This window comes from Ranitomeya imitator, chromosome 4 (assembly GCF_032444005.1).
Source record: "Ranitomeya imitator isolate aRanImi1 chromosome 4, aRanImi1.pri, whole genome shotgun sequence".
NCBI lineage: Eukaryota > Metazoa > Chordata > Amphibia > Anura > Dendrobatidae > Ranitomeya > Ranitomeya imitator.
Window position 1 is genome coordinate 557,845,967 of NC_091285.1, and position 576,716 is coordinate 558,422,682.

At 43.7% G+C, this 576,716-nt stretch overlaps 1 protein-coding gene across 6 annotated transcripts; it reads left to right on the plus strand.

Annotated features, from left to right (window-relative positions):
* The first annotated feature begins 193,798 nt into the window (after positions 1-193,798).
* MCTP2 (multiple C2 and transmembrane domain containing 2) lies at positions 193,799-437,503 on the plus strand. 6 transcript variants are annotated; one of them, XM_069766271.1, is made up of 23 exons: positions 193,799-193,859; positions 274,249-274,788; positions 290,240-290,314; positions 298,242-298,347; positions 330,436-330,578; positions 330,652-330,728; positions 341,173-341,284; positions 342,570-342,608; positions 346,596-346,760; positions 348,641-348,771; positions 351,162-351,348; positions 351,472-351,565; positions 357,972-358,074; positions 358,334-358,436; positions 360,794-360,895; positions 360,979-361,053; positions 363,091-363,210; positions 401,938-402,057; positions 402,561-402,602; positions 427,579-427,688; positions 430,503-430,612; positions 433,635-433,732; positions 435,406-437,503. In XM_069766271.1, exons 2-23 carry the CDS (start codon positions 274,297-274,299, stop codon positions 435,472-435,474), a joined length of 2,673 nt encoding a protein of 890 aa, XP_069622372.1. In that variant the 5' UTR covers positions 193,799-193,859; positions 274,249-274,296; the 3' UTR covers positions 435,475-437,503. The 6 variants fall into 6 exon arrangements, with proteins under 6 accessions (XP_069622372.1, XP_069622376.1, XP_069622371.1 ...); XM_069766275.1 differs by having other exon boundaries at positions 342,573-342,608; XM_069766270.1 differs by having other exon boundaries at positions 193,801-193,916.
* The last annotated feature ends 139,213 nt before the right edge of the window (positions 437,504-576,716 follow it).

Consider the following 576,716-nt stretch of genomic DNA (forward strand, 5'->3'; position numbering starts at 1 on the left):
CTAGTAAAAAATCTTCAAGGTCATCATGCCTAAAGGAAAATCCATTAACTAGAGGCAAGAATTTTTCCATGCCTCTATTAACCCTCTTGAGAACTTTATCCATAAATCTGAGTTCAGGTGAATTCCATAAAAGCCTGGGAACGATCTCGGAGAAAACGAAACCCGGATAAGGGAAAGATTGTCTAAGGTTAACAATATCAGAACGCATAATGGCTAGTAAGTCCAGGGTTTTTCATTTCCCGAGATCGTTCCCGCCTGCATGAAACACAACCAAATCTGGGAATGGAAACAGATTAAAACATTTTTTAAATTCTAAAACCAAATTGAACCATCTCAGACCGCAACCTCCATGCCAGAAGATCTGCACCTTAGAAACATCGAAAGACAAATTTTCGGAGTAGCATCTTTGACACGCTCTCTTCTGGGCCCAATAAATGAAAGAATGTCCGATGACTAGGGTTGAGCGAAACGGGTCGAACATTTTCAAAAGTCGCCGACTTTTGGCTAAGTCGGGGTTTCATGAAACCCGATCCGACCCCTGTGCGGGGTCGGCCATGCGGTACGCGACTTTCGCGCCAAAGTCGCGTTTCAATGACGCGAAAAGCGCCATTTCTCAGCCAATGAAGGTAAACGCAGAGTGTGGGCAGCGTGATGACATAGGTCCTGGTCCCCACCATCTTAGAGAAGGGCATTGCAGTGATTGGCTTGCTGTCTGCAACGTCACAGGGGCTATAAAGAGGCGTTCCCGCCGACCGCCATCTTACTGCTGCTGATCTGAGCTTAGGGAGAGGTTGCTGCCGCTTTGTCAGAAGCAGGGATAGCGTTAGGCAGGGTCCATTAACCACAAAACCGCTTGTGCTGCAGCGATTTGCACTGTCCAACACCACCCTCGGTGTGCAGGGACAGTGGAAGTTTTTTTTTTTTTTTTTTCCCCTCAGCGCTGTAGCTCATTGGGCTGCCCTAGAAGGCTCCCTGATAGCTGCATTGCTGTGTGTACGCCGCTGTGCAAACCAACTGCTTTTTTCAAAGCACAAATCCTCTTGTTCCTTCCTTTCTGCACAGCTATCTTTTTTGTTTGTCCACACTTTTTATTTCATTTGTGCATCAGTCCACTCCTTATTGCTGCCTGCCATACCTGGCTGAGATTACTGCAGGCAGGGAGATAGTAGCTGCCTGCCATACCTGGCTGAGATTACTGCAGGCAGGGAGATAGTAATTGTAGGACATTCCCTGTTTTTTTTTTTTTTTTTTTTTTGGTGGGAGATTAAGATTGGCAATTTGGCATTTCTGCTAGAGTGCCATCCCTGTGTGTGCCATCTCTCTCACATAGTGGGCCATAGAAAGCCTTTTCATTTTTCTGTATTTTTTTTTGTGGGGTGTATAAATTCTCCCTGATAAAAATACAGTGGGAGATTAATATTGGCCTTTGGGCTTGTGTGCCAGTCCTGAGTGTGCCATCTCTCTCACAAATAGTGGGCCATAGAAAGCCTATTTTATTTTTTTTTGGGTTTTATAAATTCTCCCTGAAAAAAAGGGAGATTAATATTGGCCTCTGGGCTTCTGTGCCAGTCCTGAGCGTGCCATCTGTGCCAGTCCTGAGCGTCCCATCTCTCTCACAAATAGTGGGCCATAGAAAGCCTATTTAATTTTTTTTTTGGTTATATAAATTTTCCCTGAAAAAAGGGAGATTAATATTGGCCTCTGGGCTTGTGTGCCAGTTGTGAGCGTGCCATCTGTGCCAGTCCTGAGCGTGCCATCTCTCTCACAAATAGTGGGCCATAGAAAGCCTATTTAATTTTTTTTTTGGTTTTATAAATTTTCCCTGAAAAAAGGGAGATTAATATTGGCCTCTGGGCTTGTGTGCCAGTTGTGAGCGTGCCATCTGTGCCAGTCCTGAGCGTGCCATCTCTCTCACAAATAGTGGGCCATAGAAAGCCTATTTAATTTTTTTTTTGGTTTTATAAATTTTCCCTGAAAAAAGGGAGATTAATATTGGCCTCTGGGCTTGTGTGCCAGTTGTGAGCGTGCCATCTGTGCCAGTCCTGAGCGTGCCATCTCTCTCACAAATAGTGGGCCATAGAAAGCCTATTTAAATATTTTTTTGGTTTTATAAATTCTCCCAGAAAAAAAGGGAGATTAATATTGGCCTCTGGGCTTCTGTGCCAGTCCTGAGCGTGCCATCTGTGCCAGTCCTGAGCGTCCCATCTCTCTCACAAATAGTGGGCCATAGAAAGCCTATTTTTTTTTTGGGGGGGGTTTTAGAAATTCTCCCTGGAAAAAAAAAGGGAGATTAATATTGCCCTTTGGGCTTGTGTGCCAGTACTAAGCGTTCCATCTCTCTCTCTCTCTCTTAGTCAGTGGGCCATAGAACGCCTATTTTTGGTTTTATTTGTTTTCTAAATTCTCCCTGAAAAAATCATTTTATTTTATTTGGTTTCTAAATTCTTCCTGATAAAATCATATTTTTTTTATTATTTTTTTTTCTAAAGTCTCCCTGAAAAAAAAAAAAAAAAAAAAAAAACAGTGGGAGATTAATATTGGCCTTTCTGCTTGTGTGCCAGTCTTGACTCCTGGGTGTGCCATCTCTCTCTCTCTCTCTCTCTCTCTCTCTCTCTCCAATTGTGGTCCATAGAAAGCCTATATTTTTTTTCCTTGATTTGGGTTCCAAAATCTACCAGAGAAAATAACTCCATCAATCATTGGTAGAAAAATATTGGCCTCTGGGCTTGTGTGCCACTCCTGATTCCTGTGTGCGTCATCTCTCAGTCAGTGGGCCATAGAACGCCTATTTTTGGTTTTATTTGTTTTCTAAATTCTCCCTGAAAAAATCATTTTATTTTATTTGGTTTCTAAATTCTTCCTGATAAAATCATATTTTTTTTATTATTTTTTTTTCTAAAGTCTCCCTGAAAAAAAAAAAAAAAAAAAAAACAGTGGGGGATTAATATTGGCCTTTCTGCTTGTGTGCCAGTCTTGACTCCTGGGTGTGCCATCTCTCTCTCTCTCTCTCTCTCTCTCTCCAATTGTGGTCCATAGAAAGCCTATATTTTTTTTCCTTGATTTGGGTTCCAAAATCTACCAGAGAAAATAACTCCATCAATCATTGGTAGAAAAATATTGGCCTCTGGGCTTGTGTGCCACTCCTGATTCCTGTGTGCGTCATCTCTCAGTCAGTGGGCCATAGAACGCCTATTTTTGGTTTTATTTGTTTTCTAAATTCTCCCTGAAAAAATCATTTTATTTTATTTGGTTTCTAAATTCTTCCTGATAAAATCATATTTTTTTTATTATTTTTTTTTCTAAAGTCTCCCTGAAAAAAAAAAAAAAAAAAAAAAAACAGTGGGAGATTAATATTGGCCTTTCTGCTTGTGTGCCAGTCTTGACTCCTGGGTGTGCCATCTCTCTCTCTCTCTCTCTCTCTCTCTCTCCAATTGTGGTCCATAGAAAGCCTATATTTTTTTTCCTTGATTTGGGTTCCAAAATCTACCAGAGAAAATAACTCCATCAATCATTGGTAGAAAAATATTGGCCTCTGGGCTTGTGTGCCACTCCTGATTCCTGTGTGCGTCATCTCTCAGTCAGTGGGCCATAGAACGCCTATTTTTGGTTTTATTTGTTTTCTAAATTCTCCCTGAAAAAATAATTTTATTTTATTTGGTTTCTAAATTCTTCCTGATAAAATCATATTTTTTTTATTTTTTTTTTTCTAAAGTCTCCCTGAAAAAAAAAAAAAAAAAAAAAAAACAGTGGGAGATTAATATTGGCCTTTCTGCTTGTGTGCCAGTCTTGACTCCTGGGTGTGCCATCTCTCTCTCTCTCTCTCTCTCTCTCTCTCCAATTGTGGTCCATAGAAAGCCTATATTTTTTTTCCTTGATTTGGGTTCCAAAATCTACCAGAGAAAATAACTCCATCAATCATTGGTAGAAAAATATTGGCCTCTGGGCTTGTGTGCCACTCCTGATTCCTGTGTGCGTCATCTCTCACTCAGTGGCCCATAGAAAGCATATAGTTTGTTACATTTGTTTTCTAAATTCTCCCTGCAAAAATCAATTTTTTTTTTTGGGGGGGGTTTCTAAAGTGTTCCTGAAAAAAATAAAAATAAAAAACAAATAATAGTGTGACATTAATATTAACATTTGTGCTTCAGTGACAGTCCTGCGTGTGGGGCATCTCTCTAATTTGCAGCCACCAAAAAAAGAGTGTGTAACATTGTGCCTGATTTTCGCGGTGGTCTCACCAACCTGTAAAGGGGTAGCTAAATCATACTGAAGTTATAGCTCACCGTGTAAGTTGTGTGACTGCAACAAATAACGTTAGTTTGGTTACGTTTTTAAAACAATGAGGAAGTCTAGTGGAAGAGGTCGTGGCCGGGGGCGTTCATTGTCAGCTGGTAATGAGGGTAGTGGTAGTGGTGGAGCATCAGGTGGTCGTGGGGAAAAAAATATTGCACCTAAGTCTGGAGCTGTGGACCCAGGTTCGTCGTCCGGCTACACAAGGCCTCGAACGCTCCCTTTTCTGGGATTAGGAAAACCGCTTTTAAAGCCGGAGCAGCAAGAGCAAGTTTTGGCTTATCTTGCTGACTCAGCCTCTAGCTCTTTTGCCTCCTCTCGTGAAACTGGTAAAAGTAAAAGCAGCGCGTCGTTAGTGGATGTTCACGGTCAGGGACAAGTCACTTCCTTGTCCTCTTCAGCAAAAACAACAACAGAGAAGAATGCAGCAGGCGACACAACGGGTTACTCCATGGAGCTCTTTACACATACCGTCCCTGGCTTAGAAAGTGAAGCAGTTAACAGTCCATGCCCATTACAAATTGAATCTGACATGGAGTGCACTGACGCACAGCCACAGCCAGACTACTATGCTGGTCCTTTGACTCAGACCACAACATTGCCCTCGCAGGGTGCTGATCAAGAATCAGACCCTGATGAGACTATGTTGCCCCATCACGAACGCTATACCACCGAACGACACGGTGACACAGACGAAGTTGCGCAGGAGGTACAAGAAGAGTTATTAGATGACCCAGTTCTTGACCCCGATTGGCAGCCATTGGGGGAACAGGGTGCAGGCGGCAGCAGTTCTGAAGCAGAGGAGGAGGAGGGGCCGCAGCAGGCATCAACATCGCCACAGGTTCCATCTGCCGGGCCCGTATCTTGCCCAAAACGCGTGGCAAAGCCAAAACCTGGTGGAGGACAGCGTGGCCATCCGGTTAAAGCTCAGTCTGCAATGCCTGAAAAGGTATCCGATGCTAGAAAGAGTGCAGTCTGGCATTTTTTTAAACAACATCCAATTGATCAGCGCAAAGTCATCTGTCAAAAATGTTCTACTTCCTTAAGCAGAGGTCAGAATCTGAAAAGTCTCAATACTAGTTGCATGCATAGACATTTAACCACCATGCATTTGAAAGCTTGGACTAACTACCAAACGTCCCTTAAGGTTGTTGCACCCTCGGCCAATGAAGCTAGTCATCAACGCAACATCCCTTCCGGCAGTGTAGGACCACCATTTAGCGCACCACCTGCTGTATCTGTGCAGGTATCTTTGCCAGGCCAAAGCAGTCAGGGTCAGGGAATCACCAGTTTCGTAGTAGGAAACACTGCATCTAGGGCACCGGCGGCAACAATACCATCTCCCACCGTCTCTCAGTCTGCCATGTCCACCGGCACCCCCGCTAGTTCCACGATCTCCATCTCTCCAGTCCAGCTCACCCTACATGAGACTATGGTTAGAAAAAGGAAGTACTTAGCCTCGCATCCGCGTACACAGGGTTTGAACGCCCACATAGCTAGACTAATCTCGTTAGAGATGATGCCCTACCGGTTAGTTGAAAGCGAAGCTTTCAAAGACCTGATGGACTACGCTGTACCACGCTACGAGCTACCCAGTCGACACTTTTTTTCCAGAAAAGCCATCCCAGCCCTCCACCAGCATGTTAAAGAGCGCATCGTCCATGCACTCAGGCAATCTGTGAGCACAAAGGTGCACCTGACAACAGATGCATGGACCAGTAGGCATGGCCAGGGACGTTACGTGTCCATCACGGCACACTGGGTAAATGTGGTGGATTCAGGGTCCACAGGGGACAGCAAGTTTGGGACAGTTCTGCCTAGCCCACGGTCTAGTAAACAGTTGTCTGTAGCCGTTCGCACCCCCTCCTCCTCCTCCTCCTCCTCGTCCTCCTGCAGAAGCAAGAGCTCGTCCACAGACCGCAGTCGCACAAACACTCCATCCGCACCTGCCACTGTTGCACACCAGGTCTCCCATTATGGGGCAGCTACTGGCATACGTCAGCAGGCTGTATTGGCTATGAAGTGTTTGGGCGACAATAGACACACCGCGGAAGTTCTGTCCGAGTTCTTGCAGCAAGAAACGCAGTCGTGGCTGGGCACTGTAGATCTTGAGGCAGGCAAGGTAGTGAGTGATAACGGAAGGAATTTCATGGCTGCCATCTCCCTTTCCCAACTGAAACACATTCCTTGCCTGGCTCACACCTTAAACCTGGTGGTGCAGTGCTTCCTGAAAAGTTATCCGGGGTTATCCGACCTGCTCCTCAAAGTGCGTGGACTTTGCGCACATATCCGCCGTTCGCCTGTACACTCCAGCCGTATGCAGACCTATCAGCGTTCTTTGAACCTTCCCCAGCATCGCCTAATCATAGACGTTGCAACAAGGTGGAACTCAACACTGCACATGCTTCAGAGACTGTGCGAACAGAGGCGGGCTGTTATGTTTTTGTGGGAGGATACACATACACGGGCAGGCAGTAGGATGGCAGACATGGAGTTGTCAGGTGTGCAGTGGTCGAAGATTCAAGACATGTGTCAAGTCCTTCAGTGTTTTGAGGAATGCACACGGCTGGTTAGTGCAGACAACGCCATAATAAGCATGAGCATCCCCCTAATGCGTCTGCTGATGCAAAGTTTGACGCACATAAAGGATCAGGCGTCTGCACCAGAGGAAGAGGAAAGCCTTGATGACAGTCAGCGATTGTCTGGTCAGGGCAGTGTACATGACGAGGTACCGGGCGAAGAGGAGGTGGAGGATGAGGAGGATGATGGGGATGAGTATATTTTTAATGAGGAAGCTTTCCCGGGGGCACGGGAAATTGGTGGCGTGGCAAGGCCGGGTTCTGGTTTTTTGAGGGACACAAGTGACGTAGATTTGCCTGCAACTGCCCCTCAACCAAGCACAACCGCAGATTTGACAATGGGAACTTTGGCCCACATGGCGGATTATGCCTTGCGTATCCTCAAAAGGGACACACGCATTACAAAAATGATGAACGATGACGATTACTGGTTGGCCTGCCTCCTTGATCCTCGCTATAAAGGCAAATTGCAAAATATTATGCCACATGAGAACTTGGAACTAATATTAGCAACAAAACAATCAACTCTTGTTGACCGTTTGCTTCTGGCATTCCCTGCACACAGCGCCCGTGATCGTTCTCACACGAGCTCCAGGGGCCAGCAGACCAGAGGTGTTAGAGGGGCAGAAATCAGAAGTGGCGTTGGCCAGAGGGGTTTTCTGACCAGGTTGTGGAGTGATTTTTCTATGACCGCAGACAGGACAGGTACTGCAGCATCAATTCAAAGTGACAGGAGACAACATTTGTCCAGTATGGTTACAAACTATTTTTCATCCCTTATCGACGTTCTCCCTCAACCGTCATTCCCATTTGATTACTGGGCATCCAAATTAGACACCTGGCCAGAATTGGCAGAATATGCATTGCAGGAGCTTGCTTGCCCGGCAGCTAGTGTCCTATCAGAAAGAGTATTCAGTGCTGCAGGTTCAATACTAACAGAAAAAAGGACTCGTCTGGCTACCCAAAATGTAGATGATCTAACCTTCATTAAAATGATCCACAACTGGATTTCAAAATCTTTTGCCCCACCCTGCCCGGCTGACACCTAGCTTTCCTATGAAAAGGTCTTGCCTGTGGACTATTCTGAATGACTTTTCCAATCTCGTAATTTTCTTCACCTGATTGTCCAGCATACGACATGTTTCCACCTCACGAAATGGCCAAACTCCCCACACGGGGTCGTGCTATCGCCACTTTGCGCTTGGACCCTTGAGAGTGCTGTTTGTCTGAAGAGGTGGGTGTGGCCGCTTTTGGTCGACGGCACTGCCACTGGGTCCCTCATAGTACAATAAAGTGTCTCTGGCGGTGGTGGTGCGCACCCAACGTCAGACTCACCGTTGTAATATGAGGGGCCCTGTGCCTGTACCGCCGGCCACAAGCCAGTTCCCCCCCCCCCAGCTCAAACAGTGCTCTACCACTAGCAAAATTATCTCTCACAGCTTCACCAATGTGTAGTCTAGGCGCTGACATCCTTCAATGCCTGGCACTGACAATACCATTGTTTTGACATTTTTGTTATGTTAGGCCTTCGAAGCCTGTCTGCGGTCACTCCTTCCACTAGACTTCCACTGACCAGACCACTGCTGCCCGTGTACCCCTGGAACCAATTTAAAATTGCCTACAGCCATGTGTTAATATTTTAGGCCTTCGATGCCTGTCTGTGGTCACTCCTTCCACTAGGCCTCCACTGACCACACCACTGCTGCCCGTGTCCCCCTGGAACCAATTTAAAATTGCCTACAGCCAGCCCAATTTTTTTATTTTAGGCCTTCGATGCCTGTCTGCGGTCCATTCTTTCAACTACTACTACACTGACCAGGGCACTGCTGCCCAATTACCCCTGGAACCAATTTAAAATTGCCTACAGCCATGTGTTAATATTTTAGGCCTTCGATGCCTGTCTGTGGTCACTCCTTCCACTAGGCCTCCACTGACCACACCACTGCTGCCCGTGTACCCCTGGAACCAATTTAAAATTGCCTACAGCCATGTGTGATTATTTTAGGCCTTCGATGCCTGTCTGCGGTCACTCCTTCCACTAGGCCTCCACTGACCACACCACTGCTGCCCGTGTCCCCCTGGAACCAATTTAAAATTGCCTACAGCCAGCCCAATTTTTTTATTTTAGGCCTTCGATGCCTGTCTGCGGTCCATTCTTTCAACTACTACTACACTGACCAGGGCACTGCTGCCCAAGTACCCCTGGAACCAATTTAAAATTGCCTACAGCCATGTGTTAATATTTTAGGCCTTCGATGCCTGTCTGTGGTCACTCCTTCCACTAGGCCTCCACTGACCACACCACTGCTGCCCGTGTACCCCTGGAACCAATTTAAAATTGCCTACAGCCATGTGTGATTATTTTAGGCCTTCGATGCCTGTCTGCGGTCACTCCTTCCACTAGGCCTCCACTGACCACACCACTGCTGCCCGTGTACCCCTGGAACCAATTTAAAATTGCCTACAACCAGCCCAATTTTTTTATTTTAGGCCTTCGATGCCTGTCTGCGGTCCATTCTTTCAACTACTACTACACTGACCAGGGCACTGCTGCCCAAGTACCCCTGGAACCAATTTAAAATTGCCTACAGCCATGTGTTAATATTTTAGGCCTTCGATGCCTGTCTGTGGTCACTCCTTCCACTAGGCCTCCACTGACCACACCACTGCTGCCCGTGTACCCCTGGAACCAATTTAAAATTGCCTACAGCCATGTGTGATTATTTTAGGCCTTCGATGCCTGTCTGCGGTCACTCCTTCCACTAGGCCTCCACTGACCACACCACTGCTGCCCGTGTACCCCTGGAACCAATTTAAAATTGCCTACAGCCAGCCCAATTTTTTTATTTTAGGCCTTCGATGCCTGTCTGCGGTCCATTCTTTCAACTACTACTACACTGACCAGGGCACTGCTGCCCAAGTACCCCTGGAACCAATTTAAAATTGCCTACAGCCATGTGTTAATATTTTAGGCCTTCGATGCCTGTCTGTGGTCACTCCTTCCACTAGGCCTCCACTGACCACACCACTGCTGCCCGTGTACCCCTGGAACCAATTTAAAATTGCCTACAGCCATGTGTGATTATTTTAGGCCTTCGATGCCTGTCTGCGGTCACTCCTTCCACTAGGCCTCCACTGACCACACCACTGCTGCCCGTGTAACCCTGGAACCAATTTAAAATTGCCTACAGCCATGTGTTATTATTTTAGGCCTTCGATGCCTGTCTGCGGTCACTCCTTCCACTAGGCCTCCACTGACCACACCACTGCTGCCCGTGTACCCCTGGAACCAATTTAAAATTGCCTACAGCCAGCCCAATTTTTTTATTTTAGGCCTTCGATGCCTGTCTGCGGTCCATTCTTTCAACTACTACTACACTGACCAGGGCACTGCTGCCCAAGTACCCCTGGAACCAATTTAAAATTGCCTACAGCCATGTGTTAATATTTTAGGCCTTCGATGCCTGTCTGTGGTCACTCCTTCCACTAGGCCTCCACTGACCACACCACTGCTGCCCGTGTACCCCTGGAACCAATTTAAAATTGCCTACAGCCAGCCCAATTTTTTTATTTTAGGCCTTCGATGCCTGTCTGCGGTCCATTCTTTCAACTACTACTACACTGACCAGGGCACTGCTGCCCAAGTACCCCTGGAACCAATTTAAAATTGCCTACAGCCATGTGTTAATATTTTAGGCCTTCGATGCCTGTCTGTGGTCACTCCTTCCACTAGGCCTCCACTGACCACACCACTGCTGCCCGTGTACCCCTGGAACCAATTTAAAATTGCCTACAGCCATGTGTGATTATTTTAGGCCTTCGATGCCTGTCTGCGGTCACTCCTTCCACTAGGCCTCCACTGACCACACCACTGCTGCCCGTGTACCCCTGGAACCAATTTAAAATTGCCTACAGCCAGCCCAATTTTTTTATTTTAGGCCTTCGATGCCTGTCTGCGGTCCATTCTTTCAACTACTACTACACTGACCAGGGCACTGCTGCCCAAGTACCCCTGGAACCAATTTAAAATTGCCTACAGCCATGTGTTAATATTTTAGGCCTTCGATGCCTGTCTGTGGTCACTCCTTCCACTAGGCCTCCACTGACCACACCACTGCTGCCCGTGTACCCCTGGAACCAATTTAAAATTGCCTACAGCCATGTGTGATTATTTTAGGCCTTCGATGCCTGTCTGCGGTCACTCCTTCCACTAGGCCTCCACTGACCACACCACTGCTGCCCGTGTAACCCTGGAACCAATTTAAAATTGCCTACAGCCATGTGTTATTATTTTAGGCCTTCGATGCCTGTCTGCGGTCACTCCTTCCACTAGGCCTCCACTGACCACACCACTGCTGCCCGTGTACCCCTGGAACCAATTTAAAATTGCCTACAGCCAGCCCAATTTTTTTATTTTAGGCCTTCGATGCCTGTCTGCGGTCCATTCTTTCAACTACTACTACACTGACCAGGGCACTGCTGCCCAAGTACCCCTGGAACCAATTTAAAATTGCCTACAGCCATGTGTTAATATTTTAGGCCTTCGATGCCTGTCTGTGGTCACTCCTTCCACTAGGCCTCCACTGACCACACCACTGCTGCCCGTGTACCCCTGGAACCAATTTAAAATTGCCTACAGCCATGTGTGATTATTTTAGGCCTTCGATGCCTGTCTGCGGTCACTCCTTCCACTAGGCCTCCACTGACCACACCACTGCTGCCCGTGTACCCCTGGAACCAATTTAAAATTGCCTACAGCCAGCCCAATTTTTTTATTTTAGGCCTTCGATGCCTGTCTGCGGTCCATTCTTTCAACTACTACTACACTGACCAGGGCACTGCTGCCCAAGTACCCCTGGAACCAATTTAAAATTGCCTACAGCCATGTGTTAATATTTTAGGCCTTCGATGCCTGTCTGTGGTCACTCCTTCCACTAGGCCTCCACTGACCACACCACTGCTGCCCGTGTACCCCTGGAACCAATTTAAAATTGCCTACAGCCATGTGTGATTATTTTAGGCCTTCGATGCCTGTCTGCGGTCACTCCTTCCACTAGGCCTCCACTGACCACACCACTGCTGCCCGTGTAACCCTGGAACCAATTTAAAATTGCCTACAGCCATGTGTTATTATTTTAGGCCTTCGATGCCTGTCTGCGGTCACTCCTTCCACTAGGCCTCCACTGACCACACCACTGCTGCCCGTGTACCCCTGGAACCAATTTAAAATTGCCTACAGCCAGCCCAATTTTTTTATTTTAGGCCTTCGATGCCTGTCTGCGGTCCATTCTTTCAACTACTACTACACTGACCAGGGCACTGCTGCCCAAGTACCCCTGGAACCAATTTAAAATTGCCTACAGCCATGTGTTAATATTTTAGGCCTTCGATGCCTGTCTGTGGTCACTCCTTCCACTAGGCCTCCACTGACCACACCACTGCTGCCCGTGTACCCCTGGAACCAATTTAAAATTGCCTACAGCCATGTGTGATTATTTTAGGCCTTCGATGCCTGTCTGCGGTCACTCCTTCCACTAGGCCTCCACTGACCTGTCTACTGCGGCCCGTGTACCCCTTGAACCAACCTAATAAAATATTTAAAAAATTAATTTGATTATAAAAAATAAGATCGTGTTGAGATCTCAAATGCAGACATTTTAACAATCAAAACAAACACACAACAAATATCTGGAACTGTACTACAAAGGTCCAACAGCTACAATTTCTTTCTCCTGCAAGAAGTTAACTGAAAGTTTTTTGGAGTTGTTAACACAGATATGGCATCCACCGAGTGTTGTCCTGTCGCGTCTCCTTTAAATTATTTCCAATAAGATGTTAAACTATTAATTTAATAAAATCAATAATTAAAAAAATAATTGAGTAAGTCAAAAGCACATTGCAAATAAACATTAATTACAAATCAAGAAGCATGGCGCGTCCGAGGGTGAGTAGATACCGAATAAGAATATAATCACCCTCGGGCGCGCAATGCTTATTTACAACAGCCTTCCTTCCTAAGAATCAGCCCTTCCGTGGTGTAGAGAGAGGTTGTTGTTACACTCCAAGGTGTTCCCCAGGTTGCCTTTCCTGAGCTTCGATCTTCCGGCTCTCGTTTAGTAGCTGTTGGAAACTACGCTGCATTAGGCCTACTAATTGTGTATGGGTGAAACAGTGGCGCATCTGCGGTCCCTCCTTCCACTAGGCCTCCACTGACCTGTCTACTGCGGCCCGTGTACCCCTTGAACCAACCTAATAAAATATTTAAAAAATTAATTTGATTATAAAAAATAAGATCGTGTTGAGATCTCAAATGCAGACATTTTAACAATCAAAACAAACACACAACAAATATCTGGAACTGTACTACAAAGGTCCAACAGCTACAATTTCTTTCTCCTGCAAGAAGTTAACTGAAAGTTTTTTGGAGTTGTTAACACAGATATGGCATCCACCGAGTGTTGTCCTGTCGCGTCTCCTTTAAATTATTTCCAATAAGATGTTAAACTATTAATTTAATAAAATCAATAATTAAAAAAATAATTGAGTAAGTCAAAAGCACATTGCAAATAAACATTAATTACAAATCAAGAAGCATGGCGCGTCCGAGGGTGAGTAGATACCGAATAAGAATATAATCACCCTCGGACGCGCAATGCTTATTTACAACAGCCTTCCTTCCTAAGAATCAGCCCTTCCGTGGTGTAGAGAGAGGTTGTTGTTACACTCCAAGGTGTTCCCCAGGTTGCCTTTCCTGAGCTTCGATCTTCATGCTCTCGTTTAGTAGGTGTCGGAAAGTAGGCTGCATTAGGCCTAAAAAATGGGGAATGGGGTGGAGAGAGATGGTGTGTTACACTCCAAGGTGTTCTCCAGGTTTCCTCGCCATTGCTTCGATCTTCCGACTCTCGTTTAGTAGTTGTAGAAAACTACACTGCATTAGGCCTACAAAATGGGTATCGGGTGGAGAGAGATGGTGTGTTACACTCCAAGGTGTTCCCCAGGTTTCCTTGCCATTGCTTCGGTCTTCCGACTCTCGTTTAGTAGTTGTAGAAAAGTACACAGCATTAGGCCTACAAAATGGGTATGGGGTGGAGAGAGATGGTGTGTTACACTCCAAGGTGTTCCCCAGGTTGCCTTTCCTGAGCTTCTATCTTCAGGCTCTCATTAAATTGTGGTTAAATGGAACAACTGCATTTGGCGTACTAGTTGGTTTGGGGCCTACTATCGGTGTCTGCCACTCCTTGCTGTTCTCCTGGTTTCCTGTCCTGAAATTCCATTTTCAGCCTCTCGTTAAGTAGTTGTTAATGTTAGACTGCATTTGGCCTACTAGTTGGGTTGGGGCCTACTATCGGTGTCTGCCACTCCTTGCTGTTCTCCTCCACTGAACAAAGCTGTGCCGCCTGTTTACTACGGTTGCCAATTTTGAACTGCATTTCGACTACTTACTGATTTGGCCCTACTCTCTGTGTCAGCCTCTCATTCCAGTTGTCCTCCACTGCAATGCCCCCTGGTTATTCCTGTGTTACCAATTTTGAACTGCATTTAGCCCACTTTCTTCTTTGGGCCTATATCTGTGTTTCCACTTCATCGTGCCCATTGCCCAGCCAGTGATAGATGAGTCTGCTGGTACATTGACCCATAACGCAACATTCCCCGTGCACGCTACACAACAACATTGTGACCCTGCTGAAAGTCAGGTTGCTCTTCCCGCATACCATACCACCTTACACGGGGACAAAGAGGAAGGTGCAGATGAAAGTGCAGGTTCCTTCATCAGGTGGGGGGAGGAATACTAGTTGGCGACGTCACTGGCACAGGGCCTCTCATAGTACGCAAAAGTGTTGCTGCCGGTGGGAGGCGCCCCCGCCGTGCAAACACACCGCTGTACTTTGAGGGGCCCTGTGCCAGTGCCAATGCCAACGAGTGGGCCCCCCCTGCTTGCTCAGGATCACAGCACTTGCAAAGTTGAAATACTTACCTCTCCCTGCTCCACTGCCGTGACGTGGTCCAGATTTACTGGGCCCACTAATTACTTGAACCAGCCCTACCCCCCACAACTTTAGCCAAATGACCCCCAATTTCAAATGCCTTCCAATTATTTTAAGGTAAATTACGCTTGACAAGCTTCATTAAGAAGAATGGATGGTTTTGACATTAAAATGGGCACTCTAGGTGTTTTCCTGGCCCCCACTCACTGCCGACTATGCTGCCCCATTGACTTGCATTGGGTTTCGTGTTTCGGTCGATCCCGACTTTACGTCATAATCGGCCGATTTCACTCGACCCGACTTTGGACATAGTCGGGTTTCGCAAAACCCGGCTCGACTCTAAAAAGGTCAAGGTCGCTCAACTCTACCGATGACCCAAATTATGAAGGGACCTGAAATTGAAATACAGATTAGTCATCATATAAATCATGCCGAATATAAAGTTTAAACCTCCCTGACTCCCATCGACCAATTTGCCTGATCTGGGAGTTACAAAGGCCGGCCCTAGCCGCATCCGTCGCAGCTCCAATCCTGAAGGAATGAGATGTTATTCTAAGATGTTGCTTCCCTAACACTCTCAAACACTTCTTCAAAATAAAATTAAATTGAAAAACTGTAGCTGGAGAACCGTCCTTATGCAAAAATTAAGGGCCCTCCTTTTTAGGTCTAACAAGCAGCCACTTTTTAATGTTGAATACTGGGCAAATCGCAGGGTCAGCAAAAGAAACAATTTTCAAGCTTGATCCCCTGGCCAACTGATCTGTTTTAGACCTTCTAATGACTAAAATAATAAAATTGTCACTGACTTAAATCTGAAAGCATCAATCCTGAGGGTTGAGATTTTTTACTGGATACCACCTCTCCTATGCGGAGGGCCCCAAAGAATGACAAACAAAATGCCGCCTAAAATAAAGAAACATCGTCCGAATCAGAACAAACTCGGCTTAGGGCCAAACAAAGTTCTTTTAGCAGCTGGAGAGAAATCGGGTGTCTGCTGTCAGGCTGAATGCTACCTTTCTTGTAGCCTTTCAGAAGTTGCTTAATCGGAAAAATTGAAGCTAAGGACGATTCGCCGCCAAGTCTAAGGAAAAATGAGACACCTGCTAAGTGTTTAGTTACGGTGGAACAAGAAAAGCCCTGCATAATTAAAGACTGCGAATTTTAAACCGGAAATGGGGCTGGCAACGTTAGGATTAAAAAGATGTAAATTACAAAATTCAGTCCACGATTTCCATGCAGCCGAATAACTGGCCCATGATCGAACAGATAACGAATTTTTAATAAGCTGAGGGATCAAATTGGAATCACTTCCCAAATAGACTGGGGGCAGGGTGTCGCTTCTGGATCCGCATCTGGCACCTGCAAACGAAAGAGCGACCAATGATCTTCTCGTAGTGCATCGGCCGCCGAGCTCCATTTGCTTTTGACAGAATATGCTTTCATCCAAATATTGGATTTAAGACAAACCAGTACCAATTGTCTTAATATGCAGGAAACCCATTTGTTTTTTGACGATGATGTGTTAATGGAAAAAATAACACCCGGGTCCATAGATAGAATACTTATTCTCGAATTTTGCATACCGTACCCCCACAGGGAAATGGCAACAAAAATGGAAAAAATTTCCAGAACCATTGTGTTGCTGGTAATACCGTAGACAACTCAAGCCTCAGGCCAACGCTGCGAGATCCAATGTGTCGAAAAAAGAATGCAACAACTGGAAGAACTATGTACTGAGAAAACAAATGGAAAAGAATCTGAAGATACAAAAGGGGATTGCAGACAAACTTTGCCGTTAAAGTTAGCAAGAAAAAAGAGCCAAATTTTGGCATCTTCTCTTACTTCCGAACCGATTCTAATGTGTGAATTAGGGGATGAAAAACCTTGTGTAGCGTCATAAAGGCACCGAGAGAATACCCGGCCAATTGGTATAATCCTCAAGGCAAAATTCAATAAACCTAATAAGGACTGTAAATCCTTTAGGGTGATTTTTTGCTTAGAAAGAAAATTATTCAATGCAGAATGCAATTTGGTAATTTTGTCTTCAGGCAGTCTACATTCCATTTTAGAGGAATCCAAAGTTATCCCCAAAAATTCAATAACTGTTGAAGGGGGAACTGTTTTTTCGTCAGCGATTGGGACACCAAAGTGTCTACACATGCCAATAAAATTATTTATCATATGCAGACACTTAGAAGAGGAAGGAGGACCTATGAAAAGAAAGTCATCAAGGTAGTGAAGTATACCAACCTCTGAAGATTGAAACTCCAAAACCCACTGCAAAAAGGAAGAAAAGCTCTCAAAATAAAAACAGGAAAGAGAAAACCCCATAGGAAGGCATTTGTCAAAGAAAAATTCATTCTCAAAATGAAAACCCAAAAAAGAAAAACCATCAGGGTGAACCGGAAGGAGTCTGAAAGCAGACTTAATGTCAGATTTCGACATCAAAGCTCCACTTCCGAACTGCCTTAATAAATCGATCGCCACATCAAATGATGAATATGTAACGGAACAAGCCGTTTTATCTACTTCATCATTTAATGAAGCACCAGGAGGGTACGACAGGTGATGAATGAGGCGGAATGAGCCAGCCTCCTTTTTAGGGACTACCCCAATGGAGAAATTCTGAAATTCTGAAAAGGTGGTGAAGAAAAAGGGCCAGCCACTCTGCCTCGTAACAATTCGCCTGAAATTTTTTCTCTAACTACCTCAGGATGTATGAAAACTGAGTGTAAATTTTTGACAATTTTACAGCCAGACCCCTGAAATTGAGGAATGAAAAAGCCATTACAAAAACCATTGAAAAGCAAATTACTGTTCACTTGATCTGGATAACGGTTTAGCCAAGAAGCCATTCTTTCCACTATCACCGGGGTCTGAGCCTTTTGGATTATCATCCTTAGATGAAGACTGGGCTTGCTTTTTAAAGCATTTGGAAACGGGTGTGAGAATCCACAAAAGGAACACTCAGGGCGGAACCTGCAACTACTACCCCATTTACACACGGATTTGTTAAATGTGAAGCAAAAGCCTTTCTTCGATTGAGATGTGGACGGTGATCTATTGGAAAATTGTCTCTGAGGAAGCATTAAATTAAGCCATAGTCCCACATCTTTGCTACCCCAAATCACCTCAGGATGTACCGCAAATTTTTGGTGGAAAGCTTCATCAAAATTCAACCAAGCAAATCCGCCAAAATTTCGGTATGCTTCCAGGATAATGTCAACATGCTGGAATAGTTTGCTACATAAATGAGGTGATTTCTCGCTGAGAACAGCTGCATAAATAGAGAAAGCCTGGATTCAATTATTGAATGATCTAATCAAACCACGTTTATCGTCTGGTTCAATATTATCATCTTTTTTATCCAATTTACCCAGCTGTTCTCTACGAGGGAGGAGAGAGAATAAATCAACATACTGGTTGCTCCATATAAGCTCTTTTGTGGCAGAACTCAAGTGGAAGCCAAGGGGGGAGAGCTCACACACAAGGGCTTCTTTAAAAGTGTTTCTAGGAGGAATAGGAACTAAAGGCGAATTGCTAGCTAAGTCTATAGTAGGGTGCACGGCTGAAGCAGCTTTAAATGCATCACCCAAAGCCTTAGTAATGACATTCTTTAGCATGTGTTTAAGATCCGTATTATGTAAAGGTACCGACACAGGAAATCTCTCACCCCTTCCATGATGTCTGTCGTCTGGAGGTCCATCAGGCGTGCAGCCTGCGCTCAAGCCTTCCGTGTTAGGCGAGCGCATCCCTGCACAAATAGGAGGCCTGTCTTCGGGGTCCTTGCTGTGTCTGGGTCGTAGACTTGGCGGCGCTTCCTGATGTGCACTCACTGTGGACGCCGGAGCCGCCTGGATCTTCAAATTTGGCGCCGCAGCCGCGGCGCTTTTACGGCCGCACTGCACGCCTGCCTTGGCGGAGACTCCCGATGATGCCGCCGTCACGTCTTCTTGCTGATGTGTGAAGTCTCGCGCCGGGCTGCGAGACTTCCTGGATGATGGCGGGCGGGACTTCCTGCTTGTCTCCGTCTGCCGGCTGGAATATGAAGACACCGAGGAAGGAGAATAAGCAGTCCTTGGCTTCCGTCTGCGACCTCTGCTGTGGGGACTCGGTGGGGATACCAGAGGAGGAGTCGGCTGGAGCTGTGGTAAGCATGAGTTAGCAGGAGGAGGGAAGGCTTTCGGAGCTGCCGTTATAGGTTTTACAGCAAGGCAGCTCCTCAGCCATTCCGCTCCACCCTCTTCCCCAGCCCTTGACAGGATCTCCTGAAGTAAACCTTCCATGGAGCAGAGATCTTCTTTTCTTCAACAATCACCTCAGAATGCCTAAAATCTGCCATAACAGGCTTTAAACACTCCGGTAACTGCCCAGCAACGCACTGTCCACCAATGAGCAGCCGTTAAAAGGGCGCAAAAACCTGCTGGATAAAACCAGTACTTCTAAAAATAACTCAAACTTGCCCAGCACTTAGCCTCAAATTAACCCTTTAATAGAACTGTGGCCTTGACCTATTCATTGCCTGTGTGGCCATGTGACACCCCCCCCCCCCCCCCTTATTCCCTATTTCTTACGGGGGGGACTGCCATTTTCACATCTTCTATACTTACACATAGACGGCACCACTGGGACCAAGATGGCAGCACTGAGACCAAGACAGCGGCCCCGGGATGGCAGCAACAAACAGTCTAGAAGCAACAGAAAAAAACATAAGTACAGAGTACAGAATGCAGTGAGAGACAGAAAGACCTTTTCAAAGCTTCTATACTTATATCTAGAGTCTTCTGCCTTAATCCAATGTCCTGTGCCTGAATCCAGAGTCTTATGCCCTCTTCCAATGTACTGAGCCCACATCCAGGGTCTTCTGCCTTCTTACACTCTCCTGTGGCCACATCAAAAGTCTTGAAAGTAATGGACTTCCTGTATCCAGGCCCCATTTTATACAGCTGGCAATTTTCAGGTGGTTACATAATTTCCAAAGCAAAATTAGTCAGAAGTACGCATGTGTATCGAACACAAGCTACGCATATCCTTGCGTAACCATGCGTTCCCATAGACATTAATGCATTTTTTGGATGAAATCATCCACAATCATACGCATGCTGACGATTTTGCTATATTTGCCGCTACAAAAAAATGCAACATGTTGTGTTCACCGAAACCCGCCGAACACCTTCAAACGACGCATGTGTACGCATAAGCAAGCGAACACATGCAAAACCATGTCACTGCGTATACAATGTTAAAGATATCTATGTGTGATGCATGTGGATCGATGCGGATCTGCGCTGCGCACACAGACGCTAATGTGAACCCGGCCTAAGACCATATTTTACATTATGTCTTAAAATCATAGAATGTTAAGAGCTGGAATGGACCTCCAGGGTCAGCGTGTCCAATCCACTGCTCAATGCAGGATTCACTAAATAATCTCAGACAGATGTCGGTCCAGCCTCTTTTTGAAAACTTCCATTGAAGGAGAACTCACCAACTCTCATAGCAAACTGTTCCAATCATTGATCACCCTCACAGTCAAAAAGTTTTTAATTTCTAATGTGTATCTTCTCTCTATCAATTTCATTCCATTGCTCCTCATGTTTCCATGTGCAAACAAGAATAAGGATGATCCCTTTACAATATGACATTTCTTCAGATATTGGTAGACAGCTATTAAGTCTCCTATTAGCCTTATTTTTTGCATGCTAAACATTCACACATCCTTTAATCATTCCTCGTAAGACAAACATTACAGTCCACTCACCATCCTGGTAGCTCTTCTCTGAGCTTGCTCCAGTTTTGCAATGTCTTTTTTAAAATGTGGTGCCCAGAACTGGACACAGTATTCCAGATGATGTATGACCAAGGAGGAGTAGAGGGGGAAAATTACTTGACATGATCTCGACTCTGCTTCTCTTAATACATCCTACAACTGTGGTTGCCTTTTTGCGGCTGCGTCACACTGTTGACGTATGTGCAGTCTGTGATCTATTAATACAGCTATAGCCAAGTCTTTTTCACACATGCTGTTACTTAGTTCTATTCCTCCAATTCTCCTCCCAGATGTAATTTTAGCTTTTCTTGCCCAGATGTAGAATCTTGCATTTCTCCCTGTTAAATACCCTTCTATTAGTGGTTGCCCATTGTTAAAGCTGATCTAGATCCTTCTGAATCCTTTCTGTTTTCTCTAGTGTTAGCTATCCCTCCCAGCCTTGCATCATCTGCAAATGTTATTAGTTTACCTTCAGTTCCCTTGTCTAGATCATTTATAAAAATGTTGAATAACAGTGGGGCCAGGACAGAGCCTTGTGGTACTCCACTTGTAACACTTTTCCAGTTGGATGTGCAAACATTTACCACTCTTTGAGTATGATCACTGAGCCAGCTTTGAATCCACCTAACCGCTGCCTTGCCAATTTCATACTTGGTCATTTTTTCAATAAGGATAGTATGAGATACCTAATCAAATGCTTTGCTGAAGTCGAGATATACTTTATCTACCACATTTCCCTGATAACCCAGTCAGTGATTTCATCATAGAAGGAAATTAAATTAGTCTGGCATTACATGACTTGTTTGCTACAAACCCATGCTGGCTCTTGTAAATTATTGTATTCTTATGCAAGTACTTACAGTACAGACCAAATGTTTGGAGACACTTTCTCATTTAAAGATTTTTCGGTATTTTCATGAATATGAAAATTGTAAATTCACAATAAAGGCATCAAAACTATGAATTAACACATGAGGAATTATATACTTAACGAAAAACTGAAAATATGTCTTACATTCTAGGTTCTTCAAAGTAGCCACCTTTTGCTTTGATGACTGCTTTGCACACTCTTGGCATTCTCTTGATGAGCTTCAAGAGGTAGTCTCCGGAAATGGTTTTCACTTCACAGGTGTCAGGTTTAATAAGTGTGCCTTATAAATGGGGTTGGGACCATCAGTTGTGTTGAACAGAAGTCTGGTGTATACACAGCTGATAGTCCTACTGAATACACTGTTAGAATTTGTATTATGGCAAGAAAAAAGCAGCTAAGTAGAGAAAAACGAGTGGCCATCATTACTTTAAGAAATGAAGGTCAGTTAGTGTGAAAAATTGGGAAAACTTTGAAAGTATCCCCAAGTGCAGTGGCAAAAACCATCAAGTGCTACAAAGAAAGTGGTTCACATGAGGACCGCCCGAGGAAAGGAAGACCAAGAGTCACCTCTGCTTCTGAGAATAAGTTTATCCGAGTTACCAGCCTCGGAAATCTCAGGTTAACAGCAGCTCAGATTAGAGACCAGATCAATGTCACAAAGCGTTCTAGCAGCAGACACATCTCTTAAACAACTGTTAAGAGGAGACTTTTTGCAGCAGGCCTTCATGGTAAAATAGCTGCTAGGAAACCACTGCTAAGGACAGGCAACAAGCAGAAAAGATTTGTTTGGGCTAAAGAACACAAGGAATGGACATTAGACCAGTGGAAATCTGTGTTTTGGTCTGATGAGTCCAAATTTGCGATCTTTGGTTCCAACCACCGTGTCTTTGTGCGACGCAGAAAAGGTGAATGGATGGACTCTACATGCCTGGTTCCCACCGTGAAGCATGGAGGAGGAGGTGTGATGGTGTGAGGGTGCTTTGCTGGTGACACGGTTGGAGATTTATTCAAAATTGAAGGCATACTGAACCGGCATGGCTACCACAGCATCTTGCAACGGCATGCTATTCCATCCGGTTTGCATTTAGTTGGACCATCATTTATTTTTCAACAGGACAATGACCCCAAACACACCTCCAGGCTGTGTAATGGCTTTTTGACCAAGAAGGAGAGTGATGGGGTGCTACGCCAGATGACCTGGCCTCCACAGTCACCAGACCTGAACCCAATCGAGATGGTTTGGGGTGAGCTGGACTGCAGAGTGAAGGCAAAAGGGCCAACAAGTGCTAAGCATCTCTGGGAACTCCTTCAAGATTGTTGAAAGACCATTTATGGTGACTACCACTTGAAGCTCATCAATAGAATGCCAAGAGTGTGCAAAGTAGTCATCAAAGCAAAAGGTGGCTACTTTGAAGAACCTAGAATATAAGACATATTTTCAGTTGTTTCACACTTTTTTGTTAAGTATATAACTCCACGTGTGTTAATTCATAGTTTTGATGCCTTCAGTGCGAATGTACAATTTTCATAGTCATGAAAATACAGAAACATCTTTAAATGAAGTGTGTCCAAACTTTTGGTCTGTACTGTACATACATGCTGTTTAATAATTTGTTCAGAGAACTATCCTGTATAGAAGTATGGCCCACTTTCTTGTAATTTCCTGGCTCCGTCTTCTTTCATTTTTTTGAAGATAGGGACAATATTTGCATTTCTCCAGTCTTCTGGGAGTTCTCCTGAATTTTTCAAAGATTCTGGCTAGTGGACTGGTTTCTCCAGTCCTTTTAGATATTTTTCACGGAAAACACTCTTACCTATGATAGTCTATTGGGGTAGTTCACATGTCTAGTGTTTTCATCCAACCGAGTGGTCTGTAAAAAAGCACACTTGACTTATATTGATCTGGTATCGGATTACATTTTCAAATGCAATCTATGGATCTGTAAAAAAAAAAATCAGACAGCACTCGGTTGCCTTATTTGGCCTGTCTCTTTTTAGATTTACTAAGGAAAGGTGGAGAAATTTACATCACTTTTTTGTCCATCTAAGAAAAATTGATGATCTCTGACCAAACTCTGATGGTAAAAATGGATACTGACCAAACTCTGATGAGGCTCTGGTTAAAAACATTGATAAAACTCAGACCAATAATCGTGTATGAAAAAAATCACTGTTGTGTGAATCCTTTTGCGTGTGACCATGTGGCATAAGGTTTCGTGATACAAGAAGTCAGGCACAGTGTCACGTTTTGATTACGAAGCATGTTCCACTTTTTTGGCATGAATTTTTGCTTTAATGCGGAATTCTGTTCTAGTCCTTTAGCACTTGATGGGCAGCCGGAGAACCTCCTCTTTTCAGATTGTCTACATTTATGCACTTAGTTAGCAGAACTTTTACTTTTTTCTTTTCCAGCCGATCTGTTCAAGAGAAGAGAAAAATGAAGACTAGAGACTCATCCTGTAATAGCTGTCTGCTATACCTCCTTGCAGACAGGACACCTGATATCTGTAATATATGTGCAAACCCTGATATAGAAATTCTTATAGGAGAAGCACAGGGCTTTGTTTCACGATTTTAATTAGGAACTGTGCAAATTTTCTCTTAACATGCTTAACATATCACTCTCCGCAAGGAGAAACGATACTTCTTGGATCCTAAATAAGAACTGATATTTTGAGGAAACCAGAAACAAAATATCAGTAAAAAGAGGAAAAGAAAGAAAATCTCAAATAAATATCAAACACATTTTAAACACCATAGAAGTCCAGTGTCTTCTTCAACTTCTTAAGTTCAAAATGTGTCTGAGGGTGTAATTGTACCTGAACCAGATATTTCTGAGGTTTATTTTCTTTCATAAAGATAAGGCTTAATGTCTAATTAAGTTTGTCAAAGATATTATGGAGAATGAAAAGCTCATCCTCTAATGGGGACTAAGTAGCCCTGATAAAAAAAATGCAGATATTTTTAAAAGGTCATACCAAGTGTGATTACTGTGAAGTTACCGTAAGGTTTTGGAACTCCTAGAGTGAACCTGCAGAGCCGCAACAACGAACCTCCCAAGGGTGAGCTAGCCAGGTAGACCAGCACCAATACAGGGAGCATTAGGGGCAGACCCAAGGGAGACTATTGCCGCAGAAGCTGGCACCTGAGGACAGGAAATAGGAGGTTCAAAAGAGTGAGGGAGAGCGAAGGTCTGACCAAGCGAGAAAACACTTTGGATAGACTAGTGTGGACTGGAAAGAAACGAGACAAGAAGATAACTGAAAATGACGCTGACACAGGGATCGCTGGGTGAGACAGAGGCGGAGTGTGGACAGGACATGGAGGAGACACAGGACCAACCGGACTAGAACGGAGAAACAAGGAAGACTTGAAAATGACAGAGACACTAGGCGAACTGAACTGAGCAGAGACACAGGACGGACCGCGAAGAGACAAGAGAGGACCTGGGTCATTAGTAGCACAAATGACAATCAGGCAAGGAGGCAGAGGAAGGGTTACCTTAAATACATGGGACACAGAAGGACTTCCGGGTCAGGGTCCTCCAGGGTCAAAGAGAGGAGAAGCGGCGCGCCTGTATATCAAAAGAAGAAGTGCTCGTGCTCAGAGGGAGATGGAGAGCGAGGCGCGCACACGCAGCCGGTGGAATCCCAGAAGCTGCGGTGAGTCATGAAGAGGAGAAGGAAGAATGTCCGCCTGCAGGAGGAGCGCGCCGAAGCAGGGAAGTATGGCGGCGAGTGGGAGCGAGGGGCAGAGCGGCAGGCAGGGCAGCAGGAGCGGCGGTGCAGAGCGGCGCCGTGACACAAAGTTGCTACTTCTGTTTCTAATGCATCTGTTACAACTGTTCCTGTAGCAAAAGCACTGTTTCTGTCTCAGTGATTTAGTTAGAGCCTTCTTAGATTGGGAATCCTGAGACTAAATATTTTAACAAATTATGCACTCTAAAGCTGGCTGGTGACTTTCTCTGTGATTTCCCGCTAGAGACCTTAAGACTTTCTTTTAAGAACCTCCTGTCTTTTTAAGCTGGTAACGTTTTGTGGACTAAAAGCGTGATCCAGTGATACTGTCTTTAAATATCATTTTTGTTCACATTTTTGACTCATGCAATCTCTTTGGAGCAGAGTTGAAAACAGCTTTGAAAAATCTTTATTAGAATAAGGGAAATTCCATTCCTAAAGTCTCTAATAAGCAAATAGCTTGCTCTTTTCAAAGTCAGGAAGGAAAAGAATTTTGTTGATCTAATTATTCACAAAGTCTTTGCCAGCAATGTAACAACCTGCTGCATGTGGCCCACATTCTCCCCACAATGACATTCTGATTATCACCCAGCCATCAATGACTACTCTATATTCAGTAACTCAAATAAACTAAGGGTTTAGCTATATTCATCGTATGGTCATTTTGACTCTTTTTCTGGAGTGCTAAATAATGGAGCAGAGCACCCTCTTTGTCTACAATAACAGGAATTCCACAAATACAACCCACACTTATTAGATTATGACATATATAGTACTTTTAAACCCTTCCCGACCTGTGACACAGCGTATGCGTCATGAAAGTCGGTGCCAATCCGACCTGTGACGCATATGCTGTGTCACAGAATGATCGCGTCCCTGCAGATCGGGGGAAAGGGTTAACTCCCATTTCACCCGATCTGCAGGGACAGGGGGAGTGGTACTTTAGCCCAGGGGGGGTGGCTTCACCCCCTTGTGGCTACGATCACTCTGATTGGCTGTTAAAAGTGAAACTGCCAATCAGAGCGATTTGTAATATTTCACCTAAAAAACTGGTGAAATATTACAATCCAGCCATGGCCGATGCTGCAATATCATCGGCCATGGCTGGAAACACTAATGTGCCCCCACCCCACCCCACCGATCGCCCCCCCCAGCCCCCCGATCTGTGGTCCGCTCCCCTCCGTCCTGTGCTCCGCTCCCCCGTCCTCCTGTCCGCTCCCCCCGTGCTCCAATCACACCCCCGTGCTCCAATCAAACCCCCCCCCCGCACAGCGATCCCCCCGTGCTCCGATCCACCCCCCTGCACAGCGATCCCCCACCCCGTGCTCAAATCCACCCCTGTTATGTTTGCTAATGACAGGTGTTATGAAGGCAATCCAGAAACACAGTGTGCTTAGCGATCAGAGCGCACACAGTGATCTGACAAATACCCAAAAATACAAGAACGAGCTCTGAGACGTGGAAACTCTGTAGACTGCACACCTGATCCTATCCTAAACACAACTAAAAGCGGCTGTGGATTGCGCCTAACAACTACCTAGGCAACTCGGCACAGCCTAAGAAACTAGCTAGCCTGAAGATAGAAAAATAGGCTTGACTTGCCCCAGAGAAATTCCCCAAAGGAAAAGGCAGCCCCCCACATATAATGACTGTGAGTAAGATGAAAAGACAAAACGAAGGGATGAAATAGATTCAGCAAAGTGGGGCCCGATATTCTAGGACAGAGCGAGGACAGTAAAGCGAACTTTGCAGTCTACAAAAAACCCTAAAGCAAAACCACGCAAAGGGGGCAAAAAAAACCCACCGTGCCGAACTAACGGCACGGCGGTACACCCTTTGCGTCTCAGAGCTTCCAGCAAAACAAAAGACAAGCTGGACAGAAAAAAAAGCAACAAAAAAGCAAAAAGCACTTAGCTATACAGAGCAGCAGGTCACAGGAACAATCAGGAGAAGCTCAGATCCAACACAAACATTGACAAGGAGCAAGGATAGCAGCATCAGGCGGAGTTAAGTAATGAAGCAGTTAACGAGCTCACCAGAACACCTGAGGAAGGAAGCTCAGAAGCTGCAGTACCACTTGTGACCACAGGAGTGAATTCAGCCACAGAATTCACAACAGTACCCCCCCCTTGAGGAGGGGTCACCGAACCCTCACCAGAGCCCCCAGGCCGACCAGGATGAGCCGCATGAAAGGCACGAACAAGATCGGAAGCATGAACATCAGAGGCAAAAACCCAGGAATTATCTTCCTGAGCATAACCCTTCCATTTAACCAGATACTGGAGTTTCCGTCTAGAAACACGAGAATCCAAAATCTTCTCCACAATATACTCCAATTCCCCCTCCACCAAAACCGGGGCAGGAGGCTCAACAGATGGAACCATAGGTGCCACGTATCTCCGCAACAACGACCTATGGAATACATTATGTATGGAAAAGGAGTCTGGGAGGGTCAAACGAAAAGACACAGGATTGAGAACCTCAGAAATCCTATACGGACCAATAAAACGAGGTTTAAATTTAGGAGAGGAAACCTTCATAGGAATATGACGAGAAGATAACCAAACCAGATCCCCAACACGAAGTCGGGGACCCACACGGCGTCTGCGATTAGCGAAAAGTTGAGCTTTCTCCTGGGACAAGATCAAATTGTCCACTACCTGAGTCCAGATCTGCTGCAACCTATCCACCACAGAATCCACACCAGGACAGTCCGAAGACTCAACCTGTCCTGAAGAGAAACGAGGATGGAACCCAGAATTGCAAAAAAATGGAGAAACCAAGGTAGCCGAGCTGGCCCGATTATTAAGGGCGAACTCAGCCAACGGCAAAAAGGACACCCAATCATCCTGGTCTGCAGAAACAAAACATCTCAGATATGTTTCCAAGGTCTGATTGGTTCGTTCGGTCTGGCCATTAGTCTGAGGATGGAAAGCCGAGGAAAAAGATAGGTCAATGCCCATCCTACCACAAAAGGCTCGCCAAAACCTTGAAACAAACTGGGAACCTCTGTCAGAAACAATATTCTCAGGAATTCCATGCAACCGAACCACATGCTGAAAGAACAAAGGTACCAAATCAGAGGAGGAAGGCAATTTAGCCAAGGGCACCAGATGGACCATTTTAGAAAAGCGATCACAGACCACCCAAATGACTGACATCTTTTGAGAAACGGGAAGGTCAGAAATGAAATCCATCGAAATATGTGTCCAAGGCCTCTTTGGAACCGGCAAGGGCAAAAGCAACCCACTGGCACGAGAACAGCAGGGCTTAGCCCTAGCACAAATCCCACAGGACTGCACAAAAGTACGTACATCCCGTGACAGAGATGGCCACCAGAAGGATCTAGCCACTAACTCTCTGGTACCAAAGATTCCAGGATGACCAGCCAACACCGAACAATGAAGTTCAGAGATAAGTTTATTAGTCCACCTATCAGGGACGAACAGTTTCTCTGCTGGACAACGATCAGGTTTATTCGCCTGAAATTCTTGCAGCACCCGCCGCAAATCAGGGGAGATGGCAGACACAATGACTCCTTCCTTGAGGATACCCGCTGGCTCAGATAAACCCAGAGAGTCGGGCACAAAACTCCTAGACAGAGCATCCGCCTTCACATTTTTAGAGCCCGGAAGGTACGAAATCACAAAGTCGAAGCGGGCAAAAAATAACGACCAACGGGCCTGTCTAGGATTCAAGCGCTTGGCAGACTCGAGATAAGTCAAGTTCTTATGATCAGTCAATACCACCACGAGATGCTTAGCTCCTTCAAGCCAATGACGCCACTCCTCGAATGCCCACTTCATGGCCAGCAACTCTCGATTGCCCACATCATAATTACGCTCAGCGGGCGAAAACTTCCTGGAAAAGAAAGCACATGGTTTCATCACTGAGCAATCAGAACCTCTCTGTGACAAAACCGCCCCTGCTCCAATCTCAGAAGCATCAACCTCGACCTGGAACGGAAGAGAAACATCTGGCTGACACAACACAGGGGCAGAACAAAAACGACGCTTCAACTCCTGAAAAGCTTCCACAGCAGCAGAAGACCAATTAACCAAATCAGCACCCTTCTTGGTCAAATCGGTCAATGGTTTGGCAATGCTAGAAAAATTACAGATGAAGCGACGATAAAAATTAGCAAAGCCCAGGAACTTTTGCAGACTTTTCAGAGATGTCGGCTGAATCCAATCCTGGATAGCTTGGACCTTAACTGGATCCACCTCGATAGTAGAAGGGGTAAAGATGAACCCCAAAAATGAAACTTTCTGCACACCGAAGAGACACTTTGATCCCTTCACAAACAAAGAGTTAGCACGCAGGACCTGAAAAACCATTCTGACCTGCTTCACATGAGACTCCCAATCATCTGAGAAGATCAAAATGTCATCCAAGTAAACAATCAGGAATTTATCCAGATACTCACGGAAGATGTCATGCATAAAAGACTGAAACACAGATGGAGCATTGGCAAGTCCGAACGGCATCACTAGATACTCAAAATGACCCTCGGGCATATTGAATGCAGTTTTCCATTCATCTCCTTGCCTGATTCTCACCAGATTATACGCACCACGAAGATCTATCTTAGTGAACCAACTAGCCCCCTTAATCCGAGCAAACAAGTCAGATAACAATGGCAAGGGATACTGAAATTTAACAGTGATCTTATTAAGAAGGCGGTAATCAATACACGGTCTCAGCGAACCATCCTTCTTGGCTACAAAAAAGAACCCTGCTCCCAGTGGTGATGACGATGGGCGAATATGTCCCTTCTCCAGGGATTCCTTCACATAACTGCGCATAGCGGCGTGTTCGGGTACGGATAAATTAAATAATCGACCTTTAGGGAATTTACTACCAGGAATCAAATTGATAGCACAATCACAATCCCTATGCGGAGGTAGAGCATCGGACTTGGGCTCTTCAAATACATCCTGATAATCAGACAAGAACTCTGGGACCTCAGAAGGGGTGGATGACGAAATCGACAAAAATGGAACATCACCATGTACCCCCTGACAACCCCAGCTGGATACCGACATGGAATTCCAATCCAATACTGGATTATGGGTTTGTAGCCATGGCAACCCCAACACGACCACATCATGCAGATTATGCAACACCAGAAAGCGAATAACTTCCTGATGTGCAGGAGCCATGCACATGGTCAGCTGGGCCCAGTATTGAGGTTTATTCTTGGCCAAAGGTGTAGCATCAATTCCTCTCAATGGAATAGGACACCGCAAAGGCTCCAAGAAAAACCCACAACATTTAGCATAATCCAAATCCATCAGATTCAGGGCAGCGCCCGAATCCACAAACGCCATGACAGAAAACGACGACAAAGAGCATATCAAGGTAATGGACAGAAGGAATTTGGACTGTACAGTACCAATGACGGCAGACCTAGCGGACCGCTTAGTGCGCTTAGGACAATCAGAAATAGCATGAGTGGAATCACCACAGTAGAAACACAGACCATTCAGACGTCTGTATTCCTGCCGTTCAACTCTAGTCATAGTCCTATCGCACTGCATAGGCTCAGGTTTAACCTCAGGCAGTACCGCCAAACGGTGCACAGATTTACGCTCGCGCAAGCGTCGACCGATCTGAATGGCCAAAGACAAAGACTCATTCAAACCAGCAGGCATAGGAAATCCCACCATGACATCCTTAAGAGCCTCAGAGAGACCCTTTCTGAACAAAGCTGCCAGCGCAGATTCATTCCACTGAGTGAGTACTGACCATTTCCTAAATTTCTGACAATATACTTCTATATCATCCTGACCCTGGCACAAAGCCAGCAAATTTTTCTCAGCCTGATCCACTGAATTAGGCTCATCGTACAGCAATCCGAGCGCCAGGAAAAACGCATCAACACTACTCAATGCAGGGTCTCCTGGTGCAAGAGAAAATGCCCAGTCTTGAGGATCGCCGCGCAAAAAAGAAATAATAATCAAAACCTGTTGAATAGGATTACCAGAAGAATGAGGTTTCAAAGCCAGAAATAGCTTACAATTATTTTTGAAACTTAGAAACTTAGTTCTATCTCCAAAAAACAAATCAGGAATAGGAATTCTTGGTTCTAACATAGATTTCTGATCAATAGTATCTTGAATTTTTTGTACATTTATAACGAGATTATCCATTGAAGAGCACAGACCCTGAATATCCATGTCCACACCTGTGTCCAGAATCACCCAAATGTCTAGGGGAAAAAAAAAAAGTGAACACAGAGCAGAAAAAAAAAAAAATGATGTCAGAACTTTTTCTTTCCCTCTATTGAGAATCATTAGTTAGGCTCCTTGTACTGTTATGTTTGCTAATGACAGGTGTTATGAAGGCAATCCAGAAACACAGTGTGCTTAGCGATCAGAGCGCACACAGTGATCTGACAAATACCCAAAAATACAAGAACGAGCTCTGAGACGTGGAAACTCTGTAGACTGCACACCTGATCCTATCCTAAACACAACTAAAAGCGGCTGTGGATTGCGCCTAACAACTACCTAGGCAACTCGGCACAGCGTAAGAAACTAGCTAGCCTGAAGATAGAAAAATAGGCCTGACTTGCCCCAGAGAAATTCCCCAAAGGAAAAGGCAGCCCCCCACATATAATGACTGTGAGTAAGATGAAAAGACAAAATGAAGGGATGAAATAGATTCAGCAAAGTGGGGCCCGATATTCTAGGACAGAGCGAGGACAGTAAAGCGAACTTTGCAGTCTACAAAAAACCCTAAAGCAAAACCACGCAAAGGGGGCAAAAAAAACCCACCGTGCCGAACTAACGGCACGGCGGTACACCCTTTGCGTCTCAGAGCTTCCAGCAAAACAAAAGACAAGCTGGACAGAAAAAAAAGCAACAAAAAAGCAAAAAGCACTTAGCTATACAGAGCAGCAGGTCACAGGAACAATCAGGAGAAGCTCAGATCCAACACTGAAACATTGACAAGGAGCAAGGATAGCAGCATCAGGCGGAGTTAAGTAATGAAGCAGTTAACGAGCTCACCAGAACACCTGAGGGAGGAAGCTCAGAAGCTGCAGTACCACTTGTGACCACAGGAGTGAATTCAGCCACAGAATTCACAACACACCCCCCCGTGTTCCGATCCACACCCCCCGTGCTCCGATCCACCCCCCCCCTGTGCTCCGACGTCCCCCCCCCCCCCGTGCCTTGATCTCCCCCCCCTTATACTTACCTGGCCTCCCGGGATCCGTCCGTCTTCTTTCCTGGGCGCCGCCATCTTCCAAAATGGCGGACGCATGTGCAGTGCGCCTGCCGAATCTGCCGGCCAGCAGATTCGTTCCAGAGTGAGTTTTGATCATAGTAACATAGTAACATAGTTAGTAAGGCCGAAAAAAGACATTTGTCCATCCAGTTCAGCCTATATTCCATCATAATAAATACCCAGATCTACGTCCTTCTACAGAACCTAATAATTGTATGATACAATATTGTTCTGCTCCAGGAAGACATCCAGGCCTCTCTTGAACCCCTCGACTGAGTTCGCCATCACCACCTCCTCAGGCAAGCAATTCCAGATTCTCACTGCCCTAACAGTAAAGAATCCTCTTCTATGTTGGTGGAAAAACCTTCTCTCCTCCAGACGCAAAGAATGCCCCCTTGTGCCCGTCACCTTCCTTGGTATAAACAGATCCTCAGCGAGATATTTGTATTGTCCCCTTATATACTTATACATGGTTATTAGATCGCCCCTCAGTCGTCTTTTTTCTAGACTAAATAATCCTAATTTCGCTAATCTATCTGGGTATTGTAGTTCTCCCATATAACCTATCTCAGTGATCAAAATAAAAAAAAATAGTAAATGCCCCCCCCCCTTTGTCACCCCCATAGGTAGGGACAATAATAATAAAAAATATATATATATTTTTTTTCCACTAAGGTTGGGGTAAGAACTAGGGTTAGGGTTATGGGTAGGGTTAGGGGTAGGGTTAGGGTTAGGGTTAGGGTTAGGGGTAGGGGTAGGGGTAGGGTTTCGGTATGTGCACACGTATTCTGTTCCTCTGCGGATTTTTCCGTTGCGGATTTGATAAATCCGCAGTGCTAAACCGCTGTGGATTTATCGTGGATTTACCGCTGTTTTTCTGCGCATTTCACTGCGGTTTTACAACTGCGATTTTCTATTGGAGCAGTTGTAAAACCGCAGTGGAATCTGCAGAAAGAAGAGACATGCTGCGGAATGTAAACCGCTGCGTTTCCGTGCAGTTTTTCCGCAGCATGTGTACAGCGATTTTTGTTTCCCATAGGTTTACATTGAACTGTAAACTCATGGGAAACTGCTGCGGATCCGCAGCGTTTTCCGCAGCGTGTGCACATACCTTTAGAATTAGGCTATGTGCACACGGTGCGGATTTGGCTGCGGATCCGCAGCGGATTGGCCGCTGAGGATTCGCAGCAGTGTTCCATCAGGTTTACAGTTCCATGTAAACCTATGGAAAACTAAATCCGCTGTGCCCATGGTGCGGAAAATACCGCGCGGAAACGCTGCGTTGTATTTTCCGCAGCATGTCAATTCTTTGTGCGGATTCCGCAGCATTTTACACCTGTTCCTCAATAGGAATCCGCAGGTGAAATCCGCACAAAAAACACTGGAAATCCACGGTAAATCCGCAGGTAAAACACAGTGCCCTTTACCCGCGGATTTTTCAAAAATGATGCTGAAAAATCTCACACGAATCCGCAACGTGGGCACATAGCCTTAGGGTTAGGGTTGGAATTAGGGTTGTGGTTAGGGTTAGGGGTGTGTTGGGGTTAGGGTTGTGGTTAGGGGTGTGTTGGGGTTAGGGTTGTGATTAGGGTTATGGCTACAGTTGGGATTAGGGTTAGGGGTGTGTTGGGATTAGTGTTGGAGGTAGAATTGAGGGGTTTCCACTGTTTAGGCACATCAGGGGTCTCCAAACGCAACATGGCGCCACCATTGATTCCAGCCAATCTTGTATTCATAAAGTCAAATGGTGCTCCCTCACTTCCGAGCCCTGACGTGCGCCCAAACAGTGGTTTACCCCCACATATGGGGTACCAGCATACTCAGGACAAACTGCGCAACAATTACTGGGGTCCAATTTCTCCTGTTACCCTTGTGAAAATAAAAAATTGCTTGCTAAAACATCATTTTTGAGGAAAGAAAAATTATTTTTTATTTTCACGGCTCTGCGTTGTAAACGTCTGTGAAGCACTTGGGGGTTCAAAGTGCTCACCACATATCTAGATAAGTTCCTTGGGGGGTCTAGTTTCTAAAATGGGGTCACTTGTGGGGGGTTTCTACTGTTTAGGCACACCAGGGGCTCTGCAAATGCAACGTGACGTCCGCAGACCATTCCATCAAAGTCTGCATTTCAAAAGTCACTACTTCCCTTCTGAGCCCCGACGTGTGCCCAAACAGTGGTTTACCCCCACACATGGGGTATCAGCGTACTCAGGAGAAACTGGACAACAACTTTTGGTGTCCAATTTCTCCTGTAACCCTTAAGAAAATAAAAAATTCTGGGCTAAAAAATTATTTTTGAGGAAAGAAAACGTATTTATTATTTTCACGGCTCTGTGTTATAAACTTCTGTAAAGCACTTGGGGGTTGAAAGTGCTTACCACATATCTAGATAAGTTCCTTTGGGGGTCTAGTTTCCAAAATGGGGTCACTTGTGGGGGGTTTCTACTGTTTAGGCACACAAGGGGCTCTGCAAACGCAACGTGACGTCCGCAGACCATTCCATCAAAGTCGGCATTTCAAAAGTCACTACTTCCCTTCTGAGCCCCGACGTGTGCCCAAACAGTGGTTTACCCCCACCCATGGGGTATCAGCGTACTCAGGAGAAACTGGACAACAACTTTTGGGGTCCAATTTCTCCTGTAACCCTTAAGAAAATAAAAAATTCTGGGCTAAAAAATTATTTTTGAGGAAAGAAAACGTATTTATTATTTTCACGGCTCTGTGTTATGAACTTCTGTGAAGCACTTGGGGGTTCAAAGTGCTCACCTCACATCTAGATAAGTTCCTTTCGGGGTTTAGTTTCCAAAATGGGGTCACTTGTGGGGGGTTGCTACTGTTAAGCCACATCAGGGGCTCTGCAAACGCAACGTGACGCCCGCAGAGCATTCCATCAAAGTCTGCATTTCAAAACGTCACTACTTCACTTCCGAGCCCCAGCATGTGCCTAAACAGTGGTTTACCCCCACATATGGGGTATCAGCGTACTCAGGAGAAACTGGACAACAAAGTTTGGGGTCAAATTTCTCCTGTAACCCTTGGGAAAATAAAAAATAGCGGGCTAAAAAATCATTTTTGAGAAAATAATTTTTTTTTTTAATTTTCATGGCTCTGCGTTATAAACTTCTGTGAAGCACTTGAGGGTTCAAAGTGCTCACCACACATCTAGATTAGTTCCTTTGGGGGTCTAGTTTCCAAAATGGGGTCATTTGTGGGGGATCTCCAATGTTTAGGCACACATGGGCTCTCCAAACGCGACATGGTGTCCGCTAATGATTGGAGCTAATTTTCCATTTAAAAAGCCAAATGGCGTGCCTTCCCTTCTGAGCCCTGCCGTGCGCCCAAACAGTGGTTTACCCCCACATATGGGGTATCTGCGTACTCAGGACAAACTGGAAAACAACATTTGTGGTCCAATTTCTCCTATTACCCTTCGCAAAATAGGAAATTCCAGGCTAAAAATCATTTTTGAGAAAAGAAAAATTATTTTTTATTTTCATGGCTCTGCATTATAAACTTCTGTGAAGCACCTGGGGGTTTAAAGTGCTCAGTATGCATCTAGATAAGTTCCTTGGGGGGTCTAGTTTCCAAAATGCGGTCACTTGTGGGGGAGCTCCAATGCATAGGCACACAGGGGCTCTCCAAACGCGACATGGTGTCCGCTAACAATTGGAGCTAATTTTCCATTCAAAAAGTCAAAAGGCACGCCTTCCCTTCCGAGCCCTGCCGTGTGCCCAAACAGTGGTTTACCCCCACATATGAGGTATCGGCGTACTCGGGAGAAATTGTTCAACAAATTTTAGGATCCATTTTATCCTATTGCCCATGTGAAAATGAAAAAATTGAGGCGAAAATAAATTTTTTGTGAAAAAAAAGTACTTTTTCATTTTTACGGATCAATTTGTGAAGCACCTGGGGGTTAAAAAGTGCTCACTAGGCATCTAGATAAGTTCCTTGGGGGGTCCAGTTTCCAAAATGGGGTCACTTGTGGGGGAGCTTCAATGTTTAGGCACACAGGGTCTCTCCAAACGCGACATGGTGTCCGCTAACGATGGAGATAATTTTTCATTCAAAAAGTCAAATGGCGCTCCTTCCCTTCCGAGCCTTACCATGTGCCCAAACAGTGGTTTACCTCCACATGTGAGGTATCGGTGTACTCAGGAGAAATTTCCCAACAAATTTTAGGATCCATTTTATCCTGTTGTCCATGTGAAAATGAAAAAATTGAGGCTAAAAGAATTTTTTTGTGAAAAAAAAGTACTTTTTCATTTTTACGGATCAATTTGTGAAGCACCTGGGGGTTTAAAGGGCTCACTATGCATGTAGATAAGTTCCTTGGGGCGTCTTGTTTCCAAAATGGGGTCACTTGTGGGGGAGCTCCAATTTTTAGGCACACGGGGACTTTCCAAACGTGACATGGTGTCCGCTAAAGAGTGCAGCCAATTTTTCATTCAAAAAGTCAAATGGCGCTCCTTCCCTTGCCCTTCCAAGCCCTGCCGTGCGCCCAAACAGTGGTTTACCCCTACATATGAGGTATCGGCGTACTCAGGACAAATTGGACAACAACGTTCATGGTTCAGTTTCTCCTTTTACCATTGGGAAAATAAAAAAATTGTTGCTGAAAAATCATTTTTGTGACTAAAAAGTTAAATGTTCATTTTTTCCTTCCATGTTGCTTCTGCTGCTGTGAAGCACCTGAAGGGTTAATAAACTTCTTGCATGTGGTTTTGAGTACCTTGAGGGGTGCAGTTTTTAGAATAGTGTCACTTTTGGGTATTTTCAGCCATATAGACCCCTCAAACTGACTTCAAATGTGAGGTGGTCCCTAAAAAAAATGGTTTTGTAAATTTCGTTGTAAAAATGAGAAATCGCTGGTCAAATTTTAACCCTTATAACTTCCTAGCAAAAAAAAATTTTGTTTCCAAAATTGTGCTGATGTAAAGTATACATGTGGGAAATGTTATTTATTAACTATTTTGTGTCACATAACTCTCTGGTTTAACAGAATAAAAATTCAAAATGTGAAAATTGCGAAATTTTCAAAATTTTCGCCAAATTTCCGTTTTTTTATCACAAATAAACACAGAATTTATTGACCTAAATTTACCACTAACATGAAGCCCAATATGTCACGAAAAAACAATCTCAGAACCGCTAGGATCCATTGAAGCGTTCCCGAGTTATTACCTCATAAAGGGACACTGGTCAGAATTGCAAAAAACGGCAAGGTCTTTAAGGTCAAAATAGGCTGGGTCATGAAGGGGTTAATATATACCTGTGATCAGAATACCCTTGAAATTTGGCATTTGGACCAAAAAAATTATGATCTAGACAAACAGGTGATGCTTTTGTAATCTCTATCAAAAAGAGAATAACTTACTACTGATGTTAGGCTAAATCACCTTCCAGTGGGTGCTGGACTGACAGACATTGAGCTTCTGTCACCAAATTTCACCTTAAACACCTGGGTTCTCTGATCTCTTTCAAAAAAGGTTTCCCAGCTGAGTCTGCTTATCTACCACAGGTCAGATTTGTAAAGGTTCCACTCCACATGCCTCATGTTCTACATTTTGTTGCAGAACTTTTCCAAAATCATGCCCCGTTTCAGTGAATCGGCATTCAAAGAGCATCTATTCCATGCAATTTGCTGTCCCTTAACCAGGCAAGTGGCATCTGATCATAGACCTGTAGAATCTGAACATAATTTTGAAGAAGTTATACTTTAAGATAGGCTCTATCAGGTCTGTAGTAATTAGTCTTCAACAGGAAGACTTCAAGGGGAAAATAGATCTTGTGGAAGTAATTAGTGATGAGCGAATGTGCTCACCGCTACTCGTTACTCGCCTGAGTATCATTGTACTCGGTGTACTCGGCAAGCACCGAGCACTGAGCATTTCCGGGATATTCGGTGGGAGCTCGGGTCTCCACACTGCATTTTTGGCAGTCGTTAGAGCAGGGATTGTCTGCCATGCACTGTAATGCCGCAGCAATCTTGTAGTATTACAGAGATTGGCTGGCCGCACAGTGTCATCAGGTCTATAAGAGACCTGACTCCGCCCTGCTTGGCGCATTCAGCTCCGGACTCAGCTAGTGTAGGGAGAGCTGCTGCTAAGATAGGGTCAGATTTGTGCTTTTATTAGTTAGTGTGGGTCTACTATTCTTCAATCCACAAATCCAGCTAAACCAACAGTCCTTTTAAGGCCGGTTTCACGCGTCAGTGGCTCCGGTATGTGTTATGACAGTTTCCTCACGTACCAGAGACACTGACTCACGTAGACACATTAAAATACCGTATATACTCGAGTATAAGCCGAACCGAGTATAAGCCGACCCCCCTAATTTTGCCACAAAAAACTGGGAAAATGTATTGACTCGAGTATAAGCCTAGGGTGGAAATGCAGCATTTACCGGTGAATTTCAAAAATAAAATAGATCATTATTTCCCCATAGCTGTGCCATATAGTGCTCTGCACCGTTCATTATTTCCCCATAGCTGTGCTATATAGTGCTCTGCACCGTTCATATTGCCCCATATCTGTGCCCCATATAGTGCTCTGCGCTGTTCATTATTGCCCCATAGCTGTGCCATATAGTGCTCTGCACCGTTCATATTGCCCCATATCTGTGCCATATAGTGCTCTGCACCGTTCATATTGCCCCATATCTGTGCCCCATATAGTGCTCTGCACCGTTCATATTGCCCCATATCTGTGCCCCATATAGTGCTCTGCACCGTTCATATTGCCCCATATCTGTGCCATATAGTGCTCTGCACCGTTCATATTTCCCCATATCTGTGCCCCATATAGTGCTCTGCACCGTTCGTATTGCCCCATATCTGTGCCCCATATATGCTCTGCAACGTTCATTTTTGTCCCATAGCTGTGCCCCATACAGTGCTCTGCACCCCATACAGTGCTCTGCACCATTCATATTTCCCCATAGATGCTCCACATAATTCTGTGCCGCTGCTGCTGCAATAAAAAAAAAAAAGCCATACTCACCTCTCTTGCTTGCAGCTCCCAGCGTCCGGTCCCGGCGTCTCTCCGCTCTGACTGATCAGGCAGAGGGCGCCGCGCACACTATATGCATCATCACGCCCTCTGACCTGCACAGTCAGAGCGCAGATAGACGCCGGGAAGATGGAGCGGCGCCCGGCGGCTGGAACGGGGACAGGTGAATATGACATACTTACCTAGTCCCAGCGATCCTGGCGCTCCCCGCCTGTCCCACGGTCTTCTGTGCTGCAGCCTCTTCCTCTATCAGCGGTCACCGGCACCGCTGATTAGAGAAATGAATAGGCGGCTCCACCCCTATGGGAGGTGGAGCCGCCTATTCATTTCTCTAATGAGCGGTCCCACGTGACCGCTGAAGAGGGGAAGAAGCTGCAGCACAGAAGACCGTGGGACGGCAGGGGGAGCGCCAGGATCGCTGGGACTAGGTAAGTATGCCTCAGCGCCCTCTCCCCCTCACCCGCCGACCCCACCGCTACCGTGACTCAAGTATAAGCCAAGAGGGGCATTTTCAGCCCAAAAATTTGGGCTGAAAATCTCGGCTTATACTTGAGTATATACGGTAAATGTTTCTCTGCACATGTCTGCATGTTTTCACGGACCGTGTGTCCGTTTGCAAAACACGGAGACATGTCAGTGTTCGTGGGAGCGCATGGATGCTACCGTGTGCCATCCGTGTGCTGTCCGTGTGCGTTTTTCCTGTCATATTGTAAAAATTGTTGTAATACACGGACACATATAAAGCAAACGGACAGCACACGTACAGCACACGGACAGCACACGGACCCTAAAAATGTACTCACGGACATCACACGGATCCCACACGGATGGCCTACGTGAGCACATTGACACACGGACACGGATAACTCCGGTACCATTTTCTCCGGTACCGGAATTATCTGGACGTGTGAGACTGGCCTAAGGGATAATTACAAAGTATATAGATTGCAGCGCTAGGTAGGCAGGGCAGTCTATAGGTGCATATCCACATCAGTGCAAGGCCTATAGGCACTGAATGTGAGTATATTGATCTCACTGCATACCGTACATCAAAACAGTCCATTACTGTCTGGTGCTGCCTATTATATATATATACCTAGCTGCAGGTATCTGTGGCTAGGAATAATTTTTTTTTTGCACCTGAATCCTGATAATTTTATTACAAAGCAATAAATATAGCTTGGAGGGGTCCCCAAATATTAAAACATAACCTTTAATCAATTATTAAAATGACAAATATCACAAACAAACCAAATAAAGTGCTCGTGGAAACCAGTGCTCATTAAAAAATGGTTTGGTCTCACCACTGTTGACGGACAAAAGATCCCGGCCTCCTTCCGGAAGTATCTCGCCGAGAAATGGATCCACACACACAAAGAAAAAGGGGACTATATATGGGGAGAGAGACATAAGCGGTATGTAATGATATCCTAGACTCCCTGTCGTGCCCCAGTATTGCTCCTGTCTTAACAAGGACAGGCCCCAAGTGGACCCTGTAACAATAGCAAGATTCCCTTATAAAAATTTTACTATAGATAAGCCCCGCCCCGGCGTCTGACATCATAGGGAGTGGCGAGGTTAGCTTCCAATCAGGAAACATTATAAATAAGCCCGCCCCCAGCAACTGACATCATGGAGAGTGGCGACGTTAGCTGCCAATCAGGAAACATCTAATATATAATTGCCTAGAATACTACTTCCTGCAATTTGTGCCAACTTCCGTGGCTTTGTCCGGAGCTAATGTCCGGAGCTAATGTCCGGAGCTAATGTCCGGAGCTAATGTCCGGAGATTAATTGCCTAGAATACTACTTCCTGCAATTTGTGCCAACTTCCGTGGCTTTGTCCGGAGCTAATGTCCGAGCTAATGTCCGGAGCTAATGTCCGGAGCTAATTGACGTCAATAGTGTCAAGTGTCTAATTGGTTGCCGCCTGCTGCGAGCGACCAATCAGAAATGTGCCGTACTGTGACACACTCCGCCCGCCATTTTGGTGTGATTTTTGAATTTTTACCTCACAGCAAGTTTCTACTGCGTGGAGGCGGGCCCAGTGACGTTGCTCTTCAAGCTCCTGCCGAATTTCGTCAAAAAAATGATAATACCATTTACCAAAACTATATATATTTAGTTGTGAAGTGGTTCAGTGACATTTTCACACCAATTTTGAACTTTTGTTTGGTGTTTTCTCCATATACTGCCTATTATTTTTGTTCTTTCTTACTATTATTTATTAATTGTATTATTCTTACATTTGAATAAATAAAGTATATATGGATTCTAGACTCCCGATTCTTTAGAATCGGGCTGCCATCTAGTTATAGATAAGCCCTATGATAAGAACTATGATTGGCCCCCAGCGTCTGACATCTGACATCACTCCCCATGATGTCAGAACCGGGGGCGGGCTTTTCTATAATGTTTCCTGATTGGCAGCTAACATCGCCACTCCCTATGATGTCAGACGCCGGGGCCGGGGCTTATCTATAGTGAAATCTTTATAAGGGAATCTTGCTATTTTTATATGGGACTCATCTTGGCAGTGACATGGGCAGTCACTTTCTCTTACCTGGCACTTTGCCACTGCAGGGCCTTTTTTGACTTATGGGCAGGATTAGTTTTTCATACTTCCCAAATCTTTATATTAACTCCCCTGATGAATCCCCACTATTGGGGAAGAAACGTGTAGGGAGTATTTAGCCCTATCTCATTGGAGGTATCTCTATAGGGTCCACTTGGGGCCTGTCCTTGTTAAGACAGGAGCAATACTGGGGCACGACAGGGAGTCTAGGATATAATTACATACCGCTTATGTCTCTCTCCCCATATATAGTCCCCTTTTTCTTTGTGTATGTGGATCCATTTCTCGGCGAGGTACTTCTGGAAGGAGGCCGGGATCTTTTGTCCGTCAACAATGGTGAGACCAAACCATTTTTTAATGAGCACTGGTTTGCACGAGCACTTTATTTGGTTTGTTTGTGATATTTGTCATTTTAATAATTGATTAAAGGTTATGTTTTATTATTTGGGGACCCCTTCAAGCTATATTTGTTAGTTAACCCCTGAGGGTACTTCAATGGTGGTGAGAACCTCACACCATAGCTGATATCATATTACAAAGCAATCCAGAGCCCCCTTTTTTTCTACATTTATTTGCTTGTTCACACTGCAGACTACAGCCAGATCATTTTAATACAACAGTGTGAAAATCCAGCAATTTAAAACTGCTTTGTCCGTCCCATGCATCGCATCTGGGTGCGCAGAAAATTCTGACTTTTTTTGTGGTACTGTAGTATTTTTTGGAGTGTCTTAAAACATTTTTGGACACCTTTTAGCTTGACAAAAAATATTTAGCTACAGTTCATATATTTATTACTGTGTTTTGTACGCCACACGCATTGCATGTCATTGCGCTAAATATTTTACAATTTTAGTAGTCCAACAATTTTTTTTGTGTCATTGCCTACTTATTGACACAATTTTGGTGGGCCATAAACAATCCAGGCCACATATTTAACAGTGTTCTATCTCCATCAGATGCCAGATCTATCTGTGGTCTACAAATTGTGGTATTTCCGGCCTATATTCCACTGTTTTTGCTGTCAGGTACCCTAGGTCTATACAGTATTTTGGGGTAAAAAATGTTTTAAAACCCCAGGCCACATAGTGAACAGTCTGGTATCTCCATCAGATGCCTGGTCTATCTGTGCTCTACAAATAGTTGCTTTTCAGGCCTACATTCCACTTGTTTTGCTGTCTGTTACCCTAGGTCTATACAGTATTTTGGGGTGAAAAAAAATTAAAAACTCCAGGTCACATTTTGAACAGTCTGTTATCTCCGTCAGACACCTGGTGTAAGGACTTGGACTGTATATCTGTTTCTAGTTGCTGTTTGCCCTCAGTTCAGTTACTTTTGCCCTTACCTAAGATGGAGTCATTGGCCTCATGGGGGCCATCTTGTTTCCTGTCAGATTTCCCTTGTTCCTGTCTGTGGTGTATTTAAGGGAGCTCTGAATATATACTCATTGCTTGAGTATCTTGTTCCTGACTTGTGATCAAGCTGGAAGAACTGCTATCTTGCTGGTTTCTTCGTTACTTTGGGATACCCCATCTGTCTCCAGTTCTACATCTCTTCATTGCAAAGACTTGCTTCCCTGGATCTGCTCTGCACTCGTCTCTGCCGCTGGACTGCTCCCTACTAGGAGGCCTGGTCTGGTCTCCAGGTCTCTGGATCTGACATACTTGGACTTCCACGGTCTGTACACGTGCTTACTGCCTATCCAGCTCTGTCTGCTACTAACCTGCTGTGTCATAGTTGTTTACCTGCATATCATTATAAATATTCTTGAACTCTTAACCTATTGTCTCTCGGCCTCTTTTCTGACCCATGATACTGATCTCCACTGCACTTAGCACTAAGTTTATTACAGAATACTCAAGCCCCAAAAAATGGAGATCTCTGGGTCAGATTCTATGGAGGTGCGAATGAAAAAACTTTGCTCATTTGTCTCTGGACTTCATGGGGAGCTGCAGGCTATAAAAACTAAACTTGGGACATTAGAATCGCAAACTAATCACAATGCGAATGTGGCCGATACGTCTATTCAGGCCTTAGCGTCTCAACTTTCAAATGTGGAGACTACAGCTGCAAACATGGTATCTGCTCCAATCCCGGCTCCTGGTCCAGCTTTTCCTAAACTCCCACCATTCAGGTTTGGTGGTGAAAGAGAAATTTCGGGGGTTTTTGAATCAATGTCAGCTGTATTTCTCTGCACGTGCAGCCCAGTTTGCAACTGATCGGGATAAAGTGTTGACCATAATTATGTTGCGAACAAACAAAGCATTAGCCTGGGCTAATCCACTGATTGAGACTAATGATGTGTGCTTGAATTCCCTGAAAGACTTTACTGCAGCAATGTGTCAAATGTTTGATGACCCTAATCGGAGTATCACAGCTGAAACCGCACTACTGACACTACATCAGGGGAAGCGTCCTGTTGTGGAATACGCAATGAAGTTTCGGAAATGGGTGCTGGATACAACATGGTGCGATTCAGCGAAATATGCAGTATTGAGAAGAGGTTTATCTGCTTCCATCAAAGATGAACTAGCTCGAGGTGAATCACCTACTAACTTGGCTGACTTTATACATCATTGCATTCGGATTGATATTCGTCTTTCCGAACGTCGCCAAGAAAAATGGGCCGATGCTAACCGTAATAACTTTATGCCTTTTCCATCCACCAAGGAGACGCTGAGTAAGACTTTATCTCAGACAGAGCTGGAACCTATGCAGATTGATGCAGTCGGAGGAAACCCATCGATGCACGTAAAGAATATCGCTTTAAAGAGAATTTATGTTTTTACTGCGGTAAATCGGGTCATTATATTTCAGAGTGCCCCGGGAAAAATCGCAAGTCTGCAGCTGCGGTAACTGGACTTGATTTTTCGGATTTATCTTCAGTGTGTTCTCTTCCGCACAGACAGGAAATATCTGCTGTAAACTTTGATTTTCCTGATGACTCATCAGTAACATCATCACCTGTGGACATAGCTTTACTTTCCGTAAGTTCTACCACAGCGAGGAGGGATTCGCTCTGTTGCGTTTCCATCAAAATTCGGGTGTGTTCCTGCTGGATCACCTGCTCCGCCATGATAGATTCTGGAGCTTGCAGCAATCTTATGGACATCTCTTTTGCTGAAAAACATGGCATTTGCTCACGAAAAAGAGACTCTCCGGTGTTTATGGAAACCGTGGACGGGTCTCCACTAATTTCTGGGCCTGTGAAACTTGAAACAGTCCCATTAAAGATCCGTATGGGCGCGGATCATTCTGAAAATATGTCCTTTTTGTTGATTTCTTCTCCCAATTTTCCTATTATTTTAGGTTTGCCCTGGTTGCGGCTGCGAAATCCTACTATCAATTGGACAACAAAAGAATTACAGTTTCCAAATGAATCAGCATTGTCTGGAGAGCTGGCTCCAGTGAAGACAGCAGTCACGGTCGACTCGACATTGCCGGTAGAGTATCGGGATTTTAGTGATGTGTGTGACAAAAAAAATGCGGATAAATTACCGCCACAACGGCCTTATGACTGTCCCGTAGAATTATTGCATGGTGCCGCGATTCCTTTCGGGAGTATTTATCCATTGTCTGGGCCAGAATTAAAAGCTCTCAAGGAATACATAGATGAAAACCTAGCTAAGGGGTTTATACGACCATCTTCCTCCCCAGCAGGTGCTCCAATCTTCTTTGTCAAAAAGAAAGATGGCTTACTCCGACCATGCATTGATTACCGGGAGCTCAACAAAATCACAATCAAACTCTTATTCACTTCCACTAATTCCCGAATTACTTGAGAGAGTGCGACATGCCAAAATCTTCACAAAATTGGATCTTCGTGGAGCGTACAATCTAGTACGGATTCGTCCTGGCGATGAGTGGAAAACAGCTTTTCGGTCACGTTATGGGCATTTCGGGTATCTCGTTATGTCTTTCGGCCTTCGTAACGCACCGGCTACATTCCAGCATTTGGCGAATTATGTTTTCAGGGATATTCTCGATATTTTTGTTGTGATTCATTTGGATGACATTTTGATTTTTTCCAGCAATATGGAGGACCACCAGCAGCACGTGAAAATGGTTTTGGATCGTCTACGGCAGAATCACTTATACATCAAACTGGAGAAATGTGAGTTTCACAAAACAGAAATTCAATTCTTGGGATATGTTATTTCTCCCCAGGGTCTCAGTATGGACGCAAGCAAGACCTAAGCCATTCAGGAGTGGCCAACTCCTAAGTCGGTGAAGGAAGTACAGCGATTCATCGGATTCGCCAATTTTTACTGACGCTTTATTAAAAAATTTTCAGCGATTGTTGCGCCCATAACTCAGTTAACCCAGAAGAAGACGCCATTTGTCTGGTCTCCTCAAGCTCAAACAGCATTTTCTACGTTGAAATCTAGATTTACGACAGCTCCCATTCTTGTCCACCCTGATCCAGACAAGGCCTTCATAGTGGAAGTGGATGCCTCGGACTGTGCTGTAGGGGCCATACTTTCGCAAAGAACAGGTGAGAAAGATCTCTTGCATCCGTGTGCCTTTCTCTCGCAAAAATTGTCACCCGCAGAAAGGAATTATGACGTTGGCAATAAGGAACTGTTAGCCATCATAACCGCTTTTAAGGAATGGAGACATCTGTTACAAGGAGCATCCCAACAGATTGTTATACTCACGGATCATCGGAATCTTGAATTCATGAGGTCGGCAAGATGTCTGAAACCTAGACAGGCTCGGTGGAATCTTTTTCTTAATCAATTTGATTTTGTCATTTCCTATAGGCCGGGCTCGCGTAATAAGAAGGCTGATGCACTATCCAGGATTCATTCAGATGAAGCAATTTCAGCTTCATCTTCAAGGACCATTCTATCTGAGAAAAACTGTAAGCATCTTGCATAATCAGGATCTTCTAACTGAGATTAAGGAAGCTTATGCTGCAGATTCGCTTTTGAGTCAGCCACCCACTCAGGTAAATCTGACTTTCAAGAATGGACTTTGGTTTCAAGAACAGCGTTTGTATATCCCAGAAACAGTAAAACTGAGTATGTTGAAATTAATGCATGACTCTAAGGTTGCCGGTCATAGGGGAGTTCAGAACACTCAGGAATTTCTGTCTCGTTTTTTCTGGTGGCCGACTTTTCGGAAAGATGTTCTTCGGTATGTCTCATCATGTGAGGTATGTGCCAAGTCAAAAGTTCCTCGTTCTTCACCTACTGGACTGTTGCAACCTCTGCCTGTTCCATCCCGTCCCTGGGGCTCTATTTCAATGGATTTTATTGTGGAGTTGCCTTTGTCACAGGGAAAAACCACGATTCTTGTAGTAGTTGACCGGTTGACTAAAGCTGCTCATTTTATTCCCTGTGCTGGTGTCCCAACAGCTAAGCAAACAGCAGATCTTGTTGTGCAAAATGTTTTTCATTTACACGGAGCTCCAGATGAAGTAATATCTGATCGTGGGGTGCAATTCACCTCACGGTTCTGGCAAAGCTTCTGTGCTGCTCTGGACATCAAAGTAAAATTATCATCTGCTTTTCATCCACAGTCTAACGGCCAAACAGAGTGAACCTACCAAACTTTGGAGCAGTATCTGCGTTGCTACGTGTGTCATCTTCAAGACGATTGGGTGAGTCTACTGCCATTGGCCGAGTTCACGTATAACAACTCCCAGAATGCTTCAACCAAATTATCTCCGTTCTTTGCTAACAAGGGATATCATCCCAGTATTCTCCCTCGACTCCCCATAGATATGTCTGTGCCTGCGGTTGCTGACCGCATTGCATCTTTACAGCAAAATTTGGACGTTCTAAAGAATACCTTAGTTTCAGCACAGGAAAGATTTAAAAAGGCAGCAGACAGATTCCGTAAGCCAGCACCAACATACAAGGTAGGAGACATGGTCTGGCTCTCAACAAAAAACTTGAAACTCAGAATTCCGACTTCCAAGTTGGGGCAAAAATATGTTGGCCCATATAAGATCAGTGGTATTGTGAGTCCTGTAGCCTGTCGACTCAAGTTGCCTAACTCTCTAAGAATTCATCCTGTCTTCCATGCTTCCCTGCTTAAACCAGCAGTGCCTAATTCTTTTCCCGGAGGCACCTCTTCTCCTCCTGATCCAGTCCTCATTGACGGGCAAGAGGAATTCGTCGTGGAGAAAATCTTGGATTCATAGGAGACGTCTTCAGTATCTGGTGAAATGGCAGGGATACTCGGCTGAAGGAAATTCCTGGGAACCTCTGGAGAACATCCATGCTCCCCATCTGATCAGAATGTTTCACAGCAGATACCCCAATAAGCCAGACTTGAGATCGTCCAGAGGACGTTTTTTAAGAAGGGAGTAATGTAAGGACTTGGACTGTATATCTGTTTCTAGTTGCTGTTTGCCCTCAGTTCAGTTACTTTTGCCCTTACCTAGGATGGAGTCATTGGCCTCATGGGGGCCATCTTGTTTCCTGTCAGATTTTCCTTGTTCCTGTCTGTGGTGTATTTAAGGGAACTCTGAATATATACTCATTGCTTGAGTATCTTGTTCCTGACTTGTGATCAAGCTGGAAGAACTGCTATCTTGCTGGTTTCTTCGTTACTTTGGGATACCCCATCTGTCTCCAGTTCTACATCTCTTCATTGCAAAGACTTGCTTCCCTGGATCTGCTCTGCACTCGTCTCTGCCGCTGGACTGCTCCCTGCTAGGAGGCCTGGTCTGGTCTCCAGGTCTCTGGATCTGACATACTTGGACTTCCACGTTCTGTACAAGTGCTTACTGCCTATCCAGCTCTGTCTGCTACTAACCTGCTGTGTCATAGTAGTTTACCTGCATATCATTATAAATATTCTTGAACTCTTAACCTATTGTCTCTCGGCCTCTTTTCTGACCCATGATACTGATCTCCACTGCACTTAGCACTAAGTTTATTACACTTGGTCTATCTGTGCTCTACAAATTGTGGCATTAGAGGCTTGCATTCACCTTTTCTTTAAATGGGCAAGGTGCGTGGTAAGGGACGGTTAAGTGGACGTGATGGTGATGGTGCATGCAGAGGTCAAAGGCCGTGGGCAAGCTGAAAGTGGGCCACAACAAACATCCACATCTTATTGCTTGACTTTCATGTCCCAATTACTAGGGGACCACAGCAGGTTGAAAAGGTTGTTGGTTGGATAGCAGATAATACTTCCAGTTACTACCACCTTCAGTACCCTGTCTTCCACACGGTCAAGTCTGTGCAGCTGTGAGTCTGGACCGCATATTCCTCACCCTGATCATCCTTCCTCCCACCATGCTGAGTGACCCGAGACAACTGATCCAACACTTGGACACTCCAAAGAGCTGTTCACTTTTCCATTTATCGATTCAGGCCTCTCGCCCAATCCACAGATGAGATTACATGTAGCGATGCCCAAATATTTGAGCAGCCACGGTCACACGAAGGCGATGGTGGGAACGTGTCACAAGAGGTGGACAGTGATAAGACACAATTGCCAGAAACTCAGGAGGAAGAGGACCAGGGTGCGGAAGTGGTAGAAGAGGTGGATGATATAGTAAAATTGCCCAACCAGGCAGGAGGACATGCAGAGCGAGGACAGCAGCACACAGGGGGAGGGAGGCATAGCACCCCAACAGGTAGGAAGAAGCAGTGTGGTGGCTGTAGACAGAAGACGGGCAACCGTTCCCCGCAACACCAACATGACGGAAGTTGCCAGTCCAACTGTAAGGTCTTCCCGAGTCTGGTTGTTTTTTAAAGACTTGGCCAATAACACCAAACAGGCCATTTGCAGCACCTGCCATGCCCGCATCAGCAGGGGTAGCAAAACTACCAGCCTGACCACCACAAGCATGATCAAGCACATGGCAGCAAAGCACGCGACTTTGTGGGCTGAACTACAGGCACCAGGAACAGCTTCTGCGGGTAACAACAATGCTTCTTCCACTGTTGTGCGTGAAAGCCAATCCCCTGTCCACGGTGCATGCAAAGATGCCTCTTGCCCTCCACCTGTCGTTACCCACACTCAACTAGCACCATAACCAAGCACGTCCACATCCTTGTCCCAGCGCAGCTTTCAGTTGTCCATACCACAGTCATTGGAACGCAAGCGGAAGTATGCATCCAACACGCCCCAAGCCACAGTACTAAATTCACACATTTCTCATCTGCTTGTGCTTGAAATGTTGCCTTTTAGGCTTGTGGAGATAGAAGCTTTACACAATCTGATGGCGGCAGCCATCCCAAGGTATCCCGGTATGCCATCCCGGCATTACACAACTACGTGTCCCACAACATTACCCGTACCCTCAAAAATGCTGTTACTGGGAAAGTCCACCTAACCACAGACACGTGGAAAAGTGCTTGTGGGCAGTGATGGTTCATCTCGCTGACAGCACACTGGGTTAACATAGTGGAAGCTGGGACCCAGTTGGACCTTGGGATGGTGCACGTCCTCCCAACCCTGAGGATTGAGGGCCCTACGTCAGTCTGGGTTGCCCCCACAGTCTACAGCTCCTGCACCTCCTCCTTTTCAGCCTCCATCTCCGAAAGTAGCACATCAGTCACAAGCTGGAAGCACTGCAGCACTGCCTCAGCCAAGCGCCAACAGGCTATGGTGAACCTAATAAGCTTAGGTCACAAACCACACAATGTTAAAGCGTTGTGGACAGCTCTGAAAGAGCAGTCAGATTTTTGGATGACACCGCTGAACCTACAGCCAGACATGGTCATGTTTGACAATGACCAGAATCTGGGGGCAGCTCTGAGACAAGGTGGGCTTACACACATTCCTTGCCTGGCCCATGTGCTTAACCTTGTCGTTCAACGTTTTCTCAAAAGCTACCCAGAGCTGCCGCATCTGCTAGTGAAAGTATGCCGCCTGCCTGCCCATTTTAGAAAGTCAACTACAGCTTCAGCCGCCCTTGCCGCACTTCAGCAGCGTTTTCAGCTTCTGGCTCACCGACTGGTAGCTGTTGCAGACTGGAACTCTACACTGCAATTGTTGGAAAGGTTTTGTGAGCAGAAGACTACCAACATCAGCAAGGCCATTGTTATTCAGTTCAGACTCCACACATAAGACCTCAGGAGTGGACATGGATGGCAGACATATGTACCATCCTCAAAAACTTTGATGACTACACGAAGATGGTGAGCGGCGATGACGCCATAATTAGAATTACCATCCCGACTCTCTGCGTTCTGAAAACCTCTCTGCTCACAATTAAAGAGGATGCATTGCAGGCAGAGCATGAGGACATGGGGCAAGAAACCATACAGGGTGATTACACTCAGCCCAGCCTCATGTAGTCCAAACATGGATTGGTAGAAAATGAGGAAGAGAATGAGGAACAGGAGCAAGTTTCATGTGCTATAGACGGCACTACAAGCACAGCTGTCATACCGTCTGTTCAGCGTGGATGGCCTGAGGACAGGGAGGAGGATGAGGAGGAGGAGGACAGCATGGTCAGTCATCCTGTTGATGAGGACACGGAAGTCTTGCTTGTTAGCAGTTTGGCATGCATGGCTGACTTTATGTTGTGCTGCGTTTCCCATGACCCTCACATTATTAAAATTTTCGGTGACACTCATTACTGGGTGGTGACACTTCTATACCCACGCTACAAGGAGAACTTTCAATCTCTTGTTCCAGAGGTAGAAAGGTGTACTAAAATGTTGCAGTACCACAGGGCCCTTGTAGCAGAAGTAATAAAAAAATTCCCATCTGAGAATGCAGGCGGCAGACATCAGAGTTTGTTGTACAACCAAGGAGTCCAAGCGAGAGAGACAGAAGTACAATCCAGCACAGGCAGGACCAACTGAATAATGGGAAGTGGGTTTTCCTGTGGCCTGGGTTGAAAGGCATACTGGGGTGCATATGACTTGGTAGCATGGCAGACCTTGCAGTCAGTACATAAGAAAACAGTATGGGATTACAAAATGACTAATGTGAAGTGTATTTTCCTGTGGCCATCCAGTACCTGGGTTCAAAGGATTCTTGGGGTGCATATGACTTGATAGCAGGGCAGGCCTTGCATTCAATGCAACATTTTTTCAGGAAGCCCTCCTGGACCTCTCGTGAAAGGGGTATTGGGGTGCATCGTAATTCTTGGCAGCCAAGCCACTCACTGCATAGGCAATAGCAGCATAGGAGACCCACTGTTTAATAATGGCCCTTTAAGAATATTAATGTCACTTGATGCCCCTCTAAAAATCGGCTTTGTGACATAAAGAGTCCCTCCTTCACAAATGAAAGATGTTTATCCTTATGTGTCACACACCACATGGCCAGCTATGGTTGTTAAATGTTACAATGGCATTTCACAGTGAATGCATTTGTATTGGTTGAAAACAATGTTAAATTTGAAAAACGCATCAAAACCGCTGCGTGTGAACTTAGCCCAAGTGGTGGAGGAACATTTTGGTATGGGGTTAATTATTTTGCCTTATATATATACTGGGTACAGGGTACTGAATGATAATGTATCTAATATAAACTTAACCTTCCAAATGTCCTTGTCTGCAATAGAGTTCCTGGATTTGAGGCTTATCCGTCAAGGAGACACTATCTACACGGATCTTTTCCAAAAAAGCACGGCAGCCAACGGATTACTGGACTATAAAAGTTTCCATCCCCATCACTTGAAAATAAACTTACCATTAGGACAATTTTATAGAATCCGATGAAACTGCACGAGACAAAGGGATTTCTGCTCCCAGGCGAAGTCGCTCTCTACACGCCTACGGGCAAGAGGATATCCAAGATCCATTGTCAGCAATGCCCTACAACGAACTAAAGCAACGCCAAGATCACGTCTATTGCAACCGAATAAAAAACAACCAGACAACAGCATTAGATTTATTACAACGTTCCATAATCATTGGAACACGGTTTCAGAACTATTTAGACGTCATTGGGACATTCTTAAGACCGACTCGAAAGTGGCGGATCTTTTACCCGAGCATCCTCTAGTTACAGCTAGACGGGTGCCTAACCTACGGGACTCTCTTTCCAGGAGCCATTTCGTAAGGCCTACCGCAAGTTTAGGTAGGGGAAGCATTCTTAGAGGAATGTACCCATGCGGGGACTGTAATGTTTGCCCTTTTGTAAGTAGGGGCTCCTGCTTCACAAATCCAGGAGATGCCTCAGAGCACAATCTCAGGGACTATATGAACTGCAAGTCAACTAACTTGGTTTATATTATTGTGTGCTCTTGTCCCAAAATATATGTGGGGCAGACCTCACAAGAGTTACGCAAAAGAATCCAACAACATATGTCTAATATTAACTGTGCCAGGAAGGACTTGTCTAAAGGCAAACAGATCTCTTCAGTAGCCATGCATTTTTTACAGGTTCACTCCAGCAATGTTCGCGACTTACGGGTATCGGGTCTGCAAAAAATTCCAAATAACCTTCGCAAATCAGAACGACAGGGAGAACTCCTTAGATTAGAGGCACACTGGATATACCAGTTGGGGTCAGTATCACCAGGAGGCCTCAATGAGGACCTCCTATATACAGGTTTCCTATTACCGTAGAGCCTAAAATTCAAAATTAGATCAAAAATAGTATTCAAACTTGGGGGCTAACTGTAACATAATTGAGAGAGTATGGTGGAATATTGCTAGGTCTATTGTACAGACCAGGAAATGTAAGATTGCGAGGCCCTAATATGTATCTAGGACCTCATGACTATTCCATCATCACAATCAATTGCGGCACATTACGGTAAATTATGCCTGGCGATAGGAGAGGCTATTTATTTATTTTACTGAGTGCAGCATTGACCCTTCTTAGTAGTCTGTGTTTGGGATTTTTACTGGGCTATACAACTACATCAGTATTGGTTGCTATTTCCCAACACTGGAGAGATCAGGCTTGGGGGGCACCATAGTAGTCCCTGCAGGGATCAGTCAAACTTTATAACTACGGGGCGCAGACAGTTCTGGTATGGAGGATGTGCCATTGGGAGATATCGGACAAACCAATGGAACACTAGTTCACATGGGGCAGTAGGTGTGCGGTTTTTCATAGAGATTCACATAGATCTGTTTAGATTGCAAAATCACAGTGTGGATTTAGTCGTAACCTCTCTTGTATAGTGGGGGTGGATGGATCGGTATGGCGCATATATTGGTGGTGTTTTTGCGGAAGTAGGCGTCTTTTTATGTAACTGGCAGCATTCGATCGGTATCTATGACGCTGGGCCAGTGTAGTACAGCGCAAGCGCGGTAACCTAGCAGCGCGATCTCACAACGCAGGCGTGGAGCGTCTATGTGTGCAGGAAAGGCTAGGTATCTAGGACGCTATCTTATGTAGAATAGAGCATGCGCAGTTGCTAAGGGGCGGGCGCCTCTCTCACAGAAGCAGAGACAAATCTACTGCGCAGGCGCACTCGATCACTTACATCCAGTAGCGAGGTTCCAGGCTGAAGGGCGGGCACCATAACCTATAACAATGGTGCTTGCTGGAAAAGCACAAGACCGGAAGATGCCTGCAATAGTTAGGGAACCATCTGAGCCCAGCAGTGACAGGACCGTGACTGTAATTAACTTAACATACCTGACCCTGACTGACAGTTCCACAGGCCAATGGTAGCCGGACATAGGTGCCGGTTATCACTGGTTGGTGATACAAATGCACTTGTATACTATTTATAGCAGACGTGACTATCAGTTTACACTTCCCCTGACGAAGCTACAGGAGTAGCGATACGCGTAGGGAGACAGCGGGCTACATCCTCTCCAGTGAGTATGACAAGATTATGGCATTAGACTTTTGGGCAATGCAGCACAGGTGATGACACTTTGTGGTTATACTTTAACTCACTCATTGTGCTCTATGTGACACTATTTCCATTCCATTCTTGCTCACTAGTGTTATCATGCACAATGTATACCGCACAGTGGGCTGAGTAGCTTTAGTAGCTTCAATAGTGACTCATGATATATAAGCATTTCATATTTTGGGTCTCATTTAGCCTATATTATATATTATATACAACTCACTGGATGACCGTTTAAGGGTGATTGTACCTTGAGTAGCCCGCATTTGTATTCATATCCGAATATTTTATGGATATTGAATAGGTGTATGTCTGTATGCATTTTATGCTTTTTAAATGTTTTTATGTTCATCAGCACTTTCACTTGGTCTCAATAAAGCTTTGTTATATTGGTATTATGGCTATGTGTGCACCTTTACTGCGTTTCTTTTCTTTCCTTCTTGTTTGCATGTCATTACTAGCGCAGTGGTAGCACCTGGCAGATATTTCTCATTATATAAGTGGTGCCCGCTCGATTTTCAACTTTTCTTTTAGCCTTATATATATAACTCATTACCCTGGAAAGGATGTACCTTAACATATTTCCCAGCAAAATCCATTTTGGTTTTGTTTTTGTATGTTTTTGATGCACCTGTACAAATGGCGTGAAACTCTAACAAAATTTCTTACAGCTGTGACCTAGGAGTCAGAAAGGCTTCCATGGGTGATCCCCATGATGTTCCTGTGTCATTTGAGCAACGTTTCCATCATTTTCAGATGTTTTTACTCCTTAACCCCTTCCTGACCCATGACGCCACGTAGACGTCATGAAAGTCGGTGCCAATCCGACCCATGACGCCTATGTGGCGTCATGGAAAGATTGCGTCCCTGCAGATCCGGTGAAAGGGTTAACTCCCATTTCACCCGATCTGCAGGGACAGGGGGAGTGGTAGTTTAGCCCAGGGGGGGTGGCTTCACCCCCTCGTGGCTACGATCGCTCTGATTGGCTGTTGAAAGTGAAACTGCCAATCAGAGCGATTTGTAATATTTCACCTATTATAACGGGTGAAATATTACAATCCAGCCATGGCCGATGCTGCAATATCATCGGCCATGGCTGGAAATACTAATGTGCCCCCACCCCACCGATCGCCCCCCCAGCCCCCCGATCTGGCCGGTACACTGCTCCGGCTCCCCTCCATCCAGTGCTCCGCTCCCCCCCGTGCTCTTGTCCGCTCCCCCCGTGCTCCAATCACCCCCCCTGCATTCCGATCCACCCCCCCCGTGCTCCGTTCCATCCCCCCGTGCTCCGTTCCATGCCCCCCGTGCTCCATTCCACGCCTGCCGCGCTCCGATTCCCCCCCCCGTGCTCCGATCCCCCCCCTGTGGTCCCCCCCCACCCCATCATACTTACCGATCCTGCCGGGGTCCCGTCCGTCTTCTCCCTGGGCGCCGCCATCTTCCAAAATGGCGGGCGCATGCGCAGTGCGCCCGCCGAATCTGCCGGCTGGCAGATTCGTTCCAAAGTGCATTTTGATCACTGAGATAGATTATATCTCAGTGATCAAAATAAAAAAATAATAAATGACCCCCCCCTTTTGTCACCCCCATAGGTAGGGACAATAAAAAAATAAAGACATTTTTTTTTTCCACTAATGTTAGAATAGGGGTAGGGTTAGGGTTAGGGGTAGGGCTGGGGTTAGGGCTAGGGGTAGGGTTAGGGGTAGGGTTAGGGCTAGGGTTAGGGTTTCGGTATGTGCACACGTATTCTGGTCCTCTGCGGATTTTTCCGCTGCGGATTTGATAAATCCGCAGTGCTAAACCGCTGCGGATTTATGGCGGATTTACCGCGTTTTTTTCTGCGCATTTCACTGCGGTTTTACAATTGCGATTTTCTATTTGAGCAGTTGTAAAACCGCTGCGGAATCCGCACAAAGAAGTGACATGCTGCAGAATGTAAACAGCTGCGTTTCCGTGCAGTTTTTCCGCAGCATGTGTACAGCGATTTTTGTTTCCCATAGGTCTACATTGAACTGTAAACTCATGGGAAACTGCTGCGGATCTGCAGCGTTTTCCGCAGTGTGCACATACCTTTAGAATTAGGCTATGTGCACACGGTGTGGATTTGGCTGCGGATTGGCCGCTGCGGATTCGCAGCAGTATTCCATCAGGTTTACAGTACCATGTAAACATATGAAAAACCAAATCCGCTGTGCCCATGGTGCAGAAAATACCGCGCGGAAACGCTGCGTTGTATTTTCCGCAGCATGTCAATTCTTTGTGCGGATTCCGCGGCGTTTTACACCTGTTCCTCAATAGGAATCCGCAGGTGAAATCCGCACAAAAAATACTGGAAATCCGCGGATAATCCGCAGGTAAAACGCAGTGCCTTTTACCCGCGGATTTTTCCAAAAATGGTGCGGAAATATCTCACACGAATCCGCAACGTGGGCACATAGCCTTAGGGTTAGGGTTGGAATTAGGGTTGTGGTTAGGGTTAGGAGTGTGATTAGGGTTATGGCTACAGTTGGGATTAGGGTTAGGGGTGTGTTGGGGTTAGTGTTGGAGGTAGAATTGAGGGGTTACCACTGTTTAGGCACATCAGGGGTCTCCAAACGCAACATGGCGCCACCATTGATTCCAGCCAATCTCGTATTCAAAAAGTCAAATGGTGCTCCCTCACTTCCGAGCCCTGACGTGTGCCCAAACAGTGGTTTACCCCCACATATGGGGTATCAGTGTACTCAGGATAAACTGCGCAACAATTACTGGGGTCCAATTTCTCCTGTTACCCTTGTGAATCTAAAAAAATGCTTGCTAAAACATCATTTTTGAGGAAAGAAAAATGATTTTTTATTTTCACGGCTCTGCGTTGTAAACGTCTGTGAAGCACTTGGGGGTTCAAAGTGCTCACCACATATCTATATAAGTTCCTTGGGGGGTCTAGTTTCTAAAATTTGGTCACTTGTGGGGGGTTTCTACTGTTTAGGCACACCAGGGGCTCTGCAAACGCAATGTGACGCCCGCAGACCATTCCATCAAAGTCTGCATTTCAAAAGTCACTACTTCCCTTCTGAGCCCCGACGTGTGCCCAAACAGTGGTTTACCCCCACACATGGGGTATCAGCGTACTCAGGAGAAACTGGACAACAACTATTGGGGTCCAATTTCTCCTGTTACCCTTGGGAAAATAAAAAATTCTGGGCTAAATAATTATTTTTGAGGAAAGAAAACGTATTTATTATTTTCACGGCTCTGCATTATAAACTTCTATGAAGCACTTGGGGGTTCAAAGTGCTCACCACACATCTAGATAAGTTCCTTTCGGGGTCTAGTTTCCAAAATGGGTCACTTGTGGGGGGTTTCTACTGTTTAGGCACATCAGGGGATCTGCAAACGCAACGTGACGCCCGCAGAGCATTCCATCAAAGTCTGCATTTCAAAACGTCACTACTTCACTTCCGAGCCCCAACGTGTGCCCAAACAGTGGTTTACCCCCACATATGGGGTATCACCGTACTCCGGAGAAACTGGACAACAAATATTGGGGTCAAATTTCTCCTGTTACCCTTGGGAAAATTAAAAAATTCTGGGCTAAATAATTATTTTTGAGGAAAGAAAACTTATTTATTATTTTCACGGCTCTGCATTATAAACTTCTATGAAGCACTTGGGGGTTCAAAGTGCTCACCACACATCTAGATAAGTTCCTTTCGGGGTCTAGTTTCCAAAATGGGGTCACTTGTGGGGGAGCTCCAATTTTTAGGCACACGGGTGCTCTCCAAACGTGACATGGTGTCCGCTAAAGAGTGGAGCCAATTTTTGATTCAAAAAGTCAAATGGCGCTCCTTCCCTTCCAAGCCCTGCCGTGCGCCCAAACAGTGGTTTACCCCCACATATCAGGTATCAGCGTACTCAGGACAAATTGGACAACAACTTTCGTGGTTCAGTTTCTCCTTTTACCATTGGGAAAATAAAAAAAATTGTTGCTAAAAGATAATTTTTGTAACTAAAAAGTTAAATGTTCATTTTTTCCTTCTATGTTGCTTCTGCTGCTGTGAAGCACCTGAAGGGTTAATAAACTTCTTGAATGTGGTTTTGAGTACCTTGAGGGGTGCAGTTTTTAGAATGGTGTCACTTTTGGGTATTTTCAGCCACATAGACCCCTCAAACTGACTTCAAATGTGAGTTGGTCCCTAAAAAAAATGGTTTTGTAAATTTCGTTGTAAAAATGACAAATCACTGGTCATATTTTAACCCTTATAACTTCCTAACAAAAAAAAATTTTGTTTCCAAAATTGTGCTGATGTAAAGTAAACCTGTGGGAAATGTTATTTATTAACTATTTTGTGTCGCATATCTCTCTGGTTTAACAGAATAAAAATTCAAAATGTGAAAATTGCGAAATTTTCAAAATTTTCGCCAAATTTCCGTTTTTATCACAAATAAGCGCAGAATTTATTGACCTAAATTTACCACTAACATGAAGCCCAATATGTCACGAAAAAACAATCTCAGAACCGCTAGGATCCGTTGAAGCGTTCCTGAGTTATTACCTCATAATGGGACACTGGTCAGAATTGCAAAAAACGGCAAGGTCTTTAAGGTCAAAATAGGCTGGGTCATGAAAGGGTTAAAAGGACCCCCATGGGGGATCGCTGTAAAAATACTCGGGTTTCCCATAGACTTACATTGGGTTTGTTACTCGGGTTGAATACCCGAGTATTCCAATTTGCTCGACCCGAGCAACGAGCACTCGAGCATTTTAGTGCTCGCCCATCACTAGTCTTCAGACAACCACCCAAGGTGGTGCAACTCCATTTAAAAAGGTTCGGATGCTATTTGCACAACAAATGGCATTGTGGATTATGAAAAAATAATATAGCGATAGAGAATAAATAACTGTTAGAGAAAAGTTGAATTTGATTTGGATTGCCCCCAAGGGCTGTGGGGTACTCGGTACCGGGTCCTGTGGTTCACAGGGGGATGTCATGGTGGCTGACCCGGTCCATGGCCCTGGGATGTCCATGTAAAAGGGAAAGGGGAATGTTCGTGACGCCACCTGTTGTATTCGGTCAGGGTGTCCGACGCTGCTTTAAGGGGTCCGCTGGGGTGATGTTATGGCAGCTAGATGGTATACCATCCCACAGGTGAAGTATATCCCCAGGGCTTCCCGGTGTATAGATGGTGGTATGGTGAATGGCGCAGAAAATAACGAGGACACAAGGTTGCAGTCTCTTTACCTTTACTGAAGACTTCAGCATCCACAGTCCAGGGCACCAGATCACAGGGCAAGCAGAGTCCGGCCTTTTTGGAGGCAAGTCCAGAGTCCCCTTGTCAAGGTGGAAATCAATAGCCTTCCCTTGCGCTGTAGTGGTGTAGTCCCTTACTGCCTATGGCTTCACATAAGGGTCTCACAGATGTGATGTCTCTCTCTCTGTCCCCCGTAGTTGGATAGGTCAAAACCCGTATGACTGGTGGCTTGAGGCTGTTTATAGGGACTCTAGCACACCCTGGCCTCTGAGGGGTGCCACCGTGCCTCCAGAGTGTAGGTACAGACAGGTAACCTGCAATTAGCTGTCCTGCCGGTCTCTGGAGTAAAGCATAAAGGTCCTTTCTCCCTCGGTGTTCCGGCTACTGGGATTCTGCGCCTCAGAAGGAGGCAGCCTATTCCGGGCTGGTCCCCTTCTGGCATACTCTTCTTTGCTTTGCTTTCCTTGCACGCTTGCTGCAATATAATTCTACCTTCAATGTCTCTTTCTGGGAGCTGCAGCTCTGAGGGCATGCACAGCTCCTTTAACCTTCTATCCTCTGTTGTGAATTCTGTGGCTGAGTTCACTTCTGTGGTCACAAGTGGTATTGCAGTCTCTGGGCTTCCTCCCTCAGGTGTTTTGGTGAGCTCGTTGGCTGCCTTGCTATTTAGCTCCACCTGAGTCTGTCTTCCTTGCTCCTTGTCAATGTTCCAGTGTTGGATCTGAGCTACTGCATCTTTCCTTGGGCCTGCTGCTCTGCTAGATAAGTGCTTCTAGTTTGTTTTCTGTTTTTTCTGTCCAGCTTGCTATTAACTTTTGCTGGAAGCTCTGAGAAGCAAAGGGGTGCACCGCCGTGCTGTTAGTTCGGCACGGTGGGTCTTTTTGCCCCTTTGCGTGGTTTTCGTTTTAGGGTTTTTTTGTAGACTGCATAGTTCTCTTTGCTATCCTCGCTCTGTCTAGAATATCGGGCCTTACTTTGCTGAATCTATTTCATTCCTACGTTTGTCTTTTCATCTTGCTAACAGTCATTATATGTGGGGGGCTGCCTATTCCTTTGGGGTATTTCTCTGAGGTAAGTCAGGCTTGTATTTCTATCTTCAGGCTAGTCAGCTCCTCAGGCAGTGCCGAGTTGCATAGGTAGTTGATAGGCGCAATCCACTGCTGCTTATAGTTGTGTGAGGATAGATCAGGTACTGCAGTCTACAGAGATTCCACGTCTCAGAGCTCGTCCTATTGTTTTTGGTTATTGCCAGATCTCTGTATGTGCGCTGATTACTGCACGCTGTGTTGCCTGATTGCCAGCCATAACAGTACAAGGAGCCCTTCAATGATTTCCAATAGAGGGAAAAAAGAAATCCTGACATCATTTTTTTTTCTTAGCTCTGTCTTCAGTCTTTTTTTTCCCCTAGACATTAGAGTGCTTCAGGACACAGCTGTGGACATGGATATTCAGGCTCTGTGCTCCTCAATGGATAATCTCGTTGTAAATGTACAAAAGATTCAAGATACTATTGATCAGAAATCGATGCTAGAACCAAGAATTCCGATTCCTGATTTGTTTTTTGGTGACAGAACTAAGTTCCTGAGCTTCAGAAATAATTGTAAGCTATTTTTGGCCTTGAAACCTCATTCTTCTGGTAATCCTATTCAACAGGTTTTGATTATTATTTCTTTTTTGCGCGGCGACCCACAGGACTGGGCGTTTTCTCTTGCACCAGGAGATTCTGCATTGAGTAATGTTGATGCATTTTTCCAGGCGCTGGGATTGCTTTACGATGAGCCTAATTCAGTGGATCAAGCTGAGAAAAATCTGCTGGCTTTATGCCAGGGTCAGGATGATGTAGAAGTATATTGTCAGAAATTTAGGAAATGGTCAGTACTCACTCTGTGGAATGAATCTGCACTAGCGGCTTTGTTCAGAAAGGGTCTCTCTGAAGCTCTTAAGGATGTAATGGTGGGATTTCCTATGCCTGCTGGTTTGAATGAGTCTATGTCCTTGGCCATTCAGATCGGTCGTCGCTTGCGCGAGCGTAAATCTGTGCACCATCTGGTGGTATTGTCTGAGAGTAAGCCTGAGCCTATGCAGTGCGACAGGACTATGACTAAAGTAGAACGGCACGAACACAGACGTCTGAACAGACTGTGTTTCTATTGTGGTGATTCTACTCATGCTATTTCTAATTGTCCTAAACGCACTAGGCGGTTCGATAGCTCTGCCGTTATTGGTACTGTACAGTCCAAATTCCTTTTGTCCATTACCTTAATGTGCTCTTTGTCATCATATTCTGTCATGGCGTTTGTGGATTCAGGCGCTGCCCTGAATCTGATGGATTTGGATTATGCTAAACGTTGTGGATTTTTCTTGGAGCCTTTGCGGTGTCCTATTCCGTTGAGAGGAATTGATGCTACACCTTTGGCCAAGAATAAGCCTCAGTACTGGGCCCAGCTGACCATGTGCATGGCTCCTGCACATCAGGAAGTTATTCGCTTTTTGGTACTGCATAATTTGCATGATGTGGTCGTGTTGGGGTTGCCATGGCTACAAACCCATAATCCAGTATTGGATTGGAACTCTATGTCGGTAACCAGCTGGGGTTGTCAGGGAGTACATGGTGATGTTCCATTTTTGTCTATTTCGTCATCCATTCCTTCTGACATCCCAGAGTTCTTGTCGGACTTTCAGGATGTATTTGAAGAGTCCAAGTCTGATGCCCTACCTCCGCATAGGAATTGTGATTGTGCTATCGATTTGATTCCTGGTAGTAAATTCCCTAAGGGTCGTTTATTTAATTTGTCCGTACCTGAACACACCGCTATGCGCAGTTATGTGAAGGAGTCCCTGGAGAAGGGACATATTCGCCCATCGTCGTCACCATTGGGAGCAGGGTTCTTTTTTGTAGCCAAGAAGGATGGTTCGCTAAGACCGTGTATTGATTACCGCCTTCTTAATAAGATCACTGTTAAGTTTCAGTATCCCTTGCCATTGATTTCTGACTTGTTTGCTCGGATTAAGGGGGCTAGTTGGTTTACTAAGATTGATCTTCGTGGTGCGTATAATCTGGTGAGAATCAGGCAGGGAGATGAATGGAAAACGGCATTTAATACGCCCGAGGGTCATTTTGAGTATCTGGTGATGCCGTTCGGACTTGCCAATGCTCCATCTGTTTTTCAGTCTTTTATGCATGACATTTTCCGTGAGTATCTGGATAAATTCTTGATTGTTTACTTGGATGACATTTTGATCTTCTCAGATGATTGGGAGTCTCATGTGAAGCAAGTCAGAATGGTTTTCCAGGTACTGCGTGCTAATTCCTTGTTCGTGAAGGGATCAAAGTGTCTCTTCGGTGTGCAGAAAGTTTCATTTTTGGGGTTCATCTTTTCCCCTTCTACTATCGAGATGGATCCGGTTAAGGTTCAGGCCATCCAGGATTGGACTCAGCCGACATCTCTAAAAAGTCTGCAGAAATTCCTGGGCTTTGCTAATTTTTATCGTCGCTTCATCTGTAATTTTTCTAGCATTGCCAGACCATTGACCGATTTGACCAAGAAGGGTGCTGATTTGGTTAATTGGTCTTCTGCTGCCGTGGAAGCTTTTCAGGAGTTGAAGCGTCGTTTTTGCTGTGCCCCTGTGTTGTGTCAACCTGATGTTTCTCTTCCGTTCCAGGTCGAGGTTGATGCTTCTGAGATTGGTGCAGGGGCGGTTTTGTCACAGAGAGGTTCTGGTTGCTCAGTGTTCAAACCATGTGCTTTCTTTTCCAGGAAATTTTCTGCTGCTGAGCGTAATTATGATGTGGGCAACCGAGAGTTGCTGGCCATGAAGTGGGCATTCGAGGAGTGGCGTCATTGGCTTGAGGGTGCTAAGCATCGCGTGGTGGTTTTGACTGATCATAAGAACCTTACTTATCTTGAGTCTGCCAAGCGCTTGAATCCTAGACAGGCCCGTTGGTCGTTATTTTTTGCTCGTTTTGATTTTGTGATTTCATACCTTCCGGGCTCTAAAAATGTGAAGGCGGATGCTCTGTCTAGGAGTTTTGTGCCCGACTCTCCGGGGTTATCTGAGCCGGCGAGTATCCTCAAGGAAGGAGTCATTGTGTCTGCCATCTCCCCTGATTTGCGGAGAGTGTTGCAGAAATTTCAGGCTAATAAACCTGATCGTTGTCCGGCCGAGAAACTGTTCGTCCCTGATAGGTGGACTAGTAAAGTTATCTCTGAACTTCATTGTTCGGTGCTGGCCGGTCATCCAGGAATCTTTGGTACCAGGGAGTTGGTTGCTAGATCCTTCTGGTGGCCATCTCTGTCACGGGATGTGCGTGCTTTTGTGCAGTCCTGTGGAATTTGTGCTAGGGCTAAGCCCTGCTGTTCACGTGCCAGTGGGTTGCTTTTGCCCTTGCCGGTCCCGAAGAGGCCTTGGACACATATTTCGATGGATTTCATTTCTGACCTTCCCGTTTCTCAAAAAATGTCGGTCATTTGGGTGGTCTGTGATCGCTTTTCTAAAATGGTCCATCTGGTGCCCTTGGTTAAATTGCCTTCCTCCTCTGATTTGGTGCCTTTGTTCTTCCAGCATGTGGTTCGTTTACATGGCATTCCTGAGAATATTGTTTCTGACAGAGGTTCCCAGTTTGTCTCGAGGTTCTGGCGAGCCTTTTGTGGTAGGATGGGCATTGACCTATCTTTTTCCTCGGCCTTCCATCCTCAGACTAATGGCCAGACCGAACGAACCAATCAGACCTTGGAAACATATCTGAGATGTTTTGTTTCCGCTGACCAGGATGATTGGGTGTCATTTTTGCCGTTGGCTGAGTTCGCCCTTAATAATCGGGCCAGCTCGGCTACCTTGGTCTCTCCATTTTTCTGCAATTCTGGGTTCCATCCTCGTTTCTCTTCAGGACAGGTTGAGTCTTCGGACTGTCCTGGTGTGGATTATGTGGTGGACAGGTTGCAGCAGATCTGGACTCAGGTAGTGGACAATTTGACCTTGTCCCAGGAGAAGGCTCAGCTTTTCGCTAATCGCAGACGCCGTGTGGGACCCCGACTTCGTGTTGGGGATCTGGTTTGGTTATCTTCTCGTCATATACCTATGAAGGTTTCCTCTCCTAAATTTAAACCTCGTTTTATTGGTCCGTATAGGATTTCTGAGATTCTCAATCCGGTGTCTTTTCGTCTGACCCTCCCAGACTCCTTTTCCATACATAATGTATTCCATAGGTCGTTGTTGAGGAGATACGTGGCACCTATGGTTCCATCTGTGGAGCCTCCTGCCCCTGTTTTGGTGGAGGGGGAATTGGAGTATATTGTGGAGAAGATTTTGGATTCTCGTGTCTCTAGACGGAAACTCCAGTATCTGGTCAAATGGAAGGGTTATGCTCAGGAAGATAATTCCTGGGTTTTTGCCTCTGATGTCCATGCCCCAGATCTTGTTCGTGCCTTTCATGTGGCTCATCCTGGTCGGCCTCGGGGTTCTGGTGAGGGTTCGGTGACCCCTCCTCAAGGGGGGGGTACTGTTGTGAATTCTGTGGCTGAGTTCACTTCTGTGGTCACAAGTGGTATTGCAGTCTCTGGGCTTCCTCCCTCAGGTGTTTTGGTGAGCTCGTTGGCTGCCTTGCTATTTAGCTCCACCTGAGTCTGTCTTCCTTGCTCCTTGTCAATGTTCCAGTGTTGGATCTGAGCTACTGCATCTTTCCTTGGGCCTGCTGCTCTGCTAGATAAGTGCTTCTAGTTTGTTTTCTGTTTTTTCTGTCCAGCTTGCTATTAACTTTTGCTGGAAGCTCTGAGAAGCAAAGGGGTGCACCGCCGTGCTGTTAGTTCGGCACGGTGGGTCTTTTTGCCCCTTTGCGTGGTTTTCGTTTTAGGGTTTTTTTGTAGACTGCATAGTTCTCTTTGCTATCCTCGCTCTGTCTAGAATATCGGGCCTTACTTTGCTGAATCTATTTCATTCCTACGTTTGTCTTTTCATCTTGCTAACAGTCATTATATGTGGGGGGCTGCCTATTCCTTTGGGGTATTTCTCTGAGGTAAGTCAGGCTTGTATTTCTATCTTCAGGCTAGTCAGCTCCTCAGGCAGTGCCGAGTTGCATATGTAGTTGATAGGCGCAATCCACTGCTGCTTATAGTTGTGTGAGGATAGATCAGGTACTGCAGTCTACAGAGATTCCACGTCTCAGAGCTCGTCCTATTGTTTTTGGTTATTGCCAGATCTCTGTATGTGCGCTGATTACTGCACGCTGTGTTGCCTGATTGCCAGCCATAACAATCCTCCTCAGACTCTGGTCTGGAACTCCCTCCAGAACTCCTGACTGGAGCTCTGTCAGGAACTGACTCCTGTCTGGAACCGACTCCCCCTTTCTCTACAGACTACCAGTTATATATATATGGGGAGTGACCTAATAAATAGTTGCAGAAGCTCCCCCTGGTGGCCTGGAGTGTGAAATGTGTTGCATGTTTGTGATACCTGGATGCAGTTATCCTTCTTTGCCTCCAAATGTAGCATCACTCTCCCTGAGAGGAAAGCAATACCACTGCAATGACCAGGACCCTGGGGCGCCGCACGCCCCCCCATTAAATCTAGTACTCCCGGACTGGGAAATGAAGAACAACAGTTACAGGTTAGCAAACAGACATACAAATTTTGAAATGCTATAAAGCAAATTAATACTATATCTAAGGCATCCCTTTATGGAAGGTGAGAACACTTGAACGTTGCATTGAACATATTTACATTGTGGATCCACTTCTAGAAACAATCTAATAAAACAGTACATCAACTAACTATGCAATGCGATGACCCTTACGGATATAGTATCTCTTAAGTACTAAGGGAAATATTCTATCTTTTTTTTTTTCAAGTGCAAAGTTTCCATCCAACCCCCGCGGGTTACTTTATTCTCTTTATTTTATCAAAAGTGCATCAGGATATCAGTACTCTCTCTCGGCTATATTGAAACACCATGCTAACTAAATTAAAATTTCGGCTTCCATTACGATTTACTATATTAACTCTATAACCCCTTCATGACCTTGGGATTTTTTGTTTTTCCATGTTCGTTTTTCGCTCCCCTCCTTCCCAGAGCCATAACTTTTTTATTTTTCCGTCAATTTGGCCATGTGAGGGCTTATTTTTTGCGGGACAAGTTGTACTTTTGAATGACATCATTGGTTTTAGCATGTCGTGTACTAGAAAACGGGAAGAAAATTCCAAGTACGGTGAAATTGCAAAAAAAGTGCAGTCCCACACTTGTTTTTTGTTTGGCTTTTTTGCTAAGTTCACTAAATGCTAAAACTGACCTGCCGTTATGATTCTCCAGGTCATTACGAGTTCATAGACACCTAACATCACTAGGTTATTTTTTATCTAAGTGGTGAAAAAAAATTCCAAACTTTGCTAAAAAAAAAAAAAAAATTGCACCATTTTCTGATACTCGTAGCGTCTCAATTTTTCGTGATCTGGGGTCGGTCGAGTGCTTATTTTTTTCGTGCCGAGATGACGTTTTTAATGATAGAATTTCGGTGCAGATACGTTCTTTTGATCGCCTGTTATTGCAATGTCGCGGTGACCAAAAAAACGTAATTCTGGCATTTCGAATTTATTTCCTGCTACGCTGTTTAGCGATCAGGTTAATGCTTTTTTTAAATTGATAGATCGGGTGATTCTGAGCGCGGCGATACCAAATATTTGTAGATTTGATATTTTTTTTATGGATTTATTTTGATTGGGGCGAAAGGGGGGTGATTTAAACTTTTATATTTTTTTTATTTTTTTAACATTTTTTTCAACTTTTTTTTTTCACTTTTGCCATGCTTCAATAGCCTCCATGGGAGGCTAGAAGCAGGCACAACTCGATCACCTCTGCTACATAGCAGCGATCTGCTGATCGCTGCTATGTAGCAGAAAAGCAGGTGTGCTGTGAGCGCCGACCACAGGGTGGCGCTCACAGCCACCGGCGATCAGTAACCATAGAGGCCTCAAGGACCTCTATGGTTACAATGGAGATGCATCGCCTACCCCCGATCATGTGACGGGGTCGGCGATGATGTCATTTCCGGCCGCCCGGCCGGATGCGGTAGTTAAATGTCGCTGTCTGCGTTTGACAGCGGCATTTAACTAGTTAAAAGGCGCGGGCAGATCGCGATTCTGCCTGCGCCTATTACGGGCACATGTCAGCTGTTCAAAACAGCTTACATGTCCCGGCTTTGATGCGGGCTCACCGCGGAGCCCTGCATCAAAGCAGGGGATCTGACCTCGGACGTACTATCCCATCCGAGGTCAGATAGGGGTTAATATACTCTGTCAAAGTGCAACAATTAAACATTCCCTTTAAGGGTTTAAATATTAAAGTCTCCTTTACTGAGGTAGTGCAAAGTATCAATCACATCAACATTCAAGTCAATCAAAACTTTAGAACAGCAGCAACGAGCGAGGGACCTGTCATTAACCCTCAACGTTGGGTTGGGCGGGCTACAAGGCGTGTATCCAGACCCGGAATCCTACCGCGCCAAACGGGTTTTTCTTCAGGTCTCTGTAAAACAAAACACATTTTAGCAACATTAGAAACAGTCTCTTAGAAGCAGTCTCTTTTAAAGCTTCTTTTGGTAAAACCAGTAGAAACCACCTCTAAAGGGACACTGTCACCTGAATTTGGAGGGAACAATCTTCAGCCATGGAGGCGGGGTTTTGGGGTTTTTGATTCACCCTTTCCTTACCCGCTGGCTGCATGCTGGCTGCAGTAATGGATTGACGTTCATTCTCTGTCCTCCGTAGTACATGCCTGCACAAGGCAATCTTGCCTTGCGCAGGTGTGTACTATGGAGGACAGAGAATGAACTTCAGTTTAATATTGCAGCCAGCATGCAGCCAGCGGGTAAAGAAAGGGTGAATCAAAAACCCCAAAACCCCGCCTCCATGGCTGAAGATTGTTCCCTCCAAATCCAGGTGACAGAAGGTGCAAACTATTTACAAGACAGTTTGTGAATAGGGTTGCTCGATCCGATCATGTAAAATCAGAATTATACCAATTTTAACTATGATCGGAATTCCGAATCCCGATTCTGATGTTTGAATATGATCGGAAAGTGCGTAATTTATTTTTTTTTTTTGCACAATGCTTGTGATTGACACAAGAACCACCCAATGAAGAGCCTGTGTAGTGTGGGCACATCCAGTTCGGGAGGGGGGAAGAGTGTGGGCGGTGCGAAGGCAGAGAGTGAGCGTGTCTGTGTGCGCGGGCGGGGTCTGTGCGGGCCTGTCGGGGGTCTGTGCGGGCCTCTCGGGGGTCGGTGCAGGCCTGCCGGGGGTCTGAGCGGGCCTCTCGGGGGTCTGTGTGGCTCTGCCGGGGGTCTGTGTGGGCCTCTCAGGGGTCTGTGCAGGCCTGCCGAGGTTCTGTGTGGGCCTGCCGGGGGTCTGTGTGGGCCTGCTGGAGGTCTGTGCGAACCTCTTGGGGGTCTGTGCGGGCCTGCCGGTGGTCTGTGCGAGCCTCCTGGGGGTCTGTGCGGGCTGCCGAGTGTCTGTGCAGGCCTTCCGGGGTCTGTGCGGGCTGTCGGGGGTCTGTGCGGACCTGTTGGGGGTCTGTGTGGGCCTGCCGAGGTCTGTGCGGGCCTACTGGGGGTCTGTACGGGCCTGTCGGGGGTCTGTGCATGCCCCTCGGGGGTCTGTGCGGGCCTCTCGGGGGTCTTTGTGTGTGTGTGCATGCATCGTCCGACTACAAGTCCCATCAGACGATGCATGCTACAATGACAGTGATTGACACATTAGCCAATGATGGGACAGTAGTAGTCCCATCATCCTGCTAATGTGTTGAATGCAAAAAAAAAACACAAATATACATACTACATACAACATAAATACATACATACATACTACATACATACAACATACTACATACATACTATATACATACAACATACTATATACTACATACATACTACATACATATATACAACATACTACATATATAATACATACATACAACATACATACAACATACATACAACAGACTACATACATACAACATACATACTACATACATACATACAACATACCACATGCATACATACTACATACTACATGCATACAACATACATACAACATACTACATACATACTACATACATACTACTTACTACATACATACTTACTACATACATACAACATACTATATACTACATACATACTACATACATACATGCATACGACATACTACATACATACTACATTCATACAACATACATAAAACATACCAAATACATACAACATACATACTATATACATACTACATACATACATACTACATACATACAACATACCACACACATACATACTACATACAACACACTACATGCATACAACATACTACATACATACTACGTACTACATACATACTACATACATATAACATACTATATACTACATACATACTACATACATACATGCATACGACATACTACATACATACTACATACATACTACATACATAAAACATACAATATACATACAACATACATACTATATACATACAACATACATACTACATACATACGATATACCACATACATACATACTACATACATACTACATACATACATACAACATACTACATACATACTACATACATACTACATACATACAACATACTACATGCATACTACATACTACATACATACAACATACAACATACATACATACAACATACTACATACATAAAACATACTACATACATACATACTGCATACATACAACATACATACTACATACACACTAAAAAAATACTACATCCAATACATTCATACATTACATAATACATACATATAACATACCATACATGTATACATAGAGTACATACTCACCATCACTTGTCACTTTGATCCCCGAAGCCAGTGTCACCTGTAAAAAATATTAAAATAACAAACAAACAATATACTCCCTGATCCGCAGAAATCCACGAGTGTCCCACAACTATCTCCTTTGGAGAGCAGCAGCATCAGCTGATGCGACTGCTCTCTATCGGCTCCAGGAATACAATGACGGGAGGAAGGTATCCTTCCACACAGTATTCCTCCGCCATTGTAAAAAATAGTCCCTAGTCTCACTTTTGGCACTGCTGTGTGAGAAAGTTCCCACGCAGCAAATGCCATAAAGTGAGACCAGTGAACTACAGTAACCTCTCAGTGATGCACTGCAGGAGCCATTGTCTCCTGTCAGTGTGTCACGGAGGTCCTATAGAGCAATGACATCACCCAATGTCACTGTTCTATAGGGGAGATCGTCGTGGGACACTTGTTATTAATTGGACTGCGTCGGACAGGCAGTATACAGTTTATTATTTTACGTTTTTTGCAGGCGCTGAAGTATGGTGAAATTAAGAATAAAAAAATACTTTTTTCTGGCTGTGTATTTATTTTGTTTTTAACTCTTTCACTACTCTAGGATTAATAATGGATAGTCGCATCTGTTTCCGGCACCAAAAACTGCACCAAAACTGCACCAAAATGGCACCAAAAACTGCACCTAAACTGCACCAAAAACACATCAAAACGGCATTAAAAACTGCATCAAAACTGCATCATAACTGCACCAAAAACTGCATCAAAACTGCACCAAAAACTGCACCAAAACTGCATCAAAAACTGCATCAAAACAGTACAAAAAAACTGCACCAAAAACTGCATCAAAACCTGCATAAAAAACTGCATCATAAGGGTATGTGCACATGTATTCTGGAGGACTGCGGATTTTTCCGCAGTGGATTTGGGAAAACCGCAGTTAAAAGGCACTGCAGTTTTTCTGTGGATTTACTGTGGAACCGCTGCGGATTTATAGCGTTTTTTTGTGGATTCCACTGCGGTTTTACACCTGCGGTTTTCTATTATGGAGCAGGTGTAAAACCGCTGCGGATTCCGCACAAAGAATTGACATGCTGTGGAATGTAAACTGTTGCGTTTCCGTGCGTTTTTTTTCAACAGCATGTGCACTGCAGATTGCGTTTCCCATAGGATTACATTGTACTGTAAACACATGGGAAACCGCTGCGGACCCGCAGCTGTGGAAATGCTGCGGATCCGCAGCAAAATCCGCAGCATGTGCACCAAAAACTGCATCATAACTGCACCAAAAAGTGCATCAAAACTGCATAAAAATCTGCACCAAAAACTGCATCAAAACCGCACCAAAAACTGCATCATACCTGCACCAAAACTGCATCAAAACTGCATCAAAACTGCACCAAAAACTGCACCAAAACAGTACCAAAAGCTGAACTGCACCAAAAAGTGCATCAAAACAGCACCAAAACTGCATCAAAAACTGCATAGAAAACGGCACCAAACATGCACCAAAAACTGCATCATAACTGCATCATAACTGCACCAAAAAGTGCATCAAAACTGCATTAAAAAAAACCGCACCAAAAACTGCACAAAAACCGCACCAAAGCAGCATCATAGCTGCACCAAAAAGTGCATCAAAACTGCACCAAAACTGCATCAAAAACCGATTAAAAAATAGAAAACTGCATCAAAAACAGCATCAAAAACCACTCCAAAAACTGCACCAAAAACTGCAACAAAACTGCATCATAACTGCACGAAAAAGTGCATCAAAACTGCACCAAAACTGCATCAAAAACCGCTCCAAAACTGCTCCAAAAACTGCATCAAAACTGCTTCAAAATTTCTTCAAAAACTGCACCATAATAACTGCACCAAAAACTGCATCAAAAATCGCACAAAAAAAACTGCGTCAAAACTGCACCAAAAACAGCATCAAAACTGCACCTGCATTTTCTGCCAAGAGCTGCGGATTTAGTGCAGAAAAATCCGCAGGCAAATCTGCAACGTGTGCACATACCCTCATAATGGCAGGTCAGTTTTAGGCTGTGTGCACACATTGCAGATTTGGGTGCAGAATTTTCTGCACAAAATCTGCATCTCCTTGCAGAAAACGCAGCAGCGTTTTTGCATGGTTTTAAGGGTATGTGCACACATTGCGGATTTGCTGCGGATCCACAGTGTTTTTTGTGGTGCAGAAATGCTGCAGATCCACAAATGATTTACAGTACAATGTAAATCAATGAGAAAAAAAACGCTGAGCAGACGGTGTGGAAAGATTGGTGCGGAAACGCTGCGGATTAAAAAAAGTAGCATGTCACTTCTTTTTTGCGGATCTGCAGCGTTTTTGTACCCATTCCATTATAGAAATCCACAGGTGTAAAAAACGCTGAAAATCCACAAAAAATCCGCAGCAAAACCGCACAAATACACTGCGGATCCGCACAAAAAATGCGACAAATCCGCAGCTGCGTTTTCTGCCAAGAGATGCAGAATCTGCACCAGAAATTCCTAAGGCTAATCCGCAATGTGTGCACATAGCCTGATTCAGTTTTTGATGCGTTTTTATGTGGTTTTTGGTGCGGTTTTTGGTGCAGTTTTGGTGCAGTTTTTGGTGTAGTTGTGATGCAGTTTTGGTGCAGTTATGATGCAGGTTTTGATGCAGTTTTTGGTGCCTTTTTGATGCACTTTTGATGCAGTTTTGGTGCAGTTTTTGATGCATTTTTGGTGCAGTTTTGATGCAGTTTTTTGTGCATTTTTGGTGCAGTTTTGATGCAGTTTTTTGTGCAGTTTTGATGCAGTTTTGGTGCAGTTTTGATGCAGTTTTTGGTGCGGTTCTTGCGCGGTTTTGATGCAGTTTTTGGAAATAAATAAATAAATGGAAAATGTGCATGATTTGAATGGAAACATGCATTAAAAAACGGATTCAGAGGCCGCATTCATCATTTCACATCTCAGTTTCATACGTTTTTTGCCAGATCAGTTGCTGTCCGGTTTTTTGCCGGACATAAAAACCGTTCCTCTGTATGTGTTTTCCGTCCGGCGGAAACAGCTTTTTTGATGGATCCAGCAAAAAACGGATGAAACATGTGGCCATCAGGCGCAATCCGGCGCTAATACAACTGTATAAGAAAAACGGATCCAGCAGAAAAAAACTTTTTTTCAAAACTCACCGGATTGTGCCTGATGGCAAAAACCTGATGTGTGAAATTAGCCAGATAGATATATGGATAGAAACAGGGTCGGACTGGGGCACCGGGACAATCCTCTGGTGGGCCCCGCCCCCAGCTCCTGCTTCCTTCATTTGTGCCTGCCCTGCATGCTCATAGCGTGCGCCCAGGAGTGCGCACTTTATTGTACAGTCGGCACAGCTAGCACAGGTGATGGGAAGTGCAGACGCAGCTCCTTCACATCACCTGCTGCCGCTGTCATTACTCTGCCAGGAGAGCTGTGTGCTGCTGACCCTCACTTCAGCCAGCAGTCAGAGGAACAGCTGACTGTGAGGCTGAGAGGAGACACGCACACAGCTGCTGACCCGCAGTCACCTGTCTCCTGTGCTCTGTCCTCTGCTCCTCTTCCACAAAGCCCTGGACAGCAGTGTAAACGCTGATTGGCTGCAATTCAGCCAATCAGCGTTAGTTTTCTTTGTGTGAGCTCACAGCACAGCTCAGGCAAGGAGCTGTGCTGTGATTGGTCAGCAGTCCTACCCAAGCAGCAGTGGAGCAGAGGGAGTCTGATGGCTGCAGTCAGTGTGACTGTAAGTAAATAACTATATGATGCCGGCACCTGAGTAGATCTCCGGCCACAGAGGCAGTTAGGGGAGGGGGCCCCATGCATCCAAAATGTGACATAGGGGAGGGAGCCCACAGTGATATTCTAATTTTCATGTGGGCCCCCTCCTCCATTGTGTCAACCACCTCTATTTTACTGTGGCTCCCCTTTCCCTCTCTGACTAGGCCCATAGGAATTCAGAGGTGATATAGTGGGGGAGGGGCCCACAGAATATTGGGTGACACAGTGGGGGAGTGGGCCCACAGGAAAATAGAGGTGACACAGTGAGGGAGGGGGCCCACAGGAAAATAGAGGTGACACAGTGGGGGAGGGGGCCCACAGGAAAATAGAGGTGACACAGTGGGGGAGGGGGCCCACAGGAAAATAGAGGTGACACAGTGGGGGAGGGGGCCCACAGGAAAATAGAGGTGACACAGTGAGGGAGGGGGCCCACAGGAAAATAGAGGTGACACAGTGGGGGAGGGGGCCCACAGGAAAATAGAGGTGACACAGTGGGGGAGGGGGCCCACAGGAAAATAGAGGTGACACAGTGGGGGAGGGGGCCCACAGGATATTGGGTGACACAGTGGGGGAGGGGGCCCACAGGAAAATAGAGGTGACACAGTGGGGGAGGGGGCCCACAGGAAAATAGAGGTGACACAATGGGGGAGGGGGCCCACAGGAAAATAGAGCTGACACAGTGGGGGAGGGGGCCCACAGGAAAATAGAGGTGACACAGTGGGGGAGGGGGCCCACAGGATATTGGGTGACACAGTGGGGGAGGGGGCCCACAGGAAAATAGGTGACACAATGGGGGAGGGGGCCCACAGGAAAATAGAGGTGACACAGTGGGGGAGGGGGCCCACAGGAAAATAGAGGTGACACAATGGGGGAGGGGGCCCACAGGAAAATAGAGGTGACACAGTGGGGGAGGGGGCCCACAGGATATTGGGTGACACAGTGGGGGAGGGGGCCCACAGGATATTGGGTGACACAGTGGGGGAGGGGGCCCACAGGAAAATAGAGGTGACACAGTGAGGGAGGGGGCCCACAGGAAAATAGAGGTGACACAGTGGGGGAGGGGGCCCACAGGAAAATAGAGGTGACACAGTGGTGGAGGGGGCCCACAGGAAAATAGAGGTGACACAATGGGGGAGGGGGCCCACAGGAAAATAGAGGTGACACAGTGGGGGAGGGGGCCCACAGGATATTGGGTGACACAGTGGGGGAGGGGGCCCACAGGAAAATAGAGGTGACACAGTGGGGGAGGGGGCCCACAGGAAAATAGAGGTGACACAGTGGTGGAGGGGGCCCACAGGAAAATAGAGGTGACACAATGGGGGAGGGGGCCCACAGGAAAATAGAGGTGACACAGTGGGGGAGGGGGCCCACAGGATATTGGGTGACACAGTGGGGGAGGGGGCCCACAGGAAAATAGAGGTGACACAATGGGGGAGGGGGCCCACAGGAAAATAGAGCTGACACAGTGGGGGAGGGGGCCCACAGGAAAATAGAGGTGACACAATGGGGGAGGGGGCCCACAGGAAAATAGAGGTGACACAGTGGGGGAGGGGGCCCACAGGATATTGGGTGACACAGTGGGGGAGGGGGCCCACAGGATATTGGGTGACACAGTGGGGGAGGGGCCCACAGGATATTGGGTGACAGTGGTGAAGGGGGTCCTCAGGTAATTAACACCTTTACGACATCAGCCTTACATGTATGGCGCCTGTTAAATGCCACTGTCAATCTCTGACAGCAACATATAACACATGCCAACATGCGTGCGCATCATTCTCTCACCCATTGGCGCCCATGATGTGATCGTGGGTCGCCGATGGGTTGTAATGACAGCCAGGGGTCTTCTTCCTGTAGCCGGGCTTTAAAGGAGACTGTGATTTCTGCTATATGCAATGATGCTGTGGCAGCACTGTATATAATAGCACATGCGATCGGAGGATCGCATCCTCATGTCCTCTAAGGGGGCTATCTGTACCAGTGGAAGGTAAAAACAAAATTTAAAAGATTCCTAAAAGTTCAAATCACCCCTTTTTATTCAATTGAAAATAAATATATTTAAAAAACAACACATATTTGGCATTGCTGGGTTCAGAAAAGTCCCATCTATCAAAATATAAAAACAATTAACTCGATCAGTAAACACCGTAAACAGAAACAACTCAAGAATTCCAAATGTCCTTTTTTCCGGTCGCCACAATTCCACAAAAAAAGCTATAACAAATGATGAAAAAAATCACATCTGTCCCAAAATCATACTAATAAAAACAATGTCTCGCCCCCAACAGAAAGCTTCCCTGTGTGTAATAAAGTACGCAGCAGTCGCCGTCTTCTGCCGCTGTATCATTGCTTCTGTCTTCTTCATTGCAGTGGAATATGGCCACCGGTAAGTATTTTACTACACACAGTGGACCTACATTACTGCTCTCCTGCATGGTGTAGTATATAGAGATGTATGTATATATGTATGTATGTACAGTGGGGCAAAAAAGTATTTAGTCAGTCAGCAATAGTGCAAGTTCCACCACTTAAAAAGATGAGACGTCTGTAATTTACATCATAGGTAGACCTCAACTATGGGAGACAAACTGAGAAAAAAAAATCCAGAAAATCACATTGTCTGTTTTTTTAACATTTTATTTGCATATTATGGTGGAAAATAAGTATTTGGTCAGAAACAAAATTTCATCTCAATACTTTGTAATATATCCTTTGTTGGCAATGACAGAGGTCAAACGTTTTCTGTAAGTCTTCACAAGGTTGCCACACACTGTTGTTGGTATGTTGGCCCATTCCTCCATGCAGATCTCCTCTAGAGCAGTGATGTTTTTGGCTTTTCGCTTGGCAACACGGACTTTCAACTCCCTCCAAAGGTTTTCTATAGGGTTGAGATCTGGAGACTGGCTAGGCCACTCCAGGACCTTGAAATGCTTCTTACGAAGCCACTCCTTCGTTGCCCTGGCGGTGTACTTTGGATCATTGTCATGTTGAAAGACCCAGCCACATTTCATCTTCAATGCCCTTGCTGATGGAAGAGGTTTGCACTCAAAATCTCACGATACATGGCCCCATTCATTCTTTCATGTACCCGGATCAGTCGTCCTGGCCCCTTTGCAGAGAAACAGCCCCAAAGCATGATGTTTCCACCACCATGCTTTACAGTAGGTATGGTGTTTGATGGATGCAACTCCGTATTCTTTTTCCTCCAAACACGACAAGTTGTGTTTCTACCAAACAGTTTCAGTTTGGTTTCATCAGACCATAGGACATTCTCCCAAAACTCCTCTGGATCATCCAAATGCTCTCTAGCAAACTTCAGACGGGCCCGGACATGCACTGGCTTAAGCAGTGGGACACGTCTGGCACTGCAGGATCTGAGTCCATGGTGGTGAAGTGTGTTACTTATGGTAGGCCTTGTTACATTGGTCCCAGCTCTCTGCAGTTCATTCACTAGGTCCCCCCGCGTGGTTCTGGGATTTTTGCTCACCGTTCTTGTGATCATTCTGACCCCACAGGGTGGGATTTTGCGTGGAGCCCCAGATCGAGGGAGATTATCAGTGGTCTTGTATGTCTTCCATTTTCTAATTATTGCTCCCACTGTTGATTTCTTCACTCCATGCTGGTTGGCTATTGCAGATTCAGTCTTCCCAGCCTGGTGCAGGGCTACAATTTTGTTTCTGGTGTCCTTTGACAGCTCTTTGGTCTTCACCATAGTGGAGTTTGGAGTCAGACTGTTTGAGGGTGTGCACAGGTGTCTTTTTATACTGATAACACGTTTAAACAGGTGCCATTACTACAGGTAATGAGTGGAGGAAAGAGGAGACTCTTAAAGAAGAAGTTACAGGTCTGTGAGAGCCAGAAATCTTGATTGTTTGTTTCTGACCAAATACTTATTTTCCACCACAATATGCAAATAAAATGTTAAAAAAACAGACAATGTGATTTTCTGGATTTTTTTTTCTCAGTTTGTCTCCCATAGTTGAGGTCTACCTATGATGTAAATTACAGACGCCTCTCATCTTTTTAAGTGGTGGAACTTGCACTATTGCTGACTGACTAAATACTTTTTTGCCCCACTGTATATAAAGGATTTGTCAGTTCTCCTGTGTGGTGTAGTATATAGAGGATCTGTCAGCTCTCCTGTGTGGTGTAGTATATAGAGGATCTGTCAGCTCTCCTGTGTGGTGTAGTATATAGAGGATCTGTCAGCTCTCCCGTGTGGTGCAGTATATAGAGGATCTGTCAGCTCTCCCGTGTGGTGCAGTATATAGAGGATCTGTCAGCTCTCCCGTGTGGTGTAGTATATAGAGGATCTGTCAGCTCTACCGTGTGGTGCAGTATATAGAGGATCTGTCAGCTCTCCTGTGTGGTGCAGTATATAGAGGATCTGTCAGCTCTCCCGTGTGGTGTAGTATATAGAGGATCTGTCAGCTCTCCTGTGTGGTGTAGTATATTGAGGATCTATCAGCTCTCCTGTGTGGTGTAGTATATAGAGGATCTGTCAGCTCTCCTGTGTGGTGTAGTATATAGAGGATGTGTCCTGTGGTGTAGTATATAGAGGATGTGTCCCGTGTGGTGTAGTATATAGAGGATCTGTCAGCTCTCCCGTGTGGTGTAATATATAGAGGATCTGTCAGCTCTCCTGTGTGGTGTAGTATATAGAGGATCTGTCAGCTCTCCTGTGTGGTGTAGTATATAGAGGATGTGTCCTGTGGTGTAGTATATAGAGGATGTGTCCTGTGTGGTGTAGTATATAGAGGATCTGTCAGCTCTCCCGTGTGGTGTAATATATAGAAGATCTGTCAGCTCTCCCGTGTGGTGCAGTATATAGAGGATCTGTCAGCTCTCCCGTGTGGTGTAGTATATAGAGGATCTGTCAGCTCTACCGTGTGGTGCAGTATATAGAGGATCTGTCAGCTCTCCCGTGTGGTGCAGTATATAGAGGATCTGTCAGCTCTCCCGTGTGGTGTAGTATATAGAGGATCTGTCAGCTCTCCTGTGTGGTGTAGTATATTGAGGATCTATCAGCTCTCCTGTGTGGTGTAGTATATAGAGGATCTGTCAGCTCTCCTGTGTGGTGTAGTATATAGAGGATGTGTCCTGTGGTGTAGTATATAGAGGATGTGTCCCGTGTGGTGTAGTATATAGAGGATCTGTCAGCTCTCCCGTGTGGTGTAATATATAGAGGATCTGTCAGCTCTCCTGTGTGGTGTAGTATATAGAGGATCTGTCAGCTCTCCTGTGTGGTGTAGTATATTGAGGATCTATCAGCTCTCCTGTGTGGTGTAGTATATAGAGGATCTGTCAGCTCTCCCGTGTGGTGTAATATATAGAGCATCTGTCAGCTCTCCTGTGTGGTATTTTTAAACTGCATGGTGGGCCCCAAGAATGATTTTTCTCTGGTGGGCCAAAGGTACTCCAGTCCGACGCTGGATAGAAACATCTATGTATCTCTAGATAAATCTATAGATAGATGTATCCATAGATAGGCTGATTTTGATTAATGAACATAAAGAAAAAAACGGGAAAAAAATGGCGTGGGCTCCCGCGCAATTTTCTGCGCCAGAGGGGGAAAGCTGACGGCCGGAGGCCAATATTTGTAGCCTGGGAAGGGGGTAATACCCATGGCCCCTCCCAGGCTATGAATATCAGCCTGCAGCTGTCTGCGTAGCCTTTACTGGCTATTAAAATAGGGGGACCCCCCAAAAAAATGACGTGGGGTCCCCTATATTTTATAGTCAGAAAGGCTACGCAGACAACTGCGGGCTGATATTCATAGCCTAGAGAGGGGCCATGGATATTGGCCCCCCGGGCTACAAATACCAGTCCGCAGCCACCCCAGAAATGGCGCATCTGTAAGATGCGCCAATTCCGGCCACTAGCCCCTCTCTTTCCACTCCCGAGTAGCAGTGGGATATGGGGTAATAAAGGGTTAATGTCACCTTGCTATTGTAAGGTGACATTAAGTCGGGTTAATAATGGAGAGACGTCAATAAAACGCCTTTCCATTATTAATCCTAGAGTAGTGAAAGAGTTAAAAACAAAATAAAGACACAGCCAGAAAAAAGTATTTTAATATTCTTAATTTCACCATACTTACCATACTTCAGCGCCTGAAAAAATGTAAAATGATAAACCGTATACTCCCTGTCCACCGTAGTCCAATTAATAATGAGTGTCCCACGACGATCTCCCCTATAGAACAGTGACATCGGGTGATGTCACTGCTCTATAGGACCTCCAGTGACACACTGACAGGAGACAATGGCTCCTGCAGTGCATCACTGAGAGGTTACTGTAGTTCACTGGTCTCACTTTATGGCATTTGCTGCATGGGAACTTTCTCACACAGGAATGCCAAAAGTGAGTGTGCTGCTCAGTTTATTATGATAGACTTTCAGCCATACATGGACCTTTATGTAGTGCTAATAAGCCTGGTTCTATCATTTGTTATACTTTGCTGCCATCTACTGGCCGTTTGCTATATCACTGTAATATTTGTTATGGAATTTTCCCACAACACCTGGTACCAGGTACTGTAAATAAACCTGTTGAATGTATCACTGCATCATCCTTCCGGATCACCACGCGCGGCTGATAGAGACTGGTGGCACAGTTAGTGAGTAACACTACCTGCCATTGTTTATATAGCGATTTGTGATCACATCCCTCAGACACATCTCATCCACGTATATCGGTGGCAGAATAGTAACAAGAGACCTAAGTCTACAGTGTCTGTGTGCATATGCATTGTCTGCTAGCAAGTCTTAACCGTCCGCCATCTTATCTAAAACATGTCCACAAAGGGCACCATGGACCCATCTACAAGTGAAGCACATCAGGTTCCCGACACCATAGATGCTGCAGGAGCAGAGTCCACACTTACTGCAGAGCAGGACGTACGACCCAAACGTGTAACCAAGCTGACACAAAAGGCCAGAGAGAACTTTGAGACTACTAGAGACGAGTTCCATGATAACCTAGAACATTTATGGGGCAGAGTTGATCACTATTTAGCAGCTCTTCCACGCTATCACAGTGACGCTGCAGGTTTAACCGCCACATTGAAGAGTTTATCTGCCGCCTATGATCGCTACCAGAGACTGTCTGCAAAGTACATCACATTCCTGAGTAACTGTGACATAGAAGATGCCCCAGCAGAAGTAACTGAAAGGGAAACTCTTCTCCAAGAAAAGACCTCATTAGTGCGAGATGCCCAGGATAAAGCAGAACTCCGCATTGCTCACCTCCAAGAGGTTAGGTCACATCGCACAACATCGACCAAAATCACAGCTCAGTCTTCCAGATCATCTCACTCCAGGAAGTCAACATTGTCCGACAAGCTACTGGAGATCCGTGCAGCTGCAGAGGAAGCTAGAGTAAAAAGCTCCTTTGCTAAAAGGGAGGCTGAAGTGGAAGTGGAAGCTCAAAGAAACAAAGTGGAAGCTCAAAGAAATGAGATGGAAGCTCAAAGGAAATTAAAAATACTCCAAGCAGAAAGGGAAGAAGCAACAGCCCTTGCTAAACTGAAGGTCCTTGAACAAGCACTGGGACAAGATGATAATCCGGACTGTCTTATTCCAGAAGAAATGGAAGACGCAGCTGATCGAACTTCAGACTACGTGTTAAGACATGCAACATCTGCACCAGCACCACCTCCAGTTTCTAACACGGATGCGCCCGCAAGTCAAGAAATGTCGCCACCTACTGCGGACAAGGTAACTTCCAGCACTGACTCACAATTTAGGCCACAGCCAGCAGAACCTATAGAGACTAAACCACAGTTTAACCCTTATGCCGCATCATTTCGTCCTGATTTGTCGCAGTCATATAAGCCAGAGAACTTACATTCCCTATGGATACCACAAGTTCATCCTGCAACAATGACCGGGAGATCGGATATGTCTGACTTCGCCAGATACATGATTCGCCGGGAGTTAATAAACATTAGTCTCTCAAAGTTTGATGATCGTGCTGAGAATTATAGAGCCTGGAAATCCACCTTTCAAGCAGTGATCCAAGACCTTAATCTCACCGGCAAGGAACAACTGGATTTGCTTGTTAACTGGTTAGGCCCTGAATCAGCAGAGTGCATAAAGACAATAAGGGCAGTTCATGTGGACTATTCAGATGCAGGTCTTATTGCAGCCTGGGAGAGACTGGATCAAACCTATGGCAGCTCAGAAGCTATAGAATGTGCCTTATTTAAAAGACTGCAAACCTTCCCAAAGATAACTAACAAGGACAATAGAAAACTTCAAGATCTGAGCGACCTGCTAAAGGAAATAGAATTGGCAAAATTAGACCCACGTCTCTCAGGACTGAGCTACCTAGATACTGCTCATGGCGTTAATCCAATAGTGTCCAAGTTGCCACACGGCATGCAGGATAAATGGGCAGACCACGGCTCACGGTATAAAAGGCAGTATAATGTGTCCTTTCCCCCCTTTTCATATTTTTCCAGGTTCATCAGTGACCAAGCTCGGAAGAAGAATGATCCCAGCTTCGACTTCACTGAGCCTACTCCACCAGCATCATCATCATCTACAAGGTATGATAACATTGCCAAACGTAGAGATTCAAGGAACACAGTATCTGTGAGAAAGACTGACGTTCCACTTACTACACCTGCCTTCACTAAGACAAATAATGTTGCTCCTAAAGTCATGGACAGTAACCGTATGTGCCCTATCCACAAAAGGCCTCACCCACTTAAAGAATGCCGTGGATTCAGAGCAAGGACTTTGCAGGAGCGTAAAGATACCCTCAAGGAGCTTGGGATATGTTATAAGTGTTGCACCTCCTCAGACCATCTCGCTAAGGAGTGTAAGGCCGCCATTAAGTGCACTGAATGCAGCAGTGATAAACACGTCACAGCCATGCATCCCACGCCAGCTCCATACAACTCACAACCTTCTGCAGCATCTAACCCTGCTCAAAAGCATGGCGGGGAGCCACAGGTCCCTGACCCAACTGCAACCGCTGTTTCCTCCTCATGTACTGAGGTATGTGGAGAAGGGACTGATCCTAAATGCTGTGCCAAGGTATGTCTGATTGAGGTCTATCCAGAAGGACAACCCGACAAGGCCTCCAAAATGTATGCCATAATAGATGAGCAAAGTAACCGATCTCTAGCAAGGCCCAAATTCTTTGAGATCTTCAACATAAAGGGACAAATGACTCCATACACCCTCAACACCTGCTCTGGTCGTATTGAGACTTCTGGCAGGAGAGCCTCTGGGTACATAGTCTCTTCAATCAAGGGAAACGTGCATATACCTTTGCCAACCCTAATTGAATGTGACCAGATACCTGATAACAGGGAGGAGATTCCCACTCCGGAAGCCGCACTTTATCATCGCCACTTGAGGCACCTGACTAATGAAATTCCTCCTCTGGACATGAATGCTGATATTCTAATCCTACTCGGAAGGGACATTCTGAAGGTCCACAAGGTACGCCAACAATGCAACGGCCCAGATGATGCTCCATACGCCCAAAGACTCGACCTAGGCTGGGTAATCGTGGGCGATGTATGTCTGGATAGGAGTCACAAGGCATCCGAAGTCAACGCCTGTAAAACGTATGTGCTCCAAAATGGTCGCGCAACTCACTTTAAGCCATGCCTTCATCACTACGAAGTGAAAGAGAGGTTCTCTGATTCCATCCAGGAGCCTGACATCATTCCCACTCCCTACGGTGATGACTTAGGGAGAACAGTGTTTCACACAACAAAAGATGACAACAAAGTTGCCTTATCCATAGAAGACAAGGAGTTTCTTAAAATCATGGACAGTGGATTCTTCAAAAATGAATCTGACCGCTGGGTTGCTCCCTTACCCTTCAAGGCTTCAAGGACCAGGCTTCCTAACAACAGAGAACAGGCCTTATCTAGATTCATCTCACTGCAGAGAACATTAAGGAACAAGCCTGAAATGAAGGAACATTTCATAGCTTTTACGGACAAGATATTTCGCAATGATCACGCAGAGCTAGCTCCACCATTGCAAGCTGATGAAGAATGCTGGCATCTACCTTCCTTTGGAGTGTATCATCCAAGAAAGCCGAAACAAATCAGGGTGGTGTTCGATTCAAGCGCCAAACATGATGGCGTATCTCTGAATGACGTTCTCCTCACTGGTCCGAACCTGACTAATAACCTGGTGGGAGTGCTCATGAGATTCAGAAAGGAACCGGTCGCCATTACCGCCGACATCGAACAAATGTTCCATTGTTTCATCGTGCAACAAGATCACAGAAATTATCTCCGTTTTCTATGGCACCGAGACAACGACACCAACAAGGAACTGATCGAATACCGCATGAAGGTGCACGTTTTCGGAAACAGTCCTTCTCCTGCAGTCGCCACCTACGGCCTACGTAGGACCGCCTCCGATGGTGCAGCAGAGTTCGGGAAGGATGCTCAACAGTTCGTTGAAAAGGACGTCTACGTGGACGACTGTCTTAAATCCCTTCCTACAGTGGAGGAAGCCATAGATCTGCTCCAACGGACACAAGGTATGCTTTCTAAAGCTCATTTAAGATTGCATAAAATTGCCTCCAATAGTGCTGTTGTCATGAAGGCCTTTCACTCTAATGATCATGCCGCAGAATTTAGAGACTTGAACCTAGACTCAGACAATCCACCAGTACAGAGAAGTCTAGGCCTGAGGTGGAGCTTACTAAATGACTCCTTCAGCTTTCAGGTTAGTGGTGCAGAAAAACCATTTACTAAGCGTGGGGTTCTGTCAGTGGTGAACAGTCTATATGATCCACTTGGGTTTGTCGCACCCCTGACTATACAAGGCAAGCTCCTGCTGAGACAACTCTCAGAGTACATTAAGGACTGGGATATACCACTCCCTGCAGACAAACAACTAAAGTGGAAGTCATGGAGAGAATCTCTTTGCGCCTTGGATAAGATCCACATACCACGTTGTTACACTCCAGCATCCCTAACTACAAGTCAAAGGAAGGAGATTCATGTATTCGCTGATGCCTCCACTGAAGCTATTGCCGCTGTCGCTTACTTGAAGGTTGTAGACTCTAATAATGAAGCCCATGTTGGATTTCTGTTTGGAAAGGCTAAACTGGCTCCTAAACCCGAGCACACCATACCCAGACTCGAGCTCTGTGGGGCTGTACTAGCCATAGAGATTGCAGACTTCATACAGAGCGAACTAGCTATTCACGTGGATGACATAAGATTCTACACAGACAGTAAGGTAGTTCTGGGCTACATATACAACCAGACGAAACGCTTCTACGTCTATGTCAGTAACCGAGTGGAAAGGATCAGGAAATCCTCCAAACCCCAGCAATGGCAGCACGTCCCATCCCATCTTAACCCTGCGGACCTTGCTACTAGACCATTGTCTATTGGTGCCTTCGCAAGCTCTTCTTGGTTGACCGGACCGGAGTTCCTTAACGAACAGTGCAAAGAGACTGCCATTGAAGACAGCTTCAGCCTTGAGGATCCAGATGTCGACCCAGAGATCCGTCCTGATGTCAGCACCTTCATCACCAAATTCAAGGAGAAGGTTGGCTTGGACTGTCAGCGTTTTAATCGCTTCTCAAGATGGACGAGGCTGGTTCGTGCCATTGCAAGGTTAGTACACATTGTACAATGCTATCGCAATAAGGACAGTAACACTGATTGTCACAGTTGGCATATCTGCCATAAGCCTCTCTCTGCAGAAAACATTCCTCTGAGTGAACTCATTGTGATACGCAATGTGCAGCAGATTGTTTTTCACAAGGAACTGGAATCTATGCTGATGGACTCAAATCTTTCAAGACTCACTCAGGAGACCTTGACCACTTTCTTAGCAGAAGTCTCTGCTATAGTAAACTCAAGACCTCTTGTACCCATATCTACGGATCCAGAATCTCCTACAATTCTCACTCCGGCAACTCTCCTCACCCAGAAACTTGGAACTGTTCCTAACCCGCCTGAAGACTCTGTGTCCGGTAACAAATATCAGAGACAGTGGAAATATGTGCAACATCTGGCTAATTGTTTCTGGAATAGATGGAAGAAGGAGTACCTGACACTTCTCCAAAAACGAAGAAAATGGCAACACGTAAAGCCAAATTTACAAGTAGGAGATATTATCCTCATGAAAGACCAGAAGGAGGAAAGAAGCACATGGCCTATGGGACTTATCTCTAAAACCTTTCCAAGTGACGATGGCAAGGTACGCAAGGTAGAAGTGACAGTTACTAAGCAAGGTGACCCCAAAACTTTCATTAGGCCTATATCAGAGATTATTTTACTCATACCGGTTGAGGATTGATTATCCATCCAATCAGTAGGAACTCTTTCAAGGAACTTCAACCTTTGGATTACAAATGGGTTGGAGACAGTTTGGCCTAGCGCGGCTTCTCCAATCCGAAGATGGGTTATCCTTTGGATTACTTCAAGAAATCGTTCTAGACTTGTTATTCAATATGTTATTGTTGCATTGCATGCGTTGTTTTTATCTTACAGGTTGAGGTATCCCTCCATGCACTTCTGGTGAACACTCCCAATTCGAGACTTATGGTATAGTGAAATCCAAGGATTTCAGACGGGGAGTGTGCTGCTCAGTTTATTATGATAGACTTTCAGCCATACATGGACCTTTATGTAGTGCTAATAAGCCTGGTTCTATCATTTGTTATACTTTGCTGCCATCTACTGGCCGTTTGCTATATCACTGTAATATTTGTTATGGAATTTTCCCACAACACCTTTCTGTCTTTAGCTCCTCCTATCTTTTTCCTTCTCTTCCTGTTTTTGTACTCCGTGCCATCTTGGATCCCACATGTGCTGCAGAGCTGGAGAAAGGATTCTCTTGTTACCTCTAACCTGAAGCTTCTATTATCTCTATCTGGTGATTCTGTAACAGCTGTAACCTACAGTCCTCACTCTCACCAAGGTACTGTAAATAAACCTGTTGAATGTATCACTGCATCATCCTTCCGGATCACCACGCGCGGCTGATAGAGACTGGTGGCACAGTTAGTGAGTAACGCTACCTGCCATTGTTTATATAGCGATTTGTGATCACATCCCTCAGACACATCTCATCCACGTATATCGGTGGCAGAATAGTGAGACTAGGGACTATTTTTTACAGTGGCGGAGGAATATAGTGCGGAAGGATACCTTCCTCCCGTCATTGTATTCCTGGGGCCCCTAGAGAGCGGTCACATCAGCTGATGCTGCTGCTCTCCACCGGAGATTGTCGTGGGACACTCGTGGATTTCTGTGAATCAGGGAGGATATTGTTTGTTTGTTGATTTAATATTTTTTACAGGTGACACTGGCTTCCGGGATCAAAGTGACAAGTAATGATGAGTATGTACTCTATGTCAGGGGTGTCAAACTGCATTCCTCGAGGGCCTCAAACCATGCGTGTTTTCAAGATTTCCTTAGCATTGCACAAGATGTTGGAATCATTCTCTGCAGGTGATTAAATTATCACCTGTGCAATGCAAGGAAATCCTGAAAACATGACCTGTTTGCAGCCCTTGAGGAATGCAGTTTGACACCCCTGCTCTATGTTATATGTAATGTATGTCTGTATGTATGTATTGTATGTAATGTATGAATGTATTGTATGTAGTATAAACAGTACAGACCAAAAGTTTGGACACACCTTATTTAAAGATTTTTCTGTATTTTCATGACTATGAAAATTGTACATTCACACTGAAGGCATCAAAACTATGAATTAACATAGTTATATAATCATGTGGGATTATATACTTATAAAAAAAGTGTGAAACAACTGAAATAATGTCTTATATTCTAGGTTCTTCAAACTAGCAACCTTTTGCTTTGATGACTGCTTTGCACACTCTTGGCATTCTCTTGATGAGCTTCAAGGGTTAGTCACCGGGAATGGTCTTCCAACAATCTTGAAGGAGTTCCCAGAGATGCTTAGCACTTGTTGGCCCTTTTGCCTTCACTCTGCGGTCCAGCTCACCCCAAACCATCTCAATTGGGTTCAGGTCTGGCGTAGCACCCCATCACTCTCCTTCTTGGTCAAATAGCCCTTACACAGCCTAGAGGTGTGTTTCAGGTCATTGTCCTGTTGAAAAATAAATGATGGTCCAACTAAACGCAAACTGGATGGAATAGAATGCCGCTGCAAGATGCTGTGGTAGCCATCCTGGTTCACTATGTCTTCAATTTTGAATAAATCCCCATCAGTGTCACCAGCAAAGCACCCCCACACCTCTTCCTCCATGCTTCACAATGGGAACTAGGCTTGTAGAGTCCATGCGTTCACCTTTTCTGCGCTGCACAAAGACACGGTGGTTGGAACCAAAGATCTCAAATTTGGACTCATCAGACCAAAGCACAGATTTCCACTGGTCTAATGTCCATTCCTTGTGTTATTTAGCCCAAACAAGTCTCTTCTGCTTGTTGCCTGTCCTTAGCAGTGGTTTCCTAGCAGCTATTTTACCATGAAGGCCTGCTGCACAAAGTCTCCTCTTAACAATTGTTGTAGAGATGTGTCTGCTGCTAGAACTCTGTGTGGCATTGACCTGGTCTCTATTCTGAGCTGCTGTTAACCTGTAATTTCTGAGGCTGGTGACTCGGATAAACTTATCCTCAGAAGCAGAAGTGACTCTTGGTCTTCCTTTCCTGGGACGGTCCTCATGTGAGCCAGTTTCTTTGTAGCGCTTGATGGTTTTTGCCACTACACTTGGGGACACTTTCAAAGTTTTCCCAATTTTTCGGACTGACTGACCTTCATTTCTTAAAGTAATGATGGCCACTCATTTTTCTTTACTTAGCTGCTTTTTTATTGCCATAATATAAATTCTAACAGTCTATTCAGTAGGACTGTCAGCTGTGTATCCACCAGACTTCTGCACAATGCAACTCATGGTCCCAACCCCATTTATAACGCAATAAATCCCAATTATTAAACCTGACAGGGCACAGCTGTGAAGTGAAAATCATTCCCGGTGACTACCTCTTTAAGCTCATCAAGAGAATGCCAAGAGTGTGCAAAGCAGTCATCAAAGCAAATGGTGGCTACTTTGAAGAAGCTAGAATATAAGACATCATTTCAGTTGTTTCACACTTTTTTGTTAAGTATATAATCCCACATGTGTTAATTTATAGTTTTGATGCCTTCAGTATGAATGTACAATTTTCATAGTCATGAAAATACAGAAAAATCTTTAAATGAGAAGGTGTGTCCAAACTTTTGGTCTGTACTGTATGTTGTAGGTATGTTGTAGGTATGTTGTAGGTATGTTGTAGGTATGTTGTAGGTAGTGCATAGTATGTATGTTTGTGTATTATTATTTTTTTACATTCAACACATTAGCCTGATGATGGGACTACTACTGTCCCATCATTGGCTAATGTGTCAATCACAGTCATTGTAGCAGGCATAGCCCAATGGGACTTGTAGTCCCATCGGATGATGCCTGCACACACACGCACAAAGACCCCCAAGAGGCCCGCACAGACCCCTGGCAGGCCCGCACAGACCCCGAGAGGCCCGCACAGACCCCCGGCAGGCCTGCACAGACCCCCGGCAGGCCTGCACAGACCCCCGGCAGACCCCCACAGACCCCGGCAGGCCCGCACAGACCCTCGGCAGGCCCGCACAGACACCTTACAAGCCGCACAGACCCCCACGGTCCCACACAGACCCCGCCTGCACACACAGACATGCAGTCTCCGCCCACATACCGCCCACACTCTTCCCCCCTCCCGAACTGGATGTGCCCGCACACACAGACAGGCACAGTCTCTGATTTTTTATCCCCATTGACTTCAAATGAGGATCGGAAATCAGAATTCACGATCGCCGATTTTCAAGTGTGATCGGACCGATCCGATTTTTAGGGTGATCGATCAACCCTATTAGTGAATCATTCACTGTCCATGATTCCAATGTTCTTTAAATGGAAGGTAACTGTGCAAAACACAGGATCCCTTTAACATGGGACCCCTTTAAGGAACAACCCTGGCCGGGTTCAATAAACTTTAGTAGCAAAAAGGTAACAATGAACTATTTACAGTCAGTGTTCAAGCTCTTCTGTGGTTTACTGGGGTAGCACGGGTAATAGCAGTACCTTAGGGTATGGGCGGCTACCAGGTGCTACGTATGGGGCTCCTTCACTTCTGATGGGGGTCTGAGTGCACACTGATCTCTGTTCCACAACAGCTTGAGTACAGGTGATGGTTGGTCCTGTGGCTACTGCAGTCTCTGTAGTGGTAATAGTACACACCATAGATTTTGAAGTAGTGCAGGCAGGGGTGACAGTAGGAGTGGTGGTAGTTGCAGCTGCTTTAGCACAAGGAGGCGCTGTTACTGCATGAGGAGGCACGGCTGGTGTCCTAGGGCTAGACAGTTTTGAGATGGGGTCTCTGTATTTATGCACATTGAGGGAAAACCACCCTTTGGCGCCAAAGTGCCTGGTGTGTTATGATGCGGTGGTCTAGGAGTAACATGGAACGAGCTCTGAAGGAAGTGGTAGCTGTACTGACCGCAGTCCCTAAGCTCAACACAACACTAGAAGTAGCCGTGGAATGCTCCTAACTCTCCCTAGGCATCTCGTCACAGCCTAAGAGCTAACTACCCCTAAAGACAGAAGCAGGAAAACTATCTTGCCTCAGAGAAAATCCCCAAAGGATAGATTAGCCATCCAAAAATAATGACTGTGAGTGGAGAGGGAAAAGACATACACAGAATGAAACCAGGATGAGCACAGGAGGCCAGTCTAGCTAAATAGATAGGACAGGATGGAATACTGTGCGGTCAGAATAAAACACTACAAAAATCCACGCAGAGTTTACAAAAAATCTCCACACCTGACTAAAGGTGTGGAGGGTAAATCTGCTTCCCAGAGCTTCCAGCAAGACAGAATTAATTCATACTGATAACGCTGGACAAACATAGAAAGCACTGAACGGATAAGTCCACAATCTGTGAACAGAAAAGCGCAAGCAAAAACTTAGCTTTGCAGAACTGGTCAGGATAACAGGGAAATCCAAAGAGATGTGAATCCAACCAGGAACCATTTACAAGTGGCACTGGCTGAAGAAAGAACCAGACTTAAATAGCCAAGCAGAAGAGACGATAAGTGGAGGCAGCTGATGACAGCTAACTCCAAGGAGCAGCCATACCACTTGAAACCACAAGAGGGAGCCCAAGAGCAGAACTCACAAAAGTGCCACTTACAACCACCGGAGGGAGCCTAAGAGCGGAGTTGACAACAGTACCCCCCCTTGAGGAGGGGTCACCGAACCCTCACCAGAGACCCCAGGACGATCAGGACGAGCCAAATGAAAAGCACGAACCAAATCGGTGGTTAGCAAAACGTTGAGCCCTTTCCTGAGACAACGTCAAATTGTCCACCACATGAGTCCAAATCTGCTGCAGCTTGTCCACCACAGAATCAACACCAGGACAATCAGAAGGCTCAACCTGCCCAGAAGAAAAACGAGGATGAAAACCAAAATTACAAAAGAAAGGTGAAAACAAAGTAGCCGAACTAGACCGATTATTAATGGCAAACTCGGCCAACGGCAAGAAAGACACCCAATCATCCTGATCAGCAGACACAAAGCATCTCAAATAGGTCTCCAAGGTCTGATTAGTTCGCTCAGTTTGGCCATTACTCTGAGGATGAAACGCCGAAGAAAAAGAAAAATCAATGCCCATCATAGCACAAAAGGCCCGCCAAAATCTAGAGACAAGCTGAGAACCTCTGTCAGACACAATATTCTCCGGAATGCCATGCAAACGAACCACATGCTGAAACAATAATGGAACCAGATCCGAGGAGGAAGGCAACTTAGGCAAAGGTACCAGATGGACCATTTTAGAGAACCGGTCACAAACAACCCAGATAACAGACATCTTCTGGGAAACAGGAAGATCCGAAATAAAATCCATGGAAATATGCGTCCAGGGCCTCTCAGGGACCGGCAAAGGCAAAAGCAACCCACTAGCGCGGGAACAGCAAGGCTTGGCCCGGGCGCAAGTCCCACAGGACTGCACAAAAGCACGCACATCGCGCGACAAGGAAGGCCACCAAAAGGACCTAGCAACCAAGTCTCTGGTACCAAAAATCCCAGGATGACCAGCCAACACTGAACAATGAACCTCAGAAATTACCTTACTTGTCCATCTATCAGGAACAAACAGCTTCCCCACTGGACAGCGGTCAGGCCTATCAGCCTGAAATTCCTGAAGCACCCGCCGCAAATCAGGGGAGATAGCAGAAAGAATCACCCCCTCCTTAAGAATGCCAACCGGCTCAAGGACTCCAGGAGAATCAGGCGAAAAACTCCTAGAGAGGGCATCAGCCTTAACATTCTTAGATCCTGCAAGAAACGAGACCACAAAATCAAAACAGGAGAAAAACAGGGACCATCGAGCCTGTCTAGGATTCAGCCGCTTGGCCGACTCGAGGTAAATCAGATTCTTATGATCGGTCAGGACCACAACGCGGTGTTTAGCTCCCTCAAGCCAATGTCGCCACTCCTCAAACGCCCACTTCATAGCCAACAACTCCCGATTGCCGACATCATAATTGCGTTCCGCAGGCGACAACTTTCTGGGAAAAAAAGCACACGTTTCATCAAAGAACCATCAGACTCCCTCTGAGACAAAACGGCCCCTGCCCCAATCTCAGAAGCGTCGACCTCAACCTGAAAAGGAAGAGAAACATCCGGCTCACGCAACACAGGGGCAGAAGTAAATCAGCGTTTAAGCTCCTGAAAGGCCTCAACAGCCTCAGAGGACCAATTCGTCACATCAGCGCCTTTCTTCGTCAAATCAGTAAGGGGCTTAACCACACTGGGAAAAGTTGGCAATGAAACGACGATAGAAATTAGCAAAGCCCAAAAATTTTTGAAGGCCCTTCACAGATGTGGGTTGGATCCAGTCATGAATAGCTTGGACCTTAACAGGATCCATTTCTATAGACGAGGGAGAAAAAATAAAACCCAAAAAAGAGACCTTCTGAACTCCGAATAGGCACTTAGACCCCTTCACAAACAAAGAATTATCACGAAGGATCTGGAACACCATCTTGACCTGCTTCACATGAGACTCCCAATCATCGGAAAAAATCAAAATATCATCCAAATATACGACCATGAATTTATCAAGATAATTGCGGAAAATATCATGCATGAAAGACTGGAACACAGATGGAGCATTAGAGAGCCCAAATGGCATCACAAGGTATTCAAAATGGCCTTCGGGCGTATTAAATGCAATTTTCCATTCGTCACCCTGTTTAATACGAACAAGATTATATGCCCCTCGGAGGTCAATCTTAGTAAACCAACTAGCCCCCTTAATCTGAGCAAACAAATCAGTAAGCAAAGGCAAGGGGTACTGGAATTTGACCGTGATCTTATTAAGACGACGATAATCAGTACAGGGTCTCAAGGAGCCATCCTTCTTAGCAACAAAAAAGAAACCCGCTCCCAGTGGTGACGAAGAGGGCCGAATATGCCCCTTCTCCAAAGACTCCTTAACATAACTCCGCATGGAGGCATGCTCTGGCACAGACAGATTGAAAAGTCGGCCCTTAGGGAAATTGCAACCAGGAATCAAGTTAATAGCACAATCACAGTCCCTGTGCGGAGGAAGGGAACTGGACTTGGGCTCATCAAATACATCCTGGAAATCCGACAAAAACTCAGGGACCTCAGAAGAGGGGGAAGAGGAAATTGACATCACAGGAACGTCACTATGTACCCCTTGACAACCCCAACTAGTCACCGACATAGTTTTCCAATCCAGCACCGGATTATGTTCCTGTAATCATGGAAAACCCAGTACAACAACATCATGCAGGTTATGCAACACCAGAAAACGGCAATCTTCATGATGTGCTGGAGCCATGTACATAGTCATCTGTGTCCAGTACTGAGGTTTATCCTTGGCCAAGGGTGTAGCATCAATACCCCTCAAAGGAATAGGGCTCTGCAAAGGCTGCAAGGAAAAACCACAGCGCCTGGCGAATTCTAAGTCCATTAAGTTCAGGGCAGCGCGTGAATCCACAAATGCCATGACAGAAAAGGACGACAATGAGCAAATCAGGGTCACAGATAAGAGAAATTTAGGCTGTATAGTACTAATGGTAACAGACCTAGCGACTCTCCTAGTACGCTTAGGGCAATCAGAAATAACATGAGCAGGATCACCACAGTAAAAACACAGCCTATTCTGATGTCTGAATTCCTGCCGTTCTGTTCTAGTCAAAATCCTATCACATTGCATAGGTTCTGGACTCTGCTCAGAGGATACTGCCATATGGTGCACAGCTTTGCGCTCGCGCAGACGCCGATCAATCTGAATGGCCAGAGACATAGATTCGCCCAAACCGGCAGGCGTAGGAAAGCCCACCATAACATCTTTAAGGGCTTCAGAAAGACCTTTTCTGAAAATAGCAGCCAGAGCCTCTTCATTCCATTTAGTGAGCACAGACCATTTTCTAAATTTCTGGCAGTATAACTCTGTCGCTTCCTGACCTTGACACAAGGCCAACAGGGTTTTTTTTGCATAATCCACAGAATTAGGTTTGTCATACAATAATCCGAGCGCTTGAAAAAATGCATCAACATTCAATAATGCCGGATCCCCTGTTTCAAGAGAAAAAGCCCAGTCTTGAGGGTCACCACGCAGCAAGGATATGATGATTTTTACTTGCTGAATGGGATCACCAGAAGAACGGGGTTTCAAAGCAAAAAACAATCTGCAGTTATTTTTAAAGTTCAAAAACTTGGATCTGTCTCCAAAAAACAAATCAGGAGTAGGAATTTTAGGCTCCAAAGCCGGAGTCTGGACAACATAGTCCTGGATACTCTGTACTCTTGCAGCAAGTTGATCAACACGAGAAAACAAACCCTGAACATTCATGCCAAAGCATATATCCTGAACCACCCAGATATCAAGAGGAAAAAAAAAAGACAAACCAAAGCACAGAAAAAAAAATATTTCAGAACTTTCTTTTCCTTCTTTTGAGATGCATTTAATTCATTTTGGGCCACTTGTACTGTTATGATGCGGTGGTCTAGGAGCAACATGGAACGAGCTCTGAAGGAAGTGGTAACTGTACTGACCGCAGTCCCTAAGCTCAAGACAACACTAGAAGTAGCCGTGGAATGCTCCTAACTCTCCCTAGGCATCTCGTCACAGCCTAAGAGCTAACTACCCCTAAAGACAGAAGCAGGAAAACTATCTTGCCTCAGAGAAAATCCCCAAAGGATAGATTAGCCCCCCACAAATAATGACTGTGAGTGGAGAGGGAAAAGACATACACAGAATGAAACCAGGATGAGCACAGGAGGCCAGTCTAGCTAAATAGATAGGACAGGATGGAATACTGTGCAGTCAGTATAAAACACTACAAAAATCCACGCAGAGTTTACAAAAAATCTCCACACCTGACTAAAGGTGTGGAGGGTAAATCTCCTTCCCAGAGCTTCCAGCAAGACAGAATTAATTCATACTGATAACGCTGGACAAACATAGAAAGCACTGAACGGATAAGTCCACAATCTGTGAACAGAAAAGCGCAAGCAAAAACTTAGCTTTGCAGAACTGGTCAGGATAACAGGGAAATCCAAAGAGATGTGAATCCAACCAGGAACCATTTACAAGTGGCACTGGCTGAAGAAAGAGCCAGACTTAAATAGCCGAGCAGAAGAGACGATAAGTGGAGGCAGCTGATGACAGCTAACTCCAAGGAGCAGCCTGTTGTGAATTCTGTGGCTGAATTCACTCCTGTGGTCACAAGTGGTACTGCAGCTTCTGAGCTTCCTCCCTCAGGTGTTCTGGTGAGCTCGTTAACTGCTTCATTACTTAACTCCGCCTGATGCTGCTATCCTTGCTCCTTGTCAATGTTTCAGTGTTGGATCTGAGCTTCTCCTGATTGTTCCTGTGACCTGCTGCTCTGTATAGCTAAGTGCTTTTTGCTTTTTTGTTGCTTTTTTTCTGTCCAGCTTGTCTTTTGCTTTGCTGGAAGCTCTGAGACGCAAAGGGTGTACCGCCGTGCCGTTAGTTCGGCACGGTGGGGTTTTTTTGCCCCCTTTGCGTGGTTTTGCTTTAGGGTTTTTTGTAGACTGCAAAGTTCGCTTTACTGTCCTCGCTCTGTCCTAGAATATCGGGCCCCACTTTGCTGAATCTATTTCATCCCTACGTTTTGTCTTTTCATCTTACTCACAGTCATTATATGTGTGGGGGCTGCCTTTTCCTTTGGGGAATTTCTCTGGGGCAAGTCAGGCCTATTTTTCTATCTTCAGGCTAGCTAGTTTCTTAGGCTGTGCCGAGTTGCCTAGGTAGTTGTTAGGCGCAATCCACAGCCGCTTTTAGTTGTGTTTAGGATAGGATCAGGTGTGCAGTCTACAGAGTTTCCACGTCTCAGAGCTCGTTCTTGTATTTTTGGGTATTTGTCAGATCACTGTGTGTGCTCTGATCGCTAAGCACACTGTGTTTCCGGATTGCCTTCATAACACCTGTCATTAGCAAACATAACAGTACAAGGAGCCCAACTAATGATTCTCAATAGAGGGAAAGAAAAAGTTCTGACATAATTTTTTTTTTTTTCTGCTCTGTGTTCACTTTTTTTTTTTCCCCTAGACATTTGGGTGATTCTGGACACAGGTGTGGACATGGATATTCAGGGTCTGTGCTCTTCAATGGATAATCTCGTTATAAATGTACAAAAAATTCAAGATACTATTGATCAGAAATCTATGTTAGAACCAAGAATTCCTATTCCTGATTTGTTTTTTGGAGATAGAACTAAGTTTCTAAGTTTCAAAAATAATTGTAAGCTATTTCTGGCCTTGAAACCTCATTCTTCTGGTAATCCTATTCAACAGGTTTTGATTATTATTTCTTTTTTGCGCGGCGACCCTCAAGACTGGGCATTTTCTCTTGCGCCAGGAGACCCTGCATTGAGTAGTGTCGATGCGTTTTTCCTGGCGCTCGGATTGCTGTACGATGAGCCTAATTCAGTGGATCAGGCTGAGAAAAATTTGCTGGCTTTGTGCCAGGGTCAGGATGATATAGAAGTATATTGTCAGAAATTTAGGAAATGGTCAGTACTCACTCAGTGGAATGAATCTGCGCTGGCAGCTTTGTTCAGAAAGTGTCTCTCTGAGGCTCTTAAGGATGTCATGGTGGGATTTCTTATGCCTGCTGGTTTGAATGAGTCTTTGTCTTTGGCCATTCAGATCGGTCGACGCTTGCGCGAGCGTAAATCTGTGCACCATTTGGCGGTACTGCCTGAGGTTAAACCTGAGCCTATGCAGTGCGATAGGACTATGACTAGAGTTGAACGGCAGGAATACAGACGTCTGAATGGTCTGTGTTTCTACTGTGGTGATTCCACTCATGCTATTTCTGATTGTCCTAAGCGCACTAAGCGGTCCGCTAGCTCTGCCGTCATTGGTACTGTACAGTCCAAATTCCTTCTGTCCATTACCTTGATATGCTCTTTGTCGTCGTTTTCTGTCATGGCGTTTGTGGATTCGGGCGCTGCCCTGAATCTGATGGATTTGGATTATGCTAAACGTTGTGGGTTTTTCTTGGAGCCTTTGCGGTGTCCTATTCCATTGAGAGGAATTGATGCTACACCTTTGGCCAAGAATAAACCTCAATACTGGGCCCAGCTGACCATGTGCATGGCTCCTGCACATCAGGAAGTTATTCGCTTTCTGGTGTTGCATAATCTGCATGATGTGGTCGTGTTGGGGTTGCCATGGCTACAAACCCATAATCCAGTATTGGATTGGAATTCCATGTCGGTATCCAGCTGGGGTTGTCAGGGGGTACATGGTGATGTTCCATTTTTGTCGATTTCGTCATCCACCCCTTCTGAGGTCCCAGAGTTCTTGTCTGATTATCAGGATGTATTTGAAGAGCCCAAGTCCGATGCTCTACCTCCGCATAGGGATTGTGATTGTGCTATCAATTTGATTCCTGGTAGTAAATTCCCTAAAGGTCGATTATTTCATTTATCCGTGCCCGAACACGCCGCTATGCGCAGTTATGTGAAGGAATCCCTGGAGAAGGGACATATTCGCCCATCGTCATCACCACTGGGAGCAGGGTTCTTCTTTGTAGCCAAGAAGGATGGTTCGCTGAGACCGTGTATTGATTACCGCCTTCTTAATAAGATCACTGTTAAATTTCAGTATCCCTTGCCATTGTTATCTGACTTGTTTGCTCGGATTAAGGGGGCTAGTTGGTTCACTAAGATAGATCTTCGTGGTGCGTATAATCTGGTGAGAATCAGGCAAGGAGATGAATGGAAAACTGCATTCAATACGCCCGAGGGTCATTTTGAGTATCTAGTGATGCCGTTCGGACTTGCCAATGCTCCATCTGTGTTTCAGTCTTTTATGCATGACATCTTCCGTGAGTATCTGGATAAATTCCTGATTGTTTACTTGGATGACATTTTGATCTTCTCAGATGATTGGGAGTCTCATGTGAAGCAGGTCAGAATGGTTTTTCAGGTCCTGCGTGCTAACTCTTTGTTTGTGAAGGGATCAAAGTGTCTCTTCGGTGTGCAGAAAGTTTCATTTTTGGGGTTCATCTTTACCCCTTCTACTATCGAGATGGATGCAGTTAAGGTCCAAGCCATCCAGGATTGGATTCAGCCGACATCTCTGAAAAGTCTGCAAAAGTTCCTGGGCTTTGCTAATTTTTATCGTCGCTTCATCTGTAATTTTTCTAGCATTGCCAAACCATTGACCGATTTGACCAAGAAGGGTGCTGATTTGGTTAATTGGTCTTCTGCTGCTGTGGAAGCTTTTCAGGAGTTGAAGCGTTGTTTTTGTTCTGCCCCTGTGTTGTGTCAGCCAGATGTTTCTCTTCCGTTCCAGGTCGAGGTTGATGCTTCTGAGATTGGAGCAGGGGCGGTTTTGTCACAGAGAGGTTCTGATTGCTCAGTGATGAAACCATGTGCTTTCTTTTCCAGGAAGTTTTCGCCCGCTGAGCGTAATTATGATGTGGGCAATCGAGAGTTGCTGGCCATGAAGTGGGCATTCGAGGAGTGGCGTCATTGGCTTGAAGGAGCTAAGCATCGCGTGGTGGTATTGACTGATCATAAGAACTTGACTTATCTCGAGTCTGCCAAGCGCTTGAATCCTAGACAGGCCCGTTGGTCGTTATTTTTTGCCCGCTTCGACTTTGTGATTTCGTACCTTCCGGGCTCTAAAAATGTGAAGGCGGATGCTCTGTCTAGGAGTTTTGTGCCCGACTCTCCGGCTTTATCTGAGCCAGCGGGTATCCTCAAGGAAGGAGTCATTGTGTCTGCCATCTCCCCTGATTTGCGGCGGGTGCTGCAAAAATTTCAGGCGAATAAACCTGATCGTTGTCCAGCAGAGAAACTGTTCGTCCCTGATAGGTGGACTAATAAACTTATCTCTGAACTTCATTGTTCGGTGTTGGCTGGTCATCCTGGAATCTTTGGTACCAGAGAGTTAGTGGCTAGATCCTTCTGGTGGCCATCTCTGTCACGGGATGTACGTACTTTTGTGCAGTCCTGTGGGATTTGTGCTAGGGCTAAGCCCTGCTGTTCTCGTGCCAGTGGGTTGCTTTTGCCCTTGCCGGTCCCAAAGAGGCCTTGGACACATATTTCGATGGATTTCATTTCTGACCTTCCCGTTTCTCAAAAGATGTCAGTCATTTGGGTGGTCTGTGATCGCTTTTCTAAAATGGTCCATCTGGTGCCCTTGGCTAAATTGCCTTCCTCCTCTGATTTGGTACCTTTGTTCTTTCAGCATGTGGTTCGGTTGCATGGCATTCCTGAGAATATTGTTTCTGACAGAGGTTCCCAGTTTGTTTCAAGGTTCTGGCGAGCCTTTTGTGGTAGGATGGGCATTGACCTATCCTTTTCCTCGGCTTTCCATCCTCAGACTAATGGCCAGACCGAACGAACCAATCAGACCTTGGAAACATATCTGAGATGTTTTGTTTCTGCAGACCAGGATGATTGGGTGTCCTTTTTGCCGTTGGCTGAGTTCGCCCTTAATAATCGGGCCAGCTCGGCTACCTTGGTTTCTCCATTTTTTTGCAATTCTGGGTTCCATCCTCGTTTCTCTTCAGGACAGGTTGAGTCTTCGGACTGTCCTGGTGTGGATTCTGTGGTGGATAGGTTGCAGCAGATCTGGACTCAGGTAGTGGACAATTTGATCTTGTCCCAGGAGAAAGCTCAACTTTTCGCTAATCGCAGACGCCGTGTGGGTCCCCGACTTCGTGTTGGGGATCTGGTTTGGTTATCTTCTCGTCATATTCCTATGAAGGTTTCCTCTCCTAAATTTAAACCTCGTTTTATTGGTCCGTATAGGATTTCTGAGGTTCTCAATCCTGTGTCTTTTCGTTTGACCCTCCCAGACTCCTTTTCCATACATAATGTATTCCATAGGTCGTTGTTGCGGAGATACGTGGCACCTATGGTTCCATCTGTTGAGCCTCCTGCCCCGGTTTTGGTGGAGGGGGAATTGGAGTATATTGTGGAGAAGATTTTGGATTCTCGTGTTTCTAGACGGAAACTCCAGTATCTGGTTAAATGGAAGGGTTATGCTCAGGAAGATAATTCCTGGGTTTTTGCCTCTGATGTTCATGCTTCCGATCTTGTTCGTGCCTTTCATGCGGCTCATCCTGGTCGGCCTGGGGGCTCTGGTGAGGGTTCGGTGACCCCTCCTCAAGGGGGGGGTACTGTTGTGAATTCTGTGGCTGAATTCACTCCTGTGGTCACAAGTGGTACTGCAGCTTCTGAGCTTCCTCCCTCAGGTGTTCTGGTGAGCTCGTTAACTGCTTCATTACTTAACTCCGCCTGATGCTGCTATCCTTGCTCCTTGTCAATGTTTCAGTGTTGGATCTGAGCTTCTCCTGATTGTTCCTGTGACCTGCTGCTCTGTATAGCTAAGTGCTTTTTGCTTTTTTGTTGCTTTTTTTCTGTCCAACTTGTCTTTTGTTTTGCTGGAAGCTCTGAGACGCAAAGGGTGTACCGCCGTGCCGTTAGTTCGGCACGGTGGGTTTTTTTTGCCCCCTTTGCGTGGTTTTGCTTTAGGGTTTTTTGTAGACTGCAAAGTTCGCTTTACTGTCCTCGCTCTGTCCTAGAATATCGGGCCCCACTTTGCTGAATCTATTTCATCCCTACGTTTTGTCTTTTCATCTTACTCACAGTCATTATATGTGGGGGGCTGCCTTTTCCTTTGGGGAATTTCTCTGGGGCAAGTCAGGCCTATTTTTCTATCTTCAGGCTAGCTAGTTTCTTAGGCTGTGCCGAGTTGCCTAGGTAGTTGTTAGGCGCAATCCACAGCCGCTTTTAGTTGTGTTTAGGATAGGATCAGGTGTGCAGTCTACAGAGTTTCCACGTCTCAGAGCTCGTTCTTGTATTTTTGGGTATTTGTCAGATCACTGTGTGTGCTCTGATCGCTAAGCACACTGTGTTTCCGGATTGCCTTCATAACACCTGTCATTAGCAAACATAACAGCAGCCATACCACTTGAAACCACAAGAGGGAGCCCAAGAGCAGAACTCACAAAAGTGGCACTTACAACCACCGGAGGGAGCCCAAGAGCGGAATTCACAACACTGGTGTAGGTGACACGATCCCCTGGATACAGATCAAAGTCCGGGTGTCCTTCCCAGAGGTGGGACTCCACATCCCTCCTGTTTACAAAGACTTCTGCATACAGTCCTTGCTCATTTATGAAGCCCCAGCCTCCTTTCAGTTTAAAGGCTACCACTATGCCCTGCTTAAGTGGGGCCTGGTTGACATGACAGTCCTTGCGGGCTTGGGCCTTGGCCTGCAGATCCTTTTTATCAAAGGCTCTGCGCTGGGCCTGGTGTGCCTCCTCCTTTTCCTCCCATCTGTGGGCGAGCTGCCGCTGGTACTCGTTGCAGCTTAGGACCTCCAGGGTTTCTCCCTCATGTTTAGCAGTCCCGGGGAACCCCATAAGGTTTGACCCAGGGTCCACCCAGCGGTAGATGGTCTTTTACGCGTACATCTCTCCAGGTAGGCTGGCGGGTGGAATTGGGGCCTTTAAGAACTGCTCCATCCCCATGGCCTGGTCCCACCCCCCCAGGATCTGAAGTCAGGTGGACCCATAACAGTGTGGTGCAGCTACAGGGCCCACTGGGAGGTCTTCTGCTATCGGGGCAGGGTTATCGTTCCTACCTTCCACAGCATCTCTGGTGCCGGGTTCCTCCTTCGATGTTAGGGGCTGCTGGATGGGACACGGCTCCTGCACATCCTCCATGGGTGCTGGCTTCCGAGTGATCCAAGCGTTTAGCTGCATCTGCAGGAGCTGGTCGATGAGCTCTTCCACTCCGGCCTGCAGGAATTCAGGGCCAACTGGTGATGTCTGGCCGTGGTGTCTTTCCAGGTGGCTGGGGGAGTCCTCTGCTTCCACCCCACACTCTGGTTCCGGGCTGCTGGCCATGGCGTCCTCCACATGGCTCTCTCTGTCCAGGCCTCTTTCCCGCTCTCTCCTCCGGGGGCGGTTCCTTCTTCTTGGTCTTGTCCCGCTATTTAGGATGAGAAGGCGGATCTCTGTTGCTGACGGACACGTCCTCAGGGTACAGAGATATTTGGACTGGGCGGCCATTATTTTTCGCACTTCTCAGTTAGTTTCCGCCCACGATTGCATGCCCTTCTTCAGCACTCCTCATGGTGCTGTAATGGCAGCAGTTTTGGCAGCAATTTTGGCGGTCTTTTGCGATGCAGTCTTTCAATAAATCACAGTTCAGGCACAATTCTGGCACAGTCTCTAGGCACACATGACCCGATTTACAGGGTTTAGTAGATCCTGTTCGTGATGCCAAAGTTGGATCGCCCCCCCAAGGGCTGTGGGGTACTCGGTACCGGGTCCAGTGGTTCACAGGGGGATGTTATGGTGGCTGACCCGTTCCATGGCCCTGGGACATCCGTGTAAAAGCGAAAGGTCTTTTTAAGGGGAATGTTCGTGACGCAACCTGTGGTATTCAGTCAGGGTGACCGACGCTGCTTTAAGGGGTCCGCTGGGGTGATGTTATGGCAGCTAGATGGTATACCTTCCCACAGGTGAAGTATATCCCCAGGGCTTCCCGGTGTATAGATGGTGGTATGGTGAATGGCGCAGAGAATAATGAGATCACAAGGTTGCAGTCTCTTTACCTTTACTGAATACTTCAGCATCCACAGTCAAGGGTACCAGATCATGGAGCAGGCAGAGTCCGGCCGGTTTGGAGGCAAGTCCAGAGTCCCCTTGTCAAGGTGGAAATCAATAGCCTTCCCTTGCGCTGTAGTGGTGTAGTCCCTTACTGCCTATGGTTTCACATAAGGATCTGACAGATGTGGTGTCTCTCTCTCTGTCCCCCGTAGTCGGATAGGACAAAACCCGTATGACTGGTGGCTTGAGGCTGTTTATAGGGATTCTAGCATGCCCCGGCCTCTGAGGTGTGCCACCGTGCCTCCTGGGTGTAGGTGCGGATGGATAACCTGCAATTAGCTTTCCTGCTGGTCTCTAGATTAAAGCATAAAGGTCCTTACTCCCTCAGTGTTCCGGCTACCGGGATTCTGCGCCTCAGAAGGAGGTAGCCTATTCTGGGCTGGTTCCCTTCTGGTATCCTCTCCTTTGCTTTGCTTTCTAGTTTCCTTGCACACTCGCTGCAATACAGTTCTGCCTTCAATGTCTCTTTCTGGAAGCTGCAGCTCTGAGGGCATGCACAGCTCCTTTAACCTTCTATCCTCCTCAGACTCTGGTCTGGAACTCCCTCCAGAACTCCTGACTCGAGCTCTGTCAGGAACTGACTCCTGTCTGAAACCGACTCCCCTTTTCCCTACAGACCACCAGTGTTATATATATATATATATATATATGTATATATATATATATAGAGTGACCTAATAAATAGGAGCAGAAGCTCCCTCTGGTGGCCTGGAGTATGAAATGTGTTGCATGTTTGTGATACCTGATGCAGTTATTCTTCTTTGCCTCTAAACGTAGCATCACTCTCCCCGAGAGGAAAGCAATACCACTGCGACGACCAGGACCCTGGGGCGGAGCAGATGGACTAATGTCTTTGTTCAGCCTGTAACATTCACATCTTATAGAAAATGTCTTCATTGACTGGAGTCATTCTCATCCTTTTAATTTCCATCTCAGTTCAAATGTAATGATGACTTGTCATATCCACAGCTCATCTTAGTATACTTCATAAAATATCTATCTATTTATTTTGCCATTGCCCCTTACTGTATTCCCTGCACAAGATATCTCCCTCAAATTGTCTCTTTTAAGGTTCATTGTCTCCACACTGTCCTCTACTATAGGCATCAACGCTGTCTGCCTTTCTGAACTAAAACTGCCACACCCTCCCCTCTTAGATACTATAACCAGTACACTACTGCTTTCCTTTCAAACTATTACTGCCACACTGTTCTCGTTAACACGTATAACCATCAGTGTCCTGCCTTTTGAACTAGAGTATAACTACCATTTTGAGATATACCCATGAAACCATCCTCCCTGATGAACAACAGTCATCCACCACGTTGTTTCCTCCAGAATGTGCTTTGGAAAGTGAAAGAAGAGAAAGCCAGATGCAATTCTTTTCATTCTATTCTTTATTTCACAGAATGTGTTTTCAATGGAAACTACTCATAACCAAATATCCTCTAATAGCCTATCGTTGTTCAGTCAGACTGCATCTTACGGCCCTATGGTTGAAGAGACAGCCCTGGCACAAACGGTGTTCTTCAGTAAAGTTGTCGACACAACAAGTCCCATTCCATCAGCCATCACAGTGGTGTTGATGCGCTAGAATGGGCTAACTTTAACCGTGAGTACTTGAGATCTGCATTTTGCCAGAATCTTCAGAACAAACAACAAGGAACTTTATATATCCTTGACATTAATATGGATGTCCTTATCTATTTGGAAAGAACGAAATCTTTCAGAAAAGGAAAAGTTTTATTTCTACAATATTTTGGATTTAGGTTAGTTCTAAAAGCACATTTGTCAGGGTGGATCAAGTCCCTTATTTCTTCAGCATATAAGTCCTTGAACCTTACTTCACCAATTTAGTTAGAGGCACATTTCACTAGATCCACAGCTGCTTCATGGGGGAAGCTTGCAAACGTTTTGATTGATCAGATCTGCCTCAAGCCTCAGCCCTATTATCTACTACCTTTGCTAATCAATACAGGTTGGATGTCTCCTCTGGTGGCTCAGCTGTTGGCGCTATTCTATTAGTTTGCTCCATATACACTTCTCTTCCTTTTCTCTAAGATGTATGGTTGGGCAGGCAAGTATTAATTAATTGTTTTATTGGAATTGATTGTTTTTCTTCTGCCTAATTAGGGACATTTAGCTGTAACTAGTGTTGCTATCAGATTTTAATGAAAATACAATTTCATGTAAGCAGAATTTTATTCAAATTAAAGAATATTGTAGAAGTACATGTGTATGTTTTAGCTTCAGTTCATACTCATACAGTGCTATTTGCCAAGCAATATTGGTTATACATGGTTTTGTGAGTCTGAAAAAGATGAATACTGCCAAGATGGAGGTCATAGAGTGTCCACAATGTTTTCATCGACTTCATTAAAGTGAATAGTTCCCATTGAGATACAATTTTTCCAACACAGTATGATAACCCTACAATAACCCCAAGCAAGGACTTCCTCACAATTACCCCACCCACAATATGAGACAGTGACCTCAATCCCACAATGCCCAAGCAATTCCTCCATATAGATTATGAGGCCTTTAGTGACCCTGAACATAGTTTAGTGTCACCACTGTGACCCTCTCACAGTATGAAGACCCCCACAGTATTATAATTCCACACATTAGGATGACCTCGACAGCTCCCCATGCAGTATGATGATCCCACAGTATAATTGTCCCTACAGCCCACGACACAGTATGATGTCCCCAAAGCCCTCCACACACTGTGATGGTCCCACAATCCCCCATACATTATGCCACCACCCCACATCATATTCCTGGGAGTCCGACCAGTCTGATGCCATGGCTTCTTCATGTTGTTGCCCACGTCGTCTCCAGAACAATCTCCGGTTATCATTGTGCCAAAGACAAAAGTGTAGCTCACAGCTGAAGAGGATAAGACTCCATTCCTGTCCTCATTGCTCTAATCCAGCCTCCGCTCTCCACCTTCCACATGGGCTATGCCATGAGGAGGCCTTCACGAGGAAAGGTCATACTGGTCTACTCTTTCGGAATATGATGTGGGGTGAAAATTTTATGGTAGCCAGTCCCCTCAATTTTTTCATCTCAAGATTACATTGATTTGGCCATGCAACTAGTGGCATTTTCTCCAACTTATCACAAGAATAGTTTTTCAACATGAAAAGGTCAAGCCGCATGTTGATCTTGCCACTGTGAGCAGCCTGTATGGCCTAAATGTGCTACCATGGCCGGCAGAGCCTCCCAACTTGTCTCTTATCAAGCACATCTGTGACATCATTGGTCGACAAATGCAAAGGGAGTTGGCAGCAGTAGATCTTGATGATTTATGTGCCCGAGTGCATTCAGTGTGGCAGATGCATTCCTTAGGCAACCGCTAATAACCACACTGATAGCATGCCAAGGTGAGCAAGTGTATGCATTTCTGGGTGGGGTGCTAATACTCAATACTGGATAAATTAAGATGCTTTGAAAATATGTTTCAGTTTAAGTTTTCAGCATTTGCTAATCAGTAAGATGTTTATCCATCATGTTACTTCCATAATTCTGACTTTTCATTCTTATTTTTTCATTTATTCTTTAGTTTAACTGTAAAGATAACAATTTCTTAAACTTTATTGGATTGCTGCATCATGTGCTTAGCAATAGGTGCTCTGCTAGGATGTATGTAGAAATCCCATGCAGTCTACTCTGGGAGTAAAGGATTGAACGAATTTGCACTTTTGGCCACTTCAGATTACGAGAGATTACTACAGATTAGAAAAGGCTCTAGCTGTCCATGTTGTATTTTGGTACATAAATAAATACTACTATGGCCATTACATACATAGCCAAATGCTGTTTGACAATTATTTAGAACTCCTAATTACCTTTACAATGATACGACAATGATAGGAAACAGTGTGTAGATTTACTGGAGATAACTTCCAAGATGATGACAATGGAGATTCTTCCCATTACACACGAGATGAACATACAATATATGCAGTGATACCAGTTTGTCATATACTGGGACATATAAAATAAGGGTAATGTACCAGCTTCTTTGCAAAACGAAGAGGGCGACTAGAATAAATGCCATGCCACTCACAGTTACAGACTCATTCTCTTTTATGCAGAGTATTAAAGTCCTCAAGGTGGACTGGAAAAACCTGTAATCTTAAATACACTAAACAGATCATGAGCATTTACTTAAAGGGAGTGTATAATCAGAATCTGACGTTATCTAAACCACGTTTAAAGCATTTTTGACAGATAATTGCAGATATTTCTATTTTCCATGTCTCTATCTATGTACACACATAAGTACACAAAATATGAAATATTATAGGGTTTTACTCTGCATTTTTGAAAGTGCCCTGTAATAATTCTCCCGCTTTTATGTACAGCAGAGGAGAGGATGTTTTTTACATGGGGACACAATACAAATCAACTGTATGTTATCAGATGTTTGTACAGAATGGAAGAAAAAAGAATATTATTTTTTTCAATGCCTAATAGCATAGCAGGGTTTTCTATCCCTTACTAATTAAAGAATGGTTGGCTAAAAGGATAGACATACTATACATGCCATCACAGATTTCCTGCCACAGCTTTCTCTTTAAGTGCGTGCTCACACCATCGTATACATCGGACGAGTGTTTTCCAATTTTTTTACTGGAGAGCACTTATACCAATATTAATCAATGAGGCAATGCTAATGGCCGATTTTTTTCACTGACAGAATCTGTCAGTGAAAACAATTGCAGCATGATACGATTTCACTCTGAATTTGGATTCTACTCACCCATTCAAGTCTATGTGTGTGTGGAAAATATTAGGCTGACCTCCGAGTGCTGTCCGATTTACGCAGACACAGACAATGGAGTAGAAGGAGAAATTATGTTCTTTGTTTTCTCCACACCAATGATACAATACTCTCATCCAAGAGAACAGTATTATTACACTGTGATCAAACTGTTCAGAGTGTCTTTAACGTTATCAACCCGATTCTTTTGGATGAGAGAACATACGGTTGTGTGACCTTGGCCTAATTGTCAGACACAGATGCCTTAATAGGTGACTATCCAAAAGTGCCCTCATAGGTGACTATTCATAGTTGCACCTATATGTGATTAGCAGCCATTACCAGTCAGTAAATTTTCTTACACTGGGTAGGGCAATTCGCTCTAAAATCTCTTGATAAGTCTCTGATTTCATGATTCCAATGAAATGGTCAAGGCCTCCAGTGCCACATGCAGAAAAGCAACCCCACAGCATTATGGATCCTCCACCATACTTAATTGTTGAATCCATCAGAAAAAAGGAAAAAAGCTAATGCCTTAAAAGTTTAACACTTTATTGAAGTCAAATTAAAATAAATCTTTGATAGGAATGACAAAATATAGTAAAACCGTAGAGACAACATGTGCAAATAAAGTGTGCCACCCCGATATGGAAAGATGCCGAGGTTTACCAGAATACCGCGCGCCGTAAGGCTGAGTAGATTACACAAGAAGGAAAACACACAGCAAGTCAGCAGGATCTAGGAGCAACATGGCAGATGTGACAACCTACATGGTGAGCTGCAGCATGTGCTACATGTTCACAGATCGACCAGAAGAAGAATCCAATTTCACCTGTCAGAAGTGTAGACTAGTGGCCCTTTTAGAAGAAAAGGTGCGGGGTCTGGAAGAAAGAATAGCAACTTTGAAACTCATCAAAGAGAATGAAGACTTTCTAGACAGAACAGAAGCATCTCTACTGGTCACAGAAGGTGCAAAAAGTGTCAGAGAACCTCCAAAAGCAGATGAGTGGAAGCATGTGACCAAAAGAAGCAAGAAGACCATGGAGAAATCACCAACCACACAACTGAAGAACCGATATCAAATCTTTGTAGAGGATGAAGATGGCACACCCAAGAATGAAGCAATACCAGCAAGCAAAAAAGAAAAGGGCACACAGCAACAAGTGACAGCAAAAAGTACAGCCAAGAAGCAACGAAGAGTGGTGGTGGTGGGAGACTCACTACTGAGAGGCACAGAAGCAGCCATCTGCAGACCGGACATAACTGCAAGAGAAGTATGCTGCCTTCCAGGTGCGATGATCAAGGATGTGACCGATAGGATACCAAAGCTCTTCAGCTCCAAGGACGTCCACCCATTTCTTCTGATACATGTTGGCACCAATGACACGGCAAGGAAGGACCTACCGACAATCTGCAAGGACTTTGAAGAGTTGGGGAAGAAAGTAAAGGAACTGGATGCACAGGTAGTTTTTTCTTCTATCCTTCCAGTAGACGGGCATGGCACCAGGAGATGGAACAGGATCCTTGATGCAAACAACTGGCTAAGACGATGGTGCAGACAACAAGGATTCGGATTCCTGGACCACGGTGTGAATTACTTGTACGATGGACTCCTCGCCAGAGACGGACTACACCTCAACAAACCTGGGAAACACACATTCGCCAGAAGACTCGCTACACTCATCAGGAGGGCGTTAAACTAGAAGAAGAGGGGACGGGAAGAAAAACATTAGACTTGAACAAAGACGACCCAGGAAAACATACTCAGAAGGGAGGTAAGAACATTTCTAAAACAATCCACAGTGAGGAGATTGGAACAAAACAAAATCCTCTGAACTGCATGCTCGCAAACGCCAGAAGCCTGACAAACAAGATGGAAGAACTAGAAGCAGAAATATCTACAGGTAACTTTGACATAGTGGGAATAACCGAGACATGGTTAGATGAAAGCTATGACTGGGCAGTTAACTTACAGGGTTACAGTCTGTTTAGAAAGGATCGTAAAAATCGGAGAGGAGGAGGGGTTTGTCTCTATGTAAAGTCTTGTCTAAAGTCCACTTTAAGGGAGGATATTAGCGAAGGGAATGAGGATGTCGAGTCCATATGGGTTGAAATTCATGGAGGGAAAAATGGTAACAAAATTCTCATTGGGGTCTGTTACAAACCCCCAAATATAACAGAAACCATGGAAAGTCTACTTCTAAAGCAGATAGATGAAGCTGCAACCCATAATGAGGTCCTGGTTATGGGGGACTTTAACTACCCGGATATTAACTGGGAAACAGAAACCTGTGAAACCCATAAAGGCAACAGGTTTCTGCTAATAACCAAGACAAATTATCTTTCACAATTGGTGCAGAATCCAACCAGAGGAGCAGCACTTTTAGACCTAATACTATCTAATAGACCTGACAGAATAACAAATCTGCAGGTGGTTGGGCATTTAGGAAATAGCGACCACAATATTGTGCAGTTTCACCTGTCTTTCACTAGGGGGACTTGTCAGGGAGTCACAAAAACATTGAACTTTAGGAAGGCAAAGTTTGAACAGCTTAGAGATGCCCTTAATCTGGTAGACTGGGACAATATCCTCAGAAATGAGAATACAGATAATAAATGGGAAATGTTTAAGAACATCCTAAATAGGCAGTGTAAGCGGTTTATACCTTGTGGGAATAAAAGGACTAGAAATAGGAAAAACCCAATGTGGCTAAACAAAGAAGTAAGACAGGCAATTAACAGTAAAAAGAAAGCATTTGCACTACTAAAGCAGGATGGCACCATTGAAGCTCTAAAAAACTATAGGGAGAAAAATACTTTATCTAAAAAACTAATTAAAGCTGCCAAAAAGGAAACAGAGAAGCACATTGCTAAGGAGAGTAAAACTAATCCCAAACTGTTCTTCAACTATATCAATAGTAAAAGAATAAAAACTGAAAATGTAGGCCCCTTAAAAAATAGTGAGGAAAGAATGGTTGTAGATGACGAGGAAAAAGCTAACATATTAAACACCTTCTTCTCCACGGTATTCACAGTGGAAAATGAAATGCTAGGTGAAATCCCAAGAAACAATGAAAACCCTATATTAAGGGTCACCAATCTAACCCAAGAAGAGGTGCGAAACCGGCTAAATAAGATTAAAATAGATAAATCTCCGGGTCCGGATGGCATACACCCACGAGTACTAAGAGAACTAAGTAATGTAATAGATAAACCATTATTTCTTATTTTTAGTGACTCTATAGCGACAGGGTCTGTTCCGCAGGACTGGCGCATAGCAAATGTGGTGCCAATATTCAAAAAGGGCTCTAAAAGTGAACCTGGAAATTATAGGCCAGTAAGTCTAACCTCTATTGTTGGTAAAATATTTGAAGGGTTTCTGAGGGATGTTATTCTGGATTATCTCAATGAGAATAACTGTTTAACTCCATATCAGCATGGGTTTATGAGAAATCGCTCCTGTCAAACCAATCTAATCAGTTTTTATGAAGAGGTAAGCTATAGGCTGGACCACGGTGAGTCATTGGACGTGGTATATCTCGATTTTTCCAAAGCGTTTGATACCGTGCCGCACAAGAGGTTGGTACACAAAATGAGAATGCTTGGTCTGGGGGAAAATGTGTGTAAATGGGTTAGTAACTGGCTTAGTGATAGAAAGCAGAGGGTGGTTATAAATGGTATAGTCTCTAACTGGGTCGCTGTGACCAGTGGGGTACCGCAGGGGTCAGTATTGGGACCTGTTCTCTTCAACATATTCATTAATGATCTGGTAGAAGGTTTACACAGTAAAATATCGATATTTGCAGATGATACAAAACTATGTAAAGCAGTTAATACAAGAGAAGATAGTATTCTGCTACAGATGGATCTGGATAAGTTGGAAACTTGGGCTGAAAGGTGGCAGATGAGGTTTAACAATGATAAATGTAAGGTTATACACATGGGAAGAGGGAATCAATATCACCATTACACACTGAACGGGAAACCACTGGGTAAATCTGACAGGGAGAAGGACTTGGGGATCCTAGTTAATGATAAACTTACCTGGAGCAGCCAGTGCCAGGCAGCAGCTGCCAAGGCAAACAGGATCATGGGGTGCATTAAAAGAGGTCTGGATACACATGATGAGAGCATTATACTGCCTCTGTACAAATCCCTAGTTAGACCGCACATGGAGTACTGTGTCCAGTTTTGGGCACCGGTGCTCAGGAAGGATATAATGGAACTAGAGAGAGTACAAAGGAGGGCAACAAAATTAATAAAGGGGATGGGAGAACTACAATACCCAGATAGATTAGCGAAATTAGGATTATTTAGTCTAGAAAAAAGACGACTGAGGGGCGATCTAATAACCATGTATAAGTATATAAGGGGACAATACAAATATCTCGCTGAGGATCTGTTTATACCAAGGAAGGTGACGGGCACAAGGGGGCATTCTTTGCGTCTGGAGGAGAGAAGGTTTTTCCACCAACATAGAAGAGGATTCTTTACTGTTAGGGCAGTGAGAATCTGGAATTGCTTGCCTGAGGAGGTGGTGATGGCGAACTCAGTCGAGGGGTTCAAGAGAGGCCTGGATGTCTTCCTGGAGCAGAACAATATTGTATCATACAATTATTAGGTTCTGTAGAAGGACGTAGATCTGGGTATTTATTATAATGGAATATAGGCTGAACTGGATGGACAAATGTCTTTTTTCGGCCTTACTATGTTACTATGTTACTATGTTACTATGTAGATGTAGTTACAAAAGATGAGTAGAATAATATGAAATGATAATATGAATATACAGTTAGGGCCAGAAATATTTGGACAGTGACACAATTTTCGCGAGTTGGGCTCTGCATGCCTCCACATTGGATTTGAAATGAAACCTCTACAACAGAATTCAAGTGCAGATTGTAACGTTTAATTTGAAGGGTTGAACAAAAATATCTGATAGAAAATGTAGGAATTGTACACATTTCTTTACAAACACTCCACATTTTAGGAGGTCAAAAGTAATTGGACAAATAAACATAACCCAAACAAAATATTTTTATTTTCAATATTTTGTTGCAAATCCTTTGGAGGCAATCACTGCCTTAAGTCTGGAACCCATGGACATCACCAAACGCTGGGTTTCCTCCATCTTAATGCTTTGCCAGGCCTTTACAGCCGCAGCCTTCAGGTCTTGCTTGTTTGTGGGTCTTTCCGTCTTAAGTCTGGATTTGAGCAAGTGAAATGCATGCTCAATTGGGTTTAGATCTGGAGATTGACTTGGCCATTGCAGAATGTTCCACTTTTTGGCACTCATGAACTCCTGGGTAGCTTTGGATGTATGCTTGGGGTCATTGTCCATCTGTACTATGAAGCGCCGTCCAATCAACTTTGCAGCATTTGGCTGAATCTGGGCTGAAAGTATATCCCGGTACCCTTCAGAATTCATCCGGCTACTCTTGTCTGCTCTTATGTCATCAATAAACACAAGTGACCCAGTGCCATTGAAAGCCATGCATGCCCATGCCATCACATTGCCTCCACCATGTTTTACAGAGGATGTGGTGTGCCTTGGATCATGTGCCGTTCCCTTTCTTCTCCAAACTTTTTTCTTCCCATCATTCTGGTACAGGTTGATCTTTGTCTCATCTGTCCATAGAATACTTTTCCAGAACTGAGCTGGCTTCTTGAGGTGTTTTTCTGCAAATTTAACTCTGGCCTGTCTATTTTTGGTATTGATGAATGGTTTGCATCTAGATGTGAACCCTTTGTATTTACTGTCATGGAGTCTTCTCTTTACTGTTGACTTAGAGACAGATACACCTACTTCACTGAGAGTGTTCTGGACTTCAGTTGATGTTGTGAACGGGTTCTTCTTCACCAAATTAAGTATGCGGCGATCATCCACCACTGTTGTCATCCGTGGACGCCCAGGCCTTTTTGAGTTCCCAAGCTCACCAGTCAATTCCTTTTTACTCAGAATGTACCCAACTGTTGATTTTGCTACTCCAAGCATGTCTGCTATCTCTGATGGATTTTTTCTTTTTTTTGAGCCTCAGGATGTTCTGCTTCACCTCAATTGAGAGTTCCTTTGACCGCATGTTGTCTGCTCACAGCAACAGCTTCCAAATGCAAAACCACACACCTGGAATCCACCCCTGACCTTTTAACTACTTCATTGATTACAGGTTAACGAGGGAGACGCCTTCAGAGTTAATTGCAGCCCTTAGAGTCCATTGTCCAATTACTTTTGGTCCCTTGAAAAAGAGGACGCTATGCATTACAGAGCTATGATTCCTAAACCCTTTCTCCGATTTGGATGTGGAAACTATCATATTGCAGCTGGGAGTGTGCACTTTCAGCCCATATTATATATATATAATTGTATTTCTGAACATGTTTTTGTAAACAGCTAAAATAACAAAACTTGTGTCACTGTCCAAATATTTCTGGCCCTAACTGTATATGAGGTAAATGCTTATATCAAAATAGGGTGAAAAACCTCTTTTGTGGTCATAGTGACCTGTAAAGTGCATGGAACCTCCAAATAATTTATCTAATAATTGATAAACAGTATATACAATAGGAGCAACAAATATGGCATCATAAAGGTAAGTAAAGTGCATGTGCCAAAGATGAAAAAGTGGAAAAGCCAATTAAAGGCTAATATTGGAAGGAAGGAAGGAAGGAATACCATATGTAACTAAAGGTAACCAAGATAATAGTATGACATTAGTAGCATAGGCATATTACCTGTAAGGTTTGGACCAGGAACCCCGATGCGCGTTTCGCGTACAGCTTTTTCAAGGGGTGCTGATGTATGTGTTAAGGTCTGGGAGCTTATATATCATGTGCGCCCGGCATTGGTGGCAGCGACTGTGTGCGGCGCTTCCGCCGGAAAAGTCCGCCTGATGTCACCAGGTCTTGGCATCATGTGACTCTGATGCTCCTTCCCGCCTGACGCGTCAGTGCAGGGAGGCCAAACCAGACACATGAAAACGCGTCGCCCCGGCAACGCTCGTGCAGGACATCCGGATGGAGCGCACACTGCTGGAAAGCAAGGACAGGTAATGTATAAAGAAAGATTGCAGAATGGTGTGGGTTATGTGAAAATGTGCAAAGAAAGTGGAATATGGATAGGAGTGAGAAAAGAAAAATGATATGGGGATGAGAGTGCAAAGAGATGAGGTAGATTCTACATAAGGATGTAGCTGTGTAAATAGACAATTTCATGACTATTATGATTAAAAGTGAAAAAGATGATGAGAAACTCATGATGTTGGACCATTATTTGATTATAGGTGATAAGTTCGCAAATAGCAATCATGTTGTGTAAAGATGTATAAGGGGTTTTGTATTATTAAAATTGAGGTGTGTGAGGAAAATATGAATGAAAGTGAAAAAAAGGAATGTTGTGGGGAAGTAATTGCAAAGGGGTGGGAATATATGATAACAAGTGAATATATGAATAAGCAGTTTCATCAATATAATTATTATAATTAAGAAGAGGAGAATAACAAGAAAGTACTGTATATGAGTTAGACCATTATATGATTATGAATAATAAATTTACATGTGACAATCATGATATTATATAAAAATATATATTGAAGAGTACAAACATATAAAAGATTTATATTGAAAAGTACATGTATATAGCTATATGGGGAAAATAATAAAAAGGTGAAACTCGGGTACGTGCACATATGAAGAAATCCTCTGAGAGTCCTTGTAAAAAGGCCAGCGGGTGGTTCGATGCTAGTTCACACAGAAGATGCCAAGAACATCCATGACAGGCAGTAATGATAAAAAGTTTCAATATAGGGAAAAATATATAAATATAAGGCATCTATTAATAAAAGAAAAAAAAAAGAAAGGGTTAAAACATGATAAAAAAGTTAAAATAAATGTATACAAAACTAGAGAAATGGAGCAAAACTGAGTATTTCGTTAAGACCAACTGGTTGAACTGATCCTACCCTGTGAATCCATTGGGCTTCTAGTTGGGCAAGGGACTTTCTCCAATTCCCTCCTCTTATGTCGATGTCTGTGCCTATAGCTTTTAAGAGGGTGGCATCATAATTGTGAATCGACTTAAAGTGTCTAGGCACAGATTTAAGGAGTGTTGGGTCTTCTATTTTACGTGCATTGACAATGTCACGATAATGTTCTCTGATTCTGGTTTTGAGAGGTCTAGATGTGAGGCCTATACTGTATAAACTTTAGGACATGGGCAGAAGGCATAATAGATCACAGCTATGGTATTGCATGTGATGTGCTGAGTGATGGAGAAGGTTGTTCTTCCATCTCAGGAATCAAAAGTAGTGGCACGTAGCATGTTGGGGCAGGCGATGCAAACACCACATGGAAAGAAGCCCCATTTAGGCCCTCTAGAGGAAAAAGCTTTATCCAATGTTGGGCTGGGGTAATAGCTCCGGATAAGGTGATCTTTGAGGTTGGGGGATTTTCTGTAAGTAATGGAAGGATGATCAGGCAGGTATTTGGAAACGGTGAGATCTATTTTCAAAAGGGGCCAAAATTTTTCCAATGCATTTCTCATGCTATACCAATTACTGGTGTATATGGTAATGAATTGCATTTTGGGGTCAAGAAAAGATTTCCTACAAGGTTTTAGTAGTTCCCCTCGATTAGCTTTTTCAGCTCTATTTAACCATTTCTTGAGGCTCCTGTTTGAATATCCCCTTTCCTGAAATCTGGAGGATAAAATATTAGCTTTTTCAGTAAAATTTCTGTCGTTGGAGCAAATTCTCTTGGCCCTAAGAAATTGGCCTATAGGTATACTGGTAATGAGTGATTGAAGGTGAGAGGATGAAGCATGCAGAAATGAGTTAACAGCAGTGTCTTTGCGATACACATTAGTCTCCAAAGAGCCACCTGGGGTACCCAATATCTGGATGTCAAGGAAATGGATGGAGGTTTGGCTATATTTGCAGGATAGTCTGATGTTGTATTTATTATTATTTAGTATTTCAACAAAATCAAGAAGGTCCTGCTCCGGACCCTGCCACACCATGAGGATGTCATCTATGTAGCGGGCCCAGAAAAGGACTCTCTCAATATGGGCTATTGGTTTGGAAAATAAAATATTCCTTTCCCACATCCCCATAAATAGATTCGCATAAGACGATGTCTGGTTTGGCCTCCCGACACTGACGTGTCAGGCAGGGAGGAGCATCAGAGTCACATGACGCCGAGATCTGGTGACGTCAGGCGGACTTTTCCGGCGGAATCTCCGCACACAGCCACTGCCACCAATGCTGGGCGCACATGATATATAAGCTCCCAGACCTTAACACATATGCAGCGCCCCAGGGTCCTGGTCATTGCAGTAATGTCATTCTTCCACCAGGGGGGGTGATCTTACGTCTGAAGGCAATAAAAGTGATCACTTTACCAGGTATCACAAACCACACACCACTCTTCACACTCCAGTCCACCAGGGGGAGCTATGCTCCTATTTAGTAGGGCACTCTTCACAATTAGGTAAAACTGGTGGTCTGGATAGGAAGTTAGTCAGAAGCGAGCTGGGCTCCACCCAGTGAGCTGCTATCTGAGCTCCACTCAGTTAGTGGGTCCCTGACAGGGGTGGGATCCTGTCAGAGGCCTAGGCAGAAGGACACGGAGCTGCGCCTGCCTACCAATGCGGCAGCATCCAAAGTAATAGACATTGAAGGGAATTGTGTTGCAGAGAGTGAGAAACGAAGTCATAGCAAAAGGAGAGGAAACCAGAAGGAGTTATGCCCTGTAAAAGGCTGCCTCCTTCTGAGGCGCAGAAGCCGGTAGCCAGAACACCGAGGGAGTCATCGTCTCCAAGCCTGGCTCCAGAGACCGGCAGGACAGCTAATTCCATATTAGTTGCCCAACCTTATACCCAGGAGGCATGGTGGCAACTGTGGGGGTTGGGGCGTGCTAGAGTCCCTGTAAAAAGCCTCAGACCATCAGTCATACGGGTTTGTCCTATCCTTGCCATCAGGGGGACAGAGAGAGAAAGACATAACATCCACAACAGTTGTAAGGACCTTACCGAGACGCACAGCAGGGAGGTACTAAAACACCTAGGTGCTAGAGGAAGGTGTTGTGAATTCTGCTCTTGGGCTCCCTCCGGTGGTTATAAGTGGTAGCGCTGCTGCCTTTGGATCGCAGCATTCATCAGGTGTGTCCACTTATTGCAATTCTGACTGGGCTATTTAGTCTTGCTTGACCCTTTAGTCAGTGCCAGTTGTCATTGTTCCTGGAGGATTCACATCCCCGCCTGGTCTCTCCTGCTTTGCTGTTCATTTCAACAAAGATAAGTTCTGGCTTTGATTTTTGCAGTCCACATGCTGTGGGCCTTATTGTTCAGTTCTTTTCCATGTTTTGTCTTGTCCAGCTTGGTCTGTATAAGGATTTGTTTAGCCAAGCTGGTATCTCTGGAGATGCAGATATACCCTCCATGCCTTTAGTTAGTTATGGAGATTTTGTATTTTCTGTGGTGGATATTTTCTAGTGTTTTAATACTGACCGCTTAGCACTCTGTCCTATCCTTTCTATTTAGCTAGAGTGGCCTCCTTTGCTAAATCCTGATTTCAGTCTGCATATGTTATTTCCCTCTCCTCTCACAGTCAATATTTGTGGGGGGCTGTCTATTCTTTGGGGATTTTCTATGAGGCAAGATAGTTTTCCCTTTTCTATATCTAGGGTTATTTAGTCCTCCGGCTGTGTTGAGATGTCTAGGAAGTGTTAGGTACATTCCACGGCTACTTCTAGTTGCGGTGTTAAGTTCAGGGTCTGCGGTCAGTACAGGTACCACCTTCTCCAGGGTACGTCTCATGCTGCTCCTAGGCCACCAGTTCATAACAGTACAACTGGCCAACAATGAGTTAATCGCATCTCAGAAGAAGGGAAGGAAAGTGCTGAGCCATTTTTTTTCCTGTAGTCTGTTGTGTTTTTTTTTCCCTCTTTACCTCTGGGTGGCTCAGGAGTTTGGCGCTGGCATGGATGTTCAGGGATTGGCTTCTCGTGTGGATCAACTTGCTGCTAGAGTACAGGGTATTTCTGATTATATCGTTCAGACTCCGGTTTTAGAGCCTAGAATTCCAACTCCTGATTTGTTTTATGGGGACAGGTCCAAATTTTTGAGCTTTAAAAATAACTGTAAACTGTTTTTTGCTCTGAAACCCCGTTCCTCTGGTGATTCCATCCAGCAGGTTAAGATAGTCATCTCTCTGCTGCGTGGTGATCCTCAGGATTGGGCATTTTCCCTGGAATCTGGGAATCCGGCTTTGCTTAAAGGGACTCTGTCACCTGGATTTGGAGGGAACAATCTTCAGCCATGGAGGCGGGGTTTTGGGGTTTTTGATTCACCCTTTCCTTACCCGCTGGCTGCATGCTGGCTGCAATATTGGATTGAAGGTCATTCTCTGTCCTCCATAGTACACGCCTGCGCATGGAAAGATTGCCTTGTGCAGGCGTGTACTACGGAGGATTTGTTCCATCATTACATCTTGATTAAAGTTCGGCCTGGATATGGACCCTTATATGTCACCAAATCCAGATCTACCACATTCCCCCCCTTGTCTTTATGTCCTCAGGTTGACATTTTTACTAGATTAGTAACAGAAGAGTTTGGGACGATTTATAATAATGGGAACAGAGACAACTTAACCCCCTTACAGTGTAGGGCATTGGAAAATCTAAAACAATTGGATGACGTAGTCATCAAATCGGCAGACAAGGGGGGGAATGTGGTTATCTGGCCAGTGGAGAGATATGAGAAGGAGGCCTTCAGACAGCTGAGAGACAAACAGACATATACTCAATTAACAAGGAACCCTTTAGTCCCTTTTCAAGAGGAACTTACTTGTATTTTGGAGATAGCACATGAGAGAGGTATCATCTCCAAAAAAGTCCTAAATGGTCTTTTGGTCAAGTGCCCTGTTGTGCCCACGTTCTATCTCTTGCCCAAGGTCCATAAAGATCCTGTTAATCCTCCAGGGCGTCCGATTGTCTCTGGCATTGGAGGGCTGTGTGATCCTATTTGTAAATTTATTGAACATTTTCTGCACCCTCAGGTGGAAACGCTGCCCTCCTATGTCAGGGACACTACGGACGTCCTGAGACGTCTTGATGGCCTGTCCCTCGATCCAGACACATTTCTTGTAGTAGCGGACGTTGAGTCCCTATATACGAGTATTAATCATGAGGATGGACTGCGAGCATCGCAGTTTTTCTTGGAGGCGAGCAATCTGGATGCTGATGTGAGGGAGTTGGTGTTGGATTTGTTGCGGTTCATTCTCACCCATAATTTTTTTACATTCAAGGATCGGTTCTTTTTACAGAAACGTGGGACCGCTATGGGAGCGGAGTGTGCGCCCTCCTACGCAAACCTCTTTCTCGGATTTTGGGAGAGGGGTTTGCTGTTGGATGGTGCACAGGCCGCTCCCCAAGTCCTTGGATGGTTTCGTTTTATTGATGATATTTTGTTTTTGTGGCAGGGTTCTGCCATTGACTTAGAAGCATTTATGGTGGGTCTGAACCGCAATGAATCCAACATCAAGCTCACCTACGTCTATGATCGAAAGATAGTTTCCTTTCTTGACGTCGAATTAAGGGTACAGGATGACGGATCGATACACACTGATATGTATCGTAAAAAAACTTCTGTCAATGCTCTACTACACGCATCCTCTGCACATCAGTATTCCACGATTGCCGCTATCCCAACAGGACAGTTTCTGCGGGCTCGCAGAATCTGTACTTCTGATGAGTTATTCGAGGGACAGGCCAGGGACCTGGGGCAGAGATTTAGAGATCGTGGGTATAGCAACAGGAGCATTAAGAAAGGCTATGTGAGAGCCAAAAACACTAGGAGAATTGATCTCCTGAGTACACTAGGGGGTGATATTAGTAGGAATAAAAGAAAGGATACACAAGTAAGGTTTATATCTACGTACAACCAACAATGGGACCTGATGAGAACTATCCTTAAAAAACACTGGTCGGTCTTGTTAACCGATCCAGTATTAAAAGAACAACTTCCCTCAACACCCCTTATGACAGCACGTAGAGGGAGAAGCTTTAGAGATGTCTTGGTGTCAAGCCACTATGTCGCCAAACCCACCACACTATTTGGTGGTGGGGGTATTAGAAAAGGTTTCTTCCCCTGTGGAAAGTGTCTAGCTTGCAAAAATCACATTAGATCCACGTCCTTCACATCATCGAGTGGCCTCAAGACTTTTGACATAAGAGTTAACATCACATGTACATCTACACATGTCATATATTATGCCATGTGTAGTTGTAATCTGATATATATCGGGCTCACGTCACGTGAGTTACGGGTCAGAACCCGTGAACACGTGCGTGACATTGAGGCCGCTCGTGATGTGGACGACGTGGAGTCTTTAAAGACAATTCCCAGACACTTTAAACTCAAACACAAGTGTAATTCTAAAGAGTTGAGAGTCTGGGGAATTGACTGTGTACACATGGGGATTAGAGGGGGGGATGCTTTGAAGGTGCTGATGCAAAAGGAGTGCCGCTGGATAGTTAATCTCGATACTATGGTCCCTCATGGACTTAATGAGCAACTTAGTATTGCATCTTTCTTGTAGTAGCTTGTGTCATCTCTGGACGTAGGATCGCTGCTGTTTTTTATTTATTTTAATATATTTGTCTCTTCTTTTTCTTCCTTTTTTTGTTATCTTTTTATTTTATTTTGTATTCTTTAGTGCTATAATGTTTTTTAGGATTTGTTCCATCATTACATCTCGATTAAAGTTCGGCCTGGATATGGACCCTTATATGTCACCAATTGGAAAAAGACTTCTGGATCTGGGATGCCTTTTATATATGTACCTTGCACATCGTCACTTTAACTTCATTGTTCTTTATATTTATGCACTATTATAGTAACAATGTTTATATTTTCATCTGTGTGTTTACACTTTCTAGATGATTTTCATCATTATAATGTATCTATATTACAGGGCTGCTAGGGGTATATATTGTCACTTTATTAACAATGGGGTAGTAATTGTATTATAATTGTTTGTCCTTGTGGCATCCTTGTGATTGTATTGTGGTTGTCTGTGTTACGTTGCAATTTTCGGGCGCTATATGTTTACGGGCCACCCTCACCTTGCATAAGGAAGCTCCATCTGTGCGCGCAGAGGAATCTGGCGGAGTGCCAGTGCGCATGTCTGTGACGCGGACATTAACTGCGGCATCGTCCGGGCGCCTTTTTGTGACGTGTGCGGGTCAATGACGTCACCGGTTTTCCCGGTGGCCCGCACCGCCATATTGTCGCTGGTGATGATACGCTCTGCAGCGTCCGGATTTGTCATAGACATGCGCCACTTTATTGGCATAGCCGCGCACTATAAAAAGCAGGTTAAGGGAGACACATGTACTACTGCGGGCCCCCCGACGAAGCTGTGGGCGAAACGCGCGTAGGGGTGCGTGTTGTGAACTATGGAAAAGGAAAAGGGTAAGATGGGGATATGGGTTTAGTTTACTCCGTGTTTACCGTGGATGTGTTGAACTATAGGATATTTTCCTTTCACTGGATTTAATGTTCACACTCCATATAGCTGTGAGGGGATAGATTGAGCACTGAGCATTCTATTTTTGTCCTGTGGCAGCGTTCTTCTCATGTTAATAGGTCTTATGACCCCCCATTATATCAATCCCCCCCTCCCTGCCTTCCTATATCCATGGTGCAACACTGTTTTTATTGCACCCATTCTCTATACTCAAATATTTTTGTCTCTTTTTTGTATATATATCTGGACATTGTGTTTCTTGTATATTTTAGTGTTGCTTACGTTGCACCAATAAACATACTATTTTATATAAATATATTCTTCTGAGTCTATATACTTCATGTCATTTGGTAAGTTAGGTGCATAATCCGGTATTAAATTGGAAATCTATGTCTGTGATTAGTTGGGGTTGTCAGGGGGTTCATGGTGACGTTCCTTTGATGTCAATTGCCTCCTCCCCTTCTTCTGAAATTCCTGAGTTTTTGTCTGATTTTCAGAATGTATTTGATGAGCCCAAGTCCAGTTCCCTTCCACCGCACAGGGACTGTGATTGTGCGATTGACTTGATTCCAGGCTGTAAGTTCCCTAAGGGCCGACTTTTCAACCTGTCTGTGCCAGAACATGCCGCCATGCGGAGCTATGTTAAGGAGTCTTTGGAGAAGGGGCATATTCGGCCATCTTCTTCACCATTGGGAGCAGGTTTTTTTTTGTTGCCAAGAAGGATGGCTCCTTGAGACCCTGTATTGATTATCGCCTCTTGAATAAGATCACGGTCAAATTCCAATACCCTTTGCCTTTGCTTTCTGATTTGTTTGCTAGGATTAAGGGGGCTAGTTGGTTTACTAAGATTGACCTTGGAGGGGCATATAATCTTATTCGTATTAAGCAGGGTGACGAATGGAAAACTGCGTTTAATACGCCAAAAGGCCATTTTGAATACCTTGTGATGCCATTCGGGCTCTCTAATGCTCCATCTGTGTTTCAGTCCTTCATGCATGATATCTTTCGGAATTATCTTGATAAATTCATGATTGTATGTTTGGATGATATTTTGATTTTTTCAGACGATTGGGAGTCTCATGTGCAACAAGTCAGGATGGTATTTCAGATCCTTTGTGATAATGCTTTGTTTGTGAAGGGGTCTAAGTGCCTCTTTGGAGAACAGAAGGTTTCTTTTTTGGGCTTCATTTTTTCTCCCTCATCTATAGAAATGGATCCAGTTAAGGTCCAGGCCATTCATGATTGGATCCAGCCCACATCCGTGAAAAGCCTTCAGAAATTTTTGGGCTTTGCTAATTTTTATCGCCGTTTCATTGCCAACTTCTCCAGTGTGGTTAAACCCCTGACTGATTTGACCAAGAAAGGCGCTGATGTGACTAATTGGTCCTCTGCGGCTGTTTCTGCCTTTCAGGAGCTTAAACGCCGATTTACTTCTGCCCCTGTGTTGCGTCAGCCGGATGTTTCTCTTCCATTTCAGGTTGAGGTTGACGCTTCTGAGATAGGGGCAGGGGCCGTTTTGTCTCAGAGGAATTCTGATGGTTCCGTGATGAAACCGTGTGCCTTCTTTTCTCGAAAGTTTTCACCTGCGGAACGCAATTATGATGTCGGCAATCATGAGTTGTTGGCTATGAAGTGGGCATTTGAGGAGTGGCGACATTGGCTTGAGGGGGCCAAGCACCGTATTGTGGTCTTGACCGATCATAAGAATCTGATTTATCTCGAGTCTGCCAAACGGCTGAATCCTAGACAGGCCCGATGGTCCCTGTTTTTCTCCCGTTTTGATTTTGTGGTCTCGTATCTTCCGGGTTCTAAGAATGTTAAGGCGGATGCCCTCTCTAGGAGCTTTTTGCCTGATTCTCCTGGGGTCCTTGAGCCGGTCGGCATTCTGAAGGAAGGGGTGATTCTTTCTGCCATCTCCCCTGATTTACGACGGGTTCTTCAGGAATTTCAGGCTGATAAACCTGACCGCTGTCCAGTGGGGAAACTGTTTGTTCCTGACCGATGGACTAGTAAAGTGATTTCTGAGGTTCATTGTTCTGTGTTGGCTGACCATCCTGGGATTTTCGGTACCAGAGATTTGGTTGGTAGGTCCTTTTGGTGGCCTTCTTTGTCACGGGATGTGCGCTCCTTTGTGCAGTCCTGTTGGACTTGTGCGTGGGCCAAGCCCTGCTGTTCCCGCGCTAGTGGGTTGCTTTTGCCTTTGCCTGTCCCTGAGAGGCCTTGGATGCATATTTCTATGGATTTTATTTCAGATCTTCCGGTTTCCCAGAGGATGTCGGTTATCTGGGTGGTTTGCGACCGGTTTTCTAAGATGGTTCATTTGGTACCTTTGCCTAAATTGCCTTCCTCTTCTGATTTGGTTCCGTTGTTCTTTCAGCATGTGGTTCGTTTGCATGGCATTCCGGAGAATATTGTGTCCGATAGAGGTTCCCAGTTTGTTTCTAGGTTTTGGCGGGCCCTTTGTGCTAGGCTGGGCATCGATTTGTCATTTTCATCCGCATTTCATCCTCAGACAAATGGCCAACCGAGCGAACTAATCAGACTTTGGAAACTTATTTGAGATGCTTTGTGTCTGCTGATCAGGATGATTGGGTGGCTTTCTTGCCATTGGCCGAGTTTGCCCTTAATAATTGGGCTAGTTCTGCTACCTTGGTTTCACCCTTCTTTTGTAATTCTGGTTTTCATCCTCGTTTTTCTTCAGGGCAGGTTGAGCCTTCTGATTGTCCTGGGGTGGACTCTGTGGTTGACAGGTTGCAGCAAATTTGGGCTCATGTTGTGGACAATTTGGTGTTGTCTCAGGAGGAGGCTCAGCGTTTTGTTAACCGTCGCCGGTGTGTTGGTTCCCGGCTTCGGGTTGGGGATTTGGTCTGGTTGTCTTCCCGTCATGTTCCTATGAAGGTTTCTTCCCCTAAGTTTAAGCCTCGGTTTATTGGTCCTTATAGGATTTCTGAGATTATCAATCCAGTATCTTTTCGTTTGGCCCTTCCAGCCTCTTTCTCCATCCATAATGTTTTTCATAGATCTTTGTTGCGGAAATATGTGGTGCCCGTTGTTCCCTCTGCTGATCCTCCTGCCCCGGTGTTGATTGATGGGGAGTTGGAGTATGTGGTTGAGAAGATTTTGGATTCTCGTTTTTCGAGGCGGAAGCTTCAGTATCTTGTCAAATGGAAGGGTTATGGTCAGGAGGATAATTCTTGGGTTATTGCCTCCGATGTTCATGCTGACGATTTGGTTCGTGCCTTTCATTTGGCTCGTCCTGATCGGCCTAAGGGCTCTGGTGAGGGTTCGGTGACGCCTCCTCAAGGGGGGGTACTGTTGTGAATTCTGCTCTTGGGCTCCCTCCGGTGGTTATAAGTGGTAGCGCTGCTGTCTTTGGATCGCAGCATTCATCAGGTGTGTCCACTTATTGCAATTCTGACTGGGCTATTTAGTCTTGCTTGACCCATTAGTCAGTGCCAGTTGTCCATTGTTCCTGGAGGATTCACATCCCTGCCTGGTCTCTCCTGCTTTGCTGTTCATTTCAACAAAGATAAGTTCTGGCTTTGATTTTTGCAGTCCACATGCTGTGGGCCTTATTGTTCAGTTCTTTTCCATGTTTTGTCTTGTCCAGCTTGGTCTGTATAAGGATTTGTTTAGCCAAGCTGGTATCTCTGGGGATGCAGATATACCCTCCATGCCTTTAGTTAGTTATGGAGATTTTGTATTTTCTGTGGTGGATGTTTTCTAGTGTTTTAATACTGACTGCTTAGCACTCTGTCCTATCCTTTCTATTTAGCTAGAGTGGCCTCCTTTGCTATATCCTGATTTCAGTCTGCGTATGTTATTTCCCTCTCCTCTCACAGTCAATATTTGTGGGGGGCTGTCTATTCTTTGGGGATTTTCTATGAGGCAAGATAGTTTTCCCTTTTCTATATCTAGGGTTATTTAGTCCTCCGGCTGTGTCGAGATGTCTAGGAAGTGTTAGGTACATTCCACGGCTACTTCTAGTTGCAGTGTTAAGTTCAGGGTCTGCGGTCAGTACAAGTACCACCTTCTCCAGGGTACGTCTCATGCTGCTCCTAGGCCACCAGTTCATAACAGGAAGGCTACTGATTTCCACCTGGATAAGGGGACTCTGGATTTGCCTTCAGACCGGCCGAACTCTGCCTACCCTGTGATCTGGTGCTCTGGTATGTGGACGCTGAAGCCTTCAGTAAAGGTAAAGAGACTGCAACCTTGTGTCCTCGTTCTTCACTGCACCTTTCACCATCCACCATCCACACACTGGGAAGCCCTGGGGACATACTTCACCTGTGGGAAGGTATACCATCTAGCTGCCATAACATCACCCTAGCGAACCTCTAAGCAGCGTCGGTCACCCTGACTGAATACCACAGGTGGCGTCACGAACATTATCCCTTTAAAGACCTTTCTCCATTTTCAACGGACGTCCCTAGGGCTACGGACCGGGTCAGCCACAGTGACATCCCCTTTGAGAACCGAAGGGCCCGGCTCTGCGTATCCCACTGCCCTACTGAGGGCGATCCACCTACATAAGTACACCTCAAAAAAGCTGTACGCGAAAAGCGCGTCGGGGTTCCTGGTCCACACCTTACAGGTAATATGCCTATGCTACTAATGTCATATTATCTTGGTTACCTTTAGTTACATATGGTATTCCTTCCTTCCAATATTAGTCTTTAATTGGCTTTTCCACTTTTTCATCTTTGGCACATGCACTTTACTTACCTTTATGATGCAATATTTGTTGCTCCTATTGTATATACTGTTTATCAATTATTAGATAAATTATTTGGAGGTTCCATGCACTTTACAGGTCACTATGACCACAAAAGAGGTTTTTCACCCTTTTTTGATATAAGCATTTACCTCATATATATTCATATTATCATTTCATATTATTCTACTCATCTTTTGTAGCTACATCTATTCTGGTAAACCTTGGCATCTTTCCATATCGATGTGGCCCACTTTATTTGCACATGTTGTCTCTACGGTTTTTCTATATTTTGTCATTTCTATCAAAGATTTATTTTAATTTGACTTCAATAAAGTGTTAAACTTTTAAGGCAGTACCTTTTTTCCTTTTTTCGGATGGATTTATCTTTTGAAAGCTGCCTAACCTAGGCTTGTGTTATATTTTGATAACATACGTAATTGTTGGTAAGGTGTTCTTTTCATTGCGCCATCTGTAAACAAACTGTTGCTTTACATTGCCAAAAAGCTCTATTTTTTGTTTCATGTGTCCACAGAACATTTTCCCAGGAGGATTGAGGTTTGTGAAAGTACTCTTTGGCAAAGATCAGTTGTTCCTTTTTATGTCATTTCTTCAGCAATGGTTTCTTCTTTGGCTTTTGCCCATAAAGCATGGTTAAATGTGTAATATATGTTGCTTGTTGAAACATTGACCCCAGGCTGTTCCAGGGTGGCTTTCCAGTCTTTAGATGTTTGATGTGGTGTTTTTTTTTACACTATTTGCACCATCCTTCAAAGGCATCGCTTGGCAATTCTTCTCTTTCCTCCCCGTCCACAGAGGTTCTTGATGGTTCCATGCTTGGCAAACTTCTTAATAACATTGCATACAGTTGAAACTGGGATACAAAGGTCTTTGTAGATGGCCTTATACCCTTTGGAATTCTTGTGTTAGCAGTTCTGATGTCTTCAGACAGCTCCTTTGTCTTCACCATTGTGACAAAGGAACCGGGCCTACCATGTGATAGATAGATTAGCGAAATTAGGATTATTTAGTCTAGAAAAAAGACGACTGAGGGGCGATCTAATAACCATGTACAAGTATATAAGGGGACAATACAAATATCTCGCTGAGGATCTGTTTATACCAAGGAAGGTGACGGGCACAAGGGGGCATTCTTTGCGTCTGGAGGAGAGAAGGTTTTTCCACCAACATAGAAGAGGATTCTTTACTGTTAGGGCAGTGAGAATCTGGAATTGCTTGCCTGAGGAGGTGGTGATGGCGAACTCAGTCGAGGGGTTCAAGAGAGGCCTGGATGTCTTCCTGGAGCAGAACAATATTGTATCATACAATTATTAGGTTCTGTAGAAGGACGTAGATCTGGATATTTATTATGATGGAATATAGGCTGAACTGGATGGACAAATGTCTTTTTTCGGCCTTACTAACTATGTTACTATGTTACTATGTGGCTTATTAAAACACTGAAGTCATCATTCATTGGCTAATTCATGTCACATGGGCACCGACAATTAATAAACAGATGATTCTCATTTGTGATTTACCACAGGCGAGTCAAAAGGTGTTTCCATACTAATTTAATGTAAAGGGTGCCAATACCAGTGTCACAGTAAGCTTTAGTTTTTTCTATTTTTCCCTGACACTGTTTTTTGCTTTAAATTATTGTTGATCATTTGCTCTTTTGTATTTAACATGAGTGCTCTATACAAACAAAACTGTTTCACTTGATTCATTTTTTCAGGAGATATTCCACATTATGTACTTAAACTTCATGGGTGCCAATAACGATGCTCAGGACTGTAAGTCACAACCCCCATAATTTTCAGTTGCAGCCCTTTTATAACTGCCAGCCACAATTCTCTACTGTAACCTCCAGCCACAGCCTCAACACTATAACTAACACAAATCTCCCCTTTATTGCCAACCACTTCCACTCAAGAATTGACTACACAGCACCTGAATATTTGCCTGGCAATTTTCCACACAAAACAAAAGTTTAAATCTCTCCCCTTTGCTTATTTGTCAAATAACAAAAAGCTAAAAAATAAACAAAATAATTGGCATTGCTGTGTTTGTAGAGATAAGCTAATTACATAATCTGTTATATGACATGGACGGTGACCAAAGCGCTCTTTGCCAGTTGTCTACCCAGTAAGAGAGATTACAAATCTAATAGAATGTCACATAGAAATGGTACCAATAACAACTACAGTTCACCCACACACAGAAAAAAAACAGACCTCAATCAGCTTCCATTATAAAATGTTATGTCCTAAAATTTGCATTATCCAGTTGAAGACTGGACCACTTACCTGAATTCCTGACTAGGCATATTTTCGGTTTCTTTTTCGTACATGCCACTTACAGAGCTGTAAAATGTTTTCTCGTTTTGATATTGATGCAATTGTTGCCTTTTTTTCGTGATAAATAGGACTTAATTTTTATGCCACTGTTATATTCTGTTTTTCTTGCTGATATCAGTGGTAAGATAAGGTAAATAGCTTTTCCATTATTTTATTACTACGAATGACCACTAAAACACATTTAAAAATGAGCTCCCCTTTCTCTATCAATTAAAATATTTATTTTATATTACAAAAAAGTATTTTCTTTTTGTGGGTGGAACTAGTAACTGCAATTTGGATTGACAGTAGTGATGAGCGAGTGTACTCCTGGCTCGGCTTTTCCGAGCACGCTCGGGTGGACTCCGAGTATTTATGACTGCTCGGAGATTAAGTTTTCATCATCTCAGCAGCATGATTTACAGCTATTAGTCAGCTTGATTACATGAGGGGATTACATAGCAAGCAGGAAACCCCCACTCTGCCTGGCTAGTAGCTGTAAATCATTCAGCTGAGGCGATGAAAATTAAACCTCTGAACACTAACAAATACTCGGAGGTCACTCGAGCAACAAGTACACTCGCTCATCACTAACTGACAGTGGTATTTATATTTATTTTATGCATTTTTTCTGTTACTATTATATATTTACACAATTTTTAATTTATTTTACACATTGTATCATCTATAAGGTTATAGAAGATGTTTTGGGGTGAATTTCAATATTTAAATATTTTTACTTTATTCTTATTCCATTATAACTGGGGCTAGCACAATAGCTACAGCTACATGGGAAATGCAGCATTCTGGCTACATTACAGAGTAGTCTGGGACGCAGCAGCTCCAGCTCCCTACATGCAGCGATCGCATGATTGCTGTATTTAGTAGAAAATGCGCCATCGGAGCTTCCGATGACTGTACACAGAGCACTTGTTTAGGGCTGTGTATTCAGCAATAGTAAAAACCATTCTGTTAGTTGCTGCCCACAGTTAGAGTTTGTTTAGATCTTCTTGAATCCTCTCTCTTGCTTCTCTAGTATTAGCTATCCCTCCTAGCTTTGTGTCATCAGAAAATTTAATTAGTTTACCCTCAATTCCTTCTTCTAAATCTAAATAAAGATGTTGAAAAATACAGAACCCAGGACAGAGGACTCATTTGAGACATTCTTCCAACTGGATGTGTAGCCATTTATTACCACTTTTTGGGTCCGATCACTAAGCCAGTTATGAATCCACCTAACAGTTGCCTTGTCCATTCCATACTTAGCCATTTTTTCAATAAGGATGGTATGAGATACTTTGTCAAATTCTTTGCTGAAGTCAAGGTATTCTATATCTACTGCGCTTCTCTGATACACCCAGTGATTCTGTCATAGAAGGAAATTAAGTTAGTCTGACATGATTTATTAGTTACAAACCCATGCTAGCTCTAGCTAATCACTTCAATATTTGCTATTCTCCAGTCTTCAGGGACTTCTCCTGTTCTCCAAAAATTTCAAACAATATGTAAAGTGGTTCAACATGTCACTGCAGAGTAGGAGCAGGACAGCCGGACATTTAACCCCTTTATCCCCAAGCCTGTTTGCACCTTCATTACCAGGCCAAATTTTACAATTCTGTCAAGTGTCACTTTATGAGGTAATAACTCTGGAAAGCTTCAATGGATCCCACAAATTCTGAGATCATTTTTTCGTGACATATTGTACTCCATGATAGTAGTAAAATTTCTTCAATAGGACTTGCGTTTATTTGTGAAACAAACAGAAATTTGGCAAAAATATTAATTTTAATTTGTATGCCCTTAAATCAGAAAGGAATGTCACACAAAATAGTTAATCAATAACATTTTCCACATGTCTACTTTATATCACTACAATGTTTGAAACATAAGTTTTTTGTCAGGAAGTTATAAGGGTTAAAATTGACCTGCGATTTCCCATTTTTTTTAACAAAATGCAGAAACCCTTTTTTTTAAGGGACCACATTACATTTGCAGTGACTTTGATTGGTCTATGTGACAGAAAATACCCAAAATTGACATCACTCTAAAAATGTACCCCTCAAAGTGCTCAAAACCACATTCAAGAAGTTGATTAACCCTTCAGGTGCTTTAGAGGAATTTTTAGATTGAGGAAGGAAAAAATGAACATTTAATTTTTATTTCACAAAAACTTAATTTTAGACCCACATTTTTTTATTTTCACAATGGTAACAAGAAAAATTGGACCCCAAAATGTGTTATACAATTTCTCCTGAGCATACTGACACCTTATATGTGGGGGAAATCCACTGTTTTGGGGCATGGAAGGGCACAGAAGAGAAGCACAGAAGAGAAGGAGGGCCATTTGACTTTTTTAATGCAAAATTTGCTGGAATAAGTAGCAGATGCCATGTCGAGTTTGGAAAACCTATTATGTGCATAAAAAGTGGAAACCCCCCACCAATGACACCAGTTTGGAAACTTGTCCCCTTAGGGAACTTATCTAGATGTGTGGTGAGCACTTTAAACCCCCAGGTGCTTCACAGAAGTTTTTAACATTGAGCTGTAAAAATTTAAAAAATACGATAGTCACATTCTTCCCACAAAAATGTTTTTTAAGCCCCAAATTTTGCATTTTCGTGCAATTTGTTGTGCAATTTCTCCTGAGTACGCTAATACTCCATATGTGGGGGGAAGCTACTCTTTGGGTGCATGGCACGGCTCAGGAAGGAGTAATGTTTTGGAACACATTGGTAGAATTGTGTGTGAGTGTCTTGTCCTGTTTGAAGAGCCTCTGATGTGCCTAAACAGTGGAAACCCCACACAAGTGATCCCATTTTAGAAACTAGACCCCTCAAGGAATGTATTTAGATGTGTGGTGAGTACCTTGAACAGAATTTTACAAAGATGAGCTGTGAAAATGGAAAAAAAAACATTCTCACAAAACTGTTTTTAACCCCAATTTTTGGACCACAAAACTTTGCTGAGCAATTTCTCCTGAGTTCAACGATACCCCATATGCTGTCAAAAACTACTTTTGAGGCACAGTGCTAAACTGAGAAGGGAACGAGTTCCATATGTTAGTTCAGATTTTGCTGAAATGGTTTGAGGGTGCACTGTCACATTGGCAGTCCCCTGACTTGTTAGAACAGCAGAAACCCCCTTATATGACATCGTTTTACAATCTACACCCCACAATGATTTAATCTACGGGTGCAGTGATCATATTGACACCACCTGTGCCTCACAGATTTTTATACTATTGGGCAGTGAAGAAAGAATAATTACATTTATACCACTAAAATTTTGTTTTAGCCCTAAGTTTTTAATTTTTCTAAGAGCTAATAGGAAAACATAGACCTTAGTTTGTTGTAAAACGTTTTCCTGAATGCACCAATACCCTACATTAATCGGGAAATATTTTTCAGGCAAAGTGCAAAGTTTAGAAGGGAAATAGGACCATATTATAGTGTACATTTTACTGTAATTGTTTGCAGGTGCCATGACCCACTGGTAGAGACCCTGAGGTGCCAGAACAGCAGAGTTCCTCATAATTGTCCCCATTTTACAAAATATACCTCTTGGTGAATTAGTCTACAGTTGCAGTGGTCTTATTGACACCTCAATAGGGTTGAGCGAAACGGATCAGTCAATTTCATAAATCGCCGACTTTCGGCAAAGTAGGGTTTCATGAAACCCGAGCCAATCCCAGTGTGGGATCGGCCATGCGGTCAGTGATCTTTGCGCCAAAGTTGCGTTTCATATGACGCGTTCAGCGCCATTTCTCAGCCAATGAAGGTGGACGCAGAGTGTGGGCAGTGTGATGACATAGGTCTCAGTCCCCACCATCTTCGAGAAGGGCATTACAGTGATTGGCTTGCTTTCAGCGGCGTCACAGGGGCTATAAAGGGGCATGCATGCCGACCGCCATCTTACTTCTGCCAATCTGAGCATAGGGAGAGGTTGCTGCAGCTTCGTCAGAGGCAGGGATATTGTTAGGGAGGGAATATAAACCCCCAAACCGCTTGTGCTGTAGCGATTTCCACTGTCCAACACCACCTTTTCTTTGCAGGGACAGTGGAGGCTAGATTTCTGCGCATCAGCTCTGTAGCTTATAAGGCTCCCTGATAGCTGCATTGCTGTTTGCACGCCGCTGTGCAAACCAACTGCTTTTTTCAAAGCAAAAATCCTGTTGCTTCTTTCTGCACAGTTCTCTTGTTTCTTTGTTTGTCCACACTTTTGTGTGCAGCAGTCCTTTTTACTGCTGGCTGCCATACTTGTCCTGAGATCATTGTAGGGAGATTATATATATATATATATATATATATATATATATATATATATATATATATATATATATATATATATATATATATATATATATAACAATCTGCTGGCCACTGTCTGCCACTGAAGCTGTGTAGTGTAATACAGTGGGCCTGATTTTCCCAGCAGTCTCCCACACCTATAAAAGGAAATTTCTATTGCCACTAAGTGCATCTGCGTGAGTCCTGTTTGTGGCATATCTGTCAGCCACTTTCAGACACAGAAACTGTGTAGTGTAATACAGTGGGCCTGATTTTCCCAGCAGTCTCACACACCTATAAAGTAAAATTTCTATTGCCACTAAGTGCATCTGTGTCAGTCCTGTTTGTGGCAGATCTGTCAGCCACTTTCTGCCACTCAAACTGTGTAGTGTAATACAGTGGGCCTGATTTTCCCAGCAGTCTCCCACACCTATAAAGGGAAATTTCTATTGCCACTAAGTGCATCTGCGTCAGTCCTGTTTTTGGCATATCTGTCAGCCACTTTCTGACACAGAAACTGTGTAGTGTAATACAGTGGGCCTGATTTTCCCAGCTGTCTCCCACACCTATAAAGGGAAATTTAAATTCACAACAAGTTAACGTACACCTTCTAACTGGTTTTACAGTACCATATAACGTTTGTTAGTTTGGTTACATTTTTCCTAGAATGAGGAAGTCTGGTTGAAGAGGTCGTGGCTGTGGGCGGTCATTGCCAACTGGTAATGATGGTAGTGGTGGTGGAGCATCAGGTGGTCGTGGGAAAAGCAATATAGCACCTAAGTCTCGAGTTGTTGAGCCAGCGTCATCGTCTGGCTACACAAGGCCTCGAACGCTCCCTTTTCTGGGAGAAGGAAAACCGCTTTTAAAGCCGAAGCAGCAGGAACAAGTTTTGGCTTTCCTTGCTGACTCTGCCTCTAGCTCTTTTGCCTCCTCTTCGGAAAGTGCAAAATTTAAAAGCAGCGTGTTGCCAGTGGATGCTCCCGGTCAGGAACAAGTCACTTCCTTGTGTCCTTCACCCAGAACAACAGAGAAGGATGCGTCAGGCGACACAACGGGTTACTCCATGGAGCTCTTTACACATACTGTGCCTGGGTTAGAAAGGGAAATTGTTAACAGGCCATGCCCATTACAAGATGAATCGGACATGGAGTGCACAGATGCACAGCCACAGCTAGAATATTATGCTGTTCCATTGACTCAGATCACAACATTGCCCTCGCAGTGTACTGATCCAGAATCTGACCCTGATGAGACTATGGTGCCCCGTCCCAAACGCTATAGCACTGGCTTACACGGTGACACAGAGGAAGGTGCACAAGACATAGAAGAGGAGGTGATAGATGACCCATTTGTTGATCCCGATTGGCAGCCATTGGGGGAACAGGGTGCCGCCGGCAGTAGCTCTGAAGCGGAGGAGGAGGAGTCGCAGCAGGCATCAACATCGCAACAACTTTCATCTGGCAGGCCCGTATCTGGCCAAAAACGTATGTCAAAACCAAAAACAGTTGTAGGACAGTGTGGCCATCCGGTTAAAGTAGCTCATGTGCAATGCCTGAAAAGGTATTCGATAGTAGGAAGAGTGCAGTCTGGCAATTTTTTAACCAAGATCCGAATGATCAGTGCAAAGTCATCTGTAAGAAATGCTCAAGGACCTTTAGCAGAGGTCAGAATGTCAAAAATTTAAATTCAACTTGCATGCGTAGACATTTAACCACCATGCGCTTGCAAGCCTGGACTAACTACCAAACGTCCCGTAACGTTGTTGCACCCGCTCACAATGAAGCTAGTCAGCAACGCTACATTCCTTCCCCACTGTAAGCCCACCGATTACGACACCATCCGCAGCAAATGTGGAGGTATCGTCGCAAGGCCAAAGCAGTCAGGGAATCACCAGGTTCTTGGTAGGAAACACTGTATGTAGGCCAACAGCAAGAATAACATCACCAACCCACTCTGTCTGCCATGTCCACCACCACCCCCGCTAGTTCCACCATATGCAGCTCTACAGTCCAGCTCACCTTACAAGAGACTCTCGTTAGGAAAAGGAAGTACTCATCCTCTCATCCGCGTACAGAGGGTTTGAACGCCCACATTGCTAGACTAATCTCATTAGAGATGATGCCCTACCGGTTGGTTGAAAGCGAAGCTTTCAAAGCCCTGATGGACTACGCAGTACCATGCTACGACCTACCCAGTCGACACTTCTTTGCAAGAAAAGCCATCCCAGCCCTCCACCAGCATGTAAAAGACCGCATTGTCCATGCACTCCAGCAATCTGTCAGTAGAAAGGTGCACCTCACAACAGATGCATGGACCAGTAGGCATGGCCAGGGACGTTACGTGTCCATCACAGCACACTGGGTTAATGTGGTGGATGCAGGGTCCACAGGGGACAGCCATATTGGGACAGTTCTGCCTAGCCCACAGTCTAGGAAACAGTTGGCTGTAGGCATTCGCCACCCCTCCTCCTCGTCCTCCAGCAGAAGCAAGAGCTTGTCCACAGACCGCAGTCACATGACCACTCCATCCGCAGCTGCCAGTGTTGCACACGAGGTGTCCCGCGTTAGCAGGCTGTGTTGGAAATGAAGTGTTTGGGCGACAACAGACACACTGCGGAAGTTCTGTCCTGAGTTCTTGCAGCAAGAAACTCAGTCATGGCTGGGCAATGTACATCTTGAGGCAGGCAAGGTAGTCAGTGATAACGGAAGGAATTTTATGGCTGCCATAGCCCTTTCAGAGCTGAAACACATTCCATGCCTGGCTCACACCTTGAACCTGGTGGTGCAGTGCTTCCTGAAAAGTTATCCGGGGTTACCCGCCCTGCTCCTGAAGGTGCGAAGACTTTGCTCGCACATCCGCCGTTCGCCCGTACACTCCAGCCATATGCAGAACCATCAGCGATCTTTGAAGCTTCCCCAGCACCGCCTAATAATCGATGTTGCAACAAGGTGGAACTCCACACTGCACATGCTTCAGAGGCTGTGCGAACAGAGGCGTGCTGTTATGTATTTGTGGGAGGATACACATACACGGGCAGGCAGTTGGATGGCAGACATGGAGTTGTCAGGTGTGCAGTGGTCGAAGCTACCAGACCTGTGTCAAATCCTTCAGTGTTTTGAGGAATGCACACGCCTGGTTAGTGCAGACGTCGCCATTAGGGTTGAGCGACCTTCACTTTTATAGGATCGGGTCGGGTTTCACGAAACCCGACTTTTGGAAAAGTCGGGTCGAGTGAAATCGGCCGATCCTATAAAAAAGTCGAGGTCGGGGTCGGCCAAAACTCGAAACCCAATGCAGTGCATTGGGTTTCCATGGTTCCCAGGGTCTGAAGGAGCGGAAACTCTCCTTCAGGCCCTGGGATCCATATTTAAGTGTAAAATATAGAATTAAAATAAAAAATATTGCAATACTTACCCTCTGACGCGCCCTGGTACTAACCGGCAGCCTTCCTCCTTCGAATCCGCGCTTCTAGGACCTTGCCGTGACGTCGCGGTGACGTCGCGGCTTGTGATTGGCCGCGCGGCCGCCCATGTGACCGCTCGCGCGGCCAATCACAAGCCGCGACGTCACCCGCGATGTCACCGAAGGTCCTGGAAGGGCTGATTCTTAGGAAGGAAGGCTGTCGGAAGGAAGCAGGGCGCTTCCGAGGGTGAGTATATTCCTATTAGGTATATACTCACCCTCGGAAGCGCCCTGCTTCCTTCCGACAGCCTTCCTTCCTAAGAATCAGCCCTTCCAGGACCTTCGGTGACGTCGCGGCTTGTGATTGGCCGCGCGAGCGGTCACATGGGCGGCCGCGCGGCCAATTACAAGCCGCGACGTCACCGCGACGTCACGGCAAGGTCCTAGAAGCGCGGATTCGAAGGAGGAAGGCTGCCGGTTAGTACCAGGGCGCGTCAGAGGGTAAGTATTGCAATATTTTTTATTTTAATTCTATATTTTACACTTTAATCTGAATTCCGATACCAATTCCCGATATCTTAAACATATCGGGAATCGGGATCGGAATTCCGATTCCAGATTCAAAAGATCGCCGACTTCATGGCCGACCCCCCACTGGGGTCGGGTCGGGTTTCATGAAACCCGACCTTGCCAAAAGTCGGTGACTTTTGAACAATTTCGACCCGTTTCGCTCAACCCTAGTCGCCATCATAAGCATGAGCATCCCCTAATGCGTCTGCTGATGCAAAGTTTGACGCACATAAAGGAACAGGCGTCTGCAGCCGAGGACGAGGGAAGCCTTGATGACAGTCAGCCATTGTCTGCTCAAGGAAGTCTCCTGGACGAGGTGGCGGACGAAGAGAAGGAGGACGAGGAGGATGATGGGGTTAAATATTTTTTTTGGAGGAAGCTTCTCAGGGGGCAATAGAAACTGGAGGCGTTGCAAGGTCAGGTACAGGGTTTTTGAGGGAGACAAGTGATGTTGATTTGCCAGAAAGTGCTCCTCAACCCAGCACAAGCAGTGAATTGACACCTGGAACATTGGCCCATATGGCGGATTATGCCTTGCGTATCCTAAAAAGGGACCCCCGCATTATCAAAATGATGACCGATGACGATTACTGGTTGGCCTGCCTCCTGGATCCACGCTATAAAGGGAAATTGCAAAATATGCCACATGAGAACCTTGAGCAAATATTGGCAACCAAACAAGCAACTTTTGTAGACCGTTTGATTCAGGCATTCCCAGCACATAGCGGCGGTGATGGTTCTCACACGAGCTGCAGGGACAACATGGCAGAGGTGTTAGAGGTGCACAAATCAGAAGTGGCGTTGGACACGGGTTTTATGACCAGGTTGTGGAGTGATTTCGCAATGACCGCAGACAGGACAGGTACTGCAGCATCAATTCAAAGTGACAGGAAACAACAGTTGTCCAGTATGCACTGAAAGAGAACACCTCATATACAAATCAAAACACCCAAGATAGAGAAGGGAAATAGAATCCTCCACATACACATATCTACCAATAGAGAAACAATCGGAGGTGAGGTTTTCCAATATAAACGTCATTTATTCGTTAAAATAACAATACAAAAATCATTAGATATAACAATCCACATGAAAAAGAGTACATGTCAGACGGAAAAAACCATCTGTGTGTAGATGTCGGCAGAGAAAGAGACATAACGGGAACAGGACACCATGGCAAAAATAGACCCAATAAATCACACAGGATACTACATATATATATCAAAGCTCTATTCCTAGTGCCCAGGCGATCAATTATAATAAGTACCAATGGATGGCACCAAAAGCGCCTATCAACCCAAGGTACTGCCGTTAGTATTGCACTAAACCCATAAGCCAGTATAACCATAAAAATACATTCTGTGGCCTTAGAGCAGCAAATAGTGTATATTACCTGCGGTCATATTAGCCCAAGTGTCCGACCCGCACTTAATCACCTCGACGCGCGTTTCACCACACCTGTGGCTTCGTCAGGAGGTAAGTAGGCCATGTCCATGATCCCTTTTTATGGTGGCATGTTAATGATGGGATTATCCGCAGCCATGCGTGGCGCGCCCCCACCATGTTGCGGAGAGCGGCGCTCCCGATGCGCGTCACCACGCCACGTGACCCGGTCGGGTGACCGGATTCGTGACCATGGAGACGCGTACACCAGAGCCGAGCGCCACCCACCACCGCACGAGGCAGCGCATGCGCGGTGCGCGCACTGGCCAGGAATAGGGGAAGATAGTGCGTATCTGGAACTACCCCGGAGATGGAGAATTAAAAACATATTATAATCTGGACTCATGTGAGAAAGAGGACCTTAGGCAGCTAGTATGCAACCATGTCCCAAACAGTAAACAGATACCCCATATAGAAAATAAATAAATATATGCAAAATATGAGTCCCACTTATAGCCCATAGAAAGTGTAACCCCCATGTATATAAAAACATATCACAAATGTGCATAAACATTATTCAGTGGGGAATGTGAGCAGATAAAAATACCTGCACACACTATGGGGAATAGAACACAGACCACTATGAACGACCCAACCTTAATATCTATAAATATCAAAAACATATCATAAATGCTGATCTTGACAATATCTTGATGGTATGTTGCATCCAAACGGGTTGTCGTGTAGTGGGCCATGGTATGCATTGTTGGTGGATCTGCCAGACCCACTGCCTGGATTGTAGGGGTCCTGCTGTGAATTCTGTGGTCAAGCTCCCTCCTGTGGTCATGAGTGGTACTTCGGCTGGTTCTGTCTATGAGCTTCCTCTGGTGGATGTGAGTGGGGCTGCGGCTTCTGAGTTTCCTTCCTCAGGTGACGAGGTTAAGTCGTTAGGTGCTGCTCTATTTAACTCCACCTAGTTCTTTGTTCCTGGCCTCCAGTCAATGTTCCAGTATTGGTCTTGCTTTCTCCTGGATCGTTCTTGTGGCCTGTCTGCCCTGCATAAGCTAAGTTTTGCTTGTGTTACTTTTGTTTGCTATATTTTCTGTCCAGCTTGCTATATTGGTTTTTCTTGCTTGCTGGAAGCTCTGAGACGCAGAGGGAGCACCTCCGTACCGTTAGTCGGTGCGGAGGGTCTTTTTGCCCCTCTGCGTGGTTGTTTGTAGGTTTTTGTGCTGACCGCAAAGCTATCTTTCCTATCCTCTGTCTATTCAGTAAGTCGGGCCTCACTTTGCTAAAATCTATTTCATCTCTGTGTTTTTATTTTCATCTTAACTCACAGTCATTATATGTGGTGGGCTGCCTTTTCCTTTGGGGAATTTCTCTGAGGCAAGGTAGGCTTATTTTTCTATCTTCAGGGCTAGCTAGTTTCTCAGGCTGTGCCGAGTTGCATAGGGAGCGTTAGGCGCAATCCACATCTACCTCTAGTGTGGTATGATAGGATTAGGGATTGCGGTCAGCAGAGTTCCCACGTCTCAGAGCTCGTCCTATGTTAGTAACTATCAGGTCACTTTGTGTGCTCTTAACCACTAGGTCAATTGTGGTTCTGAATCACCTGTTCATAACAGTACTGGAGGCCCAAAGTACTAATGCTTCTATAGAGGGAAAAGAGAAGTTCTGAGACCTTTTTTTTTCTCTGTACTGTTTGTCTTTCTTTTCCCCTAGACATTTGGGTGGTTCAGGACACAGGTGTAGTGATGGACATTAAAGATCTGTCTTCTTGTGTGGATCATCTCACTGCAAGAGTACAAAATATTCAAGACTTTGTGGTTCAGAACTCTATGTTAGAGCCAAGAATTCCTATTCCTGATTTGTTTTCTGGAGATAGAGCTAAGTTTCTGAGTTTTAAGAATAATTGTAAACTGTTTCTGGCTTTGAAACCCCGCTCCTCTGGTGACCCAGTTCAACAAGTTAAGATCATTATTTCTTTATTACGTGGCGACCCTCAAGACTGGGCATTTTCCCTTGCGCCAGGAGATCCTGCATTATGTAATATTGATGCGTTTTTTCTGGCGCTCGGATTGCTGTATGATGAACCTAATTCAGTGGATCAGGCTGAGAAAAATTTGCTGGCTCTGTCTCAGGGTCAGGATGAGGTAGAGATATATTGTCAGAAGTTTAGGAAGTGGTCTGTGCTCACTCAATGGAATGAATGTGCGCTGGCAGCAATTTTCAGAAAAGGTCTCTCTGAAGCCCTTAAGGATGTCATGTTGGGATTTCCTATGCCTGCTGGTCTGAATGAGTCTATGTCTTTGGCCATTCAGATCGGTCGACGCTTGCGTGAGCGTAAAACTGTGCACCATTTGGCGGTATTATCTGAGCATGGACCTGAGCCTATGCAGTGCGATAGGACTTTGACCAGAGCTGAACGGCAAGAACACAGACGTCAGAATGGGCTGTGTTTTTACTGTGGTGATTCCACTCATGCTATCTCCGATTGTCCTAAGCGCACTAAGCGGTTCGCTAGGTCTGCCACCATTGGTACGATACAGTCAAAATTTCTTTTGTCCGTTACTTTGATCTGCTCTTTGTCATCCTATTCTGTCATGGCATTTGTGGATTCAGGCGCTGCCCTGAATTTGATGGACTTGGAGTATGCTAGGCGCTGTGGGTTTTTCTTGGAGCCCTTGCAGTATCCTATTCCATTGAGAGGAATTGATGCTACGCCTTTGGCCAAGAATAAGCCTCAGTACTGGACCCAGCTGACCATGTGCATGGCTCCTGCGCATCAGGAGGATATTCGCTTTTTGGTGTTGCATAATCTGCATGATGTGGTCGTGTTGGGGTTGCCATGGCTACAAGTCCATAACCCAGTATTGGATTGGAAATCAATGTCTGTGTCCAGCTGGGGTTGTCAGGGGGTACATGGTGATGTTCCTTTTCTGTCTATTTCATCATCCACCCCTTCTGAGGTCCCAGAGTTCTTGTCGGATTACCGGGATGTATTTGATGAGCCCAAGTCCAGTGCCCTACCTCCGCATAGGGATTGTGATTGTGCTATCGATTTGATTCCTGGTAGTAAGTTTCCAAAAAGGTCGACTGTTTAATTTGTCTGTGCCTGAGCACGCCGCTATGCGGAGTTACGTAAAGGAATCCTTGGAGAAAGGTCATATTCGCCCGTCGTCGTCGCCATTGGGAGCAGGGTTCTTTTTTGTGGCCAAGTAGGATGGTTCGCTGAGACCTTGTATTGATTACCGCCTTCTAAATAAAATCACGGTCAAATTTCAGTACCCCTTGCTGCTGCTGTCTGATTTGTTTGCTCGGATTAAGGGGGCTAGTTGGTTCACCAAGATAGATCTTCGTGGTGCGTATAATCTTGTGCGTATTAAACAGGGCGATGAATGGAAAACAGCATTTAATACGCCCGAGGGCCATTTTGAGTACCTGGTTATGCCATTCGGGCTTTCTAATGCTCCATCAGTGTTTCAGTCCTTTACGCATGACATCTTCCGAGAGTACCTGGATAAATTCCTGATTGTATACTTGGATGATATTTTGGTCTTCTCGGATGATTGGGAGTCTCACGTGAAGCAGGTCAGAATGGTGTTCCAGGTTCTGCGTGCGAATTCTTTGTTTGTGAAGGGGTCAAAGTGTCTCTTTGGTGTTCAGAAGGTTTCATTTTTGGGGTTCATTTTTTCCCCTTCTACTATCGAGATGGACCCTGTTAAAGTTCAGGCCATTTATGATTGGACTCAGCCGACATCTCTGAAGAGTCTGCAAAAGTTCCTGGGCTTTGCTAATTTTTATCGTCGCTTCATCAATAATTTTTCTAGTATTGCTAAACCGTTGACCGATTTGACCAAGAAGGGTGCTGATGTGGTCAATTGGTCTTCTGCTGCTGTGGAAGCTTTTCAAGAGTTGAAGCGTCGTTTTTCTTCTGCCCCTGTGTTGTGCCAACCAGATGTTTCGCTCCCGTTCCAGGTCGAGGTTGATGCTTCTGAGATTGGAGCAGGGGCTGTTTTGTCGCAAAGAAGTTCTGATGGCTCGGTGATGAAACCATGCGCCTTCTTTTCCAGGAAGTTTTCGCCTGCTGAGCGTAATTATGATGTTGGCAATCGAGAGTTGCTGGCCATGAAGTGGGCATTCGAGGAGTGGCGTCATTGGCGTGAAGGAGCTAAGCATCGCGTGGTGGTCTTGACTGATCACAAGAACTTGACTTATCTCGAGTCTGCCAAACGGTTGAATCCTAGACAGGCTCGTTGGTCGCTGTTTTTCTCCCTTTTTGACTTTGTGGTTTCGTACCTTCCAGGCTCTAAAAATGTGAAGGCGGATGCCCTGTCTAGGAGTTTTTTGGCCGACTCTCTGGGTTTGTCTGAGCCGGCGGGTATTCTCAAAGAGGGGGTAATTTTGTCTGCCATCTCCCCTGATTTGCGGCGGGTGCTGCAAAAATTTCAGGCTAATAGACCTGACCGTTGCCCAGCGGAGAAACTGCTTGTCCCTGATAAATGGACGAGTAGAGTTATCTCTGAGGTTCATTGTTCGGTGTTGGCTGGTCATCCTGGAATCTTTGGTACCAGAGATTTGGTGGCTAGATCCTTTTGGTGGCCGTCTCTGTCGCGGGATGTGCGTTCGTTTGTGCAGTCCTGTGAGATTTGTGCCCTGCTGTTCTCGTGCCAGTGGGTTGCTTTTGCCCTTGCCAGTCCCGACGAGGCCCTGGACACATATCTCTATGGATTTTATTTCGGATCTCCCCGTCTCTCAAAAAATGTCGGTCATTTGGGTTGTTTGTGATCGCTTCTCTAAGATGGTCCATTTGGTACCCTTGTCTAAATTGCCTTCCTCCTCTGATTTGATGCCATTGTTCTTCCAACATGTGGTTCGTTTACATGGCATTCCGGAGAACATCGTTTCTGACAGAGGTTCCCAGTTTGTTTCGAGGTTTTGGCGAGCCTTTTGTGCTAGGATGGGCATTGATTTGTCTTTTTCCTCGGCTTTCCATCCTCAGACAAATGGCCAGACTGAACGAACCAATCAGACCTTGGAAACATATCTGAGATGTTTTGTTTCTGCCGATCAGGATGATTGGGTGTCCTTTTTGCCTTTGGCTGAGTTCGCCCTTAATAATCGGGCCAGCTCGGCTACTTTGGTTTCGCCGTTTTTCTGCAATTCTGGTTTCCATCCTCGTTTCTCTTCAGGACAGGTGGAGTCTTCTGACTGTCCTGGTGTGGATACTGTGGTGTATAGGTTGCAGCAGATTTGGACTCATGTGGTGGACAATTTGACATTGTCTCAGGAGAAGGCTCAACGTTTCGCTAACCGCAGGCGCTGTGTGGGTCCCCGACTTCGTTTTGGGGATTTGGTTTGGTTGTCATCTCGTTATATTCCTATGAAAGTTTCCTCTCCTAAGTTTAAGCCTCGTTTCATTGGTCCATATAGGATTTCTGAGGTTCTTAATCCTGTGTCTTTTCGTTTGACCCTTCCAGCTTCTTTTTCCATCCATAACGTATTCCATAGGTCATTGTTGCGGAGATACGTGGCACCTGTGGTTCCATCCATTGATCCTCCTGCCCCGGTTTTGGTTGAGGGGGAGTTGGAGTATATAGTGGAGAAGATTTTGGATTCTCGTATTTCGAGACGGAAACTCCAGTACCTGGTTAAGTGGAAGGGTTATGGTCAGGAAGATAATTCCTGGGTCTTTGCCTCTGATGTTCATGCTGCCGATCTGGTTTGTGCCTTTCATTTGGCTCATCCTGGTCGGCCTGGGGGCTCTGGTGAGGGTTCGGTGACCCCTCCTCAAAGGGGGGTACTGTTGTGAATTCTGTGGTCAAGCTCCCTCCTGTGGTCATGAGTGGTACTTCGGCTGGTTCTGTCTATGAACTTCCTCTGGTGGATGTGAGTGGGGCTGCGGCTTCTGAGTTTCCTTCCTCAGGTGACGAGGTTAAGTCGTTAGGTGCTGCTCTATTTAACTCCACCTAGTTCTTTGTTCCTGGCCTCCAGTCAATGTTCCAGTATTGGTCTTGCTCTCTCCTGGATTGTTCTTGTGGCCTGTCTGCCCTGCATAAGCTAAGTTTTGCTTGTGTTACTTTTGTTTGCTATATTTTCTGTCCAGCTTGCTATATTGGTTTTTCTTGCTTGCTGGAAGCTCTGAGACGCAGAGGGAGCACCTCCGTACCGTTAGTCGGTGCGGAGGGTCTTTTTGCCCCTCTGTGTGGTTGTTTGTAGGTTTTTGTGCTGACCGCAAAGCTATCTTTCCTATCCTCTGTCTATTCAGTAAGTCGGGCCTCACTTTGCTAAAATCTATTTCATCTCTGTGTTTGTATTTTCATCTTAACTCACAGTCATTATATGTGGGGGGCTGCCTTTTCCTTTGGGGAATTTCTCTGAGGCAAGGTAGGCTTATTTTTCTATCTTCAGGGCTAGCTAGTTTCTCAGGCTGTGCCGAGTTGCATAGGGAGCGTTAGGCGCAATCCACGGCTACCTCTAGTGTGGTATGATAGGATTAGGGATTGCGGTCAGCAGAGTTCCCACGTCTCAGAGCTCGTCCTATGTTAGTAACTATCAGGTCACTTTGTGTGCTCTTAACCACTAGGTCCATTGTGGTTCTGAATCACCTGTTCATAACAGGGTCCGTAAAATAGTCCAGAGCACCATCCTCCACTTCTCCCAATTGTTCCGCCATATATTGCACATAATGCATACAACAACGATGTGAACCAGAACTAAATAACTAGAATAAGAAGAACAGGTTAAAACCAGAACACTAACCAGAGAACACTAAAACAGAGAACAAAAAAAAAATAAAATAAAATCCGCGCCTACTCATCATAGAAAGGACTTGAAGCTTAATGCCTCATTCAGGCCTTTGGGGGCAACCGTATCTAGGCAGACCATCCACTTCGTTTCTCTTTTAAGAAACTCCTTTCTATAGTCCCCCCCACAAATTCCCAGCTGAACCCTATCAATGCCTTTAACCCTGAGTGTTTTAGGGTTGCTGTTGTGGTGGATACGGAAATGTTTGGGTATGGTCTTTAAGATTGAGAGGTCATGGGCCATTGCTGCGTTTTTTATATCCCTAGCATGTTCCAGGATCCTGAGCCTCAATTGCCTCGTTGTCATCCTGACATATATAAGTTTACACGGACAGTATGCGTAATGAATCACCATATCCGTGGTACAAGAGATATGGTGTGTAATTTTATAAGCCCTGGTCATACCACTATTGTCAAATGTGAATGCCCTGTCCATGTACTGACATGCCGAGCAGTCACAACACTGAAAAGACCCCCAAACCGGACCTGCCCGTGTGGAGAAATAGGACTTCTGTGGTGCCACATAGTGGCTGCGGGTCAGCAAATCCTTCAAATTCTTGGAGCGTCTCCAAGTCACCGAAGGGTTTGCAGGTAGGTATCTGCTCAGATCCTCATCTGCTGTCAAGATGGACCAGTGCCTCCGCAAAATAGCCATGACATCAGTCCATCTCGAATTGAAGGTTGTGATCAACCTAATAGGTTCATCCTGTAGATGTGACACCTTCCTTTTGGTTAATAATTGACCTCGCTGTGTACCAGCAGCTCTCCTATACCCCTTACGTATATCCTTGTGGTTATAGCCCCGTTGCTGTAGTTGCCTAGTGAGGACTCCTGCCTGATTCTGAAACTTGCTCTCAGAGCAAATACGTCTCATGCTGAAGAACTGACCCACCAGTATCACCCTAGTCGTCTGGGGATGATGTGCAGAGGAGGCATGAAAGAGGGAATTTACCGCCGTACTCTTCCGATACACATCGGTAGTAAGATAGCCATTACTGTCCGTTTGTATAAGGACATCAAGAAATTCTACCTCTTTTCAGCTGTATTTGTACGTGAGTTTGATATTATACGGGTTATCATTTAAGCTAGTCTCTAAGCCCTGCAATATAAACAATATATCATCGATATATCTGGACCATGAGATCACGGCAGAGAAGTCCCCCATTTCATAGACCACCTCCTTCTCTCACAGCCCTAGGAACAAATTAGCGTATGAGGGCGCACAAGTCGCCCCCATCGCTGTTCCCTGGAGCTGTAGGAAGAATTGGTCTTTAAATGTGAAGAAGTTATGAGTCAAAATGAATTTCAAAAGGTCAAAAATAAAATGAATCAAAGAGTCGTCCAAATTTGTAATCTCTAGGAAGGACTTTGATGCCGTAATCACATGGTCGTGAAATATCGATGTATAAAGTGACTCCACGTCACACACCACTAAGAACATATCTTGTTCCAATTGAATATTATTAAGACGCGTAAAATTATCTGTGGTGTCTTTAATAAATGGAGGCAGGGTCTCTACACAGCGTTGGAGGTAGAAGTCTACAAAGCGGCAAATGGCCTCATTCATGCCTCCAATTCCCGAGACTATAGGGCGACCCGGTGGGCAGGCCTTGTCCTTGTGTATTTTAGGCAGGAGGTAGAATGTTGGAGTGGTCGGCGCATGTGTGACCAACCCCTCCAACATTCTACCCGTGATAGTACCCTCCTGGTGTGCTAGCTGTAGAATCTCATCAAGCTCTCTCTTGTATGAGACAAGCGGGTTACTGTCAAGTCTCTTGTAACACTGCCTATTGTGGAGTTGTCTAAAGGCCTCGCGTTCGTACATTATGCAAGGCCAGATCACAACATTTCCCCCCTTATCTGCAGGCTTAATAACCACCTGTTTAAGATTGCGTAATTCTTGGATGGCCCTATTCTCCTGAGAAGTAAGGTTGTAAGATGATCTATCTTCCGGGATCCATTTAAGGTCCCTTTTGACCACTTTAAGAAAAATGTCCACATTAGAACAAATACCTTGAGGGGGGAAATGTTGTGATCGAGGATGCAGATGCGTGGGAAATTTCGTGTCCTCAGATGTAGTCTGTTTGGCAAGCAGTGCCTCCAAATCCACCAAAACCTGTTGTTCTATATCAATAGGGGAAACATTTTTAGATTGGTTAGTGAAGAATTTTTTAAAAGCCAGTTTCCTGGCAAATAGCTCCAAATCCTTCACCATAGTAAAATAGTCAAACCTAGCCGATGGTGCAAAGGTTAAACCTTTCTCCAACACCCGAATTTGTGTGGGAGATAGTGACACATCAGATAAATTAATCACCTGCATATTTACCGCCCTCTCCTGTTCTGCCTCTTGTTGAAGGTGCGTGTGCGCATTGGAGGGAGTGGGCTTACGGGTGTATAGGGAACAGATTCCACCCTGTTGGCCTCTCCAACCCCACCCCTTCTTCCTAAAAAATGCTCTCCACATTGTTCTTCCGATAGAGATGATGTAATTGATGAGGAGCGTGATATCGGTTTTTGATGTATCTTTTTATACTGCCACCTATAGACACGATTGGACGAGTAGTCCTGTAAGTCCTGTTGGAATTTCCAGACTTTAGTGGCTTTTATCTCCTTTTCCCATTTAATGAGGTCTCCCTCCAAATCCTTATCAATCTTAGCACACTCCTCAACTGTCAGTGTGGCTTGTATTTTATTCTTTAAGGTGTCTATCTCACTTTCCACACTTTCTAGTGTCTTACGGTCGGAACCAATTACTAGTTCCAACAATGTGCGTGAACATTTAGTTAACGTTTCCTCCCATTTAGCAGAGAAGGAGGGGTCACTGGCATCCAATGTTGGATAAATTTGGATCCTTAAACCTCTTGGGACAATGTCCTTTTGGAGGTAGTTTTCCAAAGCAACCTTATTCCACCACAATTTCGTATGTTTTTTGAGCAAGTCCTTAATGTTAAGCTTCAAGTCCTTAATATCACAATTCTCAGTATCTGCGTCCACCTTATTACCAAATAATGATCCTAATTGTGGGATCCAATTTTTATCTCGTTTCCTAAAATCCATGTACTCTGTATTAGAGGCATCTGAAACACAGATCAAAAAATAGAAGTATACACTGAAAGAGAACACCTCATATACAAATCAAAACACCCAAGATAGAGAAGGGAAATAGAATCCTCCACATATACGCATATCTACCAATACAGAAACAATCGGAGGTGAGGTTTTCCAATATAAACGTCATTTATTCGTTAAAATAACAATACAAAAATCATTAGATATAAAAATCCACTTGAAAAAGAGTATATGTCAGATGGAAAAAACCATCTGTGTGTAGATGTCGGCAGAGAAAGAGACATAACGGGAACAGGACACCATGGCAAAAATAGACCCAATAAATCACACAGGATACTACATATATATCAAAGCTCTATTCCTAGTGCCCAGGCGATCAATTATAATAAGTACCAATGGATGGCACCAAAAGCGCCTATCAACCCAAGGTACTGCCGTTAGTATTGCACTAAACCCATAAGCCAGTATAACCATAAAAATACATTCTGTGGCCTTAGAGCAGCAAATAGTGTATATTACCTGCGGTCATATTAGCCCAAGTGGGTGTATATTACCTGCGGTCATATTAGCCCAAGTGGGCTAATATGACCGCAGGTAATATACACTATTTTCTGCTCTAAGGCCACAGAATCTATTTTTATGGTTATACTGGCTTATGGGTTTAGTGCAATACTAACGACAGTACTTTGGGTTGATAGGCGCTTTTGGTGCCATCCATTGGTACTTATTATAATTGATCGCCTGGGCACTAGGAATAGAGCTTTGATATATACAGTGGGGCAAAAAAGTATTTAGTCAGTCAGCAATAGTGCAAGTTCCACCACTTAAAAAGATGAGAGGCGTCTATAATTTACATCATAGGTAGACCTCAACTATGGGAGACAAACTGAGAAAAAAAAAATCCAGAAAATCACATTGTCTGTTTTTTTAACAATTTATTTGCATATTATGGTGGAAAATAAGTATTTGGTCAGAAACAAACAATCAAGATTTCTGGCTCTCACAGACCTGTAACTTTTTCTTTAAGAGTCTCCTCTTTCCTCCACTCATTACCTGTAGTAATGGCACCTGTTTAAACTTGTTATCAGTATAAAAAGACACCTGTGCACACCCTCAAACAGTCTGACTCCAAACTCCACTATGGTGAAGACCAAAGAGCTGTCAGAGGACACCAGAAACAAAATTGTAGCCCTGCACCAGGCTGGGAAGACTGAATCTGCAATAGCCAACCAGCTTGGAGTGAAGAAATCAACAGTGGGAGCAATAATTAGAAAATGGAAGACATACAAGACCACTGATAATCTTCCTCGATCTGGGGCTCCACGCAAAATCCCACCCCATGGGGTCAGAATGATCACAAGAACGGTGAGCAAAAATCCCAGAACCACGCGGGGGGACCCAGTGAATGAACTGCAGAGAGCTGGGACCAATGTAACAAGGCCTACCATAAGTAACACACTACGCCACCATGGATTCAGATCCTGCAGTGCCAGACGTATCCCACTGCTTAAGCCAGTACATGTCTGGGCCCGTCTGAAGTTTGCTAGAGAGCATTTGGATGATCCAGAGGAGTTTTGGGAGAATGTCCTATGGTCTGATGAAACCAAACTGGAACTGTTTGGTAGAAACACAACTTGTCGTGTTTGGAGGAAAAAGAATACTGAGTTGCATCCATCAAACACCATACCTACTGTAAAGCATGGTGGTGGAAACATCATGCTTTGGGGCTGTTTCTCTGCAAAGGGGCCAGGACGACTGATCCGGGTACATGAAAGAATGAATGGGGCCATGTATCGTGAGATTTTGAGTGCAAACCTCCTTCCATCAGCAAGGGCATTGAAGATGAAACGTGGCTGGGTCTTTCAACATGACAATGATCCAAAGCACACCGCCAGGGCAACGAAGGAGTGGCTTCGTAAGAAGCATTTCAAGGTCCTGAAGTGGCCTAGCCAGTCTCCAGATCTCAACCCTATAGAAAACCTTTGGAGGGAGTTGAAAGTCCGTGTTGCCAAGCGAAAAGCCAAAAACATCACTGCTCTAGAGGAGATCTGCATGGAGGAATGGGCCAACATACCAACAACAGTGTGTGGCAACCTTGTGAAGACTTACAGAAAACGTTTGACCTCTGTCATTGCCAACAAAGGATATATTACAAAGTATTGAGATGAAATTTTGTTTCTGACCAAATACTTATTTTCCACCATAATATGCAAATAAATTGTTAAAAAAACAGACAATGTGATTTTCTGGATTTTTTTTTCTCAGTTTGTCTCCCATAGTTGAGGTCTACCTATGATGTAAATTACAGACGCCTCTCATCTTTTTAATTGGTGGAACTTGCACTTTGCTGACTGACTAAATACTTTTTTGCCCCACTGTATATGTAGTATTCTGTGTGATTTATTGGGTCTATTTTTGCCATGGTGTCCTGTTCCCGTTATGTCTCTTTCTCTGCCGACATCTACACACAGATGGTTTTTTCCGTCTGACATGTACTCTTTTTCATGTGGATTGTTATATCTAATGATTTTTGTATTTTTATTTTAACGAATAAATGACGTTTATATTGGAAATCCTCACCTCCGATTGTTTCTCTATTGGTAGATTTGTCCAGTATGGTTACTAACTATTTTTCCTCCCTTATCGATGTTCTCCCTCACACATCATTCCCATTTGATTACTGGGCATCCAAAATAGACAACTGGCCTGAATTGGCAGAATATGCATTGCAGGAGTTTGCTTGCCCAGCAGCTAGTGTGCTATCAGAAAGAGTATTCAGTGCTGCTGGTTCAATAATGACCAAAAAAAGGAGTCGTCTGGCTACCCAAAATGTTGATGATCTAACCTTCATTAAAATGAACCACTCATGGATTTCTAATTATTTTGCCCCACCTTTCCCGGCTGACACCTAGCTTTCCTGTAAATAGGTCTTGCTTTTGGACTGGTCTTACTGACTGTTACAATTTCTCCATTTGCGGCTGCTGTATGTCCAGCCTACGCCATTTTTACACCTCCCTAAATGGGCTGACTCCCCCCACGGGGCCGTGGTCACCACTTGGCGCAAGCACCCGTGCGAGTGCCGTTTGGCTGAAGAGGTGGGTGTGCCCACTTTTGGGCGACGGCACTGGCACAGGGTCTCTCATAGTACAATGAAGTGTCTCTGGCAGTGGTGGTGCGCACCCAACGTCAGACACACCGTCGTAACATGAGGGGCCCTGGGCCAGTACCGCCGGCCACGAGAGAGTGTTCCCCCCCCAGCTCAAACAGTGCTCTACCACTTGCAAAATTATCTCTCACTGCTCCACCACTGTTTAGTCTATGCGGTTAAATCCTTCAATGGCACTGCCAAGACCAATTTGTTGACATGTATGATGCTAGTAAAAATATTCAGGGGCCCTGTCCTACATTTACACCAGTTAATACTTTGCGCCAACTACCACTGTCTGCAAGTCAGCAGAGGAGCCCACCCCTGTACCTAGGTATGCCACCTGTTTATTTGTGAAATTTTTTTTTGCCAGACATTAACCTCACTTTATTATTTTGGCCTACTAACTGTCAGACACTCCTTCCAATTGTCCTCCGCTGACCACACCAATGCTGCCTGTGTACCCCTGTAACCTATTTAAACTGCATCAAGCCAACTTTTTTATTTTAGGCCTAGTAAGTCTGTCTGCGGTCCCTCCTGGCTCCTTCCAATTGTCCTCCGCTGACTACACCAATGCTGCCTGTGTACCCCTGGAACCTATTTAAACCTGCATCGAGCCAAATTTTTAATTTTAGGCCTAGTAAATCTGTCTGCGGTCCCTCCTTCCAATTGTCCTCCGTTGACCACACCAATGCTGCCTGTGTACCCCTGTAACCTATTTAAACCTGCATCGAGCCAACTTTTTTATTTTAGGCCTAGTAAGTCTGTCTGCGGTCCCTCCTTCCAATTGTCCTCCACTGACCACACCAATGCTGCCTGCGTACCACTGTAACCTATTTAAAGCTGCATAGAGCCTACTTTTTTATTTTAGGCCTAGTAAGTCTGTCTGCGGTCCCTCCTTCCAATTGTCCTCCACTGACCACACCAATGCTGCCTGTGTACCCCTGTAACCTATTTAAACCTGCATAGAGCCTACGTTTTTATTTTAGGCCTAGTAAGTCTGTCTGCGGTCCCTCCTTCCAATTGTCCTCCGCTGACTACACCAATGCTGCCTGTGTACCCCTGTAACCTATTTAAAGCTGCATAGAGCCTACTTTTTTATTTTAGGCCTAGTAAGTCTGTCTGCGGTCCCTCCTTCCAATTATCCTCCGCTGACCACACCAATGCTGCCCGTGTACCCCTGTAACCTTTTTTAAACTGCATTGAGCCAACTTTTTTGTTTAAGGCCTACTACCTGTGTCTGTCTGCGCCACTCAATACAGCTGTCCTCCTCTTAAAAAAGCTGAGCTTCAATTGTCAGGTTTTCAGCCTATCGGAATTTGAAAACTGCGTTGGGGCTACTAGTGTGTTTCGGGCCTACTAACGGTGTCTGGCGCTCCTTGGTGTTCTCCTGGTTTTTTTGCCTTAGCTTCAATCTTCAGGCTTTCGTCCTATATTTTTAATATTAAACTGCATTTGGCCTACTGGTTTGGTTGGGGCCTACTAACGGTGTCTGCCGCTCCTAGGTGTTCTCCTGGTTTACTTTCCTGAGCTTCTATCTTCAAGCTTTCGTCCTATATTTTTAATATTAAACTGCATTTGGCCTACTAGTTTGGTTGGGGCCTACTAACGGTGTCTGCTGCTCCTAGGTGTTCTCCTGGTTTACTTTCCTGAGCTTCTATCTTCAAGCTTTCGTTCTATATTTTTAATATTACACTGCATTTGGCCTACTAGTTTGGTTGGGGCCTACTAACGGTGTCTACCGTTCCTAGGTGTTCTCCTGGTTTACTTTCCTGAGCTTCAATCTTCAGGCTTTCGGCCCATATTTTAAAATGAAACTGCATTTGAGCTACCAGTTTGGTTGGGGCCTACTAACGTTGTCTGCCACTCCTTGGTGTTCTCCTGGTTTGTTTTCCTGAGCTTCGATCTTCAGGCTTTCGGCCTATATTTACAAATTGTTAACTGCATTTGGCCTACTAGTTTGGTTGGGCCTACTAACTGTGTCTGCCGCTCCTTGCTGTTCTCCTCCACTAAACAAAGCAGTGCCGCCTGTTTACTACTGTTACCAATTTTGAACTGCATTTAGCCTACTTGCTGATTTGGGCCTACTCACTGTGTCAGCCTCTCATTACAGTTGTCCTCCATTGAACAAAGCAATGCCACCTGGTTAGTCCTGCTACCAATTTTGAACTGCATTTAGCCCACTTTATTATTTGGGCCTATATCTGTGTTTCCTCCTCATCCTGCCCATTGCCCAGCCAGTGCTAGATGAGTCTGCTGGTACATTGACCCAGGCCACTACATTCCCCTTGCACGCTACACAGACAGAATCTGACCCTGCTGAAAGTCAGGTTCCCCTTCCCGCATACTATACCACCTTACACAGGGACAAAGAGGAAGGTGCAGATGAAAGTGCAGGTTCCTTCATCAGGTGGGGGGGGGGGCATACTCGTTGGCGACGTCACTGGCACAGGGCCCCTCATAGTACGCAAAAGTGTCGCTGCCGGTGGGAGGCCGTGCAAACACACCGCCGTACCTTGAGGGGCCCTGTGCCAGTGCCAATGCGAACAAGTGGGCCCCCCATGCTTGCTCAGGATCACAGCACTTGCAAAGTTGAAATACTTACCTCTCCCTGCTCCACTGCCGTGACGTAGTCCACGTTTCCTGGGCCCACTAAAAACTTGAACCAGCCCTACCCCCCACAACTTTAGCCAAATGACCCCAAATTTACAATGCCTAACTATTATTATAAGGTAAATTAAGATTGACAAGCTTCAGTAACAAGAATGGATGTTTTTGCCATTAAAATGGGCACTGTAGGTGTTTTCCTGGCCTCCACTCACTGCCGACTATGCTTCCCCATTGACTTGCATAGGGTTTCATGTTTCGGTCGATCCCCGACTTTTCGCGATAATCGGACGATTTCACTCGACTCGACTTTTGAGAAAGTCGGGTTTCGCGAAACCCGACTCGATCCTAAAAAAGTTAAAGTCGCTCAACCCTACACCTCAAGTGTGTCACAGAATTTTATACCTTTGGGCTGTAAAGAAAAAATAATTACATTTTTACCACAAAAAAATTGTTTTAGCCGCTGATTTTACATTTGCACAAGGAGACATGGGTAAAAATGGAACCATAATATTTGTTCCACTATTTCTGCTGAATGTAGAAATACACCATATGTGGCTGTACAGTACTGCTTAGCAATACAGAGAGACACAGGAGGGACAAAGCGCTTTTTGCCTCCTGGGGCGCAGATTTTCCTAGAATAGTTTGCGGACGTGATATACAGAGCCCCTAAATGCTAGAAGAGCAGAATTCCCCCTCAAGTAACCCCATTTTGGAAATTATACCCCTTTGGGAATTTATCTACAGGTGTAGTGACCACTTTTAACTCCATGGGTGTTTTCTACAAACAAGCAAAGTGGATGTTACTGAGTAAAACTGCAAACTGCCATTGTAGTGACCAGTACATTGCAGTGACAAGTACGTTGTGGTGCCCAGCTCATGCTTCTGAAGACAATTAGGAGGTCTGTGATAGCCACAGAAATACCAAACATGTGGATGCTAAGGCTAAGTTCACACTTGGCATTTCTGCGGCGTTTTGACATTTTTTATGCTAATTTTCAGCTACTTTTTACAGTACCAGCAAAACCTATGAGATTTCAGAAATCTCATACACACACATTGTTTTTTTTTTGTCATCAGTATTTTGTGCTTTTCATGTTTTTTTGGACATAGAGTATGTCATTCAGCATTTTTTCAGCTTTTCTCACCCATTAACTTGAATGGGTGGTGAAAAAAATGCTGAAAACACGCACCAAAAACACAAGTATCATGTTTTGCTGCATTTTTTGTGCCAAAACCTGATTCTATGGAATAGGACTTTTTTTTCAACACTAAACTTTATCAGCATGCCCAATAAAAACTTAAAATGCCAAAACCGCAGCAAAAACACATCAAAAACTCTGCGAAAAAAAACAATGAAAACATGATTTTTTTCTGCAGCTCCTTTCCTACTAAGAGATTAGGTATGGCTGTAGAAAAAAAATGCTAAAAAAAAGCCTAATGTGAACTTAATCTAAATATGGTTTAGGCCCACTGTGAGGCTCAGAAGGGAGGGGGGCATTTGGATTTGGGAGCGCAGATTTCTCTGCATTTCTTTTGGAGTGTGAGGAGCCATAGCACTTTTCCAGAGCCTTTGTGCTACCAGTAACATGGAAGCCCCCTATATTTCCATTGACAGGTGACGGACCTGAGTGGGCACTTGCTATTTTTGCGGATTGAGTTGAAGCTTTTATTGGGAACATTATACATAACATTTGGGATCACATTTATCCCGCGCTATACGCTGTGCACTTACTTTGGGGTTTCCATCTAAATCGCCAAGTGACGTGATTCTGATGAAACCCCGAGGATCCATTCTCTACAATGAGGCAGCAGAATTACTCTGGACTCCGTCTGGCTTCTATTCAGTGTCATCCTTCTTTTCAGAAGTGCACAAAACCAGCGGACCGTGCTTTTATGCCCACCTAAAAACACTTTCACAGCCAGATCACAGGTAAGACTGCGTCCATAGTGCCTCCATCTGCCTCGTTATAGGGAATATGATGAGGCTCTCTGTCTCCAAACTCTAAACCCACCGCCTCCAAAGTCTATAATAAAAGTTGCTTGTTTCTTGGGCTTCCTCACCTAATCACACCACTGCACGTCTCTTCTCTTCCTGTGGCATTGGCAACTATAGATTCAACTCTATTGGTGGAAAGCAGAAAACCGACGATTTACGGATTATTAACAAGACTTAATAGCTGTCTGCAAATATCTGAAGGGATATCACAACATAGAGGGATCATCATTATTCTCATTTGCACATGGAAACAAGAGAAGCAATGGAATGGAATGAAACTGAAAGGGAGAAGATACAGATTAAGTATTAGAAAATACATTTTGACAGTTTGGGTGATCAATGAGTGGAACAGGCTGCCACGAGAGGTGGTGAGTAGTATTGAGCGATACCTTCCGATATTTGAAAGTATCGGTATCGGATGGTATCGGCCGATACCGGCAAAATATCGGATCTCGCCGATACCGATACCCGATACCAATGCAAGTCAATGGGACACAAATATCGGAAGGTATCCTGGATGGTTCCCAGGGTCTGAAGGAGAGGAAACTCTCCTTCAGGCCCTGGGATCCATATTAATGTAAAAAATAAAGAATAAAAATAAAAAATATGGCTATACTCGCCCCTCCGACAAACCCTGGCTGTCACCGCTGCAAGCGTCCGCCTCCATTCCTGAGAATGCAGAGAGTTAAGGACCTTCGATGACGTCGCGTTGTCAAGTGACCGCTCACGTGACCGCGACGTCATCGAAGGTCCTTCACTCACTAGATTCTCAGGAATGGAGGCGGACGCTTGCAACGGTGACAGCCAGGGTCATTCGGAGGGGTGAGTATAGCCATATTTTTTATTTTTATTCTTTATTTTTTATATTAATATGGATCCCAGGGCCTGAAGGAGAGTTTCCTCTCCTCCAGACCCTGGGAACCACACGCACCGCACACGTCTATTCCGATTTCCGATATCACAAAAATATCGGAACTCGGTATCGGAATTCCGATACAGCAAGTATCGGCCGGTACCCGATACTTGCAGTATCAGAATGCTCAACACTAGTGGTGAGTTCTTCTTCAATGGAAGTCTTCAAACAGAGGCTGGACAGACATCTGTCTGAGATGGTTTAGTGAATCTTGCATTGAGAAGGTGTTGGACATAATGACCCTTGAAGTCCCTTCCAACTCTAACATTCTATGATTCTCCAAACTGGTTGTCAGTTTAACAGCTGGTTCAGAGAACCAGCTAGATCTCAATGCAGCGCCCCAGGGTCCTGCTCATTGCAGTAATATAATTCTCCTCTAGGGGGGAGTGATGTTACATTTGGGGGCAATAAATAAAATCTCTTTACCAGGTAACACCAACACACAACACATTTCACACTCCAGTCCACCAGGGAGAGCTATGCTCCTATTTATTAGGGCTCTCTTCACAATTAGGTAAAACTGGTGGCCTGGATAGGAAGTTAGTCAGATGCTGGCTGGGGTTCTCCCAGTTAGCTGCTGCCTGAGCTCAGCTCAGGGAGTTGGTCCCTGACAGGGGTGGGATCCTGTCAGATGCCTAGACAGAAGGACACGGAGCTGTGCCTGCCCCACGGGCGGCAGTTCCTAAGAAAGGACACAAACAGAGAACTGTATTGTAGAGAGTGAGAAGTCATAGCAAAAGGAGTGGAAACCAGAAGGAGTTCTGCCCTGCACAGGCTGCCTCCTTCTGAGGCGCAGGATCCAGTAGCCAAACACCTAGGGAGCAACAGTCCTTTATGCCTTGCTCCAGAGACCGGCAGGACAGCTAATTGCAAGTTACTGATCCGCCCTATACCCAGGAGGCACGGTGGCACCCATCAGAGGCCGGGGCATGCTAGAGTCCCTGTAAAAAGCCTCAGGCCACCAGTCATATGGGTTGTCCTATCCATCTGGGGGACAGAAAGAGACATAACATCTAGAACATCTACAACAGTTGTGAGGACCTTATGAGAGGCTCAGCAATAAGGTACTACAACACCCAGGCGGTAGAGGAAGGCTACTGATTTCCACCTGGATAAGGGGATTCTGGATTTGCCTCCAAACCGGCCGGACTCTGCCTGCCCTGTGATCTGTGCTCTGGACTGTGGATGCTGAAGCCTTCTGTCATGATCTGTTCCAGGGTTTATTAGTGTCTGCCCTTTTTTGGACGGATCATATCAAAGGCTAACTTTGCTCTGCCTCATTCTGGGTTCGGGTTTGCTATTTAGCTCCCATGAATCTTGCTGGCAGTGTCAGTTAAAGTTCTGTCTTCGGCTTGTGAACCTGACTCTGGAAACCCTTGGTTTGTCCTGCTGTGAACCCTGACTTGTCTTGTGTCTGTTATCCCCCTCTGTCTGCCCTTTCCCTGCGTTTGTCTGTTCTGATTGATTCTCTGATTCTGATCTCCTGGCTTGGCTATTAACTCTGTCTTGATTTGTCCCTATTGTACCGTATTTTGCTCGCCCTGGTTTACTGATCTCTTGCTACGTCCTGACTATCCTTTCTGTTTTAATCCTTTTTGTACTGACGTGTTATCTTGTGCCCTGACTCAGCTTTTTCTGACTACTCTCTTGCCACTAGGTGGCATCTGTTCAGCTGCTCAGTGTGTGCAGTCTCGCGTCCCTATTAAACTCCCCCTGTTGAAGGTTGCGCTGTATTGCACTGCAGCTTCATGACACCTTCAGTAAAAAGGTAAAGAGACTGCAACCTTGTGTCCTCGTTCTTCACTGCGCCTCACACAATCCACCATTCACCATCTACACAATGGGAAGCCCTGGGGACACACTTCAACTGTGGGAAGGTATACCATCTAGCTGTCATAATATCACCCCTGCGGACCCCTAAGCAGCGTCGGTCACCCTGACCGAATACCACAGGTGGCGTCACGAACATATCCCTTTAAAGACCCTTCCCTTTTACACGGACGTTCCAGGGCCACGGACCGGGTCAGCCACCTTGACATCCCCCCAGAGGCGTAGCTAGAGCTTTTGCCGCCCGGGGCTGTTCCCGAGCTTGGCGCCCCCCCCCCCCCCCCAGCAGGATTAAGACCTCAGATGGAGAAGTTAAATTGATTCGCTGGTGAATGTTACCATCACATGATCGGGACTGCAAAAAAAAAACAAGTTCTGCTTACCTGACCGCGCTCCTGCTCTCTCCACGCAGCTGAAACGTGCACTCGCCGGCGACTGACAATGATGTCAGACGCCGGCGACATGCACACTAGGACTGACGTCAGCTGCCAGCCTCAGATTGGCTGGCGGCTGTTAACTATTGACGTGCGGGCGCGGGCCCGCACGTCAATAGCGTTAAACAGCTGCAGTGCCGGCCGCGGCCCGGTGACCCACCCCCAGGGCCGGCTCCAGGTTTTTGAGGGCCCCGGGCAAAAGAGTCTCAGTGGGTCCCCCCTTTAACACATACCACGATTCATGATGCCCAGATACGGCAGAGAAATCTAGGTATAGTACAATGCCAGATTTCACTTCTAACATGAGTGACAGCTATTGCAAATTCTACAGTGTATATATGCAGGATAGGAGATGTACTGTGCAGTGTATATATACAGGGCAGTGATGGTACTGTGCAGTGTATATATACAGGACAGGAGGAGAGGTACTGTGCAGTGTATATATACAGGGGAGTGATGGTACTGTGCAGTGTATATATACAGGGGAGTGATGGTACTGTGCAGTGTATATATACAGGGGAGTGATGGTACTGTGCAGTGTATATATACAGGACAGGAGGAGTGGTACTGTGCAGTGTATATATACAGGATAGGAGGAGAGGTACTGTGCAGTGTATATATACAGGACAGGAGGAGTGGTACTGTGCAGTGTATATATACAGGATAGGAGGAGAGGTACTGTGCAGTGTATATATACAGGGGAGTGATGGTACTGTGCAGTGTATATATACAGGGCAGTGGTGCTGTGCAGTGTATATATACAGGGGAGAGGTACTGTGCAGTGTATATATACAGGGCAGTGGTACTGTGCAGTGTATATATACAGGAGTGGTACTGTGCAGTGTATACAGGGCAGTGATCCTGTGCAGTGTATATATACAGGGCAGTGGTACTGTGCAGTGTATATATACAGGGCATAGCAAAATGGCTTTTGAACATTAGGAAAATATTTAAGAGACGCTTTGCACAGAATTTGATATAATCAAATAGTGTGAGCCCATCAACCAATCGTCAAGGTGGTCTCATAAAACTGATGGGTCCCTGATCTCCCTGTCCAAATGTGAACACTTACCGAAGGCCAATGTCTGTATGCCTGGGTGAATGTGGACACCTCTGTTCAGCAAAGCCTACATATGGGTTGACCGGGACCAAGTGTGATGAGATGCAATTAAAAACCACATGGTGATGGGAGGAGTGCGCAGTCAGTCAGCTAACATAGAAATGACAGAAAAAAGACTCACACATCCAAACTAGTGTGAATAGGTGCATACCAGGAGCAGCTACCTCCATACATAAATATACAAAAAAGGTTGCACTCTATCGTGCAAAAGCATGTCTAATATGAAATATATGAAATATGAATAGCAAAATGGCTTTTGAACATTAGGAAATATATATTTCATATTAGACATGCTTTATGTTAGCTGACTGACTGACTGCGCACTCCTCCCATCACCATGTGGTTTTTAATTGCATCTCATCACACTTGGTCCCGGTCAACCCATATGTAGGCTTTGCTGAACAGAGGTGTCCACATTCACCCAGGCATACAGACATTGGTAAGTGTTCACATTTGGACAGGGAGATCAGGGACCCATCAGTTTTATGAGACCACCTTGACGATTGGTTGATGGGCTCACACTATTTGATTATATCAAATTCTGTGCAAAGCGTCTCTTAAATATTTTCCTAATGTTCAAAAGCCATTTTGCAATTCATATTTCATATATTTCATATTAGACATGCTTTTGCACGATAGAGTGCATCCTTTTTTGTATATTTATGTATGGAGGTAGCTGCTCCTGGTATGCACCTATTCACACTAGTTTGGATGTGCGAGTCTTTTTTCTGTCATTCATATATATACAGGGCAGTGGTACTGTGCAGTGTATATATGCAGGGGAGTGGTACTGTGCAGTGTATATATACACAGGAGGAGCGGTACTGTGCAGTGTATATATACAGGGGAGTGGTACTGTGCAGTGTATATATACAGGGCAGTGGTACTGTGCGGTGTATATATACAGGGCAGTGGTCCTGTGCAGTGTATATATACAGGGCAGTGGTACTGTGCGGTGTATATATACAGGGGAGTGGTACTGTGCAGTGTATATATACAGGGCAGTGGTACTGTGCGGTGTATATATACAGGGCAGTGGTCCTGTGCAGTGTATATATACAGGGCAGTGGTACGGTGCAGTGTATATATACAGGGCAGTGGTACTGTGCAGTGTATATATACAGGGCAGTGGTACTGTGCGGTGTATATATACAGGGCAGTGGTCCTGTGCAGTGTATATATACAGGGCAGTGGTACTGTGCAGTGTATATATACAGGGGAGTGATGGTACTGTGCAGTGTATATATTTCAGCAGCCGCCCAGGCCCCCAGCACCTGTCCTGTATATATATTATATATACTGTCATGCAGGCTGTACAGATACAGTATATACATGTACAGGACAGGTGCTGGGGGCCTGGGCAGCTGCTGAAGTTTATAATATACAGTATATCAGCTGTGGCCGCCCCAGGTCACCCAGACTGTCAGAATACCTCAGGGCGGCAAGGAGCTCCTCCGGAATCTGCATCTGTCCTGATAAGTTCAGCAGCCAGTGAGGGGTGGGCGGGAGAGCAGAGCAGGAGAACTCTCCGCCCACAAACAATGTCACGCTGGCTGCATTCTTAACCCCGATGTGCCTGCACTGCCTGGCCCTGCACTCACTGAAAAGATGCTTGTGCCAGTACCACTCCTCCTGTCCTCCTAGATGCCCGCCCCCGCATTGTGCCGCCCGCCCCCCCCCCCTAGCCCTTGGGGGCGATCCATTAATCTTGATTTCCATTCCCTGAGAGACACTTCTGATCATCACCTTAGTCAAGATTCTCGTCTTGTCTCAAAGCAGAGGTGGCCCTGACTGAGCCTCTTGTCCATACCAAGTGTAAACCTAGCACCCAAATTAGCATATTTGATTCTACAGACTAGAAGCAGATTAGAACACTAAATATGCAATTTTTCTTGGGGTTATATCCCCCACAAGGCTTTGTGCTTAGGTTATACTGTCAGTTTGGGCTGACAGACTGGCTTTAAGAAATGTAGAAGAAGAGGCTTCCCAACAAGCTGAAAGGTGTAGCTGAAGAGGAAATGCAAATAATATGCTGCAAGCTATATTACAGGAATATAGAACTGCAATAGATGTTAGGCGAGTTGCAAACTTGCATACATTCTAAGAATCCTGTTTCATTTTAAGGTTTGCTTCTGTGAAATCGGTTTAACAGGATCCTTGCATCACCACTGCTTTGGAAATTCTCTGTGTCTCAGTTTGTAGCTTCCTTTGCGCCTCCATTGTCCCCTTTTACTATATTCAACAGTGATTTACTTTCTACAGGGAGAGATAAGTGGCTTGTCAGCAATAAGGATGATCGAGCACTGAAATGCTCGGGTGCTTGTTTCTCAAAATGAGCTATTCCTAACACTCACATTTTCCTTCCAATAACGAATAAAATGGGAGTCAATGAGAAAACCAAAGATTTTTCAGGCAGACCCTACAAAGTGGTCTGGGAGGCAGTGGAAATGTTCAAATGGATGGGAAAAGTGCTGCATGGAAGGAGAACAGCATGAGGAAGACTCCTGGAAGTGTCACACTTTTACTCCACTTTAAGGAGTGACAATTAAAGGGAATCTGTCACCTCAATTTGGCCCTATAAACTGCGGCCACCGCCATTAGGGGCTTATCTACAGCTTTTTGTAATGCTGTAGATAAGCCCCTGATGTAATCTGAAAGTTAAGAAATACAAGTTAGATTATACTCGCCTCTCTGACCTTTCCCGGCGCCTGTGCACTGCAGTAGTTTCTTCTGCCCTCAACAGGGCAGATAAAGTACGCCTACGACAAGAAGCAAACAAGAGGACGACATTGCATGAAGATGGGAGGCGCTGGACCCGGACCTGCGACGCCCATCGAATCGGAACGCACCGCACCGGACTGCCCCTGGGTGAGTGTAATCTAAGGGTACCGTCACACTATAACATTTCGATCGCTACGACGGTACGATTCGTGACGTTCCAGCGATATCGTTACGATATCGCTGTGTCTGACACGCAGCAGCGATCAGGGATCCTGCTGAGAATCGTACGTCGTAGCAGATCGTTTAGAACTTTCTTTCATCGCTGGATCTCCCGCTGTCATCGCTAGATCGGTGTGTGTGACACCGATCTAGCGATCTAGCGATGCGATCCAGCGATGCGTTCGCTTGTAACCAGGGTAAACATCGGGTAACTAAGCGCAGGACCGCGCTTAGTTACCCGATGTTTACCCTGGTTACAAGCGTTAAACTAAAAAAAAACAAACAGCACATACTTACATTCTGGTGTCCGTCAGGTCCCTTGCCGTCTGCTTCCCGCACTGTGACTGCCGGCCGTAAAGTGAAAGCAGAGCACAGCGGCTGTGCTTTCACTTTCACTTTACGGCCGGCAGTCACTGAGTGCGGGAAGCAGACTGCAAGGGACCCGACGGACACCAGAATGTAAGTATGTGCTGTTTGTTTTTTTTTAGTTTAACGCTTGTAACCAGGGTAAACATCGGGTTACTAAGCGCGGTCCTGCGCTTAGTTACCCGATGTTTACCCTGGTTACCCAGGGACCTCGGCATCGTTGGTCGCTGGAGAGCTGTCTGTGTGACAGCTCCCAGCGACCACACTACAATTTACCTACGATCACGGCCAGGTCATATCGCTGGTCGTGATCGTAGGTAAATCGTATAGTGTGACGGTACCCTAACTTGTTTTTCTTATCTTTCAGGTTGCATAGATGGTTTATCTACAGCATTACAGAATGGTGTAGATAAGCCCCTGATGGCAGTGGCAGCAGTTTATAGGGCCAAAATGAGGTGACAGATTCCCTTTAAACATTCCAATCTGACAAGAAATTGCATTTAACAGGAAAAGTAAATTAAATATTGTTTTCTGTATAATGACTGGTATAAAAGGCAAAATTTAAAAAGGAATTTAAAAAATTCAAAGTACCGTAATATAATTTAAGTAAACCAAAATTGATTTTTGTTTTTAAAAAACAGCAAATTTCAGTTTCATTTAGGAAGGAAGCAAGAACTGCCAAAAATAAGGGACTCAGATATGCCCTGTATTAGACCTAAAGGAGGGCCTCATACAGTAGCGTAGTTGCTGGGGGGGCAGAGGGGGCCATCGCCGCGGGCCCTGTCACATGAAGGGGCCCACCGGGAGCCAGGGCCACTTCTGTGACGAGGCAGCACACAGCATAGGAGCAGAGCAGTATAATGTCTGCTCCTATCTACTCTGCGCCTGTCTGACCTGATCATGAAGCTTTTCCCCGGCTGCAGTTTTCTTCACTCTGTGCACGCTGGGATTGGCTCAGGCACGCTGGGTCCTAGTGCCCACAACTTGCATTTCACCTAGACACTTCCTGGTCCTGCCTGCAAACTTTACCAGTAGGGCTACTTTCACACTAGCATCGTACGACGCACGTCGCAATGCGTCGTTTTGCAGAAAAAACGCAGCACATTTTACCTGTGGATTTTGCAAAAACGGTGCAGTAAAATCCGCACATGAATCCGCAATGTGTGCACATAGCCTCATACTCTTACATTGAGCGCTTGTGACATAGCTTCTAACTTCTGACCAGTCAGAAGCTGTGCTCACAAGTTTGAGCCGTGGAACTGCAGCAGTGCCACAAAATAGTGAATATACGCCGGAGGATGAGTAAATGACCATGGCGGGGACTTGCGCTTAAAGCACCACTCCAGCGGTGGAAAAAAAAAAACCCTGCTAGAGAGGTGCTTTAATAATTTAATAATAAGCAATTTATTACTATAAAGTTGATAAAGGCTTGGAATAAATGTCTGCAGTCACTTTATGTTACTGCAAACTGCCAAATCATGACCGGGAGCTGCGGGCCCATCATACTGTGTATAAGGGAGCTGCGGGCCCATCATACTGTGTATAAGGGAGCTGCCGACCCATCATACTGTGTATAAGGGAGCTGCGGGCCCATCATACTGTGTATAAGGGAGCTGCGGGCCATGATACTGTGTATAAGGGAGTTGCGGGCCCATCATACTGTGTATAAGGGAGCTGCGGGCCCATCATACTGTGTATAAGGGTGTTGCGGGCCCATAATACTGTGTATAAGGGAGCTGCGGACCCATCATACTGTGTATAGGGGAGCTGGGGGTCCATCATACTGTGTATGAGGGAGCTGCGGACCCATCATACTGTGTGTAAGGGAGCTGCGGGCCCATCATACTGTGTATAAGGGAGCTGCGGGCCCATCATACTGAGTATAAGGGAGCTGCGGACCCATCATACTGTGTATAAGGGAGCTGTGGGCCCATCATACTCTGTATAAGGGAGCTGCGGGCCCATCATACTCTGTATACGGGAGATGTGGCCCCATCATACATATGTATAAGGGAACTGTGAGGGACATCATACTGTTTGACAGAAGCTGCAGGCCCATCATACTGTTTATAAGGGAGCTGTGGACCCACCATACTGTGTAAAGGGAACTGTCTAGGCATTTTGTGCATACGGCAGCTGTTGGCCCATTACACTGTATATACGGGAGCTCTGGGGGGGCATTATACTTTCTATAGTGGAGCTCTGTCAGCATTATACTGCGTAAAGGGAGCAGTGAGAACATCATACGGTGTATCGGGGAGTTATAGAGTCATCATACTGTGTATAGGAGAGCTGTGGGGGCCTTATACTGTGTATAGGGAAGCTTTGAGCTCACCATACTGTGACAGCTCACAGCGACCACACATCATAATGTCTGTGTCACAGCTCTCCAGCGATCACACAGCGACGCTGCAGCGATCGGCATCGTTGTCTTGATCGCTGCAGTGCCCCTAAATGTGACGGTACCTTTAGTCAACCTAATGTGTCCCAGCCCTTTGTTTTGGAAGTTGATGCATCAGAGGTGGAGGTTGGGGCTGCATTGTCTCAGGGTCCATCTTCTGGCATCCATAAGCCTTGTTTTCTAAAAAATTTTCTTCGACTGAGAGAAATTATGATGTGGGTAATAGGGAGCTTTTGGCAATTAAATTGGCATTTGAAGAATGGCGACATTGGTTGGAAGGGGCTGTCCATCCTATTACTGTTATCACAGACCATAAGAACTATCTTCAATTGGCTAATGTAAGATTTCTCTCACTAAGTGTATTGGGGGACACTCGCTTGGCACGGGATTGACATAGTCAGGCACGATTTTTGAACACAAAACAGTCCATACGGTTTATTAAAGGTCATAAACCGGGTTATGCACAGTTCATATTATACATTCCATAGAACACAACAGGCACCAACTGGTGATATTAACTTGCAGCTTTGTACACTTCATATACGGCTTTGTTTCACGGACACTAAACATGCTGGGCCTCTCACTTCGCCCAGTACCATGGGTGTCCGTACGCCGTACACTTCACCAATGTCCATTGAGCACAACAGGCACCAACATATGACATTACAGGTTTGCAGCAACTAAACACGCTGGTCCTCCCCTGACCGGTTGCCGTGGGTTACCACACAGTTCATTTCACAAGTACCAGCAGTCTGTACAAGTACCTGACGGGAGCTCCTGCTCCACCTGCTGACTCCTTGTCAGTCCTCTGGGAAAGCTGCCTCACGGAAATCACCAACTTGCCTTTGCAGCATATCTTAGTCAGTCCAGACCCACCGAAGGACGGTTGCTTCTCCACATGAACCGCACATGTGACCTGTCCAGGTGCTATTCAGGACCTCGTCCAACACCCCAGGCCACCAGTAAGTCCAAAGCCCACCATGCGCTCTTCAGAACTCCTACTCCCAGGAAATTCAACAAACCCGGCTCACCAGGTCCAAAGCCCCACCATGTGCTATTCAGGACCTCGTCCAACACAGGTGGTTCAGTGTGCTATTCAGGGATCCGGTCCTACTCCCAAGACCTCCCAACACACAGGCTCTCCAGGACCTTCCACTGGAACCACACAGGTCACTCACAGCGACCATACCCAGGAAAACCCATGTGACCCACACCCTGGTCACATTATATACCCTTAACCACTCCCCTGGATGGGAGTGTGGATGTGTGGCTAGTTTGTCCCACCCATCTCACACAACTAGCCTAGTAAGTCTCCCTTACAGCTACACCACACATATACACACTTGAGGGACTACAGGTCCCAGAACAACAACATTGCATCAGACTTACTACGCAGACTCCCTCTGCGACACATATCGGCCATTCACAACACAGCCAGTCACTGTTTCACCACGATTATCGCAATAGATATGCCTCCATGCACATCCCAAAGAGCACTCACAGCGCCCCCTAGCTGTCACAGGGGTCACTGCATCACACTAAACAACTCAACCCTATGCAAGCTAGATGGTCCCTGTTTTTAACTATGTTCAATATTGGGGTCACTTTCCATCCAGGGGACAAAAATGTCAAAGCTGATGTTTGTCCCGGAGCTTCCCTGGTGTTGGTGACCCTGAGGACCCTGTCACGATTTTGCAGAAGGGGGTAGTTATTTCAGCATTGTACTATGAGCTGGAGGGTGAGGTGTTGGAAGTTTAGGGGGACGCCCCGGCCTTCTGCCCTCCTGGAAGGTTATTTGTGCCACCAAATCTGCGGTGCAAAGTAATTGGGGAACATCACAACTCTGAGCTTGCTGGTCGTCCAGGTGGTAAGGCAACCGCGTACCTCCTTTCTCATCATTTTTGGTGGCCGAGGTTGCATCGGGATGTAGTTGAACAAGTAACTGCTTGTAGTATCTGCGCACATTCTAAAGTATGGCATATCCATCTGTCTGGTACCTGTAACATCCCTTGCTGTATCTTTCATTTCTGCCACCCAGGGGGCTTCGTACCCAGAAGGCTGCATACCCTGGTCTGAATCCTTGTTTCTGTACCTTATCCAGTACCTGACCCTGTCTGAACTAAGTCCTATACCTGTGTCCGTTTGTATCCCTGTCTGTAGCCTTTCCTATCCTGCTGTGTGTTTCCTTGTGTTCACTCCTTCTACCTTTTGCTCCTTAACCTGTGGTTCTACTCTTTGCTCCACAACCTGTGGTTCTGTTCCGCAACCTATGGTTCTGTTCTTTGCTCCGCAACCTGCGATTCTGCCCTGCTGCACACCTTGGGGTTCTGCTCTGCTGCGCACTTTGCGGTTCTGCTCTGCTCACTGCAACCTGCGGTTCCGCTCTGCTCACTGCATTCTGCAGCTCTGCTCTTCTTCCGTTTTGCCTCCTGCGGCTCTGCCCTGCTCTCCGCATCATGTGGCTTTGCTCTGCTCCTGCTCCGGTCCCGTGTGTCCTTGACCTTCTAGTCCGAACTGGTTCCTTACAGCTCCTGTCCCTCCAGTCTGAACTGGTTCCTAACAGTTCCTGTCCCTCCAGTCTGAACTGGTTCCTATTTGTTCCCTACTCGTACCTGCCTGTATTACTGCCCTACCCGTTAGATCCCGATTCCTTCAGTGTGTTCCATGCCCGTCTGCCTGCCAAGAGTGTCAGCCGTGCCTGCCCACCTGCCAGAGTGCCAGCCGTGCCCGACTGCTTGCCAGAGTGCCAGTCTTGCCTGCCAGAGTGCCAGCCGTGCCTGCCTGCCAGAGTGCCAGCAATGCCTGCAAGAGTACCAGAAGTGCCTGCCTGCCTGAGTGCTAGCCATGCCCACCTGCCTGCCAGAGTGCCAGCCGTGCTCGCCTGCCTGCCAGAGTGCTAGCCGTGCTCGCGAGAGTACCAGTTGTGCCTGTCCGTACGTGCTCGCACCTGTCACTAGTGTTTCGTCCCTCAGTGGGATCAGCTTCCACGGCCAGACACCGCCCTGGAGTGGTACCTGGTAGCTACCTGCCACACAGCCTGACCTCACCATCAGAGGCTCCAGTGAACACCAAGGTAGATGCTTAGTCATACCCCTTCCAGGGTAGTCTGGTTTGTGGCACAGTGGGGCCACAATCCCCTCGCTCACGCCACCCAGTCAGGGTGCGAGCGTAACAGTCCTCTACTTCCACTACCTATTCCTAGTAGACCATGGACACACTTGTCCATGGATTTTATTAATGATATACCGGTATTTGCAAGCAAGATTGTGATTGTAGACAGGATCAGTAAAATGGTTCATTTTGTCACATTACCGACACTTCCGAATGCCAAGACTCTGGCTCAGGTGTTTATAAATGAGATTGTGAAGCTTCACGGGTTCCCTCCAATGTGGTTTCAGATCGGGGGACCCAGTTTGTTTCCAAGTTCTGGAGGGCGTTCAGTTCTCGACTGGGAATACAGCTGGCTTTTTCCATTGCCTTCCATCCCCAGTCGAATGGACAGTCCGAGCACGTTAACATGGACAGTCCGAGCACGTTGGAGACCTACCTCAGGTGTTTTGTCTCTGAAAACCAGGAGGATTGGGCATCCTATTTACCGCTGGCACAATTTATTACCAATAATCACCGTCAAGAATTTACTGACAGGTCACCGTTCCTTGGTGCATACAGTTACTGTCCACAGTTTGGTGCCTTTAGCGGGGGAGGGGCTTCGGAAGTTCCAGAAGAGAAACGTTTTCTTTGTAGTCCCCCTCAATGTGGTGGGGGGTTCTGAGTAATTTGAAGATTATGGAGGACAGATACAAATGTATGGCTGACAGAAAACACTTGCCAGGTCTGGATCTGAATGCGCATTACTGACTTTGTGTGGTTAGCAAAACAAATATAGTGGAATACAACACAGTCCCCCACATAGTAACCATCAGAGTATAGATGTATATGATATAATGGGACTAAATAAGGACCATACAGGACACAACTGCATTATATATGAAAACCAGAAGAGAAACAACAGTCAGAAAGTCCAATATACAAAATATAAACTTTATTAAGTAAAAACATGTAAAGATGGAAAAAGGTATAAGACAACAGCATGATCACCGTGCACATCCACAGCACGAAAAATGGGACGAGGGACAGCCGCCCTATGTCACAATCCCCATATAGTATATAAATGACCCCGCATAGTATGTATAACGATACAGAGGATAGGCATATACATGTCAGACAGTTCCTGCATATGTAATCAGATGCACTAAGTCACACTAAGTTAAATCATGAGAACCGCTAAATGAACATATACATACCGTATAGAATAGTAGTATGGGATGGGAGGACAAACCACCCCTGTCCCCCCCGACGCGCGTTTCGGCAGATGCCTTTATCAAGGGGTATGTGGATGAACTACTGGATCCCTTTATATATACTCACTAGTATGTGTGGCCAAAGGAATAATGTGCACCTGCGTCATATAATCCAAAGTGCCTAGTTCGCATGATCAGAATCACCTGGGAACGCAGGGGCCCCATGTGACCCAGGTGAACCGACACCGCGATACATAGCTCCAGAAAGACGCTGAATAGTTTCCGACCTAAAGACGCACATACTGACATGCGCATTGTATAACAGCGCCGCTATAATAGAAGAGGCATATTAGAAAATAGACGCCCATACGGACATGCGCTGTGTGTATCAGCGCCGCCATATGAGGGGAGGCATGTTAGAATATACCGCGCAATCATCTTGCCGGAGGTAGACATGCGCATGACGCCCAACACCGGGAAACAAATATACATATAGCGGCCAGTGCCAAAGATACCCAGCGGCCATACTATTGAAGACCATAATATAAAACAGTACGTGGCCATTATGAAAAGGCCAACATGCGCATGAAACCCGCAACAAGAATGATCACAGCCAACATAAAAAGGTAAAGTATATAGCAAATAACTCACCATACGGCCATAATATATGGGACACATAAACACATATCAGCACAGTCTATATAACTAAATGGGCCTAATACAGAAATAGTACAAAGTGTAGTATCAAAACCGCAACGTATACCACTTAGTGAGGATGGAAAAGCGGTGAGATATATATCAATTACTCCTCCTTCCTATCAACCAAGATATATAAGCCCATAGATAAAATTCAAAGGTGCATATGCATAACAGCCAACATATAATATATATATATATAAACAATAATGTGAAAATAACACAAAAAAATAAAAAGGGAACAGACACAAATACCATAAAATCATGAGGGTAACATATCATCGAGCATACGGACAGGGGCATATACCGTACACACCAGCCCTGTAATTAAATAGTCCATACAGTTTAACAACAAGCAGTCACAAGTATTATAAATAGTCCAAAATATATGGAAATAGAACTAAACTGCTTCAGACCAAGTGGCCCAATGTTGATGGAGATGTTTTTCGTAGGGATATTCACGGTGTCCATAGCAGTCCATGTACGTAGAAACTCAAGACAGTAGATGACAATCCTCATATGTGCCACAACCAGTACTAAAAGAAAAAATGAAAACATTAAAACCACATAAAAAAAAAACAACATGCGGAGATCCACACGGAAGATCAAAGGACCAAGCAACCGGCGGACTACAAAAATGGTGCAAACGAGACGCTCTCATTTAAGCCATCGGGCTGAACAGTCTGGAGACGCCAAATCCACTGCGTCTCCAGCATTGCAAGTCTTTTAGATAGTTGACCACCCCTGATATCAATTTTCAATGAGTCAATACCTCTCACCCTAAGTAAGGATGCATTGCATCCATGGAATTCCTTAAAATGCCTCGGCAGAGTTTTGAGTATGGATCCGTCCGTGTGGCCAGCAGCCGCCTGTATACCCAATACATGCTCCCTGATTCTGACCTTCAGAAAACGTGTGGTCAGGCCTACATAAATAAGGCCACAGGGGCATGTAGCATAATAAATTACGTAACGTGTTGTACACGTAATATGTTGACGAATGGAATACGTTTTTGTACCCTTAGAGTTGGAAAAAGAATTACTACTTTCCACATTTGGGCAGGCGACACAGTGGCCACACGGACGGCATCCAACTCTTGGTGTAAATCGGTCCAGAAAAGTCGGGGGACTCTGGTGTACGTAGTGACTACGAACCAGATGATCCCGAAGATTTCTGGCACGTCTGAAGGTCATAGAAGGATGGGCTGGAAGGAATTTTCTCATTATTGGGTCGACCATCAATATAGGCCATGCTTTCTCAAGGGCAGTACGTATTTGAGCAGATTCAGAGCTAAAAGTGGTGATAAATCTAGACACATTCCCACTAGATGCGGTCGAACCGTCAGGGGCCCCATATAACAAATTACCATGTGAAGTGTGTTTGGCCCTTATATATGCTTTTTTAATAGATCTACCACTATAACCCCTCTCCTTAAACCGTATCCGTAATTCCTCAGCTCTATTTTCGAAGTCTGTGTTGGTGGAGCAAATACGTTTAAGTCGAAGAAATTGCCCTACTGGAATAGACTTAATCATGTGCCTAGGGTGTCCTGACGTAGCATGTAAAAGGGTATTAGACGACGTCTTTTTTCGGAAAATATCCGTATTAAGAATACCCTCATGGTCACTCCTCACTGTCACATCCAAGAAATCAATTGACCTAGTATCAAAAACAAACGTCAAATGGATGTTTCGGTCGTTGCTGTTCAGGGTGGACATAAACTGCCCAAGGTCGACGGATGTGCCCTGCCAGATGAAGAAGATGTCATCAATATACCGTGTCCATAAAACACTTGCCAGGTCTGGATCTGAATGCGCATTACTGACTTTGTGTGGTTGTCTACCAGGAATATCAGGTTGAAGGTTCCTTCCTGGAAGTTGGGACCTATATTTATTGGTCTCTATAAAATAACTGCTGCCATTAATCTAGTAGTGTTTCAGCTTGGGCTACCTCAGGTTCTTAAGATACACAATGTCTTCCATAGGTCTTTGCTCAAGAAGTATGTGGAACCTCTTGAGCCCTCACCCCTACCACCGCCCCAATAATGGTTGATGGAAATCTCAAGTTTCAGTTTTCGAGGATTGTAGATTCTCACCTCCAATGTCATTCCCTACAATGCTTAGTGCACTGGAAGTGTTACGGTCCAGAGGAAAGGAGGTGGGTCTCGGCATCAGAGGTGAATGCCCCCAGGCTGATTCATTTGTCTCACACCTCTTATACCGAGAAACCTGATCTTGAGTCAAGGGTATGTCAGAAGCTGCAGACAGTCACACTGCATCTAGCTGCAGAAGGTCTCTGCGTTTGACTTTGCAGACACCTTCTTAATCCTTCTGACTCTTTGACCCAGCGGCAACCTTTCTTCGTCTCTAATTGACACACCTGGCCCCTTGTGTTTGTAGACTCCCAGCCTGCTGCTAGGAGTTGCCGGTGATATTTCCATTTCCCCCTGTTGAGGCATGGCGCTATAGCAGTCGGCTATCTTACTTTTTGGTGCTGTTATAGGACATCTGTGTTACATCTCTGAGTCTACTCAAAGTTCACCTTTGTGGTGAAATATGTGTATATATATCTATATGTGTGTAGCGACATATGTCTAGGGTTATATGTGTGACTTGTGATAATGTAACATCTGTCATGAAGGCAAGTCACTCCTAGGTGTTAATAGGTACTTCCTTGGGACTAGTAGAAATTGTGTCTCCATATCTCACCAGGAGGTCTAGCTAGGGCAAAGAAGAAAGGAACACTTGACACCGCCTAGTGCTTGGAGGGGAGATGTAAACTGCGGCCTGGGGTTAGCTATTCCTGAGAACCATCTCACAAGTGTCTCCAGAGGAAAATAATATATATTCATTAGCAGAGCGGCCGTGCCCAATCAAACAGACCGCAATTATGATATTAACCTGGGGAACCGGTATAGAAACCTGACCTCATACCAAAGTTATAAATTGAGGCTGCAGACAGAGAATTGTGTTCACATGGTGGGGGCAGCCTGAGAAGCTGGTGTGATCCAATCTACATTCGTCCTACCCTCAATGAGCAGAAAGCAACTACCAGTTAGATAATTTCTGTAAGTTTTCTCCTGTTTATTTTGATACTGTTTTGCATAAGTTGTATGGCTTTTTATTATCATATTTTTATACCTTTTTCTTATTGTAAGCACTGACCCTTTTGTTATTAAAGTATAAAACTTTAACAAGTTGAACCTTGAATGTTCTAAAAGAATCCAAAGCCTAATGTGTGTGAGCCTTATGAGTGATAGACATATTTTTAATTAGCATTGTTAGTTTTGGGACTCATCGCCCGTGTATTCGGTGAGTGGTGGCAGCGTGTATGAGCGGGTGTGTGGCCTGGGTCGGTGTGTGATTTATGCTCCCATTACAGCATAGGACAGATGTTGAATGCTGGACTGAGAGTGAGGAGATAGATTAACCCTTGCAGGCACAACCCCAAGTCACGTGTGAGAGCAGGCACGTGACGAATAAGTGACACCACGGAGAAGGGATCTGTGACACCCTTGTTTGTTTATCCCAGCTCTCTTTAGCAGTAGTGGGGATTGACTAGTGCACCTCGTCCTTCCCTAAGCAGGGCTTATTGCAAGGGTCAGGCAGGGATTAGGTTCCTGCTTGGCAATAGGTGCAGAACCTATATAGGGACGTTTAGGGCAGACAGGGTGACTTTAGATCTGCCTAGGGGTCTCCACTCACCCCATCCCTAGTATTGGACTCCCTTCCCCTCATCCCTTTGTGTTGCAATTAGTCTACACTGTGTGTGACACCGTCGCCGCGCTAAAGTTTGTTCATCACTAAACAGCATGTCCTCCTGTCCCTCTTGGATCATGCAAGATGAGAGTTCACAATTAAGAAATTATGTTGTAAGGAACTCCTCAGAGCGTCCTAGAGTGGGATCACTAGTCTCCTGGGACTCATCATGGTGGGAGTAGGGAGGATAAGGGTGAGGATCAAGGTATCCAGACTTTAGGCTCGTGAGACAGGACCGTGTGGAAGACTGGGTAGTGCTGCCAAGCCTGCTGGAAGCATTATCAGCTATCCAACTGACCACCTGTTTGCACTACTTTGGCTTCAGAAGTAGTGTACCGTGTCTCCCTGCCAAGCGAGATAGTAATCTATTTGTCATGGATAGGTGTGTTTCATGTGTGCCAGAAACATGCGAAGTTACACCTGCCCCACGTCCTTGGCATCTGCGAGTACCATCATCAGCATTTCCACTTCCTCATCCCTTAACGCACATCTTACACATTTTGGAATCGCTAGGTCTATTGAAACCAAGTTTATTTTTAATAAATGAAAAAAAATGGTCACCTACAGCAATCAAATCAGTTTTTGTAAGTTACTCCACCATAATGTAACAGAGAGAAAGCAAAAGTGTATGAGTGACAATCAAATTCAGACCAGAAAAATGTTTTAATGCTTTTTGTCAGTTTTAGAGATCACAAAAATATACTCCACACACAGTGTATGGTTGAGAAATGTAGCCCAGGAAAATGTTTCAGCGATTTTTGGGTATGCTATATAACACAAATAGGACCTCAAAGCACGTAATACTTGAGGAATCAAAATTCAATTTTTTCAGCCCTCACAAAAAAATGCAGCCATATATTTGCCAACGGACTGTACAGGCCTAATCACCATCTATATACTGGATTATGTCTCTCTCCCTGGTCCTGCAACTCCCTCCCTCCCTTGGCTAAATGCAGATTGTATGTGATACAAACATTTAGCCCTTAGAAAAGCTGTTAGTATGATGGCTCAGCTTCAGCACCAGAATCAACACTACAGGCCTTTCTCCCTCCAATTTGAAGTGCCACAATGCTGTATAATGGCATCAGTGTGCTGAACCGGGCGGTGCCTGTCCTTTTATAACCACTGATGATGTCAGAAGGCCAGCCAATCACAGTAATTCCACAACAAAGATGGCTATGGTATTAGTGACTCACAGGCAATCCCCACATACTTATTGGCTGCATAACAGGCGCCAAAGATACGGGGCGGGGATTCCAGTTTTACATCAAGAACCACTCATTACTCGCCGAGTAACGAGCACATCTGAGCACCGTGATACTTGAGTGTATTTTTAAACTACAAAAAATGCTGTGAAAACATCAATGAAAAGGTCACACAAAAAAGTTAAAACACTAAGTACATCCAGCCTTAAATGGGTTGTCTTTCTAAAGTCAACCTCTTCTAGAATGTGGCAGGGTTAATCCTGTAATACAGTGTCTACATGTATGGTAATTAAACTAAAGGAAACTCTTTAAGATTATGCCTGGCCCACTGAAGATTATAGGCAAAGAGCAATATACACTGAACCTAGTCACAAGCGCATGACTAAAGAATGGCTGACTTCAGTCTGCAACCAACCAAAAAAAAACCCTTCCCCTATTTGCCATTTCCCTTTAACTTCTCACCTTACCCTAACCCATAATAAAAGACCAACACTGTGGATAAATTGGCCACAGCAGGCTTTATTAAATAACAAAAAAGAACCTACAGAAATGTCCCAAAGGTCAAAAAAGGAGGACATACCCCTAAGCCAAAGTCATAAAAACCAACATACAATTGGGATGGATGAATAAATAATATAGAAAAAACATATTTTAAAAGATGCTCACAGCGTAGCTGTGTACAAAATCCATGCCAGATAGGGGTTTACAATAATCCATACAAAATTGTATTAGAAAATTATAAACAAACTTGAGCAACAAGAGTGAGCAAATAAGGACAGCTAAAAAAATCAGTGTAAAACATAGTAACATAGTTATTAAGGTTGAAGGAAGACTTTAAGTCCATCTAGTTAACCCATAGCCTAATATAACATGCCCTAACATGTTGATCCAGAGGATGGTGAAAATACACTGTGGGGAGAAAACACAAGTCCAAAAAGCAACGCCTGCAAACTACAATACTGGATAGATAATACAAATAATGGTCACCATATTATAATGCTAACGCCTAATAAAAGAGAGGAATGGGTGGGCATAATGGCCTGCTATTATAATGAAAAATGCTCTATGTATCTATAATTGTAAAATCCGTAAGCATAAGAGCCCAGGATAGACTGTAATATGTTATAAGCCAAAAAGGCTATGTGCTACTACCTTGGGACATGATGACCACGGGATGCAGGCATGCAGACAGGACAGGAAGGGCCTCAAATAATTTTCTAATAAAATGTATCATCCATCCCAATTGTATGTTTATTTATTAAATAACTTTAACATATTAAGTAAAACATAAGGAAGAAGGGTCAATGGGAAGCTCAACTAATAAACTTAGTACCATCAGCTGCTCCTCTCTGCATTGCGCAGTTTCAGGGACGCTCCTGCTGAATGGCAAACCCTCATAAGATTGTCCCCACGAGACCTTGGCTCAGTGGAGACCCCAAATATTTTCTAACCACTTATAGACCTGAGATTGACCTCCATGGGATATTAATTTTGATTTATTTTGATCATTTTTATGTTTTATTGTTTTCAACGCATTCCACTATCTAATGAGTAAAGATTTGCAACTGAAATATTTCATTAAGTGATATCTAGGATGTGGTAATTTAGTATTCCATAAGGCAAAGGGTGGGCATGTCACAGAGGTTAACACGTGAGGAGAGAATAGAAATTGTGTTGAGGTCTGGTGAACGCAGTACCCGGGTCCTTGCAGCAGATTTCAATACAAGACACCCTACGCAAGATAACTGTCATCATTCCCATGTTATTTAGGTGTATCCATGTCAAGGGCTGTAAACAAAGAGAAACTTGTAAATAACTCATGAAAGAATAAAGTTACAATAAAACTAAGCACACCATTGTTTTTCTTGTGAAATTCTCAATAAGTGTGATGTGTCACATGACCCTCTTCCCATTGGAAAAAATAAAGTTGGATCCAAAATGGTCAACTTCAAAATGGCCACCATGGTCACCACCTGTTAGGTGTCGAGTTTCCGCCGCTGCACAGGGGGAATCTCGAACCATCTCCACTGCGGTCTCATATTCTCCTCCAGCCACAGTGGAGCCTGCTTAGCAGAGACATCGGTCCCAGCGTCTGGCTCAAGCTGATACTGTGCGGCTGTTTACTGTTGTCTTTCCAGGCTCAGCCATTGTAACCAGTACTGATCAGTGGCGAGCAGGCGTCCCTGGGACTAAGTCCTGCTTTTCTTCTTCTGAGCATGCCCAAGGGACGACCTCTCATTGGAGGTCGGGGGTCACATGCTGAGGTCCTGTAGCAGCTACTATTGGACCACTAGGAAGGTCCCGGAGAGCTTCCGCTATAAAAGGTTCTCATGGCCGCATGGCCATGCACTAGTGTAAACTTATTATCGTGCATGTGTATGTATGCCTGTCGATGCATGAAAGCTCCGAATCATTCCCATCCCTAGTGTTGTTGACTGTTCGCGAATGGTGGAAGCTACCTAGCGCCTGACAGTGCTATCCTGCACAGCTAGCACATGATACAGCGTCTGATAGCAGTGACCGCCAGTGCGGCGCCGTGTGCTAATAGAGCACTTTCCTGGCCCAAGTCTGGGTGGTTAGTGGCGTCCGCCAGAGCGGCACTGCACGCACTCTTGTGCAGTAACTTTTTAGTTATATTAATCTCTAACACCCTGGTAGCAGTGTTGAGCGCAAGAGGTCTAGAGGAACTCTTTCCCTGAGTCTTGGGACAGAGTTCTGTGACTCTTTGCTTGCGCTATTTGTGTGGTACCGCGGCCCTGTGATGCAACAGGGTTCGCTTCCTTCATACCGGGTGAAGCTAACCCGTGTGTGTATCCACATTATACCACCATATAGTCCGTCATTACTCAGCAGCAGGTTCCATCTCTGCACGGTGGACGCCGGGCTGCGAACGCACCTTATATTATTATTATTTATTATTATTATTTATTATTATAGCGCATTTATTCCATGGCGCTTTACATGTGAGGAGGAGTATACATAATAAAACAAGTACAATAATCTTGAACAATACAAGTCACAACTGGTACAGGAGGAGAGAGGACCCTGCCCGCGAGGGCTCACAATCTACAAGGGATGGGTGAGGATACAGTAGGTGAGGGTAGAGCTGGCCGTGCAGCGGTTTGGTAAATCGGTGGTTACTGCAGGTTGTAGGCTTGTCGGAAGAGGTGGGTCTTCAGGTTCTTACCATCCTTATAATTGTTACATTCCGCTACCCATAACACCTCCCATCTTGAAAAGTTTTACCCCTCCCATATACTAGTGTGCCACAAACAGGAAGTTGATATCACCAACCATTCCCATTTGATTTATGTATCCATATACCCATATACATGGCCTACCCTGTATAAAAGACTTTATGGATAAAATCAGACTATTTTTCATACACTCGTCATTAACCAGCCTATTTACCCAGCAATACATGATAATTGCTTAATGTGCCATTCAGATATTGAAAAGTTGGGTAACTCCTGTTAGAGCTGAAGGTTCTTTTCCGACAATTAGTTTTTGGAGATTTTTTGCTGCTGCGTATTTTCACAGAGTCAAAAATGCAGCGTCTGGCAGTTCCAGTAAGGTGGATGGGATTTCTAGAGATCTCATCTCGTGCTTTTTTTTTCACTCAGCGCAAAGTGACCAGCTGTTCGTGTTTCAAGTCTGCAACATGTCAATTTCTTCTGCAGGTACGTTGAGTTTTATGATGAGATTTTTCCCATAGATTTGCATTAGATGCAGAAAACCTGCAAGTAAAAAATGTACATGCATTTTTAGTACATTTCCGAATCGGAAACATGACATAGCATCGAAAGCTAAAAAAACACCGTGTCAAAGTGCATGTAAAAAAAACGCACTCAAAAGTGAAAAAATGCAAGTAACCTAATTTACTAAATAGGTTCAGAAATTCTGCAGCATCAAAAACTCATGAAAAACCCATCGTACTTACACTGAGGTTTTTTTTTGGAAATAGCAGCGTTTTGGACACAGCGTCTCCACTGCAGATAACTGACATTCTGCGGCTCATAAACTCGCACCGCGGGTGATTTTATGCAACTTTAAATAGAAACACAGTGGGCACGGGATATCTGTAAATCCCATCCACTGTGCTTTTAATGTACAATGCAGCATTTTGGAAGCAGCGCAGGTGAGCTGTGTCCAAAACGCTGTTCTTCCTGATCATACCCTAAGGGTTCAAACCCATCAGCGTTAATAAAATCGGTCCGATGTTGTTCTGGAAAAGTCGGACGAGTGCCATGCGACTGCAATGCGATTTTTGTTTTTTACTTAGCATCCGTATGACATCCATATGTAATGCGATTTTGACATCAGCTTTTACATACAGTAATTCTCTGTCAATTTAAGATAGTTTTCTAACAAAATATTCTTAGATAGATAGAAATATGTGAGTGAGACATATAATCATTTCTTTGCGTGTGTAGCTTACTGAACATATACTTAAGTCATAAATAAATAAAGAAAAAAATGGCATGGCTGATTAGCTGAGGGAAAGTCGACAGCTGGGGGCAGATGTTTTTAGCCTGGGAAGAGGGCAATAAACATAGAGCTTCCCAGGCTATTAATATCAGCTCACAGCTGTATACTTAGCCTTTACTAACCTCCCAAAAAATTACATATAGTCTCCCTATAATTACTAACCAGCAAAGGCTAGGCGGACAGCCATGGGCTGAAATTAATAAGCTAGGAAGGGACCAGGGATATTGGCCCCTTCCCAGACTAAAAACATTAGCTCTCAGCTGCCATAGAAATGATGCATCCATAAGATACGCCAGTTCTGGCGCTTAGCCTCCGCTCTTTCCAATTGCCCTGGTGCGGTGGCAAGTGGGGTAATAGTATTGGGGTTGATGTCTGCTTTGTATTGGCAGCTGACATCAAGCCCAAGGGTTAGTTAGGGGGAAGGTTCTCATGCCCTAGTGGTGAGGTCAGTGAGCTGAACTCCGCTCACCTTATTCAAGTCTCCGTGAGACACTGATGCTGCGCTATCATACGCAGCTTAGTGTCTCTGCTGGATGGCAGGCTGAATGCTCGCATCATGACAACGTTCATGCCATCTAGATGTAGCAGAGCTAGACTCGTCAAGGGACAAATGGATTATCTTCCTGTCAGGCAGGTGTGTATAAGTTTGCCTTTTCATTTTTAAAATGAAATGGGTAAATGCTTTCCCATTACTAACCCCTGGGCTTGATGTCAGCTGCCAATCCAAAGCTGAAGTCAGCCCCAGTGCTATAAAAAAATGACTTGGGGTCCCCCATAATTAATAACCAGCAAAGGCTATGCGGATAGCTGTGGGCTGAAATTAATAGCCTAGGAAAGTGTCATGGGTATTGCCTCCCCTCCCCCGGCTAAAAACATCAGCATTCAGTCACCCCAGAAAAGGCACATCTGTAAGGTGCGCCAATTCGGCCATTAGCCTCGCTCTTCCCACTTGCCCATGCCCTTTTTTTCTGCAAAACAATCTTTAATTAATTAAATACATGTCCAGAAATTTAAACACCCCAGGATCTCACACTTAGATAATACTATAACTCTTAAATACACTATAACACCATAACCCCTATTGTGTATTAATCAATGAGGTAGAGAGTATATTAAAAAATATCAATATTTTATTATATAAACAAGATTCATTTACATAGGAGTAGAGCACCACACACCAAGCAGGTTAAAGGGGAAGTGAAGCCAGGTATGTTACAAGTAACAATTTACACCATCAGAATTTAATAAAGCATTATTATATAAACTTAAATAACTAGACCACCATGAGGGGTTTCATATATATTCATACCATGTTTTTTATGCAAAGTTGCTGTATATGGTGAAACACCAAAAGATGTCAGACCCCTTAAGAGGGAAATAGATGTAAAATAACCAAAGGCGCTTACGGTAAATACATACAGCTAAATTATCCTGGATGCTAATTAAAGCTGGTAGAGAATCAAATATAATCTTGCAAGTGCAGTATAATATAACCCCACTATGGGGTGAGTTCCAGGTGCTGTGCAGAAATATAGAGCCTAAGTTATGCAGTCTATATCAGAATATAGCTTTCTTAAAGTAAGCTATATTCTGATATAGACTGCATAACTTAGGCTCTTTATTTATTTATAATACAGTGGGGTTATATTATACTGCACTTGCAAGATTATATTTGATTCTCTACCAGCTTTAATTAGCATCCAGGATAATTTAGCTGTATGTATTTAAGCGCCTTTGGTTATTTTATATCTATTTCCCTCTTAAGGGGTCTGACATCTTTTGGTGTTTCACCATATACAGCAACTTTGCATAAAAAAACATGGTATGAATATATGAAACCCCTCATGGTGGTCTAGTTATTTAAGTTTATATAATAATGCTTTATTAAATTCTGATGGTGTAAATTGTTACTTGTAGTTGTTACAAGTTGTAACATACCTGGCTTCACTTCCCCTTTAACCTGCTTGGTGTGTGGTACTCTACTCCTATGTAAATGAATCTTTTTTATATAATAAAATATTGATATTTTTGAAAATACTCTCTACCTCATTGATTAATACACAATAGGGGTTATGGTGTTATAATGTCCAGAAATTTGCACATATTGTACTAATTGTATTTGTCACTGACATCTATATATCTACCTACTTGATTTGTATTTACTGTATGTAATCCACCTCTTCTATCCTGTCGGCTCCAGCAGTGATTTTACAGAATCCGGCAGATGAATTACCGGCTTTTCTTCTATCTTTCTGTGCAATATAAATACATATTTTATGTGTGCGTTACTGATGTGTGTGTGTATATACATCTATAATATAACGCTGGGAGCGTCACTCTGTCCGAAGCCTTTATAGACTGCGCAAGCGCCGGCGCAGTCTGGACCCCACAGAGTGACGCTCCCAGGAGATCGCGGTATGCGTAAACACTGAACGCACACCGCGATCTCCACCGGAGAGGCAGGGACGCGCCAGGAGGGTAAGTATATTCACCTGTCCCCCGTTCCAGCGCTGCGTGCTGCTCCGTCTCCCTGGTCCTCTGCCTGTGACTTTCACAGTTCAGAGGGCGCGATGACGCGCTTAATGCGCGCCGCCCTCTGACTGAATAGTCACAGCCAGAGGAGCGGGAACACAGAGCGGATGCAGCGCTGGATCAGGGCCAGGTGACTATAGCAAGTGTCGGGGGCCTGAGCGAGCGGCGACTCTGGCACCTGACCCCTACAGCGCGCCGGTGTCCCCGCCTGCTCAGGCACCCCAGCACTCGGCGCCCAGCGACGATAGGTGAGTATGGTATTTTTTTTTTAATATATATCGCAGCAGCATAAGGGGCATATAATACCATGGAGCATCTTATGGGGGCCATCAACCATAATGGAGCAGTGTACGGGGGCATATAATACCATGGAGCATCTTATGGGGGCCATCAACCATAATGGAGCAGTGTACGGGGGCATATAATACCATGGAACATCTTATGGGGGCCATCAACCATAATGGAGCAGTGTACGGGGGCATATAATACCATGGAGCATCTTATGGGGCCATCAACCATAATGGAGCAGTGTACGGGGGCATATAATACCATGGAGCATCTTATGGGGGCCATCAACCATAATGGAGCAGTGTACGGGGGCATATAATACCATGGAGCATCTTATGGGGGCCATCAACCATAATGGAGCAGTGTACGGGGGCATATAATACCATGGAACATCTTATGGGGGCCATCAACCATAATGGAGCAGTGTACGGGGGCATATAATACCATGGAGCATCTTATGGGGCCATCAACCATAATGGAGCAGTGTACGGGGGCATATAATACCATGGAGCATCTTATGGGGCCATCAACCATAATGGAGCAGTGTACGGGGGCATATAATACCATGGAGCATCTTATGGGGCCATCAACCATAATGGAGCAGTGTACGGGGGCATATAATACCATGGAGCATCTTATGGGGCCATCAACCATAATGGAGCAGTGTACAGGGGCATATAATACCATGGAGCATCTTATGGGGCCATCAACCATAATGGAGCAGTGTACGGGGGGCATATAATACCATGGAGCATCTTATGGGGGCCATCAACCATAATGGAGCAGTGTACGGGGGCATATAATACCATGGAGCATCTTATGGGGCCATCAACCATAATGGAGCAGTGTACGGGGGCATATAATACCATGGAGCATCTTATGGGGCCATCAACCATAACGGAGCAGTGTACGGGGGCATATAATACCATGGAGCATCTTATGGGGCCATCAACCATAATGGAGCAGTGTACGGGGGCATATAATACCATGGAGCATCTTATGGGGCCATCAACCATAATGGAGCAGTGTACGGGGGCATATAATACCATGGAGCATCTTATGGGGCCATCAACCACAATGGAGCAGTGTACGGGGGCATATAATACCATGGAGCATCTTATGGGGCCATCAACCATAATGGAGCAGTGTACGGGGGCATATAATACCATGGAGCATCTTATGGGGCCATCAACCATAATGGAGCAGTGTACGGGGGCATATAATACCATGGAGCATCTTATGGGGCCATCAACCATAATGGAGCAGTGTACGGGGGCATATAATATCATGGAGCATCTTATGGGGCCATCAACCATAATGGAGCAGTGTACGGGGGCATATAATACCATGGAGCATCTTATGGGGCCATCAACCATAATGGAGCAGTGTACGGGGGCATATAATACCATGGAGCATCTTATGGGGCCATCAACCATAATGGAGCAGTGTACGGGGGCATATAATACTATGGAGCATCTTATGGGGCCATCAACCATAATGGAGCAGTGTACGGGGGCATATAATACCATGGAGCATCTTATGGGGCCATCAAAAATAATGGAGCAGTGTTCGGGGGCATATAATATCATGGAGCATCTTATGGGACCATCAACCATAATGGAGCAGTGTACGGGGCATATAATACCATGGAGCATGTTATGGGGGCCATAAACCTTTATGGAGCAGTGTACGGCGCATATACTATGGAGCATGTTATGTGGGCCATAAACCTTTATGGAGCAGTGTACGGCGCATATACTATGGAGCATCTTATGGGGGTCATAAACCTTTATGGAGCAGTGTACGGCGCGTATACTATGGAGCATCTTATGGGGGCCATCAACCATAATGGAGCAGTGTATGGGGGCATATAATACCATGGAGCATCTTATGGGGCCATCAACCATAATGGAGCAGTGTACGGGGGCATATAATACCATGGAGCATCTTATGGGGCCATCAACCATAATGGAGCAGTGTACGGGGGCATATAATACCATGGAGCATCTTATGGGGCCATCAATCATAATGGAGCAGTGTACGGGGGCATATAATACCATGGAGCATCTTATGGGGCCATCAACCATAATGGAGCAGTGTACGGGGGCATATAATACCATGGAGCATCTTATGGGGCCATCAACCATAATGGAGCAGTGTACGGGGGCATATAATACCATGGAGCATCTTATGGGGCCATCAACCATAATGGAGCAGTGTACGGGGGCATATAATACCATGGAGCATCTTATGGGGCCATCAACCATAATGGAGCAGTGTACGGGGGCATATAATACTATGGAGCATCTTATGGGGCCATCAACCATAATGGAGCAGTGTACGGGGGCATATAATACCATGAAGCATCTTATGGGGCCATCAAAAATAATGGAGCAGTGTTCGGGGGCATATAATATCATGGAGCATCTTATGGGACCATCAACCATAATGGAGCAGTGTACGGGGCATATAATACCATGGAGCATGTTATGGGGGCCATAAACCTTTATGGAGCAGTGTACGGCGCATATACTATGGAGCATGTTATGTGGGCCATAAACCTTTATGGAGCAGTGTACGGCGCATATACTATGGAGCATCTTATGGGGGTCATAAACCTTTATGGAGCAGTGTACAGCGCATATACTATGGAGCATCTTATGGGGGCCATCAACCATAATGGAGCAGTGTATGGGGGCATATAATACCATGGAGCATCTTATGGGGCCATCAACCATAATGGAGCAGTGTACGGGGGCATATAATACCATGGAGCATCTTATGGGGCCATCAACCATAATGGAGCAGTGTACGGGGGCATATAATACCATGGAGCATCTTATGGGGCCATCAACCATAATGGAGCAGTGTACGGGGGCATATAATACCATGGAGCATCTTATGGGGCCATCAACCATAATGGAGCAGTGTACGGGGGCATATAATACCATGGAGCATCTTATGGGGCCATCAACCAAAATGGAGCAGTGTACGGGGGCATATAATACCATGGAGCATCTTATGGGGCCATCAACCATAATGGAGCAGTGTACGGGGGCATATAATACCATGGAGCATCTTATGGGGCCATCAACCATAATGGAGCAGTGTGCGGGGGCATATAATACCATGGAGCATCTTATGGGGCCATCAACCATAATGGAGCAGTGTACGGGGGCATATAATACCATGGAGTATCTTATGGGGTCATCAACCATAATGGAGCAGTGTTCGGGGGCATATAATATCATGGAGCATCTTATGGGGCCATCAACCATAATTGAGCAGTGTACGGGGCATATAATACCATGGAGCATGTTATGGGGGCCATAAACCTTTATGGAGCAGTGTACGGGGCATATACTATGGAGCATCTTATGGGGGCCATAAACCTTTATGGAGCAGTGTACGGCGCATAATCTATGGAGCATCTTATGGCGGCCATAAACCTTTATGGAGCAGTGTACGGGGCATATACTATGGAGCATCTTATGGGGGCCATAAACCCTTATGGAGCAGTGTACGGGGCATATAATATGGAGCATCTTATGGGGGCCATAAACCTTTATGGAGCAGTGTACGGGGCATATACTACGGAGCATCTTATGGGGGCCATAAACCTTTATGGAGCAGCGTATGGGGCATATGGATGGGAGCAGCAAATTACAGAACGGGGGCGCAAGATGGAAGCAGCACATGACAGAACGGTGGCGCAGGATGGGAGCAGCACATGACAGAACGGGGGAGCAGGATGGGAGCAGCACATGACAGAACGGGGGTGCAGGATGGGAGCAGCACATGACAGAATAGGGCAGCACATGACAGAACGGGGGTGCAGGATGGCAGCAGCACATGACAGAACGGGGGCGCAGGATGGGAGCAGCACATAACAGGATGGGGGCACAGGATGGGTGCAGCACATGTCAGAATGGAGGCGCAGGATGGGTGCAGCACATGTCAGAATGGAGGCGCAGGATGGGAGCAGCACATGTCAGAATGGGGGTGCAGGATGGAGCAGCTCATGACAGGATGGGGATGCAGGATGGAGCAGCACATGACAGGATGGGGACGCAGGATGGAGCAGCACATGACAGGATGGGGACGCAGGATGGAGCAGCACATGACAGGATGGAGACCATATACCAATATAAATGCTCGCCACCCGGGCGTAGAACGGGTTCAATAGCTAGTGTATATATATATATATATATATATATATATATACATATATATATATATATATATATATATATATATATATATATATATATATATATATATATATACACTGCTCAAAAAATAAAGTGCAAATGGAATAGAAAACATGGAAATTATTGGCAATTATCAAAACACACTCAATAAAGGAGTGGTTCTGCAGGTGGGGACCACAGACCACATCTCAGTACTAATGCTTTCTGGCTGATGTTTTGGTCACTTTTGAATGTTGGTTGTGCTTTCACACTTGTGGTACCATGAGACGGACTCTACAACTCACACAAGTGGCTCAGGTAGTGCAGCTCAACCAGGATGGCACATCAATGCGAGCTGTGGCAAGAAGGTTTGCTGTGTTTGTCAGCATAGTGGCCAGAGATGCTACCAGGAGACAGGCCAGTACACCAGGAGACGTGGAGGGGCCGTAGGAGGGCAACAACCCAGCAGCAGGACGGCTACCTCAGCCTTTGTGCAAGGAGGAACAGGATGAGCACTGCCAGAGCCCTTCAAAATGACCTCCAGTAGGCCACAAATGTGCATATGTCTGCACAACTGTTAGAAACCGACTCCATGAGGATGGTCTGAGTGCCCGGCGTCCACAGATGGGAGTTGTGCTCACAGCCCAACACCGTGCAGTACGCTTGGCATTTGCCACAGAACACCCGGATTGGCAAATTCACCGTCGCCCTGTGCTCATCACAGATGAAAGCAGGTTCACATTGAGCACATGTGACAGAGTCTTTTGACGCCATGGAGAGCGATCTGCTGCCTGCAACATCCTTCAGCATGACCGGTTTGGCAGTGGGTCAGTAATGGTGTTGGGTGGCATTTCTTTGGAGGGCCGCACAGCCCTCCATGTACTCTCCACAGGTAGCCTGACTGCCTTTAGGTACCGAGATGAGATCCACAGACCCCTTGTTAGACCATATGCTGGTGCGGTTGTCCCTGGGTTCCTCCTAATGCAGGACAATGCCAGACCTCATGTGGCTGGAGTGTGTCAGCAGTTCCTGCAAGATGAAGGCATTAAAGCTATGAACTGGTCCACCCATTCCCCAGACCTGAATCCGATTGAACACATCTGGGACATCATGTCTCGCACCATCCACCAACGTCACTTTGCACCACAGACTGTCCAGGAGTTGGCAGATGCTTTAGTCCAGGTCTGGGAGGAGATCCCTCAGGAGACCATCCGCCGCCTCATCAGGAGCATGCCCAGGTGTTGTAGGGAGGTCATACAGGTACATGGAGGCCACACACACTACTGAGCATTATCTCCTTGTCTTGAGGCATTTCCACTGAAGCTGGATCAGCCTGTAACTTCATTTTCCACTTTGATTTTGAGCATCATTCCAACTCCAGACCAGAGGTCTGGGATATTAGTTGTGATTTACGTTGATCATTTTTAGGTTTTATTGTTCTCAACACATTCCACTATATAATGAGTAAAGATTTGCAACTGGAATATTTCATTAAGTGTTATCTAGGATGTGGGATTTTAGTGTTCCCTTTATTTTTTTGAGCAGTGTATGTATTCTATCTATTCTATTCTAACCTGTCAGTGTGATTTTACTGTACACCACACACGAATTACCGGCTTTTCAAAGGACACTGGTGCGTAAAAAACGGACAGCACTCGCATGGTGCGAGTGCTGTGCGATTTTTTTTCTTGCACCCATTGACTTGCATTGGCGAGTCTCGTCCGAGATACACAGCAAATCGCAGCATGCTGTGATTTTTTTCTCAGTCCAATTTCAGCTGAGAAAAAAAAAATCACAGATGAGATGTAACCCATTGAATAACATTGGTCAGAGTGCAATCCGATTTTTTATTGCACTTAGTCCGATTGCACTTGTCCGTTTTTCCCGGAAATGAGTATGAGCTCTCAGTGCCAGAATTGATGCTTCTTATGGATGCACCATCTCTTGAGAGCTGTATGCCTAGCTTTTGCTGGTTATTACTTATAGGGGGACCCTACATCATTTTTTTGTGAGTCCCCTATTTTTTTATCCAGTAAAGGCTTTGGATATAGTTGTGAGCTGATATTAATAGCCTGGGAAGCTCCATGTCAATTACCCTCTTCCCAGCCTATAAACATCGGCCCCCAGCCGTCTGCTTTCCCTCTGCTGGTTATTAAAACATTGAGGGACCCCACACTTTACTGTAGTTCTGTGCACGGCTTTGCTCCCAGCATATTTAAGGCAGCATATTTAAGGCCTCTTTCACATTTACGTCTTTTTGAAGACGTCACAATGCTGGTTCTGTGCAAAAAACGCACCCTGCAAAGTTGCCCGCAGGATGCGTTTTTTGCACATAGACTTGTATTACCGACGCATCGCGACATATGGACACACGTTCCATACGTCGTGCACTGGATGCGTCGGTAATTGGCGGACCGTCGTCACAAAAAAAGTTCAATGTAACTTTTTTGGGGCGACGCGTCCGCCATTTTCAACCACGCATGCGCGGTCGAAACTCCGCCCCTTACCCCCCCGGAACTCATAATGGGCAGCGCATGCGTCTGAAAACTGCATCCGCTGCCCACGTTGTGCACTATCTACACAACGTCCGTCGGGCCGACGGAAATGTGAAAGAGGCCTTACTCTTTGCAGCTTATTTTAATCGCAACAATCTTTGAACGCCATGAAGTGGCTAAAAGAAGCGACAGGACCGTTCTTTCGGTGGCTTCTGCTTGAAAGCCGCCACTATTTCATAGATAAAATAAATTGAAAAAAAAAAACCCACTGGCAGCAAAAACGGCACAAAAACTACAGAAAAGTTGACAAAGATGTTGCTTCAGGGGGAAAAAAAAATCCCAAAACACTAGCATGTGATTTTGCAGTCTTTGTTTGAGCAGACACTTCAAAGACTGGACAAGCTTCTTCCTTTTACCCAGCGGGCGTAAACACCAAACATACCAACAGCAAAGTGGTTTTATGATAGAAATTATTAATACCAGAGTTTCAAGTGTTTCTTAAACTATTTTTTTCAGGTGTTTCTGAAGCTGACTGCTCTTAAAAACTCTTCAGACAGCCCCTTGTGCACAAACCCTGGGAGTCGTGGCCAAGTTGAGAGTCACAAAAAAATCTAAGAAACCGCAGACAGGACATGACAGAAATGAAGACCCTGAGGGCGCCAAGAAGTAGACAGCTGGCGCCATACTGACGCATATATTACGTGCCACTCATACAATATCTAACAAGCGGGACCGGAGCTGCCCGTCCACTACACCGGCAGGGCGGACAGTACGCCACAGCAGCAGGGTATGCCCGTCCACTACACCGGCAGGGCGGACAGTACGCCAAAGCAGCAGGGTATGCCCGTCCACTACACCGGCAGGGCGGACAGTACGCCACAGCAGCAGGGTATGCCCGTCCACTACACTGGCAGAGCGGACAGGACGCCACAGCAGCAGGGTATGCCCGTCCACTACACCGGCAGAGCGGACAGGACGCCACAGCAGCAGGGTATGCCCGTCCACTACACCGGCAGGGTGGACAGTACGCCACAGCAGCAGGGTATGCCCATCCACTACACCGGCAGAGCGGACAGGACGCCACAGCAGCAGGGTATGCCCGTCCACTACACCGGCAGAGCGGACAGGACGCCACAGCAGCAGGGTATGCCCGTCCACTACACCGGCAGGGCAGACAGTACGCCAAAGCAGCAGGGTATGCCCGTCCACTACACCGGCAGAGCGGACAGGACGCCACAGCAGCAGGGTATGCCCGTCCACTACACCGGCAGGGCGGACAGGACGCCACAGCAGCAGGGTATGCCCGTCCACTACACCGGCAGAGCGGACAGGACGCCACAGCAGCAGGGTATGCCCGTCCACTACACCGGCAGAGCGGACAGGACGCCACAGCAGCAGGGTATGCCCGTCCACTACACCGGCAGGGCGGACAGTACGCCAAAGCAGCAGGGTATGCCCGTCCACTACACCGGCAGAGCGGATAGGACGCCACAGCAGCAGGGTATGCCCGTCCACTACACCGGCAGAGCGGACAGGACGCCACAGCAGCAGGGTATGCCCGTCCACTACACCGGCAGGGCGGACAGGACGCCACAGCAGCAGGGTATGCCCGTCCACTACACCGGCAGAGCGGACAGGACGCCACAGCAGCAGGGTATGCCCGTCCACTACACCGGCAGAGCGGACAGGACGCCACAGCAGCAGGGTATGCCCGTCCACTACACCGGCAGAGCGGACAGTACGCCACAGCAGCAGGGTATGCCCGTCCACTACACCGGCAGGGCGGACAGGACGCCACAGCAGCAGGGTATGCCCGTCCACTACACCGGCAGAGCGGACAGGACGCCACAGCAGCAGGGTATGCCCGTCCAGTTCACCGGCAGAGCGGACAGGACGCCACAGCAGCAGGGTATGCCCGTCCACTACACCGGCAGGGCGGACAGGACGCCACAGCAGCAGGGTATGCCCGTCCACTACACCGGCAGAGCGGACAGGACGCCACAGCAGCAGGGTATGCCCGTCCAGTTCACCGGCAGAGCGGACAGGACGCCACAGCAGCAGGGTATGCCCGTCCACTACACCGGCAGGGCGGACAGGACGCCACAGCAGCAGGGTATGCCCGTCCACTACACCGGCAGAGCGGACAGGACGCCACAGCAGCAGGGTATGCCCGTCCACTACACCGGCAGAGCGGACAGGACGCCACAGCAGCAGGGTATGCCCGTCCAGTTCACCGGCAGGGTGGACCTTACACCGGCTAATTGTTTAATTAACGTTCTTAGGATCTGCATTCTGCAACATGTAACAGAAAGACACCTGGGCACCGAGCCCGGGGCCGCGCTCCTCCCCGCCCGGCGCTCACAGGTTACCGCCTCCCCATGAGGGGTTGGTTATGGCTGAGGAGGAAGTCAGGGCTGAAGTAGGAGGTGGAGAGCCCCGTATACCAGCACACGGTTAGTAATCATTGCAGGAGCGGGGACCCGGGAGATGAGCGCCGGCCACTGCTACAGGTGAGGGCGGCATGTGCTGAGGACATGATGGGGGACAGGACCAGAGCACACAGCACTGAGGGGAGAGAGGTGATGGCGCCTGACACTGGGCTGTACATGGGGCTGCTGGCAGGGAACTTTCTGTGTAGTGTGTATAATGTGTGCTGGGTTAGAGGGGCTCTCATCTCCTGTGAATATAGTGTATATACTGTGTATATATATATATATATATATATATATATATATATATATATATATATACACACACACAGATTTTGTTGCTTGTAAATACTTTTTTGTGTTTGTACATCTTTTATTGTGTAGATGTGTGCACTGGCAGGAACAATATATGGGCCCTAATAATGCAAGGTTGCGCCTTCTTTTGAGGTAACAGTTGGGCACCAATGCTATGTCCGCCTCTGGCATTCATGTTGGGGGTCTTCTGATCCCACCTGTCATCTGACTTGTCTTGTATCATCCGTGTAATGGCTGTATGGACAGCCTTGTGACAGATGTTCATGGCCTCCTTCAGTCTCTATGTAGCTGTGGCACAAGTGTAACTACACAGGCAGTGAGGGCATGCTGAGAGTTGTAGTGTACAAACAGCAAGTTGTTGACCACAGCATGTTGTATGATTCTTACAGAAAGCCATGTCTCCTGTGTACAGACCCCGGCTGTCATCATGTTGGGTCACTGAGGATTTCAGTTATCCCTCCTTAAAATTACCAGGAGACTTTTCCGCCAGTTTTTGAACATTCTGACCTTGTATAGCGGCATCAGGTGGAAATCCTCCCCTGATATGTTACTTTGGTACCAGATTATTTACATTGTTATTGGTCACATTGGATAAAAGTTTATTATAAAAATCTCACATGACATGTTTGCTCCCCATAATTACCTGACAACATGCAGGCTTGGCTTCCATCTATGTTTTTATGTCCATGTCTGTATGTGACGCATGCAGAAGACTTGCTGCCTGGAAGGCCGGCTCGAGCTGAAGCACTCCATTGGTTTGTGTGCGGAGTACCTTTTGTATTTGTCACTAGGGATGTGGCAATATTAATCTCCTCCTGGAAAACCTATATGGATAACATGATAAATATATGTTCCCAGTCAGCTACAGCTGTCAGCGTTACTACCTCCTGTCATACCTGTGAAGTTCATCATGGCTCGTAAAGGGCATATCTATCTGCTGGTAATGAGTTTATACTCTGGAATGGATGGCTCCTATCCAGACTTTATATGTACTAGAAGTTAGCAAATCGATGCACACCCTCTGAATTTTGCTTTCTGGTGGTCCCAACATTGCAGACCTTAGGGAAACGAGCAAGGCCACACATATACTTGTGTGCCTCTGCGTGGCAATGATCTGGATACCATAAGACTTGGCATAAAGCATTCCTTATTTCTTTATGATAAGTCTTCATTTTGTGGAGAACTTGACTTTGTTGATGTGAATGGACTCAGAAGACTTCGAGTTTTCAGTGCACCTGAGTGATTCAAGTTGGCATTTGTAGTTGGGTGTTCAACAAAAATCAGAATGGATTTTGTCATTTTAATGCATTAATGGATTACCGTATACACTCGAGTATAAGTCGACCCCCTTAATTTTGCAACAAAAAACTGGGATAACTTATTGACTCGAGTATAAGCCTAGGGTGGAAAATGCAGCAGCTACCGGTAAATGCCAAAAATAAAATAGATACCAATAAGAGTAAAATTAATTGAGACATCAGTAGGTTAAGTGTTTTTGAATATCCATATTGAATCAGGAGCCCCATATAATGCTCCATACAGTTCTTTATGGCCCCATAGATGCCCCATATAATGCTCCATGCGGTTCATTATTGCCCCATAGATGCTCCATATAAAGCTGTGCCACATATAATGCTGCAATAAAAAAAAAAATGACATACTCACCTCTCGTCGCTGCCTGCTGCTTCTCTGCGTCCCGTCTCTCCGCACTGACTGTTCAGGCAGAGGGCGGCGCGCACACTAATACGTCATCGCGCCCTCTGACCTGAACAGTCAGAGCAAGAGGACGCAGAAGAAAGAGCGGCACCCGGCGGGTGGAACGCGGACAGGTAAATATGAAATACTCACCAGACAGATGGTCTGCGGGTACGGCAGCTCCTTCCTCTGTCAGCTGTCACTGGTACTGCTCATTACAGGAATGAATATGCGGCTCCACCCCTATGGGAGTGGAGTCCATATTCATGACATTAATGAGCGGTACCACGTGACCGCTGAACAGAAGAAGAGCTGCGGCACCCGAAGACCATGGGACAGGCAGGGACAGCGGCAGGAGCAGTTAAGTATGCGACAGTCCTCTCTCCCCCTCACCCGTCGACCATGACTCGAGTATAAGCCGAGAGGGGCACTTTCAGCCCCAAAATTTGGGCTGAAAATCTCCGCTTATACTAGAGTATATACGGTATTCCCAAAATGTAAGGTTATGCCCCAAGTCTATGTTCTTTTGGTGCGTTTTTGACACTGTTTCGTGGCGTCTTACAGTTCTAGCAAAGTGGATGGAATTTATTGAAACCTCATGCCCACTGTGCTTCTTTTTAACTGTGTGTAAACTGACTTGCTGTGCGTTTTTTTTAAATCCAGGGCATATCAATTTCTCTTGCGGGTACATTGAGTTCTCTGTGTGCAATTTCCCCATAGACTTGTTAGGTGCTGAAATTTCACAGGTTAAAACCGCACATGTGTTTCCTTGGCAGAATCGCATAAAAAAAAATCAGCATGTAATCCACACCTAAATATATCAATAAAGTTTTATCAAAGCAAAAAAACAGCAAGCATTCCAAACAAAGCAGCTTTACAGCATGACACGAGACAAAAATCACAACTATTAAAAAAACAAAATGAAAAAAAATAAAATAACGCAAGTAACTGGTTCAGAAGTTCTGCAACATCATGAGCTCATCGTGGGAATGGAGCCTAACCACATGGGGGATAACTTGCTGATTGCTGGGAGGTTTGCTTTCTCTCTCATTACCATACACTACGGAGTTGGAGTGGAGCTCAATCCTGCACACCTCCTAATCACAGGGGTTCCCAGTGGTCGGACCCTCAACGATCAGAAAGTAATCTTCTACTCCACGGATAAATGATAACTTAGCAGTTCGGGAATAGCCCTTTAATACGTGAAAAGCTCTTTAGTAGGAACACTGGTCTGATCGAGCTTCTCCTCTAGTGCTCTGCTAGAACAGTTGAGAATAAAGCTTGACACAAAATCGCGTTTTGATTCCTCATGGTAGTGTTTGTACAGGCAATGAGGACTACGAACAAAGTCTTTGTGTATGAAGTGGTGATCCAAAATGAATGGAAGATGATTTGGGTTCTTCAGGGTATGTTCACACGTTCAGGATTTCCATCCTTTTTTTTTCAGGACAGTTTTTTTAAAAACTGCAGCTCTTGGCAGAAAACGCAGGTCCTTTTTTTGAGGCGTTTTTTGAGGCGTTTTTTGAGGCGTTTTTTGATCCTTTTTTTATGCAGTTTTCTATGCAGAGACTGTGTGTTTCCTGGGAAGCTTTTTAGGGCTAAAATGGCTGAAAATACCCTACCCCTACCCCTACCCCTAACCCTACCCCTAACCCTACCCCTAACCCTACCCCTAACCCTACCCCTAACCCTATCCCTAACCCTACCCCTAACCCTAACCCTACCCCTAACCCTAACCCTATTCTAACCTTAGTGAAAAAAAAAAAAAAAAATTCTTAATTTTTTTATTGTCCCTACCAATGGGGGTGTCATTTACTATTTTTTTTATTTTGATCACTGAGATAGGTTGTATCTCAGTGATCGAAATGCACTTTGGAGCGAATCGGCCGGCCGGCAGATTCGGCGGGCGCACTGCGCATGCGCCCGCCATTTTGCAAGATGGCGGCGCCCAGGGAGAAGACGGCCGGACGGACACCGGGACGCCGGGTAAGTATAAGGGGGGGAGATTAGGGCACGGGGGGGGGGGCATCGGAGCACTGGGGGGGGGCATCGGAGCACGGGGCGGTGGGATTGGAGCACGGGGGGGCGGGATCGGAGCACGGGGGGGCAGCCACACTCCGCCCACGCACTTCCGCCCGCTCCCCCGCACTTCCTGCTGCAGCGGTTCTGCACATCAAATCGCAGTAAAACCCGCAGATATATTTTTGATCTGCGGGTTTTACTGCGATTTTGACCTCACAATGGAGGTCTATGGGTGCAGAACAGCTGCGGTTCAGGAAAAAGAATTGACATGCTCCTTCTTTTTTCCCGCAGCTATTCAGCGCGGCTTTTTACACGAAATTCCGGATCATGTGCACAGCAGTGACTGTTTTTCATAGGGTTACATTGTTATGTACCCTGCATGGAAAACAGCTGTGGAACCGCAGCGGCAATACCGCTGCGGTTCCGCAGTAAAAAACGCACTGTGTGAACATGGCCTAAGATTGTTTTAGGGTCTTTATAATTGTTTTCTAAGCCAGCCTGCTCTGTCATGGTTGATGCTTAGTTTATGAAATGAACCATCCATGATCAGCTGATTGAAGTGGCTGCGGTGCTTTGATCTGTTTGATTACCTGCCCAGCGCCGTACGTTTTGTAGTGGCAGGGCCTGGCACTGTAGCTTAGCCCATTTGGACTGAGCTGTAGACGGCTACTGTACCACACGCAATGCATCACAAATTGTGCCGTGCCTCTAGCTCAGCTTTCAAGACCTGAGTATTCAATCTGCATGACATGTCTGGGGGGGGGGGGAGAGTTTTGACTAGCCAAAATGTAAAAACAAGTTTTTCTGAAATGCACCTGTATTGTACGACCTGTTGCCAGACTGTCCTCCCTTCCCCTACCATTTGGATGTTGCTGTGGGGGGTAAATACCGATTCCTCCAGGCCACAAGCGCTGAGTATACGGTAGTTTGTGGTGTTGCTTCATAAGTCGTTTGAGGCAGAACAGGAGATGAGAGTTTCTAAATATGTCAGGCATGTATTCTAAAATAGTGTCAATTTCACCTTGAAGATCTTGTTCAGATGAGGGTATTTTTTGGTCTGTGTGCAAAAAAGGGATAGATGGTACGGTAACCTATGAAAGAAATTATGCATGTTCATGTGTCCGTCATCCACGTGAAAGGGGAAAAGAACTCGGCATGCAGAAGTTTTTATTTTTATGTTGGGACTACCGTAGTGCACATTGGGTGCTTAAAATAAAATGGAGGGATGGAGGCGGAGGTGTCTCTGGACCCTTTTTTTTTTTTTTTTTTGCGAGCTATCTTGTATTACTGAACCCACAGCTCGTACATACGGTTAGGGCTATTTCTATGCTATGAGCAACTGCACCTCACACATGTGGGCATTCTGATGTCGATTGCCACTAGAAAGAGGTGGCTGTACATGTCCAGGAAGAGAAAAAAATGCTACCCAAGTGTACTGGCAACCGTGGGACCCCTTTATAAAGGGAGAAAAACTTTTCATAGACCATCTTCTTAAGCTATGGATATTATGTATAAAAATTACTTTTTTTTTTTTTTAAAAGGGTGTTCAGAATTAGAAAAAAAAACATTAATTGAAAATTGTCGCCTCCCCTGCCCACAGGTTGTGTGTGATATTGCAGCCCTTCCACATTGACTTCAGTGGAGCTGAGCTGGAACTGTCAACACAATCTGTGAATTAAGACCTCTGTACTCGTCCAACATGGATGCCAGTTCTCAGGGCATCTCGGGGTCATGAACATTTTGCGCTCACTTGGTCATTCAATGTATTTCTTCCAGAGGAAGCAGCGTTTACTGCAGCTATTTGTGCCCATGGATAAGTGCTGCATCAGTGTGAGCATTATGGAAGACCTCTGATAAGGACAGCTGTGACTAGCACAAGATCTAAACAATCTGACTCTGTGCATGGCGATCACAGCAGTAATCTTTTCATCTGTAAGGCTATGTGCACACGATGCGGATCTGCAGCCGATTTTTCCCCGCAGAAATGCTGCAGATCCGCCCTGTGATGTACAGTACAATGTTATTAAGTGGGATAAAAAAAAAAGCTGTGCGGAATTGCTGCGGATTTCAAAGAAGTGCATGTCACTTCTTTTGTGCGGATCTGCAGCGTTTCTGCACCCCTCCATGATAAAAATCCGCAGTGGCAAAAACCACAGAAAATCCGTACAAAATCAGCATCAGTTCCGCATAAAAACCGCACAAAATCTGCATAAAAACAGCGGCTGCGGATTCTGCCAGGAGATGCGGATTTTGTGCAGAAAATTCTGCACCTCTTTTCCTACGTGTGCACATAGCCTCAGTGTATTGTGCATCCACCATTGCTACGTGAACTGGAGAGGATTCCCCACGTCCTCCCGGCAGATGATGAATATTTAAAGCTCTGTATACAGAGGGCTTTCCCTGCTCTGAGTGATAGAAGAATTTTCTGAATGGTTCTTGGATGTCTGCGTCACTCTGTTCTATAGATAGCCGCCATCCCACCTGCGCAGTCTCCTCTATAGCAAGACTGAGGCCGCAGCTTGTACTGTGCTCGGCCCAGGATTTGTCACAGCTGGCTCTGCAGATCTCTTACCAAGTGCTACTTTCCATCACTATCTTCCTCTTGGCCTTGTGTGCGAAGAATTAAGTAAATATAGCTATGTAACTGATGACTTGGTCCCCCTATAAATATTTAATTGTAGCTTCATTTTGTAAGCTTGTTTGAGATACTTTTTGTAAACCCATGCCTCCAGTATATGTGTGTCGTCTATTTGCTCTCTGTACAGCAAGAAAACAACTACATGGGTATGTACAGCACTTGTATCAGGGGAAAATGCTGTATTTAGCTCATTTCTATGATTTTTTTAAATTTTTTTAATAGCAAGCTGAATCGGTAACAATATTTTAGTCCTACAGTGTCGCACAGAAATGAGCATGCTTGCTCTGCTGCCAGTTTGCGGCTGATAGTCACCATGCAGCTTTTTCCTATTTTTTTACTTTTTTTGTGCAGTTACTTGCCTGGGCAGCACTCGCCCCAAGGGTTAGTGCCCACGATCAGAAAGAGCAGCGTTTTGGATGTAGCTCACCTGCGCTGTGTCCAAAATGCTGCGTTCTATATTAGAAGCACAGTGGATGGGATTAATAAAAATCCCATGCCCACCGTGCTTCTATTTAATACTGTGTAAACTCACCCACGGCGCGGCTTTACGAGATGCAGCGTGTTAATTATCTGCAGCGGAGATGCTAGCCATTCATTAGCTGCCATAAATTCGCCTGATTCATTAAATACATACGGATTAAACTGCTTGATTTGAACGCTGTATCCAAAACGCTGCTAATTCCTGATTGTAGGGACATAGCCTAAGGTTTCCTTTACCTTTAAACCAAGACCCACATTCCAGATGCATATTTTTTGGGGGCCAAGCCAGGATGTAGATGGGGGGTGTTAAAGAAAAAAAATTATATAGCATCCCATTTTCTGCACTATAAATATCTCCTGGACAACAATTGATAAATTTTGGCAACTGTGGGGAAAAAAATGCGTCTCAATTTTCACCTGTGGTTCAAAATAGTTGCTATACCCCTTAACAAATATTTAGAATTGAGTCCTCAGTAGTAATTAGGACTCTCAATTCTAAATATTTTTCTATCCACTGGCTAACGCGGTACCAAGATGTATATCTTTTCTGTATACCCCTTGATGAATTCATTGAGGTGTATAGATTCCAAAATGGGGTCACTTGTGGAGGACATTATTCTGTTTGGCACCTCCAAAAACTATTCAAATACAACATGGCATCCTCCTTTTATTCCAGCCCAAAACTCAATTGTTGCTTCCTCCCTTCCAATCCGTGCTGTGTGCCAAAACTGATGTATTTAATCAGATATGGGGTACTGCTTCATTTCAGAGGAATTGTGTAATAGTGATTTTTCATTTATTCTTTCTACCCCTTGTTAAAATGTATGTATACGGTAATATTTTGGTAGTTATTTTTTCGATATCCATTTTTTTTAAAATTCTACTATTCATTAATTCCTGTGAAGCATATGAAGGGTTAAGAAATTTGTTGCTGACCTAAAGTACACATATGACAAATGTTGGTCATACAGAATAAAATGGTTCATAAATATCTGCTTGAAGAGCATAAAAATTAAAGGTTAGAAAAGTTAACGTTCAAATTTCACCAAATTCAATATTATTGACCTTAATTTACTGGTAAGGTAACGTACAGTGTGTGAAGAAACACAATCTCCAAATTGCTAGGATTTATAGTAGTATTCCAGAGTTGTTGCCACATCGTAACATGTCAGAATTGACAGATTGGACCTTGGCCATTAAAGACAAAAGTGGATCTATCCTAAGGGGTGAAACGCTTATTTTCAGTAGGGAAGTGAAAGTGGTTAGCTGTGCAAATAGTTCTGATCTAATCAAGATTTATGATGTGCAAATTAGTGAAAACTTGCAATTTTTCCCCAGCAGAGGGATGGCATAAATATTGGAGAAACAAAGTTGCATTATTTATTTATTTATTTTTTTTTTTTTACATATTATAGATTAAAACATTTTTACTAATATTTCTTTAGTCCCTTCTAGGGGATTTGAACCTGTGATCTTTTGATTGCTTAGGCTTCTTTCACACTAGCGTCGGAATCTCCCCGTCGCAGTGCGTCGGTGAGAGATTCCGACGCTAGCGTTTAGCGCATTGCACAATGGAGGCAGCGGATGCATTTCTCCGGCGCATCTGCTGCCCCATTGTAAGGTGCGGGGAGGTGGGGGCGGAGTTCCGGCCGCGCATGCGCGGTCGGAAAAAGCGGTCCGTCAGGAGCAAAAAACGTTACATGTAGCGTTTTTTGCTCCCGACGGTCCGCAGAAGCATGACGCATCCGTCGCACGACGGATGCGACGTGTGGCAATCCGTCGTCAATACAAGTCTATGGGGAAAAAACGCATCCTGCAAGCACTTTTGCAGGATGCGTTTTTTCTGCAAAACGACGCATTGTGACGGATTGCAGAAATCGCTAGTGTGAAAGTAGCCTTAGAACACGATATTGCGGTTCTTCTATAGAGCTCATCCTGAAGAGGAGCTTCCTTGAATGCAGTAGATGACGTAAAAAATCCTTCATCCGCAACATGTGTGTGAATATATTAAAACAAAAATGAGAAAAAAAAAACATATGGAGGTTTATAGAGGGATTGGAGAACTATGGGTTTCCTTTCTTCCCTATAACACCCTCCCCCCACATATGTTTCTATTTTACCATTAAGGTTCAGGGAATAGACAGGGTGCATCGTGGCATTAGAGGGGGTGATCGTAAACGCATTTTGGCGCAGTTGGAGTGCCGATGGATCGTAACCCTAGGCACGATGTCTCCGCCCGGGCTCAATGAACAATTGTCCTTTGCCCCTTTTCTTTAACTTTTTTGTCCCTCTTTTTGCTGCATTTCCTTCATGGCTATAGTATTTGGATTGTTCGTTTATATACTTTTTATTTTTTATATGTGCCTGTCGTGGTTCTTGTCACTTGGGTGATATCTTGTTCCCACATCACCATTGTTCTCCCTCCTATTTGGGCTATGTATTTTAATCATTATTTTTCTTCTTTTTTTGTTCTTTTAAATTTGCTTAGTGACAAGAGGGTCTATACATCTTCATGTGTTTCTTGTTATATACTTCCCTGGCAATCATGGATGGATACAGATTGATCTTTTTACCTTGAAATAACATGATGTGTGGAGCTTATGAGAGTACGTGTGCGGATTCATATAACCTGGAACGGAACATTAGAAGGCAATCCGTGTTCTACGATCGTCTTCTTTTTGTATTACATTGTCTTTTTCTTTTTGTTCTGGCTGCTCTCCTTTAAATGCTCCCCTTGTTCTTTCCCCCCCCTCCCCCTCTTTCCGCTGTGTTTTAATGTTGTGATGTTGTATATGGTCTATACCGCAGGATTTATACTTACCACAATGTCCCTGGTTACTGCCCACACTTCGTCCAGGACCTAAGATGGCCGCCGCGCTGTGCGCCTGCGCAGTGCGTCCCCAGTCGTGTCCGCGTCACCGAAGGCATCCTTAGGACCCGGCGCGGGTCTTTGACATCACAGGAAATGTTTTCCTTGACCCGCGCCGTGGCCCGGATGGCCTTATGTGGCGTCTGACGCTGTGGGGGGCACTGCGCATGCGCCGCGCGCGGCGCCTTGGACTAATTGGGGCATTATTTTTTGTAGCGCATATATACCGGATATTGATGGGTGCAATATACGGCCCCCCTTGGAAGCCAACTACGCGAAACACGCGTCGGGGCTTTATATTCAGCCTGCCGAGGTCTCTCCTTCCCACATGGGTAAGCAATTGCTGTGTTTGGGTTAATGAGCGAGGGTATTTGAGTTACATTGGGAACGGCCATTGCCGGCATGGGCTCCCTATACAACTAAATGTGGATAGAGAGTTGCCTATTCTATAAACTTAAACTTACTCTTAGCACCAACATACATGGAGGAACCTTTTCTGGCTGTTTTTTGGTTTTTATTTTTGTGTTCTTTCCCCTATCTTCTCGTCATGTTCTTTGTACTTTGGCTTTTAGCCGATATTTATTGTGAATGAGCTTTGTATAATAAACATTTGTTTTTGATATTGCAAATTAATGATTTGGGCTCTATTTCTACATTTATACCCATGAGAGTACACTCCTGGTTCTCTGTAGGTTCAATTCTATTTTACCATGTTGGTTTTAACATATTAACCCATACGTTGTGGATGCTGAATTTTTTTTTTTTTCCGTTTTCAGCTTTTGGATAATGATTGCAGTAGGTCTGGAGTCTCCATGCACCACACCGGGATCAAGGCACATTTGGTGAACTGATATAGTTTTCCCTACCCCCCCCGCCCCCTTCCCTTTTTGCTTAGCTTAACCCCTTCACCCCAAAGCCTGTTTTCACCTAAGTGACAGGGCCAATTTTTACAATTCTGACCACTGTCACTTTATGAGGTCATAACTCTGAAACGCTTCAACGGATCCTGGTGATTCTGACACTGTTTTCTCGTGACATATTGTACTTCATGATAGTGGTAAAACTTCTTCGATATGTCTTGCATTTATTTGTGAAAAAAACAAAAATTTGTCGGAAATTATGAAAATTTAGCAATTTTCAAACTCTTAGTTTTTATGCCCTTAAATTAGAGAGTTATATCACATAATATAGTTAATAAACAACATTTCCCACATGTCTGCTTTACATCAGCACAATTTTGGAAACATAACTTTTTTTTGTTAGGACGTTATAAGGGTTAAAAGTTGACCAGCGATTTCTCATTTTTGCAACAAAATTTGCAAAACCATTTTTTTACGGACCACCTCACACTTGAAGTGACTTTGAGGGGTCTATATGACAGAAAATGCCCCAAAATGACACCATTCTAAAAACTGCACCCCTCAAGGTACTCAAAACCACATTCAAAAAGTTTATTAACCCTTCAGGTGCTTCACAGGAATTTTTTGAATGTTTAAAAAAATTGAACATTTAACTTTTTTTTCACAAAATTTTTACTTCAGGTCCAATTTGTTTCATTTTACCAAGGGTAACAGGAGAAATTGGACCACAAAATTCGTTGTACAATTTGTCCTGAGTACGCCGATACCCCATATGTGGGGGTAAACCACTGTTTGGGCACATGGCAGAGCTCGGAAGGGAAGGAGCGCCATTTGACTTTTCAATGCAAGATTTGCTGGAATTGAGATCGGAGCCCATGTCACGATTGGAGAGCCCCTGATGTGCCTAAACAGTGGAAACCCCCACAAGTGACACCATTTTGGAAAGTAGACCCCCTAAGGAACTAATCTAGATGTGTGGTGAGCACTTTGAACCTCCAAGTGCTTCACAGAAGTTTATAATGTAGAGCCGTAAAAAAATTTTTTTTATTAATTTTCACAAAAAATGATCTTTTTGCCCCAAATGTTTTATTTTCCCAAGGGTAAAAGGATAAATTGGACCCCAAAAGTTGTTGTGCAATTTGTCCTGAGTACGTCGATACTTCATATATGGGGATAAACCACTGTTTGAGCGCATGGCAGAGCTCGGAAGGGAAGGAGTGCCATTTGACTTTTCAATGCAAAATTGGCTGGAATTGAGATCGGACGCCATGTCGCATTTGGAGAGCCCCTGACGTGCCTTAACAGTGGAAACCCCCCACAAGTGACCCCATTTTGGAAAGAAGACCCCCTAAGGAACTTATCTAGATGTGTGGTGAGCACTTTTAACCCCCAATTGTTTCACTAAAGTTTAGAATGTAGCATTGTGAAAATTAAAAAATCATTATTTCTTTCCACAAAATGATGTTTTAGCCCGCAATTTTTTTTCCCAAGGGTAACAGGAGAAATTGGACCCCAAAAGTTGTTGTCCAACTTGTCCTGAGAACGCTGATACCCCATATGTTGGGGGGAACCACTGTTTGGGTGCACGGCAGAGCTCGAAAGGGAAGGAGCGCCATTTGAAATGCAGACTTAGATGGATTGGTCTGCAGGCGTCATGTTGCATTTGCAGAGCCCCTGATGTACCTAAACAGTAGAAACCCCCCACAAGTGACCCCATATTGGAAACTAGACCCCCAAAGGAACTTATCTAGATGTGTTGTGAGAGCTTTGAACCAACAAGTGTTTCACTACAGTTTATAATGCAGAGCCGTGAAAATAAAAAATATTTTTTTTTCCACGAAAATGATATTTTATCCCCTATGTTTTTATTTTCCCAAGGGTAACAGGACAAATTGGACCCCAAAAGTTGTTGTCCAACTTGTCCTGAGAACGCTGATACCCCATATGTTGGGGGGAACCACTGTTTGGGCACACAGGAGAACTCGGAAGGGAAGGAGCCCTGTTTTACTTTTTCAAAGCAGAATTGGCTGGAATTGAGATCGGACGCCATGTCGCGTTTGGAGAGCCCCTGATGTGCCTAAACAGTGGAACCCCCCAATTATAACTGAAACCCCAACCCTAACCCTAGCCCTAACCCTAACCCTAACCCTAGCCCTAACCCTAGCCCTAGCCCTAACCCTAGCCCTAACCCTAGCCCTAACCCTAGCCCTAACCCTAGCACTAATGGGAAAATGGAAATAAATACATTTTTTTACATTTTATTATTTTTCCCTAACTAAGGGGGTGATGAAGGGGGGTTTGATTTACTTTTATAGCGTTTTTTTGGCGGATTTTTATGATTGGCAGCTGTCACACACTAAAAGACGCTTTTTATTGCAAAAAATAGTTTTTGCATCACCACATTTTGAGAGCTATAATTTATCCATATTTTGGCCCACAGAGTCATATGAGGTCTTGCTTTTTGCGGGACGAGTTGACGTTTTTATTAGTAACATTTTCGGGCAGATGACATTTTTTGATCGCTTTTTATTCTGATTTTTGGGAGGCGGAATGAACAAAAACCAGCAATTCCTGAATTTCTTTTGGGGGGGCGTTTATACCGTTCCACGTGTGGTAAAATGGATAAAGCAGTTTTATTCTTCGGGTCAGTACGATTACAGCGATACCTCATTTATGTAATTTTTTTTATGTTTTGGCGCTTTTACACAATAAAAACTATTTTATATAAAAAAATAATTGTTTTTGCATCGCATTATTCTGAGAGCTATAACTTTTTTATTTTTCTGCTGATGATGCTGTATGGCGGCTTTTTTTTTGCGGGACAAGATGACGTTTTCAGCGGTACTATGGTTATTTATATCCGTCGTTTTGATCGCGTGTTATTCCACTTTTTGTTCGCCTGTATGATAATAAAGCGTTGTTTTTTGCCTTGTGTTTTTTTTGCGGTGTTCACTGAAGGGGTTAACTAGTGGGACAGTTTTATAGAGCGGGTCGTTACGGACGCGGCGATACCAAATATGTGTACATTTATTGTTTTTTTTTTTTTTTTTTTACATAAATAAATGGATTTATTGGGAAATGTTTTTTTTTTTTTTTTTTGGGGATTTTTTTTTATTTTTTTTTTTAACTTTCTAACATTGTCCCAGGGTGGGACATCTCTGTATTAGATCAGATCATTGATCTGACACTGTGCATAGCACACTCTCAGATCAACGATCTGACATGCAGTTTAGCTGGCTTTCCAGCGCCTGCTCTCAGCAGGCGCCGGCTAGCCAGGTCACTTCATGACCCGGAAGGAGTCCGGCGGCCATCTTGGATCCGGGGACTCCTTCCGGGACACCGGAGCAACGCCATCTCATGGCGTTGCTCCGGTGGGAGAGCGCAGGGAGCCCCCGTCCCTGCGCGATCCCCCTCTATGCCGCTGTCACTACTGACAGCGGCATCAGAGGGGTTAAATGCCCGCGATCGGCGATAGCGCCGATCGTGGGCATTGCTGCGGGGTGTCAGCTGTCGTATACAGCTGACCCCCGCACCCGATCACCGCGGCGCTCAGCGCGAGACCGCGGTGATCGGTGCGCCGTACTAGTACTGCTGCTGGCACTAATGCAGTGCCGGCAGCGCAGTACTAGTACGGCGCATGTCGCGAAGGGGTTAACTGAATAAGGAAGATAAGTGATGGGGCCTTCAAAAGGACCCTAGCTGCCAAGGCAACACACAGATCTTCCCATGATCGCATCGCAGAAAGCTGATGGTGGACGGTTACCGCATTTGCTGGCACTGGCCTTTAAATTACGGTCATCGGTGGAAACTCTGGTGGCTCGGGCAGATGTCGGCTATGTAACACATCCGCGCGTCTTCCTGGTATGAAGCGGCCACTGCTTCACATAGTTTCCTGCATTCCTAAATTCACCTCTGATGAAAATATATGGCATAGGTCAATTAATGAGTCAAAGGGAACCTGTCATCTATAGAAATGCTGTATACCTGCAGATGTAGTGGTTATTTGCTTGTAAATGACTGCCTTATTGGAGCTGCGGCTACATGGAGAAAATGACATTGTTTTCTTCCTTCAGCTGATTGTTTCCTTTCATTGGGGCAGAGCAGAGATCTGTAAGTTACCGCTCACTATACAGTGAGCAACTGTTATCATTTTCACATACACTGCCCACATGCTGCACTGAGGGCCATCTATTGATATGCAGGGGAGTGATGACAGTGCACTCGGTGTATGAGCAGTGACTGTAACCTCTCTACACTGTCCCATCACTGTACCTGTAGCTGCACTTCTAGGAAGTCTGACATGAGATTACCACCATAAGTCTGTATTCACATGCTTCATTTTTGCTGTTTTATGCACATTAAAAGCTGTTTTTTACAGTACCAGCAAAAGCTATACACACTTTAGTTTTACAAGTCAATCAGTAAAAAAAAGTATGAAAACTGTAGCATGTCAATTCTTTCAGTCTTTTTTTTTTTTTTTTCACCTATAGAAATCAATGAGTAGGTGCAAAAACGTTGTTATCCGTTTTTTCAGCTTTTTTTGGTGGAAAAAAAAGCAAGTTCAGCAGGATGAGACCCATTTATTTATTTTCCCCATTGAGTCTACATTAGATGATTGAGTTCAGCAGAGAAGTCAGGGCCCAGTAGGAGTCCTGTCAATGGTAAAGCTGTGTATTCACATCACGTGGCGTTTGCAAAGCCGTAATGAGCCATCTGGTTCAGGAGTGGCCTACACGGGCCGGCCGTTCTTAAATAAGTTTGTCTGGTTGTACGCTGTAAAGCCGCCGTGATTGTGTACATAGTATTGAATCAGAGAAAGGGATAAGAGACGATTAGCAGCACAAATGTTCCCTGCTTGGGTGCTTTATCTCTCCTAGATTCTCATCCTATAAGCCATGTGGATTTTAAATAAACGGTGATTGTTGGCTAAAGGCTTACCGGTAAATTCTTTTTTTCTTCCCCCTTTGCTATTGTAGTTCATCCATTTTGTTGTGCATACAATAAAGCCTGTAATCTTGCATGGAACATGGAATATTTCCTTGTGTGTCAGTTTTTCCACTGCTTACGTAGGGTTATACTTTAAACACCAAAGTACGGTATTTAGTTAGGCAGAACAACCATTGCTTCTGATACCAACCTGCGAATAGGACTTCCAATATATGTAGTAGGTCAACAGGACAAGTGCCTTTTTTTTAAATTTTGTACAGAGATTTTTTTTTTCTTATTTTGTTTTCCATAGTTGTCAGCCACACCCCAGTAATATTTAGATCACACTTACAATTATTTTATGTATTTTGTTTAATGCTAGTTATGTTCTGTTCCGTATTACGGAGGAATCGGTGAACAGCACGTGGTGACTGCACAGTATGGTCCAGACCTGTAGTCTTCCAGCTGTTGATCCCACATGTTCATCTTTATCTGGCCTTGAGTTCCTGGCTGTCCGAGGTGTGTTCTTTGTTCCCTCCCCCTATTTTTTTTTTTTTTCTTAGGGAATATTCGACAGTGGAAATGCCCACCAGCAGCACAGCCCATCCAAGTAGACTATCCTCTACTGTGGTCCTATTCATGCTGCCCCTTCATATATTTTGGAATTATCAGAAAAAGCTCAGAGCCACAGGTGCTACAGGATGCCATGAACCACCCAAAAGTGCTGTAATGTCAAATCTACACAAAACAATCCTTGGGAATCATCAGAGATGTCGAGCCTTGACTTGCTACTGCAGTCTTCCTCTGCCCTTTCCTTTGTAAACCTATATGCAAACGGAGTTATCTTTGAGTGAATCCCCTGTAAAGTCCTCGTAAACCATTGGCAAACTCTTCCTGTTCATTTCTATGGGTAATCCACGTTGATGTTAATGTGAGATGCATTTTGAGAATTGTGTTTTTAGGCTATTTTTTTCTATACAATATATAGTGGGAAAAAGAAAAAAGCTTACAATTTTTTTTTTTTACCCAATTTTCAGTACATTTTACACTAAAATGAATGGGGTCATTCCAAAACGACTACACAACAATAGTAGAAGGGATTATAATTCTGCTATCTGCCGCTTAAGAAAATATCCAATGGAGATGATACTGAACAAAAAGCAGTTTTATTCATCTACAAGTTTCAGAATTGAACAAACTCCTTCATCATAAAAAAAAAAAAATGAAATCACCATCTTTTTTTTTTTTTTTCTTGATGGAGTTTGTTCAACCCTGAAACGCATAATTAATAAAACTGGTCTTTGTTCAGCACCATCATCTCCATTGAATATGTTTTGGACCAGCCGCGCAGCAGGGTTATCCGTGTATCCCTTTCTACTATTGCTTTACTGCTGGTTTATTCCAGCATATGGAACAGCAGCTGGTACCTATACCTGCCTAGGGAGCAATACCATGCTATCTACAACGTTTATTGCTCAGGTGATGCCCTATTGTGTGCTTTTTGTCAATTCTTAGCTGTTAACTACTAGTCTTTAAAAATAAAAAAAAGCCCTCACATGGTTTTGTTGGCTCAAAAATAAGAAAAATATCTGTTAGAAGAAGGGTAAAAAACTAAAGTGTGGAAAATAAAATGGACAAATGCCTGCTATCACTTAACCCAGTGGTCAGCAGAGTTGGACGATATGGAAGGGAAGATGCAAGACTCTTCCTGGAGCATCATCACTGCAGGCTAATACGCAGGAAATGCTCAATTGATGGCTGTATTTTTTAAAAAAAAAATTTTTTCTACATTTTCATCCTGGGACAGTTAGAATTTGTACTAGCGCTTTCACACTTCGTTCAGGTACTTGTTTAGTGGCTTTGTCAGGGCTTACGTCTGGCGGTGCCATAGACTATAAGGGTTTCCATGGTTAGGAAACGCTGCGTAGAGCCACAGCATCAAACATTCAGCGTCCAGATGTTACAGCATAGTGGGCACCAACGCAGCAACTGAACGGGTGCCTGAACAGCGTAAAAGCGCTTTGTGTTGAGGCCTGAAGAGCTCGTTGTGGCTGATGCCATATTGATGATCATTGGGTACATTGTGACTAACGTACTGTGACTGCTGCAAAAAAAGGTTACAAATTGTATTTATAGAAGCAGTTTGCAAGTCGCAAACAAATTTTGCCACACAGAATTTCATTGTAGTGTGTGTGTGTGTGTGTGTGTGTGTGTGTGCAGCTAACTAGCATGTGACTTTTTCCCCCCAGCATTAAAATAGTCAAGCAATTGTAAGTTACACACTTTTTATTTGGTCGAGAATGGCTGACTCTCGGCACGTCACCAAGCAGCCCTTAATATAGAGAAAGTATAATAATTAAATGGCCACAACAATTGGGCAGGATCTTACAGGAGAGGAAGACTCGTACAATAAATATGCCAGGCACGGTCTACAGCTAATGGATCTCAATGGACCAAATTGCTGTATATTGGGGTCTCTTGTGCCCACCCTTGTGGTGCTTTGTACTGTTGGGGAGACCATATATTGCCTTTGGAAACCATACATTGGGTTGCATTTTTCATGACTGATGCAGACTCATGTAGTAGCATGTTGTATGAACCCCTCAATGGGGAGGGTGCAGCTGTGCTGGGGGAGAAAATGGCTAGAAGGTTGGAGGATTGTTTAAACTAGGAATTGGGGGGGAGGGTATTCATTTTATAGGAGGGGAAGATAGTGCAGACAGAGACCTGGGCACAAATAAAGGTACTGTCACACTAGACGATATCGCTAGCGATCCGTGACGTTGCAGCGTCCTCGCTAGCGATATTGTCCAGTGTGACAGGCAGCAGCGATCAGGCCCCTGCTGGGATATCGCTGGTCGGGGAAGAAAGGCCAGAACTTTATTTCGTCGCTGGACTCCCCGTAGACATCGCTGAATCGGCGTGTGTGACACCGATTCAGCGATGTCTTTGCTGGTAACCAGGGTAAACATCAGGTAACTAAGCGCAGGGCCGCGCTTAGTAACCCGATGTTTACCCTGGTTACCATCCTAAAAGTAAAAAAACAAACACTACATACTTACCTACAGCCGTCTGTCCTCCAGCGCTGTGCTCTGCTCTCCTCCTGCTCTGGCTGTGAGCGTCGGTCAGCCGGAAAGCAGAGCGGTGACGTCACCGCTCTGCTTTCTGGCTGCCCGGCGCTCACAGCCAGACCAGAGAAGCAGAGCGCCGAGGACAGACAGCGGTAGGCAAGTATGTAGCGTTTGTTTTTTTACTTTTTAGGATGGTAACCAGGGTAAACATCGGGTTACTAAGCGCGGCCCTGCCCTTAGTTACCCGATGTTTACCATGGTTACCGGGGACCTCGGGATCGTTGGTCGCTGGAGAGCTGTCTGTGTGACAGCTCTCCAGCGACCAAACAGCGACGCTGCAGCGATCCGGATCGTTGTCGGTATCGCTGCAGCGTCGCTATGTGTGACGGTACCTTAAGGAAGTTGGGGGTGGCGGTGGCATGGGGGGTGGGGTCAGAACAGTTAACAATTTAAGAAATAGAAGTACAGAGAGGAACATAAAGTGCATGTATACTAATGCCAGAAGCCTCGCCAACAAAATGGACGAATTAGAACTAATGTTGTTGGAGCATAATTATGACATGGTGGGGATATCTGAAACGTGGCTGGATGAGAGCCATGACTGGGCTGTTAACTTGCAGGGCTATAGCCTGTTCAGAAATGACCGTACAGTTAAGCGAGGGGGAGGGGTGTGTCTATATGTAAAATCGTCCTTAAAACCCATCCTGCGCGATAATATAGGTGAATTTAATGAAAATGTAGAATCCCTGTGGGTGGAGATAAGGGGAGGGGGAAAAAATAATAAATTACTGATAGGGGTTTGTTATAAATCTCCAAAAATAATGGAAGCAATGGAGAATATCCTCGTAAAGCAAATAGATGAAGCTGCGACTCAAGGAGAAGTCATTATTATGGGGGACTTCAACTACCCTGAAATAGATTGGGGAACAGAAACCTGCAGTTCCAGCAAAGGTAATCGGTTTTTGACAACTATGAGAGACAATTACCTTTCACAACTGGTTCAGGACCCAACAAGAAGGGGGGCACTTCTAGACCTAATATTAACCAACAGGCCAGACCGCATATCAAATATAAGGGTTGGGGGTCACTTGGGAAATAGCGATCACAAAATAATAAGTTTTCATGTATCCTTTAAAAAGATGTGTAATAGAGGGGTTACAAGGACACTAAACTTCAGGAGGGCAAATTTCAAACGGATGAGAGAGGATCTTGGTGCAATTAACTGGGACGATATCCTGAGACACAAAAATACACAAAGAAAATGGGAGACGTTTATTAGCATCCTGGATAGGACCTGTGCACAGTATATACCGTATGGGAATAAACATACTAGAAATAGGAGGAAACCAATATGGCTAAATAGAGCTGTAAGGGGCGCAATAAGTGACAAAAAGAAAGCATTTAGAGAATTAAAGGAAGTAGGTAGTGAGGAGGCATTAAATACAGAAAATTAAATAAATTCTGTAATAAGCAAATCAAGGCAGCAAAGATTGAGACAGAGAGACTCATTGCCAGAGAGAGTAAAAATAATCCCAAAATATTCTTTAACTACATAAATAGTAAGAAACTAAAAAATGATAGTGTTGGCCCCCTTAAAAATAGTCTGGGTGAGATGGTGGATGAGGATGAGGAAAAAGCCAATATGCTAAATGACTTTTTTACATCAGTATTTACACAAGAAAATCCCATGGTAGACAAAATGTCTAGTGATAAAAATTCCCAATTAAATGTCACCTGCTTAACCCAGCAGGAAGTGCGGCGGCGTCTAAAAATCACTAAAATTGACAAATCTCCGGGCCCGGATGGGATACACCCTCGAGTACTGCAGGAATTAAGTACAGTCATTGATAGACCATTATTTTTAATCTTTAAAGACTCCATAATAACAGGGTCTGTGCCTCAGGACTGGCGTATAGCAAATGTGGTGCCAATATTCAAAAAGGGAACAAAAACTGAACTCGGAAATTATAGGCCAGTAAGCTTAACCTCTACTGTGGGTAAAATCCTGGAGGGCATTCTAAGGGACGCTATACTGGAGTATCTGAAGAGGAATAACCTCATGACCCAGTATCAGCACGGGTTTACTAGGGACCGTTCATGTCAGACTAATTTGATCAGTTTCTATGAAGAGGTAAGTTCCGGATTGGACCAAGGGAACCCAGTGGATGTAGTGTTTATGGACTTTTCAAAAGCTTTTGATACGGTGCCACACAAAAGGTTGATACATAAAATGAGAATAATGGGGATAGGGGAAAATATGTGCAAGTGGGTTGAGAGCTGGCTCAGGGATAGGAAACAAAGGGTGGGTTATTAATGGAGCACACTCGGACTGGGTAGCGGTTAGCAGTGGGGTACCACAGGGGTCAGTATTGGGCCCTCTTCTTTTTAACATATTTATTAATGACCTTGTAGGGGGCATTCAGAGTAGAATTTCAATATTTGCAGATGACACTAAACTCTGCAGGGTAATCAATACAGAGGAGGACAATTTTATATTACAGGACGATTTATGTAAACTAGAAGCTTGGGCTGATAAATGGCAAATGAGCTTTAATGGGGATAAATGTAAGGTCATGCACTTGGGTCGAAGTAATAAGATGTATAATTATGTGCTTAATTCTAAAACTCTGGGCAAAACCGTCAATGAAAAAGACCTGGGTGTATGGGTGGATGACAAACTCATATTTAGGGGCCAGTGTCAGGCAGCTGCTACAAAGGCAAATAAAATAATGGGATGCATTAAAAGAGGCATAGATGTTCATGAGGAGAACATAATTTTACCTCTATACAAGTCACTAGTTCGACCACACTTAGAATACTGTGCACAGTTCTGGTCTCCGGTGTATAAGAAAGACATAGCTGAACTGGAGCGGGTGCAGAGAAGAGCGACCAAGGTTATTAGAGGACTGGGGGGTCTGCAATACCAAGATAGGTTATTACACTTGGGGCTATTTAGTTTGGAAAAACGAAGACTAAGGGGTGATCTTATTTTAATGTATAAATATATGAGGGGGCAGTACAAAGACCTTTCTGATGATCTTTTTAATCATAGACCTGAAACAGGGACAAGGGGGCATCCTCTGCGTTTGGAGGAAAAAAGGTTTAAGCATAATAACAGACGCGGATTCTTTACTGTAAGAGCAGTGAGACTATGGAACTCTCTGCCGTATGATGTTGTAATGAGTGATTCATTACTTAAATTTAAGAGGGGACTGGATACCTTTCTGGAAAAGTATAATGTTACAGGGTATATATACTAGATTCCTTGATAGGGCGCTGATCCAGGGAACTAGTCTGATTGCCGTATGTGGAGTCGGGAAGGAATTTTTTTCCCCCAATGTGGAGCTTACTCTTTGCCACATGGGTTTTTTTTTGCCTTCCTCTGGATCAACATGTTAGGGCATGTTAGGTTAGGCTATGGGTTGAACTAGATGGACATATAGTCTTCCTTCAACCTTAATAACTATGTAACTCTGTAACTATGTGACACTGTACTTCTTATTGAGATACTTTTGTAACTTGCCTTTTAAAAATTCTCAGCAATAAATAAATCTTAAATTTGACTATTCCAGCTGGTCATGCAAGTACATACAGTTATAAATGTGAGATTAACAGGGAAAATGACTAAGCAGCAGTCGCTATATAAACAAACAAAACCCTTTTAACCTTTTTACTTCAGACTAAGCTGTGAAATCCTGGAATTCCTTCTTTCTGCAAAAGCTAATGTGGTCCCAAATAGCGGGATATATAGTTTCTGGGAAACCATTCAGAGCTGTTGATTGTTTCAGCAGTCTCCTCCTTATCCTTCCAGACAACATGTCTCTAACAATAACGTTCTCCTCATAGGTGTTGATTCCAGGCATTTGTCTAGTGTGTAGTGCACGTATGTATTAATGACTGCTTAATATATCCAGTGCCACAGAATTCTGCCGTTTATATTTGTGGATTTTCTGTTGGTGAAAGACTAAAGTACTTTCTCAAGCTTTCTAGTAAAATGTATGCTGGAAGCGTGCCACAAATTCTGAGGCCTCCTCTAGACGTCGGTGGCCTTTCTCTTAAGCAAGAATCAGTCTGATTTTCATTAGTATTTTCAGTTTTTATCATCTGTTTCAACAGTGATTTCTCTCATATGAAAAATAAAGTGATTGCAAGACTTGAGTCTACAAAAAAGCTGTGAATAGCTCCATACATTACAAAGGATACATGCTTTATCCGTGAATTAAACACTGATGGACCACTTACATGAAAAACTGACATCTGAATGAGGTCTTGGTATGATTTCTAGCTTGAGTATGTTTTTTTTTTCTGGTTAGACGGCATCCACTCCAAGACTGCTGACTTCTGAATCATGACTGCGCACGCTTTTATGATTCCCTGGTAATGCCAATGTGAGCGAATGGTCACTGACAACACATCATTTATTCTTAATTATGCCAAATGTATTGTTCAGTAGGTCAAGGGACATGAGCCGTTGTTCATATGAGCCTGTACATTGGCTCTTGCTGCATATTAATCTTTTGAATGCCTGCTGATTAGGTATTGTATCGGCTCCCTGCGGTTTACTAGTCTACAGACTTTATAGGACAATATACGTAGGTTAATTGAACAATCGATGTTTGTTGAATGCCTGTTGATTACATATTGTATCAGCCCCTGCAGGACAAATATGCAGGTTAATTGATCAAGGTGTTCCCCAATCTTGCAGGATAATGTCCTGAATGACAGCTGTGGGTATAGAGGGGACCTCTCTCCCTCTCCAGTGAAACTCTCCGATACCGCAGGCAAGGAACTATGTCACCAGCTGCTGAAATACATATCTGCTCCACTGCCCATCACTAAACCCATGAAGATGTTTGTCCCAACCTGGGTTGTCCAGTCATATCTCCTGACTATACCTCACTGTAGTTGGTCAGCTTCCTAAGCTTGCCGCTATCTCCTCTCTGTGGGTGCGCTCCAAAAGCGGGGTGCTACTGGTTGGGGTACTTGTCCCTGGATGCCCCTAATTTCCGGTGAGCCAGTGGAGGGGCAAGACTGTCATTTGCACCATCTTGTATATTTGCTGGGACTGTACTATAGGTTGTTGACTGTTGGTGATCCAATAAAGTATTACCCCAGTGTGTTACCCTGACCCTTTGTTGGGTGAGTAATATTCTGCCCATGAGGAAGGAGTACAGGTGTTCAATGGGATCAGCCTCGGCCCATGCGGTATTTCTAAAGACAAACCAGCAGACGAGAGCACCCACTGACCTTTGTGTCTGTGCAGTCGCACAATCCACATGTATGCTATTTTAATACAGGAGGGACATCCGGCTTCTATCAATGGAATAGAATTGAGAGACGCGGAACTTGTTTAGACGTTACAGGACAGCATAGATACAAATTGCATCTTGCCACTCTCACACCAGCAATACCAAAGAACTATACCCGTGTATTCACCATGCTGAACTGACCATGCATGTATAAGTGGGAGTCTGAGCAGAATGGCTGCATGAAATCTAATGTTTATTTGGTCCCCTTGACAGTACCACGAGGGTGCCCACCCTTCAGGGACCAGTGCCTGCAAACCCGGATATATGGGGAAAGTCAGACATAAAGATGGACACTGCACAGGCACCTGTGCTTCTGAGCCTATTTGTCATTATGGAAGTAAGTGAGCAGCAGGAGAACCCTGCACAGCAGCACGGAGGTACTGTTCAGTAGCCCCATACTGCCTGCTGAATAAGCCGTGACGATATGGATAATGTCCAGGCGAGTGGTCGGTCCAGCCACAGGAGCTCCTCCAGAGTAAACGAGTCAGCAGCATCGGCTGCGATATGCCCCCCCCCCCTTTGTAATCCGGTACCTACTTACTGCAACACTGATCTTCGGGGATGCAGTATTTCCCATGTTTTTCGTGTCCTGCCAGGGAAAAATGTACAGGGAAGTCGAGACACAAAGAATGTGCCCTCTGCAGATGCCCTCTGCCAGACTCCACAAAAGATTGTCAGACCTGTGTCCTGCAGACGGTAGCCGAAGAGACGCTTAACTTTGCCGCAAGAGCTGATGTGAAGGAGTTCATGAAGTCCCTATCCCAGGTAGAGGTTTCCAAGGGGAAGGAATATAAAGCAAGCTTTCCAGATTCAGACTCCTCTATTGACTATATGAGGACTCATCCGGCTCATCTCCCTCATCTTCCTCCTCTTTGGAAGAGGACTCCGACCACTTCTGCTTCACTTTAGACCACATGGACAAATTTGGGAAAGCGGTCAGGGGCACTATGGGGATGGTAGAGTCCAGGCTGGAATGTTCTGTGCAGGACGTCATGTTTGGGGAACTAGATCAGAGGAAGCGTAGGTCTTTCCTCTTAATTTAAAAAATTCAAAGTCTGGTAAACTGAAAAAAGCGGCTCCCTGCGTTTAAGCAAAGGTACCCCTTCGGGGATCCCGTAGTAAATACTTGGGATTAGACCTGAAACTTGTTGCGGCGATGACTCGCCACACTCATCAGGAGGGCGTTAAACTAGAAGAAGAGGGGACGGGAAGAAAAACATTAGACTTGAACAAAGAAGATCCAGGAAAACATACTCAGAAGGGAGGTAAGAACATTTCTAAAACAATCCACAGTGAGGAGATTGGAACAAAACAAAATCCTCTAAACTGCATGCTCGCAAACGCCAGAAGCCTGACAAACAAGATGGAAGAACTAGAAGCAGAAATATCTACAGGTAACTTTGACATAGTGGGAATAACCGAGACATGGTTAGATGAAAGCTATGACTGGGCAGTTAACTTACAGGGTTACAGTCTGTTTAGAAAGGATCGTAAAAATCGGAGAGGAGGAGGGGTTTGTCTCTATGTAAAGTCTTGTCTAAAGTCCACTTTAAGGGAGGATATTAGCGAAGGAAATGAGGATGTCGAGTCCATATGGGTCGAAATTCATGGAGGGAAAAATGGTAACAAAATTCTCATTGGGGTCTGTTACAAACCCCCAAATATAACAGAAACCATGGAAAGTCTACTTCTAAAGCCGATAGATGAAGCTGCAACCCATAATGAGGTCCTGGTTATGGGGGACTTTAACTACCCGGATATTAACTGGGAAACAGAAACCTGTGAAACCCATAAAGGCAACAGGTTTCTGCTAATAACCAAGAAAAATTATCTTTCACAATTGGTGCAGAATCCAACCAGAGGAGCAGCACTTTTAGACCTAATACTATCTAATAGACCTGACAGAATAACAAATCTGCAGGTGGTCGGGCATCTAGGAAATAGCGACCACAATATTGTACAGTTTCACCTGTCTTTCACTAGGGGGACTTGTCAGGGAGTCACAAAAACACTGAACTTTAGGAAGGCAAAGTTTGACCAGCTTAGAGATGCCCTTAATCTGGTAGACTGGGACAATATCCTCAGAAATAAGAATACAGATAATAAATGGGAAATGTTTAAGAACATCCTAAATAGGCAGTGTAAGCGGTTTATACCTTGTGGGAATAAAAGGACTAGAAATAGGAAAAACCCAATGTGGCTAAACAAAGAAGTAAGACAGGCAATTAACAGTAAAAAGAAAGCATTTGCACTACTAAAGCAGGATGGCACCATTGAAGCTCTAAAAAACTATAGGGAGAAAAATACTTTATCTAAAAAACTAATTAAAGCTGCCAAAAAGGAAACAGAGAAGCACATTGCTAAGGAGAGTAAAACTAATCCCAAACTGTTCTTCAACTATATCAATAGTAAAAGAATAAAAACTGAAAATGTAGGCCCCTTAAAAAATAGTGAGGAAAGAATGGTTGTAGATGACGAGGAAAAAGCTAACATATTAAACACCTTCTTCTCCACGGTATTCACGGTGGAAAATGAAATGCTAGGTGAAATCCCAAGAAACAATGAAAACCCTATATTAAGGGTCACCAATCTAACCCAAGAAGAGGTGCGAAACCGGCTAAATAAGATTAAAATAGATAAATCTCCGGGTCCGGATGGCATACACCCACGAGTACTAAGAGAACTAAGTAATGTAATAGATAAACCATTATTTCTTAATTTTAGGGACTCTATAGCGACAGGGTCTGTTCCGCAGGACTGGTGCCAATATTCAAAAAGGGCTCTAAAAGTGAACCTGGAAATTATAGGCCAGTAAGTCTAACCTCTATTGTTGGTAAAATATTTGAAGGGTTTCTGAGGGATGTTATTCTGGATTATCTCAATGAGAATAACTGTTTAACTCCATATCAGCATGGGTTTATGAGAAATCGCTCCTGTCAAACCAGTCTAATCAGTTTTTATGAAGAGGTAAGCTATAGGCTGGACCACGGTGAGTCATTGGATGTGGTATATCTCGATTTTTCCAAAGCGTTTGATACCGTGCCGCACAAGAGGTTGGTACACAAAATGAGAATGCTTGGTCTGGGGGAAAATAGTAACATAGTAACATAGTAACATAGTTAGTAAGGCCGAAAAAAGACATTTGTCCATCCAGTTCAGCCTATATTCCATCATAATAAATACCCAGATCTACGTCCTTCTACAGAACCTAATAATTGTATGATACAATATTGTTCTGCTCCAGGAAGACATCCAGGCCTCTCTTGAACCCCTCGACTGAGTTTGCCATCACCACCTCCTCAGGCAAGCAATTCCAGATTCTCACTGCCCTAACAGTAAAGAATCCTCTTCTATGTTGGTGGAAAAACCTTCTCTTCTCCAGACGCAAAGAATGCCCCCTTGTGCCCGTCACCTTCCTTGGTATAAACAGATCCTCAGCGAGATATTTGTATTGTCCCCTTATATACTTATACATGGTTATTAGATCGCCCCTCAGTCGTCTTTTTTCTAGACTAAATAATCCTAATTTCGCTAATCTATCTGGGTATTGTAGTTCTCCCATCCCCTTTATTAATTTTGTTGCCCTCCTTTGTACTCTCTCTAGTTCCATTATATCCTTCCTGAGCACCGGTGCCCAAAACTGGACACAGTACTCCATGTGCGGTCTAACTAGGGATTTGTACAGAGGCAGTATAATGCTCTCATCATGTGTATCCAGACCTCTTTTAATGCACCCCATGATCCTGTTTGCCTTGGCAGCTGCTGCCTGGCACTGGCTGCTCCAGGTAAGTTTATCATTAACTAGGATCCCCAAGTCCTTCTCCCTGTCAGATTTACCCAGTGGTTTCCCGTTCAGTGTGTAATGGTGATATTGATTCCCTCTTCCCATGTGTATAACCTTACATTTATCATTGTTAAACCTCATCTGCCACCTTTCAGCCCAAGTTTCCAACTTATCCAGATCCATCTGTAGCAGAATACTATCTTCTCTTGTATTAACTGCTTTACATAGTTTTGTATCATCTGCAAATATCGATATTTTACTGTGTAAACCTTCTACCAGATCATTAATGAATATGTTGAAGAGAACAGGTCCCAATACTGACCCCTGCGGTACCCCACTGGTCACAGCGACCCAGTTAGAGACTATACCATTTATAACCACCCTCTGCTTTCTATCACTAAGCCAGTTACTAACCCATTTACACACATTTTCCCCCAGACCAAGCATTCTCATTTTGTGTACCAACCTCTTGTGCGGCACGGTATCAAACGCTTTGGAAAAATCGAGATATACCACGTCCAATGACTCACCGTGGTCCAGCCTATAGCTTACCTCTTCATAAAAACTGATTAGATTGGTTTGACAGGAGCGATTTCTCATAAACCCATGCTGATATGGAGTTAAACAGCTATTCTCATTGAGATAATCCAGAATAACATCCCTCAGAAACCCTTCAAATATTTTACCAACAATAGAGGTTAGACTTACTGGCCTATAATTTCCAGGTTCACTTTTAGAGCCCTTTTTGAATATTGGCACCACATTTGCTATGCGCCAGTCCTGCGGAACAGACCCTGTCGCTATAGAGTCACTAAAAATAAGAAATAATGGTTTATCTATTACATTACTTAGTTCTCTTAGTACTCGTGGGTGTATGCCATCCGGACCCGGAGATTTATCTATTTTAATCTTATTTAGCCGGTTTCGCACCTCTTCTTGGGTTAGATTGGTGACCCTTAGTATAGGGTTTTCATTGTTTCTTGGGATTTCACCTAGCATTTCATTTTCCACCGTGAATACCGTGGAGAAGAAGGTGTTTAATATGTTAGCTTTTTCCTCGTCATCTACAACCATTCTTTCCTCACTATTTTTTAAGGGGCCTACATTTTCAGTTTTTATTCTTTTACTATTGATATAGTTGAAGAACAGTTTGGGATTAGTTTTACTCTCCTTAGCAATGTGCTTCTCTGTTTCCTTTTTGGCAGCTTTAATTAGTTTTTTAGATAAAGTATTTTTCTCCCTATAGTTTTTTAGAGCTTCAATGGTGCCATCCTGCTTTAGTAGTGCAAATGCTTTCTTTTTACTGTTAATTGCCTGTCTTACTTCTTTGTTTAGCCACATTGGGTTTTTCCTATTTCTAGTCCTTTTATTCCCACAAGGTATAAACCGCTTACACTGCCTATTTATGATGTTCTTAAACATTTCCCATTTATTATCTGTATTCTCATTTCTGAGGATATTGTCCCAGTCTACCAGATTAAGGGCATCTCTAAGCTGTTCAAACTTTGCCTTCCTAAAGTTCAATGTTTTTGTGACTCCCTGACAAGTCCCCCTAGTGAAAGACAGGTGAAACTGCACAATATTGTGGTCGCTATTTCCTAAATGCCCAACCACCTGCAGATTTGTTATTCTGTCAGGTCTATTAGATAGTATTAGGTCTAAAAGTGCTGCTCCTCTGGTTGGATTCTGCACCAATTGTGAAAGATAATTTTTCTTGGTTATTAGCAGAAACCTGTTGCCTTTATGGGTTTCACAGGTTTCTGTTTCCCAGTTAATATCCGGGTAGTTAAAGTCCCCCATAACCAGGACCTCATTATGGGTTGCAGCTTCATCTATCTGCTTTAGAAGTGTGTAAATGGGTTAGTAACTGGCTTAGTGATAGAAAGCAGAGGGTGGTTATAAATGGTATAGTCTCTAACTGGGTCGCTGTGACCAGTGGGGTACTGCAGGGGTCAGTATTGGGACCTGTTCTCTTCAACATATTCATTAATGATCTGGTAGAAGGTTTACACAGTAAAATATCGATATTTGCAGATGATACAAAACTATGTAAAGCAGTTAATACAAGAGAAGATAGTATTCTGCTACAGATGGATCTGGATAAGTTGGAAACTTGGGCTGAAAGGTGGCAGATGAGGTTTAACAATGATAAATGTAAGGTTATACACATGGGAAGAAGGAATCAATATCACCATTACACACTGAATGGGAAACCACTGGGTAAATCTGACAGGGAGAAGGACTTGGGGATCCTAGTTAATGATAAACTTACCTGGAGCAGCCAGTGCCAGGCAGCAGCTGCCAAGGCAAACAGGATCATGGGGTGCATTAAAAGAGGTCTGGATACACATGATGAGAGCATTATACTGCCTCTGTACAAATCCCTAGTTAGACCGCACATGGAGTACTGTGTCCAGTTTTGGGCACCGGTGCTCAGGAAGGATATAATGGAACTAGAGAGAGTACAAAGGAGGGCAACAAAATTAATAAAGGGAATGGGAGAACTACAATACCCAGATAGATTAGCGAAATTAGGATTATTTAGTCTAGAAAAAAGACGACTGAGGGGCGATCTAATAACCATGTATAAGTATATAAGGGGACAATACAAATATATCGCTGAGGATCTGATTATACCAAGGAAGGTGACGGGCACAAGGGGGCATTCTTTGCGTCTGGAGGAGAGAAGGTTTTTCCACCAACATAGAAGAGGATTCTTTACTGTTAGGGCAGTGAGAATCTGGAATTGCTTGCCTGAGGAGGTGGTGATGGCGAACTCAGTCGAGGGGTTCAAGAGAGGCCTGGATGTCCTCCTGGAGCAGAACAATATTGTATCATACAATTAGGTTCTGTAGAAGGACGTAGATCTGGGGATTTATTATGATGGAATATAGGCTGAACTGGATGGACAAATGTCTTTTTTCGGCCTTACTAACTATGTTACTATGTTACTATGATGGCCAAGGCATCAAAAAAGTCCTCATTGCCCTTTGGGGACCCTGAAGGACCTTCTAGATAGGAAGGCTGGCATGGGAGAAGTCGGCAGGATCCCTGAAGCCAGCAGTGGCATCTACTTGTACGGCCAGGTCATGGTGGACGCAGTTAGATATTTCCAGTTTAGAGCTCTCCCTTTTGGTCTTGCGGTTTCCTCTCATGTTTTTACAAAGGTAGTTGCCGAAGTCATGGTCCACCTGCGTGAACCCAACGTCCTGATTGCTCCCTACCTGGACGACTTTCTTATTGTAGGCTGGTCGGCAGATCATTGTTTAGCTCAAAAAGAAATGACACTGTCCACTCTGGAGCGCTTGGAGTGGCTACTGAACATTAAAAAGTCTCGGCTACAACCCTTTAAGGTGCAGCAGTTTCTGGGACTCCTTCTGAACTCAGGGAGGCAGGAGTGTTGTCTACCCCATGACAAGTTGATTCACCTTCGACACAAAGTTTTGAGAGCATCAAACAATCCACCATGTCCCTTAGGTGGGCCATGTCCCTGTTGTTCTCTAACCTCTTGCATCCCGGTGGTCCGGTGGGCGCAGTTTCATACCAGAGCCTTATAGGATGTGTTAGTTAAAGGGCCACTGTCACCCCCCTCCAGCCGTTATAAACTAAAAGAGCCCAGGAATCCCAGCCCCGCACTGTGCATAATGCATAACACAGTGCGGGGCGGGGATTCAGTAACAGGGTGGCCGCACTGCCCGCACAGGCGCAGAACGGAACCCGGCACCAGCGCTAGGACGGATAATGCTCTGTGCGCCTGCGCAAGGCAGAAGAGCAGAGCGCTGGCGCCGGAATTCACACAATAACAGCGCTGAGGGGGCGGCGAAAATCTACACGAGATGACTGTCGGCAGTTGGGCGCTTCTAAGAGGAGGCTTCAGGCCCGCCTCCATGGACAAGGACAGGTATTTCAGCAGAATTATAAATACATTTATTGTGGGAATAACAGAAACAAAAACTAAAAGAGCCACCTTGTTAGAATGCAGCATTACTGCTGCACAAGGTGGCTCTTTTAGTTTATAACGGCTGGAGGGGGGTGACAGTGGCCCTTTAATGATAGGGCCCTTGGGGGATACCTGCAGGGACTGCTGACCTTGTCCCTGGCTTCTATACGTTCCCATAGGCGGTGGTTAGACCAGGGGGGGGTTCACTGGGAAAATCGCATAACCTGGGTGGCCCTACTGGTTGAGGGCCACATAGGAGGTCGTAGTCCAGGGCAGGATCAACAGTTAAGAGAGTTAATCTAACCTGAAGGAGCTAACTGCAGTAGAACTGGCAGTTAAAAGGCTCCTTATGTACCAGCAGGGTCATCACGTAAGGATCCTCTCCGACAATCATGTGGCGGTGGCCTACATTAACCACCAGGGTGGAACGCGATCCAGACCCCTAATGGAAGTGACAGAGCGGCTGTTTTAAATAGTAGAGGAGAATTTTCTATCTTTGACAGCAGTGCGCATAAAAAGAAAGGACATTAGGGCAGATTTTATGAGCCACAACCTACTAAGCCAGGGAGAATGGACGCTGAAAAGTGCCATCTTCGATCAGATTGTGCAGATGTGGGGTCGGCTGGATGTAGACCTCTTTCCCACCAGGGAGAACAGAAAAGCACGGTGGCTTAGTGGTTAGCACCGCAGCCTTGCAGTGCTGGAGTCCTGGGTTCAAATCCCACCAAGGACAACATCTGCAAAGAGTTTGTATGTTTTCTCCGTGTTAGCATGGGTTTCCTCCGGGCACTTCGATTTCCTCCCACATTCCAAAGACATACTGATAGGGACTTTAGATTGAGACCCATTGGGAACAGCAATGATTATGTCTGTAAAGCACTGCGGAATATGTTAGTGCTATATAAAAATAAAGATTTTATATAAAAGTGAAACGGTTCTGTTCTCTTGACCCCCAGAGAGAGAGAGTGAGAGTTCTCTGGTAGTGGATGCCTTCTTTATAAAGTGGGACTTCAACCTGAGTTGTGCTTCCCCCTCCCCCCTTGGCCCTTTTGCCTCTAGTAGTGAGGAAGATCGGGGAAGACAGGGCAAGGATTATAGTAATTGCCCCCTTTTAGCCCAGGAGGGCGTGGTTCTCATGACTAAGGACCATGTTGGTCTCCGACCCATGGGTGCTACCGGAACATCCGGATATTCTCTCCCAAGGTCCAGTCTACCATCCACAAGTGGGGGGTTTCGCCTAATGGCATGGAATTTGCTGAAGGATAAAGGATTCTCCCTCAATTTAATAGCCACTCTCGTAAAAATAGTAGGAAGATAATTACGACCAGGATCTATGCCAGGACCTGGAGGAAATTTCTAGCTACCTCAGAATTTAGAGCCAGGGAGGGGGTGCCAATAGGTCAAATTCTGGAGTTCCTTCAAAAGTGTCTGGAGATGGGTCCAAAAGTACTTTTTAGGTGCAGGTGTCAGTCCTGGTGACCTTATTTAGCTGTGACATCGCGATTAATTACTGCGTGGCCAGATTTATTAAAGCCACGAGCAGATCTAGGCCCATCCATAAAGTAAAGATTATGCCATGGGACTTGAACTTGGTTCTCACAGCCATGACTGAGCCCCTGATTGAGTCTATTATCTCAGCCTCTGTGAAAGTGCTCTCCCTCTAGATATCCTTCTTGGTCGCATTAACATCAGCACGGAGGATGAGTGATAACCAGGCTCTTTTTAGACTCCATCCATAATCAAAATTCCTGGATGACAGGGTGGTGCTTAGGCCAGATCCAGCTTACTTGCCCAATGTCGCCTTCAGATTCCACAGTTCACATTTCTTGCTTCTTTCCTTCCCAATCCTACTAACCAGAACGAAGAGAAGCTCCATACTTTAGACGTTAGGTACTCTAGCAGGCATCTCCTATCTGTCCTTGGAAGAAGGACAATGCCTTGTTTTGTATTCTTCCAAGGCACCAGGAAGGGTCTTAAGGTACCGTCCCACTAGACGATATCGCTAGCGATCCGTGACGTTGCAGCGTCCTGGCTAGCGATATCGTCCAGTGACACGCAGCAGCGATCAGGCCCCTGCTGTGATGTCGCTGGTCGGGGAAGAAAGGCCAGAACTTTATTTCGTCGCTGGCTCTCCCGCTGACATCGCTGAATCAGTGTGTGTGACACCGATTCAGCGATGTCTTCGCTGGTAACCAGGGTAAACATCGGGTTACTAAGCGCAGGGACGCGCTTAGTAACCCGATGTTTACCCTGGTTACCATCGTTAAAGTAAAAAAACAACCACTACATACTTACCTACCGCTGTCTGTCCTCCGGCGCTGTGCTTCTCTGCTCTGGCTGTGAGCGCCAGGCAGCCGGAAAGCAGAGCGGTGACGTCACCGCTCTGCTTTCCGGCCGCTGTGCTCACAGCCAGAGCAGAGAAGCAGAGCGCCGAGGACAGACAGCGGTAGGTAAGTATGTAGTGGTTGTTTTTTTACTTTAACGATGGTAACCAGGGTAAACATCGGGTTACTAAGCGCGGCCCTGCGCTTAGTTACCCGATGTTTACCCTGGTTACCGGCATCGTTGGTCGCTGGAGAGCTGTCTGTGTGACAGCTCTCCAGCGACCAAACAGCGACGCTGCAGCGATCCGGATCGTTGTCGGTATCGCTGCAGCATCGCTTAGTGTGACGGTATCTTTAGTGTCAGAGTACTTTAGCTAGGTGGATTAGGAAGGAAATTTCTTTAGCATATACATCGAGTGGCAGACCGGCATTGGAGGGGCTAAGGGCGCACTCCACTCGAGCCATGGCAATCTCATGGGCAGAGAGATCAGAGGTCTCCATCGACCATATATGTAAGGCAGCTACATGGTCTTTTCCTTCCACCTTTTATAATCCTTATAGGTTGGATATGGATGCTTCCTCAGATCTCACCTTCTGTGTAAAGGTGCTGCAGGCTGTTGTCCCTCCCTAAGGCAGTTATTACCTCTCTATAATTCTCTTGTGGAGCGGTCATGGGGGACCGAAATAAAGTCTTAGTTACTTACCGGTAATGGTATTTTTCGAAGCCCATGACAGCACCCTTAGATTCCCTGGGTGTGCACTTGTTCCTCTTATAAGTTTACACGTGTGTGAAATTGTTCGGTGTTAGAGTATTGTAGATATTATTGCCATTAACCATGTTGGTCCTCTCTGGCTTTGTAATCCAACTGATGCATGGGAGAGGTGCCGCCCGTTTGTATTTGTAGGCTTCCTGTCCCTGAAGGACGGATCGCCTCTCTCGTGGTGCTGTCATGGGCTCCAAAAATACCATTACTGATAAGTAACTAAGACTCTCACTGAATCATGTTTCCAAACCACTGATGTGCATATTGTAACTTGCTAACTATGTTTGCTGCACTTCATGCTTCTATTTTCCAGATATCTAAATAAAGTTGCTAGGTGCACAGCAGGAAGGTCACATGTACAATTACAATTTATTAACTATCAGTTTTTAATAAAATATACACGGGAAGAATATTATTGGATTTCCCTTTAACCCCATCCATGACCTTGTACGTATACATATCTCTAGTTTGGTAAGAACTTGCCAATCTTGGACATATGGATACTTTATGGTGATTTAGCGTTCACAAGAACTGAGCGCGATCGCTGTCGGGTGTTCATCGATGCTGACTGTCCGCACCGCTACCGGCTGTTTAATTGCAAAATGCTGCAATTGATATCAAGTGCAGCATTTAGCAGTTAGAGGGAGGGAATGCCCTCTGTCGTCCCACGGGGGTGCTGATCCGGGCAGAGCATTCTGGGGGCCTGATCATTGTAATGACGACATCCGGGTCACCAGGCTCTCGCAAGTTATTTAGATCATGCCCAGTGTATGATCGCTCTAACTTGTCAGGTCAGCACTGACAGTTACAAAGCATAGCAATGGTCCTGCATTGTTACACTTTATATCTGCGATCAAAGTGCTGCAAGTGAAAGTCCCATAGTTGGACAAAGGAAAAAAAAAAATCTATCGATATCTATATCTATCCCATAAATATTTTTATTAAAAAAAATAAACAAAGTACATATGATATCGGTCCAAATCGACCCGCCCTATACAAATGGCACACCAGATAACACCTTCAGTAAACACCATAAAAAAGTAAATGAGACAAGCATTGCTTTATCATGCTACTGAACAAAAAATGGAATACAACACAATAAAAAATACGAATGTAAGCAAATCGTACCGCTGATAACGTCATCTTGTCTCTCCAAAAAATCTGTTGCCTCGTTATCTCCTGGTTTTGATCTTGGCAGGTTTAACTACTCTCCAATGTCTATAGCCCTCGACCTCCTGTCACGTGGTTCAGGTCCTGTTTGCTACCTGGTGAATTCCCCTTCGCTTTGCTCTTAGCTCCCTTCCTGCGGTGCGCAGTTCTCCCCGCAGCAGTTATACCTGGGAGTCGTGACAGAAAGAACCCCTGATGGAAGATTCCCTATGAGGCAGATGGAGAACTGTGCCGTTTGGCCTGTGATCCGTCGGTGTCCATCCTTTCAGGCGTGTATAACAGCGCAGTCTGCCACAATATTGTTCACTGAAAAGGAATCTACTGAAAAGAGGCCAGACTGATTCCAGAGTGACTCTTCTGCCTTTTTATAGTGAATGGATCCCTTGGGGGTTTTCGTCTGAATTATGTCACTCGGAGATTAAGATGGAAACCCCAAAGTAGGCATAGAGGGCAGGATAGACGTGATCCAAAATGTAATGTCAAATGTTTCTATCAAAACCTTCAAATCAATCCCCCCAAAAAGCCCCCCCTCCCTCCTCCCTCAGGACCATCATTTGTCAAGGGAAGTATAGGGGCTTCCTTGTTACTAGTAGTACACAGGCTCTCCAAAAGCGCTATGGCTCCTCACTCCACAAACGAAATCCGGTGAGTTTTGTGCTTCCAAATGCCCTCTCCTTTGTGAGTCCTACAGTGTGCCTAACCGATACTTAGCGTCCACATGTTTGACATTTCTGTAGCGATAAGAGGTATACTTTGTAAAATGGGCTTACTTATGGGAGGTTTTGATGTTCTGGCACATCAGGGACTCTACCAGTGGGTCATGGCACCCTCAAACCATAACCATAGCTGCACTTTAAAATGGCCCTCCTTCCCTGTTGAGCTTTTCACTATGCCTCAAAAGGTAGGGTATTGGCGCTCTCAGGAGACATTTTTACAACAAACTGAAGTCCATTTGATCTTATTAGCCCTTAAAAAAAAATTAAATTTGGGACTAAAACTACATTTTAGTGGTGTCATAGAAAATATTAAAAGTCCTCTGTCCCTCCCTCCTTTTCTTTTCTGTTGTAAACAATTTGTCATGAGAAGCTGTGAGCTAGCAATCACACCTGTCTTTATGCAAAATGGCAGTGACACAGCCATGTGAAGCAGATTTGATTTAAAAAGCAAGGATTTCCCTCTATGTCCAGGTAACTTCAGAAGAAAATCTATTAGGCTATGTTCACACGTTCCTGATTTACCTCCTTTTTTTTTCAGGACTAAAAACCGCAGCTCTTGGCAGAAAACGCAGGTCCTTTTTTTGGTGCGTTTTTTTGATGCGTTTTTTTGATGCGTTTTTTGATGCAGTTTTCTATGCAGAGTCTGTGTGTTTTCTAGGAAGTTTTTTAGGGTTAAAATGGCTGAAAATACCCTAACCCTACCCCTACCCCTACCCCTAACCCTACCCCTAACCCTACCCCTAACCCTATTCTAACCTTAGTGGAAAAAAAAAATTCTTAATTTTTTTTATTGTCCCTACCTATGGGGGTGACAAAGGGGGGGGGGGGGTCATTTACTATTTTTTTATTTTGATCACTGAGATAGGTTATATCTCAGTGATCAAAATGCACTTTGGAACGAATCTGCCGGCCGGCAGATTCGGCGGGCGCACTGCGCATGCGCCCGCCATTTTGCAAGATGGCGGCGCCCAGGGAGAAGACTGCCGGACGGACACCGGGAGGCCGGGTAAGTATAAGGGGTAAGTATAAGGGGGAAGATGAGGGCACGGGGGGGCGTCGGAGCACGGGGGGGTGGCATCGGAGCATGGGGGGGTGGGATTGGGGCACGGGGGGGCAGCCACACTGCAGCGGTTCTGCACCACAAACCGCAGAAAACCCGCAGATATTTTTTTCATCTGCGGGTTTTACTGCGGGTTTGACCTCACAATGGAGGTCTATGGGTGCAGAACCGCTGCAGTTCCGCAAAAAGAAGTGACCTGGTACTTCTTTTTTACCGCGGCTATTCAGCGTGGCTTTTTTCGCGATTTTCCGCAATATGTAATGTACCCTGCATGGAAAACAGCAGCGGGAAAATCGCGGCGATTCCGCATTAAAAAAAGGATGGTGTGAACATGGCCTTATGCCCCACAGAGAGACAGGAAAAGGTAAATGGGATCCAAATGGATCAAAAGATGATTTCACTCCATTTACAATGAGACAGGAGACTGAACGTCTCCGAGAAAAAATATGGAATATGAATTTCTAGCCATCTGATATTAATGAGACATATATTGTCAGCATCGGGATAACAATGCAATCATACACACATTTTCTCACAATCATTACCCCCATCAAAAGGCCCCAAATCCATAGGGGCCTTATAACCACCAGCAGATAAGCCATGTTTGGTCTCTAAGCGATAGAAAAGATGACATTGGTCTCAAACTTCTGCGGTCATCTTATGAGGAGTTATTACACAAATTGGGATTTCCTAAAATTATGAAGGGCTGAGTCCAGCCCCCAACCGCGACCTTGTGAGGACATCATAGAGGGGTGTGTGGGTGGGACTCAGCGTCTGATAAAAGATCGATCCCAATTATCATCATTGTTCGTACAAGAGAGTTACATTTTCATGCATGTAAGGACCCCGTCCAAATTGAAGCTCTCTCCTTCGGCTAAACTGAATCATCTCTGCGATCAGTATAGTAAGTTCTTCTGTTAATCACTTTTATTTTATGTAACCGTTTTGCTGTATTTTTGTCCCCTTTGTAAAATCTTTTGTACATTTTTCATAAACACTGCCTCCTTTTGGATTAAATATAAAACTTAATAGTTCTGTTCTGCTTGTTCTGTAACTTACGCCTCGAAGCCGGCATAGCTACCTAACTGTCCATTTGACTGAAACGAGTGGTGGTGGCAGCGAATAGTCTGGGGTTGTCAGAGGTTGCCATGATCGTACCAGAGTGTGTAGACATATTCCATGTGTTGGAATCCGGAGGGAGGTGTATATGCTGTAACTTTCTGACAGCCGGGCTAGTGGTGCGAACAGGTTGCGGCTTTCTCTGTTGATCATCGGCCTATCTTGTAATTGTCTGGACGATGGGAGGCAGCAGAGAGCGGTTTGCTCCAAAGATCACAGCGAGTGGTACTCGTGACCTTCCCGGTCTGAGACATAATGAATTTATGCGGTATTATTGAAGATAAATGTAATTGTACTCACTTCTGAATAATCTATGTACTTGTTGTCAATAGATTTTGTTTCTTTATATTTAACTAGATGGTGGCCTGATTCTAACGCATTGGGTATTCTAGAATATGCATGTCCACGTAGTATGTTGCCCGTCCACGTAGTATACAGCACAGACACGTATGTAATAGGTTAAAAATAAAAAAAAAAACATATACTCACCTTCCGAAGAGCCCGTTGTAGTTCCAGCGCTTGTGTGCGGTGTCCGGTCCCAGGATTGGTATGAGCGCAGGACCTGTCATGGAAGGTCCTTCTCCCATAGCATCTTTGGAAGCGGAACCTGCCGCTTACAGTGCCGAGGAGAGGACGCGACGGCGGAGGTTGAGAATAAGGGTTTTTTTTTTAATTATTATTTTTAACATTAAATCGTTTTACTATTGATGCTGCATACGCAATATCAATAGTAAAAAGTTGGTCACACAGGGTTAATAGCTGCGTAACCGGAGTGCGTTACACCGCGCTCCGGTAACGCTAGCATTAACCCTGTGTGAGGGCTGACTGGAGGGGAGTATGGAGCAGGCACTGACTGACTGCGGGGAGGAAAACGCGGCCATATTGCCGCCGGACTGCGGCCGTCGCTGACTGGTCGTGGCAGTGGTTGTGGGCGTTTTGCCACGACCAATCAGCGACTTGGATTCCATGACACAGATGCCGCAACCAATGAATATCTGTGACAGAAAGACAGACAGAAAGACAGAATCAACCCTTGGCCAAAAAACACGATCTACTATATACGGTAATTGTCTACTAGGTGGCAGCGGTTTGAGAATTCATACGACGGTCACCTGTACGTCAGTTGGCACACAGGGATAAAAACCTGTTGGAACCGCCCCCAGCGTCAGTTGGAAATGTGTAGTGTGACTGAGAGTTGCAGGCGGCCATCTTTAGGAACTGCAAGAATCTGGAGTGTGTAAGGTTGTGCTGGAGAGGGATGTGGTGACATTCCCTCGTGTCAGCACCCATCTGTGTAAAGTTCAGCGGCAGATTGAGGCTGAACTGAACCGGTATCTGAACCTGTCCAGATGCAAGGGATTTCCTGCTGTAAAAGCTGTTAAAAAACAGAAAGGACTCGGGACCTGTGAAGTGAAAGGTGCCGCATCAAGCACAAGTCTTCTCGGTATTGCTCACCAGCTGGAAGAGCTCTGCATCCATCTGCATGTCCTGAATGTGCCGTTTGGAGCAGACCCAGCGGTAAGAAACGCTAAAAGCCCACTGCGACGCCGCAGTATGTAAATGTGCATGCAACATTATATATTTGGTGCCAAGAGACACAGAGCCGCAACTAAGCCTCTAGTTAGTTAGGTATATTGGTTCTATGGACCACATTTTCCTACCAGAATCAACCCTAGATTTGTCACATTTTCATGCTGTTCAGTAACTTAAGATGGTGTGTATGTATGTAAAATATATAAGCTATTTAACCCGTTCTACGCCCGGGTGGCGAGCATTTATATTGGTATATGGTCTCCATCATGTGCTGCTGCCATCCTGCGCCCGTTCTGTCATGTGCTGCTGCCATCCTGCGCCCGTTCTGTCATGCGCTGCTGCCATCCTGCGCCCGTTCTGTCATGCGCTGCTGCCATCCTGCGCCCGTTCTGTCATGCGCTGCTACCATCCTGCGCCCGTTCTGTCATGCGCTGCTGCCATCCTGCGCCCGTTCTGTCATGTGCTGCTCCCATCCTGCGCCCGTTCTGTCATGTGCTGCTCCCATCCTGCGCCCCCGTTCTGTCATGCGCTGCTGCCATCCTGCGCCCGTCCTGTCATGTGCTGCTCCCATCCTGCTGCCATCCTGCGCCCGTTATGTCATGCGCTGCTGCCATCCTGCGCCCGTTCTGTCATGTGCTGCTCCCATCCTGCGCCCGTTCTGTCATGTGCTGCTCCCATCCTGCGCCCGTTCTGTCATGCGCTGCTGCCATCCTGCGCCCGTTCTGTCATGTGCTGCTGCCATCCTGCGCCCGTTCTGTCATGCGCTGCTGCCAACCTGCGCCCGTTCTGTCATGTGCTGCTCCCATCCTGCTGCCATCCTGCGCCCATTCTGTCATGTGCTGCTGCCATCCTGTGCCCGTTCTGTCATGCGCTGCTGCCATCCTGCGCCCGTTTTGTCATGTGCTGCTGCCATCCTGCGCCCGTTCTGTCATGCGCTGCTGCCATCCTGCGCCCGTTTTGTCATGTGCTGCTGCCATCCTGCGCCCGTTCTGTCATGTGCTGCTCCCATCCTGCGCCCCCGTTCTGTCATGCGCAGCTGCCATCCTGCGCCCGTTCTGTCATGTGCTGCTCCCATCCTGCGCCCGTTATGTCATGCGCTGCTGCCATCCTGCGCCCGTTCTGTCATGTGCTGCTGCCATCCTGCGCCACTATTGTATTATATGCCCCCGTATGCTGCTGCCATATATAAAAAAAAAAATACCATACTCGCCTATCATCCGGCTCCACTGCAGGTGTGTCTTCAATAAAATGGCGCCGGAAAGCGCGGACTGCGCAGGCGCCGATTCCGGCAGCAGGAATCGGCGCCTGCGCAGTACGCGCTTTCCGGCGCTATTTTATTGAAGACACTGCCGGAAAGCGCGTACTGCGCAGGCGCCGATTCCGGCACCAGGAGGAGAAAGAGAATGGCGGCGGAAATGCCGTAAGTAACAAATGGCTGTGGCATGAAGTGCCACAGCCTCATGGCACAGCAATTTGTTACTTACGCCAGTTCCGGCGCCATTGTCTTGCTTCTCCTGGTGCCGGAATCGGCGCCTGCGCAGTACGCGCTTTCCGGCGCCATTTTATTGAAGACACTGCAGTGTGTCTTCAATAAAATGGCGCCGGAAAGCGCGTACTGCGCAGGCGCCGATTCCGGCACCAGGAGGAGAAAGACAATGGCGCCGGAACTGGCGTAAGTAAAAACTTTCTGTGCGGGGCGCACATACGGCGCCCCCGTGCTCCCGACCCCCTGCTCTCGGCGGCATCTCCCCGTACTCCCGACCCCCTGGTCTCGGCGGCATCTACCCGTACTCCCGACCCCCTGCTCTCGGCGGCATCTATAATGTAACGCTGGGAGCGTCGCGCCTGCGCAGTCTATTAAGGCTTCGGACAGAGTGACGCTCCCAGCGTTATATATTATATATATATATATATATATATACACACAGTGGGGCAAAAAAGTATTTAGTCAGTCAGCAATAGTGCAAGTTCCACCACTTAAAAAGATGAGAGGCGTCTGTAATTTACATCATAGGTAGACCTCAACTATGGGAGACAAACTGAGAAAAAAAAATCCAGAAAATCACATTGTCTGTTTTTTAACATTTTATTTGCATATTATGGTGGAAAATAAGTATTTGGTCAGAAACAAAATTTCATCTCAATACTTTGTAATATATCCTTTGTTGGCAATGACAGAGGTCAAACGTTTTCTGTAAGTCTTCACAAGGTTGCCACACACTGTTGTTGGTATGTTGGCCCATTCCTCCATGCAGATCTCCTCTAGAGCAGTGATGTTTTTGGCTTTTCGCTTGGCAACACGGACTTTCAACTCCCTCCAAAGGTTTTCTATAGGGTTGAGATCTGGAGACTGGCTAGGCCACTCCAGGACCTTGAAATGCTTCTTACGAAGCCACTCCTTCGTTGCCCTGGCGGTGTGCTTTGGATCATTGTCATGTTGAAAGACCCAGCCATGTTTCATCTTCAATGCCCTTGCTGATGGAAGGAGGTTTGCACTCAAAATCTCACGATACATGGCCCCATTCATTCTTTCATGTACCCGGATCAGTCGTCCTGGCCCCTTTGCAGAGAAACAGCCCCAAAGCATGATGTTTCCACCACCATGCTTTACAGTAGGTATGATGTTTGATGGATGCAACTCAGTATTCTTTTTCCTCCAAACACGACAAGTTGTGTTTCTACCAAACAGTTCCAGTTTGGTTTCATCAGACCATAGGACATTCTCCCAAAACTCCTCTGGATCATCCAAATGCTCTCTAGCAAACTTCAGACGGGCCCGGACATGTACTGGCTTAAGCAGTGGGACACGTCTTGCACTGCAGGATCTGAGTCCATGATGGCGTAGTGTGTTACTTATGGTAGGCCTTGTTACATTGGTCCCAGCTCTCTGCAGTTCATTCACTAGGTCCCCCCGCGTGGTTCTGGGATTTTTGCTCACCGTTCTTGTGATCATTCTGACCCCACGGGGTGGGATTTTGCGTGGAGTCCCAGATCGAGGGAGATTATCAGTGGTGTTGTATGTCTTCCATTTTCTAATTATTGCTCCCACTGTTGATTTCTTCACTCCAAGCTGGTTGGCTATTGCAGATTCAGTCTTCCCAGCCTGGTGCAGGGCTACAATTTTGTTTCTGGTGTCCTTTGACAGCTCTTTGGTCTTCACCATAGTGGAGTTTGGAGTCAGACTGTTTGAGGGTGTGCACAGGTGTCTTTTTATCCTGATAACAAGTTTAAACAGGTGCCATTACTACAGGTAATGAGTGGAGGAAAGAGGAGACTCTTAAAGAAGAAGTTACAGGTCTGTGAGAGCCAGAAATCTTGATTGTTTGTTTCTGACCAAATACTTATTTTCCACCATAATATGCTAAAAAAATGCTAAAAAAACAGACAATGTGATTTTCTGGATTTTTTTTTCTCAGTTTGTCTCCCATAGTTGAGGTCTACCTATGATGTAAATTACAGACGCCTCTCATCTTTTTAAGTGGTGGAACTTGCACTATTGCTGACTGACTAAATACTTTTTTGCCCCACTGTATATATATATATATATATATATTCATTCAAAACAATAAAGGGAACACTAAAATACCACATCCTAGATATCACTGAATGAAATATTCCAGTTGTAAATCTTTATTCATTATATAGTGGAATGTATTGAGAACAATGAAACCTAGAAATTATCAACGTAAATCACAACTAATATCCTACGAAGGTCTGGAGTTGGAATAATGCTCAAAATCAAAGTGGAAAGTGAAGTTACAGGCTGAACCAACTAAAGTGAAAATGCCTCAAGACAAGGAAATGATGCTCAGTAGTGTGTATGGCCTCAATGCTTTCGTTTTGCAGGAACTGCTGACACACTCCTGCAGAGGCGTAGCTAGAGCTTTTGTCGCCCGGGGCTGTTCCCGAGTTTGGCGCCTCCCCCGGCTCAATACACACAAAGGTTACCAAAAATGGTTTTCCTGTTTTGTAGAACTTAAACTGGGCCTAATGGTGTCACCCCCACATGCCAAACCTGTGACTTAATACCACCACACCATGACCAGACCACATAGTGACCGAATAATACTACATACAAGGGACAAATACCACAACACCATTTCCAGACCACATATTACCACCACATAGTGACTGAATACTACAATACTGATCAGTAATAAAAAAAAAAACCACAATACTATCACCATAAGTGCCAGTATTCACAGGAGATCTGTACTTAGTATGCAGTGTCTGTGTAGAGGTAATACAGAGATCACTGGTGACATTATACACAGGACCTCTATATAGTATACAGTGTATAGTGTCAGTGTATAGGTAACACTGACTCACCAGTGACGTCTCTAGGTGAAGTCCTTCATCTTTCATCCAGCACAAACCGCCATCATTCCTTCCAGCCAGGACTCGTCTCTGCAGGAAATAACACAGTTATCTCGAGCTCCGCTTGCAGAACACATTACTTAATTTTTCACAACTTCTACATTACACCACATGAAGACAAAAAGGCGATATAGTGTCACTCTGCACAATAACAGTACCGCCCCCCCATTTAAAACAGTATACTCAAAAAATAAAATAAATACATCACTGCAGTAATAATATCCCTTAATTAGCCCCTATGGTAACACTATTCCCCACCCTGGCCCCGTTTATCTCATTCCTGGCTCCAGCCATATGTTCTCGTATCCTGCACTCATGAATATCCATTCTACCCCATATGATCTCCCCATCCTGCCCCACCAGCCTCCATCGTATCCGTCCTGCCCCATGATCCAATCCTGCCCCATTTCTCCAATCATGCCCCAAGTCCTGCCCCCAGTGTGTCCAGCAATCTGCCCCAGTGTGTCCAGCATATTACCCCCATGTTGTCCAGCAATCTGCCCCAGTGTGTCCAGCATATTACCCCCAGTGTGTCCAGCAATCTGCCCCAGTGTCCAGCATTGCCCCAGTGTGTCCAGCATTGCCCCAGTGTGTCCAGCATATTACCCCCAGTGTCCAGCATATTACCCCCAGTGTGTCCAGCATATTACCCCCAGTGTGTCCAGCATATTACCCCCAGTGTGTCCAGCATATTACCCCCAGTGTGTCCAGCATATTACCCCCAGTGTGTCCAGCAATCTGCCCCAGTGTGTCCAGCAATCTGCCCCATGGTCTCCAGCATTGCCCCATTGTGTCCAGCATTCTGCCCCATGGTCTTCAGTATTGCCCCAGTGTGTCCAGCAATCTGCCCCATGGTCTCCAGTATTGCCCCGGTGTGTCCAGCATTCTGCCCCATGGTCTCCAGTATTGCCCCAGTGTGTCCAGCATTCTGCCCCATGGTCTCCAGTATTGCCCCAGTGTGTCCAGCAATCTGCCCCATGGTCTCCAGTATTGCCCCGGTGTGTCCAGCAATCTGCCCAATCGTCTCCAGTATTGCCCCGGTGTGTCCAGCAATCTGCCCCATGGTCTCCAGTATTGCCCCAGTGTGTCCAGCAATCTGCCCCATGGTCTCCAGTATTGCCCCGGTGTGTCCAGCAATCTGCCCAATGGTCTCCATCATTGCCCCCAGAGTCAGACATAAAGAAAAAAAAAAAAAAGTAAAATCCTCACCTCTCCCATTCCTAGCGCAGGTCCGGTGCAGTCAGCGTCTCTCCGGCTCTGCGACGCTCAGGACAGAGAGGCAGAGCGGCGCGCACAGTAGTGACGTCATCGCGCCCTCTGCTCTGAGACGTCGCAGAGTCAGAGGACGCTGTAGCTGCCGGCGCCGCAGGAACCAGGAGAGGTGAGTATAGAGCGGGGGGCGGGGGCCCAGGGGCGGGGGGAGCCTGGTCGTGGCGGCGGACGGCGCCGCCCGAAGATTTAAGGGGGCGTCTTTTTTTTTTTTTTTTTTTTTTTCTCCTGCAGCGCCGGCCGCCCCCCGCATTGTGCCGCCCGGGGCGGACCGCCCCCCCCGCACCCCTCTTCCTACGCCACTGCACTCCTGCCACATGAGGTCTGGCATTGTCCTGCATTAGGAGGAACCCAGGGCCAACTGCATCAGTATATGGTCTCACAAGGGGTCTGAGGATTTCATCTCGATACCTAATGAGTCAGGCTACCTCTGCACATGGAGGGCTGTGCGGCCCTCCAAAGAAATGCCACACCACACCATTGCTGACCAACTGCCCAACCAGTCATGCTGAAGGATGTTGCAGGCAGCAGATCGCTCTCCACAGCGTCTCCAGAATCTGTCACGTCTGTCACATGTGCTCAGTGTGAACCTGCTTACATCTGTGAAGAGCACAGGGCGCCAGTGGTGAATTTGCCAATCCTGGTGTTCTGTGGCAAATACTAAGCGTCCTGCATGGTGTTGGGCTGTGAGCACAACTTCCTCTGTGGATGTTGGCCACTCAGACCATCCTCATGGAGTCGGTTTCTAACCGTTTGTGGAGACACATGCACATTTGTGGTCTGCTGGAGGTCATTTTGCAGGGCTGTGGCAGTGCTCCTCCTGTTCTTCCTTGCACAAAGGCTGAGGTAGCGGTCCCGCTGCTCGTTTGTTGCCCTCCTACAGCCCTCTCCACGTCTCCTGGTTTTCTGACCTGTCCCCTAGTAACTCCTCCAGCCTCTGGATGCTGCGCTGACAGACACAGCAAACCTTCTTGCCACAGCTCGCATTGATGTGCCATCCTGGATGAGCTGCACTACCTGAGCCACTTGTGTGGGTTGTATAGTCCGTCTCATGCTACCACGAGTGTGAAAGCTCAACCAACATTCAAAAGTGACCAAAACATCAGCCAGAAAGCATTGCCACTAAGATGGTCAGGGGTCCCCACCTGCAGAACCACTCCTTTTGTGTGTCTTGATAATTATTACCAATTTCCATCTGTTGTCAATTCCATTTGCACAACAACATGTGAAATTGATTTTCAAACAGTGTTGCTTCCTAAGTGGACAGGTTGATTTCACAGAAGTTTGATTTACTTGTAGTTATATTCTGTTGTTTAAGTGTTCCCTTTATTTTTTGAGTAGTGAGGTTGCTGACAGTGGGCTGTGTGGAAATTAGTTATTTTCTAGTCTGTGACTCTGCTGTATCTTGAACAACACCCTCTGTACATGATCTATTTGTGCACTAGTTGAGGAACTCTATGCAGGGCGGTTAAATCTTTCTGTATTTCATGCTTGTTGTCTATGTAAAGTATCTTTGGGCAGACTGAAAACTGTTTGCAACTATACATTTTATTATACTAATGGCAGAGAGCCTATAAAACCGTTCCACAAAGACTAAACCCTGTCTGGTAATTCATTCATTATTCTTCATGATATAGTGCCATCATATTCTATAGCACTTTAAAGACCTCATCACTGACCCCATCGTGGCTCACAATCTGAATTCTCCATGACTGTGGGAGTAAACTGGAGTACCTGGTGGAAACCCACCTAACCCACATTTGGGTATTTTCTATCATATAGGCCCCCTAAAGTAACTTTTTAAATTTGAGCTGGTCCCTAAAAAAAAAAAAAAAAAAGTGTAAATTTTGTTGTACAAATGAGAAATCGTTGGTCGACTTTTAACTCTTAACTTCCAAACAATTTTTTTTTTAAATTGTGCTGCTGTAAATTAGAAATGTGGGAAATGTTATTTATTAACTATTGTGTGTGATATGACTCTGATTTGAGGGTAGAAGTTAAGTTTACCAATTTTAAGCCAAATTTCCGATTTATTTTCACAAATTGACAAATGTTACCACTGTCATGAAGTACAATAAGTCATGGAAAACCAGTCTCTCGTAATAAGTGGGGTCTGTTGAAGTGTTCCAGAGTTATAACCACATAAAGCGACACTGGTCAGAAGAATTAAAAAATTTGGCTCGGTCATTAAGGTCAAAACTGGCTCGGTCACTTAGGTGTTAAACAATACATGTAAATAACATGAGGTACTTAATTAACGCTATTTTGATTAAAAAAAAAAACATGAGTCATCCCACCAACGTCAAGCTGCACCCTCTGGACGGTCCGAATGTGTCCCTCGTGTTAAAACCTTAACATTTCAAATCACATCATGTCAAATCGCATCAATGTGAATAAAAGCCGAGCAGGACCAGGCCAGACTGAGACACCCATCCATGGGACGCTATAGAGAGATTACTTAATTTTCTTGCTAATTTATAATATTTGAGACTGCAGTATGATGTGCTGTCAGTGGCCTACAGCTGTATAACGTTGGTCACTGATTATGTAACCTGATCACTGTACTTTTTGGCTTGGGTGCATTAGATTGTAGTGACTGATTCGATCACTTGTGCTGGTACAGGGCTCATAAAGCGGCCGGTGGGTGATTCAGTTTGCTCATGAGTCAGCGGCTGGATGCATCAACAATAGGATTAGGAACTTGTTTTATTCCCTTGTAAACTCTCTTTTGTATTCTGTAATTTAGCAATGTTAGAACGTCACTGGAAGTGGAAGTCCCAGTGCACAATGTGAGGGGCCGCAGTCTGATGTTACACATTGTGGGGACTCCACCTGTCACTGCCTTTATCTGCACCGCAGCTGTCAGAGGTTTAACTCTGCTAAGACGCATTGGAAATGATTAGTGTCCAAGGATAAATGTGGTTCTCCGGGAGGGAGGGACTGATGGCGATGAATGGGCCTTCTTCCTTTAGGTCACATCATGCTTATACTTATTATTTTCCATTACAGTCATTACTTTGTTTAAAGTGGCTATCTCCTAGTTATAAGGAGACTTTAGTAGGTCTTCACAGCAATGTCTTCAAGTGGGTGCCATCATACATTAATAAAGGGCGTCTACAAGTTGCGTATAGTAGAGGTCTGTCCGGATAGGCTACGTGCACACGTTGGGTAAAATTTCTGCAGCTCTTGGCAGGAAAAAGCCGCTGCAAAAAAAAAACAAAAAAACATTAGTGTGTTTGAATGATTGGAGTGAAGTCAATGGTGAAAAACGTAGGGCAAACGCACAGAGAATTGACATGCTGCAGATTATTTTCTGCACCAAATCTGCAAGTCACAAGTTTACCATTCACTTCATCAGGTTTTGCTTCATGTTTTGTCGCAAATCCACGCAGAGAAAACTGGGGCAAAAACGCAACTTAGGCCTCATTCACACTTTCGTCGTTTGGCATCCGTCGCAATCTGTCGTTTTGGGCAAAAAACGGATCCTGCAAATGGGCTTGCAGGATGCGTTTTTTGCCCATAGACTTGTATTAGCGACGGATTGCCACACATCGCGTCCGTCGTGCGACAGATCCGTCGTGTTTTGGTGAACCTTCACAAAAAAGTTCAATGTAACTTTTTTGTCCATCGCGTTCCCCATTTTCGACCGTGCATGCGCTGCTGAAACTGTGCCCCCTCCTCCCCGGACTGCAGAATGGGCAGCAGATGCAGTTTTTCGACACACGTCATGCACAAATTTCACAACGTCCGTTGGTACGTCAGCCCGACGCATTGCGATGGACCCGTACCGACGGAAGTGTGAAAGAGGCCTTATACACACAGCCTTTTGGCTTACAAATACTCATGTCAAATCCTGACCAAATTCTGATGCAATCCTGAACGTGGAAACATACCCTAAAGGTACCGTCACACTGAACGATATCGTTAACGATATCGTTGCTTTTTGTGACGTAGCAACGATATCGTTAACTAAATCGTTCTGTGTGACAGCGACCAACGATCAGGCCCCTGCTGGGAGATCGTTGGTCGCTGGGAAAAGTCCAGTCGCTGGATCTCCCGCTGACATCGCTGAATCTGCGTGTGTGACGCTGATTCAGCGATGTAGTCACTGGTAACCAGGGTAAACATCGGGTTACTAAGCGCAGGGCCATGCTTAGTAACCAGATGTTTACCCTGGTTACCGTTGTAAATGTAAAAAAACAAACACTACACACTTACATTCCCGGTGTCTGGTCATGTTCCTCGCCTTCAGCTTCCCGCACTGACTGGTGAGCGCCGTCCAGCCGTAAAGCACAGCGGCGACATCACCGCTGTGCTTTACGGCCGGCGCTCAGTCAGTGCTGGAAGCTGAAGGCGAGGGACATGACCAGACACCGGGAATGTAAGTATGTAGTGTTTGTTTTTTTACATTTACAACGGTAACCAGGGTAAACATCTGGTTACTAAGCATGGCCCTGCGCTTAGTAACCCGATGTTTACCCTGGTTACCCGGGGACTTCGGGATCGTTGGTCGCTGGAGAGCTGTCTGTGTGACAGCTCTCCAGCGACCAAACAGCGATGCTGCAGCGATCGACATCGTTGTCGGTATCGCTGCAGCGTCGCTTAGTGTGACGGTACCTTAATGAAGGCCTCTATTTTGGACTTGCATGTGAGCCTTTTGATTAGTATAAGGCTGCCGTCACACTAGCAATATTTGGTCAGTATTTTACATCAGTATTTGTAAGCCAAAACCAGAAGTGGAACAATCAGAGGGAAAGTATAATAGAAACATATGCACCACTTCTGTATTTATCACCCACTCCTGGTTTTGGCTTACAAATACTGATGTAAAATACTGACCAAATACTGCTAGTGTGACGGCAGCCTAAAGCATTCTGACTCGTTGATTCTGTATGCTAACAATTCCTATAGTGGGAAAATCCCTTTAATCATTGTACGGTGAAAAAAACAATTTTTTCCTAAGTTGACATTTATGGTGTGACACACGCTGAAAGATTGTGACACTTCCTTATGACAAATGATGGAGGGCTAGATCCAAGGGACAGAAGGGATAGAGAGAAAATTTATTTGGCATTAGAAACCCAAATTTTAGCGGGAGAGCAGTGGACCGGGTCAAGGAGCCCTGAGTGGGTGGCCACCAAATAGTATCTATGACTATCCGGCATATCTGTGCCCCCTTCATCCCTAGGTCAGGTTAAAATATTAGCTCTGATTCTGGGGCAACCTATAGTTCAGACAAAACGATGGGAAATTTGCTGAATTCTATGCCAAAAAGGAGGGAATATGTATTGGAATAGTCTGGAAACAGTACAGGTACATTCATCAAGGTAGAATTGTCATTTTGATGACATTGATCCTTCCAAACCAAGAGAGCACAGTTCAGTTCCACTAGGTAAGGTCTTCTTCTAATCTAGACCGGAAGCATTGAAAATTTGAAGAAAACAACTTGGAGACGTCTGAAGGAATGCGAATGCATAAATAGCCGATGGTATCGTTAGTGGGCCATTTAAAGGGAAAGTTGTCCTTCAAACTTTTGATTACCTGAGGCTGTAGATACTTAAAGTAGCGCTGTTTCTCCCGCAGCCGTCTATGCGCACGGAGGACAGTGGTACGTGCTGCCAGAAAAAAACAGACATGTCTCCGTGTCTTACACACGGTCTGTGAAAACACGCAGACATCTGCATAGACCCATTCATTTGAATGGGTCTACGTGTGTCAGTGTCTCCGGTAGGTGAGAAAACTGTCACTACCCGCGAGCGTTCCCGGCGCCTGCGCTGTTGTTTTTTCTTTCTTTTGGGCATGCACAGTTGCACTGCCCTTCCAATTTACAGCGCAGGCGCCGGGGACGCTAATGAAGCAAGAGGCGGCGGCGCCCGGCGCGCAGAGGCCATGAGTGACAACTGTGAGGCGTCTGGATTAGGGGGGAAAGACCTGCCCCGTGGCGATTTCAAGGTATGAGGGACAAATTTCAAAAATGATTCTTTCAGCAGTGCCAGGAACAAGAACTAAAAGAGCCACCTTGTCAGAATGCAGCATTAGTGCTGCACAAGGTGGCTCTTTTAGTTACAAATGCCTGGAGGGGGGGGGGGAGGGAGTGACAGGTTCCCTTTAACGGTACAAGAATTAAAAGACTGACATTTGCAACATTTTCTAAACTTTTGCCAAATTTTCTTTTTTATCCATAAACGCAAGTCATATCGAAGACATTTTACCACTAACATGAAGTACAATAGGTCACGAAAAAAGATTCTCAGAATCCGTGGGATACGTTGAAGCGTTCCAGAGCAATAGCTTCATAAAGTGACACTGGTCTGAATTGTAAAAATTGGCTCGGTCATTAAGTACCAAATTGGCTCTGCATTTTACGGTACCAGCAAAGTCTGATACTTCAGAAATCTCATGCACACAGCTTGTTTTGTCATCAGGATTTTGTGCTTTGCATAGTTTTTTGCACACTGGAGCATGCCATTTCTTTCACCTTTTGTTTTTTTTTCTTTTTTTCAGCGTTTTTCACCCATTGATTTGAATGGGTGGTGAAAAAACGCACCAAAAACGCAGTTATCAGATTTTGCTGCTTTTTTTTGTTCTAAAACCTGATTTTATAGAATAGGACTTTTTTCCCAACACTAAACTTTATCAGCATGTACAACAGACAAATCTAGCATGCCAAACTGCAGCCAAAAAAACCCACCAAAACCTGCATATTTTTTTTACGCTGCTTCTTTTCTGCCAAGAGATCAAGTTTTGCTGCAGGAAAAAATCTTTTGAAAGAACACTTAGTGTGAACTTACCCTTTGACTGCAAAAGGGTTTTGTTGACAGCACATGTTCTGGCTGTTGCTTGGGGCCAAGTACTCAATCAAACCAAATTGGTCAATGGATGCCTGATTTTGAGCGAAAAATTGGGTATTGGGCTCAAAATTGTGGACCATTGGCTACTTCATGAAACCAGGTGTTCGGTCATGTCTGGTAGCCAAAATGATTTTCAAGGGAACACCCCTGTCTTGTGCTAAAATTCCTGCAGCCTATTAGTCACTGGATTTCATCTTTGTGGTGTAGGCTTTTATACAGGTTCCAGATGCGGAAAACAATAGCTTATTAAACATCTTTAGTTGTTATCCCTGATTTTTTTTTTTTTTTTCTTTTTTTTTTCTGTACAAAGAATAATATTATTAGTTTAGTTTTTTACCAACAAAGTAAACTTTAAATTTTTCTCAAATGTAGACAAATATATAGTTTCACTCTGCATGCTTGCCTATGGGTGTTGATTGCCTTGCTGCAGACTTTATTTGCAGGTTTTATATTTCTAGATTTGTAGAGGAATTTATGTAGAGTATAGTCCCCCCATATGGTGTATTGTGGTTACGTAGACCTTGTTGTGAAAGCGTTGGCTTTTTTTTTTTTGTCAGGAAAAACTCACACGAGAGGAGAGCCAAGGGATACTGATATCACCCTGCCATTACCAATCTGTGACGGAGCTTACAGTCACAGCTCTCTGGTGCCCCCCGTACCCTCAGGTCAGTCAGGGATCTGCATGTAGAATAAGTAGTCTTCGGAGAGGCTGCCCAGTCACGTACTTGTTATTGGGGCACTCTGCAGTGAGGGTGGTAAACAGCTCTGGCAAAAATGAAGAGACCACTGCACAGTTTTCTAAAAATCAGCTTCTCAACATGCCTGACAGCCATTCCATTCCAGTGTCAGTTGAATTCCAATCAGAGTACACCTCATTCTACTTAATGTGCTTTTGATTAGGTGATCACCTGAACCAAATCTTATTTAATGAAGGGAAGTCTAAAAAACACTGCTGTTGTGTTAATAATCCTCTTGCAATAGGACAAGCTGAATGGCAAAACAAGTGCTAGTAATAGTAATAATAATCCCAAAAGTAATAGGAATGAAAAAATAACTTTTAACCATGCCAAAGGAGTTGAAAAGAAAAGTCTTGAGTAAGGAAAAGAAGGGCTCAATTCTGGCTTTACTAGCAGAGGGACACAGTGAGCGTCATGTTGCCTCCATCCTTAACATTTCTAACAACAAGGTCAAGCAGCAGACATTGGGGACTACAAAGCTACATACCGGCAAAGGGCAAAAACGACTCTCCACTCACTGGGATGACTATCCTCTTCTTCGAATGTCACTCAGCAACCGCAGGAAGACATCAAGTGACCTACAAAAGGAATGGCAGCTGAGGTGAAGTGCACGGCAAGAACAGTTTGTAACAGGCTCCTAGAGGCAGGACTCAAGCCGTGGAAAGCTAGAAAAAAGCCTTTCATCAATGAGCAGAAAATGAGCCAGGCTGAAGTTTGCCAAACACCATAAGGATTGGACCATAGAGGACTGGAGTAAGGTAATCTTCTCTGATGAGTCTAATTTTCAGCTTTGTCCAACACCTGGTCATCTACTGGTTAGATGGAGACCTGGAGAGGCGTACAAGCCACAGTGTCTTGTACCCACTGTGAAATTTGGTGGAGATCGGTGATGATCTAGGGATGCTCCAGCAAGGCTGGAATTGGGCAGTTTAATCTTTGCGAAGGACGTATGGATCAAGCCGCCTACAAGGTTATCCTGGAAAAACAGGTGAATCTTCCTGCTCAGGCAATGTTCCCCAACTCTGAGGACTGTTTTATCCAGCAGGACAATGTGCCATGCCACACAGTTAGATCAGTCAAGGTGTGGATGAAGGACAACCACACCAAATCCCTGTCATGGGCAGCCCAATCTCCAGACCTAAACGTCATTGAAAACCTCTGGAATGTAATTAAGAGGAAGATGGATAGTCACAAGCCATCAAACAAAAAACTGCTTAAATTTTTGTACCAGGAGTGGCATAAGGTCACCTAAAAGCAGTGTGAAAGACTGGTGGAAAGCATGCCGAGACACATGAAAGCTGTGATTAAAAATCATGGTTATTCCGCAAAATATTGATTTCTGAACTCTTCCTGAGTTAAAACATTAGTATTGTTGTTTCTAAATGATTATGAACTTTTTTTTTTTGCATTATTTGAGGTCTTCAAGCAATGTTTTTTTTTTTTTTTTTGTTTTTGTATATTGACCATTTCTCATTTTCAGAAAATAAATACAAAATTTATTAATTGGAACTTTGGAGACATGTTGTCAGTTTATAGAATAAAAGAACAATTTACATTTTACTCAAAAATATACCTATAAAGAGAATAATCCTACAAACTGAAAATTTTGCAGTGGTCTCTTAATTTTTGCCAGAGCTGTATATATCCTCAGTCCCAGGCCAGGAATATATATAAACCTCTGGTCCGTCACTGCCAGGATCCCCCAGTAACACCAGAACGGTATGTTGCCACCAGCTCTTCGTTAGATATAAGCCCGATTCTTTAATAAGCTTATATCTGATCAGAAACCAATCCCAGGTAGCGTATAAATACTAGCCGAACTCACAGATTTGGGAAATCGGATTTCGAGATAAAAGAGCAGCCCAAAATTGATTGATATTTTAATTGCCGAAAGGTGCACGAGATACTTCAAATATATACAGAGTAGTATACAGTTAATACAGCCAGAAGTACATATAAAACTGGGCTACAGGTTGAGGATAGCAGTTAAAGAGAATCTGTAATGCTGTAGAGAAGCCCCTGATGTAACCTGAAAGGTAAGTAAAACAGGTTATATTACTCAACCAGGGGCAGTCCTGCTGCGGTCCGGTCCGATGGGCCTCGCGGTCCGGGTCCTGCGCCTCCTATCTTCATATGATGACGTCCTATTCTTGTCTTCCTGCTGCGGCTCCAGCGCAGGCATACTTTGTCTGCCCTGTTGAGGGCAGAACAAAGTACTGCAGTGCGCAGGCATCGGGCCTCTCCTTTCCCGGCGCCTGCTCACTGCAGTACTTTGACAAAGTAAGTCTGCACTGGAGCCGCGGCAGGAAGATAAGAAGAGGATGTCATCGTATGAAGATGGGATGACCCGGACCCGGACCGCGATGCCCATTGGACCGGACCGCAGCGGGACCACCCCTGGGTGAGTGTAATCTAACCTGTTTTTCTTAACTTTCAGGTTACTTCAGGGGCTTATCTACAGCATTACAGAATGCTGTAGATAAGCTCCTGATGCCGGTAGCCTTAGCTGATATACGATTTTTGGGGTGACAGATTCCCTTTAACTGTAAGGTCGAGGTCAGACTTGTGACTTGAGTCTCTAGTTTCAAGTCCCAGCACTCGGGACTGGAGTGTGCGGCTGCATGTATTTCTATGCAGCTGAATGCTCCGGTCCTGAGTGCAAGGACTTGATGCTAGAGACTCGCGCGAGTTTCTCGCATTGAACTCGCAAGTGTGGCCCCGGCCTAAGATTGCCTTGTGCAGGCAAGTACTATGGAGGACAGAGAATGAACTTCAATCCAATATTGCAGCCAGCATGCAGCCAGTGGGTAAGGAAAGGGTGAATCAAACACCCGAAAACCCCGCCTCCATGGCTGAAGATTGTTCCCTCCAAATTCAGGTGACAGTGTCCCTTTAACCTCCTAGCTGAAATAACTCAATATCTAGGATGAATCATAGCTTCCTAGGGGGAGGTCCAAACGGGACGACTGACATCTCAACGGGTTCGTTGGGGCTGGACCGATACAGAGAGTCCAAACTCTGGTCGACTAATAGGTTCTGGAGAGCTAGTCCCGATAGTTCGGTATCCATGACAGCTACAGAATATGAGACGGCGGGGTGCATGCAGAGGGCTCCCAGGGTTCTGGTGGTATGTTGGACCTCACCCTGAGATGCACGGTACGCTCATAATTCATCTCTAGATGTCGGTGACACTCTGTCTAGAGCTTCTCCTTGATGTGGGCTGCCTTGCTTCAAAGACAGCAGGGGGTCACAGCTCTGCTTCTTTGCCTTCATTAACACATGGCCTCTAATTCTCTGTCCAAATGTTCTTTTTGGAATTGTGTATGTATCCCAAGGGTGGGGGCCACATCAGGAGTGGGAAGGAGATCTCTGGATAATCTATGTGGCCTGAATTAATAGATACAAAATGGAGTCTCCCTCGTCCCTCATACTTTGTGCTGCAGACTCCTGCTGCTTAAGACGTTCTGTACTGCCACAATAGCTTTTAAGTTGTTTCTTCTGTCTGGAGCTCAATAATAAGACTTGACGCTTTTTTTTTTTTTCAATGGAACATGGAAAGGAAGTGATGTGGATAACCTGCGTGGCATTCTTGTTTGTCTGACGGAGTATTCATTTACTCACTTCTCTCTTGTTGCTGCCACTGCAAAAGCCGATATTCTCTGCAGATTTCTTTATTTTTATTTGTTCCGTTATTTTTTTTTTCTTTCCTACTATTATTATTTTTTCTTGCAGCAGGAAATATTTTCTGAAACTTGAGATCTGTGCGATGGCAGGTAACGAGTCTCCCATAATTAATTTACTAGCATCATAGTTGGTGTTTGACACCTTTTATAGCATTCATTCGACAGTATTTACACTTATATTTTTATAATCTTTAAATATTGCTCACACTATTCTTTTCCCTTCTCTGCTAATGGGCTGAAGGTAAATGCCATGGAGATCTGTGCTGGTTTAGTCGTGTTGACAGGCGATGTGGCTGATTAAAATCAGGGAGCAAATCATTAGTAGTTTTACACTTCTGAAGGAGGTGAACCTGTTTGATGAGCGTCATCTTCTGATAATGATTCTACTATAGTTGCTCAATGACCTTTTTAGTTCCTCTTGAGAAAACCACAGGTTTTATTATATGGCAATTTCTTGCCCTCTTTACTGCTGTCTCATCACATACTGCTAGGAATCACTTTCTGTATTGATTACTATGGCACCACATGAAGAAGTAAATTCTGATTGTAGAATGATAAGCTGCTTGTTAAAACGACTACCATGATTTTTACTTTAAGAACAGCATGGATAGAACAGCTTACTTTTTTTTTTTTTTTTTTTTTTTTTTGAGTTGTTGGGAGTAGCGGGGGGTGTAATTCACTTAAATATGTCTGCCTTTTTTTCACCATTTTAAATAACATGCCTTGTTGTGTAACATGCGTAAGGCGTCGTAGTGACATCCTTTCTTTATAATGCGTGTTCTGTGTTTTGACGGAACATGAAACCATAATAATAATAATAATAATAATAATTTTATTTATATAGCGCCAACATATTCCGCAGCGCTTTACAAATTATAGAGGGGACTTGTACAGACAATAAACATTACATCATAACAGAAATACAGTTCAAAACAGATACCAGGAGGAGTGAGGGCCCTGCTCGCAAGCTTACAAACTATGGGGAAAAGGGGAGACACGAGAGGTGGATGGTAACAATTGCTTTAGTTATTCGGACCAGCCATAGTGTAAGGCTCAGGTGTTCATGTAAAGCTGCATGAACCAGTTAACTGCCTAAGTATGTAGCAGTACAGACACAGAGGGCTAATACTGCATAAAGTGTATGAGAACATGATGCGAGGAACCTTTTTTTTTTTTTTTTTATTATAAATAGGCATAGTCAATGTTCCTCTTTACGCATCTTTCATGCATTATTTCTTGTGTTGGAAAGCATGAGCACTGTTCAAAATCAATCCCCCCTTTTTTTTTTCACCAAATAAAAAAAAAAAAAAGCATTGAGGTGTGCGTTTGGCCTTGGGGTACATGCCCACTATCAGGAATAGTAGAATATAAGTACCGTAAAATAGAATTTTGACATGCTCTGCGCTACGCACTACAAACGCATCATGTGCACAAAAATTGCGGAATGCATTCTGAATGATGGGATGCATAATGTATGTGTGTTTTATGCGTTTTTATAGCGGGAAAAAATGCGAATAATCCGCAACGTGTGCACACAGCCTTACAATTATCAGGAAACGGTGACTTGTAGATAACAGAACTGTGTAGATGGTGACACAGGTGGATTTTAAAAGAACAAACATTTTAATTAAAACGTATAAAAGCGGTCCAGCACTTTTTTCCTTTATCAGGAGTTTCCACATTGGAAGAAATCCTGGAGGACAGCCTATTATAAAGGGGTATTCCTGTTTTTATCTATTAATATCGTGTCCTCAAGTCTCTACATCCGACCTGAGTGCTGAACTGAATCTTGTCCCCGTCAGGTTATTTTCGGCATAGAAAGAAGTGCCATCTGTTCCATGGAGTCAGTCACATGTTTATTGAGCATTTCCTCTCCAGTGTGTTAAATGGGGAAAAACGCGGGTGTGACCTGTTACCTTTACCAGGACATGAGGATGCCGCATTGAGCGGCCTCTTATTTCTGCCTTCCTTACACAGTGCAGAATCGGGCTGCAGACACATCCACCTTATGTGCCTTGAACGGCAGCCAAAGTGTTTAATAGGAACCGCTGTTATTGTATCTGATGCAATATCCTCATTTTCTTCTCTGTGAAAGTTGTCTTGCTTTCCTGAGGCGTTGTGATGGCAAAGCTCAATTACTTCTGCAACGTTTCCTGCTGAAAAGGAAATTGGTTGTTTTATTTATTTTAACTGACGTTTTGTAATATCAAGAAGGAACGTCTTGGACAATCCCACTCTTTATTACCTAAGCAGTAGTTGTTGCAGTTGGCAACCCTCCTGTTCAAAAAGCAGAATAAAAGCCCTCTACAGTAAAAAAACGAAAAAACTTTGTTCTAGAAAAATCACCAGAACTGTGCCGCCTAGGCCTCCAATCAGACATCAGTGTTCTGTCACAATATATACCGGTGTCAGGGTTTTTAGATCTGTTTAATCAGTGTCTCACTTTTTTTTTTACTATTAATGATTTTTTTTCCTTATGGTTAAATAAATTGCAAAGCTTCTCCAATCATTATAATATTAATCCGACATCACATGGACGCCATCCATGTGCTGTCATTTTTTTTTTTCACTGATACATGTACTGTCACTATTCATCTCTGATTTCGAAAAAAAAACCCCCGATGTGTCCTTGGTTTCTGCAGGTTCACAGGTCCTCAAAAGAAAAAAGCGGATAACTGAACAGCCCCAGAGACTAATGGGTGTGTTCTGTCTGTGAAAACCACGGATAGAACATGTACGTGACAAACTGACATCAGTGGGGCCAAAGGCAGAGGTGTAATCAATCCAGGTATATTCCTGTATGTACTGAGAACTTATAACTTGATAAAACACTTTAGACACAAGGAACCTTGAGATTGTTGATATTCAACAGTTTTGGTTCTCAAGTCCTCAGCCAGTCCTCTTCTGCTCTTTCTGTCCTCCATGATTATTGTGGCACACAGACACACAATGCAATTATTCAATTTCTCCCTTTTTTATTTTTGTTTTCTAGCTTCAAGTGTGATTTTCACATTACCCACATCTGTTACTTGCCACAAGTGAGTTTGAACGAGCATCACATACTTGAAACAAATTTTGGAGAGGTGACAACAGTTTTGTCTGACCCATTTTTCGAGTTGTGTGAAATGATGGCCACTTTGCTTTTTTCTGTTTTTTTTTTTTTTTGTGTAACAATATGCGCAAAGGACATATCGCTAGCATATCTGTAACAAAAATGTGAAATTACAGTAGTTTTCAGGAAGTACTTCATTTTCTGGAACAATTTCCAAATGCTCAGAGCAAGTTCACTATAATAGGCCCGATTGACACAAGAGCATCAATGGCCCTGTGACCCTGGCCTGAAAGTGGCATTGAAGGTGAATATGGGCTTCAACACTCCTCCTCGCATTCTTCATCTGGCTGGATGTATAAAGGGAATCTGTCCCCCCCCCATCCCCGGGACGTATGTGACCTAGTAATATGGGCATACAGGTAATAGAAATGTTAAACTAATCCTACCTGTAGGCCTCATATTAGCGATCTTGTTGTTGAGGAATCTTATATCTTTCCTTATGCTAATGACTTCTTCCAGGCTCCGGAGTGTGCAGTGCCTGGAAGAAATCCCTGCCTCCTGTCTTTATTATAATACTACCCCCTCCAATGCATGTCAGTCCTGGCACCGGAATCCCGCGCCTGCGCCCTGCGCTCCCTCTACAATACATACCCTTTCCTCCCTTCTATGGGCACTGTATTCGGGGATGTTCTGCGCAGGCGCCAGTCACTGCAACCACAGACGTGCTCGACGATGAGGTGCCCTCTACTTCCTCCCTGCATAATCATCGCTATAGAATGTAAGCCCGCAAGGACAGGGTCCTCTCCCCTCTGTATCAGTCTGTCACTGTAAATTTGTTTACTGTAAACGATAGCTATAACTCTGTATGTAACCCCTTTCTCATGTACAGCACCATGGACTTAATGGTGCTATATAAATAAATAATAAATAATAGGAACCATGTGTACATAGGGAGGAGGTGGGGAGAGCACCTTATCGCATGCTGGAGGTCACATTTCTATTGCCTGCATGCTCATATGTATAAGCCATATCCGTCCCAGGGGTGACAGATCTCCTCTAATACCAGTCTTCAGTGACCGTCTGGAAATGTTTTCCCCTTGCCAGTTAATGCTATGAAGGCATTATCCTGTTTCAACACATTGCAGAATTTGAGGAGAGCATTAGGAATGTGGGGAGGAGACCGTGATGCTTGTCAGGTGATGGGGCACACAAGACGAAAAGTCAGCAACAAAACCGGAGTGGAGTTTTGTCTTTTTTTTTTTTTTTTTCACAAATTCCCCGTGAAGTCTGCTTTACTTTCACGTTTACTTTTAAAATTAAGATCCTGTGTACTAATATTATATAGGATCAACAGATGGCTCTTGTCTCACATTGTGCTCCTCAGCAATAAAACGAGTATTATAAAGCATGGATCTGTATAATAAAAGTAATCAGTGTGCCTGTGCTATAAATGAGTACTCTGCATACCGGCTACATTTGGGTTGTAGGAGAATGTACTACCTTTTTTTTTTTTTTTTTTTTTTTTATATTCTCTATTTACTTTCCAGTTTAAGACTCCATACTTTTCACATTAAGAAAACAAAAATATAAGAGCATTTGAGGCAAATTGCACACCATGCCATGCCTGCTGCAGAGCCGAACGTAACTGCATTGAAAGTGATTCCGCCTCTCTTCAGGCCGATCAGCAGGCATATTGTAATGTATTTGTTTTGTCTGTATTGAACCTTTTTAAAGGATATAGACCTTATAGACCTCCTTTAAGGGCTTTTTTCTTTCATATATTTTTGCAATTGGGTTCTTAAACATTTGACACTTGGCTTCTACAGCCTCAATGTATCACTGTACATTTCACAGACTGCAGAATAAATGATCTGTGAAAGCAGACCGTGCGCTCACCTGATGCGTACCAGAGCCCCCACCACCTCTGCTGCAACCTGTGGGATAGACCTCGTTCCATCATTTATTTTAGTAGCATGGTCAGTCCTGATATTAAAGGCGTCTTAAAGAGCTGATTGATATGAAGATGGAAGGCTACAAATGCTCTTTTCCATTTTCATATTCTGTGTGATAAGAAGTGTCTTCTGGATATTGTAGCAATAATTATTTTTCTTAAAGTATCTCACGTGGATTACCTTACTCTTTACTGGTTGCATCATTTGTTGTATCCATCTGTGATGCTGCTTGAGTCATTTTTCAGCTATGTAAAACCTACTTGTATAATAATGTCACTCGAGTCCGGTCGCGTGCTGCATAACTTCCGGATGGTGCAAATGATGTTAGTCATCTAATGTCATGTCTGACTCCCTTTTTTAAAACGTGATGTTTTCTGAATTGTCCTGTCACAACTTCTCTTTAAAATCTCCAAATATATTTCTTCAGATCACGTTTTTACTCTTCCTCCCCCCCCCCCCTTTCTGAATCCAAAAAGCCTGTACAGAGGACTCCTTTCTGTATCTTTCTTAGACCCTGAATATGCTTGTCACAGGGCCTGGCCGTTCCTATTTTTTATTGGCTTTGGTGTTCCTAGTAAGACTTTCCGTCCTCCCGGACATGTAACGCGTCTTGTTACTGTAGTGACGTACAGACCGGGTGCTGTTACTTATCTGGGCTTTATATTGCGTGGTTTATGGTACTATCTTGAAGAACCAAGGGGGTGGAGGGCACCATCACTACAATGCAAAAACTGGAATCAATCCGGAGTATGTCAGAAAGGACTGCATTGAAAAAAGAAATAAACATACTAGAAGCAGGGATCGCCAAAATAAATAAAGATAACCATTTTATTCGAGTCAAAAAACACACCAAACAGCTTAAAAAAAATTTAAAAACAGAATAATGCATACCCCCTAATGGGGTGAGCCCCCCAAGACCGATACACCATCACAAGAAAATCATGTAGCTCTATTCATCATAAAGCAACCTGGCCATAGCAAAATGTGTATATATATATATATATTATATATATATGCATGCATGCATACATACATATACATATATATATATATATATATATATATATATATATATATATATATACATACATACATACATACATAGCAGCACATGTACATGAATCTAGGCCATGTGAAAACAGACAAATGTTTGATATGAATCATACCACTCAAAAATATTTTTTCATAAAGATTTTTTTCAAAAATTTTTTTTTCTTAAAACTTAGTTATAGATAAAATGAAGATTCTTAGCGCATAAATTGGCCAATTCATGTGTGCCCATCAACCACGGCAAGGTGATCTCCCCCTGATGGGTCCTACTCTACTGTACATGCCACTCTTGGGCCACCAGCCTACAACTTTGGACAAACATGTCACTCTGGGCTAAACCTACAATTTATGGGCAGGTAGAGTTGATTACCGCCACCTGCAAGGTCAAATCAACTCTACCTGCCCATAAATTATAAAATATCATAACCACTCTACGTACATTGTGTCAATATAGCACATACAGTAGAAGAGAAACCCCTAATTTTGCCCGCTATGTGCGTGCACCTAAAACTGGCTCAATGAGCAAAAGAATACATATGTAGATGTGGCAATATAGATGACAGAAAAAATGACAAATAAATAAACTCCCCAAAAAATGCTGTACCAGAATAGGGACCATCAAATCGGCATAATAAAATACTTATGAATGCTTGAGTAAACTAAGAGTGACTGAGATGATACTCAAAAAGGAAGCGATATACAAGATCCTTTATAGCCACTATTAGAGGAAATTAATGTGCAGTCAATCCTAACGTACAATAAAAATGCGCATAAGAGTATGTCAAAAGGAACATAAGAGTATGAATAACCACAATAAGTACAAGATGTACCCAATAGTAGACCCCAAAAGAGGTTTAAGATCATCAGGATACTTGGAAAAGTCAATAGTACTGAGTATACCTTAGATGGCAATACTATGGATCCATAGTGCATTAGGAGGCACTAGGTCAATTATTGCATACACCGTACTTTTTACCTGACCGTTTCAATTTATGAAAAGTCGTGTCCTGAACTGCTATTACCCTGCACATATATGCGGTTAGTCTGCAGAACGATGGTGTTCCAATTTTGCCCGCCCGCTGCGCTGAAAGGATAGATGATAGAATAAAGTATGATCAGGCAGCCACTTGCTTTCAGTCATGGAGGCGTGCCGGAGAGGCTCCAGTCACCAATCCGTATGCACGTCCCAGCACATTGACTGAAAGTTGTCGCTGCACTGATACGCCCATTAATAGTTAATTTCGTCCCGGTAGCTGGGCTTCCAGCACTGCGGTCGCACGGCTTAAGAACGTTATGTACCCCCTTATGTTTTAGGTCTAAGTGTTTGCGGAAATGACTAGTTCCTTTATATTGTCTGTTACCATGCAGCTATTATTTGTACTGTTTATTCGGACAACATATAGCCGGTGCGATGTTTAGGAAGAACATGGTCTCTGTGTGTGCGCCCCACCATCAGGGCATTAGAATCACTATTTGTGTGGTGTCTGGACATTGCGGTCTCTGTTCTTAGTGTTGTTACTGTGACTAAAGCCTGTAAAATGTTCCATTGTGCAGTAAGTGTCGGGTACATTGCTGTCTCTTATCCATTTTTGTTTTCTCTAAACATGAGCAGTAAATAATGTAATGAAGGTAATTATGAAGAAGCGGTGGTTTCCATTTGCTTAGCTAGAGGTTTCTTTTGTCTGCCCACATTCAGCAGCGTTCAGCATCTACTGAATTTGAGCTTATTTTTATTTGTCTACCATATAACAAAGCAGCCACCCACAGCGGCCTCGTACGTTTCATGCCTCACACCTACTCTCTGCTAATGGAAGCTTGTTTGAAAGTCATACAGTATTTAATGTTTGTTCCTGAGAGGTGGAAATGGTATTCTATATATATTCATTTTTTTTTTTTTTTGAGAATCTGATTGACATTCCCCTGGTGATCCCCTTTTATGAGTATTATTTGACGGCTCACACTATAGTGCGGCTTGCTTGGATACCAGGTGTGTGGCTGGAACATATGACGTAAAGTAGCCTTTTACCAGTGATGTCTGCTTGGCTTTAAGCATTCCAAAGTTGTTATTTATTTATATAGCACCATTAATTCCTTGGTGCTGTACATGTGAAAAGGGGTTACATACAGGGTTATAGATATCCTTAACCGTAAGCAAATTTACAATGACTGACTGGTACAGAGGGGAGAGGACCCTGTCCTGGCGGACTTACATTCTTCGGGATAATGGGGAAGAGACAGGAGGTCTGTGTGCTGCAGCTCTGATGGTGGTGCAGCAGCTCGGGTGGTTGGTGAGGCGGCAGAATGGTTATTGTAGGCTGTAGGCTTTCCTGAAGAGATGGGTTTTCCGGTTCCGTCTGAAGGATCCGAGAGTGGTGGATAATTGGACGTGTTGAGGCGTGGAATTCCAGAGGATGGGGGATATTCGGGAGAAATCTTGGAGGCAGTTGTGTGAGGAACGAATAAGTGTGGAGGAGAGTAGGAGGTCTTGAGAGGATGGAAGATTATGTGAGGGAAGATAGTGGGAGATTAGCTCAGAGATATAGGGAGGGGACAGGTTGTGGATGGCTTTGTAGATCAATGTTCCAAGAAGTATCGTTTCTCCTTGCGGAGAGTGACATGATAAGCATGTCGAGGTGAGGAGACTTAAAGCCGCAATGCTTCTCTGGGAAATTATGCATATTCTCTTCAGAGAGGAAGAGGACTAGAACTCTAGTGCCACCTATTGGAAGTAGCAATCCTAACAGTCAATGTCGACTCTTTAACAAGCCTTGTCACATGACTTAGGATAATAGCCAACCCAGAATCTCAATTTGCAGACACTGTGTTTCGGGGTACTGCCCCTCGTCAGTGCAAAGTGGAGATCTGGTTTGGCTGATTGAGAGGCGTCTGACCGGGATCCCAGAAGTATGGTTTCTCCTTGCGGAGAGTGACATGATAAGAATGTTGGTGTTAGTAGTTTGATCTGGATTCGTTGGGGAATTGGGAGCCAGTGGAGGGATTTGCAGAGGGGTGAAGCAGGGGAGTAGCGAGGAGAGAGGTGGATTAGCCGAGCAGCAGAGTTGAGGACAGACTGGAGTGGTGCAAGGGAGTTAGCTGGGATGCCACAGAGGAGGGTGTTGCAGTAATCAAGGCTGGAGATGAGGGCATGCACAAGAGTTTTAGTAGATTGTGGGCTAAGGAAGGGACGGATTCTGGCAATATTTTTGAGTTGGAAGCGACAGGAGGTGGCAAGAGTTTGGACGTGCGGTTTGAAGGACAGGGCAGTATCAAGAGTTACCCCGAGGCAGCGGATTTCAGGTGCGGGAGAGAGCATGATGCCGTTTACCATAATAGATGGATCAGGTAGGGGGGGATATGCGAGATGGGGGAAAGATGAGGAGTCCGGTTTTGTCTACATTGAGTTTTAGGAAGCGAGAGTAGAAGGAGGATATGGCTGACACACTCCAGGATTCTGGACAGAAGAGAGGCGACATCTGAGCCAGAGAGGTAGATCTGAGTGTTGTCCGCAGATAGGTTGTTGAGTTGTCCTAGGCCAAGGGTATAGATGGAAATAACCGGATTACTTACGGTAATGCTGTTTTCATGAGTCCATGACAGCACCCACTGGAGAGATAGGGATCCGCCCCAAGGAACAGGAAACCTACAGAGAGATAAAAGGGGGAGGTCCCCCTCTCCTCAGTTTAATTTCAGAGTACCCGGAGGACCGCCAGTGTTAGTCAAATATTTGCAGCATATTATCTGGTTAAAACTTCATAGAAGTAATTACATTGGCTTTTATTTATTAGGGAGGGATGTGACTGGGTGCTGTCATGGACTCACTAAAAGAGCATTACCGTAAGTAATCCGGTTATTTACCCTTCGCCATGACAGCACCCACTGGAGAGATTTCCAGAGACCAACACCTAGGGGGGGACCACCGTGCTGAGGATAGTCCTGCCAAAGTGTAGGTCAGAGTCTGATGAAAGATTAAGCCTGTAGTGATTATAGAAAGTGGAAGGAACCAACCATGTAGCGGCCTTACATATGTCCTCAATTGGAACGTTCCCTTTTTCGGCCCAGGAGGAAGCCATGGCTCTAGTGGAATGTGCTTTGATGCCCTCCGGAGGTTCTTCATTTTTCATGGAGTAGGCCAACCGGATAGCGTCCCTTATCCACCTGGATAATGTTGCTCTTGTGACTCCATACCCTTTCTTTTTGCCCTGGAAGGATATGAACAGAGCCCTACTCTGCCTCCAACTACTAGTTTTCTCAATATATTGCAAAACTACTCTCCTGACATCTAGAGTGTGAAATTTTTGTTCTTCAGGAGTAGAGGGGTCTTTAAAGAAAGTAGGAAGGTGAATTTCTTGTGACCTGTGGAATTTCCCTGCTACCTTAGGAAGGTATAAGGGTTCTGGTTTTAAAACTAGTCTGTCATGAAATGTGAGAAGGTAAGGTTGATCTATCGACAAGGCCTGAATGTCGCTGACTCTTCTAGCCGATGTTAAGGCTACTAAGAAGGCTGTCTTTAGTGATAAGTGTTTCAGGGATATTGTGTCTATAGGCTCAAATGGAGGTTCCGTTAGAGAGTCTAGAACTAGGTTTAAGTCCCAAGGAGCTATTCTAGGTATGTGGACAGGAGTAACCCGTTCACAAGCCGTGATGAATTGGGATACCCATTTATTACCAGCAATATTATGGCCATAGAGGGCTCCCAGATTGGACACCTGAACTTTTAGTGTGTTAACTGACAGACCTACAGGTCCTTCTCAAAAAATTAGCATATAGTGTTAAATTTCATTATTTACCATAATGTAATGATTACAATTAAACTTTCATATATTATAGATTCATTATCCACCAACTGAAATTTGTCAGGTCTTTTATTGTTTTAATACTGATGATTTTGGCATACAACTCCTGATAACCCAAAAAACCTGTCTCAATAAATTAGCATATCAAGAAAAGGTTCTCTAAACGACCTATTACCCTAATCTTCTGAATCAACTAATTAACTCTAAACACATGCAAAATATACCTGAGGCTTTTATAAACTCCCTGCCTGGTTCATTACTCAAAACCCCCATCATGGGTAAGACTAGCGACCTGACAGATGTCAAGAAGGCCATCATTGACACCCTCAAGCAAGAGGGTAAGACCCAGAAAGAAATTTCTCAACAAATAGGCTGTTCCCAGAGTGCTGTATCAAGGCACCTCAATGGTAAGTCTGGAAACAATGTGGCAGAAAACGCTGTACAACGAGAAGAGGAGACCGGACCCTGAGGAAGATTGTGGAGAAGGACCGATTCCAGACCTTGGGGAACCTGAGGAAGCAGTGGACTGAGTCTGGTGTGGAAACATCCAGAGCCACCGTGCACAGGCGTGTGCAGGAAATGGGCTACAGGTGCCGCATTCCCCAGGTAAAGCCACTTTTGAACCATAAACAGCGGCAGAGGCGCCTGACCTGGGCTACAGAGAAGCAGCACTGGACTGTTGCTAAGTGGTCCCAAGTACTTTTTTCTGATATAAGCAAATTTTGCATGTCATTCGGAAATCAAGGTGCCAGAGTCTGGAGGAAGACTGGGGAGAAGGAAATGGCAAAATGCCTGAAGTCCAGTGTCAAGTACCCACAGTCAGTGATGGTGTGGGGTGCCATGTCAGCTGCTGGTGTTGGTCCACTGTGTTTCATCAAGGGCAGGGTCAATGCAGCTAGCTATCAGGAGATTTTGGAGCACTTCATGCTTCCATCGGCTGAAATTCTTTATAGAGATGAAGATTTCATTTTTCAGCACGACCTGGCACCTGCTCACAGTGCCAAAACCACTGGTAAATGGTTTACTGACCATGGTATTACTGTGCTCAATTGGCCTGCCAACTCTCCTGACCTGAACCCCATAGAGAATCTGTGGGATATTGTGAAGAGAAAGTTGAGAGACGCAAGACCCAACACTCTGGATGAGCTTAAGGCCGCTATTGAAGCATCCTGGGCCTCCATAACATCTCAGCAGTGTCACAGGCTGATTGCCTCCATGCCACGCCGCATTGAAGCAGTCATTTCTGCCAAAGGATTCCCGACCAAGTATTGAGTGCATAACTGAACATTATTATTTGTTGGTTTTTTTGTTTGTTATTAAAAAACACTTTTATTTGATTGGATGGGTGAAATATGCTAATTTATTGAGACAGGTTTTTTGGGTTATCAGGAGTTGTATGCCAAAATCATCAGTATTAAAACAATAAAAGACCTGACAAATTTCAGTTGGTGGATAATGAATCTATAATATATGAAAGTTTAATTGTAATCATTACATTATGGTAAATAATGAAATTTAACACTATATGCTAATTTTTTGAGAAGGACCTGTAGCTCTTTCCCTTTCTGTAGAAACTCTAGGATAGATTTTTATTGGAACTTCAGAGGGGTTTGAACCTGTATGGAACTGAAGAAACTTTTTCCATATTTTGGTATAAATTTTTGTTGTAGATGGTTTCCTGCTAAGCAGGAGAGTATCAATGAGGCCTTTTGAAAACCCCCTGGAATTTAATATCTGCCTTTCAAATTCCAGGCCGTCAAGTGGAGGCTGTCCACTTGGGGGTGGAAGAAAGGTCCCTGAGAGAGAAGGTCTGGGATTGAGGGAAGGACCCATGGATCTGTCACCGACATTGACTGCAGGCACAAGAACCATGGTCTTTTGGGCCAGAATGGTGCTATCAATATTATCCTGGCCTGTTCTTCCCTGATCTTCCGTATTACTTGTGGAAGCAGAATTATCGGAGGGAAGGCATATGCCAGCTTGAATTGCCAGGGTGTTTGAAGAGCATCTAGAATGTCCGGGTGGTCTGCACGGAACCGAGATGCAAATTTCTGAACCTGTCTGTTCTCTTTCGTAGCAAACAGGTCTATCTGGGGTCTGCCCCATAATAATGTTACTTGGGGAATATGTGAGGATTTAGACACCATTCTCCTTGATGTAGAGTGTGTTGACTTAGAAAGTCTGCTTGTTGATTGTTCTCTCCTTTGATGTGGACCGCAGAGAGGAACAATAGATGATTTTCGGCCAGGGTTAAGGTATTCTTTGCGGAAGACATTAGAGCGTCTGATCGTGTGCCGCCTTGTTTGTTTAAATACGCCACCGTCGTAGTGTTGTCTGAACAGACTCTGACGTGGTTTCCTCGTAGCTGTGGGAGAAATTGACGCAGTGCATAGTTTACTGCATTCAATTCTTTCAAATTTGATGAATATAAAATCTCCTTCTTATTCCATATTCCCTGGCAGAATTTATCCCCCATGTGTGCGCCCCACCCGTGGGGACTAGCATCAGTGGTTACCGTATGGGATGGTGTTATCACCCAAGGGACACCTTCCGTTAAGTTTTTGCTATCTAACCACCACAACAAGGAAGATAATACTTTTCCTGATAATGTTATTTTTGATTCGAGGTGCCCTAAAAATTTCCTCTGTTCCCGAAGTATCTGGTGTTGCAGTGTTCGGGTATGAAGTTGTGCCCACTGAACGGCTGGAGTACAGGAGGAAAGGGATCCTAGTAAGGACATTCCTGCCCTCAAGGACATTTGGGGTTTGTGAATGGCCGCCGCTACCTTCTCCTCTATTAGTGATATCTTTACTTGTGGGAGTAGACATTTTTGTTTTGTGGAGTCTAGATTGAAACCTAGGAATGTCTGGAGAGAAAGTGGGATGAGTCTGGACTTTTCGGAGTTGATGATCCAGCCCAGGTCTTTTAGGGATGAGACAGTGTCAGCTAACCGCTCAGCACACTGAAGGGACGAATTTCCAACAACTAAAAAATCATCCAAATAGGGGATGATTAAGGTGTCTTTTTGGCGGAGGTAGGCCATCACTTCTAACATAACTTTGGTGAAAATCCTTGGAGCTGTGGAGAGACCAAAGGGCAAGGCCATGTACTGGAAATGATGAATCTCCCCCCTCAAGAGTTACCGCCACTCTTAAGTATTTTTGATATCTGCTATGAATAGGGAGATGGTAGTAGGCATCTTTTAAATCAATGCCGCCCATTTTACAATTTAGATAAAGGAGTTTAATGGCAGATCTAATAGATTCCATTTTAAACGTATCATTTTTAATAAACGTATTGAGTTTTTTAAGATTTATAATTGTTCTAAAGGAACCATCGGGTTTAGGGATTAAAAATAACGGAGAGTAGAACCCTCTACCCTCTTGTCCCTTCGGCACACTAAGACATTTTTAACTATGAGACTTTGGATTTCCAGTTCAAGGGCCCTTTGTTGAATTGGTGAGGAAAGGGCTGTTAAAACAAAAGAATCATGGGGAATTTGGAGGAATTCTATTTTCATTCCTTCTTTAATAATATTCAGAACCCAGGAATTTGACCTAATCTTTTGCCATTGGGGAAAGAAAAATTTGAACCTGCCCCCTACTGGGGTAACTGGAACTTTAATATTTGTAGTCTCTACGGAAGGGGGGGCCTTTAAACATAGTGCCGCTCTGTTTTCCCTCTCTTGTGGCCCGCTACGATCTTTCATTTTGTGTTCTTTTCCCGAACGGTCTCCTCCTAAAGGTCTTCCTATAGAAAGGAATTGAGGGGTCAGGGAAGGCTTTTTTCCTCTCTTTTGCTTTACTGAGGATCTCATCTAAAGCTTTCCCGAACAGAAACTCACTCTCACACGGGATACCACAGATCTTAGCTTTCGAATGTGTATCCCCCTTCCAACTCTTCATCCACAACGCACGTCTGGCATTATTTACTAGGCCTGCTGACCTCGCTGCAAGGCGTAGAGTCAGCTGACGCATCGGCCATGAATGCTGCTGCTCCTCTAATTAGTGGTATAGCATCCCGTAATTTTTGTCTGGAGATCCCCTGTTCGATCTGTTGATCTAACTGATCGATCCAAACAAGCATGGATCTAGCTGTGCACGTGCTGGTAATCGTTGGCTTAAATATGCCCATGGAAGCTTCCCATGACCTTTTCAGTGACGACTCCGCTTTCCGATCTAGAGCAGGGGTCCCCAACTCCAGTCCTCAAGGCCCACCAACAGGTCATGTTTTCAGGATTTCCTTTGCATTGCACAGGTGATGCAATTATTACCTGGGCAAGACTAAGGAAATCCTGAAAACATGACATGTTGGTGGGCCTTGAGGACTGGAGTTGGGGACCCCTGATCTAGAGGATCAGAAAGTAGGCCTGCATCCTCGACTGGTAAGGCTGACTGTTTGGAAGTGGAGGCCACAGCTGCGTCCACTTTAGGAATTTTGGTCCATATATTTAATTCCTCGTCACTAAAGGGGTACTTCCTTTTGGAGGCTGATGGGAGAAAACCCCTCTGGTCCTGCTTTTCCCACTCCCTCCTTATTAGTGCCTTGACAGCCAGAATTACTGGAAAGGATCTTCTCTTCCTCTCTGCCAACCCTGCAAACATGATGTCTTGTGCAGTTTGGTCGTCTTTTGTATCCTCACAACCTATTGTATTCCTGATGGACTTTACTAGGTTGTCAACCCCATCAAGGGGGAAACAGGCCCGACCACCAATGTCAGATTGTGCTGAGGAAGAGGATGATGAATGTGAGGAGTCTGAGTGGATGACGCCTTCCTCATCGGACTCAGAGCTGCCTTCTCTTTACTGGATTTTTTAGGGGGTGCACTGGCTTGTGTAATGGCCTGTAACTCTTCCCTAATTATGGCCCATATATCTGTAACCGACATAGATGGACCCTGCATTGTTTCGGTGATACACTAGTTGCAGAGTTTTTTGGGGTGGGCATCTGGGAGAGGCTCGTCACATAATGCACACTGTTTGTGCTTAGACTTTTGTCTCCTTTTGGCCTGGGTGAAGAAGATATTGTGGAAAAGAGTGTCAGCTTTATAGGCAGAGGGGTTTTAACACTCACCCAGTGAAGCTGTACGGTACCGGATCAGGTTGTTGAAGCGTCTTCATGGATCTGGAATCTGTGGCTTCGCTTCTGCGGCTGGCATCCGAGGACCTCCTGCTGGCTGGCTCACCTGCTGGGTCCACTGACTTGCCTGGGGACGACATGTTGCATCGCCTGTGCGTTTGCAACCATCCCCCTTTTATATGCCAAGATCCGTTCTTTGTTTTTTTTTTCTTTCTTCACACAGTGGTGTACTGCGCCTGCACGAAACCGCACTTTCCCTCACCGCTGTGTGAGTGACCCGGAAGTACTCCAACACCTCCGGGTCAGTAAGGGGAATCTTCCACCGCTCCCCGCATGTGCGGCAGCCATTATTCCGGCCTGCGTCTGGGAGCGGTGTGCCGGCTGCCGCTGCTGCAGAGCCACGAATCGCGGACCTCTAATAAGCCGGTCCGCGTCCGGCGCCTCCTTCGGCCGCACTCCCGCAGCATCGCACCGGGATTCGGGCGGCCCCCATGAACCCAGCCATCCCACATGCCGGACAGACGAGGGGGAAGCCGTCTAACGGAGTCTCCCCCGACGCTGCTTCAGGACCGCATCCCCTGCCGTTCCCGCAGAGACCGCACAGGCGGATGCTTGTGGCCCAGGTATGATCCTGTAGATTTTCCTGGAGAATCCAGCGATCCTGTCCCCTGGGAACAGGAAACCTAAACTGAGGAGGAGAGGGGGACCGCCCCCTTTTATCTCTGTAGGTTTCCTGTTCCTTGGGGCGGATCCCTATCTCTCCAGTGGGTGCTGTCATGGCGAAGGGTAAAAAAGTAGAGGCAATCCAGGACAGATCAAGGCCTTTGATGCCGAGGGAAGAAAGAATCTGTAGGCAGTGGTCGACTGTGTCGAAAGCAGAGGACAGGTGGAGAAGGAGGATGAGAACTGTCCGTTAGCTTGGCTGTGAGTAAGTCATTAGTAATTTTGGTCAGAGCAGTTTTGGTGGAGTGGTGGGGGTGGAAGCCAGATTGGAGGTTTCAAGAAGAGAGTTGGATGAGAGGTGGGAGGAAAGTTGACCATGGACATACTGCTCAAGGAGTTTGGAAGCAAGCGGGAGCAGTGATATGGGGCGATAGCTGGGCATAGCCATTGGGTCAAGATTAGCTTTTTTGAGGATGGTGGCATGTTTAAAGGCAGAGGGAAAAGTACCAGAAGATAGCGAAAGGTTGAAGAGATGGGTTAGGGCTGGAATGAGCGTGTTAGTGAGGTTGGGGAGCAGGTGGGAAGGGATGGGGTCAAGTGCACAGGTGGTGAGGTGTGATTTGGAAAGGAGGCGAGTAAGTTCTCCTTCAGTGATGTTGGAGAGGGAAGTTATTGGGGAAGGGCAGAGGTCTGGCATATGGAGTCGTTGGGGTGGTGGAACAGTAAAGATTTGCCTTGTTTGGTCGATCTTGTTTTTCAAGTAGGTGACAAAGTCCTCAGAAGAGATGAGGGGAGTTGGAGGTGGCAGTGGGGGGCGGAGGAGAGAGTTAAATGTGCTGAACAGTTTTGGGTTGTAGGATAGTGAAGATACAAGGTTAGTGAAATAGGTCTGTTTAGCAGAAGTGAGGGCTAGTTTGAAGGCAAGTGTAGCTTGTTTGAAAGCGGTGAAGTCGTCTGACAGGCGTGTTGTTTTTTCCAACGCCGCTCAGCGACCCTGTATGCTTGTTGGAGTTATTTGGTGAGATTGATATGCCAGGGTTGCCTATTGATTTGTCGCACTTTGCCATGCATGAGGGGGGCGACTGAGTCTATGGCTGTCCGTGTCGTGGAGTGAAGATATGGAGGACAGGGGTAGAAGAGTCTGGGAGTCTGTGAATGTCTAGGTGTGCAAGGTTTCTGCGAGGATGTGGTACTGGCTGGACGTGGGGGGCGGGTGAGAAGGATGAGGAAGAGAAGGTGAGGAGATGGTGGTCAGATAGGGGGCTGGAAAGTTCTCTTATTTTTGTGAATTTACTCATTTTCTCATGTTTTAAGGTTTTCAGATTTGATATGCCATTACTAATTTTACGCCATTAAAATGTTCAGTTTTAGTAACTCCTGGGGCATAATAGGAATATGTTGTGTTTTTGACCAAAACCCACCTAAAAAGACAAGCTCACGAAAAAGATGCAGTGCAGAAGGTGTTGTCCTATACCCATGATGGCAAACCTTTTAGAGACACAGTGGCGAAACTACAACCCCAAATCCACTTATTTATCTCAGTGCCAACACGGCAAGTTAACCTGAATACTGAGGTTTTGGTTTAGAAAAAACAACTCCTGCAGAGAGCAAGTGGAGGCAGCAGCAGGGGTACCAGACAGTAGATATAAAGGAATATGCTCCCTCATCCTGGTGTATGCTCCTCCACCCTGGTGTATGCTCCTCCACCCTGCCGATGCCGCTATTCAATGCATAGAAAAAAACAAAATACAATAAACATTGCTACTCGCCTTCTTTCCTTCCTCTTCCCTGCCGCGTAGTCTTCTGAAGCTAGCATTTTATTTCAGCGTCCAAGCGACTAGACACTTTACGTTACACCATCTCTTCATCCCAGAGTCTGTTTTCACCTTCCTAACCAGGCTAAATTTTAAAATTCTGACTTCAGAGAACTCTGGAACCCTTCAAAGGATGCCTTTGATTCTGAGATTGTGTTCTCGGGACATATTGTACTTCATGACAGTGGTAACATTTTGTTCGATATGACTTGTGTTCATTTATGAAATTATTTGAAATTGTCAAACCTTTAGCAATTTTGGAACTTCTAATTCTTGTGCCCTTAAACTAGAGTTATGTCACAAAAAACATTTCCCACATGTCTACTTTACATCTGCCTCATTTTTTTAAACCTATTTTTTTTTTTTGTTAGGATGTTTAGAAGGGTTAAAAGTTGATCAGCAATTTTCTCATTTTTCCAACAAATCTACAATTTTTTTTTTTTTTTTTAAAACCTCACATTTGAAGTGAGTTTTGGGGACTTATATGACACTAAATAGCCAAAAGTTACACCATTCTAAAAACTGCTCGAAACGACATTCAAAATGGTTTAGGTGCTTCACAGGAATTAATGCAGTGTGGAAGGGAAAAATTAACATTTAACTTTTATTTTTCAAATTTTTACTTTACTCTAAATTTATTTTCTCAAGCGTAACAGGAGAAAATCAGCCCCACAATTTGTTGCGCAAATTCTCTGGAGTTGGGGGAAAGCTACTGTATGGGCACACGTCGGGGCTTGGAAAGGAAGGAATGACGTTTTGGAACGCAGACTTTGATGGAATGGTCTGCGGGTGTCATGCCTCATTTTAAGAGCCCCTGATGTGCCTAAATAGTGGACCACCCCCATCCCTTAGTGACCCCATTTTGGAAACTAGACCCCTGAAGGAACTTAAATGGGTATGTTGTGAGTACCTTGAACCCCAGGTGCATAACAGAATTTCACATCTTTGAACTGGGTAAAATGGCACAAAAATTTGTCACAAGATTTGTGCTGATCATAGAAACGCCCCATATTTGGCTGTACAGTACTGCTTAGCCACACGGCGAGACCCGGGAGGGACAGAGCACTATTTGCCGCCTGGAGGGCAGATTTTCCTAGAATAGTTTGTGCAAGCCATATACAGAGCCCTTTAGTGCTAGAAGAGCAGAATAAACTTCAAGTGTCCCCATTTTGGAAATTATACCCCTTTGGGAATTAATCTACAGACATAGTGATGATTTGACACCATGAATATTTTCCTGAAACACTCCGCAGCAGTGATTGTTGCAGAGTGAAAATTGCATATCTGCTGTTGTAGTGCCCAGTTCACTCTTCTGAAGACATGCACCCATAAATTAGGGAGGCTCTTGTTGCTCCAGAAATGCCAAATGTGGATGCTAAATGTGGTTTTAGGCACATTATGGGGCTCTGAAGTGAGGGGGCATTTGGATTTGGGAGAACAGAATTTGCCAAATTTCTTTTGGTGGGCAGGGATCCATAGTTCTTTTCCAGAGCGTCTGTGCTACCAATAATGTGGAATCCCCTTATATTTCTGTTAACAGATGGACATGAGTGGGGACTTACCGTACTTTTTTGTGGATTGATTTGACGTTTTTAGTGGGAACATTTTGGATCATATTTATCCTTTTTGCAAGATGCAGATCACTTACAGTGGGGAAACAAAGTATTTGATACACTGGAAATTTTGTAAGTCTTTCCAACTACAAAAGAGTGGAGTAATTTTTTTTATCTTCGGTACACGTTGACTGTGAAAGATGTGTACCAAATCTAAAAAAAATGAATAATAATAATTACATAATTAGTTTGCATGGAATAAGTATTTGATACAATAGAAAACAGAACTTAATATTTGGTGCAGAAACCTTTTGTTTACAATTAGAGGTCAGACTTTCCTGTAGATCTTGACAAAGTTTACACACAGGGATTTTGGCCCACTCCTCCATACAGATCTTTTCCAGATCTTTCTGCTTTCGGGCTGTTGCTGGGCAACATTAAATTTAAGTTCCCTCCACAGATTTTAGGTTTAGGTATGGAGACTGGCTAGGCCACTCCAGACCATGAAATGCTTCTAACGAAGCCACTCTTTTTAGTTGCCCTGGTTCTGTGTATCAGGTCATTGTCGTGCTGGAATACCCAGCCACGACCCATCTTCAGTGCTCTTGCTGAGGAAAGGAGGTTGTTGACCAAAATCTCACAATACATGACCCCATCCTTCTTCCTTTCCATACGGTGCAATTGCCTTGTCCCCTAAAAGTATGTTGCTTCACGGTTGGGACGGTGTTCTTGGGGTTTGTACTCGTCCTCCTTCCTTCAAACACAGCGTGTGGTGTTGATGTCAAAAAGCTCTATTTTGATCTCAGCTGACCACATGATCTTTCCTCATGACTCCTCTGGATTATCCTGATTGACATTTGCGAACTTGAAACAGGCCTGGACTTTTACTGGTGTGAGCAGGGGGACCTTGCGTGCCCTGCAGAATTTTATTCCATGACTTTATGGTGTGTTACTAATAGTAATGTTTGAGACACTGATCCCAGTTCTCTTCAGGTCATTGACCAGGTCCTTCCGTGTAGTTCTGTGCTTATCCCTGACGTTTCTCACGATCATCCTTGCCCCACAAGACAAGATCTTGCATGGAGCCCCAGACAGAGGAAGGTTGACAGTCATATTGTGTTTCTTTCATTTTCTAATAATTTTGTCCCTGGTGTCCTTGGACAGCTTTTTTTGGTTTTGGCCATGGTGGAGAGGTTGGATTGTGATTATTTGTGTGTGGACAGATCTTTTATACAGGTAACAAGTGCAGAGTAGGAGGGCTTCTTAAAGTAAAACTAACAAGTCTGTGAGAGCTAGAATGCTTGCTGGTTGGTAGGTAGTCAAATACTTATTTCATGCAATTTAATTTAAATACAATGTGAGTTTTTGGCTTTCATTTTTAGATTCTGTCTCACAGTTGAAGTGTACCTGCAATAAACATTAGATCCCCTCCATTTTTTGTAGGTGGGAAAACTTGCAAAATCGTCAGTGTATCAAATACTTATTTTCCCAACTGTACATCGGGGTTTCCATCTAAATCTCCTAATGACATAATGCAGATGACATGCCAAACTAGTCCATTTACTATAATGAGATGGCAGAGTTACTCTGGACTCCATCTGGCCTCTGTTCACTGGTGTCCTTTACAGAGGTGCACAAAACTGTGGAAGATTGTGCTTTTATGCACAACTGAAAGGACAGATACCGCCGGCTTCCACAGTGCCTCCATCTGCCTCATTATAGGGAATCTTCCGCTGGGGGTTCCATGTGAATCACATATTTCAGAGATTTACACGGAAACGCCGGTGTAAGCGCTAAGCGTAGAGCGCAGGGAGAGTGTGCCTATGACTAAGGGGGCACCAAGGTGTGCCAGAAAGGTGTCAGGCAGTGTCTCTCTCAATTTTACGATTTGGTTTTTAAAATGTTCCAACAAAAATTAATTTTATTTAAACTGGATGGACGTGCTGGAAATGCCCTTCTTTCTTCTCTAGAGCGCAGGATAAATGTGAGCTCAACCTTATTGCTGTTGATTTGTTCATTATGCTTCCCAAAGATAGCAAGTGAAAAAATGGTTTTATTTATTTTTTACGTCTTTCCTCGTGTGGTGTAAGTGATTTAGACTTTTTTTTCTGTTCTTTAGGTCAGTGCGATTAAAGCGATACCAGATTTAGAGCTTTTTTTATGTTTGGCTGCTGTCACACACTAAAGGACTAGGAATGAGCGAATAGCTTCGGATAACTCCTTATCCGAATAGCTCTTGCTGAAGCACTCCCAATAATCGGCTGTCCGGCGCCGCAGCTGCATGTGTCGCGGCCGTGTGACAGTCACAGCAAAACACTCTCCACACATGTGTTGTGACTGCCACACAGCAGCGAAACATGCAACTGCAGCGCCGAACAGCTGATTATCGGGAGCGCTCCGGGTGTCCGGATTCCCGATGCAGCTAATCGGTAAGCGCTGTAGCTATTTGGATAACGAGTTATCCAAAGCCATTCTCTCATCCCTATAAAAGATGCCTTTTTTATTTTTTTAATTATACTTGGTTCGTCTGTGGGACTTTTACTTTCAGCAGTCTGATCGCTTGTGTAATACATTGCAATGCTTATATATGTCAGTACTGCACTGAAAAAGGCTCCTTAGACCACTCTCTCTGCTGATGGTCTAAGAGGCTTCGTGTAGCCTGGTGACCTGGATGAAGTCATGACTACCTTGGGTCACCATGGCAGCGATTGGGCCTCTGCAATGACACCTATCAAAGAGGAGAGGTTGTTCCCTCTCCTTGCTCTCTAAAAGCTGTGATTGATATCGATCGTGGCATTTAGGGGGTCAAACTGGCCAGAGCTGTGCAGGCACCACTTTTGCAATGAGAGCGGAGTGGTTCTCCAAAGGTTCAGTTTGTCTTGGCTTTTTTTTGCAGATAATATTTATTTACTTCTAAATGTCTATTTCTCTACTTTTTTACATAGGTGAAAATATATTGCAAGTGGAACTGATTTCCATCAGGCTTGGTAGCAATGGAGTTGGATAAGCCATCCGTTTGGGGCTCTTTAAAACAGAAAACTCGTCCTATTCTTCAGAACTTGTCAATTAAAAGGGCCAAGAGAAGCTCACGGAAAATTTTGGATGTTAGAAAAAGGCACCATCTCACTAATCGGATGAGCGTCTCAGTGCCTGATATGATGGACATCGGATATACTATTCATGAAGAACGTGACTACGCAGACTGCACCGTTGAGTCTACCTCCATTTCCAATAGCCATTCGACTCCCATGATGTCGCACAGGCAGCAGAGGGAGTACGTCAAGCATATGAAGGAAAGCAGTAGCTGGATGCACAAGGAAGCGGTCCACCTGGAAGTCACAGATACAGAGACGGTGGTTGTAGAGACCTCGGATTCAGAAAGCAAGGAAGAGCAGAATAAATATGATGATGATAAAAGCATATTGGATTTTCTGCACAAAGAATGCATGGCTGAAGGCTTGTCTGATGGCAAACAGGAAACCGAGGTACGTCTGAGTCAGCAGTCTTCACTCTAGTCCTGTGGTGGTGGTCAGATGGTGATCGCTGATGGATTCTGTAGATTACTTGACACTCGGTGTTACTTCACATGTCAGGCCTTTAGTATGTGTGTGCTAAATCAAGTCTGTAAACATCAACTACTAGTTTATATACTTTACCATACGTGACTCTAGAACTTCATAGTCTACCAGCAAAGAGTGTGCGTTCATTTACATAGGTGATTGGCCATCAGTGCTGCCAAGTAACTAAGTAATAGATGTTCTCTGACTGTAAAATCATTTGGGACACATTTGTCAGGTCTTGTAGACGGCTCCTGATATTGTGCGTGATGTCAGGCTATATGGCTAAGGTGGTGTCCTTACAATTTGAAGTCAAAATCGCCATGTAATTTTACTTTTGTTCTCACCATTTGATTTGGCTAAAGTCTATCTTCAACCTTCAAAACTAAGAAACTATCCCTCCCTATGTACATACATGGGAGAGATCTGTCAATTAATTAGAACAGTGTTGGGAAAAGCCCACTATTGCTGGACTAGACTTTAACCCCTTCCCGACCTTTGACGCATACGCTGCGTCATAAAAGTCGGTGCCATTCCGACCCATGACGCAGCATATGCGTCATGGAAAGATCGCGTCCCTGCAGATCGGGTGAAAGGGTTAACTCCCATTTCACCCGATCTGCAGGGACAGGGGGAGTGGTAGTTTAGCCCAGGGGGGGTGGCTTCACCCCCTCGTGGCTACGATCGCTCTGATTGGCTGTTGAAAGTAAAACTGCCAATCAGAGCGATTTGTAATATTTCACCTAAAAAAATGGTGAAATATTACAATCCAGCCATGGCCGATGCTGCAATATCATCGGCCATGGCTGGACACACTAATGTGCACCCACACCACCCCTCCGATCGCCCCCCCAGCCCCCCGATCTGTGGTCCGCTCCCCTCGGTCCTGTGCTCCGCTCCCCCGTCCTCCTGCCCGCTCCCCCCGTGCTCCAATCAAACCCCCCCCGCACTCCGATCCCCCCCCGCACAGCGATCCCCCCCCGCACAGCGATTCCCCCCCGTGCTCCGATCCACCCGCCCGCACAGCGATCCCCCACTCCGTGCTCCAATCCACCTCCCCCGTGTTCCGATCCACCCCCCCGTGCTCCGACGCCCCCCCGTGCCCTGATCTCCCCCTCCTTATACTTACCTGGCCTCCCGGGGACCGTCCGTCTTCTTTCCTGGGCGCCGCCATCTTCCAAAATGGCGGGCGCATGTGCAGTGCGCCCGCCGAATCTGCCGGCCGGCAGATTCGTTCCAGAGTGAATTTTGATCACTGAGATAGGTTATATCTCAGTGATCAAAATAAAAAAAAAAAGTAAATGACCCCCCCCCCCCCTTTGTCACCCCCATAGGTAGGGACAATAAAAAAAATAAAAATTTTTTTTTTTTCCACTAAGGTTGGGGTAAGAACTAAAGGTAGGGTTAGGGTTTCGGTATGTGCACACGTATTCTGGTCCTCTGCGGATTTTTCCGCTGCGGATTTGATAAATCCGCAGTGCTAAACCGCTGCGGATTTATGGCGGATTTACCATGTTTTTTCTGCGCATTTCACTACGGTTTTACAACAGCGATTTTCTATTTGAGCAGTTGTAAAACCGCTGCAGAATCCGCAGAAAGAAGTGACATGCTGCGGAATGTAAACCGCTGCGTTTCCGTGCAGTTTTTCTGCAGCATGTGTACAGCGATTTTTGTTTTCCATAGGTTTGCATTGAACTGTAAACTCATGGGAAACTGCTGCGGATCCGCAGCGTTTTCCGCAGCGTGTGCACATACCTTTAGAATTAGGCTATGTGCACACGGTGCGGATTTGGCTGCGGATTCGCAGCAGTGTTCCATCAGGTTTACAGTACCATGTAAACATATGGAAAGCCAAATCCGCTGTGCCCATGGTGCGGAAAATACCGCGCGGGAACGCTGCGTTGTATTTTCCGCAGCATGTCAATTCTTTGTGCGGATTCCGCAGCGTTTTACACCTGTTCCTCAATAGGAATCCGCAGGTGAAATCCGGACAAAAAACACTGGAAATCCGCGGTAAATCCGCAGGTAAAACGCAGTGCCTTTTACCCGCGGATTTTTGGATTGGAATTAGGGTTGTGATTAGGGTTACGGCTACAGTTGGGATAAGGTTTAGGGGTGTGTTGGAGTTAGAATTGAGGGGTTTCCACTGTTTAGGCACATCAGGGGGTCTCCAAACGCAACATGGCGCCACCATTGATTCCAGCCAATCTTGTATTCAAAAAGTCAAATGGTGCTCCCTCACTTCCGAGCCCCGACGTGTGCCCAAACAGTGGTTTACCCCCACATATGGGGTACCAGCATACCCAGGACAAACTGCGCAACAACTACTGGGGTCCAATTTCTCCTGTTACCCTTGTGAAAATAAAGAAATGCTGGCTAAAACATCATTTTTGAGGAAAGAAAAATGATTTTTTATTTTCACGGCTCTGCGTTGTAAACGTCTGTGAAGCACTTGGGGGTTCAAAGTGCTCACCACATATCTAGATAAGTTCCTTGGGGGGTCTAGTTTCTAAAATGGGGTCACTTGTGGGGGGTTTCTACTGTTTAGGCACACCAGGGGCTCTGCAAACGCAATGTGACGCCCGCAGACCATTCCATCAAAGTCTGCATTTCAAAAGTCACTACTTCCCTTCTGAGCCCCAACGTGTGCCCAAACAGTGGTTTACCCCCACACATGGGGTATCGGCGTACTCAGCAGAAACTGGACAACAACTTTTGGGGTCCAATTTCTCCTGTAACCCTTGGGAAAATAAAAAATTCTGGGCTAAATAATTATTTTTGAGGAAAGAAAACGTATTTATTATTTTCACGGCTCTGCATTATAAACTTCTATGAAGCACTTGGGTGTTCAAAGTGCTCACCACACATCTAGATAAGTTCCTTTCGGGGTCTAGTTTCCAAAATGGGGTCACTTGTGGGGGGTTTCTACTGTTTAGGCACATCAGGGGCTCTGCAAACGCAACGTGACGCCCGCAGAGCATTCCATCAAAGTCTGCATTTCAAAACGTCACTACTTCAATTCCGAGCCCCGGCATGTGCCCAAACAGTAGTTTACCCCCACATATGGGGTATCACCGTACTCAGGAGAAACTGGACAACAAATATTGGTGTCAAATTTCTCCTGTTACCCTTTGTAAAATAAAAAATTGCAGGCTAAAATATCATTTTTGAGAAAATAATTTTTTTTTTTATTTTCATGGCTCTGCGTTATAAACTTCTGTGAAGCACTTGGGGGTTCAAAGTCCTCACCACACATCTAGATTAGTTCCTTTGGGGGTCTAGTTTCCAAAATGGGGTCATTTCTGGGGGATCTCCAATGTTTAGGCACACAGGGGCTCTCCAAACGTGACATGGTGTCCGCTAATGATTGGAGCTAATTTTCCATTTAAAAAGCCAAATGGCGTGCCATCCCTTCCGAGCCCTGCCGTGCGCCCAAACAGTGGTTTACCCCCACATATGGGGTATCAGCGTACTCAGGACAAACTGGACAACAATATTTGGGGTCCAATTTCTCCTATTATCCTTGGCAAAATAGGAAATTCCAGGCTAAAAAATCATTTTTGAGGAAAGAAAAATTATTTTTTATTTTCATGGCTCTGCGTTATAAACTTCTGTGAAGCACCTGGGGGTTTAAAGTGCTCAATATGCATCTAGATAAGTTCCTTGGGGGGTCTAGTTTCCAAAATGGGGTCACTTGTGGGGGAGCTCCAATGCATAGGCACACAGGGGCTCTCCAAACGCGACATGGTGTCCGCTAACAATTGGAGCTAATTTTCCATTCAAAAAGTCAAATGGCGCGCCTTCCCTTCCGAGCCCTGCCGTGTGCCCAAACAGTGGTTTACCCCACATATGAGGTATCGGCGTACTCGGGAGAAATTGCCCAACAAATTTTATGATCCATTTTATCCTACTGCCCATGTGAAAATGAGAAAATTGAGGCGAAAAGAATTTTTTTCTGAAAAAAAAGTACTTTTTCATTTTTACAGATCAATTTGTGAAGCACCTGAGGGTTTAAAGTGCTCACTAGGCATCTAAATAAGTTCCTTGGGGGTCTAGTTTCCAAAATGGGGTCACTTGTGGGGGAGCGCCAATGTTTAGGCACACAGGAGCTCTCCAAACGCGACATGGTGTCCGCTAACGATGGAAATAATTTTTCATTCAAAAAGTCAAATGGCGCTCCTTCCCTTCCGAGCCTTACCATGTGCCCAAACAGTGGTTTACCCCCACATATGAGGTATCGGCGTACTCAGGAGAAATTGCCCAACACATTTTGGAATCCATTTTATCCTGTTGCCCATGTGAAAATGAAAAAATTGAGGCTAAAAGAATTTTTTGGTGAAAAAAAGTACTTTTTCATATTTACGGATCAATTTGTGAAGCACCTGGGGGTTCAAAGTGCTCACTATGCATCTAGATAAGTTCCTTGGGGCGTCTAGTTTCCAAAATGGGGTCACTTGTGGGGGAGCTCCAATTTTTAGGCACACGGGGGCTCTCCAAACGTGACATGGTGTCCGCTAAAGAGTGGAGCCAATTTTTGATTCAAAAAGTCAAATGGCGCTCCTTCCCTTCCAAGCCCTGCCGTGCGCCCAAACAGTGGTTTACCCCCACATATGAGGTATCAGCGTACTCAGGACAAATTGGACAACAACTTTCGTGGTTCAGTTTCTCCTTTTACCATTGGGAAAATAAAAAAATTGTTGCTAAAAGATAATTTTTGTGACTAAAAAGTTAAATGTTCATTTTTTCCTTCCATGTTGCTTCTGCTGCTGTGAAGCACCTGAAGGGTTAATAAACTTCTTGAATGTGGTTTTCAGTACCTTGAGGGGTGCAGTTTTTAGAATGGTGTCACTTTTGGGTATTTTCAGCCATATAGACCCCTCAAACTGACTTCAAATGTGAGGTGGTCCCTAAAAAAAATGGTTTTGTAAATTTCGTTGTAAAAATGACAAATCGCTGGTCAAATTTTAACCCTTATAACTTCCTAACAAAAAAAAATTTTGTTTCCAAAATTGTGCTGATGTAAAGTAAACATGTGGGAAATGTTATTTATTAACTATTTTGTGTCACATATCTCTCTGGTTTAACAGAATAAAAATTCAAAATGTGAAAATTGCAAAATTTTCAAAATTTTCGCCAAATTTCCGTTTTTATCACAAATAAACGCAGAATTTATTGACCTAAATTTACCACTAACATGAAGCCCAATATGTCACGAAAAAACAGTCTCAGAACTGAAGCGTTCCTGAGTTACCTCATAAAGGGACACTGGTCAGAATTGCAAAAAACGGCAAGGTCTTTAAGGTCAAAATAGGCTGGGTCATGAAGGGGTTAAGATTGTTCCCATGGGCAGTAAATGCAGCGGGTTAGACGCTGCGTTTATATGCAGCATTCAACACGCAGTTTCCAGATGTAACAGCATAGTGTATGGGATTTCATGAAATCCCATGTCCACTATTCATGCACGGACATGGGAGATGGACATGCAGCACGTCTTTCTAGACCGCAGCATGTCTATTTATCTTGCGGAGACACTCAGTTTCCGCAAGATAAATATCACCAGTCCAATGTATTGGGCGCGGTGATTCTGCACGGTTCAATGAACACATGCGGAATCACCGCGCGTACAAAAGCATCTGCTGCGTCCAAATCACTACCTAATACTGGCCGTGGGGACGTAGCCTAAAGCGTAGAGTTAAACATGCCTAGCTCATTTGTGCAGTCAAGCTCTGATTCATGCTGCATGTTTCTCGGGCGTTATGAATTGGCCTTAAAAGGGAATGAGGGTGTTTTAAACTTGAAGTTTTTTATCTTTAGAGTTTTCTTGTGTTTTTTTTTCCCCACTCGTCTATTAAATAATGAAAAAGACAAAAAAATAAAAAGTTCACAAACTGTTGTAAAATGTTCCAAAAGGTGTCTGGGGGTCCTCCGAGTAGTTCTGTTGAATATTGTGAAGTATAGAGAATCTTCAGAGCAGAAAATCACAGAGGAATGGTCTTGTCACTTCTTTTACCCACTAAGGCTACGTTCACATTTGCGTGGTTGCGTTGGCTGCGTTGTGTACATGCGTTGTTGGTTGTGTCACCGACGCTGCGCTCAACAATGCAAATGTGAACGTTACCTTACTATTTTTGGAAACCTGCAGCAGACCAAAAAAAAAAACAGCCCGAACATATGCTCAGCAAGTGTTTTTTTTTTTTTTTTTTTTTTTTTAATTTTTTTATAGAAACTAGTGATGAGCCAGCATACTCGTTGCTCGGGTTTTCCAGAGCACGCTCTGGTGGTCTCCGAGTATTTGTGACTGCTCGGAGATTTAGTTTTTGTTGACGCAACTGCATGATTTACAGCTGCTAGCCAGCCGGAGTACATGTGGGGGTTGTCTGGTTGCTAGGGAATCACCACATGTAATCAAGCTGTCTAGTAGCCGCAAATCATTCAGCTGATGCAACAAAAACTAAATCTCCGAGCAGTCACAAATACTCGGAGACCACCCGAGCGTGCTCTGGAAAACCCGAGCAACGAGTACACTCGCTCATCACTAATAGAAACTCATTTCAGGTGTTTTCCACTGTGGAATCTGCACAGACGTTGTTTACACCTGACGTGAAGTTGAAATAATTGGATGAGTCCTAAATGTTTAGGAACATCTCGGAGTAGGTTAAGGCGTTGTTCACACATTGCTTTATTGCTGTAGCCAAAACCTGATCTCTTGGCAGTAAAAAAGCTGCAGACAAAAAACAAGTTTTTCTGCGTTTTTACTTGTTTTTTTTTGTAGGCCCAAAGTTCATCTGTCTTCCACCATGAAACAATGAAAAATGTAAAACTAAAAAAGTTTTTGGGAAATAAAAAAGATTTAATACAAATTATTTAGTTAAAAAAAATTTGTCTGAAAAATGGTGACTACCGTATTTTTCTGACCATAAGACGCACTTTTTTCCTCCAAATTTGAGGGGAAAGTGTGGGTGCGTCTTATGGAAGGGCTGTAACGTGGGGAGGGGGCAGCAGCCAGTGGGATTGCATTAGGAGGCAGAAAAATGTCCCTGCTGGGCTTCAGGAATCAGCACTGGGGAAACCACATGGTCCTGATCATTAAAGTGCAGTGAATATTCATTAGCTGCTTCCCCGCCTACCTGTCAGCTGAGCAGGGAGTCCAGAGCAGCAAATGAATACTCCTTCACAGGGACACACATGGTTTCCCCAGTGCTGGATTCCTGCAGCAGCTGGGGAGATCTGTATGTTTGGTGGAGGAGGCAGCAGCAGGGGCCAGAGGGGACAAGATCGCTGCATACCTTCCTGCCTGTGCTGTGCTGGATGCTGAGTACTCCAGCACAAGGACCTGTGTGATGTCATGAAGTGGGTGGGCTGGAGCATCACATGACAGCACATGACAGCCTCTTCTGATGTCATCACAGGTCCAGCAGACACCACGCTACAATCTGCAAGCTTACTCCTGTGCTGTGGAGAGGCAACAAGAGGGAGCGCTCTGTGGTGTCATGGGATGGGATGCTCCAGCATTTTACCATACTACAGGGTGGCTAGCTGCCACAATTAAAAGGTTAGTCACTACAACACACAATAAAGCACTCTGCCACTTCTGTGGTGAACTATAACTCCCAGCATGCCATAGGTTCTGCAGAACATGCTGGGAGTTATAGTTCTCCCAATGGGATCACAAAGCAGCACTCCAGTGTTATTTTTTCAGTGCTGGAGTGGTGCTGTGCCCCCATTCTTATACTCACCCTCCAGCATCTTCATACAGTACTTTACAGACACCACACTGGTCCCACAGCTCCATCTTCTACCCGCAGCTTCCAACATAATAACATACTATTATATATAATAACAACAACACATATAATAGTATGTTTACGTTGTTAAATATTTTACCACCTTTTTTGCTTAAAATATTTTATTCCCTATTTTCCACCTCTAAAACCTGGGTGCGTTTTATAGTCCGAAAAATACGGTATTCTGAAAAAAAAAAAAAAAAGTGAATGAGTTCAGGAAAAAATACACAATTGCAAATGTATGATCGGTGGGGGGAGTTAAATCGGTCTGGCAGTGCTTACTTAAGACATTGGCAGCGCATTGACCAATAAAGTTGTCTAGGCATTGTTTACTTTCTCACACTGGCAGGGCATTGAGTTAGTCATGTGGTTTTCAATTTCACACATTGGTCAGGTCTTGTTTACTTTAACAGATATCAGGAACTTAAACTGTACTCATGCTAACATCTATGCCCATGTGAGGACACCAAGCAGGTTTTGAATTTTCGCAAAAAAAAAAAAGCCTGAAACATGTGAACATAGCCTAATTGCGACATCTCCCGCCTAGCTCAGTTTCTCTAACAATCCGAATTGTGGCACCAGTTATAGACTGAATCAGACAATCACTCAGGACAGGTTGTTTTTTTTTTTTTTTTTTTTTTGCTTGCAGCATTATGATACTAGCTATTGAACCCTTTCTACGCCCGGGTGGCGAGCATTTATATTGGTATATGGTCTCCATCCTGGTATGTGCTGCTTCCATCCTGCGCCCTAATCTTGTCATGTGCTGCTTCCATCTTGCGCCCCCTTCCTGTCACATGCAGCCCCCATCCTATACCCTCAGCCTGCCTTGTGCTGCTCCAATTCTGCGCCCCCATCCTGCCATGTGGTGCTCCCATCCTGCGTCCCCATCCTGTTTTGTGCGCCTCCATCTTGCATTGTGCTATTCTCTTCCTGTTCCCTCATCCTGTCATGTGCTCCCATCCTGTTCCCCAATTCTGGTATGTGCTGCACCGATTCTGCGCCCCCATGCTTTCAACTCTATAGCGTAAGGCAGCCCCCATAGGCAGACTCTGTAGTATAAAGCAGCACCCATAGGCAGACCCTGTAGTATAAGGCAGCACCCCCCAGAGGCAGATTCTGTAGAATACCGTAGTATAAGGCGGCACCCCCCAGAGGCAGACTCTGTAGTATAAGGCAGCACCCCATAGGCAAACTCTATAGCATAAGGCAGACCCCATAGGCAGACCCTGTAGCCTAAGGCAGACCCCATAGAAAGACTGTAGTATAATGCAGCACCCCATAGGCAGACTCTGTAGTATAAAGCAGCAGCTCATAGGCAAACTCTATAGCATAAGGCAGCCCCCATAGGCAGACCCTGTAGTATAAGGCAGCCTCCATAGGCAGACCCTGTAGTATAAGGCAGCACCCCCCACAGGCAGACTGTAATATAAGGCAGCACCCCTCCCCACACACAGGCAGACTCTGTAGTATAAGGCAGCACCCTAATGGCAGACCCTGCAGTGTAAGGCAGTACCTCATAGGCAAACTCTAGTATAATGCAGCACCCCCAGGCAGACTTTATAGCATAAGGCAGACCCCATAGGCAGACTCTGTAGTATAAGGCAGCACCCCATAGGCAAACTCTGTAGTATAATACAGCACCCCCCACAAGCAGACTCTAGTATAAGGCAGCACCCCATAGGCAGACCGTGTAGTATAAGGCAGACCCCATAGGCAGACCCTGTAGCCTAAGGCAGACCCCATAGGCAGACTGTAGTATAATGCAGCACCCCATAGCCAGACTCTGTAGTATAAGGCAGCAGCCCATAGGCAAACTCTATAGCATAAGGCAGCCCCCATAGGCAGACCCTGTAGTATAAGGCAGCTCCCATAGGCAGACCCTGTAGTATAAGGCATCACCCCCCACACAGGCAGACTCTGTAGTATAAGGCAACACCCCCCACAGGCAGACCCTGTAGTATAAAGCAACACCCCCCACACAGGCAGACTCTGTAGTATAAGGCAACACCCCCCACACAGGCAGACTCTGTAGTATAATGCAACACCCCCCACACAGGCAGACTCTAGTATAAGGCAGCATCCCACACAGGTAGACTCTGTAGTATAAAGCAGCACCCCCCACTGGCAGACCCTGTAGTATAAGGCAGCAAGGCTAGATGCCGATACAGCTGACTCTGCCATGGCAGGCAGGGGGCCCACTGCTGGCACCAACAACCCCCACCTGCTCAGTGGCCAATAGCGGCAGAGCAGGGAGATCGATTCTCTCTGCTCTGCCGCAGAATGTAACTGTATCAGCGCGCTGTGCACGTCAATACAGTTACAGTAGCGTAGATCCGGGTGGGCCCCCTCTGCCCCCCGGTAGCTGCACTACTGCCGGATGCATCACTCTGTGGGGTCCAGACTGCACAGGCCCATAACGCTTGCGCAGTCTATAAAGGCTTCCGACAGGGTGACGCTCCTAGCATTATATTATAGATATTACAGAAGTAACCATACTTTTTCCATAAAAGCACAACTGTGAGGTGTAGGGGGCAGTACTGCTTGCATTTTTGCTTGGTGCAGAAATCTGATGATCTGAATTATTTCATTTGTTTGCTACAGGCCATTTAATTCAATTGTTTTCTGTGTTTATCTGTCGGTTTACGTAACCAGACTTTGGCGATCAATCCTCCCGTGTACATATATGCTTTCACTGGGTGAGGCTCAAGAAGCAGGCCAGAAAGTTGTTAGTTAAGCAACTCCTTGAACAGGATGTGCATTGTTCTGTCACATGCCCTCCAGCCTGTTGGGTTTGGCTGCTCATAAACTATTTAGAAGGTTCTGAAGAAACCATTAAAAAGAATCCTGGGTCCAACTAAAACTGGATGGAAAAGGCATCAGGCCAAAGGAAAGAAAAGCCGAATGATAGCTGCCACTTGTAGCACAATTGATTTTGCAGGGAAGAGGGAGAATATACAATAACATAGTATTTCCTCTTGATCCTGGGTTTTATACCCTCCCCACCCCTGCTTTACATTGCAGCCCTGCTTCTTTAGATGGCACTTTCGGGAAAAAAAAAAAAAGGGGGGGGGGGGGGGGGAAGAGCACTTGCAGGTATATTGTAGTCCAAAAAATACAAATGGAAAAAAAAATGACAATGTTATATTGTCATACCATTTAACGATTTGTGCACATCCTGTGCACGAGAAATGATCCCTCTACTGTGGCATGCAGCTTTTGCCAATGTATTAACTACATCTGGCCTATGATTTTGGCATCAATCATCAAATGCCATTGTTGACAGCTTTTGGAGCACACATCGTTGTATGGTATGACAATCTAACATTGTCATAATTTTTTCATTTGTATTTTTTGGCCTACAATATACCCCCAAGCTCTCTGTTAATTTTTCTTGCTTTTTTTCCATCTCTTCCCTATAGAATATTGTTTTCCGACCTTTTATTGTTAGAGTGAGGTAGGGGAGTGAGCACCAGTCCTCAGTGAGTGGGGGCGCCAATTCGTTTCTTAAGGTGTCAACCTCCGCAGCAAGGCAGGTTTTGAGCAAGGTTTATCGCGGGGTCATTGTAGAACTTTTTGTGGTCATTTTTTCAATTTTGGTATCTTACCAATTTGTTCACTGGGTAGATGTTTTATAAAACATTGGATCATTAAATAATTTTAAGGGAATACATGTTCACCTCTTGATTTAATTCCTTTACTCCATTTATGATATTGGTACAAATTGTTTAGATGGCTCCCTGTGCTTAACTAAACGCTCACCTAGGCAATAAACGAATAGGAATGATTATAGCTGCAGTGGTGAAGTCGTTACTACAGCATGTGACCACTGCAGCCAATCGCTGAGCTCAGTGGCCTTTTACCTATATAGCCCAAATCACCAGAACCCAGTGGTTGGTGCTGCGGCCACCTGCTACATCACTGGAAGAAAAAAAAAAAAAAAAAGCCCTGTAAAAAAAAATGCCTGGATAAGAACAAGAACAGTGTCCACACCCATAAAGCAGGATAATAATGGGGTGTCCGCCCATCTCTATTTCTTACCAATTTAAAACCTTTAGACTAACCTTATAGGCTAAGGTAAAATGGCTATTTGACTCCGTAATCGCAGTGACACGTTGCAATATTGGATGCAATGATTTCCCGTCATGACGCAGAGCTGCGATAGTCACATGTCTCCAAATGTGTTGCCTATATTCACTATGCTGCTGATCGCACACGCCGTAGACTTCAATGAAATGTGAACACGACAGTCAACTCCTCTTCAACTTGGCTGTTTATATGCAGCAAAATCGGAACTTTAAAATGTCGTGCAACAGCAAACCCCCGAGCCTTACGCTGACTAATGTGCCGCACTATTTCTACATCGGATCCGCATGAAGCAGAGACGCAACTTTTCTTTTGTGCTTTAAAGCACCGAGCTATACCCCATTTTCACCTCACTTCTAAAAACTGATGTGAATGGTGAATTAGATGTGATTTTGACATATAAATTATGTACACATGAGTTGTGGGCCAGGGAGTCTCCATATGTATGAGTACTGGAGTTACCTCTGCATGATCTGAACTACATGCAGTTGTGTAGTCCGTAGCTCTGCCATGTTTTCTGATTAGCACAGCCGTTCTAATCTACTTAAACATATTATAGCACTTCATTGTAAATGTGTATGTTTACGTAAGCATAACCTGCTCTTATATAAGCAGCAGATCCATCCTCAAATAGTCCGATACAATCCCTATGGGTATTTACATACTTCCCAAACTAAGCTAGTGCTGCTCATATAATCCCCAAATAGACCATCGGCGAATAATTTCATGTTTTATGTATTATCCCATAAGAACCTTTTCTTGTGTCGCTTCTCTACTTGGGTTTGAAATGGGGAAAAGATAATGAAATTCAATATGCTCCTTTTAAGATCCACTACATTTTCTCATGCAGACTATTAGTTTTATTTATTTATTTTAATTTGAACCAATATTTTTCTGTACAAAGGACTTGGCATGGCATCAAACACTTACTGCACAAAAATAAATATCCCTTGATTCTTCATATCATGGAGAGGATGGCTATTGCTACCTGCTGCTATTGCTACCTGCTGCTATTGCTACCTGCTGCTATTGCTACCTGCTGCTATTGCTACCTGCTGCTATTGCTACCTGCGGCTACTGCTATTACCTGCGGCTGCTGCCATTACCTGCTGCTATTGCCACTTTACTGCTTCTCCTACTTTTTTTTTTTTCCCTTTTCACCCGTGCAAAGTTTCATCAATATTAGCCTTACAAAGAAATATTGCATGGATAAGATTAGTCTTTAGAACCAGTGCATCAGGTCCTTGGGGCTTGCACTAATATATTTTTGTATTCAGTGTTGCTTTTTCATTATGGTGTTATGATGATGCATTAAAACTTGTGGAGAATACTGGTGAATGTGGCTTCCATTTTTTGGCATTGCAGTCTGATTTTGGCAGACATATTCCCTCTAAAATCTATAACATGTTCTCCCTCCTGGCACTTTCTTTTGCCAATATTGCTGAGCAGATCAGTTTCCTGTTTTGTTCGTTGCTTTTTAATGCCATGCCTAGCACTTGGGTGTCAAGAAAACTCCTCCAGCTGTCGCAACTTGAAGGATGTATGACTCGGGTGTGTGGGAATCACTTTCTACATAACCAAGAAGTTCCAGCTTATCAAGTTGTGAGCGTCCCTTACAGTAATCGGGCATGATTGCTGGAAAGGGATTCCTAAAAAAGAGAGATTTTATCCATTAGTTCACAGCCCAACCTGGTAGTCTACTTCTTTCAATCTAAGGCTACATTCACACATTGCAGCTGCTGTTTTTTTTCCGAAATCATGACCAAAATAATAGATCCATTGCAGATGCTTAAAAACAATCCCCCCCCCCCCCCCCCTCCGCAAAAAATTAAAATAAAAACAGCGCAAGTTATGCACGCAGCCTAAAGATGACCAAGTAAAAAATGGCTAGTACTTGCTCTTACATTATTCCCACTGCCCCCAAGCACTTTTTTAATTTTTATTTTTTTTGTTAGATCCTTCATATGGTTCCAGAGAAATGGACCTTTTCATTCAGTGATAGTTTTTATGGTCTTTACCAAGATGGCGCAGCTGACAAAATTCCCTGTGGTTGCCTGTTACCTTCTCTGCTTTATCACTGAATAGGCCAGGTCCTCTTTAAGGTCCCATTACTTCCAGGTAATTCAGCCATCTACCGTAGAATGATCGTGTAACATTCAGAGCAGCTGTCTGATATTGTGTATGGCCCCCGGCATGCAATCGAAAGGGGAAAAACGGTCTTGCCAGTCATGGTGGTAACAGCAAAAGATCTCTGAAGTTGTCCTGTGGTATCTGGAACCAAAATGTTTGCATTAGATCTTTTACGCCCTGTAAGTTGTGAGTTGGGCCTTTGTGATTATATTTATTTTTCCAGTATGTCCCACAGATCTTCGATCATGGTTTTGACTTGACCAAATCTCGTTCTGAACACTGTTAGGTTCGGTAAATTATTCCTAAGCAATTTTTGCAGTACAAACTGAAAGAGGTCACTTTTTATATTTTTATATAATTTTTTTTTTCCTGTAAAATGAGACTTTATGGCAGAAACCCTATGAACGCCTGTGTAATCAATGTGATCTTCTTACAAAGTTGTACTCTGTAGTGCTGAAGCATGTAAATATGAATAGCATTACTGCTCTAAATAATAAGAAAAAATGGAGTCTGTACCCACCAGCTTTCTGATTTGGAAGTGCCAGTCATTTTTTTGCGATTTGTATATCAGCCCTCTGACAGAGCACTCCACCTTGCAGCCTGTGGAAGTTTTAATTGCAGCAGGATCCGACCTACCCAGAAATCAGGCTTCAGTCTGAGAGGTATTCACACTACACGCTTAGGTTCCCAACAGATCAGAGACAGCCTTGTTGCATGAATTGGCCAAATTTTGTGCGAAGTGTCTACTTTTTTTTATCTAGAGCAGTATAGCTATTCATATTTCATATTTTACATATTTACATACTGTATCACTACAGAGTGCATCTTTATTTGTTGTTTGCATATGGAGGTGGCTGCTCCTAGTTCGCACCTGTACACACTGATCTTCTGTTGGTGTCCACCATGTGTCGGTTCAGTCCTTGGCCTGAACAATGTTCTGTTCCTTTGATGAAACGGATAAATGGAAAATCCAACATGGATGTAACTCTATGTTCACATTTATATGATCTAAAGGGAAATGTGATTTATCAGACTGACCTCTTCTTCCATGGATTCTTGGGCACCAGTAACCCTGTCCCCAGTTTACCAGTTGTCCACTTTAGGTAGGTACTGATTAGGAGCTACCAGAATGATCCTGCAAGACATGTTGAATTGGAGATTCTCCAAACTGTCTGTTCTCTTGCTGCCTAATGTATCCAAGCACCCAACCTGTGTTAGTGACACAACCAGTGATATTCACCTCATCAGTAATTGGTTTTAATTTTCTAGCTGATCTTTTTAGCTGTTTTAAGTAGATTGTTTTAATATTTTGCCATCTGTCACTTTTTAAACCTCCAAACCATTGTAAGTCTACATCAAATTTTAATTTTTCTTTTTAGGATGGGACAGGAAGCATTGACTTGAACTCTTCAATGTCCTCTTCAATGTCCTCACAGATGTCAGAAGAACTTGGAGTAAGTAGATCATCTTGCTTATATGTCATGTGTCTAATATCTCAATCGATAAACTGTGTATGATTTACCTCTTGTGAAAATACTTCCCATGTAGAGGTTGGGTTTGCTCCCTTTTGGGACCAGTGTCCTCCCTAGAGTCTAGGCCAACCATCCGATGCTCATATCGCTGTCAGGAGACAATATCCTTAAACGCTCCCAAGTGAAAACTCTGCATTACCCTTTTTAGGTGGAGATGGACACTAACAGTTTAAAGGTAATTACTGTTGTAAGGCTGTAGTGGTAGAAAAGGTGTTTTACCAGTCAGACAGCCTAAACGTAGGATTCGGCATATAAGAATATTGCAGGCTGCAACTTGTTCATTAACTTGTATCTCGAAATGCACTGGAAGTAAAAATTCAAGGCTGGCATCTTTTGGATTTTAGTAGGTACAGAGATTTATAGTTGTTTTATCTTGCCCAAATATACAATAAATCAGCAAGAGCTCTTCCAAACTTATCTACACTGCCCACTAGAATTCTATATTATTGGACATTAGTGAGGTCTAGACGTGGTCTAGGGGAATAGTCAGGTGCAAAGCTTCCATCTCAATCATCCTATAGATGGTGAGGTGGTGGTTAATGTTGTTGGGTCCAGATCTCATTGCCAGCTACTCCTATTCTTACACCAAACCAGCATGCCATTTCTTATGGCTTTTAATTGTGCAGGGTAGTATTGTCAAACTGAAACAGGAAAAGGCCTTCCTCTTAGTGTTTATGTAAGGTTGGAATTGTAATCTGTAGAATTTCATTGTGTGCCATAACACTTCTTTTACTAGATCGGAGGGCACAGGCTAGTCCAAAGATGTCTGTCTGCTCCAGATCACTATTTCACCTCTAACAAACTGTACGGTTGGCAAGACTTTAGATAGGGTGAGATCTCAAAATATCTACAGTAGCTCACCACAAATTGTGTTTGGATTGTTGATTGGTGCTATTCTTGCTTAGGGAAAATGCAATTCCTGGAGCAACCACACTAGTGTGTGGTGTAAGGACAGTCACTTGTTTTACTGTGGTCTCATTATATAACACAATGAGTGGAGAAAGATCCAATTTTGAAGAATAATTTCATGATTGCCCAATACTGTCACAAGAAGTTTGTGCTACAGTTGTCTATTTGTGGCCAACCAGTGGTTATGTTGGCTGCCGTCTGTCGAGGGTTTTGCTAGCAAGTAGCAATGTGTTGAATTTCTATTGTAAGAAACTAGAATCCTGAACCAAAATCACATGAAGTTACGGGTGGACATTTGTAGGTGGGTGTTGGTCCTAGATGATGCCATCTATTAAACCGCTGATGGAGTTGGATTTCAAAAGAGGATCATCATGTCAGAGGCCAAAGTTTTTGGTCTTGAGCATTTTCTTGATGCAATAAAGTGAACACATGAGGCACATTTGATGTCATTTTTCCCGTCTCCCATGACAGCACACCTGAGAGAGGGATCCGCCCAGTCGGGACAGAAAACCTACTGAAATAAAAGGGCGGTACCTCTCCCTCGCTTCAGTTGGGTTTCCTGTCCTGATGGGAACCCTTGTGCTGAATCACGGCGGAGGTAGAGAGCTTCTGTTCACTAGATCCAAGAGAAAAACCCTTCGCGGTAGATGCTCTCCAAATACAATGGAATTTCAGTCTCGCATATGTGTTTCCACCAATAGCGATGATTCCGACGGTAGTAAGAAAAATCAGAATGGAGCAGGCGAGAGTAATTTTGATTGCTCCATTCTGGCCAAAAAGACCTTGGTTCTCCCTCCTGAGACAAATGTCAGTGACCGATCCATGGATTCTGCCAGAGATTCCGGACCTGCTTACTCAGGGTCCAATATGCCACTCTCAAGTGAAGGGCTTCCATCTTGCAGCCTGGAATTTGAGAGGGCATTACTGAGTAGGCAGGGGTTTTCACCAGGGTTAGTCTCCACCTTGTTAAAAAGTAGAAAGCCAGTAACATCAAGGATATATGGCAGAACATGGAAAAGGTTTCTGGAATTTTCGGGGCAACCTGTAGGGGACAGGGCTCCTGTGGGTACTATTTTAGAATTCCTACAGGCGGGGTTGCAACTAGGGTTAGCAACTAATACGCTCAAGGTGCAAGTGTCGGCATTAGGAGCCTTGTATAATTGTAATCTGGCCTCCAATAGATGGGTGTCCCGCTTTATAAAATCCTGTAGTAGGTCTAGACCAGTAATAATTCAGAGGGTTCCTCCATGGGATTTGAATCTGGTGTTAGAGGCTCTGACTAGTGATCCGTTTGAACCCTTGCAGGAGTCATCAATAAAAATACTTACTCTTAAGACTGTACTTCTGGTAGCGTTGACATCAGCCCGTAGGGTGAGTGACTTGCAAGCCCTGTCTATCTCCCCTCCTTACACGCAGATATTTGATGATAGAGTAGTGCTCAGGCCAGATCCGGCATATCTGCCGAAAGTAGTACTTAAATTCCATAGGAGCCAAGAAATTGTGTTACCCTCTTTTTGTGATAATCCCAAGAACCCAGGGGAAGAGAAATTTCATACACTGGATGTGAGAAGAGCTATTTTGCAGTATATATCTCTGACTAGTCAGTGGAGGAAGGATCAATCCTTATTTATAGCTTTCCAGGGTAGCAGGAAGGGATATGGGGTATCCAAGGGTACTATTGCTAGATGGATTAGGGAGGCCATTTCCTTATCCTATGCTTCTCGTGGTGCTCCGATCCCTGAAGGCATCAAGGCTCACTCCACCAGAGCCGTGGCTACTTCCTGGGCAGAAAAAGCAGAGGTATCGATTGATCAGATTTGTAAGGCCGCTACCTGGTCCTCACCGTCTACCTTCTTTAGACACTACCGGCTCGATCTATCCTCCTCAACTGTCCTTACCTTTGGTAGAAGGGTACTACAAGCGGTGGTCCCTCCCTAGGGTGTTCTTTCTCCAAAAATCTCTCAGGTGTGCTGTCATGGGAGACGGGAAAACACCAAGGTTACTTACTGGTAGCCGGTTTTTCCGGAGCCCATGACAGCACCTGTATATTCCCTCCCTTCTTGTTCACCCTTTCGGTGTGCACTTTTTAGTGGGTGTTATTTATTATTACAATGTGGTGGTAGATTGCCATGTGTACTAACCAAGGGGCCTCTCATGCTCTGAAAACCAACTGAAGCGAGGGAGAGGTACCGCCCTTTTATTTCAGTAGGTTTCCTGTCCCGACTGGGCGGATCCCTCTCTCAGGTGTGCTGTCATGGGCTCCGGAAAAACCGGCTACCAGTAAGTAACCTTGGTGTTTTTGGTATTAAAAACACAAAACACACCCACCCACCCACTGAATACATAAAATTTTGTGAGGTCAACCTTATTTTGCTGTGGATTGTGTTACTAGGTGATATTGTTATTAGGATATGATAAGTTTATATTTTTCTTAGTTTACAGGAAGTATCCAGTATACAAAGATTTCCCAAACTTGACACTTCATTCCAGGCATCCTGAATGGAAATAATTTATTTTATGATGAATACAGTAAAAATAGCATTGTTCTCAAGGTGCCCAACATGAATAATGCAATGGTGGAAGTGTGTTTATGAAATAATAAATATTACAACCTGGGTATTCCACCTTTACTCTTGGGCTCTTCATGGACCACTGAGTTTAACCCCTTAATCCCATATGACGTACTATCCCGTCCAGGTGACCTGGGACTTAATTCCCATGGACGGGATAGTACGTCATATGCGATCGGCCGCGCTCACGGGGGGAGCGCGGCCGATCGCGGCCGGGTGTCAGCTGCCTATCGCAGCTGACATCCGGCACTATGTGCCAGGAGCGGTCACGGACCGCTCCCGGCACATTAACCCCCGGCACACCGCGATCAAAGATGATCGCGGTGTGCCGGCGGTGCAGGGAAGCATCGCGCAGGGAGGGGGCTCCCTGCGGGCTTCCCTGAGACGATCGGTACACGGTGATGTGCTCACCGTGTACCGAGCGTCTTCTCCCTGCAGTCCCCGGATCCAAAATGGCCGTCGGGCTGCATCCGGGTCCTGCAGGGAGCACTTCCGGGTCAGGATCAGGCTGCAGCTGCAGCTCTAATCCTGCCCGGCTGTATGTCAGATCACCGATCTGATAGAGTGCTGTGCACACTGTCAGATCGGTGATCTGTGATGTCCCCCCCTGGGACAAAGTGAAAAAGTAAAAAAAAAAATTTCCACACTTGTAAAAAAAAAAATAAAAAAAAAATTCCTAAATAAAGCAGAAAAAAAAAAATATTATTCCCATAAATACATTTCTTTACATAAAAAAAAACAAAAAAACAATAAAAGTACACATATTTAGTATCGCCGCGTCCGTAACGACCCGACCTATAAAACTGGCCCACTAGTTAACCCCTTCAGTGAACACCGTAAGAAAAAAAAAAAAAAAAACGAGCCAAAAAACAACGCTTTATTATCATAACGCTGAACAAAGAGTGGAATAACACGCGATCAAAAAGACGGATATAAATAACCATGTTACCTCTGAAAACGTCATCTTGTCCCGCAAAAAACGAGCCGCCATATAGCATCATAACCAAAAAAATAAAAAAGTTATAGTCCTCTGAATAAAGCGATGCCAAAATAATTATTTTTTCTATAAAATAGCTTTTATCGTATAAAAGCGCCAAAACATAAAAAAAATGATATAAATGAGGTGTCGCTGTAATCGTACTGACCCGAAGAATAAAACTGCTTCATCAATTTTACCAAACGCGGAACGGTATAAACGCCTCCCCCAAAAGAAATTCATGAATAGCTGGTTTTTGGTCATTCTGCCTCACAAAAAAATCGGAATAAAAAGCGATCAAAAACTGTCACGTGTCCGAAAATGTAACCGATAAAAACGTCAACTCGTCCCGCAAAAAACAAGACCTCACATGACTCTGTGGACCAAAATATGGAAAAATTATAGGTCTCAAAATGTGGAGACGCAAAAACTTTTTTTCTATAAAAAGCGTCTTTTAGTGTGTGACGGCTGCCAATCATAAAAATCCGCTAAAAAACTCGCTATAAAAGTAAATCAAACCCCCCTTCATCACCCCCTTAGTTAGGCTAGGTTCACATTGCGTTAATGGGTTAACGCTAACGGACAGCGTTGCACGGCGAAAATGTCACAATTAACGCCGTGCAACGGGTCCGTTAGCACAACCATTGACAGCAATGTGATTTTCAGGTGTAGCTCATCGCTAGAGCGTGCCATTTTCGGCTCGCGCTAGCAAGGTGCCATTCTTTTGTGGCGCGCCTCAGACGCTGCTTGCAGCGTCCGCGGCGCGCCCGAGGTCCGATCCCCGATCTTCCAGAGCGGGGACGTTAACGCGACCACTAAACACGACACCTAAAAAGACATTGTGTTAGCGCAATCCGCTAGTGCTAAACGGATTTCCCTAACGCAATGTGAACCTAGCCTTAGGGAAAAATAATAAAATTAAAAAAAATGTATTTATTTCCATTTTCCGGTTAGGGTTAGGGTTAGGGCTAGGGTTGGGGCTAGGGTTAGGGTTTGGATTACATTTACGGTTGGGATTAGGGTTGGGATTAGAATTAGGGGTGTGTCTGGGTTAGGTGTGTGGTTAGGGTTACAGTTGGGATTAGGGTTAGTGGTGCGTTTGGATTAGGGTTTCATTTATAATTGGGGGGTTTCCACTGTTTAGACACATCAGGGGCTCTCCAAACGCAACATGGCATCCCATCTCAATTCCAGTCAATTTTGCATTGAAAAGTAAAATGGCGCTCCTTCCCTTCCGAGCTCTGCCATACGCCCAAACAATGGTTTACACCCATATACGGGGTATCAGCGTACTCAGGACAAATTGGCCAACAATTTTTGAGGTTCAATTTCTTCTCTTACTCTTGGGAAAATAAAAAATTGGGGGCGAAAAGATCATTTTTGTGAAAAAATATGATTTTTTATTTTTACGGCTCTGCATTATAAACTTCTGTGAAGCAATTGGTGGGTCAAAGTGGTCACCACACATCTAGATAAGTTCCTTAGGGTGTCTACTTTCCAAAATGGTGTCACTTGTGGGGGGTTTCAATGTTTAGGCACATCAGTGGCTCTCCAAACGCAACATGGTGTCCCATCTCAATTCCTGTCAATTTTGCATTTAAAAGTCAAATGGCGCTCCTTCCCTTCCGAGCTCTGCCATGCGCCCAAACAGTGGTTTACTCCCACATATGGGGTATCAGCGTACTCAGTACAGATTGTACAACAATGTTTGGCATCCATTTTATCCTGTTACCCTTGGTAAAATAAAACAAATTGGAGCTGAAATAAATTTTGTGTGAAAAAAAGTTAAATATTCATTTTTATTTAAACATTCCAAAAATTCCTGTGAAACCCCTGAAGGGTTAATAAACTTCTTGAATGTGGTTTTGAGCACCTTGAGGGGTGCAGTTTTTAGAATGGTGTCACACTTGGGTATTTTCTATCATATAGACCCCTCAAAATGACATCAAATGAGATGTGGTCCCTAAAAAAAAATGGTGTTGTAAAAATGAGAAATTGCTGGTCAACTTTGAACCCTTATAACTCCCTAACAAAAAAAAATTTTGGTTCCAAAATTGTGCTGATGTAAAGGAGACATGTGGGAAATGTTACTTATTAAGTATTTTGCGTGACATATCTCTGTGATTTAAGGGCATAAAAATTTAAAGTTGGAAAATTGCGAAATTTTCAAAATTTTCGCCAAATTTCCGTTTTTTTCACAAATAAACGCAAGTTATATCGAATAAATGTTACTACTAAAATGAAGTACAATATGTCACGAGAAAACAATGTCAGAATCGCCAAGATCCGTTGAAGCGTTCCAGAGTTATAACCTCATAAAGGGACAGTGGTCAGAATTGTAAAAATTGGCCCGGTCATTAACGTGCAAACCACCCTCGGGGCTTAAGGGGTTAAATGACAAATTAGATCTTCAGGAACGGACGCCCCTGAGTAGTACCAAACTGGTTTGAGCTCTACCCAGTCTTCCTGGACCAGTAGTTCTGTAGCCCAATAAGGTTATAGTATTCTTGCATATGGCAATAGTACTGGGCAAAAATACATTAATGTTCCTGGGGCTCGGAGGTCTGCAACATATAGCAAATGCATGTAGAAAAGCCGCGGAGACACCATCAAGTGTTTCTCAACGCTAGCAATAAATAGCCAGGTCTTTCACCGGGAAGGAACAACCATGGGAAGGGCAGCATCCAAAAAGGAAAACCACCTAAGCCAAAACATGGTATCCATCCACAGACAGCTGTTTCGGGGTATTTGCCCCTCATGAGTGTGGAGTAGGAAACTGGCTATTAGGAGCAGTGCCTAGTAAAAGGACTATAAAGATAAGGATGAATGACCTTGGGGAGATCAAAACATCCATTTACTAGGCACTGCTCCTAAGCAGCTGTCTGTGGATGGATACCATGTTTTGGCATAGGTGGTTTTCTTTTTTGGATGCTGCCCTTCCCGTGGTTGTTCCTTCCCGGTGAAAGACCTGGCTATTTATTGCTTGCGTTGAGAAACACGTGATGGTGTCTCCGCGGCTTTTCTACATTTGCATATTTCCCATAAGGGATGGGGGCAGTGTTCTGGATCACTGCGTTGAGAAACACGTGATGGTGTCTTCGCGGTGTTGGATGTTTTGATCTCCCCGAGGTCATTCATCCTTATGTTTATATTGCATCATATAGCAGACAGTGGAGAATTTAGCCAGCTCTGGTAAATGATCCCCTTTCATAAGTCACGGCTTTATTGGTTATTAAAATCCCACATTTAGTGGCTATTTTTTGTTCATATAGAATGTAGAGATCCACTGTAGATAGAGTTGATATTAGAATGTGCCATTGTCCAGTATGCCAGTAGTCACATTTTGCAGTGGTGCATGTAATGTGTAACTGGTATTTTATTTTGTTTTCTTCAGGGCCTTGAAAACTATGACAGTGTGAGCAATCTTCCAAATCTAATGTCCTACCTCCTGACTATCCACCTAAGAGAGGGTCGCAATCTGGTCATCAGGGATCGTTCAGGTAATTATGACGTAAAGATCTTCTGTACTGCACTATGTTAATGTGACCTGATCTCCGTATCCTGACTGAACTCCTCTGCATCCCACAAGAAGCCATATTTTCCCCCTGGAGAACGTTACACCTGGTGATTCATCTAGTCTACCTTCTTGATTGCAATGTCTACACCAACAGAATGCAGTAAATCGTCCGTGGTTAAACTTGTTTTGTTGGTTTGTAAAACTGCACAATCCCAATTCTGCGTTGTAAGTAATGTAGTATGATAACTATATTCCCTTCCTAGCCAATGATTTATTGAAACCAAGCAGAACAATCTTTTACTTAATGGGTTTGTACCATATTAACAAGTTATCCCTAGCCCATATCAATAGAATAGGAGTCAGCATAACTTTAGTGTTGGGCAATATGACTGCTGGGATACTAAGGGATCTTGAGGGAGACACTAAAGAGTCCCTTCCAAATAGAGCAGAGGTTGAGCATGTTCTCCTATTCTTTTATCTAATTCTACATTGGAATATTTAGTTATTTACACCTTTTGCTCTTTTCTTGCAAAATATGCTTTTCACCAAGAAGAGAACAGTCTGTTTAGTAGATGACGTGAGCATTATTTGTGGTCATGTAAATAAGCAAAAATAAGATGTCGAGAAGGGAGCTTCTGGTGAGCTGCCATCAATAATACATTGGGGGACGTTTTGATAAATAAAAACTTGTAGGCTGGGACTACATGACCACACAGATTGTGCTGCCAAAGAGCTTTATGCTGCTAGCATATTGCAAGATAATGCAAGTGAATTGGATCACCTATTTACCCAACTGTGCAGCGCCCCAAAAAAGCAAACCATAAAAATTTGGAACCAGTTGGACTTTTTTTGTAACTTGCTTGCCACCAAATTCACCAGCATTGTGGACACGTAGCAGAAGCATAGAGCAATCTTTGGCCGCAAGAACTGGTTGAAGGCTAAAGTTGCCGTGTAGCCCCAGCCTTGTACTAGTAAGACGTGATTCAATCCTGGACCAGGACTTTAATTTATTAATCCAAATGCACCAGAATTGAGTAATCCAGAGTAATAGCACACTTGCCTTATGCTTCATTAATTAAGATTTGCTTGCTGGATACTTCTATTTTTAGCGTATCATGAAAACTAGATTTTGAACCATTTTACTCTTTTTTTTTTTTTTTTTTTTTTTTTTTATATAGAAACTGTAAAATATAATGTAAAAGTAAGCCAAGCGAAAGGTGCTGGAAGGTTAGACAAGAGCGTTAATGCACCAGACTTAAGACTGTCTAGTCTAAGTTTATACTGTCTGGAAAATGTGCCGAATTAGTATGTCTGCCCCAACTTGTCTTGAGCATTAATTACCAATTTGTTTCTTAGAGGAGGCGGACTTATAAAACTGGCATATTATTTTATCCCACAACTTCCGGTTTTTAATAATATCATTGTGGGAGCTGTCACTTTGATCCCATATGGGAGATTCGGGATTCCTATTTGCAATAAAAACATGATTACACATGATTACCTTAATACTCGAGTGACACAACATTTATTGTGGCTTCTTACATTGCAAGCCTACCGATTGTGACGAGAAGATTGCAGACGCTGCTGCTGCTCGATCCCTCACTATCCAACATCTGACAGCCACTACACACTCAATGGATGTATATAGACTTATAGAATATATAGAATTGTACTTACATTGCCTCAGGTCGCTCACACGATGCACGCACTGTGTAGCTGGCTTTTCCACAGTTTGCCTGCAGAGTGTATGCTCTAAAATGGCTGAAATCCTATTTCCTGTCACATGACCACATGGAAAAGCCTCATTAACGCAATCCAACTCATGGTTTCATTTGGACATTTTGCTTGATTTGCGTCTGGCTGCGTTTGCAATAGACTTCTATGGCAGAATTAACGCTTCCGTTACCCGTGCGTTAGCTTGACTGGACCTGAAAACGCTGCAGGCCGTGTTGTGGAAGGTGCGTCACAAAAAAAACCGGAATGTTGCAAACGCATGCCAATTTTGACATGTTACGATGCGTCACACTAATGCAAGTGTATGGAAGCGTTACAATGTCCGTTATATTGCGTTTTGCCTACTTAAAAACGTGTCTGTTAGACGGACTGCCCTAGCACAATGTGAACCCAGCCTTACTCAGATCTTTGTACAGGATGTACATTAATGTGGGCGATTTCTTCTACGTATAATTTAGCCAATCTACTCTGCTTTCCAAAACTAGGCCTGTTGTTTTAAAAAATAGTAAAGGGTAAATATCTCTAAGTGCGTTTTCTCTCGTCTGTGTGGTATTTAGAAATTTGTGAGATTGCACATGAAGGTTATTCCCACTAATCACTAGAAGCCCTTGCTGGGAGGTCATATTATATCCTAGGATCAGTCAGGTTTCAGGGCAAGGTCTCTCGTTTGGATCAAAGTGTCAAATCTGGATTTTCTTTCTGATAAACGAGAGCCTGTCACTAGGTCTAAAGCCATGAAACAAACATATGTATAACGTTATACAGCTGGAGTTTCATATTTTAAATGAGTCCAGTATAGCAAAAATCCATTCCAGCTGTAGCATCCCCGTTACCAAAGACGTGGTCTGAATAGTGTAGGATACCTACCTAGGATACCTACCTATTTAGACTTTTCCTAGGCGAAGTGCATTCTCAGTGAACTGGGCCTGCAGTCTACATAAAGACCTTTTCCATAGGTGCCAGTCGCCATGCCAAAAGTGTGTTCTTTCGTACTTTGTTTAGCAGGTATGCATCTGTATACGATTTTTATTTTGGGAAAGCACAGCGGTCTACACTTTCCTCTGCAAAGACTGGTCCCTGTAGACTTTGGTCACTCTCAATCACAGCGTGTAGGCATCCAGCAATGGGCACAGACTGAGAAGCCTGCCCTCCAGAGCAACACCAAGTGAGCCGACTATCACACTTGTCCCTATCAAAACCATTCATGTAGGCATTGGGCAGTACATTAGCTGAGAGATAAGTATATTTGCAGCTGTTACTTGCGTAGTTAACCCCTTCAAGACGCAGCCCTTCTTCGTTTATGCGTTTTCGTTTTTCGCTCCCCTCCCAGAGCGGGACGAGTTGTACTTTTGAACGACACCATTGGTTTTACCGTGACTTGTACTAGAAAATGGGGGAAAAAATTCAAATGTGGTGAAATTGCAAAAAAAAAGTGCAATCCCACACTTGTTTTTTGTTTTGGCTTTTTTGCTAGGTTCACCAAATGCTAAAACTGGCCTGCCATTGTGATTTTCCACGTCATTACGAGTTCATAGACACCAAACATGCCTCGGTTATTTTTTATCTAAGTGGTGAAAAAAAATTCCTAACCTGGCTAAAAAAAAAAAAAAATTGCGATCATGTGACTGGGGTCGGCGATGTGCGCATTTCCGGCCCGATGGCTGGAAGCGGTAGTTACATGACACTGTCAGTGTTTGGCAACGGTATTTAACTAGTTAATAGCAGCGGGTGGATCGCGATTCCACCTGCCGCTATTGCACGCACATGTCAGGTGTACAAAACAGCTGACATGTCACGACTTTGATTTGGGCTTAGCGCCGGAGCCCACATCAAAGGGGGTGACACGACATGAGCCGTACTAGTACGGGGCATGTCATGAAGGGGTTAAGGGTGTACTGTCCTCGCCTTCCTGTACACACAATGGTCATGGTGCCAATGTACTCACCTGGATCCAGTAATGTATAAATCTTTTTACTAGCCAAAATTGACAATAAAGACAAGCTGGGAAATTGGTATAAAAAAACTGGAAGGAACAGTATCTGGCCGAGTTCAATCATTGTCAGTATGGTCATTTTCATTCTTGTGCATTGTTTTTTATATTTTTGAGTAAATTTCCCTTTACATAAGGGTAGATCATAGAATGATAGAATGTTAAAAGTTGGAAGGGACCTCCGGGGTCATCGTCTCCAACCCCCTGCTCAATGCAGAATTCACTAAATCATCTCAGAGAAATGTCGGTCCTGTCTCTGTTTGAAGACTTCCATTGAAGGAGAACTCGCTACCTCTCATGGCAGCCTTTTCCACTAATTGATCACCCTCACTGTCAAAAAGTATTTTTTCTACTATCTGCTCTATCTTCTCCCTTTCAGTTTCATTCCATTGCTTCTCGTGTTTCCATGTGGAAATGAGAATAAAGATGATCCCTCTACACTGCGACAGCCCTTCAGATATTTGTAGACAGCTATTAAGTCTCTTAGCCTTCTTTTTGTGCAAGCGAAACATTCCCACATCCTCTGTGTTCCCTGTAGGACATACTTTGCAGACCGGTCACCATCCTGGTCGCTCATCTCTGATTTTGTTCCAGTTTTTCAGTGTCTTTATTTTAAATTTGGTGCCCAGAATTGGATACAGTATTTCAGATGAGGCCTGACCAAGGAGGAGTAGAGGGGGATAATTACCGTACTTCATGTAATCTAGACTGTATGCTTCCCTTTATACACCCCAGAATGGTTTGCCTTTTTTGCTGCTGCATCACAGTGTTGACTCTTGCAGTCTGTGATCTATTAGTATACCCAAGTCTTTTCACACTTGCTGTTTCTTAATTACATTCCTCTCATTTTGCAGGTGTCATTTTCATTTTTCTTGGCCAGAATTAGAAACTTGCATTTTTCCAAATATTCATATTTGTGCTTATAACCTCCTGTTTTTCATGAAAGCAACAGTGCTGTGACCGTTCCAAATGTTGAATGATGGAAATATAATGGTATCTGGCAGAGCTCCATCAAGGATTTTGTTGTTTTAACTACCATATTGGTGCTGAGTGTACCACGACGGAGCTTAATAACAGAAATGTGAACCGACTCATAATAGATGGAACAAGTATTTGCATTGTAACTTATAATTTTCATACTTTGTGTCTGAGTTTACAACATTCACTCTTTTTCGAGGTGTTTCTCTCAGACCTACAAAATTTCAGTTTCCAAACAATGTCACTTCTTTTGGGTCCAGGTCATACCAAGATCTGCAAAGGGCTGCAGGTTACTGAGCAGGGGGCTCAGTAATAGATTTTTGCTTCTGCGGGTTTACTTGTGGTTATGTTTATGAGAAATGCTAACCATGTTATGTATGGCGGCTCGTGGTATTGCACGCTAATTATGACAAGCTCCAGGATGAACATGTTCCTCTGCACTGAACGGACCAGTTCTCAGGAATATTTGTTCAAAAATCCTAGGTTATTGTAGAAAAATAGGTTACCTTGGTTAGGTAATCGTACTAATTGTCTGACCTACATGTGTCGCCTTTTCGCTTAGTTCTGCGGAATAAGCCATATAAAAAGACCCTATTCATGTGGGTGTCTTCTGCTTAGACACATAGAGCGAGAGTATCAGTCTCTGAAGCTTTCCACCTTCCTGATGATGTAGGTGTAAAAGTAAGAAATAACTTCATGATTTCTGTAGAAGGCATTGGTTTTGCAAAGCATTTTCAGAAAGAAAGTGGGGCAGCACGGTGGCGCAGTGGATAGCACTGTAGCCTTGCAGCGCTGGAGTCCTGGGTTCAAACCCCACCAAGGACAACATTTGCAAAGAGTTTGTATGTTTTCCATGTTTGCATGGGTTTCCTCCCACATTCCAAAGACATACTGACAGGGAAATTTAGATTGTGAGCCCCAACGGGGGACAGCGATAATAATGTGTGCAAACTGTAAAGCGATGCGGAATATGTTAGTGCTATATAAAAATATAGATCCAGATTCTGTGTGCCTAAGATTGGCATATGATCTCAGCCTGATGGTGCCCGGGCCCAGAGATGGCAAGTAGCAGACTTTCAGTCAGGAAGTGTGCTGCAGAGAAGTGTAAAAGTTTAATGTTTGCATTTCAACGTGGCAGCACATTTATTTTACATAAACAATGAACCTGAGTCATACTGGCCCACCAGAGTAGCCGAGGACCATCCTGTGGGCCATGTGGTGATGCATTAATCCTGTGGCAACATCCGGAATATATGTTCGGCAGATGAGCGCACCTCTTGTAAGGTGCAAGCTCAGGCCCCCAAGCCTGCTGTGTGAAATGCAGCTGGTGACTCTTAGGCTACTTTTACACTTCCGTCGTTTAGGCTGCGTCGCAATGCGTCGTTTTGGAGAAAGAATGCATCCTGCAAAGTTGCCCGCAGGATGTGTTTTTTGCCCATAGACTTGCACTAGCAACGCATTGCGACGTATGGCCACACGTCACATCTGTCAAACGACGGGTGCGTTGTGTTTTGGCGGACCGTCGGCACAAAAAAAGTTCAATGTAACTTGTTTTTTTTGTGCGACGTGTCCGCCATTTTTGACCGGCAGAAACTCCGCCCCATCCTCCCCGCTCATCACAATGGGCAGCAGATGCGTTGTAAACCTGCATCCGCTGCCCACGTTGTGCTAAATTTTAGCACAACGTCCGTCGGTACGTCGGGCCGACGGTTTGCGACGGCCCCGTACCGACGGAAGTGTGAAAGTAGCCTTACATGGCACCCTAGCAGTAACCCCTTAAAAATAAATATCGGGATTACTCAATACTCTTTCACACCAGATGATTTTTACTATTTTAGACACTTAAACATAACAATGGGATGCGGGTCCCTGAGATGGATACATCTTTCTCAAGAATGAGGCTGACCTTTTTCTCTTCAAGGGTTTGTCTGGTCTAAAATGAAAAGTCTGCAGCATTGTGTGACTGCACACTTGTGAATCCCCCCAGTGGACACACTGTGCACTGTGAGAATTCAACGGTTTCTCAGCCAAGAACGGTGGTCATACATGCGATATGTATACTCCGGGGCAGAAACCGATTAGTGGCTGTGGCCTTGCTCAATACAAGTGTATGCCCTGACTCGGGATTTTGGCTTCTCTACCCAAAATGAGAGCTAGAGCAGGGGTGTCAAACTGCATTCCTCGAGGGCTGCAAACAGGTCATGTTTTCAGGATTTCCTTGTACTGCACAGGTGATAATTTAATCACCTACACAAATAATGAGTTAGTGATTTAAATTATCACCTGTGCAGTACAAGGAAATCCTAAAAACATGACCTGTTTGCAGCCCTCGAGGAATGCAGTTTGACACCCCTGGTCTATAGAGAGAGTCTGCAGGAATCTTTAATCTAAACAGTAATGAAGAAAAAAAAATTCCTGCAGAAAGGACAACTGTCTAGCAACAGCGCTAATCCTCTCTCCAATTTTAGGCCTTCATTAGTCTCAGAATTGCACTTGCTTAATGTGGGCATAATGAACAATTTTTATGCAGATTGTATGTTTCTAATAAATCGGTATAACAGTGTACAAAACAATGCAAGTTATCACCTCTGAAAAATATGGAGGTAAAACGCCAACCTGGACGACCCTTCACCTGAGGGGAATCACGGCCCCAATCAGGACTTCACCTGAAGGGAAACTAATGCATTCATCACTACCTCAGGTACAGACCACGGATTCCTGCAGACTCTTGTGCTGCCGGAGTGGAGAGTTGGCTGTGCAAGAGCAATGCTGCCCACTCACTCACTCTTCCAGGAGTTCCCGAAAGAATAAAATTAGGCAAACAAGTAATAACTGTATGATTGCTGAGGACACCACTCATCTCTAAAATGGGGGCCCCAAGTCCTCAGTTATCTGTCACTATTTCGGATTTACGGTAATCCTAAATTGACATGCGCAACTTATGTATATATACTAGAAATAGGCCCGATGCGATCACATCGGGAGTGCGGTGAAATTAACATCTCCGCTATTCCCCACGCAGGCGCAGTAACAGCCGTGTCATTACCGCGCATGTGCGGGTAGAGCGTGCAGTTGTGGCTGTTACTGCACATGCGTGCCAGTATAGCGGAGACATGCATGGTAGGCACAAGTGACAACTGACGCGGTGCCTTATGGGATTCCGGGACAGCGGCCGTAAGTCCCAGCTGGCGAATATATACACTGTGTTCCAAATTATTATGCAAATAATATTTCCTCATATTTTCTCTAAATTACGTATCTGAATTGCAGTCATTGTTATTTTCCAGTCATCTACTATTCTAGTATAAATGCAATGTTTTGGAGCAAACTGCCTATGAAAACAGTATCTTTTAAAAAAAAAAAATAAACACTCAAAATGCATGTTCCAAATTATTATGCACAGCAGAGTTTTCAACCTTTATTTAATTTTGAACAAAAAAAATGGTCAATTGTGAAGTTATAAGCATTATCAGCTTATTACAAAATGAAATCAAACAGTTTTCAAGTGAAAACTTTATTCTAGGTGATGTTACATTTGCACATAGGACCCCTTGTTCGAAAGAAGCTTCTGAACTCTCTCGTCCATTGAATTTGTCAGTTTTTGGATGGTTTCTGCTTCAGTTGTTTTGCATGTGGACAGAATACCCTCCCAGAGCTGTTGCTTAGAAGTGAACTGCCTCCCACCATCATAGACACTCCTTTTGATGATGCTCCAGAGGTTCTCAATGGGGTTGAGGTCAGGGGAAGATGGTGGCCACACCATAAGTTTGTCCTCTTTTATGCCCGTAGCAGCCAGAGATGCAGATATGCTGGTGTTTTTTGCAGCATGAGACGGTGCATTATCATGCATGAAAATGATCTTGCTGCGGAAAGCACGGTTCTTCCTCTTGAACCATGGCAGGAAGTGTTTTTAGAAACTCCACATAGATTATGGAGTTTCTTTACCCCTTCAGGGATCATAAAGGGGCCGACAATCTCTCTCCCCATGATTCCAGCCCAAAACATTACTCCACCTCCTCCTTGTTGGCGCCTTAGCGGTGTTTTCATGGAGTGTCCATCAACCAGCCATCCTCCACTCCATCCATCTGGACCATCAAGCATTGCACGGCACTCATCGGTGAACAAAACAGTTTGCAAGTCAGTCTTCATGTATCGTTTGGCCGTTTCTGCTTGTGTGCAGTGGATAGAGGTGTTCGACAGGATGGCTTACGCACAGCTTCAAACCTCTGAAGGACCCTGCATCTTTTTGTTCTTGGGACGTTGGAGACACCAGCAGCTTCAAAAACTTGTCTGCTGCTATGACAAGGCATTTTTGCAGCTGCTCCTTTAACCTTTCGCAATTGCCTGTTGGAAAGAGTCCTCAGTTTTTCCTTATCAGCACGCGCACGTGTGTGCTGGGAATCGGCTACATACTTCTTGATTGTGCGATGATCACGATGAAGTGTCTTGGCAATGTTGATTGTAGTCATGCCTTGACCTAAATACTCCACAATTTGTTGCTTCTCAGCAGCCAACACATCCTTTTTCTTTCCCATTTTGGCCAAAAATGTAGGCTGCTTAATAATGTGGAACAGCCTTCTTAAGTAGTCTTGCCTTTATTTGGACACACCTGCCAAACGAATTTGCACAGGTATCTGCAATTGCTTTCAGTGATATAACGAGCCCTGACACACATCACCATCAATGAGTTTAAATGGCAAACAAAAAAATTCTAACCTTATCACTCCCAAACTCTTTGTGCATAATAATTTGGAACACTGTGTACAACACGCACACACACACATATACACGCGCGCGCACACACATATACATGCGCGCACACACACATATACACGCGCGCACACACACATATACACGCGCGCACACACATATACGCGCGCGCGCGCACACACATATACACGCGCGCGCACACACATATACACGCGCGCGCACACACATATACGCGCGCGCACACACATATACGCGCGCGCACACACATATACACGCGCACGCGCACATATACACGCGCGCGCACATATACGCGCGCGCACATATACGCGCACGCACATATACGCGCACGCACATATACTCGCACACACATATACACGCGCACACACACATATACACGCGCACACACACATATACATGTGCGCGCACACACATACACGTGCGCGCACACACATATACACGCGCACACATATACGCGCGCACACATATACGCGCGCGCACATATACACACGCGCACATATACACACGCGCACATATACACGCACATACACGTGCACACACGTGTGTGTGTGTATATATATATATATATATATATATATATATATATATATATATATATATATATATATATATATATATATATATATATATATATATATATATACCACAGCAGCACATGTACATGAATCGGCCATGTGAAAACAGACAAATATTCATTTCACAAAAATATTTTTTCATAAAAATGTTTTCAAAAATTTTTTTTTCATAAAACTTAGTTAAAATGGAGATTCTTAGCGCATAAATTGGCCAATTCATGTATGCCCATCAACCACGGCAAGGTGATCTCCCCCATGTACAGTAGAGTAGGACCCATCAGGGGGAGATCACCTTGCCGTGGTTGATGGGCATACATGAATTGGCCAATTTATGCGCTAAGTATCTCCATTTTAACTGTAAGTTTTATGAAAAAATATTTTTGTGAAATGAATATTTGTCTGTGTTTTCACATGGCCGATTCATGTACATGTGCTGCTGTGGTCTTTTTTATCTCTGTGTTGCAGTTTGCAGCTTGCACGTGTTCACATTGGAAGTGCTGATTTGTTTTTTTTCATATACAGTGGGGCAAAAAAGTATTTAGTCAGTCAGCAATAGTGCAAGTTCCACCACTTAAAAAGATGAGCGGCGTCTGTAATTTACATCATAGGTAGACCTCAACTATGGGAGACAAACTGAGAAAAAAAAATCCAGAAATTCACATTGTCTGTTTTTTTTATCATTTTTTTTGCATATTATGGTGGAAAATAAGTATTTGGTCAGAAACAAACAATCAAGATTTCTGGCTCTCACAGACCTGTAACTTCTTCTTTAAGAGTCTCCTCTTTCCTCCACTCATTACCTGTAGTAATGGCACCTGTTTAAACTTGTTATCAGTATAAAAAGACACCTGTGCACACCCTCAAACAGTCTGACTCCAAACTCCACTATGGTGAAGACCAAAGAGCTGTCAAAGGACACCAGAAACAAAATTGTAGCCCTGCACCAGGCTGGGAAGACTGAATCTGCAATAGCCAACCAGCTTGGAGTGAAGAAATCAACAGTGGGAGCAATAATTAGAAAATGGAAGACATACAAGACCACTGATAATCTCCCTCAATCTGGGGCTCCACGCAAAATCCCACCCCATGGGGTCAGAATGATCACAAGAACGGTGAGCAAAAATCCCAGAACCACGCGGGGGGATCTAGTGAATGAACTGCAGAGAGCTGGGACCAATGTAACAAGGCCTACCATAAGTAACACACTACGCCACCATGGACTCAGATCCTGCAGTGCCAGACGTGTTCAACTGCTTAAGCCAGTACATGTCCGGGCCAGTCTGAAGTTTGCTAGAGAGCATTTGGATGATCAAGAGGAGTTTTGGGAGAATGTCCTATGGTCTGATGAAACCAAACTGGAACTGTTTGGTAGAAACACAACTTGTCGTGTTTGGAGGAAAAAGAATACTGAGTTGCATCCATCAAACACCATACCTACTGTAAAGCATGGTGGTGGAAACATCATGCCTTGGGGCTGTTTCTCTGCAAAGGGGCCAGGATGACTAATTCGGGTACATGAAAGAATGAATGGGGCCATGTATCGTGAGATTTTGAGTGCAAACCTCCTTCCATCAACAAGGGCATTGAAGATGAAACGTGGCTGGGTCTTTCAACATGACAATGATCCAAAGCACACCGCCAGGGCAACGAAGGAGTGGCTTCGTAAGAAGCATTTCAAGGTCCTGGAGTGGTCTAGCCAGTCTCCAGATCTCAACCCTATAGAAAACCTTTGGAGGGAGTTGAAAGTCCGTGTTGCCAAGCGAAAAGCCAAAAACATTACTGCTCTAGAGGAGATCTGCATGTAGGAATGGGCCAACATACCAACAACAGTGTGTGGCAACCTTGTGAAGACTTACAGAAAACGTTTGACCTCTGTCATTGCCAACAAAGGATATATTACAAAGTATTGAGATGAAATTTTGTTTCTGACCAAATACTTATTTTCCACCATAATATGCAAATAAAATGTTAAAAAAACAGACAATGTGATTTTCTGGATTTTTTTTTCTCAGTTTGTCTCCCATAGTTGAGGTCTACCTATGATGTAAATTACAGACGCCTCCCATCTTTTTAAGTGGTGGAACTTGCACTATTGCTGACTGACTAAATACTTTTTTGCCCCACTGTATATATGTATGTATATATATATGTATATACAGGTCCTTCTCAAAAAATTAGCATATAGTGTTAAATTTCATTATTTACCATAATGTAATGATTACAATTAAACTTTCATATATTATAGATTCATTATCCACCAACTGAAATTTGTCAGGTCTTTTATTGTTTTAATACTGATGATTTTGGCATACAACTCCTGATAACCCAAAAAACCTGACTCAATAAATTAGCATATCAAGAAAAGGTTCTCTAAACGACCTATTACCCTAATCTTCTGAATCAACTAATTAACTCTAAACACATGCAAAAGATACCTGAGGCATTTATAAACTCCCTGCCTGGTTCATTACTCAAAACCCCCATCATGGGTAAGACTAGCGACCTGACAGATGTCAAGAAGGCCATCATTGACACCCTCAAGCAAGAGGGTAAGACCCAGAAAGAAATTTCTCAACAAATAGGCTGTTCCCAGAGTGCTGTATCAAGGCACCTCAATGGTAAGTCTGTTGGAAGGAAACAATGTGGCAGAAAACGCTGTACAACGAGAAGAGGAGACCGGACCCTGAGGAAGATTGTGGAGAAGGACCGATTCCAGACCTTGGGGAACCTGAGGAAGCAGTGGACTGAGTCTGGTGTGGAAACATCCAGAGCCACCGTGCACAGGCGTGTGCAGGAAATGGGCTACAGGTGCCGCATTCCCCAGGTAAAGCCACTTTTGAGCTACAGAGAAGCAGCACTGGACTGTTGCTAAGTGGTCCCAAGTACTTTTTTCTGATGAAAGCAAATTTTGCATGTCATTCGGAAATCAAGGTGCCAGAGTCTGGAGGAAGACTGGGGAGAAGGAAATGCCAAAATGCCTGAAGTCCAGTGTCAAGTACCCACAGTCAGTGATGGTGTGGGGTGCCATGTCAGCTGCTGGTGTTGGTCCACTGTGTTTCATCAAGGGCAGGGTCAATGCAGCTAGCTATCAGGAGATTTTGGAGCACTTCATGCTTCCATCGGCTGAAATGCTTTATGGAGATGAAGATTTCATTTTTCAGCACGACCTGGCACCTGCTCACAGTGCCAAAACCACTGGTAAATGGTTTACTGACCATGGTATTACTGTGCTCAATTGGCCTGCCAACTCTCCTGACCTGAACCCCATAGAGAATCTGTGGGATATTGTGAAGAGAAAGTTGAGAGACGCAAGACCCAACACTCTGGATGAGCTTAAGGCCGCTATTGAAGCATCCTGGGCCTCCATAACATCTCAGCAGTGTCACAGGCTGATTGCCTCCATGCCACGCCGCATTGAAGCAGTCATTTCTGCCAAAGGATTCCCGACCAAGTATTGAGTGCATAACTGAACATTATTATTTGATGTTTTTTTTGTTTGTTATTAAAAAACACTTTTATTTGATTGGATGGGTGAAATATGCTAATTTATTGAGACAGGTTTTTTGGGTTATCAGGAGTTGTATGCCAAAATCATCAGTATTAAAACAATAAAAGACCTGACAAATTTCAGTTGGTGGATAATGAATCTATAATATATGAAAGTTTAATTGTAATCATTACATTATGGTAAATAATGAAATTTAACACTATATGCTAATTTTTTGAGAAGGACCTGTATGTATATGTGCATTTCCCTTACTTCGGGCCTTGGGGGACACTCTCATTGCACGGGAGTAACGCATACAGGCACGATTTCTCACACAAATTAAGTCCGTTCCGGTTTATTATAGCATCATAAACCGCACCGTAAGCCAAGTTACACACAGTCTGTTACTTTAACACGTGTGGCTTTACAAAACATTCGGTAGTCACGTCTTTTCTCTCCATTACATGCATCAACGGAACATATTAAACCTCGATAGTCTGTTCCACACACACATACACACGCGCGCGCACACACATACACACGCGCGCGCGCACACACACATATACACACGCGCGCACACACACATATACACGCGCGCACACACACACATATACACGCGCGCACACACACATATACGCGCGCACACACATATACACGCGCGCACACACATATACGCGCGCGCACACACATATACACGCGCGCACACACATATACACGCGCGCACACACATATACGCGCGCACACACATATACACGCGCGCACACACATATACACGCGCGCACACACATATACGCGCGCACACACACACATATACACGCGCGCACACACATATACACGCGCGCACACACATATACACGCGCGCACACACATATACACGCGCGCACACACATATACACGCGCGCACACACATATACACGCGCGCACACACATATACACGCGCGCACACACATATACACGCGCGCACACACATATACACGCGCGCACACACATATACACGCGCGCACACACATATACACGCGCGCACACACATATACACGCGCGCACACACATATACACGCGCGCACACACATATACACGCGCGCACACACATATACACGCGCGCACACACACATATACACGCGCGCACACATGTACACGCGCACACATGTGCGCGCACACACACATATACACGCGCGCACACACACATACGCGCGCACACACATTTACACGTGCGCGCATATACGCGCACGCACATATACGCGCGCGCACACATATGTACGCGCGCACACACATATACATGCGCGCACACATATACATGCGCGCACATATACACGCGCACATATACACGCGCACATATACACGCGCGCGCACATGTACACGCGCGCACATGTACACGCGCGCACACATATACGCGCGCGCACACATATACGCGCGCGCACATATATACACGCGCGCACATATATACACGTGCGCACATATACACGCATGCACACATATACGCGCGCGCACACATATACACACGCGCGCACATATACACACGCGCACATATACACGCACATACACGTGCACACACGTGTGTGTGTATATATATATATATATATATATATATATATATATATATATATATATATATATATATATATATATATATATATATATATATATATATATACCACAGCAGCACATGTACATGAATCGGCCATGTGAAAACAGACAAATATTCATTTCACAAAAATATTTTTTCATAAAAATGTTTTCAAAAATTTTTTTTTCATAAAACTTACAGTTAAAATGGAGATTCTTAGCGCATAAATTGGCCAATTCATGTATGCCCATCAACCACGGCAAGGTGATCTCCCCCATGTACAGTAGAGTAGGACCCATCAGGGGGAGATCACCTTGCCGTGGTTGATGGGCATACATGAATTGGCCAATTTATGCGCTAAGTATCTCCATTTTAACTGTAAGTTTTATGAAAAAATATTTTTGTGAAATGAATATTTGTCTGTGTTTTCACATGGCCGATTCATGTACATGTGCTGCTGTGGTCTTTTTTATCTCTGTGTTGCAGTTTGCAGCTTGCACGTGTTCACATTGGAAGTGCTGATTTGTTTTTTTTCATATATATATGTATGTATGTATGTATGTATGTATATATATATATATGTGTGTGTATATATATGTATATATATATGTATGTATATATATGTATGTATATATATGTATGTATATATATATATATATATATATATGTGTGTATATATATGTATATATGTATATATGTATATATGTATATATATATATATATATATATATATATATATATATATATATATATATATATATATGTATATGTGTATATGTGCATATGTGCATTTCCCTTACTTCGGGCCTTGGGGGACACTCTCATTGCACGGGAGTAACGCATACAGGCACGATTTCTCACACAAATTAAGTCCGTTCCGGTTTATTATAGCATCATAAACCGCACCGTAAGCCAAGTTACACACAGTCTGTTACTTTAACACGTGTGGCTTTACAAAACATTCGGTAGTCACGTCTTTTCTCTCCATTACATTACATGCATCAACGGAACATATTAAACCTCGATAGTCTGTTCCAATGGCAGATACGTCTCTGCCGTATATTACAGGTTTTATCCCATACCAGGGATTACCTCAGGAGCTTCGGCTCCACACACTGACTCCTGCTAGTGTTGGTTCACATCCACATAAACAACATCTTCAGGAACTTGACAACAGCATGAACACTGTCTATACATATTCAGCTTTATCACAGTAGCTCACTGATCCCGATCAGCATAACACACGGTTTTCAGACCGTTACATGTTGGCAACCTACACGGGTTCCTGGACACCTCTTGGCCTCAGAGGTGCCCCAGACACAATGTCTCTCTTTCTTTCACTCTGACCCTGGTCAGTACAACACGGATCTCCATCCGTTACCTGTTGGTGCCGCACAGGTTCTTAGATATCTCTTTTCCTTAGAGGCATCCCACAGACATTTTCACTCTTCCTTTCATTCTGACCCCGGTCAGTACAACATGGATCTCCATCTGTTACCTGTCGTCGGTTCACAGCTGCATAGGTTCTCAGATACCTCTCTTCCTTAGAGGCATCCTTCCGACATTCTCACTCTGACCCCAGTCAGTGCAACACGGATCTCCATCCGTTCCACAGTCTGGTCTGTGCGAGGTCCAGAGCCCCCGCCATGTGCTCTTCAGGGAGACAACACTCCCAACACATGGGCTCTCCAGGACCTTCCAGCACAGACCATTCAGGTCCACATTCAGAGCCCATGTGACCAAACCTCAGTCATATTATATGCTTGTAACCACTCCTCTAGCTGGGAGTGTGTGTGGCTAGTCTGACCCTCCCATCTCTCAGAACTAGCCTGCCAGCCTCCCTAGTTAAACACACTTCACTTGTAGAACTACAGGTCCCAGAACATCCTTACTTCAGGCTGACAGTGCAGAGTGGCTTCCTCTGCGACACACACACCGGCCATTCACAACAATGCTGGACTTTGATGCATCACCAGAGTTACATCTGCGATTGCCATCCATTCCTATGGCCTCAATACGCCTCCATGCGCACTCTGGGAAGCTCATACAGCGCCATCTACCTATAACATAGGTCACTATACTACAAATATATATATCTCAACGGATCCTGCGCCGCAGGCTCCGTCGCTGTACGTTTTTTCGACGCAGACAAAAAACGTTACATTGAACGTTTTTTCCAGACGACCGACCGCCAAAACACGACGGATCCGTCGCACGATGAATGCGATGTGTGGCCATCCGTCACGATTCGTCGCTAATACAAGTCTATGGGAAAAAACAGATCTTGCGCACACATTTGCAGGATCCGTTTTTTTTTCCCAAAACTTTTTCCGTCTGAAAAGACGGAAGTGTGAAAGTAGCCTAACTCCACAACATCCTAACAGGCCAAACTACATGTTAACATAGGATCCCTTCTTTGACATCACCTTCACTATTCTTGCATCCATTGAACTTGTGAGTTTTTGGAGAGTTTCTGCTTGTGTTTCTTTACATGAAGTCAGAATAGCCTCCCAGAGCTGCTGTTTTGATGTGAACTACCTCCCATCTTCATAGATCTTTTGCTTGATGATACTCCAAAGGTTCTCTATAGGGTTGAGGTCAGGGGAAGATGGTGGCCACACCATGAGTTTTTCTCCTTTTATGCCCATAGCAGCCAATGATTCAGAGGTATTCTTTGCAGCATGAGATGGTGCATTGTCATGCATGAAGATGATTTTGTCCTGAAGGCACATTTCTGCTTTTTAGACCATGGAAGAAAGTTGTCAGTCAGAAACTCTATATACTTTGAAGAGGTCATTTTCACACCTTCAGGAACCTTAAAGGGCCCTACCAGCTGTTTCCCCGTAACTTCGGCCCAAAACATGACTCCCCCCACCTCCTTGCTGACATCGCAGCCTTGTTGGGACATGGTGGCCATCCACCAACCATCCACTACTCCATCCATCTGGACTATCCAGGGTTGCTCGACACTCATCAGTAAACAAGACTGAAAATTAGTCTTCATGTATGTCTGGGCCCACTGCAACCGTTTCTGCTTGTGAACACTGTTTAGGGGTGGCCGAATAGTAGGTTTATGCACCACAGCAAGCCATTGAGGGATCCTACACCTTGAGATTTGAGGGACTCCAGAGGCACCAGCAGCTTCAAATAACTGTTTGCTGCTTACATTCTCCTTGTAAGCAAAGATTTATTGATATTCTAGTATCTGTCTTCTAAAAATCAAAATAATTTTTTATTTTTATTTTTTTAAATCATTGCTGTCCTTTTTGTATCAAATGGAATCCAGGAAATGTAGTAACTGTCCATTTTTTTTATTTTTTTTTTTATTTTTTTTTTAAAGGGCTCACTATGATCTAGCGTATGAAATGGTTCCATCTTGTGGATGTCTGTATAATTGCATCAACAAATACACGTGTTCTTTTTTTTTTCAACTGATTGTAGCTAGTGGGGCCAATTCATTAAGGTTTTGGAGGGATTTTTTTTTCTTAAAATGTTGTTAGCCCCTTCACCACCCAAAACCTATTTTCATGCCAATTCTGACCAGTGTCACTTTGAGGTAACAACTCTGCAATGCTTCAACGAACGTTACGGATTCTGAGATTGTTTTTTCGTGACACATTGTAGTTCATGATGGTGGTAAAATTTTCTCAATATGACTCGCTTTTCTTCGTGAAAAGAAATGGAAGTTTGGAGAAAATGTTAAACATTTTGTAATTTTCTTACTTTTAATTTGTATGCCCTTGAATCAGAGGGTTATATTACACAAAATAGTTAATAAAAAAAAAATCCCACATGTCTACTTTGCATCAGCAATTTTTTTTAACATGACAAAAAAATAGGATACTAAAAGGGTTAAAAGTTGACCAGCGATTTCTCATTTTTCCACGAAATTTACAAAACCATGTATTTGTTTAAGGAGCACATCAAATATTTAAGTGACTTTGGGGGGTCTATATGACAGAAAATACCCAAAAGCTACACTATTCTAAAGGGGCTCAAAACCACAATCAAGAATTGTATTAATCCTTCAGGTGATTCACAGGAATTAATGCAAAGTGGAAGGAAAAAACTAACATGAATAAAATAAACCTCAAAATTTGTTGTGTGATTTCTCTGGAGTGCGCCATTACCCCACATGTGGGTGAAAACTACGTTTTGGGTGCTCGGTAGAGAAGGGGCACCATTTCACTATTTTTTTTGTTTTTTTATACAAAATGTGGATGCCATAGCTGGTTTGGAGAGCCCCTAATGTGCCTAAACAGTGGAAACCCTCCACAAGTGATGCCTTTTTGAAAACTAGACCCATCAAGGAATAGATCTAGACTGTGGTGAGCACTTTGAACCCACAGGTGCTTCACAGATGTTTATAACATTCAACTGTGAAAATGAAAAAAATATTTTTTTTCCCGCAAAACATTTTGGTTTTGCCCCAAATTTTTAATTTTGACAAGCATAACTGGAACAAAATGGACTATACAATATATTCTCCTGAATATAGAGATTCCCCATATATGGGTGCAAACTACTTTTGCGGCACAGTGCAAAATTCAGAAGGGATGGACCCCGCCATGATGCGCTAAGCCCCGGACTTTTGTATAGTCATTTTGTGCTGACGGAGCCCCTTTAACTCCTTCCCCACATTTGCAGTACATGTACGTAATGATCAGGAAGGACTTCCCGACCGATGCAGTACATGCACGTTATGGCAATCGCTTGCGGACAGGATACTTTGCACCATCGTTCGCTGCCCGCGGGGGACACCGCGTCTGACCTGGGTGCACATAGCTTCTATCTCGCAGCCTATTTGGCTCGTAGTGACCCAAAGAATAAAGCTTCCTTATCAATTTTACCACACGTGGAGCGCTGCCTCCAAAAATTTGGAATGGAAACTGATCAAAAAGTCATGTGCCTGAAAATGGTACCAATAAAAACATCAACTTGTCCCGCAAATAAACAAGCCCTCATTTGACTCTCAGCAGAAATATGGAAAAATTACAGCTCTAAAAATATGGTGATGCAAAAAAACTAGTTATTGAAAACAAAAATCATCTCTGTGTGTTTGACAGCAGCCAAACATAAAAACTCGATATAAATCGGGTATCGTCGTAATTGCAGAATAGTTGTCTAATCACTTATACCACACAAGGAATGACTTAAAAAATACCAATTCACTTGCTGTTGATTTGTTTATTCCGTCTCCCAAAGATTGTACTAAGGCTCGACTCGCATATATTTTGCGCTTTATGCTGAGAGCTTACACTGAGGTTTCTGTATAAATCTGTGCAAAATACGATTCAGACGGAACCCCCAGCAGAATATTCCCTATAATGAGGCAGATGGAGGCACTGTGAACGCCCATTGTCTCCTATTATCCTTGTGAAAATAAAAATTAGGGCTAAAGTAATGTTCTTGCGGGAAAAATGTGAAGCAGCTGGGGATTTTAGGTGCTCATCACCCATATAGATAGATTCCTTTAGGGGTCTAGCTTCCAAAATGGTGTCACTAGTGATGAGCGAGTGTACTCGTTGCTCAGGTTTTCCAGAGCACGCTCGGGTGGTCTCCGAGTATTTGACTGCTCGGAGGTTAAGTTTTCATCGCATCAGCAGCATGATATACAGCTATTAGCCAGCTTGATTACATGTGGGGATTACCTAGCAACCAGGCAACCCCCACCTGTACTCAGCCTGGCTAACAGCTGTAAATGAGTCAACTGCCGTGATGAAAACTAAATCTCCGACCACTTACAAATATTCAGAGGTCACCCGAGCATGCTCGAGAAATCTCGAGTAACGAGTATATAAGCTCATCACTAGGTGTCACTTGTGCAGGTTTTCCACTGTTTAGGCATAAGGGGTAGAGTTGAGCGAAACGGGTCGAAAATATTCAAAAGTCGCCGACTTTTGGCAAGGTCGGGTTTCATGAAACCCGACCCGACCCCTATGTGGGGTCGGCCATGAAGTCGGCGATCTTTTGAATCTAGAATCGGAATTCCGATACCGATTCCCGATATGTTTAAGATATCGGGAATTGGTATCGGAATTCAGATTTAAGTGTAAAATAAAGAATTAAAATAAAAAATATCGCAATAATTACCCTCTGACGCGCCCTGGTACTAACCGGGAACCTTCCTTCCTTAGAATCAGCCTTCCAGGACCTTGCGGTGACGTCGCGGGTCTAATAGGAATACACTCACCCTCGGACGCGCCCTGCTTCTTTCCGGCAGCCTTCCTTCCTAAGAATCAGCCCTTCCAGGACCTTCGGTGACGTCGCAGTGACGTCGCGGCTTGTGATTGGTCGCGCGAGCGGTCACATGGGCGGCCGCGCGGCCAATCACAAGCCGCGACGTCACCGCAAGGTCCTGGAAGGCTGATTCTAAGGAAGGAAGGTTCCCGGTTAGTACCAGGGCGCGTCAGAGGGTAAGTATTGCGATATTTTTAATTTTAATTCTTTATTTTACACTAAAATATGGATCGCAGGGCCTGAAGGAGAGTTTCCGCTCCTTCAGACCCTGGGAACCATGGAAACCCAATGCACTGCATTGGGTTTCAGGTTTCGGCCAACCCCGACCCCGACTTTTTTATAGGATCGGCCGATTTCACTCGACCCGACTTTTGAAAAAGTCGGGTTTCGTGAAACCCGACCCGATCCTATAAAAGTAAAGGTCGCTCAACCCTAATAAGGGGTTCTTGAAATGAGACCTGACATTCCAATACGTCACTCCTTCTTTTCTGCCGTGAGCCTAAACCGTTATTTACCTTGACATATGGGGTATCTGCATACTCAGAAAAAAATTGCACAACAAATTGTATGGTGCAATTTCTCCTGTTACCCTTGTGAAAATGCAAAATATAAGGCTAAAAAAACATTTTTGTAGTGGTGATTTTTTTTTTTTTTTTTTAATTTTCACGTCCCAACGTTATAAACTTCTGTGATACACCTGGTGGTTCAAGGTGCTCACCACTCATCTAGATAAGTTCCTTAGGGGGTCTACTTTCCAAAATGGTGTCACTTGTGGGCAGTTTCCACTATTTATGCACATCAGGGGCTCTCGAAACGGAACATGGCGTCTAAGTAATCCAGCAAATTTTATGTTAAAAAATTCAAATATCACGCCTTCACTTCCGAGCCCTGCCTTGTACCCAAATGTTGGGTTCCCTCGCATATGGGATATGTGCTTGCTCGGGAGAAATTGCACAACAAATTTTGGGGTCCATTTTTTTTTTTTACCCTTGCAAAAATAAAAAAAAATTGGGGTAAATTGTAAAATTTTTGTGACCGTTAAATGTTCACTTTTTCCTTCCACATTCCAAAATTTCCTGTCAAACTTCCTAACAAAAAAAAAAGTTTCAAAAATTGTGCTGATATGAAGTTGACATGTGGGAAATGTTACGTATTAAGTATTTTGTGTTTTTTGTGTCATGGATCTCTGATTTAAGGGCATAAAAATCAAAAGTTTGAAGATTGCTGAGTTTTCCAAATTTTTGAAAATTGTCCTTGTTTTCACAAATACAAGTCATGTTGAAGAAATTTTAACACGATCATGATGTTACAATATGTCATGAAAAAACAATCCCCGAATCCGTGGGATCTGTTGAAGCGTTCAAGATGTTACCTCATTAAGTGACAGTGGATTGTAAAACTTGTGCCTGTCATGAAGGTGAAAACAGGCACAAAGGTGAAGGGGTTGTGCTACGAACAAAAGTACATTTTAATAAACAAACACATCTTATAATAATATTATTATTATTATTATTATTATTATTAATAATAATTTTCACAATTGGATGCGTTTAAAATGTTCCAGTGCTGAGATAATCTTATAAATGTGCCCCTGCTGTGTACTGTGTAATGGCCGTATCTGACTGTGCAGGAATATGGTCTGATCATACCATATCTCCTGGGCAGGGGAGGAAGCAAACGGGAGTATACAGGCATCACAGCAGGGGATTCCAGCTGATTCTTTTTGTGAGATCAAACATTTCCCTGCCTGTTTTTAAACCACATTTTAGTAACATAGTAACATAGTTAGTAAGGCCGAAAAAAGACATTTGTCCATCCAGTTCAGCCTATATTCCATCATAATAAATACCCAGATCTACGTCCTTCTACAGAACCTAATAATTGTATGATACAATATTGTTCTGCTCCAGGAAGACATCCAGGCCTCTCTTGAACCCCTCGACTTTTTTACCTCAAAGAAATTGAGATTTTGAGAAATTGAGATTTTACCTCAAAGAAATAATCTGCTGTGCTCCCCTGCTGTATTGTCTGAATTTTCTTTATTGCTTTCCCCCTGCCCAGGAGCTGTGGTATGATCAGACCATGTCCCTGTACGGTCAGACACGGCCATTACACAGTACACAGCAGGGGCACATTCACAAGATTATCTCAGCACAGGAACATGTTACATAAATGTATCCAATTGTGGAACTTATTATTATTCCATGATCTATTGATTAAAATGAACTGTTGTTCGTGGCACAACTCCATTATTAGTTTTGTGTTTTCATGCCAGCTATGTCAATATGGGCTTTGCGAGGGCAGGACGAGGTGTGGTTTCACCTGTTGATTCAAATTCCAGAATCGTTACATGTCACTTAATAAATGGCGCGCGCTACAGCGTTTCTTGAACAGCTGTACCGAATTCATTTAGTGGTGTGCACCTGTTAATGATGTAGGTGCATCTTCCTCCAGTGGGCTCCTTATTAACCCTCCGTCAGGAACAATGGATCTGACAGGCGCAGCACTTCTACTTTCATTTCTCCCTTCTCACCAGATTTTCAGGAATCCCCCTCCCTCTAGATCAGGGGTCCCCAACCTGTAGCTCGGGAGCCACATGTGGCTCGCGGTCCCAGGAATTGTGGCTCGCGACTGTCTGCCAGCTTGGTGCATTAGCTCCAAGTCTAGCAAACAGGTATGAAGAGTACATCTCAAAATTGTGAATTTTTGAGTAGCCCTGCACAGAAAATCAGATCTGGATGCACATATACTGGTCTTAGGGGTTTAGCGATGTTTTAGGTATGGTATGCTGGAGGAAGATACTACCTATTAGAGGAGGTTCTTGAAGCTGGATGCAACAGCGTGTTAGGAGTCCTTTATTGGGATAATACTGAATTGGGGCATTCTGGGAACCCCTGGATCTCAGTGTACTGCTTTGGAGTGATTTCTGTGGAAAAGGTTTGGTTATCATTATACCCATAATGGTGGCTTTGATTGACACGACTTTGACGGGGACAGAAGCAGAATGTTGCTCGTGACCACCTCTCAGAGCTGAATGTGGCTCGCGACCCTCTCTCAGTGCTGAATGTGGCTCTCAAGGTCAAAAAGGTTGGGGACCGCTGCTCTAGATGGTCTCCTGGCTCTACCTGCTGTGTGAAACCTGATACCACAGTTGGTCTGCAGAGCTTCAGGAAAGAAGATATAGCTGTGCTGGCTTCTCAGGCTCATTGGTCCTGAACACATCACACTTTATAAGGTTGGTATATAATGTTTTTAGTCATTACTATTGTTTATTTAGCTTGTTTTATGAATGGATAGAGAAAGGTTTGTGGATATTTCATATAAGGCAGATTTTCTTACAAATGAATGTGTGCTTCTCAGGCGTTTTGAAATTTGTGTATATCAAAGTTATTACTTTTATGTTGAGTAAATGGGTTTGTTTTGCACCTGATAATGTGTAGTCTCTTTTATTACATCCCTATGAAGGTCTATGATTACTTTTAGATCACTGAAATTGAGAAAATTAGATATTCTAGGCATTTTTCTAGCCTGCGCTTGACAGGCACATTGTTCCATTACGAGTTAGTGCGAATATTGTTCCTGACAGAGGATTAAAACTGGTGCAATTGCAGTCGTAATGATATTTGAGCACAAAGCAGTGGACACTTAAGTATAGTGTATTATCAGGGAAACCAATTCATATTCCATGATAAAAACTGTATAATAAAAATAATGGCGGAACTAAGATGGTCTAGTGGCGACATCAGGGGACATACTGTAGGTTTAAATTCTATCCTATCCCCTGATGACGCCACTAGCGCGGTGAAACATGTTGGGGGGGACGCTGGTGCTAACATTTGTTGTCTTAGGCTATGTGCCCACGTTGCAGAAATACTGGGGAAATGTCCGCAGCATTTTCCACAACTCCCTGCCCTGCGCATGCGTTTTTCTGCAAAACACAAGCGTTTTAGCTTGCAGAATGCTTGCGCTTTACAAGCGATTTGAAGCATCACTTGGAAAAGTGATTGACAGGTTGGTCACACAAGCATAGTGCTTGACAAGTGTGATCAACTTTTTACTATTGATGCGGCCTATGCAGCATCAATAGTGAAAGATAAAATGTTAAATTTAATTTAAAAAAAATATGGTTATTCTCACCTTTCGACGGTCCCGATCTCCTCAGCCGCGCTCCCGCTACGTTCTGTTCCCAGGGATGCTTTGCTTGAAGGACCTTTGTGACGTCGCATGACAGCGATGTCATCTCAGGTGATTCGCGCAGTGCATCCCTGGGAATGGAAGCCGCTGCGTGCACCGCTGAGAGGCAGGAGGACTGTGGGGCCATCAGAATGTAAGTATATCTATATTTTATTTTAATTTTTTTTTTTTTTATAGGGATATTGTACCCAGGGCCTGGAGGAGTCTCCTCTCCTCAGATCCGGGTACCATCCGAACATGAAGCGCTCACTTTACGCATGGTGGGCATAGCCACATGCCTAAAGTGAGCGTTTCAATGCAATCCTATAGCGGTGGAATCGCCGCAATTCCGCAGAAATAATGAACATGCTGTGGATTTTGCCGCTATGCGATTCCTGCAGCAGGCATATCCACAGCATGGGCACAGCAACTGCGGAATCCCATAGGATTGCATGGGAATGCGTTTTTTTTAGCATTTCCGCTGCTTCAAAAAATGCGGCGGAAACGCATTAAAAAAAACCAACGTGGGCACACAGCCTTATTCTGCCAGTATGTATTAGCATACCAGGTGCTATCCACTTTCTAAATCTAAATTAGCAGGAATATTGCATAAAACGACTGCAGACTTCGAAGACAGATTAGGGACAAAATGCTTTTTACCCTTTGTATATTCTTTATTTTAATTGCTAGAAATAAGTTAATTTTTATGGCCTTCTAGTGAGGGTTTATTTGGGGTTGTCCCCAATTTGGAAATTGTGATAAGCGTTTCTAAAAACCCTGCCTGCCAGGATGACCTAATAAGTTTGCCAGCAGTCCTGGGGACACAGATGTGACTGTGAGAAGTGAGCCCTATCCAAACCTCTGGGCGCAGTCTCTGTCTACATTTCATGTCCTGCTGTTCCTTAGATTTCAGCTAGGTTTTACAATAAGATAACTCCTTTTTAAAATATACCGTATTTTCTGAGGTGTATTTTATCATATCTTCGTACGGGACTTCAGGAAAATTAGAAATTGGACTACCAGCAAGGACCACAAGATGGTGCACCGAGACCTTCTATTAAACCTGCCGCTGGGTGTATAGAATAATAGGACATTCTGCAGAAATCTAGATCTAATGGAGCTGGTGATGAGTAGCTATATTTTCATTACACTTAGGGTTACTCCGCTGACCACAAGTCTGTCATGTTTCCTAAATAAAGGCTTATCTGTTTTCTGAGGTGATGGCTGCAGTCTGTGAATTTAGTCTGTTTTCACTGTATTTTGAGCTCACTACTGCACCTGTTCCTGAAGTTTGGTGGATATCTATCTTCTACCCAGCTGAGGATCAATTTCTGTGGCGAATAAGTGCGCAACACGTGTCCTGTGCTTTTTGGTGTACCAGCACTATATAAAGTCATGGATGACGCTCTTTCTCTACATAGAGGTCTGTACTGGTCTAGGAAGATAAGTGGGAAGCCAAACAGCCCATAGAAGAATGAAGTAAAGGAGAATAAGACAACAGAACCTGCTTTAGCTCCAGGACCATGATGTATGGACATAAATATAACAAGGACCTGCATGTAAATAATGACAGACAAAATGGCTGATGTAAGCCCAAATGTAAAACTATTCAGATTACCATGGTGGCGAAGTCTGTGAGAATTGAGAAAGTGATAGAGCGTATGCATACTGGTCCAAATGGACCTAGCATTCACCAACCATAGGACATTGAGAGCACTGAGAAGATGCAATGCAAATATTAGTACGTCAGTCCAAGTGGACTCCTAATATTAGCGGTAAAGTGTAGGTGGAAGACCTAACGTTAATGCCCTCTAGCGTTCAATACTGTGAGTAGTATCATGAGGCCTACACTGTATGGGACCAAACCCCAACACTCATTTTGTGTCCCGTACTTCTTTTTCTAAAAGTTGGTTGCTTCATTCTTTTTTGGGCTGTTTGGCTTCTCATTTATTTTGCCATTTCTTGACTTTTTGGAAGCACCTTCCATGTTAGGCCTTTGTATAGGTCTTCATAGTCTAGGAAAATAAACACAGGGAGTTGCTCTATTGCCTGATCATATGTATGTTTTAAGAATAGGATCTGCAGCTTCTGGGGATGGGGCATAGTCTATGGGCAGCATTGGTTGGGGGATGGGGGATTGTATGCTCGGTTCTGTTATGAGGAGCAACGGGAGATTGTATGACATTTCCCTTGGAAAAGCACTCAAGAATTGACTGTGCACACATCTTGTTCACACAGACTCCACCTGAAATCCGCCTAAAGTGTGTAAAAGTGCTAAAATTAACTAACATGAACGGCACATTGTTTTTACATTGCAATGAATGTTTTTTTTTTTTTTCTCTTTTTTAGCTTTTTAGCCAGTTCAGCCTTTGCAAGCTGTCAATATAATGACATGGGGAGGGGGATGGGAGAGGTGGCATTGCTTGCCATGATTCCCTGGCTCTGCTCTTGTGCACTCATACTGCGGATGCCCGGTGTGCGTCCCTTTTTTTTTAATCTGCGTCATTGTGGGCGCGCTCCCATCCTTGTCTCCTCTTTATAGCTGCCACTCGCTACAATTACAGGGGCTTGAGCTCACACACTATTTGCATAGGAAATAAAAAAATATATATAGATTTTTTATTTTTTTTTCAGAATATTTGACTGTTTTAAGTATTAAATTTTTAGGGAGTGATGCCTCTTAAACAGCAGAATTTTGACAATTGCAATTAGTACACTGTCACAATTCCCTTGTATGCTTCTGACATACTTGTGGTCACATGCCCACTAGTCTTATCTGGCTTCTCGCACTTTTCTTCTCTTGAGAGACTAGTTGGCACATGACCTCCCACTCGCTCGCAGCATACAGCATAGCGTGGTACTGTGCACATCGCATGCAGTCATGATTCAGCAGTCTGCCATGAATCTTTATTTCCCTTTCTATTTAGTCACTCCCCATGTATTTGTTCTCTTGTGTGCGTGCTCTTCTGTGGTACTTCATCTTTATAGCTTCTTCACAGATCAAAAGGCACCATCAGCATTAATGTAGCCTTATCCACCCATCTGATTCAGCACTGTGCAAAAGTGGCTACTGCAGGGGGTAATGAATTGATGAAGAATTGAGACATCCATTGCATAGTGGAACTAAATGAATTGGGCTTATCTCTGCGGGGAGACTTTGATGTTCAGCATTGTGCCGTGCTTTAATTCTAATCCGCTACTACTGTAAAACACCAGAACGTTGAGCTCTGTGTTTTCCCACTGTTTCTTGCAGTATTTTTATTACTGACCCCCTTTTTTTTCTTCCCTCAGTAACAAGTAAATCGGAGGCTCTTTTGTGTCTACTGAATGTTTGCTATATTCTGTGGGTTTTTGTATGTTTTTTTTTTTTTCTTCATTGAAACGCAACACATTGTGTAGCTGGGTGCAGGGTGTTATGTTATTTTGGTATGGAGAATGTATGAATGGTAGAAATGTGCTAAATATCTCTAATTTTGATATACTAATAATATTACATTTTAATTTTTGCAATGATCACCTTTTATGCCAAACATACGTCATGGGTGCTACTTTTTTGCCCTATTTTATATGCCTAAACAAATCGAGGTGTGCGCCCTTTCTGCACTTCTGATTGCTTAAGAGTAGCCGTTCTTTATTAGTGGCATCTGTTAAAAGCTGAAGCAGAAGTCAGATCTTGTGGATTTCCTTAAAGGGAGCCTGTCACCCCCAAAATCCACGATGAGCTAAGCCCACCAGCATCAGGGGCTTATCTACAGCATTCTGTAATGCTGTAGGTAAGCCCCTGATGTATCCTGAAAGAAGAGAAAGAGGTTTGATTATACTCACCCTGGGGCGGTCCCGATGCGGTCCGGTCCGATGGGCGTCGCAGTCCGGGCCTCCTATCTTCATACGATGACGTCCTCTTCTTGTCTTCACGCTCCGGCGTAGCCATACTTTGTCTGCCCTGTTGAGGGCAGAGCAAAGTACTGCAGTGCGCAGGCGCCGGGCCTCTCTGACCTTTCCCCGGCACCTGCGCATTGCAGTACTTTGTTCTTTTTCTCATCTTTCAGGATACATCGGGGGCTTATCTACAGCATTACAGAGTGCTGTAGACAAGCCCCTGATGCCGGTGGGCTTAGCTCATCTTCGATTTTGGGGGTGACAGGTTCCCTTTAAAGCCTGCAGAGACTAAAGGTGTGTGTGTGTGTGTTTTTGTTGTAATTTTGCTAGAGAACTTGTTTTCGACATGTCACTGTTTCTGCAGTAATGGATTTAGGCCTTTTTTACTTTTCACACCAGCCCTTTGAATGTGCATTATGGTTATTCTCTTCCCATCCGTTAGCTTGATCAGGTGGAACAATCCCATTTCCCAAACACAGGGGGTCCCATTAAGACTACATTCACATCTGCATTGGGGACTTTCTATAGAGGCTCTGTCACTGATGAGCTATCTAAACATAACCATATTTTCAGTATGGGTGCAGTCTGTGGCAAGAAATCTGACATAATACGGGCAGCGCTCAGATAAATTCAATTGCGCTGTTAAGAATAGTGTTTTTTTTTTTGTTTTGTTTTTTTCCTCTGACCAATTAGCATTGTAGTCTCAGTGTTGGGTTCAAATCCCCAAGACCTCATCTGCAATGATGAGTTTGTCCTCCCCGTGTTTGTGTGGGTTTCCTTCAGTTGCTCGCCGTCTCCTCCGAAGTCAAGAAACCTAATTTTTGGGAATTTATTTTGTGAACCCTTAAGAGACAGTGACGTCTGTACAGCGCTATGAAATATAATGATGCAAGTTAAAATAAAGTTTAAAATTGTGGTTCTCCTGATGAAGAAGTTGGTTGAACTTTTGAAGCACCTTGAGGATAAACCACATGATCAATCATCACGTCCTCTGGATTTCTTGAATCTAGCACAGCAGCTCAAACTACTACTCCTATCCTTAACCAATTGTGAAAAGTAAACTTGGCCATATAGTCATTCTTCCACAAAAAAGTATGGCCTTCTAGACTCCGTGACACAAAGTGTTCACGTCATGGATCCGTCTCTTATCCTCCAATATGGAAGAGATGGTGTGAACACAGCAGAAGTCCAGAAGATCTGCAATGTATGTCATTATAGCTGGGGATGAGTAATTGCGAAGGTGTCAAAGATGTGGCAGGGTTGCCAACAATAAAGAGGTTCCAGGACCATCCATAAAGATATTGCTTTTTTTTTTGTCTGGATTTTTTTTTTTAAAGTATCCATCAATTTTTGAAGCTGAGGACACGTATAGAGATTGCATTGACTGTTATGCTGTTGGCAACCCTGGATGTCCACAGCCGAGTGATGGCAGAGAAAGTTCTCCCCGCCTTGGTCTGGCTGCTATGGATCAACAAGATGGCTGCTGAACCGGGGGAGTGTGAATCTTTCTACATCTCTAGAGCTCAATATAAAGGCTGTTAAATGCTGACACTCTCACTGTTCTGTATATATTGATTCCTAAATCTTTTTAATTAGCTGTTGATGTTTGCAGACGTGGGCCTGCCCGGTGCCTCGTCATGGTGCCGCTCTCCTGGCACTCGGTGACGGGCTGTCATTGATCTCATCTGTGTGCAGGCTGTGCTTCATGCCGCCGTAGCGCTACCTCCCAAAAGCAGCTAGTTGAGATGTTACTGTGCCCGACAGACAATATGGTGAAATGCAGCAGCTTTGTGTGTTCCTCCCCAATTATTCTCTCCCAACAATTAACACCGTGCTAACCTGACACATTTCCTCGTTCTTGCTTTGTAAATCGATGCCCTTTCTTCTATTAATTCCAGACATTAATATTTTGTTTCACGCAAGGGCCGCCATTCACCCGTCAAGCAGTGTGAACATTATGTAGCTGTCAAGATGCCTGGGGATTACCCAGCATGCATTGCCTGTGAGAAAGTGACACCATGGAGGCCTACTTTTGAGATGTTTATTTTGAGAGTAAGCTGACAGGCATGAAGTCCTGATCCCAGAGTAGCAATCTCATTTAATTAAAGCCCTCTTTTTCTTCCAGATTTTCCCACTGTTTCCTTTCTTTCCTTCTTTTTTTATTTAATAAATATATCTAAGCAATTGTAAGTCCCGCTCCTAGGACACCGCGTTAGGAAGCACTCGAGATGGAGTAATTAGTTTACTGTAATGTGAAGGGTTTTTTTTTTTTCCGATGTACGGTCGTAATTAATAATTTTTTATATTCTTTTAATCCTAATTATCGCATTTTAGCGTAATTAAGTACTTGGGGTACAGAGCTATATAATGCAGCTTTTTGACAGGCTCCACAAACACTATTCTGAATGTTCTTCCTTCTGCACTTTTGTCAATACAGTTTGTGAGCAGTGCTCGTTAATGGCAATTACATGTGGTGTTTACTATTATTTTCATTGTGATTTGCAAAAAAAACCACCTAGACCCCAATGATCTGCTCTGATAGATGTCTACTGGGCTCCTGCTTATTATCTTACATACTAGTGTGAACAGCGCCTTAGATTGCAAATTTCACTTTGCTATAAAAAATAAAATTGTGGCCCATGAGTAGTGATTCATGAGACGTGTGCTTCTGCGTTGACCCCCGGTGGGATGTCCTGATCTGTAATATTTCTCCATTTGTTTAGGTACCAGTGATCCTTATGTAAAATTCAAACTAAATAAGAAGACCTTGTACAAGAGCAAAGTCATCTATAAGAACCTGAATCCGGTGTGGGAGGAGATATTTGTGTTGCCGATCCAAAATCTGGAGCAGAAGCTGCATATAAAGGTGATTAAATACTCATGCGAGCTATGAATTTCTTTTTGAACTCTTTGACTTAAAATCAGTGTTGTACTTACAGGTTTATGACCGAGACTTTACAACCGATGACTTCATGGGATCTGCATTTCTGGATCTTCAAGAGCTTGAACTAAATAAGTATGTGCATTTTATCTTTAAAACATGAGTTTTCTTTTTCTTTTTTATTAAAGGGAACCTGTCACCCCCAAAATCGATGGTGAGGTAAGCTCACCGTCATCAGGGGCTTATCTACAGCATTCTGCAATGCTGTAGATAAGCCGCCGATGTTACCTGAAAGAGGAGAAAAAGAGGTTAGATTATACTCACCCAGGGGCGGTCCTCCTCCGATGGGTGTCTCAGGTCCAGAACAGCGCCTCCCATCTTCATTTCATGATGTCCTCTTCTGGTCTAAACGCTGCGGCTTCGGCGCAGGCGTACTTTGTCTGCCCTGTTGAGGGCCGTGCAAAGTACTGCAGGCGCCGGAAAGGTCAGAGAGGCTCGGCGCCTGCGCACTGCAGTACTTTGCTCTGCCCTCAACAGGGCAGACAAAGTACGCCTGCGCCGGAGCCGCGGCGTGAAGACCAGAAGAGGACATCATGGAATGAAGATAGGAGGCGCCGGAGCGGACCTGAGACACCCATTTGACCGGACCGCAGCGGGACCGCCCCTGGGTGAGTATAATCTAACCTCTTTTTCTCCTCTTTCAGGTTACATCGGGGGCTTAGATAATGCTGTAGATAAGCCCCCGATGACTGTGAGCTTACCTCACCATCGATTTTGGGGGTGACAGGTTCCCTTTAAATGTGTTTTTGTTTTCAAGTGGCCAGAGATGTGCGATGTCGGTGGCATCAATGGTCACGTCTCATACTTGATGCCATCTGTGCTGCTCTACAATTCTTCTGTATTGCACCAAACTTCTTTCAGGAGGAAAAAAAATAGTGAGCTGATTATTGAGCTTATATTTTTTATTGCAAAAGTGGCCTTGGATCCTTTTTGTTTCCTTCAACTGGCCAACCTTTTTATGGGGAAATGTCATGGAGAGTGGTGTTTTATTAACATGACGTTTACATGTGCCAATAGTTGGCAAAAGAGTAAGGCTACTTTCACACATCAGGTTTTTGCATCGACACAATCCGGCAAATGTTGGAAAAAACTGATCCGGAATTGTGAAAAATTAATGCGACGGATCCGTTTTTTTGACGGATCCGACTAGCATATCCAGATAATTGGATAAAAAAAAAAATTGGAGCATGCTCCATTTAAAAAAAACTGAATCGGTGCCGGAATCTGACATTTTCCGGATCAGACACCTTCCAGCTCCCATAGGCTTACATTCTAGCAAACAGCCAGCGCTTCTGACTTTTTCACCGGAGACAAAAAAACGTTGCTATGGACGTTTTTTCCCAGAAACCGGTAACGGCAGATTTACCGGACCCGGCGGCAACATTCGCCAGATCCGTTTTTTTTTAATTTAGCCGGATTGAGCCTGACAGCGAAAACCTGGTGTGTGAAAGTAGCCTTAAAGGGTTTTTGTACAGTATTAGCCAGTGGGAAAAAAGATTTTTCTCAGTGGGAGAAACAACATGATGATCTTGTAGTTGTGATACCTTTTTAATGGCTAACAAAAATAAAATAAGTGAAATTACAGAGCAAGCTTTCAAGACTCCTTGGGTCTCTTCATCAGGCATGGTTTAGCAAAGTATATGAAGAAACACAAATATATACACAAAAAGAGCAGAGGCATGTTGATCTATTTTTCCTACCTACTGGCTAACACTGTACAAAGATATATATCTTTCCTGTGTAGACATATCATTTAATAGTGGCTGCAGAGTCGAATAAAATGTTTTTTTTTTTTAATAAAGTAAAGTGATTGTAATCAAGCAGTTTTCACTGGGGGTGTCTACTACTTTCCCCTGTATAATGCTGACCAATTATAAGCAGTAGGGGAAGAAAAATCACTGACTGCGTTGGAATCCATATCACTTTTATTCCAAATAATTAAAATTCCCACTATAACCACCATACCTCATATGCAGTCTATCCACTCTGCATCTTTACGTGTCAGGCATGGATGCAAATACAAAAACCTACGGGTATGTATTATGATCTATTTCAATACTATATCTGATTGCTAGTGCAAAGAGACCAATTTATAAGGTGTATAACAATTGTTTTCAAAATGGTCTCAATTTACACCCTTAGGGTATGTGCACACGTATCTGTGAGGGCTGCGGATTTGATAAATCCGCAGTGCAAAACCGCTGCGTTTTTTCCTGCGGATTTATCGCGGGTTTTTATTGCGGATTCCGCCTACAGTTTTCTATTGGAGCAGGTGTACACCCGCAGCGGAATCCGCACAAAGAATTGACATGCTGCGGAATGTAAACCGCTGCATTTCCACGCGTTTTTTTCCGCAGCATGTGCACTGCGGATTGTTTCCCATAGGTTAACATTATACTGTAAACGCATGGGAAACCGCTGCGGATCCACAGCAAAATCCGCAGCTTGTGCACATACCCTTATATATTCCTCTTGCGCTTCAATATTTCACAATGCATATACCGAATATACTAGAGTCTAAGCCAAGACCCCGAATTTTGCCACAAAAAAATGGGAAAACGTATTGACTCGAGTATAAGCCTAGGGTGGGAAATGCAGCACTTACCGGTAAATTTTAAAAATAAAAAGATACCAATAAAAGTAAAATTGAGACATCAGTAGGTAAAAGGTTTTTGAAGCCCCATATAATGCTCCATATAGATCATGATGGGCCCCATAAGATGCGCCATACAAAATACACCTAATAATAATAATAACAATTTTTATTTATATAGCGTCAACATATTCAGCAGCACTTAACAATTAAGCAGGGACATGTACAGACAATAATTTCAATACAAGTTAAGACCATTTAAACAGTGACATTAGGGGTGAGGTCCCTGCTCGCAAGCTTACAATCTACATAATGCTCCATAAAGTTCATGATGGGCCCCATAAGATGCTCCATACAAAATACGTCCCATATAATGCTCCATAAAGTTCATGATGGGCCCCATATGATGCTCCATGCAAAAAATATGCCCCATATAATACTGCACAAAGGTTAATAATGGCCCCATAAGATGCTTCATAGAAAAATTTGCCCCATATAATGCTCCATAAAGGTTGATGGCCCCGTAAAATGCTCCATAGAATAATATACCCCATATGCTGCTGCTGCTGCGATTTAAAAAAAAAAAAAAAAAAAAAACATACTCACCTCTCTTCGCTGGGGGAGAGGTGCCGATGTCCTGAGCAGGCAGGGACATCGGCGCGCTATGGGGCCAGGAGCTGGGGTCGCCGCTGGCTCAGCCCCCCGGCACTTTAGATATTCACCTGTCCCTGTTCCACCGCTGCGCGCCGCTGTCTTCTGGATCTTTGCAGTGACTGTTCAGGCAGAGGGTGCGCACTAAATAAGTCATTGTGCCCTCTGACCTGAACGTCACAGCCAGAGAACGGGGAAAGGTGAATATCGCACGGTTCACCCTCCACCGTCATACTCACCTCATCCTGGTGCGGTCTCTGCTTCTCAAATGGTCTCTGGTGCTGGCAGCTCTTCCTGTGTTCAGCGGTCACAAGGTACCACTCATTAAAGTAATGAATATGCGCTCCACGCCTATGGGAGTATTCGCGTCCATATTCATTACTTTAATGAGCATTACCACGTGACCGCTGAACACAGGAAGAGCTGCCGGCGCCAGAGATCATCTGAGAAGCAGGGACATGCAGAGACCGCATCATGAGGGGATGAGTATGATGTTACAGCCGCCACTCCCCTTCCCCCACTGACCCCCTGGGACAATGACTCGAGTATAAGCCGAGAGGGGCACTTTCAGCCTAAAAAAATGGGCTGAAAATCTTGGCTTATACTCGAATATATACGGTAATTTCTAAACCTCCATTTTTGCACTTGCCCTCATGTATTGCCCAATTAAAAGCAGGCAGCAACACTCAAAGGAAAAAACACATCCCACCATAGCTTAGAGCAGAGTTCTCGGTGTGAAATATGTTACAGCTCTGGTATCCTGGTCTAACCTCCAGAGTCAGTGTGGAGGGGCAGTGTAGCCGAGTTTAGCGGTGTCACATTACAAACCCTCCTACCAGCTCTCCTCTTTTTATAGCATGGCGACCTTTTCTTTACTGACCCTTCCCCCACACTGTCCGAAGTAATCACTCTTGTGTCTGTTGTGCCCAACATGTAATCACTGCAGTTATTGCAGAGCAGGCTTCCCTTTCCTGTCATGACACCATGCTATGATCTTACAACAGAGCGATTTTTAAAAGTTGCTTGAGCACAGCAGAGAAATGTGATTTCAGACTCACTTGGTGGCTGTCACTCCAGCCCTATTTCCCGCCTAGTGCCTTCTGCTTGACCTCGCAGCTGTGCTGTGCGACTTCAGGTAAAGGAGCAGTCAGCCAAGCAGGAGGAGGCGGTACTGTGTGGGGAATAGAGCTGGAGTGACAGAAGATTGAGAGTGTCTAATAGCTCTTCAGCCTCATTTGCATAGCAGTTCAAACACTAATTTCTCAGTAATGGAGGAATAGAGTAATGGTATGTGTCCACGTTCAGTATTACATCCGGATTAGCTGCGGATTGAACGCTGTGTACAGCTGCAGCGTTCAACCCACAGCGTCCAGATGTTACAGCATAGTGGAGGGGATTTTATTAGTGATGAGTGAATATACTCGTTACTTGAGATTTCTGGAGCATGCTCGGGAGTCCTCCGAGTATTTTTTAGTGCTCGGAAATTTAGTTTTTCTTGCCGCAGCTGAATGATCTACATCTGTTATCTAGCAGTACATGTGGGGTTGCCTGGTTGCTAGGTTACCCCCACATGTACTTATGCTGGCTAACAGATCATTCAGCTGCGGCAAGAAAAACTAAATCTCCGAGCAATAAAAAATACTCGGAGGACCCCGAGCGTGCTCGAGAAATGTCGAGTAACGAGTATATTCGCTCATCACTAGATTTTATGAAATCCCGTCTCCACTATGCGTGCGAACACGCAACCGGCGACCCTGCGTTTACAGACATGCGGGGCGTCTTTTTAGAACGCAGCATGTCTGCGTCGCCGCAAGGTAAATCACAGAGCCCTATGTATGGGATGTGGAGATTCCGGATGTGTGCAATGAACACATCCGGAATCACCGCGTGTACAGAAGGGGGTGGCACTTTGGGTGGAGCGGGTTTTCCGCTCCGTCCAAAGGGCCGTGTTTACGGACCGTGGGCACTCACCCTAAAGGTATTTCTGAATTTGTCTTTGAAAGTGCTACTTGTGCATATTAACAGTTTGGGGGTAAATGTCGCTGACAGATTCCCTTTCATAGCCCCACTTAATGATATACTCTTCCCTGATTTGTCAAGAATGGGATAACATCCGAGTGATGTGCGTTATAAGCGGACCCCAGCAATGGAGGAGATGGAGAAATTCATTTCTCCGTCTCCTCCACAGCTGTGCTCCGATCCTCCCTGTGCGAGCGAATCGGAGCACAGATGCATGACACTCGGCTCCTGCTCTGCTACGAGCAGGAGCCGAGTGTCATTAGCATATTGCATCCGATGTTCTCGCATCGGATGCGATACGCCAGTGTGACGCCGGCCTTAACCTTCTTTCCTCCAGACATAGAGGATGCCCCCTTGTCCCTGTCTCAGGTCTATGATTAAAAAGGTGGTCAGAAAGGTCTTTGTACTGTCCCCTCATATATATATACAATAAAATAAGATCACCTCTTTTCCAAACTAAATAGCCCCAAGTGTAATATCCTATCTTGGTATTGCAGACCCCCCAGTCCTCTAATAACCTTGGTCGCTCTTCTCTGCACCCGCTCTAGTTCAGCTATGTCTTTCTTAGGCTACTTTCACACTAGCGTCGTACCGACGCATCCTGTGTCAACGCAGCACAACGGGGGCAGAGGATGCATTATTACAACGCATCCGCTGCCCCATTGTGAGTTGCAGGGAGGAGGGGGTGGAGTTCTGGCCGTGCGTGCGCGGTCGGAAATGGCGGACACAACGCACCAAAAAAAGTTACAAGCAACGTTTTTTGGTGCCGACGGTCTGCCAAAACACGACGCAACCGTCGCATGACGGTTGTGACGTGTGGCAATGCGTCGCTAATACAAGCCTATGGAGAAAAAAACGCATCCTGCAAACAACTTTGCAGGATGCGCTTTTTCTGCAAAACGACACATTGCGATGTGCGTCGTACGATGCTAGTGTGAAAGTAGCCTTATACACCGGAGACCAGAACTGTGCACAGTATTCCAAGTGTGGTCGAACTAGTGACTTGTATAGAGGTAAAATTATGTTCTCCTCATGTGCATCTATGCCTCTTTTAATGCATCCCATTATTTTATTTGCCTTTGTAGCAGCTGCCTGACACTGGCCACTGAATATGAGTTTGTCATCCACCCATACACCCAGGTCTTTTTCATTGACGGTTTTGCCCAGAGTTTTAGAATTAAGCACATTGTTATACATCTTATTACTTCTACCCAAGTGCATGACCTTACATTTATCCCCATTAAAGCTCATTTGCCATTTATCAGCCCAAGCTTCTAGTTTACATAAATCATCCTGTAATATAAAATTGTCCTCCTCTGTATTGTACCCTGCAGAGTTTAGTGTCATCTGCAAATATTGAAATTCCACTCTGTATGCTCCCTACAAGGTCATTAATAAATATGTTAAAAAGAGGGCCCAATACTGACCCCTGTGGTACCCCACTGCTAACCGCGACCCAGTCCGAGTGTGTTCCATTAATAACCACCCTTTGTTTCCTATCCCTGAGCCAGCTCTTAACCCACTTACACATATTTTCCCCTATCCCCATTATTCTCATTTTATGTGTCAAACTTTTGTGTGGCACCGTATCAAAAGCTTTTGAAAAGTCCATATACATGACGTCCACTGGGTTCCCTTGGTCCAGTCCGGAACTTACCTCTTCATAGGAGCTGATCAGATTAGTCTGACATGAATGGTCCCTAGTAAACCCGTGCTGATACTGGGTCATGAGGTTTTTCCTCTTCAGATACTCCTTTAGAATGCCCTCCAGGATTTTACCCACAGTAGAGGTTAAGCTTACTGGCCTATAATTAGAGTTCAGTTTTTGTCCCCTTTTTGAATATTGGCACCACATTTGCTATACGCCAGTCCTGCGGCACAGACCCTGTAATTATGGAGTCTTTAAAGATTAGAAATAATGGTCTATCAATGACTGTACTTAATTCCTGCAGTACTCGGGAGTGTATCCTATCCGGGCCCGGAGATTTGTCAATTTTAGTGATTTTTAGATGCCGACGTACTTCATGCTGGGTTATGCAGGTGACACTTAATGGGGAATTTTTATCACTAGTCATTTTGTCTGCCAAGGGATTTTCTTGTGTAAATACTGATGAAAAAAAGTAATTTAGCATATTGGCTTTTTCCTCATCCTCATCCACCATTTCACCCAGACTATTTTTAAGGGGGAAAACACTATCATTTTTTAGTTTCTTACTATTTGTGTAGTTAAAGAATATTTGGGGATTACCGTATTTTTACTCTCTCTGACAATTAGTCTCTGTCTCAATCTTTGCTGCCTTGATTTGCTTTTTAAAGAATTTAATTTTCTGTATTTATTTAATGCCTCCTCACTACCTGCTTCCTTTAATTCTCTAAATGCGTTCTATTTGTCACTTATTGCGCCCCTTACAGCTCTATTTAGCCATATTGGTTTCCTCCTATTTCTAGTATGTTTATTCCCATACGGTATATACTGTGCACAGGTCCTATCCAGGATGCTAATAAACGTCTCCCATTTTCTTTGTGTATTTTTATGTCTCAGGATATCGTCCCAGTTAATTGCACCAAGATCCTCTCTCATCCGTTGGAAATTTGCCCTCCTGAAGTTTAGTGTCCTTGTAACCCCTCTACTACACATCTTATTAAAGGATACATGAAAACTTATTATTCTGTGATCACTATTCCCCAAGTGACCACCAACCCTTATATTTGATATGCGGTCTGGCCTGTTGGTTAATATTAGGTCTAGCAGTACCCCCCTTCTTGTTGGGTCCTGAACCAGTTGTGAAAGGTAATAGTCTCTCATAGTTGTCAGAAACCGATTACCTTTGCTGGAACTGCAGGTTTCTGTTCCCCAATCTATTTCAGGGTAGTTGAAGTCCCCCATAATAATGACTTCTCCTTGAGTCGCAGCTTCATATACAGTGGGGCAAAAAAGTATTTAGTCAGTCAGCAATAGTGCAAGTTCCACCACTTAAAAAGATGAGAGGCGTCTGTAATTTACATCATAGGTAGACCTCAACTATGGGAGACAAACTGAGAAAAAAAATCCAGAAAATCACATTGTCTGTTTTTTTATCATTTTTTTTGCCTGTTATGGTGGAAAATAAGTATTTGGTCAGAAACAAACAATCAAGATTTCTGGCTCTCACAGACCTGTAACTTCTTCTTTAAGAGTCTCCTCTTTCCTCCACTCATTACCTGTAGTAATGGCACCTGTTTAAACTTGTTATCAGTATAAAAAGACACCTGTGCACACCCTCAAACAGTCTGACTCCAAACTCCACTATGGTGAAGACCAAAGAGCTGTCAAAGGACACCAGAAACAAAATTGTAGCCCGGCACCACGCTGGGAAGACTGAATCTGCAATAGCCAACCAGCTTGGAGTGAAGAAATCAACAGTGGGAGCAATAATTAGAAAATGGAAGACATAAAAGACCACTGATAATCTCCCTCGATCTGGGGCTCCACGCAAAATCCCACCCCGTGGGGTCAGAATGATCACAAGAACGGTGAGCAAAAATCCCAGAACCACGCGGGGGGACCTAGTGAATGAACTGCAGAGAGCTGGGACCAATGTAACAAGGCCTACCATAAGTAACACACTACGCCACCATGGACTCAGATCCTGCAGTGCCAGTACGTGTCCCACTGCTTAAGCCAGTACATGTCCGGGCCCGTCTGAAGTTTGCTAGAGAGCATTTGGATGATCCAGAGGAGTTTTGGGAGAATGTCCTATGGTCTGATGAAACCAAACTGGAACTGTTTGGTAGAAACACAACTTGTCGTGTTTGGAGGAAAAAGAATACTGAGTTGCATCCATCAAACACCATACCTACTGTAAAGCATGGTGGTGGAAACATCATGCTTTGGGGCTGTTTCTCTGCAAAGGGGCCAGGACTACTGATCCGGGTACATGAAAGAATGAATGGGGCCATGTATCGTGAGATTTTGAGTGCAAACCTCCTTCCATCAGCAAGGGCATTGAAGATGAAACGTGGCTGGGTCTTTCAACATGACGATGATCCAAAGCACACCGCCAGGGCAACGAAGGAGTGGCTTCGTAAGAAGCATTTCAAGGTCCTGGAGTGGCCTAGCCAGTCTCCAGATCTCAACCCTATAGAAAACCTTTGGAGGGAGTTGAAAGTCCGTGTTGCCAAGCGAAAAGCCAAAAACATCACTGCTCTAGAGGAGATCTGCATGGAGGAATGGGCCAACATACCAACAACAGTGTGTGGCAACCTTGTGAAGACTTACAGAAAACGTTTGACCTCTGTCATTGCCAACAAAGGATATATTACAAAGTATTGAGATGAAATTTTGTTTCTGACCAAATACTTATTTTCCACCATAATATGCAAATAAAATGTTAAAAAAACAGACAATGTGATTTTCTGGATTTTTTTTGCTCAGTTTGTCTCCCATAGTTGAGGTCTACCTATGATGTAAATTACAGACGCGTCTCATCTTTTTAAGTGGTGGAACTTGCACTATTGCTGACTGACTAAATACTTTTTTGCCCCACTGTATTTGCTTTACGAGGATATTCTCCATTGCTTCCATTATTTTTGGAGATTTATAACAAACGTTATCCAGTCCTAGTCTGTCATAACTTATGCCATTTATAAATTTGTTGGCCGTGCTAGCCGATGCACCCTCTCGACAAAGCCCAACCCACTTTTAAAATAGTTGATGGGGCTGTGGTAAAACTCCAAAAGTTGCTACATTTTTCCACAACTGCTAGTGGTACAAAACGTTGCGTCCTCTCATATCATTTTACTCCAGAATTCTAAGTGTGTGGTACCTTGGCAGATAACTTTATAGCTCGGCATTTTCTGTAATTCTTCCCCATGATCCGTGACATCATATGATACAAGACGCTCGCAGTCCAGCTCGGAGAGATGAGGTTTTCACCGATGATACATTTCTTTTCCCATCCATTAGAGTGCTGACAGGGACTCTTGTAAATACCTTTTTGACTCCTCTTATGGTCGGCAGCTTGTGCTGTGTCTTGGACCTGAATAATGATACACTATTGGGATTTCATTATGATTGTCAATAAAGCTTACCGAGCTGCAATATGTCAGAATAATGTGAAAGTTGTTTTTTGAGCGATGAAGCGTGAAGCGTTCTGGTATTCCAATGTAACTGAGGCAGAAACTCCTCGCTGTTCAGATGATCAAACAACTTTCCGTGCGAAATACAGGTATTTACTGATTACTTGTCCTCCTATATACATTTATTTTTCCTTGTAGGACTGCAGAAAAAGTGTTCCGGTTGGAAGATCCTAACAGCTTAGAGCAAGACATGGGTGTGATTGTGGCAGATATCAGTCTTTGCGTCAGGTTGAGGGACTCGAAGAATAATGTAAGTAGTTTTCTCCTTCATTGCTGTACATGCAAAGTAAAAAAAAAAAAAAAAATGTTCTTCACCTAAATTATCTTTTGCCTCCGTGGTCTACACACAAGTCTGATAGAAGTGACCAGAGATGACCACACTTGTAGTGTAGCTGTAAAACCCCTGCTATATGTAGGCTAAGTTTCCACAGTGCGTTTTTGACGGTGTATTTTTACTGCACAAAAAAGCTCAATGCCTGAAATCCACATGTCCATTTGTCCTATGGATACGCTGCACTTTAATTGCAGAATTTTCCCATAAAACTTTTGCATTAAATTTGGCACTGTACTAGACCTGCCTGTAATCCATATATCTCCATTTGGCAAAGCCAAATACCATGAAGTGGCTTTATTTAAAGCCAGACGTGCCAAAAAGGGATAAACTGCAGAGTGAAAAACGCAACAAAAGCTCATGTAAAAAAAACACTCAAAGCCACAATGGGAAAAAAAAATGCAAGTAAGGCTAGGTTCACATTGCGTTAATGGGTTAACGCTAACGGACAGCGTTGCACGGCGAAAATGTCGCAATTAACGCCGTGCAACGGGTCCGTTAGCGCACCCATTGACAGCAATGTTATTTCTGCCTGTAGCGCATCGCTAGCGTGTGCCGAAAATGGCGACGTGCCGTTCTTTTGTGACGGACCTCGGACGCTGCTTGCAGCGCGTCCGAGGTCCGGTCCTCACTAGCGCAGATCGGGGATCTGCGCTAGCGGGAACGGCGAACGAGGGCCCATAATAAACATTGCGATAGCGCAATCCGCTAGCGCTATGCGCTTAACGGATTGCCCTAACGCAATGGGAACCTAGCCTTAGCGAATAGGTGCAGAAAATGTCCAACATCAAAAACTCAACCAACTCGACATAAAAATTTGGTATCTTTGCAGGTGGTCATCCTGAAAATCTACTTTTTAATAAGGTTATGTTTTCTTAATTTTTAAGTGAATTCTATGTATGCAGGGCCTGGAACGAAGAGCAGTGGGCTACTGTACAAAATTTGTATATTAGCCCCCCACCAAATGACTTGTGCCACAATTACCATACACATGCACTACACATACATGTTTCTAGGTTACTAAAATTGTAATGTGAAGATAGGAATATCTAAATCTCTTGACCACAATCTGCAATGAGAATGTATCTGAAGGTCCAAGCAGCGAAAAAAGCGTGGAATGAAATGCACAATTCAGGGATGTTGGCTAATCATCTTCTTATTCACTTACGTCTTGTTTCTTACTACCCTTGTTTGTTTCTTCCAGCAGAGATGGACATCGCGGAAAAAGCTCGGTTCTTCTAAGGTAATTTCCCTTGGCTTTGTGTTGGGCGTAAACTTCTGAACCAGTTCTCAATCAGATCAGCAACTCTATGGGCTGAAGCTCTCAACCATTGATATTGCAGGAAGAGTCGGTGGCTCGCAGGACTGGTTCTTCCAAAAAAAAAAAAGTCTATGTAATGGGTGCGAGATTCATTATATGACCATGTAAGATCTGATCTACAGGTTTCCATCAAGGGGTAATATTCTTGGGCTCGTTGGACCAACTCTACAGCATGACTTCTGGGAGTCAGCGGCTGCCAATATTTTCCCCTTTTAAAAATAACAAAACATGTTATTAGCCTGAATGAGCACCTTACTTCCGTTCGTCAGCTCCCAAGGCTGTGACTCTTCCCACTAATAAAATGCAAGTGGTGAAGGAATAACTGAAGAATGGCGTGAATGTTATGCTCAAACAGCTGCTTTATCATTTTGCGTCCGGGTTTATTAAATTTGCTGATTAAAATATTTTATTGGCCTAATGACTTAAAAAAAAATTATTGTAGAAAGTGGAAATTTTTAGTTTTTTAAAAAAAATCATGGCTTTTTTCAGTATTCTGTAGCCCAGGTTCTCCATATGTAATCTCCGTACCTCAAGGACACAGACGAGGGACCCATTTCACCCTGACTGTTCAGCATTATATGGTCCTAGCAGTGGGGCTGCTTTAATGTATTTAAGGGGCACTTGGATATAAGAAACGCTGCTATGGATGCATTATTGTAAGTCGCCAGCAGAGGGAGGCAAATCCTAGCCATTTCCAACCGGGAGCGCGGCCTCCGTCCTGCTGAGCAAGGTTTACGGTGTATGAATGTATAGCAATTTAACTCTGTCAGATTTTCCACGGCATTGTGGGAAATTCCTTACAAACAGTCGTATGCTGTAGTTTATTGATTCTCCGAGTGCACTAAAACAGCAGTACATCAATAACCATCTTTAGTTAGGAAACCCTGGGCTGTAGAAGAGTACCAGCAGTTAGCAAAACAGCACCGACTCAAGAGCGGAAAAAATGTGAGCGTGGGGAATACTGGTTTCACAGGAGAGATGAGAGGCTGCGAAAATATACAGCGAGAGAAATTATATACTTTACAGGCCTTTAATGCATCAGTCACCTAGAGAGAAAACAGCGGATTCAAATGCGAGCAGCCATTAAAAATAAATGTTAGAAGTGGATATTCTTTCAGCTTTTACATTTTCTGATATTTTTATTCTAATCAATTTTTACCTAAATAAATAAATGGATCTTAGAGCTGTCAATACTCGGTCATGTCAGTCTATAGAACTCTCCTCTAAGAAACTAGATGGCAATCCTCCTCATAACTGCTAACACATGGGCTCTTACCCGACCAATCTTCTGCCATACACGTCTATCAGATTCCCATCCAACATGATGTAGAAGTAGAGCGACAATCTGACTACAAGGCTCCTCACTATTGTCTCCATTGCTCATAGAGGGGTGGCTGCCTAGGTGCTAACACTCTATGGACATGATTTTTATTTTTTTAGATCATTTTTGGGACCATGGACTTCTGTTCTTGTAATTATTAGAAGTCCTGGAGCTGGAAGTCTTACACATGTATCTACTCCAGGAATAAAATGTTTGTGGGATAGCTCCTCTACGTCATGTATGTAGAATCTTTCATCTGTACAACCTAGGTCATAGAGATCGGAGTACAGCTCAACAAATATTCCCTAAGGAAATATTGTACTCCTTTCTTAAACCACACGCCAATACACCTTCTAGTTTAAAGTGACGTACGGGAAAGAGCGCTCCTTACCAGTGATGAGCGAACGTGCTCAGATATGGTCCAACCGTAGTGTCTTCATCGTTCTAGAAAAATGTTTGCGTCCCCGCGCTTGCTTATGTCACTGTTGTTTGACAGCTGTAACACATGGAGGGGTCACCTGTTTGTTAGGCTATCCCTGCATGTGTTGCGACTGTCGAACAGCCACGAGACATGCAAGCACGGGAACTTGAACATATTTTTCGAGCACACCAAATTCACTTGGTTGGCACCCGAGTATGTGGGGATACCACCATGTCTGAGCACGCTCGCTCATCACTGGTCTGCACATATCGACCACAACACACGTGGAGAGGAGGCCTAAGAACTGACAAATTTGGTACAGATGTCTGATGAAGCCCAGGAGGCTCACATAGAACTTTTTATCCTGTCAAGTTGTTTGTAAACTTGTAAATTCCTCTAATATATATCTACAGGATAGACAAGTTATTGATTGAATGTCCGACAACAGGGATCACCATGATCAGCAGAATGAGGAACTTCTTATCACCACGAGAATGGGGCGGCAATGCACATTCTTGACTGCCACTTTACTTGTGCCCCTTGGGGATTCCCAGCCCTGCGTGTGGCTCTTTACAGCAGTCCCATAGTCAACATGCCCGACTGACGGGACCATTCATTCTTCATTGTAAAGTTCCCCATTTTACCGATCTGTCCTGATCCCAGAAGTCACACTCCCCGATCAGTAAGTTCTCACCTATCCCAATACACGGGTGATTAATTTTCACCAGGGAACCCTTCTAGAACACCTAGTAAGTACTATATTTTTAATCCATTGGCCTCAATAATAATTTGCACGGTGCATGTGATTTCGGTAGTAGAAGGGTTATGTCCGCACTGTAAATTCAAAACTACAAAATAGGTCAGATAGGGCTGTCTTTTGGGAAAGTGGACGAAAGCGGTAAAAGGGAAAAGAAAAAAAAATGTAACATGGAAAGCATCACTTCAAACATGACTGCGTTAAACGCTGAAATGTTCAAAGTACGACAGAGAAAGATAAAGCCTTTGATGGGAAGTGGATGTTTCCCAGGGACATTAGAAGCAGTAATCCAGATGTTCTGGTGTAATGCAATGAGTGTCCATGGATAGATGCCGAGCGCGGCCGAGTACAGCCTGCTGTAGACCCTACCTCTCCACTCCCATGCTGTTCTGCCATATGGAAGTAATCTCCAGTCCCTTTTAATAGCCAGCACTAGATTCCATTTTCACAAAGCTCGCACAGCTAAGTGAAGCTGCTTTATGGACAAGTTAGATAGAAGCACTTCCAAGATAAACACCGAGCTGGAAATTAGGACATACCAAGCCGCAAAATTATTTTAGGACATATTTCATAGACGAGCAGCCATTTTCCTGCAGCAGCTGCTAGACTGTAGGATGCAGCTTTGATCCCGGTCGCATTAGAGCGTATTCACGGAGTGGACATTGGAGAAAAGGGGACATTTTACTTCATTGCAAATAATACTCTAGCGTGATCTCCTGGTGTCCATAGCCGAGCTACTGAAGCTCACAAGTATAGAGCAATACATAGACTATATACCAAATGGATCGAGTCTAATGGCAATTACTGGGCATTTATAATACTGATTCACTGGTTTACACCAAACATTACATACTGAATAATTTCTACCAAATTTGATAAGGTCAATGCTGAATTGTAAAAGTTGAGCTTCCTTATTACACCAGGGAGGATTTACTTCTGTATGATTCATGAAGAAAAAAATTTGAAAATGTGTGCAAGCACCCGTTATTAGCGGAATACCTATATCGCAAAAAGTTCAGATAAATAGCGGTCTGTCTACCTGCAGTGGTGATTTGCGGTTCCCTAGTTGCCGTTCATTTTTTCTGTTGTAGGATTTACTTCTGTGTAGACCTGGAGTGTGGCGGATGAGAATGATTGGGGATCCTTGCATTTTTTATGTGTTGGCTCCTAGTTTGTGATCATCACATGTTATGATGTGTAATATAAAGGCTCGTGTTTGGGAGGATATAGCAGAAACTGGAGCATAGAGCATGAGGTTGGATTGGTAGACTGCAGAATATGTTGACTGGGTCTTACCTTGGTGGTGCTCACTGTGTTCTGTATGTGCTGAAGTACACATTGCCACACACGGCCACCATTCATACATGCTCATGGTTCTAATATGGTTTTGTAATACGTTTGTTCCAATAGGCGACATCTATGCAGTCCCTGCAGCTGTCGGAGTCCCTGAGAAAGAACCAGCTCTGGAATGGGACTGTCAGCATTACATTACTGGAGGGGATTGATCTCCCCGATGGCTGTGCCTTTGATACCTTTGTAAGGTTTAAGCTTGGGGATCAGAAGTACAGAAGTAAGGTAAGTCCTGGAGCTGTAAGGTCAACCCTCCCACAGACAAATTCTACTTGTCCAAATCTGGTTTCTTATGACATGGCATAGTGTGGTGAAAATGTGATTGAGATTTTATTGTAATAAGAACAAAAGAAAATGTAGAAATTTGGGTTCATTACTATTAGGACAATAATTGGGTACTGCCCTTGTGAGGGCGGGTGCGAGTCACTCACATGGGGCATAACAGGTGATAATAGAGATAGGCAGGTACGGACTGGGACAGAAATTCAGCCCTGGTATTTGAAATCACACAGGCCCATGCTGTCACTGTCCCCAATCACCAAGTGGAATATATTACTAAGGCTACGTTCACATTAGGGTTGTGCGGGGCTGCGTCGGGCACAGCCGCGGCGACGCATGCGTCATGCGCCCCTATATTTAACATGGGGGGCGCATGGACATGCGTTGTCTTGCGTTTTGTGACGCTTGCGTCATTTTGGCGCAACTGTCAGGGCACAGAAGACGCTACATGATGCATTTTTTTCTGCGCCAAAAATCATGCAAAAATGAACACATGCGTCACAAAAAGCTGCGTTTTGCATGCGTTGTGCGTTGCGTCGCCGACGCAGCACCGCACAACGCAAATGTGAACTTAGCCTAATATTACCCTGGATCGAGGAAGGCAAGATTTACTACAAGACCAATATTTCTAATGATTCCCGCGGCCTGCTGGGGTAAGTGACGGAGTCAGCAACTTTGAGCGTCTTCACAGCTCTTAACATTGTGGGTGTCTTGAGAACACCGATTCTAACATGGCAGATAAAGCAGCCCATGAGCAGACAGGCCCTTCTGGCATTTGCCTGAATTACCAGATGGCCAATCTGGCCCTGGAAACAGGGTATTTCCTTCCTCTTCCACCAGAGTGGTCCTACATTATAGATCTTTACAAGATACGGGTGAGAGCTCTCCACTTATTTATCTGCACTGTTGTCATCATGGGCACTTTTCTATATAATGTTTGTCATAAGTATTTTCTGCTTTTAGACCATTTTTTAGACACACATTATTGGCCAGTTTGGTTGCAAACGGTTAATACAGACACCTTTTCTTAAATGCTTTTTATAGTAGTCTGAGCCTCATTCTTTGGGACAAGTAGCCATAGATGTGAAAGGATTCCGCATATGTGTTGGCTCTGTGTTGGTCCCTATGGTAAACCCTGGCCACTTGGCATGTTGCTGATGTCTCTGGACCGTGACACGTTGTTGTAGCGCTACTAGATGTAGTCATGTGACCGCTATATGGACAACTCTGGGAGCAGGGTGTGAGGGTTTACCCTGGAGGTCCATACACAGATTCATTATAATAGGATCCAATGTATTATTTACAGACCGTCGTTAGTAATATATCTATTTGAAAAAGCATTTGTTCCTGGCAAATTACCTGAACAGAAATCTTACCAGAAAGTTTGTTTTCGTTATTCTATAATCTTTTATGAATTCTTCAATCACTTTTCAGGGAGACCAATTACTTTAATGAATATATTAGAAAATGTTCCCTTTCCTGCCGTCGCCTGTAGAGGTGCGAGTCTGAAGCTTTGCTAGATGGATATTATTTATGGCACTATCTCACCAACACTCAACGGCAGCACAAAGTTGCCAGCGATCTAAAATTATAGCTGTTCTGTGTGCCATCGCATTTTTTGGAAAAGCCCAGGTATCTGCCAACAATAGCACGAATTCCGACCATGTGAAACTCTGCAGTTGTTATGGAACTTTTCCAAAATGGCAGTTTTACTGCAATGTCGTCCGCTCTGTTGCCTGGAACGCCATCTTCTGATTGTTGTAGCCAATCTTCTTGCTGTCAGCTACATTCCAGTCCTTCTTAAGTGTCACTACCTTGTTTTGTAGACCGCGTGCAAAAGTACAAATCCACAGTGGAGAGAACGCTTTGATTTTCATTACTTCTCTGACAAGATGGGGGTATTGGACATTGAAGTGTGGGGGAAAGATAGCCGCAAACACGACGAACTGTTGGGCTTGTAAGTATTTGACTAAGTTTTTGTACAGTGAAAAATATACAACTATTAAGTGTGATAATCCAAGCAAAAAAATGGAGTACAAGTCCATACTACAAATACCAATTTTATTGAATACAAATGAATTAAAAAATTCAATCTCAAATATATATAAACTCATCATAACAAAAAATAACATGCAAAAGAGAAAATGGAGGTAGCACAGATGAAAAAACAGCGCAGAAAAAGACTTATGCCACATATATATATATATATATATATATATATATATATGTAAGGTGCTTAGTGCAACAGATCCAAACAGGGGGAAGGGATCAGGGGGTATAAAGCCTTATTAGCTATTCAAAGTCCATGTGGACATACACAGAGCCCTGTACACAGGCTCCAAAACAATCAAAACAGTCAATGATTATAACATGGCTCCCCTTACATCCTTACCCCTGAAGCTGGCACTCAGAATAGAGCCACGCTGTAGCCCCAACGCGCGTTTCGCGTCAGCTTCGTCAGGGGACTTTGAATAGCTAATAAGGCTTTATATCCCCTGATCCCTTCCCCCTGTTTGGATCTGTTGCACTAAGCACCTTACATATATATATGTGGCATAAGTCTTTTTCTGCGCTGTTTTTTCATCTGTGCTACCTCCATTTTCTCTTTTGCATGTTATTTTTTGTTATGATGAGTTTATATATATTTGAGATTTAATTTTTTAATTAATTTGTATTCAATAAAATTGGTATTTGTAGTATGGACTTGTACTCCATTTTTTTGCTTGGATTATGTTAGTTATGGGAGTGTCCTAGATGTATCCATGGAGATACTCTTCCTTGACTAAGTCTCCCCCATGGTGGGTAAAGAGCATGTTGGAGAAATTTGGATTTATAGTTTTCAATTTGGGCTTGTTATATTAAACTATTAAGTGTGGCCTTGTTAAGAATAAATGAATAAAATAAAAATTCTTGTAATACACTTTTTAACCTGCCACTTGAAAGATGCAGTCCTATGTGAGGTCATAGATGAGTTGATCAAAACGATGTATCGGGTTGTGGTGTGTAGTTTTTTTTTTTTTTTTTTTTTTAAATTATACTGAATTTAGTAATTTATAATTCTGAATCTTTTCTGATCCTGGACTTGAGTCCAGTGGATAGTTCTGCTTGAAGCTGTATTCCCATCTCCAAGATGATATTCCAATATGTAGTAGGTGTAATAATATTAGCAAAGCCTTCCAATTAGAAATATAGTTCTTCTGATAAGCAGGACATTGCTGTAGCTTGGGTATCTATTGTTACAGTTGTTAGTGGTCACAGCCATAGAAATCTAAGCTATTACAATGCCCCACACATTGGGTAAACGACATAGGTTATCAGAGGAACTATACTACCTTTCTAATTGGAGGGATTTGCCAATATTATTACTACACCTAGTACATATTGGGATAGCACCTTGGAGGTGGGAATAACACTTTAATGGTTGAACCTTTTTGTATGTACAGTTAGAGAGAAGGATGTCAATCACTGAGTAGGACCGCCGCCCACTGGACTCCTAAGCCAGAATGAACATGGATTTTGTTGACAACTCAAAAGTTCTACTGAATTTACCCCAAAATGTCATCTGTGCTCAGCTGCCGGCTGCCTATAGATAGGACTGGACTTTTCATTCTTAAAAGTTCCCTTCCAAGGAAAAATGCAACAACTTGTGAAAACCCAAACAAGTTTTCCATTCTATCGTAGATTAATCGAGGATATAACGCTCTAATCAGAGCCTTTATTGCAGATTCTGTAATATTTGACGGGAGGGACCGTGCTTCACAGTGCTGTGGCGTACTGACCGGTCTCGAGCAGTCTCCATTATTCACCGTTGTATACATTTTTACTTTTTTCATCTGTGAAAATCTTCTCTGCAAGAAGAGAAATCAAACGTAGAAATGATAGTCACCACTGGTATCCGATATGAGATAATTCTTAAACTGGCTCAGACAGCGAACACACGTGACTTCGGTAAATTGGAAACTAACTTTTTAGTGTACTAATTTAGCAATTGGCCAGAATGTGCCTGATGATTTACCAGGTATGAGATTCTAATGGCAGTGCGGTAGGATTATTACCAGAGATGCTAGGATCTAGTATACTGGGGCACATTGAAATCTGTGCTTCATAGACCTTGTTCTGTCTGCCACTGAAAAACAATTTGGCACTTGGTAAAAGCTTGCTGTCACGCTAGATCATTCATAGATCACCCACTCTCCCATTTATGTCAATGCTTGCATGTTCTTTATCATCAGATACCAAGATGAATGGATGGTAATTTATGATGATCCATTAGGTACATTATGGAGTGTGATGTGGTGCTCCGTGTGGCCATTTGTATGTTAAATCTGACAAAGTCCTTTTGTTTAGGTGTAAAGTGGATATTGCAGGGCTGCCCATTGAGCACATTAATCGCCTGGAAGTGCCTCTGGAAAGTAACCCCGGCTCCATACACCTGCTGGTCGTGCTCACACCATGCTCAGGAGTCTCCATCTCTGACCTCTGTGTGTGTCCGCTGGCAGACCCGGGGGAAAGGGAGCAAATGCGAGAGAGATATGTAAGTAAATGGCCTTGTACTTGTGGAGAGGGCCTCCATTATATTCCACAAGAAAAATATTACTGACAGGCTGCTATTTCTGGTCTATAACGCTGATGGAATTGTATTTCTTTGCTTCCTTAGTGCCTAAAAAATTCTTTTCAAAACTTGAAAGATATTGGCTTCCTTCAAGTTAAGGTATTGAAAGCGGAAGACGTCCTTGCAGCTGATTTCTCAGGTTGGTCAATACTTTCTATCCTCAAAAAAAAGCAATAAAAGACCCCCCTAAAGTTTTCATATAGCTGCCATTTTCTGTTCTCTATCTGATGTTACTGTCCTGAACGATGCTACAGTTTTTTTGGGAACCACCTTGCACTTGTTGGCTAAGCTTTTGGCTGCTTGAGACCCCAAAAACTGCTACTGCCTTTGTTCGGTTTTATAAATGCCACACGAAAAGAAAGAGTGTATTGTTGTTTTTTTGTTTTTTTTTCGTAAGGACTAATTATATAGTTAATAATCCTTTTTTATTATATGGACTACTAGGTCTAGCCGTCCCTCTTCCCCTGCCTGAAATCTATGTGTAGAAAAGATTGTATAAGTGGCATCTTGGGCCTGATATTGCGATCTGCACACAGGCTGTATATTTTGCTTATGTGAACTCGGCCTAAGGTGGCTGCTGTAATTGGGGCACGGCACACCCAAAAACTATGCCTGTAATTGCTTGCTTACCAAGCCATCGCTTCATGGAAAACGTTGCTCTATCCACAAAACTGTGCTGTTCCTCACTCAGATCAATAGATTATTTGACAGGGGATTTATCGCTGCAGTTCCCGGTCACATCATGGCCGCATATACAGTGGCTCAGTGGTTGGCACTGTTACTTTACAGTTCCAAGGGATTAAAGAACAACATCTGCAAGGAGTTTGTATGTTCTCTCCATGTTTGCGGCGGTTTCCTCCGGGTTCTCCAGTTTCCTCCCAAATACATGCTGATAGTTTAGATTGTGAGCTCTAACAAGGACCGTGACAGTTGTCTGTAAAGCACTGCAGAAATGTTATATAGGCATGCATAAGGCTGGATTCAGACTATTTCATGGTCTGTATAATTATCTAAATGCCTGTTCAGATAAGGAGCCTGCGTCAGGTCCTTGTGGCCTCCATATGAGCCTCCTACTCCCGGTAAGGAGACCTTCGGTCTGAGCATAGTGGCCTTTACATGGACTATGGCCGTTTCAGCCTGTCCTAACTCAGAATGCTCAAAATAATTGTGGCTACTCCTGATTATTTGTGGCACAATGTCCTTTCATGAAGTGTTGTCTCAGATTTTGCATACTTAGCTAACATTACCCCTTTATCCCAATGCGTAGCAGCGTCCAATTACGGAGTCCACTCTTCTATGTCTTTTTATTAGGATTTTGTGCCACTAACCTGGCAGCCCAGTATAAATCTGATTACAAATTGCTGCAATCACGCTGGTCTACAAAATAATGGCAGACTTCCAAGGACTATAGCCGTGCTTGCTTCCAGTGTGTCTGATGCCGTGTTATGGCAGCAAATCACGGGGCAGATTATGAATTTCATGGTGTGATGAGTATGGAAAAGACAGTGGGCTCTGATTTGTTTTAGACTTGAGGGATGTTTCACCTGTCCCATTACAAGGCATGGGTTAATTTCATTGGCCGTCTTATTTTGCTGCCCGTGACACTGCGTGGATTAATTGGAAGGCTTTTTAGGAATATTTAGTGACTGGCTGTAAGAGCATCCTTATTTCATTTGTAGAATTTGAATCGATCGCCGTCCTTCCACCGGCAGAACATGAGCAGGTTGGATGTGAACCACGGTATAGAGGGTCTGATGCTGGAGATAATCGTTTTGTCAATGCGAAATGACTTTTCTGCCTCATTGACTAGTTTTTATACATGTGCATGTTATTTGCACAGATTGCATTTGTTCACTGACCAAAAACAGTGTTCGGAAAATAAAATTGCAGGGTGAAATTGTCTTTTTCTGTTGTTTTTAGGTTTTTTTATTTTGTCTTGCCATAATCTACTTTTTCATTTTGATAGTAAGCATGGTTAACTCTTTCACAACCTAGGAAAACAAAATAAATGTTATTTATATAAATATGATATAATTTTTTTCAAAAAAATATTTTTCCTCAATGATTTATTGCAGTTCAGGATGCAGGGTATTATTAGTGACAGGCAAAGAGACTTCAGCCATTGGGGTATTTTCTGCCAGTGCAATCTTATTGCCACTATTTCCTATGATCAATGGGTCCCTCTTAAAATGTAATTACATTTTCTAGTTGACACTTTAAAAAGGTTTTCCCAGAATTGTAAGTTACTTCCGAATTGTCCAATGTCTGACTTCTAGGAAGTAAAAAAACAAAAAAAAAAAAACAAACTTGCTAAACTAGACATAGAAAAGTTTTACCAACTCTTTCAGAACTATTTCACTGATGGATTCTTAGTTGCCCAGTTGCTTAGTTATGGGGAAAAATGGGGATGCGTCTTATAGTCCAGATGCATTTACCAGGAGTGTCGTGACAACAGGAGTCGGGCAATTCTGCCAGCTCTGGGCTGGCAAGAGGGGGTGTTCGGTGGTCCAACGCTGCAGGGCGATGATCCGACTCCCATCCCATGCTGGTTCGGCGCTGCATGCCATTTTGTGAAAGCATAGAGCCCTGCACTTCCATTGCTGTAATGCAGTGTGATAGCTGTAGCGCGATGGCTACTGGAGGTGGAGCATGTGCAGATTGAGATCTTGGCAACGAGATCTCGAGAGATGAGATCTGGGTGCCGAGATCTCATTCCGTGTATACGCTGCCGCCGGCGTCCATTTTCCCAAATGTCGGAGTCCCTGCACTGCCGAACCAGCCGCACCAGCCTGAGAGGAGACAGATTATTGCCAGACCACCGAACACATCCTGTGACCCCGCTCCACCAGCGCTCCCAATCATTTCCCTGGGAAGCTGTAAGATGAACCCCCATTAGGCACATTAATCTTTTTCTCTATTTTCCTTCTGAAAATTTGGGGTGCGTCTTATAGTCCGAAAAATACAGTACATGTTGTTTTGTTTTTTTCCTTCCACGTTCTAGTAATTCCTGTGAAGCACCTGAAGGGTTAATAAACTTTTTGAATGTAGTTTTGAACACCTTGATGGGTGCTTTTTTTTTTTTTTTTGGAATGGTCACTTTTTGTTATTTTCGGTCATATAGGCCCCTAGAAGTTACATTAAATGTGTTGAAAAAAAAAAGATTTTGTTGGAAAAAACAGATTGTTGGTCAACTTTTAACCCTTCTAACTTCCTAACAAAAAAAAGTATGTTTCAAAAATTGTGCTGATGTAAGGTAGACATGTGGGAAATGTTAGTTATTGACTATTTTGTGTGACATAGCTCTCTGATTTTAAGGGCAGTAAAATTAAAAGTTTGAATATTGCAATACTTTATCCAGTAAACTGAATTTGACCTTTTATGTAAATTATGTAAAAAATTGATGCCATACGAATGTACAGTTGTTAACATGTTAAATGCCACTATCATTCGGACGGTGACATTTGCACTGCGCGTCCTGGGTGTTAAGTTCCCTATTTGACCATGTGTTTAATTTATAGTTTTTTTCTTTTACAGGCAACATATACCTTGTTAATTGTTTTGATTTAAGCTGAAGACCTGGATACCACTATTCTTTTAGAAATACCATACAGTTAAGTCCATATATATTTCGACAGAGACAACATTTTTCTAACTTTGGTTATAGACATTACCACAATGAATTTTAAACAAAACAATTCAGATGCAGTTGAAGTTCAGACTTTCAGCTTTCATTTGATGGTATCCACATTAAAATTGGATGACGGGTTTAGGAGTTTCAGCTCCTTAACATGTGCCACCCTGTTTTTAAAGGGACCAAAAGTAATTGGACAGATTCAATAATTTTAAATAAAATGTTCATTTCTAGTATTTGGTTGAAAAACCCTTTGCTGGCAATGACTGCCTGAAGTCTTGAACTCATGGACATCACCAAACACTGTGTTTCCTCCTTTTTGATGCTCTGCCAGGCCTTCACTGTGGTGGTTTTCAGTTGCTGTTTGTTTGTGGGCCTTTCTGTCTGAAGTTTAGTCTTTTGGCTTTATGTTTTGGGTCATTGTCCATCTGTAGTATGAAACGACGACCAATCAGTTTGGCTGCATTTGGCTGGATCTGAGCACACAGTATGTCTCTGAATACCTCAGAATTCATTCGGCTGCATCTGTCCTGTGTCACATCATCAATAAACACAAGTGACCCAGTGCCACTGGCAGCCATGCATGCCCAAGCCATCACACTGCCTCCGCCATGTTTTACAGATGATGTGGTATGCTTTGGATCATGAGCTGTACCACGCCTTCGCCATACTTTTCTCTTTCCAACATTCTGGTAGAGGTTGATCTTGGTTTCATCTGTCCAAAGAATGTTCTTCCAGAACTGTGCTGGCTTTTTTAGATGTTTTTTTTTTTTAGCAAAGTCCAGTCTAGCCTTTTTATTCTTGATGCTTATGAGTGGCTTGCACAGTGCAGTGAACCCTCTGCATTTACTTTCATGCAGTCTTCTCTTTATGGTAGATTTGGATATTGATACGCCGACCTCCTGGAGAGTGTTGTTCACTTGGCCTTGCGCAGGCGTGTACTATGGAGGACAGAGAATGAACTTCAATCCAATATTGCAGCCAGCATGCAGCCAGCGGGTAAGGAAAGGGTGAATCAAACACCCAAAAACCCCGCCTCCATGGCTGAAGATTGTTCCCTCCAAATTCAGGTGACAGTGTCCCTTTAAGGATGGCTTGTTTCACCTGCATGGAGAGCTCCTTTGACCGCATGTTTACTTCACAGCAAAACCTCCCAAATGCAAGCACCACACCTCAAATCAACTCCAGGCCTTTTATCTGCTTAATTGAGAATGACATAACAAAGGGATTGCCCACACCTGTCCATGAACTAGCTTTGTAGTCAATTGTCCAATTAGTTTTGGTCCCTTTAAAAACAGGGTGGCGCATGTTAAGGAGCTGAAACTCCTAAACCCTTCATCCAATTTTAATGTGGATACCCTCAAATGAAAGCTGAAAGTCTTAACTTCAACTGCATCTGAATTGTTTTGTTTAAAATTCATTGTGATAATGTCTATAACCAAAATTAGAAAAATGTTGTCTCTGTCCAAATATATATGGACTTAACTGTATGTGCCTCCTGTGGACAAACTTTTTTGACTCCTATATGAGATGGGAGATTTATGTCTTCCATTTTGATCCAGTCTCCATAGGATTTCAGTACATAGCGATTCAGGGAGAGGTAATTCGGGGCAGTGGACGCATCCGTGCAACATATGAAAATCTTTTTCATCTTTAGTTGCACTCTAAAAATTAGTCACTTTAATGCCTCTTATAGGAAAGTCTATAGAATAACTGTTTTATATATACAGAAGTGGTTATATCCGCAGTGCTGTGGTTCAATACAAAGGTTTTACGCTGCCGCAAAGGTTGCAAATATCCCATTTCAAAGTAAAGTGTATGAAGACGTAGGAAGCGGAGTCGTCTGTGAGTGTGTGTTGATGGGATCAATAAAGTGCATTCAGTATCTTTAAACTCTGCCTTCAAAACAAATGACTGTAAAAAGATTTTTTAACCCAGAATCGGCGAGCGCAAACTATCTGTTTCCATAACTTTTCATCATTAACCATAGTTTAGCAATTTGGAGAAAGCCACTAGTGCAACATATGTAGAAATAAAAAATCAATGTAGCCCTTGTGCGTCGGGGCCATAAACCTAAAAGGCTGTATTCCTGTCAAGATAATGGTTTTTTGCTGATAAAGTCTTTTTCCTGATGGCTGGTAAAGTTTATGGATTACCAGTGTAACTTTCAGGGAGGAAATAACACTACTAAAACATGGCACATCATGACAAACTGTGCCAGGACCTGAATTGCTGCTCCTTCGGTTAACTGCTTCAGTGCCTTCTTGGATGACTGTCCAGTGCTAAGGTTATAGGTCCTGGAGAATGGATGCCCTCGTAGGCCAAATTACATTTTCATTGTGTGCCTGTTCAGTGGAGTGGTTGTGCTTTTTATTTTAGATGTTCAGAAAGGGGTATTCTCATGTTGTTAAATTGCTTAAAGGGAACCTGTCGCGCCCCTTCCCCCATAGGGCATTTTTAAGTAAAAGCCACCTTCAGCAGCACAACGGCTGCATTCTGTGATGGTGGCTCTTATGCTTAGTATCCCTAGGAATGCTGAAATAATCACTTTTATTAAATGCCCGCCATACCTCTATTGTATCCCGGAAGTATGTCTTCTCCCCTGGTGTCAACCGCCTCCGAGACGTCAATCATCTCCCTCTTGTGTCTGTGCACCGCCTCCTGTGTTCCTGTTATATGCCCGGTGCTGCTGCTCTGCCAACATTTTTCGCCTGATGTAAGTTCACGGGCAGCGCGCACGGTGACATTTTTAATCTGCTATATTCTGGGATAGGATTCATAACTGTTGACCAAAATGTATTATATTTCTTTGCGATATCATCACTCTCAATTGCTATTGATTCTATCTTAGCAGTGTATGCATGAATTTCCTTGAGCCTCCTTTACATTTAAGGCAATTCCATTGTAATCCTAGGTAAAAGTGACCCTTTCTGTGTTCTGGAAGTGGGAAATGATCGACTGCAGACCCATACTGTATATAAAAACCTTAACCCGGAGTGGAATAAAGTCTTTACTTTGTAAGTAAAATGTGTATTAAACTAGTACTTGATAAGATAAAAAATGTACCGTATATTGTATATCGGTGATGCGTCCTCCGGCAGTCCCTGGATGTCAGCAGTCGATGGAGTGGAACAAGCATGGTTTCTGGGGCACTGCTCGTTCCCGCAGATCAGTTCTTGGATTTGGAGATAAACTGTAGTACTTGATAGCGGTCACTAACCAATGTACTGAAAACCTTAATTTACAGAATTTATTCGCTTTTTAATTTTATTTCAGTCCAATTAAAGATTTACATGATTCTTTGGAGGTAACCGTTTTTGATGAAGACGGAGATAAGCCACCTGACTTTCTTGGAAAAGTAGTGATCCCATTGCTTTCTGTAAGTATCTATTCACACTCACTGCATCAAAACCAAATAGGAAATGAATGATAGTGAAATCCCAGTTATATTATTGACAAAGGTCCAGTTGCTAATCCGATTTCTAAAGCAAACATACGTTTTTGAGACTGTTTTGTCATCAACAGTCAGTTTGATATCCTGCAGCTGATGTACCTGCGTGATATTAAAAAATAAATACATTTTTAGTATTTGCTAAAGACTTGACCTTCCTTATCCATGCTCTTGGAAACCATGTGTAGCTTGAGATGACTGGCTCTGAAAAAGAGCTGTTACCCTGTGACTGTACGTGATCGGGAAAGGGGCACTAAACCGTCCCTAGAACTGGGGCCAAAGCTATCCCTGCTCCCAAAAGTAGTTCTAAAGGTGAGGAGGTTTGGACCACCAGCCTTACTGTTCTCCCGTATACCCTACACTATCCCCTCCCCCAGTAGACGTGGGGCAGATATGCTAGTGAATAAACACGCAAGACAGACCAGGACATCAGAAAACAACAAACATACAAACACTCTTCAAAGGCAGAGAGGTATATTGGGATGGATAGGTATGTACCAACCAAATGGGAGTAGGACAATGAGGAAAGCATACACCCAAAAACAGCATTCAACAACTCCAAGGAGCTAGGAAGTAAAACGTTCACTGGCAAGAGATCAGGTTTGGCCAGATTTTATAGTAGCTAGAGGAAATGACCCTGTCAGAAACAGCTGTGAGACAAAGCTGCAAGTTTGTAACCAGCATAGAAAGGGTTGTTAACCTTTTCATCAGCAAAGGAGACCAAATCCATTTAATATGAAATAAACACACAGGCTAAATGGAAGATCTGCGATTCACAAGACGTAGTGATCTTCTAATGCCAGATCTCCCATGAGGATGTTACTCGCTCGTGACAACAGCAGAAAAAAAAATGATTTTGCAAAATTTGTAACAAACGTCTATGCTATAAAACGCCTAGGTCACTTGGTGGTTGAGAGGTATTGCAGCCTGTGAACATGTTGTGATGTACCATATTTGTAATTAGTTTGGGCAAAGTGTAAGAGAAGACACATCTGATCGAGAAGCGCTCGTCGCTTTATCATAAATGCAGGCTGCTGAATATCTGGAGCTAATGATTCCTTTTTTTTCCATTTGGATTTATTTTTAAAAATAGATCTGTAGAGCATTGTATATGTGCATCCATGTGTTGGGCTGTAAGTTTTATTTTTGTACATCATATTTTGTGAATCCGATGCGATTGATTTGGTAAGCTCTACCCTTTTTTGCATTGCACCTTGTAGTACAGGCTTGGGTAAGTCTGTGCACGTGCCCATGTTTCCGGCAGATCTGTTCCTGTTCGCTGTACTTGTGTGCAGTTTTTGATGAGTTAACACGTCCCCCGGTCCCCATATTCCTGATGTTATTGGAAGAGCGAGCCTGGAGCAGATGCTCTGGTACAGCACCACTCTGTGCCAAATGTTCTGTGGGATCCTCACACAGACTGTTCACACTCGGTTTTTTAAGGGCTGCCCAGTCTTTCAGCAATCTTTATGGACTTCTAGATGGCTCTTTAACTACACCTGTATAAAGGGAATGTGTCAGGAAAGTGGCCATAAAGAACATTTGGCTACAAGTGATACAACATTCTCCATGAGCGCTGACATTACAGCAAATTTATGAATATGCCAGAAGGGCGGCTTGTGTAGGCAGAGAACATGTCCTGTGCATTAGAAGGTGGAAACTGTGCGTTATTAACCCCTGGAGAGCCACCATCCAAAACCGCTTCCTAATAAATTAGAGAGTTCTCACAAACTCTAAATTTATTTTACTTTTTTTTTTTTTTTCTCTACTTTCAAATATAAACTAGAAACATAATCCTCAAATCTACGTACAATAGTATGTTTTAAAAAAAAAAAAATTAATCTAGTTTAGGAAATATATTGGTAAATTAATTTTATTAAAAAAGAAAAATATTTAACTGCAGAATTTTTCAGTATTGTCATCTTGGGACACCTGAGTCCACAAACTGCATCAATAGTTATACATGTAACTCCTGCCCTTTTGTGAATTCACATGACAGATGTGCTGCTTACATTTCTGCAGTTGAATTTTTTTTTTGTGGCATTCAAATGAATGTGTTTTTTTTTTTTTCTGCAACTCGCAATTTTTATAGAAATTTACTCATCTGTGTCCTTATTCCAAAAATAATTACAACATACAGTATATTTTTTTGCATTCCAGGCCAACAAATACAGATCATTTATTTAAATATGATTTGCCTGTGAAATGAGTTCCGCAAAAGAATATAAAAAAAGTGAATTTTGTTGTCTTGAAGATTTTGAACATTTTTTTTTTATTATCTCTAGGTAAGACATGGACATCAAGTGGCTTATTTGCTGAAAAACAAAGACTTAGCCAGTGCCTCAAAAGGAGTCATTCATCTAGAGATTGATCTAATTTTTAATCCAGTAAGTTGTATAATTTGGTGGTTTGTGGGGACTGTAAGTAAAATATGATCTACTAACGCATACATTCCATGTTCATTTTCCAGGTCCGAGCAAGTATCAGAACCTTTCATCCCAAAGAAAAAAGCTTCGTGGAAGACAATCCAAAGTTTTCAAAAAAGGTTTGTTTTCTGGGTTTACTTTTCATGGGAACCTGTCAGCAGGATTGTGCACAGTAGCCTACACACAGTGTCTGATTAGTGCTGTTAGACTGATTACAATGATACCTTGGTTGATGAAATCCGTCTTGTGGTTGTGCTTTAATCTTTATTTTCAGTTTTTAGTTGATATGCTTGTTCTGTGGGGCGGCCTGTGGGGGGTCTTCATGTGGTGCTCTGCTGAGGTATTCATCAGTATGGCTTCTGACAGGTCACTGGTCCCTCACTGACCTGCCCCCTAGTTTGCATAATAAATATCTGTATATGCTTTAAAAAAAAAAAAAAAACGTTCTTGCCGTTGCTTCTGCTCTGCAACATAATTGCAATTTTTTATGTGCCGATAATCTATTTTCTTCATGTTATTCAGCTTGGAAAAGAAAAAATCAATTTGAAAATGGCGCCAGCGCAGTAGCTGTTATCAGTGTCTAGCTCTGATTCGATAGCTGCAACTGCGCATGTGCCAGCGGCGCCATCTTGCTGGAGAAGAAAAAAAAATTCCTTCTCCAAGATGACGCAGCCTGTGCAGTAGCAGCTATTAGATCACAACTATAGACACCGATGGCAGCTACTGCGCAGGCGCCATTTTCAAATTTGTTTTCGTTTTTTTTTTTTTTCAAGCTGAATAACATGAAGGAAATGTATTATTGGCACATAAAACTTGTGATTATCCTGCAGAGCAGGTGCCAGATATACAGATATCCTTTATGCAAACTAGGGGCAGGTGACTGAGGGATCGGTGACCTGTCAGCAGGCTGCATTATGAATACCTAATCAGAGCACCACACACATGCAGACCCCCTTCAAGGCCGTCTTGGGGCACAGGCATATCATTAGCACAAAAATGAAAATAAAGATTGAAGAGCAACCACAAGATGGATTTCATCAACCAAGGTATGGGTTTAAGGCCGGTGTCACACTTGCGAGTGCAATGCGAGAAACTCACACGAGTCTCTCGCCTCAATAGCCGGCACTGCCGCCGGCATTTGGGACCAGAGCATTCAGCTGCATAGAAATACATGCAGCCGCAGACCCCGATCCCGAGTGCCGGTGGCAGTGCCGGGTATTGAGGCGAGAGACTCGTGTGAGTTTCTCGCATTGCACTCGCAAGTGTGTATCAGCCTAATCAGTACAACGGCACCGACCTGACACTGTGTAGGTTACTGTGCAATATCCTGCTGACAGGTTCCCTTTAAATTTTATCTATATAGGTGATGATGGGTCTGATGTGATCTATGTAGATGAGGAAAACAGACTTCATGGGCTAATTCATTAAGGCTGGTGTTGCGTATGCCAATCTTGATCAACTGCTGGAATCGGGTACAACTAATTTATTAAGATTCACACGCCACTTAATGAATTAAGCTTACCTTTCAATTGGTTATACTACTGCCAGAAATGTTACTCCGGTCAGGAACTTGAGCATGTTTTGGAGTAAATTTCTGAATCGGAGTGTGGGACTTAACCCTGCCTCATCCCTCCACTTTTTGGTGGAGCTCGCTGGGACTGACATAAAATTGCTATGTCCCCAAATTTTTGGTCAATGTCAAGTTGTGCAAAAATGTTGGGATCTTGGAAGGTGTTTTATGCCAGAAGAGTAGCAAAACCCCTTTGTGAACTTGGGCCAAAGTGTTTAATTGTGCACAACTAGCAAGCTACGGGCTTTATTCCTGCCCTATGGCATTGAGCTCAGCAAGACCTCTGTTTGCTATGCTACCTGCAATAATTGGGTATTTGTTTATTTGTTGAAAGACTGATGTAATAAATTATATGCACCAGAAATCTGTTATGGGTTAGCAATGTTTTTGACATCCACATAGTGATGTCGCCTATTGGAAGGTGGGCAGAGTATGAATGCGGCCTGAATAACAGTCTTGTGAGTTTATTAAATACCTGAGCTACATGGTTAGGCTGCCTCGTCTAAGTTTGCAATGTCTAAAATGTTTAAAAAAAAAAAAGAGCCACAGCTTTCCGGCTTCTTTAATAATTTATCCTTTGTATCAGATCTTATCGAGGAATGTTTATCGTGTGAAAAAAATCACTATGGCAATCTGGAACACAATGCGTTTTATCAAGAGCTGCTTTCTGTGGGAGTCAACGAAACGGAGTTTAATAGCATTTCTGGTAAGTTAGTTGTGTAGTTTCCCAGTGTATAAAGTTCTCTCGGCATTCTAATGTTCAGGGTATTTTAGTTTGCTTGTGTATCCAATACCTGGAGATGCCATTACTTTTCATCCTTTTCTTAAATGGGATTTGTCATATAACACATTGGTAGAAACTTGCCTAAACTGTTGGTGCCCTCTCCACTGAGATCGCGGTTACGTGCTAGAACAAAGTGGTGAAGGTGCTATGAACGTGCTGCCACTTCCCCACCCCCCACTCTTGCGTTGACTTCCCCCTGGCTTTTTATTTTATTGACCTCCATATTTGCCAATGGCCGTATTTCCAGCTGCTAGGAGAAAGCTGTAGCACTGTGTTATCTCCTGTGAGCGCCGCACACTTTTCTAGAACTGCTCGGACAGTGATTGATCGGGCTCGCACATGCTGGACATTGCACATCTTTGTTGAATGGTAAATTTGGAGTTTTTTTTTAATATAAAGTATTCTACAGCTCCTGTTTACTGGGGTTAGTCAGTGGGTGACGAGGTCTTAGGACCCCTACATATTGCTGATACCAGGGGACAGAAGCACGTTGCTTTCCCTTTTAGTACAGTGCTATATGAACTTACTGATGCCTACTAAGGACACGCATCACTGGGCTTTTACTGGAGGATAAGCCGAGCGTCCTTTTTGGTTTTATTGGTTCCGAGACCTTCACTGATCAATCATCAGGGACTATAACATATTCAAGTATTTTGGTTAAATTATCAAGTTTTTAAAAAATATATGTATTTATCCTAAAAACTTGATTTTGTCAGTAAGATCTTTTTAATATAGAAAGTGACAATTTTCACATTGGCCACTAGACTTTACATTAGACAGACTGGCACTTCCTGTTCTGTACAGTCAACTTTTGAGCAGTCTCATTATCAGACCGGTATAGGATTGGGGCTCCTGCAGAAAACCTTATTTGTCTGATTGGGATCCAACAAAACATCAGATCGTACTCGGACCAATGTTAGTGTAAGGGGCCATGCACATGTTTGACTGTTTATTGGCATGTCCGTGTTTGAGCCGATATCCAGATCACACTCATCCATGCAAGTCAAGGAGTCTGTGGAAACCATTGGGCTGCACTTGGATGACATTTGAGTGCAGTCTGATTTCCACGGACTGACACAATGGAGCAGATGGAAAGGTTTTGGTTTTTTTTTCCCACTCAAACATATCCTTGGTGTGTGCTTTGATTCTTTCTTCGAAGAGAATCACATCCTACAATGCTCATTCTCTGAGCAAACTAATCTGAGATTGATCGGAGTGCGGAGTGTGATTTGCATTATCATCCTGATTTTCTCAGATTAGACTCGATGGCCATCTGCACCTGCCCACACAATGACAGCTAACACTTCTATACACAGTTGATAGTACATGATCCACCTGTTTACGGTAGACTCATGGCTGACTCTTCTCCCCCTGCGGTCACAACGACTTTTTCTCATCCTTTTTAGACACAACAAATAGGGTAAGAATCTGTTCATTGTGGCTAATGTACATGTGACCTTTCCTGAATCATGATGATAGATGTTACAGCTCACCCACTCCTCCACCCTTCACTAGGACCTTTGTCCATATTCACTCCTTATACAAACCACTAGGATCCGAGTTGGCCTATTGTTACCTATGAACATATCTAGATAGTGTTTTTGGTGTTCTACTCCTTTTAAGATGTCAAAGGATTGTCCGTTTGCATCAGTAATGGCTTAAGTTACGTTGCAAAACATTAATTGCTATTGGCACATTGTAGATTAAACTTGTCGAGGCCCTGAGTAATCTGCCATTGCTGAGTGTCCAGGTGCCGCGTCACTCCATTCGTCTCACTTGTACACGATGACATGCTGTGATATAACGGCAGCAGTCCATCCCCGTCTGCCACAGGCATGATGTGGACGTGCAGAAGGTTCATGAAAACGTGCAAAAATGACTGTTTATTTTAAAGTCTCCATACACTGCAACATAAATCCTACACCCAACCTCTTTCCATCCTGTGTAGTTCCACTCCTAGCTCGACTTGCAGGGTTTCCGTCCAGATACGTACAAAAATTCTTGGTTGAAAATTCCCATCAGAAATGTTTGCACAGCTGAGCCCATGGCCTATAGCATAGCACCGTCCTCCTGGAGTAAAACTTCTTAACTCATGAGTAAAGTTTTAGTTTTAAATCTGTTTCTTACAGTTCACTTGTGCTATGTCAGAATTTAGAGAGCGGTCGTAAGATGTATTGATCTGGCAGGTGTGCTGCTCTGATGGACATCACATCATTGTACTTTAATGCTCTAGTGTTTTTTTTTGTCCCCCCCCCCCCCCATTTCATTTTTATATTTTTTGAGGAGTGAAGAAAGGACATTAGATCTGCAATCGATGCCAAAGACCACTAACATGTTTAAGTGCAGCCTTAAAAGGATAAGATATATTGTCATCTAATATCTCATGTTTTTTGTATAAACTGTTTATAATATTTCATGGGAGGCTTGCTGCATTTACTAGAATCACATTGTGTGACTCTTCTGGTTGCACAGTATGTGGTTGGCTTTGGCTGTCGGAACTATTTTCATAAAGAGATTTGTGATGTTTGTGACTATGCTATAATCTTAAGGTCTGGAACAGCTTTGAACAAAAAACATGGGTATAAAAGATGGTGGACACAAAAGATGCATACACTTTAATTATCCACTCTTTTTCTTTAATTTGCATGGCGCTGTGTGTATGTGTATATATGTATATATATATAATTTATATTCTCCAAAAAATAAGGGGAACACTTATACAGAATATAACTCCAAGTGAATCAAACTTCTGTGAAATCAAACTGTCCACTTTTTGATAATCAAATTCACATGCCGTTGTGCAAATGGAGTAGACAATAGATGGAAATTATTGGCAATTATCAAGACACACTCAATAAAGGAGTGGTTCTGCAGATGGGGACCACAAACCACATATCAGTACCAATGCTTTCTGGCTGAGGTTTTGGTTACTTTTGAATGTTGGTTGTGCTTTCACACTCGTGGTAGCATGAGGCAGACTCTACAACCCACACAAGTGGCTCAGGTAGTGCAGCTCATCCAGGATGGCACATCAATGTGAGCTGTGGCAAGAAGGTTTTCTGTGTATGTCAGCGTAGTGTCCAGAGGCTGGAGGCGCTACCAAGAGACAGGCCAGCACACCAGCAGACGTGGAGGGGGTTGTAGGAGGGCAACATCCCAGCAGCAGGACTGCTACCTCAGTCTTTGTGCAAGGAGGAAAAGGAAAAGCACTGTCAGAGCCCTGCAAAATTTACCTCAAGCAGGCCACAAATGTGCATGTCTGCACAAACGGTTAGAAACAGACTCCATGAGGATGGTCTGAGTGCCCATCGTCCTCAGATGGGGGTTGTGCTCACATCCCAACACCATGTAGGATGCCTGGCATTTGACACTGAACACCAGGATTGGCAAATTCACCACTGGCGCCATGTGCTCTTCACAGATGAAAGCTGGTTCACACTGAGCACATGTGACAGATGTGACAGAGTCTGGAAATGCCGTGGAGAGCGATCTGCTGCCTGCAACATCCTTTAGCATGACCTGTTTGGCAGTGGGTCAGTAATGGTGTGGAGTGGCATTTCTTTGGCGGGCCTCACAGCCCTCCATGTGCTTGCCAGAGGTAGCCTGACTGCCATTAGGTAGCAAGATGAGATCCTCAGACCCCTTGTGAGACCATATGCTGGTGTGGTTAGCCCTGGGTTCCTCCTAATGCAGGACAATGCCAGACCTCATGTGGCTGGAGTGTCAGCAGTTCCTGCAAGATGAAAGCATTGAAGTTATGGACTAGGCACGTGGAGGCTACACACACTACTGAGCATCATTTCCTTGTCTTGAGGCATTTCCACTGAAGTTGGATCAGCCTGTAACTTCATTTTCCTCTTTCATTTTGAGCATCATTCCAACTCCAGACCTCCGTGAGATATTAGTTGTGATTTACATTGATCATTTTTAGGTTTTATTGTTCTCGATACATTCCACTATGTATTGAATAAAGATTTAGAACTGGAATATTTCATTCAGTGTTATTTAGGATGTGGGATTTAAGTGTTCCCTTTATTTTTTTGACCTGTGTGTATGTATGTATGTATATGTGTGTGTGTATGTATATATATATACACACACAGCTTAAAAAAAATAAAGGGAACACTAAAATATTATTCTGCGTGCACAATTAGGCAAGTGCATATTTTGACCATTCTTGCCAATATACAATCTTGAAAGCTTATTGGATGAAGCAGATCAGCTGATGTATCTGTACAGAGGGTGAGGCATGAGGATACAACACCCTTTACCAAGGTGCGTAGAATTATTAGGCAGCTTCTTTTCCTCAGGCAAAATGGGCCAAAGAATAGATTATACTGACTCTGAAAAGTCAAAAATTGTTAAACATTCAACAGAGGGTTGCATCACTCTTGAAATTGCTAAGATATTGGGGCATAAGCAGCACAAGGCCATCAAATTATGTTGCTAATGGTCAGCGAGATCGCAAAAAACATGTAGAGAAGGTCGCTCATTAACTGACAAAGATTTGGATGGACTCAAATGTGAAGTGACCAGGAAGCCATTATTATCCAGTGCTGTCATATTCCAGAACTACAACCTCTGTGGAGAGCCCAGAAGTACAAGGTGCTCAGAGACATGGTTGAGGTAGGGAAGACTGAAACCTGACCACCACTGAACAAGATACAGGCGTTGAAATGTCAAGACCTAGCCAAGAAATGTCTGACGATAGATGGATGGGTCGATGGCTGCATCCGTGTTGAGCACATACCAAACACTGCAGCTCAGACTCAAGCAAGGTGGAAGTTGGGTACCAGGTTGGTTTTCGTAAAGATGAACTAGTTGGCCCTTTTACGGTTGAAGATGGACTAAAAAATCAACTCCTAAACATGCTGCCAGTAGTACAGAAAGACTGCATCTTACATGAAAACCATGATTTTTATGCAGAACAATGCTCAGTTGTAGTGCTCAGCTCTATAGTAAAGACCTTCAAGATTACAGAATAATTTCATGCAGACAGGCCGATACTTATCTGTCATGCCATACCATAAAGCACGCATTCGATTGGCTCAGGTTTGCTCTGCGCCAGACATATTACCAGTGTCGTTATGTACAGTCTTCAGTGTAAAGCAGAATGAGTCCTGGTAGTGATAACTCCCACAAACCAAGATCTCAAAATCATACTGTGTCTCGGACTGCATGAAAACAGAAGATCTATGATTAGGTCTCAAATATGTTTGGAACAAAACCCGCTTCCCCTTGCACATTTCTTCAAAAGCTTTTTACCAGTCTACCTATAAGAAATGATAGTTCAATATTTGGTTTGATCACACTTTGACTTTAAAACATTCATTTTATTTTTCTTGGTTAACAAAATGAGAAGTGAACTAAATTAACTAACATATCCACAGTACAGTGTGACATGGTGTCTCTCTGCCACGGGAACCTGCCCTGGATATTGTCATAGCTTCACTTCTGGGTATATTTATTAGGATTTCTCCTAACCCATGTATCTCTTCCTTTGTGGCCATTTCTGGCTAGCTGAATGCTGTAATATTTTGTGTTGTTTCTTTCCGTGCTGTCCTTTTTATTGGTCTCCCTTTGCTGATCTGTGTGGACTCTCATCGGTGGTGCACATTTTGCATTGTTCGCCGGAGCTTGGCCATCCGCAGGTCCCTTTTTTTGCCATTTGATGTGGGCGTTCTCTGAGCTGCAGCCTGTAATTATACCCACCGCAGGTGACGGTTACAAGTGCAGCTCGGTGATGATTTTAGCTGGCTGATCTGATCTGTTCATGAAATGAAGCCCTTGTTGTGGTTTGGGGAGGGCTCCCGCAGCGCGTCTGGCTCGTTGTCCCGACTTCGCAGTCACACGTTGTAATGAGAGGGAAGGGACTTTATTTGGGTTTCTGACACTGTGATCGGAGATTGACTATGGACAACGGTCTGCTGCCTGCCTTTTAACTTGCTTTTTGCTATTGCCTCTGCCAATAGCGGTTTCCCTTCGTGTTTGTGGTTTTGTTTTTTGTTTTTTTTTTTAATCTGTGTATGGTTTTAGATATACGGGCCTTTTTATTTAGCCACACAATGTTAATTTTTATGGCCTTTATATAAGGGAATGGGTCAAACGAACATCTGGGGATGCGTCTTCAGGCTGTCCGCATTACCCTGTTACCTATGCCCCCTGGTAAAGACCATGAAAATTGCCACTTAATAAAAAGCATATATTTACAGGGAGCAGAAGAGAAAAAAAAAAGTAAAAACTGCCTACTTTTGACCTGATGACAGATCCTCTTTAAACTGTATTGATCCTGCCAGTCAATCAAGTGAATGTATTATGGTGTGTATGTGTACGTATTGCCTTCTTGTGTACATAAGAAAAATATATTTTCCATTCACACACCCCAAGAAAGTAATATATATATATATACACCCCCACACATGGCAATGTTATCCCGTCCATTGGGTAGCAATGGCAGATAAATGGCTGGATGCGCCTAATTGTGGATTATAAATACACTTCTCTGAAATTTGAACACCAGGAAGGAAAATTCGTGGCATTGTGTAAGTCACAGGATTGATAGACATGTTAATGAAATGATGGCAAAAAATGGTAACCATTATGGAAACATCTCAAATTGTTCCGTATCAGGTAGGAGTGTGACTCATGTAAATACATGCACTTACTGCCTTGGCTGTTATCAGTGCGGTTATTAATGGTTGTCTGAGGAATGTCCCACCACTCTGAATGCATTTGGGCACGTGAGGCATCAATATTTGCTGCAGGCAGCTCCTTTTCAATTTCCGAACCATTATGTCCCAGATGTGCTAGAAAGGAGTGAGGCAAGGCTGGAGACACTGCAGTGCATGATGGCACCCTTTAGGCCATGCAGACCGCTCACACTACCATGATCAACATGTGGCCTGGCGTTGAATTTTTGAAATGCGACTCCAGGGACATTTTAGAGAAATGGCCATACCACTGGTTCTGCAATTGCTTTGTCCTGTGCTGCAAGTCAAATTGGACATCACATATCAAAACTAAAGCATCAGTGTCTACAGAAGCTGTCAGAAGGCGCTTGCATAGCATTGAGCTATGAACTAGGTGTCCAACTACAAGTGCCCCATTGACCCAAGGCCATCACTCTCAAAGACTAACCTGGTGCTGAGCAAGGCGGCAATAGAGGAAGAAATGGAAGTCTGTCCTCTTCGAATATCATTTTTGTTCAAGACAAAAGTTGGACTCATTGCTGGAGATTGATCGGGAGACAACGTGAGCAACGCCATGAAGAAATCTTCATAAGGGAACATCACACCATAACCTCCTAACCTTGGGAGTAGGACTAGTGGTAGCTGGACTCTAGTCTTCATTCCAGGTACACTAACCATTCAGGATTATGTTTATCTGGTGACTGGAACCAGTGGTTAGGTCATGTCTTCAAAGTGTCCCAGAAGCTGTTTTTAAACACAATACCGGGCCGCATGTTGATTGTACTACTACGAGCAGATTTTGTGGCTTAAACGTCCTACCATGACATGCAGCATCTCCGGACTTGTCTTCCATCGAGCATATCTGGGTCTTCATTGGTCAGCACAGTGAAGGCAGCTGCCAGCAGCAGATTTTAATGTATTGTGTGCCAAAGTGCATATATAGTGGCAGAACATTCCAGACAGCCATTAATAACCTCATTAATAACCTGCCAAGGCGTGTGAATGTGCATAATTCTGCTTGTGGCGCATACTCAATACAGAACAAAATGAGATGATCTAAAAACTTGCTTTCCATTTTTTAATAATTTACATAACATTAACATGTGTGTCCATTGCATTATAGAGCGGGAGAAAAGATATAATTGATCCAAAAGGGTTGAATTTGATGGAGCAATTTTATTTTATTTTTTTATTATTAAGCAGTGTGATGAAACTGTAATTTTTTTTTCCCCACACTTGTTACCTTTTCAATTACTCATGTGTAAAATAAATCTTTTCAGAGTGTGGTTCTGCATAAGCTCCCTCCACCATGATCCAGAGAGGAGAGGTGAAATGTAGAACTATTTTATTCTCTACTATAAGCAAATGGTCTCTTCGGAGAGGAAGAGGACACGAACTCTGATGCCACCTATTGGACGTAGCAATCCTAGGCTTTTAGGGTTGCACTTCTAATAGGTGGCACTAGAGTTCTAGTCCTTCCTGTCTAAAGAGACAATTTGCATGTTTAATTTCCCAGAGGAGATCCAAAAAAATGCTGCTGGAGAAAAGAGCGCAATAGACTCTTATCCGAGATACAATTGATTAGATAGATCAGATTCTACTCCCCAATTTGAGCCAGAGGAAAGGCTCATAGATCTATCCTGCTGCAGCAGATCCACCGGTCCACGCGTGACCAACAGAGGTAAAAAATAAAAAGGGGGTGGATTTATTCAACGCATTTCAAAGTACAAAACTTCTTAATCAGGACACCACAATATCGTTATTTTGGTGTCCTGATGAAGAAGTCTTGTACTTTAAAACGCGTTGAATAAATCCACGATCTAATGGCAACACATTTGGACCGTGAATCATTCAGCAGCGCAGTTTAAATCCACGTTTTTACCTTAATTTCCCAGAGGAGCATTGCAAGGTCTCCTCACCTTGGTATTGCAGGCTTCACATGTCCCTTTCACAAGGAGAAATTTTACATAAAATTATCTATCTTATTCCGCAGCACTTTACAGACATCATCATCACTGTCCCCAATGGGGCTCACAATTTAAATTCCCTATCAGTATGGAGTATGGGAGGAACCCGGAGTACCCGGAGGAAACCCACGCAAACACGGAGAGAACATACAGACTCCTTAGAGATGTTGTCCTTGGTGGGATTTGAACCCAGGACCCCAGTGTTGCAAGGCTGCAGTTACCCCTATTCTCCACAATGGTGCAATATGTCCCATAGAGCCTGATGCAGCTTACCTATTATGACGATTGCCAGGGGTTAGAGAAGTCTGGCTTCTTTTTACTAGGTTGTTGTCTTTTATGTTTAGCTGTCATTGTGGTTCTTAGATCTGTTACCTTGCTTGTAGACTCCACCATGCAGCTAATTCTTTCATCCAGTTTACTTAAGAAATTACAGTATGGACAATTTCCTAATATACATATGGGACCTGAATCTCTCCCTTTAGAAACCTGAGCATTGTCACCTTGGGGACGTCCAGTAGGTAAATTTCCACGGTCTGTTCTTGGCAATTTGCCTCTAATAAATCTCCCAACAGCCTGGCGCGTGGATCCTGAATATTGTCATACTGTAAAGTAGCCAGTAGATGGCAGCAGACGCCCAGGAATGACTTCTGACTGTCCGCTTGTCTCTGAGCCTTGTTCATTTCATTTGATTTTTACTTGCTGGACCTCATGGTTTTTAGCCGGTTCCTAATCTTAAAAGCACTTCGGGATGTGCATGGATTTTACGGTGTTTCGGGGTTACCTGGGTGCTGCAGTCCTGAAGCTATGCTACTTTTTATTGGATCAGTCTGGGCACATAGATAGCATTATGGTTTCTGAAGCAATATGTTCCAAAACTGCAGTATCCTGCCAGGTGATTTTATACCTAGGCGGTGCAATATTAAAAACTCACTTGGTGCAAGGCCAAGTATATGGGGTTAAAAAATATCGATACTTGTAATTAAAGACAATGATGGAACTTTTTTGCTGAGAAGGAACTCTAGACCAGGAGACTTTTGCCATAGGGATCTTCTTGGCTCGCAAAAAGCTTTTTCATGATAACTGTCCCATATTTATTTTGCCATCAGTTAGTAATATAAAATAAAAAAAACCTGCACTGCCGCCTCGCAGAACCCCACCTCCATTGATATCACGAGCGTCTTTCCCTCTAAGGCAGGGGTCCCCAACTCCAGTCCTCAAGGCCCACCAACATGTCATGTTTTCAGGATTTCCTTAGTCTTGCCCAGGTAATAATTGCATCACCTGTGCAATGCAAAGGAAATCCTGAAAACATGACCTGTTGGTGGGCCTTGAGGACTGGAGTTGGGGACCCCTGCTCTAAGGCACCTTGACCGGAGTGCAATTTATAAATCTGCAAAATGGCTACCTATATATATATCTACATGCTAGCCACCTTAGGGAGAGACCCAAGTTGGGCTAAATGTAGCGGGACAAAAGAGACCATCTACTGCAAAGGATTCTGGGTAAACCTGCTATTCTTTGTATTATGCTGCTTGCAAGTACTTTCCGTTTCAGGAAAGCATCCACTATGTATTTCCTTTAAGTAGAGGGCTTTTCGGTCTCTTTCGTCCCGCTACATTTAGCCCAACTTGGGTCTCTCCCTAAGGTGGCTAGCATGTATGTATCTCTTGCTCACCGAGCCCCACTCCATACAGCCAACCAATTCTAGCCCTGTGCTGATGAGGGCCTAAAGCCCGAAACACGTGTCCACAGGTAGGAATTGGTTGGCTGTGTAAATTTAGAAACTAATCCGCAGCATTGCACGCTTGGCGGTTCCAAGCGCTGTGGATTAGACAGGGGTGGAAAGAGAAGATTTGCATAGCACTGCCTACTGCAAAGGAATCTGGGTAAACCTGCTATTCTTTGTATTATGCTGCTTGCAAGTACTTTCCGTTTCAGGAAAGCATCCACTATGTATATATATATCTGACATTTTTCCTAATTGTAGTCTTGTAACTTCTATTTCACACCCTGACTTTGTGGCTCCAGGTAAGGAAAAACTGGACGTCCCGTCGCCCCCAGTAGCCATGATATCTACTGATCAGTGTGGGGGGAATTTTTCATTTTCTTCGTTGTTTTTATACTTCCTGCTTTAACTTAAATTGAATTTCAAACGTTCCTAATTCTTTCTTTAATGTTTTAGCGGTTGTTAACAAAATATTTGTAAAAAACTTTTTGGAAGAACATATATGCTTATCACAAAGTGAGAAACCGGTTTTCATGCACTTTCTTCAGTTTTGATGCAAAAAATCTGGATTGGCCTTATATGTAAAAATGTGCGCGAACACGCCCCACACGCTTATGCATATTGCTGGGATAGAGAAGGATCGGGCACGTTCGGTTAGAATGCCCAACTTCTTTTTTTTTTTGCTCCTGAGAAGTCTCCATCAGAGCTATATGGCAGTGTCTTACTCCATCCCTCCCACTGAATACGTATATGCTCATCAAACCGAAAATTTCACATGTAGTTGGGGGGAGGGGTCTGATGCAATATCTGTTGGCTGACCCCCGATCTGCATTGTATGATTACCTTTCTAAAGTGGTTGTCCAGTCGCAAGATTTTGATGATCTCTCCTACAAATAGGTCCCCAGTATAAGGTGTGTGGGATGTCTCATGGATCTGCCAGAGGGTAGCACATTAGAATAGAGCTGCGACGTTCGGCAGCACTGCTCCTACTCTTTAGAATAGCAGCTTTTCTGCATTACCGGACAGTGGACACTACAAACTAAACAGAGCTGCACATTGATGAATTATGAATATTGCTTCAAACCGCTTTCGGCTGGATTCTGGCGTTAAACCATATGAAACGGTGCAAAATTTTGAGTAAACCCTTTGCTAGTTTTGGCGTTTTTTTTTTTTTGCCAATCGCCTTTGCCCACTGTTAAGTGGGCAGATCTTTGCTAAAATGGGGCATGGCTGAAAAATGAATCATGATTTTCTGCTACAGAAGTAAATAACAGCAATGTACTCTGATTCCTAACACAGCATCTAAAATGCGCCCAATTCATCAAAAGACGCACATTCCTTAATGATTTGGGTGGAACCAGATCCACTGCACACTCCGTCAAATCTGGCATATCAAACAAAAGGAAAAGTCATCAATGTTTTGTGGCCAAACAGCTCCTCTAGGGATTATTCACATTTTGTGGTCATATTGTAGGATTTTTCTTGATTTTTGCTTACTGCTCCTTTTCATAATTTGTTTGCTCCTTTTTGACACCTGCTAAAAGCTGAATTCTAAAATGTTTTAATTATTCACCTGTACCATATATTTCCTCAAGAACACTTAGCGCAAGTGTCATACAGCAGAAAATTGAAGACATCAAAAATCTGTGATCCAGATGTTTGCTTATAATTTTATGGTCTGCTCCATGATTCGAGGGTTTAAGAAGATCTGGACTTTACCATGAAACCGACAGTAACAGCCCTTATACTCTAATCCTGGTATTCATTCAAAGTCACGCTCCCCGTTACTGACAGCTTACTGTGGGCAGTGATGAGCTCCATACTCACTGTATAGTGATAAGTGACTATAGCCGCTCCCTGCACCGCTCATATGACTGGAAGCGAGCGGCAGCAGAGCGGATATAAGTGCATTTTCTCCCTGTAGCTGCTGCTTCAGTAAGGTAGGTATAACTTTAATGCTATTTACTGCAGAATAACCTTATATGCCCAGATAAATGGAGTTTCTGGACACAACTGGTTCTTTTTAAGGCCCTGTGATATTTGAGGGAGCTGAGATTTTGAATTGAGACCCATAACTTTCAAATTACACCATATATAGAACTGCCCACAATGCACTTATTTTGGAAAGTAGAAACCAGAAAAACTTTGTATGTCATGTCCTGCTGTGGATATAAATGAAGAAGAACTCAAAATTTGTAAATCAGGGTACAATAGTGTTCAAAATAATAGTAGTGTTCAAAAGCATGAGTTAATTACACAATCTGTATACTAGTTTTTATTTCCATTCTGTGGGAACTTTGCACACTGTTTCCTAATTCAAAACATGAAGAGAAATGTATAGAATTTTTAATTACTTTACATAAAATAAAAATGAACATTGGGCTGTTCAAAATAATAGCAGTGTCTGCTGGCCACTCTATAACTTCAATTTTGTTGGAAGGAACCGAGATTTTGCTTGTTTAGTGGTGTGTTTAGGGTCGTTGTCTTGTTGAAACGCCCATTTCACGGGCATATCCCTTTCAATGTAAGGTATCATGACCTCTCCAAGTATTTTATTATATGCAAACTGGTCCATGATCCCTGGTATGCGGTAAATAGGTCCGGTACCATAGTAAAGCAAACATGCCCTTGTCATGATGCTTGCACCGCCATGCTTCACTGTCTTCAGAGTGTACTGTGGCTTGAAGGCAGAGCTTGGGGGTCGTCTGACGAACTGTCTGCCGGCCTTCAACCCAAAAAGAACAATTTTACTTTCATTAGTCCACAAAATGTTTCTCCATTTCTCTTTAGTCCAGGTGATGTGTTTTTTGACGAATTGTATCCTCTTCAGTACATGTCGGGTTTTTTTTTGTAACAGTGGGACTTTTCAGGGACTTCTTGCTAAGAGAGCAGCTTCACACAGGCGTCTTCTAACGGTCACAGTCCTCACAGGTGACTTGAGACTGTCGTTGATCGTCCTTGAGCTGATCATTGGCTGAGCCTTTGCTATTCTGACTATTCTTCGATCCATTCGAATGGTAGTCTTTCATTTTCTGCCACGTCTCTCTGGTTTGGCTTTCCATTTGAAAGCATTGAAGATCATTTTAGCTGCATAGCCGATCATTGTCTGCACTTCTTTATAAGGTTTTTTTAATTTATACCAAAAACAGTGATTAAACTGGTTACACATATTGGACAGCTATTATTTTGAACACTACTGAATCTACTAATCAACTGCATAGGTTTTTCCCGATGTGTGCTGTACCCTGCTCAGCTTTCCTTGTAACTATGACGTTGTACTGTAGTGCAGATTATATATGTATATTTTACATAAAATATCTAGACCCCTGGGCTTTTCTACATTGTGATGCATATGGGAGAAATTACTGCACAAATCGATAATTGTGGTAATAGCGTGTGCGGACCTCTGGTCACACCGCAATGCAGATATTATGAATGAGGCTGCTGGTTCTGTAAAACACTGCTGTAGTCAGGGTGTCTCATGTTTGTCTCTACTTTTAGAGTAAAATCTTCGATACATGGGGATGCAGACTAATGGAGATAAATCCACACCATTGTCCACAGGAAGGAATTCTATTAGATGTATAATATCGTCTACTTCAGCAATTTCATGGGAAAGATGCACACCGCATAGCTTAGCGTAGCTCATTTAAACAAGATAACCGCCTACTTCAAAGCCTTAGGGAAGCATTGCAAGTCTGAGTCCTAATCTATTGTTTGGGAGGTCAAAGAGTGTTAATGCACTCAGCCAAGATTAGACTCCCTGTCTAATTGCTCCAGACCTTGATTTGAAAAGTTGGCAAAGGTGAAACTTCTTGTCAGTGTCTCCTCAAAGTTGTCTGAAGAGAAATGTCTGGATGTTCGTAGCCCGAATTATGGATGTGAGGAATAAAAGTCCAACTCTCCTGTTGCTTTACAAGAGAGCACTTATTTCTCTTGAAGAGGACTTGAACTCCTAGCACCACCTAATGAATGTTGCAATATCGACCCTTTTACAAGACTTGCCACATTTGCTTGTTTTTCTAGAGGAGTATTGCATGGCCTAGAAGTCTCCTTACACCGGCTTGGCACTCTCTACAAAGAGCAGCATTCCTGCTTAGGCCTTCATATTTCCAACTTACTCTTGGTCTAAAGAGGTTTTCCTGTAAGAACTTTTATCATTTATCCACAGGGTAGATGATAAATGCTTACTCACTGGGACCCCCATTGATCACATTGATCAGGAGGCCTTGATTTTCTGTCATTGCTCATTTTTCTTCAGGAACTGAATGCAGTTGAATCACGGTTCCGCGTGCTTGCTGTCATGCTTTTAAACTGTGGGACTAACAGCTGAACTCTATACTGTTACCTTAGATACAGTCCTGCTCATCGCTATCGGCACCCCTTCATTTTTTTTTTTTACTGTACAATATCTTCCGAAGTAAATAGAAATGTATCAAAGCTATATCCTCAGGATTTTTTAATTAGTGGTCCAAAGTAGTACAACAATAAAACATTGTGTTTCAGCTTACATGTTGCAATTTCAAAGAACAAACTGAATAAACAGCATGTGCAGCAATAAAGGCACCCCTAATTAATACTTGGTTTCACACTCCTTGACATTGATGACAGCCTCCAAACATTTCTTGTAGCCATCTATAAGCTTCTTGAAGTTCTCAGCTTATATTTTCTTCCCTGTTTGCAGGGTTCTTTTTCCCAATGGCAGATTTCAGATAACACCAAAGATTTTCACTGGGATTGAGGTCAGCACTCATTGCTGGCAATTTTAAAACAGTTCATTTTTTCTACCATTCCTGTGTACTTTTTGGATGTTTGCTTTGGGTCATTATCATGCGGGGGGCCCATGATCTTCGACTTCTTACACTGGGTAGGACATTTCACTCTAAAATCTCTTGATAATTCTCTGATTTCATGATTCCTGTGATACTGTCAAGGCTTCCAGTACCAGACACAGCAAATCAACCACACTGTTATGTTTGCTAATGACAGGTGTTATGAAGGCAATCCAGAAACACAGTGTGCTTAGCGATCAGAGCGCACACAGTGATCTGACAAATACCCAAAAATACAAGAACGAGCTCTGAGACGTGGAAACTCTGTAGACTGCACACCTGATCCTATCCTAAACACAACTAAAAGCGGCTGTGGATTGCGCCTAACAACTACCTAGGCAACTCGGCACAGCCTAAGAAACTAGCTAGCCTGAAGATAGAAAAATAGGCCTGACTTGCCCCAGAGAAATTCCCCAAAGGAAAAGGCAGCCCCCCCACATATAATGACTGTGAGTAAGATGAAAAGACAAAACGTAGGGATGAAATAGATTCAGCAAAGTGGGGCCCGATATTCTAGGACAGAGCGAGGACAGTAAAGCGAACTTTGCAGTCTACAAAAAACCCTAAAGCAAAACCACGCAAAGGGGGCAAAAAAAACCCACCGTGCCGAACGAACGGCACGGCGGTACACCCTTTGCGTCTCAGAGCTTCCAGCAAAACAAAAGACAAGCTGGACAGAAAAAAAGCAACAAAAAAGCAAAAAGCACTTAGCTATACAGAGCAGCAGGTCACAGGAACAATCAGGAGAAGCTCAGATCCAACACTGAAACATTGACAAGGAGCAAGGATAGCAGCATCAGGCGGAGTTAAGTAATGAAGCAGTTAACGAGCTCACCAGAACACCTGAGGGAAGAAGCTCAGAAGCTGCAGTACCACTTGTGACCACAGGAGTGAATTCAGCCACAGAATTCACAACAGTACCCCCCCCCTTGAGGAGGGGTCACCGAACCCTCACCAGAGCCCCCAGGCCGACCAGGATGAGCCGCATGAAAGGCACGAACAAGATCGGAAGCATGAACATCAGAGGCAAAAACCCAGGAATTATCTTCCTGAGCATAACCCTTCCATTTAACCAGATACTGGAGTTTCCGTCTAGAAACACGAGAATCAAAAATCTTCTCCACAATATACTCCAATTCCCCCTCCACCAAAACCGGGGCAGGAGGCTCAACAGATGGAACCATAGGTGCCACGTATCTCCGCAACAACGACCTATGGAATACATTATGTATGGAAAAGGAGTCTGGGAGGGTCAAACGAAAAGACACAGGATTGAGAACCTCAGAAATCCTATACGGACTAATAAAACGAGGATTAAATTTAGGAGAGGAAACCTTCATAGGAATATGACGAGAAGATAACCAAACCAGATCCCCAACACGAAGTCGGGGACACACACGGCGTCTGCGATTAGCGAAAAGTTGAGCTTTCTCCTGGGACAAGATCAAATTGTCCACTACCTGAGTCCAGATCTGCTGCAACCTATCCACCACAGAATCCACACCAGGACAGTCCGAAGACTCAACCTGTCCTGAAGAGAAACGAGGATGGAACCCAGAATTGCAAAAAAATGGCGAAACCAAGGTAGCCGAGCTGGCCCGATTATTAAGGGCGAACTCAGCCAACGGCAAAAAGGACACCCAATCATCCTGGTCTGCAGAAACAAAACATCTCAGATATGTTTCCAAGGTCTGATTGGTTCGTTCGGTCTGGCCATTAGTCTGAGGATGGAAAGCTGAGGAAAAGGATAGGTCAATGCCCATCCTACCACAAAAGGCTCGCCAAAACCTTGAAACAAACTGGGAACCTCTGTCAGAAACAATATTCTCAGGAATGCCATGCAACCGAACCACATGCTGAAAGAACAAAGGTACCAAATCAGAGGAGGAAGGCAATTTAGCCAAGGGCACCAGATGGACCATTTTAGAAAAGCGATCACAGACCACCCAAATGACTGACATCTTTTGAGAAACGGGAAGGTCAGAAATGAAATCCATCGAAATATGTGTCCAAGGCCTCTTTGGGACCGGCAAGGGCAAAAGCAACCCACTGGCACGAGAACAGCAGGGCTTAGCCCTAGCACAAATCCCACAGGACTGCACAAAAGTACGTACATCCCGTGACAGAGATGGCCACCAGAAGGATCTAGCCACTAACTCTCTGGTACCAAAGATTCCAGGATGACCAGCCAACACCGAACAATGAAGTTCAGAGATAAGTTTATTAGTCCACCTATCAGGGACGAACAGTTTCTCTGCTGGACAACGATCAGGTTTATTCGCCTGAAATTTTTGCAGCACCCGCCGCAAATCATGGGAGATGGCAGACACAATGACTCCTTCCTTGAGGATACCCGCTGGCTCAGATAAACCCGTAGAGTCGGGCACAAAACTCCTAGACAGAGCATCCGCCTTCACATTTTTAGAGCCCGGAAGGTACGAAATCACAAAGTCGAAGCGGGCAAAAAATAACGACCAACGGGCCTGTCTAGGATTCAAGCGCTTGGCAGACTCGAGATAAGTCAAGTTCTTATGATCAGTCAATACCACCACGCGATGCTTAGCTCCTTCAAGCCAATGACGCCACTCCTCGAATGCCGACTTCATGGCCAGCAACTCTCGATTGCCCACATCATAATTACGCTCAGCGGGCGAAAACTTCCTGGAAAAGAAAGCACATGGTTTCATCACTGAGCAATCAGAACCTCTCTGTGACAAAACCGCCCCTGCTCCAATCTCAGAAGCATCAACCTCGACCTGGAACGGAAGAGAAACATCTGGCTGACACAACACAGGGGCAGAACAAAAACGACGCTTCAACTCCTGAAAAGCTTCCACAGCAGCAGAAGACCAATTAACCAAATCAGCACCCTTCTTGGTCAAATCGGTCAATGGTTTGGCAATGCTAGAAAAATTACAGATGAAGCGACGATAAAAATTAGCAAAGCCCAGGAACTTTTGCAGACTTTTCAGAGATGTCGGCTGAATCCAATCCTGGATGGCTTGGACCTTAACTGGATCCATCTCGATAGTAGAAGGGGTAAAGATGAACCCCAAAAATGAAACTTTCTGCACACCGAAGAGACACTTTGATCCCTTCACAAACAAAGAGTTAGCACGCAGGACCTGAAAAACCATTCTGACCTGCTTCACATGAGACTCCCAATCATCTGAGAAGATCAAAATGTCATCCAAGTAAACAATCAGGAACTTATCCAGATACTCACGGAAGATGTCATGCATAAAAGACTGAAACACAGATGGAGCATTGGCAAGTCCGAACGGCATCACTAGATACTCAAAATGACCCTCGGGCATATTGAATGCAGTTTTCCATTCATCTCCTTGCCTGATTCTTACCAGATTATACGCACCACGAAGATCTATTTTAGTGAACCAACTAGCCCCCTTAATCCGAGCAAACAAGTCAGATAACTATGGCAAGGGATACTGAAATTTAACAGTGATCTTATTAAGAAGGCGGTAATCAATACACGGTCTCAGCGAACCATCCTTCTTGGCTACAAAGAAGAACCCTGCTCCCAGTGGTGATGACGATGGGCGAATATGTCCCTTCTCCAGGGATTCCTTCACATAACTGCGCATAGCGGCGTGTTCGGGCACGGATAAATTAAATAATCGACCTTTAGGGAATTTACTACCAGGAATCAAATTGATAGCACAATCACAATCCCTATGTGGAGGTAGAGCATCGGACTTGGGCTCTTCAAATACATCCTGATAATCAGACAAGAACTCTGGGACCTCAGAAGGGGTGGATGACGAAATCGACAAAAATGGAACATCACCATGTACCCCCTGACAACCCCAGCTGGATACCGACATGGAATTCCAATCCAATACTGGATTATGGGTTTGTAGCCATGGCAACCCCAACACGACCACATCATGCAGATTATGCAACACCAGAAAGCGAATAACTTCCTGATGTGCAGGAGCCATGCACATGGTCAGCTGGGCCCAGTATTGAGGTTTATTCTTGGCCAAAGGTGTAGCATCAATTCCTCTCAATGGAATAGGACACCGCAAAGGCTCCAAGAAAAACCCACAACGTTTAGCATAATCCAAATCCATCAGATTCAGGGCAGCGCCCGAATCCACAAACGCCATGACAGAAAACGACGACAAAGAGCATATCAAGGTAATGGACAGAAGGAATTTGGACTGTACAGTACCAATGACAGCAGACCTAGCGGACCGCTTAGTGCGCTTAGGACAATTAGAAATAGCATGAGTGGAATCACCACAGTAGAAACACAGACCATTCAGACGTCTGTATTCCTGCCGTTCAACTCTAGTCATAGTCCTATCGCACTGCATAGGCTCAGGTTTAACCTCAGGCAGTACCGCCAAATGGTGCACAGATTTACGCTCGCGCAAGCGTCGACCGATCTGAATGGCCAAAGACAAAGACTCATTCAAACCAGCAGGCATAGGAAATCCCACCATGACATCCTTAAGAGCCTCAGAGAGACCCTTTCTGAACAAAGCTGCCAGCGCAGATTCATTCCACTGAGTGAGTACTGACCATTTCCTAAATTTCTGACAATATACTTCAAAACCAGGGATTCAAGCTTCAGGAGGCTAATTTGCATATTCCAGGTGCCTTCTGGGAGAAGCGAAGTCTCCCTAAGCTAGAAGATCGTTGGGTACAGCCGGGACCAGCTGCTTCGAAAGCATCACCAAACCAGGGATTCAAGCTTCAGGAGGCTAATTTGCATATTCCAGGTGCCTTCTGGGAGAAGCGAAGTCTCCCTAAGCTAGAAGATCGTTGGGTACAGCCGGGACCAGCTGCTTCGAAAGCATCACCAAACCGCGCGCCGTAAGGCGCGCGAATTTTTGCCTGTAGGACATTATTGCAAGAGAGCTTGGCTGAGTAGATTACACAAGAAGGAAAACACACAGCAAGTCAGCAGGATCTAGGAGCAACATGGCAGATGTGACAACCTACATGGTGAGCTGCAGCATGTGCTACATGTTCACAGATCGACCAGAAGAAGAATCCAATTTCACCTGTCAGAAGTGTAGACTAGTGGCCCTTTTAGAAGAAAAGGTGCGGGGTCTGGAAGAAAGAATAGCAACTTTGAAACTCATCAAAGAGAATGAAGACTTTCTAGACAGAACAGAAGCATCTCTACTGGTCACAGAAGGTGAAAAAAGTGTCAGAGAACCTCCAAAAGCAGATGAGTGGAAGCATGTGACCAAAAGAAGCAAGAAGACCATGGAGAAATCACCAACCACACAACTGAAGAACCGATATCAAATCTTTGTAGAGGATGAAGATGGCACACCTAAGAATGAAGCAATACCAGCAAGCAAAAAAGAAAAGGGCACACAGCAACAAGTGACAGCAAAAAGTACAGCCAAGAAGCAACGAAGAGTGGTGGTGGTGGGAGACTCACTACTGAGAGGCACAGAAGCAGCCATCTGCAGACCGGACATAACTGCAAGAGAAGTATGCTGCCTTCCAGGTGCGATGATCAAGGATGTGACCGATAGGATACCAAAGCTCTTCAGCTCCAAGGACGTCCACCCATTTCTTCTGATACATGTTGGCACCAATGACACGGCAAGGAAGGACCTACCGACAATCTGCAAGGACTTTGAAGAGTTGGGGAAGAAAGTAAAGGAACTGGATGCACAGGTAGTTTTTTCTTCTATCCTTCCAGTAGACGGGCATGGCACCAGGAGATGGAACAGGATCCTTGATGCAAACAACTGGCTAAGACGATGGTGCAGACAACAAGGATTTGGATTCCTGGACCACGGTGTGAATTACTGGTATGATGGACTCCTCGCCAGAGACGGACTACACCTCAACAAACCTGGGAAACACACATTCGCCAGAAGACTCGCTACACTCATCAGGAGGGCGTTAAACTAGAAGGAGAGGGGACGGGAAGAAAAACATTAGACTCGAACAAAGACGACCCAGGAAAACATACTCTGAAGGGAGGTAAGAACATTTCTAAAACAATCCACAGTGAGGAGATTGGAACAAAACAAAATCCTCTAAACTGCATGCTCGCAAACGCCAGAAGCCTGACAAACAAAATGGAAGAACTAGAAGCAGAAATATCTACAGGTAACTTTGACATAGTGGGAATAACCGAGACATGGTTAGATGAAAGCTATGACTGGGCAGTTAACTTACAGGGTTACAGTCTGTTTAGAAAGGATCGTAAAAATCGGAGAGGAGGAGGGGTTTGTCTCTATGTAAAGTCTTGTCTAAAGTCCACTTTAAGGGAGGATATTAGCGAAGGGAATGAGGATGTCGAGTCCATATGGGTTGAAATTCATGGAGGGAAAAATGGTAACAAAATTCTCATTGGGGTCTGTTACAAACCCCCAAATATAACAGAAAGCATGGAAAGTCTACTTCTAAAGCAGATAGATGAAGCTGCAACCCATAATGAGGTCCTGGTTATGGGGGACTTTAACTACCCGGATATTAACTGGGAAACAGAAACCTGTGAAACCCATAAAGGCAACAGGTTTCTGCTAATAACCAAGAAAAATTATCTTTCACAATTGGTGCAGAATCCAACCAGAGGAGCAGCACTTTTAGACCTAATACTATCTAATAGACCTGACAGAATAACAAATCTGCAGGTGGTCGGGCATTTAGGAAATAGCGACCACAATATTGTGCAGTTTCACCTGTCTTTCACTAGGGGGACTTGTCAGGGAGTCACAAAAACATTGAACTTTAGGAAGGCAAAGTTTGAACAGCTTAGAGATGCCCTTAATCTGGTAGACTGGGACAATATCCTCAGAAATAAGAATACAGATAATAAATGGGAAATGTTTAAGAACATCCTAAATAGGCAGTGTAAGCGGTTTATACCTTGTGGGAATAAAAGGACTAGAAATAGGAAAAACCCAATGTGGCTAAACAAAGAAGTAAGACAGGCAATTAACAGTAAAAAGAAAGCATTTGCACTACTAAAGCAGGATGGCACCATTGAAGCTCTAAAAAACTATAGGGAGAAAAATACTTTATCTAAAAAACTAATTAAAGCTGCCAAAAAGGAAACAGAGAAGCACATTGCTAAGGAGAGTAAAACTAATCCCAAACTGTTCTTCAACTATATCAATAGTAAAAGAATAAAAACTGAAAATGTAGGCCCCTTAAAAAATAGTGAGGAAAGAATGGTTGTAGATGACGAGGAAAAAGCTAACATATTAAACACCTTCTTCTCCACGGTATTCACGGTGGAAAATGAAATGCTAGGTGAAATCCCAAGAAACAATGAAAACCCTATATTAAGGGTCACCAATCTAACCCAAGAAGAGGTGCGAAACCGGCTAAATAAGATTAAAATAGATAAATCTCCGGGTCCGGATGGCATACACCCACGAGTACTAAGAGAACTAAGTAATGTAATAGATAAACCATTATTTCTTATTTTTAGTGACTCTATAGCGACAGGGTCTGTTCCTCAGGACTGGCGCATAGCAAATGTGGTGCCAATATTCAAAAAGGGCTCTAAAAGTGAACCTGGAAATTATAGGCCAGTAAGTCTAACCTCTATTGTTGGTAAAATATTTGAAGGGTTTCTGAGGGATGATATTCTGGATTATCTCAATGAGAATAACTGTTTAACTCCATATCAGCATGGGTTTATGAGAAATCGCTCCTGTCAAACCAATCTAATCAGTTTTTATGAAGAGGTAAGCTATAGGCTGGACCACGGTGAGTCATTGGACGTGGTATATCTCGATTTTTCCAAAGCGTTTGATACCGTGCCGCACAAGAGGTTGGTACACAAAATGAGAATGCTTGGTCTGGGGGAAAATGTGTGTAAATGGGTTAGTAACTGGCTTAGTGATAGAAAGCAGAGGGTGGTTATAAATGGTATAGTCTCTAACTGGGTCGCTGTGACCAGTGGGGTACCGCAGGGGTCAGTATTGGGACCTGTTCTCTTCAACATATTCATTAATGATCTGGTAGAAGGTTTACACAGTAAAATATCGATATTTGCAGATGATACAAAACTATGTAAAGCAGTTAATACAAGAGAAGATAGTATTCTGCTACAGATGGATCTGGATAAGTTGGAAACTTGGGCTGAAAGGTGGCAGATGAGGTTTAACAATGATAAATGTAAGGTTATACACATGGGAAGAGGGAATCAATATCACCATTACACACTGAACGGGAAACCACTGGGTAAATCTGACAGGGAGAAGGACTTGGGGATCCTAGTTAATGATAAACTTACCTGGAGCAGCCAGTGCCAGGCAGCAGCTGCCAAGGCAAACAGGATCATGGGGTGAATTAAAAGAGGTCTGGATACACATGATGAGAGCATTATACTGCCTCTGTACAAATCCCTAGTTAGACCGCACATGGAGTACTGTGTCCAGTTTTGGGCACCGGTGCTCAGGAAGGATATAATGGAACTAGAGAGAGTACAAAGGAGGGCAACAAAATTAATAAAGGGGATGGGAGAACTACAATACCCAGATAGATTAGCGAAATTAGGATTATTTAGTCTAGAAAAAAGACGACTGAGGGGCGATCTAATAACCATGTATAAGTATATAAGGGGACAATACAAATATCTCGCTGAGGATCTGTTTATACCAAGGAAGGTGACGGGCACAAGGGGGCATTCTTTGCGTCTGGAGGAGAGAAGGTTTTTCCACCAACATAGAAGAGGATTCTTTACTGTTAGGGCAGTGAGAATCTGGAATTGCTTGCCTGAGGAGGTGGTGATGGCGAACTCAGTCGAGGGGTTCAAGAGAGGCCTGGATGTCTTCCTGGAGCAGAACAATATTGTATCATACAATTATTAGGTTCTGTAGAAGGACGTAGATCTGGGTATTTATTATGATGGAATATAGGCTGAACTGGATGGACAAATGTCTTTTTTTCGGCCTTACTAACTATGTTACTATGTATATCATCCTGACCCTGGCACAAAGCCAGCAAATTTTTCTCAGCCTGATCCACTGAATTAGGCTCATCGTACAGCAATCCGAGCGCCAGGAAAAACGCATCGACACTACTCAATGCAGGGTCTCCCGGCGCAAGAGAAAATGCCCAGTCTTGAGGGTCGCCGCGCAAAAAAGAAATAATAATCAAAACCTGTTGAATAGGATTACCAGAAGAATGAGGTTTCAAGGCCAGAAATAGCTTACAATTATTTTTGAAACTTAGAAACTTAGTTCTATCTCCAAAAAACAAATCAGGAATAGGAATTCTTGGTTCTAACATAGATTTCTGATCAATAGTATCTTGAATTTTTTGTACATTTATAACGAGATTATCCATTGAAGAGCACAGACCCTGAATATCCATGTCCACACCTGTGTCCAGAATCACCCAAAATGTCTAGGGGAAAAAAAAAAAAAATGATGTCAGAACTTTTTCTTTCCCTCTATTGAGAATTATTAGTTTGGCTCCTTGTACTGTTATGTTTGCTAATGACAGGTGTTATGAAGGCAATCCAGAAACACAGTGTGCTTAGCGATCAGAGCGCACACAGTGATCTGACAAATACCCAAAAATACAAGAACGAGCTGTGAGACGTGGAAACTCTGTAGACTGCACACCTGATCCTATCCTAAACACAACTAAAAGCGGCTGTGGATTGCGCCTAACAACTACCTAGGCAACTCGGCACAGCCTAAGAAACTAGCTAGCCTGAAGATAGAAAAATAGGCCTGACTTGCCCCAGAGAAATTCCCCAAAGGAAAAGGCAGCCCCCCCACATATAATGACTGTGAGTAAGATGAAAAGACAAAACGTAGGGATGAAATATTCAGCAAAGTGGGGCCCGATATTCTAGGACAGAGCGAGGACAGTAAAGCGAACTTTGCAGTCTACAAAAAACCCTAAAGCAAAACCACGCAAAGGGGGCAAAAAAAACCCACCGTGCCGAACTAACGGCACGGCGGTACACCCTTTGCGTCTCAGAGGTTCCAGCAAAACAAAAGACAAGCTGGACAGAAAAAAAGCAACAAAAAAGCAAAAAGCACTTAGCTATACAGAGCAGCAGGTCACAGGAACAATCAGGAGAAGCTCAGATCCAACACTGAAACATTGACAAGGAGCAAGGATAGCAGCATCAGGCGGAGTTAAGTAATGAAGCAGTTAACGAGCTCACCAGAACACCTGAGGGAGGAAGCTCAGAAGCTGCAGTACCACTTGTGACCACAGGAGTGAATTCAGCCACAGAATTCACAACACCACACAGCATTATGGATCTTCCACCATGCTTAACGGTTGGTAGGGTGTTCTTTTCCTTATAAGCTTCATTGCCATCTGTAAACAAACTGTTGCTGTTGCTTTGCATTGCCAAAAAGCTCTATTTGTTTCATCTGTCCACAGAACATTTTCCCAGACTGATTGTGGTTTGTCAAGGTACTTTTTGGCAAAGATCAGTCGTTCCTTTTTGTCTTTTTTTTTTTCTTTTTCCAGCAATGGTTTCTTCCTTGGCCTTCGCCCATAAAACTCTACTTGGTTTAGTATGTAGTGTATGGTTCTTGTTGAAACCATGACCCCAGATGGATCCAGGTTGTTATTTGGATGTTTGACGTGGTGTTTTTTTCTACAATTCACACCAATTTTCGAAGACCTATCTTGTCAATTTACTTTTTTCCCCCACGTCCAGGGAGGTTTTTGATGGTTGCATACTTGGCAATCTTCTTAATAGCAATGAGCACTGTTGAGACTTGGATACCAAGGTCTTTGGAGATGGCCTTATTCCCTTTGGAAGTCTTGTGTTTGTTAATAGCAGTTCTGATGACCTTAGACAGCTCCTTTGTCTTCACCATTGTGACAGAAGAACAGGGCCTACCATGTGTCTTTTCTAAACACTGAAGTCATCATTCATGGGCTAATTTGTCAAATGGGCACCGTCAATCGCAGGTGATTCTCATTTGTGATTTACCACAGGCAAGTCAAAATGTTTCCATACTTTCACGTAAGAGGTGCCAAAACCAGTGTCACAGTAAGCTTTAGGTTTTATTTTTCACTCCCATTGTTTTTTGCTTTAACTTGTTTATCATTTTCTCTCTTGTATTTAACATGAGTGCTGCATCCAAAAAAAATTCCATTTGATTAATTTTTTTCAGGAGATATGCCACATTATGTACCTAAACTTCATGGGTGTCAATAACTATGTGCACGACTGTATTTACCTGTGAAAAGGTATGTCACCCGGTTTTGCTACCCCACCGAGAGCATCATGATGTAGAGCAAGGGTGGGGAAACCTTTTATTCTGCCAAGGTCCTTCTTTTTGGCTATTTTTATACCATTATTCAGGGGCTGTACAAAATTATCCACCTGAAAATTGCCCTGCTATATTTGACCAAACAATGAACTCACCCCTAATGCGATGGCTGCTCCCCTCTGGTGTGGCTGTGAGGTTAGGTGGTTTTGATGACGTTGCTACTTGCAACTGCTTTTCCAGATTTGCTTGTTTCTGGAGCGCAGTCAACTCTTTGTGATAACTTTTCTATAAAGAACTTGCAGCAGTAAGTTGTTCTAAACACAGATGTATATTACACTGATGGTCTCCTCTCAGTGGTAAATTAATCACGGCTTATGTTAGTTATAGAACTCAAGCAGTGGGAGATTTGTAGTATACATGACATAGGAGACGCTGTGACATGAGCATATACATCACATAGGAGACAGTGGAGCTGGAGCATGTACATTACAGGAGACGTGGGTCTGCTGCTGCTGTCTTCATCTGTGGAATGGGAGTGAACCGTGCGCTAACTTCACCCATGAAGTGCAACACGACACTGGCCTGTGTCCGGATATAATTCTGTAATACTTGCTCCACAGCATTCAGTAGTGAATTAAAAAGGCTGGCTGCTGGCATACCTGAGCACTGCAGTTCCTGGGGTATCTGCCCTGAAGCCAGAGAAAATGTCTGAGGTTCCCTACCTCTGATGTAGAGTTAAAGACCTGGTTTCCAGGGATGTATCACTTAGCTGCTTGGTGCAATTTTGATAAAATCCCCGTTTTATTTGCTGCAGATCTAGCCGTGCTCAAATGCTGAACTCTGTGTAACCTTGGCCACACAACTTACTGGTAGTTTTCTGTGTACACTGTGAGTAACAGAAAGCTGCCTATTAGTTATTCGAAGTAGTATATCGCGTGGAATAGAAGTCGTAAATTATGCCAGAAATATACTCAAGTAGTGGCATGCGCTTTTTAATGAATTGGGTGCAATTTATGCCATGCAGGCGTGTATTATGGAGGACATAGAATGAACTTCAATCCAATATTGCAGCCAGCGGGTAAGGAAAGGGTGAATCAAACACCCGAAAACTCCGCCCATATGACCGAAAACCGGTCCCACTAAATTCAGGTGACAGGTTCCCTTTAAGACTAGTGTTCAAAACACCAGATCTTATGAATCTGTCCTTAAGAATCTGGTCTTGTGACTGGCAGCAGCAAAATCCATGGTACTGAACATCAGTAGGTGGTACCAGTGATTGTCACATCATGCCCTGCATAATTCATTGCTTTTGACTTGAATTAAATGTGGGCAAGGTGCCGATCTGGGCCTAATGTAAGGGAATCACAATCTGTTACGTAGAAGCAAATGAGTGCCCCCACCACCACCCTCCCACCACACATTACTGTAATATTTGGTCTCCTTGTTTAATGAACTTGTGCCTTGTCCTTTACCTTTGTAATCATGACAATGACTTTTAACAGTCGGTGACCAGAGATAGGGATACAGAACCAGCCAAGCACAGCTGCACGCTGCGGTTTACATATCGCCTCAACATTTCTATAGGAGAGCATTGTAGCACAGTGAGCTATGCTGTTTCTGCAACTCTGTGGCTGCGGCATAGCTTTCATTTCTATGGGAGTCATGCATACAGAGCTGCACTTGGCTGTTCGTAATCCCAACTCTGGTGGCAGGAACCTAGTAGCAGGTATTCCAATCTCTGCCCTTCAATTTCATAGGAAATAAATACCATTATTCATACCTCCCAACCGTCCCGGATCCAGCATCCAGCGGGACTGTCCTGATTTTGACAGTCAGCCCCGCGATCCTGGGTGGGACATTAATTGTCCCGCACTGGTTGGGAGGTGTGTATATCACCCGGTCAGCTGAGAGCTCCCTGAGTCCCTGCACCCGGCCCGCACAGCAGCACACCACATAATGGCTGCTCTGTGCGCACAGGACCTGTGATGAGGTCACAGGATGAGAGGAGTCAGGGGTCACATGATCGGGAGGACATCCTTGTACAGGACTCTGCTGGTTGCCATAGGCGCCGGAGGAGGGTAAGTGTATGTGTGAGAGGTCAGGAGGGGTTTACAGTGTGGATGTAGCAGAGCCGTGTGTGTACGAGGTGTATGGATCAGAGCAGCGTGTGAAAGGTGTACGGAGCGGAGTTGTGTGCATGAGGTGTACGGAGCGCAGCCAAGTGTGTACGAGGTGTACAGAGCGCAGCCGAGTGTGTACAAGGTGTACAGAGCGCAGCCGAGTGTGTACGGAGCGGAGCAGCATGTGAAAGGTGTACGGAGCGGAGTCGTGTGTAAGAGGTGTACGGAGCGCAGCCAAGTGTGTACGAGGTGTACAGAGCGCAGCCGAGTGTGTACGAGGTGTACAGAGCGCAGCCGAGTGTGTACGAGGTGTACAGAGCGCAGCCGAGTGTGTACGGAGCGGAGCAGCATGTGAAAGGTGTACGGAGCGGAGTCGTGTGTAAGAGGTGTACGGAGCGCAGCCAAGTGTGTACGAGGTGTACAGAGCGCAGCCGAGTGTGTACGGAGCGGAGCAGCATGTGAAAGGTGTACGGAGCGGAGTCGTGTGTACAAGGTGCACGGAGCGCAGCCGCGTGTGTACGAGGTGTACGGAACGGAGTCGTGTGTAAGAGGTGTACGGAGCGCAGCCGCGTGTGTACGAGGTGTACGGAACGGAGCCATGTGTACGGAGCAGAGCAGCATGTGAAAGGTGTACAGAGCGGAGTCGTGTGTAAGAGGTGTACGGAGCCGTGTACGGAGCACAGCCGCGTGTGTACGAGGTGTACGGAGCGGAGCAGCATGTGAAAGGTGTATGGAGCGGAGTCGTGTGTGTAAGTGGTGTGCGGATCAGAGCAGAGTGTGAAAGGTGTATTGAGTGGAGCCACATGTGTACGAGGTGTGCGGCACAGAGCCATGCGTGTACAAGGTATACGGAGCGGAGCAGCGTGTGCAATGTGTATAGAGCGGAGCCGTGTGTGTACGAGATGTTTGGAGAGGAGCCGTATGTGTATGAGGTGTACGCAGCGGAGCTGTGTGTGTGAAAGGTATACGGAGCGGAGCAGTGTGTGCAATGTGTATGGAGCGGAGCGGTGTGTGTACGAGGTGTACGGAGTAGTGCCGTGTGTACGAGATGTATGGAGCGGAGCTGAATATGTATGAGATGTATGGAGCGGAGCCACGTGTGTATGAGGTATACGGAGCGGAGCCACGTGTGTATGAGGTGTGCGTAGCAGAGCCATGCGTGTACAAGGTATACGGAGCAAAGCAGCGTGTGTAATGTGTATAGAGCGGAGCCGTGTGTGTACGAGGTGTACGGAGTAGTGCCGTGTGTGTACGAGATGTATGAAGAGGAGCCGTATGTGTATGAGGTGTATGCAGCGGAGCCGTGTGTGTGCAAGGTATGCGGAGCGGAGCAGCGTGTGCAATGTGTATGGAGCGGTGTGTGTACGAGGTGTACGGAGTAGTGCCGTGTGTACAAGATGTATGGAGCGGAGCTGAATGTGTATGAGGTGTATGGAGCGGAGCTGAATGTGTACAAGGTGTACGGAGCGGAGCCGTGTATGTATGGAGTGGAGCCGTGTGTACGGAGCGGAGCCGTGTGCAAAGTGTACGGAGCGCAGCCGCGTGTTTAGGAGTAGCTATGTGTGGCCATTATACGGTACAAAGTATCATGTGCTGCCATTATACAGTATGGAGCATCATGTGCGGTCATTATACAGTATGGAGCATCATGTCCGGCCATTCACGGTATTCACGGTGGAAAATGAAATGCTAGGTGAAATCCCAAGAAACAATGAAAACCCTATATTAAGGGTCACCAATCTAACCCAAGAAGAGGTGCGAAACCGGCTAAATAAGATTAAAATAGATAAATCTCCGGGTCCGGATGGCATACACCCACGAGTACTAAGAGAACTAAGTAATGTAATAGATAAACCATTATTTCTTATTTTTAGTGACTCTATAGCGACAGGGTCTGTTCCGCAGGACTGGCGCATAGCAAATGTGGTGCCAATATTCAAAAAGGGCTCTAAAAGTGAACCTGGAAATTATAGGCCAGTAAGTCTAACCTCTATTGTTGGTAAAATATTTGAAGGGTTTCTGAGGGATGTTATTCTGGATTATCTCAATGAGAATAACTGTTTAACTCCATATCAGCATGGGTTTATGAGAAATCGCTCCTGTCAAACCAATCTAATCAGTTTTTATGAAGAGGTAAGCTATAGGCTGGACCACGGTGAGTCATTGGACGTGGTATATCTCGATTTTTCCAAAGCGTTTGATACCGTGCCGCACAAGAGGTTGGTACACAAAATGAGAATGCTTGGTCTGGGGGAAAATGTGTGTAAATGGGTTAGTAACTGGCTTAGTGATAGAAAGCAGAGGGTGGTTATAAATGGTATAGTCTCTAACTGGGTCGCTGTGACCAGTGGGGTACCGCAGGGGTCAGTATTGGGACCTGTTCTCTTCAACATATTCATTAATGATCTGGTAGAAGGTTTACACAGTAAAATATCGATATTTGCAGATGATACAAAACTATGTAAAGCAGTTAATACAAGAGAAGATAGTATTCTGCTACAGATGGATCTGGATAAGTTGGAAACTTGGGCTGAAAGGTGGCAGATGAGGTTTAACAATGATAAATGTAAGGTTATACACATGGGAAGAAGGAATCAATGTCACCATTACACACTGAACGGGAAACCACTGGGTAAATCTGACAGGGAGAAGGACTTGGGGATCCTAGTTAATGATAAACTTACCTGGAGCAGCCAGTGCCAGGCAGCAGCTGCCAAGGCAAACAGGATCATGGGGTGCATTAAAAGAGGTCTGGATACACATGATGAGAGCATTATACTGCCTCTGTACAAATCCCTAGTTAGACCGCACATGGAGTACTGTGTCCAGTTTTGGGCACCGGTGCTCAGGAAGGATATAATGGAACTAGAGAGAGTACAAAGGAGGGCAACAAAATTAATAAAGGGGATGGGAGAACTACAATACCCAGATAGATTAGCGAAATTAGGATTATTTAGTCTAGAAAAAAGACGACTGAGGGGCGATCTAATAACCATGTATAAGTATATAAGGGGACAATACAAATATCTCGCTGAGGATCTGTTTATACCAAGGAAGGTGACGGGCACAAGGGGGCATTCTTTGCGTCTGGAGGAGAGAAGGTTTTTCCACCAACATAGAAGAGGATTCTTTACTGTTAGGGCAGTGAGAATCTGGAATTGCTTGCCTGAGGAGGTGGTGATGGCGAACTCAGTCGAGGGGTTCAAGAGAGGCCTGGATGTCTTCCTGGAGCAGAACAATATTGTATCATACAATTATTAGGTTCTGTAGAAGGACGTAGATCTGGGTATTTATTATGATGGATTATAGGCTGAACTGGATGGACAAATGTCTTTTTTCGGCCTTACTAACTATGTTACTATGTTACTATGTTACTATACAGTATGGAGCATCATGTGGAGTCATTATACAGTATGGAGCATCATGTGGAGTCTTTATACAGTATGGTGCATCATGTGCGGCCATTATACAGTATGGAGCATCATGTGCGGCCATTATACAGTATGGACCATCATGTGCAGCCATTATACAGTATGGAGCATCATGTGCGGTCATTATACAGTATGGAGCATCATGTGTGGCTATTATACAGTATGGAGCATCATGTGCGGCCATTATACGGTATGGACCATCATGTGCGGCCATTATACGGTATGGAGCATCATGTGCGGTCATTATACGGTATGGAGCATCATGTGCGGCCATTATACAGTATGGAGCATCATGTGCGGCCATTATACAGTATGGAGCATCATGTGCGGCCATTATACAGTATGGAGCATCATGTGCGGCCATTATACAGTATGGAGCATCATGTGCGGCCATTATACAGTATGGAGCATCATGTGCGGCCATTATACAGTATGGAGCATCATGTGCGGCCATATTTTTTTGTTTATAATTATTTTTTATGAACAGTGTGATCAGCAGTGCTAAATGGGTGTGGTTGGGACGTGAATATGGGTGTGGCTAGTGAATGGGTGTGGTCAGAGGTGTGGCCTAAAATTTGCCGCGTTGCGCGCTGCAAACTTTGTCCCTCTTTCCCAGCTTCAAAAGTTGGGAGGTATGCCATTATTAGAGAGAGTATTTAGTAAGAAATGTGCCTAATATATTAAAAGTGCAAATGTCTTTTTAAAAGCTGCTGCATGGAAGTGATTTTCTGCAACTTTCATACTGATGGCCTATTTTAACCATGAAGGACATACTGTGCTCATTTTATGGGGTGCTAAGAGTTCCAGTGATCTGATGTTTAAGGCCTTACTTGCTTTTCTACATGCTTCCTACATTTGTTTTACTAATTTTTCTTTTTTAACCTTTTCCCTTTGATAAATGTTGATGATTGTTCACCAAAATGTCAACCCCCCCACAAACATTGAAAGAGCTACATGCGCATTTACATCAACATGGCCAGCCCATTCCTACATTACTGAGAAATCCGCATATGATCTACAAATAGGGCTGAAGATCTGAAGTCTCACTCCAGCTCTATTCCCCACCCAGCCCTGCCCTCTCCTGCGCTACTGACTTACCTCATAGGAGCCAGCAGGAGAAGGCAAATAGAGCTGGAGTGCCACAGGCTTCAGATCTACAAATGACTCTTCTGCCTCATTTACATATCAATTTAAGCACTGATTTCTCATTACCTGAGGAATGGATTGATAATGTAAATGTATTGCTAAACCTGTCTTTGAAAGAGTGACGTGATCTTATAAAGAATCCTGATGGAATAAATACTGATTAACAGCTACTCAAACATCTATAATCCATGAGGGGGTGGTTGATTTGTTATAAATAGACACAGATAAGGCTTCTATAAGGTGCCAGTCACAGTTGTATGTAGTACCCCATGCTGGATCCCAACCTGATGGTCACATCCAAAATGTTAAAAAGTTTCATACAACTTTCCATATACAGATAACCGCTTTAGAATGGAAGCAAATTGATCTGTAGCACCACCTAATGGATGTAGGGGATTAGATTTGTCTAGGTGAGAGGCTTCTGACTGGGAAGGGAATCTACTAGGAGAAACGTTCTACCTTAAATCCCTACTCTGAGGTCTCTCATCTACACAAATCAGATGTCCTGCTCTGCTTTGCACTGAGGAGGGGCAAACACACTGAAACATATGTTTGCAAATTGAGTTTTTGATTTGGCTTCTTATCAATGTCATGTGGCCAGACTGATTAAAGAGTAGAAATTGACGTTTAGGATTACTACACCCAATAGTTGGTGCTAGAGATGACATTCTGCTCCTCTCTGAAGAGCCTATTTGTAAATATGAATTGCAGAGGAGCATTGCATGGCCTATAAGTCTCCTTTCACAGGCTTGGTAAGTTTCATATGACTGGTAAACCTTCTCCTCTAATATCAGGCATATCCAGCATAATAAATGTTACCTTAATCTGATAGGAAGTGAATTAAGAAATCACTCTCATGTTTGCTCACAAATCTGAATTTTTTTGTACTATATTTATTTATTTATTTATTTATTTATTTTTTTAATCCGCTATTGATAAAGATGGATAATTGCTCCTTGTATAATCCCAGTAGATGAGCAAAAACGTTGAAAAATAAAGTAATGCTAAAGAAATGTTGGGTCGAAGTGAGTCCAAGTATTTAGTAGGTTGATTGTAATGTAATTATTTTGTTTTCTCCCAGTTTGTTAAAAGGGGTAAAATTACTTTTCAGCTTGCTGATAAATACGGTAATTGTTCTCGGCAGCACATCGTTCTGTGTAAACTGGACATGCTCTGTTAACAATTGTTCTGTACAATTGGGATATGACTAGTGATGAGCTAGTGTACTCGTTGCTCGAGTTTTCCCGAGCACGCTCAGGTGGTGTCCGAGTATTTGTAACTGCTCGGAGATTTAGTTTTGGTAAACGCAGCTGCATGATTTACAGCTGCTACCCAGCCTGAGTACATGTGGGGGTTGCCTGGTTGCTAGGGAATCTCCACATGTAATCAAGCTGCCTACCAGCTGTAAATCATGCAGCTTAGGCAACGAAAACTAAATCTCCGAGCAGTTACAAATACTCAGAGACCACCCAAGCAACGAGTACAGTCGCTCATCACTAGAAACGACCAGAGATTGGCAAATGTAGCTAATTGGAGGTAATGTAACAGCCTCCATTGTCTTCTGCCTTATTTGGCCTCATTCACACATCCGTGTTTAAACACGTATGTGAAAAAATGGTACTGGCGTCATCAGTGTTTGGGTCCGTGTGTCCGTCTTTACAATCGGTGTGTCATCAGTGTTTTTCATGGATAAATTACAAAGCTTCTCCTATCCTTTGCGGTGTTGGCTACGGAGCGCACACTGATGCCATCGATGTAATGTACTTGTCTTTCATGGATCCATAGATTTATATTGGCTCTTTTCATCTTTGATGCCGGAGAAAATCTTGCATGTCTAAGTTTTGCATAGACAGTCTGTGAAAAAACAGACGTGAATACGTCCTCCATCTGTGAACAATATGTGCAACACGAATGTGTGAATGAGGCCTTACATGGCCTCATTCATGTAACATACAGTTGTTCTGACTCTCACAATAAATGATTTTGACGATATCTGTAACTCTCCTGATGTGAACAGGGATGTTCCTTAGGACAGTGTGAGTTGTCGTCTTGCTGTGTATTATACAGATGATAAATGAATATGGTGCTGGGTTTACATTGTTCACATTCCCAAACAATCCCCTTATACCCCAAATCTTTTCTTCTGAACAGTTTCCACTTCACCATTCCTGGATAAATAAAACATAGGTCGTAAGAGCACAAATGAACCATGTTCAGACACTGAAACGGAGAGAAATCTTTAAGCAGCATAGTGTTATAATAGTCTGGGTGTTTCATCTGTATATAAAAATTAAAAATTCAAACAAAAATCTGGCCTTCATGAAGAACAAGCCCTTTGGGCATATGGTTCATTATGCATATTCGTTTAATTACTAAAACACTTGGGATATCTTCTCTGTTGCCCTTGCTTTCAACTTGCAGAGTTGGAACAGTTTCCTTGCACAGAATCTGATGAGCAGGATTGTGTGATAAGACGAGCAGGACTTCCAGGCACAGTCCATGTCCCTGCTAAATAACACCGAGGAAGCGCCACAAATGGCTGAAAGGAAATCCAGTGCAACCATCATTTATTGCAGAATAGCCTTTTCAGTTTAATTCTTAAATTGTAGACATGCCAGTGGCCTATTAGTCAAGACGACAGAGTTTGTATTTGTAGTTTGAGCCTTATACCAGAAGCTAAGGGGTTGTATAGGATTGTAAATCATGGCTGCTTTTTAATTAAGGAATCCACACCTGTTCCCCTAGTCTGTGGCTTTACAGCTCATCCTAGATTTGCTTTGAATGAGCCAAGCTGCAATACCAGACACAATCCATGGGCTGGGGTGGCATTGTCTATTGGACAAAATCAGGCAGGTCTTCAGATCCATTTTAAAGGGAAGGTACCACGTTTGTAGATCATTAATCAATGTAATATAGCATAACCATGCTGTTATAACCAAGTTTTGAATTCATTTGAAACATATTTTGTGTGCGATAGCAGTTTAAAGGCACTGGGGGCTGACATCTTGTTTTCACAGCAGCAGCACGACACTAGCAGTGTCAGGCACCCCATGGTCATAGGAGGTAAGACGGCCGCCGACTCTATCTAACATTGCAGCCGCATTAGCAGTGAACTGGGCACGCCTCTGTGGGCTGCACAATTCACAGTAGTGGGAGTGTTCTGCTGCCATATTCATGGAGCCCTCGGATCTGCTACCTAAACATGAGCAGTACTGCTTCCAACAGAACAGATCCTAGATTGAGGGCTGACATTAGTAAAATGCAGGAGAAAAGCAGGGGGAGAATAGCAGAGACATCAAGGAGGAACAGTGTACCATTAGCATTATCGGAACAGGCGCTGTCAGCTGCTCTGCAGGAATTGTGATGCATCCCATAATAATAATAATAATAATAATAATAATAATTTTTTATTTATATAGCGCCAACATATTCCGCAGCGCTTTACAAATTATAGAGGGGACTTGTACAGACAATAGACATTACAGCATAACAGAAATACAGTTCAAAACAGATACCAGGAGGAATGAGGGCCCTGCTCGCAAGCTTACAAACTATGAGGAAAAGGGGAGACACGAGAGGTGGATGGTAACAATTGCTTTAGTTATTCGGACCGGCCATAGTGTAAGGCTCGGGTGTTCATGTAAAGCTGCATAAACCAGTTAACTGCCTAAGTATGTAGCAGTACAGACACAGTGGGCTATTAACTGCATGAAGTGAATGAGAACATGATGCGAGGAACCTGATTGTTTTTTTTTTGTTTTTTTTAAATAGGCCACACAGGGATAGTTAGGTTAATGCATTGAGGCGGCAGGCCAGTCTGAACAAATCCCATCCTAAGATAAGGAGCTACAGTGAATGGCCAGGGGTTATGGAGGGGGGTGAGAGAATCATGTCATCTGGGTGAGAGAGACTGATTGAAGAGAGAAAAACAGTAACTGCTGGTGATAGCAGATCACAGGGCAGTCACCCACAAAATAGCATTGCCCTGTGATGCTACTCTTCATTCTGCCCCAGGGATACTAGACCACCCAAAAGGGGAGGGAAATGGTGATGTCAGCAGTTACTGCCCCAATTTTCCAGCTAACAGTAAAGCTGGTAAGTCTCACTATAGCTGCTTGAGGTCTAAAACGGGAAATGCTCCCCCTAGTGTTAAATATATTTGTAAGAAAATATATAATATTTTTCATTTAGAAATGTTTGCAAACAGTGCACACACTGCATTAATACATTTTAATTACTATTTTAAGCTTAACTTCACAAAAAAACAAACTACAAGAAAACTTGGTGGCGCCTTCCCTTTAACTCTTGGGGCCCAGAAGACTCTGAAGCTGATAAAGCTGATGGCAGCTATAGGTCCATACTACTGGAAGCTAAGTTGCCAAAAAAAATGGCTACCAGGAAAACTTGCATAGTAAACTGGTTGCGTAGTTGAGTCTGGTGTATTCACGAGGAGAGCATTCTCCTGCATCTCCCCATCTTCAAGGCAGTGATGACAAGCAGCTGTGAAAATGTATTGTAGATCCAGGTCTTACATGACAGCCTGTCAGTCACAGTAGCAGGGAAGAGGTGGAAGGGAAGCCTCCTGATAAATGCACTAAACTCTTAAAAAAGACCAGTCACCAGGTCAGAAGCTTTTTTTATTGGTTTTTAATCTGTTTTACAGTTCAGAGAGATGGGCCTTTTTTATTTCATGCTAATTTTGTTGTCTTTACTAAGTTGGTGTGCCTTTCAGGACTCTCTGGGGATATATTTTAAGCTGCTTTTGCATTATTACGCTGTGAGCAAAGCCCTATTTGTTGCACTAAAAACTTAGAGCTGCCCAAATAAATGCCAAACGTTCAGACAAAATAAGCAGAGCTGAGGAGCAGCCGTGACAGGGTATGGCTACGCCCATCTGCCAAATTTATGAAAATAAGCGGCAGTTCTAGCTCCAGAAATGGTACTCCAGTCCCTCACTAGGGTAACATTTTTGGCATGATGCATGGCTTTGCAAGGATGTGTAAAAAGTCATTAAATGGTGTGTTCCTTGAATTCAGTGCATCTTATTGCTGTAAGCCAGTCTTTAATGATTTAGAGCCATAATTTATTGTTACATTCTGAAATCTTCTATCCCTTTAACAAATTTCTGAAAAATGGATGTTTTTTTGTGGCCATAATCTTATTGTACTGAAAAATAAGTTACTCATCCTCTGCAGGGCCATCTATGCCTTTCCACCATTGCTTTGACCTTTGTTGACCGTCTGCAGTGGTGATTGTTACTTATCACAGATAAGCCCTGTAACAATGTATCGTGATCATTGCTGTTTGTCTCCTTATATGTGAGATTTATATGTGAGCTTTAACAGTTCGCAGCATTTCTTGGTATCTCTCTTTGAGACACTTTGTTCTTCGGGAACAATGGAGTCCGCTCAATTCATGCGTGATCTCTCGGTACATGATCCTTTCCCATATTGCCTATCAATACTCCATCCTATAGGATTTACTGAAGTGAGTCCCTTGTGCCCTTATGTCTTTAATTCTGTCTTTCATTGTAGATATTTGTTGTGACCCTCTGGAATCTGGAGCTTTACATGATACCTTTGTTTCTTCTTCTTCTCTTCGCTTACAACTTCACCATGATCACGACTGGGAAGGTCAGCACTCAGGACAACCTGGTAAGCAAAGAGGAGTATTGATTTTTGCCCTATACTTTCATTTGTTGTAGTAAGAAAATACATATGCTTTACCTTCAGGAGACAAAATGCGATTGTGTTTATCCCATGGCAGTAGTCTAATTATCTTATAAAACAGGTCTCCAGGCACTATGCTTCCTTAAGGGAGTAACATGATTGCTCACCTCTAATCCATTCCTTTCTTTCTGGAGGGGACATTGGTTTCCTTTGCATCATTTCAACAAATTACTGCTTTAGATACTGAATGTATATGTTTAACCCATTGGTTTTCATGGAAAACGTTCACTGGGTATGTATACATTTCTGGAGATTTGTGATTTTTGAGACCATGCTGCCACTAAAAGAATTTCACTAGGTACCTGCACAATAGCATGACAATCCCCACTTAGACTACGTACAGTATGTCCCTCGGGTGAACTGTGCAAATATCTCAGATGGCTTGTATCAGATTGTAGAATAGTGACCATGTGTTTTTCATTTTGCAGGAAGGGATGGATATTGGTGAAGATGACGAGGATGATGAAAAAGTGAGTTTCACCAAACAATTGTAAAAATGTATTACTTCAATAAGAACTTATTTATGAAAGTATCATTGACTGATATCTGGTGGTGGCTTATTTAGTGGAGAACTATAAGATCAGCTGTTGGAAATCCAACAGATCAGCTTCTTGTTGCTCCCCAAAGTAATCTGTCGAACAGTTGGGAGACCCATATACACACATTGTTGTCCAATCCCGGTGGGTTTGGCTTACTTTAGTCTAATATGCATGGGGACATTTTCTCAGCCTTTCAAACCAGACTTTTTTAAACTTCTGAGGACATTTAATGTTCATATAAAAGACTTCAATTCAGACTCCACAGCCCTGGGACAGTGCCCAATTTGCTGGTGTCGTTATAAAGTGAACCTATTCGGACTTCGAAAAATGTATAATAAATTGGGTACAGTAGTTCAATGCAGGATGTGCTGTACATTTTTTTCATGAGAATTTGTGAAGGTTATAAAATGTTCTTTAAATTTCTGTTCCTGATCTAAGAATCTAGACTTTTAGTTGGTTAATCTGTGCTGCACTTTATGTACGTGCTCGGTAGAGACCAGTGCTGTGAAGTCGGAATCTGGATTCAGGGAAATTGAGAAGCCTGAGTCAGAGGTTCGCTTACCGACTCCACAACCCTGCTTTGTTCTATTGGCTCAAAAAGTCCCATACTACAAATATTATAAGATATGCTCGATATCATGGTCTCCAGAACTTATAAAAGACATTATTTTAAGACAAAAGACTAGATAACCCAAAAGGAAGATTTTGATCACTATACATTATGTAGAAAGATTCAGTTTATGCATATCTGGCACTGGTGTGTTTCCGGTGTTATCTTCACCTATTGAAATCAGCAGTTATAAACAGCATTTTGTGTTATGTGGGTTATTTTTTTTGTCTAGTATTAAAACTTGTTTTAAAATTGTGACAAGTAGGCAAGACAGTAGAGCCTCTTCCCATAGTAGAGTCTTCTGCCATTAACTACAGTGATTATGGCAACACTCATACTTCATCTATTCTTTATCTGGATGATGATATGGTCACAGACAAGTCCACATGGCGCACCATTAATAGTTACCCAATACTTCGGTGCTTTATGACAATCTTCTACTCCCTAACATGCACTGCTCAAAAAAATAAAGAGAACAATTAAACAGAATATAACTCGAAGTAAATAATCAAAGTTCTGTGAAACCAAACTGTCCTTTTAGGAAGCAACACTGTTTGACAATAATAATAATCTTTTATTTTTATATAGCGCTAACATATTCCGCAGAGCTTTACAGTTTGCACACATTATCATTGCTGTCCCCGTTAGGGAATTTAGATTGTGAGCCCCATCAGTATGTCTTTGGAATGTGGGAGGAAACCCACGCAAACACGGAGAGAACATACAAACTCTTTGCAGATGTTGTCCTTGGTAGGGTTTGAACCCAGGACTCCAGCGCTGCAAGGCTGCTGTGCTATCCACTGCGCCACCGTGCTGCCCATAACAATCAATTTCACATGCTGTTGTGCAAATGGAATAGACAACAGATGGAAATTATTGGCAATTATCAAGACACACTCAATAAAGGAGTGGTTCTGCAGGTGGGGCCGCAGACATCATCTCAGTGCCAATGCTTTCTGGCTGATGTTTTAGTCACTTTTGAATGTTGGCTGTGCTTTCACACCCCTGGTTGCAAGAGACGGATTCTACAACCCACACAAGTGGCTCAGGTTGTGCAGCTCATCCAGGATGGCACATCAATGCGAGCTGTGGCAAGAAGGTTTGCTGTGTCTGTCAGCATAGTGTCCAGAGGCTGGAGGCGCTAACAGGAGACAGGCCAGTACACCAGGAGACGTGGAGGGGGCCGTAGGAGGGCAACAACCCAGCAGCAGGACTGCTCCCTCAGCCTTTGTGCAAGGAACATTGTCATCATTTATACATTTCCAGAAGGAATAAGAGGCATTAGACAGTTATAAAAAAACAAAAACAAAAAAAAACGTTTTTATGGAGAATGGAAAATGATCAGGTTTCCAGGCCCTCTTTAAAAAGAGCCCTAAGATTTGAGTTTTGCTTGCTTTGCCTTTTTCTTTCATGGTAGTCAAGAATGCTAATGTCTATGAAAGGATAAGATGTGAACACACAGCACTAACACAGAATAGAACCCTTTTCATACAGTGTAAGCGGCGTGTTTCAAATATTATTTTTACTTCTGTTGGCTTGCGCTCTGCACACAATTCTCTGTTTATACGAAGTGGAAATTATAGTGGCATTAGAAGATACATTTTCAGAGGAGCCATAAATGCTGTCAAATATAAAAGAAAAAAATCAAGTCTTTTCAGAGGTCTGAGTAGACATGAGTGATTCTTTGGGGTGGCATACAGGTATCCATTTAAAATCATAAATGTTTTTGCATCCAGTAATACTTAAATACCATTATTTTAACCCTTTTTATGAGTTTCTGAAAAATGGAGTAGTGTATAGATGGATCATATGTGTCAAACCTTTATTTTTTTTTTTTCTCTTTTAACTGTTAGTAGCAACTTGAGGTTCAAGAGTATGTAAGGATGTGCATCGGAAGGTCTAAAATCACTTAGAACTCCCAGCGGTATTTTGCTTGTTTTGCTCCTAGAAGGCTACGATAGCATGTGTTCAGTCAGACACCAAACACCGCGTGCAACAATATTGATGGATTGATAATAATACTTGGGATGAGTGAGCCACACAATGGAGCAAACAGCCATGAAAAAAGCAAAAGCAGGTTTCCACAGCCGAGAAATAGAGATGTCTGTGAACCTTTTATAAGGTATGAGCAGAAGCTCACGATTCTGACGCTCGGTGTGAGAAACATCTGTTTCTATGGAATAGGGCTGATAAGTGGAATGACTGGATCGACATGTTGCAAATAAGTGAAGACACAAAAGAGAATAGTAAAACCAAAAACACTCAGTTTGAAAAAATGTTGCAGTAATCCGCAAGTGCTAGTAAAAGATGTAAAAAACAGGGTATTTGGTTGATACGTTTTTTGCAAAAAATGTATGCGAAGCTGCTCTACCAATCTTCACGGTATACCCTTATCAGAGCAGTCCTAACTAATGTATGCAATCCCTATCTGATGTATTTAAAAACCTGATCATCTGTATATAACCTGTGTGAACAGGGTTCAGAGAGGAAAAATCCATGTGTGCATACAGGGTAGAACAGCTTTTGTGCAGATAGCCCAAGAGGAGTGGTGGAACTCCCCAGTCTTGTAGACACAAGAGAACAATTATGGAAACAGGAACACATGGGCTACTTGCACAGTGAACAAGTCTGTATGATCATGTTCACACACCACCAAGAAACCTGAAGACACAAAAGAGAATAGTAAAACCAAAAACACTCAGTTTGAAAAAATGTTGCAGTAATCCGCAAGTGCTAGTAAAAGATGTAAAAAACAGGGTATTTGGTTGATACGTTTTTTGCAAAAAATGTATACTAAGCTGCTCTACCAATCTTCACGGTATACCCTTATCAGAGCAGTCCTAACTAATGTATGCAATCCCTATCTGATGTATTTAAAAACCTGATCATCTGTATATAACCTGTGTGAACAGGGTTCAGAGAGGAAAAATCCATGTGTGCATACAGGGTAGAACAGCTTTTGTGCAGATAGCCCAAGAGGAGTGGTGGAACTCCCCAGTCTTGTAGACACAAGAGAACAATTATGGAAACAGGAACACATGGGCTACTTGCACAGTGAACAAGTCTGTATGATCATGTTCACACACCACCAAGAAACCTGAAGACACAAAAGAGAATAGTAAAACCAAAAACACTCAGTTTGAAAAAATGTTGCAGTAATCCGCAAGTGCTAGTAAAAGATGTAAAAAACAGGGTATTTGGTTGATACGTTTTTTGCAAAAAATGTATACTAAGCTGCTCTACCAATCTTCACGGTATACCCTTATCAGAGCAGTCCTAACTAATGTTGCAAATAAGTGTCCATTTTCTAGACTGCTGGGATCACTCTGCAGGCTGTGTGGAGACTAAGTAGTGCTTAGTTTTGTTGGCATTTAAAGCATTTAATGACTCTGCAGTTTTACTAGTGATCTGAAAAATTCTCTGATGCTTTCAATAATGTATCTCAATTACTGACCATGTTGTAAACTCTAAATTATCTGAAGCAAACACAAAACATAGTAACATAGTAACATAGTTAGTAAGGCCGAAAAAAGACATTTGTCCATCCAGTTCAGCCTATATTCCATCATAATAAATCCCCAGATCTACGTCCTTCTACAGAACCTAATTGTATGATACAATATTGTTCTGCTCCAGGAAGACATCCAGGCCTCTCTTGAACCCCTCGACTGAGTTCGCCATCACCACCTCCTCAGGCAAGCAATTCCAGATTCTCACTGCCCTAACAGTAAAGAATCCTCTTCTATGTTGGTGGAAAAACCTTCTCTCCTCCAGACGCAAAGAATGCCCCCTTGTGCCCGTCACCTTCCTTGGTATAAACAGATCCTCAGCGAGATATTTGTATTGTCCCCTTATATACTTATACATGGTTATTAGATCGCCCCTCAGTCGTCTTTTTTCTAGACTAATTAATCCTAATTTCGCTAATCTATCTGGGTATTGTAGTTCTCCCATCCCCTTTATTAATTTTGTTGCCCTCCTTTGTACTCTCTCTAGTTCCATTATATCCTTCCTGAGCACCGGTGCCCAAAACTGGACACAGTACTCCATGTGCGGTCTAACTAGGGATTTGTACAGAGGCAGTATAATGCTCTCATCATGTGTATCCAGACCTCTTTTAATGCACCCCATGATCCTGTTTGCCTTGGCAGCTGCTGCCTGGCACTGGCTGCTCCAGGTAAGTTTATCATTAACTAGGATCCCCAAGTCCTTCTCCCTGTCAGATTTACCCAGTGGTTTCCCATTCAGTGTGTAATGGTGACATTGATTCCTTCTTCCCATGTGTATAACCTTACATTTATCATTGTTAAACCTCATCTGCCACCTTTCAGCCCAAGTTTCCAACTTATCCAGATCCATCTGTAGCAGAATACTATCTTCTCTTGTATTAACTGCTTTACATAGTTTTGTATCATCTGCAAATATCGATATTTTACTGTGTAAACCTTCTACCAGATCATTAATGAATATGTTGAAGAGAACAGGTCCCAATACTGACCCCTGCGGTACCCCACTGGTCACAGCGACCCAGTTAGAGACTATACCATTTATAACCACCCTCTGCTTTCTATCACTAAGCCAGTTACTAACCCATTTACACACAATTTCCCCCAGACCAAGCATTCTCATTTTGTGTACCAACCTCTTGTGCGGCACGGTATCAAACGCTTTGGAAAAATCGAGATATACCACGTCCAATGACTCACCGTGGTCCAGCCTATAGCTTACCTCTTCATAAAAACTGATTAGATTGGTTTGACAGGAGCGATTTCTCATAAACCCATGCTGATATGAAGTTAAACAGTTATTCTCATTGAGATAATCCAGAATAACATCCCTCAGAAACCCTTCAAATATTTTACCAACAATAGAGGTTAGACTTACTGGCCTATAATTTCCAGGTTCACTTTTAGAGCCCTTTTTGAATATTGGCACGACATTTGCTATGCGCCAATCCTGCGGAACAGACCCTGTCGCTATAGAGTCCCTAAAAATAAGAAATAATGGTTTATCTATTACATTACTTAGTTCTCTTAGTACTCGTGGGTGTATGCCATCCGGACCCGGAGATTTATCTATTTTAATCTTATTTAGCCGGTTTCGCACCTCTTCTTGGGTTAGATTGGTGACCCTTAATATAGGGTTTTCATTGTTTCTTGGGATTTCACCTAGCATTTCATTTTCCACCGTGAATACTGTGGAGAAGAAGGTGTTTAATATGTTAGCTTTTTCCTCGTCATCTACAACCATTCTTTCCTCACTATTTTTTAAGGGGCCTACATTTTCAGTTTTTATTCTTTTACTATTGATATAGTTGAAGAACAGTTTGGGATTAGTTTTACTCTCCTTAGCAATGTGCTTCTCTGTTTCCTTTTTGGCAGCTTTAATTAGTTTTTTAGATAAAGTATTTTTCTCCCTATAGGTTTTTAGAGCTTCAATGGTGCCATCCTGCCTTAGTAGTGCAAATGCTTTCTTTTTACTGTTAATTGCCTGTCTTACTTCTTTGTTTAGCCACATTGGGTTTTTCCTATTTCTAGTCCTTTTATTCCCACAAGGTATAAACCGCTTACACTGCCTATTTAGGATGTTCTTAAACATTTCCCAATTATTATCTGTATTCTTATTTCTGAGGATATTGTCCCAGTCTACCAGATTAAGGGCATCTCTAAGCTGGTCAAACTTTGCCTTCCTAAAGTTCAGTGTTTTTGTGACTCCCTGACAAGTCCCCCTAGTGAAAGACAGGTGAAACTGTACAATATTGTGGTCGCTATTTCCTAGACGCCCGACCACCTGCAGATTTGTTATTCTGTCAGGTCTTTTAGATAGTATTAGGTCTAAAAGTGCTGCTCCTCTGGTTGGATTCTGCACCAATTGTGAAAGATAATTTTTCTTGGTTATTAGCAGAAACCTGTTGCCTTTATGGGTTTCACAGGTTTCTGTTTCCCAGTTAATATCCGGGTAGTTAAAGTCCCCCATAACCAGGACCTCATTATGGGTTGCAGCTTCATCTATCTGCTTTAGAAGTAGACTTTCCATGGTTTCTGTTATATTTGGGGGTTTGTAACAGACCCCAATGAGAATTTTGTTACCATTTTTCCCTCCATGAATTTCGACCCATATGGACTCGACATCCTCATTTCCTTCGCTAATATCCTCCCTTAAAGTGGACTTTAGACAAGACTTTACATAGAGACAAACCCCTCCTCCTCTCCGATTTTTACGATCCTTTCTAAACAGACTGTAACCCTGTAAGTTAACTGCCCAGTCATAGCTTTCATCTAACCATGTCTCGGTTATTCCCACTATGTCAAAGTTACCTGTAGATATTTCTGCTTCTAGTTCTTCCATCTTGTTTGTCAGGCTTCTGGCGTTTGCGAGCATGCAGTTTAGAGGATTTTGTTTTGTTCCAATCTCCTCGCTGTGGATTGTTTTAGAAATGTTCTTACCTTCCTTCTGAGTATGCTTTCCTGGATCTTCTTTGTTCAAGTCTAATGTTTTTCTTCCCGTCCCCTCTTCTTCTAGTTTAACGCCCTCCTGATGAGTGTAGCGAGTCTTCTGGTGAATGTGTGTTTCCCAGGTTTGTTGAGGTGTAGTCCGGCTCTGGCGAGGAGTCCATCGTACAAGTAATTCACACCGTGGTCCAGGAATCCGAATCCTTGTTGTCTGCACCATCGTCTTAGCCAGTTGTTTGCATCAAGGATCCTGTTCTTGTGTAAACAAGAAGAGTTTAAGTCCCAGATATTGCAACTAGTATACATTAAGCATTAAATTAAGAATGTCAAATCCTTATCTGCATCTGTTGTGCCTCTGTAAATATTATGGTTATCAGTTGTGTGATAAGTTACTGCCCTCATGGCAACATTTACAGTGGGAAAACACTTTTCCCATATAAGTCTTTCAAGGCCTCTAAGCTATAGTGTACCCTCTTTATGTGCTTTGTATTGGCTCTCTGAAAGCTGCAATGTCAGACTTCATAAAATGCACTAGCACACTCAAATATCTTCAATACTTAGGAGGGGCGTTCATTAAAGATTTCCTGTGGACTGAGAGCAATGAAACTTGACATTTATTTGTCCTTCTCTACATAGGTGCTACCTACGGACACACACTGCCCCCATCTCTTTACTCAACTGTAAACGCCTCGCTTGTAGAAGTCAACAGGTTGCTCCAAAAGCCACGTTGTGACTTTGGAAATCCAAGTCTCGACATCTGGAAAACGCTTGCCCTTCAAAAATAACTTTATTGTTGGAAAGAGGTGGAAGTCTGATGGTTTGAGGTTGGGTGAATAACAGGGATGCAATAGAATTTCAAAGCCACAGGTGCATGCTTCCATTTGGGCAACATGTGAGTTGTGAACTGGTGCATTGTCTTGCAGAAAGCGGACACCTTTGGAAGGCATGCCACGTCTCTTGGTTTTAATGGGCTACCGCAATTTCCGCAGCAGTGAAACATATTATGCCCGAGTGATCATGGCACCCTTTGCTAGGAAATCCATCAATACTACTCCGTGCTGGTCCCAAAATACTGTGAGCATGACCTTGCCTGCCGAGGGTTGGGCCAGTGCCTTCTTTGGAGGCGGTGAGTCATGATGCTTCCATTGCATCAACTGGACCTTAGTCTCAGGATCATAGTTATGAACTGAGCTTTCATCCTGTGTGGTCAGTCTGTTGAAAAAGTCCTCCTGGTTTCCATGGCACATTGTCAATAGAGCCTGAGAGCATTTGACTGTTTTCTGCTTCTGGAAATGTGTGAGCAGCCAGCAGATACCTTATGCAAGTGAAGATGGTCTTGGATGATTTTTTTCACGGGCCTCACACTAATCTTGACATTTTGGGCTAGGTGGTGAATGGTTGCGAGGCGATTTTCCAAAATGGTGACCTCCACTTGCAGAATGGTGTATTCATCAATAGCAGAGTGGGGTCACTGGAATTGGAGCTGTTTGAACCGAAGTCAGACCACATTTGAATTGACGATGCCAGTTCTTGACTACATCATATGATGGGGAATCTTCACCATAAACCTCTTTCATCTCATCGAACGTCTCCTTTTGTGTGCGGCCTTTAAAGTAAAGGAATTTGATGACTGCGCTGTATTCCAGTTGGTCCATTATCAAACCTCACACCACTTCAGCACCTGTAAAATTAAGACCGCTATCAGTTCGGAGTTGCAAATTGGCATATAACCTATAGAGACTTCTATCATTACACAGGTGCAGTTTCAGTGTCCTGTGATAAATAGAAGTGAGTCAGGGGAAATCTTTAATGAACGCCCCTCATATTTTTATGCAAACATGCATACAAGCCTAAGTCTCACAAATCTTTGTTGCGTCAAGACAGTCAATGCAACCAATAATAAAATCACCATTGTGGACGTAAAGCAAGTGATGCTCGTTCAAACTCACCTGTGTCAAGTAACAGGTTTGGGAAATATGAATAGCACATCTGAAACAAGATAAAAAGGGAGAAGTTGGCTAAATATTTGCATTATCTGTCTGTGCCACATTAGTCATGGAAAACAGAAGGAGAAAAAACTGGACTTGAGAGCCAAAATTGCTGAAAAATATCAACAATCTCAAGGTTACTAGTCCATCTCCAGAGATCTTGATGTTCCTTTGTCCAACATAATCCAGAAGTTTACAACCCATGGTACTGTAACTAATCTGTCTGGATGGCAGAAAAAAAAATCATGAAAGGTTGCAACGCAGCATAGTCCTGATGTTGTATAAGCAGCCACAATCAAGGTTAAAAGAAACTGAAATTGTTCTTCAGGCTCCGGTTGCATCAGTGTCAGCACAAACTATCTGTCAACATTTGAATGAAATGGTAAGGCAATAGACCCAGGAAGACCCCACTACTGACATAAAGACATAACAAAAGCTAGACTGCAATCTTCCAAAATGTCCTTGGGAAAGCATCTCGTGAACAGATGAGCCCAAGATGGAGCTTTTTTTTTTCTAAAGCACATCATTCTACGGTTTCTGGAAAAAAGAATGAGGCCTACAAAGAAAAAAACACAAACTATAGTCAATTATGGTGGAGGTTCAAAGATATTTTGGGTTTGCTTTGCAGCCTGTGGCACGGTTTACAATGCATTATGAATTCAGATACCGTAAGCGAATATTTCAATATTCGGTTCGGATTACTCTCGCTGTATTTGCAATATTCGCTCACATAGCCGACTGCCTTGGAGTCAATGGAAGTACAGATGAGCGAATATGTTTGGAAATTATCTTCAAACATAAACTCGGCACGAACATGGTACGAATATGGCACAATCGGATTCTGTGATCATTTTCCAAACATATTTGCTCTTCTGTAATCTTCAATTCTGTGGATTACCAAAGGATTTGGTTTCGCAATGTAGTGTCCAGTGTCACAAAGCTAGGTTGCATCCTAGGTCATAAGTCTTCCAGCAGATCAATGACCCTCAAACCTACTTCAAGAAGCACCCAGAAATGGATGGAAACAAAGCGCTAGAATGTTCTGAATGTTCTGAAGTGGCTAGCAAGGAGTCTGGATCTAAATCCCGTTGAACACCTATGCTGTTGGGAGAAGGCATCCTTCAAATATGAGAGACCCAAAGCAGTTTTCAAAAGGAGTAGTCCAAAATTCTAGTTGAGAGGTGTAAGAAGCTTGTTGATGGTTATAGGAAGCTATTGATTGCAGTTATTTACTCCAGAGGGTGTGAAACCAAATATTAAGTTGAGGTTGCCAGCAATTTTGTCCTGCCCATTTTGGGGGGTTTTGTTGGAAATTATGTCCAATTTCCCCTTTTTCTTTGTGTGTTTATTTCTTTTGTGTGTATTGGAACGAGTATAACCCAAGCATGTATAATTGCAATAATTTTGGGAGAGGAATACTTATTTTCTTGAACAATTTCAAGGGTGCCAACACTTTTGGCCATGATTGTATTTATCCTTTTTTGACAGTATGTCATTCCTTCAAAAGATGCCCCTCCAGGCCTTGTTTTCCCTCCAGGTGCCTTTGGAACAGTTTCTTGCTGGCGTTCCAGTGCTACTGGTCAATCAATAACAGTTTGGTATCTCACAGCGGTCTTCCTGCCAGCATACCTCCGATTCCACCATTGACATAGTTCATTCTACTTTTAGAATACACTCTGTGCACTCTTCTCCTGTACAGTACCCCGATTTGGCCATTTTTTCTCTTCTGCCATCTACATTAGTTTTAAAACATTTTTAGCTGGAGAGTTGAACTCTCTTGCTTTGCTACACAATGGAGATAATTACTAGTGCAGTGCAGAGTTGAGCTAGATGCATATGGCAGAAGATAAATCCCTGACACATGCATCACCAGAGAAGGATTTGCAGTTTCAAATTGAGATACTGATTTGGCTTTTATCCTAAGTCATATTGCACGACTCGTTAAAGGGTTGATTGTGACTTGTAGGATCGCTACTTACAAAAGGTGGCGCTATATTTAAGTCCTCTTTTTCTCAGAAGAGGCAATTTGGTGATTTATCAGCAGAGGGCATAAAAACAATTCACTTCATAGTACTTACAAGTTCCTTTGTGGAGGACTGCAGGAGAAGAGCTCTGAGAGAAACCGGCTAACAGTGATTTGAAACCAAAAAGACAGCTAAACGGATGTAGATGACAGGAAAACATTTATCAGACACGGTCTGCAAAGGAGCAAACCAAGCACAAAAGCATTCTATACTCAAATTATTTTCATAACTTAGATAATTGTTGCTAGTCAGAAGTGCACGCAAAAGAGGGGGGTACAAAAAAGAATTATGTTGGGTTTAATCTGTATTTTAAGTAAGCACTTACTGTGCTTTTGTGAAAATGTGATGTAGGAACTTTTTTAAGAGTATTTTTACATAGCCTAAATATAACATAGTTAGCAAGGCCTAAAAAAGACATTTGTCCATCCAGTTTAGCCTATATTCCGTCAGAATAAATCCCCAGATCTATGTTCTTCTAAAGAACCTAATAACTGTAAGATACAATACTGCTACGCTCCAGGAAGACATCAGGCCTCTCTTGAACCCCTCGACTGAGTTCACCATCACCACCTCCTCAGGCAAGCAATTCCAGATTCTCACTGCCCTAACAGTAAAGAATCCTCTTCTATGTTGGTAGAAAAACCTTCTCTCCTCCAGATGAAGAGAATACCCCTTTAGACCGTCACTTTCCTTGGTATAAACTGATCCTCGGAGAGGTATTTGTATTGTCCCCTTATATACTTATACATGGTTATTAGATCTCCCCTCAGTTGTCTTTTTTTCTAGACTAAATAATCCTAATTTTACTAATCTCTCTTGGTATTGTTATTCCCCCTTCCCCTTTATTAATTTTGTTACCCTCCTTTGTACTCGCTTTAGTTCCATTATATCCTTCCTGAGCACCGGTGCCTAAAACTGTACACAGTACTCCATGTGCGGTCTAACCAGAGATTTGTACAGAGGCAGTATAATGCTCTCATCATGTATCCAGACCTCTTTCAATGCACCCCATGATCCTGTTGTATTCTCAAGTTGTCTTTTGAGCAGCTCAGCAAAATGTGATCTTATTAGTTTTCTTACTTTGTTTTCCAGCAGTGTGGGCACTTCTCCTTGAATGACCACTTTGATGAATAGTAGAACATGAGTATTAGTAGTACTATGAAGTGCAGCATAAGTTTTGCTGTAACACATTACAGTATTAGTGCCTTGCTCTGTAGTGTAAATATAACAGTGCATTTGAACAAGCACACCGCTCTGTATGATTACTAGACCTGCTCTCGAAGCTATAGGGCTGTTAACGTATAACTGCAGAAGGTGAGAAGCTGGTTGCTGTATAGAAATCAATGGGCAAGAGAGATGTGACTGGTATGTTAGTTTACTCCTCCCCTGCAATGTATCTACTGTGCTTTCTTTGACCAGGGTCTGGAGACCCTGCTCCATGGAAACTAGCCATGCATTATAAAAGTTAAAAGCAGTCATTGCATTAAAATGACAGATTGAAAATAGATTTGCAATTGACTTGCTGTTTCTTTCTTCATAAAGGCAGATAAACAGTGTCCAGTCAAGGGTGATGCATTTCAAGTGTTGAAGTTTATTCCGTTATCATATAACTTGTATAATGTCGGAGTAAACTTAAAGACTTGAGATCATCACCCTGGACTATATGCTACGTATTTGCCTTTATGCTGTTAAACCTCCAAGTGGGTTCCTTAGAATTTTGACCGAGCATCCAACTTAGAAAAAGCAACCAAAAACCAAAAAGGAAAGGCTAAGCGCACTCACTATCTGCCTTATTATAGCTATTTTAAGAACTTAAGAATACATCTTTAACATTTACACTAGACACTACTGCATGTCCATGGAACTCAGAAGGACTATTGCTAGAGACATGTGATCCTAAACATCACTGTTCCAATGTATTTTGTCTTGGCAACAACAATTGCCACTCTTTTTTTTGTTTTGTTTTTTTTGTCACTTGACATATTTCAACAGATCTATCATATGTTGCCCCTAAGTAGAGCAAGTGACAAGCCAGCATGTCCATTTGCTTTAGAGGATGTTGTGGTAAAGAAGTAAAGTCCAGTTACTGATAGTAGAGCCAGCCAGTATTATTTGCTAATTCAAAGGAATGTTTAACCACAGGGACGTAACTATTGCAGTCTCAGAGGGTGCAGGAGTGAAGCTTGCCAAAGCCAGCTCCTATATCAGCTGGAGGTGCATCAGAGGACGCACATTCAGCTGAAGTGAATAGCAGCGCAGGGACTCTCCAGCTCCCTGCACTGCAATACACATTGCTGGCAGCTGACGTCGGCGTGCCAGGCATTTGCGTTGCATGGAAGTGACATTATGTGTCGACATAGCAGGCACGCCGATATCAGCTGCCAGCCTCTACGCCAGCTACACAAGAGGACACCGTGTGTCGAGAGAACCAAAAGTGAGAAGAAATTTTGTTTTTTTTAATTTAACGCAGAGGCAGAACAGTGAACAATGTATACTAGAAAGGGGGACCCAGGATGGAGAACACATGTACCAAGAATATGCTCAGGACTGGGGACATGCAGTATATGACTATTAGCCTAGGATGGTTAACTTGTATACAAGAAAGGGACCCAGGATGGGCGACATTGCTACATAATGAAGTGGGGGCCGAACACGCATGTCTTTTTATAGGATTTGGAAATCTACAAGTGTCCATACATCTGACTAACATGGAGGCGGGGGCCAAGGTTAAAATTTTGCAATGGGCTCATCGGACTCTAGTTGCGCTACTGGTTAACCATAAAATAAATGGTTGCTTTAAGTTTTGCCTTGGCTTAAACTTGAGCTAATAGAGAAGTGACATAAGCAGGATCAAAAGTTTACTGTTTTAAGGATGCAGTTACGAATGTGACAAGGTCATTGTTTTCTCACTCTTATTGCTATAGATGAAGGCTTGTTCAAATCCAGATCATTGCTGCTGAGCAAGTTTCAAAAAAGTATCCCAACTGTAGCACGACGTTCCATAATGGTACTGAAATGTGGTCCGTGGGTCTCATGGTATGCCTTTGATCTCTCCTAGTCAAATCGTGCCAGTGATTGATGCTGTCTGTCATCGAGACTAGAGCTGCTACAGTAGGAAAAACTGTCTGCTACTGGCTATTCCACCTATATGCCACTTGCAGTTGTGCTAGTCACTTTGTAGAGACTTTTCTTTGAATACCTCTGTTTCCTGATTGGACACAAAGCACCATTCAGGTTACTAGTCGGCGGCCACCTGTTCTCTTTAGCCCAGCGTAAAGGTTGACTTCGATATTGCTGCATATATTCTCTCTGGAGCATGCCATCCTATATTGATGGCTTGGAACACTACAACTTCTTGGATGTAATGCCTGTCCATTCTCCCATAACCTCACTAAGGCCTAAAGATGCATATAAGTTTACACAGGTGGACAGTGAAGAAATTTGCACAATAAAGCAACCCTTATTGAACGTCTTTTACCCAGATGAAACACGTTTAGTTCTCCGGATCTTCTATTAGATGGGATAGTTCACATCGCATCATTCAGAAAGCCAGCCCTCTGTAGTCTGGGATGTGATGGAACAATTAAATCATAGTTTGGTTCCATTGAAAGGGTTCTGCATAAAACCTTCACTGTTGAACATCTGGTTGCAGAACGAAATAGAAAATGTAACTTCAAGATGTTAATTAATTCTGAACCCTCTTCCGAAAAGACTGTTCCTAATGTTGAAAGTTTTTTGCCTTCCTGAATGCCTTGACCTTTTTCTATGTGTTATGATTGAAAGAACTGGAGCAATTGAACATACCAGCACATATTCTATGATCAAAATATTGAAGAATAGCAGTCGGACTCCAGATTATAGCTTTTCTGCCTTTGTCAAAGGTTTCACTTGGAATTTTAAACATAATTGAGTTTCACCTCTTCATATTAAATTCTCCTTTAGAATGTGTTTTAAATTGGCATCCTGACAGTTTTCTGTTACATGCCAGATATACAAAGTTCTGAGCCCTCCATTTAGCACATCTGTTTTCTTTCTTTAAAGGCTTTTTTCTCCCATATATAACACAATATTGTTAGAAGTTGAAGAAAAATCTGCATAAATACAGTATAATTGTCTTGTGTGCCCATGTAATATTTTGAATATGCTATATACGGTAGTTGCTTCTTTTTTTTTCTTGTTTAACTGCAGTTTTTATTTGCATAATTCATCGAATTCTGTGTAGAAATAAGTCTGCATTAACAAAAAATACAAGATACATGAACTGGAACAAGTTCAGAGAAGAGCGATCAGGATGGTGAGCAGACTGCAAAGTGTGTCCTACGAGGAACTGTTAAAGGGAAACAGTCACCAGGTTTGGCCGATAAGAGATGTGGCCACCGCCTTTCTGGGCTAATGAAACTGCATTCTATAATACTGTATATCTGCCCCAAACCCGACCTAGAAGAACTGAAAAATAACTTTTATACTCTCCTGCAGTGTGGTCCGGTCCGAGGGGTGTCACTCTTCTTGGTCCGGTGCCTCCCATCTTCCTACGATCGCATTCCTCCTTCTTGTTTCGTGTGGATGACGCGTCTCTGCATCATCCCCACAGTACTGCAGTGCGCAGGCATCGGGAAAGGTCAGAGGCCCAGCACCTGCGCACTGCAGGACTTTGCTCTGTCCTCAACAGGGCAGATAAGTACGCCTGTGCAAGAGCCAGGGAGACTGTGTGGATGATGCAAGGACGCGTCATCCACACGAACTAAGAAGGAGGACGGCGATTGTAAGAAGATGGGAGGCGCTGGACCAAGAAGAGAGACACCCCTCGCACCAGACTGCCCCACAGGTGAGTATATGTTATTTTTCAGTTCTTCTAGGTCAGTTTGGGGGCAGATATGCAGCATTATAGAATGCCGTATATCAGCCCTGAAAGGCGGTGGCTGTAACTCATGCTATGTCCGTCATACATTTAAACTGTCACTGCGCTGTTTAACTCCCTAAATGCTGCTATAGATAGCCATGGAAACATTTAGGAAGCGGGGAAAAGGATGTGTATCCCTTCAGATCGGCTCACCTGCGACGTCATCACAAAGGCCCGAACATTGACATCATGACCTGGGGGTCTTTATTACTACCCCAGGTCAAGATATGAAAAGCTCAGAGCATGGTCTAAGAGGCTTTTGTACCTTTTTATAATGCATTGCAAAACCTCTTTTATTGTGTGAAAGCAGCCAAACATAAAAAATATATAAGTCTGGTAACGCTGTAATCACACCAATCCAAAGAATAAAGTTGTCTAATCACTTATACCTTATGAGGAACAGCGTAAAAAATAACCAATTCTTGACCTACTGCTAATTTGTTCATTCTGCCTCCTAAAGATCACAATAAGGCTTGGCTCACATTTATCCTGTGCTGAGCGCTTACACCTGGGTTTCTGTGTAAATCTCTGAAATACATGATTCAGACAGAACTCCCGGCGAAAGATTCCCTACAGTGAGGCAGATGGAGGCGCTTTGGACGATGTCTGGCCTTTGATCCGGCAGTGTCTGCCTTTTTTGGCGTGCATAAAAGCTTGGTTCGCCACTGTTTTGTTCATTTCTCTAAATGATACTGCTCAACAGAGGCCAGATTGAGTCCAGAGTAACTCTTCTGCTTCATTATAGTGAATGGATCCCTTCGGGGTTTAATCTGAATCATGTCATTATAATGAAAAACGATGGAGGCACTTTGGATGCAATAGGACCTGTGATACGGCGGAGTCTTTTTAGGATTTCATGAAAGTGCCATTGGCCACAGTTTTGTGCACTTCTGAAAAGGACAATGCTGAACAGAGGCCAAACAGAGTCCAGAGTAACTCTGCTGCCTCATTATAGTGAATGCATCCCTCGGGGGTATAATCTGCATCACGTCACTTGGAGATTTAGATGGAAACCCTAAAATGTGATCAGTGTGGAGCGCCCAATAAATGTGATCGCAAACGTTATGTAAGATGTTGCCTATAAAAGCTTCAAATCATTTCACAAAAAAGCAAGTCCCCACTCAGGTCTGTCATAGGAAATATAGGGGGCTTCCACGTTACTAGTAGTACAAAGGCGCTGAAAAAGCAAAATGACTCCTCACCCCTAAAAAGAAATTCAGCAAATTCTACACTTCCAAATCGCTACTGTCAAACCAATCTAATCAGTTTTTATGAAGAGGTAAGCTATAGACTGGACCAAAGTACTGTAAGTCATTAAACGTGGTATATCTTGATTTTTTTCAAAGCGTTTGATACCGTGCCACACAAGAGGTTGGTACACAAAATGAGAATGCTGGGTCTGGGGGAAAATGTGTGTAAATGGGTAAGTAACTGGCTTAGTGATAGAAGGCTGAGGGTTTTTATATATGGAATATTCTCAATCTGGGTTGCTGTGACCAGTGGGGTAATGCAGAGGTTTGTGTTGGGACCTATTCTCTTCAACATATTTATTAACGATCCGGTAGAATGCTTACACTGTAAAATATCGATATTTGCAAATGATATAAAACTAAAGCAGTCAATACAATCGAAATAAGTATTCTGCTACAGATGGATCTGGATAAGATAGAAACTTGGGCCGAGAGGTGGCATATGCGGTTTAACAATGATAAATGTAAGGTTATATACAGTTAGGTCCATATATATTTGGACAGAGACAACATTTTTCTAATTTTGGTTATAGACATTACCACAATGAATTTTAAACAAAACAATTCAGATGCAGTTGAAGTTCAGACTTTCCGCTTTCATTTGAGGGTATCCACATTAAAATTGGATATAGGGTTTAGGAGTTTCAGCTCCTTAACATGTGCCACCCTGTTTTTAAAGGGACCAAAAGTAATTGGACAGATTCAATAATTTTAAATAAAATGTTAATTTTTGGTGCTTGGTTGAAAACCCTTTGTTGGCAATGACTGCCTGAAGTCTTGAACTCATGGACATCATCAGACGCTGTGTTTCCTCCTTTTTGATGCTCTGCCAGGCCTTCACTGTGGTGGTTTTCAGTTGCTGTTTGTTTGTGGGCCTTTCTGTCTGAAGTTTAGTCTTTAACAAGTGAAATGCATGCTCAATTGGGTTGAGATCAGGTGACTGACTTGGCCATTGAAGAATATTCCACTTCTTTGCTTTAATAAACTCCTGGGTTGCTTTGGCTTTATGTTTTGGGTCATTGTCCATCTGTAGTATGAAACGACCACCAATCAGTTTGGCTGCATTTGGCTGGATCTGAGCACACAGTATGGCTCTGAATACTTTAGAATTCATTCGGCTGCTTCTGTCCTGTGTCACATCATCAATAAACACTAGTGACCCAGTGCCACTGGCAGCCATGCATGCCCAAGCCATCACACTGCCTCCACCGTGTTGTACAGATGATGTGGTATGCTTTGGATCATGAGCTGTACCACGCCTTCGCCATACTGTTCTCTTTCCATCATTCTGGTAGAGGCTGATCTTGGTTTCATCTGTCCAAAGAATGTTCTTCCAGAACTGTGCTGGCTTTTTTAGATTTTTTTTAGCAAAGTCCAGTCTAGCCTTTTTATTCTTGATGCTTATGAGTGGCTTGCACCGTGCAGTGAACCCTCTGTTTTTACTTTCATGCCGTCTTCTCTTTATGGCAGTCTTGGATATTGATACGCCGACGTCCTGGAGAGTGTTGTTCACTTGGTTGGCTGTTGTGAAGGGGTTTCTCTTCACCATGGAGATTATTCTGCGATCATCCATAACTATTGTCTTCCATGGGCGCCCAGGTCTTTTTGCATTGATGAGTTCACCAGTGCTTTCTTTCTTTCTCAGGATGTACCAAACTGTAGATTTTGCCACTCCTAATATTGTAGCTATTTCTTGGATGGGTTTTTTCTGTTTTCGCAGCTTAAGGATGGGTTGTTTCACCTGCATGGAGAGCTCCTTTGACTGCATGTTTACTTCGCAGCAAAACCTTCCAAATGCAAGCACCACACCTCAAATCAACTCCAGGCCTTTTATCTGCTTAATTGAGAATGACATAACAAAGGGATTGCCCACACCTGTCCATGAAATAACATTGGAGTCAATTGTCCAATTACTTTTGGTCCCTTTATGAACAGGGTGGCACATGTTAAGGAGCTGAAACTCCTAAACCCTTCATCCAATTTTAATGTGGATACCCTCAAATGAAAGCTGAAAGTCTGAACTTCAACTGCATCTGAATTGTTTTGTTTAAAATTCATTGTGGTAATGTCTATAACCAAAATTAGAAAAATGTTGTCTCTGTCCAAATATATATGGACCTAACTGTACATGGGAAGAAGGAATCAATATCGCCATTACACACTGAACGGGAAACCACTGGGTAAATCTGACATGGAGAAGGACTTGGGGATCCTAGTTAATGATCCACTTACCTGGAGCAGCCGGTGCCAGGCAGCAGCTGCGAAGGCAAACAGGATCATGGGGTGCATTAAAAGGTCTGGATACACAGGGGTCCGCAGGGGTCAGTATTGGGACCTGTTCTCTTCAACATATTCATAAATGATCTGGTAGAAGGTTTACACAGTAAAATATCGATATTTGCAGATGATACAAAACTATGTAAAGCAGTTAATACAAGAGAAGATAGTATTCTGCTACAGATGGATCTGGATAAGTTGGAAACTTGGGCTGAAAGGTGGCAGATGAGGTTTAACAATGATAAATGTAAGGTTATACACATGGGAAGAAGGAATCAATATCACCATTACACACTGAATGGGAAACCACTGGGTAAATCTGACAGGGAGAAGGACTTGGGGATCCTAGTTAATGATAAACTTACCTGGAGCAGCCAGTGCCAGGCAGCAGCTGCCAAGGCAAACAGGATCATGGGGTGCATTAAAAGAGGTCTGGATACACATGATGAGAGCATTATACTGCCTCTGTACAAATCCCTAGTTAGACCGCACATGGAGTACTGTGTCCAGTTTTGGGCACCGGTGCTCATGAAGGATATAATGGAACTAGAGAGAGTACAAAGGAGGGCAACAAAATTAATAAAGGGGATGGGAGAACTACAATACCCAGATAGATTAGCGAAATTAGGATTATTTAGTCTAGAAAAAAGACGACTGAGGGGCGATCTAATAACCATGTATAAGTATATAAGGGGACAATACAAATATCTCGCTGAGGATCTGTTTATACCAAGGAAGGTTACGGGCACAAGGGGGCATTCTTTGCGTCTGGAGGAGAGAAGGTTTTTCCACCAACATAGAAGAGGATTCTTTACTGTTAGGGCAGTGAGAATCTGGAATTGCTTGCCTGAGGAGGTGGTGATGGCGAACTCAGTCGAGGGGTTCAAGAGAGGCCTGGATGTCTTCCTGGAGCAGAACAATATTGTATCATACAATTATTAGGTTCTGTAGAAGGACGTAGATCTGGGGATTTATTATGATGGAATATAGGCTGAACTGGATGGACAAATGTCTTTTTTCGGCCTTACTAACTATGTTACTATGTTACATGATGAGAGCATTATACTGCCTCTGTACAAATCTCTGGTTAGATCGCACATGGAGTAATGTGTACAGTTTTGGGCACCGATGCTTAGGAAGGATATAATGGAACTAGAGCGAGTACAAAGGAGGGCAACAAAATTAATAAAGGGGATCGGGGAACTACAATACCCAGAGATATTAGCAAAATTAGGATTATTTAGTCTAGAAAACAGATGACTGAGGGGCGAACTAATAACCATGTGTAAGTATATAAGGGGACAATACAAATACCTCTCAGAGGATCTGTTTATACCAAGGAAGGTGACGGTCACAAGGGGCATTCTCTGCATCTGGAGGAGAGCTGGTTTTTCCACTAATATAGAAGAGGATTCTTTGCTGTTAAGGCAGTGAGAATCTGGAATTCCTTGCCTGAGGAGGTGGTGATGGCAAACTCAGTTGAGGGGATTCAAGAGAGGCCTGGATGTCTTCCTGGAGCGTAACAATATTGTATCTTACAGTTATTAGGTTCTTTATTAGGACGTATATCTGGGGATTTATTCTGACGGAATATATGCTGAACTGGTTAGACAAATGTCTTTTTTCGGCTTTGCTCACTATGTTACTATTCCCCACTCCTTTCTCAGCCCCACCGTGTACCTAAACCACATACATCTTCCACGTTTGGCATTTCTGAAACAATGAGAGCCCACCTAACCTACAGATGCATGACTCCAGAAGCATGAGCTGGGCATAACGTACTAGTGACTGCAACGTACTGGTCACTACAGTGGCAGTTTGCAGTTTTCACTCTGCAACATTCATTGCTGCTTGTTTCTGGAAAACACCCATGGAGTGAAAATCGTCATTAGACCTGTAGATAAATTCCCAAAAGGTTATAATTTCCAAAATAGGGTCACTTATTGGGGGATTCTGCTCTTCTAACACTTAGGGGTCCTGTATATGGAGTCCGCAAAGTATTCTAGGAAAATATGCGCTCCAGGAGGCAAATAGCGCTCCCAACTCTCTGTATGGCTAAGCAGTACTGTACAGCCACATATGAGGTATTGCCTTGTTCAGTAGAAATTGTGGGACAAATTATCGTGCCATTTTTACCTACTTCTTCTGTGAAAATATAAAATCTGGGGCTAAAACAAAATTTTGGTGGTAAAAATGTTATTTTTTTCTGCACTGCCCAATGGTATAAAATTCTGTGACACACCCGTGGTGTCAATTTGATTACTCTACCCCTAGATACATTCGTTGAGAGGTTTAGTTTGTAAAATGATGGGGGGTTCTGCTGTTTTGGCAACTCAGGGGCTCTCCCAGTGGGTCATGGCACCCGCAAACCATAACCGTAAAATCTGCAGTACAGTATGGCGCTCCTTGCCTTCTGAGCTTTGCACTGTGCCTGAAAAATATTTCCCAATTTACATGTAGGATATTGGCACACTCACGAAAAAGTGGACCTCAGTTTGTTGTAAAAAAAAATCCAATTGGCCTTTAGAAAAATTAAAAACTTAAGGCTTAACCAACATTTTAGTGATAAAAATGTAATTTATTCTTTCTTCACTGCTCAATGGTATAAAATTCTGTGAGGCTCATGTGGTGTCAATATAATCACTGGGGAGTGTCGTTTGTTTAAAGGAGTTAACATATGGGGGGTTTCTGTTCTGACACCTCAGGAGCTCTGCCAATGTGACCATGCATCCTCAAACCATTCCAGCAAAATCTGAACTCCGATATGGCGCCTCTTCCCTTCACTGTTTAGGCACATCAGGGGCTCTTCAAATGTGACATGTTGTCCGCTAATTGTTCAAGCAAATTTTGCATTCAAAAAGTCAAATGGTGCTCGGCCATGCGCCCAGTGGTTTTCCACCCACATATGGGGTATCTGCATGCTCACTGAGAAATTGCACAAAAAAATTTGGGTCCATTTTCCTGTTACCATTATAAAAATCAAACATTTTCTGTCTTGAGTAAATGTTTTTCGCAAAATAGTTAAATGTTCTTTTTTTTTTCCACATTCCAAAAATTTGAGAAGCGCCTTGAAGGGTTAATAAACTTCTTGAATGTTGTTTTGAAAACCTTGAGGGGTGCAGTTTTTAGAATGGTGTAACTTTTTTTTTTTTCTATCATATTGACCCCTCGAAGTCACTTCAAATGCGAAGTGGTCACTTAAAAAAAAATAAATAAATAAATTTTGTTTTGTATATTTTGTTGAAAAAAATAAGAAATCGCTGATCAACTTTTAACCCTTATAACTTAAAATAGACATGCGGGAAATGCTATTTATTTAATCTTTTGTGTGACATGGCTCTCTGAATTCTTAGGGCCTTAAATCAAAGTTTGAAAATGGCAAAATTTTTGCCAAATTTCCGTTTCTTTAAAAAATTAGTTAAAAAAAAAATAAAAAACTGAAGAAAAAAAAAATTCTACCATCATGAAACAGAATCCTGCGAATAAAGTCTCCAAATCCGTGGGATTCGTTGAAGCACTCCAGAGTTAAGGTACCGTCACACTGAACGATATCGCTAGCGATCCGTGACGTTGCAGCGTCCTGGCTAGCGATATCGTTGAGTTTGACAGGCAGCAGCGATCAGGATCCTGCTGTGCCATCGTTGGTCGGAGCAGAAAGTCCAGAACTTTATTTCGTCGCTGGACCTCCTGCAGACATCGCTGAATCGGCGTGTGTGACGCCGATTCAGCGATGTCTTCACTGGTAACCAGGGTAAACATCGGGTTACTAAGCGCAGAGCCGTGCTTAGTAACCCGATGTTTACCCTGGTTACCAGCGTTAACATAAAAAAAAAAACCACACTACATACTTACCTTCCGCTGTCTGTCCCCGGCGCAGTGCTTCTCTGCACTGTGAGCGCCGGAAAGCAGAGCACAGCGGTGATGTCACCGCTGTGCTTTCCGGCTGGCGCTCACAGTCAGTGCAGAGAAGCACAGCGCCGGAGGACAGACACCGGAAGGTAAGTATGTAGTGTTTGTTTTTTTTTACGTTTACGCTGGTAACCAGGGTAAACATCGGGTTACTAAACGCGGCCCTGCGCTTAGTAACCCGATGTTTACCTTGGTTACCAGGGGACCGGCATCATTGGTTGCTGGAGAGCTGTCTGTGTGACAGCTCTCCAGCAACCACACAGCGACGCTGCAGCGATCGGGATCGTTGTCTGGATCGCTGCAGCGTCGCTTAATGTGAAGGTACCTTTATTACAATTGTAAAAATTGGCATGGTCATTAGCATGCAAGCCACCTGAGGGGGGGTGTAAAGGGTATATGTACAAAGTGGATTGGTCCTTTTGAACTTAATACATGAAAAGAAAGATTCTGCTCACCTTCCCTCCACTCCGCCACAGTGCGGCGTCCCCTTCTGTAGCAGCCAACTGACTTCAGCGTGCAAGTGACGGGAGCACATGATGTCACTGTCATGTCCCCCCAGTCATTTTCACATCGGCGTCAGCTGCTGGCCTCTGAATGGCATTGTTTATTGCAGTACACAGACCCGTCTCTGTACTGCAATACATTTCAACTGAATGTGCATTCGAACGTGTACATCCATTTGAAGTTTGCTCTGGCTTTGGCAGGCCGCTCACCCGCATGGATCCGATTGTGGTTGCGACCTCTGTGACCGCGATCCTTAAGCCCCCGGACGGCAGCAATCTGTACCAAAAACTGCACAGTACAGATGCACTGTGATTGCTGTTGTTTTAAGTGACAGGGGCCCCCCCTTCCCTCACAGGCCCCTGCACAGCTGAATCTGCAGCACATGCTGTATGTCCACCCTTGGAACAATGAAAACTTAAAATTGCACGGAATTCATTAAGAAAAATAACAATCCCTTGCATTTCAGTGTTTTATGTATGAAGCATCCTATTTATTCCTGCATTGTGCATTATAATCTTATATCTCTTATCATACTATTATCTTCGTTATGTATTTTTATGCTACAATTTCACAACAAAACACATGGCAAAGTTAATGCATTTTCTAAACAGTGATTGTTTTACAATAACAAAAAAAAAGGCGTACGATTTCTATTGTGTTGCTCAGATTGAGTCTGCACTGCTCTTCCTTAGCAGCTTGATAGTTACAGCAGAAGTAATGTTGTGCTTGTTAAACTGTGTTATAACCACATTTCTTGGTTCGATCTGAAATGTGTAAATAAAGTCAGCAGGACGTCGATGGCACTGCCAGATGATGTCTCGCTGCTGCAGCACGAGTAGGCTTGTCCTGGCTCTTCACATGTCACCGTTTCTTATTCGTTATTCCAATGACAAAGTTAAGCAGACTGTGTTACTTGTTCGGAGATCACTTGTATGTAGTGAACAAGAATAGACTTTTTTCATAAATTGTGTTTTTATTTACTCTGCTCTCCAGGAATCTGAGAGAAAGAGCATCAGGGACCGGATCCAAATGGTGCAAGATATAGTTATTACAGTGCAAAACATTTTAGAAGAAATTGCTTGCTTTGGAGAGCGAATAAAAAAGTAAGTTTTCTGTTTTCTTCCGGAGACCTTCCTCATCTGCAGTGTATGGGTGATTAACAGTTGGAATCAAATATTATAGTTTAGTAATATGCCAGGATTTATGCTTTGTGACCTTGCCAGCACGTACGTCTAGTTAGCAAACGCATATTCAATCTCCTTAACCTATATTCACTAGGCTCTAGCACAGTGGTACAGTATGTCAGACTTGTGTGAATGGGGACAGACTGGTTGCTAGGAAGTTGCTGGTTTTAAAGTACAGTGAGCCATTTCTTTAGAAACTCAATGGTATTTAAAAGAAATGTCATGTGGTTCATGCTGCCCAAACCACAGGTTCAGCAACAGATTCTCACAATGCAAGCAACTTTGCATTCCTATGAAAAGCTTCTACCCCCAAGCTCTTTCCACCTCCTGTCTCCTCCAGCTCAAAAATATTTCCTGAATCTACCCTTTCCTCAACTCTCAATCTACCGGTACTAAAATGCTTGTGCCTTCATCATCTCCTGCCTCGACTACTGCAACATCCTTTTGAGGCCTCCCTGCTAACACTCTCTCATCCCCTCCAGTCAATCCTTAACTCTGCTGCTCGACTAATTCATCTATCTCTTCACTGGCTCCCATTCCCTCAGCGTATCCAGTACAAATTACTAATGCTGACCTACAAAGCCATCCATAACCTGTCTCCTCCATATATCTCTGAACTAATCTCCCGATATCTTCCCTCACGTAATCTCCGGTCCTCCCAAGACCTCCTTCTCTCCTCCACACTTATTCGCTCCTCACCCAACCGCCTCCAAGACTTGTCCCGAATATCCCCCATCCTCTGGAATTCTGTGCCCCAACATGTCCGACTATCAACCACATTCGGATCTTTCAGATGGAACCTAAAAGCCCACCTCTTCAGGAAAGCCTACAGCCTGCAATAACCCCACTGCCTCCTCACCACAACCGGAGCTACCCCCTCACCAACACCAGAGCTGCTGCAACCCCCCACCTACTGTCTCCTTCCCCACCATCCTGTAGAATGTAAGCCCGCAAGGGCAGGGTCCTCGCCCCTCTGTATCAGTCTGTAATTGTTACTTTGCTTACTGTAAGTGATATCTGTACTTTGTATGTAATCCCTTCTCATGTACAGCACCATGGAATCAATGGAGCTATATAAATAAATAATGTACTAAAAGGCAATCCCTGCATAAATTGCAGCTGTGGAACAGCCACGAGACATGCAGCCACTTCGACTGGAACACAGTATTCGAGCACACCGAAGATGCTTCCATTAGTGCACGAGCATGTTCTGATAACACCTTTTCCAGGCACACTCATCACTAATCACCAGGTTTTCCCCATATACTGTAAAGTAATGCCAGCATCTTTCAACCCTCTGTTACATCATACTGGAATACTGTATATTTGTTCCCAATCCTGTCTGCAAGGCATAAGAAAGACCTTTTATTATACTCAGATGATTTGGTCCGATCAGATGGGGGTCTCTGATCTTGATCTGGCGCTGCCTCTCTCACGGTCTTCCTTCCTCTCCATGTGGATGACAAGTCATTCACACCATGTCCCCCATTGTGCTCATGCACATGATTAATTCTCTGCCCTGCCAAGCGCAGAGCCAACCACTGAAGTGTGCATGCTTCTGCTTTAGCGTTACTGGGTCGTCTGCAGTTAGTCTTTCCCGGTAAATGCGCACTACAGTACTTTCTACCCTGCTGAGGGCAGAGCAGAGAAGTGTGCCTGCGCTGGAGGTCGGTGGAGACGCTATGTGGATGACGTAGGATGCATCTTTTACTTGAAACATGGAAAGAGGGCGGTCATCTCATGAAGAGAGGCGGCGTCAGATCAACCCCAGAGATGCCCATCAGACTGGGCTGCTCTGTATAATGAAACGTCTTTTCTGTGCGGATTGGTGACATATATACAGCTGTAATAGAGGGGTGAAAGAGGCTGTACTTTCTGTATGGGGAAAACCTGGTGACAGGTACCCTTTAACCAAGGGGGCATGTGGCCAACACGACTGACAAATTCTTCATAATTTACTCCAAACTAATGGCATAAATTACAACAGAAATTTTCTCCAGGACTGAACTGTTACTTTTTTTTTCTTTAATTTTAAGTAGCTGAAATTATTTTATTATATCCAGTATTTAGGAGAGCACTTCTTCTGTGCCTTGTGATGATTCTTTTGTCTTGACTTGCTGCTCTTTTGTCCGTGCATCTTTTTGTAAGTGGATTTAAAGTCATTGAAGGAAAAAATACTTTTCAACCTTTTTAAACTCCCCAGGAGCCGAGCTAAACTCCCTCCTGATTACACAGTGCGTCTCCTGATCAGCATGCATCACAGGCAGGCAGTGTGTTTTGAGTAAAGCCTGGTACCATGGGGCTGGAAATAAGAGAGCCACTGTGAAACAGCAAGTACAGTACAGAACACTTAAATGTTTCTGGGAGGTGGAGCAGCCACCCGAGCTCTCGGACACCTGCTGTCAATGTACATAGTGTGGTGTTTATAGATGGGTGTGTGCATTCATGTATGAGCGTCGGAAGGAGGAAATGGCACACGCAAAATGGCCTCTGTGTCTTGTTTGTAAAACAGGCAAACTTGTTCTGATTTAACCTTCGTTATTTATGACACAAGGACTCACGAGTCAAAGGCAGTTAACGGAGTCTTCTGCACCGGGTTACAGGACACGTGTACCTCTTTAACCCCTTACATTGTCTCGCTTCAATTGCAAATGGTCCGTAGTTTAGTTTGTGAAAATCTAGTAATATTCTATTTTGTTATGAAAGTCAATTCTTTTTTTTTTTTTCTTCTAGTACATTTAATTGGAGCGTGCCATTTCTTTCTTTGCTCGCCTGTTCCATACTCTTGGTTGCAACTGTTGTTTTGTATTTTATACCGATACGGTATATCATTCTCATCTGGGGTAAGTACTTGTACATCTTAATGTAAATCTTACATTGATACAGATTTATTCTACCAATATCTGGCTCTCGGGATACTTCAGGTGTTAAACACACACACACAAATCTGTGTTCTGTACAGACATTTTAGAAATTTGTACCATTTATTGGCACCATGTACAGTGGTTCTGGTTGTAACAATATTTGTCCCTATGTGGGGCTAACACCACTTTAAAGGCTTCCATATGCATTACATATAGGTTGTCCTAACCCACTATTTTCGGCAGGATTGTCCAACCATTTAATGTGTATGGGGGTGCCCCCGGCTTTTTCCTGACAGATGAAGGTGCGATCCGACTGTTGGAATTCCATCAGTCAATCCTTTTATTCAGAGGGGAACGAAGTCACTGCGCCTGAGGCTCTCTTAGTGGACACCGTAGCGCTTAGCTCGGGAGAGATGACTGTCTGCCAGATAAACCAACTTAAAGGCGTTGTCCTACAAAGTACACTTTAATAGATCGTGGAATAGAGATAAGTTTCACAATTGGATGTGTTAAAACGAAAATGTTCCTGTGTTGAGATATAAATGTGCCCCTGCTGTGTACTGTGTAATGGCTGTGTCTGACCGTGCAGGAACATGGTCTGATCATACCACAGCTCCTGGGCAGTGGAGGAAGTAAAGGTACCTTCACAGATAACTTTTTCGTTAACGATATCGTTGCTTTTTGTGACGTAGCAACGATATCGTTACCGAAATAGTTATGCGTGACAGCGACGTCACAGCTGTGCTCTGCTTTATGGCCGGCCGGCGCCGACACAGTGCAGGGAAGCTAACGGCGAGGGACAGACACCGGAATGTAAGTATGTACTGTTTGTTTTTTTTAACTTTTACAATGGTAACCAGGGTAAACATCGGGTTACTAGGCGCGGCCCTGCGCTTAGTAGCCCGATGTTTACCCTGGTTACCCGGGGACTTCGGCATCGTTGGTCGCTGGAGAGCTGTCTGTGTGACAGCTCTCCAGCGACCACACAACGACCTAAACAGCGACGCTGCAGCGATCGGCATCGTTGTCTATATCGCTGCAGCGTCGCTAAATGTGACGGTACCTTAAGAGTATACAGACATTACAGGACGGGATCACAGCTGCTGCTTTCTGAAAGGATAAAACATTTTCCTACTTGTTTTACCTCACAAAATCATCCATGATCCCGTGTTGTTCTGTCTGTGTACACTTTTGCCTCCTCCCCTGCCTAGGGGCTTTGGTACATCCAATTACACAGGGCACATAGATAACATTATCTCAGCACAGGAACTTTTCTTTTTTTTTTTACACATTAAACATTGGAACGAATTTGTATTCTAAGATCGATAAATTAAAATGTACTTTGTTCCTTGGACAACTTTTAAGGGTACGTGCACGCATTCAGTATTTGCAGATTAAAAGTCTGCTGCAAATACTGATGTGTTGGCAGGAAAAACACAGCAAAAATAGGTGCATTCCTGGCACATTTTTATCCTATGGGCGAAATCTGCTGCAAAAATCGCTGGAAAAATTGACCCGCTGCAGATTTAAACCTGCAAGGAAAAAAACAAGCAACAGGTGTATGAGACTTCAGGAATCTCATTCACTTTGCTGGTACTGGGAAATCCTTCAGGTTTTGTTACAAATCTAAGTAAAAAAAAATACGACAAACGCAGCATGTGCACAGAGCACAATATATACTGCTAGCTATCGTCTTTTGTATACATATTAGCGTCTGAAAATTAGTATGATTCAAATAACGACAACAGTATCTGCTAATGCTCTAGAATTACCAACCACTATAAGACCCCGTGAAAAACAATCTGCACACCTCTAATAGTTTAGGCCTTTTGATCTGATTTTGTCTTGAAAGGTACTGCTCGCCTAATCATGTAGACAGACTGACGCGGTCCTTCTTTTGGAAAAGTGTGTAAAGTAGCATTCATACAGAAGGAAAAGATGTGGCTTTTGGAGGTTCTGGTTGGCTTTGGAGCACTAGTCAGGCCTCTCTAAATTATTGGTCATTGGTAGTGATGAGCGAGTGTACTTGTTGCTCGGGTTTTCTCGAGCACGCTCGAGTGACCTCCGAGTATTTGTTAGTGTTCAGGGATTTAGTTTTCATCACGGCAGCTGAATGATTTACAGCTACTAGCCAGGCTAAGTACATGTGGGGGTTGCCTGGATGCTAGGGAATCCCCACATGTAATCAAGCTGGCAAATCTGCAAACCATGCTGCTGAAGCGATGAAAACTTAATCTCTGAGCAGTCAAAAATACTCGGAGACCACCCAAGCAATGAGTACACTCGCTCATCACTAGTCATTGGCATTGCTCCTAAAGTTAGCTACTTTACAGTCAATTCTGATTTCAAGACAGCCAGAAATCAGATGGCAATACCTGTCCTACTTGCAAGAAATGTCTGGTTGGTGTTGAGATGAAATAGATCACGTAATGTACTACTACTACCACCACCACCTCCTCCTTCTCCTCCTTCTGGTGCCACTCTAAGGTACAGTTCAGCCCCTAAAATGCTCGTATGTAGTGTAAGGACTGCAAGAGGCAAATAAGAGGTGTAGATTTCTAGACTAATTTGCAGATTATGAAGTGTACGTGCTAGACTTTATGTAATGCAAAGCCAACTAAACTGCATTCATGATAACACTACATAGACCCCACTATCATGATTCATGCCTTCTGCCTAATCTACATGCAGTGTGACATGGGTGTTTTCACACTGATATAATATAATTAGGTTCTTAAGTTTGAAGCTAAATACTGCGAGAGATACAGAATGGAAGACTGGGTGGCCATTTTTTTCTATTTTCTCGGCCTACAGAAATTTAATGTGTGATCAGTTTTAAGTCACAAGAAAAATACGAGAGAAAAAAAAGTAAAATAATATCCGGACACCAGGTTTTCACACTCATTCCTAACCTGTGAATTTGCTCACACTGCCTTAGCTGATGTGCTGGCATTCATTCTTTTTAAAGGAAGAATAAGCTCAAATGGATTTTTCTTTGCAGGTGTCAATAAATTTACAAAGAAGCTTCGGAACCCATACGCCATCGACAATAATGAGTTTCTAGATTTTCTCTCCAGGGTACCATCTGATGTTCAAAAGGCAAGTTTTCTTTATATTTTTTTTGTCACTGTTATCCTGTTTAATTGCGGCTTGTAAATTGACCAACCTTTCCTCCTAATGCACAACGTATGATGGCACAAAACTGATTTACCGACATCCTTAATTTGTGCTTACAATAGACTAGGAATTTGATGATGATCAAAATGTCCTCTATGAAACCTCTTTTTAGAATTTTATGCCTTTGTTGTTAAGGTAAAATAGCTTTTAATGTCACAAATGTAACACTTGTTACTTAATCCCATACACACCAATGTTCGCCGGATTGTCCGTCAGTCAGTGTATGTGGGCCGCTGTCACCTTTTTAATACACCTGCTCAGCCTTGCTGTACGTCCATGTGTATTACAAGTGGGGAGAGAGTCGGTGGCAGAATGAGCAGTCTGTGTAAAGCTATCCATGCTAGCCAATGGAAATTTGGGGAAAAAAGCCTTGCTCTTTTATTCACTTCTATATGCATGGCCCTCCTATAGCTGCCATTTTGTGGGATAGCCACAGGCTAAATCCTGAGATCCTGACACATGAAATACCTGCACTTTAGCTGGTAAATAAGGCTGTACGGTCTCAAGCTTGTATGGAAGTACATGAGTCCCAGTGAATTTGTGCTACGTAGCCGCAGGCATGCCACATATCTAGCACAGCATGATGCCTTCTTAATATGAGAACGGATCTTGACATGATTTTCAGAAGGTATACGTAGGGTTAGTGGCACCCAATAGACCCATTTGTGTGCCATAACACCTATGGTTATCTACATGAAACTTGACATTGTGCAGTTATTTTGCAAGTTTGCTTTCACTGTACTGGTATGTGATGATGCCTACCTAAAGGAATGGTATTTGAGAAATTGCTCACCACTCTGTCCTTACCCTTTTTTAACATAGTGCAATGAAGACTAGAACCAAAATGATTTTTTTTTTCCTGATCGAATACCCACTTGCATATTAAGTGCAAGTGTCAAAAGGGGGCATGCCCTGCACTAACTGGCCATGTTGTTGATTAGATGGAGTAGGTTTTCAGTGATGTCACAAATGGTTGCACACATAGTATCACTTTTAGGTAGTTTGCCATAGGCAAGAATTCCCTCTTATGTTCTCAGGTTAGTTTACCAGTCTGTTTGCATTTACAAAGCAGACTCTGTCCTGTCCCAAATGTTATGAACATTCTGCTTAGAAAAGCCTGCAAGTCTGTTAGACCATGCATACAGAGTTATTCGGAGCACTTTGTGCAATAGATGTGTTGGTTTCCTTTGCTTTCCCTGCTTGTCATTCTTATTTATAGGCCTGTAGTATGCTTGTTACATTTCACTAATGTGATTTTTTTTTTGTTGTTTCCCTGGGGGCTTTTTAATTCACTTGTGTAGTACGTTGTAATAGCCGTAAGTCAGTAAAAAGACACCTATTTGCCACTGCTAAAATCTGTTAGGAAACGCTCAGTCTCATTAAAATAAGATCTGCACTTAATATTTGCACATGTAGAAGTACCTCCATTCCGGCTACCAATTAATTCTCAGTGTTTTTATGTTTTGAAAATGATTCATTACCCCGAATGTTCTGTGGATTCCCGGAGTATCTCCTTGGGGAGCCATTAACTCACTCTGAAGAAAGCTAGAATTGCTTAATAGCAAACGTCATGTCTATTTACTTTTTTTTTCCAGGTACAATATGCCGAGCTCAAACCTAACAGCAACCAAGGTGCCATGAGAAAGAAGAGAAGCGGATTGTAACTGATGAATACATTCTCCATCTTCTCGGATTTATCTGTGTAAAATTGTGCACTAGTTCATCATGATCCTGGGACTTGAATGAAACCAAAGAACAGGATCCTCGGGGGCGGGTTTTCCCCCAGGGTGTTCCTCTAAGAATTTCTTTAAACCATGCAGGTTTCTGACCGGTCTCAGTTAAACCTCATCCATGGGTGAAAAATATAATGTTTGTATATGTGATTTTTTTTTTTATTTTACTTGGAAAAGTAGGGGGGAGTTTTACCATGATATTGGATGATTCGTGACCAAAGCCTACAGCTTACCATACAAAATCCCTGGACACTGTAAGCTTTGTTACCCCATCTATAAAAAAAACATCTGCCCCATGTATTCTTACAGGTTGCCTTTAGTAGCACAATCGATGTAAGCTGAAGAACGTTAGGCTTGCATGATTATCTTGGATCAAGGGCTAATACAAATAAAGGAATGTAAGTAAAAGAAATCTAAAAAACAAACCTTTTTTTGACGTCTAATGGATGAGAATCTGTGATGGATACAAGGGCTTGTTACGGCACAGATATCAGAGATGTCTTGTAACGAGCAATGCATCTTTGTGTCCATCTTGTGATCACAACAGATTTTTATCCCTTGGGAGTAAAATGTAAAAGTTCCTTATAAACGTCTGCAAGGAGAGATCTTGAAATTATGATGAAATTATAAAAAGTTACTCTATCTTTCAGTATACTTTATTATATAAAGAACACCCTTTATTTCCAGAAGCTGCAATACCTTTTAGGAGGAAATATTCTAAACTGCACCTTACTGCCAAGCTGTACATAGTCATATAAAAGAGAGATATTTATGTAATCTATTTTTACAACTTTGCTGAACACTACAAAAATCCCACGAAGAGATTTCGATGACGACGCCGATGTTAAGTCATGGTTGAACGTTTACAGGCTTTTCTTTAAAATCATTTCCCTTGCTGGAGAACCCCTTCTTAAATGCTGAAGTAGCTCCACTGAAATAAAAATGAATAAAAAACCTCTCCCCTCCTGCACCAGCGATATTCCAGCTGTGTCTTCAGTTGGTCTCTTGATATTGTCACGAGTGCTGCAGTTCTGTGTGATGGAATTGTGATGGCTGCAGCTAATCGGCTGCTCCTGGTTGATGGTCTGCAGCGCTCCGCTGCAGACACTGCATGACGGTGAATGGCTCTTGTCTGGGAAATGACTGTGCTTTTTTCTTTTTTTATTGAGGCCACTTTAACATTTTAAAAAAGGTTCTCCAGTAGTGGTTATCTTTTTAAGAAGGGTGTCGAAACGACGGAACATGACCGAGACTTAGCTAATTAACGTGGTTTTGGAAATCCGTTTTTACTTTTGTGGCATTTATATTTTAATGTTTTTTATTTGAAGGGTTTGTTAAACTTACAAAGTCAGATTCATTCATTAAGGAAATACCATGTATGTGCCAAAGATTCCTAATCTTTTATATGTTAAAGAATAACTCTGACAATCTCCTATTCCTTTTGCCTGTAGCTTCTATAAAATGTTGTTTGGCCAGTCTTTTCGGATGTTCACTTCTGTTATGTCAGAATAACTTTTTATTTTTTTGGTTTGTATTCGTAGGTTTATATAAATGTATGTCTATGGTGTTGCACAATTCAGGTACATTTTAGCGGTTAATATTCTACCTATGTTTATCATCTTCTGCTGATAATGTATATAATCTAGTTTTAAAAAAAATGTATATTTAAGTGTACCAAATGAAAACATTTCAAATTTTATTTTCTATTACAGTGGAGAATTAATATTACATTTATATAAGTTTACTGCACATTCTTGTATACATTTACACTTGGAGTAAGTGACAATCATCCCTGAAATGGTAACTTTTCGATAATTGTTAAAGGCTCTTTTAAATGTACAGCCTTTTCTGGATATAACTGTATTTTTGTAAGAAATGAAAAATAATATTTTTGTTGAAAACTTTCATTTATATGTGTCTATATGTGAATCAGTTAGATTATATTAAAAGGAAAAATAAACTTGTTTTCTAGCTGCTTTTATTATTCAGAAGGGGTTATATTTTAATATCCATATTTCTGATGGTTTTTACAATGGTAAAGAGAATCATGTTGGACACAGACTTTGGAGTATGCTCTCTTAAATTAGCATATTCGGCAAATGATCGACACATGGTCGTATTTCTCTTTCAAGAAATCTTACTTGTGCACTATGTTAAACTCCAAATCCTAGAGTTGAGTGATTTTTTTTTTTCTTTTTTTCTGCATAACATTTTAACCCCAAGGGGGGGTTACATGCATGTTAATGACCGGGCCAATTTTTTCCTTTTGACCACTGTCACTTTGAGGTTATAACTGTGGAGCGCTTCAACGGATCCCGGTGATTCGGTGATTTGACAGGAGAAATCGCTCCTGTCAAACCAATCTAATCAATTTTTATGAAGAGGTAAGCTATAGGCTGGACCACGGTGAGTCATTGGACGTGGTATATCTCGATTTTTCCAAAGCGTTTGATACCGTGCCGCACAAGAGGTTGGTACACAAAATGAGAATGCTTGGTCTGGGGGAAAATGTGTGTAAATGGGTTAGTAACTGGCTTAGTGATAGAAAGCAGAGGGTGGTTATAAATGGTATAGTCTCTAACTGGGTCGCTGTGACCAGTGGGGTACCGCAGGGGTCAGTATTGGGACCTGTTCTCTTCAACATATTCATTAATGATCTGGTAGAAGGTTTACACAGTAAAATATCGATATTTGCAGATGATACAAAACTATGTAAAGCAGTTAATACAAGAGAAGATAGTATTCTGCTACAGATGGATCTGGATAAGTTGGAAACTTGGGCTGAAAGGTGGCAGATGAGGTTTAACAATGATAAATGTAAGGTTATACACATGGGAAGAAGGAATCAATATCACCATTACACACTGAATGGGAAACCACTGGGTAAATCTGACAGGGAGAAGGACTTGGGGATCCTAGTTAATGATAAACTTACCTGGAGCAGCCAGTGCCAGGCAGCAGCTGCCAAGGCAAACAGGATCATGGGGTGCATTAAAAGAGGTCTGGATACACATGATGAGAGCATTATACTGCCTCTGTACAAATCCCTAGTTAGACCGCACATGGAGTACTGTGTCCAGTTTTGGGCACCGGTGCTCAGGAAGGATATAATGGAACTAGAGAGAGTACAAAGGAGGGCAACAAAATTAATAAAGGGGATGGGAGAACTACAATACCCAGATAGATTAGCGAACTTAGGATTATTTAGTCTAGAAAAAAGACGACTGAGGGGCGATCTAATAACCGTGTATAAGTATATAAGGGGACAATACAAATATCTCGCTGAGGATCTGTTTATACCAAGGAAGGTGACGGGCACAAGGGGGCATTCTTTGCGTCTGGAGGAGAGAAGGTTTTTCCACCAACATAGAAGAGGATTCTTTACTGTTAGGGCAGTGAGAATCTGGAATTGCTTGCCTGAGGAGGTGGTGATGGCGAACTCAGTCGAGGGGTTCAAGAGAGGCCTGGATGTCTTCCTGGAGCAGAACAATATTGTATCATACAATTATTAGGTTCTGTAAAAGGACGTAGATCTGGGGATTTATTATGATGGAATATAGGCTGAACTGGATGGACAAATGTCTTTTTTCGGCCTTACTAACTATGTTACTATGTTACTATGATTCCGAGATTGTTTTTCATGACATATTGCACTTCATGATTGTGGTAAATTTTTGGTATGACTTGCATTTATTTGTGAAAAAAAACAAAAATTTGGTGAAAATTTAGCAATATTCAAACTTTGAATTTTAATGCCCTTAAATCGGAAATATGTCACACAAACTAGTTATTAAGTAACATTTCCCTCATGTCTACTTTGCATTAGCACAATTTTGGAACCAAAATTTTTTTTTTTTGTTAGGAAGTTATAAGGGTTAAAAGTTGACAATCAATTCCTCATTTTTCCAACAAAATTTACCAAACCATTTTTTATGGACCACATCACATTTGAAGTCACTTTGAGGAATCTATATGAAAGATACCGAAAAGTGACAGCTTTCTAAAAACCACACCCCTCGAGGTGCCCAAAACCACATTCAAGAAGTTTATTAACCCTTCGGGTTCTTCACTTCTTTTTTTTTTTTTTAATTCCTAACATTTAACTTTTCACAAAAAACTTATTTCGGATCCAATTTTTTATTTTTTCAAGGTAGCAAGAAAAAATGGAAGGCAAAATTTGTTGTGTAATTTCTCGCGAGCATGTCAATACCCCATATGTGGGGGAAATCTACTGTTCGGGTGCACGGCAGAGCTTGAAAGGGAAGGAGCGCCATTTCATTTTTTGAATGCAAAATTTGCTGGAACAATTGGCGGATGCCATGTCGCGTTTGGAGAGCTGCTGATGTGCCTGAACAGTGAGAATCCCCAACAAGTGACATGATTTTGGAAGCTAGACCCCTCAGAGAATTGACCTAGATGTGTGGTGAGCACACTGAAACCTCAGGTGCTTCACAGAAGCTTATAACGTTAAGCCGTAAAAAAAAAAAATCAAATTTTCCCCACAAATGTTATCAGTACAAAATATTGTATTTTCATAAGGGCAATTGTTGTGCAATTTCTCCTGAGTACACAGATATTCCATTTGTGGGGGATACTACTTTTGAGGCGCAGTGCAAAGCTCAGAAGGGAAGAGACGCCATATTGGAGTTAAGATTTTTCTGGAATGGTTTGAAGGTGCCGTGTCACACTGGCAGAGCCTCTGAGGTGGCAGAACAACAGAAACCCCCCATATGTGAACTCCTTTACAAACTGCACTCCCCAATTAATTCATCTAAGGGGTGCAGTGATCGTATTGACATCACATCTGCCTCACAGAACTTTTTTACCACTGATCGGTGAAGAAAGAATAAATTACATTTTTACCACTAAAATGTTTTTAGTTGTTTTTAATTTTTCTAAGAGCTAATAGGATTTTTTTTTTTTTTTACAACAAGCTGGGCTCCATTTTTTCTTGAGTGTGCCAATTCCCCACATGTAAATCGGGAAATATTTTTCAGGCACAGTGCTCAGCTCAGAAGGCAAAGAGCGTCAGATTTTACTGTTATGGTTTGCAGGTGCCATGACTCACTGGGAGAGTCCATGAGGTGCTCAAATAGCAGAACCCCCCCCCCCCCCCCATAAGTGACACCATTTTACTAACTACACCTCTCAATGAATTCATCTAGGGGTCTAGTGATCATACTCACACCACGGGTCGGGGGACGGAGCTATTCCGAAACGCGTTGGTGTGCGTTCCTGCATCCACCCCCCCTGCTGTCTCAGGTATTATCCCGGTCTTTGTCATGATTCATTAACGTTTCAAAGCTTCTATCAGCTAACGCATACCGGGGCAAAGTAGAATTATTTGATTGTTTTATATTCACACCTGGTGTGTGTACATATCATTTAATTCCACAATTTATACCTACTGTGGTTTTACTTTCTGCACATTTGTGCCATTTTTTTCATTGTTTCCTTCCATCCCAGCATATCTTTTAGCACTGTAGTCCCTTTTTGATCGTTATGGATTCATCATGTGCACTTGTGACTTTATCATATCTCTTATTATACAAGCATGTTGATTCTTGATTTTTTATTTTACATCATGCAGCAGGTTGTTCGTGGATATTGTGAGTGTCTTCACCAATATCTTTCTGACAATTATATCCAGTTATATCTATTGATTTTGGATCACCCACTAAGTTTTTCCATGTGGGTATTGTTCTCTCTAATTGGTCCTCTGAGTGGTTGCAGGTACTCTCATGTGCGGTTAGTGCCTTTTATTGCCTGCCTTTTATTGTTTGTCTTAAACATTATATTTTTTATATACCTTTTAATTTTTGTTTCCCCATTTATGCTCTTTTTGTTCAGGTTCTCCTTATACACTAGTCATTTATCTAAATGGTCTGCCATTTATCCTTTTAAGCAAACATATATCTATATATAATAATTTATTTTGTATTACTCAGACTACAGTATATACGCTTGCTTTTATTCTGTGTGCTTTCTTCTCCCTAACTACACTTCTGGTGCAAGCAATTACCTTCATAAGTCACATGCTTAGTCAAAAGAAGTCCACCAGTGTGCAATCTAAGTTTCTTATGGTCTGTCAGTGTATATACACCTTTTCTGAAAGGCCGCAGAGGCTGCAGCACCATTAAGCAAGAGGCACCACTAGCAAATACCATAAAAACCAAGGAGATCTCCAAACAAGTTACAAAGTTCTTTGAAGTCCAAGTCAGGGTTTGGGGTTATTTAAAAAATTTAAAAAATTAAAAACTCAATCTCTGATGATTTCCTGGAGCACCATAAAATCCACTATCATCCAATGGAAGACTTCCCAAGCAGAGACTGGAGTATCTGTCCATACAACCACAATAAGCAGTCTGCTCCATAGAGGTGGCTTTTATGGAAGAGTGGGCAGAAAAATCCTTTACATGCACACACAAATTGTTTTGAGTTTGCCAAAAGACATGAGACTCAAATGTATGGAGGACAGTGCTGCAGTCAGATGAGACCAAAATAGAACTTTTTGGCAACCAAGGTAAGCGCTATGTCTGGCACCAAGCCAACACTGAACACCATCCCCACAGTAAAACATGGTCGTGGCAGCATCATGCTGTGGGGATATTTTTCAGCAGCAGACAGGGAAAATGGTCTGAGTCAAGGGAAAGATGGACTGTGCAAAATACAGGGATATTCTTGAGCAATACTTGTTTGTCTGCGATTTCTGATTGGGACAGAGGTTCACCTTCCAACATGATAATGTCCCAAAGCATACTGATAAAACAACACTCGAGAGGTTTAACGCCTTAGTGACCCGGCCAAATTTTTAAAATCTGACGTGTCACTTTGTGGTAACAACACTCCTAGTGATTTTGAGATTTTTTCATGACACATTGTACTTCATGATAATGGTACATTTATGTTATTTTCTGCATTTATTTATAAAAATATCAGAAATGTTACAAAAAATTTAAAAAAAACTAGCAATTTTCGAACTTTGATCAGCCTTTTAAACCAGATAGCCACACCACACAAAAACCTTAATAAATAACATTTCCCTCAAGTCTGATTTACATCAGCACCATTTGTAAAATGTTTGCATTTTTTTCGCATTTTATAAGGTTTAAAAATGTAGCAGTAATTTTTCATTTTTTTAAGGAAATTTACAAAACCTATTTTAGGGACCTATTCATTTTTGAAGTGACTTTGGGGGTCCTATATATTGGAAACCCCCAAAAGTGATACCATTTTGAAAACCGCACTCCTCAACATATTCAAAATTGCTTTCAGGTAGTTTATTAACCCTTCTGGTGCTTTTCAGAAATTAATGCAAAGTGACATAACTGGAATGAAGAATTTTATTTTTTACAATATAAATGCTGATATCTTCTGCTGTAGCTAGCAGCTTTTAACCCATTAGTGACAGCCAATTTTTAAATCTGACCAGTGTCTTTGTGGTAATAACTCTGGAATGCTTCAACAAATCCCAGTGATTTTGAGATTTTTTTTCCATGACACACTATACTTTATGATAATGGTAAATTTAAGTTGATATGTTTTGTTTATACAAAATATCAGAAATTTGAGAACATTTTTAAAAAATTAATATTTTTCAAACTTTGAATGATTATCCCTTTTAACCCCTTAATCCCATATGACGTACTATCCCGTCAAGGTGGGGGGGGGCCGTATGACCACCGACGGGATAGTACGTCATATGCGATCAGCCGCGCTCACGGGGGGGAGCGCAGCCGGGTGTCAGCTGACCATCGCAGCTGACATCCGGCACTATGTGCCAGGAGCGGTCACGGTCAGCTCCTGGCACATTAACCCCCGGAACACTGCCATCAAACATGATCGCAGCGTTCTGGCGGTACAGGGAAGCATCGCGCAGGGAGGAGGCTCCCTGCGTGCTTCCATGAGACCCTCAGTACAAGGCGATGTGCTCACCTTGTACCAAGCGTCTCCTCCCTGCAGGCCCCGGATACAAAATGGCCGCGGGGCTACATCCAGGTCCTGCAGGCATGTGGCTTACCAGCACCTGCTCAGAGCAGGCACCGGCAAGCCTGCAGCCCTGCATGTCAGATCGCTGATCTGACACAGTGATATGCAAAGTGTCAGATCAGCGATCTGACCCTATAAGATGGTGCCCCCATAACATGATGTTCCCATAAATACATTTCTTTAAATAATTAAAACACAATAAAAGTACACATATTTAGTATCTCCGTGTCTGTAACGACACCACCTATAAAACTGTCCCGCAAGTTAACCCCTTCAGTGAACACAGTAAGAAAAAGGCAAAAAAACAACGCTTTATCATACCGCCAAACAAAAAGTGGAATAACATGCGATCAAAAAGACGGATATAAATAACCATGGTACTGCTAACGTCATCTTGTCCCGCAAAAAACGAGCCGCCATACAGCATCATCAGCGAAAAATAAAAAAGTTATAGCCCTCAGAATAAAGCGATGCAAAAATAATTATTTTTTCTATAAAATAGTTTATATCATATAAAAGCGCCAAAACATAGTAACATAGTAAGGCCGAAAAAAGACATTTATCCATCCAGTTCATCCTATATTCCATCATAATAAATCCCCAGATCTACGTCCTTCTACAGAACCTAATAATTGTATGATATAATATTGTTCTGTTCCAGGAAGACATCCAGGCCTCTCTTGAACCCCTCGACTGAGTTCGCCATCACCACCTCCTCAGGCAAGCAATTCCAGATTCTCACTGCCCTAACAGTAAAGAATCCTCTTCTCTGTTGGTGGAAAAACCTTCTCTCCTCCAGACGCAAAGAATGCCCCCTTGTGCCCGTCACCTTCCTTGGTATAAACAGATCCTCAGCGAGATATTTGTGTTGTCCCCTTATATACTTATACATGGTTATTAGATCGCCCCTCAGTTGTCTTTTTTTCTAGACTAAATAATCCTAATTTCGCTAATGTATCTGGGTATTGTAGATCTCCCATCCCCTTTATTAATTTTGTTGCCCTCCTTTGTACTCTCTCTAGTGCCATTATATCCTTCCTGAGCACCGGTGCCCAAAACTGGACACAGTACTCCATGTGTGGTCTAACTAGGGATTTGTACAGAGGCAGTATAATGCTCTCATCATGTGTATCCAGACATCTTTTAATGCACCCCATGATCCTGTTTGCCTTGGCAGCTGCTGCCTGGCACTGGCTGCTCCAGGTAAGTTTATCATTAACTAGGATCCCCAAGTCCTTCTCCCTGTCAGATTTACCCAGTGGTTTCCCGTTCAGTGTGTAATGGTGATATTGATTTCTTCTTCCCATGTGTATAACCTTACATTTATCATTGTTGAACCTCATCTGCCACCTTTTAGCCCAAGTTTCCAACATCCAGATCCATCTGTAGCAGAATACTATCTTCTCTTGTATTAACTGCTTTACATAGTTTTGTATCATCTGCAAATATTGATATTTTACTGTGTAATCCTTCTACCAGATCATTTATGAATATGTTGAAGAGAACAGGTCCCAATACCGACCCCTGCGGTACCCCACTGGTCACAGCGACCCAGTTAGAGACTATACCATTTATAACCACCCTCTGCTTTCTATCACCAAGCCAGTTACTAACCCATTTACACACATTTTCCCCCAGACCAAGCATTCTCATTTTGTGTACCAACCTCTTGTGCGGCACGGTATCAAACGCTTTGGAAAAATAGAGATATACCACGTCCAATGACTCACCGTGGTCCAGCCTATAGCTTACCTGTGATGAGGGAGCAGCCGCCATCTTGGAACAGGCATACTACCAGATTGGCGTGACTCAATTTTGTCTCCTGGTCACAGGTCTGCAGCGAGGAACGCTTCTGGCCCCCACCTTTTCTAATGAATAAAGTTCCTATTAGTATGTTAACGGGCTGAGCTCAGTGTAAACTGTAGACGGTATTTCAAAGCTCAATGAGGAAACCACGCCAGCAGGGGGCTTGGAAATGCTTGGGGGCTTAGTTAAAACACGCATGCCAAGTGGCCACTGGATACACATCTATTATGGCAGCCCAGTCGAACCGTCTCCAACATGGAATTGTGAATTATGGACGCATCGTCCGAGTTACAGGCTCATAAAAAATATTCTCCTTGCCCTAAAGAAATTAGGCATCCAACAGTGCGACTCCCGTGGCGGTGGGAGGCCTGAAACCCGAGATATAGAGATCAGCCTCCCACAGGGACCGAATGGGTCCAGGTTTGATCCCAGTACGACCGGCAGAACAAACCACAGGCGCTGGTACTGCCCGTGTGCTGATCTGATCATCCTGAGGGAAGTTATCCCATTTATTAGAAATTGGAATAAATCTTGCAGGGAGGCAGAGGGGGTGGAGATTGCTAAGCCCACCCAGCTGCAGGCAGGGGGGCTCAGCCAGGTTTAAGAAAAAGCTGAGGTCACTGGAAGACTCTCACTCCACAGAAGAAGATGATGATGATGACATCTTAAGGAACAGGGTATGCCAGCCAGAGGGGAGCAAGCACACGCTTTCTGGGGGCTGCCCGGTAACTAAGTTTTGGACCTGCGGAATGCTGCGCTCCCCCAGCTTCCACAAGCGACCTTCAACCTGGTAAATTGACCTCCAGCTTTATACCTTTAAGCCTTGTATTATTGTTATATTGTACTCTGACTGTAACTCTTGATATATTGTGATTGTATATTTCTTGTAATTATCTAGTGCGCCCTTACGGCAATTAAATCATAAATTAATTTTGGGCTGATCCTTTTACTCTGATTGCGAATCTTAGAATACCCAGTGTGGGTAACAGGGCAGTCTCCCCGGCGGCCATTTGCTCTAGGTGCAGTTCCTTTACTGACCTGAGAGACAAAGGGGGCGCCGGAGAGCTGGGCCTGTGTAGTGACGTCACGGATTGGTGACGTGGGAGGAAGGGGTAATCCTTCACATTACCTCTTCATAAAAACTGATTAGATTGGTTTGACAGGAGCAATTTCTCATAAACCCATGCTGATATGGAGTTAAACAGTTATTCTCATTGAGATAATCCAGAATAACATCCCTCAGAAACCCTTCAAATATTTTACCAACAATAGAGGTTAGACTTACTGGCCTATAATTTCCAGGTTCACTTTTAGAGCCCTTTTTGAATATTGGCACCACATTATTGGCATATCACATAAAAAATGATATAAATGAGGTATCGCTGTAATCGTACTGACCCGAAGAATACGTTTACCAAACGTGGAGTGGTATAAACACCCCCCAAAAGAATTTCATGAATAGCTGGTTTTTTGGTAATTCTGCCTCACAAAAATCGGAATAAAAGGCGATCAAAAAATGTCATGTGCCCAAAAATCTTACCAAAAAAAACGTCAACTCGTCCCGCAAAAAACAAGACCTCACATGACTCTGTGGATTCAAATATGGAAAAATTAGAGCTCTCAAAATGTGGTAATGCAAAAATTATTTTTTGCAATGAAAAGCGTCTTTCAGTGTGTGACGGCCGCCAGTCATAAAAATCCGCTAAAAAATCCGCTAAAAAAGTAAATCAAACCCCCTTCATCACCCCCTTAGTTAGGGAAAAATAAAAAAAATGTATTTATTTCCATTTTCCCATTAGGGCTAGGGTTAAGGCTACAGTTAGGGTTGGGGCTAAAGTTAGGGTTAGGGTTGGGGCTAAAGTTACGGATAAGGTTTAGATTACATTTACGGTTGGGAATAGGGTTGGGATTAGGGTTAGAGGTGTGTCAGGGTTAGAGGTGTGGTTAGGGTTACTGTTGGGATTAGGGTTAGGGGTATGTTTGGATTAGGGTTTCAGTTATAATTGGGGGGTTTCCACTGTTTAGGCACATCAGGGGCTCTCCAAACGCGACATGGCTCTCAACATGTGGAGACGCAAAAACTATTTTTGGCAATAAAAAGCTTCTTTTAGTGTGTGACGGCTGCCAATCATAAAAATCCGCTAAAAAAAAGCTATAAATAGTAAATCAAACCCCCTTAGTTAGGGAAAAATAATAGTTAAAAAAAAATGTATTTATTTCCATTTTCCTCTTAGGGCTAGGGTTAGGATTAGGGCTAGGGGTTGGGTTAAGGTTAGGGTTATGGCTAGGGTTAGGAGTAGGGGTAGGCATAAGGCTAGGGTTGGGGTTAGGGTTTCAGTTAGAATTGGGGTTTCCACTGTTTATGCACATCAGGGTCTCTCCAAACGCGACATGGCGTCCGATCTCAATTCCAGCCAATTCTGCGTTGAAAAAGTAAAACGGTGCTCCTTCCCTTCCGAGCTCTGCCATGCACCCAAACAGTGGTTTACCCTCACATAGGGGTATCCGTGTACTCAGGACAAATTGCACAACAACTTTTGGGGTCCAATTTCTTCTCTTACCCTTGGGAAAATTTAATAATTGGGGGCGAAATAATCATTTTTGTGAAATAACGATTTTTTATTTTTACGGCTCTGCATTATAAACTTCTGTGAAGCACTTGGTCGGTCAAAGTGCTCACCACACATCTAGATAAGTTCCTTAGGGGGGTCTATTTTCCAAAATGGTGTCACTTGTGGGGGCTTCAATGTTTAGGCACATCAGTGGCTCTCCAAACGCAACATGGCGTCCCATCTCAATTCCAGTCAGTTTTGCTTTGAAAAGTCAAATAGCGCTCCTTCTTTTCAAAGCTCTGCCATGTGCCCAAACAGTGGTTTACCCCCACATATGGGGTATCGGCGTATTCAGGACAAATTATACAACAACATGTGGGTCCATTTTCTCCTGTTACCCTTGGTAAAATAATACAATTTGGAGCTGAAATTTTGTGTGAAAAAGTTAAATGTTCATTTTTATTTAAATAATCCAAAAATTCCTGTGGAACCTGAAGGGTTAATAAACTTCTTGAATGTGGTTTTGAGCACCTTGAGGGGTGCAGTTTTTAGAATGTTGTCACACTTGGTTATTTTCTATCATATAGATCCCTCAAAAAGACTTCAAATGAGATGTGGTCCCTAAAAAAAATGGTGTTGTAAAAATGAGAAATTGCTGGTCAACTTTTAACCCTTAACTCCCTAACAAAAAAAAATGTTGGTTCCAAAATTGTGCTGATGTAAAGTAGACATGTGGGTAATGTTACAAGTATTGTGTGACATATCTCTGTGATTTGCATAAAAATTCAAAGTTGGAAAGTTGCGAAATTTTCAAAATTTTCGCCAAATTTCCGTTTTCTTTCACAAACTCAGGTAATATCAAAGAAATGTTACCACTATCATGAAGTACAATATGTCACGAAAAGACAATGTCAGAATCATCAGGATCTGTTGAAGCGTTCCAGAGGTATAACCTCATAAATGGACAGTGATCAGAATTGTAAAAATTGGTCCTGTCATTAACGTGCAAACCACCCTTGGGGGTAAAGGGGTTAAACATAATTTAAAAGCTGTCAGGAACCTAGCCGCATGGAAGACTAGTTGGATAGGAGAGTTCCCAGCAACTCTGGGGACCCATCTTTCCGATTAGTCTCCCATGCGGCTGGGTCCATGGCAGTTTTTAAAGTATGTAGGGTTTTTTTTTGCACTTTTTTTAACAATACCAATGCATCAAACATATCTGGCTGGGATCATACAGCCAGTGTTCATGCATGCTGCCTGATCCATTGGTAGCATTTACAGTGGCATGTAAACGTTTGGTCACCCCTGGTCAAAATGTACTGTTCTTGTAAACTGTTAAGCAAGTTGAGGATCAAATGATCTCTAAAAGGCCTAAAGTTAAAGATGACACATTTCCTTTGTATTTTTTTTTTTTAAATGTATTTTCATTATTTTAAAAAATTCCAAAAAATAACATGGGTCAATGAGAAAGCTTGAGTACCTTGTATGGTTAGGGAAGGGGAATCATACAAACACGTAGTATATATAAAATCCGGTCACAGCTGCGGCCTCACGCTGTCATCTGACAGTGAGGAAGCCACAGGACTCAGACGAGCGGCAATGATCTTACTTCCCATCAGAGACCGTGTTGGCCGCTGTCATGCACATGACAACGTGGAACACACTGGATGTTCGGGCCCCCCATTCATGTGAATGGGTTCGGGTACTGTACTGGTACCCAAATCGACCTTTTTTTTTTTTCTGTTCAGCTGGACCCGAACATCCAGGGGTTCGCCCATCACTACTGAAGACCCATGAACAGATCACACTTTCAAGTTTTCGTTTAGTATTGCACAGGTGATGGAGTTAAGGAAATCCTGAAAACATGATATATTGGTCGGATTTGAGTATTGGAGTTGGGGAGCACTGCTCTAACAATCATACTATTGTTTTTTAAATATAAACTGCCCACAAATGATCAATTGGGCCTGTGTCACATTATTTACACCTTAATTATTGTATATTCACCGTAAATATTAGCAACTTGTATAACACTCTTAGTAATTTATTTCTTCAACTGCACAATTTACATGATGGCAAAACTGTTTTTTGCACATTATTTTGTTTGCTATGAATGTGCATTTTTTCTTGATCCATGACTTCTCGCATACCACAGAGGCTCATTAAATATCCTTCCTACAAAACAGTACATGAAAAGCATGTTCTGCTCTATCCCAAGTCAATGCTAGACATCTGCATTTATCATTGCCAGTTTAGCTCTTTGTAGGCTTGGCATTTCCCATGCTTTCTTAACAGTGATTGCCACCTAATTAAATCTCCACTCATCATCACTTCATCTTTTTTTTATTCTATAAAAGGCATTCTACACTGATCAATAACCAAACATGGAGGGTTTCTTTTTGTTTTTTTAGGATTCAAGTAGGCATAGTTGTGCTAGAAATTAAATTGTATAGGTTAGTATATTGTATAGAATAGAGAGTTTGACTCATTTATTTGGCAGGTCATATACAGTGTATTGGGCGTTATCACCCAATTTGTTTTGATTTGCAATCTAAGTATAAGTTTTTAATCATCATAGTTACAAATCAGTTCTTGGAATATTTAATTATGAAGATATTTCATGATTGAGTGGTATTAGTGAGAAGTTGAAGCACTTAGGAACCACAGCAACCCAAACACAAAGTGTCAGGCTACGTAAATTTAGAGCAAGGTTGCGAAGTTCTGAGGCACATAGTGTGTAAAAATCACTAAGAACATACTGCAGAATTCCAACCTCATTAGGCACTACCATCAGCACAAATACTGAGCACTTGGAGCCTCGTGGTATGGGTTTCTATGACTGAGCAGCTGCATGTAAGATTTACATCGCCAAGCATTAGATGGAGTGGTGTGAATCACACCGCCACTGGACTCTGGAGTAGTGGAAACGTGCAGTGACAAAATCCCCATCTCCATCTGTTAGTCTGATGGATGAGTTTGGGTTTGGTTGAATGCCAGAAGAATATTCGCTAACCGAATGCATTGTACCAGCTGTGAAATTTGGTGAAGGGTTGATGCTATGGGGTTGTTTTTCAGGAGTTTAAGTGGGAAGAATTAGAATGGAGACTGTGAGTTAGCTCCCACTGTCCAATATCAGTATCTGACCTCACGAATGAAATGTTTTTCTGGATGATGGGCAAATAATCCCAACAGAGGCACTCCAAAATGTTGTAGAAATCCTTCCCAGAAGAGTAGAAGTTGTTTTAATTGCAAAGTAGGTGACCAAATCCATATTAATGCCTATGGATTTAAAATGGGATGTCATCAAAGCTCCTTTAGGTGTCCTGGTACTCTTGTCATTAGTGTATTTTAATTTACTTTTAAAATATCCACTTAAATGACTTGTGGCATAAGATTAACATGCCACATTTACAGCACTATGAAGACTATTAAAAAGTCAAGCTAATTCAGAACTGGTGTTTAGTTGTGTTTTTTTTCCATCCTTCTGCCCAAAAATGGAATAAAAAGTAATGCAACAATGAAGAAAAATAAAACTCGGAGTAGGGACATTCTGAAAGGGTTAGAGGACCCTCACTGGATTTGACAAATTGAACTAATATATCTTATACCTGATGATACTGGTGTACTTATCTTGAAAATATATGCAATACTGTAGCTTTTCTGAATGTTTTAGGGAAACAACAAAAAATCTTGTGCTATTTTTAACGATAAAAAAACAATGTAATTTTCACCATGTTATATTTGAAAGCTTCTACAGATTTTTTGGCTCAAACCTACAAAACATATGAACTGGTGGAGTTTTTTGTTGTCATTTACAACTATTTAGTAAATTATGGTGAATTTGTTTGGCTGATATTGGCCATGCTCTTCCAATAAGCCCTGCCAACCTCTTATTAAATAGATAAGTCCGGTGCTAAACTGAAAAAATCACAATCTTTTTCACAAATGTTTGAACTTTGAGATTTGTTTTCAATTCGGAAAACTGATGTACAGGCAATGAGAAAACAATAATGTATAATGTGCTCATCGATTTAAACCTTGTAGATAACTATTTCTGTAAATACCTTATGTTGCCATATTTGCTTGTGAGTGATGGTATCACTGCTTGCTCAGTCCCAATCACGTGACCCCTGGCTGCAGCCTCCACTGATGTCACATCAACTTCTCGACTCCCTAGCATCACTGATGCGTGACCCCTGATTGACTGGAATGTATCAATGTTTCATTGCACGTCACAGCCCACTATCCAGCGTGCGCTTGCTGTCAATGAAAGCAGAGGAGTGCGGGAAAGTGTGCGCTGGATACTGGGCTTTGACATGCCATGAAACACCACCCAGTCAATCGGGGAGTTTGTGTGACTGGGGCACACCTGGGTGATGCTAGGGAGTCCGGAAGTTGATTTGCCATCAGCTCATGTATGCAGCCGGGTGTCACGTGATCGGGACTGTGAGAGCAATGATAGCGCCCATCACAGGCAAATATGGCAATATAAGGTATTTACAAAAATACTTAAAAGTTTTACATGACTGGGAACATTATACATTGTAGTGGACCACCTCTTCAACGTTTACACTTCGATATATTAGTTTGTGTAGCGGCGCCCGTTGCCTCATCAATCTGCCCCATCATACTCCAGTGTATTTGTTTCTGGCTTCTGAGTCTCACGCCTTGATAACTCCAACCTATGAGTCCCTTTGGTCAGCAATGTTTAATATGAACATCGCTCTGGTAGCAACATTTCTGGCACTGTCGCTTTGCAGAATGCCAGCTTGTTCACTTGGCGTATGCAAAACACTTGTTGTCATGGGAGGTTGAATCCAGGGGTGTTTGCATCCTTGCAAGGATAAAGTCTATTACAGTATCTCTGACCGTGAAGGTAATGTATTTTACCTGCAGCAACAACAGAATGTAGTGGAGGATAAAGATTATGCAGTGTCACGGATGCTATTTTAAATTAAATGATCATACAATCAGGATTTAGAAAGCAACATACTCAGTTGAACTCAATGTGACTGACCTATGGGAGAAGGCGATTTTGGTTTATTTTTATCCTCTATTATGTTGTTCCTGTGTAAAGATGTAGATTAAAATGTAAGGTCCTTATTATCTGAGGCATAGTAATTCTGAGACTTTTGGTGACTAAAGCTAATTTCTCTATGTACTGTAAGTAAACATTAGTATTGTGGATCTCTTCAGAGGCATAGCTAGAAAGAATGAAGCAGTTACAGTTGCTGCAAAGTGCTAGGGAAACATAAAGGCTTCTCAGCCACAAGAGCACAGTATTATAAAAGGCAAATAGAAAGGAGCTGATACATATTAGGCTTCGTGGCCCAGGAACTTTGACAGATTTCAGTCTTTATAAATGTAATATCCACACTGCAGAGTTCTTTCCTACCAGCCTATCAGTCCAAGGACTTAAAGCTAATGAGACTAGTGATGAGCAAATATAATTGTAATTTTAATTGTAACATCTAACTAAAATTAAATTAATTAAAAATTCCCTATCAAGACATTTTAGTTGAGCCTTCCAGCTTTACATTGGAGATTCTGAAATAGGTAGATGTCAGGGAGTAGCACTGCAGTCACTACCGAAGGTACTGCCACCTCCCTGAAATTAGTTTTCATCAAGCACATTGTTTTCAGCGATTTGGGCTAGTCTCACCTATACTGAGCGTGTTACAGTTGACGATTACGATGCATGTTCAGTGTGCGCTCCCTGCTCAACACTCTTACTTTCAGTGCACCGTTACGATGCGCTCCCCCATCAGCCATTAACCCCATTACCCTCAAGATGGTTTGGACATGAAAGAGCTTTACATTGGAGATTCTGAAGTAGGTAAATGTCAGAGAGTAGCGCTGCAGTCACTCCCAAAGGTGCTGTCGCCACCCTGAAATTAGTCTTCATGAAGCACATTCTTTTCAGGAGTTGGGCTAGTCTCTGCTATACTGAACATGCGCCAGTTGACGATTATGTTGCATGCTCAGTATGCACTTTCTGCCCAGCAAATTCTTTCAATGCGCAGTGACGATATGCTACCCTGCCAGCTATTAACCCCATTAGTTCCCAAGGTGGTTTGCATGTTAATGACCAGGTCAATTTTTACCATTCTGACCAGTCGCTTTGTGAGATAACTCTGGAACACTTCAACGGATCCTACAGAGTCCGAGAATGTTTTCTCGTGACATATTGTACTTCATGATAGTGGTAAAATTTCTTCAATATGACTTGCGTTTTGATAGTAGTAAAATTTCAATATGACTTACGTTTATCTGTAAAAAAGCAGAAATTTTGCAATTTTCAAACTTTTAATTCTTCTGCCTTTAAATCAGAGAGATATGTCACACAAAATGGTTAATAAATAACATTTCCCACACGTCTACTTTACATTAGCAGAATTTTTTAAACAAAATTTTATTTTTAAAGAAATTAGAAGGGTAAAAATTTGACCGTCAATTTCTCATTTTTCCAACAAAATTTACAAAACCATTTTTTTTTAGGGATAACATTACATTTGAGGTGACTTTGAGGGGTTTATATCACAGAAAATACCCAAAAATGACACCATTCTGAAAACTTCACCCTTCAAGGTGCACCACATTCAAGAATTGTATTAACCGTTCAGATGGTTCACAGAAATTTTTGGAATGTGGAAAAAATGAACACATAGCTTTCTTTTCACAAAAATCTTACTTTAGACCCACATTTTCTTATTTTTGCAAGGGTACCAGGTAATAATGGACCCGAAAATTTGTTGTACAATTTCTCCTGAGCATGCCGTTACCCTATATGTGAGGGAAAACCCTTGTTTGGGCATACGGCATAGCTTGGAAGGGAATGAGCGCCACTTAACTTTTTGAATGCAAGATTTGTTGGCACAATTAGCGAACACCATGTCGTATTTGGAGAGGCCCTAATGTACCTAAACAGTGAAAATCCCCCTCAGGTGAGACCATTTTGGAAACTAAATCCCTAAGGGAGCTTATCTAGATGTATGGTGAGCACATTGAACCCCCAGGTGCTTTGCAATAGACTATATCGTTCAGCCGAGAAAATAAAAAAAATCACACTCTACCCACAAAAATGTTTTTTAGCTCCAAGTTTTGCATTTTTATAAGGGTAACATTTGTTGTGCAATTTCTCCTGAGTATACAGATATCCCATATGAGGGAGAAAACTACTGTTTTGGCACACGACAGGGCTCGGAATGAAAGGGGCATCATTTGACTTTTTGAATGCAAAATTTGCTGGCGTCATTAGCAGACGCCATGTCCCGTTTGGAATGCCCTTCATGTGCCAAAACAGTGGAAACCCCCATCAAGTGTCCCCATTTTAGAAAATAGACCCCCTCAAAGAATGTATTTAGATGTGCAGTGAGTAGTGATGAGTGAACGTGCTCGCCACTACTCGGTACTTGCCCAAATATCCTGTGCTCGTACTTGGCGAGCACCGAGCATTTCTGGGATTATTTGGCGGGAGCTCGGGTCTCCTTTTTATTTTTGCACTTTTTAGAGCACCAATCAACATGCAGGGATTGTCTTTCATGCACTGTAATGCCGAAGCCATCTTTGCTGTGGCATAGCACCCCAACAGGCAGGAAGCAGTGTGGTGGCCACAGACAGAAGGCATGCATCTGTTCCCCATAACACCAACATGACGGAAGTCAACTATTAGATCTTCACAAGTCTGGTTATTTTTTAAAGACTGCCAATAACCCCAAACAGGCCATTTGCAGCACCTGCCTTGCCCACATCAGCAGGGGTAGCAAAACTACCAGCCTGACCACCACCAGCATGATCAGGCACATGGCAGCAAAGCACCCGACTTTATGGGCCAAACCCCAGGCTCTAGGAACACTGTCTGCAGGTGACACCATTGCTTTTTCCACTGTTTTGCATAGAAGCCAATCCCCAGTCAACGGTGCATACAAAGATGCCTCGTGCCCTGCACCTGTTGTCAACCAGCACCATCATCAAGCCCGTCCATGTCCTTGTCTCAGAGCAGCCTTCTGTTGTCTACTCCAATCATTGGAATGCAAGCGGAAATACGCAGCCAATACCCCACAGGCCACAGTACTAAATTCTCACATTTCTCGTCTGCTTGCACTTGAAATGTTGCCTTTTAGGCTTGTTGAGATGGAAGCTTTCCGCAGCCTGATGGTGGCGACCATCCCAAGGTACTCGGTCCCCAGTCGTCACTATTTCTCCTGGTGTGCCGTAGCGGCATTACACCAGCACGTGTCCCACAACATTACCCGTGCCCTCAACAATGCTGTTACTGGGAAAGTTCACCTAACCATGGACACTTGGACAAGTGCTTCTGGGCAGGGACAGTACATCTCACTGCCTCCTTCAGCCTCCATCTCTGAAATGACCATATCGGTCAGAAGCTGGAAGCACTGCCTCAGCCAAGCGGCAACAGGTTGTGATGAAGCTAATCTGCTTAGGTGACAAACAGCACAATGCTAAAAAGTTGTGGACAGCACTGAAAGAGCAGTCAGATTTTTGGCTGACACCGCTGAACCTACAGCCAGGCATGGTCATGTGTAGCAATGGCCGGAACCTGGTGGCAGCTCTGAGGCAAGGTGAGCTGACACATGTACCTTGCCCGTCCCATGTGCTTAACCTCGTCATTCAACATTTTCTCAAAAGCTACCCGGAGCTGTTGGATCTGCTAGTGAAAGTACGCCGCCTGTCTGCCCATTTTAGAAAGTCAGCTACAGCTTCGGCAGCTTTTACATCTTCCGGCTCACCGACCGGTGTGTGATGTCCCCACGCGTTGGGACTCTACACTGCATATGTTGGAAAGGATTTGAGAGCAGAGGAGGGCAGGTGTTGACTACCAGCATCAACAAGGCTGTTGTTATTCAGTTCAGACTCCACACATAAGACCCCAGGAGTGGACATGGATGTCAGACATATGTACCATCCTCAAAAACTTTGAGGACTGCACAAAGATGGTGAGCGGTGATGACGCCATAATTAGCGTCACCATCCTGCTTTTCTGCATTCTGAAAACTTCTCTGCTGTCAATTAAAGAGTGAACCCCCTGAAGAAGGAAAATCTTTACCGAAACATGCGTTGAGTGAGTCCCGGGACACCTGCCTGGCACCATGACGGGTAATTACGTTTAATATTTCTGACATTGCTGCTTTCACCACTGCCGTGTAATGGTATTTTAGAGTCACCTTACTAGGATTATTTGTCACTAACCATAGTTGTCTATGTCTATACATCGGTTGCTCTGTAAATTGCTTTTTTTAACAAAGTCTAAAAAAAAATTGTGTAATCAATTGACTTAAAGTTTTTCATGTGTTTAATAACTAGCATTGACTGATTTTCTTCTTATAATGTCACAATTAAAGAGGATGCATTGCAGGTGGAGCATGAGGACATGGAGTAAGGAACCATACAATGTGATTACATTCAGCCCAGCCTCATATCATCCCAATGTGGATTGGTAGACAGTGAGGAAAAGGAAGAGGAGGAAGAGCAGGAGCTACTTTCATGCACTATAGATGGTACTACAAGCACAGCTGTCAAACCGTCTGTTTAGCGTGGATGGCCTGAGGACAGCATGGTCAGTCATCCTCTTGGTGAGGACACAGAAGTCTTGCCTCTTAGCAGTCTAAGACGCATGGCTGACTTTATGTTGCGCTGTGTTTCCCGTGACCCTCGCATTATTTAAATTTTCGCTGACTCATTACTGGTTGGTGACACTTCTAGACCCACACTACAAGGAGAACTTTCAATCTCTTCTTCCAGAGGCAGACAGGAGTACTGAAATGGTGCAGTACCAGATGGCCCTTGTAGCAGAATTACTAAAAAAAATCTCATCTGAGAACGATGGCAGCAGACATCAGAGTTTGTTGTACAAACAAGGAGTACAAACGAGAGAGACAGAAGTACAATCCAGGTTAGGCAGGGGAACAATGGCAAAGTTCTGGGACAGGTTTCTCAGACACTCCCATCGCGCCGGCACAGACAAGGGGTGCTGTCACAAGAAGTGCAATGTTTGGTAAGATGCTGAGGAAGTTCCTTGCTGATCATACAAACGTCCTTTGTGATTCCTCTGTGCCTTTTAACTATTGGATATCCACGCTAGACACATGGCATGAACTGGCTCTCTATGCCTTGAAGATCCTGGCCTGCCCTGCTGCTAGTGTTCTGTCAGAGTGGGTTTTTAGTGCCGCTGCTGGAATGATAACTGATAAGAGCATCCGCCTGTCAACTGAAAATGCTGACAGGCTGATACTTATAAAAATAAACAAGGGCTGGATTGGGCAAGACTTCTGTACATCACCAAATGAAAACAGCGAAACACAACCTCAAATAGATTTTCTTTTTTGCGGAAGTGTATTCTCATGCACCTCTTCACAACCACACAAGGCTATATGCTTCCTGATTTGGTCCATTTGGTGTTATTTTCCTCCTTATCTTCATCCTTATCATTCACAAGCACTAGAACACCATGGTGAATGTATTCCGTGATGCAAATCTCACTACATTTTTGTGCAAGGGTGTTTTTATGATGCCCCCATTACTAATCTGAAACCAAAAAACATTTTACTCCCCCAGGGGGAAATGTTTGACAGTGTATGGGCATTACGAGTCTAGGAGAACGCTCCTTTAAATTGGGCCTAGTTTTTAATGAGGCCTTCCTCCACGTCTCATCATCCACCACCAACACTAGAACACCAGGGTGAATGTGTTCTATGCTGCCTCTGCCAGTCAATTTTTTGGCAAGGGTGTCTATGATCCCCATAAAATATTTTTTTTAAAATGTACCCCCCCATGGGGAAATGTTTGTCAGCCCATGCACTTAGTGTATGGGAATTACAAGTCTAGGAGACCCACTCCTTTAAATTGGGCCTAGTTTTTAATGAGGCCATCCTCCACGTCTCATTATACTCTGCCACTAGATCACCAGGGTTAAAGTGTTCCGCTGTGCTACAGCCCACGCACTTAGTGTATGGGCATTTCAAGTCTAGGAGACCTGCTCCTTTAAATTCGGCCAAATTTTTAATGAGGCCTTCCTTCATGTCTCATCATTTTCCACCACTAGATCACCAGGGTTAACGTGCTCTATTGTGCTACAGCCAGTCAATTTTTTTTGGCAAAGGTGTCTATGATCCCCATAAAATATTTGTAAAGATTTACCCCTCATGGGGAAATGTTTGTCAGCCCATGCATTTAGTGTATGGGCATTACAAGTCTAGGAGACCCGCTTCTTTAAATTGGGCCTAGTTTTTAATGAGGCCTTCCTCCACGTCTCATCATTCTCCGCCAATAGATCACCAAGGTTAACGTGTTCCGTTGTGCTACAGCCAGTCAATTTTTTGGCAAAGGTGTCTATGATCCCCATAAAATATTTTTTTTAAATGTACCCCTATGGGGAAATGTTTGTCAGTCCATGCACTTAGTGTATGGGCATTATAAGTCTAGGAGACCTGCTCCTTTGTAATGGGACAGTTTTTTTTATGAGGCCCTCCTCCATGTTTCTTCCAAGGGGAAATTGGGGTGCGTGCAAATTTGGGTCAAGGCGGCCCTTGCATTCAATGCACAAGGAAACAGTATGGCAGGACCAACTGAAGACTATGAAGTGGGTTTTCCTGTGGCCATCCAGTATCTAGGTTCAAAGGCTTATTGGGGTGCATATGACTTGGTAGCAGGGCAGGCCTTGCAGTTAATACATAAGAAAACAGTATGGCAGGAGAAACTGAATAATGTGAAGTGGGTTTTCCTGTGGCCATCCAGTACCTGGGTTCAAAGGATTCTTGGGGTGCATATGACTGAATAGCAGGGCAGGCCGTGCATTCAAAGCAAGATTTTTGGAGGAAGTCCTCCTGTACTTCTCGTGAAAAGGGTATTGGGGTGCGTCGTAATTCTTGGCAGCTCAGCCACTCACTGCATAAGCAATAACAGCATAGGAGACCCAATGTTTAATAATGGCCCTTTAAGAATATTAATGCCGCCTGATTCCCCTCTAAAAATAAGCTTTGTGACTTTAAGACTGAGCCCCTCCTTCATAAATGAAACAAGATGTGTCTCCTTGTGTCACACACCACATGGCCAGCTAGGGTTGTTAAATGTTGCAATGACATTTCCCAGTGAATGCATTGGTTGAAAGCAATATTAAAGTTGAAAAACGCATCAAAAATGCTGCATGTGAGCATAGCCCAAGTGGTGAAGGAACATTTTGGTCTGGGGTGAATTATTTTGCCTTATATACAAGTCATTACCCTGGAAAGGATGTACCTTAACATATTTCCCAGCAAAATCCATTTTAGTTTTGTTTTTGTATGTTTTTTTTTCTGTGCCCCTTAAAAATGGCATGAAACTCTGACAGCGTTGCTTACAACTGTGACTTAGGAGTCAGAAATGCTTCCAGGGGCGATCCCCATGATGTTCCTGTGTCATTTGAGCAGTGTTTCCATCGTTTTAAGATTTTTTTTTTTACCTTAAGGGTATGTGCACACGATGCGGATTTTGCTGCGGATCCGCAGGGATCCGCAGCAGTTTCCAATGAGTTTACAGTTCAATGTAAACCTATGGGATACCAAAAACGCTGTGCACATGCTGCAGAAAAAACCGCGCGGAAACGCAGCGGTTTACATTCCGCAGCATGTCACTTCTTTCTTTATGTGGATTCCGCAGCGGTTTTACAACTGCTCTAATAGAAATCCGCAGTTGTAAAACCGCAGTGAAATCCGCAGAAAAAACGCTATAAATCCGCAGCGTTTTTTCACTGCAGATTTATCAAATCCGCTGCAGAAAAATCCACAGTCGACCTACAATACGTGTGCACATAGCCTAAAAGGTTTCCCATAGACTTACTTTGGGCTCCTTGCTCGGGTCGAGTACCTGAGTATTCCAATTTGTTTGACCCGAGCAACAAGCACCTGAAGCATTTTAGTGCTCGCCCATCACTAGTGGTAAGCACTTTGAAACCCCTGGTGCTTCACAGAAGTTTATAACGTTAGTGGTTAGCTGGAGTCCTGGGTTCAATTCCCGCCAAGGACAACATCTGCAAGGAGTTTGTATGTTCTCCCCGTGTTTTCGTGGGTTTCCTCTGGGTACTCCGTGTTTCCTCCCACATTCCAAAAACTTACTAATAGGCAATTTAGATTGTGAGCCCCATCAGGGACAGTGATGATAATATATGTAAAGCGCTGTGGAATATGTTAGCACTATATAAAAAATAAAAAAAATAAACGTTGAGCCATGAAAATAAAAAATAAAAAACACATTTTCCCCACAAAAATGTTATTTTAACACCACTGTTTTTTTTTATAAGGGTAACAGGTGAAATTGTACTATCCATTTTGTCGTGCAATTTCTCCTGAGTACGCTAATGCCCGATATGTGAGGGAAAACTACTTTTGAGGCACAGTGCAAAGGTCAGAAGGGAAGAAGCACCATATTGGAGTTCACATTTTTCTGAAATGGTTTGAGGGTGCCATGTCACATTGGCAGAGCCCCTGAGATGCCAGAACAACAGAAAACTTACATATGGGAACTCATTTTACAAACTACACCCCCCAATGAATTCATCTAGGGGTGATCAAATTGACACCGCATGTGCCTCACAGAATTTTATATCATTGAGCAGTGGAGAAAGAAAACAATTGCATTTTTACCACTAAAATGTGGTTTTAACTCCAAGTTTTTAATTTTTCTAAGAGCTAATAGGAATTCTTTTTTACAACAAATTGAGGTCCATTTTTTCCTGAGTGCGCCAAATATGTAAATCGGGAAATATTTTTCAGGCACAATGCAAAGCTCAGAAGGGAAGGAGCGCCATATTATAGTGCAGCTTTTACTTATGGTTTGCGGGTGCCATAACCCACTGGGAGAGCCACTGAGGTGCCAGCACAGCAGAACCCCCCCATAAGTGACCCTATTTTACAAACTACACCTCTCAACGAATTCATCTATTCATCAATCACATCAAATGTGTGTCCAAGAATGTTATACCATTGTGCAGTGAGGAAAAGATAAGTTGCCAGAACAGCAGAACCCCCCATAAGTTGCCCCATTTTACAAACTAAACCTCTCAATGAATGTATCTAGGGGGTGCAGTAATCACATTGACACCACAGGTGTGTCACTGAATTTTATACCAGTGGGCAGTGAAGAAAAAATAACTAAATTTTTACCATCAAAATTTTGTTTTAGCCCCAGATTTTACATTTTCACAGAAGCAAGTAAAAATGGCACCTAAATTTGTCCCTCAATTTCTACTGAACATGGCAATACTCCATTTGTGGCTGTATAGTACTGCTTAGCCACATGGCGAGACTCAGGAAGGACAGAGCGCTATTTGTATCCTGGAGTGCAGATTTTCCTAGAATAGTTTGTGGACTCCATATACAGAGCTCCTAAGTGTTAGAAGAGCAGAATCCCTCCTCAAGTGACCCCATTTTGGAAATCATATCCCTTTAGGAATTTATCTACAGGTGTAGTGGCCATTTTGATTCCATGGATGTTTTTCATTAACAAGCAGCTGTCGATGTTGCTGAGTGAAAATGAAAAACTGCCGTTGTAGTAATCAGTACGCTGTTTTGACCAGTACCTTGAAGTGACCAGTATATTATACCTAGTTCATGCTTCTGGAGACACGCACCCATACATTAGGTGGGCTCTTATCGCTACAGAAATGCCAAACATGTGAATGCAATATGTGGTTTAGGTACACTGTGGAGCCCAAAAGGGAGGGGGCATTTCAATTTGGGTGCACAGAATTTGCTGAATTTCTTTTGCAGGGCGAGGAGCCATTTCACTTTTCCAGAGTCTTTGTACTGCCTGTTATGGGGAAGTCCCCTACATTTCTGGTAACATGATGGACCTGAGTGGGGGCTTGCTTTTTTGTGAATTGAGTCGAAACATTGATTGGGAACATTTTACATATTGTTTGGAATGACATTTTTCCAGCGCTCTAAGTTGAGCACTTACATTGGGGTTTCCATTTAAATCTCTGAGTGACGTGATTCAGATGAAACCCCGAAGGAATCCATTCATTATAATGAGGCAGCATAGTTACTCTTTTCTGAAGTGCACAAAACTGTGGCCGACTGCACTTTATATATGCCTAAAAACACGGACACCGAAGGATCATAGGCCAGATGGATGGCATCCACAGTACCTCCATTTGCCTAATTGTAGAGAATCTTCAGCCCGGGGTTCCATCTGAATCATGTATTTCAGAGATTTAAATGGAAATCCTGGTGTAAGCGCTCAGCGTAGAGCGCAGGGTAAATGTGAATCGAACCTTACTGCGATCTTTAGGAGGCAAAATGAACAAATCAACAGTAGGTGAAGAATTGGTTTTATTTATTTTTTATGCTGTTCCTCATGTGAAATAAGTGATTTTGGGAGCTATAATTTTTCCATATTTTAGCCGACAGAATCATGTCAGGGTTCGTTTTTTGTGGGATGAGTTTTCGATATATTGGTACCATTTTAGGGTACATGACATTTTTTGTTCGCTTTCTATTCCGATTTTTGGGAGGCAGAATTAACAAAAACCAACGATTCAGGATTTTTTTTTATGTCGTTACTCGAGATTTCCCGAGCACACTGTGGCGATGAAAACTAAATCTCTGAGCACTAAAAAATACTCGGAGGACACCTGAGCGTGCCCGGGAATTCTCGAGTAACGAGTATATTCGCTCACACCACTAATCATTACGTTTACAGCGTTACCACAGTTACTTTTTTTTATGTTTTTGCGCTTTTACACAATAAAAACGATTTTATAGAAAAAATAAATATTTTTGCATCGCTTTAATCTGAGAGCTATAACTTTTTTATTTTTCTGCTGAGGGAGCTTTTTGATGTCTTGTGTTTTGCAGGACAAAATGACATTTTCAATGGTACCATGTTTATTTATATTCGTCTTTTTGATCATGTTGTATTCTACTTGTTGTTCAGCTGTATGATGATAAAGCATTGTTTCTTGCCTTGATTTTTTTTTTTTTTTTTTACGGTGTTCACTAAATGGATCAACTAGTTCTTAGATCGGGCCGTTCCGGATGCGGCAATACCAAATATGTGTACTTTTATTGTTTTTTTTTTTTTTATAAAAAACATTTATTAATGGGTACAGTATATTTTGTTTTGTATTATTTTGTGATTTAAAAAAAATATATATTTGCAACTTTTTTTCACTTTTTTTTACATATTCCCACTATGGAACTTCAACTTGTCTTATCGTAGTTCTAAAGTTTAGCAATGCATCAGCATTGCTGTATCTTATAGCCTTTCAGCCTTGCAAACACAAGTTATTTAGATCATGCACTGCATATGATCTAACTAACTTCCTAGTGCCCGGTGAACCGAATGTCGTCGTGAGGACATCGGGTCACCATGGGAACGATTGGTACCCCACGATGACAAGGGCTCTCTTCCCTCTGCCTTCTCCCGAAATGCTGCGATTGAGTTTGATTGCAGCATATAGGGGGTTAAAGTTTCGGAAGTGGTGCAGGACCACTCCTGACACTGAATGCTGGGTGTCAGCTGCCACAATAAGCTGACACCTGGCAGCAGTTGCACATGCACAGCATCTGTGAGCGCAGAACTGCCTAGATGTGTATATATACGTCCCAGTTCGGTAAGTACCAGCCCCTCCTAGACGTATGGATAAGGTCGGAAAGGGATGTAAAGAAGTGACTATTTGCAAATGCTCTTATGCCAGCCTGTCATATCACTTTATAGCTAGAGGGGAGTGCACTGTCACTACATATTAAAAGTAAGAAAGCACCGACCAAGCAGTGCATTCTCATATCTGCAATATAGAGAAGTGACAATTTGCAAAAGCTCTCTTTCCAGCTTGCCACTTTTTTTTATAGCTGGAAAGGAGCACCACTGTAATATTTTCAATGTGCAATCTTCCCTCCCACTATAAAGAGAAATGACTAGGTGGTAAGATTTCTCTTGCTGACTCTTTGCTTCTCTTTGTAGCTGGTAGGGCAGCTCATTGTCAGTGTCTGCAAAGTTGTCCCCTGATGATGTCCCATTTGAGAATCCCCAGTGCATGCTGGGAGACTCAAACAAAATGTCTTTGGATGTCAGAAAACAAACAAGCATGGCAGGATGCATGTTAATTTCCTCCCGATAGCTGTGCATTGAATAATGTGGCCATGCAGCATTTTATGCCATTTCCCTGCAAATTAACCCTATATCTGCAGGTAAGTAGCATTTTTACACGTGACTGGTCCCCTTTAACTCAAGGCAAAGTACACTGGAGCAATGGTGTCCAATAGTGTTGATCGAGCACAGCCATGCTCGAGTGTTCAGTACTTGAATCGAGAGCATCAGACGCTCAGATGAGCTCGACTCAAGTAGCGATCATATTAGAAGTGAATGGCAAACTCAAGCATTTTTTTCAGATGATGGAAAATCTCTCATTCGGGTTATTCGAGCACCACGCAACTCCTCTGCACTGCTCGCTACTTGATTGAGCACCGAGGAGTGCCGAGCCCACTCGCCCATCACTAGTGTCCAAGTTTTCTCAACCGATGCAAGGAACTGATTCAAGAAACTGATCCAAATCCACCAGTTGATATCTTTTTCTACTATACCAAAAGTTTTATCATACGTCCGTGGTTGTAGATTGAAGACATGGAATGAAGAATACTTTCAGATCTATTTATCTTTACATGTAGATACATCTACTCAAGAAGCAAGGCCCATAGTGTCTTCATGCAGTGGTTCCTGGATTTAATCTTTTCTGCTGTTTCTCATAGACCATATTTTGTGTGTCCTGTCCCCTAACAAGTGGCTCTTAGCATCCGGAATTAATGTTTCCTGTCATTTTCAATAATGTGGCAGCGAAGTCCCATTTTTAATGCACTGGCATTTAGCATGCCACAATATTTGAGTTATTTTACATTCGTCCCGCTGCTGTCCTGTTATTACAGCTGTTATGAAGTTCTGACAAAAGGGCACATTTCTTCTTCCTCTGTTTCTCCATAATTGCTTTTTACCGTATCTCTGAATCGTAACCATGGTGATCGGCCGCAGTCATCACAAGAACCTTTGTTATTTCCCTTGTGTGAATGAAAGACAAAGTGGCAGAAATATCTTGTACATTAAAAAGGGGGCAGAGATACAGATACTACATTCTTTGGGAAGTGGGGGAAAAATGTAAGCTTTTATATTTTAACACTTATTAATGGGTAGAGACAAATTCATTTGGATCAATTTATATTTCTGCTGGGCCAAATGGAAAACTGGAAACCAATGTCACTGACCTTAGGGGAAAAAAGGTCCCCTTGTTATCACTCAAATGCATGAAATAAAAGGCCCCAGTCATTCCCATCCTGGTCTAAGCCGGGTACAAGATTCACATTGTCAGGTTGTTGAATAAGGGGCACTGTTATCATATTAAAGTCCAGTAAATTATGACTGGGATATAGACATTCTCTCTCATAATAAAATTCATTGCCAGCATTGTAAAAGTTTCTTAACTTATTAGAAACTTCTCTTTGTCTGGAATACAATGAAGAGGAACAGGCAACGATATTGTGGATGATGGCAGAAAGACGAGCATGCCTGAGTAACAACCATCACTCATTCCAGTTAAAGGACACTGCTAGAATTGCACACATTCATGTTATTAGTTCAGAATAGTTTAAAATAAGCAGAATACAACCATTTTGCAGATTTATTTATTTTTATATTTTCCTAACTGTGATTGGATTTTAAAGAGACCTAGGGAGGTCTACTTTAATCAGTCAAATCAAGACAGGGCTATCGTTGGCTCTTACACAACATTTTTTGGGGAAATTGATGGATTTTGGCTTAAGATAATATTGCCACACCATTTAAGCACTGCAGAGTGACACTTTCTAAGCCTTTATGGTAAAAATAATGAAAATAATGAATGGTGTTATCATCATGCTCTTGACTTTTTTACTAATGCATATAAATGAGTTTTCAAAACCACTGCATACATGCAGTGGCCAAGATAGATTTCTAGTTGGAGGCAGAACCTCAAAATCTAACCTGTATCAAGATCTGCAGCACAATTTGGCATAGCTTTCACCAATATTAATTTTATTTTATTATTATTTATTATTATAGTGCCATTTATTCCATGGCGCTTTACATGTGAGGAGCGGTATACATAATAAAAAAACAAGTACAATAATCTTAAACAATACAAGTCATAACTGGTACAGGAGGAGAGAGGACCCTGCCAGCAAGGGCTCACAATCTACAAGGGATGGGTGAGGATACAATAGGTGAGGGCAGAGCTGGTCGTGTAGCGGTTTGGTGGATCGATGGTTACCGCAGGATGTAGGCTTATCGGAAGAGGTAGGTCTTCGGGTTTCATTTGAAGGTTTCCACAGTAGGCGAGAGTCTGATATGTTGGGGTAGAGAGTTCCAGAGGAGGGGAGATGCGCAGGAGAAATCTTGTATGCGATTGTGGGAAGAAGAGGTAAGAGGAGAGTTGAGAAGGAGATCTTGTGAGGATCGGAGGTTGCGTGCTGGTAGGTACCGGGAGACGAGGTCACAGATGTATGGAGGAGACAGGTTGTGGATGGCTTTACATGCCATGATTAGGGTTTTGAACTGGAGTCTCTGTGTAATGGGGAGCCAGTGAAGGGATTGACAGAGGAGAGGCCAGGGAATAGCGGGGGATAGGTGGATTAGTCGGGCAGCAGAGTTTAAGATAGATTGGAGGGACTTGAGGGTGTTATAGGGGAGGCCACACAGCAAGAGGTTGCAATAATCAAGACGCGAGATGATGAGAGCATGCACTAGAGTTTTTGCAGATTCTAGGTTTAGGAATGTGTTACAGAACCCCCAGCACCAAGAATATGTTATGCTATATATATATATATTATGTATAATAGGTTCCATGTGAAATGCATCAGTCCACAGGCTGCATCCCTGGGCAGAGAGGACAAGATATCCCCCTTCTGTCCTCACCCGCCTTTGTAATTCCCCCAGTAAATACCAGCAGGCTCCGGCCCCCTGCGGCTATTGTAATGTATGTCTGGCCTGTTTTTTCTATTGGCCTGCCCTGTGTATCTGTGTTATATATTCTGTGTGCTGTAAATAAAGTGTGTTCTTCTAGACTGGAAAAACCTGGAGTAGCAGTCAGCTTTTATATGCTCCCATGTAATCAAGAAATCCTAGCCAGCGTCCTTCATTCAGAATCCAGCAAAAGCAGAATGGACCTCCTGAAACACGGGGTGTGCTGAAAGAGGTACTACAGCACAGTAGACCCCGTTACAGAATGTATGGATCCAGTAGATGTTTTTGAGTTGAAGTCAGCAGGAGGTGGAAAGGGCCTGTAGTTTGAAGGAGAGATCAGAGTCCAGGATTACACCAAGGCATCAAGCTTGTGGGACTGGGGAGAGTGAGCAGCCATTTACTTTAATGGATAGGTTTGTTGTAGATGTAAACATGAAGAAATGAAATACTGATGGTGTAATAGGTGTTTCCTGACACTTTGATTACAAATGAACAACTCTTTTGAAATTCAAATTTGCCAAGTTCAATTATTTATTCCCAAATATGTAATTTGCAGGTAGTTGATTTAATGTCAATCTCAGTGCTGCAAAGCTTCCAACTGCCATGAAAAAGACGTGTGACACTCTGGGGTCTCCAAAACAGGAAAACTGTCCCTTCAGAGAGGAAGAAGACTTGAACTCTAGCGCCACTTATTGGAAGTAGCAATCCTAAGATTCAATATCGACTCTTCAACAAGCCTTGCGGTATGAATTAGGAAAAATGCCAAACCAGAATCTGTTTACAGACACAGTGTTGACCCTCATCTGTGCTACATATGGGATCTAATTTGGCTAGGTGAAAGGCTCTGGACTAGGGTTTAAGGGGTAACATGTCTGATCTGGAGAGTGACACGTCAAGCATGGCATGTGAGGAGACTTAAAAGCCATGTGTAACGCTCGCGCCCAGACTGGTTGGCGTGGGAGTGCGGGGGTGTGGACCCACTGGACCACAGACCAGACTTCCCTGGAAGGGGTTTAACTAAGTAGCTTCCTAGGTGTTCGCTGGAGCCTCTGATGGTGAGGTCAGACTTGTGCGGCAGGTAGCTACCAGGTACCACTCCAGGGTGGTGTCTGGCTGTGGATGCTGATCCCACCGGGGAACAGAGCATAGACAGGCAGTCACGGCTGTGACACCTACGGACGGACGGATACGGCAGAGGCCCTGACGGTCGGACTGGCTTGATGGAGACACAGGCAGGCGGGCATGGCTGGCACTCAGGCAGGACAGGAGGACTGAACTGGAACACTGTCAGGATCAGTATACAGGCAGGCACAGCAAGTACTTAGGAACAGGTAGGAACCTGTTCCGACAGGAGGAGCGGAGGAAGGGTAAGACCGCAAGAGCGGTAGCAAAGCAGGAGTACAGGAGGAGGAGCCAAGAAGGGAAATGCAGGAGGCGGAGCCAAGATCAGGAAGCAGAGTAAAGAGCCGAGAGCAGAGCAAGACACAGAGGGCAGAGCAGGACACAGGGCAGAGCAAGACAGAGGGTAGAGCCGAGAGCAGAGCAAGACACAGAGGGCAGAGTTTGGCCTTCTAGAGTGTAGTAGTTTTATATACTTTTAGGACAGATGGTTTCAATTTTTTGTATGGCAAGATAAAATAACTAGGGAAATGAAATACACTCGCATTTATATTGTTGTCGCTATGTGCGTGCATGTGAGTTCAGTCCTTCATAGTATAGCTGTTGAATCTCCCCCCCCCCCCACATAACACTCTGCTGCACAATGAGAAAAAGAAAACTATGGAGAGGGATGTTTTCACTGTGTAAAAATACATAATTGATTTTCATCACAATATAGCATTCACAACAGAAAACTACATGTCAACCTTGGCAGGTGAAAAAAAAATGTAATTTTATAATTTCCAGTTTTTTTCATTGTAAGACCTAACCAACAGCAGAATATAGTCACCAATGTCCTTGTCTGTGCATGCTGAAAGTGCCTGACTGCTCACTTAGATTTTCAGTTAGTTTGGCGCTTCCGTATAATCGGAGTGACAGATCAACCAATTTGTAGACCGTCAGCAAACCAGTTGCATAGCTGGTTTGATGACCCAACAGGGCTATCTGCACCTTATATAAGTTTCCAGTATGTTAAACTCTGTGCCAGTTATTGTATTTTCTTTATTACCACGGTGAATTTTTTGGATATTGATTGTAGTATATTCTGACCTGGCTTTCTCCCTGCCTATTGTTCTCCATTAAAGGGCTATTCTCAAGTTTGAAAATTATCCCTTTTTCCACAAGATAGTGAATAACTTCTCGTTGCTGGGGAGTCTGACCACTGAGACCCTCCTGATCCTGAGAACCAGGGTTCTGAAGGGTGCCCTGTGTGAATGGAGCATTGGACAGTCATGGTCACTGCCTCTCCATTCATTCTTATGGGAGTACTGAAGAACCCACAGTGAACCGGAGCTGCCTATAAGGTTGAATGGAGTGGCAGTATGTGTTCAACCGCTCCATTCACATCAATGTTCTTCAGATTCCCGGTTCTCAGGGTAGGTGGGAGTCTCAATGGTAAGAAAGTCATTCCCTTCCCCATGCATCTGTAACTGTAAAGCGCTGCGGAATATGTTAGCGCTATATAAAAATAAAGATTATTATTATGCATCAAGGGTGACTTCCAAACTTGAGAATACCCATTTAACCTAGGGATGGTCAATATGGTTTGACCTTGGACTTGTTCACTACTCTGTTTTTATCTACATGACCTGAAAGCCAGGGAGCCTACTAGGCTAAAGGTACCGTCACATTAAGCGACGCTGCAGCGATATAGACAACGATGCCGATCGCTGCAGCGTCGCTGTTTCGTCGTTGTTTGGTCGCTAGAGAGCTGTCACACAGACAGCTTTCCAGCGACCAACGGTGCCGAAGTCCCCTGGTAACCAGGGTAAACATCGGGTTACTAAGCGCAGAGCCGCTTAGTAACCCGATGTTTACCCTAGTTACCATTGTAAATGTAAAAAAAAAAAAAACACTACATACTTACATTCCGGTGTCTGTCGCGTCCCTCGCCGTCAGCTTCCCTGCACTGTGTAAGCGCCGGCCATAAAGCAGAGCGGTGACGTCACCGCTGTGCTCTGCTTTACGGCCGGCTGGTGCTGACACAGTGCAGGGAAGCTGACGGCGAGGGACACGACAGACACCGGAATGTAAGTATGTAGTGTTTTTTTTTTTTACATTTACAATGGTAACCAAGGTAAATATCAGGTTACTAAGTGCGGCCCTGCGCTTAGTAACCCGATGTTTACCCTGGTTACAAGTGAAGACATCGCTGAATCGGCGTCACACACGCCGATTCAGCAATGTCAGCGGGTGATCCAGCAACAAAATAAAGTTTTGGCCTTCTAACTCCAGGATCCTGATCGCTGCTGCGTGTCAAACACAACGATATCGCTACCCAGGACGCTGCAACGTCACGGATCGCTATTGTTATCATTCTAAAGTCGCTCAGTGTGAAGGAACCTTAAACAGTGTGGCCATTGAACAGTGTGATCATGGAAGCCTACTTTGGGAAGTTGGATTAATGCAGATGTTCTCCCAGGATGTTGGTGGCGGTAAGCGAATGTTCCTTCATAAAGAGGTTGATATGAGTGGTTGTATAATTAACTAAATGTTATATAGCATCGTTCCTGGTATACTTATTAGTGGATAAGTCTAATAAGAAGTTGATCCAATTCTTGTCTTACTATGGGCCAGCTGACGGTTGGAATTTTCTACCAATTTTTCCCCACTATGTATCTTGGTGCCATTTCCCCGCTGAGTGTGAAATATTATATTTATTTGTATGTATTTGTACTTTAGCTTTAATGTTATAGTTTATATTGTCAGTAGCCTTGGATCTGAAGGCAAACAATAGTGAGTAGCTGGTAAATAAATGCAGCCTAAGATAATATACCCTTAGTTAGTGAGTAAATCATGAATAGAATATTAAAGTAGTGCCAAGAGGTCATATGGTTGAGCTTTGCTAATGCACCTGCAGCTACATGCTATGGCATCTTCAATGCCTGCAAATGCCTTTGCTATAATGCGTTAATAAAGAAAGATAATGAGTCTTATTGTTCTAAGACCCTGGAAAATGTTTATGCGTTTACACAGTTTTAAACCTATCACCCACTTCTAATAAATGTTATTTTCAGTTCAGCAGACTCGGCTATCTAGTTCTGATTTAATTATAAGTGCTATTGTTCGTATAGGCTTAGAAATTCCTGCCAGGGTCAGAGTGCAGATTTCACATTACAAAAATCTTTTTATTTTTTCCGTTGTATGCAAATTTTCTTTACTCTCATTTATTACGGTTCTAATATAATTCATACATTCTCCTTAGGGATTTTTGACCTTGAGGAGAAAATTCTTCTGCTGTAAGTGGATCAGCCATTAACCAAACAAAAACATTCCTTTCTTTTTAAATTTTGAGAATGCGTTCTGCCACCCTTAGTCATACAGAGCGTGTATAGAGGAGTGCGAATACCGCGTGTGGTTATTTGTTTGTTACACTGAAGGATACCGCTCTTCATTCAATTATCCAAGTACACTGACACGCTAATGTGAGACCTATGGCTCCGTTAAAGTCCTTGGAGTAGCTTGATGTTATTATTGTAGAAATGGGTCTATGGTAGCAGCAATGAAGTTTAAAAAGCCGCTTTCTGAAAGCTTCAATTCTGTCGAATTAAACTGATCCGCATTTCTTAAGCCGATATGTGTTGTGATCGCTGCACTTAAGTGACAATGAACAAAAACATCCACAACTGATGCCAACTTCTAAAAGATGAGTGGGAGATGTTTCTATGAGAGGAGAATAGAAAAGAATTGTATTAATATGATCCCTGTGTACATCTCAAAGCAGAAAAGTATTTGGAGATAATGCCGTGACATACTTTCAACACTTCCATTTTCACCTCATCCTCTTGGCTCTTCTATTCTTCTTTTCACAAGGAGGGCTAAAGAGACTAAACAGATGGCAAAACTATCTATGTGTCTATTTATCAGATATCTATCGCTAGTCTCTATCTACCTCATTTTTTTTTAATCTCTTTTAACAATATATCTGTTTAGCTATCTCTCCATCTAAAGCAGGGGTGGGGAATCTTTTTTCTGCGAAGGGCCGTACAAACTCCACCCACAAAGTACATCCTGGCACTGGTGTCAGGATGTAATCTTTTATTGCATGCCCTTCAGTTTTCAGTTGTGAACACTGTGTGTGTGCTAACAGAGCAAGAAGAAATTAATGAGCTGTTTGTAATCAAAATACACCTCCCAGCCCAAGAATGTGGTCCCTGAGAATCTGCTCGGGGGCCTGATAAAAGGTCATCAAGGGCTGTAAATGGCCCTGGGGCCTGAGGTTCCCCACCCCTGATCTAAAGGAAAGAAGGTTTGATCATCACAGATGACGATTCTTTACTGTACAAGCAGATTGTAATGGTTGATTCACTAAAAAGTTCAAGAAAGGCCTGGATGCCTTTTTATAAGGAATATAATGTTACTGGTTATGGGCACTAGATTCTGTGATGGGATGGGACATTGATCCGGAGAACTAGTCTGATTGCCATATGTGGAGTCAGGAAGGATTTTTTCCCCTATTGTAACAATTAGTTTTTGCCTCATGGGGTTTTTGCCTTCCTCTGGATCAATATATGTTATAAGTTGAATTTGAAGGACATATGAAACTATCCATCTCATATCTACCTATCTATCTATCTATCCATCCATGTAGTATTATTCTGGGATGTAACTAGAATTAAAATGTAATGTAATGTAAGTGATGTCTGTCTGTCATTCCTATCTATGAAGGCTTCTAGGTAGTTTTTGTTTCTGCCTCTATATATTATAAAAACCAATGGCCACCACACCTGTTAGTATAAGCATAATATGTAGGTGCACATGTACACTGCAACAATTTATAGATAAATATATTCTAGAATTAAAAAATGCATAGAAACACTGTAGTAAATAGATAGTAACACGTAAAAAAAAACCTGGTTATTTTGTTGACTTTTTTTTATCAAAAAAGCATAAAAGGTGTACCCAATCAGGATGGTCCCCAACTCTATATCTCCCCATACTATGTAGCCGCAGGACTCAATATAGATGGGGACAGAGGCAATAAGGCAAATAAAGGTTTATGTCTGCTATGCACTGGTGGCCGCAGCATGTATTTAGCTATACCAATAGTTTTATTCTTTCCTTTCAGTATAAAGATCCCCCTATACATTATTCCATTTGCACAAACTCCACTTAGGTGTTCTCAATTACATCTGCTATGGAGACCGTTATGTTTTTTTTTTTTTTTTACAAAAGCCTGTTCATTTTCCCATCATTTACCGCTAGATAATCAGTCAGACATCCGATACTCAATGAAAGGTAAATTTTCGACAGTCACATGCTATAAATCATAATAGGTAATGTTCACCAGTATAGACAATAAAATATTGTATGTAGCAATAGATTAAAACTTCAGCATTGTGATTAATGTCCTCGTTCAGTTTGAGACATGTCTACTGTGAATACCTATTCATTGCAAAGAACTAAACGTATATTAATTAGAAGTCTTAAGCCTGGCATTATATACAATTATTCCTATTACAGACCATGATGGCTTCATTTGTATTCCTGAATAAAACATGAAATACCTTTAATGAGAAATGGATGTACTTGTCAGCAGGGAGCAGTAGTGATAGTGTTACCAAAGTTGCGATATTACAAATGAAGACATTATACAAGTAGCTTCCGTTTTATAGCAAAATGATATCTGTTAGATAAAGCTGGCCCTCTTCAGAGACTTCCTTCAGCTTACATTTATAGAAAAATTATGTTTTTTAGATAATCCAAATGTGCTTCAGAGACCCCACTGAGCATCTATACAGAGCACTAGATTATACATATTATTACAGCTTCAATGATCAAGGGGTCTTCACAAGACCGCTAAAGCTGAAATTCAAGCAGATTTATTCTTAAAAGTTGCTAATAACATTCATAAAATGCAAGTATACACAAGTGTTCACACAATTACAGTCATCAAGAAATCTTTTCAGCATTTCAGCTGTTTAACCCAAGTTCTTTGCAGGCATGGTCTGACAATCGGACCCAGGCCAGTGACCCTCATGCACCATAGGTAGGGATGAGCAAAGACGAATGTGAAAGTTCAGGGTCTGTACCGAGCACCTTGTGTCTGTTACTGAACCATGAATACTGACTTTGTCCGATTGCCTGTTCAGGTTCACCAGTCTAATAAAGCTTGTTGAAATGCTGCAGTATTGTCATGGCTGTGATTGGCCGGCGCACAATGCAACCAAGCCTGTATAAAGGCCAGATCACAAGTGCCACCGCCATTATGCTCTCATTAGTGTAGGGATAGAATGCAGCTGGAGTGAGGGACAGATTCTAACTGCACACTCTGCAAAACACATATGTGTGTACTGTGCAACCCATATCTGTGGTAGTACAGGGTGGGCCATTTATATGGATACACCTAAATAAAATGGGAATGGTTGGTAATATCAACTTCCTGTTTGTGGCACATTATTGTATTGGAGGGGGAAAACTTTTCAAGATGGGTGGTGACCATGTCGGCCATTTTGAAGTCGGCCATTTTGGATCCAACTTTACTTTTTCCAATGGCAAGAGGGTCACGTGACACATCCCATTTATTGAGAATTTCACAAGAAAAACAATGGTGTTCTTAGTTTTAACGCAGCTTTATTCTTTCATGAGTTATTTACAAGTTTATGACCACTTATTAAATGTGTTCAAAGTGCTGCCCATTGTGTTGGATTGTCAATGCAACCCTCTTCTCCCATTCTTGACACACTGATAGCAACACCGCAAAAGAAATGCTAGCACAGGCTTCCAGTATCCATTGTTTCAGATGCTGCACATCTCATATCTTTACAGCATAGACAATTGCCATCAGATGACACCCAAAATGGTGTGCAGCGCCCCGGGGTCCTGGTCGTTGCAGTAATGTCGTTCTTCCACCAGGGGGAGTGACGTTACGTCTGAAGGCAATAAAGAAGATCACCTTACCAGGTATCACAAGCCACACAACACACTTCACACTACAATCCACCAGGGGGAGCTATGCGCCTATTTAGGGCACTCCTCACAGTTGGGTAAAACTGGTGGCTTGGATAGGAAGTTAGAGAGAAGTTGACTGGGCTTCACCCAGGCAGCACCTGTCAGGCAGACAGGGGAAAGGAGGAACATCAAACAGCTGCAGACAGAGAGGTCCCTGACAGGGGTGGGATCCTGTCAGAGGCCTAGCCAGAGGGTTACGGATCTGCGCCTGCCCCACATGCAGCAGAATCCTAAGAAAGGACACGAAGAGAATTACATTGCTGAGAGTGAGAAACGAAGTCATAGCACAAGGAGAGTGTCGGGATCACACTCAGTCGGAGCAGCCTTTGGAAGTGGGGCATCACCAGAAATAATACACAAGACACGTCTTGTATAGTGTATCACTGGGAAGTCTCTGAAGCACGCCTGCCTTCAATGGTGCTATCCCTTCTTTATATAGTTGTTTCAGTAGGTTTAGTGGTTATACAAGTTTTGCATGTTTAAACAAAGAGACAAAACAGGAAAGAAAGAAAAGAAAAGAAAACAGTTTCGTGGGCGGCAGTTTCACAACAAACAGTACAAAGGCAATTCCACAGACAAGAAAAACAGGATTTCATACTATAGCTAAAATGTCCTTGAATGGACAGGTCAATATTTATCACAAATTCTTTTTTTTTATTTTTGTTCATTGAGATAATCATTTTTGTTCTGCTCTTCACAAGAGGAATCCAGAGGGAGCTCTGCCCTGCAATAGGCTGCCTTCCTCTGAGGCACAGAAGCCGGTAGCCAGAACACCGAGGGAGTAAGGAACTCTATGCTTTACTTCAGAGACTGGCAGGACCGTTAATTCCACGTTAACTGCCCGACCTTACATCCAGGAGGCACGATGGCAACTTGTGGGGGCTGGGGCATCTCTAGGGTCCCTGTAAAAAGCCTCAGGCCATCAGTCATACGGGTTTGTCCTATCCATACCATCTGGGGGACAGAGAGAGAGAAAGAGACAGAACACCTAGAACACCGACATCAGTTGTGAGGACCTCACCGAGAAGCTCAGCAGGGAGGTACTACAACACTCAGGCGCTAGAGGAAGGCTATGGAACCTCATTCTGATGCTTCATAAACTTTGCAGCGCGGCGCGAGAACGTTGAGAGGTGAGGAGTGTTTTTTTTTCTGTAACTAACAGTGAGTACTGGACTATGGGGCCATTCTTGGAGGGAGGGGGGCTGTGCTGTATACTACATGTCTGTGCTATATACTACATGGCTGTTCTATATACTACGTAGGCCGTGTTATATACTACGTGGGCTGTTATATACTATGTGGGCTGTTATATGCTACCTGGGCTGTGGTTTATACTACATTGCTGCTCTATATACTACGTGGGCTGTGTTATATAATATGTGGCTGTGCTATACACTATATGGGCTGTTATATGCTACGTGGGCTGTGCTATATACTACATGGCTGTTCTATATACTACGTGGGCTGTTATATAATATGTGGCTGTGCTATATACTATATGGGCTGTTATATGCTACGTGGGCTGTGCTGTATACTACATCATGTTCTATATACTACGTGGGCTGTGTTATATAATATGTGGCTGTGCTATATACTATATGGGCTGTTATATGCTACGTGGGTTGTGCTACATACTACATTGCTGTTCTATATACTACGTGGGCTGTGTTATATAATATGTGGCTGTGCTTTATACTATATGGGCTGTTATATGCTACGTGGGCTGTGCTATATACTACATGGCTGTTCTATATACTACGTGGGCTGTGTTATATACTACGTGGGCTGTTATATGCTACGTGGGCTGTGCTATATACTACATGGCTGTTCTATAAACTACGTGGGCCATGTTATATACTATGTGGCTGTGCTATATACTATATGGGCTGTTATATGCTATGTGGGCTGTGCTATATACTACGTGGCTGTGTTGTATGCTACGTGAGCTGTTATATACCACATGGCTGTTTTATATGCTACGTGGCTGTGCTATATACTACGTGGGCTGTGTTATATACTACATGGCTGTGTTTATATGCGATCGTGAATCGTGGTATGTTAAAGGGGGGGCCCACTGAGACTCTTTCACCCAGGGCCCTCAAAAACCTGGAGCCGGCCCTGTGTGTGTGTGTCAGATTATGTGCAGCGCATCTATGTGAGGCGACTGTGGTCACTGCTTTAAAGTACTGTGTGGAAAAAAATCTCAGACATTGAGCTGCTATGAGCATGGTGTGGGTAAACAGGGCTGCTGCAGACATTCAGCTGCTATGTGCATGGTGTTAGAAAACAGGGCTGTCATATTGTCAAGTACCTGTGTGTGTGGAGGTCCTGGGAACTGGACAGGAGGACGCTAGGTCCCTGTGTGAACTTCCGGGTTCTTATGGAGCCCTTGCCACATTATAATTGTCATGCGGAACATGGAATTTAAACGTACAAAGAATTTATTGGGCACAGCTCTTGGCTGGCCGCATTTTCCTATGGATAACACATTGCCTTGTTAATACATGTGACTTCTTCCTTAGGCATTTTTCCTCTTATCATCCTACAAGCTTATTTGAAGCACACTGTCTTATCCTTCTGAACCAGGTGCCACTCGGATTTTTTTCCTACCCTATAAGCACTAAGGTGCACCCATATCCTTTAGGCTGTGTGCACACGTTGCAGTTTTTTCGCATTTTTTTCGGGGTTTTTTCACTATAAAAATGCTATAAAAATGCAAAAAAGATTCATACATTATGCATCCCATCATTTAGAATGCATTCCCCAATTTTTGTGCACATGATGCGTTTTTTCCGTGAAAAAAATGCATCGCGGTAAAAAACGCAGCATGTTCATTAATTTTGCGGATTTTTTGTGGATTTCCCACTATATTGCAATGGGAACCTCTGGAAAAATCTGCAAAAAAAACGCACCAAAAATGCACCAAAAACGCGGCAAAAACGCGAGAAAAACGCATGCGGATTTCTTGCAGAAAATGTCCGGTTTTGCAAAGGAATTCTCTGCAAGAAATCCTGAACGTGTGCACATAGCCTTACAGTTATAAGGGTATGTGCACATGTATTCTTGAGGTCTGTGGATTTTTCCGCAGCGGATTTGTGAAAACCGCAGGTAAAAAGCACTGCGTTTTACCTGTGGATTTTCTGCGGAATTACCGCGTTTTTTGTGCGGATTCCACTGAGGTTTTACACCTGCGGTTTTCTATTATGGAGCAGGTGTAAAACCACTGCGGATTCCGCACAAAGAATTGACATGCTGCGGAATGTAAACCACTGCGTTTCTGCACTTTTTTTCCGCAGCATGTGCACTGCGGATTGCTTTTCCCATAGGTTTACATTGTACTGTAAACGCATGGGAAACTGCTGCGGAAACGCAGCGGATCCTCAGCAAAAATCCGCAGCGTGTGAACATAGCCTAAGAACTATATTAATATCATGTGCACTCCTGTTTATTCACACCTTTCCTTAACAATATCATATACTCGTGACTTCTAGGTATTTTGTCTGGACCAAATAAGGTCTTATCTTTTTCCACCGCGACGACAACTTTGTGTATCGCCATGACAGAATGTAACTCAATATGGTTCTAATTATGTCATTTATGAGAAAAAGCATCATATGACTGTTCTTAGTTTATTTTATTTACTGTTTTATTTCATTATTTTTCTTTTCTGTTTGTGTATTTTAGCAAGATACTCTGATGAAGGTCCAATGTGAGACCGAAAACGTTCAGTTATTTCTTCTGCTTTTTGTCTGGATGCAAAATAAATGAAAATTCCTCATCTTGCATCATTTTGAGTGCCAAATTTATTTTTGCTTAGATTACGGGTTGGATACCCTACTTGAGCACCATCCACAAGTTATTTTTTTGTTGAGTGCCTTGTCGTTCTCTACTTTCATGAAAGAATAAAGTTACGTTAAAATGAAGCACACCATTGTTTTTCTTCTGAAATGCTAAATAAGTTTGATGTGTCACACGACCCTCTTCCCATTGGAAAAAATAAAGTCTCATCCAAAATGGCTGACTTCAAAATGGTCACCACCCATCTTGAAAAGTTTTCCCCCTCTCATATACTAATGTGCCACGAACAGGAAGTTGATATGGCCAACCATTGCCATTTTATTTAGTTGTATCCATATAAATGGCCCGCCTTGTCCTATCCTTTTAGCCTCTGTGTGTACTCTGCACCCCCCCCCCACCTGTTGGAATGCTGTCCTTTAAAGGGAAACTGTTAGCAGGATTGTGAACAGTAACCTACAGACAGTGTCAGGTCGGTGTCGTTAAATTGATTAAAATGATACCTAGGTTGATGAAATCCATCTTGAGGTTATGTTTAATCTTTATTTTCAGTTTTGAGTTAATGATATACTGAAAAAAAAAAACCCTTCTGCCGGTATGCGCCGGCCTTGGCACCTGCGCTGCAGCATAATCGCATATGTACTGTGTATATAATTAATGTGGTTGAGGTTATTTTGATATTCCCGAAAAAAAAAATTTGAAAAATTGTAGGTAGGTTACTTTGCACAATCCTGCTGACAGGCTCCCTTTTAACTGATGTGTGCATTCTAGTACTCTGAGAAATAAACAATTGCCATTAACCCAGTGGATGTAGTGTATATGGACTTTTCAAAAGCTTTTGATACGGTGCCACACAAAAGGTTGATACATAAAATGAGAATAATGGGGATAGGGGAAAATATGTGCAAGTGGGTTGAGAGCTGGCTCAGGGATAGGAAACAAAGGGTGGTTATTAATGGAGCACACTCGGACTGGGTAGCGGTTAGCAGTGGGGTACCACAGGGGTCAGTATTGGGCCCTCTTCTTTTTAACATATTTATTAATGACCTTGTAGGGGGCATTCAGAGTAGAATTTCAATATTTGCAGATGACACTAAACTCTGCAGGGTAATCAATACAGAGGAGGACAATTTTATATTACAGGATGATTTATGTAAACTAGAAGCTTGGGCTGAAAAATGGCAAATGAGCTTTAATGGGGATAAATGTAAGGTCATGCACTTGGGTAGAAGTAATAAGATGTATAATTATGTGCTTAATTCTAAAACTCTGGGCAAAACCGTCAATGAAAAAGACCTGGGTGTATGGGTGGATGACAAACTTAAATTCAGTGGCCAGTGTCAGGCAGCTGCTACAAAGGCAAATAAAATAATGGGATGCATTAAAAGAGGCATAGATGCTCATGAGGAGAACATTATTTTACCTCTATACAAGTCACTAGTTCGACCACACTTAGAATACTGTGCACAGTTCTGGTCTCCGGTGTTTAAGGAAGACATAGCTGAACTGGAGCGGGTGCAGAGAAGAGCGACCAAGGTTATTAGAGGACTGGGGGGTCTGCAATACCAAGATAGGTTATTACACTTGGGGCTATTTAGTTTGGAAAAACTCCCCAATGTGGAGCTTACTCTTTGCACATGGGTTTTTTTTGCCTTCCTCTGGATCAACATGTTAGGTTAGGCTATGGGTTGAACTAGATGGACATATAGTCTTCCTTCAACCTTAATAACTATGTAACTATGTAACTATGTAACTATCAACCATCTCGTTTCCATTTCTAGACCTCAAAATTAATTTTTCTGGTCTAGTTTGTGTTTTTTAAGAGACTGGGAAATAAATAGTTTGCAACAACCATATCGTTGCCATTTCTAGCCCCTACCCCTCCACCCCCCAGGAAAAATACTTTTTCTGAATTAGTGTGTGTTTTCTAGTAGTCTGCATAATACAGTATGTAATTGGCATTAAACATCTCGCTGCCACTTCCAGGCTCCAAAATTATTTTGTTCTGGGCTAGTGTGTTTTTCAGTAATCTGGGAAATAAAAAAAATGGCCTGATGGTGTGCTAATAATGTGCAAAATCTTGTAGCAGCTCTGGACCTATCTGGTTTGATGCACATCCCTTGTTTGGTGCATGTGCTTAACTTGGTGGTGCAGACCTCCCTGAAAAACTACCCATACTTGTCAGCTGCTGCTGAAAGTGCAGGCACTGTGTGCGCACTTTCCCCATTCTCACCCTTCTGCTGCACACCTGTCTGCAGCATCACTGCTGCCTTCCCGCTCACCAGGTGATAAGCAACATACCAACAAGGTGGGACTCCACCTTGCACATGCTGGAAAGACTGTGCGACAAGCTGCAGACAATACTGGAGTTTCCTCTGCGGCATGCGTGGCTAAGTCACTCTGCAGAACAACACCACTTCAAAACCAATGAGTGAGCCTCCATGCGGTATGTTTGTGTTGTGTTGCGGTGCTTCGAATATTACACCAATATGGCCATCATCTGTGTTATACCACTGATACAGTATTAATCACCAATGTCCAAAGAATATAACTGGCACTTCACAATACACGATCACCCTATTCGGTCTAACCTAGACAGAGAGCCGAAACGAAGACATCCATGTTGATGTACTTTATGCTTGCTGAGGAAGTTAGTAGTTCACCAGGCAATATGTAGGAATATATTCACTACTCTGCAGTGCCTTTTACTAATATTGTATTTATACCATACATTTTCACTCAGCCTCCCACCTTATGTTAGGGTGCTTGTGCACTAATTTGCACCATTATTTATTGTTGTATAATAAAGCTTTTTAATTTTATTCTGTTCTGGATCTCTTCGTTTCGGCTCTCTGTCTAGGTTAGACCGAATAGGATCACTGATACAGTATGCCTGCTGGAAAAAAAGGTGAACCTGCATTCCAGTCTCAAATCACTGAGAAACTAAAACAGGTTTTGCTCAAGAATATCACACCATTAAACTTCCCCTCGACTATGACCATTTTACCTGTCCCTGCCGCTGAAAAACATCTCCACAGCATGATGCTGCCACCACCATGTTTCACTGTGGGAATTGTGCTCTCATCTGGCCACAGCACATACATTTTGGGAGTTTTCCATTTGTCTTTTGGCAATCCCAAAATGAGCCTTACAATTTTTGTGTGAAACTAAAGGCTTTTTTCTGCCCACTCTTCCATAAAGACCACCTCTATGGAGTGTACTGCTTATTGCTGTCATATGGGCAGATACTCCAGTCTCTGCTTTGGAACTATGTAGCTCCTTCAGGATTATTTTTGGTCTCTGTGGTGCCTCTCTGACTAATTCCCTCCTGAGTGCTGAGAGATTTAGTGTTCGACCCTTTCTTCGCAGGTTTGTTGTGGCACCATGTTCTTTCCAATTGATGATAATGAATTTGATGGTTCTCCGGTGGATCATCAGAGATTGGAATATGTTGTTATAACTCAACCCTGACTTGTGCTTTTCAACAACTTTGTCCCTGACTTGATTGGAAATCTCCTTGGCTTTCATTGTGTTGTTTGGTTAGTGGTGCCTCTTGCTTAATGGTGTGGCAGTCTCTGTGGTCTTTCAGAAAAGTTGTGGGCCGGACTGGAACTAAAATTCAGCCCTGGCATTTCAAGTTGCACAGGCCCACTTGTCACATGGTGACTGTATAATATCTTTGTACACTTGTAGGTTATAGGAAGTGAGGGGAGTGTAACACGACTATATAACATATAAACTGTCAGAACTTCCGAACCCCTGGAGTGGACCCACAGTACCGCGACAACGAACCTCCCAAGGGTGAGCTAACCAGATGGACCACCCCCTATACAGGGAGCATTAGTGGCAGCCCTGAGGGAGACTATTGCCGTGGAAGCTGATACCGGGGAACAGGAAGCAGGAGAGGAAGGACGCAGAAGTGGCTTAGGTGGAGACATAGGACTGAGTGACAGTGACTGAAACACAGAGTGGACTGGATATGGCGGATGACCAGGACAGGCAGAGTATGGCGGAAACAAAGGATGGACTGGATAAAGCGGATGCTCAGGACTGGCAGAGAATGGCGGAGACACAGGATGGACTGGATATGGCGGACGCCCAGGACTGACAGAGAATGGTGGAGACACAGGACAGAGCAAGGTATGGAGAACCTGGGTCAAATGAGGACAAATGACAAACAGGGAAAGAGCAGAGGAAGGAATTACCTTATATACAAGACGTGCTGAAGGACTTCCGGGTCAGAGTCCTCCCAGGATCATAGAGAAAAGGTATAGAACGCCTGTAGTTCAGGAAGGAGAGGGATGCATGCACAGAGAGGTGCTGGAGCGAGGAGTGCGCATGTGCACCCACCAAGAACTAGGAAGAGGACGAGTGCCTGCAGGAGGAGCGTGCCGCCGAGGGTGAGAAGAAGCGGAGAAGACGGCGGTGGATCCGGCAGCTGGAGGAACAGGAGGAGCGCGCTGGAGCAGGAGAGTATGAGCTGGAGCGGTGGTGGACCCGGCAGCAGAGGCGGCCATGACATAATGACAGCTCTATCCAGCATTACAGCTCGGTCCTATTTATTGCTTTTAGTTGCAGTACCAAGAAAAGCCGCTACTTTACCTACATAACTGGATGTCGTAGGTAATGAAGGGATTCAGATGACCAAAGGCTATGGAACCTCATTCTGATGCTTCATAAACTTTGCCTACAGCCACTTTTGGCTCCACTGCGCAGTACGAGACCCGGTGACTCTGAAGAGTGGTGACATCAGTAACCTCACCGCTCTTCAGTAGTGTTGAGCGATACCGTCCGATACTTGAAAGTATCGGTATCGGATAGTATCGGCCGATACCCGAAAAATATCGGATATCGCCGATACCGATATCCGATACCAATACAAGTCAATGGGACATCAAGTATCGGAAGGTATTCTCATGGTTCCCAGGGTCTGAAGGAGAGGAAACTCTCCTTCAGGCCCTGGGATCAATAGGGATGTGTAAAATAAAGAATTAAAATAAAAAATATTGATATGCTCACCTCTCCGGCGGCCCCTGGACATTACGCTAGAATTAGGAGTTTTTGTGAATGAGAATGACGTCGCGGCTTCTGATTGGTCGCGTGCCGGTCACATGGGCGGCACGCGACCAATCAGAAGCCGCGACGTCATTCTCATTCACTAAACTCCTAATTCTAGGAATTGAGGACCTGCGAATGACGTCCCGGCTTCTGATTGGTCGCGTGCCGGTCACATGGGCGGCACGCGACCAATCAGAAGCCGGGACGTCATTCGCAGGTCTTAAAGGCGCACATTTTAAACAAAGAAGCCTCCCAGTTAGCAGCGTGATGTCCAGGGGCCGCCGGAGTGGTGAGCATATCAATATTTTTTATTTTAATTCTTTATTTTACACATCCCTATTGATCAGATACCGATACCCGATATCACAAAAGTATCGGATCTCGGTATCGGAATTCCGATACCGCAAGTATCGGCCGATACCCGATACTTGCGGTATCTGAATGCTCAACACTACTCTTCAGATATTCCGGGCCTTGCGCTGAGCTCGGCGACTGTGAAGAGCGGTATTGTTACTACCATCACCGCTCTTCAGAGTGGCTGGGTCTCGCCAGGTCTGGGCTAGTAGTGGGGGTGTCTGATAGACACCGCTCCATTACTTACACCAGGGATTGATAACAGCTGACATTACGCAGCTGACATCAACCCTAAAAATCATTACACATACCAGAATTAAATGCTCTGGCGGCTGGGAAAAGCAGTAGAGTTAGCGTTATTCCCAGGCGCCGGGTGCTAACTACAACTGTCATCATCCTTGCCTGGTCTCCCTGCGAAGCGTTTCTGCTGTATTTACATGCGCTGATCTCAGGCCACTAAACGAGTGTGATTGACAATAGTGAAGTTGTTCGCTTGTTTCCCGGTCTCTTTACACCAACTGAGAAAGAATGAAGGGAACAGAACAATCACAATTAGATCAATCTGTTCACACACAGTATCATGTTATCAGCAGCACAATTACAGTTTACATCGGCGATATGCTGCTGAGAACAAGGATTTCTGTTCCCACATAAACAATCCAATCACTCGATGAATAGGCAGAATTTTGCTTGTTTAGTACAATATACCCCATAGTCCTCCATATATTATAATGTGCACCTCAGTCCTCCATATAGTATAATACACTCCTCAGTCCTCCATATAGTATAATACACTCCTCAGTCCTCCATATAGTATAATACACTCCTCAGTCCTCCATATAGTATAATACACTCCTCCATATATTAAAATACACTGCAATTCCTCTATATAGTATAATACATTCCTCAGTCCTCCAAATAGTTAAAACATTCCTCAGTCCTCCAAATAGTATAATACATTCCTCATAGTGCTCCATATAGTATAATGCCCGGCCATTGTCATCCATGTAGTACAATTCACTTCCCATAGTTTAATGCACCCCATAGTTCTTCATATAGTATAATGTATTCCCCATAGTCCTCGATACAGTATAATGCAGCCCACATATAGTATAATGATGCCACCCCAGAGTATAATGCAGCCACCCTACAGAATATATTGTAGCCCCCTGAGTATAATGTAACCCCCCAGAGAATATAATGCAGCCCCCTTATATAGTATAATGCAGCCCCTGCATATATAATATATGGTAGCCCCCTCATAGAGCATAATGCAGCCCCCCATAGAATATAATGTAGCCCCTCCATAGAATATAATACAGCACTCCATAGAATGTAATACAGCCCTCCCCCATAGAATGCAATGCAGCCGGCCCCCATAGAATGTAATGCAGCCAGCCCACCATTGAATGTAATGCAGCCAGCCCCCCATAGAAGGTAATGCAGCCAGCCCCCATAGAATGTAATGCAGCCAGCCACCCTTAGAATGTAATGCAGCCAGCCCCCATAGAATGTAATGCAGCGCAGCCCCCATAGAATGTAATGCAGCACAGCCCCCATAGAATGTAATTCAGCACAGCCCCCATAGAATGTAATTCAGCACAACCCCCATAGAATGTAATGCAGCACAGCCCCCATAGAATGTAATGCAGCACAGCCCCATAGAATGTAATGCAGCCATCCCCCATATAATGTAATGCAGAACAGCGCCCATAGAATGTAATACAGCACAGCCCCATAGAATGTAATACAGCACACCCCCATAGAATGTAATGCAGCGCAGCCCCCATAGAATGTAATGCAGCACAGCCCCCATAGAATGTAATTCAGCACAGCCCCCATAGAATGTAATTCAGCACAACCCCCATAGAATGTAATGCAGCACAGCCCCCATAGAATGTAATGCAGCACAGCCCCATAGAATGTAATGCAGCCCTCCCCCATATAATGTAATGCAGCACAGCGCCCATAGAATGTAATACAGCACAGCCCCATAGAATGTAATACAGCACACCCCCATAGAATGTAATGCAGCACAGCCCCCATAGAATGTAATGCAGCACAGCCCCCATAGAATGTAATACAGCACAGCCCCCATAGAATGTAATGCAGCACAGCCCCCATAGAATGTAATGCAGCACAGCCCCCATAGAATGCAATGCAGCCAGCCCCCATAGAATGTAATGCAGCCAGCCCCCATAGAATGTAATGCAGCACAGCCCCCATAGAATGTAATGCAGCACAGCCCCCATAGAATGTAATACAGCACAGCTCCCACAGAATGTAATGCAGCACAGCCCCCATAGAATGTAATGCAGCACAGCCCCATAGAATGTAACGCAGCCATCCCCCATATAATGTAATGCAGCACAGCCCCCATAGAATGTAATACAGCCAGCCCCCATAGAATGTAATACAGCACAGCACCAAAGAATGTAATACAGCACAGCCCCATAGAATGTAATGCAGCACAGCCCCTATAGAATGTAATGCAGCACAGCCCCCAAAGAATGTAATGCAGCACAGCCCCATAGAATGTAATACAACACAGCCCCCATAGAATGTAATGCAGCACAGCCCCCATAAAATGTAATGCAGCCAGCCCCCATAGAATGTAATACAGCACAGCCCCCATAGAATGTAATACAGCACAGCCCCCATAGAATGTAATGCAGCACAGCCCCCATAGAATGTAATGCAGCACAACCCCCATAGAATGTAATACAGGACAGCCCCCATAGAATGTAATACAGCACAGCCCCCATAGAATGTAATACAGCACAGCCCCCATAGAATGTAATGCAGCACAGCCCCCATAGAATGTAATACAGCCAGCCCCCATAGAATGTAATACAGCACAGCCCCCATAGAATGTAATGCAGCCAGCCCCCACAGAATGTAATACAGCCAGCCCACATAGAATGTAATACAGCACAGCCCCCATAGAATGTAATGCAGCCAGCCCCCATAGAATGTAATGCAGCCAGCCCCCATAGAATGTAATGCAGCACAGCCCCCATAGAATGTAATGCAGCACAGCCCCCATAGAATGTAATACAGCACAGCTCCCACAGAATGTAATGCAGCACAGCCCCCATAGAATGTAATGCAGCACAGCCCCATAGAATGTAATGCAGCACAGCCCCATAGAATGTAACGCAGCCATCCCCCATATAATGTAATGCAGCACAGCCCCCATAGAATGTAATTCAGCACAACCCCCATAGAATGTAATGCAGCACAGCCCCCATAGAATGTAATGCAGCACAGCCCCATAGAATGTAATGCAGCCCTCCCCCATATAATATAATGCAGCACAGCGCCCATAGAATGTAATACAGCACAGCTCCATAGAATGTAATACAGCACAGCCCCATAGAATGTAATGCAGCACAGCCCCCATAGAATGTAATGCAGCACAGCCCCCATAGAATGTAATGCAGCACAGCCCCATAGAATGTAATACAGCACAGCCCCCATAGAATGTAATGCAGCACAGCCCCCATAGAATGCAATGCAGCCAGCCCCCATAGAATGTAATGCAGCCAGCCCCCATAGAATGTAATGCAGCACAGCCCCCATAGAATGCAATGCAGCCAGCCCCCATAGAATGTAATGCAGCCAGCCCCCATAGAATGTAATGCAGCACAGCCCCCATAGAATGTAATGCAGCACAGCCCCCATAGAATGTAATACAGCACAGCTCCCACAGAATGTAATGCAGCACAGCCCCCATAGAATGTAATGCAGCACAGCCTCATAGAATGTAATGCAGCACAGCCCCATAGAATGTAACGCAGCCATCCCCCATATAATGTAATGCAGCACAGCCCCCATAGAATGTAATACAGCACAGCCCCCATAGAATGTAATACAGCACAGCCCCAAAGAATGTAATACAGCACAGCCCCATAGAATGTAATGCAGCACAGCCCCCATAGAATGTAATACAGCACAGCTCCCACAGAATGTAATGCAGCACAGCCCCCATAGAATGTAATGCAGCACAGCCTCATAGAATGTAATGCAGCACAGCCCCATAGAATGTAACGCAGCCATCCCCCATATAATGTAATGCAGCACAGCCCCCATAGAATGTAATTCAGCACAACCCCCATAGAATGTAATGCAGCACAGCCCCCATAGAATGTAATGCAGCACAGCCCCATAGAATGTAATGCAGCCCTCCCCCATATAATATAATGCAGCACAGCGCCCATAGAATGTAATACAGCACAGCTCCATAGAATGTAATACAGCACAGCCCCATAGAATGTAATGCAGCACAGCCCCCATAGAATGTAATGCAGCACAGCCCCCATAGAATGTAATGCAGCACAGCCCCATAGAATGTAATACAGCACAGCCCCCATAGAATGTAGTGCAGCACAGCCCCCATAGAATGCAATGCAGCCAGCCCCCATAGAATGTAATGCAGCCAGCCCCCATAGAATGTAATGCAGCACAGCCCCCATAGAATGCAATGCAGCCAGCCCCCATAGAATGTAATGCAGCCAGCCCCCATAGAATGTAATGCAGCACAGCCCCCATAGAATGTAATGCAGCACAGCCCCCATAGAATGTAATACAGCACAGCTCCCACAGAATGTAATGCAGCACAGCCCCCATAGAATGTAATGCAGCACAGCCTCATAGAATGTAATGCAGCACAGCCCCATAGAATGTAACGCAGCCATCCCCCATATAATGTAATGCAGCACAGCCCCCATAGAATGTAATACAGCACAGCCCCCATAGAATGTAATACAGCACAGCCCCAAAGAATGTAATACAGCACAGCCCCATAGAATGTAATGCAGCACAGCCCCCATAGAATGTAATGCAGCACAGCCCCCAAAGAATGTAATGCAGCACAGCCCCATAGAATGTAATACAACACAGCCCCCATAGAATGTAATGCAGCACAGCCCCCATAGAATGTAATGCAGCCAGCCCCCATAGAATGTAATGCAGCACAGCCCCCATAGAATGTAATGCAGCACAGCCCCCATAGAATGTAATGCAGCACAACCCCCATAGAATGTAATACAGGACAGCCCCCATAGAATGTAATACAGCACAGCCCCCATAGAATGTAATGCAGCACAGCCCCCATAGAATGTAATACAGCCAGCCCCCATAGAATGTAATACAGCACAGCCCCCATAGAATGTAATGCAGCCAGCCCCCATAGAATGTAATACAGCCAGCCCACATAGAATGTAATACAGCACAGCCCCTATAGAATGTAATACAGCACAGCCCCCATAGAATGTAATGCAGCACAGCCCCCATAGAATGTAATGCAGCACAACCCCCATAGAATGTAATACAGGACAGCCCCCATAGAATGTAATACAGCACAGCCCCCATAGAATGTAATGCAGCCAGCCCCCACAGAATGTAATACAGCACAGCCCCCATAGAATGTAATACAGCCTCCCCAATAGCCCCACAATCCAGTTATCACTCAGTGATAAATAATAATAAAAAAAAACACTCACCTCTCCTTGTGCCCCACGCTGCTCCTGGCTCCGGTTTCAGCAGCTCCAGTCTGCCCGGTCAAACAGCAGGTGCGCGATGATATGACGTCCTTGCGCACCCGCAGTGTCAGCGCCAGGAAGAGCGGGGAATGATGGGAGAGGGAGCGACAGCGGATGCTGTCTCCTCCATCTTTGCATTCAACTGTACCGGCGTTGGCGGCGAGGGGTGAGTCATCGGTGGTGGCTGGGGGGGGGGGAGTCGGCACTGGTGAGCGGCCCATGACTGCCACCTGCCCTTCTAGCATTTGCCAGAACTGCCCGATGGCCAGTCCGGCCCTGGGTGTGTCTATACTGACAGACCATGTGACGCTTAGATTTCACACAGATTGTCTTCCTTTCAATAAACATGTGACTTATGAAGGGAATTGCTTTCAGCAGAAATTTTTAGGGGCTTCATAGCAGAAGGGGTGAATTAATATGCACAAGTAGATTTTTAGTTATTTGATCCCATAAATTTAATTTAAGCCTATATTTTTCTCACTTCTCTAAATTAGACTATTTAGTGCTGATCGCACACAAATAGGATTACAAAAATATTTAAACACGGGTTGTAATATAACACAATAGAAAAAAATCCAAGAGGGGTGAATACTTTCACAAGCCACTGTATACGGTATGTCTGAAATCACTCACCCAGTGTTATGATTCTGACCCATGGATCAGGCAACATCTGGACAAGATTCCCTTAGATTGTGGCCACCCTGGTTATCAACTGACTGAGATAGGTTTGTCTTCCTTATTTCCTGAAAATCAGCTGTTATCTTCAGAAAAGGTCTATGTGGTCCTTGGAGTGGAAAAATACTTTAAAGTTTTTCTAAATAAACAGACAACACAACCCCCACTATCCTATATGAATAAAAATCCCTTCGTTCAGAACATATTAAAGCGCACTGCTAGTATGGGGAAAAGCATTGTGCAATACTTACAGGAAAAAGAGTAATTAGACAAGGGATAAATCTGTAGCAAAACTACAGCAGCCCACGTCCCACTACTCAAGAATACATCAAATATTTAGTAAACCCTAAAACGGATAGAGAGGACATGCTTTACATTTACGTCCCCATAAGTGACAAGTCATCCAGTACTATTAACCTGCCACTTATCCCTGTCTATCAGCTACAAATTACCCAGATGGAACTTAGTTGACTGTCAGTAAGCCATACCTGTATCGATCTAAAACATCTACAGTTTCTTGAATTTTGAAATGACACCACATTTAGGCTTCTCTAGGGTTAGTAGCCAGTTTATTTTATATATAAGTTCTCGTACAATCGGTCCATTCTCAGTGTGAATGTACAATTTTCATAGTCATGAAAATACAGAAAAATCTTTAAATGAGAAGGTGTGTCCAAACTTTTGGTCTCTACTGTATGTGTGTGTCACTGACGTGTGTGTGTATATATATATATATATATATATATATATATATATATATATATATATATATTGTAGCATGGCTAAAGGGTGTATAGTCGACGGGAGGTATGTGTCACATAAGTGCCTTGTTGCTGTAATGTAGCCCAGAGTATTTCTTTGTTGTACATAACCATGTATATATATATGTTTCAAGACCTGTGGTGATGTCAGACCACATGGCTAATCATGTGATGGGTTACTGGGTGTGGTTAGCTCTATATAAGACAGGCTAATGCTTAACACAGCAGATATGTGTGGAGGTGAAACCCTCCTGAGTGTGTTAAGGCTCCAGGACTGAGCCTGATGGACTGGACACTTTGTTTTCTTTTCCTGAGCTAAAGGCTATTTGCTTGCTGTTATTTTGCCATGTGGTTTATGAAGTAATAAACCCTGTCAACTTTTAAAGGAACGTGCCTCCTGAGTGTCAGCCGTCGCACCTGAGTGAGTGAAATCCCTACAATATATATATATATATATATATATATACACACACATACATATATATACAGTATATATATGTATATATATACTGTATATATATATATATATATATATATATGTGTATACTATGTGTGTGTTTCTATTCTATCTATTCTATTCTGACCTGTCAGTGTGATTTTACTGTACACAGCATATGAATTGCCGGCTTTTCAAAGGACAGCAGTGTGTAAAAAACAGAGAGCACTCTCATGGTGCGAGTGCTGTAATCATTAATTCATTGGACACAAGTTAAATTAATTTCATTATCATGTAAACATTATTTATTCCCAGTAAATATACAATAGATGAGATGAATAAATGCAGCTTTTGTCTTTAAGTATTGAGAAAACTTTTGCCCCTTTAAAATGTATCTGGACCTCCGCCCGGTTCTATCACAGATTCTGCTGCTACATTATTTGTGTTATGTTATGCGCTTCTTGGGGAAAATTATCATGCGTAAATCAGGACATTGCAATGAGTGTCAATATTTTCAATAGGACATTTGCCGATTTCTCTTGTACATTGTCTTGCCAATGAATAGAAAAGATGCCCTTCAAAGTCTGACACAAGTTCTTTACTGTCTCTTCAATACCCTATAAATCTACACACTCCAACCTTCCAGAATTCGCACACGGAATTAAAAGTCTGATCCTTCAATAAACAGCCCAGTGATAACAACTCAGCCTATAAAAATGGCAACCCAGTGGGCCACCTGCTGCTCATTGCGGCCACATTATTCTAGCCTGTGCAGCTTGGGACAGCGATTGCATGGATTCACTGTACCTCTGAGTACTAAATGTACCGGAGAAATATAAAAACAGACCAGTAAAATAAACTGTCTTCGAAATAAAATCGGATGACTTCTGTCTTTTCTGGGAACATTGAGAACTTATGATTTCCTACTTGTGTGTCTTCTAACTCTATAAACTCAGCAGACAGCTTAAGAAGTTCTCCAGGTCAAAGCATGGGTCTGGATTACTTGGCTGTAGCAGTTAATATTCCACATCAGATTTCATGGAATAAAGATACATACCACCTGAGGTGCATTTCATACAATTAAAGGTATAGCAATCACTAGGTAAGATGTAAGATGGAAAATTGTACTTAATAGTTTATTTGTAGCAGGCAGGCAGGGCACATTGTTTCTATTTGGAGTTATTCAAAATGAGGTCTCTTTTTACATTTTTTATCTTCAGTTTTTAATTTTTTTTATATACAAAAAATACTTGGACTAGAGATGAGCAAATCGATTTATAGGACCATGATCCACTGCCCACATCAGTATCCACTGGTCATCATTTCCAGCTTCTTTTTTAATTGGCTGGTCAGGCACTATGTCATTGTTGTGGCGTAATGCACACACTTGATGTCACTCCAGGTTGGCTAACTGAAAGAGCTTAGCATGCCAACAGTAGGCTGTTCGCAGGGCTCCCATTTAGCAGCTAGTGAATTCTCATCTGACCACAGGGCCATGGTCTTGTGGATTTGTTTTCTCATGTTTATATTAGATAGTAAAATAATGGACAGCACTCAGAAGACACACATATGGCTCACAATTTTTCACATACCAATTCACTTGAATGGAAGCGTTTGACCTGAAAATCAGATAAGCAATGGACATTGTCATGCTCCTGGGATTCAACCCTTGAGCCTGTGTTATTTGGTTGGCTTCTCTGTCTGCCAAGCCACATCAGACACCTTTTATTATAGTGTTTAGGTTCTGTTATTCTGGCTGTAAGGGTTAATCACAGTTTACTGTATTGTTGGAGGTTTGTGATGTAATATATGAGCTAGCCAGTAAAGGGCGGCGGTGCGAGGCTGGAGTTAGAGGACAAGGTTTTTGGCAGTGGTTTGGCAGAGCAAAGAGGAAACAGGAGGGAAGTGGAGGTGTAGATCCTTGGGGAAAGTCTGCACAGAGCGGTGCAACTCCAGATCTGTTGTTGGTGAGTATGGGACACATTGTTCATCTTGACATAATTCGACTGAGGATAATCAAGTACATAACATCTTAGACTAGGCCATGTGAGACTTCATCTCTAGGTACTTAGGGAAGCCCTGTGTTGGTGAAATCAGCATTCCCTAAGAGCTTCAAGATGGCGTTTCTGATTATTCGGGACTCAGTCCAGCAAGGAACCTTCTATTTCAGCCTCAAGACATACCGGTACCATATTGCATCTGAATATATGTGTGCAGAGACAAGGGACCACATTTCTACACCTATACTAGTCCAAATGTTATTTTTATTTGAAAGACACAACATTTCACACTAACCTAGTTCTAGAGTATGTATGAGAATAGTCAGTTTTGAAATAACAACATTTTGACACCCATAGAAGGACAACTTTTTGTTTTATTAGAAAGAGCCAAAATTTCACACAAACTATGTGCTACAGTACATGTAGCAATACTTAATTTTTGAACAACCAAATTTCTACACCTCTACCAGCCCATTTTTTTGGGTGGTTTTAAAACAACAACATTTCAGCCCAACCAAGTTTTAGAGTATACAAGTGCTTCTCACCAAATTAGAATATCATCAAAAAGTTAATTTATTTCAGTTCTTCAAAATAAAAAGTGAAACTCAAATATTATGCAGAGTCCTTACAAACAGAGTGATCTATTTCAAAACTTTATTTCTGTTAATTTGATGATTATCACTTACAGCTAATGACAACTCAAAAGTCATTATCTCAGTAAATTAGAATACTTTATAACATCAGCTTGAAAAATGGTTTTAAAATCCAAAATGTTGGCCTACTGAAATGTATGTTCAGTAAATGCACTCAATGCTTGGTCGGGGCTCCTTTTGCATCAATTACTGCATCAATGCAGCGTGGCATGAAGGTGATCAGCCTGTAGCACTGCCGAGGTGTAATGGAAGCCCAGGTTGCTTTGATAGCAGCCTTCAGCTTGTCTGCATTGTTGGGTCTGGTGTTTCATCTTCCTCTTGATAATACCTCATAGATTCTCTAAGGGGTTAAGGTCAGGCGAGTTTGAAGAATTAAGTGCTCTAAAATTTCCTGGAAGACGGCTACACTGACTTTGGTCTTGTTAAAACACAGTGGACCTACTCAGGCAGATGACATGGCTCCCCAAACCATCACTGATTGTGGATACTTAACACTAGACCTGAAGCAGCTTGGATTGTGGCCTCTCCGCTCTTCCTCCAGACTCTGGGACCTTAATTTCCAAATGAAATGCAAAATTTACTTTCATCTGAAAACAAAATCTTGGACCACTGAGTAACAGTCTAGTTCCTTTTCTCCTTGGCCCAGGTGAGACGCTTCTGGCATTGTCTATTGGTCATGAGTGACTTGACACAAGGAATGCGACTCTTGTAGCCCATGTCCTGGATACATCTATGTGCGGTGCCTCTTAAAGCAATGACTCCAGCAGCTGTCCACTCCTTGTGAATCTCCCCAAATTTGAATGGCCTTTTCTTAACAATCCTTTCAAGGCTGCGGTTATCCCGGTTGCTGGTACACCTTTTTCTACCACACTTTTTACTTCCACTCAACTTTCCATTAATATGCTTGGATACAGCACTCTGTGAACAGCCAGCTTTTTAGCGATTACCTTTTGTGGCTTACCCTCCTTGTGGAGTGTCAATGACTGCCTACTGTAAAAAGCTGGAAGGAAAGAGCGAAATAGGGTCTTATCTGGGTATTAAGAGATACCTCTGATCAGATTTTACTCACCAGATAGAGCCTAAACACAGGCTCATAGATATATTAGCTGCTGCATATCCACCGGTTTCCTCGTGACCAGCCAGAGTAAAAAAAAAATGGGATAAAAAGGTGGATTAACTCCGTGCTGCTTGAAAGATAGAAGTCCAAATGGATATTCAGATGAAAAAGTGTATACTTTTGTGGTTTCCTGATGAAGGAGTCATAGTACTCCGAAACGCGTTGAATAAAGCCACTTTTTCATCTGAATATCCATTTGTTATATACTTTTGTGGTTTCCTGATGGAGTCATAGTACTCCGAATAGCATTGAATAAAGCCACTTTTTCATGTGAATATCCATTTGGACTTCTATCTTTCAAGCAGTGCGGAGTCCACCTTTTAATCCAATGACTGCCTTCTGGACATTTGTCAAGTCAGCAGTCTTCCCCTTGATTGGAAGCACTTGTATGTGGCAATAGTTTATTTTTGAACAACAAAATTTCTCCATGAATACCAGGCACATTTTGGATTTTATTTCAAACCAAACAAAATTCACTCAAACCAAGTTGTAGAGTATATGTGAATTTTTTGAAAAAAATAATAATTTTACCAGGACAAATGGTTTCTAAACATTTTAATCCACTGTAACTTTCCACAAAGCATGTTAAACTGGATGATTAATTTAATCAGGAAAAACATTTTTAACGGGTTTTTGGAGGCTTATATAGCAAAAAAATGTACCCAAAAAGATGTTTTGCCATATAGATGAACAATATTATACCAATACTTTTTGAAAAAGCTTTTGGAGGGTTATAGTGGGGGAAATATGTATTTGATCCCTTGCTGATTTTGCAATTTTGCCCACTGATAAAGACATGAAGAGCCTATAATTTTAAGGGTAGGTTAATTTTAAAATTGAGAGACAGAATATCAAAAATAAAATCCATGTCTTTGTCAGTGGACAAACTTACAAAATCAGCAATGGATGAAATACTCATTTCCCCCACTGTATATAGCAACAAAAAGTACACGTTATACTGTGTGGATGAGCAATATAATACCAACAATTTTTTAACAAGTTTTTTGAGGGTTATATAGCAACGAAATGTACCCAAGAACATGTTATACTGTGTGGATGATAAATATAATACCAATACATTTTTGACCAAGTTTTTAGAGAATTTTATAGCAACAAAATATGCACAAGATCACATTACAATTTGTTTATGAGCAATATAATAGCGATACGTTTTTTAACAAGTTTTTTGAGGGTTTTATAACACCGAGATATACCCAAGAATGCATAATATTCTATGGATGAGCAATATAATACTGATACATTTTTAAACAATTTTTGGAGGGTGAGATACCACCAAAATGCACCAAAGAAGACATAATACCCTATGAATGAGCAATATAATACTGCTACATTTTTCAACAAGTAATTTGTGGGTTATGTAGATAAGAATGCTCACCAAAAACAAGCAAAGGTATTGAAGATGGCAAGGAATTGAAACACAATGTATATTTTTCATTATAGTTTACCATTTTAAAGATCAAACTGTTTAGTTTGAAAAAAAAATGTAGCAAATGGGCAGGGCCAGTTTTAGACAAAGTGGGCCCTGGGCAAAAATTTAAAGTGGGGCCCCAAATGGTCACATAATGCACCATCACACAGAAACATTTCTGTTGTATTTAGTGAGTTCAGGCCACTAAACGAGCGCGATCGACAATGTTGAAGTCGTCCGATGCTTGTTTCCCGGCCTGTCTACACCGGCTGAAGAACAATGATGGGAAGAGATAGTGCTCAGTACAGTATAATGCAGGTCCCATATAGCACATATAGTATAATCTGAAAACCTACTCAAAAGTGAATATATAGCATCCAAGTATCAGATACTTTAAAATAATTTTATTAAATATAATTATTAAAAGCAAGGAGAAACTGACAGCAATCATCACAGTAAATATCATAGCACAAAAAGTAATGTATTTACTTTTTGTACTATGATATTTACTGTGATGTTTGCTGTGAGTTTTTCCTTGCTTTTAATAATTATGTTTAATAAAATTATTTTAAAGTATCTGATACTTGGATTCTATATATTTACTGTTGAGTAGGTTTTCAGATTTTTTTTATAGTGAATATTACTCATTTATTCAGGTGAGCTTCTCTCACTGTGTGGTTTGTTTGACATATAGTATAATGCAGCACCCCTAATAGAGTATAATGCAGCCCCCAAAGAGTATTATGCAGCCCCCTCACAGAATATAATGCAGCCCCCCCACAGAGTATAATTCAGTCCCCCTCAGAGTATACCGCAGTCCCCTCAAAGTATAATGCAGCCCGCTCAGAGAGTATAATGTAGTCCCCTCATAGATTATAATGTAGTCCCCTCATAGAGTATAATGTAGTCCCCTCATAGAGTATATAATGCAGCAACCTAAGAGTATAATGCAGCCCCCACACACAGTATAATGCAGCCCCTTCAGAGTATAATGCACTCTCAACGCACAGTATAATGCAGCCCCCCAGACACACACCACACACATTATAATGCAGCTCCCCACACATACAGTATAATGCAGCTCCACTCACAGTATAGTGCAGTCCATCCACACACAGTATAGTGCAGCCCCCCACATACTCTACACAGTATAATGCAGCCCCACACAGTATAGTGCAGCCCACCACATACACACAGTATAGTGCAGTCCCCCCACACACAGTATAGTGCAGCAGACACACACAATGCTTACCTTTTCTCCTTGTTCCCCCTGCTCTGGCTTCTTCACTCTGCGGAGCATCTCAGCTCCCCTGTTGGCACACGCTGAGTCAGAGACAGAAGGGGGAGTTATGGGAGAGGGGGTGTCATGTGACGCTCTCTCCTCCATTACTGCTTTCAACTGTATCGCGATAAGCTGAATGTGGGATAGGGGGCAGCGCTGGGTCCCTCTTACTCATGGGCACCATAGCAGCAGTGTAGTGTGCCGTATTAGCGGCACACCACTGTCTGGGTGCCCCTGGAGGAGCGGGGGCCCTAGGCTGCTGCCTGGTCTGCCTGCCCCTAACGCCGACTCTGCAAATAGGGATAGCTGTCAGGGGTGAGAATTTTAAGGAGGGCAGATGTTACCACCAAGCATAGAATGACTGACCATGCATCTACTGCTCAGCGACTCATCAGGTCTCATTTTACTAGGATTCATTTGGATAATAGAGAATTGGGCTCTGAGTCTGAGACAGTAACAAGCTCCAATGGTCCATCAGATGACCCCATTTTCAGTTAACTGGAGGCAATCACTAGGGTCTATTTCTCTTTAGAATGTGTCACAAATGATATTTTAGACCTCAATATGATCAGTTTAACCTTGAAGATAATATGTCCACCATAAAGATAACTGCAAATATCATAGTTAAATTAAAGGTGAATGCGCACATGGCAAGTGTAGATAAAGTGTAAGTCCTCATACTATTGTAATTTCCTCTGATTGGCTCAGTAGCAGACACAAATAGAAGAGGGCCACAGAGCAAGAAATAGAAATGGTCCCTTTGTAATCCAATAGCTTCTCCTCTTTTTCACAATGCAGCATATTGCTCACATGGCCTTAGATGCAGCTGAAAAGGCATCCACATAATTCTTTGCAGCTATCGCATCACATGGCATTGCACAGTCAATCAGGAGAGACTATTATCATAGCCTGTATAAAAGCAGAAGCAGGGAATGAAGCAGTCATTTTTAATGTGAATGTGGGAAGTGAGAGGTTCATAGCTCACAGTTTAACCACAGGGATAGAGAGAGAAAGCCATAAAGCACTTAAAAAACTGTAAGTCTGCATTCACACATTGCAGCCGTTTTACGTTTTTCCAACAATCATGGCAAAAATGCATCAATTACCATGATTTTCGCTGCGGCAAAAAACTGCAATGTGGATTTGTGAATGCAGCTTCCAGATTATGTGTGACCACACATCAGTGAAGATTAGTGTGTGAAGACAAGATAATAGTGTCATATATGTTTTCCAGGGCAATTGGAGACATTTGAAAGATTTTCTCCTCTCTACGAACATGTCATTGTGAAGCTTTCCATTGTCATATGTCTCTTTGCTGAGAATTCTGACAATGACAAAAGAAAAGTATCAATACCCTGACCCATGAGAAACAATAAAACTTTATTTTTTGCACTTTACTTTATACCGAGCCTTATGAATTTCCCCATGATATTAAGTTCTGGAATATAGAATTCTTTTTATTGTAATTTATATGGGAGAGAGCTGCTTTCTCTAATAGCTACCTGTGGGAGCTGGAGCAATGCATTAAAAATTAAAGAGCTGAATGTAAGATTGGTTCACAGTCGTAGTTTTATGGACAGGAAAATGTTTAATGACAGGTGGTCCTGGAATAGTGTGCTGGCCTCAGAGACACATATCTCTTTATTTTATTTTTTAATTAACTTTTCATTTTCAATATTTTAGCTGGAATTCTGCTGATATGTGTTTTTAAGTGATGTTCGAATGTACTTTTAAAAGGAATAGTCAGTGTACTTTTTTGTGCCCCTGGGGGTATGTCTGCGGCAGAACAAAAAATACAAATGGCTTGTCATCGTCTGTGTGTAATTCTGCAGTGATACAGTACTCGGTGTAGCAAGAGAGACTTCATAGAGAAAATAGGATGCCATAATGGTTAGCTTTACCAGGCTTTTATTTGCTCAGAGTCTCAGTTGTATATCTTTTTCATTTTTTAAATAAACTAATGTAACAAATGCAGTGAATATACGTATAAGGCTCGACTTTATGCATCAGTATCTATTTGAATGTGCAATATTCCAACCCAAAATGGATACCGGTATCACTGAGAGAGAAAAAACAGTCAGAGGTAATTCTTCTGGGGCCTTTAATATCTGGGAGTATATTAGAGTCTCTACAAACCAATGAACTTTGTCGCCCATTTGGACAAGTTGGCAACACATTAGTTTTCCTCGTATAAAAGTATAAAGCATGAGAAGAAAAGCTATGAAAAGACATATGAATTAAAAACTACTTGAGAATTATATGTACGGTATACAAGAAATGGCAACAAAACGGCCGATGCCAATTACACTATGTAACAAATTTTTATTTCTTTTTTGTTCCTGGGTCCAAAGTGTGTTTTCCTAACCCATTATGCCTAAATGATCAGGACAATGAAGACTACTCAGTATTGAATACGAATGGAGAATTTTCCTGAAAACAGACAAATTTCAAAATGTCACTGTCCTGATCATAGAATCAAACTTTTTGTGGAACAACAACTATTTTCTATTTGTTTTAGGCATAACGGGTTAGGAAAACACACTTTGGACCCAGAAACCAAAAAATAAATACAAATTTGTTATAGTGTAATTTCAATTTTTTGACGCAATACAAAATTTTTCTGGCCTGGGGTCATAAAATCAAATTTTGTGCTGAATGTAGTCGTTTTTCCATATTCTTTAAACATAAGCATTTGAAATATTACACTTGGAAGCCAGGAACAAACACACAGTGGCTTAAAGCACAGTAATTTCACAGGCAGAGGGTGCAGAGTACACACAGCAGCATAAAGGCACAGTACTCCCACAGGCAAAGGGGGTAGAGCACACATGGTGGCTTTAAGGCACAGTACTCCTGCAGGCTTTGGGGGGGGGGGGGGGGGAGTACACACAGGGGCTTAAAGGCACAGCACTCCCACAGGAAGGGGGTGCAAAGTACACACAGCAGCTTAAAGGCACAGCACTCCCACAGATTGAGAGTGCATAGTACACACAGCGGCTTAAGGGCACAGTACTCCCACAGGTGGGGGTTGCAGAGAACACACAGGACCTTTTTGATACAGTACTCCCACAGATATGTATCAACATTATCTATTATGGATGGGTACCATAAAGGCAAGAAGTGATTTCTAGCTGAATTAAAATAAATATCTTTATTAAATAACATTAATTTATAAAAAAAAAAACATTAAAAAGACAGGGCAATAAATGGATGGAGAGAGCAGCAATTTTTGGTAAACTAAAGGTGGATGTGGGAGGAAAAACGGAGACAATTAGATTAAAATATCACCAACGCCGCTGAAAATATGATTTAGTGTCAGAACCCCCAGTGAGTATAAGTATTCCAAACTGGGTTTGCAAAGGTTGCCGAAATAATTATTTCAAGCAGTGTGGTTGATAACATCAGTTGTTGCCCAGAGACAATGGGGGTTGGCTCATAGAAACTAGAGACAGTACAATCCCCTTGAAAAGAAATTTCCTCCATACACCTAAAGAAACACATATATATCTATATATATAATTGCCTAAGGGTTTTTCCGTCTGTCTGTCTTTCTGTCTGTCTGTCTGTCTTTCTGTCTGTCTGTCTGTCCTGGAAATCCCGCGTCTCTGATTGGTCGAGGCCGCCAGGCCTCGACCAATCAGCAACGGGCACAGCGACGATGATGTCATAAAGGACGTAGACATCTCACATTTCTGATTCAGCGATGGGCACAGCGACGATGATGTCATAATGGTTGCCATGGCGACGATGATGTCATAAAGGTTGCCTCGATCAATCAGCGACGGGCACAGTCTGTCGCGAATTCTGGAATCATCATTGTCCATATAATATATATATATATTGCAAGAGGGTCACTGGTAATGTGTGGGATAGAAGATATGTTTCCCAGAAGATTTTAGATTTAGCGATATGAACCTGGAAGTTTGTTCCAGCATGTTATGTGCTAATAGGGATTATTCAGCCATGACAGGGCCAGGTTTATTATGAACTAGATTGTGGCCCGATTCTAACGCATCGGGTATTCTAGAATATGCATGTCCCCGTAGTATATGGACAATGATGATTCCAGAATTCGCGACAGACTGTGCCCGTCGCTGATTGATCGAGGCAACCTTTATGACATCATCGTCGCCATGGCAACCATTATGACATCATCGTCGCTGTGCCCGTTGCTGAATCAGAAACGTGAGATGTCTACGTCCTTTATGACATCATCGTCGCTGTGCCCGTTGCTGATTGGTCGAGGCCGCTCGACCAATCAGCAACGGGCACAGCGACAATGATGTCATAAAGGACGTAGACATCCCGCGTCTCTGATTCAGCGACGGGCACAGCGACGATGATGTCATAATGGTTGCCATGGCGACGATGATGTCATAAAGGTTGCCTCGATCAATCAGCGACGGGCACAGTCTGTCGCGAATTCTGGAATCATCATTGTCCATATACTACGGGGACATGCATATTCTAGAATACCCGATGCGTTAGAATCGGGCCACAATCTAGTATATATATAATTGTCTAAGGGTTTTTCCGTCTGTCTGTCTTTCTGTCTGTCTGTCTTTCTGTCTGTCTGTCCTGGAAATCCCGGCTCCCTGATTGGTCGAGGCCGTCAGGCCTCGACCAATCAGCGACGAGCACAGCGACAATGATGTCATAAAGGACGTAGATATCCCGTGTCTCTGATTGGTCGAGGCCGCCAGGCCTCGACCAATCAGCAACGGGCACAACGACGATGATGTCATAATGGTTGCCATGGCGACGATGATGTCATAAAGGTCGCCTCGACCAATCAGCGACGGGCACAATCTGCCGCGAATTCTGGAATCATCATTGTCCATATACTACTGGGACATGCATATTCTAGAATATCCGATGCGTTAGAATCGGGCCACAGTCTAGTCTATATATATAATTGCCTAAGGGTTTTTCCGTCTGTCTGTCTGTCTGTCTGTCTGTCTGTCCTGGAAATCCCGCGTCTCTGATTGGTCGAGGCCGCCAGGCCTCGACCAATCAGAGACCGGCACAGCATCGACGTAGAAATCCCGCATCTCTGATTGGTCGAGGCCTCCAGGCCTCGACCAATCAGCGACGGGCACAGCGACGATGATGTCATAAAGGACGTAGACATCCCGCGTCTGATTGGTCGGGGCCGCCAGGCCTCGACCAATCAGCAATGGGCACAGCGACGGTGATGTCATAATGGTTGCCATGGCGACAATGATGTCATAAAGGTTGCCTCGACCAATCAGCGAAGGGCACAGTCTGCCACGAATTCTGGAATCATCATTGTCCATATACTACGGGGACATGCATATTCTAGAATACCCGATGCGTTAGAATCGGGCCACAATCTAGTATATATATAACCACTGCAAGTGGCAGCAAATTTGCACATACATACAAGCCGGGTCATGTGGGGCGCTGGCCAATCACAGCCATGCCACAGAACACAGAATCAAGGTTTTGAATCCAGAGGGATGACATTTATTAGGAGGTGCTGGTCAGTTTTTTTCTTTTTTTGTTGTAGCATACAATGGGAGGTAGTGACTACCTCCGTATTTGGCTGAATACTCATCCCATCAGTAAATCTCTTTTTAATTAGTGCTGATGTGAGGAGAGGTGGACCAACTGTCATGTCCACCCCCACCCCCTCCTGAAGACATCAATAAGTTTAATGTTAAGTTTAAAATTTCCTTCTGGGCTGCAGTACTAACCAACAGTCACAAAATATCATTGTATTTCTCTTTGCTTATGTACAACACTGGGTGAAAGGTTAAGTCTGCCCAGCAACAGAGATCAGGGACAGAGTCAGAGTTAAATGTAAGGCTGGCCCATAGTGGGGTGGAGCATTTGGAATCTTTGGGTAATACGAGATTAAGGAAGTGAATAATGTAAGAGTGCAGAAGAGAAGTGAGTGTGCAGAGACCTGGAGAGGAACAGAGCTAGTGTGGAGCTGAGAGGCAGAAGGAAGCAAGAATCATTAAGGAACTTAAGAGGCCACTGAAATCTAGTTTAGCGCACTAGTGCGTGAAACCTATTTGTGGGAGAATTAAAGGAAGAAGTGATTCCAGTGTTGTCCTGATGTGGAAGGCCATGTAGAAAAGGGTCTTGTCCAACTTCGGACATGGTAGAGGGAAGCGGCTTTAACCCCTTAGTGACAGAGCCAATTTGGTACTTAATGACCGAGCCAATTTTTGCAATTCTGACCACTGTCACTTTATGAGGTTATAACTCTGGAACGCTTCAACGGATCCCGCTGATTCTGATACTGTTTTTTCATGACATATTGTACTTCATGATAGTGGTAACATTTCTTCGATATTACTTGCGATTATTTATGAAAAAAACGGAAATATGGCGAAAATCTTTAAAATTTTGCAATTTTCAAACTTTGTATTTTTATGCCCTTAAATCAGAGAGATATGTCACGAAAAATAGTTAATAAATAACATTTCCCACATGTCTACTTTACATCAGCACAATTTTGGAAACAAAATTTTTTTTTGTTAGGGAGTTATAAGGGTTAAAAGTTGACCAGCAATTTCTCATTTTTACAACACCATTTTTTTTTAGGGACCACATCACATTTGAAGTCATTTTGAGGGGTCTATATTATAGACAATACCCAAGTGTGACACCATTCTAAAAACTACACCCCTCAAGGTTCTCAAAACCACATTCAAGAAGTTTATTAACCCTTTACGTGCTTCACAGGAACTGAAACAATGTGGAAGGAAAAAATGAACATTTAACTTTTTTTTGCAAACATCTTAATTCAGAACCATTTTTTTATTTTCACAAGTGTAAAAACAGAAATGTAACCATACATTTTGTTATGCAATTTCTCCTGAATACGCCAATACCCCATATGTGGGGGTAAACCACTTTTTGGGCGCACCGCAGAACTTAGAAGTGAAGGAGCGCCGTTTGACTTTTTCAATGCAGAATTGGCTGGAATTGAGATCGGACGCCATGTCACGTTTAGAGAGCCCCTGATGTGCCTAAACAGTGGAAACTCCCCACAAGTGACACCATTTTGGAAACTAGACCCCTTAAGGAACTTATCTAGATGTGTGGTGAGCACTTTCAACCCCCAAGTGCATCACAGAAGTTTATAACGTAGAGCCGTGAAAATAAAAAATCGCTTTTGTTTACACAAAAATGATCTTTTCGCCCACAAATTCTTATTTTCACAAGGGTAACAGGAGAAATTAGACCACAAAAGTTGTTGTGCGATTTCTCCTGAATACGTCGATACCCCATATGTGAGGGTAAACCACTGTTTGGGCGCACCGCAGAGCTTGGAAGTGAAGGAGCGCCGTTTTATTTTTTCAATGTAGAATTGGCTGGAATTGAGATTGGACGCCATGTCGCGTTTGGAGAGCCCCTGATGTGCCTAAACAGTGGAAACCCCCTACAAGTGACACCATTTCGGAAACTAGACCCCTTAAGGAACATATCTAGATGTGTGGCGAGCACTTTGAACCCCCATGTGCTTCACAGAAGTTTATAACGTAGAGCCGTGAAAAAAAAATTGCATTTTTTCTACAAAAATGATCTTTTTGCCCACAAATTTTTATTTTCACAAGGGTAACAGGAGAAATTAGACCACTAAAGTTATTGTGCAATTTCTCCTGAGTACGTCGATACCCAATATGTGGGGGTAAACCACTGTTTGGGCGCACCGCAGAGCTTGGAAGAGAAAGAGTGCCGTTTTACTTTTTCAATGTAGAATTCGCTGGAATTGAGATCGGACGCCATGTCGCGTTTGGAGAGCCCCTGATGTGCCTAAACAGTAGAAATCCCCCCACAAGTGACCCCATTTTGGAAACTAGACCCCCCATGGAATTTATCTAGATGTGTGGTGAGAACCTTGAATGCCCAAGTGCTTCACAGAAGTTTATAATGCAGAGCCGTGAAAATAAAAAATATTTTTTTTTTCCACAAAAAAGATTTTTTAGCCCCCAAGTTTTTATTTTCACAAGGGTAACAAGAGAAATTGGACCCCAAAAGTTGTTGTCCAATTTGTCCTGAGTATGCTGGTACCCCATATGTGGGGGTAAACCACTGTTTGGGCGCACGGCAGAGCTCGGAAGGGAAGGAGCGCCTTTTTGGAATGCAGACTTTGATACAATGGTCTGCGGGTATTATGTTGCGATTGCAGAGCCCCTGATGTACCTAAACTGTAGTAACCCCCCACAAGTGACCCCATTTTGGAAACTAGACCCCCCAAGGAACTTATCTAGATGTGTGGTGAGAACTTTTAATGCCCAAGTGCTTCACAGAAGTTTAGAATGCAGAGTCGTGAAAATAAAAAATATTTTCTTTCCACAAAAAAGATATTGTAGCCGCCAAGTTTTTATTTTTACAAGGGTAACAGGAGAAATTGGACAGCAATAGTTGTTGTCCAATTTATCCCGAGTACGCTGATGCGCCATATGTGGGGGTAAACCACTGTTTGGGCGCACGGCAGAGCTCGGAAGGGAAGGAGCGCCTTTTTGGAATGCAGACTTTTATAGAATGGTCTGTGGGCATTATGTTGCGATTGCAGAGCCCCTGATGTACCTAAACTGTAGTAACCCCCCACAAGTGACCCCATTTTGGAAACTAGACCCCCCAAGGAACTTATCTAGATGTGTGGTGAGAACTTTGAATGCCCAAGTGCTTCACAGAAGTTTAGAATGCAGAGTCGTGAAAATAAAAAATATTTTCTTTCCACAAAAAAGATATTGTAGCCGCCAAGTTTTTATTTTTACAAGGGTAACAGGAGAAATTGGACAGCAATAGTTGTTGTCCAATTTATCCCGAGTACGCTGATGCGCCATATGTGGGGGTAAACCACTGTTTGGGCGCACGGCAGAGCTCGGAAGGGAAGGAGCGCCTTTTTGGAATGCAGACTTTTATAGAATGGTCTGTGGGCATTATGTTGCGATTGCAGAGCCCCTGATGTACCTAAACTGTAGTAACCCCCCACAAGTGACCCCATTTTGGAAACTAGACCCCCCAAGGAACTTATCTAGATGTGTGGTGAGAACTTTGAATGCCCAAGTGCTTCACAGAAGTTTAGAATGCAGAGTCGTGAAAATAAAAAATATCTTTTTTTTTCACAAAAAAGATATTGTAGCCCCCAAGTTTTTATTTTCACAAGGGTAACAAGAGAAATTGGACCCCAGAAGTTGTTGTCCAATTTATCCCGAGTACGCTGATGCCCCATATGTGGGGGTAACCCACTGTTTGGGCGCACGGCAGAGCTCAGAAGGGAGGGAGCACCATTTGACTTTTTGAGCGCAAAATTGGCTGTCGTGTTTGGAGACCCCCTGATGTACCTAAACAGTGGAAACCCCCCAATTCTAGCTCCAACCCTAACCCCAACACACCCCTAACCCTAATCCCAACCTGATCCATAATCCTAATCACTAACCCTAACCATAATCACAACCCTTACCCCAAAACAACCCTAATGAAAACCCTAAATCCAACACACCCCTAATCCTAATCTCAACCCTAACCTCAAACCTAACCCTAATCCCAATACACCCCTAATCACAACCCTAACCTTAACCCTAATCCCAAACCTAACCCTAATCCCAAGCGTAACCCTAATGCCAACCCTAACCCTAATACCAACCCTAATCCAAACCCTAACCCTAATCCCAGCTCTAACCCTAACTTTAGCCCCAACCCTAGCCCTAACTTTAGCCCCAACCCTAACCCTAGCCCTAAGGCTACTTTCACACTTGCGTCGTTTGGCATTCCGTCGCAATCCGTCGTTTTGGACAAGAAACGGATCCTGCAAATGTGCCCGCAGGATGCATTTTTTGCCCATAGACTGGTATTGCCGACGGATCGTGACGGATGGCCACACGTCGCGTCCGTCGTGCACTGGATCAGTTGTGTTTTGGCGGACCGTCGGCACAAAAAAACATTCAATGAAACGTTTTTTTGTACGTCGCATCCGCCATTTCTGACTGCCCATGCGTGGCCGTAACTCCGCCCCCTCCTCCCCAGGACATAGATTGGGCAGCGGATGCGTTGAAAAACTACAGCTGCTGCCCACGTTGTGCACAATTTTCACAACGTGCGTCGGTATGTCGGGCCGACGCATTGCGACGGCCCCGTACCGACGTAAGTGTGAAAGAAGCCTAACCCTAAATTTAGCCCCAACCCTAACCCTAAATTTAGCCCCAACCCTAGCCCTAGCCCTAACCCTAGCCCTAACCCTAGCCCTAACCCTACCCCTAACCTTACCCTACCCCTAACCCTACCCCTACCCCTAACTCTACCCCTAACCCTACCCCTAACCCTACCCCTAACCCTACCCCTAACCCTACCCCTTACCCTAACCTAACCCTACCCCTAACCCTACCCCTAACCCTAACCTAACCCTAACCCTAACCCTACCCCTAACCCTACCCCTAACCCTACCCCTAACCCTAACCCTAACCCTAATTTTAGCCCCAACTGCTGTTCTCCTGCCGGCCGGCAGATGGAGACAGATGGCGGGCGCACTGGGCATGCATCCGCCATGTTCTTCTGCCGGCGGCCAGGAGGAGCAGCAAGAGGATCCAGGGACACAGGTGAGTATTGTAGGGTCCCCGAATCCCCCTATTTCTCTGTCCTCTGATGTGCGATCACATCAGAGGACAGAGAATTACACTTTACTTTTTTTTTTTGCGGTCGCCGGTAAACAGTTAATTACCGGCGATCGCAAAACAGGGGTCGGTAAAACCGACCCCGATCATGCTCTTTGGGGTCTCGGCTACCCCCGGCAGCCGAGACCCCAAAGATTCTTCCGGTGCCGGCCGGCGGGCGCACTGCGCATGCGCCCGCCATTTTGAAGATGGCGGCGCCCACCGGGAGACACGAGGAGCATCGGGGGAGCTAGGTGAGTATTGGGGGGCCACCCGGGACCCCTTTTCTCTGTCCTCCGATGTGCGATCACATCGGAGGACAGAGAAATTAAAAAGAGATCGCGTTTTTTTTTTTTGCGATCGCCGGTAAACGGTTAATTACCGGCGATCGCAAATGCGGGGTGGGTTAAAACCCCCCCGAATCATGTTCTCTGGGGTCTCAGCTACCCCCGGCAGCCGAGACCCCGGAGAAAATCGGCCTCTGGGGGCGCTATTGACTTTTTCCACAGCGCCGTTAATTAACGGCGCTGTGGTTTAAGTACCCTTAGCGGCCGCCGTTAAAAAGCGTATCGGCGGTCGCTGAGGGGTTAAGAAAGTCCCTCATTAAACAAATACAGACTGTTTTTTGGGTGCACTAGGAAGATGGAAATGTATCTGATTTGCTTTGCTTGTTTACTGTTCACATGTAAAGTGCTGTCACCAGAAACCAATAAGAACATACCTATTTATGTGGCAGAAGAAGTTGTAAAGTGTACCTGCTGCCATGTGCACTTAAGTGTCTTGCCAAGTTAAGAGTGCCTTGTTTTCATGAATGTACCTGGTGTGTTGGGAATTCTGCTCTTGGGCTCCCTCCGGTGGTTATGAGTGGTAGTGCTGCTGTCTTTGGATCGCAGCATTTATCAGGTGTGTTCACTTTTTGCAATTTGGACTCAGCTATTTAGTCCTGCTTGATCCTTTAGTCAGTGCCAGTTGTCCATTGTTTTTGGAGGATTCACATCCCTTCTGGTCTCTCCTGTTTGCTGTGCTTTTTAACAAAGATAAGTCCTGGCTTTGTTTTTGCTGTCCACATGCTGTGGGCCTTATAGTTCAGTGCATTTTCATGTTTTGTCTTGTCCAGCTTGTCTGTGTAAGGATTTTTTGCAGCCAAGCGGTATTTCTGGAGATGCAGATATACCCTCCATGTCTTTAGTCAGATGTGGAGTTTTGTATTTTCTGTGGTGGATATTTTCTAGTGTTTTAATACTGACCGCATAGTTCTCTGTCCTATTCTTTCTTTTTAGCTAGTAAGGCCTCCTTTGCTAATCCTGATTTCAGTCTGTGTTTGTCATTTCCCTCTCCTCTCACAGTCAATATTTGTGGGGGGCTGTCTATCCTTTGGGCATTTTCTCTGAGGCAAGATAGTTTTCCCGTTTCTATCTTTAGGGGAAGTTAGTCCTTAGGCTTTGTCGAGGTGTCTAGGGAGTGTTAGGTACATCCCACGGCTATTTCTAGTTGCGCTGCTAAGTTCAGGGTCTGCGGTCAGTACAGGTGCCACCTTCTCCAGAGTACGTCACATGCTGCTCCTAGGCCACCAGATCATAACACTGGTGTCCTTCTCTTGAAGTCTAATGGACCTGATGAGTTGAATGGGACTGGTATGAATGTGAAGGTACCCTTAGCAACACTGCCAGCTGTTGTGCAGTAACCCATGTTACAGCCAGGGGGCTCTGTGTGTGGCGCTTCAGGATGACATAATTATGATGGTGAATTAGGGACTGGCATAATTGTAAATGGCTGGTATGTATCGCAGAGGTGCTCTGTGCTGTAAGCCCAAAATTATATGGTTATGCTGAGACTTATAGTTCCACAAGTGTTTGTTGTGTTTACTTATAAGGGGGCTTATAGGTCTACTTTGAAAGCTGGGCGGTCAAACTAGCCACACACACACACCTCCCACCTATGGGAGTGGTTACAACTATGTTATGTGACCAGGGTGTTGGTCACATGGTTCAGAGTGTGGGTTCCTGTACAGCCTGTGTGTTGGAATGTCCTGGGATAGACTGGATTCTTGGAAGCACCTGGTGAGGCTATCGACTAGCTGGTCAGTGTGTTGGAAAGTCCTGGGATGGACTGGATTCCTGGAGCACCTGGTGAGACCATGGAATGAAGGCTTGTGTGTTGGAAGTGCCTGTGACTGGACTTCCTGAATAGCGCACGGAGAGGCCGTATCTGCAGAACCTGGAATGGCTATTGTTTTGGGGAAGTTACAGTTCCTACTGCGGGTCTGGACTATCTGAGGTTCTCTGGTCAGAGTGTGGAGCCAGAGCTCCTGTAAGGTAACTCCAGATAAAAGGGGGTTACAGGCAGCGAAGTATCTGCCATTGGAACAGACTGTTGGTGGTTAATGTGTTCTGTTGATGTATATAATGAACTGTTTGTGACCCGGCTTATGAAGCTTAATAAACCGGATAGACTGTTTATGTGGAGAAATCGTGCCTGAGTGCTTTAATTCCCGCTGCCAAGCGAGTTTCCCTAACCCACTCAGGTAGCATTATCTCACACAGCGTACACACACATCAAGAATTCTTGCTTTTTCTCTAACACGCCGGGGTGTCTGACTTATAATACTCACCTACAGCTACCACCCTGGGTACCGTTACACTGGCTCCTACCTGCCATTCAAATTTGTAGGCTTTTGGTCTTGAGAAAGTACATATAATGTAAAAAAGTTTAGGACCCATCAAGAAAGACACGCCTTGTGTAAGCTAGTGGGCTGACATGAAGTTATCAATTTGTGCGGTACGTACCTTAATTTTTTAAGCTTGGTCTATTTGGCAGTTATGCTTTCTGAAATTCATATCATCAATGTTTTCATATATCCCAGTGCACAAAGTGTGCTATTGCACTCTTAGCTTTTTATCAGCCGTGGTTCCAGTCATACACAACTGTACGGTATTTAAGGTGCTTCGCTTGAGTAAATAAATACAACACACACTGGAGCTCAGAAGCCAATTCAAGTGATGAGTGGTGCTGGGAATCAGACTCTCATTAATCAAATAATTATTGCATATCCTAAAGACAGGTCATCACTATTAAAGTCCTGGAAATATTTTTTAAATAAAAATAATTTTGAAGCCTATTTGTTTCTCCATTTTTGTGTTTCTGGCTGGGAAGTATTTTTATAGATTGACATTCATTGTTGCTTGTTTAGCTGTACTGTTACACGTGACAATATATATTGTTATAATGCTGATTTTATGCACACTTTCCCCGGCTGTTACTTATTAGGCACTGCACATCTTTTCACGCACATTTGCTGCCTATTTAATTTTCCTTTAGCTGATTGGACGCAGCATATAATACTTATGGCACAGGGGGGATTTACATCCGACAAGCAGAAGCTTAAAAAGCTGTTGCATTTTTTTCTAATTGATATTAATGTTCACCTCTGGGTGTCTAATTCATCATTTCAGGTTTCCGGTGACTTGATATTACTCTAATATTAATCATTTGCTGTCATATGTTGTAGTAGTAGCAAAAATCTATAAAGTATCCATTGGCTTTAATGAAAGAATAGTGACTTCCACAAACGACATCTATAAAATAATAGTACTGGACCATACAAGCTGTGAAGGCTAACAATATGGATTTCACACATAAAGTTTAAATTGTGGGAAATAAGTAACATGCATGAGAAAAAATGACAACTGCCTTCCAAAAACTGCGGCCCTCCTGTCCATGGTCTTGCCTGATGTTGCAGCTGAAACCTATTGTAATGCATGAATATGAGTTGTAATACCAGGCACAACTCCTTAGAAAATAGTAGTGATGTTTACTTCTTTTCTAACTTTATTTAACCTCTTTAAAGCCTTTGGGATAGAAAACAAAGGACGATATGGAGAATAGTTACCAGTCAGTACAATATCTAGTCTAGAGCAAGATGCAAACCTCAATCTAGAAGTAAACCCGGCCTGCTATAAATTCATCACATCTCATATTATATCAGGTTATTTTACAAAGTATCCAATGCATTGGGTTGAGCTTGGCGGTACACAGAGGAATCATGTCATATCATTTTCATGCCAAGCTCCTCATGATGGTCAATGTCATTATCTTCATGGTATTAGGTCCTGAAGATACTTTGGTATGGTAGTGCAGTCTTGCTTTACGACGTATGGTACTTTAGTAACGATAACACTGGATATAAACAGCATGCCGCTGGGTTACCTTACTATGCTGTTAGGTCCTCCTCTTATCCACTCAGGAACATGCTTTTTTGGGGGGATTGCTGCTATTGTCTATTATTCTTTCCTATTCAAAAAGTGAAACCTTGAGGGTTCAGTTGTCAATGAAACGAGCATGATGGGGTGTACATGCATAGTAAATCTTAAAAAATACATACTTAATCCTATACTACTGTAATGATCCATAGTAAGGCACAATTTGTAAATTGTCCACATCTAAGAGGAAAATTCTTTCCCAATTCCAAATTTGACAATCAGAATAAATCTTGGATTAAATCACCCATTTCCACCATCTACTATATACTGTACTGTATACCTTGTAATGCTTTTTTTAAAGTCAATAACACAACATTGCCTGGCTGAGAGATCCACACAATGTTGTCATATAGAGCAAAGGTACAACTGATGTATTCTAATGTAGCTAAAATAGCTACCACGGACAGGCTTAGTGCAAGCCACTCCACTTACCAGATCTTATGGCGGTAGCCCATGCACTAAGCTGCCACATGATGAGTGACCTGCCCGTACTGCTTAGCCTTCTCTAGCAACTGCAGTCCCGCAGATACTGCACCACTAGCTCTGTTGCTGTTGCTTCTCCTGATATGGTCCAGACCACGGATGTTATATATAAACATACTGACTAACCAGCTAGTTATTAAACTGCACTTAGTCAAGAAGTGTTTTTTTGGTTGATTAAAAGAAATACAACTTTATTGACACATAAAAATACACACAATTAAAATTAGTGCCTCGAAATCAGAACAAATTATGCAAATAAGGTAAGCGAAAGAACATATAGGTATCCAGGTAATAACCTGGATAACAGCTCTATTCCCTGTTATGCAGCAAAAATCATAAATATTAGGACCCATTAGTCATAGGAAGAATCTTCTGCGGTAAGAGCATTTTTGAATATTATAAAGTGACAGTGCACATTACTCATTGGTGATTTATATGAAACTGCATACAAAATTATAAATACGTTCGCCTGAAAAGATTAATTGTGCCATCAAACCGCAACAAATGGGACCACAATCTCTTACTGATTAGAAACACCACTGGACTCTGCATAGTGATCCACCTCTCATATGCATCATTAGCCGTAAACATTCCAAAAATTCAAAGTGGCAGTGCAGACTACCCATTAAGGACAAAAAATGTAACTGCACATTGGTAGGATCACCTGGACATAAAGCTGATTCCACCGCCAATAAACGCAATATGGAACCAGAACCTAATGCCTATTAAACAGATGAGTGACCTGTCAGCAGTCTGCCTTATGAATACCTAATCAGGGCACCACATGAAGCTCCCCCAGAGGTCTCCCCGGGACATGGGCATATCATTAGCTCAAAACTGAAAATAAAGATTAAAGAACAACCACAAGATGGATTTGATCAACCAAGGTATCATTTTTATCAGAATAACGGTGTCGACGACCTGACACTGTCTGTAGGTTACTGTGCACAATCCTGCTGACAGGTTGCCTTTAAATATGGTGTTGTGTGTTCCAATTGACTGGAGCAAGGAGCTGGTAACGCCATTTGGACAGCACACACACCCATACGGTCAGGCTGGATGGCACTGCAGGACTCACCCTAATCTTAGTGGCTGGACAGGGCCTGAGTTGTCCAGAGCTTCTGGCTCCAATGTATCAGCAGCGATACCCACAGAATGAATACAGTGGCTGCTGGCAGTAGGAGCAGACGTCACAGGAGCAGGCTCTGGTGCAAATGTAACACGTATTTAGCCCATAAAATCCTGTAAAAATATATTGAATCCTGGCAATTACCTATGATTTATGCTGCCATACAGTTCTTATATAATACTGACATTTAGGCCACGTGCACACGTTGCGGATTGTATGCGCTTTTTGCCGCTTTTTTTGCAGTGAAAAAGCTGCGAAAAAGCATACACAACACAACCCATTGAATTCAATGGGATTCTGCAATGCTGTGCTAATGCTGCGTATTTTTCCGCTGCGGAATCGCATCGCAGAAAAATAAGCAGCATGCTCATTCTTTTGCCACGATTCTGCACACATAGGAATGCATTGATCCGCTTACTTCCTGCATGGGGCTATGCCCACCATGTGCAAAGTAAGCAGATCATGTGCGGATGGTACCCAAGGTGGAGGAGAGGAGATTCTCCTCCAGGCCCTAAAAAAAGAAAAGAAAAAATAGTTATATACTCACCTTCTGGCGGCCCCTGGATCTAGCCCAGGCCTTAGCGATGCTCCCAGCAGCTCCAGTTCCCAGTGATGCTTTGAGACAATGACCTGTGACGATGTAGCGGTCTCACGTGATGCTACGTCATCTGGGGTCATTGTCGCGAGGCATCATTGGGAACGGTAGTTGCCAGGAGCATCGCGAGGATCTGGAAGGCTGCGGGGGCTGCCGAAGGGTGAAAATATTACGATTTTTTATTTTTTTTATTATTTTTAACATTAGATCTTTTTACTATTGATGCTGCATAGGCAGCATCAGAAGTAAAAAGTTGGTCACACTTGTCAAACACTATGTTTGACAAGTGTGACCAACCTGTCAATCAGTTTTCCAAGCGATGCTACAGATCGCTTGGAAAACCCTAGCATTCTGCAAGCTAATCACGCTTGCAAAACGCTAGAATTTAGAGGGAAAACACATGCCAATTCCGCATGCGTTTTACCAGCGGCAGGGAGTTGTGGAATTTCCATGGCAATTCCGCAATGTGTGCACATAGCCTTACTTTTGTAGACAGTTAAATAATTCTGTGTCTCTTTTCTTGGTAAATCTTCTTCATGGATGCTCCTTGATTCAAAGCAGTGATCTTACCCTTGGGAATCAACCTTGTACACTGAGCTATTGGGGAATGTGAGAACAGGTTGTAATTTATAGTATTCCGAAAGAAAAAGATGTATCCATCACCAGGAGCAAAACCGTAACAATGCAGTGACATGACAAGAATCTGCATAACTACTCGTATGCTAAATAGCAGCAAGTCAAATTTATCTATGAGATAGCCAAGAGGATTGCCTATAAAATGATGGTAGTCTCATGATCAAAGCAGCGGTGGATGGTGAGATATGGAGCCTGAAAGTCATGGCGTATTTGTGCCCCTGCCCTGCATATTAATTTAACACTAATGGTGTTTTCTTTTCTTTCAGTCATATCATTGACAATTTGCTTAGATTTTTGTGTCCGATCTTCAGAATTTTAACCCATCGTAAATATACTGGTCTGACCTTTAGGCTAAGTGCACACGCTGCGGATTCCATTGCGGAATTTTCCGCAGCGGATTTGCCAAATCCGCAGTGAAAAACCGCTGCGGTTTTTACTGCGGATTTACCGCGGTTTTTAATGTGGATTCTGCTGCGGTTTTCCATCTGCAGTTTTCAATTGGAGCAGATGGAAAACCGCTGCGGATTCCGCACAAAAAATTGACATGCTGCGGAAAATAAACCGCAGAGTTTCCGCGCGTTTTTTTCTGCAGCATGGGCACTGCGTTTTTGGTTTCCCATAAGTTTACATTGTACTGTAAACTCATGGGAAAACTGCTGCGGATCCGCAGCTGCGGAAACGCTGCGGATTTGCAGCAAAATCCGCAACGTGTGCACATACCCTAAGGGTTCGCTCACACTGCCGTTGATTCTCTCATGCAAGAAAATCGGGCCAACCATGCTAATGACACTCGGCTCAATGTCTCTGTGCGCGTACATCGGACTGCACTCTGATGACGTTTGCGTGCAGTCAGATGTTTCACACTCACCCATAGATTTGCACATGATCCAAATATTGGAACCGATTGCAGCATGCTGCGATTGGCATGAGAAAACTATTGAAAATCTGCTCTGTCCCTTAGTATAATATTGTTCCGAGTGCTGTCCGATAAAACATCAAATAGCAGTTGGCAGTGTTATACGCTTATGTGTGTGAAACCTTAGGCCACGTTCACACATTCAGTATCTGGTCAGTGTTTTACATCAGTATTTGTAGCCAAAACCAGAGAGGAACAATCAGAGGAAAAGTACAATAGAAACACATCACCGCTTCTGGATTTATCATCCAGGCCTATTTATAAAAAAAAAAAAAATCAGGTTCCTCGCATCATGTTCTCATTCACTTTATGCAGTTAATAGCCCTCTGTGTCTGTACTGCTACATACTTAGGCAGTTAACTGGTTCATGCAGCTTTAAATGAACACCTGAGCCTTACACTATGGCCGGTCCGAATAACTAAAGCAATTGTTACCATCCACCTCTCGTGTCTCCCCTTTTCCCCATAGTTTGTAAGCTTGCGAGCAGGGCCCTCATTCCTCCTGGTATCTGTTTTGAACTGTGATTTCTGTTATGCTGTAATGTCTATTGTCTGTACAAGTCCCCTCTATAATTTGTAAAGCGCTGCGGAATATGTTGGCGCTATATAAATAAAAATTATTATTATTATTATTATTATCCACTTATGATTTTGGCTTATAAATACTGATGTAAAATACTGACCAAATACTGAGTGTGACCGTGGCCTTACTGAGATGGTTTGCTATTGCTCATACTAAACTAGATGAGACAGCTGTATTCTCTATCCTGCTGAATCACATAGCCATGGCTTCAAATGTGGTTCAGCTCAAGAAATATATTAGTGTGTGCCAGCAAATTGTCAGGCCTAAAGATGTGCATCATGTCATCACGTTCTCGGAGGTTAAATATGCGAAATGACCATTTAAAAATCCTGCTCTTGCTGCTCACACCTTACATTACAGGATAATCAGAGCTTTTCCACAGGACTGATACAACTGTGACTTGGTTCCAAGTACTGGAAGTGGTCATGGGTGGTGTTTTGCCTGCACATCACTCTGGCCAGGCTCCAAGGCTTATCTGGGAATGGTTCCCATGTACGATGATAGCAGGTGTGTCACTGGGAGAACAATACCCAGAAACAGGTGTGTGCTTCTCTCAGTAAAATGCCAGGAACTCGGCTTCATCAACATCGGACTCATTCTCAGCAAAAATGACACAAATAAAAGATCACTGGACTGGAGAGACTATTGCAATAAGCATATGTCTGGCATCATGAACAGCGTATTACACAGGACATTAGCACACAATGTCAAAAGTTCATCCACTTCAGGGATCTCGCGTGTTAGTAGAGGAACACTTGTTGAGTTTATGTGCCCTGCATTGCTTCTTAGAAGTGCTGGAATCTCTTTCTGATTGTTATGTAAATAGTCTTATGGAATATAAGCTTAGTTGTAAAATAACAGGTGCCATATAGAGCAGTGGTCCTCAACCTTTCTGACCTTGAGAGCCACATTCAGCTCTGCAAGAGGGTCGCGAGCCACATCCAGCTCCTGCCCCTTTCACAGTAGTGGCAACCAAAGCCCCCATTACGGGCATAATGATAACCAAAGCTTTTCCACACAAATCACCCCGAAGCAGTGTACCAAGATTCAGGTGATCCCACCACACCCCACCACATTCAGCATTCTCCCATCATGCACGCCCTACACAGTCACATTCATCTTCAAGCACCTCCTCTTACAGTTTGTATCATCCTGTCTCCAGTGTACCATACTAAAATTACCTCAAAACCCCCAAGACCAGTAGAAGTGTACTCAAATCTGCTCTTCTCTGCAGGGCTATCTACGAAGCTCACCATTTTGGGATGTGCTCTTCATACCAGTTTACTTAATCTAGAGCTAATGCACAAGCTGGCACACAGCCGTGAGCCACAATTCATGGGACCATGAGCCAGATGTGGCTCCCGAGCTAGAGGTTGAGGACCCCTGATATAAAGCATAGGCAACAATATTTATCTATGTTTAATGACATTTAGACATATCAGCAGATAGGTTTACTCAGGTGGAAGAACATAGATGAACATAGAAAAGCCTGTGTCCTGGCTGGCAACGTCAATGGCGCCAATGTTATCAAAATATTTAATCTTGATTTTCCTCATAAACCTTATCCTTAGCATCCAGAGTCCCCTAATTATAGAGGAATACTTGTATATTCTTGTCTGTCTTCGCCCCCACTCCAGCTTTCATTGTTGTCAGTCACTTCATTCTTATGAGTACTGCTGACAATGGAGGAAGCAGTGGGTAACTTTAGTGCTGGGCACATGAGCCGAGGGCATCGATCCAGCAAATGGGTGAAACATGTGGGACACAGACAGCTGAGGAGCTGGAGACCACACGTAGACAGGGGTTGCTCAGAGGACTACAGACAAGCAGCTAATATGCTGAAAACCACAGGGCAGAAGGGTAACGTCCAGGAGATTGAAGACAGGTGGCAAAGCAGGTCAAAATGTTTAGAGAAACTCAGTCTTTGAAGCACTGAGGTCTTAATACCAAGACACAGGTGTGTGTCTTGTTGAGCCTTATATAGCCTTGGGAAGATGGTCACATGGGGTCACACTGCTCCACCTGCAAAGCCCGACGTGAAGAACAACAGACTCTAGTGGACTTGAGTGAGGGAAGCAAAGTCTGGATCCAAGATAAGTGCGTAACACTCTGCATTGGCAACAAGGATTCAGTGTCCAATTGTATATAGCGGCCGCACGGTGGCTCAGTGGTTACCCTTGCAACGCTGGAGTCCTGGGTTCAAATCCCATCAAGAACAACATCTGCAAGGAGTTTGTATGTTCTCCCCGTGTTTGCGTGGGTTTCCTCCGGTTACTCCGGTTTCCTCCCACATTGCAAAGACAAACTGATAGGGAGTTTAGATTGTGAGCCCCATCGGGGACAGCAATGATAATGTATGCAAACTGTAAAGTGCTGCGGAATATGTTAGCGCTATATAAAAATAAAAGATTATTAAAATAAAAGATTATTTTTATCGTGCCATGGTGCCCTATTTCAGTCTGAACATCAAGCAATAAACTCGTCCGGGTGTTGCTCATGGCGGAGATATAATGAATTGACCCTTTTTCTTCATGTTTATGCTGCTGTTTCACCTTTGCATGTTGTTTTGAATTATTTGGATTATTGAATTATTATAAGATTATTTTTTATATTTCTTTTTGCCATCATCTTCCTAGCTCTCTGGATTTGAATCCTACTATCGACTGGCTGAGCTTTTGGATATGTTTTTGTATTTTTTTTTCTGTCCCTCTTATTGTTTACCCTTCTTTTTTCAACTCTCTGTATCGGCCCGTAGCTTCGTAGTAGATCCTTAAGCCCAAGTGCCAAAATGTATAGCTACAATATCCATTCTCCTCCTGACAAGTTATAGTTACATTAGAAGATTCTCCTGGTCAGTAACTGTCACTAGGGAGGGGGAATTTTCCTACATATGGATCACTACAGCTTCCATTGATATTGCATGAGCTGTATAAGCCTGAATGTATAGAATTACCTCAAGTCTGTGACGTAGCATCGACCCTTATAAAATTCTGATAGCCTGAGAAGCTAGTCTGCTTCTTCTTTAGGTTTGAAAATAGAAGAAAATAGCATATAATGTGATGAACAAAAGTTTTGAAAATGTGGAATGTGGAAGATATGCTGAAAAAAAATATAAATGTTAATAGTTTATTTTTATCAATTAAAATGCAAAGTGAATGAACAAAAGAGAAATGTAAATTAAATGTTTATCAACTGTGACTTCTTTGACTTAAAAACAACATCAATTCTTCTAGGTACAGTTGCACACAGTTTTTGGAGGAACTCGGCTGGGAGGTTGTTCCAAATATCTTGGAGAACTAACCACAGATTTGGTTGCTGATTTGTGGAACTCCTTCTGTCTCTTCAAGTAATCTCCTTCAGAATCGATTATTTCTGATTTTGACACCCTTGTGGGTGCCAGTGTCACACTGATTTTACTTGTCTACCGGCCTGGAGTTAGCATTTCTTGGTAAGTAATATATATTTTATTATGTAATAGGGATGACAGATGTGACCAGGAGTGGACATCTTGTTTTCCTGTGAGTTTGTCCTTACTTATTTGTATATTTTCTAGCATACTATATTAGGACACACAGCTACACGCCTATATCTATTCATACCTAATGTAACTAATATTTGCTAAAGGTTGCTGCAAGTTCATCTCCTAATATTTTTAAGCCATTGAATAGCGAAAGCAAATAAATAATGTAAGAATTTGGTATTAAAATACCACAAGAATGGTTAAAGTAAACAGTTGTTTAATAGATATCCCATTTATGTCACAGGAATTATTTATCTTGGGGCATTGTAATTAGACTTCAGGAATTTGAAGACATTTACATCTATGGAGCACTTGACAATGTTGTTTTTTTTAGATAGTTCTCATGGGCATCTATCCAAATCTGGCTGAAGCAAAATAATGGCATGTTGCCATGACACCCGTCTCAATACCACATGTCAAACAGAATGTTGCGGTTTCTTTACTACACGACGTGACAGCTGGTGTACTTTGTGTTTTCAGTCGCTACTCTTTACGTCTTCCAGAAATGAGGATTGGTGCAGAGCAATTAGAACAATTCGGTTCATCTTAGTAAACGTAAACCAAAGAAAACATTGGTGAGATATTCATCTGGAGCTTGTGTATGTGCTAATATATGGATTATATAAAGTATTATATCATATGGGTCTTCTCTTAAACCTACTAAATCATGCTATAATTATAATACAAAAATATACAATGTTTATCTCACAGGAATCCTATAAATGCCATATACAGTATACAGTTAAGTCCATATATATTTGGACAGAGACAATATTTTTCTAATTTTGGTTACAGACATTACCACAATGAATTTTAAACAAAACAATTCAGATGCAGTTGAAGTTCAGACTTTCAGCTTTCATTTGAGGGTATCCACATTAAAATTGGATGAAGGGTTTAGGAGTTTCAGCTCCTTAACATGTGCCACCCTGTTTTAAAGGGACCAAAAGTAATCGAACAGATTAAATTATTTTAAATAAAATGTTCATTTCTAGTACTTGGTTGAAAACCCTTTGTTGGCAATGACTGCCTGAAGTCTTGAACTCATGGACATCACCAGATGCTGTGTTTCCTCCTTTTTGATGCTCTGTCAGGCCTTCACTGCGGTGGTTTTCAGTTGCTGTTTGTTTGTGGGCCTTTCTGTCTGAAGTTTAGTCTTTAACAAGTGAAATGCATGCTTAATTGGGTTGAGATCAGGTGACTGACTTGGTCATTCAAGAATATTCCACTTATTTGCTTTAATAAACTTCTGGGTTGCTTTGGCTTTATGTTTTGGGTCATTGTCCATCTGTGGTATGAAACGACGACCAATCAGTTTGGCTTCATTTGGGTGGATCTGAGCACACAGTATGGCTCTGAGTACCTCAGAATTAATTTGGCTGCTTCTGTCCTGTGTCCCATCATCAATAAACACTAGTGACCCAGTGCCACTGGCAGCCATGCATGCCCAAGCCATCACACTGCCTCCACCATGTTTTACAGATGATGTGGTATGCTTTGGATCATGAGCTGTACCACGCCTTCGCCATACTTTTCTCTTTCCATCATTCTGGTAGAGGTTGATCTTGGTTTCATCTGTCCAAAGAATGTTCTTACAGAACTGTGCTGGCTTTTTTAGATTTTTTTTTAGCAAAGTCCAGTCTAGTCTTTTTATTCTTGATGCTTATGAGTGGCTTGCACCGTGCAGTGAACCCTCTGTATTTACTTTCATGCACTCTTCTCTTGGTAGATTTGGATATTGATACGCCTACCTCCTGGAGAGTGTTGTTCACTTGGTTGGCTGTTGTGAAGGGGTTTCTCTTCACCATGGAGATTATTCTGCGATCATCTACCACTGTTGTCTTCCGTGGGCGCCCAGGTCTTTTTGCATTGATGAGTTCACCAGTGCTTTCTTTCTTTCTCAGGTTGTACCAAACTGTGGATTTTGCCACTCCTAATATTGTAGCAATTTCTCGGATGGGTTTTTTCTGTTTTCGCAGCTTAAGGATGGCTTGTTTCACCTGCATGGAGAGCTCCTTTGACCGCATGTTTACTTCACAGCAAAACCTTCCAAATGCAAGCACCACAACTCAAATCAACTCCAGGCCTTTTATCTGCTTAATTGAGAATGACAGAACGAAGGGATTGCCCACACCTGTCTATGAACTTGCCTTGGAGTCAATTGTCCAATTACTTTTGGTCCCTTTTAAAACAGGGTGACACATGTTAAGGAGCTGAAACTCCTAAACCCTTCATCCAATTTTAATGTGGATACCCTCAAATGAAAGCTGAAAGTCTGAACTTCAACTGTATCTGAATTGTTTTGTTTAAAATTCATTGTGGTAATGTCTATAACTAAAATGAGAAAAATGTTGTCTCTATCCAAATACAGTGGGGCAAAAAAGTATTTAGTCAGTCAGCAATAGTGCAAGTTCCACCACTTAAAAAGATGAGAGGCGTCTGTAATTTACATCATAGGTAGACCTCAACTATGGGAGACAAACTGAGAAAAAAAAATCCAGAAAATCACATTGTCTGTTTTTTTAACATTTTATTTGCATATTATGGTGGAAAATAAGTATTTGGTCAGAAACGAAATTTCATCTCAATACTTTGTAATATATCCTTTGTTGGCAATGACAGAGGTCAAACGTTTTCTGTAAGTCTTCACAAGGTTGCCACACACTGTTATTGGTATGTTGGCCCATTCCTCCATGCAGATCTCCTCTAGAGCAGTGATGTTTTTGGCTTTTCGCTTGGCAACATGGACTTTCAACTCCCTGCAAAGGTTTTCTATAGGGTTGAGATCTGGAGACTGGCTAGGCCACTCCAGGACCTTGAAATGCTTCTTACGAAGCCACTCCTTCGTTGCCCTGGCGGTGTGCTTTGGATCATTGTCATGTTGAAAGACCCAGCCACGTTTTATCTTCAATGCCCTTGCTGATGGAAGGAGGTTTGCACTCAAAATCTCACGATACATGGCCCCATTCATTCTTTCATGTACCCAGATCAGTCGTCCTGGCCCCTTTGCAGAGAAACAGCCCCAAAGCATGATGTTTCCACCACCATGCTTTACAGTAGGCATGGTATTTGATGGATGCAACTCAGTATTCGTTTTCCTCCAAACACGACAAGTTGTGTTGCTACCAAACAGTTCCAGTTTGGTTTCATCAGACCATAGGACATTCTCCCAAAACTCCTCTGGATCATCCAAATGCTTTCTAGCAAACTTCAGACGGGCCCGGACATGTACTGGCTTAAGCAGTGGGACACGTCTGGCACTGCAGGATCTGAGTCCATGGTGGTGTAGTGTGTTACTTATGGTAGGCCTTGTTACATTGGTCCCAGCTCTCTGCAGTTCATTCACTAGGTCCCCCCGTGTGGTTCTGGGATTTTTGCTCACCGTTCTTGTGATCATTCTGACCCCACGGGGTGGGATTTTGCGTGGAGCCCCAGATCGAGGGAGATTATCAGTGGTCTTGTATGTCTTCCATTTTCTAATTATTGCTCCCACTGTTGATTTCTTCACTCCAAGCTGGTTGGCTATTGCAGATTCAGTCTTCCCAGCCTGGTGCAGGGCTACAATTTTGTTTCTGGTGTCCTTTGACAGCTCTTTGGTCTTCACCATAATGGAGTTTGGAGTTAGACTGTTTGAGGGTGTGCACAGGTGTCTTTTTATACTGATAACAAGTTTAAACAGGTGCCATTACTACAGGTAATCAGTGGAGGAAAGAGGAGACTCTTAAAGAAGAAGTTACAGGTCTGTGAGAGCCAGAAATCTTGATTGTTTGTTTCTGACCAAATACTTATTTTCCCCCTTAATATGCAAATAAAATGATAAAAAAACAGACAATGTGATTTTCTGGATTTTTTTTTCTTAGTTTGTCTCCCATAGTTGAGGTCTACCTATGATGTAAATTACAGACGCCTCTCATCTTTTTAAGTGGTGGAACTTGCACTATTGCTGACTGACTAAATACTTTTTTGCCCCACTGTATATATGGACTTAACTGTATACCGTAATTTGCTGTCCTATGTCTGACATCTAAACACAAGCTCTGCTGTATTGATCTGTGTATATTTAGTTCAGGTTTTAATAATTTTTTTTCCTGGGGTGTGTCTGATGTAGTACCTCTTGCAATATTTTGGAACATTTTCCTTACTGAACATAGGAGGAAACTCCTCTGAAGGTAGATTTATGCTAGTCCTCTTGAGAGGCAGACATAATGGTGAGAGCTCCCCTTTTCTTTAAAAAAAGAAAACAACAGTATTTGGACACTTTGCTTCTCAACAGCAAAGTATATGGCATCCAAATGATAGCTTTGAAAGCTATGAAATTCACTGACCCTATCTTCTAAACAGGAGTAACCTGCAGTGCTAACTGCTCTTAAAGAAGATCTGTCAACAGATTTCAATATATTATTAGATACGTCTCCTAGATGAGGAGATGAGACTGGAATACTCACTTTCAATATCTATATAATAATAATAATCTTTATTTATATAGCGCCAACATATTCTGCAGCGCTTTACAGTTTAAGGCCATGTTCACACGATCCTTTTTTTCATGCGGAATTGCCACGATTTTCCCGCTGCGGGTCCGCAGCTGTTTTCCATGCAGGGTACATTACATTGTACCCTATGGAAAACAGGAACTGCTGTGCCCACAATGCGGAAAATAAAAAAAAAAGCCGCGCTGAATAGCTGCGGGAAAAAAGAAGTACCATGTCACTTCTTTTTTCGGAGCCGCAGCGGTTCTGCACCCATTGACCTCCATTGTGAGGTCAAACCCGCAGTAAAACCCGCAGATGAAAAAAATATCTGCGGGTTTTTCTGCGGTTTGTGGTGCAGAACTGCTGCAGCAGGAAGTGCGGGGAAGCGGGCGGAAGTGCGTGGGCGGAGTGTGGCTGCCCCCCCGTGCTCCGATCCCGCCCCCCCGTGCTCCAATCCCACCGCCCCGTGCTCCGATGCCCCCCCCAGTGCTCCGATGCCCCCCCGTGCCCTAATCTCCCCCCCTTATACTTACCCGGCGTCCCTGTGTCCGTCCGGCCGTCTTCTCCCTGGGCGCCGCCATCTTGCAAAATGGCGGGCGCATGTGCAGTGCGCCCGCCGAATCTGCCAGCCGGCAGATTCGTTCCAAAGTGCATTTTGATCACTGAGATATAATCTATCTCAGTGATCAAAATAAAAAAAAAATGGTAAATGACACCCCCCCCCTTTGTCACCCCCATAGGTAGGGACAATAAAAAAAAATTAAGAATTTTTTTTTTTCCACTAAGGTTAGAATAGGGTTAGGGGTAGGGTTAGGGGTAGGGTTAGGGTATTTTCAGCCATTTTAACCCTAAAAAACTTCCTAGAAAACACACAGACTCTGCATAGAAAACTGCATAAAAAAAGGATCAAAAAAAGGATCAAAAAACGCATCAAAAAAACGCATCAAAAAAGGACAAAAAAAGGACCAAAAAAAGGACCTGCGTTTTCTGCCAAGAGCTGCAGTTTTTTAAAAAACAGTCCTGAAAAAAAAGGATGGAAATCAGGAACGTGTGAACATACCCTAACAGTTTCAAACACAACAGTCATAAGTAACAACGTTAACAATACAATAATTAAAGCGAAATAAAACGACCCTGCTCGTGAGAGCTTACAATCTACAATGAGGTGGGGGAGATACAAAGCACAGGTGTGTATTTACAATGATGTATTTACAATGATGGTCCAGCCATCTTCAGGGGTTGGGGGATAGATGGAGGTAGTGAATGGGCTACACACAAACATAAAATGACTTTGGTTACTGAATGTGATAGGCCGCTCTGAACAAATGTGTTTTGAGCGAGCGCCTAAAACTATGCAAATTGTGGAGGATCCTAATATCTTGGGGTAGAGCATTCCAGAGGTTTGGCACAGCGCGGGAGATGTCTTGGAGTCGGAAGTGGGAGGTACGGATTAGTGCAGAGGTTAGTCGAAAGTCATTTGCAGAGCGCAGCGGTCGGCTAGACCAATAGACCGAAATGAGGGAGGAGATGTATGGGGGTGCCGCATTGTGGAGAGCTTTGTGGGTGAGAACAAGTACTTTGAACTGTATCCTGTAATGAATTGGCAGCCAATGTAATGACTAGCGAAGAGCGGATGCATCTGAGTAATGACTAGCCAGATGGACGACCCTGGCTGCTGCATTAAGGATGGACTGGAGTGGGGAAAGTTGAGTGAGGGGGAGGCCAATTAATAGAGCATTACAGTAGTCCAGGCGGGAGTGGATCAGGGCGACAGAATGGTTGTATAATCTTTTGTGAAAATTTACATGTGTAATATTAAAAGAAGATTTTATGAGTCCAGTTTGAACTGGACTCTTAAAATGCTCTTTTTAACTTGAGGCTTAAATAGCCATTCTGACATGGATTTTCAAACTACATCAACCTCATCAAGTCTAAGAGACCTATATAATTATGTATGAAGGAAAAGACAATTCATGGTTTAGGCTTCGCCAACGGAAATGAAGACTCTTGATCCAATAATGTAAAGAAGCAGCTTTTATTTCACAATGTGTCTTTATGTTGCTGAATAAAAGATTTTCATTTCAGTTAGCGCAGCCCAAAGCATGAATTGTTTTAGCCTTCAAGCATGGATTTAATCCACCAGCCAGTTCAAGGTGGAGTTCATCCCCCAGCCACGGGGGAACAGCAACCGGTATTGACTTTCCCAAGAGTTGTACCTACACAACTCTCTTAGTTGAGCACATAACCTGGATTTCCTATGTCTTTTTATAAAGGCATCATCCTATGGTCTGGTGTGCTCTGTTTCCCTGCAGCCGTTATCTTTATAACAATGTAGTCAGGTTAGGCCCCTTTCACAGGTCTGTTTTTTTTGTCCATGGACACACACACCCATTGTTTTCTATGGTGGTGCGCACAAGTCAGTTTTTTCACATAGACAGTATGTCCATGTGAAAAACCAGCAGACATTTCCTTTTTTTCTGGCGGCATGGAGGAAATACTTGTCACACACGTGCACACTGATGACAGTTGGATGACATCTGTTTGACACGTACCAGAATGAAATGCTCTGGCTGCTGGGAAAAGCAATACAGTTAGTGCTATTCCCAGGCACCGAGTGCTGACTATAACTGTCATCATCATTGCCTGGTATCCCTGGATCAGCAAGACCAGGTGATGCTGATGACAGTTGTAGTCAGCACCCGCCACCTGGCAACAGTGAGAAGTTTTCTGTTTTTCACTATTGTGCATTAAATAAATAATGGAATTAATGGTGTGGGGTCCTCCCTATATTTTAAAACCAGTGCAGATAAAGCTGACAGCCTCAGGCTTCCATTATCGGTAAGGGACGGTCCATGGTTTATGACTGTCCCCAGCCAAATAATGAAAGCCTGCAGCCACCCCAGAATTGGCACATCAAATAAGAGGACAGGGAGTGCGCTGGTTCTCTGTGAACTGCGGGAACCTTATGGAGTTCACAGCTGGTGGACCACACAGAGGTTACTGCGAGCACTGCCAGCTGTGACCTGCGGTAAACTTAATGACGTCACTGCCACTGTTTCTCACGTTACTCTGTGTGTTCCGGTGGCTGTGGTAAGCAATAACCTAACTGATGTAACTGTCATCAATGCTTCCAGATGTAACAGAATCAGGGATCGTCATGGGACATCAATATGGATTATGGCGAACCTGCAGTGGTGTTTCTTGGCAAAATAAATGGGTGAAAGAGGGTGTATGGGTTTTTATTTTAGAATAAAGGACTTCACTGTGTGTGTTTTTAATGATTTTTACTTACATTACTAAGCCCAGTGCTTGATGGAAGCTATGATATTTGACAAATCACAGCTGTCATCAAACCCATATATTACCCTGATTGCGACTGCACCAGGGCAATCAGGATGATCCAGGTAAAGTGCCAGAATTGGCACATCTAATGTGATACGCCAAATCTGGGGCAGCGGCGGGCTTCTATTTTTTCACTGGGGATAGGCCATTAGCCATGGACCGTTCCAACTTGATAATATAAGCATACAGCTGTCTACTATAGATATGCTGGTTTTAAAATATACGTGGACACCGCAAGGTTTTTTAAGTTTATTTATTTATTTAATACGTAAAAAATAGTCTGTCTGTCTGTCTACCTATGTTCCTCCTCATAGATATTAATCTCTAGTTTGGAACATCTTTAATACATAACACTCTTTAATTTCTAAACAGCATTTCATTCTATACTTTTCACACGGACAGCACATGTACACATGGATGGCACAAGGACACAGACCACAGATCTCACTAGTACTGTTTTTTCCTGTACTGGAAACACCAGGACATGTGAAGGAAGCCTTTGCTGTGAGACATGCTGATTATTATTATTACCGTATATACTCGAGTATAAGCCGACCCGAGTATAAGTCGACCCCCCTAATTTTGCCACAAAAAACTGGGAAAACTTAATGACTCGAGTATAAGCCTAGGGTGGGAAATGCAGCAGCTACCGGTAAATGTCAAAAGTAAAAATAGATACCAATAAAAGTAAAATTAATTGAGACATCAGTAGTTTAGGTGTTTTTGAATATCCATATTGAATCAGGAGCCCCATATAATGCTCCATAAAGTTTGATGGGCCCCATTAGATGCTCCATATTAAAATATGCCCCATATAATCCTGCATAAAGGGTAATAAGGGCCCCACACGATGCTCCATAGAGATATTTGCCCTATATAGTGCTGCGCAAGTGTTATGGCCCCATACAGATGCTCCGTACAGTCACTTGCCCCATATAGTGCTGCACAAGCGTTATGGCCCCATACAGATGCTCTGTACAGTCACTTGCCCCATATAATGCTGCACAAACGTTATGGCCCCATAAGATGCTCCATACAGCCACTTGCCCCATATAATGCTGCACAAGTGTTATGGCCCCATACAGATGCTCCATACAGTCACTTGCCCCTTATAGTGCTGCACAAGCATTATGGCCCCATAAGATGCTCCGCACAGCCACTTGCCCCTTATAGTGCTGCACAAGCGTTATGGCCCCATAAGATGCTCCGCACAGCCACTTGCCCCATATAGTGCTGCACAAGAGTTATGGTCCCATACAGATGCTCCATACAGTCACTTGCCCCATATAGTGCTGCACAAGTGTTATGGCCCCATACAGATGCTCCATACAGCCACTTGCCCCTTATAGTGCTGCACAAGTGTTATGGCCCCATACAGATGCTCCGCACAGCCACTTGCCCCTTATAGTGCTGCACAAGTGTTATGGCCCCATACAGATGCTCCGCACAGCCACTTGCCCCTTATAGTGCTGCACAAGTGTTATGGCCCCATACAGATGCTCCGCACAGCCACTTGCCCCTTATAGTGCTGCACAAGTGTTATGGCCCCATAAGATGCTCCGCACAGCCACTTGCCCCTTATAGTGCTGCACAAGTGTTATGGCCCCATACAGATGCTCCATACAGTCACTTGCCCCATTATAGTGCTGCACAAGTGGTATGGCCCCATACAGATGCTCCGCACAGCCACTTGCCCCATTTGCTTTTGCTGCCTTAAAAAAAAAAATCACATACTCACCTCTCCGTCACTCAGGACCCCGGCACTTTTACCTGCTCCTCGTGGGGCTCCGTCTTCGGCACTGACGTTCAGCAGAGGCCGAGCACTGACTACGTCACCGCACCCTCTGACCTGAGCGTCACTGCCAAAGGACGATGAAGACGGAGCCGCACTGGAACGAGGAGGGGTAAATATCGCGCAGCGCTACGCTCCCCCTCCCCGTATACTTACCTACTCCTGGCGCTGTGTCCCTGCTTCTTCACCGGCGCTGCATCTTCTTCCTGTATTGAGCGGGCCGGGCAGCATTACCGCTCATACATTAATGAATATGCGGCTCCACCTCTATTTCTGTAATGAGTGGTGCCATGTGACCGCTCAGTACAGGAAGAAGCTGCAGCGCTGGAAGAAGCAGGGACTTCCAGGGACCGCGCCGGGAGCAGGTAAGTATAATTACACTGCCCCCGCCCCCCCTCACCTGCCGACCCCCGGGTATGACTCGAGTATAAGCCGAGAGGGGGACTTTCAGCCCAAAAAAATGGGCTGAAAATCTCGGCTTATACTCGAGTATATACGGTATTTATTTATATGGCACCATTAATTCCATGGTGTTGTACATGAGAAAAGGGTTATATACAGAGTTATAGATATCGTTTACAGTAAACAAATTTACAATGACAGACTGATACAGAGGGGAGAGGACCCTGTCCTTGCGGACCTACATTCTATGGGATAATGGGGAGGAGACGGTAGGTCGGGGATGTAGCAGCTCTGGTTGTGGAGAGGCGGCAGCTCGGGTGGTGGTGAGGCGGCAGAATGGTTATTGCAGGCTGTAGGCTGTCCTGAAGAGATGGGTTTTCAGGTTCCGTCTGAAGGATCCGAGGGTGGTGGATAATCGGACGTGTTGAGGCGTGGAATTCCAGAGGATGGGGTATATTCAGGAGAAATCTTGGAGGCGGTTGTGTGAGGAACGAATAAGTGTGGAGGAGAGTAGGAGGTCTTGGGAGGATTGAAGATTATGTGAGGGAAGATATTGGGAGATTAGTTCAGAGATATAGTGAGGGGACAGTTTGTGGATGGCTTTGTAGGTCAGTGTTAGTAGTTTGAACTGGATTCGTTGTGGAATTGGGAGCCAGTGGAGGGATTTGCAGAGTGGAGCAACAGGGGAGGAGAGAGGTGGATTAGCCGGGCAGCAGAGTTGAGGACAGACTGGAGTGGCGCAAGAGAGTTAGCGGGGAGGCCATAGAGGAGGGTGTTCCAGTAGTCACAGCGGGAGAAGATCAGGGCATGCACAAGAGTTTTAGTAGATTGTGGGCTGAGGAAGGGACGGACTTTGGCAATATTTTTGAGTTGGAGGCGACATGAGGTGGCAAGAGTTTGGACGTGCGGTTTGAAGGACAGGGTAATGATGACCTACATTTACAAGATCATTCCCATCTCAGCCATTCATGACTGAGAGGGAAATAACTGTGCAAATACAACAGCCACAGGAAGGTGGAACTCTGAAAACAGCAAGGCAAACCATGAAACAATTTCTATAACTCCCAAAAAAGTTTTACACAAACCGACATCTCCAAAACACATACAATCATTCCCCAAACGGAAAAAGTGCTGGAGTACAAAGAGAAAACAGAATAACTCTCATCATAAATAAATCCTACAGAGTCAAAGACTGTAAACTATGTTATAAAAGATACAAACTTTTATTAAACAGTTATATAAACAAGACAAGTAAGATGGTGATGACACAATGACAAGAAACACCGCACCTGACCACCATGTACTGCCACAAATGGCACCGCACCAAGAAGGCACAATCAAAGATATTGATAATGATAATAGTGGAGTGGCACTATAAGCTTAACTAACCCAGGGACCACAGATGTAATTACCCAAATGAACTATGCATGCAGATCTGGCCTAAGTTCAATGGGGAGTATGATACCTGCGGTGTCCAGAGTGAAAAGACAAACTGCGTATAGCTAGCCTTAAATCAATCTAAGTAAAGTGCCAAGAGTCTATAGAAAGTGCCGTACATACTGCTTACCCATGTGGGACATGGAGGAGGAGGAAGCCATCAGCACGAAACGTGCATTGGGGTTCTTGATAGCGCATGCATCACCTCCATGTCCCCATTGTTTAATCATACTCCCCATTGTTTAATAAAAGTTTGTATTTTTTATAACATAGTTTACAGTTTTTGACTTTTGGGACGTCATACTCCGTAGTTCTCTGTAGGATTTATTAACTCCCATAAAAGTGCATGGGAGGTTTGGAAACAGTGTAGAGCATTATACTATGCTGCTTCCTTAACTTGCATTCATCTCTTTGGAAGTTATTGAAACAGCATTGTGTAGCCTGCTCAGCTGTTTTTGGGTCCTGACTTCCTATAGCCAAAACATTCACACAGTTATTTTTGTCTCTTGAATTTGCCAGATAGTAATAACTCTTTAGGGCCTTAATTGGCCACTATAACTCAATATGTCTCTATGGAGTTGCACAGATCACACATGTGGTATGTCACCCATTGGCTAATGATTAAGGGGGCTCACATGAACACTCCTTCTAGTTGCATAGACTCAGTAATGTTTTAAAAAGTCTCAACTGCTGGAAGTAACACTGGCATGGGGCGCTTCAGCCACTAAGATGTGCCATGAGAGCTTATACAACCTTCCTTGCATATCGTGCAGATTGTCTTTTTTCCTCACTCATTTAAATTCCTCACTCATTAAATTGGGCTGGCTGTAGGCAATTTAAAATTGGTTCCAGGGGAACCCGGGCAGCAGTAGACAGGTCAGTGGAGGCCTAGTGGAAGGAGGGACCGCAGACAGGCTTCGAAGCCCTAACATAATAAATTGGGCTGGCTGTAGGCAATTTAAAATTGGTTCCAGGGGAACCCGGGCAGCAGTAGACAGGTCAGTGGAGGCCTAGTGGAAGGAGGGACCGCAGACAGGCTTCGAAGCCCTAACATAATAAATTGGGCTGGCTGTAGGCAATTTAAAATTGGTTCCAGGGGAACCCGGGCAGCAGTAGACAGGTCAGTGGAGGCCTAGTGGAAGGATGGACCGCAGACAGGCTTCGAAGCCCTAACATAATAAATTGGGCTGGCTGTAGGCAATTTAAAATTGGTTCCAGGGGAACCCGGGCAGCAGTAGACAGGTCAGTGGAGGCCTAGTGGAAGGAGGGACCGCAGACAGGCTTCGAAGCCCTAACATAATAAATTGGCCTGGCTGTAGGCAATTTACAATTGGTTCCAGGGGAACACGGGCGGCAGTAGACAGGTCAGTGGAGGCCTAGTGGAAGGAGGGACCGCAGACAGGCTTCGAAGCCCTAACATAATAAATTGGGCTGGCTGTAGGCAATTTAAAATTGGTTCCAGGGGAACCCGGGCAGCAGTAGACAGGTCAGTGGAGGCCTAGTGGAAGGAGGGACCGCAGACAGGCTTCGAAGCCCTAACATAATAAATTGGGCTGGCTGTAGGCAATTTAAAATTGGTTCCAGGGGAACCCGGGCAGCAGTAGACAGGTCAGTGGAGGCCTAGTGGAAGGAGGGACCGCAGACAGGCTTCGAAGCCCTAACATAATAAATTGGGCTGGCTGTAGGCAATTTAAAATTGGTTCCAGGGGAACCCGGGCAGCAGTAGACAGGTCAGTGGAGGCCTAGTGGAAGGAGGGACCGCAGACAGGCTTCGAAGCCCTAACATAATAAATTGGGCTGGCTGTAGGCAATTTAAAATTGGTTCCAGGGGAACCCGGGCAGCAGTAGACAGGTCAGTGGAGGCCTAGTGGAAGGAGGGACCGCAGACAGGCTTCGAAGCCCTAACATAATAAATTGGGCTGGCTGTAGGCAATTTAAAATTGGTTCCAGGGGAACCCGGGCAGCAGTAGACAGGTCAGTGGAGGCCTAGTGGAAGGATGGACCGCAGACAGGCTTCGAAGCCCTAACATAATAAATTGGGCTGGCTGTAGGCAATTTAAAATTGGTTCCAGGGGAACCCGGGCAGCAGTAGACAGGTCAGTGGAGGCCTAGTGGAAGGAGGGACCGCAGACAGGCTTCGAAGCCCTAACATAATAAATTGGCCTGGCTGTAGGCAATTTACAATTGGTTCCAGGGGAACACGGGCGGCAGTAGACAGGTCAGTGGAGGCCTAGTGGAAGGAGGGACCGCAGACAGGCTTCGAAGCCCTAACATAATAAATTGGGCTGGCTGTAGGCAATTTAAAATTGGTTCCAGGGGAACCCGGGCAGCAGTAGACAGGTCAGTGGAGGCCTAGTGGAAGGAGGGACCGCAGACAGGCTTCGAAGCCCTAACATAATAAATTGGGCTGGCTGTAGGCAATTTAAAATTGGTTCCAGGGGAACCCGGGCAGCAGTAGACAGGTCAGTGGAGGCCTAGTGGAAGGAGGGACCGCAGACAGGCTTCGAAGCCCTAACATAATAAATTGGGCTGGCTGTAGGCAATTTAAAATTGGTTCCAGGGGAACCCGGGCAGCAGTAGACAGGTCAGTGGAGGCCTAGTGGAAGGAGGGACCGCAGACAGGCTTCGAAGCCCTAACATAATAAATTGGGCTGGCTGTTGGCAATTTAAAATTGGTTCCAGGGGAACCCGGGCAGCAGTAGACAGGTCAGTGGAGGCCTAGTGGAAGGAGTGACCGCAGACAGGCTTCGAAGGCCTAACATAAGAAAAATGTCAATACAATGGTATTGACATTCCAGGCATTGAAGGATGTCAGCGCATAGACTAAACATTGGTGGAGCTGTGAGAGAAAATTTTGCAAGTGGTAGAGCACTGTTTGACCTGGGGGGGGGGACTGTCTTGTGGCCGGCGGTACAGGCCCAGGGCCCCTCATATTACAACGGTGTGTCTGACGTTGGGTGCGCACCACCACCGCCAGACACTTTATTGTACTATGAGGGACCTAGTGGCAGTGCCGTCGACCAAAAGCGGGCACACCCACCTCTTCAGACAAACAGTACTCTCACGGGTGCTGGCGCCAAGTGGCGATACCACGGCCCCGTGTGGGGACTTTGGCCAGTTAGGGAGGTGTTAACATGTCGGATGCTGGACAATCAGGTGCTGCAAATTGGAAAAGTCATTCAGAATAGTCCACAGGCAAGACCTTTACATAGGAAAGCTAGGTGTCAGCCGGGCAAGGTGGGGCAAAAGATTTCGAAATCCAGTTGTGGTTCATTTTAATGAAGGTTAGATCATCTACATTTTGGGTAGCCAGACGAGTCCTTTTTTCTGTTAGTATTGAACCTGCAGCACTGAATACTCTTTCTGATAGGACACTAGCTGCCGGGCAAGCAAGCTCCTGCAATGCATATTCTGCCAATTCTGGCCAGGTGTCTAATTTTGATGCCCAGTAATCAAATGGGAATGACGGTTGAGGGAGAACGTCGATAAGGGATGAAAAATAGTTAGTAACCATACTGGACAAATGTTGTCTCCTGTCACTTTGAATTTATGCTGCAGTACCTGTCCTGTCTGCGGTCATAGCAAAATCACTCCACAACCTGGTCAGAAAACCCCTCTGGCCAACGACACTTCTGATTTCTGCCCCTCTAACACCTCTGGTCTGCTGGCCCCTGCAGCTCGTGTTAGAACGATCACGGGCGCTGTGTGCAGGGAATGCCAGAAGCAAACGGTCAACAAGAGTTGATTGTTTGGTTGCTAATATTAGTTCCAAGTTCTCATGTGGCATTATATTTTGCAATTTGCCTTTATAGCGAGGATCAAGGAGGCAGGCCAACCAGTAATCGTCATCGTTCATCATTTTTGTTATGCGTGTGTCCCTTTTGAGGATACGTAAGGCATAATCCGCCATGTGGGCCAAAGTTCCAGTTCTCAAATCTGTGGTTGTGCTTGGTTGAGGTGCAGTTTCAGGCAAATCCACGTCACTTGTGTCCCTCCAAAAACCAGAACCCGGCCTTGCCGCTCCAACAATTTCCACTGGCCCCGGAAAAGCTTCCTCATTAAAAATATAATCATCCCCATCATCCTCCTCGTCCTCCTCCTCCTGTTCGCCCGCTACCTCGTCCTGTACACTGCCCTGGCCAGACAATGGCTGACTGTCATCAAGGCTTTCCTCTTCCTCAGCTGCAGACGCCTGATCCTTTATGTGCGTCAAACTTTGCATCAGCAGACGCATTAGGGGGATGCTCATGCTTATTATGGCGTTGTCTGCACTAACCAGCCGTGTGCATTCCTCAAAACACTGAAGGACTTGACAAATGTCTTGAATCTTCGACCACTGCACACCTGACAACTCCATGTCTGCCATCCTACTACCTGCCCGTGTATGTGTATCCTCCCACAAAAACATAACAGCCCGCCTCTGTTCACACAGTCTCTGAAGCATGTGCAGTGTTGAGTTCCACCTTGTTGCAACGTCTATGATTAGGCGATGCTGGGGAAGGTTCAAAGAACGCTGATAGGTCTGCATACGGCTGGAGTGTACGGGCGAACGGCGGATATGTGAGCAAAGTCCACGCACTTTGAGGAGCAGGTCGGATAACCCCGGATAACTTTTCAGGAAGCACTGCACCACCAGGTTTAAGGTGTGAGCCAGGCAAGGAATGTGTTTCAGTTGGGAAATGGAGATGGCAGCCATGAAATTCCTTCCGTTATCACTCACTACCTTGCCTGCCTCAAGATCTACAGTGCCCAGCCACGACTGCGTTTCTTTCTGCAAGAACTCGGACAGAACTTCAGCGGTGTGTCTGTTGTCGCCCAAACACTTCATAGCCAATACAGCCTGCTGACGTTTGCCAGTAGCTGCCCCATAATGGGAGACCTGGTGTGCAACAGTGGCAGCTGCGGATGGAGTGGTTGTGCGACTGCGGTCTGTGGACGAGGTCTCGCTTCTGCAGGAGGACGAGGAGGAGGAGGAGGGGGTGCGAATGGCTACAGCCAACTGTTTCCTAGACCGTGGGCTAGGCAGAACTGTTCCAAACTTGCTGTCCCCTGTGGACCCTGCATCCACCACATTTACCCAGTGTGCCGTGATGGACACGTAACGTCCCTGGCCATGCCTACTGGTCCATGCATCTGTTGTCAGGTGCACCTTTGTGCTCACAGATTGCCTGAGTGCATGGACGATGCGCTCTTTAACATGCTGGTGGAGGGCTGGGATGGCTTTTCTGGAAAAAAAAGTGTCGACTGGGTAGCTCGTAGCGTGGTACAGCGTAGTCCATCAGGGCTTTGAAAGCTTCGCTTTCAACTAACCGGTAGGGCATCATCTCTAACGAGATTAGTCTAGCTATGTGGGCGTTCAAACCCTGTGTACGCGGATGCGAGGCTAAGTACTTCCTTTTTCTAACCATAGTCTCATGTAGGGTGAGCTGGACTGGAGAGCTGGAGATCGTGGAACTAGCGGGGGTGCCGGTGGACATGGCAGACTGAGAGACGGTGGGAGATGGTATTGTTGCCGCCGGTGCCCTAGATGCAGTGTTTCCTACTACGAAACTGGTGATTCCCTGACCCTGACTTCTTTGGCCTGGCAAAGAAACCTGCACAGATACTGCAGGTGATGCAGAAAATGGTGGCCCTACACTGCCGGAAGGGATGTTGCGTTGATGACTAGCTTCATTGGCCGAGGGTGCTACAACCTTAAGGGACGTTTGGTAGTTAGTCCAAGCTTGCAAATGCATGGTGGTTAAATGTTTATGCATGCAACTTGTATTGAGACTTTTCAGATTCTGCCCTCTGCTTAAGGTAGTTGAACATTTTTGACAGATGACTTTGCGCTGATCAATTGGATGTTGTTTAAAAAAATGCCAGACTGCACTCTTTCTAGCATCGGATACCTTTTCAGGCATTGCAGACTGAGCTTTAACCGGATGGCCACGCTGTCCTCCAACAGGTTTTGGCTTTGCCACGCGTTTTGGGCAAGATACGGGCCCGGCAGATGGAACCTGTTGCGATGTTGATGCCTGCTGCGGCCCCTCCTCCTCCGCTTCAGAACTGCTGCCGCCTGCACCCTGTTCCCCCAATGGCTGCCAATCGGGGTCAAGAACTGGGTCATCTATTACCTCTTCTTGTAGCTCGTGTGCAACTTCGTCTGTGTCACCTTGTCGGTCGGTGGTATAGCGTTCGTGATGGGGCAACATAGTCTCATCAGGGTCTGATTCTTGATCAGCACCCTGCGAGGGCAATGTTGTGGTCTGAGTCAAAGGACCAGCATAGTAGTCTGGCTGTGGCTGTGCATCAGTGCACTCCATGTCAGATTCAACTTGTAATGGGCATAGACTGTTAACTGCTTCACTTTCTAAGCCAGGGACGGTATGTGTAAAGAGCTCCATGGAGTAACCCGTTGTGTCGCCTGCTGCATTCTTCTCTGTTGTTGTTTTTGCTGAAGAGGACAAGGAAGCGACTTGTCCCTGACCGTGAACATCCACTAACGACGCGCTGCTTTTACTTTTACCAGTTTCACGAGAGGAGGCAAAAGAGCTAGAGGCTGAGTCAGCAAGATAAGCCAAAACTTGCTCTTGCTGCTCCGGCTTTAAAAGCGGTTTTCCTACTCCCAGAAAAGGGAGCGTTCGAGGCCTTGTGTAGCCAGACGACGAACCTGGCTCCACAGCTCCAGACTTAGGTGCAATATTTTTTTTCCCACGACCACCTGATGCTCCACCACTACCACTACCCTCATTACCAGCTGACAATGAACGCCCCCGGCCACGACCTCTTCCACCAGACTTCCTCATTGTTTTAAAAACGTTACCAAACTAACGGTATTTGTTGCAGTCACACAACTTACACGGTGAGCTATAACTTCAGTATGATTTAGCTACCCCTTTACAGGTGGGTGAGACCACAACGAAAATCAGGCACAATGTTACACACTCTGTTGTTGGTGGGAACAAATGAGAGAGATGCCACACACGCAGGACTGTCACTGAAGCGCAAATGTAAATATTAATCTCCCACTGATTTGTGTTTTTTTTTTTAAAAAGGAGACTTTAGAAAAAAAAAAAAAAATGATTTTTTAAGGAAGAATTTATAAACCAAATAAAATGAAATGATTTTTTCAGGGAGAATTTAGAAAACAAATAAAACATAAAATAGCCTTTCTAGGGCCCAGTGAGTGAGAGAGGACGCACACAGGAGTCAGGAGTGGCACACAAGCCCAGAGGCCAATATTTATCTCCCACTGATTGATTAAGTGATTTTTTCAGGTAGATTTTGGAACCCAAATCAAGCAAAAAAATTAATAGGCTTTCTATGGCCCACAATTGGAGAGAGAGAGATGGCACACCCAGGAGTCAAGACTGGCACACAAGCAGAAAGGGCAATATTAATCTCCCACTGATTTGATTTTTTTTTTTTTTTTCAGGGAGACTTTAGAAAAAAAAAATACAAAAAAAATGATTTTTTTCAGGAATAATTTAGAAACCAAATAAAATAAAATGATTTTTTCAGGGAGAATTTAGAAAACAAATAAAACAAAAAATAGGCTTTCTAGGGCCCACTGAGGGAGAGAGGACGCACACAGGAGTCAGGAGTGGCACACAAGCCCAGAGGCCAATATTTATCTCCCACTGATTGATTAAGTGATTTTTTCACGTAGATTTTGGTACCCAAATCAAGCAAAAAAATTAATAGGCTTTCTATGGCCCACAATTGGAGAGAGAGAGATGGCACACCCAGGAGTCAAGACTGGCACACAAGCAGAAAGGGCAATATTAATCTCCCACTGATTTGTTTTTTTTTTTTTTTTCAGGGAGACTTTAGAAAAAAAAATACAAAAAAAAATGATTTTTTTCAGGAATAATTTAGAAACCAAATAAAATAAAATGATTTTTTCAGGGAGAATTTAGAAAACAAATAAAACAAAAAATAGGCTTTCTAGGGCCCACTGAGTGAGAGAGGACGCACACAGGAGTCAGGAGTGGCACACAAGCCCAGAGGCCAATATTTATCTCCCACTGATTGATTTAGTGATTTTTTCAGGTAGATTTTGGAACCCAAATCAAGCAAAAAAATTAATAGGCTTTCTATGGCCCACAATTGGAGAGAGAGAGATGGCACACCCAGGAGTCAAGACTGGCACACAAGCAGAAAGGGCAATATTAATCTCCCACTGATTTGATTTTTTTTTTTTTTTCAGGGAGACTTTAGAAAAAAAAAATACAAAAAAAATGATTTTTTTCAGGAATAATTTAGAAACCAAATAAAATAAAATGATTTTTTCAGGGAGAATTTAGAAAACAAATAAAACAAAAAATAGGCTTTCTAGGGCCCACTGAGTGAGAGAGGACGCACACAGGAGTCAGGAGTGGCACACAAGCCCAGAGGCCAATATTTATCTCCCACTGATTGATTTATTGATTTTTTCAGGTAGAATTTAGAACCCAAATCAACCTAAAAAATAAATAGGCTTTCTATGGCCCACTATTTGTGAGAGAGATGGCACGCTCAGGACTGGCACACAAGCCCAGAGGCCAATATTAATCTCCCACTTTTTTTTTTTTTTCCAGGGAAAATTTATAAACCCAATAAAAAAAATAATAAATAGGCTTTCTATGGCCCACTATCTGAGAGAGAGAGATGGCACGCTTAGGACTGGCACACAAGCCCAAAGGCCAATATTAATCTCCCACTGATTGATTTATTGATTTTTTCAGGTAGATTTTGGAACCCAAATCAAGCAAAAAAATAAATAGGCTTTCTATGGCCCACTGAGAGATGGCACACACAGGAGTAAGGAGTGGCACACAAGCCCTGAGGCCAATATTTTTCTCCCACTGATTGATGTAGTGATTTTTTCAGGTAGATTTTAGAACCCAAATCAAGCAAAAAAATAAATAGGCTTTCTATGGCCCACTGAGTGAGAGATGACACAGACAGGGATGGCACTCTAGCAGAAATGTCAATCTTAATCTCCCACAAAAAAAAAAAAAAAAGGAACTGTCCTTCAATTACTATCTCCCTGCAGTAATCTCAGCCAGGTATGGCAGGCAGCAATAAGGAGTGGACTGATGCACAAATTAAATAAAAAGTGTGGACAAACAAACAAGATAGCTGTGCAGAAAGGAAGGAACAAGAGGATTTGTGCTTTGAAAAAAGCAGTTGGTTTGCACAGCGGCGTACACACAGCAATGCAGCTATCAGGGAGCCTTCTAGGGCAGCCCAATGAGCTACAGCGCTGAGGGGAAAAAAAAAAAAAATGTAGCTTCCACTGTCCCTGCACACCGAAGGTGGTGTTGGGCAGTGGAAATCGCTACAGCACAAGCAGTTTGGTGGATAATGGACCCTGCCTAACGCTATCCCTGCTTCTGACGAAGCGGCAGCAACCTCTCCCTAGGCTCAGATCAGCAGCAGTAACATGGCGGTCGGCGGGAACGCCCCTTTATAGCCCCTGTGACGCCGCGGACAGCAAGCCAATCACTGCAATGCCCTTCTCTAAGATGGTGGGGACCAGGACCTATGTCATCACGCTGCCCACACTGTGCGTTTACCTTCATTGGCTGAGAAATGGCGCTTTTCGCGTCATTGAAACGCGACTTTGGCGCGAAAGTCGCGTACCGCATGGCCGACCCTGCACAGGGGTCGGATCGGGTTTCATGAAACCCGACTTTGTCAAAAGTCGGCGACTTTTGAAAATGTTCGACCCGTTTCGCTCAACCCTAGCCAGGACGACTGATCCGGGTACATGAAAGAATGAATGGGGCCATGTATCGTGAGATTTTGAGTGCAAACCTCCTTCCATCAGCAAGGGCATTGAAGATGAAACGTGGCTGGGTCTTTCAACATGACAATGATCCAAAGCACACCGCCAGGGCAACAAAGGAGTGGCTTCGTAAGAAGCATTTCAAGGTCCTGGAGTGGCCTAGCCAGTCTCCAGATCTCAACCCTATAGAAACCCTTTGGAGGGAGTTGAAAGTCCGTGTTGCCAAGCGAAAAGCCAAAAACATCACTGCTCTAGAGGAGATCTGCATGGAGGAATGGGCCAACATACCAACAACAGTGTGTGGCAACCTTGTGAAGACTTACAGAAAACGTTTGACCTCTGTCATTGCCAACAAAGGATATATTACAAAGTATTGAGATGAAATTTTGTTTCTGACCAAATACTTATTTTCCACCATAATATGCAAATAAAATGTTAAAAAAACAGACGTTGTGATTTTCTGGATTTTTTTTTCTCAGTTTGTCTCCCATAATTGAGGTCTACCTATGATGTAAATTACAGACGCCTCTCATCTTTTTAAGTGGTGGAACTTGCACTATTGCTGACTGACTAAATACTTTTTTGCCCCACTGTATATCATGTGACTATGACCATAAAGTACTAAATCTGTCAAATCCAGATATATATATATGTGTGTATATATATTTATTATTTATTTTTTCCCCAGCACATTATCAGTGGATTGTAGCCAGGGTCTGACTGACCCATAGGGGAACAAGAGAATCCCTGGGTGGGCCCCTGTGCAGATCTGGGCCCCCAGCATAATTAACTTGATTTACTCTGTACAGAAAAAAGCAGCATCTCATCATTCATTAAAGGGAATCTGTCACCCCATTTTAGGCCTATAAGCTAAGGCAACCGCCATCAGGGGCTTATCTACAGCATTCTACAATGCTGTAGATAAGCCCCGATGTATCCTGAAAGCTGAGAAAAAGAGGTTAGATTGTACTCACCCGGGGGCGGTCCCACTGGGGTCCAGACAAATGGCCGTCGTGGTCCGAGTCCAGCGCCTCCCATCTTCATACGATGTCATCCTCTTCTTTGCTTCCTGCCGTGGCTCCTGCGCAGATGCACTTTATTTGCCCTGTTGAGGACAGAGCAAAGTACTGAAGTGCGCAGGCGCCGGGAAAGGTCAGAGAGGCCCGGCGCCTTCGCACTGCAGTACTTTGCTCTGCCCTCAACAGGGCAGATAAAGCACATCTGCGCAGCAGCCGTGGCAGGAACCAAAGAAGAGGACGACATCGTATGAAGATGGGAGGCGCCGGACCCGGGCCGCGACGCCCATTGGACCGGACCGCACCGAACAGGACTGCCCCTGGGTGAGTATAATATAACTTGTTTTTCTTATCTTTCAGGTTACATCGGGGGCTTATCTACAGCATTACAGAATGTTGTAGATAAGCCCTGATGGCGGTGGCCGCAGCTTATAGGGCCAAAATGGGGTGACAGATTCCCTTTAACACCTTAACGACCGCCGATACGCCTTTCATAGTAACATAGTAACATAGTAACATAGTAAGGCCGAAAAAAGACATTTGTCCATCCAGTTCAGCCTATATTCCATCATAATAAATAAATACCCAGATCTACGTCCTTCTACAGAACCTAATAATTGTATGATACAATATTGTTCTGCTCCAGGAAGACATCCAGGCCTCTCTTGAACCCCTCGACTGAGTTCGCCATCACCACCTCCTCAGGCAAGCAATTCCAGATTCTCACTGCCCTAACAGTAAAGAATCCTCTTCTATGTTGGTGGAAAAACCTTCTCTCCTCCAGACGCAAAGAATGCCCCCTTGTGCCCGTCACCTTCCTTGGTATAAACAGATCCTCAGCGAGATATTTGTATTGTCCCCTTATATACTTATACATGGTTATTAGATCGCCCCTCAGTCGTCTTTTTTCTAGACTAAATAATCCTAATTTCGCTAATCTATCTGGGTATTGTAGTTCTCCCATCCCCTTTATTAATTTTGTTGCCCTCCTTTGTACTCTCTCTAGTTCCATTATATCCTTCCTGAGCACCGGTGCCCAAAACTGGACACAGTACTCCATGTGCGGTCTAACTAGGGATTTGTACAGAGGCAGTATAATGCTCTCATCATGTGTATCCAGACCTCTTTTAATGCACCCCATGATCCTGTTTGCCTTGGCAGCTGCTGCCTGGCACTGGCTGCTCCAGGTAAGTTTATCATTAACTAGGATCCCCAAGTCCTTCTCCCTGTCAGATTTACCCAGTGGTTTCCCGTTCAGTGTGTAATGGTGATATTGATTCCCTCTTCCCATGTGTATAACCTTACATTTATCATTGTTAAACCTCATCTGCCACCTTTCAGCCCAAGTTTCCAACTTATCCAGATCCATCTGTAGCAGAATACTATCTTCTCTTGTATTAACTGCTTTACATAGTTTTGTATCATCTGCAAATATCGATATTTTACTGTGTAAACCTTCTACCAGATCATTAATGAATATGTTGAAGAGAACAGGTCCCAATACTGACCCCTGCGGTACCCCACTGGTCACAGCGACCCAGTTAGAGACTATACCATTTATAACCACCCTCTGCTTTCTATCACTAAGCCAGTTACTAACCCATTTACACACATTTTCCCCCAGACCAAGCATTCTCATTTTGTGTACCAACCTCTTGTGCGGCACGGTATCAAACGCTTTGGAAAAATCGAGATATACCACGTCCAATGACTCACCGTGGTCCAGCCTATAGCTTACCTCTTCATAAAAACTGATTAGATTGGTTTGACAGGAGCGATTTCTCATAAACCCATGCTGATATGGAGTTAAACAGTTATTCTCATTGAGATAATCCAGGATAACATCCCTCAGAAACCCTTCAAATATTTTACCAACAATAGAGGTTAGACTTACTGGCCTATAATTTCCAGGTTCACTTTTAGAGCCCTTTTTGAATATTGGCACCACATTTGCTATGCGCCAGTCCTGCGGAACAGACCCTGTCGCTATAGAGTCACTAAAAATAAGAAATAATGGTTTATCTATTACATTACTTAGTTCTCTTAGTACTCGTGGGTGTATGCCATCCGGACCCGGAGATTTATCTATTTTAATCTTATTTAGCCGGTTTTGCACCTCTTCTTGGGTTAGATTGGTGACCCTTAATATAGGGTTTTCATTGTTTCTTGGGATTTCACCTAGCATTTCATTTTCCACCGTGAATACCGTGGAGAAGAAGGTGTTTAATATGTTAGCTTTTTCCTCGTCATCTACAACCATTCTTTCCTCACTATTTTTTAAGGGGCCTACATTTTCAGTTTTTATTCTTTTACTATTGATATAGTTGAAGAACAGTTTGGGATTAGTTTTACTCTCCTTAGCAATGTGCTTCTCTGTTTCCTTTTTGGCAGCTTTAATTAGTTTTTTAGACAAAGTATTTTTCTCCCTATAGTTTTTTAGAGCTTCAATGGTGCCATCCTGCTTTAGTAGTGCAAATGCTTTCTTTTTACTGTTAATTGCCTGTCTTACTTCTTTGTTTAGCCACATTGGGTTTTTCCTATTTCTAGTCCTTTTATTCCCACAAGGTATAAACCGCTTACACTGCCTATTTAGGATGTTCTTAAACATTTCCCATTTATTATCTGTATTCTCATTTCTGAGGATATTGTCCCAGTCTACCAGATTAAGGGCATCTCTAAGCTGTTCAAACTTTGCCTTCCTAAAGTTCAATGTTTTTGTGACTCCCTGACAAGTCCCCCTAGTGAAAGACAGGTGAAACTGCACAATATTGTGGTCGCTATTTCCTAAATGCCCAACCACCTGCAGATTTGTTATTCTGTCAGGTCTATTAGATAGTATTAGGTCTAAAAGTGCTGCTCCTCTGGTTGGATTCTGCACCAATTGTGAAAGATAATTTTTCTTGGTTATTAGCAGAAACCTGTTGCCTTTATGGGTTTCACAGGTTTCTGTTTCCCAGTTAATATCCGGGTAGTTAAAGTCCCCCATAACCAGGACCTCATTATGGGTTGCAGCTTCATCTATCTGCTTTAGAAGTAGACTTTCCATGCTTTCTGTTATATTTGGGGGTTTGTAACAGACCCCAATGAGAATTTTGTTACCATTTTTCCCTCCATGAATTTCAACCCATATGGACTCGACATCCTCATTCCCTTCGCTAATATCCTCCCTTAAAGTGGACTTTAGACAAGACTTTACATAGAGACAAACCCCTCCTCCTCTCCGATTTTTACGATCCTTTCTAAACAGACTGTAACCCTGTAAGTTAACTGCCCAGTCATAGCTTTCATCTAACCATGTCTCGGTTATTCCCAGTATGTCAAAGTTACCTGTAGATATTTCTGCTTCTAGTTCTTCCATCTTGTTTGTCAGGCTTCTGGCGTTTGCGAGCATGCAGTTTAGAGGATTTTGTTTTGTTCCAATCTCCTCACTGTGGATTGTTTTAGAAATGTTCTTACCTCCCTTCTGAGTATGTTTTCCTGGGTCGTCTTTGTTCAAGTCTAACGGCGGTAGTTAAGGGTACTTGTGGAAAAAGTAAATAGCTCCACCCAGAGTCTGATTTTCTCCGGGGTCTCGGCTGCTGGGGGTAGCCGAGACCCCAGAGAACATGATTTGGGTTTTTTATTACCGACCCCGCTTTTGCGATCGCAAAAAAAAAAAAACGCGATTTCCCTTTTAATTTATCTGTCCTCCGATGTGATCACACATCAGAGCACAGAGAAAAGGGGTCCCCTATAGCCCCCCGTTACTCACCTGCCTCCCCCGGTGCTCATTGTGGCTCCCAAGACCCCAAAGAACATGATCGGGGTCAGTTATACCGACCCCTGTTTTGCAATCGCCGGTAATTAACTGTTTACCGGCGATCGCAAAAAAAAAAAAGCGATGTGTAATTCTCTGTCCTCTGATGTGATTGCACATCAGAGGACAGAGAAATAGGGGGATTCGGGGACCCTAATATACTCACCGATGTCCCTGGGTCCTCCTGCTTCTTCTCCTGGCTGCTGGCATCTTCTTTGGGAAACAAGATGGCGGGTGCATGCGCAGTGCGCCCGCCATCTGTCGCCATCTGCCGGCCGGCAGGAGAAAGCATTTGGGGCTAAAATTAGGGTTAGGGTTGGGGATAAATTTAGGGTTAGGATTAGGGTTAGGGTTGGGGCTAAGTTTAGGGTTAGGGTTGGGGCTAAATTTAGGGTTAGGGTTGGGGCTAAATTTAGGGTTGGGGCTAAATTTAGGGTTAGGGTTGGGGCTAAATATAGGGTTAGGTGTTATGATGCGGTGGTTTAGGAGCAACATGGAACGAGCTCTGAAGGAAGTGGTGACTGTACTGACCGCAGTCCCTAAGCTCAACACAACACTAGAAGTAGCCGTGGGATGCTCCTAACTCTCCCTAGGCACCTCGTCACCGCCTAAGAGCTAACTACCCCTAAAGATAGAAGCAGGAAAACTATCTTGCCTCAGAGAAAATCCCCAAAGGATAGATTAGCCCCCCACAAATAATGACTGTGAGTGGAGAGGGAAAAGACATACACAGAATGAAACCAGGATGAGCACAGGAGGCCAGTCTAACTTGATAGATAGGACAGGATGGAATACTGTGCGGTCAGTATAAAACACTACAAAATCCACGCAGAGTTTACTAAAAATCTCCACACCTGACTAAAGGTGTGGAGGGTAAATCTGCTTCCCAGAGCTTCCAGCAAGACAGAATTAATTCATACTGATAACGCTGGACAAACATAGAAGCACAGGACGGATAAGTCCACAATCTGTGAACAGAAAAGAGCAAGCAAAAACTTAGCTTTGCTGAACTGGTCAGGATAACAGGGAACTCCAAAGAGATGTGAATCCAACCAGGAACCATTTACAAGTGGCACTGACTGAAGGACAGAGGCAGGCATAAATAGCCGAGCAGAAAAGACGATCAGTGGAAGCAGCTGAAGACAGCTAACTCTAAGGAGCAGCCATACCACTAGAAACCACAAGAGGGAGCTCAAGAGCAGAACTCACAAAAGTGCCACTTACAACCACCGGAGGGAGCCCAAGAGCGGAATTCACAACAGTTAGGGTTGGGGCTAAATTTAGGGTTAGGCTTCTTTCACACTTACGTCGGTAGGGGGCCATCGCAATGCATCGGCCAGACATACCGACGCACGTTGTGAAAATTGTGCACAACGTGGGCAGCGGATGCAGTTTTTCAATGCATCCGCTTCCCAATCTATGTCCTAGGGAGGAGGGGGCGGAGTTACGGCCACGAATGCGCGGTCAGAAATGGCAGACGCGACGTACAAAAAAACGTTACATTGAACGTTTTTTGTGCCGACGGTCTGCCAATGCACAACAAGTCTATGGGCAAAAACCGCATCCTGCGGGCACATTTGCAGGATCTGTTTTTTGTCCAAATCGACGGATTGCGACGGATGCCAAACGACGCAAGTGTGAAAGTAGCCTTAGGGCTAGGGTTAGGGTTGGGGCTAAAGTTAGGGCTAGGGTTAGGGTTGGAGCTAAAGTTAGGGCTAGGGTTAGGGTTGGGGCTAAATTTAGGGTTAAGGTTAGGGCTAGGGTTGGGGCTAAAGTTAGGGCAAGGGTTGCGGCTAAAGTTAGGGCTAGGGTTGTGGCTAAAGTTAGGGTTAGAGTTGGGATTAGGGTTAGGGTTTTTTATTGGGGTTGGTATTAGGGTTAGGGTTGGAATTAGGGTTACGCTTGGGATTAGGGATAGGTTTGGGATTAGGGTTAAGGTTAGGGTTGGGATTAAGGGTGTATTGGGATTAGGGTTAGGTTTGAGGTTAGGGTTGAGATTAGGATTAGGGGTGTGTTGGATTTAGGGTTTTGATTAGGGTTATGGTTAGGGTTGACATTAGGGTTGTTTTGGGGTAAGGGTTGTGATTATCGTTAGGGTTGTGATTAGGATTATGGATCGTGTTGGGATTAGGGTTATGGGTGTGTTGGGGTTAGGGTTGGAGTTAGAATTGGGGGGTTTCCACTGTTTAGGTAAATCAGGGGGTCTCCAAACACGACAGCCAATTTTGCACTTAAAAAGTCAAATGGTGCCCCCACATATTGGGCATCAGCGTACTCGGGATAAATTGGATAACAACTTTTGGGGTCCAATTTCTCCTGTTACCCTTGTGAAAATAAAAACTTGGGGGCTACAAAATCTTTTTTGTGGAAAAAAAAATATTTTTTATTTTCACGACTCTGGATTATAAACTTCTGTGAAGCGCTTGGGCATTCAAAGTTCTCACCACACATCTATATAAGTTCCTTGGGGGGTCTAGTTTCCAAAATGGTGTCACTTGTGGTGGGTTACTACTGTTTAGGTACATCAGGGGCTCTGAAAACACAACATAACGCCCACAGACCATTCTATCAAAGTCTGCATTCCAAAATGGTGCTCCTTCCCTTTCGAGCTCTGCCGTGCGCCCAAACAGTGGTTTACCCCCACATATGGGCATCAGCGTACTCGGGATAAATTGGACAACAACTTTAGTGGTCCAATTTCATCTGTTACCCTTGTGAAAATAAAAACTTGGGGGCTACAATATCTTTTTTGTGAAAAAAAAATATTTTTTATTTTCACAACTCTGCATTCTAAACTTCTGTGAAGCACTTGGGCATTCAAAGTTCTCACCACACATCTAGATAAGTTCATTGGGGGGTCTAGTTTCCAAAATGGGGTCACTTGTGGGGGGTTTCTACTGTTTAGGTACATCAGGGGCTCTGCAAACGCAACATAACGCCCGCAGACCATTCTATCAAAGTCTGCATTCCAAAACGGCACTCCTTCCTTCCGAGCTCTGCCGTGCGCCCAAACAGTGGTTTACCCCCACATATGAGGTACCAGCATACTCAGGACAAATTGGACAACAACTTTTGGGGTCCAATTTCTCTTGCTACCCTTGTGAAAATAAAAACTTGGGGGCCAAAAAATCTTTTTTGTGGAAAAAAAAATATTTTTTATTTTCCCGACTCTGCATTCTAAACTTCTGTGAAGCACTTGGGCATTCAAAATTCTCACCACACATCTAGATAAGTTCCATGGGGGGTCTAGTTTCCAAATTGGGGTCACATGTGGAGGGTTTCTACTGTTTAGGCACATCAGGGGCTCTCCAAATGTGACATAGCATCCGATCTCAATTCCAGCCAATTCTTCATTGAAAAAGTAAAATGGCACTCCTTCTATTCCAAGCTCTGCGGTGCGCCCAAGCAGTGGTTTACCCCCACATATGGGGTATTGACATACTCAGGAAAAATGTAGAAAAAATGCGATTTTTTATTTTCACGGCTCTACGTTATAAACTTCTGTGAAGCACCTGGGGGTTTAAAGTGCTCACCACACATCTAAATAAGTTCCTTAAGGGGTCTAGTTTACAAAATGGGGTCACTTGTGGGGGGTTTCCACTGTTTAGGCACATCAGGGGCTCTCCAAACGCGACATGACGTTCGATCTCAATTCCAGCCAATTCTACATTGAAAAAGTAAAACGGCACTCCTTCTCTTCCAAGCTCTGCGGTGCGCCCAAACAGTGGTTTACCCCCACATATGGGGTATCAACGAACTGAGGAGAAATTGCACAACAACTTTTGTGGCCTAATTTCTCCTGTTACCCTTGTGAAAATAAAAATTTGTGGGCGAAAAGATCATTTTTGTGTAAACAAATGCGATTTTTTATTTTCACGGCTCCACGTTATAAACTTCTATGAAGCACTTGGGGGTTCAAAGTGCTCACCACACATCTTGATATGTTCCTTAAGGGGTCTAATTTCCAAAATGGTGTCACTTGTGGGGGGTTTGCACTGTTTAGGCATATCAGGGGCTCTCTATACGTGACATGGCGTCTGATTCCAGCCAATTCTGCATTGAAAAAGTCAAACGGCGCTCCTTCACTTCCAAGCTCTGCGGTGCGCCCAAAAAGTGGTTTACCCCCACATGTGGGGTATTGGCGTGTTCAGGAGAAATTACGTAACAAAATTTATGGTTACATTTCTGTTTTTACACATGTGAAAATAAAAAAAAAAGGTTCTGAATTAAAATGTTTGCAAACAATAGTTAAATGTTCGTTTTTTCCTTCCATATTGTTTCAGTTCTTGTGAAGCACATAAAGGGTTAATAAACTTCTTGAATATGGTTTTGAGCACCTTGAGGGGTGCAGTTTTTAGAATGGTGTCACACTTCATTATTTTCTATCATATAGACCCCTCAAAATGACTTCAAATGTGATGTGGTCCCTAAAAATAATGGTGTTGTAAAAATGAGAAATTGCTGGTCAACTTTTAACCCTTATGACTCCCTAACAAAAAAAAAATTTTCTTTCCAAAATTGTGCTGATGTAAAGTAGACATGTGGGAAATGTTATTTATTAACTATTTTTCGTGACATATCTCTCTGATTTAAGGGCATAAAAATACAAATTTGAAAATTTGAAAAATTTTAAAAATTTTCGCCATATTTCCATTTTTTTCATAAATAATCGCAAGTAATATCGAAGAAATTTTACCACTAACGTGCAGTACAATATATCACTAAAAAACAATCTCAGAATCAGCGGGATCCGTTAAAACGTTCCAGAGTTATAACCTCATAAAGTGACAGTGGTCAGAATTGTAAAAATTGGCTTGGTCATTAAGTACCAAATCGGCTCTGTCACTAAGGGGTTAACCACACTTCCCAGTTTATTATTACACAGAGATATAGGTAAATTTGTGAACGAGGGTCATCTACAATTTGTATGCAAGTGAACAGTGTCCCCCCAAGTGAATATTACTGGTGGGCCCTTGGCACCCCAGTCTGACACTGATTGCAGCTACACATTTTGGCATACCACTGCTTGCATTATAATGCCACAGGTTATTTTTTGCCGGTTCCTTTTTTTGCACTGTAATAGTAACATTACAGTTATCTCTTCAATGTACTATTAGAACTTCCTGTAACCTTGGAAATCCTGCTTGAATCAAAACTCCAGCCAGGCACTCATGAAGGGGAAAGGGATGAGTAATTCTTCAGTGTTCTCATATACTCATCTGTCTCATTTTGCTGCAGGAAAACATGAACTTAATGCTTATTTAAACAGACACATAGACAGTTTACGGGCATATCCCAGTAACAAATAATACCAGCAGCCCTGGATGTAGATCTTATGGGCAAACACCTGATCCTCTTAGTAGAATATAAAATATGAAATATAGCCCTCTTGTATTTCACTATTGATTTAGCACAGTGTCTGGTTGCCAGCATAATGGGATCTGTGTCTTTTATTCAGATTTAAGGACTTTCCATTAAAGAGTTCTCCTAAAAGTAAGTGTACATGAAACATTGCTCTATTTAATGAACAGCAGTTAAAAATATTAAATGTCTTTCAGTAAAAATCTTTTTAACGGGTATAATTTTTACCTGCAGTAACAGTTATGGATTCTGTCACTGAGCTACGGCAAGGATATTAATGTGACACATGACAAAAAGACAGTGATAAAGGATTTAGTGGTAGCAGTCGCACTGATATCAGAGGAGTACCGATGGCCCCTCTGCTTTTTACTAACATACCTGTATAAAATTTTAATAAACAGTGACTATAGTAAAAAATGACATATAGAAGTTAGGGGCCCCTGCTACGAATTCTGCATTGGGCCCAAAAACGAGTTTTTACATAAAATAAGGACTGGCTGATACAAGGAGTAATGCACCCCCCATCTCCTACCCAACCCCCCAATACCCTTCTGCACCTGCAATTTTTATATTTTGTTCTTGTAATTTAATACAGTGTTGTTCCAGTGTTATTGTTGGGCCATAACTTATGAACAATAAACATTATGATGTAAGAGGGTGCATTCTGTTGACACATTTTCCTCTTAGATAGCCATGTAAATGTAAATGCTGATTTAAAAGTCTTGTCCACTAATCAGTCAACCCCTTCTTAATCAGTATATGTCCCCAAAGTAAAATAATAACACCTATACTCACCTCCGGTGCAAGCGCCGTTCCAGCAGTGTCAGTACATGATCTACCAGTGCTTGCCTGACATTATGTCACTTGATCCCAGCAACCACTTTACGCTCCCCTTCTTTGGACCAATCATACATAAGCAGTGTCACCGAGATAACACAACAGAGAAGGGCCACAAGACCGTGGTGTCTGGTTTACCGCACTCCTGCACTGATTTGAAGCACTTCACCAGTGTTTTACACAGTCCAGGTTTTCTCTGTGCTAGCAGTGCAAAGTTTAATCTGTTCAGTTCAAACTCCTGGAGCTTTCTTACTTGGATTGTTTCAGCTGTTCAGTGTTGGTCACTCTCCTCTGCTATATGTGCTCGCCTCTGGCACTTAGGGATTGCCAATGTTGGTTCTTACTGCCTGATTCTGGAGTTGGAGGTGTAGTTTGTGGATGAGATGGAGATTGGAGATTGTTCAGGAGATTGTTGTTGGAGTTTTGTCTGTGTGCACATCCTCATCCTCTCCTGTTTTGTTTATCCTTCCTTTAACGTCCCTGTGTTTCATATGTGTTTATTTTGTATGGTTGAAATTTATACTTATCCCTGTCTGTCTTTCCTTGTTTGTCCTGGATGTGGGAGGGGACAGATCAGGGTAGATATAGGAGCATAGCAAGGCACGAGAATCCAGCACCTCCATCTTCAGGACTAATTTGGGGGACAGTGATAGACAAGGGGTCCCTAGTTCTAGGGGCCTAGTAAGTGCCCAAAGTCCCACTACATTTGTGACACTGAAGTAGTCAGAGCTGCAGCAGCTCTCTTACTTCCTCAGGGTGTTAGTTACATCTGAAGGAGGGGAGAGTGAAGTGGCACTGATTGGCTACACAAAGGAATCTTGCGTAATGCCATGGGAGAGCCAGTGCTGACAGTGCTGGAATGGCACTGAAGGTTAGAATAGGTGTTATTTATTTTATTTTGGGGAAACATATTGATTGAGAAGGTTGAGAAAGTTTATTTTCCCAATTGTATCTATCTGCAGGCATTTCAATGCACGCAATGTATGCCTGCAATGGCAATTTGCTGTCGCTAGATGACTTTGCAGCATCAAAGAAGTAAATAAGGGCTGTAAGCAGAAAGTGAGTTGGTTTATGGATGAAACCACGTGCAAGGCAGAAATTGTGCTAAGCTTGAATTTCTTGTTTCCAAAGAAAGGACTGAAAAAGACAAATCCTTCGGTGAGCGTGCTGTTGTGAATTCCGCTCTTGGGCTCCCTCCGGTGGTTGTAAGTAGCACTTTTGTGAGTTCTGCTCTTGGGCTCCCTCTTGTGGTTTCTAGTGGTATGGTTGCTCCTTGGATTTAGCTGTCTTCAGCTGCTTCCACTTATCTTCTTTTCTGCTCGGCTATTTATGCCTCGCTCTTTCTTCAGCCAGTGCCACTTGTAAATGGTTCCTGGTTGGATTCACATCTCTTTGGATTTCCCTGTTATCCTGACCAGTTCAGCTAAGCTAAGTTTTTGCTTGCTCTTTTCTGTCCACAGTTTGTGGACTTATCCGTTCTGTGCTTTCTATGTTTGTCCAGCTTATCAGTATGAATTGATTCTGTCTTGCTGGAAGCTCTGGGAAGCAGATTTACCCTCCACACCTTTAGTCAGGTATGGAGATTTTTTGTAAACTCTGCGTGGATTTTTGTAGTGTTTTATACTGACCACACAGTATTCCATCCTGTCCTATCTATTTAGCTAGACTGGCCTCCTGTGCTCATCCTGGTTTCATTCTGTGTATGTCTTTTCTCTCTCCACTCACAGTCATTATTTGTGGGGGTCTAATCTATCCTTTGGGGATTTTCTCTGAGGCAAGATAGTTTTCCTGCTTCTATCTTTAGGGGTAGTTAGCTCTTAGGCTGTGACGAGATGCCTAGGGAGAGTTAGGAGCATTCCACGGCTATTTCTAGTGTTGTGTTGAGCTTAGGGACTGCAGTCAGTACAGTTACCACTTCCTTCAGAGCTCGTTCCATGTTGCTCATCGACCACCATATCATAACAGCGTGCTGTAAGTGAAGAGGCTGCAGAGAGATTTCACTTTGACCAATGAGTGAAGCCATCTTTACCCCAGCTATCGAGACTTCCTTGAGGCTGTTGAGTGTTGATAGTAAAAAAAGATACTGTAAATGACATTAAACTAGAAAATGAAGATCGATTGTGCATAGTTTTAGAGTATCCTTAGCATTCGGATGTGACATGCTGAGGAATATGTGCACAATGCAGTGCATGCAAGTCAGTGACCCTCCCAAAAAAGTTTGAGGCCAAGGCAGTTGCTGATGGAAAATGTTGATGAACTGTGGTGAGGTACAAGAACGTGTAAGTCAATGAAGTGGAAAATGGCCACATAACTGCTGCATCAGAAAAGGTAGGAAGTGAGTGACAGTTTCTGGAGCCAAGTAGTCTCCAACAAGTTTGTGTGAAAGTGATCAAACCCAGGAATTATATTTGCTTCTAACCAGAAGACTCACAAGTTTTATTGTAGAATCTCCATGCTTTTGGAGCTTTTTATAGCCTGTGCCATTCCAAATCCCAAGCATGCAGAGAGAGGTTTAAAAGGCATCACCAAGTAAGAGCATGTGTTACTCTTAAAAAGGTGGTGTCCCATATTAAGACTAAATTATTAGACTGTTTAAGAACGGGCACTTATTGGGATTGTGTGTCTCCAAATGAAAAACAAGTTGAAATAAAGCCAATGTTTTATGCAATATGGACCTCAGATCATAATGGCACCATCACTAGTGTAGAGATAACAATTTCCTCTTTCAGTATCACAATGCGCCAAGACACATATAAGAGCCATACACAGGTAAAGGCTTGCAAGGTTTTTCTGTGAAAGATGTTGACTAATCTGCACTGAGTCTGTTAATGCTTCTGGATAAAATTGGCCATCAATGTGTGATTGGTGGAGTTCAAGCCACATGTCCAGCAGAATGAAGTGGCCCTTCATGTGCAGTACTTGTCACAGTATCATCCATATCTGTTTCCATGTTTTTGATATGTAAGCTCAGTCCTATTTGGATAAGTGTGGCATGGTCACTGTACTTGACACAGCTACATTGGTGGGCAATAAAGAAATTCCTCACTGGCATTGCTGGGTCCTTTTCATCATGGGTTACTCTAATGTGTCACTCCAGGAGTTTGGGTACCACAGTGGTGCTGCCTTCCTCTCGGGGAGGGTAATGCCATGCCTGGAGACAGTGTGGTTTTAGGGGAGCTTCCCTGAATTTACATCCTGGTCTGGAGGTGGAGTCGGTCAGTCGAGTGCAGACAAGCAGAGAGTGAGGGAGGAGGGAGGAACCTAAGAGCTAAAGGAGGGCTGCGATTGGGCCTCCTTAAAGCTGGAGTGCAGAAACCAGGCATCGGGAGCCTGAGATCATGGGGAACTATAGGTCCCACGGCAGAACCGGAGGGCAATAAACTAACAGCTCGGCTGCAGTCACAGACCATCGATTAAAGAAGTCAAAAGAAAAACTTGTAGCAATCAGCGATGAATTCAGTGCTCTTTATTCCATAATACCGCAGATTCAAGGGACAAGCGGTGCTCCCTCCATGTCGTATCCCATGTACCAGCATTAGTATGGAATGACGGGCATTACATTTATGGGTGAGTTTTCCTTTTTACTTCATAGATTGATGGCTAGAAGGGTGCTTCCATGAAACAAATCCCATGGCCCCATTCTTCCGATTGTCGGAAGTACCTTTCTGTAATGCCCATGGATGGGAATGTGATATTCAACAGACTTGTGAAGTTCTGCAAGTGCGGCCACATCTCTGTATTTGCCTCATGCATAAATAAATGAATAAGGATCCATTTGACTGGGGAAGACGTCACGCCTTGTTGCCTATACTTAAATTATTATCCTTGGGCTTTAAACATTGCTACGAAAATAAAATGTGAACTTAATATTTACTCTCTGTTTAACTGAGTGTGTATCGCTGTGTTCACAGGTTCCCCTGCTCATTGCACAGCAGTCAGCCACAGCTGGTGATACTTATTCATCCATTCACTTACAGTAGGAATCTACTGCAGAGAGGCAGACCTACAGCATGATGACAGCGATTTACTAATTAGTAGCAGTGACACAGCGTGCTGCTTACTTTAGTGTGGAACATCACAGAGAAAAGCCATTAAGCTTACGTAGATGAGTTAAACATATAACATAAATACTTTAGCACAGAAAGAGCTTCTTAAAGAAGCACAAGAAATGTAAATACCCAAAGTGTCATCCTTAAGAAAAGCTACACTATAGATATCTGAAATTCACATGTCACAGTCACACATTGCTTATAATATTCTATAACATTTGTAAAAGTAAAGAGCAATAGGAACAGCAAGGGGCATAGCTGCATGGGGCAGAGGTAGCAGTTGTTCCTGTGGGGCACTGGAGACAAAGATCGTCATTCTGCCACATAAAAATAAAACAATATTATAGATGGCACATAGCAGGTGAGAGATATTGTTATAGATTTTGCATTGGTTCCCGGAATCTAAATCTCCTTGATTGGAGTAGCATTTCTGGCGATACGCACCAAAGCGCATGTCACAAAGGAGATGCGCTGAATTCATTAAGTAATGAATTTGGAGTATCGTACTCCTGTGAGCCCTTCATTAAGACTAGCGTGTGCAACGGCAGCTTTTATGAATCGGCCTAAGAGACGACGCTATGTGCCTCCATTTATATCCATGTACACAGCTTTGCAGTGCACGTGAAGCCTAAAGCTAACCATACCTATTATATTTAAGTGATAGGGGATAGATTCCATTCCCTAGGGGTCCAACTGCCATGGTCCAGACAAAATCCTGAGAACCTGGCTCTGAAGAGTCCAACCTGTCGATCATGCGCACTACCGTTATATTCATTCTTAATGGGAGCAACACTGATTTCTTGACCTCTCCACTGACTCATTAGAATGAATGGAGAGGCAACGCACAGGATCGGTGAAGGCCACTATGGTCGGAGACCCAGCACTTGTTAAGTTATCTCCTATCCTCAGGGAAGCGGATACATTTTAAACTTGAGAGCACCTTTTCAAACCCAGCGATTTTGACGAAACTGGCCACACTAAGAAGGGGGAGCATTTCTTAAATCATTTTGTTGCTTCATTATATTAGAAATTATGTTTATTGGGCAGAGAGCTTGGGCCATGTTGGCGGTGATGTATTCCCCCTTTTTTTTCTTTACACATACTGTATCTTGCCACTCTTATTTCTCTATTATTATCATACTCATATATTGGCTATTACTTCTCCAACCTTTAATCACATCTGGCTTTATTAATATGTGCTACTCATTTTCCACTTTCCAGTAAATATGAAACAGTGTTGCTGGAACAATTACTGGGAAACCCAATTAAAGAACAAGCCGTTATGACAACTCCTTAAGCTCTGGGGCCCATTGCTGTCCTCTATTCCATTTGCTATACGTTCCTTCATAAAATTTAAGGATCATATTTGAACAGCGACATTTCTCCAATTAGAAGTGAAAATCAATTGATGCTATCAGAAGTAGTCAAATTATATACAGTACGGAAATTACATTGATTTTTCTGTATAACAAGCTAAGATCTTGGACAGAAGAAAATACCACGCGTTTCAGGTATTCCTTAAGTGTCCAAGCCATGTGTGGTGTGGTTAGAACAAATATTAAATCGCATAGTGGTGAATTTGTATTAAAATAGTGCTGAAAATCATATACATAAAAAATATGTAATTGTTTTCTAGTATTATAAGACAAAATGTGATAAGAAACTAAAAAGATTGAGCAATAAAGAGTAAAGAAATTGACTCTACGTGAACAAGAGTTTCATTTACCGTCAGCCAAAGAGCTACAAGGTAGCTACATTTTATGAGCAAGCTTTTTAAGGCTTAGAGGAATCAGGCCAATAACCACTGATGTTAAAAGGACATGACATATGCCCAAAGTCAGGGCATCAGGGCTGGCTGCACGTATTAAAGTCAAATACATCAACACATGTGATGTGCAGATAGAGTTCTCCATCCGTGGATTTGTAGGTAATTGTTCCTTCACTCTTTATGTTCTACAGCTGAAAACAAGTTCAGGGCAGTCACCGAGGAGCAGGCGAAGGGGCCACACAGAAGAACTAGGGGCTAGAAACTATTAATGAAATAAAAGTCATTCAGAGCCATATAATAACGTTTCATCACTTCTACTTATACATGAAGTTTCGGATTTTGCGCTCTAAGTTATTGTCCTCACTGATGTGCCAAACACACAACGTGCTCTGCTTGCAGACGGCAAGGCATTAGCCTCAGGCTTGTAATTAAAAGATTTCCGAATTATTTCCAGAGTATGCATATTAACTACTTAATGCGTTTTTGTTATTATGTACATGCACTTAAATTATTCTAAAAACAAATATTTAGGAACATATTAAAAATGACTGGAAATGCACAAGTTTGTATAATTGAGCAAAATGGAGAAAATGTGTGCGAAATGCTAATTTCTAGTTTATCCATAGAATGTCAGAAGTGAAAAATAGACATGTCAGGAAAGCTTTCTAAATGTGTGCCGTAGTGAGTAGTGACTTATTCACAAAATGGGATTAACATAGTTTGTGGAGTTAACACATATGGATATTAGGCATTGTGAAGTCAGAGGAAGGGGTTATTGTGCAATATGAAGTCACAATATGGGATAATCTGCATATGGATGTCACAGAATAGGGACTCTGGTACAACATGGGCATACTTAATGGAATACTATGTACACACAGCATCATATTGCATGAATTATACACAGAGTAATGATAGTACATGAAAAAACATTCCTGGGAAAGGGTTATTGTTTATAGGGATAGCAGCAAACAATGGTGTCACAGAACAGTGATAATTATAGTGATGTGATAGGGAAGATAAACTAAACATCAACATGATAAAACAGGGGTGTCACATTATAAGTATCATTAAAGGGGTTGTCTACTACTGGTCAACCCCTTAACAACAGTTTAATTGTTTATATATATTGTAAGACTCATGCTGGTGTGGTAGATGGAGGCAGGTATATCTCGCCCAGGTGTTTGTCCTATGTGAATTAGGCCACTCAGTATCTTCAGGGTGCTAATGGGTTAATGATTGCAGGAATAAAAGATGACCAGCCTGGGTGTTTCCAGTGTCTGCCTGGGGCACACAGATTGCCTGCCTGTGTGAGACAAACGTGAGTGAAGAGCTCTGCTCAAGATCTGTATGATGTTAGCTGGGTGGGAGAAGCCCCCCCAGTTGTTGAGATAGCAACGTATTTGTTTAGTTAGTGCCGGACAGGCTAGGATTTATTTTTATGTTTTGTTTTTTGTGTTGCTTTCACGTTAATAAATCTGACCTGAGGTCAGCCTGCTCAGAAACCTGCTGTACGCCTCAGATTCAATGCACAAACCACGTGTCCTTTGACCCCAGCAAAGGCGATCCCAGAGTGTTTTGTCACATTGTGGTGGAGAATGCGGGTATACCGTGGCACAGGCGACAGCATGGAAGACGTGGTGAAAGCCTTAGTACAGTCCACTGCCGTACAGCAGCAGGCCACTGCCGCACAGCACGAAGCTAATCGCTTGATGGCCGCACAGCTGAAGGAGTCACTGGACATGACGGTTGCAGACCGCCAACTTCTCCAACAGGTGGCGCAGCGCCTGGTGAGCATGCCTGACGCTGACCCGGAAGCAGAGTCCAGAAGGATCCATGTGAGTCGATACTGGCAAAAGCTGACTGCAGAAGATGACGTCGAGGCATACCTGACAACGTTTGAGCGGACGGCATTGAGAGAGAAGTGGCCGAAGGCACGATGGGCCGATTTGATTGCCCCGTTTCTCTCCGGCGAGGCCCAAAAAGCTTACCATGATTTGGACCCGGAGGTCGCTCAGGACTTTGAGAAGCTGAAAGCTGAGATCCTGGCCCGGCTGGGTGTGACGACGGCTGTCCGTGCACAGAGGGTACATCAGTGGACATACCAGCAAGATAAACCAGCGCGGTCTCAGATGTTCGACCTGATCTACTTGACAAAGAAATGGCTGCAACCCGAGGTACTGACAATACCCGAAATAATCCAGCGGGTTGTCCTGGACAAGTACCTGAGAGTACTACCCCCAGCGCTGAAAAGATGGGTAAGCCAAGGAAATCCCACAACAGCGGATCAACTTGTGGAGTTGGTCGAGCGTTATTCCGTGGCAGAAGGACTTCCCGACGACACCGCCAAACCCCGGTCTGTGCCTCCTCCTCGTGGAACCGGTAAGACTGTTCCAGGGACCACGGGTGAAGGAAAATCGCTTAAAACTGTGGGGGAGGAGTCCGGGACTGCTCGCACTCCGAGACCAAGAGTATTGGACGGTGGTCTCAGTAGGGGACCTGTTAGGTGTTTCCGCTGCCATGAGAAGGGTCATGTTTCTGCGAACTGTACTGTTACCGCTGAACCCATGCAGTGCGACGTTATAGACTCTAGAAAACGCATGTCTTTGGTTACACAGCTAGTGAGTGTGAATGCGGGTCAAAATGATACAGTGAAACACCTGTGTGAATTATCTGTTGATGGGAAAAATGTTGTGGCATTACTAGACTCTGGAAGTGTGGTGACTCTGGTGAAAGCTAGTCTAGTGGCACTTCCGTCTGGTCCAGTCCAATTGTGTTGATACCTAAACCGGATGGCTCCATCCGGTTTTGTAACGACTTTAGGAAACTGAATGCAGTTTCTAAATTTGATGCGTACCCTATGCCCCGGGTCGATGAGTTGATCGACCGGCTTGGTAAAGCCCGATACATTACGACCCTGGATTTAACAAAGGGGTACTGGCAGATTCCTCTGGCCGAGGTGGCCAGAGAGAAGACGGCATTTGCTACACCGGAAGGTCTGTTCCAGTATGTCTATATGCCGTTTGGACTTCACGGAGCTCCCGCAACGTTCCAGAGATTGATGGATCGAGTCTTGAGGCCTCACAGACAGTACGCTTCTGCCTACCTGGATGACATCGTAATTTACAGCATGGACTGGGAAACTCATCTCCAGAAGGTACAAGCGGTGATTGATGACCTGCAAGATGCAGGTTTAACGGCAAACCCCAAGAAATGCCACATCGGGCTTGAAGAAGCCCGATACTTGGGCTACGTGATTGGCCGAGGAGTGGTTAAACCCCAGATCGACAAAATACAGGCAATTCAGGGCTGGCCACAACCAGTGAACAAGAAACAAGTGCAGGCTTTCCTGGGGATTGCCGGCTATTATCGCCGGTTCATACCCAATTTTGCAGCCATGGCTACTCCCTTGATGGATCTTACCAAGGGGAAGGGTTCCGTCATGGTAAAATGGACCTCAGCTGCTGAAGAGGCCTTCCACAGCCTGAAACGGGCTTTGTGCTCTCAGCCCGTACTAGTGACTCCTGATTTCAGCAGCGAGTTTGTGGTACAAACTGATGCCTCTGATACTGGTGTCGGAGCTGTACTTTCCCAGGTGAGGGACGGAGTCGAACACCCGGTCCTCTATCTCAGTCGGAAACTGAATGTACATGAGCAGAGGTATGCCGTGGTTGAAAAAGAGTGCCTAGCCATTAAATGGGCTCTCGACTCCCTCAAGTATTACCTGGCTGGTAGGAAGTTTAGGCTGGTCACCGACCATGCCCCTCTCAAGTGGATGCACCTCCACAAGGACCGTAATAGTCGGGTAACCCGGTGGTTCCTTGCCCTGCAGGCTTACTCTTTTACGGTGGAACACCGACCTGGGGTGCAGATGGGGAACGCCGATGCCCTATCCCGAGTGCACTGTTTCAAAAGTGTTCTTGCTCGACCGGAGTGGTCTGAGCAAGGGGGGGGGGATATGTAAGACTCATGCTGGTGTGGTAGATGGAGGCAGGTATATCTCGCCCAGGTGTTTGTCCTATGTGAATTAGGCCACTCAGTATCTTCAGGGTGCTAATGGGTTAATGATTGCAGGAATAAAAGATGACCAGCCTGGGTGTTTCCAGTGTCTGCCTGGGGCACACAGATTGCCTGCCTGTGTGAGACAAACGTGAGTGAAGAGCTCTGCTCAAGATCTGTATGATGTTAGCTGGGTGGGAGAAGCCCCCCCAGTTGTTGAGATAGCAACGTATTTGTTTAGTTAGTGCCGGACAGGCTAGGATTTATTTTTATGTTTTGTTTTTTGTGTTGCTTTCACGTTAATAAATCTGACCTGAGGTCAGCCTGCTCAGAAACCTGCTGTACGCCTCAGATTCAATGCACAAACCACGTGTCCTTTGACCCCAGCAAAGGCGATCCCAGAGTGTTTTGTCACAATATATATATATATATATATATATATATATATATATATATATATATAGTTGAGCGACTTTTCCTTTTTTGAGGTCGAGTAGGGTTTCCCGAAACCCGACTTTCTCAAAAGTCGAGTCGAGTGAAATCGGCCGATCTTCTTGAAAAGTCGGGGTCGGGTGATCGGCCGAAACACGAAACCCAATGCAAGTCAATGGGAAATCTATATATTTTTATATTTACTTCAGCGCGATATAGCAGAAAAGCCGGTAATTCAATTGCCGGCTTTTCATTTCTCCTGCCTAAACCCAACATGATATGAGACATGGTTTACATACAGTAAACCATGTCATATCCCCCTTTTTTTTGCATATTCCACACTACTAATGTTAGTAGTGTGTATGTGCAAAATTTCGGCGCTGTAGCTATTAAATTTAAGGGTTAAATCGCGGAAAAAATTGGCATGGGCTCCCGCGCAATTTTCTCCGCCAGAGTGGTAAAGCCAGTGACTGAGGGCAGATGTTAATAGCCTAGAGAGGGTCCATGGTTATTGGCCCCCCTGGCTAAAAACATCTGCCCCCAGCCACCCCAGAAAAGGCACATCTGGAAGATGCGCCTATTCTGGCACTTGGCCACTCTCTTCCCATTCCCGTATAGCGGTGGGATATGGGGTAATGAAGGGTTAATGTCACCTTGCTATTGTAAGGTGACATTAAGCCAGATTAATAATGGAGAGGCGTCAATTATGACACCTATCCATTATTAATCTAATTGTCTGAAATGGTTAAAAAACACACACACATTATTACAAAGTCTTTTAATGAAATAAACACACAGGTTGTTGTAATATTTTATTGCTCTCTCAATCCACCTGAAGACCCTCAACCTGTAACAAATTAAAAATAATAAACCAACAATATACATACCTTGTATGTAACGTCCCACGATGTAAATCCATCTGAAGGGGTTAAAATATTTTACAGGCAGGAGCTCTGCTATAATGCAGCTGTGCTCGTGCCTGTAAAACCCCGGGGAATTAAGGTAATGTAGGTCAATGACCTGTAGTTACCTTCATTCGCGGTGATGCGCCCTCTGCTGGATGTCCTCATATGAACTCGAGCCTGGGAACTTTTTTGGATATTTTCCCATGCTCGAGGTCATATGAGGACATCCAGCAGAGGGCGCCTTACTGCGACTGAAGGTAACTACAGGTCATTGACCTACATTACCTTCATTCCCTGGGGTTTTACAGGCACGAGCACAGCTGCATTATAGCAGAGCTCCTGCCTGTAAAATATTTTAACCCCTTCAGATGGATTTACATCGTGGGACGTTACAGATCTAAGGAAGGTATGTATATTGTTGGTTTATTATTTTTAATTTGTTACAGGTCAAGGGTCTTCAGGTGGATTGAGAGAGCAATAAAATATTACAACAACCTGTGTGTTTATTTAATTAAAAGACTTTGTAATAATGTGTGTGTGTGTTTTTTTAACCATTTCAGACAATTGGATTAATATTGGATAGGTGTCATAATTGACGCCTCTCCATTATTAATCTGGTTTAATGTCACCTTACAATAGCAAGGTGACATTAACCCTTCATTACCCCATATCCCACCTCTACACGGGAATAGGAAGAGAGTGGCCAAGTGCAAGAATAGGCACATCTTCCAGATGTGCCTTTTCTGGGGTGGCTGGGGGCAGATGTTTTTAGCCGGGGGGGGGGGCAATAACCGTGGACCCTCTCTAGGCTATTAATATCTGCCCTCAGTCACTGGCTTTACCACTCTGGCGGAGAAAATTGCGCGGGAGCCCACGCCAATTTTTTCCGCAATTTAACCCTTAAATTTAATAGCTGCAGCGCCGAAATTTTGCACATACACACTACTAACATTAGTAGTGTGAAATATGCAAAAAAAAGGGTGATTTGACATGGTTTACTGTATGTAAGCCATGTCTCATATCATGTCGGGTTTAGGCAGGAGAAATGAAAAGCCGGCAATTGAATTACCGGCTTTTCTACTATATCGCGCTGAAGTAAATATAAATATATATATATATGTGTGTCTCAATGACATATATATATATATACTAGATTGTGGCCCGATTCTAACGCATCGGGTATTCTAGAATATGCATGTCCCCGTAGTATATGGACAATGATGATTCCAGAATTCGCGGCAGATTGTGCCCGTCGCTGATTGGTCGAGGCAACCTTTATGGCATCATCGTCACCATGGCAACCACTATGACATCTACCTCGATACTGTGCCCGTCGCTGAATCAGAAACATGGGATTTCTACGTCCTTTATGACATCATCGTCGCTGTGCCCATTGCTGATTGGTTGAGGTCTGGCGGCCTCGACCAATCAGAGACGCGGGATTTCCAGGACAGACAGAGAGACAGACAGAAAGACAGACAGACAGACAGAAAGACAGACAGACGGAAAAACCCTTAGACAATTATATATATATATATATAATATAAAAAAAACGAAACCCGACTTTGGAGCGAAGATGGACGACTGCCGACCCGATCCCACACTGAGATCAGGTCGGGTTTCACGAAACCCAACTTTGCCAAAAGTCGGCGACTTTTGAAATTGGCCGATCTGTTTCGCTCAACCATATATATATATATATATATAGATACTAGATTGTGGCCCGATTCTAACGCATCGGGTATTCTAGAATATGCATGTCCCCGTAGTATATGGACAATGATGATTCCAGAATTCGCGGCAGACTGTGCCCGTCGCTGATTGGTCGAGGCAACCTTTATGACATCATCGTCGCCATGGCAACCATTATGACATCTACGTCGATACTGTGCCCGTCGCTGAATCAGAAACGTGAGATGTCTACGTCCTTTATGACATCATCGTCACTGTGCCCGTTGCTGATTGGTCGAGGCCTGGCGGCCTCGACCAATCAGAGACGCGGGATTTCTACGTCGATGCTGTGCCGGTCTCTGATTGGTCGAGGCCTGGCGGCCTCGACCAATCAGAGACGCGGGATTTCCAGGACAGACAGACAGACAGAAAGACAGACAGACGGAAAAACCCTTAGACAATTATATATAGATATATATGTATATCTATATATATAATTGTCTAAGGGTTTTTCCGTCTGCCTGTCTTTCTGTCTGTCTGTCTGTCCTGGAAATCCCGCGTCTCTGATTGGTCGAGGCCGCCAGGCCTCGACCAATCAGAGACCGGCACAGCATCGACGTAGAAATCCCCCGTCTCTGATCAGCAATGGGCACAGCGACGATGATGTCATAAAGGACGTAGACATCCCGCGTCTCTGATTGGTCGAGGCCGCCAGGCCTTGACCAATCAGCGACGGGCACAGTGACGATGATGTCATAATGGTTGCCATGGCGACGATGATGTCATAAAGGTTGCCTCGACCAATCAGCGACGGGCACAGCGACGATGATGTCATAATGGTTGCCATGGCGACGATGATGTCATAAAGGTTGCCTCGACCAATCAGCAACGGCACAGCGACGATGATGTCATAATGGTTGCCATGGCAACGATGATGTCATAAAGGTTGCCTCGACCAATCAGCGACGGGCACAGTCTGCCGCGAATTCTGGAATCATCAATGTCCATATACTACGGGGACATGCAAATTCTAGAATACCCGATGCGTTAGAATCGGGCCACAATCTAGTATATATATAACGAGTGTATGTGTGTGTGCGTGTGTATCGATGATGTCATAATAGTTGCCATGGCGATGATGATGTCATAAAGGTTGCCATGGTGAAGATGTCATAATGGTTGTCATGATGATGGTGATGTCATAATAGGTTGCAATGGTGATGGTGATGAAAAATGGTTGCCATGGTGACGATGATGTCATAATAGGTTGTAATGGTGACGGTTATGTCATAATGGTTGCCATGGTGATGATGTCATAATAAATTGCCATGGCGACAATGTCAGAATGGTTGCCAAGGTGCCATGGTGAAGATGATGTCATAATCGGTATATGGGCACAGAACTATGGGATGGAGGATGTGTGATGGGTATATGGGCACGGGACTATGGGATGGAGGATGTGTGATGGGTATATGAGCACGGGACTATGGTATGGAGGATATGTATGATGGGTCTATGGGCACAAGAATATGGGATGGAGGAGGTGCATGATGGGTATATGGGCATGGGACTATGGGATGGAGGTTATGTATGATGGGTATATGGGCACGGGATTATGAGATGGAGAATATGTATGATGGGTATATGGGCACGGGACTATGGGATGGAGGACAATCATTATATTTTGTTAGTTAGTTACTATGCCAAGGCAACGCTGGGCTCTTCAGCTAGTCATAACATAAAAAATATACTTACCCTTTGTACCATTACTGTTCCTGCTCAGCACTGCAATTCCTGGAGATCACATAGCATTTTTTATATCTCAGGATAGTGGAACACCCGCCAGGGCTGTGGGGTACTCGGTACCAGGTCAGATACTTAAAGGGATGTGTCACAGTGGCAGCGACCCAGTTTGTGGCCCTGGACGTCCAAGTAAAAGGGAATGTCCTTAAAGGGGTTTTGTGAATAAAGTTTGTTCGTGACGCCACCTGTGGTTCTCGGTCAGGGATGACCTACGCTGCTTAAAGGGGTCCACTAAGGTGATGTTATGGCAGCTAAGATGGTATGGCTTCACACAGGTAAAGCTGGAGCCCCAGGGCTCCCGGTGTATAGATGAAGATGGTGGGTGGTATAGCAAGAAACAGATGACACAGGTTTTCAGTCTCTTTACATGGTTTACTAATGAATTCAGGCAGCCACAGTCCAGGGTACCGGATCATAGGTATCAATGGTCCAGCCGGCTTGGAAGCGATTTGAGAGTCCCCCTTACCAGGTGGGGTTAGAAGCCTTCCTTCTAGCGCTGTGGTGTAGTCCCTTGCTGCATTAAGCCTCTCACAAGGTCCGCACATGTTCTCTCTGTCCTGCAGGTTGGTAGGACACTACCCGTACGACAGGTAGCTCAAGCCTTTTTACAGGGTCTCTATAATAACCTGGGCTCTATGCGCTACTGTGTTCTCAGGTGTAAGGGCAAGCAGGAGACTTGTAATCCAGCTGTCCTGCCGGTCTCTGCTGTGAAACGTGGAGTCCTTCACAACCCTGGTCTTCCGGCTACCGATGTCTCAGTCACAGCTAACCCCCCAGTTCTTTACTCTCCTGCTCTCCACTTCTCCTACATGCTCACTACAATCTGTTCTTCTTTCTCTTCTGTCTTTTGCCAGGAGCTGCAGCACCCTCGTGGCTGCTCGGCCTCTCTAGTCCCGTCTCCTCTGTCTCTCTGACAGACTGTCTGACCTCTGTGTCACAGTGTAAGGTGCTATAGCGTTCGGGACAGGGCACCATAGTCTCATCAGGGTCAGATTCTGGCTCAGTACACTGCGAGGGCAATGTAGTGATCTGAATCAATGGAAGAGCACAATAATCTAGCTGTGGCTGTGCATCAGTGCACTCCATGTCCGATTTATCTTGTAATGGGCAGTTAACAATTTCCCTTTCTAACCCAGGCACGGTATGTGTAAAGAGCTCCATGGAGTAACCTGTAGTGTTGCCTGATGCATCCTTCACTTTTGGTTTGGGTGAAGGACACAAGGAAACGTCTTGTTCCTGATCGGGAGCATCCACTGACGACTCGCTGCTTTTAGATTTGGAACTTTCTGAAGAGGAGGCGAAAGAGCTAGAGGCTGAGTCAGCAAGGAAAGCCAAAACTTTTTCCTGCTGCTCCGGCTTTAAAAGCTGTTTTCCTACTCCCAGATAAGGGAGCCTTCAAGGCCTTGTGTAGCCAGACGATGATGCTGGCTCAACACCTCCAGCCTTATCTGCTATTGTGCTTTTGCCACTACCACCAGATGCACCGCCACCACCACCACCATCAGTACCAGCTCGCAACCACCGCCCACGGGCTCTTCCACCAGACTTCCTCATTTTTTGGAAAATCTAACCAAAATAACAACCGTTATATGGTACTGTAAAAGGTAGAAGGCGTATGTAAACTTGCTGAGAATTTAAATCTCCCTTTTTTGGGGGGGATACTGAAACAAAACTCAGGCCCTGTGCATAAAACAACACAATGTAAGTGGCAGAAAGTGGCTGGCTGATATACGACAAACTAACAGGACTGAAGTATATCCACTTTGTGAGAATTTGAATCTCCCTTTTTTGGGAGACTGAACCAAATCTCAGGCCCAGTGTATATAACAACGCAATCTAAGTGGCAGAAAGTGGCTGGCTGACATACAACAAACTAACAGGACTGAAGTATATCCACTTTGTGAGAATTTGAATCTCACTTATTTTGGGGGGAGACTGAACCAAAACTCAGGCCCAGTGTATAAAACAACACAATGTAAGTGGCAGAAAGTGGCTGGAAGATATCTGAAAAAATACAAGGACTGTAGTACAATTTCAATCTCACTACAATGATCTCAGGAAAAGTATGGCAGCAATAAAAAGGACTGCTGCACACAAAAGTGTGGACAAATAAACAAGATAACTATGCAGAAAGGAGCAACAGGATTTTTGCTTTTAAAAAAGCAGTTGGTTTGCACATCAGCGTGCAAACAGCAATGCAGCTATCAGGGAGCCTTATAAGGCAGCCTAATAAGCTACAGAGCTGATGCACAAAAATATAAACTCCACTGTCCCTGCAAAAAATGGTGGTGTTGGATAGTGGAAATCGCTACAGCGCAAGCAGTTTGGGGGTTAATCTTTCCTCCCTAACTATATCTCTTCTCCTGATGAAGCTGCAGCAACCTCTCCCTATGCTAAGATCGGCAGAAGTAAGATGGTGGTCGGCGTGCACGCCCCTTTATAGCCCCTGTGATGCCGCAGAAAGCTAGCCAATCACTGTCATGCCCTTCTCTAAGATGGTGGGGACCGAGACCTATGTCATCACGCTGCCCACACTCTGTGTCCTCCTTCATTGGCTGAAAAATGGCGTTGAAAGCATCATACGGAACGTGACTTTGGTGCGAAGATCGCCGACCTCATGGCCTATCCCCACACTAGGATCGGATCGGGTTTCATGAAACCCGACTTTGCCGAAAGTCGGCGATTCTTGAATTTGTCCGATCCGTTGCGCTCCATCCTAGGGGTGACCAGGATCCATGTCCTTTTTAATGCACTGCTGTACCGAATAAAAGTTTTTTCATTTTTTTTACAAAAAGGATAACTTTCCTTCTTGATTTCATCACTAGTGGTTTCTTCCCCCACCTTTTTCTAATGTAAATCAAAAGTTGTTTTATCAGAACTATATCAGATAGAAAAATGAAGCTTATTTTCTAGCTGAACCTCTCATAGTCATTACAAAAGAACAAACAAGAGGTAAAATCTGACCCTACAAAGTTTGTAGCCATGAAAAATTCACATACTTGTATAAGTGAAAAAACTTTTAATGTTCAATCAGTGACCTCCACATCAACCCCGGGGGAAGAGGAGCTTCTCCAGTCTCTCCATGCTTCACCCATTACCATAACATCTATAGCATAGTCCCAATAGACAGGATTTTTACATTTTCTCTGATTTGCTGATGAAGCCAAACCTAATGGGACAATTTGAGAGTGAAATGAAGTTCAGACCGTGAACTTGATGCATCGTTCCCATACACAAACAGTTCTGCTTCCATCATCTCAGTAAACATGTACTGTACCTGTCGCGAATATTTATAGAGGATCATTTCTATATAGCCCAAAGAAAAGAGTTTTGCAATGCTGTTAAATCACAAAATGTTCTTAGAATTTATGGATATGAAAAAGGTTTGATGATATCTTCTCACTAAGTAATATCAAAGAATTATTCTTTCACAGAGCCTCTTTGCAATTAACAGCAGATGCAGCTGTGTTTTTGTAGAAAAGCTGTTATCTCACAGAAGGAATTTTACTATGTAAATGCAGAATGTCAGATAAAGCTTGAATGCAGGCGTAGAACCACGGTGTCTTCGTCTTTTCCTGTAAATGTAAATGAGTCTTTTCAAATAATGCACCAAAAGGTAATAAAAGTTCTTGCCTTAAGATTCATTATGTCTTCACCTATATTACACTGGTGATCTAAGACTCACTCCCCCAACTTCTGCCTTCTTTTATAAAACATATAAGTCTATTCGTAGTTATTAATCTACAGGATCAGCTATTTTCTTTTCATGTTGTATAAAGATTAGAGAGCACTAAAATACTCTGATGCTCGTTACTCAAATGGAGCAATTTCTAATGCTCGGGTGCTCGTTTCGAGTAATGAGTATAATGGGAGTCAATGGGAAATCTAAGCATTTTTCCAGCAGACCCTACAAGGATGTTTGGGGGGCAGTGAAAATGTTGAAATGCATAGATAAAGTTCTGAATGGAAGGAGAACAGCATGGGGAAGACCCCTGGAAGCATCTCTGATTCCCAGATCGCTGCTGAGAACAATTGTGTCACACTTTGACTCCAGTTTCAGGACTAATGATAAAACATTCAAAATCGACGAAAATTGGAGTTAACAGGAAAAAAAATGTTAAGAAACATTTTTTTCCTGTATAATGACTTGTGTATAAGACAACATTTTAAAAGGATTATAAAAAAAATTATAAATTTAAGTAAATCAAAATTGTATTTTTTATTAAAAAATTGTACATTTCAGTGTAATTTATGAAGGAAGCAAAAAAGTGCCAAACGAAGGGACTCAGATAAATGTAAAAATGATAACTGTAAGGATATACACATGGGAAGAAGGAATCAATATCACCATTACTCACTGAACGGGAAACCACTGAGTAATTCTGACATGGAGAATTACTTGAGGATCCTAGTTAATGATAAACTTACCTGGAGCAGCCAGTGGGAGGCAGCTGCTGTCAAGGCAAACAGGATCACGGGGTGCATTAAAAGAGTTCTGGATACCCATGATGAGAGCATTATACTGCCTCTGTGCAAATCCCTGGTTAGATCGCACATGGAGTACTGTGTACAGTTTTGGGCACCGGTGCTCAGGAAGGATATAATGGAACTAGAGCGAGTACAAAGGAGGGCAATGAAATTAATAAAGGGGATGGGGGAACTACAATACTCAGAGAGATTAGCAAAGTTAGGATTATTTAGTCTAGTAAAAGACAACTGAGAGGCGATCTAATAACCATGTATAAGTATATAAGGGGACAATACAAATATCTCTCCGAGGATATGCTTATACCAAGGAAGGTGACGGTCACAAAGGGGCATTCTCTGCGTCTGGAGGAGAGAAGGTTTTTCCACCAACATAGAAGAGGATTCTTTACTGTTAGGGCAGTGAGAATCTGGAATGCATTGCCTGGTGGTGATGGCAAACTCAGTCGAGGGGTTCAAGAGAGGCCTGGATGTCTTCCTGGAATGTAGCAATATTGTATCTTACAGTTATTAGGTTCTTTAGAAGGACGCAACAACTAATCTCACATACATACATATGTGGGAAGAAGGAGATCCCAAATAATATTAAAAGCAGTATTTATTAAGGAATTATCAAAAATTGCACAAGAATGTTAATAAAAAAGCAAAATACCGTAGGGGACACCTCATAAAGCACCAAGACACAATTATTAATAAATCGGTAGAGTATGTATATAGCTGTGATGGATGGTAACAAGATAATCCAAAGTTATTCCAAAAAATATATATAAAAAAATACCACATCAATGTGATCAATATATAAAGTCCCCAGCTTAGAAGCAATGGCGGGTATAAAACAGGTGGCTACAGGAGACTGCAGATATACAATACAATAACATCACTAGATTAACCATCAATATACTACATGATAAAGCACAGTGGCTCATGGACTATGTGATAAGTCTAGTCTAATGTACTAACCAGTTCCCGTATAACGTAATGTGACCACCTAATCCCATGACAGGCAATATGACATGATCCTATGGAAAAAGGTTCATTACCTTGTTCAATAACTGGTGCTCGTGGTGTCCCCTCACCCCGACGTGCGTTTTGCCTCCTGCTTCTTCCGTGGTGTCCCCCCAGACAAGAAAGCTCCTGCCCGTTATAGCCCTCCTCGTGGTACAAAAAACTGGCTCAGACAAGACGCTAGTGGCAAGGCAGAACAACACCTCCTAGGCATAGAAGGAAAGCTCATGTCAGGTGTACAGCTTTGAGACCCAATAGCTGAAGAACACAGAGGAATTAGGGAGTGCACTTGTTTTGTCATCCATTTGCTTTAACCATATTTAAAAACTTTATCTTCCTTGTCAAAAATACCCAGTCATCAGGCACTGGATGCCGGGCTTGTGTCATGAAAGGGGCCCAAGCCTTTCACAGTGTGCCCCTGCCTCTGCTGTGTGCTGTGTGTCTCCCTGGCCTCTCCTCCTTGGTTTGGAAAGGAAGCTTGGTGCCTGCTGCCTGCAACTAGCATTTTCTGATTGGAACATATTTTCCATAATGGCCTTCTAGTATAACACTATTTTACAATACTTGTCCGCCTCAGGAAGAACAGATGCAAAGTTTTGCTTGTAGCATGGGTCCAGAAGGGTAACCAAGCAGTACTCTTTTTTTGGCCAAGATGAATATAACATGTGCCATAAGGCAAATGTAGTGTCTCTGGCCACAAGCGCTTGTGCATGTGTCAGTCATTAAGAGGACAATCCCAGTAACCACATTGGTAAGTAGAGTTGAGCGAATTTTACTTTTTTAGGATCGAGTCGGGTTTCGCGAAAAAAGTCGGGGACCGACAGAAACACGAAACCCAATGCAAGTCAATGGGGAATCAAAGTCGGCAGTGAGTGGAGGACAGGAAAACACCTACAGTGCCCATTTTAATGCCGAAAACATCAATTCTTATTTCTTAAGCTTGTCAATCTTAATTTACTTTATAATAATAGTTAGGCATTGAAAATAGGGGGTCATTTGCCTAAAGTTGTGGGGGGTAGGACTGGCTCAAGATTTTCGTGGGCCCAGAAAATGCGGAATACGTCACAGCGGTGGAGCAGGGAGAGGTAAGTATTTCAACTCTGCAAGTGCTGTGATCCTGAGCAAGCAGGGGGGCACACTCGTTAGCACTTGGCACTGGCACAGGGCCCCTCGGCGGTGTGTTTGACAGTGGGTGGCGCCTCCCACTGCCAGAGACACTTTTGCGTACTATGTACTAGCAGACTCATCTAGCAGTGGCTGGGCAATGGGCAGGATGAGATGGAAACACAGATATAGGCCCAAATAATAAAGTAGGCTAAATGCAGTTCAAAATTGGTAACAGGACTAAACAGGCGGCCAAGCTTTGTTCAGTGGAGGACAACTGTAATGAGTGGCGCAGACACAGTTAGTAGGCCCAAAATAAAAAAGTAGGCTAAAAGCAGTTCAAAATTGGTAACAGGACTAAACAGGCGGCATTGCTTTATTCAGTGGAGGGCAACTGTAATGAGTGGCGCAGACACAGTTTGTAGGCCCACAATAAAAACGTAGGCTAAATGCAGTTCAAAATTGGTAACAGGACTAAACAGGCGGCCTAGCTTTGTTCAGTGGAGGACAACTGTAATGAGTGGCGCAGACACAGTTAGTAGGCCCAAAATAAAAAAGTAGGCTAAAGCAGTTCAAAATTGGTAACAGGACTAAACAGGCGGCATTGCTTTATTCAGTGGAGGGCAACTGTAATGAGTGGCGCAGACACAGTTAGTAGGCCCACAAAAAAAAGTAGGCTAAATGCAGTTCAAAATTGGTAACAGGACTAAACAGGCGGCCTAGCTTTGTTCTGTGGAGGACAACTGTAATGAGTGGCGCAGAGATGGTTAGTAGGCCCAAATACAAAAGTAGGCTAAAAGCAGTTCAAAATTGGTAACAGGACTAAACAGGTGGCATAGCTAGGTACTGGGGTGGGCTCCTCTGCTGAGTAGCAGACAGTGGAAGTAGGTGCAAAGTATTAACTGGTCTAAATGGAGGCCAGGGCCCCTGTATATTTTAACTATCATCTATCATTTCAACAAATTTGTATTGACAGTGCCATTGAAGGATTTAACAGCACAGACTACACAGTGGTGGAGCAGAGAGAGGTAAGTATTGCAAGTGGTAGAGCACTGTTCGAGCTGGGGGGAACACTCTCTTGTGGGCGACGGCACTAGCACAGGGCCCCTCATATTACGACGGTGTGTCTGATGTTGGTTGTTCACCACCACCATCAGAGACACTTCATTGTACTATGAGGGACCCTGTGCCAGTGCCGTCGCCCAAGAGTGGGCGCACCCACCTGTCCAGGCAAACGGCACTTGCACTGGTGCTTGCGCCAGGTGGTGACCACAGCCCGGTGGGGGGAGTCAGCCCATTTAGGGAGGTATAAAAATGGCCTATGGTGGACATTCAGCAGCTGCAAATGGCAAAATTGGAGAAGTCAGTAAGAGGAGGCCAAAAGCAAGACATTTTTCAGGCAAGCTACGTGTTAGCAGGAGAAGGTGGGGCAAAATAATTTGAAATC

Excerpts from the sequence above, each read along its gene's own strand:
- MCTP2 (XM_069766271.1), top strand. The coding sequence starts at position 274,297 with ATGGAGTTGGATAAGCCATCCGTTTGGGGCTCTTTAAAACAGAAAACT. Across the intron at positions 358,437-360,793 it reads TAGTGATCCCATTGCTTTCT|GTAAGACATGGACATCAAGT; the intron begins GTAAGTATCTAT and ends TATTATCTCTAG. Across the intron at positions 430,613-433,634 it reads GTATATCATTCTCATCTGGG|GTGTCAATAAATTTACAAAG; the intron begins GTAAGTACTTGT and ends TTTTCTTTGCAG.